This window comes from Mustela nivalis (assembly GCF_964662115.1).
Source record: "Mustela nivalis genome assembly, chromosome: 8".
In the NCBI taxonomy this organism is placed as follows: Eukaryota; Metazoa; Chordata; class Mammalia; order Carnivora; family Mustelidae; genus Mustela; species Mustela nivalis.
The window spans coordinates 344,796-913,332 of record NC_139027.1 but is presented as its reverse complement, the minus strand read 5'-3'; the positions used below and the strand labels follow the sequence as shown (position 1 = coordinate 913,332).

Sequence of the window (568,537 nt, the reverse complement as noted above, 5' to 3'; positions counted from 1 at the left end):
CTTGACATTTCATTCATTTAAGTGTCTTTAGCAGAGCAGAAATTTTTAGTTATACTGAAGTCCAACTGGCAATTTTTTTCTTCCACGGATCATGAATTCAGTGTTGTAACTGCATTTTTAAATGCCTTTTTTAATCTTTACTTGCAGCAGGAATTACTACCAAACTCGACTCATTGGGCCAGAGACCCCAGTGGTGGTGGTGGTAGAGTTAGGCCTCATGTAGCATACTGCCTGCCCTTGCGAGCTCATCAGCCAGCCATAAATGTATTCTGAGTCCTTTGGTTAGAAAAGTTGTTTTTCCACTGTTGTTATCTTAATTTACATTAATTTGGCAACAAACAATTTTGTGTGTGATTGCTGAAGATGTATTTATTTTGGAGAAGGAGAAAGAAACTCAGACAGACTCCCCACTTAGCACAGAGCCCGATGTGGGGCTGGGTCTCATCACCCTGAGATGAAACCAAGAGTCTGATGCTCAGCTGACCGAGCCACCCAGGAACCCCTTGTGTGGATTTTTTTTTTTTAAGATTTATTTATTTGTCAGAGAGAGATCACAAGTAGACGGAGAGACAGGCAGAGAGAGAGAGAGGAAGCAGGCTCCCTGCTGAACAGAGAGCCCCATGCGGGACTCGATCCCAGGACCCTGAGACCATGACCTGAGCCGAAGGCAGTGGCTTAACCCACTGAGCCACCCAGGCGCCCGCCCCTTGTGTGGTTTTTAAAGTGATGAAGTCAACACCAGTCATGACGTCCGTGGTTGTGGATTGGTGAATTACTAGTGTGTCTGGTTTTGTTGTATGGAATGGGTCTTTCGACAAAGGCGTAAGTCACAATAAGTCACGATCTCCTTTTGCCTTTGATCTTCAATGCCTCAAATCCTTGTGAGCTAAAGGAAAGTCATTTGTGTATATAAATTATTGATTTGCATCAGTTTTCTGCATTAGCTCAGTCCATCGGTCAAGGATTTCCTCAGTAATAATATGCCAGCTATAAGGCCATCATGAAAACTCCTATTTTTATCCACTCAGTTTAAAGTTGGATTATATTGCTATCTTACGTCTTGAACTAGGCCCACTGCATATTAGGCGTTACTTAATCTTTGATTATTTATAATCCTATTTCGCTTCGGGGCTGCTGCAATAGCCAGTCTCCCCACGTAGAGGTGGGCGCGCTCTGCACTCCACACGGGGCTCCTCATTCCGGGTCTGCTAGGACTTCATAAGACACTATTTCCTTAAAGGGTTCCCAGACAATCACGTAAATATGTTCATGTACTTCATCACTCCTACCCTTTTGTTTCTTGCTGTCTATGAGACTCAGAATCATGTTATGTTTCTGCCTGCTTGCTGTCTGCCTTCCCCAGGATGGCTGGGTGTTCTCTGCCTCAAAGCACTTGACCAATGTTTGTCCAATAAATCCAAGTAAGTTGGGGACAAAATATGGCAAATTCCTTCTAGTGACTCACTGAACATCTATGGGACACAGGTTATTTCTGCGTGCTTACCTTGGAGATGGTTATGGTAATAATGGCACTTAAACTTTGCATTAGATTCTGCCATCAATTCTGCAACCGTCAGGGCACAGGCTTTGTCCATCTGATGGAAAAGAAAGCGTAGTTTGGAAGGACTTTTTTGGGGGGGTGGGCGGGGCGGTGGCTTGGAGTAGTTTCCTAATACTATGTTACCTCTGAGCTGATGTGAATGTGAAAAAAAAAAAAAAGAAAGAAAGAAAGAAAAAGAAAAGAAAGCAGTCAAGGAAAACGTACACCACTGCTTGGTACAATGTGTGGCGTGCCTGGAGCAGAACGTGCTGTTACTTGCTCCAAGAAGCCTGGCACACTGGCTGGACTGGTCAGTTCCTGGGCTGACCCAGGTCACTTTCAAAGTAGCTGCTACCATAAAGGCTCTGAAAAGCCTGGCAGAGGCAAAAAACAGAACAAAACAACAACCAAGTAAAAGACCAAAACCAGTTTAATTGTATAGAGCAGGTTTTCATGCATTTCTGTGATCTCTGTTTTACCTAAAACATATCATTCCTTGGATCTAGAGTTCCCAAGAATACCCTTTGGAAAATGTTGCCTTTTGCATCTTTTGGAGAAGAAATGGAGGAGGTCAATATCAGTTCAAATCCTTTCTTAGGCTGAAAGCAATTAACGGTATAGGTAGAACTCTTTTGTTACTGTTGTTAGCGAGAGTTTACTATAAAATTTCTGATTATAGCTCATTGACAAGAAAGCTTCTTTATTAGCACATTAAACAAAAGCCAAAAAGTTAGAACGTAATATAAATTATTAACTGTCCTTATGATCTCCCCCATCAGAATGTGAACAGCAGTGCATCTTAATCAGCTGTAGTACTAACTGGGAATCTCTTCTGGAAAGCACAGAGAATGACTAAAGAGCTTTATCTATCATCTAAAAAGATCACCTATTCAGAGAGGCCTCCTCTTATCTCTGGGTCTTAAATAAACCCCTCCAAGGTACTTTCTAAAATTAATTAATCAATTAATTTAGTATTGGTAGAATCCAACAGTATCTCCTATAACCCCATCTCTACTGCTTCTCTGAGCTCTTCCACTTCCACAAAATTTCATGAGTGTGAGCACATCTATAAGGATGGGGCATGTGTTGGGCAGGTTCATGGAACATTCTTTTCTTCAAAATCAGCATTTTAGAGATGTAGTTCACAAACCATACAATTTACCCATTTAGAGAGTTCAGCCCATGGTTTTTTAGTATATTCACAGACATGTGCAGCCAGCACAGTCCATTTTAGAACACTCCCCTCCCCTCATTAGCTGTCATTTGCCTACCCACCCATGTCCACCCTGCCCCAACCCCGAGTGACCATGAAACTGCTGCATCCACTGTTCAACTCTGGAGTGCCTGCTCCTGTCATTTCTGATCTAGAGCCCCACAACACTGTTATGACAGGCTGCTTTCACTTAACATAACTGTTCAAGGTTCATCCATGCTAAAGCATGCACAGCCCTCTCATTGCCTTTTTTTACCGTCAAGTAATATTCCATTGTGTAGGTATACTGTGTTTTGTCAATTGATGAGCTCTGGGCTGTCTCTGCTTCTTGATCGTTGTGAACAATGCTGGTATAAATATTTGTGAATGAGCTTATGTGTGGACGTAAGTTTTCATATCTCTTGGGTATATACCTAAAAGTGGAAATACTGGGGCATGTGGAAATTATATTTCACGCTTTGAAGAATCGTCATTTATTGAGCAACAGTTTTCTGAACAGTGACACCATTTTCCATTCCCACCGGTGACGTATGATTGTTCAGATTTTCCACATACTTGTCAAAATAGTTTTTATTTTCTAACTTTGATTCTTGCCATCCTACTGGATAGAGATGGTATCTCATTATGGTTTTGATTTAATTTGATGTCTAAAAATGCAGAACATCTTTGTATATGCATATTGGTCACTTATATATCTTCTTTGGAGAAATGACTATTCAGATCCTTTGCCAATGTTTTATTTGGATTGGTGGTCTTTTTTATCATTGAGTTATAAGTGTTCTTCATAAATTTTTTGTAAATGTGATTTTCTCCCACTCTGTGGGTCTTTTTACTTCTTTGATGATGTTCTTTCCAGAACAGATTTTAATTTTGATAAAGTCCAACGAATTTTTTTTTTTAATTGTTCGTACTTCTGGTGTCCTGCGTAAGAATCCTTTGTCAAATCCCAAATCATAAAGATTTATTCCTATGTTTCCTTCTAAGAATTTTATAGTTACTACATTTAGGTCTTTGATCCATTTTGAGTTAACTTTTATGCATGGTGTGAGGTAAGTGTTCAGATCCATTCTTTTGCATGTGGCCATCCAATTGTCCCAGCACCATTTGTTGAAAAGACTATTCTTTTCTGGTTGGATGATCTTGACTTGCAGGTTGAAGATCAGTTGACCGTTGATGTTCGGGTTTATTTCTGGACTCTTGATTCTACTTCATTGATCTATATGGCTATTCTTGTGCAGAAGAGCATTCTCTTGATTACTATTGCTCTGTAGTAAGTTTTCAAACCATGAAGGGTTAGTCTTCCCCCTTTATTCTTTTTAAGATTGCCTTGACTATCCTGGGTCTCTTGCAAATTTGAATGAGTTGTAGATTCAGGGTGTCAATTTCTACAAAGTCAACTGTGATTCAGATGGGAATTGTGTTTCTGTTGAATATACTACAGCTCAGAGATTCCTTCCTCAGTTGTGTCCAATTTACTACTCAGTCCATCAGGAGCATTCCTCATTTTATTGCACTGTTTTTGATTGTTATTATTTTTGATTATTTCTCAGAATCCCATGTCTGTTTACATTGCCCATCTGTTCTTGCATATCCTCTACTTTTTCATTAAAGAATTTTAATCATAGTAACTTTAAGTTCGTGGTATTGATGAGGGAGCGCGAGGCTGGCCGAAGACAAAGCAAAAGCTGGGGCCTTGTACCCCCACTCCCATCCGCTCCCCCTCAGTCCTACTTGTAGCATCCCTCAGGCAGCCCTGACTGCCATAAACAATAAGCAAATAGTTAACTTGCAGAGCTCACAGTCCTGCTAGACAGGAGTCTCCCTTGGCTTACAAATGTCCTAAATCTCACTAACAAAGACTATTGATAGCAGGATTGTGACATCCCACCAAAAAGTCTCCCAACTATCTTAATGTTAATGGCTGGTCTAAAGAGGACATTGATCAAGCAGCAAGACCTCCCGCAGGCCTAGGACCTCCTGGCACCTTGGAGGCCCTCTTTAGCATATGAAAACTCCGTTGAAACCTCCCTTCCCCTCACCTTCCCCCAACCACAGGGTACTAATCTGCCACCCCTCACAACCCGGGGCAGCAGCTCTTCCTGCCCAGGGGTCCTGTCCCCGTGCTTTAATAAACCACCATTTTGCGCCAAAGATGTCTCAAGAATTCTTTCCTGGTCATCGGTTCCGGACCTCAGCCCACCGAACCTCACTTAAGTTCTGGAACTTCATCAGTATGATCATTTCAACTTTCCTACCATATCTGTCTTTGTTCTGATGCTTGCTCTATCTCTTCCAACTGCATTTTTTAAAATCCTTTTACAATGCTTTACAATTCTGTGTTGAAAGCTAGGCATGACATCCTGGGTAAAAGGAGGCACGGTAAATAAGCCTGTGGAGGGTGGGGAGAAGTGCTGTGGTTCTCATCCTGTTGTAGACCACTGGACTGCAAGTTGAGGAGTGCTTCTAAGTTCTGCCTCTATGCCTTAGGCAGGACAGAATGGCTGGGACTTGGGAGGAGGCTGGAGTGGGGTCTTTTCCTTTCTCCGGGGCTGCCAGGCTCTGATAAAAAACCTCACAGGTTAGGCTGAGACAAAATAGTTTTTTCTGAAGGCAGGCGGTGTCCTTAACAGAATATGCTGGGACACTTTAAAAGGGCTGCTTCTCCCCTCCCCCAGCCAGAGCCCCCCCCCCCCCCCCCCCCGGGGTTTCCTCCTGTTTTCTTGAACACCCGGTAGGGCTTCTGTAGGCAAAACCCACAAAGGTGCGGGGAGCACCACCCCCACCCCCACCCTCCCATCTGGAGTCTGTCTCTCAGAGCTGTCCACCAGAAGCCTACGAATATTTGTTATTAGTATTTAATTACAGGTTGGGCTTTCCTACTGGGCTCTCCTCCCTGGAAGGTTTCTGCTTCAGTAAGTTGTGATTTCCTGTGTTTGCCAGTCTCTCTAATTTTGGGGGTGGTGACCTCAGAATTTTTGCCTGTGATCTCAGCACTTCTATTTTGTTAACCGCTGACTAAAATAATGGGTACAAAAAAGAGTAAGTTATGTGTTTAAGCCAAAGAGAGTTATAGGAACAGATATGAATACTGAAGTAGGTTATACGTGATCACACACCTCAGATTCTCTCAGAACAGATAAGCCCCCACATCAGGCTCTGGAATTTGCAGAAGAAAAAAACCAGCCCACCATAGTGTGCTCCCTTGTTCTCTCTCTCAGTTGGCTCAGCCACATAGGCTTATGGAGAGCAAGGCTCTCCACTAAGGGCTCTGGGACTCCAGTGATGACTACAGTAAGCTGCCTTCCTGCTCCTCATGAATATATCCCACGAAACCCTTCAACACAAATTCTAAGTATAATCAAAATTATCTTAAATAAAACCCTAGACTTGACTGACTACCTGGAGGACCACACCTGCAAAGGCAAGAATCTTGAGCTAGCCTAGCTCTGACAGCATGGCCAGCATTTGACCTCCTGGGCTGATGTGTGCAGCCCAGCCTCAGCCCTAGGTTAGCTTTTTCTCATTTGAAGGTTATGATCCTAAGAACTACGAGAGGATTACGGTTTGAGAAAATCATGGGGAAAAGTAAGGGCAAATGCCATTTCATTGAGAGGTTGTGGATGGTCTTGAGCAATCAGAAGCCAGAAAATGTTTAAATGGTCTGTGCTGAAACTAGCTGCTAATAAAAGGCTTAACAAGAGATGTGAAAGATGAAAACTCAAATTGTGTGGAAATGTACATTCTGACCCCAATTTGGAAGGCCAGAGGCAGAAAGCGCTTTCCCTGGGAGTAATGAGCCCGCTATGCGGACAGGCCGGCATCGCCCGAGACCTCAGGAAGCCAAAGGTGGTGGCTCAGCACTAAGCCTTCTGCTCTTTTCTTAATCAGACAGATATACAGTACAACGTAATTAGTAATAACCTCTTGGTGTTTATGTTTGTCAGCTTTTCCAGTTAAATTAAAATTATTAAGAAACTTATTTTTAACTATTCTAAATGTTTTGAATCATAAAATATTACAACACAGGGAATAGGAACCACTTTTTCTTGAAAATTGAGGACATGTGCCAATTATTTTTATACCTTATTACAATATTATTGACTATATTCCCTATGCTGAACTTTTCATCTCTGTTACTTAATTTTATAATTCGAAATTTGTGCCTCTTACCCCTCTGTTTTGCCCACCCCCACCCCCTCCCTCTGGCAACCACCATTTTGTTTTCTGCATTTAAAAGCATTTAATTCTTTTAAGATTCCACATATGAGTGAGTTCATATGGTTTCTTTCTCTGACTGACTTATTTCACTTAGCATAATACCCTCTAGTTCCATCCACATTGTTGTAAATGGCAAGATTTCATTCTTTTTGATGGCTGAGTGGTATTTCATTGAGTATATACGCCACATCTTTATCCATTCATCTGTTGATGGACACTGGCTTGATTCCATGTCTTGACTATTGTAGATGAAACTGGAATAAACATAAAGTTACATATATTAATTTCCATTTTTATACATTATAACTATTTTGGGGAAAAATTACAATAACTGAAACACTCAAAAGTGCTGGTGAGAGTGCAACCACACTGAAAATTCATTCAGCATTGTGCACTCCTGTGTTGATGTGTAAATGTCATCCCTAGGTCTCTTCTCAACAGATATCTGAAGACACACACAGAAATGTCCACAAATTCATCATTAAAACCCAAACTGGAAATAATTCTAGTGTCCATCCGTGCTAAAATGGGGAAGTCCCTCACCATATATTCACATATATGACATAACCTGATATGGCATGGTGTGACGTGGTTTGACATTATGTGATATGACATCACATGACATGGTGAAACCTGACATGCATGATGTGCTATGATGTGATATGACATGACACGGTGTGGGCTGATATGACACGATGCAAACTGATGGTGTATGATAAGTAAGAGAAGCCAGACCCTATGGAGTGCATATTGTTCTATCCACACAAAGCTCAAGAACAGGCTCTATGAACCTGTGCAATGAAAAGTCTGCACAGTGATTTCCTGGGCAGTGGTCAGGCAGGGACACAGAGGCGAATTCATGACTTGGATGGTGGTTACATGTAGTGTTTACTTAGGGATTAGTGGTATAATTCATCACTATAAATTATATGATTTGTTCACTTTATATTATACTTTGGATTTTCAAAAAATATCTGATAAATTATTAAGATAGTCCTGCAAGTATGGGGAAGTCTCTAAGTGGGGAGGTCATAGGAGTCCAGAAAAATCTGGATCAAAGTGAGCCATTTTGTTCTGAGAGGAATGAGGGCCACTGGAGATCCACTGAGCAGAGGAGCAGTCTGTTGTGTCTCTTATTCTGGAGTGAGCATTCTGGTGCTATGAGAAAAGTATACAGTGGACTGGGGCCAGAGGATGGGATCAAGTTCAAGACTGTGCCTTTCAGATTGAGATGTACTTTGGTAAATCACTGTCCTGCTTGTAGAGTCTGCAGAATTTACAGTCACACTGGCACTCTCCTGCTTCATCCCAGCGTGGTGGATTTAAAACACTGGGTATCTGTATCTTTGATGGGGAAAACGGTGTCTTAGAATAATTGTAATTTCCATGTCTTGTATCATAGGTGAGGTTGATCTTTTCGTGGATTTGAGAGCCGCTTGTTGCTCCTTCTCTATCAAGTGTGTTTGCATTTTCCTCCTACCTTGCTGTCATTCTAGCACTTTGCACATGTCCACTGCATATTAACAAAATTAAATGTCTGTAATTTGAGCTCCACTATGTATTTTAACTGATAAGTTTTTAAATTAAAAGCCCTTTCTCACCTAAAAATCATGATTAAATATGATAGTAATAAAAACTTAAAATTCACATTTTGTTCCAGTATTTTGGGGATTTCTTTTTTTCTTAAAGCTTAGATCATCATTCCATTTAGAATTTATTTCGGTATACAGTATGAGAAAATAATCCATTTTTTCCGAAGTGCACATATCATGGGCATAGATTGTTTGGTTTGAATTCTGCCTCTGCCAATTACTAGCTCTATAACTGTGCAGCCACGACTCCATCATGACAGGATTGTCCAGGGTGAGCCACTCAGGCTCATCACCATCTTTCAAGGCTATCCATGAGTGAGCTACATCCCAAGCTGACTCATCTGTAAACCAAGCCTGGGCTTTTGCTTCCACCATCAATAGCTCCCACAACCACGGGTATGGGTTGAGGAGAGCTAATGACATGATACTGAGGGAGAATCATGGAGATACCATTAGAGTCAAGGATACTTACTCATACAGCTTCCTTGTGTCTAATAGCCTCACTTATGCTTGTTCCCATCAAACCACTTCATCACACCGTGGCTGGTTGCCAGCCTGTTTACATGGCCTAGTGACTCTGTCAGAATGCAGGTCATAATGGGCAATTCCAGATCCAAGGCCACTTGGAGCTCCATGGCCAGGCATTCTGTCTCTACCAATAGGGTACCACGTATTATTTTTCAAAAGGTGATAAAGGTCCACTGCAGATGAGCTGATCTTGCTTTGGAAATCCAGAGGCTTACATTTGTCATTTCAACCATGGTGTTGGTACACATAACATCTGTTTCCACTACTGATATCTCTGACGTCATATGATCTCCTGGGTCATAGGGCCTGAGCCTTAGCTATACCACAGCCTGGACCTGCTACAGTGCCATTCCTCACTTGGGCTCCACGAGAATCCTTCTGTATTACTGTGTATGGCCTGAAGCAGCATTCTTAAGGATCAAGCGTGCTGCTCCAAAATCCAAAGAGAGCTACCAAGTGGTGTGCTTGTAGATTTGCCATGGTGCTTCAAGATCTTTCGTCCTGGGATCATGGCCTCCTCTTCAATCACTGGGTCTTGGGTCCAAATCTGGCTCAGGTCTGGAGACTGCACAAAGCGGTGTTGCTCTCAGTTTCCCACTCATCCATCCTTGATTTCTTCTGATGAAGCGAGCAGTTGTCTGACGGGCTATCTGTCTATTTTGCCCCCGGGGATGTGGTATTCTATAAACCCTCTTCATAATTCTGAAGGCCAGGCCTCATTGGCTGCAACTCCACATTGCCAGTCATGATGATAATTGTATCCACTGGCTTCTGATCCTGATGCACTGCCACCTGGCCTCTATTGCTGCAGAGTCCTGCATCCCCGTTGTTAGAGGGAGCCTAACTCCAGGACAGCATCACCCACCCCCAGTCCTGGCCCACACAGGACAACACTGTTGAGAGCTTTTGTGGTGCTGGTGACTTTCTTCCTCCGCATTCCTTCTTGCTTTGGTAAGAGGGACTCTTCCATCCAGCAGGTGATCTGGCCACCCAGAGTCCATCCACCTCAGCGGGCTTAGTCCCTTGCCATTCAATCCCTCTCTCCACAGTCTGCCCTAGAATTCTGCATTTTAGCTCACTTAGAATGGCCCATCGGTTTTTCCATGATCCCAGAAAATACCCCAGTAGCGATTTCACACCATCTCTTGAGGCTTTGCCAAGATGCTGAATCCTGTATCTCAGAACTGCTTCCACGTCAGTACTCTCCCTTGTAAAAGCTTCTGTCCAGGGCTCTTGTTCAAATGTTCCTCAGAATCCAGTCCTGCACATTCTCCTGCCAATTCATGTTATCTGAATCTTACAACTCCTTATCAGACCCAGGTTATTCTAGTCGTGGCACAACCCTAATTATGTATGATCGAATGGCCAAAAAAGGTGGGGGAGAATGCAGGACTTTGCATTCTCCTTAGGAGAGAGTCTTTGCTCTTAATAGGAAGGAGTGGGCAATTCTGCAGGACAAGCCTTCAAGGGAACAGGAGAATTCACCAGGCCAGACATCCAACAACCAAATGTCAGGGTCTCATTCTTTCCCAACCAGAATCCTGAGCTGCTCTGGTTGGGAGCTTCACTTTGATCTCCTTTGGGATTCATCTACTCTAAAGATTAAGTGCAGTGCCTGTGTGGTATACTGAAATAGACCCCTGCTTTTTATCCTGCTGGGCTCCACGGCAAAGGAAAATTAGGGCTGAGATGGAATTAAAGTCGCCAGTCAACTGATGTCAAAATAGGGAGATTATCTAGATTTTCTGGGTGGTCCCAATATCACCCCTTCTGGCCTTACCCTACCTCCATGGCATTGACCTTGTCCAGCATTTTTTTGCAGCAGAGGTAAGGGTCATAGGTGAGCTGGTCTGGAGGGGACATCTACTGCCAGCATTTACGGCAGGGACATAGGAAACATACCTGTATGTCCATCACACTGTGAGAAGGATGTTTACTGCTTCCCCTACAGAACTATAAGGGATTTTCTATCAATTATTATTTGATATTATTCACTTGTGAGCACTGAGGATAAACATTTTCAGTGAGGTTATACAAAAATCTTTTTATTGACCTCAACTGCAAAAAGCATATACCTGAATAGAGTGCAAGAATATCTTCAAAATACTGAGGAAAAAATCACTGTCTACTTAGAATTTTGTTTTGTTCAGAAGTGCAGCTGCATTAAAGACTTCATGTAAATACTGAGAGAAAGATCTCAAGAATCCACTCTGATGGGGAGTTTAAAGACCACGACTAAGGATGCACTGGGAGTAAGGAACAGAGAAATCGTGAAGTAGTGAATGATGCTAGAGGAGAAGACAAATGCTTAGAAGTCTGAAAACTCTGAAAGTTAACGAATAACACGGATGACACACAAACAGGATTACATTCAAATGGTTTAAGAGTACCGTTGCTCCTTAATAAAAAAGATAGAAAAGGGGGCATCTGCGTGGCTCAATGGGTTAAAGCCTCTACCTTCGGCTCCAGTCATGATCTCGGGGCCCTGGGATTGAGCCCCACATCGGGCTCCCTGCTTGGCGGGGGAGCCTGCTTCCTCCTCTCTCTCTGCCTGCCTCTCTGCCTGCTTGTGATCTCCGCCTGTCAAATAAATAAATAAAATCTTTTTTTTTTTTTTTTTAAAGGAAAAAAAGGAAAAGGGGCGCCTGGGTGGCTCAGTTGGTTGAGCATCTGCCTTTGGCTCAGGTCATGATCTCAGGGTCCTGGGATGGAGCCCGGTGTCAGGCTCCCTGCTCGGCAGCAAGTCTGCTTCTCCTTCGCCCTTTGCCCCTTTTCCCACTTGTTCTCTCTCATTCACTCTCTCTTTCTCTCAAACAAATAAATAAAATCTTAAAAAAAAAAGAAATAAAAAAAAGAAATGTTTGTTACATTTTGATATTCTTAAGTATGTAATTAATATTTGGTGGGAATAACCAGAAAGTGTAGAAATAGAATGTTTAACAAACCAGTGACATAAAAATAAGTTGGTGAAAATAAATAAAAATTTATCAATAACCACTTTAAATGTAAATATTTTAGAGTTTTCTGTTAACCAGGGAGGCCAGAATAAATTTTTAAGATAATGTTTGCCATATGCATTTTATAAGGGACACACATAAAACATGACAGAAATGTTAAAGGAGACAGATAAAGATATGCCATGCAAATATAAATAAGAAAAGAAAGCAATAGTAATATTAATGTCAGAAACACAGAATCAAGGAGACAAAGCCAAAGATCTCTCTTAGGCATGAGGTAGTCATAAAAAGTCACAAAACACTCAATCTTCTATGTTCCTAACAATATAATCTCAAAAATATAAAATAAAAATTGACAGAACTACATAAGTAAATGGAAAAGCTAGAACCTTACTTAAATATTTTTAATATACTACTCTCAGAAATGAGTAGATTATCAAACTAGAAAAAAAATTTTACACAAACGTGACAGGCTTGATCTGATATTGATCTACATCCAACAATGAAAGAACACACACTTTTTAAAAGCGTACATGGAAATTTCATTTAAAAGTAAACACAGGGGCGCCTGGGCGGCTCCGCTCATTAAGCGCCTACCTTCAGTTCACTTCATGATCTCAGGGTCCAGGGTTTAAGCCCCATGTCTGGCTCCCTGCTGAGCAGAGACCATACTTCCTCTCCCTCCACTGCTTTCCCTGCTTATGCGTGCTCTCTCTCTCTGCCAAATGAATAAAATCTTTAAAAATAAAATAAAAGAAAAAGAAAATACATTTAATCACAAGGGAATTCTCAAGATATCCCCCAAATTATCATTCAGACTATATACTTGGAGTACCATTTAGTAAAATTAAAAACCAACTACAAAACATAGTTTTAAAAAATTCCTCCCACAAATTTGTAAATGTTAAAACCCATGTGAAAGTATTCCTGAATCAAAGAAGAAATTACAACTGAAATAAGTAAATGCTATGCATCCGTCAGTTGTACAGAGAAACCACATTCAGGGAAGGAGAACTGGTGGTGAGGACCAGATTGTTGGTGGTGGAGGGTCCAGTCTGGGTCTGAAGGCTGAGAACCAGAAGAGCAGAGGCCAGGAGACCCATGTCCAGCGCAGACAGGACAAGTTCACCTTCTTCCGCCCAGCAGGTCCTCACTGGATTGGATGAGTGGGTCTTCTCCCCTATCAGGGAGGTGGACCTTCTTTTCTGCGCCCACCATTCCCATACTGATCTCGTCACTGATTTGGTATCTGTATATACGTTTATATTTCTCATTGCCTAGAGTGGAAATATTAGTCAACCGAGGTGTCAGGGCACTTCTTGGTCCTTACCACTAGCGGAGTATACATTCTTGAACAAGGGCATGTTAACCGTGTACCTCACATTGCTGTTTGACTTGTGGGGAAACACTTGGAGTTACCTTTGGGGAAAGCATAGTATAAGGTTCTGTTTGTAAATATTTACTTTGAAAGACCCTAGAGGACCCGCACCCAAGGACGCACTCACAGACCACTGGATGCAATAAGCAAGAGGATTTTATTCGGGCATGCTCGGACTCCCAGGGACACTTGACCACGAAATCCGCGAGGGATGGGTCAGTGTCTGAGAGCCCCGATCTGTTTCGGGAGTCCCTTAATATAGAATTTTACAGTCCATTACATCAGAGCCCTCACTTTTCTAGCCAGTAATTTCAAAGCATTACAGTAAGGCCTACACACAGGTAGCCAATCCTTTAAAACCAACCATATATTCTGGCCAGTCACCGTTCAGGTAGTGTACAGTAGAGGGTACGTGTTGAATTGCACGTTTTTAACCTTTATCTGTATACGTGCTGAACCGCACGTCTCCAGCTAGCGTACGTGCTGAACCGTACGTCTCCGGCCTTGGTACGGGAGGCAACCCTTATCAATTTTACTTAGTAGTAGGGGAAATTCTTAACAGGGGAAGGGTATAACTTTATTTGATTACACAGCGAACGAGGGTTTAAGCAATTTTTTCATTTCTTAGCAAAGCATTAGAAGCATTATTATACAGAAGCCAGAAACAGCTGGGTTAAACACAGATTTTTGCTATTCGTTATCCTGTTATGCTGCTTGCTGACGCCCTTATCTATGGTCAGCTGGCCACAGTTTCTTCGCATAAGCTGGTTATAAAAAGAATGTTAAAACTTATAGGCTATACTATAGTTCTGACCTGGGGTCCTTCAACTTAACACCTGATATGTTCCAGACCTCGGATCAATGACAGATCACGTCATTATCATAACAAAGGCATTTGTCACTGAGATATTCATCTGTTCACAGAGAAATATTTGTCAGAAAAGTCTCTTTCCTTCTTTCTTCCTGTGCCCAGAGTCTTCCCTGCCCAACACTCCGCCCCTCCGCTCTTTAGTCTCTGGTGACAGTCACATCTCCAGACTTAATGGTCATGTCTCTGTTTTCATCGCTCGATCTTTAGTCTCATCTGACAGAACTGAAATGTCTTGAAACGAATTTTTTTTTTTTGACACCAAATTCTCTTGGACGTCTTTTTACCTAATGGGCTAATCTTTTTCTTCATTGATGGCTCTTCCTCTGCCCAAATCCTCATCTTGAAATCACTCAGTGGCCAAACTTGAGGTTAATTTTCACCTGTACATATACTCTTCTTCTTGGTATTTCATCCATTCCAAGAACTTTCTGACACCATTTTTATGCTGATAACTTGCAAATTCATATGGTCCACCCAGATGTCTCCTTTGAGATTCAGATTTATATATATCCGACTGTTTACCTGACATTTCACCTTTAATTCCCCACATATGTCTCAATTTAAGCAAGTTCAAAATGGTTTTCTTTTTTTTTTTTTTTAAAGATTTTATTTATTTGACAGAGAGAGATCACAAGTAGGCAGAGAGGCAGGCAGAGAGAGAGGAGGAAGCAGGCTCCCTGCTGAGCAGAGAGCCCGATGTGGGACTCGATCCCAGGACCCCGAGATCATGACCTGAGCCGAAGGCAGCGGCTTAGCCCACTGAGCCACCCAGGCGCCCCTCAAAATGGTTTTCTTGATGTGCTCTGGAAATCTGCGCCCTCCCCAGCTTCTTCCTGACACTACCATTTACCAAGTTACTCAGACCAGAGCCTGTGTACTTCACCTGTTTAGGCATCAATTTGGACATCCTGTGCTATAGTGAGCACTGTGAATTATGTAAGACTGATGAATCACAGACCTATACCCCTGAAGTAAGTAATACCTTACAGGTTAATAAAAAATAAATAAAATAAGTAAAATAAAAACCATGAGAAAAAAAATACATCTTAAACTTTCACTGTCATCAACTCAATGTTCTATCACCTCTTCTTCAAATTTCTACATCAGGCTTCTATTCACTCTTCATACTTCCAGTTTTTATCAGTAATCAGTAATGTCTACAAGCCATGAACCCACTGACCCAATGCCAGACCTTGTAAGTGTGGACATACCAGGCAACCCTGCCCTAGACTGCCATGCCCTAGCCCTGCAGAATCAGCACCATCCTCAGTCCTCAGTCATATCCTTCCTATACTTTTAAACAGTTTTATGACCTATGTAATATGCCTCAACTATGTAGTTTAATCTTCACTGATTTTGTAGACAGTTGATGGAATCATGACACACATCAGAAAAGACTGTTAGAATCTTGAATGGACAGTAGAATCCGAAATCAGAGGTGTAAAGCTCAGTAAACTTTAACAAATGAGAACAGCTGTGTAATGAGAACACAATCGAATCAACGAGCAAGCCACTGGTGGCTCTCAGAAGTCCCTGTGGGCCTCTCTTCCTCCCCTACTCCCTGACTAACCACCATCTGGACCTGTAACACCACAAATTCACTTCCTTTGCTTTTCGGTTTTATATAAATGAAATTATGCAGTGTGTATGCCTTGTGCCTCATCTGTGCCACTCCACACTGTGAGCTGTATCCACGTATTTCCACGTGGTGTGGTTCACAGAGTCTCAGTGTCATACAGGATTCCATTTTGGATGCTCCCTCCACCCTGTGCTGGTCTGGTGTGTGGTGGCGATCAATGGAATAGCTTCAGGGTGCGACTGTGGGGGAATACCTCGGTTATGAATATATTTGTGCGTGTTTCTGGTGAGCTCACAGGTGCACACTGCTCTTGGATATGTACCTGGAGAGGAATTCTGCGTTGCTATGGAATTTCTGGGAAAGAACTGCTTATCTTTGGGGAATGCTACTGGTGCATCTGCATACATCATTCCCACTGGCGGAGTGGAGGAGCTCAACTCCTCCCCATCAGCACAGATGCTTTAAACGTCAGCCTCCTTCTCTCTAACCCATTTGAGGAAAGAATGGCAGTGGTACCCAAACTTTTTGGTTTAGTTTGCATCTCCCCAACAAAAAACTACATTGAAAACCTTCCAAAATGTACCGAGTCATCTTCTGTCCATTTTTCTTACTGAATTATTTGGTTTTTAAAATTTGATTGTTTCAGAATTTTTAATGTTACAAAAGAGCTTTCAGTCAGAAGAAAAATCATAAGCTGTATGCATGTATATGTATACACGTACATAGGATTTCATGATCAGAAGCTCTTTGTAAATTTCAACTGACCCATTTTCTCTTTACGGTTAGCACTTGTGAATTTGTCTATTTTTCTCACTTTCATTTGTTAGTATTTATTTCTCTATTTTAAAGTGTTATGTATACATACATATATACACATTTATGTATACATATATGTAAAATTTAACTACTGAGATCTACTTCACATACTATGCAGTTTACTCATTTAAATTGTACAGCTCAGTATTTTTTAGCACATACACAGAAGTGCACAACCATCACACAATTAATGCTGACATTGATGTGCTCTGGAAATCTGCGCCCTCCCCAGCTTCTTCCTGACACTACCATTTACCAAGTTGCTCAGAGCCTGTGTACTTTACCTGTTTAGGCATCAAGCCTAAGGCATTTGTTACTGAGATATTCATCATTTCTATTACCTCCAGATTCCTGTATCTTACCTATTTCTCCTCAGCCTTCTAAGCCCTGGTCAGGTACTTTTGTGAATTGGTTCTTTCTTTTTGCATAATGTCTCCAAGGCACATTTCAATATATCATATGGTAATTGTACAATGTAATAGTTGTACAATGTATCATATAATAATTTTGTTATTTGGCCAACTTTTTATTGCCAAGTAATATTCCATTTGTAATGAAATGGATGCACCACATTTTACCTATCCATCCAATAATCAATGAGCATTGAGGTTGTTTCCATTTACTGGTTCTGCGATAAACTAACCTGCTACAGACCTTCATGTATAGTTATTATGAGGATGTGTGTTTGTATTTCTCTTCGGTGTGTACTGAAAGTGAAATTGCCGGTTCATGTGGTAACTCCATGTTAAACGTTTTGAGGAACTGCCAGGTAGTTTTGTTAAGAGACTGTAACATTTTCTATTTCTACTAATAGTGTATACAGGTTCCAATTTCTCCCTATTTTTGTTAACATTTCTTGTCTTTTTGATCATGGTTACAGATGTGAGGTTTTATCTTGTTGTGATTTTGATTCATATTTCCCAGATGACTAACGATGTTAAGCATCTTTTCATGTCCTTGTTGACTATTTGTATATCTTCTTTGTAAAAAATGCCTATTCCAATCTACTCTCCACTTTTAATTAGGTTATTTTTATTTGTATTATTGAGTTCTTAGAGTTCTTTATATATTAGTCCTTCATAAGATATGTGATTTGTTTAAATTTCCTTCCATTCTGTGGACTTTCACTTTCTTAATGATATCTTTGAGGCACACATTTTTTTAATTTTGAGGAAATAAACTTTATCTACTCTTTTGTTGTTTGTGCTTCTGATGTTGTATTTAAGAAACAAATGCCTAATCCAAAGTCACAAAGATACATATTTGTTTTCTTCTAAGACTTCTATAATTTTAACTCAGTCTTTTACTACATTTTTAGCTCATTTTTTAAAAACTTTATTTTTGGTGGGGAGGGGTCAAGGCAGAGGGAGAGAGAGAATATTCAGCAGGCTTCATGCCAGAGCAGAACCTGTGGGGCTTGATCAGGACCCTGAGATCAGGACTTGAGAGCCAAAATGAAGAGTTGGACACTTAACAGACTGACCATCCAGGAGCCCCTCATTAACATTTTACATATGGTTTCAGGTGGTTGCCCAGTTGTTCTGGCATCATTTGTTGAAAGGACTATTCTTTCCCTCATGTAATTGTTTTGGAATCCATGTCAAAATCAACTGACCATAAATGTGAGAATTTATTTCTAGATTTTCAGTTCTCTTCTGTTAATCTATACGTCTATTCTTGTGCTAGTGCTTCATGCCAGAATCACAATTACTAATTTCCATAGCTTGTAGTAAGTTTAGAAGTCAGGACTTGAGCCCTCATCTTTATTCTTCTGTTTAGGGACTGTTTTGGGTATTCTGGTTCCCTTGCATTTCCATGTGAATGCTAGGATCAGCCTGCAGGTGCATTTTATGGTAAGATCAGTTTGTCAGGTGCTGAGAAAAAATGGCACCTGGGATTATCATGGGTACTATGTTGAGTCTGCAGATGAATTTGGGAATTATTCCATTTTACCAACATTAAATCTTCTGATCCATGGTCATGAGCTGTTTTTTCACTTATTCAGATCACGTCCATTTTCTTTTAACAATGGTTAATAATTGTCAGAGTTTAAGTTTTGAATTTATTTTGTTCATTTTATTTGTAATTATTTTTTTGATGCTATTATAAATGAAACTGCTTAATTTCATTTTTGGATTTTTCATTACTAGCATATAAAAATAAAATTGATTAGTTCTTATACTTTGCAGTGGGTTTCCTGGGGTTTTATATATTTGCAAGATCATGGTGTCTGCAAACTGAGGTGATTTTACCTCTTTCTTTCCAATCAGAATGCCTTTTATTTCTGTGTCTTGCCTCATTGCCTCAGCCAGAACTTCCAGTGCAATGTCCACTAGAAGTGGTCAGAGCACACATGACAGCTTGGTTCCTTATGTTAGTGGGAAAGTATTTAGTCTTTTACAACCAGGTTCCATGGCAGCTGTGGGGTTCCACAGATTTTCTTTATCAAGTTGGGCAGTCTCCCTTCTACTTTTAGTTTAGTGTCCTTTTACTATGAAGGGGTGGTGGGTTTTGACTGTTTAATCTGTTGAGGTAATTGTGTTTTCTGTTTTCTGTTCTAGTAAGACAACATTGTATCACTGGATTTTCACATGTCAAACTAACCTTGCATTCCTGGGCGAGACCACACGTGGTCATTGTGTAAAGTATTTTTTATGTCACTAATTTAGTTTGCTATTATTCTGTTGAAGATTTTCACATCTAGAGTGTGGCTAGTATTTGTTTTAATTTTATAAATGAGAAAAGTAAGACTGCTGGAATTTTAGCACATACTCTACAATCACACATCTGGGACACTGGAGAGATTAAGATTGAAGCATGAGATCTGCCTCGTTTCAAAGTTTATGTTTTTTTTTTTTTTTTTTTTTTTTTTACTTTTAATAAGGACTTTGAGTTTAGGTGGCATTCTTGACTTCTGCGATGGAAAATTCTGGATCAGAACAACTATATTGTCTATCATCATGAGACCTCACAGGGACTTATTTTACCTTTAAGAAAGACTACTTTCTCTACTACTTCCTTTTTTAAAAAGATGTCATGCTGTCTAAAAAAAAATACTAAAAATATCAATCAAGCTTTCTGACTAGCTCTCCATGGATAAAAATACAAATTATATATAGATATACATATAAATAGTAATTTCTATACTGTGATGAAGAAAAATATACTATGTTGCATTATAGTTAATTCTCCTGGTATTTTCCAGATTTCCTTCAAATGGAAAATTAATACATATATTTTTTAATCCCCATCATTTATTTCCCCTATCTCCCCACCCACCTCCCACCTGGTAATCATCAGCTTGTTCTCTACAATTAAGTGTCTGTTTCTTGGTTTGTCTCTTTCATTTGTTTGTTTCCTAAATTCCACATATGAGTGAAATAGTATGGTATTTGTCTTTCTCTGGTTGACTTATTTCACTTGGCCTTATACTCTCCAGCTCCATCCATGTTGTTTCAGGTGGCAAGATTTCATTCTTTCTTATGGCTGAACAATATTCCATTGCATACACATATCAGATCTTCTTTATCCATTCATCTATCAGCAGACACTTGGGCTGCTTTCATAGTTTGGCTATTGTAAATAATGCTCCAATAAACATAAGATGCATGCATCCCTTTGAATTAGTGTTCTTGTATTTTGGGGATAAATACCCAGGAATGCAATTTCTGGATAATAGGGTAGTCTTATTTTTTGAGGGATCTCCATACTGTTTTTGAATGGTTATACCAGTTTGCATTCCCACCAACTGCGCAAGAGGGGGTTTCCCTTTCTCTACATCCTCACCAACACCTGTTGTTCCCTGGGTTGTTGATTTTAGTCATTCTAATGAGATAATCTCTCATTGTAATTTTGATTTGCATTTCCCTGATGATGAGTGATATTGAGGATCTTTTCATGTGTCTGTTAGCTATCTGGATGTCTTCTTTGGAGAAATGTTTGTTCATGTCTTCTGCCCATTTTTAATTGTATTATTATTATTATTTTGGTATTGTGTTGTATCAGTTCTTTATATTATTTTGGATACTAACCCTTTATTGGTATGTCATTTGCAAATATCTTCTCCCTTCAAGTAGGTTGGTTTTTAGTTTTGTTGATTGTTTCCTTTGCTGTGCAGAAACTTTTTTTATTTTGAGGTAGTCCCAATAGTTTATTTTCAATTTTATTTCCCTTGCCTCAGGAGACCTATCTAGAATGTCACTATAGCCAATGTCAGAGAGATTACTACTGATGCTCCCTTAAAGGATTTTTATGGTTTCAGATCTTATATTTAGGTCTTTAACCCATTTTGTTTATTTTTTTGTGTGTAAGAAAATGGTCCAGTTTCATTCTTTTGTTCATTGCTATCCAGTTTCTCCAATACGATTTGTTGAAGAGACTGTCTTTTTCCCATTGCATATTCTTGCCTCCTTTGTCAAAGGTTAATTGACCATATAACTGTGGGTTTATTTCTGGTTTTCTGTTCTATTCTGTTGATCTGTGTCTATTTTTATGCTAGTACCATATTGTCTTAATTACTACTACTTCATAGTGACTTGAAATCTAGAATTATGATACCTCCAGGTTTTCCTTTTTCATGATTTCTTTAGCTACCTGGGGTCGTTTGTGGTTCCATATACATTTTAGGATTGTTTGTTCCAGTTCTGAAAAATTAGCCTTTTAAGGTGTATAATTTCCACAGGAATGGCAACATTCTTTGTTAAGACAGACTGATTGATAGATGATAGGTGAATAGTTTTTTAAATGAATTTTCCTGTCACTTTTGGGCTTAGAATTGTGCCATGGAGTCAATAAGGAAAATATTTTTTGTCATATTACTGTCACATACCTACATTTCTGGTGGCTACCATCATGTTACTGAAATAATTTCTTTTGGGTTCCTATGATGCATTGCAAAATTCCAGATCCAGTACCCCTTTTAAAATTCACTAATACTTGGTTTTAAGTAAAACTTCTCTTTTTAAATTTTTTTTTAAATTTTAAAGATTTTATTTATTTATTTGACAGAACGAGATCACAATCAGGCAGAGAGGCAGGCAGAGAGAGAGGAAGGGAAGCAGGCTCCCTGCTGAGCAGAGAGCCCGATGTGGGGCTCGATCCCAGGACCCTGGGATCATGACCTGAGCCGAAGGCAGAGGGTTAACCCAGTGAGCCACGCAGGCGCCCCTAAGTAAAACTTTTCAATAAAACTTTTGTTCAGTTTTATTCAGTTAGGCAAACCAGTTTGTATTTTTCTTAAATTCCCTCATCATCTGGTACAGCTCTGGGTGTGTGTTAATGATTAAAATAAAAACATATAAAATTACTTTATAATTTCCAAAATACTATATGAATATGTCAATAATGACAAAAATAGTAGTAGCCATTCACTAAATATATGTTACATTTGATGTCTTTCTTCGTAATGCTCTTTGACTTTGCCAGCTCTTAAAATCTGAGTCATGTTTGTACATGTAACAGAATATAAAATTGGGTCCTTAATCAATTACTGAGTATCATGACGGATTTTAAAGAGGACATCTAGATGTCTACTTATCTGGAAATACGAGTTACATGCAAAAAAAAAAAATCAGGTTTATAAAGAATAGTAGGAGCAAAGAATACTGATATTTACCATGATCTATTTCATGTATATGTTTTGAGTATGTAAACAGACATAGTCGGTCCCACTCATGATGGCTCTAGAATGAATTGTTAAATGGACACATAATAATACTTATGTGAAATATATAGACCAATGCATCTGTGGCTCAGAGAATCGATGACACTGAGGCAAGTTGTTTAAAGACACCAGTGAGAAGCGTGAAGATAAAACCAGAGTCGGGTGGCTTTCTCCCGAATGAAATTTTCCCTCTGGTCTACAAAGAACAATAGCTCGCAATTTTTCTGACTCACTAATACACAGCTGGTAAACCAGTATTTCTTCTGAAAAAGAGAATGATACAACTTTTGTGACAAATTTAAAGTTATTTCATTAGCTATTTTTTTTGAAAGTCAATATAAAGCCCAACTCAAAATCATCTCAAATGTTATTCTCATAAGCAAGAGGTCCAGAAGTAGGCTGGCTTAGCAGTTGGTTAATAAAATATTGCAACCGTATAACTGTGAACCCAGTTCCTTCCTCAAGACTTCTCAGTGTTCCTCAGGCTGCTAGTTTATCACTCCGCTTAACCATGTTCATGGTTATAAGACAGCTATCATTCCAGACATTATATCCACACAGGAAAGTGTTTACTAAAGGATTAAGAGCCAACTCTCCCTTGTGTCTTTTAGCTAAAGCAAAGCCAGATTTCCTTTTAGAAACCCATCAGACTCTTCTCGGATTTGATTGGCCAGAGTTGTGTCAGGTGCTCATGTCTAAGCCCCTTCCTGGCTAGGAGACTGAGAACACCATAGCTGGCTTAGGTGAAGGAGGTAGCTGGGTACCAAGCAAAATTGGGTTCTCTCTATCAGCAAGAAAAAAGAGAGGAAGGATGCTGGGTAGACAATCAACTTTAACTATTAGTAATAGTTCTCTACTTTAATGTATGCATTCTTATATAGTCAGAGCTATGTATCTCTTTCCCCCCAGATAAATACTGATGTAGTATTTTTAATGTATTTGCTTCCTGGAAGTTTAACCTTGATTTATGCTTTTTCTGACCCTTAAAAATAAAGGTAGTGAAAATCTTTGGGAAAAATAATGCAAGTATCATAACAGACTGGAGCCTTGTAATAAGAGTGATTTCATCTGTGGGCTAGATCCTCAGTTAACACATACTATTGCTATCTAAAATCCTCTTTTCACATGTCTCTCCCTGGGGGTTTTTCTGATTGCAGCAGTTGTTTTTCATATTATGTCTGCATTAAACATGAAATTTCAGCTGCCAGAATTGAGCCTTCCTTCTCCTGACAAGATTGCAAACAGCTTAGCTGCAACCATTAGGATCAACATAAACAGTCTCCCGAAATGAGTAAATGAGTTCAAGTGCACAGGGCAGAAACCTCATAAAATCTGGAGGCCACTAAGAGGCAAAATTACTAGAGAGTCATTGTCAGATACAAAGAAGAATGAAAAGAAAGATCTTCCTCAGAAGGGCCAGGGAAGTCCATCTGTAATGGATCATATCACGAGGTTCCCGTGGGCTCCTCAAGGGCTAAGAAGGGCTCTACAGAGTGTCGAGAAGTAGAAATCGTGTGGGTGACCCCACAAATAAAGCCTTTCTGATCTTCTCTGCAAGTTTATCTCAAATGGTGTCACACCCGAAAGAAACTCAAATTTGACTCCAAAATCTTGAAAGTAAGATGTCTTAACCAGTGAAGAATTGGCAGAGAAAATAACATTGAATAACATGAGGAGCTTCTTCAAGATTTTCTTTTGACACCTCTGTCTGTTCCTTTCTACTTGGCAGTGACTCCAACCCTGTTCTTCTGGCAATTAAAACCTAAAGACCTGTCCAGCCACCTGCTTTCTTTTTAAAAGCTCACAATTTCCCTGCTATTCCCTCCCCCAACTGGAAGTTCCTGTCAGGGTTTCTCAACCTTAGCACTGTGGACATTTGAGGCCAGATAATTCTTCACTGTTAGAGGCTTTCCTGTGTGCTGTAAATGTCCATCAGCATCCATGACCTCTACTGACCTGAAGCCAGTTGCACTGTCCTCCTATGAGCACCCAAAGTGAGTACAGACATTGCCACATTTCCCTGTGGGGACGCAATTGACCTTGTTAAGAACTACTGCTGTTGGGGCACCTGGGTGGCTCAGTGGGTTAAAGCCGCTGCCTTCGGCTCAGGTCATGATCTCAAGGTCCTGGGATGGAGCCCCGCATCAGGCTCTCTGCTCAGCGGGGAGCCTGCCTCCCCCACCCCCACTCTCTGCCTGCCTCTCTGCCTACTTGTGATCTATGTCAAATAAATAAATAAAATCTTAAGAATAAAAAAGAACAACTACTGTAGGTAATTCACACACTTCTTGGGTTTCTGGACCTATCCTTCCCCTAACGTAGCCCCACTGACATTCCAATCTCTCACTCCTTTGGGCAAAGCACAGCACTTTTATCAGAACCCATGCTTCTAAGAAGGTCAGGGGTGGGGCATCATTGTTCTCCCCATCACATGGAAAGTCAGGTGGAAACTAAGACTAAAAGAAAGCCCAGGATTGATATTAGAGGACCAGAATGTTTGCACACTCAAAACATGGAGCTAGAGTAGGAGCATCAGATGTAAAACAAGAGGTTAAAAAGTCTGGGAAACTATGAAAAATGGGAGTAGAAAGCAAGATGGAATCAACCCAAAAGATGTAGGTCTAGGTTCTGAGAAAGAAAAACAAAACAGAGCCCGTTGCTTACTCTTGTTGAGCACCAACCATAAGCAATACGCACCAGCTGGTCACTTTGTAAGATACTGGATGGGACCACAAGGAGGAATGACAGAAAAGGAGAGGGTAAGGAGAATAGTCTCAGGAAAGACAGGCTGGACCGGACTCCTCAGTAAGGTCTGCATCAGGTGCCATAAAAGTACTAGACATTCATGCTAACAGTCTTTTCTATTTGGTATGTCTTATACCTGAAGGGTAAAATATGGTTAAAACTACTAGCATTAATCTCATTTTGGAGGAAAAGAAAACTTACAGTCACAGGAGTAGCACACCTTCTAGCCTCCAGGAGCTTAACTGCTAATTCACTTGGAAAAAGCAAATGAAAACCTAAGAAAAACATTTTTAAAATAAGTATGGAATATCACAAAACAATGAATGTCATCTACACCAACAGCATAAGAAGAGGGGCATCATTTTGAAGCAAGATAAATGGTGGTCACCACTTGTCTTAGAATAGAGATTGCCTGGAGAAGAAGGGAGACAACAGTTGTAATCTCATTCAATACCTACAAAACCCGGATGAGTTGTCACCTTCTCCCACCACACACACACTGTAGATGAGAGTGATCAAGTAGCTGGGGTGAAACAAGACACAGCTGAGCCACGGTAAAAATGTGTCCCTGCCTCTATCCTTTATCAGGCTCACTCATTTCAAGAGGTTTTGTTGTTTATAACTTTATATTCTTACATTGGGTAAAACTCTACTCCCGAAGGTCGCAGGGAAGATGTATTTGCTATTAATTTAAAATTTCAGTTGAACATACATATACAATGTACACAGTTCAATGAGTAATGTCCAGATGATTACACTCAGGTGGGTACCACTGAGGTAAAGACATGGAACGCTCCTGACACGTCTGACCCCATCTCTGCCCTCTTTTTCCTATGACGTCCCTTTTCTTGGGAGGTAGGCAGCAGTCTGACTCCTAAAATCATGGAAAGGTTTTTAAAAAATTTTACAGTTGGGGGAAACCGGAGGGTGAGACAAACCATGAGAGACTGTGGACTCTGAAAAACAATTTGAGGGTTTTGGAGGAGTGGGGAATGGGAGGTTGGGTGAGCCTGGTGGTGGGTATTAAGGGGGGCACGTATTGCATGGAGCACTGGGTGTGGTGCATAAACACTGAATTCTGGAACACTGAAAAGAAATTTTAAAAATAAGTAAAAATTTAAAAAACAAGTTTACAGAAAACTGACCATTAACCTACCATCTATTCTTTTTGCCTGGATTTTGCCTGTTCAGTATTTTGTGAGATTCATCCATGTTGTGGTGATAGGACTCCACAGTATTGTGTTGTCTGAATATACCTCAATTTATGTGTCTATTCTATTTTGGGAAGACATTTGGAGAATGCAGATCAGGGCTAACACTTACCGTTCTATGAGCATTCTTAATCCTTCTTTTTTGGGGGTGAACATCTGTCCCTGTCTGGTTAGGAAGTGGAATTGCTGAGTGGGTATGTACACAGTTCAAGGTAGATTCTGCTAGTTTTTCAAGGTATGCCACCATGACTGTGGTTCACTTATTTTATTTGCTGTATAGTTTTTCATTTTGTGATATGCCACAGTATATTTATCCATTCCACTCCTCACATCTTTTGGTGTCCAGGCATGACATTTCCATCGTGTATGTGTGTATGCATATTTATATAGATGTGACTAGAAATGCATTAGGAAATCTAACTGACATGCCAACAGTAGCTGCGCCACCATCAACAGATGAGAGTTAACTTGTATCTTTATCCAGCGTCTTAGGAGCAATTTATTTCCACTTATTGCTTTATTCCTCACCAGTTGTCTTAGATGCAATCTCTTGTGGTTACCGGCATTGACTCTGACCCCATGTTTGGGTTGAATCTGAGTGTTACCACTTACTTAGTTTTTTAATGCTTCTTGATTTCTCCACATAAAAATTTAATGATGATACTAAAAATACCTTAAAGAGTTACCAAAGTGACCAATGAATTCATACATATAAACACCCAGTACCCTACCCAGTACATAATAAATTATATGTAAAATTTTCAATTATGCTTATTACTATTCTGATACTAACTCCATTTAAATACAGTAGATATTATATAACAAGTGTTCAATTAATGTATACTTAATTATAATGCTTTTTAAGTTATCAGAGTCATTATCTATAAAATGTGTTTTATAATTAATAAGGATGTTAGCAGCTTTACATCACTATCCTTCATCTGCCAACAGTTACATAATAATTTTTGTTAAATTAGCAAATATTGATTATGTTATGTGTATTGATCACATTGTTGGTTACATTATGTGTCCTAGTTTCCTGGGGCTGCCACATTGAATTACCACAAACTGGGTTGCTTTAAAAAATAGGAATTTATTGTCTTGTAGTTCTGGAAGCCAGAAGTCCTAAATCAAGGTGTTGGCAGGCTCATCCTCCCACTGAAACCTGGGGAAGAGTCCCTCTTTGCCTCTCCCAAGGTTCTAGTAGTTTGCCAGCCGTTTTTGGCATTCCTTGTGTTGTAACTACGGAAGTCCAAGCCCACAAGATGTTCTGTCTGCCTCTCTCTCTGTCTTGTCCTCTTATAAGGACACCAGTCATATTGGATTAGGGCCCACTCTAATGAGCTCATCTTAACCTGCCTACATTTCCAAAGATTCTATTTTCAAATAAAGTCACATTCACATGTACCAGGTTGGGGCTTAATGTATCTTTGTGAGGGACACAATTCAAACCCTAACACATAATTATATAAATATTTCATAGCAACTCCAGTAGAAATGTACACCTGCACTATTTCTTCTATAATTTTTTCCTGATGGTTCTCCCAGTGATCCACCGGTTGTGCGATATCTGTAATCATTTCATGAAAAGTGATCTGCTACAGCAAATAATGGTTCCTTCATTTTCCTGTTATGTCCTTTTAGAGCCTTCTAGTCTTCTCTTCCAGTTTATGCTGCTTTTGTTTAGACCTACTACATCTCTGTCCTATATTCCTCCTGTATTAGGGTTAGTGCTTTCTGCATTCTAGATTTACTTTTTCTTGACTTTCTCCCAGCTCTCATTGAAATATATTCCCCCATTGTCTTCCAAAGGAAGAACACATCATCATCTATTTTCTGAATCCCTGAATTTAAGGAAAAAAAATTTTTTTGATTCTATCTTATAGTTATCTGATAACTTGGCTAGGTATAAAATTCTACATGGCACTATTTTTTCCCTTCCAGTTGTGAAGGGAAGGCTTTGCTCTTGTCTAGAATAAAATGTCTTTCTTAATAGGCCATTGCTTTTTAAGTTTTTATCTCTTATATGTAATTGCATCTTTTTCATTTCTCTGTGCAAGTCTTATGAATTTTTTTCTAATTTTTCCCACTCATAGACATATATGGAGTATATATTTAACTTGTCTTTTCATATTACTAATTTTAATGGCTCCCCCTTATCCTCTATTTGCTTTTCACAGTATGCTGCTCTTACTTTATAGATGCAATGTCTTTTCTTATCACTCTAAGGTTTAGAATGTTTAAGTTTATTTTCCTTCCTGCATTATCTCTTTTTCCTCTACACTCATTTTGGTTCAATTGCATATTTTTTTTCTTTCTATCATTGAAATCTACTTGCAGATATTAAGAGGTAGCTGAATCTTCATCTGTGAATAATGTACTAATGAATTAACTAGAAGTTCAGAATGCATGGGTAGTTAAAACTTGCAGACTGGCTGAGGTCATCATGAAGTGATCAGGCTGGTGGTTGGACAGCCATTTCATTTTAGGGTCCCAAATGTCTGTTGATGGAAATGAGACTATTTGGTTTCTCCAGAGAACAATCCTCTACTCTCTTGCCATAAATATATGTCTGTTGGTATAGATTCTAGTAGCTGAATAACTTATTGTAGGTTGTCTTTAATATAGTATTAAAAACACTACTGTGTTCCAGTCTACTTCCTTGTCTTCTTATAAAATAAAGCATTCTGTTTTCTAGAGATGTAGGTGGAACACTGAGGAGGCCAATTAGTATCATGCTGAATGCACAGGGTAGGGGGATGTAATGAAGGGAGGGCAGGCGCTATACACAGGTGCTCAGTCAAAACACCTGTTTGGTCTTCCATGCCTCACTGTCTCACTTCTGTGCAACAGATGACCAAAGTTCCTGAGATCTCAGATGTTTTGTTTGACAGATTCACTTGCTTCTCTTTGATATCATCCTGTACATGTATATATTTGTAACTTCCTCCTCTCTGCCAAGTAAATAACTTTTTCATAAAATTTTTCTACTTTCCATTAATCCTTTTGGTTGCTTCAGATTTATAGACTTTTTTTTTTCTAACTTACCGTTATTTGTGGAAGAAAGAAAAGGGTATGTAAATACATGTGGCCAATCTGCCATCATTAACCAGAGGACTCAACTAAAGCTTTCCATGTTTATTTTTTTAATACATAATTTTTAATATGGCTAGGGTGTGTTTTTACATTATGGTGTAAGGAAGGGCCTACACTTCACTTGTTTGTTTAATTTCAAATAGCTATCCATTTGTACCCCCTATCAACTGCTGAATAATGCTTTATTTTCCCAATGAAATGTGAGGCTTCCTTAACATTTTTTGTATGTCTTAAATCATGTGAGACAGGAATCCATCAAAATCCTAGAGAACATAAGCAATACCTTTTTGACATCGGTGACAGCAACTTCTTTCAATACACATCTACAAAAGCAAAAATGAACTTTCAGGACTTCAGCAAGATAAAAACCTTCTGCATAGCAAAGGAAACAGCCAAAAAAACAAAGAGACAACCCATGGAATGGGAGAGGATATTTGCAAATGACACCACAGATAAAGGGCTGATATCCAAGATCTATAAAGAACTTCTCAAACTCAACATCCAAAAAACAAATAAGCAAGTAAAAAATGGGCAGAAAACATGAACAGACATTTCTCCAAAGACATACAAATGGCTAACAGACACATGAAAAAAATGTTCATTATCATTAGTCATCAAAGGGATTCAAATCAAAGCCACATAGAGATACCACCTTATACAAGCAAAAATTGACAAGACAAGAAACAAGTGTTGGAGAGGTGGTACATCACTACTGGTGGGAATGCAAGCTGGTGCAGTCACTTTGGAAAACATGTGGAGGTTTCTCAAAAAATTAAAAATAGAGCTACAATATGACCCTGCAATTACACTACTGGGTATTTACCTCAAAGATACATATGTAGTGAAAAAGGCTATATGCAGCCCAATGTTCATAGCAGCAATGTCCACAATAGCCAAACTGTGGAAGGAGCTGAGATGCCCTTCAACAGAGGAATGCATGAAGATGTGCTCCCTATACATAGTGGAATATTCCTCAGCCATCAGAAAGGATGAATACTCAATATTTGCATCCACATGGATGGAACTGGAGGAGATTATACTGAGAGGAATAAGTCAGAGAAAGACAATTATCATCTGGTTTCACTTATTTGTGGAACATAAAGAATAGCATGGAGGACATTAGAAGAAGGAGAGGAAAAATGAAGGGGGCAGGAATCAGAGGGGGAGATGAAGCATGAGAGACTCCGGACTCCAGGAATCCATCAAGCTTAGGATTTTAGAGGGGAGGGGAGGTGGGGGTATGGCTTAGCCCAGTGATGGGTATTTATGAGGGCACATATTGCATGGAGTACTGCATGTTATACACAATGAATCATGGAACACTACATCAAATACTAATGATATACTATATAGTGACTAACAATAAAAAAATTATAATAAAACATTTAAAAATGCTTTAAAAATATTGTTTCAGAGGGGTTTTTTCCCCAAGATTTTCTTTATTTATTTGAGAAAGAGAGTGAGAGAGAGCATTGGAGGGGGGAAGGTCAGAGGGAGAAGCCGACTCCCAATGGAGCTGGGAGCCTGATGCAGGACTCTGGATCCCGGGACTCCAGAATCATGACCTGAGCCGAAGGCACTCGCTCAACCAACTGAGGCACCCAGGTGCCCCAGAGCTTTCTGTTTTTAAGAGCATTGTTTTCTTTCTTGATATTAAAATGTTATTCATTTTAGAAAACTTGCAAAATACAGAAAATCGCAACAAAGAATGTGAAAACGGCCCTCTCCCTGCCCCACTGTATTTGTTTCTCCCAGGGCTCCACTGTACACATGCAATGGAGACATAAACTCAGAGCTTGTTGCATCTGTTACTGAGTAATCTCTAGTCACTTAACATTAGATACTAAACACTTTCTCATCACATTAATTATTCTTTACCAACATGATTTGTAACTGATTAAGAGTATTTTATCTTATAGATACACCATACATCATTTCTTTAAGTAGTTTGCCAACACTAGGTATTATGCAAATTTAAGTTGTCACTTGAAGTTCAAAACAGATTTGTCCTCTTATCATGTAATCCTGGATGGTTAGCTGTTTTCTCAGTTTACTGAACACACGGTTTTTCTCAAAAGCTCTGAAATCTCTTCAAGTGACGGACCTGTGTGTTTGATGTGGGGGGCACAGAGACTCCACCAGGGAGCTTTGCAGGACATCTGTCTGTGTCCACGCTAGTGTCCTTGCTGTGTGACCAGCAGTCTGTAGACCTCAGCCTCTGCAGGTCAGTTTCTACAGCTCACTCGTCACCCACCTGACCATTCCAGTTTATACACACTTTTCTCTCTGGATATTCATTATTGTCTTTGCCATGACAGACTTTTTGTTTTTAATTCCCATAGCAGTTATCACTTTCAAACATATAATTTGATTTTATTAAACCTATTTCTCTGCACAGGAGACTGTAACCTTCATGACCAGCATCTTTGTTTCCATCAGTGATACACCTGAGCACTAGAACAGTGTCTGGTCCATAATGGTAACTTGGTAGGTCTTCTTGAATAAATACACTTTATTGTTTATTTTTATTCTTTCATTCAATAAGCATTTATTGAACACCTAGGGTTAGGCCTTAATGTGGAAATGAATTTGTGTTTCCTTCCTCCCTGAGAGCATCCCTTTGGGTAGGGCAGAAGCAAGAGAACCAGCAGCTGCAGTGGGTGTACAGGGCCTCACGATTCAAGTACACAGGATTTTAAGGGATCCAGATGGGAAGGTTCAAGGGGAGAAAATGCTTGGTGTGTGTGCACAAGGGAGTGTTTGAATGACACTGCTTGTCATTAGAAGTCAGGAGCCTCACTGGAGGGAGAGTCCGGAGCTTTGCTGGAGAGGAGCAGGGCAGGAAGCACACGCCAAATCTGGAAGCCTCTTGAGAAAGGAGTTTCTATCTCCTCTTGGGGTAGTTGGGGAAGGTTGAGAAATTTGAAGCTACATGATTAAATATGCATTTAAAAAGGTCACTTTGAATTGTGTGAAGGATGAATTGGAAAGGAGGCAGACTGGACACAAGAGATCACTTTCTAAGGGATGGCTGCTGTCAAGGTGAGAGACAAGAGGGCAGGCAGATGCCACTGAAGTGAGGATTGAAAGCAAGGGAAGTACTTCTTGAACAGTTTACGTGATACAGCTGACAGGTCAGTGACTAGAAAATAGACTGTAAAAATGAGAAGGGGAAATTCCAGTGCATACAGCTGGGGTCTTTGTTTTTCTGATCATTTAGTGATGCTTCTATTTACATGTGAGAGATTAGGGATAGGAAAATAATAATTAACACACTAATGTGCTTATTTTAATGTGTACGGTATCTATCAGGGAAAAGTATCTTGTAGGCAGCGCTAAGAGGGTGGGTCTAAACTTTAATGTAGTGAACTTGCGCATAAGTAAATATATGGGACTTGTAGCCTGTAGGTGGTAATTGATATAATTACCCAAGATGTATATAAACTGTCAGAAAATATAAAAACTCAGAAGAAATCTTGAGAACATCAGTAATTAATCAGTGAGGGGTGGGTACAGAGAGAAAAAGAGGCATCTTACGAAAACGAGAGACCAAGAAAGAGGGCAGCACAGCAGCATCAGGAAGAAAGGGTGCGTGCTCACCCCTGGAGAGTAGTCGCCCTCACGTCACCTGTGACCTTGGGCAGGACACATTCCCCGAAAGGATGGAGAAGATGTCATGAGTACATCGGTGTTCTTGTTTTGTTTTAGCTGTAAGTGGGTTGAGGGTTTTTAATAAAGAGAAAGAGCAAATTAGAGCAGGGTCAGCAGGGGGGTTTATGACCATCTTGCCTGCATCTAAAAGAAAGAATATGTTGCAGAGGTGTGAAGTGATATGTCGGAGACCACGCGGCCAGGCTCCGCTGTGCGCCATCCACCTGCCCACCTGCAGCTGGGTTTGCTCATCTGCTCAGGGTTCTGAGAACAGAAGGCAACTTCCTAAGATTCCTTGCATATTCACTTGTTTCCACTGTACTTCAGAAGCAAACCATGTCTCATTTAGAGCAATCGTACATTATGGGGAAGCACAGTCCTGGTCCTAGACATCTTCTGTAGGATACTAACATTTCTGGATCAGTCATGTAACTGTGACACCTAGACATGAAGCAGGTGGCAAAGACACACAGACACTCCACCCAATCTGTCTTTGGGAGATCAGCTGTTTCAGACTGCCGAGGAGCACGGAAGCGAGGGAGAAGGACTCGGCTTGTGGTTGCTGCCAGGCATGACCTAAATCCAGTAGGGGAGAAGTTTAAAACAAAACTACTTTTCTGAAGTTCTTGACAAGCTCACAAAATATTCACCAGCCCTTTCCTTACGGATCAATGTCACCGTAATGATCCCTTTGACAGCATTGGTATCAGTCGCCTGAAGAGAAAGCGCCAACTCTGAGTGTTCTGTTTTCATTAAGTGAGGAGTCACCCCCGCCTCTTCCCTGCTGAGCCCCATTATCCATAGTCTGAGTGGCTCTCTGTTGCTTCGCTCACTTCTGTTTCCTGCGCTTCCCTGCGCTGCCACGGGTATCCTCTGGCTTGCTAACCTGTGAACCTGGAATGCAAGCGGTCCTGGAGGGGCTGAGGATAAAGCACTTAGATGTGCACCTGCAAGCAGGGCATGACCCAGGCCTCCACGAAGGGCGGAGTGACACGAAGTCTGACAATAACCCACCAGTGCCAGGCTCCGTTCTACGTGAGTTACAAGTACCAGCTCATCTAATTCTCGGACAAACCAGAATCGATGCTGTCATCCCTGACGGACACAAGGGAAAAACAGCGCCAGGACAGGAGACTGTAGCCACACGCATGACGAGTGGAGGGAGCCCTGCCGGCACCTGGGTGTCTGGTCTGGCTCTGTCCTCTATATGCCTGCCTGAAGTTTAGCATCAGAAAGAGCGTGAGTGGGCGAGTGCTGGAAGAGTATTTAAATTACTTCTGCAGACCTTGCCCAGGTCATCACCTTTTTGCCCTCCTGCTTCTTTGCAACACGACACTCTAGGTCCCCCCACCCCAGTAGATTTTGAGGAAAGGATCTCTTTAAGAATTTCCACATGGTGGGTGCCGTTAATAGCATTTTAGTGACGGATCTTAGAGCATGATTAACAAAAGATTCAGAGAATGCAGCACTCATTTGAACAATGCAGAAGGTGTGAGGAATTTCAAATTCAAAATGACAAACCATCCTGCATGCTTAGGCGCTCCTGTATTTTTACTACATGACTGGAGTGTCAAAATTCCAGCTTCTTGTCTGAATATTAATCAGTATTTAAGACTCATTAAGCTGGTTTTAGTGATTTATTTCATTCTGTAATTAGATATTATAATTAGATTATCTCTATCAGATTTTCAACTTTCCCTTAATAAGAAAATGTTCAATAAATACAGATATAAATTTATCACATTATAACACATCATTTGACCTAGGTTATAAATCTTGTTTTGAAATAATGGAACAATAATCTAATGATGCCATGGTATTTTTGTTTTTATACGAATACATATTTTCTAGGTGGTCAATGTGTCCCAGTGGTATTTTGGGACCTTTGTTAAGTGACGTAACTGCCTCACAGTATTAAATGTGACCTTCAGAATTCAGAGGAGAATTTATGGAGTGGTACCATATACTCCTGTGTTATGTCATTTATAGCCATTCTAAAGAATGGTTCCTTCCTGTAAGGAAGTAACTCCTGACAGCAGAGAGCATAAAATAAGACATAAGTAATAAACTGCACTGAGGACTGAGTAATTATTCCTTGTCGTCTAGTTTTGCTACCTACAGCGATGTGTACATGTGTGTTGTGTAAAAGCCAACCCAAAAGTCGAGAAAGGGTGCAGGCATTGCACCATTTAGAGGAGATATTCAGATAATCCCGCTTCAAAAGAGGTTGAATTTGTCTACTTTGCTATAGATTGAACAAAATTTCAGGGTTGCTTTCGTGGATCATTTGAAATAAAAATCAGGAAACGAAGAAGCCATCAGAATTATTTTGGTTTGCTTCCCAGGACGGCCAGTACGCGGTGGTTTCACTCCCACGCTGGCGCCTGGGCCCGAGTTCAGCCTCAGTCTGACTCTGATTCCCGACCCGTAAGTGCTGCTCCCAGAGCCGGTCCTGAGGGATGCTGAGCATTTGCATCTGATCTTCAGCGGGGAGACAGAGGTAGAATTTAGATTCAGGAGTGGTTCCCCATGATTTGGGTCTACTTTCTTGTTAAAGAAATGAATACCATATTTTCTTAAACATAAATGTGGACATATGGTCTGACACATGCTCTGAAAATGGGACAGAATATTTGAAATCAGGTCTGTCCCAGTCAATCCGGGACATATGGGCACTGTTCAAAGTGATTCTGAATCTGAATTTCTTATTCTGTTCTGAAGCCCAATAGCCACTGCGTCTGGGGCTGTTTGTCACTTGATGGCAGACTTACTGCCGCTCTACTTGGTGAGAGTTATTCTAAGCGTCAGGATCCCAGCATAAGCAGAGTCAACAAAAGCCCCTGCCCTGTGTATTCCTGCCCAGACTCTTCTGCAATGTGAAAATATATTGAATTTGATTATTATTTTTGTATGTTTTTAAAGGAACCTTATGGGGCTTTAGTGCAGACTAATATTTTCAGCCTTAGGAATCTGGGCAAGAAGTTACCAGTGATAAGACATCTTGCTCTTCGTTTGGCACTCAGCAAGGCCAGAGGAAGGGGCCTGGATACTGGTGGGACAGTGAGGCTTAGGTGGGTGGCCTGAGTACAGATGTGCTTGGGGCAGCAGGCAAAGAAACCAAGCAGGAAACAGAATTTTAAGTTAGGGACCTCCCAAGTGGAAATGTGATACAGAAGGAGGGGGAGGGCCCTAAGTGAGAAGGGGGTCAGCTCTCTGCAACCAAGGCTGGTGTGGCTCGGATACAGAGCGGCTCCCCCAGAGGCTCCGTATGCTTCACCTGAAACGGGATCTGTCCTTGAAAGGACAGGTGAAGCCAAAGGACCTCCCGTGTGCGCGAAGGGGCTGCGGGCCAGCCAGATGTCCACAGCACCATCAAGCAGCTGCCTGTCCTTTCGACATGACCTGGCACTGAATCTGGGTGACACTGGCTATGTGGGCACACCAGGGGGAATGGCTACTGCCCGTGAGGAGAGCACTCGTCACTGCCGAGAACCTCACCCCGTCTGCCAGTTAGTGACAAACACGACTCTGATTTCTGCAGTGATCGGATTCTCGGTGTGTGTTCCCCTTGTTTCTGTGTTGTGAACACAACCACCCTCCTCCTCAGAGATGCCAGGTAGGCACAAACAGGTTCCTCACGTACCTCAGCCAGGTCCCCCGCACTGCACATCCTGCACATGGCACCGGTCACCTCACTTCACAGATACGGAAACAGAGAGAGTTAAGCATCTGTACAAAGGTCCTAGGAAGTAGCAGAGACGTACATCCAATTGAGGGTTCCGGTTCTGGTCCCCAAGAGCCAACCACATTCTTTCTGCATTCTAAATTGTATATCGGCTCATTAGTACAGTGGGGTTTTAACAATTACTATTTCTTCTCACTTAATATTATGTTTGTAAGAACGGTCCATGGTTTTATATAGTGGTATAATTTATTTTTCATTTTCCTCTTGGACATTTGGGTTGTTTCCAGTGTCTGGAGAATGCTGCTGTGAACATTCTGTGAATGTACCTGATGTGCAGAGCACGGGGTTCTCTAAAGTTTTCACCCAGGGCTGAGTTCGCTGTGTCATAGAAAATACCTCTCTATCTATCCGTCTGTCTGTCCATCCATCCATCTTCTTCTTCCTCTTCATCATCATCTATCAAGAGAATAGCTATAGAGAATGAAGGAATTCCAGAGTGTATTTTAATGATACCTACTCACATTCATACTAATGATACATATGAATGTCAACTTCTTTATTTCCTTGACAACATTTGGAATTACTAGATTCACAAATCTGTTTTTAGCATGTTTGGTATATAAAAGATATCTTATTTTGGTTCTAATTGTCCATGATCACTCATAAGATTAATGTCTGTTTTATGTATTTATTAATCACCAAATATCCTCTTTTCCCCTTTTTATTTACTTTACTTTTATATCTTTATGAAATTATGGCATTTAACTAAACTTACTCTGTTAGTTGTTCCATAATATCTGAAAGTAAAATCATTGTGCTGTGCACCTTCAACATACACAGTGTTCTATGTCAATTATATTAATAAAACTGGGCCAAAAATCATTCTATTTATTCATTTATTTCTTAGGGATCACAGGGTTGCTTTATTTCTTTTAAATTCCATTAGCCAAAGTATAGTATGTCATTGGTTTGAATAGCCTTTTTCGTAAGTTCCCATTCAACTTTTTTTTCCCCTTTTTTTTTTTTTCTGATTTACAGAAGTCTCTTATGTTTTCTGAACAGTATCACCTCATTAGTTATAGGTATTTCAAGTGTCTTCTCTAATTCCATGGTTTATCCTTTTATACTGTGAAGAGTGTCTTTTGGTAAGTTGAAGTTTCTTACTCTAATGCAGTTGAATTGGTCTATGTTCTCCCATGGAGCCGGGGTTCCTTCTGACGTCTTTCAGACAGCCTTGCTCACCCAGCGTGAGGAGTACATTCTTCAGTGCGCACTCGTAGCCCTCACTGATCCCGAAATGTGGTGTTTGTGCGTGTGTGTTAATTTTTATAGATTTTTGAAATTGTACTATAAATATTTTAAGAAAGACTACTCTTCCTACACTGAATTTAAGTGTAATCTCTGTCATAAATAAAATGTTCCTATTTGCCTCCGTTTGTTTCAGAACTTTATATTCTGTTCTGTGTATCTATGCCTGCGCCAATTTTATCCTTTTATGGTTATTGTAGCTTTTCAATCAGCCCTTAGATGTGTAGAGCTCTCTCGTCCTTCAGACACTCCACAGACGTGTCGCACCAAGCTTCTGAACACAGAGTTTGTACGGAGACGTTAAACAGCTAATAAATTTGTAAAGTTATTATCTTAGTTGCATTGGAGCTTTCAATTCATAAATATGATTTATCCTCGTATAATTAGGTCTTTAAAAATACCTACAAATAAATTTTATAATTTTATCTGCAGATTGTACATCTCTCACTAGATTGTCCTAAAAAACATGGTCAGTGTTTTTGTTGCTACTTTACTTTTATTATTTTTGTTTTGTTGCTATTTTAGACACTGTTCTCATCTTTAAGTTTATTTCTGCCCTAATTTAATGAACTTTTGATATGGAATTTCAATTTGGCTACTTAAGAGTGTGACTATTTATTTTTTAAAGATTGTATTTATCGGACAAGGAGACAGCGAGAGCGGGAGCCCAAGCCCGGGAACGCGCGCCCGAGAAGCAGGGCGCCCGACGCGGGGCCCCAGAAGTGGGACGTTTAAGCGCGGCCAGTGACGAGTGCGCCTCGGGAGCCTCCGCGCCGTCCGACCCCGCACCGCTACCTTCCCTGAGCGTCCCGCGGCTGAGCCCGCCGCGCCTGCCCGCAGGACTCGGAACGGGAAGCGGTGACGGGCGGGAAGCGCACCTCGTCCTCGAGCGCAGTTGTGCGCGTCCGCGGAGTCCACGCAGCGCTGCAGGCCGCGGCCCCGCAGACTCTTCCGCCTCCGGCCGCGCGCGGAACCGCAGGGACCGCGGAGGAAAGAGAAGAGACGCACCGGACCGCAACCGGACCCGCATCTCGGACCCGCATCCCGGACCGCAACCGGACCCGCATCCCGAACCGCAACAGGACCGCAACCGGACCCCCATCCCGGACCCGCATCCCGGACCCGCATCCCGGACCGCAACAGGACCGCAACCGGACCCCCATCCCGGACCCGCATCCCGGACCCGCATCTCGGACCGCATCCCAGACCCGCATGCCGGACCGCAGGAGCCCGCGCTCTCCGCACAGCCGCCCGCAGCGGGAGGCCCAGACGCGGCAGGACCGACGAGCGACCCGCAGGGACCACGCCAGCAGGACGGCCGCGCGCAGAGCCCCACGAAGGGCGCGGAGAGGCCGCCGTCCCGCGCGTGTCGGCCACAGCGCGGGCCACGAGCAGGCAGCGGCGAGCGCGCAGCGGGAGCCCCAAGAGCGGGCGGAGGCGGAGGCGCGGGGCCGCAGGAGCCGTCGCGGGATCCCACACGCGGCGACACCGCAGACGGGGAAGGACGCGCACGCGGCGACCGGCGTTCGCAGAGAACTTCCCGAGGCCGACCCGACCCCGGCGTCCAGAACGTTCTAAGGCCCACGGGGGGTTCCGGACGCGTCCCCGCCGAGACGGTCGGGTCGAGGAACTGGCCCCTGAGTCGCCCCGGCCGAGCCCGCCGAGCGCGGACCCCCACGGCCCTCCCCGCAGACCGCGGCCCGCCCCCGCGCCGGCAGCCCCGGGCTGACGGCAGCCTGGCCGCCGTCCGCGTCCCACGGGAGCCTGGCCAGCTGCGGGCGCTCGGGGCCGACGCCGGCCAGACGGGCCCAGCCTCCGTCCCCAGGTTTGCCGAGCGGACGGGACGGGACGGGACGGGACGGGACGGGAGCCGGCCGCGGGGGGCGCACCCCCAGCCACTCACCGCCGCCGCCGCGCGCTGTCCTCGGGGACTTCGTCACCGCGCGGACCGCTGGAGAGCACGTGCGTGACGGAGCTCCGGCGTCACGTCCGCCTCGCACGTCACCGCGTCCCCCCGACCTCGTGCGCGGGAGGGCGTTTCCCGCCGGGCACGCCCCCCCTCCCACGCGCGTCCAAGTCTTCGCGGGTTTCCGCCCCCGCTCCGGGGAGCGCCGCGTGGCGGTGTGTGCGGGTCGCTGGGCCGCGGCGCTCGGGGCTCCCCGTGCCCGCCCGCAGCCTCGCCGCCGGCCGGGCCTTCCGTCAGCGCAGCCGCGCTCTCGGCCCGGGAGGCCGCCGGCCCCGCCCCCACCGCCGTGCCCCTCGGACGCCCCGACCCGCCTGGGCGGTGGAGCGGGGCGGCGGCCGGGAGCGCGGGGACCACGTGCTGCTGCTCGGCTCGGGGACGCCCGAGCGGAACCCCCAGGGCCGCGGAAGCCCCAGGGCCGCGGAACCCCGAGCCTCCCGACGGCGGCGCGACCCCACAGGACGGAGGGGCGCGAGGAGGCGGTGGCGCCGGCGGCCTGCGGGTCGCTCCGCTCCCGCCCGCCCCGCTGCGGGCCGGAGAAGGCGGTGTCTGACGCGGGGGCGGGCGTCGGTCCGGACAGGCGCGTGGTCTCCGCGGGACGGACGCTGGCCGGTCCCCCTGCGGCGGGAGCGCCTGGCGGAGAGGCCTGTCGGGGCCGCGGACCGTGTTCCCGACCAGCAGCGCCGACGCCCCCGGAACCGGCCCCGCGGCGGGCCTGGCCACGTCCGCCCGCAGCCGGGACAGCGGCCGCGTCCAGCTCTCAGGAAGCCCCGCCGCTCTGCGCTCCTCTGCGGGCCGCGTTCCTGCGGGAGGTGGACAGCAGCCTGGGTGGGCGGCGCTCCGGCCCTGTCCGACCCCCGCCGGCCTGCAGGGCTCTGCTCGGCGGACACGGACGCCCCGCGGACGCGCGGAGACGGCGGCCGCAGACGGGCCGGACGCGCTGATGAACCGTGTGTCCGAGGCAAGTCGCTGGCGTCGGGGGGCTCGGTCCGCGCGGCCGGAGGATACCAGGACCCCTGGCTCGGTTTGTCCGTCTGAGAGCTCCGGATGCACAGCCGAACCGGGGCGGGCCGGCCACCGTGGCGGGCGCCCCGGGGCTCCGCGGACTCCCCTCTCACGCATGACCGGGGAGCTCCAGGGGCGGGAGAGAGGGTGTCGTTCTGTCCGAGCCTCTTCGCCTTTGGAAGACACGTGTTCTTCGAGCTGCCAGGAGCATGGGAAGCCCCGAGGCCCAGAGCCGCTTTACGGGTGGACACGCTGGGCTGCGGGCGGAGAGTCCAGCGTCCGCCCTGCTGCGCTCAGCGGAGGCCGGGAGAGCCGCCTGAGGACTCGGCTCGTCGCCCACTGGTGCGTCCATCCTACACGTGGCTGTGGGGCCAGCATGGGGGAGCCCACGGCACGGTCTTGGGGAAGCTGATGGCCGGGAACCTGGGGAGGTCGTCCCTGACGAGCGCGGTGTCACAGACGGCGAAGACGTTCCTGAGTGTCTCAGCAAAATCTCCTTTTGTCTGAAATGTGGGACAGGGGAGCCACGATGCTTTCGTGCAGGGCGGTCCTCCTGGCAAAGGTCTTCTGCGGTGAGCACATTATGCTGAAAATAGGTTTTCCAGATAGTTGAAAACTTATTATTTTAATTCTAAAAAAGATGTTCCGATTTCTTTGATTGCAGGGAGATGGCCTGCGCTCCTTGCTCCTGCTCAAGCCGTCCTGCTGCGGGGATGGGAGAGGCTGCCCCGGGGTCACCTCCCGGCATGGAGGGCAGAAGCAAACCCAGGTACAGGATGTGTCAGAAGGAGAAAGTGTGGTGAGGGGGGACGCAGCAGAGCGGCAGACACTGGCCACGGAGAGAAAGGTGACCTCACAGAAGCCAGGAGGAGCCGCGTCGTGCAGGGCTCTGTCAACCAACCTGAGAACTCTGCCTTTACTTACAGTGAAAGGAGCCATTGCGTGGCTTTGAACAGAGCTGGAACAGGTGCAGACGTTAGTTTCTGAGAGGATCACTCCGTACTCGGGTTGAGAGAAGACTTTTCAGAAAAACACACAAGAAAAGTAGGTGGTTGGCTATTCACAAAACTTTGGGATCATCAGGTGAGACCCCCTGGTGGCTTTTCTAGACCAGTAGCAGCAACTGTGAAAGAGGGATTGCATTCTGGATGTGTTCTGAAACTCTGTTTATGGACATGGGCTGCAGGCTACGGACTGATGACTGATAGGGTCAGTCTCTGCAGTAGGGAAAATGGCCTTGATGGCCACAGGGCCATGGACACAGCCCATCTGAGGTAGAAGGGGACACACACCCTTCTGGACGTGCTGGTCTGAAAATGCCCGTTGGAGATCCCCGGGAGACACTGCGCTGGCCGTTTGAAAATGTGGATGGTAAATGTAACAAATTAGTACAAAACTCTTTCATACCTGCTGTGGATTCTGGAGATGTCGGGACTTCATGCGGTGGCGCAGGTGAGCATTCCTGCACCTGTGTGATGCCGGGCAACTTCACGTTCTCCCCGACGTCGAGGGCTTCTCCTTCTAAAGACGCGCTTTTGAAAACTTGTCTTAACAGTTACCTCTACTGTTCTTTGCTATTTATTGTCACATCTTGGTGCTACCAAAGCATTTCCCACTGGAAGTCCAGAGCAGTATTTCAGAGTAAGAAAAGAGAAGGTCTTAAGGCACAGAAATATTTTGGGTTTGGAAAAACAACAGTTTTCCCACAAGAGACTGAAAAGAATGGGCAGGGATTAAGGAGAGGGGTGTGTCGTGACAGAATTTGGAGGAAGAAGTGTCCCCAGCCGGAAGTGTTAGAAGGGGGAACTTCTGTGGGGGTAGATGGAGAAGGGAATTCACTCACCAGGTTTGGGGGAGGGGGAGGAGGTCTGAGTGGGATTGGCCCGGGACACATGAGTGGTTTCCTTGGATGTGACTTTGCTAACAGTGAGGTGCCCGAGGACTGCAAGTTGAGAGAGAAAAGAGACCTGACCGGTACCAGCGTTCTGTCATCAAAAATCTTCCCATATCCACACCACCCAAGATTTTGATGGATGCGAGCTGGAGGCTCCGGGAGAGTGGGAGTTTGAGGTGCATGGCCAGCGAGGAGGGCCCGATACGCCTGCCTCCTACCTTGAAGACCATCGCAGTCTTGGACGCCAGCAGGGTCCTGAGCTGCTCTCTGGCCTCTTCCCTGGGTGTCTCAGATCCTGCTGGCATGGGCTGGTGGGTGCCACACTAACAATAACAACATGGGAAGTAATCACTTGTGCTGCGTCAATGACTTCAAGTGTAAATTAATGTTCACATCTCCTGGAGGCAGGTCAGCGTTACCAGCTCCGTGTAACAGATGAGAACATTAGGAGAAATTAAGTGACTTGCTGAAAACCTCTATGCCAGATCGCTTATCTACAGGCCGGCTACCCCTGCGTTGGCTCCTTTGGGCCGTGTTGCTTCTCCTCGGCCCCTTAACTCTCTCCATCAAGCCGTTTTTCTGTGGAATGACTTGACCCGCTGGAGACGGGGTACAACGTGAGCCATCCTTGTTGGCACAATGTGTAGTCAACTCAGTGTTGTCCACCAGATGTCCAAGTGTGGGAGCCTTCAGCTCTGTTCTCTATTCTCCGTCTGACCCAACGCCCAGTCGGTGGTCCATGAAGGTGGCTCAGAGTGGCTTTCAACAGTGTCCCTAACAGAACTCTGTGTGCCTCTTGAGCCATTCTTTCTGTCCCAGCGTGAGGCACCACTGCCCTGGGGGCTTTTCCTCTCTGCCCCCATCATCTACTCAGTCTTCAGAGTCTTCTCTGTCACTTCCTGTCCAGGCTGCTGTCACCCCCCACCGGGCTGACCCCGCGTCCTCTGAGCCCTCCCGCTCAGTCTCCTGCGGAAGTGGAGCTATGCTGGTAAGGCAAGACCCTGATGGTGGGTGCCTCCTTGCACACGCTCAGAGCTGCTCTTCGCTCTTCCCTGAAGGCCACGGCTCTCACTAAGGCCATGCTAGGGGCCTGCAGGCTGAGCGCGGCCACCTGCGCTTCCACGCCCCAGGTGAGGATGTCAGCCGGGGAGCTGGCTTCAGTTTGGTGAGCCTGAGCTAGGGTGCTCCTGGACTCCTGATCCACAGAAGCCGGAAGAGAATCGTCTGAGTGGTTCGAAGCTGCTAAGTGTGTCGTTTGTGTGCAGAATGGAGACTGGATACACGGAGCACCTCCGGGGGCTCTCTTTGCAGTTCGGATTTCCAGTCTTTGCCCAGGTTGGAGGGAGCGGCGTTGGGGAGGGATTCTGGGGGGGGCGCTGGTGAGGAGAGGGGTGGTCTGCCGGTCGTTCTGGAGAGTTGGCTCAGCACAGACACGTACTCCGAAGTGTTTCCTGAGCCATCAGAAGCAGCAGGCGCTCCTCCTGGCTCGGGGTACAGCAGTGAGTCACACCGTCCTGGGGCTTGCAGAGCCGTCAGAGGAGACAGTGGCCGCATGTCCACGGAGTAACAACGGTTACAGAAGTTCTTGAGAGTGAAGTCGTGTAACAAGGCAGCGGCTCTGAGTTCAGGGACAACCGAGGGCAGCAGGAGGTGGGTGCGATAACTAGAAGCAATTTTAGGTCATGAAGCAGGAGTGGGGCTTTCCGAGGGGCGGCCTGTGCACGGACACTGGAGGAGGCAGGCCGTTCGGGTAGCATGAGGCTCGTCAGACACTGAGCATCCCCAGCCGAGAGAACAGCGGGCGTGTGTCTGGGGTGTCCGCAAGGGGCCGCGCCCTTGGCCTGACGTTACGCAGGTTACAGGAGGTGAGCCCCTGTGCGCATGTGCGGGGGCTGTGAGCGTCTGCGTGCCTGTGTGTAGGGGGAGAGCGCGCGTGCGCGCGTGGGGGGGGGGGAGCGTGCGTGCGCGTGGGGGGGTGAGAGCGCGCGCGGGCGCGCGGGGGGTGAGAGCGTGCGCGGGCGCGGCGGGGTAGCGCCCGTAGCGTCTCGCAGGTGGTTTTCAGGCCGCCACGAGAGCGCGCGCGCGCCGGCAGGATTCTAGGAAGAGGCTTCCCCCGGCTTCACTCGGGTTGTGTGACGTGCAGTACTCGGGCGCTGACCCATCCGGCCTTCCTGCGTGTGGACTGGGCCTTCGGCTGCCCTTGTGAGGCCCGCAGGCCCCCACCTGCACCCAGACACGGGCCGACGGTCACCAGCCTCCGCCTGCTCCTCCTCTCACTGCCGTTCCGCGTGTGTCCGCGGGTGTCCGCGGGTGTAGGCAGGTGTCCGCGGGTGTAGGCGGGTGTCCGTGAGTGTCCGCGGGTGTCCGCGGGTGTAGGCGGGTGTCCGCGAGTGTCCGTGGGTGTCCGCGAGTGTCCGCAGGTGTCCGCTGGTGTAGGCGGGTGTCCGCGTGTGTCCGCGGGTGTCCGCGGGTGTCCGCGAGTGTCCGTGGGTGTCCGCGAGTGTCCGCGGGTGTCCGCGGGTGTAGGCGTGTGTCCGCGAGTGTCCGCGTGTGTCCGCGGGTGTAGGCGGGTGTCCGCGAGTGTCCGTGGGTGTCCGCGAGTGTCCGTGGGTGTCCGCGGGTGTAGGCGGGTGTCCGCGTGTGTCCGCGGGTGTCCGCGAGTGTCCGTGGGTGTCCGCGAATGTCCGCGGGTGTCCGCGTGTGTCCGCGGGTGTCGGGTGTCCGCGAGTGTCCGCCGGGGTCCGCGGGTGTCCGCCGGGGTCCGCCAGTGTCCGCGGGTGTCCGCGAGTGTCCGCGAGTGCCCCGTGTGCTGCGGAGAACGGAAGGAAGGAACGACACAAAATGCATCGGTTTGGTTTGTTCTCACTTAGCGAAGAGGCTTTCGTCGTCGCTTTGCTTTCATAAAAGATGGATGGATCCTAAGTTTTACCACATAGATTTTCCTCACCTACGAAGATGCTTCTATGACTTCCCGGATTTAAGTAAGTATTTTCGTTAATCATTTAGTTCGATTTTTTAAATGTCCAAACAATATTGCACTGCTAGGAAAAATACAGTTTGATTTTGGTTTCTGATATATAAATGTGTGTGTGTGTCTGGATATTTTGCTAATATTTTATTTCAATTTTGTATCTACTCTTCTTAGTAAGGTGATATTTTCATACTGTCTTTGCGTATTTTCTTAACCAAGTCTGTGCTAACTGCGTAAAGCGATTCGAGAAAATTCGTTTGTATACTCTAGATTATTTGGCTTAAATGTGACATTGTTTGCTACCTGCCAGTTGGGTGTAACTCATCCGTAGATTACTGGATGTTGGAGCTGTGCGAGGACAGTCTTTAGTCTTTGCACGTTGCCCGTGATTTTACTGTAACTAATTCAGAAGCTTCGCTTGTGAGTCTGAAGCCTTCCTTCTTCCCCAGCACGAGCACTGGAAGCTCAGCTTTCCAAGGAGGCGCTGCTTGCCCGCCAGCCTCGGACAGCACCTGGTCTGTGTCCTGTTCTCTGAGCCCCTAGAGGCGGAGAAAACCAGAACACAAGGTCTCCAGGTTCAGCAAATAAGGAAAAGGCATGTTTCAGAGTTAGAGGTTCCTGTGTTCACCTGGTTTTTGTTTCGGAAGAGGTCTTAATTTCCATAATGATGTGAAAGAGGCATTTTAAAAAGCATTTCTTTTTGGCTGGTTTCAGTGAGAGTTGAGTTGGTCAGTTGTGAGCCTGCTGAGAATCGTCTGGCCTGTGCCTTGACTGTTCAGGGCACTCGAGGCCACTTGGCTTTCTGGTCCCACGTGAGTAGGACAATGGCTCTTTCCTCCTTTGTAGGCTCTTCTAAGGAGACTTCATAGCCCAAGTTTGTTCAATCCGTGATGTTACTTCATTCATTCAGAACGTGGCTTCTGGGTGTTCGGGCCATTGTCCCTGGACCAGTTACCAAACTCTGGCTCTCAGCACCTGTCATCAAATCAAAATTCAACCACAAGCTGGCCAACAGGTCAATAAAGGCTTCTTTAACTTTGCTACGTGTACCCAGCAGGATATAACTTAATATAATAAAGACACCAAAGTAGGTGAGGTTTGGCTTCTCACCCATCAGGGGACTCCTTCACCCTCCGTGAATCTGCAGATGCAAACAGATGTGGACAAGGCAGAAGCAAGGATGGTACCTCATGCTGGTTTCATTCCGATGTTTGCAAAGCTCTGATTCCATCCGGCCAAGATGACAGCTCGCAAACAGTAGTGATTTCCCTGGGTGCCAGACCTGATGGAGCCCACGATGAGGTGTCTGGCCCAGTGCAGCTACTTTTCACAACAGAAGAGAGAGACGCACTTTGCTTTTGGCAGGGGAGCCCAGAGAGTTTATGGAGCACTTGACAGTTTTTAATGTGCTTTCTTAAGTCTTGCTTCATCTTTAGAACAACTCTGTGTGGCGATTTAGGATGAATGTTATTGACTCTGTAAAATGGGAAAACCAGTTTGAGCCATGAAATGACAAGTCCAAGGTCCCACAGCTACTACATGGCAAAGCTGACTCTCCGAGATCCTGAATCTTGTTCATTTTCCTATATAACGGGTCACCTGAGACCTTTCCATATCAAAGTTTGGCATTTGTGATTTCCATTTGTCTGTGGTCACAACAGTAGACACCCAGTCTCACTACTAAGTTTATGCTTTTAGCCGTGGGCTCCCTGGTTACCGCGTCCGCCACTGCAGCACGGCGGAGCAGCGCTGTGCTCTGTGGGCACTGGGAAAGCAACCAGACTCGGATGCCTTCCTGACCTTGCACGGTTCGGTCTTCATCCTAAGGGCAAGGAGAGGCCAGCAAAGGCTTTGCGGATGGAGTGGGTGTGTGTTTGTTAAATATGACTCAGTTTTCTGTGTGTAAAATGGCTTGGGGGAGGTGAGAAGGAGGTTTTTGCAGCAGCCCCAGGAGAAAACTGGCCTGGGCGTGGCCGTGGAGTTGCGGAAGTGAGGAAGATTTGAGGAATATTATGGGAAAATACCTGTGATGATTGAACAGTTGAAGAAGCCGAGGAACCGGAGACTCCGGGGATGTGCCTGGGTTCCTGCTTCACACGGTGCGGCCGCAATTCCACCCACGGACTGGAAGAACGTGGGGAGGCTTGGGGGGACGCACAGGCCTCAGGAGGCCTTCCCAAACCAGAGGCTCTCTCTCACCCCAACCCGGAGTGATTCTGTGTGTGGGTCCCAAGAGTCTGAATTCCTAACAACCTTCAGGTGACCCTGAACTGTGGGTCTGCCCACCAAACCTTAGCTGAAGATCAGATTTTAGGAGAAATTGCTTGAATTCAATTCTAATTATGCCCAGTGTGACATGATTAAACTCGTTCCCCTCGTTTTACATTAAAATTAGGAGAACACTGCACCCCTTCTTTCCGTTTTGGGAGAAGCATCATGGTGTTGTGAAGAGTGCCTGGCTTACAGTGCAGAAGTCCTGAGCTCAAGTGCAGCCTCTTCTCCTTCCTGTCAGGGTGACCTCATGATAATTTCACAACTTTCATAAAAGCCAGTTTTCTAGTCTGTGAAATGGGCACACCCACTGTATCTACGTGCAAGTGTTTTAGCTGCAAAGTTCTCTGTGAAGCATCTATCTGCCAGCTGCCCCAAGGGAGAGTATCACCTGCTAACCCCTATGGGCCTCTGTGTGATTTTCACCGGCTAAGGTAGAAGCCTTGGAGGGCAGTTGACTCATGAATTCCCCGGAAAGAGCTGGTCCAGGCTTTGCCCACTTTAGGAGCATGGTCAGCAAACTTTAATTGTCTAAACGTTTACTACATTGTTACAGTCTTCCCATGTTTCCCGGGGTCATTTGTAACCCGCCCTCAGGGGACGGACGCCCTCCGTCCCCCACACCTTATCCGGCAGCCGTGTTTGAAGGGCGTCCTGTCCTCAACCCCACCCATTTTCACGGTTCTGAAATTTACCTCTGAAAAGCCCACATTTTACCTCAGTCGTCACTATTATATATAAATGTGTGTATATATACATACTTATGCGAGGTAATATAAGATGTGGCTCTGGCATAGATGCCTTATCAACACCAATATTTATCTTTGCCTTTCGATATTTTGTCTGGATCTGTGAGGCATGTGACATACTGATGACAATATTGGGTCTCGTGAATCACATTTGATTTTTTTTTAAGGTTTTACGTATTTATTTGAAAGAGTGAGAGAGAAGTAGCCGGGGGATCACCAGAGGGAGAGGAAGAAGTGGACGCCCCACTGAGCAGGGGACCAGACAGGGAGCCCAATCCTGGGACTCCAGGATCACGACCTGAGCTGGAGGCAGACCCTAACCAACTGAGCCACCCAGCCGCCCCTCAGAACTCGATTTCCAAATGTGAGTGCAGTCCCTTCACTGGTCTCCAGTCCTGCTACAGCAAAGTGCATCCAAACATCGGAAAGGCTTAGAAGAGCCCAGGTTTCTCATCTGGATTTCACCACATTTCGAAACTCCAGAGGCTTAGTGCTGTCTCCCCGGGAATCGGGAGACTGTTCTGGAACACAGGGCTTACTTCACCCTTCAGGTGAAGGTACACAGCCTTGTTACTTGCCAAGGGCTTTCCCTAAATGAAACCAAGATAGAACAGAATGTCTTTTTGGAAGTTTGCTCTTGATAACTTGATCAGCATCGGCACAGGCAAGATGATGACAGACCTGGCAAGTGACACGGAGCTTTAAGGTGAATGGGAGGATGCAATTTTGCTTCTGCTTTCCATATGTGACAGCACCTTAAAATTAGAAAAATTATTTAAACAGTTTGCCAGTCAGTCTGGATCATGTACATCTGAGAAACATGACAATAGACTTCTGGCAGTAGTGCGGATGTCTTTGCCAGTGAGTATCCCATGTAAAGTCAGTGAACACACAGTGTTGTATGTGTGTGTATTTTCCTTTGTCTGACTCCTTTGCATTTATGATTAGCCCGATGCCTTTCCTCATGAGAAATTCAGTAATGTAAGATGTTTACCATACCACATTCCCCTGGCCACCTGCTCTATCTGTGTAACCTACAGGTCTCCCGCACACTTCCCATTCTCCCGTGATTCTTCCTTCTCATTTTGCCCTTTGGATTTTCCAGATGGCATGTCTAGCACTTCTTGCAGTGTTTGAAGAGGACCCTTGCCTGCGACATTGCTTCTCAGTGCACTATATTTTATAACAGTTAAAAATAGTTTAAAAGCTGAGTGGAAGTCACGGTATCGGGCCAAAGCCAAGTTTAATACAAGCCTCCAAACTCACGGGAGCTCGTGTGTGTGTGTGTGTGTGTGTGTGTGTAGGGAAGTCGGGCCTCTGTGAAATGACAAGTCTGAACACTGAGCTCTCCGGTTCGTGAACACAGAGACATGTCAGTGTGTAAACACGGTGGCTCTGTCCACTCCTGATGATTTGAAAGGTCAGTCTCAGCCCACGTCTTGTTCGTAACTTACTGTTTGCAATTGCTTTAAAATGCGTTCTCTCTTGTGCAAGTTGGTCTTCTGATCACCACATTTGCTGATACTTAACAAGCATTTTGATACAGAAAATTCTAACTTCATTCGTAAAAAGTTAGTTTTGCCGCCCTTCTCTGTCCCGCCTCTTCTCCAAGAATTAAGGACATTTGAAACAGCAAAGAACTTTCTGGCCCCAAAGCCCTGTTTGTTTGTTATCCATTTGTCTTTACTACTTTGATCTACTAGCAGAAGGTTCTAGAACAGACCGAGGTAAACTTAACATCCAGTAGTTTACACACCTGTGCTTTATTTGAACATCCTGAGTAGCAGACTGGCCATTAGGTTGCTTTCTTTTGTTATAGTTCTATTAATTTTGGTGGATAATCATGAATATTCTTAAACACCCTTTCTTCTTCCGAGGCAGTAGTTGCTAAGTTACCCTAGGTTTACTTCTTGTAAATTGGTGCAGCTAAAGTATGTATTTAGTTGAATTTACATTTTATGACTCTCCAAAATAAATGAACTCACTTGCCTTTTTTAGGATTGCTTTAATGATTACCTTTTGGGTGACTGTACTTATGGGACGTAGGGACGTATCTCCAAACACTTACCCAGGATTGCATGGATGTCACCCCTCCCTTCCTCTGAAGTGCTGTGGAAAGTCAGACGACAATCTCGTGTATTGGTTTAGGCTTCTTTCTTCTCCTCCTCCTCCTTCTTCTTCTTCTTTCTTTCTTTCTTTTTTTTTTTTTTTTTTTTGTTAAGTGCCTTCCCCATACATAGCAGCAATAAAAATATGGGTCTACAATCTGTCATCTGCAATTCAGAAGTCCAAAACACACTGAAAAACTATTTTTGTGTGTTTGTTTAGTTGCCCATTTGTAGGCAAACCTGCCTTGCTCCAAAGTTGTGAGACAGCCACACCTGCCCCGGGCAGATGGGAGTCCTGGGCCATAACTCCACTCCCTCCATGTGGGCCTCGCCGCGCTGGCACTGGTGGGCTGCACTGCTGGGAGCTCCCAAGGGCCTCCAGGACGTCCTGCCGTGCAGGGTGCATGTACCCTGCATCTGTTTCAACATCTGAATAAGCAATTTCAATGGGATATCCATCCAATCCCAAGGTTTGAGTAGGGGTTTATAGGTCTGTGTTGGGAAATGAAGTGAATTAGGGCTGTAATCTAACATGACACACTGGTCTCAGTATAAAGGATGAATTATAAAAAATTTAAGAACAAAGTTGTTTCTTGAGCTGAGATAAAAGTGCTGACTTTGCTTTTTCCCCATTTCAGAAAGGGTTAAATACTTTCAGGAACTTAGAATTTTTTATTATATTATATTACTCCCCTCTAATAATGAAACATTTGCTAAATAATGTGTCCCCAAGGAGTCAGGGCTTTGTCTTTGACCAACAGTTTTGCCTCCTTTGCAGTTAGGCAGTGGTAGGCACCAGAGGGACCTGAGTTCCCTTTGAGTACCCAGGTAAAGGCAGTCATCAGACTGGAAACAGATGAATGTTCTGATGGGGAAAAGAAAGAGAAAAAAAAATTACCCAAATGGCTAATGCTGAACTTTGTTGTTTTCTCAGGATGACAGATGTGGGACTAGCCCTGTGTCAAGTTGTGAGAGAAATATTTCCTTCTGACCCCTCCCAGTGCTGCTCTGAGCAAACCCCAAAGCCTTGTCATCCTGCCCGAAGTATGTAATACTTCCCAGTGAATGACGGATTCTTCCTAAGGTTGATCTCATGAAAGTGATGCTGCAGTAGACTGAGACTCCGCACAGGGACACCTGCAGGGTAAAAGGTGGCTGTTGGAGATTTAAAGACGAGGTCCTCAGGGAATGAGTCTATAATGGCGGGACGGCCAGAATCAGCTTGGGTGATGTGAGGAGGAACCCGTGTCTGACAGCCCCCAAAGGCTTTAGGCGCACCCTCCCCTCATTGGATCATTGCTCTGTATTCTGGGAACACAGTCGATGTCCTCGTTCTGTGTTGTTTTTTTCTTCCCTACATGCCTTTAAAAAATGTATATGGAGCCTACATAGCTTTGCTTTCAGGGAATGCTACCAAAAAAAAAAAAAAAAAAAAAAAAAAAAAAAAGATGAAGTGCCAAGAAGTGGTTGGCGGCCGTGGTAACCCAGGTCTGAAATGCAGGGCCTATGAGAGGAGATGTGTGCACTTTCCCAAGGTGAGAGCAGGATTTGGAGAATCCGTCTTTCCGACGGGGCGGCTCCTGAGGTCCATGATTAGAGGAAGAGGACCCAGGTGAATATTTGATTTCTGTCGCTTTTGATCTTCCTTTTCATTCATCTTCCACATGCTAACAGTTTGCCATCTGTATAGGAATAGCTGTTGTCCAAGACGATGCCAGGGTTCACTGCAAACTCTGGTGCCACTGCAAATTCTTGTGATGACAACGACTTCAGACAGGAAAAGGGCAAAACGCACATAAATACAATATAGAGCTTCTGACTCATCGGTGCAGAAATAACAGCTTTAAACTATTTGAGTGTAACAAAGGAATTCCTTCCTCCTTGTATAATTATTTGGAAGTACAATATCCAATAATTGGGGTGTAAAAAAGAATACCTCATACCACTTTGCTTCAGTGATGGCCTTAAGCAGCTACGAAAGAGTCTCATCCTTCTAAATTGTTTTCGTCCACATAGTGGATTCATATCAGACTCATGTTTAACTTGTAGGCACTTGTGTAATAACCATTATTTAATAAAAGAGAGACAGACAGAATAATTTAAATAACATAAGCAACAAAGTCATTTGTGCCAGTGAGTGCAAAGCCCAAATAAAACATTAGGAGGGCAGTCGTATGTAAAGTATGTAGAGAAATGTGGGCAGCTTCCAGGAATACAGTCTGATCCCAGCTGACCAGCAGCAAAGGGCCAAAGGACCCAGTGTTAGGAGGGCAAGGGGGTGGCGTCAGCCAACAATGGGCTTGGAAACACACGGATCCCGGAGCCTCCAGAGATGAATGCAGCCCTCACACACCTTGAATTCATTCTGGTAGGTTATACAGAATTAATACAGTGGGTTTAAAAAGGAGAATTTGGGTTGGGGAGTGGGAATGGAGGCCCTTTTGCAATATTTTGTATAAGGAACAAGACTCATGGATTTTAGTGTTTGGATGTATCTACAAGTAGGCAAACTAACCCATTTTTTATAAAGATATATATTATACATATTCATTATACTCTAAAGATAGATGAGGTTTTAGTGGAGAAAAGTTTCACTTTGAAATCTAATATTACCTTTTATTTGTTCTTTTATTTTGATTATTTATCACTAGGCTAGAATTACGCTAAAATGAAAGGGACAGAGAATTAGAGAATGAGCCAGATGATGAGGAAGAAAACAGGTCTTTCCATATTTTCAGAATAGAAATAAAGGTGTTAACATAAGCCTAACTTTAGCACCTCTGGAATATATCCCTTTAATGTGCTTTCCTGTATCAAAATTATACGTTCACTTGGAGTCTGTTTTTTTTTTTATTTTTTAAAGATTTTATTTTTTTTTTATTTCAGAAAGAGTGCATGTGAGGGCAAGTGGGGGGAGGGGCAGATGGAGAGAGAGAAGCTGGAGCCCGCCTCTGACAAGCTTGAACCCTGAGGCGGGGCTCCATCCCATGACCCTGAGATCATGACCTGAGCCGAGGTCAAGAGTCGGACACTTAACCGACTGAGCCACCCAAGTGTCTGGTTCTACAGGTTTTGAGGGAAATCATTGTCATCCATCATTCATTCTATGGTCAGAAGTAGCCATCTTCAATTTTTAGCTATTTATTCTCATATCTGCCCATTATTCTGATGTTTGCCTTTGTATTTCTGAATTCCATTGCTCTATTGCTCTATTGTTTATTTTTAATGAGGTAATATCTATTGACTTTCTAGTTTTGAAGATGAGGATTTGGATTTCTCATCTCTACTCCAAGGGTTCCTCACCCAACCTCCAAAGGCAGTTATAACTTAGAAAATATCCAGCATCTCCAATATCATGACCACATTAATATTCTTCATAACTGAGGCTCATAGATATAATACCTACCTTCCCTTCTTGTCACTTATTTTTGTTTGCCCTGGAGGTACCACTAATCTTACTTGCTAATTTATCTTATGTATGCATTTATTCTATCAGAAGGAGAACCTCTCCATCAGAGGCATGGCATTTTTGGACATCTGGTCTAGAACCCTAGGTCCTCCTGGTGTGTCTCGGGCATGTCTCCCCCGGGCATGTGCACTGGGGCTATCCAGGGAGCCGTACCAGTCACTGTATTGGAAAATCCCTTATCCTCCTTCTGAGTTGAGTCCCACACCCTTTTGCTCTCTTTGTCTACCACCTGAATTCAGGTGCTTGACATCCTTTAGTGTCTTCGTAAGAGGCTAATTATTGACATGTATGTGTCTGTGTTGCATTTGACTGCTTGTAGCAGAAAACATAACCCTTATGGCAGATTTTGGGGTTTCTTTTTGTTGTTCACATGGCAGGAAGTGTGGGAGACCTCCGGTTTCATGGGGCATCTGCTGTGTCATCAAGATGTCACATCCATCCCGTGATTTCATTATGTCATACTGAGCTTTGCTTCTGACCTCACATCTGTGTTCCAGAAAGAAGGAACCAAGCCTTCTCCTTGTGTGTCTTTGTCCTTCTCTTTGGGAGGGAAGAAAGCCTTTGGCACAGAATTCACACCTTTACTGGGCAGACTGATGTCATGTGAGTAGCCCTAGATGCTCAGGGTGTTCTGGGGGCTCTTCCCTATCATGGGCAAAACCCATGGTTTGGGGACTAAGGAAACAGGGGTTGGGGAATGTGGTCAGGGCTCTCCCAGACCTCGTCTGCTCCTACTTTCTTATTCTAAGTCTCATGCTTTATTATTAATTTATTGGATGGCATTCTGGGTTGGAAACCACTTTTCCTCAGAATCTTGCAAGTACTTCCTCCTTTGTACTTGCACACAGGGCTCCTTAGGCTTCTGGTTCCTCAGGCTTTTCATGTGGTCTCTCCCCACCCTTCCGATGGGCTTTGGAATTCAGGATTATGTGTCTTGATGTGGGCTCCTGTTTGACCATAATTTGGGCCCTCAATGAGGCTCCTTCATCTGTAAACTTGTGTCCTTCAGTGTGGGCATATTTACAATTTAGTTCTTTGATGATTTCTTCATTCTCTTTTTTTCTTTCTTGTTTTCTGGATCTCTTATTCTGACACTGGAGTTCAGGTAAGGCTCTTCTACAGTCATTACACTTCTGTGTAATTGAGTTTCAATATGTAAGAGGTCTTTCTCAGTCTCTGGATTTTCCTCCTTTTCATATAAATTCTCATTCTTATTTTAGGTATGCATTACCTTCTCCTACTGTCCCAAAAATGTCATTTAAAAAAATTTTTTTTCATCTGTAGCTTTTGTTTCCCACAGGTTTCTGAGATTTTCTTTTCTTTCATTTGGTTTCATGTCTATTTCTCTTCTTAGACACTGTTCTCAGACATCTGGAAATCCTTCCCCTCCAAAGCTGGCTTGAGACTCAGCGTAAATGCATGTGCTTGTCAACACATAAGCTTCCTTGGGGCTGGGGGTGGTCTGGCTGAGCTACTTCACCAGGGAAGCTCCAGATGTAGGTTAGTACATTTTTGTCTAGAAAATCTCATTCTTAGAAAAAATCCTACAGAATTCTTCCTGTGGTGTTCAAGGCCATTTGCCTCAAGTCTATGGTGGAAGTTTAGGGGATCCATGTGCAGCGCGTGGCCTCATCCTCCAAATGCCTCCCACACACTTCGGGTGTGCACCTGTTCTCCCCACTCCTGTGACTCAGTCCATCCAAAGACACAGGTCCTGGGCTCTGACCTGCTATGAGAGGGTTGGCCACTTCCAAGGTGAGGAAAAGGGTCTACAAGGAACATGGCTGCTACTTGAGCAGATCTTCAAACAGTGCTTCTACTCTCCACCACCTCCACATGACCCCCTAATTTCTGAGCATTCCTGGGACTCTGAGGCCTAGATCTGCCTGTCTCCAGGCACTGGTACAGGAACAGTTCATTTCATCCACAGGCTTTCTCCTTCTGAGGTGTTGCCGTCACCTTTCCTTCTGTTTCACGGTCCTATCTCATTGGGTTCATGCCTCCACAGAATCCCATTTCTGTCACCTGCGTGGGCTTTGAGAGGAAGTATTGCTCTGTTGTGTTCAGTGGGAGTCCAGTGTTACTTACCGAGCGCAGAATACACACTTCTTACACACTTTACCCTGCCCTTGCCCTTGCCTCCCCCTGCCTACTCAATACTCAGAGAAGCAAATGTTGAGCAATGCCAATGTGAATCTAGGAGGCTCACGTATGAGGTTAGAGAGCAGCATGCCTATGGCGGTCCCCTAGTCAGGATAGTTGCCTGATGAGTATACAGAGAAAGGGGTCAAATATTTAAAATATGACTGACCTGAATATGTCATCAGCTATGATAGTCTGACAACTGGTATTTTTGTCCTCAAGAAGGAGACCTCTTCTAGGCTCCATACTTCAGTCCTTGGGCTCTGGCTTACCCTCAGCCTGGGACCTGGTGCTTTCACCTCCTCCATCAGACTGTATTCCAGCTCCTGTGGTCCTAGATTCTGCTGGCTTCAGGTGAGCCCTTCGTATGTTTCCCGGAGGTATTCTCCACCTTACAAGGATCTGGAAATTCTTCAGATACTTTTGAGGTAGTTCAGCAGATCATCTATGAGTAATAAAAACCATGTGAAGACTCAGACAAGAGGCCTCTATGGTCTTTATGTGTGTCATAATATAAATAATAAACCAATTGTAATAGGCTGATCACATATTCCTTCACGTCTGTAAGTTCTGAAGAAATGATCTTGAGGAGTACTGCAGAACAATAATCTCATATTTTTTTTTTAAAGATTTTATTTATTTGACAGAGATCACAAGTAGGCAGAGCAGCAGGCAGAGAGAGAGGAGGAAGCAGACTCCCCGTGGGACAGAGAGCCTGATGCGTGGCTTGATCCCAGGACCCTGAGATCATGACCTGAGTCGAAGGCAGAGGCTTAACCCCCTAAGCAACCCAGGTGCTCCAGGAATCTCATATTTAAATAAAAAATCTGGGAAACACAAAAGTGTCTCTGGTAATAAAAACTCACTGCTATTTACATGGAAACTCACACACAGCAGTGTAGATAGCCTAGCTATATGAAATCATCCACTCCCCTTCACTTGTTTAGAACTGAGCTGAGGACAGACTTCAGACATCAAAGTCCTCTCAGTGGCCCCGTGAGACAGTACAAGTTCTTACCTGGAAATTTTAAGCATGGAGGGCCTTTCAAACTCTCACTTGGAGTCAGCTTCTTTTAATTTGCCCACAATTCAAACAAAACTTGTCATTTTATTCTAACACTGCATAGATGGGAAGAAAAGTAAACGGCTATGGGAAGTCTTCTAGGAGGGGAGACCCAGGTCACTAACAAGATGCAGGACAGAACGCTATGATGGGATGGAGCACACGGCTGGAATGAGCTGAGTGGTGCTGTAATAGGTTTGGAGATAGCTGTACGCACTTGGGTTTAGCTTAGTGTAGAAAAAGACAAATAGATGGAAAAGTCACTGCCTCGGTGTGCTTCTGGCACATGATGCTCCCTAGCTCTGTCTGCCGAGCGGCCAAGAAGCAGCGATGCCCTGGCACAGTGAGCTCTCTCAGAAGGCATATCTTGGTTTCGGGTACCTCCTCTTGTGACAGGAACTAGGGTTGCTTGGGGAAGTGACTGGTTCTAGAAAGAGGACATAGATAAGCCTGGAACATCTTACAGTTACAGAAAGAAAGGGAATTCTCAAATATCACAGCCATGTGGACTTGTCAGAGGGACACAGGAACCACCTGGAAAATTCACAAAGGCCAAAGCTGAAAAAATGTGAGCAAGAAAATTAAAAATGTAGTATTAGATTAAAGCCCCAAATGCAAAATTATTGTCAATGAGTTCACACTTATCTAAATAAGAGATTAAAGAAATGAATGGAGGAGAAGAAATAAGTCTTCCATGCAGAATTTCCAATAAATTATGCAGTCTACCCTCGAGTCAGGTGGAGGAGAGGCCTTCAGTCCTGACTTGCAGGCTATGCCTGATGACTTCCCTCCAAAGAGGATAGGCTTGAAAGGAGTGCAAGTACCTTTCCTTGGAGAGCTCCGTGAACATGACCTCAGCTGCTGACCAAGGTCAGTGCTGACAGTCATAAATCAAGTGAACAGCAGGGATGCTGGATATTGGTTGACAACAATGGCACTTTATCTCTGGGACCTCCATTCCAGAGACATGTTACCCAGTCTGCCCAGGACAGAAACATAACACTGGTGCAGATGCAGGGACATTCTACAAACCACTCTGACCAGGACTCCTCAAAACCATCAAGACCATCAAAACAAAGTCTGAGAAATCATCTCAGCAGAAGCAACCTCAGGAGACCTGACAACTAATATGCAAGGGAACCCTGGATGGGATGGCAGGACAGAAAAAGGAGTTTAGGCAAAAACTAAGGAAATATGAACAAAGTATGCACTTCAACCAATAATGAGATGTCAATATTGGTTCATTATTTGCGACAAATCTGCCATAGAAAGGTAAATACTAACAGTGGGAGTATCTAGGAGAAGGTATGTAGGCTCTCTCTATACTAAAAAAAAAAAAAAAAAAAAAAAAAAAATTATTACCTCGGGGTGCATGCGGCCCTTCTTTTCACTACATCTCTATTTTTGGGGTAAATACCCAGTAGTGCAATTGCTGGGTCATAGCATAGCTCTATTTTTAACTTTTTGAGGAACCTCAACATGGTTTTCCAAAGTGGGTGTGCCAACATTCATTCCCACCAACAGTGTAAGAGAATTCCTCTTTCTCCACAACCTCTCCAACATTTGTTGTTTCTTGCCTTGTTGATTTTTGCCATTCTAACTGGTATAGGGTGGCATCTTCGTGTGATTTCAATTTGCATTTTCCTGATGGCTAATGATGTTCAGTGTTTTTTCCTATGTCTGTTAGCCATTTGTATGTCTTCTCTGGAGAAGTGTCTGTTCAGGTCTTCTGCCCATTTTTGGACTTACTTGTTTTTTGGGGTGTTGAGTTTGAGAAGTTCTTTATAGATCTTGGATACCAGCCCTTTAATCTGTGGTGTCATTTGCAAATATTTTCTCCCATTCTGTGGTTGTCTCTTTGTTTTGTTGACTGTTTCTTTTGCTGTGCAGAAGCTTTTTATCTTAATGAAGTCCCAGTAGTTCATTTTCGCTTTTATTTCGCTTGTCTTTGGAGACATGTCTTGAAAGAAGTTGCTATGGCTGATGTCAAAGAGGATACTGCCTATGCTCTCCTCTAGAATTTTGATGGATTCCTGATCACACTGAAGTCTTTCTTCCATTTGGAGTTTATCTTTGTATATGGTGTAAGAGAATGGTCCATTATCATTCTGTATATAGCTATCCAATTTTCCCCAGCACCATTTATTTATTTTTTTTTTAATTTTATTTATTTATTTGAAAGACGGAGATCACAAGTAGGCAGAGAGGCAGGCAGAGAGAGAGAGAGAGGGAAGCAGGCTTCCTGCGGAGCAGGGAGCCCGATGCGGGGCTCGATCCCAGGACCCTGAGATCATGACCCGAGCCAAAGGCAGCAGCCCAAACCACTGAGCCACCCAGGCGCCCCCCCAGCACCATTTATTGAAGAGACTTTTGTCCATTGGATATTTTTTCCTGTCGAAGATTACTTGACCATAGAGTTGAGAGTCCATATCTGAGTTCTCTGTTCTGTTCCACTGATCTATGTGTCTGTTTTGTGTCAGTACCATGCTGTCTTGGTGATCACAGCTTTGTAATATAGCTTGAAATCAGGCAACATGATGCCCCCAGCTTTGTTTTTCTTTTTCAATGTTTCCGTGGCAATTTGGGTCTTCTGATTATGTACAAATTTTAGGATAGTTTGTTCCAGCACTTTGAAAAATGCCATTGTTATTTTGATTGGGATGGCACTGAAAATATAGATTGCTCTGGGCAGCATATACATTTTAACAATGTTTATTCTTCCCATCCATGAGCATAGAATGCTTTTCAATCTTTTTGTGTCTTCTTCAATTTCTTTCATAAGTGTTCTGTAGTTTTTAGAGTATAGATCATTTACCTCTTTGGTTAGGTTTATTCCAAGGAATCTGGTTTTTGGTGTTATTATAAATGGAATCAATTCTATAATTTATATTTCTACATTTACATTGTTAGTGTATAAGAAAGCAACTGATTTATGGACATTGATTTTGCATCTTGCCACATTATTGAATTGCTGTTATGAGTTCTAGTATTTTGGGGGTACAGTCTTTTGGGTTTTCCACATAAAGTGTCATGTCATCTGTGAAGAGAGAGAGTTTGACTTCTTCTTTACCAATTTGAATACCTTTTATTTCTTTTTGCTGTCTGATTGCTGTTGCTAGGACTTCTAGTACTATGTTAAACAGTAGTGCCTAGAATGTTGTCCTGTTCCTGAACGTAAGGGAAAGGCTCTCAGCTTTTCCCCATTTGCATTGGCATGGACGGGACTGGAGGAGATTATGCTGAGTGAATTAAGTCAAGCAGAGAAAGACAATTATTATATGGTGTCACTTATATGCAGACGTAAGGAGTAGCATGGTGGACATTATTAGAAAGAAGGGAAAAATGAAGAAGGGTGAAATCAGAAGGGGAGATGAACCACGAGAGACTATGGACTCTGGGAATCAAACAGGGTTGAGAGGGGAGGGGAAGGATGGTTGAGCCTGGTGATGGGTGTTAAGGAGAGCATGGATTGCATGGGGAACTGGGTGTTATACACCCACAATGACTCATGGAACACGATATCAAAAACTAATGATGTACTGTGTGGTAACTAACACAACAAAATAAAAGAAAATATCATTTAAAAATAAAAATAAATAGATTACAAAAAAAAAAAAAAAAAAGGCAACAGAACTCCAAATTCTGTCCTGTCTGGAGTAAATAAGCGTACATGCAGCTAATTTTACATAATACAGTGGAGACTGAGATCGTACAAACCCATTCCCGGAGATCGGTGCATCAAAGTTCAGTGCCTGGGTAAGTGCTCACAGGTTGCACGCTTTCTGGCAAACACTTAGCATTCAAACAAAATTCAGTTTCTTTATATGCAAAATTTGATGATAATAGTGTCTGCTACTTCATAGGGTTCTTCAGAGCAGTACATTATTTTATTAGCATACGGTACTTAGTTTAGTTCCTGGCAGACAAGGAGCAATCGAGAGTGTTCACTATCATTAAAGCACCAGACAACCCTGTCGCGATGGTCTAAGCTCTGATAAAGGTGAAATTACTTATAAAATAACTGAATCAGAAAGAAGAAAAGTGTAACATTGTGGAAAGTTCCATCTAAAATGTGGAGATACAAAGTCCACCTACTTGAGCTCCATATACTTGGGACATGGGGGTGGGCAGGAGGCCACGTGTATGCAGGTATCCACGTATTGGAGGTTCTCATGGGGCTGGGGTTTTTGTTTTGTTTTCCATTAGATTTTTCATAGACTGGGCTGGCAGGTGAGAAGGGGTGTCAGAGGTAAGCTGCAGTATCTGAGGTTGAAGGTTAGCAGTGCAGAGCCACTATCCCCCCACGTTGGGGTGTCTGCTCAGGGAAGGGATATAACCTCTAACTAGAAAACTGAACTGCCTCAGATCGCCCTTTCCCAACAATTTGAAATAACTAAATATTCCTTTAGGTGACATTCCTCTTTCCCTAGAACTCTTTAATTAGAGGTAGTCATGCTCACTGATAGTTCTTGTATATCCTGATCCCAGGTTCCCAGCGGAGAGCGTGACTTCGTGGCGGGCTGTTGTTCAGGCCTGTGCTGCGGGCCAGCCACGCGCCCACGCAGGGACTGGGCCAGCCACTCCTCTCTAGTGCGGACAGGGAGAATGGCCCGCCTCACCCCTGCTTGGGACTCTGGGAACTCTGTGTGCATGGCTTCAGGCTGACCACTCTCATCTCAGGTCATCTTGAGGTCAGTGCCCCACTGTCTGCGTCAGCTGCCTGACCTGCCCTCAGATCTCCCAACACTCCTGCAGGCTTGTGCTGGGGGAGCCCCTCCCACAAAGAACAGATAGAAGGGCGCCCACGTCCCTGGCCAGAGCCTGGCTGACAAACACAACCACGTTCCAGGAGAAAAGGCATTAAAGAGACTGAGCCGGAAGAAGCAGCCAGCAAGCCCTTTGATGCCTCCAACTTCCCTTGAACAGTTCCTCTGTCCCTTAGCTCTCTTTTTCATCCACAGCGCGCCGGAAGACGGTGCAGCTTCCCTCTGCCTTGCTGTCTGCCCACGAGGCAGATGCCTCAGAAGGAGAGCGGCGAGCTCCTGCAGTGCTCACCTCGGGTTCTGAACTTGCTGAGCCTGGAAGGGCCGTGGCGGGAGCCCCAGCGAGCCCGAGGCAGTCCTGGCTGACCTCTGGTATCTCCACACCCCTTTGCTTTATCCGCTGTTTGGGATGCGCTCCTCTCAGGGAGGTGCTGTTTCTATGCTGAATTCCCAGACACAGGACAAACTAAGGGCATGTCTGCCTCGTAGCTGCCGCTGCCCCCCTGGCCTCCCCAGGCAGTGTCCACAAGCACAGTGAACAGAGTTCTCGGCGCTCACCTGGTGAAATCTGACAGATAACCAGTTAAAACCCTCTTCTCTGTGGTCCACATTTTCTAAGTACGACATAAAGAAGAGCTTCCACTCAGGGTCAGCCTATGGATAAAACCGAGGAGAAGGGAGCGGTGGGACAACTGACCTCGAGGTCTGGGCAGTGGTTGACGGCTTCCTGCTGCGGGCGTCTTGCGGGCCCAGCAGGCCTCTCCGTACCCGCTGCCAAGCTTCCCCCGAAGTCCACAACCTGTGCGACTGCGGACGACATCGGGTCCTGGCAGGTACTGTTGGCGCAGCCCTGTCCCCGCTCTGCAGCCTCTTCTGGTCCTGCCCGTTCGCCCTGCGGCCCTTCCCTGCGCACACTTCCAGTGCCGCCGTGTGCACCTGCGTCCGCAGCCCTGACGTGCACCTGCGTCCCTTGCTCCAGCCCCGACGTGCACCTGCGTCCCTTGCTCCAGCCCCGACGTGCACCTGCGTCCCTTCCTCCAGCCCCGACGTGCACCTGCGTCCCTTCCTCCAGCCCCGACGTGCACCTGCGTCCCTTCTTCCAGCCCCGACGTGCACCTGCGTCCTTTCCTCCAGCCCCGACGTGCAACTGCGTCCCTTCCTCCAGCCCCGAAGTGCACCTGCGTCCCTTCCTCCAGCCCCGACGTGCACCTGCGTCCCTTCCTCCAGCCCCGACGTGCACCTGCGTCTTCCTCCAGCCCCGACGTGCACCTGCGTCCCTTCCTCCAGCCCCGACGTGCACCTGCGTCCTTTCCTCCAGCCCCGACGTGCACCTGCGTCCCTTCCTCCAGCCGCGACGTGCACTTGCGTCCCTTCCTCCAGACGCGCGCGGTCCATCTTCCTCGGCTCCTCCTCAGGGGAAAGGAAGTCGGCCTCGGGCGACGACTGCCGCCCCTTCCTGTCCCGCGGAGGGGGGAAAGCGTCCCTGTGGGTCTGTTCTGCGGCCGGTCCGCTCCGGGGGTCCCGACCTCGCGGCCCACCCGCTGCAGGCAGGTGTCAACCCCGCTCAGGACCCTGCTCCCGCCGCCGGCGCGTTAGACGCAGAGCTCGGCTCAATCAGGGCATCCGTGGCCTTGTCCCGCGCCGGCTGGGGCATCCGCGGTGACCGTGGGAACTCCGGGCCGCCGGTGACGGAGTCTGACCTTGGAGATAAAATCCATCAAGTCTCCGCCACCAAATAAGGCGCGTCCGGGGATCCCGGCGTCGCGGCCGCTGGTGGAATCAAGACCCTGGGCGAGAGCATACCCGGGACCGCGCGTGCGCACACAGGGGCCCGGGACCGCGCGTGCGCACACAGGGGCCCGGGACCGCGCGTGCGCACACAGTCGCCCGGACTCTTGCCCGCTCGCCGTGACGTCGCACAGCAGGGCTGGAGGACGCGGAGGCCCACGAGTGCACACGCGCGCACACGCCTGCGTGCAAACACGCGCAGAGCAAGTGAACTGAAACGTTTTGCCGTGATAGGGATGTGGCCGACCGAAGGGAAGGTTCAACAGGACACGAAACTATTTTTAATTCTTTCAAGAATTCCTTTGCCCACAGCGTGTGGTTTTCCGGAGTCACTAGCGCCGCGCGGGTCGGTCGCCGGACACACGTGCCCTGAGCGAGACCTTCGCACCCGAGTACTGCGAACACCGGGAGCGCAGCAAATGCTGCGGGCGCTGTAAATACTGTAAATGCTGTAAATACTGTAAATGCTGCGGGCGCTGTAAATACTGTAAATGCTGTAAATACTGTAAATGCTGTAAATACTGTAGATGCTGCGAGCGCTGTAGGTGCTGTGAGTGCCGCGCGCGCATTCGGCCGCTGCCCTCGTCGCGACAGGTGCGGCCGCAGAGCCTGCGGGCGCTGGCCTGACCCCGACGCACCCGCGGGGGCTCCGTCTGCTGTCCCGGCGCGTCTGGGCGCTCCCGGCTGACCGCGCTGCGCAGCCCGCAGGGGCCGGAGGCCGGTCGACACCCCCCGCGTGTGGGCACTTAAAGTTGTTGTGTCGGTGGTTGCCACTGTTACCTGTCCTGCGCGCACCGACGGGCAGCGGGACCCTCCCCGGCAAGCCGGCCGCGACATCGGGTAGAAGCCCCGGCCGGGAAAGGACAACTTGGCCAAATTGCTTTCATATCCACTACAGACGGATACACATTGGGAAGTCGGTTCTCTTCGGCATCACCCAGATTCCGTCTTCGGGCCTTTTGATGGTGGGGGTCGCTCCGAGGGGCTCTTACGGGGCTGACACTGTCCCTCTGCAGGACTCCGGCTGGGATCGAACCACAGCTCTTCAGACACGGGACGGATCGCGGAAAACAGGAGGGCGGGGGGCTGTCTGGGTCTGTAGTACTCCGTGTTCCCATCGTGATTATTGACACATACAGATGCAAACACTTACTGAGCAACAGCCTAGAAAGTAAAATGGGGCAGAAATTCTGGAAATAGTTTCAGAATTCCTTTCTTAGTTCCGTACATACAGGTAGGGAACATTGGTGCCCAGTGCATCTCACTCCAAGTCATCATGACAGGGCTGGCCACCCAAGGGAAGCGGTCCACAGGAACACCCACCGCTGGTCCTTAGCTGTGCGGACAAGCGCATACAGGGCTCTTCACTGCCAGTTAGACACAGCCCTGATGAGCAGCATCTTAAGCCCTCCAGGACAGGGGTTCTATCCCGTTCAGGCCGCCTGCCACAGTGGAAACATGGACGGAGATGGGAAGTTGATGTCCATTAGTTAGCAAAAATGAAATTATATGTAAGACAGAAAGGAAACATGCCTGTTGTGTTTTTTTCTGTTACTCTTTACAGAAAATGCAGTATGCCTTGGGGTTAGGCTTTCTTTGAAGGAGTGAGCATGTGGGAAGCACATAGTGTCATTACGAAAGCCAAAGAAGGAGGCGTGGTGTAAACTCTCTGGTAGAAAAAGAACCTGAAGAAGTATAAGAGCTGTCAGGAAAGGCTCGAGATGAGCATGGAAGGAGCCCTCGGGAGGGGATGGTGAGCTGATGAGAAGCAGACGCCCGCTGGGCAGTGAAGCCCTGAAGCCACAGGAGGAAACACTGGGGCTTTAGAAAGCACAGAAGGTAATTGGTCAACACTGAGCATACTGTGACAAGAAGAAAGAATCATTTCGTCCTGGTCAGAAAGGAGGGAGAGAGCAGGGAGACACAGACCTGAGGAACACACAGTGCTGAGTTGTCAAGAAAGGCTGTGCAACCATGATGTCGGGCAGGCTCCAGCCCAGATCCCGAGAAATAAGGCGAGACTGACATTGGGTTGTGAAATCAGGATGAAATATTTAGGAGAGTCTCTATGTTAGGCAGGGGGCTACATCAGTGTGAGCTAAAGCCTCCATGATTTTTAAGACTTTGGTGCAGTAATTGTGATCTTAACACAAAAAACAATGTTAATATTCATACTTGGTATTTCCAGATTTTATAGAATAAGTTATACAGGATGAAAGCCCATCAATAAGCGACACCTGGGTGGCTCCGTCGGTTAAGTGTCCTACTCTTGATTTTGGCTCAGGTCACGATCTCAGGATCATGAGGTCCAGCCCCAGGTGGGGCTCTGCCCTCAGCAAGAGTCTGTTTCTCCCCTCCCTGTGCTCCTCTCCCTGCACGTGGGTGCACATGCGCTCTCTCTCCCCCTTTCAAATAAATAAATGAAAAAATCTTTTTAAAAACCCCCATCACCATGATACAGAAACTTAATGAATATAGTGGAAATTATTGAGAAAATGAAAAAAAACGTGGAAAATTAAGTTTATATTTATTGATCTACATCATAAAATTCAAGAGTTAGAGAAATATAAGTACTAAATACCTGGAATAGAATCAATTTATACTTAGCTACAACATATAAAGCCTAAATATCCCAACAGAAATTGCTAAGAATAAAGTAAATCTACTTGAAAAAAGATATAGTATGGTCAGAGGTCAACCCATCCCTGTTCCCATCCTCCTTCAACAAAATTGATCAAACCTACAGAAGACAATTATGGAAAATGAAATATAGCCTGTGTATGGCAACACAGAGACTGTAGGGGGCATGTCTTTGTACTTCAATATACTGAATATATATGAATCACAATCTTTTATTCCTAAGTCTTCAATTAATTTTTGACATACTGTAAGTTTTTACTTATTCATCATCCCCTAATTGATTGGATGCCCATAAAAATAATAATTTATGGACAATCAACAAATAGCAAAATAATAGTATCCAACACTGGTAATAAACTGGTTAAGATAAATTTTTTCCCTTTTTATTTTCTTTATAATGTTCCTTTGGTGCTCTAAATTGCCTTGTTTTTATTTTTATAGAATGTTTAGATCTCCTTTTCAAACAAGTGAATCCTCAGGAGATAATTATTTAACTGTGTCCCTGCGGAGGATAAAGGACTGGTGTGTTATTTCTGTTTTCAAAAGAATGTGTTTCCCCCCAAATCTCTGTTCAAATCTTTTAATATTAAGGAAATATTCCTTCTTGTTTCTGAGTTGCTGAGTGTCTAAGGAGGGTCTCTGTATATTTTTGCACAGTTTTAAAGTGTGACTATGTATTTATGATGTCAGAATTCTAAATCTTATCAGTGTGTACTATATTTCCTTGAGTATATTTCACTTTAATAATGATAATGTGGACCATTGCTAGGATGAAAATGTTCTCTAATTCTGTACATCTTTGAGTATTTATCTTATGTACCGTACTATTCTTGGGTATATAAAGGAGTCAAGGAGAAAGCATGCCCGCCCTGTGGGAAATCAGGCACCTGTGAAATCACGCCAGTACAGAGTGGTCTATGGAAAGGGTTAAACAAAGATATGTTCCCCAAAGATGCAAGAGAAGGAGAAAGTCATGGAGACCTTCATGAAATTTGTCTGGGTCCTTCAAGGATGGATGACTGTGTCTATAGAGAGTTCACTTTCCTCCTTGTTTTCTTTGAAGACTGAAAACCCAGAGGTGAAGAAAAGGTGAATTAATTAAGATGAAGTGGAATTAAAATTAGGATTCCAAAATCTACTGTCAAAAAAATCTTTTTTTAGATTTCTATCTTTCTAAGGGTGACCTTCCTTTAGGATGTGGCGCAATGTGGTCACTCAGAAGCCAAGTCACCATTACCAATGTCAGGGACGGCTCTTGCTCTGGGGATGGTTTCTCCCCATCCTCTTTTTGTTTTACTGAATGGTTTTAGCTTCCCTAAGTGCTCAGAATCTTCTTCCCAAACGTACTCACTGCTCACTTCCTCACTGAACAAATGCTCGTCAGTCCCTACACTTTGCTGTGTGTGGGGTAAACACTCAGGGTACTTCAGCAGACACCCCATTGGCTCTGGGAGCTAAGAGACATGTCCACTTGAGAGTGTGGGAGAATGAGGGCTATCCACAGGGAGATAGAGCCACAGCCAGCTTTCAGCCAAAGCAAAGAACAGTGGGAAGTTCAAGGGAAACATGTGGAATTTGGGAGATTATTTTGTCCAGATGAATCTGAAAAGGTGGGTAGGAGGGTAGACATTGATACGGGGGAAATCTGGGGATCGGGAGAATGCCTGTCAGCTTAACTCTGGAGCAATTTGTACATGAAAATGGAGTAACATTTTTAACATACTTGAAGAAAAGTGAACCAAGAATTTTTGTACCTCGCAAAAAGACTCTCAAGAACTTAAAGGTGGTGTTCTCCAGAGTTGTTCTTGTGGCATCTATGAGAAAAAGATCATTGGTAAACCAAAACAACAGACACATTTGAGCAGAAAGGCTACAGCAATCATGTCATGCATGACTCCTTGCAGAAATAACCCTGAATAAGTGTTAACAGGGAGTGGCTTTAGTAGTTAATGGCTGTATCCTATGACAGTATAATTGTAGTTCAACCATAAAAAATTGAGAAGGAAAGAGACAACTGTCTATATAAACAATTGTTACAACTTTTCAGTAATTATGTTGCTGGTGGTAATATTTAGTATCAATATTTTGAGGCTAATGTGCTTTGGGGGTTAAAGCAAAAAGGAAATAATTGTGAGATATCCAATTCAGTCATTGATTCAATGTCCTTTATGCATATTTGATGTGGAAGAAAGCTAGAGATATGTGATGTGATATATAAAGGACAAAATAAAGAGCATATAGTCCTGAACTTGAATTGTAAGTATCAGTATGAACTCTTGAGTTCTTTGCTCTCCTTGCTATATCTTCACCAAAAAAGCCTAGGGAAAAATACCAGTCCCATAGCAAAGGTCATCCCTAGCGTCCCGACACTGGTCTAGAAACAACACCAGTCCAATAGCAAAGATCATCTCTAGCATCCAGATGCTGGTCTAAAGATATTTTCTGTAAAAGAAAAACAGAGTTATTCAGAAAAATGGAGCAAGAAAGGTACAGAGTGAATCTGGAACATCTTGACATACCAGACAGAAAGGAAACAATGAAAGACTCCAAGGTTCATATCAAAAAGACTCAAGGTTCAACTTGAAGAGCTCCCACTGGCTAAAGATGAGTAATAAGCTTTAAGCTTATTGTTTGAGTTTCAAGAAGGGTAGCAATTATAATGCATAAAAACCTATTGAATATATTTAAATCTGTGTTAAGAAATTTAAACCCAATTGGTCCCCTTTAAAGGATGATAGGGAACAAATTAGTTATCTTGACAACAGTAAAAAAAAAAATAATAATGATGATGTCAAGTCACTTCTACTGCCTTTCCTGCATGAAGTCTATCAGGAGACAAAATGGTAGGTGAGGGGAAGCTTCTCCTTACAAAATATTTCATCTCATCTAGGAAACAGTAAATGACAATTAGAATATCATCATTTTGCAACCTTGACTGTATCTAGTCATTGAGTAACACTGACTAATAACATCACAAAAGGAAGGCCCACAGTTATGTACTTCCCGGTGGAAACTCACAACCCCACCAAAGGCTTGCCATAGGCATGGAACCCAACTCTGTTCAAGCCTCACAATCCAGAGGCAATTTTCAGGAAGTGAAGAGCACAGAGGAACACTCTGTATGAACCATGTGTATGAGGTCAGGACACTTGTAGGAAGCTCTACACAACAGTGGTTAGTTGGAGGGCAGTGATTGGCATTGGGGGTGAGCATATGGAAAGGCATGGGGGTGGGCAGCACTAGGAGAGTCCTACATTTTTTTCTTAATTTAAAAATTTTTAAATTATATTTTAATTATTTTTATTAACATAATGTATTATTTGTTCCAAGGGTACCTATTTGTGAATCGTCAGGCTTACACAGTTCATAGCACTCACCAGAGCGCATACCATCCCCAATGTCCACAACCCAACCACCCTCTCCATAAGCCCCTCCTCCCGGCAACTCTCAGTTTGTTTTGTGAGATTAAGAGTCTCTTATGGTTTGTCTCCCTCCGGATCCCATCTTGTTTTATTTTTTCCTTCCCTCCCCCCTGAGCCCCCAACTCTGCCTCTCAAATTCCTCATACCAGGGAGATCATATGATAATTGTCTTTCTCGATTGACTTATTTTGCTCAGCATAATACCCTATTGTTCCATCCACGTCATTGCAAATGACAAGATTGCATTTCTTTTGATGGCTGCATAGTATTCCATTGTATACATATACCACCTTTTCTTTATCCATTCATCTAGGTTCTTTCCATAGTTTGGCTATTGTGGGACATCACTGCTATAAACATTCAGGTGCACGTGCCCCTTCAGATCACTACATTTTGTATCTTTAGGGTAAATACCCAGTAGTGCAATTGCTGGGTCATAGGGTAGCTCTATTTTCCACTTTCTGAGGAACCACCATGCTGTTTCCCAGAGTGGCTGCACCAGCTTGCATTCCCACCAATAGTGTAGGAGAGTTCTCCTTTCTCTGCAACCTTGCTAGCATCTGTCATTTCCTGACTTGTTAATTTTAGCCATTCTGATTGGTGTGAGGTGGTATCTCACTGTGGTTTTGATTTGTATTTCCCTGATGCTGAGTGATGTGGAACACTTTTTCATTTGTCTGTTGACCATTTGGATGTCTTCTTTGCAGAAATGTCTGTTCATGTCCTCTGCCCATTTCTTGATTAGATTATTTGTTCTTTGGGTGTTGAGTTTGCTAAGTTCTTTATAGATTTTGGATACTAGCCCTTTATCTGATATGTCATTTGCGAATATCTTCTTTTAGTCTGTCAGTTGTCTTTTGGTTTTGTTAACTATTTCCATTGCTGTGGAAAAACTTTTTATCTTGATAAAGTCCCAATAGTTCATTTTTGCCCTTGCTTCCCTTGCCTTTGGCGATGTTTCTAGGAAGAAGTTGCTGTGGCTGAGGTCAAAGAGGTTACTACCTATGTTCTCCTCAAGTATTTGGATGGATTTCTATCTTTCATTGAGGTCTTTCAACCATTATGAGTCTATTTTCATGTGTGGTGTAAGGAAATGATCCGGTTTCATTCTTCTGCATGTGGCTGTCCAATTTTACCAACACCATTTGTTGAAGGGACTGTCTTTTTTCCATTGGACATTCTTTCCTGCTTTGTTGAAGATTAGTTGACCATAGAGTTGAGGGTCTATTTCTGGCTCTCTATTCTGTTCCATTGATCTATGTGTCTGTTTTTGTGCCAGTACCATGCTGTCTTGATGATGACAACTTTGTAATAGAGCTTGGAGTCTGGAATTGTGATGCCACCAACTTTGGTTTTCTTTTTCAACATTCCTCTGGCTATTTGGGGTCTTTTCTGGTTCCATATAAATTTTAGGATCATTTGTTCCATTTCTTTGAAAAAAATGGATGCTATTTTGATAGGGATTGCATTAAATGTATAGATTGCTTTAGGTAGCACAGACATTTTCACAATATTTGTTCTTCCAATACATGAGCATGGAATATTTTTCCATTTCTTTGTTTCTTCCTCAACTTCTTTCTTGAGTACTTTATAGTTTTCCAAGTACAGATTCTTTGTTTCTTTGGTTGGGTTCATTCCTAGGTGTCTTATAGTTTTGTGTGCAATTGTAGATGGGATTGACTCCTTAATTTCTCTTTCTTCTGTCTTGCTATTGGTGTATAGGAATGCAACTGATTTCTGTGCATTGATTTTATATCCTGACACTTTACTGAATTCCTGTACAAGTTTTAGCAGATTTGGAGTGGAGTATTTTGGGTTTTCCACATAAAGTATCATATCATCTGCAAAGAGTAATAGTTTGGCTTCTTCTTTGCCGATTTGGATGTCTTTAATTTCCTTTTGTTGTCTGATTGCTGAGGCTAGGACCTCTAGTACTATGTTGAATAGCAGTGGTGATAATGGACATCCCTGCCATGTTCCTGACCTTAGCGGAAAAGCTTTCAGTTTTTCTCCATTGAGAATGATATTTGCGGTGGGTTTTTCATAGATGGCTTTGATGATATTGAGGTATGTACCCTGTATCCCTACACTTTGAAGAGTTTTGATCAAGAAAGGATACTGTACTTTGTCAAATGCTTTTGCAGCATCTATTGAGAGTATCCTATGGTTCATGTTCTTTCTTTTATTAATGTACTGTATCACATTGATTGATTTGCAGATGTTGAACCAACCTTGCAGCCCTGGAATAAATCCTGCTTGGTTGTGGTGAATAATCCTTGTAATACTGTTGGATACTATTGGCTAGTATTTTGGTGAGAATTTTTGCATCCATTTTCATCAAGGATCTTTGTCTCTAATTCTCCTTTTTGATGGGGTCTTTGTCTTGTTTTGGGATCAATGTAATGCTGGTCTCATAAAATGAGTTTGGAAGTTTTCTGTAATTATTTTATAATTTAAAAAAGGTTAAAATACAGTCAAAAACACCTACATGCCAATGTTGTTATGTTTGTATAGAATAAATGTTGAAAGAAAATGGTATTAGGCTTTGCTGGCAAAAGTTAAAATGGAAGCAATTTTAGTTATGAAGGAAAGTAAAAGAATAGCATGTGACTCTATGTGCACATTGACAAAGATTGACTAATGTTAACATCGTGTCATTTGGGTTTCAGTTTTTAAATTTTTTACATTCATCATTTTTTATTTGAGTATAGTGGACACCTAGTGTTACATTACTTTCAAGTGTACAACATTGTGATTCAACTTCTCTGTACCTTACACTGTGCTCACCATGAGTGTAGCCCCCACCTGGGCCAACACAGCACTGTGCCAATAGCATTGGCTGTATTTTATGTACAGTGCCTTGCATCCAGTGACTTATTCATCCCATAACTGGATGGCTGTGCCTCCCACTACCTTTCACCCATTTTGTCCATTCTGCTTCCCCCTCTCTTCTGACAACCATCAATTTGTTCTATGTCTTTATAGGTCTGATTCTGCTTTTTTTTTTTAAAGAGTGGGTTTTTTTTTTAAGATTTTATTTATTTATTTGACAGACAGAGATCACAAGTAGGCAGAGAGGCAGGCAGAGAGAGAGGAGGAAGCAGGCTCCCCACTGAGCAGAGAGCCCGACGCAGGACTCAATCCCAGAACCCTGAGATCATGACCTGAGCCGAAAGCAGAGGCTTAACCCACTGAGCCACACAGGTGCCCCTGATTCTGCTTTTTGTTTGTTTATTCATTTACTTTGCTTTTTAGATTCTATGTGTGAATTAAATCATCTTTCTCCATCGAACTATTTCTCTTAGCATAATGCCTTTCAGGTCTATCCGTGTTGTCACAATCAGCAAAGCAAAACAAAACAAAACCAACCAACCAACCAAACAAACAAAAACTCATCCTTTCTCATGGCCAACTAATATTACATGTTGTTAAAAATACCTATCTTTTTAAAGATAAACATCATATTGAATGTAAGTTTTCTTTGCTTTCCTACAAATTCTCATTTCCTTCCACCTGTGCATTTGTCCCTAGAGGAAACCACTGTTGTTATTTATAGTAAGGACAGCAATAACATCCTCCAGTAGTGTTGGAACAAGTACTGTGTACCAGTATAAATGTGCCAAAAAGTTTTCCACGTTTTGGATGAGTAAATTCCCTGAATCCTTAGAACAATCCTATGAAGCATATGTCACTATTTCCCTCATTCTGCAGATGAAAACAGAGGCATGGGATGGGTAAGTAACTGGTCTGGGGTTTCAGCGCTCAGAAGCCAATGCTCAGACTCAGGCCACATGGCTGAGAAACAAAGACTACATCCAGAGGCAGCAGGAGCCACCAGAGCCAAATGGAGAAAGGCAACAGGGGGTGAAAATTCAGTCTTCAGAAATTGGGCTTCACTTTCTTATAGTTCAGATAGTTGTAGATTGCCTAGGGTTTTCTGTATATACTAGTCTCTTGTCTACATTGAATTTTATACACACACACACACACACATATACATATATATATAGTTGAAATGTCACCTTTTCTTCTTTTGTCCAGCCCACACATCAGTTAGGGTCTCTAGCACAAAGTTGAATGTAAAAATATAAAATCTTAGTCAAAACTGTAGACATTTTGAAGATTTTCTTATCTCTCTTGTGATTTTTACAGACTGCATGTCAATAATTAACTTGTCTAATGGCTGGTCTGTCACCCTGTCTACTGACAAGGTTTTAGTAGAGGTAACTCCCTTAGTTTCCTGGGGCCTCTGTTTCCTCAGCTGTGAAGATAAATTAGCCTGGACTATTTCCAGGATTCTCTTACCTTGAAAGCCCTGTGAATCTTCTGTCATCAACTTCTGCAATGACTGTTGATTGACTGTGAGGCTCAGCTGTCCTCATCTTTGGTAACTTTGGTGACCTTGCAGGTAGAGGACAGTACCGTGGTTCTTCAAATATAAAGACAAGTGTCTTACATTCTTTAAAAAAGAAAGTTGCCAGATGAATGGATTTTATTATTCAATGACCAGTTTTGGGATAATTCAGAGAACACAATGCTCAGAAGACGTCCTAGCCTGCACAGCAAAACATGCATTGCATGAAAGCCGATTGGTGGAACTTCACATGAGGTTTCTTTACTGTTATTGCTTATCTGTGTTCTCTGGTTATAACAATAAACACGTAACTTGAAAAGTAAAATAGGAAATCAGTCTAAGATGCCTTCGGAATACACACCACACTTTATGTATAAAGTGCATATTTTTATTTCTCTGAATTGCCTCTCTTATGAAACCAGGCAGGGGCTCTCCTATACTTCCCTCCAGTTCCCTTCTGCTCACTGGGTCTGTAGGCGCTTGGTCCTGGCCACCCTTGAGTTTCTGCTGCCCCTTCTCACCCCTGGCTGGCATCACTTCCCCACTGGGCACAAGTTTCCAATCACACTGTACTCCACAGCAGGGCTGGTAGAGGGGTCAGGCCCCGGGAAGAACTGCTAGGTCTCCCTATGGAGTACAAGCAGATCTTGTGGGACAGAGATGGCAGTCCTACTGTCTTCTCGTCTCTGCCCACTTGCCTCAGCTCCAGAGGGGTGCCAGCTGACCCCTGACCCTGTCTGGGCCCAGAGGTCTGCACACTTGTCTCAACATGTATATGTCTCTCTCTGTCTGCACATGGACTCTGGCCAAAATGTCCCATCTTGGACTCCTTTGGCATTCTCCAAATTGCTCAATCTGGTATTCTTCCCACCCAAGGGCTAAAAGGAATTCTGGAGACCTCAGTGAGCATGTTCTGATGAGCCTCTGGGGTTTACTGTGGCCATTTTTGTTTTGTTTTGTTTTGTTTTTGATGGCATACATGCATTCATGTGGCCTTGGTCAACGGTGTCAACTTCTCTCTGACGTTCACATTTTCAGAACTGGTGCAGAAGTTACCCCTTTTGAAAACAACCTTGTTACCTTCTAATCACATTGGGTTTTCACCTTAAAAGTGTTGACAAATATGGCACTTACTTTATTTATTGATTTAATTTAATTTTTTCAGTGTTCCAAGATTCATTGTTTATGCACCACACCCAGTGCTCCATGAGATATGTGCCCTCCTTGATACCCACCACCAGGCTCACCCAACCTCCCACCCCCCTCCCTTCAAACCCTCAGTTACTTCCTCAGAGTCCATAGTCTATCATGGTCCGTCTCCCCCTCCGATTTCCCCCAACTCCCATCTCCTTTCCATCTCTTCATGTCCTCCGTGTTATTCCTTATGCTCCACAAGAAAGTGAAACCATATGATACTTGACTCTCTCTGCTTGACTTATTTCACTCAGCATAATCTCTTCCAGTCCCGTCCATGTTGCTACAAAAGTTGGGTATTCGTCCTTTCTAATGGAGGCATCATACTCCTTAGTGTATATGGACCACATCTTCCTTACCCATTCGTCCGTTGAAGGGCATCTTGACTCTTTCCACAGTTTGGCGACCGTGGCCATTGCTACTATGAACATTGGGGTAGAGATGGCCCTTCTTTTCATTACAACTGTGTTTTGGGGGTATTAGCTTTTTGAGCAATTTTGGCTCTTCCTACAAATTCATCTTCTAAGAATGAAGATCTTCTGCACTGAAGAAATTATGTAAGAAATGCCAGAAAACCTGAAAATATCCCAAATATATCTAAAAAAATTAAAGCCTTGTCTTAGGCAGTATAAAAATCTGGGATAATTGTGATTCTGATCAAAGGGAGCACAGGTTTTTGAATGCGTTAAGTTTGGGTATTTATTAAGTCACTCATATTACTTCACAAATATAGTTTCTGACCTTCAAATTCAATGAAATAATGCATGGAAAATATTTTGTGAAGTTCTGGGCAGTTGTCTCTCTCTCCTGTACTGGACCCAGTCAAAGGGACACTGCAAACTCTGTGAGATTTTCAAACCCAGCTTGAAACCCTTGGTAGAGATGAATTTATTCAGGTTTGAGTTCATGTCCCAATTTGAGCTCTGTTGGCCCATGAATAAATACATCTTTAATTTCCTGCTAACCAAATACTCTCCGATGTCTTTAAGATAGTATGACTTTAGCGAAGGGACGACCAAGTTCATTCATGCAGCCCCATGCCCCATCTGCAGTGACTGAAGCTTAGTTTCCCTTGTGAATCTCTCTCTCTCCCCTTCCCCTCTTTCTTCCTCCCTCTTCCTCTTCCCCTTCTTCCCTCCCTCCTCTCCCCACCTCTGTCCCTCCCTCTGTCTCATCACTGATTATGAACCAGTCACCACCTCTGTAGACTTCAGCCTCTTAAACTACAACACTGATAATCTCTAATGTGGACTTTTTAGTTCTAATTTCCTATAATTCTAATATCTGTTTATGCTTTTATTTCTAGTTGGAAAGTAATTGGATTCAGGAAATGAGATTCCAATAGTGTAAGTTAACGTCTGTTGCTTAAAATAGATCACCGTTTCACGTAAATCCCCCACTTATCGTGGCTCCATAAAACACAGTGGCATTCAGCACCAGTCTTTGAAATTCTTTTCTGGGGAGACTGAAAGCAGGTTCAAGTTAAAACAGCTCTGCTCATGAATGCACACGTTCAGAAATAGTGCTGAGCAAGCACATCTGAGCCACCCTCCTGTAAAACTCCTCATCAATCACAACAACGCTGTAAGGAGAGGGCCTGGAGATGTACATTGGTAAAGAGACAGAAGAAGACGGAAGGTCTGCTGCTGTCCACACTGGACGTGCACAAGGCTGGGGGGGGGGCAGCACGGATAGTCCGACAGAAACTCAGAATGTGTGAGGCAGCCTGGGATAGCCACACAGCCATGACGGGACAGCAGGTCACTCAGGGAACCAGAAATGCAAGGGAGAGTCAATAAGTGGGTGGGGAGGGTAGCTGAGTTTCGGAAATCCCTGAACGCCCGAATATCCCACACCCATCTGTTACAACTGAAGGCATCCAAATAGAACACAAGGCATAGGGTTGCATAACAGCCACTCTGTGCCCACATGGAAGCCGACAGAGGGACACTCAGGAGATTCTGTGGGACCAGAACAGTGGGGGGGGGGGTGGCCTGTCCTGGGGCCGGTCATCGTTAATCAGTGAATGGGTAACTAGTATTTTATCTGTGTGCGAATATGTAGTCCTTGGTTATGAACATTATCTCACAGACCTTCATTCACACATTGCTTGGTTACTTTCAGCTGGGTGATTTCCATCAGTCCTCTCCTCAGCTGAAGACGGAGGAGGAAATGGGTGGCTTCTAGCTGGGAATTCCATTGGCGGTCATCGGTGATGCACTGTGGTGGCAGAACACACACCAGGGAAAACAATATGTCAAGATTTTGTAATTATGGTGATGGATGTTAACCAGAGTTACTGTGGTGATTATCTCCTAATACATACAAATATCAAATCATTATGTATACCTGAAATTGACATAATGTTAGTGTCAACTGTATCTCAAAAAATTTAGAATTATGCACAAAATATATAAAATATTAATGTATTTTATGTTGATTGTATTTTGAAATAATATTCTGGATATTGGATTAAATAAAATCTATTCTAAAGTTAATTTCATCTGTTTCTGTTTTCTTTTTGTATGTAACTACTAGAAGTTTTTAATTGTACATCGGGCTCACACTGTATTTCTGTTGGAATGCCCTGGTCTGCTCCACTGTTCCTCAAACTTTACTGAAGATGCTGATCTGCCGGGCATTGTGTGAAAGAGCGCACTCTGACCCGGAAAGCCAAGCTGAAGCTCCCTGGAGGGGCAGCATGGTTTGTCCTCATGCTGTTTGGATGGCCCCTGTGTATACATCAGGTGTAGAATGAGGTGGAAGACAGAGGTGTTTTGCTCCGTAATTAGGGAACAGAACTCCTGCTGTGTCAAGTATTAACAGATAAAGTAGGAACTGTCCATTATTACAAATTAAGAAGACCATACATCCAAGATAGGTTGTTGAGATGTTTCTCCTTGTAAAGTCTCCTCCAGCTGGATATCATGAAAGGGCTGGGCCATGAAAGAGCCAAGAGGAGCTTGTTTTTTTTTTTTTTTAAAGATTTTATGTATTTATTTTGACAGAGAGAAATCACAAGTAGATGGAGAGGCAGGCAGAGAGAGAGAGAGAGGGAAACAGGTTCCCTGCCGAGCAGAGAGCCCAATGCGGGACTTGATCCCAGGACCCCGAGATCATGACCTGAGCCGAAGGCAGTGGCTCAACCCACTGAGCCACCCAGGTGCCCGAGGAGCTTGTTTTTATCAGCTTACTTCTTTGGTTCATTCCTGATACGGTTTAGATTCTGGACCGTTCTGTTCCCTGTCTGAAGTCTGACGGACGTGGAATATTCCTGGGAGAGGAATAATTTTTAGAGCTAGAGTGTCATAGGACTTTGGGTGGAGAAGGGCCACCCCGCGAGAGTGGTAAGGGGTGCCTCAGTAAGTGAAAGGGTAGTGCCTGGGGAACAAATAAGCCAGGATCGGGGTGATGGTGGTGAAGCAAGGGCAGGTAGTAAACTCTGGCCAGCCTCTGGACCTGAGTGTGACTCCTGCCTTGCACGAGTGCTGTGCTATGTGTGTGTGTGTGTGTGTGTGTGTGTGTGTGCACGTGTGTCTCTGTGTTTTGTGTTTGTGGGCTGTGTCAGTCAGAGTTCTCTGGTTCTAGAAAAGGAAACCAATTGGTTCATTTAAGCAGAAAAGGGCTTTATGGACAAGATATTGGGAGTTCTCCGAGTGCCCAGGAGCAGAGAGCAAGGAGAGGAGACTGAGCAGCCCTGCCAGTGCCCAGGCGGCACAGCTCCGAGTGTCACCTGGAGCATCCCACAGCGTTCTCCGTACTCCACACCTGCCTCCTCGCCCGGGACGCGGGGCCCACTGCCATCGTCATCCCACCCGTGGGGCAAGACTCCGGGAGGGAAGTTCCTCAAGGAAAGATCGAAATGGAACAAACGCCCACCTTTTCTAGCTTTTGCTGCTCAATGTCAGCACGCAGGCCTGTGAGGTGCATCTGTGCTCCGGGGGAATTATCAGACGAGCAGGGTTCTGCCCTCCTCAGGAAAGAATGGGTCTAACTTCTAAGTCAGTGGCTGGCCCGGGATCACCACATGGTGTCCGCTTCTGCTGTTATCTGCCCCAACTCCATTTCAATATTCTAGAGACTATCCACCACCAATTTGATAAAATCAGGTGAGAGACTAAAGAGACAATTAATTACATTTTATAAAATGTATATGACAAAGCAAGGAATGGGAGTGCAGATCAATGTTCCGTTCCCTTTGCTCATACTGATATTCATGATACCCCTCCTGCCCTGCAGCCCAGGTGAGCCAGACCCGGGAGAGCCGATTACGCATCTTACAGAATGGCCCCTGATGTCTTTACTGAGAGAGGTAGGTCCTGAGAACCTGTTGCATGGGGTGGCCCTGGTCTTTCTTTACTGTCGTGGTTGAACCTGTTGCAAGGGGTGGCCCTGGTCTTTCTTTACTGGCATGGTTGAAAGGTGCCCAGAAATTCCTTTCCTCCTTTCACATTTCATTCCCACTTCCTTGCTGTACCCCTTAATGATCAAGATTGATCCCCACTCCCAATACCATACACCCTACTTGGTTCGTTTCTCCAGTAACAGAAGAACCAAAAAAAAAAAAAAAAAAAAAAAAAAGAGAGCGAGAGAGAGAAAGCAGAGAGCACAGAGTAAAACACTGATTCCTTCTGTTGCTGGACACAACCTAGGAAGTCCCAGATAAGTAAACCTCCCGTAACTTCGGAAGGCATAGACTCCTGTATCTTTCACTGTATTTGTCTGCTGGTCTCTGGTGAGACTCCACCTTGCCAAGAAATCTAGAATGGGTACTACTCACCCCTTTAGGTCTCTCTACAGTGGTTGGCCTCATGTCCTGCAGGGGTGGGAAGATGATTCTGTTTCCTGAAAAAATGAAGAATTAATTTAACCTGAGACAAAATGATGAAGATATATTATTCCCAATATAAGAAGAAAAACTGTCATGGTCTTCTCTTTTATTAGGATAAAATCCAATTCCTTGTGTTTAGAGCTGTGTTGAGTTGCTTGAGTAGAATATTATGGGCCTGGCTTGAGCTTACTGTGTCATCACCATTCTCCAAGAGCCCTGTTCGGTCTACTAGCCGCACCAGTGAATCGAAGGGGACACGATGAGAAGCCCATCATTGCATCCTGTAAGACTAGATTTTGTTGGTGATGATAATGTGGGATTTCTCCAGCAAAACAGCATGCTTTGGGTTTATTCTGTGGATAGTCCATTTTTCAAGGATCTAAGGTATAGCTTCTGTCAATTATTGAATAGATATTTTTTACCTCTATCCTTAGGAATTTGGGGGAAACAAAGGGAGACTTCAAGGCCTCACTGGCCTAATGTGTCACTGGCTCGCCTCCCCATAAGACCCCACTTTATCCAGTAGGCCAAATGATATTCTGGGTTCTCAAGAGCTAGGTGAAGCCAGTGTCCAATGATGCCTGTAATTTCTCAGACAAATGGCTGCAGCTCTGTCTGAGAAAGGATCGTTTATTTTTGAGATGTTACTGCAAGGTCTTTCTTCAAAGACACCTCTTTTCTCAGTGCCCTGGGTCTGGGAATCTACTCGTTTCCAGGAGCAAGTGAAGAACGTGGGATCTTCTTGATGGCGTCCACATCAGACCCCTCTTCTCAGATATCAAGTTGCTTCAGGTCTGCAAATCAGACAGGACCTTTGTCACCCTTCTGAGTCCAGCAAACCCTCCCGTATGACCAGAGCAGATAATTTAATTGTTTTGATCCTATGTATCACAAGTAGCAAGTTCCCATCTTGCTGGATGTTCTCTGCAAGTGAAATAATGAGACTTGATTACTCCCCTTTATCCTATTTTGACTTGCCTGCTACACTCTAAGTACCAATATATGTATCACTAAGATCACTTGTTACAAGGGAATATGATGCTGACTTGAGTCGAAAGGCAGAACTGCCAGGACCGCTGAACCATCGGACTCGGAGGCCTGCTCCTCGGCGGCCTAAGAACATGCAGGGGGTAGGTCCAGGCAGGAGACTGACACCATCACCAGAGCACGAGACACTGACCTTCTTCTCCGTAAGTCAACTGCGCTGGACTGCCGCCACTATCATGAAAGGGGTTTTGAAGGCCACACTTCATTGTGCTGCCAACTTGGAGTTCAAATTTGGGATGGGCACATCATGATGGTAAGTAGTAAGTCATGTGTCCACAGCTTAGCTGTAAGAGAAGTTGGGGAAAAAATACCTAGTAATTGTAGTATCTGTAGTAAGAGGCAGTTCTTATTTACTAAGGATACTCAAATGTTGAGGTTCTGGATATTGGGAAGAAGCTCAAATCCTGGAAACTCAAGGAGAATGAGTAAGTTTACTGCAGTGAGGATGAGGGACTATGTTATCTCTGGTTTTTCCCTAGTATCTTCTCGCACCTGTGGGTTTTCTAGATTCTCTTTTCCTACAGATTTTGATACAAAACCTGTTCCAGGTATGTACAATGAAGAATAATTGCATTCCAAATAAGGCAAAAGATCTAAAACACATCTCTTGATTTCTTAATTTAGTGATGAGGTATCTACGTGAGCTGGGGAATCTATGTCGGTGCGAGAAGCACCTGCTCGTACAGCACATGAGCGCAGAAGCACGTGTTCCTTTCTCAAGTATCCTGGGTCGTTGTAGATGCACTAAACATACGATTACAGGTGAGAACACGTGATACAAAGACTCCAGATGGTAGAGAATTCAGAGACTATGGGTCAGGAAGAGTACTTGTTTTATAAAATTGTGGCTCATGTTCTTAAAATTATGAACTTGGAGAAGAAATAAGTATATTTAATAGATTATCTTAGTTTGTTGGCTGTAATCTTGTAAACCTTAAATTCCCACTGTTCTCGTAAATCTCAGAGTTATATTCGAAACACTTTATATCTATATATTTTGACAAATGACCAGCTCTATAAAGTCAGGCCAAGAGGTCTGAACAGGAATGCTTTGAACACCCCAGGATCTACTAACATGCAGTAGAATAGTCAATCCAAGACAGATTCCAAGGCAATACCCATGAGTCCCACCAAGTTCATGGCCTGTTCTTTCTGCTCTACCCAGTGCACTGAGATTACACGAGCAACTTCTGTCTGCCTGCGACAAACTTGATGTGCTGCTCTTTGTGCTACAACCCCCAGATTTCTTTCTCACCCCTTGATTTTTCAGGTAAAGCACCCAGACCTTGGTCCTTACTGTTTGCTGTAACATTCCACAGGTGCACAGCTTGATTAAAACTAATTCCCTGCGATGAAGGTGAGTTTCCCATCTCGATCGTTGTGGTGTATTCCTGAAGTTGCTCTTATCTCATACAAGCCTAATTCAGAAAGTTCAACTGTTAATGGAATAGGGGGGTGGGGAGTCGGGGGTCGGCTATGTCAACCCTAGTGTGGGGGAGAGGACGGGGAGTGGGGGTGTCTGAGCTCCAGGTTTTAATTGCTTGCTACCCCATTGTGATGATTTCTCCTATTTGCTACTGTCTTCAATTAGTCCAAGATTTCCTTTCCTATCACTGATGCAGACGTATTCTGAAGAAAGGTAATAAAGTTAAAAAGAAGATATTTAGGGACAGTGTCTTGAGCTTCCTGTACCCAAATTCAGAAAGGTCATCCTCACGCTTTACAGGGAGATCTGGTCCCCATCCATTGCCTTGGTGTGAAACATGGCGTCCGAAGAAAGGTCAAGTCCCATGTAGATACCTATCATGTTGAGACCGACTCTGGCCACAGGTCCAGAGATCCAGTCGCTGTTGGTTGGAGAGACCAGGGCATGCGGCCAGTAGCTGCAACACACCCTTGTGTATTGCCTGTGTGTTTATAGTTCAAGACACAACAGCACCTGGAATTTATTTTCTTTTGTATTAAATTGGAGGACATGACAATTAAAAGGTGCTGCATATGTATTTCCTCTTGCAAAGAAGTTAATTGATAAACTATTGATTAATTAATAAGATAAGCTACAAACTACATTTGCTAATACAGAAAAGCAATGAATCTAAAGGCAACATACTATATTAGAAATAATTTAAGGAAGAGTATGATAGATGTTTGGAAGCAAAATGATGCATTGTATGGTTTGATTGTGAACTACAGTAAGATCTTTAAATAGTCATTGGGGTACTCCCTGGTCCTGATGTATCCTACTGCAGAGCCCTGGAATGCATTTTTAAAGAAATCTTAATGTATTAAGTGTACCTACAACGTAACTGCAGAATGCTTGCCTGCATGCTCTGTGGCTTCATGACCCCTTTACATGTCCCCTCCTCTTAAGCCATGTGAGTGTCAGTCCTGCAAGGGTTGTATGGAAGGAGCACAGGGGCCGCTCTGGAGCCGGACTGGAGCCGGGCGGTTGCCACCGGTAAGAAGCAGAGGGACAGCAGACACTGATGCTGTGGTAGGGAGGGCGCTCCCCACGCCGCACACTCCAGAACACCTTTCCTTCATGGCCAGCTCGAGGGCCTCGCTCACCGATGCTCATCACCCCGTCCTCCCAGTGACATAGACCTACAGTGCCCGGTAACCAAGAGCGGTTGGAACAATACAGCGCCTGTGCTTGCGTGTGTGCACACGTGTTCATGCGCACATGCTTCCATATGTACAGGCGTCCTCTACCCAATAGACTGTGTATCTTCGTAGACATGTACCTATGTCTAAGGAACATAGCCACATATGTAAGCCGGTGGTTTAAAATATCATAGTATCCTTCAGAGATTTATTTATTTCTTATTATAAGATAAACGTGGGAATAAATTTTAACTAAGAAAATTGATCTTACTGCTAACAGAGCTAAGCTAAGGCAGAGAAACAAGTGAACTGTGTGTCCGTGTGTGTGCGCACACATACATTCATTTGTACCTCATTTTTAAAAGTGCACTTGGAAGTATTATAAAATAATGTTACATTGCATACTCAAATCCTTAAAAGCAGTGCAAAGGAATTCATGATTTGACCTAAACATACAAATTTTATATACATTTTATTCTGCTTGCTTTTTTTAGAGAAATGCTTTGTCTTTTATAAAACGGAAACACACCCATTGTGCTACAGTTCCTTCTACAACCATTTTGGAGTATTCCTTCCCTCTGTAGTGACCATATAACTTGAAGAACTGTCCCTTATCCCTGGCTGCTTGTCTGGGGAGCTCAGGATCAGTGTCTGAGACACAGGAGAATACATGCTCCCGTTTTTTTTCCACCGACTGTAAATGATTCCTATTCTTTGCTCCACAGAACATCCGATGTGCTGCCCAATCAGCTGAAAAAGCTGTACAGACGTCATTAGTTGTGTGTGTGTGTGTGTGTGTGTGTGTGTGTGAGAGAGAGAGAGAGAGAGAGAGAGAGGGAGAGAGAGACAGGGAGGCAGGGAGGGAAGGAGGCAGGGAGGGAGACGCCTGCAGCTGCTCTGCCGCGTGCCGAGTGGAGTCTCCATTAGGGCAGCTCTATTGATTTCTGATTCACACCACAGCAGCAGGGCTGGAGCGCAGGAGAAAAAAGATCACATCTCGGGGAGAAGAATTACTGAAGGCAAAAATGAGTGCGCGCGCACACACACATCACGTGTTTGTTACCAGAAGGAATCAATAAGGGAAATTAAGACAGCAAAATTGAAAGATTGTTAGTAGCTTAGAAAAAAAATGTATAAGAAAAATAAAGTATAATGAATTCAGGAAAACCCTTAGTTCTAATTTCTAAGCCATTTTTATGAGAGATGATAATCTTATAATTTCCAGAATGCCTTAAAAACCAGAAAAATTTGACAGAGGTACTGAAAAATATAGCTTATTTGAGGGTAATATTAATGTGCCTGAGAATTTTGAGAAAAAAGTCAGAGGTTTATTTTTATTAAATTCGTTTGATTATTGCATCAGTCAGTCAGCTCTCATTTTCCTATTTTGGAGGCTTTGTGTTGCATAATATCTGGGGATACAGTAGCAGGTTGGTTGCAAATGTTTGAAACAGAAATAGGTTGCATTTCAGCGTCCAACTGTGAGCCTGTGAAGCAGCTCCCGTTCTCCGGAGGTCTGCTGCCTCGGATTCAGTTAGAAATTATTGTATCGAGGTGTAAAATGGTGACTCGGTCTTTCAGGCGGCTTGAGTTTATAACTGGCCCTTTTACCCCGAGACTTATCAACCGCTTCCCTCCCCAAAAGAATGACAGAGGTAAGTTCAGTTTTACAATAGTGGTGTTGTCAGGCAGGCAGTCGGCATGGGAGCAGCAGAAAATGAGCAGAATCGAACAACCCCTCCCATCCCCCCCCCGCGGCCACACGCACACACACGCACAACCACCCACCCACATGCACACACACACTCCAACACCAGTCGGTTAAGGGGAAAAAGGGCGATACCTTTTTAAAAAGCGAAAGGCAGTAAGCCATTATTAGCAAGAGCTATATTGAGCATGCTTGCCAGACAGGCAGCAAAGCCGAGCTCCAGTTCCGCCCAGACATGTGCCTTGCCATTTTCATTTTAATCAGCCTGCTCAGGATGGCTGCTGATTCATTTTGCAGGATGTCCCCCTGGGAGCCAAGGTGGAAGCCTGAGGCGAGCTGCCACTGCATCAGGGCAGCACAGAACATCAGACAGGGAGTGCGGGGGAGAGGAGGAGGCAGGAGATTCCACACTCCACATTCCAGATTTCAATATGGCTATTTAAAAATCCTTCCCGAAACCAAGTCCACTACAGAAAATATAATGAAGCAAAAATAAAGAAAAAATATGTCACATTGTCATTTCATTATCAAACCACCCACCTCCGATGGAACACACGCGCGTGCACACACACACATACACACACATGCGCATTTCCACAGAATGCCTTGAAATTTGAAATTCTAGTTTTCTTCAATATATATATATATATATATATATATCTTTACCTGGTAACTAGCTGGGGTGGTGTACCTGATTTAGCTGGAGACTTTGATTTGTGGGATTGACAACCTTATTATGCAGTGAGCTTATTATTGATATTATTCTGCTCTCGGTTGCCATGGCCACCTTGTGAGAGACATTCAATTTTCTCTCTTCCATCATCATTATCTATGAGGCCATCTGTTGTGGAAAATGAATTCAGCCTCATTTGCATGACTGATAAGCAATTTTTTTTTTTATCTATTTAACAGAAGGTCATATGCCGGGGATTTGGAGCTCGTGAAAAAAAATGTGGAGAAAAAAAAGCATATCGAGAGCATGAGTGGGAGTGTGTGCATCAGGGGACGCATGTGGAAGTGAAACAGATCCCTCCGGCCCGCGAGCCGATCGCGCTGTATTTGTCAGTCCTGCCCGGGCGACATTTTTCCCCTAAGCTACCGCACACTAAGCAGAGAGAGAGCTTTCCTCGCAGCCTTCTGGAAGCCCCCTGATTTTTTTACGCGTTGTTGGTGGGTGTATTTTATTTTATGTTTTCTTCCCTGGACTATGGGTTACGGTGTCAGTAGTCACTGAAGACAAAAAGCAGCCTTTTCTGCATCTCGGTGGTAGGCGTATTCCTCATCCTCCTTGCAGACGTGCGGTGGAAAGGGTTTTCTTTTCTTCTGGTGTCTGTTGAGCCGGCACAGTTAACAGCATTGAGCTGGTTGGTCTTTAACTCGGGAGCGGTTGTGGCCATGCTGTGGGGTGTGTGGTCCTCGTTAGGTGAGTTCTGTGCGCTTGGCGGACAGGGAGCCTCTTGCCGGACGCTGAGGGCTGCGGCTGCAGTATCCATTGTTTGCTCCTTTCTAAGTTGTTTTTACAGCATGGCTCAGAGCTGAGATGCTCCTGCGCGAGAGAGTTTGCAATCCACAGAAGTCTCTCTTCACAGCAAAATGGGTACTGAGATGCATGCCTTAACTGTGATGTTGTTTATTTAAGAAACTGCATGGACAATCCTTGGATGATTTGCTGAGACTGAAACAAAAACTTCCCAGAGACTTTCCTGGGTTCCTTTCCATTACAAACACAGCAGAGCATTGTTTCAAAGGCTGTGAAAACATGAGATATTCTTGGTGTGATGTTCCCTTTGCCTCGTGGTAAGGAAGTTGACTTACATTGTCTAAACTGAGAAACTCAAAGATTTTTAACTATAACCTAAATGTCCAAAGTTGATAGGGATGAAACATTATTTCAGTTGTAACAGAAATATGTCTTCTAAAGCAACTCAAGTATATAAACTAGAAGTTCGAACTGCAAACATTAGTTTCAAGATAGACATTAATAAGGAAATAAGTATATAGGCAAACAGTCATAGGCAAACAAACAAAATATAGAGCACTGCTTTTGAATTTAGTATTAAATTATCCATGACAATTTCTTTTGCCACTAAAACCATACTATATAATCAATAAAATTTTTAAGTTATCTGTTTACTTTGAGCAAAAATATTTTTATAAGAGCTTTTATGTTAAAGTGCATTTTACTGAACAAAATTAACTTTATAGACAAAAGCACCCTACCACCACTCTTATAGGCACAAGGGAGTCTTTCTAATTGTTCAACTTCATAAAAGTTATGCAGGTTTTAAATGATAAATAGAGCACATCTCCCTGCAGATAAAAATGTGATTACTTTAAAAAGTGTTTCTGTACAATATTCCTTTTTGAAAGGGATAAAAAATGCAAAGTTCCATTGCATTCCTGCAAGTTTTCATCTCTTCAGAACTTTGAATACAAAGTGTTGATCGTATATTATACACACTTCTAAGTGACACATTCTAGGAAAAAATAAGTTTATTTTTTCTAATTGACCTGAAGGAAAGGGTATGATTCTATGATCTCAAGCCCAATAGGTTAACTGGTTGAAATTCTCCTTGAGGTTGTACTGTAGTTACATATTTTCTTTACTAAAGACAATAGACGAGTGTTGATATGTTTGTATAATAGTTTTTTACTTGATGGCACTTTTTAAAAAACTCTTGCCACAGTATCACAGACTACTCATAAGCAAAGCAGCTGTTATGTAATCCTTTTTAATCAGCCATTTTTTTATATTTTGCTTGAGTATTACAGAAATGATTGCATTTTAATTCTTAATTACATACTTAGAAAGTTCAAAATAATAAAAACTTGATCGTTTGTGAAGATTATTTAAAGTGACATCACTTTTCTCAGAGGACTATGGTTGAAGCATGGCAATGTGATACCTGGATCTCTATTATAAAATGAAGGATTCTGCTTTTCTTGCCTTTTGATCAGTACACGTAGTCTTCAGATTTGTAAAGGAAAATTGTCAACTGCTGAGAAAACTAGGAGGTAGTATAGTTGATTTTCCCCTCCCCCCCCCAAAAAAAAAGTTAATTACCAATCTTGGTTGGATTCTTCCTTGCCTCCCTGACATTTGACTGCTGCTAATTCACTGATTAATCTCATTAATGTGATTATAGTGGGATTTGGAGCTGGCTGCCATTGTTCTGCAGACTGTGCTCTTCAGCCCGAGCACTTGCCACCTCATTCAGTTTTGCTGTGATTTTTCAAAGGCTGGTTGAGTGAGCCATTGTGAGCGAGGCTTCTCCCCCTTCCCTTTCAGCACCGGGAGCTGTCCGCCGCGGACGGCGAGTCCATCCAGCGGGCCGGACTTCCCCGGAGTTCACGGCGAGGAAAAATGGCTCACTTGCTTCCCCTCCATGATTGTGCTGGTTGAGGCAGAAGCAAGGGCAGCCTTGATGCTCACAACTGGGTGTTTTGGAGATGGTGGGAGAAAAGACATGCAATCTTAGTATTTTATTTTGCACATAAATATTTTATCCTACTTTCCAAATTACCAAACATATGATCTCATTAAAATTACTTGCATCTGTACATATGGTGAATCGAAAAACTGTAAACCCTAGGTAGACATGTTTTTCAAATGGAAAATCTTTTTTGTAATGGCAATCTATGTAATTATTGATAAAATCTAGTTGTGAAATGATGAGTCAGGATTATCAAGATGAACCAGGAAGGCAAAAAGTATGCATGAAACACAAATTTCAACTTCTCTTGAGTTATACTTGCATCCTATAGCAAAACTTAGGCTGATTTCATAAATCTGTGTTAGAAGCTGAGATCAAAGCTGAAGGCCCCATAATTTGTGACCACGTATGTCTGGTGTACCAAAATTCCTAAAGGAATCTGAGCACATAATTTCCCTTTGGATTGTAAAATTTAACAAGCATGATTTTAGGAAAATGTGGGTATTTTTCAAAAAGGATCCTTTTCAGTGTGGGGCTTTCATTGTTCCTGTTGTGTTTTTCACCCACCTTGTTTATTTATTTATTCTTTTATGTCTTGAAAAATATTTATATTTCATGCTTTACCACTGAATATGTCTGATGTTTTATGTCTGTTTTTTATGCCAATTTTCAATAGATTAGGGAAAAGAAATGTTATTTTGCAACTTCAGGGCTTTTTAAAGTTTTTCTACTTGTTAAAACTATATTTAAAATTTAGAGTTAACAATCTATTTGTTGATTTCTTTTTAGAAATATTTCACATGTGTGATTTAAAAATCCAAAGCAGTTTTCTATGAAAAATTTACTTTGTTGCCTAAATGATATTTTCAAAGTCACATGGGTAAACCAGATTTCCAGCTCTACCTGTAGGATAATCCAATTTGCAGGAGAGGCATTGCTTTCAGAAACATAATACATCACCTAAAATACTTTGTTTACTTACTCTATATTTTGATGGCTACATTTTTAACTTCAAACAACTTAACATTTTAGTTACTCTTAAATATTTATGTTAAGAAACCCACTCAGTGGAATAAGAGGGACTGATGAAACACTTTTTGGTGCAGACCGCCCTGCTCTGACACTGAAGTATGGCTCATCAGGCTGTTCTCTTGAGTTCAGGGCTACAGTTCCAACCAATAACCAGGTTTTCCAGTTGCACCTACTACTTAGCCATGAAGCCTGCCTTGATACAAAGCCTCACCAGAAGTCTGTCCAGGCAGCAGATGAATAGTAGATTCAGAAAGAAAGATCTTTAGTTTTGATAAATTCTTACAATCCAATTATTTCTTATTATAATTTGATTGTAATAGTATTATGCTCTCTCTTATGTTCAGTGGTTTAAAAAGCCCTTTACACGAATGACTTCCTTTTGTTTTCTTTGAAAAATACGTGTAGCATTCCTCAGGAAGGAGTAATAGAGGCTAAACTTGAACAAAACTTGCAAATGATTAACATTGTTCAGCCGGCCGAGTTTCATCACAGTATATTCTTCAAAACACTGTACCTGGCATTGATCTATGTCAGTTCCAAACTAAAGAGAAAGGATATCACAAACTTAAAATTAGGTGTGTATAAAATTATTTTTTACATTTTATTTTGAAGTGGCAGGGATAAAGCACATATAAGTTCCACATGGGCTGATATTCAAAAAAGATATTTTAAATTGGCATACACTACATTTTAGAAATAATGTCCACGATGGCCATAACTGGTACAAGAAATAATACTAAATACCTTTGGGGTAATTTATTGTATGATTTTCCTGATATTAGATTATTCTAAGGTAGCAGCTATACGTTTTCCATCAGTGGGCTCTATTTCAATGCAACATGGTTTCAGTTTGGAGTATGCTTTGTGTCCTGTCTTCTCTCTCTCTCTCTTTCCCTCTCCCTCTGTCTCTCCCTCACTCTCCCCTCCCCCCTCCCTTTTCCTCCCTCTCTCTTTAACTCTGTTCCTGTTTGTCTGTTTTTGCCTCCCTCTCTTCTGGCTGGCTCTCTCACACCTGCATTGTTCAAGCATACACAATGATTTTTCTATGCCTGTTTTCACAATGAGACTGTTTTAAGCTTTGACATCGTAATGAGTCCTCAGGGTATCCGTGGAGGTAATCCGAGATGGCAGAGAAGATGTAAGCCAGGTGTTATAAGACTAGAAAGAACGCATAAATGCTTATTTGTTATGTGAAGCAATACTGATAAGCATTGCTGTATTGGGCTGTTCTGTTAGAAAATTTTTCCTAAAATGTATCTCTTTAAAAAAAAATCCCTACTCCCCACGTGGTGATTATTGGAAAAGTTGGGAGGGGGAGGAAACGCTTTAGTCTAAGTGTAAGGGGTGTTGTGCTGTGAGGGGAGAGCAGTACAGGGTGTTCTCCTAGAGCATTTCTCGCTCTCAGACTGCGGCGGTTTCCAGCAGGGCTGGGGGGAACAGGCACGGTGGGCTCTGTAGTAACCAGCACGTCTGCTCTCAGCACGCCAGGCGACAGGCTCAGGATTTAGAGGAATCGCCTCGGAAAGCCAGAATGGGGGGTTCTTGGTAACTTCAGACTTGAGTGCTGTCCCCGACGGAAGCCACAGTGGGCGCCTTGCGGTGGAAAGTCTGCAGTGCCTCATCAGTGCTGGCGACTCTGCCCTAGACTCTCCCTGAGCACCGCGAGCTGACAGCCCGGCGCCGGAGGGCGCGGGCCCGTGGAGCAGGGATGCGTAGGGGAGAGCGAGCAACACGTGCCAGGGGCTCTCCACAGCGGAAATAGCCCTGCATGTGTGGGGATATAGACTGCGGAGCGGGATTTCGCTTCATGGCCACCAACTCCTCTGCAAAAAAGGTATCCCTTTCTTTCTATTTAAAGGTTGCCTGGGATGTATGTGGTGGTTGCAACTTCCAGCTGTTGGAAATTATTTCACCTGGTCTCTTAAGTACTTGAACAAATAGTTGTCTGCTTGCCTACCTGACGATCTGCAGCTCTTATGTGATGACAGATTCTGAAACTTCCTAAAATCGCATGGTTTGGTGTGTATAGGAGCCAACAATGGACTCTTTCTCCAACAGATCTAGTCCTGCAGGATCAGGTTTCTGTGGGCAGGCGCCCCAGGTGCCTGCGTGCCGCTGGAGTTGTCATGAAACACAAGTCTGTGTCTGCAAGGCTAGTGTCCAGGGGCAGGAGTGGGAGGTGCTAAGTAGCCTTTGTGATTTCGCGTGCACTCTCATAGTGGTGAGTGTTAGAACAGAGAGGTTTGCAGGAAGTGTGCTGGTGGAGTCGCTGCTGGACCCAAGCCTTTATTGCCTGACTCAAGAAGCCATCTCTAAAATCAGCACTTTTTCTTTAACCAGAAAAATGCTAATGAAAGTCATATATCTATGTTCCATTTTGTATTTCTGAAATCTTATTTGGTCTTGCCTTTTCAGATAGAACTTTTTGGGGTATTTTCTTTCCTTCAAACAAGACCGAGAGGCTAATGATGTGTTAACTTTCTTGGAGAAATAGTTTTATGTCTTTTGTTTTAAGAGCAAGTGATAAAAGGAGCTCCCACTGAAGCAGCACGGAGTGTGGTTGGCAGCCCCGGAGAGGTTCAGGAGTCCGTTCCAGTTAACTCTTGAGTAACTGTTCTCCCATCGGAAGCGCCAGGGCAGGTTGGAACCTCTTCTGGTTTTGTTTCGATGCTGAGCAGTAGTCCCGTGTACAGTATTGTGGGTGCAGCTGACGTGGTGAGATTTCTTTAGCCACAGCATGAATTTGCTATGACATCCATGGCGGTGGGAGGTGATTTGAGATCTGTTGCCTAAGCCGGCCACGGCTCCGGCCTGACTCTGGTATTTCCAGTTCTCATCTATTACATTGAATACGGCACCGCACATGATACACATTCAGCTCTAGAGATTTAGGGGCCTGTGGGTACAATGTAAGAAGCATACAGCGTGCATCCCCAATCTTGTCTGACTGTGTTGCAGGCTTAATAAACAGGAAGGTTAGAAATCACCGGTTTAATCCACAGCTATCACTTGAAAAATAGCTAGCTCAGCGCTGAAGTTCCCTCCCGTGCTAGGACTGGGGGAAATGGATATGTTTTGTAGTGCTTAGAGGATGCAGCCTGCCACAGGGTAAGTCGGAGGCTGCTGGTGCTGCTCCGCGGCCACGGCCTCCCCGGGAGCCACTGCCTGACGCCCCGCCCGGCCGCCGAGGCTCGGCTCCCTCCACCAGCAGCGCGGCCCGCGTGACAGCCTGGCCGGCGTTTAGTGGTGTCAACTTATTAATTTCCATCTTCGACTTCAGGCCTGTTAGTTTCCTGTCTGAAAGCATTATTACTTTTGTCCATGTGGCAAAATAATTAGCATACAGATGAGCAGCGGCCGGGCGTCTGAGCGCCGGTGGAGGAGGATGTGCAGTGCAGAGTTGATTGGATGAATGCGGAACAAACGGTGAGCGTTCGGGAGCACTGCAAGAGTTCTGGAGTCCTGGAGCAGGGTGCGGGATTTTCTGGGTGAGTCCCCAAGAGGGAAGGCAGGGTGGCCGCCGTGGGGACGGCTGCTTGGCAGGAGCCGGCCTAGCCAAAGCCGCCGGGGGCCTGCAGCCCCGCAGAGGCAGACCATGCATCTGGACCACTTTGTTTTGCGGTGGCTCAGGTTTCTCTCGGATGCTCCCTGCAGGTAAATATGTCCTGTCGTCCTTGTTGTTGCCAAGTGGTGGCTGCGCTCCCCAAAGTGGAGCAAAGTTCAACTCCTCCTGGTCAGCAACAAAAGAACCGTCCTCTGCGGCTGGCTTTGGGGTACTTGCTTGATGCGTCTTCCCATGCCTGTGTCTGCAAGTGAGAATTCCCCGGAAGGAGATGACTGCTTTCAGATCTTTACAGCAGCCATGATTCAAGGTGTTTAATTAATGTTTTCTGGAACAGTGTATCCAGACCAGGAGGATGAGCTAACGCGGTTTCAGTTCAAGCTCAGGCATAATTGGTTTTGCCTGGTATATATTGTTCCTAGCTGGAAGAGGATTTTTGGCTAATTTAACCAGCAACTTACGAGAAATTGTGAAAATCGATCTCAAGTTTGTATTGATTCTGTAGAATCCACAGATAGGAAATAGAAAAATTAGCCCTGCCTCTGATACTTTCGGTTCTTTTCGGGGAAAGAAATAATAATAATAATAATGGAAACTGGTTTTACAAACCAGTCTCCCGAGTTGGGAGATAAGTATGAGCCTGCTGGAATCCCAGTTCTGACATACATTTCTTATATAATTCTCTGGCTGTAATACTGCAAGAGGGGTGTTTTAGTGTCTAGTTAGAAATACTTCCTTCTCTGGGAATTCTCCGATAAATAGTTCTCTCTTGTTTTCATAATTTTTACTCTCCTTAAAAGGTAAGCTTGTCATTTTAACTGACCTAATTCTTTCATGTTTCTAATGTGGAACTCAAGTAGGAATCCCTATCCTTGAAGTGCCTATTGATGGTTTCTTAAATATAGCAAATCACTTCAGGATTTTATTTTGCTTTTATTTTTAGGTTTTCTTTTCTTTTCTTTTTTTAAGAGTTGCTTTCCTTAAGCTGTTTTCCTTAGACAATGACAGCAACCATTTGACAGAAAATTCAACTTTCTGGAGGGTCATTTCTTCTGTTTTAAAAAATTATGCCTTTCCCCAAAAGGAATAAAAAAAAAAAACTCTCTTACAGAGAAACTCACCCTCAAATACAAGGTGTCAGAAAACATATTAACCCTTTGTGGGAAGCCCCTGTCACTTGGCTTTGATCATTCCCCCTAGTGCTGCAAGTTTCTGAACACTCACACTGAGCTCTTTATTTTCTTGCGTAATAGATGAATTCTCTATTTTTATATCAATGCATATATATATAATCTTTTTAATTATATTTTTTAATTTGCTAGTAGCAGTGTCATTTTTTATTCAATTCCACAGTATTGAATACCGAATCGTTCTGAGATTCATTATTTCTCCACACTGTATTTCGTTTTATTACTGAGTCAAGCTTTCCCCGATTAAAATGACTCCTTTTAGTGTGGTGATGGGTCATAACTTTCTTGGGGCAAAATATGAGCATCAGTCTTTACTCTCAACGTGTCCGTTCACCAACAGAAGGGAGCCCGGGCCCGACACCTCCCAGGCTCCCTTTGGGCCTGGCTGCCCTCACAGGTGTCGTCCAGCTTCTTTCTAAGGCCCCAATTCTGTCAGGAGTTTCCACTTGACAGGCTCACTTTATGCCACTATCTGTCACATTAGCTCTCAGGCACTGTGGAGTTGGGAAGGGCTTGCCTTCAGAGACAATGAAAGAATGAAGTCCCATAGCTAGAACGCGGTGCTGTACACCTGTGAGGGAGTGTGGCTTCTAAGGGGCCGCCTGCCTGCCTGCCTGCCTGCCTTCTTTCTCCTCCTCCTCCTCCTCCTTATCTTTATTTTTATTTATTTAATTATTTATTTGGTTTACCGCTAAGGTTGAAGATCAACTTTGGAAGAAAAGCAGCTTTTCATAACAAATCTTTTGAGCAGTCAATGAGGTGCCAAAATATTAGCTGGAACCCAGAGCCTCTTTGCCTCACTGGGGAAGAGGGGCTGGCAGACGGGCAGACGTCTGCCCCGTGGGGTCTGCTCTGTGCCATGGGTGCCCCAAGGCCAGTCTCTTCACGGGCTCCCGTGGATTGTAAATGAAGATGGATGTAAATAGTTTTCTTTCAAGAGGTTATTTGGTCTTATTTTTCTTAAAATTCTGTACTCGGATGTGTTTTTGCAGTCCCAGGAGTACTCAATCAATCTCTCCAAAGGTTTTGCGAGTGAGGGTGGATATGTGTTTTTCAGACCCCAGCGTGAAAGTATTGTGTGCAATCTGACAGTGCTTCAGCCGTTGGGTTAATTCGTGTACCGTGTGAACCTGCTTTGGATATGTTTGTGTACTCGTGGAGAGAGCTGGAAGGAACTTTAGGGCTCAATAGTATATGCCGCCTGCTTTGTACTGAGGTCTGGCTGCTCTAGTCTCAGATTGCTTTAGAGAAAATGTCCTGAAGATTATTAGACATTTACTTGTGATATTTTCAGATTTGGAATGTCCACTGTAGATCTCTAAATCAAACAATTCTTGAATTAATAATTTATGGGGTGGGGGCTCCTCTTAGTCCCTTGTCCGTTCTCCCATCCCTAGGGGCAGATACTGTTTTGGGTAGAGCTTCACGCCGTCCCTCAACCTGGGCTCATAATGTATTTCGGTGGCACTCAACAAAATGGTTTTTTAAAGTCAGCATTACCTCTCGGCCCCAGGGCTCACTGCATCACTCAAGCCTGAAAGGGAGGAGGAGTTCTTAGAGACTGACTTTAAATTTGGCCCAGTCTCCTCCTTCCCGGGTACATGCATGCCTCCAGCCTGTGCCATCCGAACAGAAGCTGAGAGCACGAGCACTGTCGCCATGAAACAATGCTAGCCAGACTGGTTGTGGAAATAATCGAGTCTGCAGGGCACCCCATAGAGAGCCATCAAATCGAGTCTGCTCTGAGCTGTCTGTAGATGGTGAACATTCAGAAATCAATGCTGCATCTGCTAGTGGACCCTCTGGCTCCCTGAAACTCCCACCTGCCTAATGCATCTGGGCAAGAGCTTTCCAGAAACCAGTTTCCTTCAGGATAAATTTAATACGTCTTGAGGGCCAGGCACAAGCAAATTGATTCTATCTCTGCACCAGGAAAACTCATAAACATCTGTAAGAACACAGATTTTCAACAAGCCCCAGATTAGGGGGTACGATTTTGTGAAATATCCCAAGCCTACTCCCTTCATACCTCGTGCCAGCATGGCGTTTTTTAATTAGGAAGTTGATTAAAAAGGGCGCGGTAGACCACGGATGTACGGTCCTTTGGCGTCCGTCCAGCTGCTTGTTGTCTGGGTCACGGAAAGTGCTGCTCATCACTAGTTGCAGGGAAGAGGGGGGATCATCATCGGCCCGAGGGAGGGGAGATGAGCTCGTCCTGATGGATGTGCGGATGCCAGTCGGTTGTCGCTTTCCCCAGACGAGGCTTCTCTGCAGACAGACCTGCTGGCTTCCTTCGGGAAACAGTGACCGTTTGGGCCGTGCCCACACGCAGCAGCTAGATGGTTACACTGAAGGACTCAGAGGTTCCGATGGTGTGACAGGGCATAACTACGTGCGTTTTCTAAATTCACATTTATGCTGACCTTGTGGCCTGTAGTTTGCAGTGGACGGTGGGAGTTGCCAGAGAAGGACGGATGTGCTGTTTATCCTCAAGAGTTACTGCTTTTTTCCTTTTTTCTTCTCTTTCCTTTTTTCTGAGGGAAATTCCTTTCTTCACTAGCTTTTTTCTCTTTTTTCTTTTTTTTGGGCTTGGAGTATATTATCAGAAGAGTAAATTGTTATGCTTAAGTGTAGTGCTCCTGAGGCCACTGTGGTGTGAATAAGTTGAGTGGCATCGATTTAACCCTATGCATGCCTAGTGTGGCGCTTTCCCAAGCCTGTGCACACCAAAGAAGTATGAGGCACCCACCATTGAGCTCAGATGAACTGCTGACGCTGAGACCCCTCGTGTCTAGGGCAGACACTAACTCAGGGTTCAAGATCAGAGGAAATGTTGTCCCCGGGGGATGTCTGCTGTGGGGGTAGTGCTTCTTTCTTTTGTTCTCTTTCTCATGGACCCTACTGGCACGTTAATAATTAGGTTTAGATTTTGCATTTTAGAAGAGTCTAGGTGAGAGTCCAGCTGGAGTCGGTAACAGTGAGGGCAGCCCAGGGGCTACCTTCACCATCTTCTCCTGGGAAAAAAACCAAAACATCAAAGTCGGTGTTGACGACTGCAGGCAGGGCTCCTTCCGTTCAGCTGTTCCTTCCCTCTTAGCGTATAACTGAGCGCTTCATGCAACCTGTGTGCACTGAGCACCTATTACATCAAAAGAGCCCAAAGAGAGGGGGCTGACAGCTGAACTTCCGAGCCACACGACTCAGTGTGTGTGTGTGTGCATAAGTTTTGGTAAATGTATGTTCATGTATAATCTATAAAATATGTATATGTAACATAAAGAATACTGTGATATCCTACGTGCGCAACATAGATGTCATGTTACCTGTCGTGTACATAATATGTTAGAGATTATATTTGTAGATTATATGCAAACACATACTTATCTTAAATATAAGTGTATATTTCGGATGAAGGGTAATCTCAAATTCTTCCAGACCTACTTTTTCTTAAATACGTTTCGAAATAGATTAAGCCACTTTTCTGACTTAATCATAAGAATAGGGTAAACATTGATGTCCCTTTCTTAGATGATTAGTACTTCAGGGATCTGGGCGATCATTCTGAAAATTAGTTCTCAATTACATGGCCTGGTATAATCCTATTTCTCTACGTAATTAAATATGCGATTTGAGTTTATCACCTTCTTATAAAATTTAAGCTAGAAATCCCAACTTTGTGAGGGTTCGGCATGCTTGTCCTCACTCAGCACAGCCTCCGTCTTGACGTCAGCCATCCCATTATGGTCTGCAACCGCAGTCGAAGCAAGTCTTTGCTTCCCTGAGAATGCGCAAAACAGTAAACAAAACGCTATTTTGAGGAAGGAGGGTTGGCAAGTGTCAGGTGTCTGTTTTGCAATTTTGGAACCTTTCAAAGCTGTTGGTCCCAGAGATCAGCCACAGAGCGTCAGAGCCCAGTGTGGGCTAGCCCTGCATTAATGGCTGAGGCCGCGCTGCCACACAAGCGGGAAGAGCCCTGGGTCCTGCTCACTACCAGCCCCTCCCCCGTCATCCATGGGCTCAGGGGCCGGAGACGCGTGGGAAGGAGGGGAGGACGGGTCAGACGGGAGAGTGTCACGCAGCTCTGGCCGTGCGGGGGAGTCTCCGCCACATTTCCACTGAGTCAGACCCGAATGAACACACCTATCTCTTCGGAATTAAGAATCTGTGATTCAATCCTGTGAAAGAAAATTCAGATTAGAACTAGTGTTTTATATTCTCTTGGAGTCTGAAAATTTAAGTGGCTCAGTAATCAAAAAGCTGCATGTCTTTGCTTAACAACGGACGTCTGGGCTGGCACCACGTGGGCGGTGCCCGCTGACGCTGGACACGTGTAGGAACCAGAGAGGAGCTCCGACCAGTTTGCTCAGATGCGTTTCAGACTAACTTATTACTTGCTCTTTGGTTAGCATGGCACATTTGGTCCTGAATTAATACTTGGAATTTTCCACAGGATTTGCATTATAAATCTAACAGTATCTTTTCATAGTCCCAAGGATAAGAATGAAGGTAGTTTCACTGCCCCAATTATTTTGTTTGCTTGGTTTGTTTTCTGTTGTTTTTTGGTTTTTGGATTTGATGGTTTTTTGTTTTTTTTTGTTTTTTGTTTTTTAGCTAATATGCTGTTACTGGGGTTTTGTTAACTCAAAAACAATCCTTTTCCCTAAGAGACCCACACCCGTAGTGCAAGCCAAGAAATGTTGTGTCTGTTCTCCAGGGACGCGCTAACACACCTGTTTACAAATGGGCTGCACCACCTGTTCCTCTACTTTTAAAGTTAATGATCAAAACAGAACGTGATCAAGGGGTCAGTATGGCAGAGAAGACAGTCACATTTGTGAGATTACAGGTGACTCCCTGTTCTTAATACATAACATTTCATTTGGCATTACATTTTGCATAAGTTGGAAAGTAGACTCAGCCTGTGACAAGTAACTCCTTATCACAGGTACCAACAATCTGGGGGTTTGATGCAGAACGTGTCTCTACATCTTCTAAACCCACATGCACAGATCGAATCATCTGTTTCAGCTCAGGGTATTAGTCCTGAGATGTAATGCTGGACAATCAGCATTAGGTCTACCTCTAGGTATGAAGAAACATCCAGTACGGTATCTCCAGCCCCTCATCCTCCCGCGCGACCCCTGTCCGGGCACTCCTTCCCACTTAGATTCTCTGACAGGGGAGTCTGCCCAAGGCAGCCATCGACGAGAGCTTCGGGGCAATGTCCTCCCTGCTGGCTCCCGACCCTGCGTTTTCAGGAAAACTGCTTACGGATTCCTTCGCTGATCTCAGGGGCTCTTCTGGGGACACAATCCCATGCCGGTCTGCTCGCCGCTCTGATGCCGCACACCTTGCACACACTCTGACGGCTTCCTCGCTGGGCGGGACACCACCAATGACACTAGGAAACGTCTCATCCCAATTAGCTCCTCGGAGGGGATTTTCGCCTATTATTATCCATTGTATTGATTGATTGATTGATTGACTGTCCTTTCTGTTGTCTCAGTGAGCTCTTTCATCCCTGGCCAACCTAGACAGTGACAGAGAGTCCGTGTGAAACAGTCTGGGGGTGAAGGGCGTTCCTGTCCGTCCACGTTCCTCCGAGTTCACGGATGGCCCCGGAGAGGCGGGTTAGCTCTGTGCGTCCCGGGCCCCTTGCTTCAAGGGAGGGGCCGAGCTGTGCTTCCTCAGCCCCTCGCTTCGGCCACGACAGGACAGGGTCTGCCGTCCTCACACCGGGCTGTCGGCAAAGGGGTCCCTGCTCCGTGCTGGGGCTCCATGCTGGTGGCAGGCCCCTGCCGGAGGGACGCACCTCCTGCTCCTGGTTTGGGTGAGCTCTTGCAGCGAGGAGCACGGCGCAGGCCCAACTCCCTCAGCCGGGAAAACACGGAGGAGGTGTTTGTTGTTTTTGACGGGTGCGTCTGACCCAGGATTACCGAGGTCTGCTGAATTGCCGTAGAATTCATCCAATCGAAGGCTTCTGGGCCATCCTGAAAAATCACTGGGTCACGCGTGAAGCTCACATAGGTAGCTGAAAACTAACTTGTTTTAAGCTAGCGTCTCTCTCGATTTTACATCTTTTGTGGCTATAAATTTATTTTACTTTGCAAGTATTCTACTGCGGTGATTATGGTGGGTGAGTGGTCCTGAGAGAATGCAAAAATGGATGTGCCCCCAGGACTCCAGTGTTCCGGCTTCACCTCTCCTGACGCGGTCGGACTGTGCCTCATCGTCCTGCCCGGTCCCGACGGAGGAAGTGCGGCGTCTGTAGTTGGGATCGCTAGGCTTGATGCTGGAAGACCCGGGCCCGCTGGCTTCCGGTCTCACCTTTCCCTTCAGGAAGCCGTGTGTACACGGCAGTAACAGCCGGGGATGGAGGCTGGACTGGCCCGTGCTCGTAGCCGTGAAGCTGTGTCACGCAGTCCATGTCCCACCTTTGTCCCCAAATCACACACAAGATCTCACAAGTCAACAAACACTGAGTTTTTACCACAGTACCCAACGGCGCATGATCTTGCCCAATCCGAAAGAATGAGCTAAATATTTTCCTCACGATACCCCAGTGAAGTAGAGAAGAACACGGAACCCTCGTGGGAAGCAAGTAAGGCAGAGCCACCAGCCCACGGGGGGGTCAGACCCGCACGCTCCGTCGTCACCTGGAGCAACTCCTCACCAAGTCACCGAGGCCCGTCCAGGTCCCTCTTACCAAAGAGGTTCCTTGGGGAAAATTTACATGAAGATATGTTTCACTTAATAAAACAACCCACTCTTCCGAGAGCTCAAAATGCCAAATGTGGAACTTGTACGTGCTGGGAAGTGTTTCCCACACCAGAAGCCATGGAGGGGTCAGGAGGGAAGAGGGGGCGCGGACCGAGGTGAAGGCGGTGAGGACGCGCCTCCGACGCTGAGCTCTGCGCCTTCCAACTCCAACGTGAAGTGGGACGTTGTGGAGATAAACCAACTGCTAAAGTCATCCTTTCAGAAGTTCCAAATTCCGGAGTGTTCAGTGACAAGGACCCTCACTCTAGGCAAGCCCGAGCTGTGGATATGGTGTATTGAAATACTGACGGAGACACACGATCAGGAAAACACCAAGATGATGTTCGTGACTCCCCTGGTGCTTGGCTAACATGTACGCCGCCCTGAAGGCTTTACTCGTGCCCTACGTCGTGTGGAGCTTCCACGAACCTATGGGCCCTATAGTGAAGACTGTCATTATCTCTGTCATCACAGAAAGCAGACTGGCGTACTCATTAAACGGTTCAGATTATTAAAGATACATACTGTTTACGAAAACAAACGCCCAAGCACAAAGCTTTTTATTCCATGGGAGGGACTCGATGGCCCCCGTGTCTGTAAGTGTGGTACTTGCTGCGGCTGATGACAGTGGCTTCCAGTAGACCCGGCGCCGATCTTCTGACAGTGCGTGGTGGGGGCAAGCGCAGAGCCACGTGTGCGGCCCAGCCCCGGCCGCGAGCTCGCAGAACCTGGGTGAGGACACAACATACAAACGCAGGAGACGTTAAATAGAAACAAACAACTTTCACAGACAGTCAAGGTACCAGGAGAAACCTGGCGTGTTCATCGGCGCTTGTCCGCCGTGGGGTTGCGCGGGCTCCCTGGGTGCGGGTGCAGAGGGAGGGTCCTGGGGCACAGGTGGCAGCCATAAAGGGGTTATGTTTGGGCCAATTCCTGAAAATGAATGTAACTCGGATGTGTGGGAAACAAGGCTTTCAGTAAGAGCAGTGAGCCAGGGCAACACTCTGAATTGTCATTACGAGTGATGTTTGCCGGTGTGGGGTGGCGCACTCTGTGACGGTGCCTGCGGCCCGTGCGTGACCGCCAGAGGATCTTGGGACGGAGACACACGGATCGGCGGGTAGCAGTTCTATTTTGAAAACTATTCATAGGTTACTTTTTAAAAAGTTTTTATAAATGCATGTCATTTTATTCTATGATCTAAATACATGACAGTCTAAAGGCTTTTTGATTCTATGGCATGATTAACAAAGAGATTAATGACATTTAATCTTGTGGCATTTACTAACGATTCCGTAAGATGGATCATAAAACAGTTAAAAATACATCCAAGGGAGCAATGGGAATAATTATTTTTCTTATTTGCTCTGGAAATCTCCATGTGTGAGCAGGAATTTCTCTCTCTCTTTTTTTTTTTTTTCAGAGAAAGAGGTGTGTTATAGAGACAAATATACAGGGAGCTCTATGATAGAGTAAAGTTTGGACTCCCAAAATGTTTTTAAATTATGAGTGAAGATAAATAAGCCATTCGATTCAGGCTCCAAGATGGCTTTTAAATTAGTAGTAATTTAGTCCTTCCGTGTTAAGATCAAATGTAAACATGACTCGCAGAACGTATCATGTCTCTAAAAGTAAAAATGTGAATAATGTTTCTCACTGTCTTTGTTTCTGGATAGAACCAAAGCAGTGCCATGGACTGGTTCTAGGAAGTGGCTTTGGCATTTTCTAGAGTAGCAAACGAGCGGTGCCCACTCGGAAGGCGTCATGAAGGTCTGTGACGGTGTCCAGCGCGCTCTTTCCCGTGTTTGCTCTTTCAGGCTTTGTCTTCTTCCACCATCTTTTCTGAAAAACAGTTATTTCAAAATAATTTGCAAACCTAAATCACACTTACTTAAAGCCATACTGGAGATACCAGTCTGCCGTCTGGTTCCAGATCTTCTGAACTAGGGTGCACACCATAGCTCGTGAGCCTCGGGCCCCGGGGTGGGCTCACACTACAGAGTCCGCTCCGGCCGCCTCCCCAGCCTTGGAACACGCGTGTGGAAAGAGCCCGAGAACCACTGATTACACTTGATTTCCAGTTTCGTTTTTATCAAGCGAGATTTTCAGAAAGTAATGTGCTGAATTTTATCAGCTTTTTTTTTTTTTTTTTTTTTTTAATAAAAATGCCATCACTGTGCGAAGGACTCTGAAAAACATCAGTAAAAACTTGTTACCTCCTTCACCCTCTGTCCCTTGATGTGCTGGAGGCGGTGTGCCCATGGATGTTCGGAAAGGAACGGAAGCATGTGAGCAGCCGGTGCTCATGTTCTGGTTCTGCCTGTCCCATTCGTTCCATCGTTTTCCCAACGCCCAGGCCAGTCACGGCACATGCCTCTGCCGCGTCCACTTTTTCCACACAGCCAACCCCAAGCATCAGCTAAATGGCCCAGGGGCCAAGAAAAGTCCCCTCTGTCTCTGAAATTCGTCCTGGCCTTTCCTTCGGGCTACTTCTGACCACAGCCTCCCTCGTCCCCGTCCCCGGGGCCTCCATGCCCTCACAGGCCCTCCCGCAGCCTGGACAGAATGCCCCGCACGTGAGGGATGTGTCTCCTCCTGTCCTGGGGTAACCCAGTCCGGGCTTCGTCTCTCCCTCTCTCTTCATCCCTCTTTCTTCCTAGAAGTGGGAAGAATGGAGGCCGGGAGGAAACTCTCGGAAACTCACGACTGGTCGTGAAAACCCGCAGCGACCCTCCGCAGGGCTCTATCCTGGTGAGCACTGGAGGGGTGGAGAGTACATTGCTGTTCTAGTTCCCACGTGTCACCAAGAGGAAGCGGCTGGTCAGACGCCAAAGACAGAGGCCGTGAGAAAGAGGAAAACGGGGCAGAGAGGGACGCGGCGGCCGGACGCATTTCTGGCTACTGGGCGGCTTCGCAGACACGGGGTCCCAGCTCGGGTCTCACACTGGTATCTTCCCCATGGGCCATCCTCTCCGTAAACTCCTTTTCCGAACCGTGATGGAGAGGGCAGGCCTCCACCACTGGTCTGGAATCTGCAGGCGGCGTCCGTCGCCCCGAGCTTGCTTTCGGCTCTGGCAGTGCCACACACAGTCGGACCCTGTGGTGCTTCTCACCGAGCGTCACGACTCACGGGCACCGCAGGCTCAGACGCAAGCCCACCCGAGGACCAAACTAGCATGAGGAAATGCAGGTAGAATCCCAAAACACTGTGCGCCGGCAGGACACTGCAGCTGCTGTGCGCGATGTCACTGGTGTTCAGAACGTCTGCGCTGGGCTGATGTGCTCGAGTGATCCCAGAGCAGAGTCAAGCTTTCCTGCAGAGCACGTCTGCTCCTGACCCCTCCCCGACACGGCGTCTTGACGGAAACCCCAGCGTCCGAAGTGAAGTCGCCCGCCATATGCATTTGATCGGACTGAGCTTATTCTGGGAAGGGAGAGAGGCTTGTTAGGCTTCCCCATTTCGTTCTGCACCCCTGCGTGGTGCCGGAGCCGGCAGGAGGGGTGAGGGCCCTGGAGGCCTCTGGAATATCCGTTCACTCTGGCCACAAATGGACTGGGGCCGTCCCTTCCTTCTCTGGATAGCGTCTGGTGCTTCATTCAACTAGAGGATGTGTATGGACTGTACCCCTTCGAGATCAGTTGTATGGAACGTCTCTCATCTGGGGATCCCTTCTGTGTTATGTAAGGGGAACCGGGAATGTTTATTAGAGGAGGCAGAGCAGCAACCTGATGCGGGCTACTCGGCTGCATCCTTGTCTGGATACATCAGCAAGGACGGTGCAGGTTAGACACGGACGTGTGTGCCGTGTGGGCTGGGGAGACAGCAGTGTGCTGAATGTCTTCGTGCTCACGCTCCGTCGGCCAGGATTGACCCTCAGCCTCCTGCCCTGGTTCCTGCAGGATCTTGGTTATCAAGATCTTACTTCCCTCACTTGTCAGGTGTCATCTCGAAATCCGCTCCCGATGGCCATGTCACCGGCTGAGGGACCAACACGGATGGTTGAGGTGGAAAGTGTGGTAGAGCTGTGTGTTGTCAAGATGAGACCCCAGCATTTGAGGGGTTAACCCAGAGGGTGGGGATTCCCACAGGTCAGATGCAGCAGGAAGCTTCTTCTATTTTCTGTGGTTCTGCCTGTTTGTGTGTGGGGGCTGCAGGCAGGGGAGCTTCCTCCTTCCGGCTGGAAGTGGCTCATATAGTTAACCTTTCGTTCATTCCTTTAAATCTTTATCCTGTTAGATGCTGTGAGTTATAAGAAAATGAATCAGAACCACCCTTTTTCCTCAGAAATTTTGTACACCAATAGGGAAGAAAAGAAAAATTTATAAATGTCTATAATATGATTTTGAATCTGATAAAAGTGATGAGGAACTATAAATTAAGTGTGATTTTCTCAAAGGAGAGAGAGCCTGCCAGCAAAGCTGGGGTGGGGCAGGGGTGGCAGATTACATGAAAAAGGTTGTATTTGAGACAATCCTTGAAGAAAAGGTGGGGTTTTCGCAGATAATTATAGAAGAGAGGGGGAAATGTGCAGAGGAAGTGAGGTGAGAGCGCTCCTGGGGAAGAATGAACGCAGGGTTTTAGGGGGTGATCTGGAGACCCCCCTCTTTGGAGGAGAGAACAGGGCATTTGCAGAGGTGTAGTAGAGTGGAGCCCTGAGGCACAGGTAGGGGCAGGTCACGCTGGGTTGTGTGTGTCACAGGAATGAGAGTCTACAGAAGACAAGATTAGGACTTTGTTCTCCAGATAATGGGAAATTACTGAGGGTTTTTGTGTCGTTGAGTGACAAGGCCAGAGCTATTCTTTGGGATAATTAATCTGGCAGCCAATCAGCGGCTACTTCCTGCCAATTCTGTCTCTAAAATAACTCTCCAACTGTTCGGTCCCATGCACCCCTTCCCCCGCTCCCTTAGAGCGGTCGGCCGGGACCCTTCTCCTGGCCTGCGGGAGTGACCTCGAACGCCACCCCCCACACGCACACACGCACACCCGCGTTCTGTGCTCTGCTTTCAGATTAATTGTTCCAAAGTCCAGCTTTGACATTCTCATGCTCAGACGACACCGGGTCTTCTGATTTCAGAATTCAGCCCAAACACCTTCTCCCCCCAGTTGAGGCAGTTCCCTGCCTGGGCGTCCACGCGCCTTGGATCGCTGCCTTAGCCAAACCGGTTCCCGGCCATGACTACAATGAGGAGGTCTGGGGACCGATGCTCGCGCCGTCCCTTCCAGCCACAGTGGGCTTCCCTGGGCTCTGCAAACACATCCTGTCGACCTTCAAAGGCTGGTTCAGATGCCACTCTTCCAAAACGTCCTTCCTGCTCTGTGCCAGAGGAGATCCAGCGATCCTCCCCTGAATCTTTACGAGGTGTGCCTTGCGTGCGTGGTTATTTGTGTAATGGTATAACCTCCCCTCTGAGGCTGTGGGTATGGCTCCTTGCGCGTGTTCCCATGCAAACGTCGGGTGCGGTTGCTGGCTGGGCGTGGAGCCCCGAACTCTCCGTCTGGCTGTTGGAGTGATGGAGGCAGCACGGCTGGGGGCGCCCTGCGGGTCCTGGATTTTTCCAGGCCGGCCCGATTCAAAGTGCAGTGACTTATCCCAAGCGGCGATCATGTTTGTTGTTGTTAGGTAACGTACCTTGATAGTTGGGAAGCGGCGTGCCGTCGGTGCTCGGAGCGCTGGGACGGGCGTGTGTGCCCCACTTCCCCGCATCACTGGAGGCGGGGGGGTGGGACCCCCAGAAAAATGATTCTAAACTGCCTGTGTAGAAATTTCATTAGTCAGATGTCCAGACTCCTATTTGAAAACCTAGCCTTCCGAACACTTGATTTTTCCATCATCTACTTGGGAGAGAAGTGTGTTCTGTCTCATTCCGACCATTTGATACCACTTTAAAAATAAATAGTTGTGTATCTGCCACTTGAGTTCAAGCTACTGAGAAGGACCCTTGAAAACTCAAATTCCGAGTGCTTATTCACAGTAATCGATGTTAGTGCTGAACGGGGAAGCTGTCTGGAACCCCCGGGAAGGGAAACTGTCTGGAACCCCCGGGAAGGGAAACTGTCCCTTTTCCTCAGTTTTCCATCCCACCATGGTGGGAGTAAGGGGCCAAGGAGGAGCTTTGGGCAGAGAGTCCCAGGAGGCGTGCACACCCAGAGAGACTCAAGTGACACAGAGCTCCTGACCTCCTTTTGTCCAGGCTCAGAAGAGCCACCTTCTGACTGTGGAATGAAGGGGATGTTGAAGCTCCAGGGGGCAGATGGGCACTGGCCCCCAAGGAAGCCTTGTCAAGAAAGAGGCATCCCTTGGACATCCTCACCCGCTCTGCCCATGGCAGTAAGCTGTCTCTGCCGTGGGCCGTCTCAGTGAACGGCCTTCTCCCAAGGCAAGGCAGGATCTTCCATGTTTTATGAGAATTTCAGAAATGACAAATGTTAGCAGTTTAAATAGTATGGCTAAGCTGGATTAAACTTATTCAGGGAAAATAGATGTTTAGATATCATACTTCATATCTGCATAGTTTAAACCAAAAGTTTGTTTAAGAGATCCATCTCGGCCTTTGAACATAGGGATGGATAGAATCCGTGTGGTCCCGCAAGGTGAAGTGTGCAGTGAGACACATTCTCTATAGACTCTGCCCATAATTTTTAACTGGAATTTGCAGTATACTCTCTGTCTACTGTCTGGGCTCTGCTCGAATGGTGACAGTTTCGTAGATCGTATGGGGGTTGGTGGTATAGATCTGTACCCCTCATGATGTCACCTCATCTCCAAAGCAAGGCGACTTCCACACGTCATAAAAGAAGCTGCCGAACCACGTAGGTTCCTGGTGATACAGGTATAAAGAAGCAATTTGTTCCATGAAACTTCTTCACTAGGAGTGAGTCAAAAGGATTAAAAGGTTAAAAAGGAAAGAAGAGTGACATAGTGCATGTATTCAGTACAAGTGAAGGGGATGAGGAAGGTCCTCGGTGCGCAGAGCAGAGAGGAAGGTCATAGGTGGCGGACACAGAGCAGACCGCGGGTGGGGCTGTGGAAGGCGGCCTTGCTCTTCCCAGCTCAGGAGCACCGTCCCTCTCCAGCAGCGCCCGCTGACCTGTCCTCCAGCAGCGCCCGCTGACCTGTCCTCCAGCAGCGCCCGCTGACCTGTCCTCCAGCAGCGCCCGCTGACCTGTCCTCCAGCAGCGCCCGCCGACCTGTCCTCCAGCAGCGCCCGCTGACCTGTCCTCCAGCAGCGCCCGCTGACCTGACCTCCAGCAGCGCCCGCTGACCTGTCCTTCGGGACACTGCTCCCTCCCTCCCCGGCAGCTCCTTTGTCTGCTCTACCCCCACCTGTGTTCTGGCTCCCTGACGTCTCAGGCTACTCGTTAATGAACATATTCCTTTCCTAGCCCAAACTTGACGGCAGCTCTTTGAGAATGTGTCCCATGCGTTAAGTGGGTTAGGTCCCACCATGTGGATTTTCTAGTGCCTCACACATGAGAGGTGTTCAGGAGGCAGCCTGCTTGATTCTTAGACTGATTTGGGATAAAGAACACATAGTGTTAATATAATGTTAAATCCAGTGTATCCAAGATATCTTAGTCTACCTTGTGGTATCTTTGTTTCCTGCTTCTGCATAATTTCAAGTCAAATTATTGGTCTTGGACAAAAGAGTCTTCAAGAGACACAACAAATGAGAAACACACACACACACACACGAAAAAGGAACTTCGATGACTGCATGTAAGTAGGCAACCCTGTAGCATTGGGAGGCTTTGGGACAGTCACCGTGATGTGTCCTCTGAGGGCAACAGGACTCAGGGCGGATCCTTGAGGGGATGTTGTGTTTCATACCTTACTCTCCTGAGAAGTCAAGTGACACATTTTAGTTTCACTGGCAATGAAACTTTATTACATACACAGCCTTGCAAAGTGGTCATTTTCAGACAAGCTGGTTTTGTTTTGTATTTGTAGTTATTCATCTATTTATTATTTATTTAATTAATTAATTATTTATTTGTGTTTAAATTTTAAAGTCCACTCTTGATATCTGTGGGTTAATAAACTGCTTTCTACATGGAATCCTATAGGATACACCTTCCTGTCCAGTGTGGCCTGTCGAGAACATTCCTAGATGGTCTGTGGACCGTGCAAGTGCATTCCTTCAGGGGAATAAATCCCTTGGCATAGAGACCTACATCTCGGGGTTGGGATGCTTTATCCCAACCCTCTCTAATTAAAGGGTCATGACAGTCCTGAAGAAACAGTAACCTTTGATTTTTTTAATGTTGTCTACATTACTCTTAACGCAATTTGTGTAAACACAAGCCAGTTGTTAATTCCCTGAGCTGCTGGTGTGCACCGAGGACAGTAGCAGGTGCGTCCACTGTAGGGCGTCCGAACAAAGCATGTCCTGCTGGAAGAACTTTGCCCAAAAGTATGAACCCGGGAACCAGACCACTGCCATTCTAGCTACAGATTGTGGACTTCCCTGACAAATCATCTCATCCTGATATTAAATCTCTCCCTCCAAAACCAACGATGGTACACAGGCATTACATTTATCAAAGATCTTGGAAAGACGAAATAATGATTTTGAGATATGGAAGAGGTCCCCAAACTACGACTATAATGGTGATAATACTTTTTTCTTCCCTTTTAAAAGATCCTTTTCATCTCGAATTAGGTGTGTAGTTCACTCTCTGGCAAATAGTAGCTGAGTGAGGTAAGTTGAGTAACTTACTGAATAATAAAAACAAAGATACACCCTCACCCCATAGGGGACCCATGCTGCTACTGAGGGCATTCCTGAGTAGCCCCAAAGTCAGGACTGCTTCTGCATTCAGACAAAATCCCACCCTTCAAAACTCTCCACTGGTCCATTTCTGAAGGACTTTATTCATACATCAAATAATCATTGCATATTAGCATATCTGTAATCTAATTTACAATTTTGACTTTATCGAAGTTTTAGATGCAACAGAAGAGCCCATTTGAATTTTTTAAGAGTTACAAACGCTTGACTAGGTTTTTACTTTGTGTTCAGTCCCGGCCATCTGAGCTGGCAGAGCCGTCTGTCTTCCTAGGGACGGGAGGGACTCCTTGTGCATGGGATCAGCATCAGCCTTGGGAAACAGCTCATGAGCAGGTTTTGTGGTGGGTGCGGCCTCCGCCGTTTGATGGCTCTGTCAACTTTGTCTTCAAGTGGGGCAGGAATAGGAGCCCGGGGCCCGCTTTGCAACATTTCAGAGGAACGGTGCCCTCATATCCAAACTCACCTGTGCAGATGAGCAGACGCAGAAGAAGGAACAAACCAAGACCATTTCTGTACATTTATCCGTTCATACAAAATTCTGAAAATTCAGCCAACACCTGTGGACTGGGAGGTTCATTAGGCCATTGGTCAGTCATGGAGAGTCCCACTAATGTTCCAACCTTGAGCCGGGCTGTGCACCTCTTTGCAGACTCTGACTCTGTGGTGGTTCCTGCTATGCTTTACATTTGTGAACATGTGGTCTGTCCTGTTATTTCCCCCATTATTGAGTGTGCATTTTCTGTAGTAGTTGTGAAATGTGCTTATGTTAATATACTTTAAAGGTAATTGACAGAAGTAGTATTAACCTGTTATGGACATAAAAATTGGAGTGGACAGAGGTCTGTTTGTGAGTCTTATCCCCTTTATAACATATCAAACCACATTTTTTCTTTATTTTTGTATCAACAGTATGTAGCTCAGTACATAGTTTTACATTTAAAATTTTATATGTGAATAGTTCATATTCACATGAACTAAATATTTGGGCATAGTGGAAAATGTACATGTTATGCCCATATTAAATTTTTTAGTTAAAGAAAAAAATTAAAGTGGCTACATTCACAAATCCTTTCATTTCTGTTCTATTATCCTCTGTAACCAGAGAATAGAGGGCTGAGGGGGTGCCCGGCACAGGGTAGGGCTAAAAAATGCAAGTTGAATATTTGCTAAGCAGAACAATGATATCATAAATGTGTCCCTCCACATCTGTGAGATGGGGCATACTGGGTTGAAAAGGGATATTCTGCAAGTCTGTTTCAAACACCGTGCCCTTCTGTGAAGAGAAGATGACACTGGGGAGAGAGGGAGACAGAGGCGTGGGTGGGCAGAGAGGAAACAGGAGGTAAAGGACAGGTGGGGACGAAGTGGGAGCTCAGAGGCAGGGTGCACAGGGGAAGGCTGTGGTCCAGCACAGGCTGTGGATGTCTGCACAGGGTCATGGCTGAGAAGGAGGAGCGAGGCCTGGCGCTGTCCCAGGTGCTGATGTGATGGGGACCCGGGAGGGAGACCTGTGGGCAGCAGAGTCTAGCCTGCTGGGCGAAGCCCTTGCTCCAACTCCCATCAGGGTCAGAGATGCATTGGGTGCAAGATGGAGCCTGTCAGAAGTCAGCTGTCTGTGGGCCTTCTCAGAATACCAGGACGTGGCGAGGACGTGGCGAGGACGTCCAACTCCTCCACCTCTCCACCAGAGCTCAGACAGCTCAGAAAGTACAGTTGACAGATTTGTTTTAAGCTAAACCCTTACTCAGGAAAAAAAAAAAAAAAAAAAAAAAAAAGCTTGATTATTTGAAAAGATGTGCCTTACTCGTGGTTCCCGAGAATGAGACTCTGGCGCTCTGAGACGTGCCTATCCCTTGCTGATGGTCCTGCAGCATCTCGTTGTGTCGGACCCTGCGGGGCTGGTCCGGGGACAGCCTGCATTTCCCACAGCTGGCTGTGCACATACAGACACTGGCTGTTGGAACTAACACAGCCCTGCTTCAGCGACCTCTCAGGAAACAGAATTAGGGGTCTTCGCCTTACAGGGTTGCGTCAAATATCCTATAATAAATCCTAGGAATTTCAGAGGCAACCAGAAATTAAATATATATATCACACATAAATGCATAATTGTGTGTATTTTATATTTATGTGACTACTTGGAGAATACCATATTAATTTGACTCCCAGTCACTCGCACATAGTTGTTACACACACGGAAGAAACGTTTCCATGAAAAAAATGCACACTTCTGAGTTTAATTTATGTTGTGCCCCAGCATGAAACCATACTGGCCATTCTAGTGTTTCACAATAATAAACTGACTTCAGGCCAGGTTAAGCGGCTTGGGAATCACTCCAAAGTCATTGACATACCAAACAGTATTGATTTTTTTTCCTTTGCTTTAAAGTTAATTAAAAGGATATAATACACCAGCAAGCTGGTAGAAAATCATCTAGAGCCAAAATGTGATTTAGGAATCTGACAAGTGGAGGATTGAGATGGTACAGACAAAGGTTGAGGTGGGAGCCGGGGGTTTGAGTACATCCTAAGAGTCTACCCCTGAAGCGTGTATGTGGGGCTGTCCCTGGCAGCTCCAAAGGGGCAGGTGAGTGGGCATGAGGCAGAGCTACAGAAAACACACAATGAACTAGTTGAATGTTTGGGGTTCCCAATTTGATTGACAATCATGCTTTCCTTTCAAAGAAAGAAATCCAGTTGTAGATTGCTTAGCGAGCGCTGAGGGGTGCGTGTCTCGGCCAGAGGCAGCCCTCCGTCTTTGAGGCAAGACCCCCGCCCCAGCACCGCCTCCCTCCCCACACCTCTGTCTCCGGAGATCTTGAGCTGTGGGCACAGGCCTCCAGGTCACAGACACGGCCTCCTTCGACACAACCAGCTCCTCCTGGATCCCGGCCGGCAGCCCATGGGTTGAGGTGGTCTCTGGCTCTTGCCAGGTGTGCCTCTGGGTGTTGCATGAGCAGAGATGCCCTGTGAGGAGACTGGATGCATCTGCCACCTGGTGAGGCCAGGATTTCCATGAGTCTGTGGCTCCCAGGCCTCCACGGGATGCACTGTGTCCCGTCCTTGCAGAGGAGTCCAGTGCTTCCCGGGTCTTGAACAAACCATGGTGAGCAGTTTGGGCAGCAGAGAGAGAAGCTGTTCCCTCACATGGCATGGCAAGGTCCCGGTTGGAGGGGACGGGGATGCCTGTGGAAGGTGCGGTTGCACACGGGACCGTGCTGCGTACCTCTGGCTGGGGCTCCCTGCACGAAGACCCCCTAGAACGAACAGTTTCAATGTCTGTGACAGAGATTTATTTTTAAAATACAGAGGAATATTATCACATGGATAATTTTGGCTTTTTTTTTTTTTTTTTTTTTAAAGAAAAGCCTTTTATTGAAAGAAAGTTTACGGGGGCGCCTGGGTGGCTCAGTTGGTTGAGTGTCTGACTCTTGGTTTCAGCTCAGGTCATGATCTCAGGGTCATGAGATAGAGGCCCAAGTTGGGATCAGCACTGAGTGCAGAGTCTGCTTAAGACTCTCTGACAGCCGTCCACAAAAATAAATATATAAATACATCTTTTAGAAAAGGATGTTTATAAAACTTTATAGTATTTATGTCATTTTCTTAGTTGTGGCTAGAAAATTATTACTGCAAAAGCATTCTTTAAGTTAAAATCTATCTTCTTCATGGAGATTTATTTCCCTGGAAAGTCCCATCCAGGAAGGAATGTTTATAGTTAAGCTATATTGAATGATTTCACATCTAATTACTTACCATATAAATTTCTGTGTGCCTATGTCCATCTTGTCTCTTTAGAAAGAGATAAGGTCTCTGAGCAAAAGATGGAGATTGGGCCAGCCTGTCCCACTGCGCCTGGTCCTCAGTGGGGGCATGATAAATAATGACCAAAAATGTGTGTGTGCTGGTTGGTCTGGACGTTGAGTGTCATTTATGTTTCAGCCCAGAATTAAAATCTGGGTTTCATCAAAGACCAGTGTGGTCCCGGGGCCCAGAATTACTAATCACTAGGACACTTGGGAGATAGAACATGCTAAGGACATTATTTCGTGGGTATTTTCTGCCTTTCGTGTCCTTCCAGAGTTGATCAGAACTACCTGCACGTTCTTCTCAGACCCTCGGCTCAGTTTGTCAGGGGTGTGGACACCGACCCCGAGGCAAAGTGGACGTGAGCAGAAAATGCATGGAAAGCCTTCATGTCTCTTTGATGGGGAGAGAGGGCTAGAATCGGTCTCTTTGTTTATCTGTCTGTGTGTGGTAAGAACACTTGCCATGAGATTAGCCTCGTGGCAAATTTTTAAGTGTACAACACAGTGTTCGCTAAGGAACTGGTGTTTTCCGGCAGAGCTGGAGAACTACTCATCCATGCGACTGAGACTTTGCGCCCGTCCAGGGCGACTCTGATTTCTCCCTCCCCACCCTGGCAGCCACCACTGTGCTCTGTTTCGAGGAGCTGGGATAATTTCAATGTCTCCTGTGAGTGGGACCGTGCACTATTTGTCTTTCCATGTCAGGCTTATTTTACTGAGTGTAGTGTCCTCCAGATCTATCCTCAAAAGGCAGGATTATATTTTTTTAAGGCTGAATAATATTCTATTGCAGATCTGTCCCATAGATCACAGCTTCTTATCCATCTGTCCATCCATAGACTTTGATACTGTTTCTGTACTTTGGCAATTGTGAATAATGCTACAGTGAAAGTGGGAATGCGGGTATCTTTTTGAGATTCTGACTTTTATTCTTTTGGAAAAATAACCAGAGGTGGCATTGTTGGATCATATAGTAACACTATTTTTTTTTTTAATTTCTTGAGGAACACAGTGTCTGCATCAGCCTGTGTTCCCACCGATAGCATACGGTAGTTTCTTTTCTCTGCCTCCTCACCAGCACCTGTGGTTTGTGTTGTTGGTTTTAGCCGTTCTGACTGGTGTGAGGTGGTGTCTCATTGTGGTTTGGATTTATATTTCCCTGACGCCGAGTGCTGTGGAGGATCTTCTCGTGTGCCTGTTGAGCATCTGTGTGTCTGCTCTGGAGAAATATCTGTTCACGTTCTTTGCCCAGTTCTAACTGAGTTGTTCTGTTTACTACCGAGTTGTTGTAGTTTTTTATACGTTTTGGATATTAGTCCCTCTCAGATGTGTGGTTTGTGTACATTCTTTCCCATCCTGTATGTTGTCTTCTCACCGATTACTTTATTTGATACAGAATTCTTAATTTTGATGCAACCCCTCTTGTCTATTTTTGTTTCTATTACTTAATATTTTTAAGACGTCCATACTACACAAAGTGATCTAAAGATTCAATAAAATCTCCATCAAAATCCCAATGGCGTTTTTTACAGAAATGGGAAAAACAATCCTAGAATTCGTATGGAACCACAAGAACCCCAGATAGCCAAAGCCATCTTGAGCAAGAGCAACAACATGGGAGACATCGTACTTCGTCCTTATATTATAACGAAGGTACAGATGCTAACTCAGGGTAGCACTGGCGTGGGCAGGTGTGTAGACCAGAGGGAGAGAATAGGGAGCCCGGGAAACACCCACGTATACACTGTGGACTGATCTTCAACAGGGGCGACAGGCGTACACAATGCGGACAGGGAGAGTTGGTCCAAAATGGTGTTTGTCTCACTGGACATCCACGAGCAAGACAGTGAAACCCTTAACGTTGCATCGAACCCAAGGTCAGCTCAAAATGGAGTAGAGACTTAAATATAAGACCTAAAACCAAAACTCCTTGGGGCAAAAATAGGGAAAAGGCTTCATGACAATGGTCTTGGCAATGGTTTCTCAGAATAGACTCGCTTTGCTAAAATTTAGGGCCCATTTTTCTTACCTTAGATGGCTCCTAAGTGCATTTACTTTATTTTTCTGGCCTTCCTCCCTCACTGGGAAAGTGCTCAGATGGTAACAGGGAGGAGGAGGAGGACAAGATTTCATTCTGTATAAAAGGATACATTTGTTCTTCCTTGAGAAATTCCTGAAACCTCCCTGGACTTCATGCTTCTGAGCTCACTGTGCAGTGCATACGGCTGCCGGAGTGCTGGGAGGGGGCGTGGAGAGATGTGAAGGTGTCTGAGTGTTAGGAATTTGAAAACCTGTCTCTTGGGGAGAATTCATAGGAATGCCCTGACCCATCTGCAGAGAAGACTGCACTTGGTGAGAGCCTTTTGCACTGACGACGGACAGGTGGATCCTGCCCTGTGCCGCGCATGACCCTGAGCACCACGTGACTCGGGTGCCTGGGACCGTCCTGGTTTGCACCTGTGGTCCAGGTGTCCCACCTACTCTACCTTCTGTCCTGAACAAGGTGCTCTGAGTGAGCTGCCCTATTGTTAGCACTGTTCAAATACAAATTTCAAGATGCTTCTGACTCGAGCCCACAGGAAAAATGACTCAGAAGGCATTTCTAGGACACTGAGGCTTTTGGTACTTCACCACGGTGTCTTCAGAAGCAGAGAAAACCCACAGAATCAACGTTTCTTGAATAAGGGCGGTGCATCCTGTGCCTAGCCAAAACTGCCGGGGACCTGATATTTGTGTGATTACTGGTCCACCCTAAAAACATCCCCACACAGGTAGCTCTCATTGGCCCTAAAATGTCCTCTAGATCAATGACAGTCAACATGAGAAGGGAGCAACCTCCCCCCGCCCCCGGCCCCAGTGCTGGTGCCACCTGACCTAAGCTCGGGTGCTGTTTTCTTCACATCAGGACCAGTTGCTGGTCTGGGGAGCCTCAGGGGAGTTTGCAAGCCCTACACGGCAATGCTCACGTCTCCTAACGATCTGCCCACGGAGAGGTAAAGATTGGCGCTGATTCCATTGAGTCATGGCTTTCTTGAGTCTGAGAAAGGCCATGGCTTCCTTCCATACTGGGGAAGCGCCCGTCTGCGCTCTTGGGCACGGGGCAGACTGCACACGCACTGCCGTGGCATGGGGAACCTGTCTCTGCACTTCGTCCGGCTCGTCTCCTGGTCTTTACACTGACGGGCCCCACTTGCCCCTTCCCTGTCTCCTGGATTTAATGACATTAGTGAGACAGCATTTCTACAAGAAAGAAATGTCTGTATCACTGCCGAAATATCAACATGGAGAAAGAAATTATACACCATCCATACTCAAAAGAGCATTCCAATATTAATCACAAAGCTTTTAAAAATTTTAATTTCTTAAATAAAGGGGAAAAACCCTTCAAATGGAAATATTTTCCATGAATCACATCCTTTCTCTTAAAATTAAAAAAAAAATCATCTAAGTGGGAACAGGAGCAGCTTATCAAACCGGACGAGCACCCTATCTCGGAGAATCGGCCTGTTCTCTGGGGAGCTGTTCTCCCCCGTGTTTTAGAAGGTGCTGATACCTCTTGCCTCATAAATAGCTTTTGCTTCAGGAGCAGTGACAGCATGTTTCCTGCATTTCTGGTAGGCTTTTTTGGTTAAGATTTTGTTTATTTATTTATTTATTAGAGGGAGCGGGAACGGCGGAGGAGCACAGGGGGAGCGGGGCAGAGACTCTCAAGCAGACCCCCTCTGAGCGCAGGGACCAATGCGGGGCTCGCCCAGGACCCTGAGATCATGCCCGGAGTTGAAAACAAGGCTCGCCCAGGACCCTGAGATCATGCCCGGAGTTGAAAACAAGGGTCGGACGCCCAACGGACTGAGCCACACAGGCCCCTTCAGTAACTTTTGTATCCAACTTCCTTAACCTTTTCTCAGGGTTCCTTTTGACTGATTCTGGCTTGGTTATAGGCACCTCCTAGGAATATAGAATAACATTTCTGTATTTTCCATATTTGCCCAGTGAGGTTTTTACTTTTTTATTTTTTTAAAATTCCACTTAACTATGGGGCCCGTGGGTGGCTCAGCTGGGTCAGCAATTGAGTCCTCATGTCACAAGACTGAGATCAAGCCCCACGTCGGGCTCCTCGGAGGGCTTGGAGTCTAAAGAGAATTGCATTGAGTTTCTATTTAAACTCGTTAGCGTACGGCGTTACATTAGTTTCGGGCGTAGAACAGCTCGCGGCCCTGCACATGACCCACTGCTCCTGCCACCACGTGCCTCCGTCATCCGGGTCACCTGCTTCCCCACCCTGCCCCACCTCCCCTCTGGTGACCGTCAGTGTGTTGTCTGTCGTCAAGACTCTGTTTCTTGGTTTGCGTCTCTCTGTTTTCCCCCTATGATTGGTTTTCAAATGCAGCTCTGTTCTCTGTTTTCTTGATTCTCTGTATTTGGGTTGCCCCCTTGTGAAATGAGGTGGTTTTGAGGGCGGGAGGGCCATCCGTCTCTCTGTGTCTCCCACCTCTGGCGACATCCCTGTCTTGCCGTCTCTCAGAGGGTGAAGCGTCTCTATTCTGGGTCAGCCTCTTCTGATGGCTGGATGGCTGGAGAAACTCTGTGATGTCTGCAGTCTTGCTGCCCATCACTTACCACAGGATACTGCACGGCAGACACTCGGCTTTCCGGACACTTTGCATGCAGGTGGATTGCTATCCTCCCGACCTCCCAGGCACCATGGCTCCAACCCCCTGTCTAGAATGTCCTCCTCTTAGCTTTTCGCCTGATTCATACTCAGGCTTCAGAGCTTTGCCCCTGACTCTTGCCCAACCTATGATTCCTCTTTCCTGAGTTGATACAGATCTACTCCAAGACCTCAGTGCTTATAACGTCACAGTGCCTCTGGTACACAAAGACGAATCACAGATTTCCCATTGACTCGCATGTCTCAGGAGTTCCCCTGAAACCTCCCTGGCGTGTATTCAGGGTCTCTGAGACCCACCATGATGGGGAGGCCACTGCCAAACAGGAACATGTCATTTTTAATAGCACTTAATGGACGTCATTCTCCGATGGCTTCTGTACCTGGAATGTTACCTGCCTGAGGCCTGGGACTGTCTGTGCAGGGACAGACATCGATCCAGGGACAGAGAGAGAGATAATGCCCAGCAGGGTGCACTGCCCAAGCTACCTTTTCAACAAATAGCTCATAATGGATTTATTCGACAAAGTAAATGGTAAAACGAGCATCCAATGATCCTGGAGCAATAACGGGTCACCTATCTCCTCATATTTGCATGTGGTTTGGACACCCTCACCTGCCCTAACAGAAGGGAGAGACAGAGTGGGACATATTTAAAGCAACTGGGTCCCGTTAGTGTTCTGGAGACACGTCTTGCTCTCCACGGCTCCTGCCCCCTTGTCTCTTCTCGTCTTGCGCAGTGAATGGAAATGCAGTCTCCCAGTTGGCTTTGCTGTGGTCGTGGCACCGCACAAGGCCCCGAGGTGCACCCAGCTCGAGCAAGGTGGTGTGCTGGGCTCGACATGCTGTGATCCCGACCACCTTCGCGGCTCACCTTCTTTCTCAAACAAAACCATCCCAAACCAGTAGCTGCGACCACTGGGCTCTACTGTGTTGGACCTGGCCGGATCCGAGAGTGTCTTGGGGGCCTGGTATTTCAGGGGCCCCCCTGAGGGCAGACTGCTTTCTCAGCATAGGCAGGTGACCTGAGGAACGCCTGTCAGCTGTCACCATCTTCTGTGACCAAGCTTGTCTCTCCATCTTGTCACCTTTCTGCCCAAAGCTTCATACTCATGTAGCTTTAGACAGGGAGACGTGGAGAGAGCTGACAGCAGGCAGGAGCCTGGTGCTTTGTCATACGTGCACGGGTCTCACGGCTTCTGGAAGTCCCTCTAATGCACAGCAGCCGGGACAGCGCCGGTGCCGACCGCCTTCTCCTCCTCACGCCCTCCTGCGCCAGCACGCCCTCACACAGCCCGCCAGGAGAGCCTCAGGTGGAGGTTGTGCGGTCCAACATGAAGAAGCCTGAGGTCCTTCCACGGAGAGTGTCCCGCATCTTTCCTTCTTGCCTATGCATTTATAAAACTGTCTGTCTGACTCCAGATAAGCCAGGAGGAGGGCTGCTGTCCGCCTCCGTCCCCCAGGCTGGCCCAGCTCCTGGGCGGGCCAGGGCCCCCCCCGCAGGGCCACATGTCTGGTTCTGTCTGTCCTGGTGAGCAGTCTGTCTGGCTACCCTTGCCCCCTGGGGGGGAAATGCACTCTCCTCATTTCTGTGACTCCTGGACTCTGGCGATAGTGCTCCGAACACTTCGTCTCCCCCGTTTCCCTCAGAGCACTTGGCAGGCGCTCGCACACAGACACGGGCATTCATTCCCCTTCATTCAGCCCACCCTTCCTTGGTGGGCTCGTGTCCTTATTCTCCCCCAGGCCTTCGGAGGAGGGGACCCAGCCTGGCTGTCCTGGCTAAACTGTGCCGTGCCTCGCATCACTGCGGCGAGGGCTCTGCGGAAAGAGCCGCTGGGCTGGGGTCTCCACGCCCGACCACTCCCGGCCCCTCAGCTGCCACGAACCTGAACCTCCACTTCCTTGATTTGGTGTCTCAGCGACTTGATGTTCTTCCCGGGAGCAAGGGTCGCAAGTGGAAGAGACACCTTCAAGATCGAGGAAGTGTATTCTTTTTCTTTCAATTTATTTTTGTTTTTCTCAGTATTCTAAGATTCATTGTTTATGCAGCACACCCAGGGCTCCATGCAATCGGTGCCCTCCACAGTACCCACCACCAGGCTCACCCAACCCCCCACCCCCTTCCCTCCAAAATCCTCCGTTTGTTTCTCAGAGTCCACAGTCCCTCATGGTCTGTCTCCCCCTCCGACTTCCCCCAATTCAGTTCACCTCTCCTCCCTCCATGCTATTTGTTATGCTCCACAAATAAGTGAAACCATAAGATACTTGACTCTCTCTGCTTGACTTATTTCACTCAGCATAATCTCTTCCAGTCCCGTCCATGTTGCTACAAAAGTTGGGTATTCATCCTTTCTGATGGAGGCATCATACTCCATAGTGTATATGGACCACATCTTCCTTATCCATTCATCTGTTGAAGGGCATCTTGGTTCTTTCCACAGTTTGGCGACCGTGGCCATTGCTGCTATGAACGTTGGGGTACAGATGGTTCTTCTTTTCACGACATCTGTATCTTTGGGATAAATACCCAGTATCCAATTCAAATCAAAACCACATTGAGATGCCACCTGACACCAGGTAGAGGAAGGTACTTCTGACTGTGTTTCAGTGAGCCCTGCCCTGTTCCTTCTCTCTCGCTGATTTTCACATCTTGCCACTCATCCCCTCTCCGGCTCTTCTGCCCCCAAATTTCTTCTCGATAGTTTTGCTCACATATTTGAAGTTAAAGTGAGAAAAATTAATTGGAGAGAACAGTTGGTCAGTGATTACTCAGCACCTCCGATTCAGGGTGAGACTTTTTTACAAGATGGGCACGTGGACCCACGTTGTAACCCTTTTCAATTTCAAAATGCAGACTTGGGGCTTTGTCCGACCTGTGCACGGGCTGAGTGTGGCCCCTGGGGATGGTCCTGTCCAGCCGCCTGGCCGGTGCCTGAGGCCTCAGGGTGTCCAGCCTGCCCACCCCAGACCTAGCCACCTCTGGGTCCCCAGTCCTCTCTCCCAGATGCCGAGTCTCAGTGGAGAGGCCCTTGTGTGGTCCAGACATACATGAGAAATCAGAAATGGCAAAGACAGTTTAAGTGGGAAACTTCCCAGAAAATCCTTAGAGAGCCAATCTTCAGGCTTTTGTGCACTTTCTAACTCTTTCTCTAATTTCGGGTTCATTTTCACACAAGCCATTCGAGAATGGGGTTTCTTTGCTACCCCATGTCAAGGAGGCCCCCACCTAAGGAGAGCCACACACCCAGATGACATGACTGTGTCCAGCGTGGTGACAGCCTAGGGTGTGCTCCCTCTGCCTGGCCACCCGGGGGGCCACTCCCAGGGCCTGCCCCCTCCTTTGTCCGCTATGTCTGAGGCTGTGGCCCATTCAAACGGCCTGGACGCGCTGGTCCTCTGCCCAGTGTGGCCTGCGCCACCTCCTCCCTGCTCCACATCAGTGGGGGACCACAGAGGACCCTCAGCCACAGCCTGGGCGCCAAGAGAGGCTCCCTGGAAGTTCACATGGTGGCCCTGCACACCTGGGGCTCAGGGACGGCCCTGACGCACGGGCCACCCTTCTGTGCAGTTTCCTCGGGCACCTCCAGAACAGGCTTTTTAAAGTCTCAGGAGATGCCTCAGTAGACGCTTGAAGACCATCTTCAGAAATACTGGAAGTGGTTGCAGGCACCGAGACATCATGTTACAGTCCTCCCCGAACCTGGGTGTGCACAGTCCAGTCCGAGGGGGACCCCTGGGTCGGAGCAGAGTGCACCTGCTCACCTGCCCTCTTGCAGGGAGTTCTCCAGAAACCCGCCGTGCCTCACCGAGCATGCGGGCTGCATCTGCTCACGGGGCCTCGGGTCCGAGCTCCGCCCGCCGCTGCCTCATCAGAGCACCTTCCTTCTTGCTCCGTGATGCGTCCTTCCTGTCGCGCTCCTGGATGTTTAGGACAAGGGGCTGGTGTCTTCCTCTTGGCTTGGCATCCTGCCTCTCCTGCCCCAGAGTCACTGTTTCAACTCTCTCCAGGCGGAAGTGCCGGCTGGGTTAAATCTTCTAAATCATGGCCCTGGGGGGCTTCTGGTTTCTGCTGGCACATGTAGAGTCACCGCCTTATATCCTTCCTTGCCCTGCGTCCGGGACACTGTCGTCTGACCTCATAACTGGACTGAAACCCAAGTCACAAATCCCTGGTCTTATAGACGAGAGATAGATAAGCCACACCATGCTCTGCAGTGGAAACCTGGAAATAGGGCCCTTTTATCTCTGATTTTTGGTTATTCTCACTTCTCCCGCTGCTTCTGTGCCCGTCCCTGCTTTTGAGTTTTGCTTCTTTGAGTCTTCCTTAAAAATAGAAATTGTACGCAGCTGTATTTTTGGTTACCGGCTTTCCCTTCTCTTTCCAGACTGATTTTCGCGATGGCCCTGCAAGGTGAGTGGGGCGGGCGTGTCGTCGCCCCGTCGCCCCGTTCTCCAGCCGGGAAGCCGGCTGGCTGGCGAGGGGCCGGCCGCGGGGAGTGGTGCAGGACCGCTTCAGACCCGGGTCTCTCTGGTGGATGCGAAACCTTCCCTTTGAGCCTGTTGTTCTCATCCCCGGCTTCCCATGAGGGTCACCTGGGAGTGCTTTAAAAATACTGATGCCTGGGCTCACCTCAGGCCAATTAAACCAGTCTCTGCAGGTGGATGTCGGCGTGTCGTAAACGCTCCCCAGGTGATTCTAACACGCATCCTGCGCCGAGGGCTCTGCTGTTTTCTTCCTCCCCGTCGGAGAATGAGCGGAGGGAGCCGGCTGTGTGGATGGTGCCTGGACAGCTAAGAGAATCTTGATTTTTCAGCCCGGGTTCCTTGACTAGCCTTCCAGTCGGTGTGGACATATCGTGAGTAATGAAGCTTGAATGGTTCCCTTCCTTCGGTGCTATCTCAACGCCCGCCTCAGCATTGCATTTCCTGGAAACGTAGTTTCTTAATCCCACGGCGGAATCAGTACCCTTAGTTGTGTGTTCGTGCCGGGGAATAAGGCCTATACGCCCTCGTCTTCCGGCGTATAGGAGGCGGCTTTGGAGGTCAGCTACTCCAACGGCATTTAAACTCTAACAAAAACCCCCTTTAAAAAAAAAATAAAAAAGGACGGAGCTGAGGTACGAGCTTGGGCTCCAGGCTTCCCAGCGCCCTTCTGCCCCAGCTGGTCTCCCAGGCCGTCTGTGCAGGCCGTGGCTGGGTGTGGCCTGGGGCTCTGGGGCCGTGCAGAGGCAGAGACTGTGGGAGGCAAGTCCCCCGAGGGGCTGGTTGGGCTGCCAGGGACCCTGGAGCGAGCAGGGTGTTCCACGTCTGCCCGGGCCCTGCCGCCTCTTTGCCTGCCCCTGTGCCGGGGCTTGCGACTGTGTGGCCAGCATCACGTGCTCACGGGGGATGTTGGGATGGGGGGTTGCCAAGCGGGCGCCAGAACATAAAGACCTTGCCTCCCACCGGGATCCCAAACCTGGCTCGGAGAGGTCTTCCCCCGGGAGCACACCTCCTCCTTTCCTGCGCCTCCCCCCTCCACCTCCGGGGACCCTGTGGGCGGGGGGTTAGGGAGGCTCTGTCTGTGCGGTGACGCAGGTGAGCCTGGGGTTTGGGGATTGATGATCTGTAGGAGATTAATTGGACATCTGAATCTCATTCTTGCGCCCCTCAGACAGTACTAAGAAAGGCACATCATTTCTCAGATATCAAATGCTTTAAAATATCCATCCTGGGCTCAGCCCATTAGAGAGTTTTGTTCCGTTCCGCTCAGCTTCTGTTCCACTGGCTGTGCCCGCGAGGTCACGTTTCCCCTGCAGACCACCAGGCAGTGTCGCAAGAGGTCTGCTCCAGGCTCACAAGCAGATGCCGTCCAAGGTCACTCGGCGGTGAGCGGGCTGTTAGGGTCTTTTCTGTTGCTGCTACCGGTGTCGCCACGTGCTCATACGTTTGAAGTTGTTTTGCATTTACTTTCTGCAGCCCAGCCTTTCCACGAGGTGCATGTGGAAACTAGCTGCCTCGACCTCACTGTCCTGGCCCGAAGGCAGAATAATAAGCGGGCGGCACATCACTTAGAAGGAAGAGAGGGGACGGCTCTGCTGCAGCCGCGCAGGGGGTGGGGGGTAATTTGCTCCTGGAAAAGACGCCGACAGACCTCTACATAGTAAGTTAGGTTTACAATAAACACAAAGAAGCAAACTTTCAGACTCCTGTGCCCAAATGCTGCAGCCTGCCGGCCAGCAGGAAACAGAACCTGCCTCGTCCCCTCCATGCACGGGCCCCATTACGGTGCTGTCAACTCACTTTCATTTGAGAAGCCGTGAACTGGAGGAGGTTCGGAGCCCAGCGCTCCGGAGGCTGACCTGGGTGTCTTACACTGTCCTCTAGCAGGAGAGTGTCCACTCTGAGCATTTATTTGCACTTGGCCCCAGTCAGATAAAAACTCAAAGTGTAGGGGCGCCTGGGTGGCTCAGTGGGTTAGGCCGCTGCCTTCGGTTCAGGTCATGATCTCAGGGTCCTGGGATCGAGTCCTGCATTGGGCTCTCTGCTCAGCAGGGAGCCTGCTTCCTCCTCTCTCTCTGCCTGCCTCTCTGCCTACTTGTGATCTCTCTCTCTCTGTCAAATAAATAAATAATCTTAAAAAAAAAAAAAAAAACTCAAAGTGTAGCTCGTTGTGAAAGGAACCTGATCAGTGAGACTGTGGACCAGCGCTGTCCGGTGGGGATGCGGGGCGAGGCACAGCACGTGTCTGCGTTTTCCCGGTCCCGACACAGAGTAAGCCAAATAAAAATAAGCAGATGAGATTAGATTTCATATTTATCTAACCTCGATTATCACACTAATAGGTAATCAATATGCATTTGTTAATGCACTATTTTGTATCTGTTTTCATAGCACTCCCTGGTATTTTGCAGTTGTAACACGTCTCGGGAACCCCCATGGCTGGGGACAGCACAGGCGTAGGTGCGCAGAGAACACGTAACCTCTCACTGAAGTCTCCCCGACCTTTTGCTTTGTCTTGGTATATGGTGATTTTTTAAAAAGTGGCCTCTGATTTTATTGAGGGTTTAGCCTGGGGTCCGGGAGCACATGCTGAGGAATTAGGTTGTCCATGTCCAAATCCAGCTGTGCGGTCCACAGACTCCGTGGTCTTCAGCCTCCAGGCCTTGTAGGTCACAGAATGACCTGCAGAATCCACGAAATCCACCTGCCTCGCTGCCAGGGCTACGCACGACAGAGTACGTGCCACGTCTCTGTTTCTGTCTTTGCCAGTGTATCTTCCCTCCTTCAGAGAATGAACCGTAGTATAGATCTCAGGAAACGAAACCAAAGAAGCTATGTAAGCTACATCGATGTCTGTCTTGGGAAAGCTGCAGAAAGGCCCAAGCCAACACCCTGCTCTCTCTCCCTCCGCCCCAGCGCGCTCCGCCCGGTGCTCAGACCCACTCGCGGCTCAGCCTGGCGCGCTGAAGCTGTTGCTGCTGTGCTCCTGCCGTTTCCGGGGAAAGCATCTGGCTTCTGCTCTGCTGAAAAGTGGTAAATTGATGCAGAAATAACTACAACTTTGTGTTTAAAAGATAATTATTAACTGGAATATCCACATGGATTTGAAGACCAGTTCCCTAACTTACAGATGACAAAAGCTTCACCCTCGAGGTCAAAGGGTTTAATGTGTTGTGCCCACTTTACAGACTAGAAACTCTTCGCAAAGCTTTGAAATTCTGCCTTTTTCTATCCACAGGAATTAGATTATTCATATTTTTAGAGATACTAAATAAAAGAACAAGAAAGACAGGAACGGACCGGGGCTTGCTTCTGCTTCTTCAGATTGGGTAGCTTTGAGCATGTGCACGGGCTGTAAATCCAGCGTTTCCCATTGGAGCCAGGATGCTGGTTCTCAGGACCTTAAGGAAAAAATGGGAAAGATAAGGGATCAACTGTATTTGAGACTAATCATTTCTTCCCGACATTCCAAACCCCAGCACCCCGTTTCGATACACTCGAAGTCGCGCGGACGTCTGTAGACCTACTGAGCCTTTTTAGAAAGAAGGCTGATCGACTAAGCACAGAGTAAAGCAGCGGCAATTCCAGGTGTGAGGAATGCTTGTGTCCACACACGTATCCCCGTCTGTCCTTATGTGACCGCACGAGCATTAATTCCATTCACCGGCCACAAACTTCTCTAAGTGGGGTGGCAGGTAGAGAGAACCCAGCAATGTGGTGTCTGACACCGATCCGGTCCTCTCGTGAGAACCTTTCCCTCCATGCCCTCGGGATCATGCAGCCCTCCTCCCGCCCTGCACGGAACCATCCAGAGGAGGGAGAGAGACCGAGGCCCACCTGCGTCCTGGTTCCAGCCCCCAGAGCCAGCTCGCGTGCCCCTCAGCTGGCTAAGTCAGCATCCTGTTCAGCACGGGTGGCCTCGCCTGCCCTGCGCCAGGGGCCATTTGGGACCACCAGAACATTTGCTTCTGACTCACACTAGGCAAGCATGCTCTGACCCCAGTAGAAACTAGAGTTGATGTCATTTTTGGTTATAAAGTAAGATCACAAGGCCTGAAATCCTCATAAGTAGCTTCTAATGGGTTCTTTGTTTTATTTTTCCCATTTATTAGAAATTGCCAGAAACTTGATATCTGTGTAAGTCCTTTTAAAACTGTGCATGGTTCATTTGAGGTTGGGGGATGATCTAAAATGGTCTCCGCATTTAATAGCAATGATGGTGTTCTGAAGACACCGGGAAACATTTCTGCGTGTGAGCCAGGGCGGGGTCGCAAGGACTAAATGTCTCCTTCCGAGAAAGTGACAACCTCAGGACTGGTGTTTCAGTGGGTCTGGGATGTTGGAGGAAAGCGTGCAGACGTAGACAGAATTCTGGAGTCAGAAGGAGTGGGTCTTGCATCCTGGCTGTGTGTCTCTGCATCACAGGACATCTTGAACAAGTGCAAAACGGGAACAAGGTCTCGTGTCTCGGGAGTGAGATGAGACCGTGGGTCTCAGCCTCTAGCGCGGAGCCTGGCTCTCGCGGTCCGTCAGTAACAGCAGCGACGGCCCGCACTGCTCTTAGCACCCTCCGTGGTCTCGCTTCAGCCATGGGAAGTGAGACCCTGGGCGGGCTGCGAAGACCCCGGGGGAGGGCATCCCAGGTAGAGGCACAGAATAGAAGCAAAGTTGAGAGCGTAGATTTTCATGTTTCATATTTCCTCCCACAGAACAGCTAAAATTGGAACGAGTATGGCTGGTGGTTAGAAAAAGTTGAATTAATGTTCCAGAGGAACTCTTTTCGCTTCCCTCCTGTGCCCCCACTTCTCTGAGTAAACCTAGAAAATAGGAAACGTCCAACTTCCTTCCTTCCCCAGGCATCTTTCTTACTCGGTTTGTTTAGATCTCGGGCTTCCCCTGTAGAATTAGTCCTCAGGTGGCCTAGGGCAAGCAGCCTGGTTCCGAGGTTCTTACGTGACCCCTCCTGCTGCCATACTGAAAGCTGGCACGCTCACTTTGTGGTCCAGAACCTTCTGTGCGTGACTGTGTGATTCCCTGACGAGCCGGCGGTGTCCCGGGCCCCTGAGCTTGTCTTGGACTCCCCTCCCTTTGTTGGTGGTCTTTGTACAGAGGCCAAAGCCCTGAGGACTGACCCAAGTGTCACACACCTGACCCTGTTCTTTAATTTTTATTAAAGAGTGGACTTTCTATTTCAAAGGCACCACGGCTTTGAAGGCCGGAGCAGGGTCGTGTAGCTCCAGGACGGTGCCGAGCTGCGCGGCAGTGCATGACGCGTGTGTGCACAGCATTCACTGGTTCAAGGAGAGCGGCCTCCAGGCGGGGACTTGTCCGTTCCCATCAGATCATGAGACCATCTTGGTCGGCCCCACTAACCACGTCTCCTGTCCCCTCTTTGTGCAGAGACGCTCACGCGGAGGCCGAGGACAAGTTGCACGCAGCAGCCGTCTGGACACCTGTGCGATCTGCGCCGATGTCTGAGGAGTCGTCGAGTGTGGTAGGTTCATGCACACGGGCCTGGCGCTCCTGCCGGCAAGGCGAGGAGTGTTACCTGAGAACAGGCATTTGGGATGTGCTGGGGCCCCGTGTTGAACTCGGTCCGTCGAGGCAAGGGCTGCTCTCTGCCAGTATTTCTTACTGTTTTTGACATTGAGATGCTTCAGTTTTACCTTCTTGTTCAGTTGATGAAATACCACCAGTTAGAGAGGCACAGCCTTATCCTGATGAGAGCTTTGTGTGCTATCTAAGTGTCTCAGAAACAAGCCAAATTAAGCCGAGAGCATTAGCCAGAAAGCATATTTATATGTCAACACAGTGCTTTTAAGTTCTTCATGTTTCATTCTTAATATTCTTAATATATTGCCTGAGGAGTTTGGGTGACTTCTGCTGGGGTCCTTCCCCGCGGGCCTCATGGTTTCTCTGCAGACCGGTGGGTGGACGGAGCGCGCGAACAAGCCCGCCCGCGCCCGACGCGAGCTGGCGTTCCCTCTGTCTCCCAGAGGCAGCCTGTGGCCCACTCAGAATGTGCAGGGAAAGGTGAAAGTTTGGAAATGTGTCATTCTTGCAAGGCCACCCCCTTTCTTGCTGATGGACACACGGAGAGGCGTGTCGTCGCTAAGAGCGTCTCGCACGTGCCCCGCGCTCACTTCGTGTCGGCCGCCCTGTGTGGCTTCTGACTCGTCCTCCTTGTCAGAAGTACCTGTCCTCGCCCCCTTGCGGACGTGATGACAACAGGGCTGAGGCGGGGGATGGTTGATCCAGGGGACACCCGTTTCCAATGACGCACCTAGGACTGCAGCATGCGGTAACCCTGTGGTGTCTTTTTTCCAAGGTCACACACCCAGACCACCATTCGAAACTCTTAGAAAATGTGCCTTGAGACTCAATTTCATCAACTTTCACCCTCTTCTTGAGTAGTGCAACCTTGACTAGGGCATGCTGGAGAGCTCTGTCTGTGTCCTGTGCCACTGCAGACTGGTGGGTGGTCGAGTGCCACACATTCGACCTTTCTGAGCCTCTGCTTTCCCTCCCGGTGATGAACGGGTAGGACGGAGAAGTGATAGTCTTGCCAATAAGACCAGATAAGTCCCCATCAGGACCGTCGGAAGTGAGCCCGTTGTTCGGACCTGGCGCTCTCCATTTGCGGCGCAGTGAATCCGTAATGGAGAATCACACATTTTCAAGGCCCCGCTCTAGTTTCCCCTCACATTTTGGTGGCGACATTATCAGGAACTGATGCTCTCAACGCCATTCCTGCTGGCATCGAACTGCCGGGGAGCTAGAGAGAACTTTTAATTTTAGGTTTTGCTACATAATTAGTATTTGTCCATTGTACAGAATTAGATATTCTAATGAATATCTATATCTGTATTCCATATATAGATATAGCCGTGTCTACCTCATCAAGAGCCAAAACACTGAAAATACCAGAATTCGGTGATAACCATCATTAATATGTTGGTTCAAAATTTCTTGCAACTGTTTTCCTTGCACATGTGATTTCCAATTAAGACGGATTATATACTATGATTTTGTTCTTGACCCTTTTTTACTTCACGCATATACACGTCTTTCTGGATCGATAAGCACATTCTTGTAATAGCATTTTCCATGGTATGTAGCATTCCGTTTATGGCTATGCTAAGTACATATAGATCCTTTCTTGTAATTTTGTCCGTTGGCTTTTTAAATTCTGTCTTATGAAAGAAGTTAATGGCTGATCCTGTAAACCTTTTACATTAACTCTCCCCTTGACATAAGTTAGTGGTGTAACGACTAGCTCCGAGTGTACGTACATGTTAAGGCTTTTGAGAAGGAGAGAGCTGGTAACACCGTCCTCCACCCATCCGTCCTGTCCGGTGACGGCGCTCCCTCTGCGACGGCACACACTGCTCAGACCCGTGTGGGAGCGCTTGGTCGTCCCACGTACAACTTGTATGAATCTGACTTGGGAAAAGGACGCGACTGAAACGAGATCTTGTTTCATATATAACCCAAATCCCAAGAGCTCATTTCCACATCCTACACTTTTGTTCTTTCGTTCCTGAATTAATTGGACACATGAAGTACCTACCGAGCGTGAGGCCCAAAGCCGGCGCTGCTGGCGTGTGGATGGCAGGATGGAGCCCTACTTCTGGGCAGGGCGATGGAATGCACACTCGCACCGGGCACCGGACACCGTGTGAGAAACACGGTAACAAACTGCTTCAGAAAACAATCTGGGGGTGCCTGGGTGGCTCGGCCAGTTAAGCATCTGACTCTTAATCCCAGCTCAGGCCTCGATCTTGGGGTTGAGTTCAAGCCCCACATCGGGCTCTGTGCTGGCTGTGGAGCTTAAAATATACATGTAAATTACCCGAAATATGTGTATATATATGTAAGCTCACATGCGTATCCTCTCGAGCATATATACAATTTCAAATACATAATTATTTCTATGTGTGTGTGTATATACATATATATACATATAAAATTTCAGTGTTAACCGTTTAACACAGTGACCATGACCATTCATGAGCTGTAACCCTTGTTCCAAGATCCGCAGCCGTGAGGGGAAGATTGGGTCACGTTCGTTGTGCCGTGCCGCAGACGGTTGTATACCAACCCTCCTTCCCGCCCTGCCACCCCGGATGGGGAGCTTTTCCACCGCCGTCTTGACTGCTACAGAGACGGACAGCCTGCCACTCCGCGAGGTGGTCCATCCCGCTGCTGGACTGCGCGCATGGTTGGAATGTGGTTCACAGCGTTCCCGAGGTGACACCCGTGACAACAGGCACCTGTAGTTCTCAGCTCTAGCGGCTGGAGACAGGCCGTGTACGGTCAGCTTGATCCAGTTCAGGAATGCCGTCTACGCATCTGCTGTGGTGGGAGCTGTTCTCGCTGTTCCTACTTCGTATGACAGGATTTCAAATATTTGATGGTTGCTGTATTTTCCTAAGTATGCAGGTTAGAGGACTTACCATTTCCAAGGCAATGGGACTGTTACTCCTCTAAACCTGCTAAGTTTCCATAAAGCCCTAAATGTCGTCCTCAGTTCTTGACCACATGGGCTAGCGGGGGAGAGTCCCCCCTGACCATGAAGACGGAGATGGCCCCCAGCTTAATACAGATGAGCAAAGATTTTGTTAAAAAGGAAACAAAAGTCACGTGCCCCAAACTCCTGGCGGTAGTGACAGGAGAGTCTTGCTGTGGTGTGGGTATCTAGTGTCAGAGGTGAGCGGACATGGAAATGGGACCGCCCAGGGGTCTGTCCCACAGCTGCCCCTTTTCGCAAGCTACTTAGTGTCCGTCGCTCGCTCACCCGGAAACGAGGGATGCGGAAACCTCTGCAGAGGCTCCAGCCCCACGCGTGCAGGTCAGGGTCGCGGGCCAGGGGCCCGGGCTTCGTCCGGGCAGCTCGGACGCCTCCGAGAGCGCGGCTGTGTCTCCGAAGAGTTCCGCCCGCCGCAGCGTGCGGTCACGACGGAGGACGCGGTGCGCGGACACGCATTAGCTGACCGAGCCGCAGCCCGGCCCTCAAGGCGGGAAATAGCGCCCCTTCTGCGGGGAGAGAGCGGGGGCCGGACAGGTCACGCGCAGGGGCCCAATCCGACGGGCAGGGCCTGGGTGCGAGGCCACAGCAGGCCCGGACGGCCGCGGCCGCACCTGCGCGTCTTGGACACAAAGACCCCGGAGCCGCCTCCGCGCCGAGGAGCACAAGGTCACCGAGGACGAACGCGCTGACCGCGTGCCTGTGGGCCCCGCGATCCAGACGGGGAAGGCGGCGGAACCGGCGACCGTACGGGGATTCGCTGAAAGGGCCCGATGTGACGTCACCCGAGCCCGGACATCACGTGAGGACAAGCTTGTTCGAAGACCGGGCGCCTCCGAGTCCGTGACTGCGTCTGACGCTCGTGGACATCGTCTCGCTTGGTTTTCCCAAGTGTTCCGGCTGCTCGCGTCCGCCGCTGCCACTTCCTCCTTCCCGATCCCTGTTTCCACTAACTCCTGGATCCTTTGTCTTACGGACACGTGACGTCACCACGGCGGATGCGTGACGCCACCACGGCGGAAGCGCGACTTTACCATGTCGGATACATGACGTCACCACGGCAGATGCGGGACTCCACCACGTCGGATGCGTGACGTCACCACGTCGGATACGTGACGCCACCACGGCGGATGCGTGACCCCACCACGTCAGATACGCGACGCCACCACGGCGGATGCGTGACGCCACCACGTCGGATGCGCGACTTTACCATGTCGGATACATGACGTCACCACGGCGGATGCATGACCCCACCACGTCGGATACGCGACGCTACCACGGCGGATACGTGACGTCACCACGTCGAGGCTTTTGTCCTCATCTACGTCACTCCGCCCCAGACCGCGGGACAGCGCCAGCCGCCCGCCCCCGCCGTTCACGCCGTCTGATCAGCAGGGGTGACAGAAATGTCGCTGTCCGGTGTCCCGTGTCTGGCAGTGTGAGGGTAGACGTCAGACCCGCGTACATACGTTGGCAGAAGGGACACCGAACAGAGGCGCCCGCCCGGCCGGAGAGGAACGGGCCGCGGGGAGGTGCGGCCAGCGGCGGGCGGGAGAGGGCGGGTCTGCGCAGGCGCCTCCCTTCCTCCCTCCCTTCCCTCTCCCCCTCCCCCCTGCTTCTTGGGTGTGGAGCGACAGGATGAGGACAGGGCACTCCGAGCCGGGCAGGGGAGGAGGCAGCGCTTTGTCCGTCCTGCAGGCCGAGGTCCAGCACAAGGACTCAGTGTCCACCGCCCTCACCCGCGAGCCTGGGGCACAGGGACTGTCCTCCACAGCTGGACCTCGTGGACCCTGTCCTGTGCCGCTGGACCTCGCCTCGTGGACCCTGTCCTGTGCAGCTGGGCCTCGTGGACCCTGTCCTGTGCCGCTGGACCTCGTGGACCCTGTCCTGTGCTGCTGGGCCTCGTGGACCCTGTCCTGTGCAGCTGGGCCTCGTGGACCCTGTCCTGTGCCGCTGGACCTCGTGGACCCTGTCCTGTGCCGCTGGACCTCGTGGACCCTGTCCTGTGCCGCTGGGCCGGAAGCCTGTCGGACGCGGCTGTCGCACCCTAGACAGCCCCGTGCGGCCGAGACCGCTGCGGGGGTCCCGTCTCGTACCGGGGGTCGTCTGCAAGCGGTCGGGGTGAAGGAAGGCGGTGGTCGGCGCTGCGGGCTCCGGTGATGGCGAGGTCGCAGCGACGCTGGGGCGGAAGCGGGGGCCGAGGTCGCCTGGAGGGCTTGCGTCCCGGAGCCGGGAAAGGGGCGTCGTGGGGCGTCGTGCGGTGCGGGAGCGACGGGGCCGTGCGCTGACCCGGCGCGAGCAGGCGGGCGGGCTCCGGCGTCTCCGTGCGCGCGCCGCGGCTCCCCGGTTCCCTCCGACGTGCTCCGTCGTCCTCGTGTCTCTTTCACGAAGCGCGAAACCTCGCACCCGGCGGGAAGCGCGGTCCACGCGACGGGAGGTCGGGACCGCACACATCCGGGTTCAACCCTGCCCACCCGCGCCGTCGCCAGCATCACCCGCACCGCGTCCCGGAGCTGGAGTGACGTCACCGCGTCGCTGGAAAGACGTCGGGTCCGGGGCGCCCGGGGGCGCGTGCGGTGCTGGGCACCGGGGTCGCGGGACGAGCGAGTCGTCGAGCGTCGCGTTGGGAGCTCCCGGCGACCTCCGCGGACGCACCGGACGGGACACCGACCGATGGACGGGAGGTCGGCGCCCGGGAGCGTTTCGAGACCAGATGACGCGCTGCCGGCGGCTCCTGCAGGACGGACGGTGTAGACACGGCGGCTGCGCGGCCGGCCGCTGGACACGGGAGTGCCGGCGCGTCGGTTCCCACGTGGTTCCAGTTTCCCCGGTGAACCGAGCCGGGGCGCGCGCGGTTGCAGGCCTTCCGGAGGACCGACGCGGCCTCGCTGTCCGGCGGCAGGGAGCGGCGCCCGCTCCGTCCCGTCCCCGGGGACTGAATGTCCTCGTCGCGCGCCTGCTCTCCCCGGGACAACACGGGTGAGGGGTCCGGACCTGGCAGGGCTGCTGGGGCGAGTGCGCGTCCTTCCACCTGGCCGTCGTCCGTGGGCCTCCGTGAGCCCCGTGTGCCCCGCGAACGCCGGCGAACGCTTGTGGCCCGTGCGCGCGGGGCGGCACCCGTGTGTCCTGCGCTGGGAAACTGTCCTAGGGCAGGGGCTGTGGGAAAAACCCTCGATTTTACACACAAACACACTTCGGAATTCATCGTTAACGTTCGGATTTTAAAATCAAAGAGATTGATTTAATAATGAGTGACTTTTCTGTGACGGGCACCTTTGCATACATTTCTAAAGCTGTTCGAAGAAATGATCTAAAAATGGGCTTTTAAACTTGCTAGGAATACATTATGTTTTTTTTCCTTCAAAGGATAGCTTAATCAATTGGACAGTTTGGCTACGACACTGACCATACCTTGAGCATTTTTCATGTTTCTTTTTCTTCTTTCTGCACCGCTCTGTTCCCCATGTTCCGTGAGCCCGAACTCCTAGTTGTCCTCGAACAGGAACCGTGTTGGGGGTGGGACAACGGTCTGTGAAGGCGCCCACTTCTGCTGGTGAACAGAGTAAAGGTTCCCGACTCGGGAACGTGCGCGTCGGGGAGCTCCGGGGTGGTCTCCAGCCCGGCTGTCTCCCCTGGGAATGTGCTCCGTTTCCCTCCCCTGCAGGCTGGGTCTCCGTGGGGGTCTCTTCACTTCAGTGGTGTCACTAGTTGGACAAAAAGTGATTTCCTCCAGCCTCAAGTTTGAGCAACCGGTTTGTGCCAGGTGAGGAGGGATGTCGACACGGGTGAAGATGGAACCTTCTGGGAAGTTAGTCGGGAGGGAGCAGGTGAGACGGGACAGGGAGCAGACAGGGAGCGCGTGGTGCCACGGATGCGCGCGGCCAGAGCCGGAGGGTCGGTGCTCATTCTGAAGCCGGGAGCGGAGCGTCTCTCGGAAGGCGTGGATTGAATAGCTGCGACTTAATAGGGAGAAAAGAAACCGTCCTGCAGAGGGGAAACACGGGGGATGGGAGACACAGATAGCGTCGTTTGCACACACCGCGGGGAGGATGAGATTCCGGGTGTGCTCAATCCCGCTCCGCCTTCACCAGCTTCTCCGTGGCTCATTGGCTCATGGTGGGACGCGGAGCAGGACGGTGCCGGGATGACCACGGGGTACAGAAACCAGCAACACAAAAACCACTGGTGACGTGTCCTTGTTCCTTGGTGTCCTCCGGTTGCCTGGTCTTACGTTGGTGAGATCCTCTCCCTGTATTTGGAAAGGACTTTTTACATCAATGGGCACAGCTGCAAAATCCCCAAAACTGCCTGATTTGTATCCTCTTAAGTTACATAATTCTGGTTAGAGGAACAGAGAACCCTCAGCCACCGACAACCTATGCTTTACCTAAACTAGGGTGGTACGGGCTTCGTTAGTCCTCAGTCTGTCACAGTGGATGTGATTAGCCGGTGTCCGTGGGGTCCGGGCTCTGTCCCCCAGGAAGCTTCCATGAGGACATGGCACAGTGTGTGCCCTGCTTAAGATCATGGTCCCTGTGGCTTACTGGCACAATGGTTGAATTTTCCTAACTTCACGTACACACAAACCTTGATGAATAGAAATGCTCATTAGCTTCCCTAGACCCTGAGCACCTCTGTTGAGTCAGACACTGCTGTGTGGAAGGCACAGGTCTTTGGGTGCCCACACTCCTCCAACAGACAGATGAGTGAAACACAGCTTGTGCTAAGCCACAGCGGGGACACCAGGGGCCAGGTGGAGGGGAGATCAGCAGGGGAGGGTGGAATTCGTGCATTCAAGAATGGACTGGGAGCAAGTAGGGGTGTTCCAAGGCAGAGGAGGGGCGGGGACTTCCTCGCTACTGGGGAACGAGTGATTTGGGATGGGATGATGTCCTTCCTACCCACAGGCCCGCCTGCCGCGCTGCATGTCCTCCACACCGTGCGGCAGGCGGGCCTGTGGGTAGGAAGGACATCATCCCATCCCAAATCACTTTGCATTTATCTGGCACACAGCAGAGAAGGGCGTTCGGTGCACAAGTAGAGGATATTCAAGATACACTTGAAATAAGGAGTAGAGAGTGGATCACAGCGACAAGGTGGGGGAGGCCTCCCGGAGCGCGTTTGTGTTTCTGTGATGCCAGAATGCTACAGCATGAAGCACAGTGGTCAGCGTCCGAGCTCACGCCTGGTGGCTCTGCGACCTGAGGGAAGCGACCCACCCACCGCGGGCTTTGTTGTTCTCATCCAAAGAGCTGGACACGTGTTCCCAGTGCCCAGCGATGCTTGGAGCATCACACGAGTGGAAAATCAGCACCTAGGACCAGAGACAGCCCGCAGTGTTGAAGCCACAGAATGCAGAACAGAATTGAAAGAAATTGACTGTATTCTCTTTAGGTCAGATCAAACCTTCGAGATGAAATTACTGCACAATATGGCTCTGTCTGCTTGGTTTACTCAAGCAGAGTCAGCTTCACATCTCTGCTGTAAGAGGCGTGTGCACACAAGGCTTGCACGTGTGCACACTACACGTATACATGAGCACAGAGTCCACACATGCACATCTACATGTGTCTGCGTGTGCGTGTGTGCGTGTGCACGCACATGTGACTTAAACACACACAGGTGTGTGTGCAATTCACACATGCATGTGGACTTCACATGTCCGCGCATGCTCGTGTACACACACATGTGTGCATTGTGTGTACAAGTGTGCTATACAGCGTGCACATGAATGTGTTCCACGTGATCATATGAACACTCAAGAACACGTGTGTGTTGTGTGTGTGCATGTGGTGTATGCGTGCGTGCACACACAATACATGTTCATGTGTGCACGTGCACGTGTGTGTTATGGATCTAGGTATGCACATGTATATACATCACACGCATGTGTTTTCTCATGCATATACACACATGTACACGTGCGCGTTCACATGTGCACACGTGCACAGATACATAGCACATATCACACACACACACACACGCAAAACTTTTGGTTCCCTTTGCAAACATAGTTCCCCAGCAGAACCCCAGTCACCCCTCCGGCACAGCTCAAAGGTACACACACAGCTTTGCCCGCCCTGCATTGCACCCCAGACAGCGTGCCCCATGCCAGAGCCCTGCCTGTGGCTCCCTTGCAGGGCCCCCTCCGGCTCCTGCTAGCACCCTGACCTTGGCTGTTGCATGACCATCAGCTGTGCTGGTTTGGCCCTTCACAGCACAGAGCAGGGGCACGGCGCTCCACGTGCAGTCCCAGGGGCTGATGGGACGACCCCAGACCCAGTCTAAGGCTCTGGCATGACTCTGCTGGTGAGCACCCTGGGCGGGGCTCTCACACCGGAAGGCGTGTCCATTCTGTCTCGGAACCACACGCTCAGAGCTCCTCCGGCGTTCCGGTGACCATCCGTGTAAGGAGCCCGTTCACTGTGCCAGTGACGCTGCTAGGACGTGCCGTACTGCAGGTGTGCAGCCAGCGCTCCTACAAGCGTTTGCTTGAAAAAAACGCCTTAATCCCTCTAGACCTTTCTCAGACTCAGAAATTACTTTAGAAAAAAGCCCAAATCTCCCAGCACATGAACACTCACAATCTGGGATTACTGAAAATAGAAGTTTAGGGTTTTCACATTCAAAGAATAATTAAGAATGTCCCTTTCCCTGATTATCCTAAAATTTTTTGAAAGGGACTTTCATTTATGTTATAAATAAATCACATTTGAACAATCTGAACGCGTGAGTCTCCCTCTTCTCTCTTCCTCCCCTTTCTTTCCGTACGAACGTATGACACATTTATCAGTCCTCTACATGCATTTCATCATCATTTGGTTTGTGTCCTGAGAGGTCGTGTTATTGCGTGGTTGAGAAGACAAAAGATTTAAAATTCCAAAAGAAGACGGATACTAATTTCTGCCCACAGTAATGTCCTTGTGGGTGGACAGAAAGCAGCGCTTCTACGTGACTCCCTCACCCGAGGTTCCCAGGGCAAGAACAGTGACGTCTTTCCTGGCGTGTTTTCTTCTTATGACCCAGTTCCTCTGCAATGATCTTTCAAACTTGCAGCAAACTAGAGCTCGTGGCTTCTGCTCCTGCTTCTGCTGTTTGGGCTGCCGTGAGCTCGGAGGGCCTGTGGGACAGTGTGTGTGCTGTGGGCCGACCACGGCCTGTCTCCCATCCGAGACCGGCTCTGGGACTGATGTGCCGGGAAAAAGCCCGATTCCTAGTAGGACTACTTTCTGGGGAGATGGAAACCTCTACAGATAAAAAAATTCAGTCTTTCTGACAAGATAGATTCAAAAAACTACAAAAAAAAAATCACCCCAAATCCTGTAGGAATATAACAGGTTTGGGAAGGTCTCTCCCTCTGCACACACACGCCCTCCCTGGCCCAGCTTCTGTTTCTTGGTCGCCACCCTCACGCGTCTTTCGATCCTTACACAAACCCCTGCTTAGTTTGTTCCTTTCCCTTAGAGCTGAGGTTTCCTGAGCAACCAGACGTTTTTAACTTCATGTTCCTGGAGAAGGCCGTGGGGTGAGGACGGGCAGGAAGGTCGGGGCCTGGTGTCCCCAGGAAGAGCGGCTTGAGATTCTGGGACGGGGACAGAGAGAGGGGATGACGCCCCGGCGAAGGCGCAGCACGGGGCGTCGAAAGCGCGGACGCGGAAGCATGTGGCCGAGGAAAGGGAAGAGCGTGCCCCGAGGGAGTGGTCCGCCAGGTGGGCGTGAGGCACTGCCTGGGTGGCCTAAATGGTGAGAGCCGGAGGAGGGCAGGACCCGCCGAGTTCAGCCTGGGCCCCGCACACCGCAGAGGCGCAAGGGCAGGAAGCACGAGTTGTGAAGAGGCTCTTGGGTTCGCCCTCGGAAAGGTCTCGAACTTCAGTACCTCCCTGGAGGACAGCCACCGTGGACCCACCCAGTTACCAAATACGACCGCATGGCCTCCCAGAATTAGGAGGTTGAAACCTTTATCCCCAAATGTGAGTGTTTGGAGGTAGGGCCTTTAGAAGGTCATTAAGTTCATGAGATCAAGAGTGGCGTGCTCCTCTAGGGCCTGTGTCTTCGCGAGAAGAGGACCCCCCCGTGGTTGCTCTCTCTGCGCTTGGAAGAAAGACCAAGTGAGGCCCAGGCAGAAGGCAGTGATCTCCAGGCCAGGTGCACAGGTCTCACCAGAAGCCAGAGGCGGCTGCACCTCACTCCCAGACGTCCAGCCTCCGGGCTGGTGAGAAAATAAGTCTGTGTTGTTGCAGCTGCGTAGTCTGTGGTGTCATGCTATGGCAGTGGATCCCACGGATACGACAACTTCACAAGTGCCACAGCTCAGGAAAGAGGTGGTCGTGGACCGCTGCTAGCTTCTCCAGAGCAGATTAAGACAATTCCTCCTCTGAAGATCTACAGTGATGAGAAGCGTGAATTCCTAAATATTCCTAATAATATTATGTGACATTCATGCACTGATTTTTTTTTTTAAGTGGTCTGGGGAGCACATTGATTAATCAAATTCTCATTTACCGTCATTGCGAACGTGTGTAAAACTTGTTTTACAAATGCAGGACGCTTTCTCTTATTATTAACCAGAATAAGTAAGTCAAGAGTGCCCGGGGCATGTCCGTCCTCGAGTAGGTATTCTTGGTCTGTATTGTTACGTGTTTGGGGTTCACCAAAGTTCTAATTTAAAAATCCACATTCTAAGTACTGCGTTCCCTTGTGACCTGACCAGAATGTAGAAGCAAAATAAAACAAAAACCGGTTCCCGTGAATCCCTTGTTACGTGTCAGAACTCTTCACACGGCATATATTGCATTGGTGGTGACTATGTGCAAGCCCACACACACGTGGACACACAGAAGCACACACACAGCATATACCCAAGCATACACACAGGTACACATATAAGCGCACACACACACACACACAGGCACATACACAAGCACACACAGGCACATACGCAGGTGTGCACATAAGCACATGCAGGTGCATACACAAACACACACACAGGTGCACACACAGGCACATAAACAGGTGGACACACAAGGTCACGAGCATGTACATTCACAGGAGCACATGCACAGGTACACACAGGCATGTACAGAAGCACACACGTAGGTGCACACAGGTGTGTGCAGGTATACACACAAGCACATGCAGGTGCATGTACACAAGCACAGGTACACACAGGCATGTACACAAGCACACTCAAGTGCACATGGGTACATTCAAGCATACATCCACGCACACAGGCATGCGCACAGGTGCGCGCACAGGGACATACAGACACACACAGGCACAGGATCTCAAGGGCGGGAAGGCTACTGTCCAGGCTCCTCCCTATCCTGCCGTGTCTGCATCACTCTCACCGTGCACGGGAAAGGGAGAGATGACCACAGAGTGCAAGGCGGTGGTGCGGTGTTCATATATCCGACATAATAAAAACAGTTCAGTGACCAGAAGGAAAGAAAAATGAATTAGGGCAAGCTTCAGCGAATTTTAAAAAGAGGACAGTCATATTCATACAACCCCTGCGTGCCGTCTCTGCACCTTTGAGCTGGCCAGCAGGTACCTGGTGATGTGCTGTGACCGAACTCGGCCAGACTTCAGGGTATCCAGAAACCAGGCTCTGTTTTCTTCATTAACTGCTTTTGCTTCATTGTATATTGTCCATAATGTTCTTTTATTGCTCTTTTATCCCTAAAGAACGCCTGTGCACCGTGAGGGCCAGTTAGGGAGACGGGTCGTAGTCTTCCTCTGCTTGTTTGTCACCATTTTTGGGCCAACCTCGTATGTGAAGGATGTATGTTTTAAGTGCCGGGGTTTTCCCTTTCTGTGCATGCCAGCCTGTACCCGGCATGGAGCGAGGACTCAGAAATGTTCACCAACGGGCATGAGTCAGTGTATGTGGGAATATCGGGTACCACGTCAGTAACTGCGGAATTTGATGAGGCAGATGTGGGCAGCTCTCGGTCATTGCTGTCTGTGCACGCAGATTTCCAGCACGGATATGTGTGTGTCTAGACATGATTCCCGATATTACACTGATACGTGTATAGACGTGATTCCCAGGGTTAGTCTGAACGTGCACAGACATGATTCCCGAAGGTCAACAGAATGCGCGCACCGACGGGATCCCGATGTTAGACGGAAAGCTGTGAGTGTCCCTGGAGGGACTGATAAGGCCTGATAAGGCAGGAGTGAGAGATCATTCCAGCTGGGAGAATCTGAGGACAAATAAACACAAATGGTCCAGCTGAGGTTCCGCCCTCTGGGCTGGAGGAAGGACCTTGAGGCTCAAGGGGCTGCCGAGTGTTGCGAGGGTTGGAGCGCGCCGGGAGCCGCAGCCTCGTTCTGTTTGCCAGGACGCAGGGGCGGAAAGGAAGGAGCGAGCTGACGGTGTGCAGGTCAGCGGGCTGAGAGCGCAGGGCTCCTGGCGAAGTTGGGGGACGGGTCACCATGAACAGCGCCGGGGGGACGGAGGTTATTGAGGAGAGTGCCACATGGTGGTGATTGGCTTTGCCAGGGTCAGTCTGTCGGGTCTCCACTCAGCTCACGGGCAGCAGCATCTAGAGGTCATACATCAGGGAAAGACAGAACGACAGAAGGAAAGGACAGCAACAGAGGGACCCGCGCCTGCACGGGCAGAAAGCATACGTGCCCAGGAGCACAGGCGGTGTCCACGACTGCTCGGAGACCGGAAGGAGAGGGAGGAGAAGGAGACGCGCTGCAGGCTTGCCCCCCAGAGCCTGGTCCACCACCCAGGCCCCCCACTTCCGAAGCGTGCAGGGCCGGGATTCCCCTTCAGAAGAATCCACGGCCACTTGGTGCCCGTGTAACATTCAAGTGCTGGCCACGTTTCTGGAAGTTCTTTCTCATCGTATTTTCTAAAATAATAAGTCTAAAATAACTGATTTGGAGGCTTTTCTTTAAAGAAAAAAAGAAAATCTCTTTGTTCAACTACGGATAGTTTTAGAAACCCGGAATGACGATCCTTGTCGGGGAAATCACATGGCGGGGCACGGCGGAGCTAGGGCAGGTCACCGAGCCGTGTGTCCCCACGGCCATGCGAGACCACACCGCGAGGGCGGCTCACCCGCCTCTCCTGAGCTTCCGCACGACGCGCGGTGACAGAGCAGCGGCCTGCCCTGGGGCCAACCAAGCAGGAGCTCATCCAAGTGCGTTGCCGTTTGTCTTGCGCGTGGTTTATTTGGTTTCTTTTCCTCTTCCCTACAGATTTATCTTCATAATTATCTTGTACTTAAGCTAATAATTAAGTGAGTGTGAATCCCCTAAACATATAATGCTTGATTTTGTGGCCGAGGGATTCTTACCCTGTTGTGAAGGGAAGCCAGCCCGAGATCACCCGTTGCTGACGCATGTCAGTAAGAGAAGATGGTTGCGCAGCGGAAACCAGTGAACAAGGGACCTCCTCTCTGGGGTCTCCGGCACGGCTTCCCAGGTGAACTTGCCTGCCATCCGTTTCCAGTCCAGAATTTCTTATTCACCATAATGGCTCCTAAACCTTTTTTTTGAATTGTCTAGTGTTAGGAATAACCACTGATTTTTGTTATACATCTGGCCGTTTTTTCAAGGTAAGAAATTCATGGACAATTTTCATAGGCTCTAAATGTAGAAAGCTGGGCCTTAAGATAGCGTTTTCGGCTCGGATCAGGGGTGTCCCCACCCGCTCCCCTGCCTCCTTCTCCCTGTCTGCTGCGGCCCGCGCACAGGCTCACGGCTCCCCATTCCCGGCTGGTGCCGCGGAGCACCCTTCTACTCGCCTTGCTGGCTCTTCGCGCCGAAGTGGATGAGAAAGAAATGTCTGTATTTTGGAGGTGTACTTTTTTCCCTACTTTGATCATTACCTTTCCTTCCTAGTTAGAAATGATAGAAAATTTGATTATTTGGAGTTCGGAAAATAAAATGCTTCCATCCAAAGTAGGCATATACATGAATCAAATGTATAAGGCTTTTGGGAAATTGAAAAATGACCTCATTTTAACTCTGTATTTTATAAATCTATTTCTAACGATTTGGAATTCCCAGCATGATCCCCCCAAATCTCACTCTTTATTAATATTAACTACACGGACTAAATCTTAAATGAACTTTCAGGTCCTGCATTCAGAGCACATGTTGGACTCCTGGGCTTCCCGGGGAGTGTGTGATGTGGAGGTCCAGGGACTCCCAGAGCCTCGGGCCTCGTCCTCCCCTTGCCCTGGATTCTTGCTGTACGGTGGGCTCTGCCCACCATCCCCTCCCCCGTCTTCAGCTGAATTTCAGTCCCTCTCTGTAGCTTCTGGAGCAGCAGACGCCCTAGTGACCCCTTCCCAGGATGCCGGCTGGACTCCCGAGCCCAGCGTAGCCCACACCTGTGGGGCTGCGTCTCCTCTTCCCGCCGGTCTGTGCAGACCACAGGATTGCCTTGGTCTCACTGTGCCCTTCCTGGAGGTGCCTTTACAGAACACTGGTGCCTTTCTCTGGGGAGGTTCTTCTCTCCCTAGCCAGCTCCTGCTCACAAGATGGTCCTGCTACACCTGCCTCTTGCACGGCTTCCAGTTTTCCTCCTCAAACAGCATGTGAGGCAGGCGCTTTGAGTCATTCATGTGGGTTCAAACCCCGTCTGCTCTCTGCCTGTTCCGAGGCCTTGGGAGTTCACTTGACCTCTCTGAGTTTCAGTTCCCCGTCTTGAATGATGGATACGACAAAGTGTCTGAGGGCCGCGCACCTGCGCTCGGTGAGGGCGGCCCTGGGAGGGAGCAGCCGTCGGGAGAGCATCGTGGGTGTTGCTCCCAAATTCACGTTTCATCGAACTGCCCCCGGGCAGCAGCCGTCCCTGGGCGGTCACCGGTCCCGACACCTGTCCTTTGCTGCCTTTCTTGGTTCACGGCGTCCTCACCCCCTTGAGTCACTCTGCTTCGCCGTGGGCAGGACGACGTCTTTCCTGTCCTTGCGGCACTGTCCCCAGCGATGGTCCTGGTCCCTGCTTCTTGGGATCCCACTCTGTCGGCACCGCCCTGACGGTCACGGAGGGCTCCGCCGCAGGAACCCGCAGAGGCAGGGCCGTAGTTCAGTGTCCGACCTCTTGCCTGCCCCACTCCCCAGTGCCTTGAGTGTGGCGCCGTTGGGGCTTCCAGACGTAGCTCAGCAAAGCCTGGTGGGGTCCTCTCTGCCCAGTTGGCTTGAAGCTTGAGGTCTTATCGTGTGAAACCACCTGGAGCTCCCAGTGGAGATGCTTTTGGCTTCCTGTTGTATCCGGGGCTGTGGAATATTCCCATGGACAGAGGTGCTATAGTTTAGAAAAAGCACAGACGGTGAAACCAAGTAGATGTGAGTGTCAAGCCTTGCTCTACCACGTGTTAACTCTGTGGGCTCTGTGGGGCCGGCGACTTCACAGAGAATCCCTTTATTCATCCACGGAATGGGCACAGCATCAGTGCATCTCCTTGAGCTGTGGAGGTGATTATAGGCCCCTCTTGGAGCGCTCCTGCGGACGCCCCTGGGCGGCAAGGCTGTGGAGGGCGGTGCAGAGAGCGTGATGCTCCCAGCGAGCCCCAGCGAGCCCGAGCCAGGAGCTGTGCCCACACATCGAATGCCCCCAGAGCCGACCCTCATGTGAGCCCTCCCACACCTGCGTGTGAACCATCCCAGGGCACCGACAGAAAAGCTCCTTCAACCCTTCACCCCCTCTGCCGTGGCCCCACTGCCACGGTCGAGAGCTGAGTGCGTCGCGCTCTACGCACCATGAGCGGCCCCTCCTGTCTTCGCTGGCATCCGATGCCTCCCACGCCCTGTGAGACGCGCAGCCCTACAGTCAGTGCCTCGCAGAGAAGGAAGCCACACTGTGGCCGGTGGGTCCACTCTTGGTCATTCAGCCACACGGGGCACTCTGGAAGCACGAGCTCCCTCAGATGCTGCTCCGGATCCACGGGATCAGGAGTCACATGGGGCCCCAGTCGGGCGCCTCGAGGCAAAACCACTGAGGCCTCACAGACCCTGCTGTGCACCTGTGATAACCTGTTCCGTAGTGACCAGCACTGGATGCGTCCCTTGAGCCCAAGGACCTTGTAATGCACCCACATAACAAAAGCTCCTGCACGTTGAATTCTCCGCCAGACAAAGCGCTCAGTGCTTCCCCTCCATAATCTCATTTCCCACTAATGGGAATTTTAAAAGTTAGAAGCCATTGTCTCATTTTAAAATAAAAATAAATTAGTTGAGAGAGCAGGGATTTGAGCCCCAGTCTGCCTGTTTCCCCAGTTCATGCTTTTATTTTCTCTTTGTCTCATCTCTGTCTCCTGTAGCATTTGGTCTGGTATCTTGAGCGCCAGAAAGGGCTAAAAACACAATGGGGCCGTTGATCTGGGTCCACTGGGCTTTGCCGCGTGTAATTCTCAGTGTTCTCGCCAGGGAGCTGAGTTCCTCTGGACACTCAAGGCTCCTGCAGCACCGCTCTGAGCACTGACCCCTCGGTGGCCTGTCGGGCTTGACCTCACACTCCATCCACCTGCCCCTGCACTTTATGGGAGAGGCTGTCCCCAGTGCACACTGGACACAGCCCTGCAGGGAAATGAGTGCCATCACCTTGCGGCGTCTGGTCCGGGTGGCGGGAATCTGGGAGGAAGGCCGTTGGAGTCAGTCCCCGTGGAGGTGACGCACTCTTGTCTCCTTGTCTGATTGATATTACCGGGTTATGTGAGCCCTGGGCTGTGGCCCGATGTTTTCAGCATGTCTCTGTCTGTAAAGCAACATACAAATGATGGCTTGTGAACGTGAGGGTCACTGTGGGTTTGGGAGGAAGGTGGGGGGTTGTTCTCTGGTGTTTCTGCTGATGTCGTGGGATGCTGTGTGGATAGGAGTACGAGAAAAAGCATCAGACACAGGGATGTGCGGGCCTTCAGGCCACGGGGAGGTTGTCAGCAGCACAGACACGGGGTCTCAACACCAGATCACCAAGAGCACATGCCGGTCAGGTGCGCGTGGGTCAGGGTCCGGGGCCGAGAATGCGCACACGCTGTGCTAGAACTCGACAGATGGAGCCCGGGTGCGGCCTGGGAGCAGGGTGAGCTCCTGAGCCAGTTGGGTCTGGGTTCAAATTCTAGCCCTACCTGCTGACTAGCAGGGGTTCCAGCCAACTACCTACCCTCCTGAGACCCGTGTTTTCTAAGAAGCAAGGAGAGAAGATTCACATCATAAAATCCTTGCAAGGATTTGATCCCACGGGGCACGCGGGACACAAAGCATGTGCGTGACACAGCAGGTATGGCCGCCAGGACCGCACCTCCTGGGGCTTCCGACAGCTCAGGAGCACCAGGGCCTCTGGCAGGTCGTGAGCCGGATGCTAGTGAGCGTCAGGATCGAGTCAGAAGGTGGACGGTCTCTCCGGTGCTCCCTGCCAGGGCTCTGCACTGGGGGCTGCCCTGGGCTCGCTGTGGCCGCGTCAGAGGAGGCCAGGGGTGTGGCTGGTGCCGCGGCCCCGGTGGGGACCCTGTCCTGCACTCCCAGCAGGCCTGTCGGTGCACAAACAGGTACTTTTAGAAAGAGGGTTCACGCCACACGCCAACGTCCGCCTGCCCCGGGCACTGGGCACTTTCCTCCTCCACCCACGGGGGCTCCTGGCGTGGTCAGGGACCTCCGGGCGGGGGGCTGCTATGCGCACTGTCCTGCCACCTGGGGGGTCTGCACCGGCGTCCGCGCGCTCAGGCCAGTCACACTCAGCTTTCTTTCCATTTTCAAAGTGCATTGTTTTCTTAAATAGAGAAAGCCCTAATTAGCTAATTAGCCCAAAAAAGGAGTCACATTTGGGCATTTAAGCAACTACCCTCTCCACAGGCAGTGACGGTTCTCATTGAAAATTATTAATTTCAATGTGGTTTATATCTCAAAAATTCACTTCTGTTTTTCATCCTGCCTTTGGAGACAAAAACAATTTTATTTATTTACTTTGTGCTATTTTCTTTTGGTTGAAAAACTAGATTATAACCTCTGATATGTGCCCGGCAGCGGCTGCCCGCGCCGGTGTGGGGGTCCTCCTGGCTCGGTGAGGGTAAGAGGGCTCCGTGCGCGGCGCGGCCTGTGGAGGAAGCGTGATGCGCATTGTTGGAAGGGTCTTTAGTTGGATTCTGGCAGAAAGGGCTTGGTCCTTTGCTTTGCTAGAAAAGTTCAAATCAGCGGCAAAGACAATTGCACCAAAGATTGCAGCTGCAGTTGTCATCATTGATTGTGGAAAATCAATGACAGGACAGTGAACCAGATAGAAAACTCATGAAGATTTTCAGTACGCGAGAGGATGTGGGACACATGGGACCTCCTGGGACATCCGTCCACTGCGACGCCCCAGGGACCTCCTGGGACATCCGTCCACTGCGACGCCCCAGGGACCTCCGGGGTCATCCGTCCACTGCGACGCCCCAGGGACCGGCCGGGGTCATCCGTCCACTGCGACGCCCCAGGGACCGGCCGGGGTCATCCGTCCACTGCGACGCCCCAGGGACCGGCCGGGGTCATCCGTCCACTGCGACGCCCCAGGGACCGGCCGGGGTCATCCGTCCACTGCGACGCCCCAGGGACCGGCCGGGGTCATCCGTCCACTGCGACGCCCCAGGGACCGGCCGGGGTCATCCGTCCACTGCGACGCCCCAGGGACCGACCTCCCTTCTTTCCTTCTTTCCTCCTTCCTTTTTCCACAAAATCTGATTCCACGCCTTTGCGTCGCACACCGACCCGGGTGTCCGGATTTGATGGTGACACAGAACGACAGAACAGGGGAGCAGGGTGTCCTCGACCTTCTGCTCGGGGGCACCGGGTGGCCCAGCCCTGCCGCTGGATCAGAGAATCACCCCGCTCTGCGCTGAGCCCCCCATTTACCCTGGAGCCGTGTTGCTCCAAACCCCACTTTCAGGAGACAGATCTCGGCGGGGACATCAGTCAGTGTATTTGCATTTTACGTCGCGCCAATCTGTTTCCATGTGAGCCTTTATTCTCATTTATTTTTTCCTTGGAGGAATGAAGGCTGTTCGCGGCGCGTGTTTTCCTTCCTGACTGGTCCCAGGAAGATCACGACAGCGTCTGGCATGAATGTCCCCCGTCGCCGCCTGTCAGTCCCGTGGTCCCCGAGCATGCCCGAATCCAGCCCCTTCTGACACGCGGGGCTTAAAGATCCCCGCGAGTCTGTGATTTTTACCGGAGGAGCCGGCCGGCCTCTGCCCACGTCTCCTGCTTCCTGACTTTTAGCCGCTTCTGCCGCGCACAGACGTGGAGCCTGCCCTCTGTCTGCCTCGTGGCCACGTGGGAGACCCCGCGGGCCATGCCCCAGCGCCTGCGGTCCTGAGGGCTGACCATGGGGACAGTGCCAGTCCCAGGCTCCCTGGCAGAGAGGACTGCCGTGCGGTCACTCCAGGCCTCTGTTATGTTGTGTCTTTGTTCTAGTCAGATGGCTTTGTTTCTGCTTGACGCTAGGAGATGGCCGAGTTACATCACCCGCTCATGGTATCCCTTGACATTTCTGATGGCACTAAAAGGCTACCGTCAGATTTACAATGAAAATAAGATAATCTAAAGAAATACAAGTAGGTACACAAGAAATACACTTTCTGTTTGGGCTTGATCATTTCCAAGCTCAACGAAATGGGAAGACATTGTACAGAGCCATGTTCTAAAAACAGAAACAAAACAACAGTTGGAGGCCCGGTGGGAGACATGTTTTGGAAAAACTAAAAAAGAAAAAAGGTGAAAAAACATCTGGGAGGAAGAGCAGTGAGGGCGGCAGGGGCAGCGGGCGGTGCCGGCCGCCTCTCCGGGCCCCGGGCTGGCATGTGCGCGCGAGCGCCGGGCGCCAAGAGCCTGCGGGCGTCTCACAGTCACAGTCTGGAGCTCAGAAGGCGGGTTGTGAGGAGATGTGCGCGCACCGTCCCCGGGGACACGGAGGAGCCTCGTTGCCCTGTAGGAGGCTAGAGTGACACAACAAAGCAGAAGCAGCACGGGCTCCGGCAGACGGTCTGTCTGTCTGCAGGTGCTCACGCCCCCACCACCGGAATGGCGTCTGCACCGCAGATGCTCTGCCGCGACGGGGACGGAGGCCTAGAGACGGGCCTGTCAGGGAGTCCAAACCCATGACAGCTTGCGTTGAATGTCAGAAACAATGATTCAGACAAAAAGGATCCTACGGTCAATTGAGCTTCTGTGGAGAACAGGAAGCCAGGAGGGGACAAGGAGGGAATCCGGCGCACTGCCCGCGGGCACAGACGTCGGGGCCAGAGTAGACGATGAGTCTGTTCTCGGGGACTCACAGTCGGAAGCGTGGATGGTTCTGGAAGCTGTGAGGTAGAAGTCAGCATCCAGCACGCAGCTTCTGGCCGGAAGCCGAGCTGTGGGGCGCCGCCCGCCGTGCTCAAGCCAGGGCCACGCTCCCCGCCGTGCACGCTGTATCCTACGGCGCGCCCCTGTCCCATCTCGGCGTCTCACACACAAACTAGCCCGTTGCCTCCTCACAGGAATTTTGTGAGTTGTTATTAGTGAGATGCCCGTTTTGCTGGTGGGGTCCCTGAGGCACAGAGGCGGCTGGTGATGCGCTGGGACTCCATGTCAGCTAAGACGTAGGAAACCTGCAGACACTAACTCCACGTCCTCTTCTGACCCTGACATGTCGCTGCCCGGGAGGTGGAGCTGGAGACAGACAGGGGCCGTGCGGTGCCGTCTGTGACAGGGGCCGAGGCCACGCTCCTGATGCGCCGTGGGGTGTGCAGCCTGCGCTGGCAGCCCGCGTGCGGCAGCTGCGGTTGGAGGGGCCTGACGTGGAGCAGTCACTTGATGGTGCCTGACTCTTCCCAGACAGTGTCCTCTTAGTCCAGGTTATTTTTCTTCGTGAGATCCCTGCACCATGTTCTTAGCATTTTTCTTTGTAAGAACCTGGAATTCAGAAATGTTAGTGAACTTGACCTAGCACGCTCAGCTGACAAGGTGACCAGAGGCGACACAAACCCCGAGCCCCGTGTTTGGCCTCCGGAGCATGGTTAGACCTAATGGTGAAGTCTCTCCTGGGGTCGGATGCTCCCCAGGACTCACTTCTCCTCTCTGTCTGGAATGTTCTTTTCTGGTCTTGTCATGGCTTTGCCCGTAGATGGATGGAGACTGCTGCACCTTCTGGACCCAAGAGGCCCACAGAAGTCTGAGGGCTCAGGAGGTAACACTGTGTGCAAAACGCTCTGAAGGGAGACAGGCCACTTGACAGGAGGCGGCACTCCTTTGTGTTGGGTGTACTCCCCGTGCACAGATCCTTTGTGATAAGCTGGTTTTCACGTAGGAAGACGGGCTCTGTCCGTATAAGGAGAAGGCTTCTTGAGAACTTTTAGGTATGTTTCACTGGGCCCTTGAGTCTAAAGAAGGGGTTGAGGTGATTCTTAAAATCATAAATCATTTAAATTATTGTGAAGACCTCTTGATTCAGACTTTTGTAACGATTGCAATTTTTTACTGACTCAAACCAGTTGATTTTCTTCACTACCTCTACCATTTCTTCACTACCTCTGTGACATACAAATCCAGAGTCAATCAGCAGATATGAGTTCGGATCTGATCAGTGTTCTGGCATTACTTGGGGTAGAGAAGGCAAACCGTGAAGGACATGGTGTCTTCCCAACAGGAGCAAAGAGTCCAAAAGGTGTTACTCGTCCTTGATAAATGACTCAGTGGCACTTTCATTTATACCAGCCTCAAAACGTTTGATCTTTATAGAACATAGTTTGCAAATGCAGAGCACTTAGTTTTCTTAAGAAATAAAATTATTCACAGCAATTTAATATGTTACAAGTAGAAGGTGGGAAGAAATTTTGGATTATGGGTTTGTATGTTTTTTTAAAATATTGCATAAAAACGCTAGTTCTGTCATCACAAAACCTAATGTCTTATGCGAAACATTTTGTATAGTCTGTCTGAATCTGCTAGACATAATATGTAGGACCTTTCCCCTACGGGCAAAGCCATGTAGGACCTTCCCCAGTATGGCATCCAAGGATTACCCATGAACCCCGCTGAGGCCATTGGTGTGCTCATGGACCTAGAACAGCAGGCTGGAAATGATCCAAAGTGCCTTAAGACCAACCTTCCCGCTTCTAGCCATGATGAGAAACTGAGCTGCAGAGAGAGGCGCGTGTGCGCCTTGGGCTGCCCCGTCTGTGGATCTCCCGATTCTTCTCACAAGCAGAGGAGCTGAGAACTTGGAGGAGGGATGTTCTTTACATAACGACTGCTCCTAGTATCAAAGCCCTTCTGCTCAGGTGGTTGGTCCTTGCGGACCCCCACGCACTGACCACCCATGGTCAAGGACTTCTGCACGCCCAAAGGCTGGGGGAGAGTGTACCAGATATCGGTATTTTTATTCGAGAAGTATCCAGGACTTGTAATTGGCATTTTTCTTCTCTTTATTAAGATTATAGAAATAAGGAGTGCCCAAAAGAATCATGTTGTATATTTTTTTCTTAAACAGTCCTCCTGACATCTTTCTTAATCTTGTGTTGCTTAAATGGCAGATTTTACAAAGAATACCAACAGTGTGTTTCAAGAGAAATGTCCTAACAGCCCTTAGCCTAGGGCCAGACCAGCCACATGGTCTCACTTGTTTCTCAGACACTTTGTTTGTTGATAGCACAGCACATGAAGAGCTAGAATGTCTGTCACCAAACCAGAAGGGGGGTTTAGAATGGCCTGACTTGACACGTAGACAGTTTCTTACACACACATCAACCTTGGGGACTGTGGGTGCTGTCACAGAGACAGCGGGCCTCGGAGAAGCTGCAGGAGAGTCGATCAGAGGCCACGTGGCCATGGGCCCGGAGAGACAGGCCAAGGGAAGGCAGATGTCATGCATTTCCAATAGGAACCCAATTCCAAGTCCTAACCACAGGTTGCAGAGGCCGTGTTCCACCTGAACTGACTCCCAGTCTGCAGGAAGTATCGGGAGGGGTTTATTAATTCAGTGACAGTGAGGATTCTCTTAAGGACTGTTCCCAGTAGGGTCCCCGGGTCAGCAGCAGCAACAGCATCTCCTGGGAACATGCTAGAACAGCCAATTCAGAGCCCCACCCCAAACCTACAGCCTCAGACACTCTGGGTGGGCCTGGGAACCAGAGTTTTAATAATCTCTCCAGGAAGAGCAAGGTGAAGTTTGAAAGCACTGCTCATCAGTGATGCTAGGGAGGCAGCCATGGGCACGCTTGTGACAGCGTGCGTTCTTATAGGCGTGTGCATCTGGGTAGGGTTACATGCACGCACATGCCCATGCATACACACCCACGCACGCATGCACAGCAGGTGTCTGCTCTTCCTCCACATCAGATCCTTGGCCCCTTTGTTATCACTGACACAGGGAATGCTATGCCTTTGCTTCTTTTTACAGCTTTGGCTGTTCATATCAGCATTACTGGGTCTGACCTGTGGCTATAGTTTTGGAGGCCTTGATCTAAATCCCCCAATCACTTTTCCAAGAACCCTCAATCTGTTTCTGGGGTCAACAATTTCACCTTTCTTTTTTTTAATTAAAAAAATTTAATTTTTTAATTAACATATAATGTATTATTAGCCTCAGAGGTACAGGTCTGTGAATTGCCAGTTTTATACACTTCATAGCACACACATTTCCCAATGTCCATAACCCCACCACCCTCTCCCTACCTCACTTCCCCCAGCAACCCTCAGTTTGTTTTGTGAGATTAAGAGTCTCTTATGATTTGTCTCCCTCCTGATCCCATCTTGTTTCATTTATTCTTTTCCTACCCCCCAAAATCCCCCACATTGCATCTCTACTTCCTCATATCAGGGAGATCATATGATAATTGTCTTTCTCAATTGACTTATTTCCCTCAGCATAATATCCTCTAGTTCCATCCACATCATCGCAAATGGCAAGATTTCATTTCTTTTGATGGCTGCATAGTATTCCATTGTGTGTGTGTGTGTGTGTGTGTGTGTGTGTGTGTGTATCACCTCTTTTTTATCTATTCATCTGTTGATGGACATCAAGGTTCTTTCCATAGTTTGGCTATTGTGGACATTGCTGCTATAAACATTCGGGTGCACGTGCCCCTTCACATCACTACATTTATATCTTTAGGGTAAATACCCAGTTTTATGATTGCTGGGTCTTGGGTAGCTCTATTTTCCACTTTTTGATCAACCTCCATGCTGTTTTCCAGAGTGCCTCACCAGCTTGCATTCCCACCAACAGTGTAGGAGGGTTCCCCTTTCTCCGCATCCTCGCCAGCATCTGTCATTTCCTGACTTGTTAATTTTAGCCATTCTGACTGGTGTGAGGTGGCATCTCACTGTGGTTTTGATTTGTATTTCCCTGATGCTGAGTGATGTGGAGCACTTTTTTATGTGTCTGTTGGCCATTTGGATGTCTTCTTGGCAGAAATGTCTGTTCATGTCCTTTGCCCATTTCTTGATTGGATTCTTTGTTCTTTGAGTGTTGAGTTTGATAAGTTCTTTATAGATTTTGGATACTAGCCCTTTATCTGATATGTAGTTTGCAAATATCTTCTGCCATTCTGTCAGTTGTCTTTTGGTTTTGTTAACTGTTTCCATTGCTGTGGGAAAACTTTTGACCTTGATGAAATCCCAATGGTTCATTTTTGCCCTTGCTTCCCTTGCCTTTGGCAATGTTCCTAGGAAGAGGTAACTGCGGCCGAGGTTGAAGAGGTTGCTGCCTGTGTTCTCCTCAAGAATTTTGATGGATTCCTATCTCACATTGAGGTCCTTCATCCATTTTGAGTCTATTTTTGTGTGTGGTGTAAGGAAATGGTCCAGTTTCATTCTTCTGCATGTGGCTGTCCAATTTTCCCAACACCATTTGTTGAAGAGGCTGTCTTTTTTCCATTGGACATTCTTTCCTGATTTATCAAAGATTAGTTGACCATAAAGTTGAGGGTCCATTTCTGGGCTCTCTATTCTGTTCCGTTAATCTATGTGTCTGTTTTAGTGCCAGTACCATACTATCTTGATGATGACAGCTTTGTAATAGAGCTTGAAGTCTGGAATTGTGATGCCACCAACTTTGGTTTTCTTTTTCAACATTCCTCTGGCCATTGGGGGTCTTTTCTGGTTCCATATAAATTTTAGGATTATTTGTTCCATATCTTTGAAAAAAATGGATGGTATTTTGATAGGGATTGCATTAAATGTATAGATTGCTTTAGGTAACATAGACATTTTCACAATATTTGTTCTTCCAATCCATGAACATGGAACTTTTTCCATTTCTTTGTGTTTTCCTCAATTTCTTTCATGAGTATGGATTCTTTGCTTCTTTGGTTGGGTTTATTCCTAGGTGTCTTATGGTTTTGGGTGCAATTGTAAATGGGATAGACTCCCTAATTTCTTTTTCTTCTGTCTTGTTGTAAAGAAATGCAACTGATTTCTGTGCATTGATTTTATATCCTGACACTTTACTGAATTCCTGTACAAGATCTAGCAGATTTGGAGTGGAGTATTTTGGGTTTTCCACATAAAGTATCATATCATCTGCAAAGAGTGATAGTTTGACTTCTTCTTTGCCAATCTAGATGCCTTTAATGTCTTTTTGTTGTCTGATTGCTGAGGCTAGGACTTCTAGTACTATGTTGAATAGCAGTGGTGATAATGGACATCCCTGCCATGTTCCTGACCTTAGCAGAAAAGCTCTGTTTTCTCCATTGAGAGTGACATTCATGGTGGGTTTTTCATAGATTGCTTTGGTGATATTGAGGTATGTGCCCTCTATCCCTACACTTTGTAGAGTTTTGATCAGGAAAGGATGCTGTACTTTGTGAAATGCTTTTCCAAGATCTACTGAGAGTATCATATGGTTCTTGTTCATTCTTTTATTAATGTATTGTATCACATTGATTGATTTGTGGATGTTGAACCAACCTTGCAGTCCTGTAATAAATCCCACTTGGTCAACTTGAATAACCCTTTTAATGTACTGCTGGATCCTATTGGCTAGAGTTTTGGTGAGAATTTTCACATCTGTGTTCAGCAAGGATATTGGTCTGTAATCCTCTCCCCCCCCCTCTCTTTAAGATTTTATTTATTTATTTGACAGACAGAGAACACAGGTAAGCAGAGAGGCAAGCCAGAGAGAGAGAGGAAGAAGCAGGCTTCCTGCTAAGCAGAGAGCCTGATGCGGGCCTCAATCCTAGGACACTGGGATCATGACCTGAGCTGAAGGCTGAGGCTTTAACCCCCTGAGCCACCCATATACCCTGTAATTCTCTTTTTTGATGGAACCCTTGTCTGGTTTTGGGATCAAGGTGATGCTGGCCTCATAAAATGAGTTTGGAAGTTTTCCTTCCATTTCTATTTTTTGGAACCATTTCAGGAGAATAGGTATTAATTCTTCTTTGAATGTTTGGTAGAATTCCCCTGGGAAGCCATCTGGACCTGGGCTCTTGTTTGTTGGAGCTCTTGTTGATGACTGCTTCAATCTCCTTACTGGTTATGGGTCTGTTCAGGTTTTCTATTTCTTCCTGGTTCAGTTTTGGTAGTTTATATGTCTCTAGAAATGCTTCCATTTCTTCCAGATTGTCAAATTTGCTGGCATATAAATAGCTCATAATATCTTCTGATAATTGTTTGTATTTCTTTGGTGTTAGTTGTGATCTCTCCTCTTTTATTCATGATTTTATTTATTTGGGTCCTTTCTCTTTTTGGGAAGTCTGGCCAGGTGTTTATCAATCTTATTAATTCTTTCAAAGAACCAGCTCCTAGTTTCATTGACTTGTTCTATTTTTTTTTTTTTTTTTTTTTTTTTTTGCTTTTGTTTTGTTTTGGTTTGGTTTTGGGTTTTTTTTTTTTTTTGCTTTGTTTTGTTTTTTTTGTTGTTGTTGTTGTTTCTATTTCATTGATTTCTGCTCTGATCTTTATGTTTTCTCTTATCCTGCTGGGTTTAGGCTTTCTTTGTTGTTCTTTCTGCAGCTCCTTTAGGTGTAGGGTTAGGCTGTGTATTTAAGACCTTTCTTGTTTCTAGAGAAAGGCTTGTACCGCTATATATTTTCCTCTCAGGACTGCCTTTGCTGTGTCCCACAGATTTTTAACAGCTGCATTTTCATTATCATTTGTTTCCATGAATTTTTTCAATTCTTCTTTAGTTTCCTGGTTGACCCATTCATTCTTTAGAAGGATGCTCTTTAGTCTCCATGTATTTGGGTTCATTCCAAATTTCCTCTTGTGTTTGAGTTCTAGCTTTAGAGCATTGTGGTCTGAAAATATGCAGGGAATGGTCCCAATCTTTTGCTACTGGTTGAGACCTGATTTATGACCCAGGATGTGGTCTATTCTGGAGAATGTTCCATGTGCACTAGAGAAGAATGTGTTTTCTGCTGCTTTGGGATGGAATGTTCTGAATATATCTGTGATGTCCATCTGGTCCAGTGTGTCACTTAAGGCCTTTATTTCTTTGTTGATCTTTTGCTTGGATGATCTGTTCATTTCAGTGAGGGGAGTGCTAAAGTCCTGTGCTATTGTTTTATTATATGTCAATGTGTTTCTTCCATTTTGTTATTAATTGGTTTATATAGTTAGCTTCTCCCATGTTAGGGGCATAGATATTTTAAATTGTTAGATCTTCTTGTTGGACAGACCCTTTGAGTATGATATAGTGTCCTGCCTCATTTCTTATTATAGTCTTTGGCTTAAAATCTAATTGATCTGATATAAGAATTGCCACCCCAGCTTTCTTTTGATGTCCATTAGCATGGTAAATTGTATTCCACCCCTTCACTTTAAATCTGGAGGTGCCTTTGGGTCTAAAATGAGTTTCTTACAGACAGAATATTGATGGGTTTGGTTTATTTATCCGTTCTGATACCCTGTGTCTTTTGATTGGGACATTTAGCCCATTTACATTCAGGTTAACTATTGAAAGATATGAATTTAGTGGCATTTTATTGCCTATAAGGTGACTATTACTGTATATTGTCTCTGTTCCTTTCTGGTCTCCTACTTTTAGGCTCTCTCTTTGCTTAGAGAACCCCTTTCAATATTTCCTGTATAGCTGGTTTGGTGTTTACAATTTCTTTTAGTTTTTGTTTTTCCTGGAAGCTTTTTATCTCTTCTTCTATTTTCAATGATAGCCTAGCTGGATATAGTATTCTTGGCTGCATGTTTTTCTCATTTAGTGCTCCGAATATATCATGCCAGTTCTTTCTGGCCTGCTAAGTCTCTGTGGATATGTCTGCTGCCAATCTAATATTTCTTGCATTGTATGTTATAGACTTCCTGTCCTGTGCTGCTTTCAGGATTTTCTCTTTGTCACTAAGACTTGTAAATTTTACTATTAGATGATGGGGTATGGACCTATTCTTACTGATTTTGAGGGGGGTTCTCTGCACTTTCTGGATTTTGATGCTTGTTCCCTTTGCCACATTAGGGAAATTCTCCACAATAATTCTCTCCAATATACCTTCTGCTCCCCTCTCTCTTTCTTCTTCTTCTGGAATCCCAAATATTCTAATGTTGTTTTGTCTTACAGTATCACTTATCCATAGGATTCAACTACTCAGTAGTTGTTTGTCTGTCTTTTGCTCAGCTTCTTTATTCTCTGTCATTTGGTCTTCTGTATCACTGATTCTCTCCTCTGCCTCATTTATCCTAGCAGTAAGAGCTTCCATTTTTTATTGCACCTCATTAATAGCTTTTTTAAAATTTCAACTTGGTTAGATTTTAGTCCTTTTTTTTCTCCAGAAAGGGCTTTTATTTCTCCAGACAGGGTTTCTCTAATATATTCCATGCCTTTTTCTAGCCCAGCTATCACCTTGAAATCATCATTCTGAACTCTAAATCTGACATATTACCAATGTCTGTATTTATTAGGTCCCTAGCATTTGGTACTGCCTCTTGTTCTTTTTTTTTTTTTTTTTTTTTTTTGGTGAGTTTTTCCACCTTGTCATTTTATCCAGATAAGACTATGTGAAGGAGCAAATAAAATACTAAAAGGGTGGCAAAGACCCCAGGAAAATGTGCTTTAACCAAATCAGAAGAGACCCCAAATTGTGGGGGGAAGAAAGGTGGTAAAAAGTTCAGGAAAAAAATTTTAAAAAAGAAAAAATAAAGAAAAAATACAAAAATGAAAAAAATATATATTAGACTGGTGAATAGAGCAGAGTCACACTCTGAATTTTGGGAGTATTTTGGTCTCTTAGAAGAAACTACCTCCCAAAATTTTAAACAATGAAAAAAAATATATGTATATATAGATATATACACATATGTACACACATACATGTACACATATATGTACATATTTAAAATAGTCAAAATTTTAAGGAATGAAAAATATATGCGTGCATATATGTACATGTATGTAGACACACATATTTTGCCCATTTTAAATGTACATATATGTACATATATGTACACATGTATAGACATGTACATATATGTATATATTTTCATTCTTTAAAATTTTGAATATTTTAAATATATACATATATGTATACATGTATATTTTTTCATTTTAATATTTTGAATTTATACATATTTATATATATACATATTTAAAATATAGATATATGTATATATATACACATACATATATATACACAAAATAAGGATAAACACGATGAAGGGATGGAATATGAGTATGAAGATGAACTTTTTTTTTTAATTTCTAAAAAAGGAGTTGATAAGATAAGTTGGTTAGGAGAATAAAGAAAAAGAAAGTAGAGAGAATTTGCTCAGGCTGGAGACTAGAACAAAGCCCTGTGCTAGATTTAGGGTATATTTTGATCTATTAGAAGTTGTATTCTAATTTGTTTAGAAGAAAAAACCCTATATGTATACAAAAAATAAAGTTAGAGACAATGAAGGATAAAATATGACTATAATAATGAAGGTTCAAAAAAGTTTTTTTTTAATGAAAGGTATTGTTAAGATAAGCTAGTTAAAAACATTAAAAGAGGAAAGAGTAAAAGTTCAAAAAAATTTTAGCATAAGAAAAAATAGAATTTAAAAAATAATTAACTTTGCAAGACTGAAGAATCCTGGGGAGAAAGCCATGAGTTCCGTGCCTTGCTTCCTCCTCCTCTGGAATCCGCTGCCCTCTGGGTCAGTGAACTTGGTCTTGGCTGGATTTCTTGCTGATCTTCCCTGCTCTGATACCTGCTCTGCCTCGCGCAGACACCCCCGATCCTTCGGTGACCCCGTGGGACCTGGGCCCGCGCTGTCCCCGTGAGGGGTTCACCCTGGTTTAGCCTCTGGAGCGACGTCCCTCCGTGGAGCAGACTTAAACGTCCCGATTTAGTGCTCTGTTGCTCCGCGGCTTCCTGGGAGCCGGCGCCTACCCCCGCAGTGTGTCTTCCCGTCGCTTTGGAGCCACGTCTCCGCACGTCCTACTTCCAGAAAGTGGTCGATTTTCTGTTTCTAGAATTGCTGCTCTTCTTCTCTTCGGTCTTGTGCTGGGTTTACAGGTGTTCGGAGCGTTCTGGTAACTGTCTCGCTGATCTCCTGCTGCCTGATGTCTCAGCAGCTACTCCTCCACCATCCTGACCCTTTAAAGCAACAATTTCACCTTCCCCATGGGACCCTTCAGGGCACTTGTGGTGGCCTGAGGCATGCAGGCCAGTTTGGCCCCCACCCCTTTGAAGGTCAGACCTTCCTCAGGCAACCCCTCAGTATTCAGCATGTTTCCTGCACAAGTACGTTCAGAAACGTCCCTCTGCCCATCTAGTGTTTTGTCTGTGGCTGGAGGTGGTGACCAACAGTTGAGGTTACCAGTGGTTATTACGTGTGCAGACTCTCTTTGAAAAACACACTGACCTTTTGCCTTTTACAGACTCCCTATTTTCTGAGTCTCTATCCCTTGAGAAAAGTACCCTGGACCACAGGCTGACTTTTACTGTGAGTTCTGCCCTCTCGGTCACAGAAAGGGCGCTCAGAATGGCCAGCGCTCCAGCGAGCTCTCCTCTGTGTATGTGCTGCTGTGACCCACAGCCCAGATAGACGATTTACACGATGGGCAACACAAGACAGAGTGGCCGTCTGGGGTTCCTTTAATCAACAGTGGACACTGCAGTATGATCGTGGCTGTCATTAGGCTAAGACACTTTGTGTCTACATCACGGTGAAAGTCTACACATATGTGCGTGATAAGTAGCTAAAAACTGGAAAACCGGCCCAGCCTTAGTTCTCCAATGTTTTATGCTTAACAAATTCATATTTTTGGAAAACAAAATTCTTAATTAAAATGTTTTGAGTATGTAGGAGCAAATGGGGCCTGATTTCATTACTGTTTCCAAAGTAATTCGAATTTCCAGTGGAAATAGTGGGATTCTCGTTATTGTCTGGCTTCTGGATGCGTAGACACCGCCATTTTCCAGAGCAGAAGGCATGCGTGCAAGATGTCTGGCTAAAAGGAAGATGACGTGTGTGCTTAATCATAATTAACCCCAAGGATTCTCTACACAGATTGCATTCTGTGGGCTCCGTAGTGATGAACCAGGACTGGGACCCGGGGGGCGGGGCGGCAGGAACCAGACCCCCAGGGCAGCAGGCGGTGCCCTGGGAAGGAGGAGAGAGGGAAGAGCTAGAAAGGCCAGAACTGAAGATGGGCAGAGAGGAGGGAACAGCCTGGGTTTGGGAGAATAAAGCTTGTAAATTCTATAACCACTGTTTCTCTGTAATTGCATCTCTCTCCCCAAAAGTTTCCCTGTGATCTCTTATTATTGATCAACTGTCCACATGTCTTTTATTTTAAATGGCCTCAAATCTTTCCTGGAAGTAGGTGGGTTAAAATCATAATGGGAAAGAACCGAGAGGAGAGGGTGCCTGGGGGGCTCCTCAGCACAGCGAGGAGGGGGATTGCATGGGCGCCTGGGGTGGGGCTGGGGCCATTTCCTCTGCAGAAGGAAAAGCTTTGTTTTTGTAATGATGGCTGAACTTCGTTAAGTAAAAAATGACAGCAGAAAAGCAAGCAAGCATTTCTGCCAGAACAGAGCAAAGATTTCTCATGTCGCAGAAAGGTTCTGGGCCCAGAGCACTTCTGAGGAAAACGGCACCACACAGGAGCCAGGGCGCGAGCGGCAAGAGCCAGAGCTGCCCCACCTGGGGCTGGTGCACGCGCCCGCAGATGCAGGAGCGACTGCGCGGGACCTGGGAGCGAGCTGAGCACAGGAGGGGTGGGCGGGGTAGGGGAGCCGGCGGGCCCCTGGCCCCCAGAGTCAGCACTCCAGCCCACCCCGCCATCTGGGACGCACCCTCCGGCCGCACAGGGCACAGACAGAGCAGACCCTCTGGGTCCCTGGCTCCAGAGCATCTGGTCTACACTGCAGTCACTGGGGGGGACTGTCCCACAGACACACCGATGCATAGTACAAATCCACAGGATCTGTGTGGTGCACATGGGACGACTCCTGCAAATTCCTCCGTGCGTGTAAACACTAGCAAACAGCAGCAGGAGCGAGGATTCCCACTGCGCAGGGCTCTGTGCGGCCGCCGGGGCCCCGCCTGCACCTGCTCCGGCCAGTACATGTGCATAGTGGGGTGTGTGTGTGCGTGTGTGCGTGTGTGCATGTGTGCGTGTGTGTGCATGTGTGTGAGTGTGTGTGTGCGTGTGTGTGTATGACCCCACCTGCACCTGCTCCGGCCAGTACGCGTGCATAGTGGGGTGTGTGTGTGTGTGCGTGCACGTGTGTGTGTGTGTGTGACCTGGGACCGTGCAATCTTCCTGTCTGCGAGGAACATTTACAACTAGGTGAGCTCACTTGCAGCCTGGAGTGAGGACGAACCTCGCTGCCAGGCACAGGAGCAGCTTGTTCACGCACCGCGCCTGCGGGCCCTCAGCTCCTCCTGGGGTGTAGACAAGGGTGTAGACAAGGGTGTAGACGACAAGGGTGTAGACAAGGCTCTCTTCAGGCTTAAGTCTGTGACTCACTTCTCAGCTGCCCTGTGGGTTCCTCCATAGACACTTTTTGGGCCTATTTCTTATAAACGTGCTCCTAAACCTTCCTTTTAATGGCCTCTGTCCCCCTACAGAACGCTCCCTGTGACCGCGTTCTGGGTTGGGGCTTTACCGCGGGTCCCAGCCATGGAGGCTCAGTGTGACTGTCATCAGAAGTCTCACATGCTGACTCTGTCCGAAGTCCGGGGTTAGGACGGCCCCGTGGCGGTCTGCTCAGTCCCCAGGGGCAGTCCACAGGGGCAACGCCTGTGCACTTCCCCGACAGCAGGTGCCCAGCTGTGGGGCGGCGGGACTCAAACCTCCAGCCCGGACCCAGGCGGGCTGCCGGGGGGAGGCGCAGGCCTGTTGGCACCTCGCTGGCTTCTTGTCTCCCCGTGTTCCAGAGCAGCACACACTGGGCTGTTTTTATATTTTTTTCTCTTTGATTGATTCCAAAATTTTGCAAAAAAGTTACCATCTAAAGTAAGGCATGATGATTTGGGGAATTTAGTTTAAATATTTTTCTTTCTTAAGACTGTTGAACACATGTCTTTGTACATATCGAGAGGAGTTTAGGGTATGAGCCTTGGGCATTTTGACCTGGAGGAGGGGATGATCTGGTGCCTCGCCTATGTCTGTCCGTCCCCAACTCTCTCTCTCACACACACACACACACACACACACATACACAGACACGCACACACGCGGCAGGATGTTCTAGAAAGATTCAGATAGAGGAGGGAAAAAGAAAGGGAAGGAGTATTGGAAGACAGGAGCACTCCACAGAAATTCCCCTGAAGGTGAGCAGATGAGTAGGAGGAAGAGGGACTTTTCCTTTACATGGAGACGCCGGTCTTAGTGTGCTGGGGAGAGAGACAAGACCACACCCCGGCCCCAGCTCCCAACCTTCCACCTTCCTCTGCCATCATAGCCACAAAATGCCTGCCTTGTGTGTGTGCTCTTCTATTCCAGAAGTCATAAATCTGCTACGGTAAGAATTGCTTAGGTTGCACAAGCAGTTCTGCACTGGGGCCCGGGTGGCTCAGTCTGCTGGGCATCAACTCTTGACTGTGTCTTGGGTCAGTCTCTGGTCATGAGAGTGAGGCCCGCATGGGGCTCTGCGGTGGGTATGGCCATGGAGCCTGATGAGATTCCTCCTGTCTCTCCCCCACGTCCTTACCTCTCAGCACAGTTTCTGTGCTGACGCTGTGTGGAGCTATGTCACTGACCCCCAGGGTTGCCCAATCCAGGACACAAGAGAGGATGTCCCAGGTGGCAAATGACAAGACCAGCTCTTCCAGGGCAATACGGATAATCAGCAAGAGCCCTGAGGCTGGATGACGGAGAAATTACTGGGGTCCAGACAGAGGCCATGGAAAGGGTGAATCTCCACCTAGAATTCACACCATGGGCTGGAGAAAGAGGGAAGTGGGGTTGTTCGGACAAAGAAAGGTGATCAGAGATGGGGACCAAGCCCCTTCATGATGCAGTTTGGGCACTGCATGTGACAGAGAAAGTCAGAAAGGTAAACTGAGGCATTAGGGGGCTGGGGGGGGGGGGTTCTGTCTTCTTTCCAGCCATTCAAACACTTGACACAGGATTAAAGTGATAACAGGAAAGTCTCGCTCGGCTGACTCACACACTTCTTTCAATGGCCAAGTTGTTCCCGAACGGGCTCCTTCTGGTCGCTGACCTTCACGGGAAGGGACGCCAGGACTCTTGTGAGGTGGGCAGGCGGCTGGAGGCCTGGATGCAGCCTGACGTCGGCTTCCTCTGGGGTCGAAGACGCGGAGGGCCGCCCACCATGTGCTGGAGGGAGAGACACAGAAGAAGGTCCCGGGAGGACACCCGCATTCAAGGGCGAGAGGCCGCGGCGGGGAGGGGGAGCTCAGGGGGGAGCTCAGGGTACCAGACATGTATCTGCTCCTAGAGCATTTAGAAATGATCTACATTATGATTTCCTCGATGACAAAAGGAATTTCACTCATTGTAAGCAAATTCTAGAGAAGAAAGCCATGAGAGAAGCAAACACCCTCCCGTGATGAGAGGGACCAGCTGTTCATGAACGTTGACATGGGGCTTCTGCGAGTCACCTTCCACTAGGTCTCTTCGTCGCGGCATTAAAGTCTGTGTCAACGTTAGTCTACGAGGCTACATAGTATTCTCCTTGGTGAAGTTACCATAGCTTTACTGCTTTTCTTTTGTTTTTTTTTTTTTAATTTATTTTTTATTTATTTTCAGCATAACTGTATTCATTGCTTTTGCACCACACCCAGTGCTCCGTGCAGTCCGTGTGCTCTCCGATACCCACCACCTGGTCCCCCGCCACTTAAAACCTTACACCAGTCAGAATGGCCAAAATTAGCAAGACAGGAAACAACATGTGTTGGAGAGGATGTGGAGAAAGGGGAACCCTCTTCCACTGTTGGTGGGAATGCAAGTTGGTGCAGCCTCTTTGGAGAACAGTGTGGAGATTCCTCAAGAAATTAAAAATAGAGCTTCCCTATGACCCTGCCATTGCACTACTGGGTATTTATCCCAAAGATACAGATGTCGTGAAAAGAAGGGCCATCTGTACCCCAATGTTCATAGCAGCAATGGCCACAGTCGCCAAACTGTGGAAGGAACTAAGATGCCCTTCAACGGACGAATGGATAAGGAAGATGTGGCCCATATACACTATGGAGTATGATGCCTCCATCAGAAAGGACGAATACCCAACTTTTGTAGCAACATGGACGGGACTGGAAGAGATTATGCTGAGTGAAATAAGTCAAGCAGAGAGAGTCAATTATCATATGGTTTCACTTATGTGTGGAGCATAACAAATAGCATGGAGGACATGGGGAGATGGAGAGGAGAAGGGAGTTGAGGGAAGTTGGAAGGGGAGGTGAACCATGAGAGACTGTCGACTTTACCTCTTTTCTAACTGTAACATCGGGTTTCTCTGGTTCTCTTCAGTCGTAGGTGAGGCTACGATTCTTGTTAGTCTGCATATTTGGACTGAGTGTTTTAGAGCTGACGATGGCACAGAAAGGGACAGGACAGACGCTCAGGGTAGGTCCTCAGGCTGATCTGTGAAGGTCATGCAGACAAGTCAGCCCCATTAAGAAGGTTCTGGAATGGCCTAAGGGAAGTCACTCACATCCACAGGTGGGTCTGCAACTCAGCCACCATTACTCACCTCTAATTCTTCAAAAGCACTTGAGGCCGGATGTAATCGGCCAAAGTTTAGCCACTCTGGTTCCTAATAAGTAAGTGATCAGTGCAGTTAAGCAGCATTCATTGCAGAAGCGAGTGGAGATTTACGGTTTTTCACGACCCATCTGGTCCTCACCTGCCAGGGGGCCCTTTCCATGTTATGCTGGTTTCCACTGAGGGACTGTGGACTCCGTCACAGGAATAAATAATTCGGGTAGTGACCAGTCACTGAAGGAAGCGCAACGGGGAAGTGGCCGGGAAGTGGCTCGCACAGGGCGGACACTGGCCAGGCGGCGACTGACGGGAGAACCCACGCGGCCCCGTGATGTGTCCCGGCTGGGGCGCCTCGCCTTCCCCACCGTGCTGCCAGGTCCTGTGCAGGCGTCTCAGGCGCTGATGCGGCGGGCGCAGCCCTCCGGCTCCGGCCCGGCCCCACCACCCACTCCTGTCGGCCTCGGGAAGGGTGGCAGGGAGGCGGGCGTGCGCGTGCCGGAGGGCGTCCTCCTTCGGGTGGGAGCCGGCATCTCCCTCCTGGCCCCTGACGGTTTCTGCTCCCGTGGGCCGTGGCGCGTTTCCTGGAGCCCGCTGAGTTAATTATCGCCGTCGGCTGTCTTCCTGGCTCCGCGTCAATCACACAGAATAAACCGGTGCCCTCAGGTGGGTGACACTAGACTGTGCACACGAGAGCCACAGACCCTGTAGGTGTTTCCGTGGCCGCTGTGCCAGAGTATCGCGCACGCGGGGGCCACGACAGTGCGAGTTTATCGCCTTCCGGCTCTGTGGATTGTGCGTCCAAAACGAGTGCTGCTTGGCTACACTCACTCTCTGCAGGGCTGTTCCTCTGGAAGCGTCCAGGGACAACCGTCTCTTTGCCTTTCTAGCTTCTGGACACGCCTGCGCTGCTGGCCTCGTGGCCCCTCTCTGTCCGCAGAGGCAGCAGCCCGGCCTCTCCTCTTCTGTCTGACCCTTCGGCCTCCGTCTTTCTCTTAGGAACACCCTGTGATTACACCGGGCCCTGCTGGGTAGTCCAGAAAAATCCCCATCTCGAGATCCTCGGTTCAATCACAGCTAAGTTAGATGACCTAGTCACAGGTCGGGGGTTAGGGTGTGGACGTGTGGGGGGCCGTGATTCTGCCTTCCGCAGGTCCTGCTTGCTCGGTACACTCTGTGTCTCAAAGAGATATTTTCATCTCCATCACTGGAGAGGTGACATTAAGGTCATATTCTTATTCTTCCATGAAGGCTTTTTATTTGGCTCTTAACTGGATCTACATCTCCACTGAGCGTTTCAGGATTTTATTTATGGTGTAATGTCCAAGTCGACGTACATACAGAAAGTGATGGCACTTAATGGCCGCTCCATGAATTGATAAGTTTACGGAACACATCGATATCAGTTAGGGTACTTCCTTCCGAGCTTCACCCTGATCCTTGCAAAGCTATGGGTATCCGACCTTATGAGAACGAGTGCTGCTGTTTTCCTGTTTACTGAGGCTCCAGATCTTAAACTGGCTTCTGCGGTGTAGGCGGGAGGTCTCTGAAGACCATCGGATTGTGGAAATCCGATTAGTATGTTTGGAGTTTGCTTGACAGTTTCTTCTTGGCATCGCTATAATCGCCAGGAGCTAAAACTTCTAACACTGTCTTCCAGACACTGTCTTCCAGAATTTCCACCCAGGGGGACGCCTGGGTGGCTCAGTCAGTTGAGAATCTGCCTTCAGCTTGGGTCATGATCCCAGGGTCCTGGGATGGAGCCCCCGGTGGGGCTCCCGGCTCAACGGGGAGTGTGCTTCTCCCTTTGCCCGCCCTCCGCCACTGCTTGTGCTCTCTCTCTGTCAAATAAATAGTAAATAAATAATAAATTTTAAAAAAAGAATTTCGACCCATTACTTTATACAAGATTCAGGAAGGCCTGTGACATGGAAGGTGGTGGAGAGGGAGGCGCTCCGCAGCGTGCGCGGCCCGCGGCAGTCTGTGCACCCGGGGAAGGACGTGGGTAAGGTCAGTCTGCCCAATGACACTTTGAATTCCTGGCTTACATGTTGCCAAGCCTCAAAGCCTAATCAACGTTCCTCCTCCTGAAGGAAGGACCCCAGCAGTCCGGACAGTCACAGCGCTCCAGGTGGGTGGGGAGGGATCCCACAGGCCAAAGGAAGCGGGTCCAGGGCTCAGGCAGCCAGGTTCCTCTCCATGACCCCGCAGAGGCGCAGGAGCCACACAGCGGGCAGCTGGCTGCGGGGGCTACAGGCATCCCACAGCGGCTGCTTGGACGAGCCCACTCACCTCTGACCACGGGCCCCACCTCTGCGGCTTCCTTTCTTCCGTTCCCTGAGGTTCTGCCCATCGTGCCTACATTTTAAAAATCACTTTTGGTGCAAGAGCTTGCCTTGCTGGAGGCATTCCTATGAAGCAGACCCCGTCCCACACTGTGATGCACGGGCATGCTGGGTCACAGGTCTGGTAGCTTAGGTGGTCTGTGCACCGCCCCTCCCCGGTTCCTGGTGTGTGCGCCGGACGGCTCGGAGTGTGAATGGAACACAGCATTGTGCCCAGTGGCTAACAGCCCAGTAGTTTTTCCTCCGCATCGCTATCTTTTCGATGACCTCAGAATAATTACGTCAGCATCTCATGTCTCCTAGATGATCTCTCAGTTAAAGGTGAGAGCAGGCAGTTCATAGGGCAAAGGTCAGAAGGCAGTACCCACACAGACAACATCCGGGAGCCCCAGTTCTTGCCAAAGACCATTTCTCAGGCACCACCATTCATTTCTTTCTATTTTTTTAAAAATTAATTAATTTATTTATTTTAAATATTTTTTTAAATTAATTTTCAGCATAACAGTATTCATTATTTTTGCACCACACCCAGTGCTCCATGCAATCTGTGCCCTTTATAATACCCACCACCTGGTACCCCGACCTCCCACCCCCTGCCCCTTCAAAACCCTCAGATTGTTTTTCAGCATCCATAGTCTCTCATGGTTCACCTCCCCTTCCAATTTCCCCCAACTCCCTTCTCCTCTCCATCTCCCCATGTCCTCCATGCTATTTGTTATGCTCCACAAATAAGTGAAACCATATGATACTTGACTCTCTCTGCTTGGCTTATTTCACTCAGCATAATCTCTTCCAGTCCCGTCCATGTTGCTACAAAAGTTGGGTATTCGTCCTTTCTAATGGAGGCATCATACTCCATAGTGTATATGGACCACATCTTCCTTATCCATTCGTCCGTTGAAGGGCATCTTGGTTCTTTCCACAGTTTGGCGACCGTGGCCATTGCTGCTATAAACATTTGGGTACAGATGGCTCTTCTTTTCACGACATCTGTATCTTTGGGGTAAATACCCAGGAGTGCAATGGCAGGAATGGTCTTCCATCTTTTTGTGTCTTCTTCAGTTTCTTTCATGAGTGTTCTGTAGATCCTTGAGTACAGATCCTTTACCTCTTTGGTTAGGTTTATTCCCAAGTATCTTATGGTTCTTGGTGCTATAGTAAATGGAATCGATTCTCTAATTTCCCTTTCTATCATGTTTTTCTGCTATGCAAAACCTGCTCCCCGGGCTGATGCAGGAACAGCTCCCTCACTTGTCGTGGTTGGGTGCGCCTTGGGCCGTGCACCCTGCCCTTCTCCCAGCAACCCCCAGCCTCGTTACAAATAACTGAGCCTCAAGACACTCAACCTTGAGATGCAGCTTCCTTGTCCAGAATGCCAGCAAGTGAGCTGTTTCGCCCGCCATACAGAGTGTTACGAGATAGTCGTATGGTGGAAGAACATTTATATCCCATAAAGGACCGTGGAAGCCGGGTCGCTGTCCTTTTTGTTTATGAGGGCATTCTGTGCCCTTTCTTAGATGTCACCGACCAAGAGTTTTCCAAACGTTTCTTGTTTAATTTTGCAAGTGGAAACAAACAAAAACTTGAAGGACACGGTGGGTCTTGGGGGACATTGCCCCTTCCCAGCAAAGAAGACAGCACACGGGGGGGCATTTTCCGAGACTTTCCATGGAATTATCTGTATGTAGTTTGATAAGTAAACATCTTAGGATAAGCATAAATATTTTTCTATGGACCAAACACACATTGTAAATAGAACCATATTTGAAATTATAATCTCTAGGATGCTGTGAGTATTTTATTATGGAGACCGTATTTAATTGCTTTTGGGGTGCCTCTCAAATTCAGTCATTCAAAAAATTGAGTCTGTCAGTGTCGCAATCCTGCATGTAGCCTCTGCGGAAACAGCTGCTAACAAGGTTCCCCATTAGGGTGAGTATTTTTCTGTGATGTGGGCATTTTTTCACTAGAAACTAATTTGAGAGTCATAGTAGTTTGATATACTGAAATGTGTAGTGTAGCGTTCAGATGCCAAAGCGACGTCGCTGTGTCTCGGGCGGCCGCCGCTGGAATCTGGAAAGCCCAGCTTCATTCCACTGAGTCATTACAGAGACCGGAGAAGAGGTCATCAGACGAGAGAGGTGCGCTTCTGGGCTCCGACTTCTGCTACCTCAAGCAGCCGGCGCGCTGGGAACGGAGACGAGGTTAAAGCATTCAAGCCAGCTCTGTTCCCGCGCTGGCCCTGGGTTCGTTTGAAACGAGACAGTCAAAACCCAGCTCCAATGTGTATTCTGTTCTAGGTAACGTAACTGGTGACCGAGGAACTCGGCAGTTCCCATGTGTGTCTACAGCTGGCGTTAACACAGCTACGGAGTCTGCCTCAGCGTCTCTGTCTCGCTCCCTTTGGGGTGCTCAACCCAGCTGTCCCAGTCAAGTCTGCTACAGGAGACTCTGGTCTGATTTAAGCCAATTTCCAGAAGATAGGTTTGCCTCGCAGATTATTTATTTTACAAAAGAATTGCTCTATTTGCAAAAGAATTCACCAAGAATATCTTAGAATAAGTAAAGTCTCCCCGGGCTTTGAAAATAGGGTTAGCCTGCGCAAAGCCAGACTGCGACACGCGTGTTCGGGAAACCCTGGCACAGGGTGTTCTTACCTAACACGATTCCTGTTCCTGGACCTTAGACTCCGACTCTCCCTTTCACTTCCGAGTCGGCAGGGCAGAGCCCTCTTCCGGCCCCACCGGGACGCAGTCCGCCCTCCCTCTCCCTCTGGGCCCTCCTCTACTTTCCCTCACAGTTTGCAATTGGGGTACACTTTTCAGCCAGCAGACCCACAGGAGGCTGTCCCTGGTCCACCAGCACCTTCCCCAGCCGCTGTCTCCACTGGGGACCTGACCTCTTCTCCCTACGCTGCCTGCTAAAGCCCGGCCCGCGCTTTGGTTCCACAGAGCCTGCTGCCACGACCCTCCGAAAGCACCGGCACTTGGCTTCCCCAGCCGGGCAAATGCCCACCCGCTGGACAGACTCTCTGAGGCCCGATGTCTGCTGACGCGGGCCCCCCTCTGCACGCCCGACCACCATGGCCTGGGGTCTCTGGGGAGTAGGGTCTGGCCTGCTCCCTCCGGAGAGCGCCCGTGACATCCCCAGGGGTGCCGAGTGCTTGGAGAATGGAAGCCATGTAGGGAGCCGCTGTGCATCACCCTGTGGCACGGCCTGGGGGGCCCCTGCGGGCGCCGCCCACTGTCTCGGCAACGTCCAGAACAAATTCTAAGAAAGTAGGAGACACAGGAGGAAAGGACAGGGTGGGACGTTTTCTCCTGGCTAAGGTGCCCAGTGTTTTCTATCGGGGCAGAGAAGATGTGCTTTGTCTTCAGGTGGGGCGGGGAGGCGCTTGGAAGAGTGTTCACACTTGCTCAGTTGCATGCATAGCAATACCGGTGACACTGGCCACTTCGTAAGGACGCTGTGCTTATCTGTCCCTTTCGTGGGTACTTACTGGTCTCTACTCCTTGTCAGGCCTCGAGCAAGGCGGGGCTTTACAGAAACAAAAGAGGAGGGTATGTTCTCTGTGCTCATACGACTCTGTAGGGAAGCTTGGCCCACTTTAAGCTTTCTTAGTATTCAGCTCTGATTTTCCAGTTACTTGTGATGAGAGCATCCCCCGCTGAACCGTACTGCACGTCCTGCTCTCTTTCTCCGTCAAGGCATCGTGGGCATTCCGTTAACGCAGCGAGGGGTATATTAAATTTGCACACAAAAATATGTTGAAAGTTGTTCCTGACCTCATTGAAGAGTGTGTGGATGGTGCAGGGGTCCCATGCCAGCCAGAGATGGGCACAGGTAGGGGCGGCCACGGTCCCCGCCACAGGGCTCCGCACCCTGCCTCCTCCCCAGCTCTTCTCATCGGAGCTCCTCAAAGAGATGTATTCCAGAAGAAGTCCAAATGTATTTAAAAGTCCCTTTGAAGATCACATTTCCCATCCGTTGGATACAGCAGGATAGAACAAGGCTAAGTTCAACTGAGGTTGGCTGAGAACTGTGCCCTCAGGACACCTAGGTGTGTCCACTGATGTGCAAAATTCAGGAAACCAAACACTGTCTAGGCAGCACTCCAGCCACACACTTTAAGAGAAGTAAAAGCGTCACACGTCGCATTGGCAGTAGTTTTTTGTCTGTCTCCCTCACTGCCCTGCACCATCTCTCCAGGACGCGGGGGCACAGTGGTGATGACCAGAGGGCTTGCAAGCCGAACCCTAGCAGCAGGGAGCAAATTTATGAATGGAAAATTAGGACGTCATGGTGGTCCTGGTTCTTGACAGCATCACTCTTGACCTAAGTGTCTCAGTTGTTGAAATAGGAAAGCTTCCTGCTAGTCCCTGACAAACCGGGAAAGGGAACATGCTCTCCAGCAGGACTGCAGAGACCCGCCCCGCAGCTGCGGCGCCCTCCGCAGCCCTGCCCTGTGGTGCTCTCTACCCCGAGAGGAGCCAGGATGAGCGCAGGGGAGACGGTTCGGTCCAAGGGCACCACACCTCACCTTCAAAGAATGCAATGCAAGGGCACACGGAAGAAAAGACACACCCGTTTTTCTTGTTTTGTTTGGAGACTTCTACAAGGAGTTAGGTGCATATATTTTATTTTTATTGCTAGGAAAACAATATATTTAATTATGTAAGATTGCCAAGTAATAATAAGTAAAGGGGAAAAAGAGAAATCATCCCAAATCTCTCCATCTGGGAACAACCACCGTTGTCACTTGGGAATGTATACCATCTTCCCCGAACACACGCACACCGGGAAAACTAGGTCTGTATATCACAACCACTTTTAAGAGCAAGGAATAACACATTTTATTTGAAATAAAATCACAAAATAATTTCATTTATTTGAAATAAACCAGGAGCTAAATTTACATGGTATTTAACAAAGTGGTCGGGTGACAGAGTGAGAAGTGAGGAAGAATGCCGAGGACGTGGGGAAAGGGTGGAGGAAGGAATGACGAAGAAAGGAAAGCTCAGAAGCAAAGAGAATGAGTGCCGGGACCCGCAGAGCACAGGGAGAGCCGGGACCCGCAGCAGCACGCCCGGGGCGGGGAGAGCAGGGGCGCTGCGCGCGTCTCCACATCTGGGAGCCAGTCCCGGGTCCTGTCCGTGGGCCGGCCCATCCAGGGTCACGCAGCCGCCTCTCCCCGAGATGCTCTCGTAGCCGTCCGCGTGTAGTGGCTTGGCGGCCGCCCGGGCAGCCAGACCAGCTCCCTGGAGAAAAGGGGCAATGCTCTCTGGGCCGAGACGGCGGTGAGCAGGGCAGAGCTGGGAGGCGGCGGGAGCCCCAGTACGCTCGCGGCCGGCCGCATGCAGCAGCGCTGCGGGGTGGCCCTGGGCAGGGTGCTGCCCGCCCTCCCTTCAAAGCAGGGAGTGCTTCCTTTTCAGACTAACAGACCCCTCATCTGTAGTGTGTTTTGTGCTTATTTGAATTCTGCTGCACTGACCTCTCTGTGCAGAACTAGAATTAGCTTCCCACCACCTGTGTACGTCGCAGTGTGTTGCGACAGCAGCGGAGAACACGAAGGAGAAATTATTCGTCTGTAAGAATGTTTGCAAGGCAAGTTGCGGTGGCCTTGTTCTCGGTGCTGTCTGAGGGGCTCGTGCCTTCTTTCTGCCACACACGTCTGTCCGTGTGTGCGTGCCTGGTGTCCACACATGAGCATCGTGTGTCCCATGTCCCCTCATGCCGGCGTGATGGTGCTGTGTGGAGGAGCGGGGTGCTGGCTCTCTGCTGGACACATGAGCACGTCCGTGTCCTGCTCTAGGATTAACATTGCTTTTTTTTTTTTAATGCGTTGTCAGGTAAAAGAACATTTAAATAGGAATGACCGTTGCCAGCATTTTCTGAGATTCGAGAACGGGCTCCGCGTGGGTAGTGCCGTCGATCAAGTCCACAGGGGCGGTGGAGGGAGCGCTGGTCCCCAGGTCACCCCTCCTCTTGGGCAGCTCCTTTGCAGGACCCCCTCCCATCTCCTGTTAGCCCAGATCACGGAAGACAGGGGAAGGTCCGCTCCAGCTCCCAAGGGCCTGGCATTCTTGTGGCTCTAGGAGCTCCTTAGAAGAACTACGAACAGGCTCCGATGGGCCTTCCTTGTCTCCCCGAGTCAGCATGCCATGCTTGCCACACCTACGTTTGCACCAGGGTTTTGACCAGGAGCCGGCCCCCGAGGGCGCATTCCGCGGCGCTCTGAGTCGCCGCTGGCGAAGCCCGGAGCCTCCAGGCACACAGTGCTCGTCCGCCTCTGTGTCGGCTGCGCTTCTGCCTGAGGATGCTCGGGCCCTGGGTCCCCCGAACGAGAGAGGGGATCCCCCAGCAAGTGAAGACGCCCGCTCGCCCCTGTGGAGTCCGGCACTGACTAGGCCGTTGGTGAACAGTCGTCTTCAGGCACTGACAGGAGGGACCATGTTCTTCAAGCACACACGTCCCAGGTGTCCCAGGTGGATGTGGAATCGCCCCTGGGCACACATCCCTCAGGTTAGCCAGGCTGCACTGGCCTTCCCGGCCACGGTGGTGGAGGTACTGGTGTGGGCGGACGCCATGGTCTGGAGGTTCGCGGAGCGGGCGCGTGGCCCCAGGCCACAGAGCTCTTGGTTCTCACGCAAAGGCCTGCTTCATCCACAGCAGATCGTGGCCTCGATTTAAACCGCGAATCAGGTTTCCCCTGTTTCATAGCGCTGAGAAGATCCCAGGGTTGCATAAGGAACAGCATAGCTACAGTCGCATAAAACAGTGACCTTGGCTTTTTCCTGTGGAGAAATTAAAACACAGTTCTTTGTTGAAGGACCTTTCACGTGAAAATAAGAGCCTGTTAGTGCCTCCACGCCCCAGTCTTTAAACACCCCGATGGTGACCTTCGTGTCTCTAGCCGACTGTGGTGACCAGTTGGAAGCGTGTCTGAACTGCGGGGTTCCCCGGGACACCCCAACTGCTCAAGCAAGGCACAAGCTAGCTCCAGGGGGTGCCCGAGGGCAAGGGGCTCAGTTAGTCAAGCATCTGGCTTTGGCTCAGGTCATGATCCCAGGGTCCTGGGATGGAGCCCCGCATCGGGAGGCTTGCCGAGCGGTGAGTCTGCTTCTCTGCTGGCCGCTCGCTCTGCGTGTGCCCACTCTCGCTTCCTTTCTGGCAAATAAATCAATTCTAAAGAAAAACATAGAAGTACGCGGCAAAAGTCATGTCTGCCTCATAGAGTCTCACCTGCGAGACTGTGAGGAGCAGCGTCAGCTCCCGGCCTCCCGTTTTGGAGGAAGGACGTCACTCACCTGGTGCTGGGCCGGGGCTCCCCGTGGGGTCACCCCCACCGGCCGTTCGCATCACAGGCATTTCCGGCCTCCTGAAGGGAGGCCCATTCTCCTGACCTCCGTGGGCATTTCGAATAAGGGGCCCCGACCAAAGGTTATTAGAATGAGGCTTGCATGAGGGTAATTTAAAGCTTTATTAGCAAAGAAAGCAGCGTTTGAGACATTAAAATGACAGAACAGTGTCCCTGGCTGTGTCAGTCTCTATCCAAGCCCCCCAGGCCGTGAGGTGAGGAAAGTTTTTGTTACTTTTTAAAACAAGGGATTACTGACAGGTGCCGCCGTGTAAGTTTCCTGGGAACAGTGAGCTGACCTGACGCGTGTGTGCGCACGGTGGGATGACCGCCTAGTTGGTTAGCGTCTGTCCCTCCACAAAGTGACTGTTTCTTTCTGCGGGGGAGCGTTGACGTTCTAGTCTCTCGTCCTGAACGATGGACCGTGGACCCGTGTTTGCTGCGCGGGCCCCTGCCCAGCCGTCTGGCCCAGGTGCAGCAGCCCCGCGGGTTCTCTGCAGGCCCCTGGGGCAGTTAGTCCTGACTGTCCCCCGCGTCCGCGGGAGCTGGCGCGGCTGGGCAATGAGGCCAGGCTGAGAGGAAGGGGGAGGGGGGTCTGGGCGGAAGAGGAAGATGCGGGACGAGGACATTCCTCACCGCCTCCCACACACGGGTCCTTGGACGAGAGGAGGGCCGCTGAGTCTCTGGCCGTTTCCAGACAGATCAGGACTCGGGCCGCTCTGAGCCTGCCGCTGGGAGGAATGGGCTCAAGCGTGACTTGGGAATTCCTCGGCTCCTGGAGGGTCAGAGGGAGCTCCGGGGCACAGCTCTGTGCGCCTCACACCTCCACGCGCGGCGCAGACAGCGGTCCTCGTCCTGCAGGGACCTGCCCCTCCGTGCACCAGCCGGCAGGTCTGCTCACAGGGGCGCGCACCCGACTTGGTGGGAACACCCTGCTTCAACTAGGGTCACGGGTAAGTGGCGGAGTGAGCGACGGTGCATGTGGAATGTACGGGACTGAGTTCAGCAATGCAAGCTCACAGCCATCCTGGAAGTAGACCGGCTGCCTGAGGCTCAGCACCGACTGGGGGGGAGGGGGTGGCGGCTGTTGGGGTGGAGCCGCGTTGAATGACTGGTGCCAATGACAATGTGCAGGACAGAAAGAAAGCACGCACCCCAAAAGGCCCGCAGGGTCAAGGGCGCAGCACGCTCCCCAACGCTGGCCGGGTGGGTGCGCCGGGGAGTCGACAGTACCAGGGACAGGAATGACCTCAACCGGCTAAGAAATGGGCCTCTAAGGTGGCACCACAGCAGCCACAGGGACGCCAGGCTGGACCGAAGGAGAGTCCGCGGCTGTGACAGGTGCTCTGGTGAGCAGACAGGACGCAGAGGAAGAGGCCGGCGGGGGGCCATCGGGGGCGGCAGGTCTGGATCGCGGCGGCCGCACCGGAGGCTCGGCCAGAGACTGGGAGGGAGAGATGACCTGGGGCAGGAGGACGCGGGGGAGGCAGCAGGCCCGGACGTCCCGCTCCGTGCTGCCCCAGCGAGGCGGCCGGCTTTCCGGAGCGGCCCGGGCCCTTCTCGCCGTTGCTCCAGGCTCCAGGCAGCCCTTGGAGCGGGCGCAGCTTCACATCCCCTCCGCGAGACGGCACGCCTGGACGAGACGCCACGGTTGAACCAGGACATTCTTCAACCCTTGCGAAGTCACTGCTTCTTAGAAACGCCAGCCTGTCGCTGCCTTCCAAGTGAGGTCGGCCCCGAGCATGTCGCCGGCTTGAGCAGTGCAAGCCCCGTGCGAAGCAGGCTTCCTTTCTCCTGACATCTCATCCCTTCACCGCAAGCATTACTAACAGCAAATACGTTTATTATGTATCCAAAAACAAATGCTAAAACTTCTCAAAATTTGCCCCATTGTAAGCGTGTTGTCTGAGGATCCGCCAACAGCAGAGTGCACGACCAGGGCCCTTCCTTGTCTGTGGTCTTCAGAGCAGGAAAGCCAAGACGAGTATGAAATTATGAGCTCGTTCAATGCTATTACTCTTAATTGAAATGCTCCGGAGAACAGCAGTGCGTGTGAACCGCGTTCTCATTCCGTATCTGCTTGATTCAATCCACGATGAGTAGAAGGACACACACGCATGATGCAGACAAATGCACACTTGCATCTCATAGATTGGCTGCTTGACCTGATGAGTATAAACAAGTTGCCACTTAAATATACAGAATAGGTTTTCTTGGTAGATTGATTCCACATTGTATTGTACAAAGTGGGCATGGACTTGCTCCGGAGTGGCAGGCTAGCTCGTAGGCCGGTGTCTCCCTGCCTCTGTTCCCAACCCTGCCTCTCACGAGGAAAAACATTCCTATAACAGAAAATCGTTCTGAGCAGTCATAAGTTACTTCTGTTTTCCTGACTATTATTTAGTACAACAGAACGCCAAGTCATTGGTACAGGCCAAAGCAATCCAGGGGTCTGGACGCTACAGTCCGTACGGATTTAGTTCAGTCCAACAGTGCAGCCGCCAGCACCGAACCTCGCTGCCCGAAGTAGCTGTTCCATCTTTTGAGCTCATGTGCTGTCCGATGTGGGTCTGACGGTGTTTGGTTCCGCTTCCTCTGGAAATCTCTTTCCGAGGCAAATGGGAGCCCTTGTCCGTGGTCCTCATTCTAGTGTGCGCCAGAGGCTGCCCGTTTTCCTCCCTTCGTCCTGCACCGAGTGCACCTGCCGTCTCAGACAGCGCTGGAGGCCAGCCTGAGGCCAGTCCGTAGCAGGTGCGGGGACCCCGCCAGAGGAGGAGCGAGCTGCCTCAGAGAGGGGGCAAGGGCCATGGTGGCACCCAGTGCCGTGGCACTTCAGGTTGCCGGTAGCTCTGCCTCAAGGGTCTCATGCCGTCACCCAGTACCCGGGACGTGCAGTTGCATGCTGTGTGGGATCCTGGTTGTCTGAAATCTGCTTCCTCCTGGGACCCCCACTTGTTTTCGCCTTGTTAGGAGTCAGTGGTGGAAGGCGGCAGTGTTCTTACGCTCAGGACTCCCACGCAGGTGGGTTTCAGTTCTTCCGTGACGCCAGGAAAATGTGCACCCGTCCACAGTGACGTCAGACGGCCTCTGCAATTCTTAACCTTCATTTCAATTCTGTTAAACAAATACAAAGATAAGGGACTGCAGCAGGGAGGTAACAACGCTGAGCAAGGAGGTGGAAGTCAGGCGTCGTCCTGACCAAGAGTATCCAGCGCGTCGTATGACCTGGGAAAGCTCTGCTCTGTAAACGAGAGCTTCTCCAGGACGTCCTAGACATGAACTATGAGAGCTTTATGAAGTTATTATTCACTCATTAATTCCAAATACACACATGGATTACCTACTGTAGTTGGGGGTAGAGCGAGAGCTGAACAGGTGCCAGGCCCTAGGTCAGATGTCTCATGAACCGCGTCCCAGGGAGTCTCGTGGCCCAGCCGGCTAGGTTCTCTTCTGCACCCCCGTTTCACGGAGGCACCCTGATGGCCCAGAGACATACGAAATGCAGTTCAGGTGGAGATGCTGGCCCGGGGCAGGACAGAGAGGGAATTGGAGAAGAGGAGGGATAGAAACTCAGGAAGTTGGAAACCTGTCCCTCGGCGTCTCGGCTGTCTTTCCTGGGGACGACTGTCAGCTTAACCTATGCGACAACCCTAGAGTGACATTCCCTCTACTGCTACGTGGATCTGTGGCACCGATCTGTGGGTGTTCCTCATTCCGACAGAGGACAGAGGACAGAGGGACCTCATTGTGCGTCCCTCAGAGAAGAGCCACCATGGCCAGTTGCTTCTTCTGATTGCTTTGAAGATCAAATGAAACAAGAACCTAAATAAAACCAAACAACCAAACAAACAATGACTAAATGTGGGATTGAGGGAGTGTGGGGGAGCTGAATAGAATTCTGTTGTGTGGACCCTCGAATGCTTTGTCACTGGTTTTGCTTTTGTATGTGTGGTTTGTCCCCAGCAAGCCTTGGACATCTTGTGTCGTGCCTCCGTCAACTTACACGTGCTTCTAGCATTAGCCAGCGGGAGAGATTGGGCTAGACACATCACAGGTTGATGACAGACAGATAGAAACGGAGAAGTCGATGAGAGCTAGCGAGAGGAAGACACAGGGAGACAGAGAAACAGCCGGTGAAGACTTCCTGGACGGGAGAGAGAGCAGCAGAGAGGCAGGTGACAGGCAGACATGCGGCGAGGGTGGGTGAGCGCCCAGAGGACAGAACATGCTTCTCCCTATGGTGCGGTGGGCCGTGGTTCCTCCTGCTCACATGTTAGCTGCTCACAGATCGCTCCCAGGCTGACTGGCCAGTCTGCGACCCGCGGAAGCTGGGCCCCGATGAGAAGCGGTGGAGAGCCTCCCTTCCTGCCCGCTGTGGTAGACCAGTGGCTCTGCTGAGCGTGTTAAGCTCTGGCATCTGGTGAGACTGGATTTCCCCCTAGACTAGGGGGTGGGCCTGCCGTCAGGACCTGCTCTGCAGGAAAAGGCCTTCTAGAAGTAGCACCCTTGAGGCCCGGCTCACACCGGCCCAGGCATCTGAGCTCCCACCCGGAGGACGCACACATGCCCGGAGAATGCACACGCGCCCGGAAAACACACAGCCCGGCATCTGAGCTCCCACCCGAGCCGCACAGCCCGAGAGCTCTCAAGAGGCATTTGCGCAGGTGCTTTTCTCTGGCTCTGAGCTGGGAACAATATGCAAATAGCGGAGGATCAAAGGTAAGTCAGAGAAAAAGGGCTTCAAGTGGAGTCCTTGAACGCAGCGAGCAGCCTCTCTCCGTGACAGAGCCACAGGCAACGTCAGGGCTGTCAGCTCGCTGCCTGTGGAGCCCATGAGGCCCCAGCTGCTGCCGGGGGGATTTTCCACGGCTGGGCATCTGGGTCGGAGCTGGCTTCCACTGTCACATGTCACCTCGCGGGCATGCGGCTGCTGGTGGAGACGGACGTGGTGCAGGGATTTTGCAGCTCACGCCGGGACCCGCCTTTGGGCCGTCCCAGGAGCCGGTGGCTGCACACGCGCCCGAGACTCACGGCTCTGTAGCCGGCGGGCCGGGCCGGGCCAGGAGACGCAGAGCGCTGTGCGAACTCCGGTGGGTCCCATCCAGGACGCCAAGCCTGAAGCTGACGGTGCCCCGGGCAGAAGCAGTGCCTCCCGGCACCTGGGACAGGAAGACCACGCCGCTGCGGCGGCCCATTTGGTGCTCGGGGTGGCCCCATCATCACAGACTCTGCTCAAGCAGCCGCCTGGTTTTCCTTGTCGTTTCTATACAGACGGTGTGCGGTTATAAAACAAAGTCAACGCCCTGATTTTCCGTGTTGAGACATCACTGTTCAGCACGCGGAGGGGCCATCGCACGAGCCACACGGCTCCATCTGCAGACGGGTCACTGCAGCGCTGGGTGCAGCTCGAACCTGGAGAAGGGAAGTGTTTGAAGTCGGAGCTGTGCCACCAAGTAAGCAGTTAAAAGTGGGACTCGGGGACGGCCAGGAACCGTGCCGGCTTCACAGTGGCCGGAGCTGCAAAGCAAATGTCTTTTCTGGGAGGAACCTGCACGTCTCCCGTCTGGGGACCGCCTTCTCCTGTTCCCCGAGACGGTCTCACGTCGCTGACGCGGCTGGAGAGCAGGTGACGGAGGCGGCCCTCACCGCACAGCCTGCGCCCGCGAGCTCCCAGGTGGGCCGTGGCCGGGCTCAGAGGGGCTGCACAGATTCACAGGTGGTGTAGGTGACAGTCTTGACACAGCCCCCACCCAGAGGGGGCACACAGTCATCGTTCGGATGCCTCTGACATCGTCACCGTCACCTGCGGGCCACGGCGGATTTGGGAATCGAAGCCGGCTGTTCCAGTTTGTGGGAGCCACGTTGGCCCACACCGTCCAGTAACAGATCTGGTCAACCTCAGGTTACACACGATGGCCCTTGGCCGGCAGCTCCACCAACGGAAACATACCCTACAGGTCACGTGCCGGGATGCAGCGCCGAGGACGCTCACTGCCACACACGTCAGGGAGACCACGGGTCACCGCCCAGTCACCTGTCGGGGAAGGGGTATAGGCATTTCTAAAACAGAACACAGCACATGAAGAAACACCAGCCCAGGTGACGCACAAGACCTCGCATCGAGCTTACTGAGTCCCGCGAGGCCATCTCAGCGGTCCCAGTAACTCCGCACCTGCGCTCGGGGCGGGGACCCCATCCACCCGGCCCCCCTCCGTGTGTGTCTGTGTGTTTCTGCGGGTGCAGACAGGTGTGTGGTAAAGCACAGGGACCCCAGTGGGGCCCCAGTGGGCTGGTTACGGCAGGGCTGGCAAGGAAGACCCTTCTCGGCTTCTTACAGCTGTGTGAGCTGCGGGAGTCCTGTAGCTCGAAAACGCGTGTAGTGAGTATGTTCAAGACCCAGCACAGCCCTCGCTTCCGCTGGGCACATACTCGCTCCTCACCTGTTACTTCTCCAGAAGCGTCTAACAGGGCGCCTGGGGGCCTCCGTGGGCCAAGCTTCTGCCTTCGGCTCAGGTCATGGTCTCAGGGTCCTGGGATTGAGCCCCGCATCGGGCTCCCTGCTCGGTGGGGAGCTGCTTCTCTCTCTCCCTCTGCTGCTCCCCCTGCTTGAACGCTCTCTCTGACAAATAAGTAAAGTCTTTAAAAAAATTTTTTTAAAATAGAAGAAGCCACTGTTTTGTGAGTTTTAAAGTATTGAGGCGCAAGTATTATGACATCTTTATAACTCACCTCCCTAATATTCAGAATGAAAACTTTTTTTGTGCCAAAGTACATTATATAAATGGGACCTCTTTCAGTGCTTTCCAGAGAGAATGTGTTTCTAGGCTGTGATGTATATTGTTAGTTTAAAAAGATTAAAAAAAATTTAAGTCAAGAAGCCTTTATGTAAAGGTAAATACCTTATCGGTAAAATTAAGAAGGTTTGGCAAAATAAATAGATACACATATGCATGCTTCTAAGGTCTCCCGAATTCTAAGAGCCTCTCCACTGAGATGTGGGCATGAAATCTTGTTCTAGCGAGTAACATTATTCAGAATGGGTATTAAACAGACCGCCACTCACTGGGTGATACTGTATATTTTCTATTTGACAGTGTTTCAAATCCATCTCATTTAACTGTGCCGCTAGTGAAATCATTATGGTGAGCCCATTGCATGAGTTTTGTACAAAACTTGGACTCTTCAGCTAATTATGAGGCTGAAATACTGAATTAGCTATCAAGTCTGAAACGGCTTGCGCTACAGACCCGCACCTCACCCTACCTCTGATACTCACCGATGACTGCGTCCTTGTCTCTAGTCTCTGCTCAGGGACGTGCCAGGTGTGGGACCAGCAATCCACGCCCAGTGCTGGGCTTTTGCGAGTGGTTGACAACTGGTGTGACATTGGGCAGTGTAATTAATTGTCTAGTGCCTTCGTTTTGGCTACAAGATGAAGTTCGTAGGCTGCCTTTCAGAATATCCAAAGGATTAAATGAGCAAATATGTGAATCAGCACATCTGAGGGACGGTGGGGGTTCCACAAGTGTTCATTCCTTTTCTGCTGTTTTCTCCTGAATGGTGGAAATTAGTCCAAGTATTGAAGTTCTTTTTATAATCTAGTGAAAACCTCCTTTTAGAAAGTATGTGTTCACAGACTTGTACCCCTGGGGCAAATAATACATTATATGTTCAATAAATACATAAATAAATAAATAAGAGAAAAGTATAGAAAAAAAAAGAAAGTATATGTTGCCTGAACTTTAATTTCATGGGCAACATCGTGTTTTCAGATGATTTTAACTAGATTGTTTTTATTCATTTATTTATTAAATTATGTTGGTGATTCTATTTTATATATACATAAAGATTTTATTTATTTATTTGTTTGTTTGTTTGTTTATTTATTTATTTATTCACTTCACAGACAGAGATCACAAGCAGGCAGAGAGGCAGGCAGAGAGAGAGGAGGAAGCAGACTCACTACTGAGCAGAGAGCCCGATGCGGGGCTCGATCCCAGGATCCTGAGATCATGACCTGAGCTGAAGGCAGAGGCTTCACCCACGGAGCCCCCCAGGTGCCCCAGTTCTCACTAGTTTTAAACCAGCCATGATATGTAGTATATTTGAAATCCTGTTCCCAATGAGAAAGTCTTCATCCTCCTACTCAGGTAAACAAGGGAGAGCAGCGCCGGAGCTCCCTTAGCAGACGGCACTGCTTGGCTTTCCACATGAGAAATGTGCCCTGGGGCCTGTGCGGCGCAGCTGCTGACTGGGGACAAGACGAGGCCCTGCACAGGCGCCGACACAGGCCCCCGCTGTGGCCAGCATCCCGAGAGCCCCGTCCTCCTGGCCTGGCGGCCCGGACAGGAGGCACAAGCAGGTGAGGACCGTGAGCACTGCAGCGTGTGAGATGCTGGTTGCATGTAAGCGCAGATATGAAGCCACTGGTCTGAATAAGAGCACGTGTCAGTCTAGGATCATCCTTCCAGGGGGCCTCGGTGCGCAGACGGTGCTTGCGGCCGCGCCCAGCCGAGACTGACCCCAGAAGCGGCTCATGAGGGCAGAGGGCTGCACGCTGCGGTCCACAGCGCTCCATGGCCGAGCCGCGCGGAGGACCCGCCGAAAGCCCGCGGAGGAGCAGCCCTGCACTGGAAGGCCAGCCAGCAGGGGGGCCGCGCGTCGAGAAGGAAAGCATCTCGGGGAGGGGTGAGCGGCCTGCCCCAGCGAGTCAGACGCTGAGGTGGGAGAAGCAAGGTGAGGGTTGCCCGTCTTCTCAGGCAGATGCGTTCACGCACACCTGTGTTCCTGCTACCCCAGGAACCGCGGGCCAGCGGGCGGCCACTGACAACGTCCCTTAGTGCAGGACCTGGAAGCTTACCCTCCCCTGAGAGATGTCAGGGGCCATCCCAGAATGGTCCAAGTTCCAGAAAGACGGAGGTGGTGGGGTGAGTAAGAGGCACGCCCAGTAACATTTCGGGCTGGACCCGGGCATGTCGCGTGTGGTAGCAGCACAGGCACCCAGACGCTGGGCAGAGGTCACACCAAGGACGGCTCGAGGGGCCATTGCACAGCCACGCTCAGCCCTGTCTGCTGGAAAGGGGACTGGCACAGTGACACTGGGCTGCGGACCGCGGCCTCACCCGGCCGGTCTTCCCAAGGTCCCATCACCGCCCACTCTGAGGACGGGTGGCGAGGAACGAGATTATCATCCCAACAGTACCTCTGCTGGTGATGGACAGTGAGCTGTGAACATCAAGTGGAAGTCAGACCATTTCCAGGCTCTCAGACTAGTCCGGACCCTCCGGGGAGGTGCTGATGGAGTTCGGAGCAGGGCGGCCGGCGAGGTGCGCCGGGAGATTCAGGGAGAGCAGCTCAGGGGGCGCTTTGCGGGCAGAGGACGGAGGTCTTGCCTTTGGAGCTTTCAGAATGTGGGGCCTCCCCGTGCCCACCCCGGCTCTGGCCCAGACACTCTCCGGGAGCCGCGAGGGTAGTTACGAACTTCCCAGGTTGACAGCCACCTGTTTCACAGGGGCCTACAGAGGACGTGTCCTTGATTGGTCCAGCCGTGGGGGACGGTGAAGGCAGGAACAGGTGTCTACCTGTTGGGGACTGAGTCGGTTCTTGAGCTCAAGAGCCGCTCTGCTTCAGGGGAGGAGGCTGAGAAAAGATCTTTTAACTGCATCAGAAAAAGGCGGCATGTTTGAGGATGGATGCCTGACCCAGGACCAGCCACATAATTTGCAGGGCCCGCTGCAAGACGAAAGTGCAGGGCCTCTTGTGGGAACATTATTAGGAATTTCAGGATGGTCACAGCAGAACCTTCCACCAGGTGTAGGGCCCTTCTGAGCACGGGCGTCACGGGAATGCCGTCTTCTGCCCATGAGCCAGCCCTGGTCCAAGTCCTCTCTGCAGGATTTCAGACGCGTCCTTCTAACCAGAAACGGTGCGGCTGACACTGGGCGAGGCGGCGGTAGCTCTGCCCTTCTCCTGTACGCCGGCACACGTCGGAGACGGGACAGTGGGCCACAGCCCTGCGTGCTGTCTCCCTCTCCGGGGACGTTCATTTCGCACCCTTGACACTGAGCTGGCAGCCTTCACCCTCTGCTTCTGCTAGGGAATCTCGCCTGGCCCCTGATCCAGACCGCCCGCTGCTGCTCTGAGGGTCTGCTATCTCTGAGTAAGGGAGAACACAACAGGCTCTCAGACGGGCAAAGAGGGAGAAATGTCCTTGAGTGTTTCCTTACGATGAAGGCAAAGGACCCAGTTTGTGTACAGATGGAAAGAAGATGCGCTGAGAAGTCGTCCATGAGCTTAAACTGGTTTGTTCCCTTAAGTGACTCCTTCCTTCCTTGAGTCTTTGTGCCAACAGCGGGTTCAGAGGAGCCACTTCCAAACAGTCGTCTTAAAAGAACATCACGCCACAACCACAGCTTCCCTCTGCACTCAGAGCACGCGGGCTCTGCGGGGCCATCCTGCCCTTGACCTCGCGGGCACTTAGATTTGCACGTGCAAGCGCGACGTAGCCCGCCGGCTTGGAGAAGGCGGAGGACGCGGCACTTTCAACTCCGAGCTCATTTCCACATGGAGCTCGCCTATGTTTCTGTGTCTCCAAATCTTTTGCTTAAAGCCGCCCCCCCTTTTTTTTTAACTTTTAGAAGATAAAATTGAAAACATTCCAAAATTAAAATGAAGAAATAAAATGTGCTGGGTGGATATCTTTCCAATTTGAAGGCTAATTGCAAAATAGAGTTTTGGACTTTGAACTTCTAGTTATCTGCTCGAATCCAATCTTGTAAAGATAAACATTGGTCCATGAAATCGTTGTAAAAATATATGAAACAAATGGTTGAACATGTGGAGGAAATAATTTCAAAATGAAAATTTCCCTGCAATCTAACAAACCAGCTATTTTTAGAAATGCCTAACGCTCCGTGTCACTGTGGAGCCGATCGAGAATTAGGTTTTAGTCTTTTAAACCGTCAAACCCCGCTCACTGTTTAGGAAAAGGAACGTGAGGCTGACAAACCTGACTTTGTCCGCGGCCCCTTGCCGTGGAACACACGGGTGCAGCGAGGTTATTTATTTTTTCAAATTACCTGTAAGAGAGAGCTTTCCCTGCAGCATCCACTGAACACCTTCACTCGCGCGAAAACGGAGGCGCCGGTCCGCGAGCCGGGTCCCACTTCACTCTGATTCCTTCACCGGTTATGGTTTTTGCTTATCTTGATCCAGAAAAGAGGTGCCTCGGTTCTAGTTTCCAGAGTGATTCACAGATCGGACAGGGCAGCCCCGTGGTTGACAGCTCAGCCCCCCACCTGCCAGGGGCTGGGTCCACACACAGGTGGCGCAGGAGACGTGGAGGGACCCGTGGAGGAACCTGTGGCGGAAGTCTGTCCGTCCTGGGACAGGAAGAACGTTGACACTTTGCACTTAACGGTAGATGCCTGTGCTCGGTTTTGCACTCATCAGTGTAGGGTTTTTGTTTGTTTTTTGGTTTTGTTTTTATTTTTGTTTTCTGGGGGATTTTTGTTTTTAATATTCATGTCTTAAAATGTCCCATGTCCCTTAAAGGTGTCAACGTAAGAATTATATTTTGAAAAAAGGATAATGTTTAACATTTTCTGGCTATTACATCAGATTAGGACTTGGTCATGACAACTCTTGATTTTGATGGACAGTGCAAGGGGGTCCCCCGGAGTTTGAGACACCTTCCTCGCAAGGCGGTGAGAGATCGGCCGGAGAGGTTGAGTCTCTGAGGACCGAGCCTGTGGGTCTAGACGCTCCTCTCTCTCTGATGTCTTCCTGGTGAACCCCAAACGAGACCCGCACTTTATAATCTTCTGTTTACAAACATCTGTTTAAAAATACTACACTCCTATAGATGTTCGTAAATCCATAATCTTGAGAAAAATATAGGACAGGGAAACATGCTTCTGAAAAAGATAGTGAACTCTTCTTCACCATTTGATCCTGTAAAATATATACCGTATGTAACATAATCATATAAGTTGTGTTGATGTGATATAGAATGTAGTACTTAACAAACTGTATTAAAAGATCATCTGACATACACAATTTTAAATACTATAGACACAGAACACGTCATATTGTTCATAGTTTACACATGCGTGTGTGGGTGTGTGCACACTTCTCCGCTCCGTTGTCCGGTCGCCCCAGAAGCACAATAGGGGAAACATCTGGTCGTACCCATGAAACTGTAAAAAAGTCACTTACCGATTAGACTGCACAGGGGGCTCCCCGGACGGGCTCGCTAGAAGCCTGGGAAGGCCAGAAGCATGCCGAGTTGCCCTTGGGTATCAGGGACTCCCCGTGGGTGGCCCCACGTCCGCGCAGCTCTGGGCACCAGCCTGGCCCCCACAGCAGGTGCTACAGAACCTCACAGGAGGACTCTGATGGTCTGACCATAATTTTGTTTTCCGAGTGCCAGTCTTTTGGAAGGCGAATGTCTTTCCATCTAACATCTCTCTTCTAAAGTGCCAGCACCCCAAGGCTGTTCGTACTTCAGGGTTGGTTGGTTTGCTTCAGGTACAGCTGTATGAAGTGCGGCATCTGAGGGAGAGCGGCTGCAGGCTATCCGCTGTGGCTGCCGGGGTCCGGCTCACCCCCGACGGTGACGGGGTGAAGCAGCCCGGCGTCTGCGCCCGTGGCGAGTCGGGCCGGAGCCCGCGCGCACCTGCTCTCTCTCTTACTCGGTGATGCAAGAAGTCAAGAAGTACCATCTCCACGTCAGCCCAATTGATCCATGCCAAAGTGCAAGTTTTCATACTTTTTCTCTCATATTAAGAAATGAAAGACCCTGCCTCTTGGTCTCAAAATTTACATGACCTGTTCCAGACCAGAAACATTGGGGCGGTGCGGGTATGCAAACTCCCGCTCACGGCGCCCACCTTGGCTTGTGCACTGACCGCCCCTGTCCACTGCGTCCTTGAAAGGAGGCAGCCCCGAGTCTGCAGGAAGCCGTGGTAGCGTTGGCTCTTCCTTTGCTTTGTCAGCACCTCTTGTTTTCAGAGAAGCGTGGAATTATAGTCGTATCTGTAAACTCCGCAGATTTGATGTGCATTAATTCTGTACCTTTTAAAAAATTATTTATTTACTTGATGGACAGAGATCACAAGTAGGCCGAGCAGCAGGCAGAGAAAGAGAGGGAAGCAGGCTGTCTGCGGAGCAGAGAGCCCGATGCAGGCCTCAATCCCAGGACCCTGAGATCATGACCTGAGCCGAAGGCAGAGGCTTCACCCACTGAGCCACCCAGGCGCCCCTAATTCTCCACGTTCTGACCCATGTGCACCTCTCACCACAGTCAGGGAAGCTCCCACAAGCTTTCGTAGAGCCCCCGTTCCCATGCCTCCCCCCCCTTCCCCAGACAACCCTGGATCTGCGTTTTGTCCCTAACGATGAGTTGGCGTATCCTAGGATTTTATGTAAACTCTATTCTACAGCCTGCACTTTCTGTCTGTTTCTTCTCTGGATGTCAGTGTTTGGAGATGTTTCTTGGCCGCTCTGCGCATCCGCGGTGCACCGACGGGCGCTGCGGGGTTGCGTCCCGTGGTACGGCCAGTGCGCAATTTATCAGCCCACCTTGAACTTCGACTGTTTCAAACTGAAATTCTGTCAAACGTTCACGTGGAAGTCTTAGTCTGGACATACATAGATCCCTCTCAGACCTGAGTGTGGAATGGGTCATGGGGTCGGCGTAAACTTAACTATTGCACAAACTGCAGTGTTCCCCGGAGCCCGTCCGTTCTACCCCCGCTACGACATGGGAGCGCTGCGCCCCTGGCTGTCGTGCCGGAGACTCGACGCGACTGCCCTTCTTATCGTTAGACGCTGACAGGCGTGCAGGACGTCGCACTGAGGTTTTAATTTGAATTTCCCCAACGTCCACTGATGTTAACCATGTTTTCATGTGCTTTTCTGCCGTCCATATGTCTTCTTTGGTAGAGACTCTGCTCAGTCATTTGCCTGTTGTTTTCCCTTGATGTTGGTGCTTGCTTGTGACTCCGGAGCTCTGAGAGCCCGTGGTGTGCTCTAGACACAAGTCTTCCACGGGATTTGCAAATTTTTCCTCCCAGACTGGGATTTACTTTTTCAGACTCTCAACTGTGCCTTTTGAAGAACAAACCTTTTTAATTTTAATGATGTCCATATTAATAATATATTCCTTTATGGATTGTGTTTTTGATAATGTATCCAAAAATATTTGCTTAACTCAAAGTCATAACACTCTTCTCTGTTTTATTTTAGACATTTTAGTGTTTCATATTTTACAGTTAGGTTTATTACAGTCTGTTTTGAGTTAATTTATACGGTGCAAGGTACGGATCCGGGTCTACTCATTTAACGTCTTCTGGTTATCCAGTCGCTCCACCCTTATTTGTTCAAAAGAGCATCCTGTTCCGTTAACCGCACTTTCGTCTTTGCCAAGAATCCATTGTCTCCGTGTGGGCCTGCTCCTGGGCTCTGAGCTCCGGTCCGCTGGCCTGCGTGTCTGCCTTTAGGCCAGCACCATGCACTGTAGCAAATCTTGACGCTGTAATAAATCTTGAAATCAGGTAGTCTTAATTCCCCAACTTTGTTCTTTTGCAAAGTTGCTTTGACTGATCGAGGTCCTTTTCATTTCTATGTGAATTTCAGAATCAAGTTGTCCGTTTCTGTAGGCCGCGAGCACGAGGATTCTGACTGAGATGGCGCTGACACTCTAGGTGTGGGACAAGGGCGTCCCGGGAAGGCCAGGCCCGGTGCGGCTCTCCCCTGTGTAATCTCTGACACAGTTTCTTTTGGCTTTCATGTATAGGTCCTGCTCGTCGCTGTCCATTTTCTACCTAATAGTTGACATTTTTGGTGCTATTCTAAGTTATATTTTTAATTTCAATTTCTGAATGTTCATTACCAGTATATAGAATTAAAACTAATTTTTAAACGTGGTATTTTTGCACTGCAACCTTGCTCACTTATTCATTCTAGCTTTTTTGTGGCCTTCATTAGGTTTTCTACACAGCCATCACGTCATCTACAAATCAAAGACAGTTTGACTTTTTCTTTGTCAATCTGCATTTTGTTTCTTTCATGGCTTTGTCCTCTGCTGGCTTCAGTGTCCGGTGTAATGATGATCAAGAGCTGCAGTGCAGGACATCCTGTCTCATCCTTGGTCGTAGGAGTAAATTAAGCTGTAAATTCTCTGTAGATGCCCTTTACTGGCTGGGGGAACATTTCTTTTATTCCTAGTTTGCTAAATGTTTTACTCAGAAATACGTGGTAGATAGGGTCACATTTTTCTGCATCTAGAGATGATAATGTGGATTTTCCTTTTTAGTTCATGCATAATGAATTACTTTGATTTTCAGATGTTACTGATGCTGATTAAACTCCATTCAGTCATGACATTCTATACCTTATGATGTGGACTTACTCTGTTCAATTTTTATCTCGAATTTTTGTGCCTATCTTCATGTAGATGCTTTTCTCTTATAATGCCCTTGTCTGGTTTTGAATTTGAGAAATGAGTTGAGAATTATCCCCTCCTTTCAAATGTCCTGAAATATTTGTGTATAATTGGTATTATTTCTTTCTTAAATGTTTGGTGGAATTCGCCAGTGAAGGAGTCTAGACCTGAAGTTTTCTTCGTGGGAAGGGTCTCGATTATGTTGAGTTTTTCTAGTAGATCTCTGTGGCCCAAGGTACCCATTTCTTATTGAATGAACGTGGTGGTTTGTGTCTTTCAAGGTAATTTTTTCTACATCATCTAAGTTGCTGAATTAGTTGGTTAAAGTTGTTCATGATGTTTCTTTATTGTGTTTTCTTACATTTTAATATGTGACATTCTGCATTGACTTTCTCTCTTACTCCTGATACTGATACTCTGATTTCCCTCCTCTCCCCTCCTCACCCCTCCCTCACCCCTCCTCTCCCCTCCTCACCCCTCCCTCTCCTGTCTCCCGTCTCCTCCCCTTCCCATCTTCTTCCCTCTACCCCCCCCCCCCACACACAGACGCACCTTTATTTCTCTGTCTCTCTCACGTCTCTCTTTTATGATCGGCTTAATCAGAGATCCATCAGTTTTATCTTCTCAAAGCATGCGCTTCTGGTTCATTGAATTTCTCTCCTTCCTTCTGTTTTCTGTTTCATGGGCTTCTCCTCTGATCTTGGTGATTTCTCTTCTTCCACTCACTCTGGCTTTCGGGTGGAGGTTGACGTCGTTGTCTTTATTCTCTGTCTTCTACCTTGATTCTCAAAGTCTCCGCCTACGGACTGCGCTAGCAGACCCCTCAAAGTGGTATGTTGTGGGCTTTTTCTCATGTTCATCCAGTTCAAAACACTTCCAGATTTCCCCTCTTTCTGTTTTTCCTTTGACCCTTTGGTTATATAGATTATTTCATTTCCAAGCATTCGGGGATTTCACAAAGAACTTTCTTTTTTTTTTTTTTTTTTTTTTTAAAGATTTATTTATTTATTTATTTGATAGAGATCACAAGCAGGCAGAGAGACAGGCAGAGAGAGAGAGAGGGGGGGAAGCAGGCTCTCCGCTGAGCAGAGAGCCCGATGTGGGGCTCGATCCCAGGACCCTGAAATCATGACCTGAGCCGAAGGCAGAGGCTTAAACCACTGAGCCACCCAGGTGCCCCCACAAAGAACTTTCTATTGGTGACTTCCATTCTAATTCTACTGTGGATGGAGAACATACTTCGTGTGACCTGAACCTCTTGGCATTCACTCTGGCTTGTTTTATGACCCAGGATTTGAGGTGCCGGGGTACATCCAATGTGCACTTGAGAAGAAACACACATGATATTGTGGTTGGGGCATTCCATAAATGTCTGTTCGGTGCAGCCGCGCGACGGTGTGGCTCAGGTCTACATCTCCCCTGATATTCTGTCCACTCCTCCTCCCAACTCTTAGGATGGGGGTGTTGAAATAACAGGGGTCTGTCCCTTTCCCCTTGCTGTCTGTCCAGTTGTGCTCCGTGGGTTTGAAAGTCTGTTATCAGGTGCACAAGTAAGACGGTTGTCTCTTCTTTCTTAATTTATGATTGTGAAATTCCCCCTTTTTTTTAAATCCCCGGTGACAGTCCTGTCTCTGAGGCTACTTTGTTGGTTATTCATATGGTCCCTCCTGCTCTGCTCCGACCGGCGTGAGCACAGTGTGTGCTCTCATGCTTTCACACTGTCGCACGTATGGTGTGTTCCGCGGGCAGCCTCGTCTTGCTCTGTCCGATTCGACAGTTTCTGCCTCTTCCCTGTATGCTCAGGTAGCACGTTCGCTGTGATTATGAATGCGCGAGGCCCAGTGTCCCCTCTGCTGTGCGCGAGCCCGAGTGTCCCCACTGCTGTGCGCGAGGCCCGAGTGACCCCACTGGCTGTGCGCGAGCCCGAGTGTCCCCTCTGGCTGTGCGCGAGGCCCAGTGTCCCCACTGGCTGTGCGCGAGCCCGAGTGTCCCCTCTGGCTGTGCACGAGGCCCAGTGTCCCCTCTGGCTGTGCGTGAGGCCGAGTGTCCCCTCTGCTGTGCGCGAGGCCGAGTGTCCCCTCTGCTGTGCGCGAGGCCCGAGTGTCCCCTCTGGCTGTGCGCGAGGCCGAGTGTCCCCTCTGGCTGTGAGCGAGGCCGAGTTTCCCCTCTGGCTGTGCGCGAGGCCCGAGTGTCCCCTCTGGCTGTGCGCGAGGCCGAGTGTCCCCTCTGCTGTACGCGAGGCCCGAGTGTCCCCTCTGCTGTGCGCGAGGCCGAGTGTCCCCTCTGCTGTGCGCGAGGCTCCGTGTCCCCTCTGGCTGTGCGCGAGGCCGAGTGTCCCCTCTGCTGTGCGCGAGGCCCGAGTGTCCCCTCTGGCTGTGCGCGAGGCCGAGTGTCCCCTCTGCTGTGCGCGAGGCCCGAGTGTCCCCACTGCTGTGCGCGAGGCCGAGTGTCCCCTGTGTCTGTGCGCGAGCCCGAGTGTCCCCTCTGGCTGTGCGCGAGGCCCAGTGTCCCCACTGGCTGTGCGCGAGGCCGAGTGTCCCCTCTGCTGTGCGCGAGGCCGAGTGTCCCCTCTGCTGTGCGCGAGGCCGAGTGTACCCTCTGCTGTGCGCGAGGCCGAGTGTCCCCTCTGCTGTGCGCGAGGCCCAGTGTCCCCTCTGGCTGTGCGCGAGGCTGAGTGTCCCCTCTGGCTGTGCGCGAGGCCGAGGGTCCCCTCTGCTGTGTGCTTTCTCGTTACCGCGTCCACCCGTGGTCTCTTCTGTCCTCCGTTTGCCTTGGTTCGGTCGGTGCTCGGACAGAGTTCTGTTTGTCTCCTCTGTCTGGGTTATCTGCTGTAACTTGGAGTTGCTGCTGTCGTGGCTGCTTGGGTTTTATAAAATGCGCTCTGTCTCTTTTTGCAGTTTCCCGTCAAACGCTCGGACACCCCTCCACACACAGCGCGCGAGTCCTGGTGTTGTACTTCCGTTTCTTCCCTCTTGACCTTGGGGCGATCCCCATAAATTTTAGTTTTGCATGTGTTACGGAGGGCACATCCCAGTATTATTTTGGTTCAAACTGTCTTTATTTTTAGAGACGTGAATAATGAAAGCTGCCCTTTGTCTTCCTCCGTGCTGTCACCGCGGCCGGGGCTCCGTGCGGCTTTGGGGCCAGCCGGGGCTGGGGTTGGACCCTTCTGCTGGAAGATGCCCTTTAATCTCTCCTGCACGGCCAGTCTGCTGATGATATAGATGATCTCAGCTCTAAATGCCTTTAAAAATCTTTATTTTACCTTCCGTGTTGAGAGGTACTTTCTCTGGCTAATGCAGTCCAGGCTAACGTCATGGTTTTGCTTTAAGAACCGAGCTTCCCTGCGTCCCTGACCTGCTGTGCTCATGACGAATGTCCCGTCCCTACCTTGGCTTCCTTACTCGGAGCCGTCTTTCCCCCTCAGTCTACTTTTTTTTTTTTTTTTTTTTAAGATTTTTAAATTTTTTTATTTGACAGACAGAGATCACTCCCCCTCTGTCTACTTTTAAGAGTTCCTGTTTATCACTGGGTTTGAGCAATGTGACTAGTTTCTGTAGGCTCTTCTCTTTACGTTTCTTGTACTTGGGCTTTATTGATTTATTTTGAATCTGTAGGTTTAAGGTTTTCATTCCATTTGGACATTTTAAGCCATTAGCTTCAATTATGTTATGTTGTGTGTTATGTCACGTGGTCCCGTGTCTCTACATTTACTCTGATGACAGGTCCATCAGGCCACTAGAAGTTGTGCCATCTAACGGGCATCTCATTCGTGTCTTTAACTTCTTTTTTCTCTGCGTGTTTTATTTCGGACAGTTTCTATTAGTGCATCTTGACATTCACTACTTTTAATTCTCCAAGGGCACATCGGTCATTTATCCGTGTATCTTTGGTCTCAGACATCGCAGCTTCCATTTGTAGAAATGGGTTTTAGGTGCTGTTGTTTTAATCTTCTGTCTCCACTTAACTTTTTTTTTTTTTTTAAAGATTTTATTTATTTATCAGATTTTATTTATTTAAAGATTTTATTTATTTATTTATTTATTTTTTATTTATTTATCAGAGATTTTATTTTATTTTATTTATTTATTTATTTATTTATTTATCAGATTTTATTTATTTATTTATCCCCACCATCCGTGGGGAGAGAGCGAGCACAGGCAGACAGAATAGCAGGCAGAGGCAGAGGGAGAAGCGGGCTCCCTGCTGAGCAAGGAGCCCGATGTGGGACTCGATCCCAGGACGCTGGGATCATGACCTGAGCCGAAGGCAGCTGCTTAACCAACTGAGCCACTCAGGCATTCCCACCACTTAACTTTTTGAATATATAAGCTACAATTACAATTATTGTCGTATTGTCCTTGTCTGATGATTCTAACATCTGTGTTAGTTCTACAACTAAGTTTGGATTGATTGATTTTTCTCTTCACTGTGAATTTTATTTTCCTGCTTCTTTCCATGCCTTATAATTCTTTTTTTTTCCCTTTAAGAGAGAGCACAGGCAAGTGGGGGTGGGGAAGTGGGGCAGAGGCCGAGGGAGGACCTTAGACAGGCTCCATGCAGTGCGGAGCTGGATGCGGGGCTCAGTCTCCCAACCCTGAGATCATGACCTGAGCTGAAATCAAGAGTCGGACGCAGAGTGGGCCGAGTGACCCAGTGCCCCATGCCTAGTCTTCTTCACAGACTCCTAGATATTGTGACTTTTGTCTTTTTGAGCACGAGATCTATCCTCACCCTAGTGATACTTCTGAGCTTTGCTCCTGGAAGCAGAGAAGTTGCTTGGGACAGTTTGGCCCACTGCGGGCTTCTAGAATCTGGGAGGTGGCATCTAGGCAAAATTCAGACTCTAACGATTCCTGGCTGTTGAGCCAAGATCTTGTGCGTACTCAGCCCCAAGGCTGTGAGCTTCACGCTCCACAGCCGGCTGCAGGGCAGGCGTCCTTCCCGCCGCCGAGCGGGTGCCGCCCCCTGTGCTGTGGGGAACTGGGGCTTCTCCCAGCCTCCGCGCGTTCCCTCGGACGGTCCCGGGGGCTTCTCTGCGGGGGCCTCTCATGGAAGCCGGTGCTCTTCCCTCCAGCGCCCTGTCCTGAGAACCTGCCTTCCTGGTCTGCCTGGAGTCCCAGCTCTGTCTCCTTGCCTCAGGGAGCCGGCGGAGCTGTCCCTGCCCCGGCTTCCACAGCCAAGCCTGGGGACTCTCAAGGCAACCGCCAGGGCAGTCATGGAGCTGGGAAGCCCGTCTCTCAGAGCTCGCTGTCCTGCCCTGTCCCACACCCGGCGTCTTCGTGTCGCTGTTCACCTGGTTGTGTCTGGCAAGAAAGAAAGTTCGGTCACTGTTACTCTGTGCTGGTTGGAAGCAGGAGTCCCGCTGCCTCCACTTGCCTCTTTCTATGCTTCTGTCCTGGCTCCGGTTGATGGGACACAAAGCCGACCTCACTCACTTCCGACCTCTGTCTCCACCATCCGTGGTTCCCTCTACTCCCGTCACAAAAGGTGGAGGGACGGGGGCGTGTGGCTCAGTCACTCGGGCGTCCGACTCCTGACTACATCTCAGGTCATGATCTCAGCGTCCGCGATGAGGCCCCGCGCCAGGCTCTGGGCTCCGCGGGGAGTCTGCTTAGGATTCTCTCCTTCGCTCTCTCCCTCGGCCCCTCTCCCCTGCTCACACCATCTCTAAAAATGTAAAGTAAAATAGGGGCACCTGGATGGCTCAGTCGTTAGGCATCTGCCTTTGGCTCGGGTCATGATCCCAGGGTCCTGGGTTCGAGCCCCGCATCGAGCTCCCTGCTTGGTGGGAAGCCTGCTTCTCCCTCTCCCACTCCCCCTGCTTGTGTTCCCTCTCTCGCTGTCTCTCTCTGTCTCTGTCAAATAAATAAATAAAATCTTTAAAAATAATAAAATAAGGATGGAGAGAAGATGAGCCTACAGTGCCCCTAAGAGCAGGAAACAGTGGACCTCTGCCCAAGGGCCTCTCCTTGCGTGTACCGCCTGGTACCTGGGCCTTAGCAGAGAGCACACGTTAATTCCTCTGCCGTCGAGAACGAAGCGCGCGACTGAGAGCTTTTGGGGAAGAGAGGCGTATCTGGATCTTTGTGTTTTAGTATTTGCTGACCTGTGTGTGACCCTGACTATAGCCATGACAACATGGGACATGACACCAGGGACATTTCAACTATTGAGACTAATTATAGACGATGGGGAAGTTGAAGAGTGAGAAGGAAAAAGATGAATATCTGACTTAGCCTTGAAACAATGTTGCTAATTAATACGACTTCCACGTACACAGTTGCATGTCACTCGTGTTACACAGCACAGTGTTTGTGGGAACTCAAGTTCAGGGTATGTGTGTGAAGTTAGAGTAGGTGTGCACAGTGTGTGCAGGTTAATGCTATGTACACATGACATATTGTAATATTTTATATATGTATATGACTTGTTAATTTAGTTATTCATCTTGCCTTTTGCTCATAATAAACACCGACAGCCACAGCTTACGTCTGTGTCTCAGGAAGACACCGACCAGTACTTCTGATTTATAAGATGGTTCTTTGTGGTGGAGGAAACCCATCTTGGGGGAATTTGAACACATGTTTGGGAATTTAGGACTTTGGTGTTCAAAGTGGAATGTCTGTGTCTCAGAGGTTTACAAGGTATTGGGATATAAAAAATATCAAACTTGCTTGTATTAAAACTAATAACTAGATTAAGTTTTCCTGGTATGAAACATGCAGGTGGGAATAGACAGCCTGAGCTTTTCCAGATGCCCACGCCCGTGACGTCAGCGGACGTCCGCGTGCGTGCGTGATACAGTGCGGGTGAACGAGCAGTACCAAATCCAGGGCTTAGATCAGGAACCTCGTGCTTCCATTGGCTTTTGGCATCTTGCTCCATGATATAGTGTCCGGGGCCTCTGCGAATCGACTTATAACTTAGATTGCAACATTTCATAATCCTTGGAGATGAAGTAGGACTCTACTGTGAGATCATTTGTTCCCTAAAGTTGTCTTTATAGTAAATTTCTAAGTAGGTTATCCACTTTAAAGAGGAGACCCAGTGTTCTTTCACAAAGGGACCCATGCCCCGAATCTGTTATTTACGGAGGGCGATAGCTATAGATGGACGGTGTCGGCAGACAGCCTCCACAACCTTCCTACACGTAGTCCTGCTTGGAAGTCAAGATAAGGATAACAAGGAGTGGGAGTCTCTTTAAGAAGAGACTTGGACTATGGGGCAAACACTCTGAAAACAGATGTTTAGAAACTGTCATTTTGATATAACTTTGAAATTTTTGCTATAAGTAGTATTTGAATCACATTGAATACTCTGAGATTTACCCACTTGAAGAATTTGGAAACAAGGGGCACCTGGGTGTCTCCGTCTGTTAAGCATCTGCCTGCAGTGCAGGTCATGACCTCAGGGTCCTGGGACCGAACCCCATGTCGGACTCCCTGCTCTCCCGGAGAGTCTGCTTCTCCCTCTCCCTCTGCTTCCACCCACCCTGATAATGCTCACTCTCTCTCTCTCTCAAATAAATCAATACAATTTAAAAAAAAGAGTCTGGAAACAAAAATTCTTAAACAATTTTAAAAGACTGTAAAAAAAAATTCAGTGTGTTTTGAATCCATTTGTTTAAATATCTATATTTAACACCTTCTGGTGGTCTGTAAGTGGAACCTGCGGCATTTGGGATCCACAGAAATTGATTAGTTGAATCTCAGTGAGAATCGTGGGGAACCGTTGGTCATGAAGGAGAACAGGCAGCTTCCGCTGCAGTAGCCAATATAGAAGTTTCTCTTCTCACACATGAGACGGAGGCTTCTTGGTGAGGCATCTTTTCAACCATGACAGGTCATAAAAGCAAGTATCAGTATAATTGGAGTAAGAAATAGGACTTGAAATTGCTCTTTAATGAAGTGATAGGCAAAATTTAAAAAAAATAATAAGTCATATTTAAATATATTTCTCTCACTTTAAAAAAATTCTTAATACATTTCAGAAGAAAAAAGATGTGTACTGTTTATAAATATAGTAAGTACTTTTAAATGTAGATGCTTTATGAGTACGTGTGTCCCCCAGTTATTATGGCTTGTCAGTACACACCTTGATACCTAATTGGAGGACCCTTCGCTATTTTTAGTAGAGGATTAGTCACTGTGTTTTTTGGTGAAGATGCCTAGTTAGAAAGTTTAGATAGTCTGCTCTAGACACACATAAGGACATAGCACCTTCCTGTCGGTGACGGCAGGACACGGACGTGCAAAGGCCCTGTGATGTGCCTGGGCTCTGATGGGCATGTTGCACACATGTTATCTCTTGTGACCCTGAGCACAGATCTGCACACTAACTGTCAGCACCACCGGATTTAACCAGATTGCAGTGGGAACCTGGATTCTGTAAAAGGCGTGCCGCAAGTCTGGGCGGACCAGGAGTAGGTGCAGAGCCTGAATTCAGTCGGGCCAAGGTGCGTGCCCTCAAGCTACTCACCCTTCCTCCTTGACAGAATGGTGCTTGCAACAAGGGACAGGTGGAGACAGGCTTGGTTGCACTGGTGACATTTCTGTTACCCAGAGCCTCAAGTCACTGCGGTGTGCTTGGACACTGGAGCTGGCTCAACCCTCCTGGGTGGGAGCGTGGCCAGGTGAGTGGGTGCCGGCTGGGATCCAGTCCAGCCCTGCGATTGGAGGAACACGGTGCCCTGGAGGGAGGATTAGAGGGAAGGCCAGGACTCGAGGTGGGCGGGGCCAGAAGGCCAAGCTCCGGGCATTGTCTTTACTCTCAGTTATGGTGGCTCCCCTAGGGGAGCGAGGCATCTTCTGGGGGTGATACAGACACGCTCTGCACAATTTATGGTCCCCCAGAAAATGTGTGTGCAATGGCGTGGATCTCTGCAGGTTTTAGAAGAGGAAGCCTATAGTCTTTCTTGGACCTGGGAGAATCCTTGACCAAGAATTATGTCACTGCAGAGTCCCCACGGTAATTGTCAGCAGCTCTTTGTAGACTTGACTTTCTACCGCTCTCGGCTCCTTGCTGAACAAAATGGCCAAGCCCCACTCTGTGTCACCTTCCAGAAGAGCGGCACTGAGCGCGTTTAGTGGGTTAGTCTGCGGTGCACGGAGGACCGATGCGAAGGCATCAAACTAAACTGTGCCTCATGCTCTGCCGCCGAACAAAGCCTAAGAGGGGCCTGGGTGGAGCCTGCCAACCTTGTAAGATGTTCTAAGACAATTCTCTCCTTGACAAGGGAGACAGATGGGCTAAAAGAGATATCAGTGTTCTTCCCTTCAACGGATTAAGTTCTAAGCAGGAAAGGACACCGTTACGTTGATGTCACATCTGGGAGGTACGCGCGCACACAGGCTTGTGTGCATACACGGTGCCAACTGTATGTTCATTCCAGTGGCTTCGCGGAGGGAAGATTTCAGAGAGGACACTTTGGTTGCACTGTACTGAAGAATAATTTAGGTAATTTTCTGCTCTTTCTTCTACTGTGTTTTATTTCAACTTTTGAGACCCTCCTGTACTGCAGACACTGTCTGGGGTAGAGGCAGGAGAAACACCGGCTCCGCAGCTGGCTTAGCCCTGGGGTGAGCACACAGGCAAACTAGTGCACAGTCCTGGGTGCGTTTTTCATGTTTTCTCTCCAATATCATTCAAAAGAACTTCCAAACGCACTGGATTTCTCGTGATGACAGACTCCACTAGCTGAGCAACAAGGAAAGAGTAAGGTGCGTCGTGAAAATAGACGTTCACACACGTGAGGATGTGGCCCAGTTTCCTGTGTTTGGGAGATTATCTGGACTCTGATGTTGTCATCCGAGGGTAGGAGGGAGCAGGGGGGCTCCTATGGGAAATGCTGGCGAGAACCTAGTCAGGGGCCTGCCTTGGCTGACCGTGGAAGGATCTTGGTCTTTGACCTGCAGGTACAGGGGAGGGGTGTGGAGGTCCAGCCTCAGACACGCAGGGGAGGGGTGTGGAGGTGCAGCCTCGGACACGCAGGGGAGGGGTGTGGAGGTGCAGCCTCGGACACGCAGGGGAGGGGTGTGGAGGTGCAGCCTCGGACACGCAGGGGAGGGGTGTGGAGGTGCAGCCTCGGACACGCAGGGGAGGGGTGTGGAGGTGCAGCCTCGGACACGCAGGGGAGGGGTGTGGAGGTGCAGCCTCGGACATGCCCTTAGAAAGGAGTGGAGGGAGGCTTGATGGCCGTGTGCACACGGGGCGAGCAGTCTGGATCCCAGAACCACTGTTCCTGACTTGAGTGGCAGTGGACAGAGCCGGAGACGTTTGTGACGTAGTTGAGTCCTCAGACAAAGATTCTGCAAACCTGAGAACCAGGGTCGTCCAGTCGGGATTCTCCGCTCGGCGTGCGAGGCGCGTGGCCGCAGGTCAGTCAGCTTTCCTCCTCCCCAGAGAACCAGGCCCGATGGGCGTTAGGGCACACGGCCAATCGGCCTCTTACTCGAATCAAAGAGTACGCAGGTTAGTATTTCCTTAGGTTCCCCACTGTAGGAAGAAATGAAACACAGTCGAGAAACAGTACAGTCGGCGCACCGGAGCTGTTTTCGGTGCCACACTGAGAAGGACGCTCACTTTTCGCGGTTCGCGTCCAGTAAAGCTCGGTTCTTGTTTCCGCGGTAATGACTAAATGCCCTTACATGCAGGGCTTCGAGGGATGGTTTTGGAAGGTTTTAGTATTTTGAAACCTAAAAATTTAATCTCTCGTTGGTGGTAAATGACAAAATAAGGACTTTAGCTTAAAATGCCACTAATACGGTTAAACTTTAAAATGCATAACATTTTTCAAAAAACTAGCCATGAAACGCAAAAAATAGAAGGTTGTTGAGCAGCACGTGCGGTCACATTTGAGCTGGGAAAATGGGCCGGACCTCGAGGAGGACAGACGGATCTCAGGGACAGGAGCCGGCGCCGGGCTGGGGCCACCGGACCTGAAGCTCCAGACGTCCTCCGGGGCACCGCTGTCCCCAGGCACTGGTTCCACCCTGGGACCCATGTCCACGCAGCTTTGTCGGTTTTGGGGTTTGGCGCCTCCGGGCGCGGCTTTGTTTGCTTTGACCACGAGTCAGGTGTTACCTAACTTTAGGTAACGTCCCAGCAGGCCGGACTGCGCACGCCGGTCTCCACCTGTCCTCGCCGGTCCCCGCCTGTCCGCGCCGGCTCACAGGGCGCTGCTGTGCTCCACCCGCCTCTCTGAAGCCCACGGAGTGCACCGCGTCGTGGGGTTCGGCCTTGCTCGGCCTGGGCAGAGCAGGACGCCGTGTTCTCCGCATGAACCTTCACTCCTGCCAGTGGCTCTTCCCACCAGGCTGTGGCGCAGAAGCGCCTGGGCCAAGCTAACACTCCTGAACTGCGCCGCGTGCGCCAGGACACCCCACTTTCCTCAGGAATCACTGGTGCCTGAGGACCCGCTCCTCGAAAGAGCCACTGCTGTCCCATGGAAGGACTGGAGGCTCTTCCTTCCGTCCGCCGCTTCCTCTGCGCGTGGCAGGAAGAGCGATGGTCCCCACGATGCCCACGCCTCCCCGGGACCTGCGGACGCCCGTGCCATGTGACAAAGGCTCTGCGGGCATGATCAAGGGTCCTGAGGCAGGGATGTTCTCCTGCATTACTGGTGGGTCTTGTGGCAGGAGGCAGAAGGGACGGTCAGAAGCCGAGGTCAGAGTGACCCAAGAAAGGGATGGGGAGCCACGGAGCGTGGGCACACAGGCCTCGGGGAGAGCCGAGGCTTCTGCCCTGCAGCCTGTACAGGGAGTGCGGTCCTGAGCGCGAGCTCTCTCGGCCTCCAAGGGCAGGAAGAGTAAGTCCGCGTCGTCTGTAGCCCGAGTCTCTGCTGGTTCGCTGACAGCGGCTGGGAGACCACAGCAGCACCGGTGGCCGCTTCCCTGAGCCAGGCTCCCCGAGCTGTGAACCGTGATGACTCAGGCCTCTCCTCCCCACGCCAAGGGACTCCAAGGCCATGTTTAGCGGGATGCCCTCTGTGAGTGTGAAGCTCAGCGGATGTGAGGGTGATGCTGAAACGCGGGCATGTGCTGGAGTTGGCACCAGCACCCCACGGTCCCACCTGGCTAAGTCAGGGTCAGGCTGCACCTTAAAGTTGGAAGGGAAGTGGGGACCCCCCTGAGCTCCCCTGAGCCCCGCCTGCGTTTCAGAAGTTCCTTCCGGGTGCATCCGCCCCGCCTGCTCTCCGACGGGCAGTTTCCATCGCGGAGAGCCCACATGGGCCTGCGCCTCCCGCCGCCAAGCAGGGATTCAACGTGCTCCTGGCGTGTCCCACCGGACGTGGCCCGGAGAAACGGGAGGTGGGGCAGAGAGGGGGGCGGAGCAGGCCCAAGGCAAGACTGCAGCCCCTCTGAGAGCAGAAGAGGCTGGTCACTGCCCCACGGCCCCGTGGCGTCAGGCGGCTGGTGCCCGGCAGGTGCGATGCTCCCTCACGTCCTGTGGTTCGCTGGAGGACGGAGAGGCCTGCCCTGCGCAGGTATCCTGGGCCCTGCCTCCTCTCCACCCGTGAGCTCCCCGGCCCGTCGCCGACCTGATGGCTGGGGCATGTGGCCCCGGAGGGAGCGGGGAGACGTGAGCACGTCGCCTCAGCTGCGAATGCCACCCGGCTGGGCCCGGAACACACCTTCCTGCAGGCGAGGCCATGTGTGTGGCTTGGCTATGTGGCCAGCGTGGCGGCGGGCACCGGGGCTGCCACACGATCTGCTGTTAGGCAAAGCGCGTCCAAAATTCTGTTTCCTTAAGAAATCAACATTTTAAAATATCTCAAATCAAAAAGGCTATTTTCAAAGCAAAGGATGAACCTTTTATGAGAAGGAGACCACACTTTTCTTTGTCGCTGAGGACAGTGTTTGAAGAGACCCCACACCTGTGTGCTCCCCCCTTCGTCCACTCCTCGCCCCTGCTCACTTTTTATCTCTGGATGAAGAGCCCCGACTCTGTGGAGACGCACTGAGGCCTGTCCCGTGACCGACTGTTCCCTGCTGTAACCAGCGGTCTTTTCTCTGGGCCCGTTGCAGGGGCTTCATGTCCGTCTCACTTGTAGCTACTTCCTACGTGTATATGCACATTTTAAAAATCTGTGAATTAAGGAAACATACCTGTTCCTCGTGGAGCTCGTTGTAGTTGTTCCTAAATGCAGAGTGAGTGCTGACCAGAGGCTCACGTGTCCTCTGATCTCAGGCCCCTCGCCCGTAAGATCAGAAGTCCAGACCAAGTGTTGTAGCTTCTCAGAGCGAGCCGTGCGACGTCCGTCGGTTCCAGGTGCCCTGGCCAAGCAGGACACAGTCCTGACATGCCGCGCCCAGCCCTGGCTCCGAGACCGGCACAGGCGCCGTGGGGAGGCTGCCGTCCCAGCACTTTGGGCCCAGGTGGCTGTCCCCTGCCCTGGCCCACAGCCCCATGCCCTTGTATTGACGGTGCAGCTCAAAATGCTTCTTAAATTTATTTGGATTTAGTATTTTACATTATTCCTTTTTATTAACTTGTTAGTTACACTTTCTTTTACTGCCTTTTATTATTTACTTTGAAATTACAGTATTTATTTGTACTCACTAGAATTTAATATTAGTTGCGGTTACACCACTTTCCAAATATTCAGTGAGTCTGTGAATGCTTTAACTCAGTCCATACCCCCCAATCTATGTGCTGTTGTAATGGAAGTAATACCTCACACACATATGTTAATCTGTGTGTTATTTCTTTATAAGTATGTCAAATCCTACAAGGTTTCATGATTGTCCTTTAACACAGCTGGTGTCAAATACATTCACCCCGTACCTATGGTTTCGTGTTCCTCACTCAGTGAACCACTGAGCTACAAGCACATCACTTTCCTTCTGGTGAAACGATCTCTTAGAATTTTACTTAATGTCGATCTACTGATGACAGATTCTTTCCTTTTTTGGTCTGAAATTGTCCTTTTTTTACCTTCATTTCTGAAGGGTTTTTTTTTTTTTTTCTTCACGAGATTGGCATTTACTTTCATTAAACATTTTTAATACAGAATTTTATTATCCTCTGAGTTCTCTTGTCTCTGTTAAGAAGTTAGCTGTTACTAATTGCTGCCAGTTTACACATTTTTTTTCTTGATTTTTGCTTCTTGTAGTTTTACTCAGAGGTCTGGTTTTTCCTTGTAATTATTGCATTTGGGATTCATGGTGTTTCTGAATTTGGTGTTCTATATTTTTCATCACTTTTGAAAATTCTTAACCTTAATTTTTCAAAAGTTTTTTTATTCCTTTGTTTAATATAATTTTATTTCTCGTATTAATTGTGATATTTCCTTCTGACCTGTCTTCCAGTCTGCGGATTGTCTCTTTAGCCAGGCATACTCTGTTAATTCCAACAACTGAATTCCTAGCTTCTATTCTTAGAGTTTTCAATTCTGAAATTTCCATTTGATCTTTACAATAAGTTTTATTCATCTCCTGAAATTCAACATTGTGTTACATGCCTTTGGCAGTTTCATTACTTTAAATTCTTGTCAGATAATTCCAATGTGTCTGTTTCTGTTGGCTGTTATTTTTTTCCCCCTGGGTTTTGGTCAAATCTACCTATTCGCTTGCCTTGTTTAGTCTGGATTACAGACATGGTAGATAAAAAACTGTAGTTACGCATTGCAGCTTTCTGTTATGTTACGTTATGTCATCTTCCTCCAGAAAGCATTCATTTTTGTTGTGCCCATCTAGACTAAGGAACGTGGCTTCCGTCAAATCAAGAGTTGAGATGGTTCAGAGCTGGGTTTTATTACGCAGGAGGGATGAGCTATTTCCAGTTTACATTTATTCCTGGGATGAAACCTTAAGTGATCCCAGTGGAAGCGTGTGGTGTTTCCGGGGAACCCCTTCCCGTGGGCCAGGAGCTCCAGTCTCTTGCCCCTGGTCACGCGGTGCTCAGAGATGCACAGAGACATTCAGATTCTGAGACCTTCATGAGTCACTTCGGTATCAGTAGATGTCTCAAGCCAAAAAGTTGTGCTTAATAAGGGCCCATCTCTGTGGGTTTCTCTCTGCTTGGTTTCTTGGCCGTGCAAATCATGATCACCCTCCAATGCTTCAAACAGATGACGTAAACAGAATTTAATTCACCTCTTCGTTATCATCGAGAAGGTTGTGTGGAAAGATTACATGTGATCACCAAAAGCGGAACCACCCACTTCTTTATCCACCATTAGTGATGACGTTGGGTGGTTACAGGAGAATACGTCCAGGGTCCCTTCAGGCATGGACAGTCTAGCATTCCCCAAGTAAATATCCGCAAGGAAGATGACAGTGATAACGGGTGCCCTGCTCTAAGCCAATGGTTCTTAGAGTTCTTGTTGCAGAATAAACAGCGTCTGAGGAGGCTGGAAGCCAGCAAGGACTCCTTGCGAGAAACTGGACCAGCATCGATTTCCTGGAGCATAGGGGCACTGCTGCTTCACCCCACTTCCAAGGAGGACAGCAGGACAAGTGCTGTTGCAAAGAGATATTGTGATGACAGCCAGTTGCTCCCCAAAAATGCAAAGGTACTTTCAGCAGAAGGATCTCAGGTGTGGGGTCTCTGCCTGGAGGTGTACCCTTCCAGAGGAATGCAGCTATAAATTTCCATCTCAATATGATGCAAAAGCTCTTGGCTTTTCTGGAATTTCTGGAATGTTCTAAAGGAAGATAAAACCTGATTAGTAACTATACAATGCCAATGTTTAGATGTTTAATCTTATAGATCATTGGGGAAAACATTATTAATAAATCAAATAACAAAAAAATCTAAAATCAGTATATTGGCTCAGAGAACCAACATCAGTTTTTTACTACAAGTCGTTTTATACATAGATAACACTCAAATCCTATACTTTAAGTCGTAAACTATAAAATGTAACTAGGATGCGTCCTATTCTCAGAAACCCTCCAGCTCACACGTAAGCGGAAGGAGCAGTGCTCCTGGCGGTCCCTGAAGTCGTCTCCCACAACCTGGGCTTCCCTATTTGCTGGTCTACCTGCTGGTCTCGTCAACCCTGCGTCGCGTTCCAGATCTGACGCGATCAGGATTGTGTAATGTGGCACCAGACTGGCAGTCAGTTGGTTTTAATTCTTACTTTTTTATCTTTTCTCAGCACTTGCTCAATAGAAGTAGCATACGGAAGATCGTGTGTCCGCTGCATGGGGGTCAAGATCTGGGCCTGAGTTTCCAGACCCAAAAGGGAGCGGTGGCATCTTCCAAAGTGTCACAGATGGGAAAATGGAGGGCAAGCCTGATGTAGCACCTCGTTTAATGAAGTTAAAAGGACAAAATATTTGAGCAACAACAGGCCACAGGAAGCCATACGCAGAGCTCAGCGTTCTGACAGCAGGCACATTATTCATTGTGTTTTCAAACATTTGAGTGTTTTCAAACTCTCAAACTGGAGGAGACGAGTTAACAGGGTTCACGGGGTTCCGCGGCGGCCGTGCTGTCCCACACCTGCCGCCTGTGGTTGGGTGTCGGGTAACGGGCTTCACGGAGCCTGGGCTGATTCACGTGCCGGCCTCTAACCCCCACAGCCTCTGCTGCCCGAAAGGATGAGAAACGGGGCGTGGGATGTTGGGGAACCGGAGCTGGACGCTATCATCCAGACACGCACGAGAGGTCCCGGGCTGGAGCGTCCGCCCCGCCAGCGGCTCCGGAGTCTCCATGCGTCCACGCGCGTCCGGCTCTCGTGTGCTTCCTGACGCAGGCCCTGGCTCGGCTCGCCTCACGCCGCAGGGAGCGGCATCTCCCGCCTGGCCCAGGTCTGCGGCAGGGGCGCTTCCTGTTGGTCCGTCTGCTGCTTCCTCCAGGAAGGAAAAGTCTTCCACCCCCTGCAGAACGTTCAGGAAGCAGCTGCATGCGCACAAGTCGGGGCGGCTCTGGGTTGGAACTTCATCTGTTTCGTGGCAGGATCCGCACATCCTCCATAAGTCACAGGGCTCTGACTTTCCCTAGGGTCTCTGAACCCCAGTGGAAAGCAAATCGTATTTACTTGAAAAGCTTAGATCTGACCTATTGGTTTTATCCTCTCCTGTCCTGACTCTTCATACCCTGCCACATGGAAGGGCCCCATATGCACTTGGTTCTGCGGTCCTAAATGCGCTAGGTTCTCCTGTCTGAGGTGCGCTGGGTTCTGGGGTCCGAGATGCAGTGGGTTCTCAGGTCTGAGATCCACTAGGTTCCGGGGCCCGAGATGCAGCAGGTTCTCGGGTCTGAGGTGCGCTGGGTTCTGGGGTCCGAGATGCAGTGGGTTCTCGGGTCTGAGATCCACTAGGTTCCGGGGCCCGAGATGCAGCAGGTTCTCGGGTCTGAGGTGCGCTGGGTTCTGGGGTCCGAGATGCAGTGGGTTCTCGGGTCTGAGATCCACTAGGTTCCGGGGCCCGAGATGCAGCAGGTTCTCGGGTCTGAGGTGCGCTGGGTTCTGGGGCCCAAGATGCAGTGGGCATTTGGATTATCTCGTTTGCATGTTCCCTCCATCTTCACCACCGAAGGGAATATTTCCTCAATTCCCAGGGGGTCTCCAAAAGTATTCCACAGAAGGATATAACCTGGTCACTCTCCAGTTTCCAGGGAACACCTCACCCAGAACATTTTCGACAAATAAGGACTTGCTATATACTTGCATTTGTACAAAGAAGCTTCGAAGCCTGTCTTGCAGAGCTCTCTTCTGAGATGTGACAATCCTGTGTCTCCTCCACTTACCGGCCCCCCATTTTTCAGGTCTTTACTGTGCAGTGGGCACCGTGAAGATACCAGGAAACAGGCAGATGAGTTCTGTATTGAATGAGCGGATTTTTTTCCCATATGAGAAGGGAAATCATATAAAGGGAGTAAAAATCGAGGTCCCAAAAGAGAAAAATTGCAGAGTGGATGCAGAAGAGGAGCTTTAAGCCCTCACCATAGAAAGGATTAACCCTTGGGCATGGGTTAGGGGCTCCTGCAGAATAAGCAGGTTGTGCAAAGTCCCTGGGGTGAAATGACTGCACTCCTTGAACCCCACGTTGAGAACTGCCGCGGGCGAGCACTGTGAGGGCCCTGCGCGATGCAAGACGCGAGAGAGGCCAGTTCTTGGAGGTCCTGCCGCAGCGTCAGCGGTCGCGGCCTCCACCCTGAATGCCGGGAAGTGCCTGCCGGTGCCTGCGTGGGAGGAGGGCCGCGTCGGACCCAGTTTTAAATACATGGCCTTGCTCGGGTGGGGAGTGGACTGGGGGAAGGAGCGGACTTGGGGTGGGAGCAGTGAGTTTACTTTTGGCCGTCCTGGTTTCCGAGAGGCGCGGCGCTGACCCGGGGCTTGTGCAGAACGTCTGAGGGCGGTGGCCCTTCCCAGGTCTTGCCTCATCTTCTGCGGCAGCCCCGCAATTTTCCTTATTTGGGGACCTTGGTTTTTACTTCTCTCCTATCATTTCCCCCTTGTCCACCGAGGAGGTGGGATGGCCAGATGCACAGGACAAACCTTTTGAGCTCCAAGTTCACCGTGGGCGCAGATTTCCAACGCCGCATGGCTCCAAGCTCCATCTGCACCTGCGGGCTCACGGGCATGGGGGCGGCTGTTTCTCATGGGTTTCTCAAAACCCCAGACCCCCCCGAGCAGCAGCTGAGAGAACATGAGCGTGTCCCCCACGGGTTCCGGAGAAAGGGACGGGCAGGGACAGCGGAGCTCGGTCTCCCATTTCCTCCGTGTCCCATGCAGGCCCAGGGACGGTTTATTTCCGGGGCCCTTTAAAATAGATTCGGAACCGCGGGCTTCCTTAAATGGATTCTTGGGCACAAGGCTCCATGAAGCCTCGCACATGACTCTGGTCCACGTGCAGGCCCGCACGCCTGTGGCTCTGCCCGTCCCGGCTCAGCCCTGGGTTGGCCGCTGGTGGCATTTCCCCAGCGCCGCGGCTGTGCAGTTCCTCCCACAAGCAGGGCACGGCGCCGCGGAGCACAGACTTGCGACAACATTCAACAACGAGGCTCCCGGTCGCGTTCTGTAGTCCCTGTGACACAGATTTTAGTAATACTGGGGACAACGCAATCCTGTGTTTAGTTCCTACACGAACGTAGGTGTTTTGATATAGGAGGGGTGTGTGTGTGTGCGTGTGTGTGTGTGTGTGTGTGTGTATGATTCTTACCAGTAAATTCTACATTTATTTTGAATGCACAGGCTTTATTCAAAGACAATTAGGCTTACCATTGAATGTTAACATACCAGTCTCTAGAGGATATTTTAAACTGACCTTTTGATATTTTACTGTAGATCCGAGCAGATAGGTATCCATTCAATATAAACATATAATAAATTCATGTGATATTCACAGGAATATTGGGGAACTTGTTTTAGATAAATGCTCTTAAGTTGATTATAAAAAATTGTGAATAAAAGAACGTACTCTATATATTCCAGTTTGGGTGGCCTCTGGGAAACTTTGTGGGGGGCAGGGAGTGCCATGGGACTGATGCTTCCGGCCGGGGCTGGTGACTCTGGCAAATCGCGCACGGGGCGCCCCACAGAGCTGTGTGACTTATTTGCAGCTAGCTCCCAGGGGTTTGGCCCCTTTCCCTTCCGAACTCAATTTTATCCCCTAGGGCTTGTCCCCGCGGCCCTCGCGGCTCCTTCCCGCCAGTCCCCTTCCCTGGCCACGGTGGCTGGCTCTCGCCGGCGGGCTGATTGGGAGCTGCGCCGGGTAATGAGCAGCCTTCCAGTCGCCAGCCCACTTGCCTCCTAATTAAGGCCTGATGGCTGTGTTGCCGGCAAATGAGAGAAAATGGCTTTGTTCTCCCATCCTCAGCCTTGATTGCCGTGAGCTCTCGCTTGGACTCAACCCACTCACGTTGTGCGCGTAGTGCCGTGATTGCAGGCCCCGCGGACGACATTTCCCCGCGGCACGCTCCGCGCGGCTGCAGGGCTGCTGGCCGGAGTGTAGCTGGGGAAGCTCATCAGACGTGGGTTTAGCAAATGCCTGCGAGGAAGTGGGAGCCACGACCCGGTGCTGGAGCCTCTCCTCGGCTTCACATCAGGGCCCAGCGCCTACCATCGGCTTACCCTTCGCCTGTGATCCCGGAAAGGCTGGACCGCGCGGGGTCCCGAACTGCCCTGTAGCGTCATTAAGGCTGTTCTTTAAGATTCTTTATTTTCTGCTTCTCCAAAGAGGGGATCAGAAGCAAATGAAAAATAAATAAAAGGGACTTCTCTTCAGTTGGGAGATGATGCAATTACTTTATTTTGCCCTGACCGGCACTGTGTAAACCTTTACGCTGTCACAGTCGAATCCTAAGATGCGTATTTCAACTCACTATTTAAAGGAACGTTTTGGGGGTGCCTGGGTGGTTACGTGTCCGACCCTGGATCCCAGCTCAGGTCTTGAGTTGAAGCCCCATGTGGGGTTCTGTGTTAGGCATGGGTCCTACTTTAAAAAAAAAATAAATAAATAAAGGAACGTTTTAATCATGGTCTCCATGAATTAGAACTGGTAGGACCATAGAGATCACCTGGTTGAAGATCGCAGGAGCAGAGCCACGAGCAGGACCACGTCCTGTCGTGGTCAGGCGGGCCCCAGACTCGCCGGCACGCTCGTGCCTCGGAGACGACGGTGTGGGGTCTTACACGGGATTTTCCCGTGCAAGCGTCACATCTGCTGAGGAATTCCCTGTCACTCCCGCTGGTACCTCTCCCAGACACAGCCAGTCCCTCGTCTCCCCACAGTTCCCGTCTGCCGGCTGCGCATCCCTGGGACACCCTGCCAGGACCCCACAGGCCCTGATCTGGGTCGGAGGCCGCTGTGCGGCCGTGGGCGGTTGGCCTATCCCTCTCCTGTTCTTACCTTCAGTTTTTCCATCGTAGGAAGAAATCTTAGGTATGGGATCATGCAAACGGGTTGCTGTGTTTTAAACTTTGATTCAGTGTCCTCTAAATCTACTCAAAGTGTATTCACTCAAGTTTTTCCTTTTTTATTATACAAATGGACTTTAAAGTTAACTTTGGGAAATTCGAAAGCAAGCATTTCACAGACGTGTTTGTTTAGCGACAGGAAGTAGACGCACAGAATGCAGTCTGGGGCCCTTCCCAAACCAAAAATGCAGGGAGTCCGGGTGGAGCACATGGGGCACACAGACAAGGGCGGGGGGGCACATCCTCCTAGGTCCCTGCTCAGGGAGGCCCCTCCAGAGGCCACGGCCCTCACACGCCCCGCTCCCTCCCTGACGCCCCGCGGACCGCAGAGCAGTGCTGTGCTCCAGGGGCCCATTTGTAGAATCCCAACCTGGTTGGGGCCGGGGTGGTTCACCTCCTCACGGGTCTGGGTGTGCTGCCCACGCTTACCTGCTAATCCAGGAAATTCACGCCTCTGGACGTTTCTTCCTTTCTGTTTCATTTGAAAATCATTGAAATTGTTCACTTTCACACAGTTGGGCTTTTTTCTTTCCTTTTTCCTATTGGATTTTCCCAAGAGTTGATGGACAAAGGGGCCTCCCTTTAACCTGCTTCCCTTGCCTCTGCTCAGGGGTCCCCAGTCGTTCTGACCCAACAGTCTGCACACTCAGATAGCAGGATGTCCACAGGCAGCAAGGATGTCCTTGCTAGGCCGTTTGGTAGAAAGGCCATGGCCACAGGCCGGCCTTGCTCAAGGTACAGATCTCTTTACCAGCGAGTCACAGGCAAAGTGGGGCCCAGTCGGGACCTCAGGCCCTGGTGCTCGCTCACAATGTGAACTGTACAGTCCCTCAGGTTGTACAACAGTGTGTGTGCTACAGAGTTGGATTCTGTGACAGTTAAACAAATACCGAGGGGAGAGCCAGGAAGGACTGGAGGGTCTCACCTTCCAGCTTGCAGAAGGGGACCCGGGCTAGGGGTTGGGGGCAGACCCCGTGTCATTCCCACATCACTGATGACGGTGCCCATGCACTGTACATGTGTCTGTGCTGAGCGGGGGGAGGGTCAGCTGTGGACGTCCGTCCAAGGCGGGTCCGTGACCTTGCTCCATCATCCGTGCATCGGGAAGCATACCCCCTTGGCACTGTATGCGCGCTCTCGGCGCTAAGGGATGAGGAATCTCTAGTAAGGAACCCACACGTGTGTTCCAAGGGCTCGGATGCGCACCGTCAAGCTGACCGTGGTCACTCTTCTTTGTGTAGAGCTTTTAGAATGCAGGGAAGTATGAGAATGAGTAAAATACAGACAGAGGGGTAAATTCTAAGTCGTGCGAAGATATATACACTCTGCGTGTTAAAAATGCCGGAACCCCCACTGCCCTCAGCCCCTGCACTGTTACTTCTCTTTAAACTGACGCTTTCAGAAGGGACGGAGAGACACGTAGGGGACATGCTCGTCAGGGACCACAATGGGCTGAACATCCGCCGTCCCCGAAGCTCATGTCCTGAGACCCCAGCCCCCAGCGGGTGCCGGAGCAGACCTGTGGGGGACGAGACGGGGAGGGGGCCTGCGTGATGGGGGTCCTGCTCTGATGGCAGGAATCGGGGAGCTGACGCGCTCTTGCTGTCTCTGCAGGGGAAGACGTGCCACCCAGGCAGAGGGGATGGGGTGGGCACGGGTGGTGTTTGTGTCACCCGCGGCCTGTGCACGCGAGAGCGGACAGGCCAGGAAGCCGCTCCGGGGGCCCAGGCCCAGGTTGTTGATGGTGAAGAGGAAAGTGTTCACTGTGCCGGAGCCGCGTCACCTCCATCCTCGGACGGCCCCTCTAAGACAGAGACACCTGTGACACCGCTCCCACTCCGCAGGGGACGAAACCCAAGCCCCGAGAGGCAGCAAAGCCCCCTCCAGTGACCAGGTGGTGACAAGGCAGGCTGTGCCCTCAGGGTCCACTTCCGGAGCTCGGCAGGAGTGCGCTGAGCTCGGGGTCTCCGGCTCGGTCCCTCTGGGCCCACCGCAAACCTCAGAAAGGGAACAGGGCTTCTGTCCCCACCGCCTGCTGCGGGGCTGCCCGCCTGGGGCGTGTGTCTGCCCGCGGGGCTCTGGGCGCGCCGGCGAGAAAGCAGCCGTCCCTGCTCTGGTGGGGACATGTTTCACTGATCAGATCAGCCCACGAAACAGTCTCAGTTTCCCGAGGTTAAAAACATACAGCTTGGTCACTGCGCTTGTCATTTCACACGTGTGCGATGGGCCTTCACAGAGGGACACCCGCGGCGCGGAGGTCCATGTGCCGTCCGCAGCCCCTCGCCACCGCCGGCGGCACGGGGCGTCCCCACTGGGCGGGCTCGCCGGCCTGTCCTTGTTCTGCTGCGCTCCCACCATGGCTCTGAACACCGGCACGCGTCGACCCGAGAATCCGTCTGCCACTCGTCCGTCACTATCGGTGATTGCATCTTGGAGAACACAAGTCATGTTGACTCCTCCGTGAGGCTCCCATCGGTGGACGCTTTCTTGTTTTCTCTAACTGCGGCCACCTTAGCCCGGTCCCTGATGCTCAGATCACTCCCCCTTCCCTTCTTCCCGGTTTCCGGATTCCCCTCTTTTTTCTTTCTTCCTGCCTCAAGAAGATATTATTAGCTGAAGATATAACATCCAGAGACATTTTTAAATTAAAAATTTATGAAGAAGGAATTTTACCTTTGCCTATTTCTACAGACTTTAGCTGTGTTTCCACACAATTTTTCCCCAGAAATGCTGATTTTTACCCCATCTCACGGAGAACCTTCTGCCCGAGTCATCACCTTGCAGGGTCATCCGGTGGCGGGAGTTTCAGAAACCCCGAGGATGAGTCTTCTCCAGCTTTGCGGGCAGAGGACTTTCTCGTGTGTGTGGCTAGGAGCTCAGAGCAGGAAGCATGAGACGGCCGTTGCGCTCTCCGCCCCCACCGGCAGCTGCACAGTGCCCTGAGGCCGTGGGTGCTCTGAGGGCTGCGAGCGGCCCCATCCACATGCCTAGCCCTGCATCCCGCCACGGGCCTCCCTTGTTCCCATGGCAACTTTTCCCAGCCTGTCATTCCCTGCCCAATGTCCGTGGTGGTTCCCTGTGTCCCAGAGAGAGACGTGGACCCCTGGGGACCTAGTGTCCAAACATGCATTCTCTTCCCGTGTGCTCTGTTCCTTCCCAGGGAACATTCCCCGCCCCCATCTCACAGAGCACCTCACACCCCCTCAGCTCCGCCTCCAGGCCGAGAACCCCTCCAGCTCCAAGGGCTCCAACAGCAGACCCACCTCCCCGGTTTGGGACCCCAAGCGTGCCGCGCACATCTCCATTGGAGCACTTCTGGCGGGACCGGTGACCTGGGCGCGGTCCCCACGGAGTCCGGCTCCGCGCGGGGGATGACCTGGGCGCGGTCCCCACGGAGTCCGGCTCCGCGCGGGGGATGACCTGGGCGCGGTCCCCACGGAGTCCGGCTCCGCGCGGGGGATGACCTGGGCGCGGTCCCCACGGAGTCCGGCTCCGCGCGGGGGATGACCTGGGCGCGGTCCCCACGGAGTCCGGCTCCGCGCGGGGGATGACCTGGGCGCGGTCCCCACGGAGTCCGGCTCCGCGCGGGGGATGACCTGGGCGCGGTCCCCACGGAGTCCGGCTCCGCGCGGGGGATGACCTGGGCGCGGTCCCCACGGAGTCCGGCTCCGCGCGGGGGATGACCTGGGCGCGGTCCCCACGGAGTCCGGCTCCGCGCGGGGGATGACCTGGGCGCGGTCCCCACGGAGTCCGGCTCCGCGCGGGGGATGACCTGGGCGCGGTCCCCACGGAGTCCGGCTCCGCGCGGGGGATGACCTGGGCGCGGTCCCCACGGAGTCCGGCTCCGCGCGGGGCTGGCCCCGCTCTCTTCCTCCCTGGTCCCGACTCCCCTCCTGCCACTGGGGGCTGGGCGGGCTCTGTGCTGCTCTGCAAGCGGGTGTGCTGGGCCGCCAGGGCTGCCCGAGCCCTCCTCCTTCCGCGTGATCCGACAGAGATCTCCACCAGCCCGTTGCCGAGGGGAGAGGGAGCAGGCCTCTGCGGTTAGGTGCCGACGACGCCACCGGCTGCGCGTGATGAGTCCAGGAGATGAGATGCTTCCGAGCCTCCGACGCCCCGAGTCCTGCACACAGGCCCCTGCAATCGCCGCCTCCGGGCGCTCCCCGCTGCAGGTCAGGGAGAGGCTGAGTCAGAGCCAGAGAGTGTGGCGAGAGGGAGAGGGAGAGCGAAGACCGCGGCGCCCCACACGAACCCGGCCGTGCCCCTTGCTGCATGAAGAGTTAGTATTTTTTGAAAACACAGCGGCAATCTGTTAGCAATCGCAGTACCGTTTGCACTTTATACACACAGAGTCTTAAAAATAAAGACAAATTAATGCTCCAGGGAACTGATGCCAATGTAGGGGCCTGGCTGTTGTGGGTCCCGGCTTGACAACGTGAAGTTAAGGTCCTTCCCACAGGCACCGCCTCCCACAGGCAGACGTGTCCAGGGGTGTCTAAGTCTTCCTTGCATACGCGAGGCTCCTTGGTCATGTAGTTCCCAAGGTGCAGCAGGTCAGAAGGCGGACACGGTCAGCCCCACATCAGAGGTGACTGACACACGCGGTGGTGGGACATCTGAACGTGTGGGGTTCTGCAAGGTCCAGGCAGGAACCCAGAGTTCAAATCCAGCTCTGTGATTTGGGTCAAGTTATCTTTCTGAAAATCAGTTTTTCTCTGAAAATAGAGCTAATAAGATCTCCTTTGCCCTATTCTCAAGATTGTTTTGAGGCCCAAATGAAATAATTAGCATGGGGCCCCTGGGGGGCTCAGTCGTTAAGTGTCTGTCTTCAGCTCAGGTCATGATCTTAAGGTCCTGGGATCGAGCCCCGCGTCCGGCTCCCTGCTCGGCGGGAGCCTGCTTCTCCCTCTCCCTCTGCGACTCCCCCTGCTTGTGCTCTCTCTTTCTGTCAAATAAAGAAAGAAAGAAAGAGAAATGATTAGCATGAAGATGTTGTCACATAAAAATATCTTTCTCTTTTTAAAAATCTCTATTATTGGGTGCCTGGGTGGCTCAGATGGTTAAGTGACCGCCTTTGGCTCAGGTCATGATCCTGGAATCTCAGGATCGAGTCCCACGTCGGGCTCCGTGCTCCGTGGAGAGTCTGCTTCTCCCCCTGACATAACCCTTCTCGTGTACTCTCTTTCACCCTCTCTCTCTCTCTCTCTCAAATAATTGTTTTAATTTAATCAAAATAAAAAAATAAAAGTTTCTATTATTTATTTTTTAATTGAGGTATAATTAACACGCAGTGCCATTGTTTCAGGTGTACAGTACAATGATTCTGCGTTTCTGTGCATTCCTCAGGGTTCATCATGGAAGCTGTAGTCACCATCTGTCACCAAACATTCTCACAACCTTATCGACTGTTCCGTGTGCTGTAATCTTCATCTCCGTGGCTTATTGACGTTGTGACTGGAAGTTTGTGCTCAATTCCCTTCGTCCGTCTCACCCATCCGCCGCGCACTTTCCCTCTAGAGCCTCTCGTTTACTCCCTGTGCTCACGAGCCTATCTTCTTTCCTCGCTCGCCACCTTTTTTCCTTTGTTTTGTTTCTTATACGCCACATCCTAGTGAAACCATGTGGTATTTGTCTTTCTCAGACTTATCTCATTTAGCTTTAAACCCTCTGTATCTGTCCACGTTGCTGCAAATGTCAGGAGCGCGCTCTTTTTCATGGCTGAGTAATATTCCACTCTGTGTCTACACCACATCTTCTTCATCCGTCCATCTGCTGGTGGGCTGTACCCATAATTTGGCTATTACAGATAATGCGACAATAAGCATAGGGGTATACGTGTCTTTTTAAATTACTGTTTTCATTTTCTTTGGGTAAATACCCAGTCGTGCAATTACTGGATCATGGGGTAATTCTATTTTTAGTTTGTTAGGGATCCTCCGTCCTATTTCCCAGAGTGGCCGCACCCGCTTGCATCCCCACCCCCCCATGTAAGAGGCTTCCCCTTTCTCCGCATCCTTGCCGGCACCTGCTGTGGCTGGGGTCGTTGATTTTAGCTGTTCTGAGGGGTGCGAGGGGTCTCCGCATTTCCCTGATGACGAGTCACGTGGAACATCTTTACTTCTGTCTTTGGCCGTGTGTCTATCCTCTTCAGAAAAATGCATGCTCAGGTCCTCTGCCATTTTTCATTGACTTGTTTATTTTTGGTGTTGAGGTGCAGCGGTTCTTTATATATTTCGGATTTTAACCCTTTTTCACTGACATCGTTTGCAAGCATCCTCCTCATTCAGGAGGCGGTCCGTCCGCTTTGTTGCTGGTTGGCTTTGCTGTGCAGAAGCGTTTTCTCTCGGTTCCACTGGTTTGCTTTTGGGGAAGGCCTTTTTCGTCCCTTGGGAAGCAGTCCGTTGGAGGACGTCCGCGCACAGAGGAACCCCATTTCTCAGCTCCTTTTCCTGTGAGTGAGCTCCTTGTCCGTGAGATGGCTGTGCGTTTCAGAGCGCCATCCCTGGCGTTTTGTCTTGAAAAGACAAAGCATTTCCACTCGGCAGTCTGTCAGAAATGAAGGTTGCTAAATGTTGCCCACGCCCCTTCGTGTTAGAATTTTCTGGTTGGAATGTGAGGCCTTGGTTAAGTTGAACTAATAACATATTTAAGTCACAATCTACAATCACGACCTTGACAGACAGTAATTACAGATATTCTAAGAGGGGGTTTGCTGCTGCAATTCTGACTTTCTACCCAAGGGTCCCTTGCAAATTTTGTGGAGTTCACCAAGCAATTAAGAGCCTGATTCAGTGTATGGGGACGCTGTGTGTCAGAGGCAACAGGCGTGAGAAGTGGTCTCCCGAGTGTGCACCCAGTTACTGCCTTGCCGCAGGAACTCCCGAGACAGACCTGCTCCACACACATCTGGCCTTGAGCCTTGTCTTTCCGAACGGCCTGTCCGTCTTCTGAAGGGTGATGTTATGGTCTGAATGTCTGTGTCTCCCCAGAGTTCTCGGGTAGGGCCCGGACTCCGACGGCGATGCTGTTTAGAGGCGGACCTTTGGAGGCCATCGGGTCATAGGGCAGAGCCTCCATGAGGGGCACTAGTGCCCTGTGGAAGGCCCCGGAGAGCCCCTCAGCCCTGTCCCCGTGTGCGGACACTGCAGGAAGTCTGGGACCCAACAAGGGCCCGTGCCCAACGCTGCTGGCATCCTGAGCTCAGGCCGCCGGCCTCCAGAACAGAGCAACGGATTTCTGTTGCTTCTGAGGCCCCTGGTCAGTGGGATTTTACTGCAGTTGTCCGAACAGACTGGGGCCAACTCCTCGCATTTTCCCAGTTGTTCTGCAACTATCTAGGAGTCCCACGTTAGGGCATAATGTGGGAGCCGTGCTGGACAGCAGGAGGGACCCACAGAACAGTGCGCATCTCCCATAAACATCCTGAGTAAGTATTGGAATGCATTCCTTTAAGACATTTGCTCTCTTGGCCTCTGGTGATACAAAGGCGATCAGATCCCACCCACTTTTAGCTTTATATCGTGATACGCGGTAATGTTGTAGCGCTCTAAGAACTATTATTATCATCATCGATCTGATTTATTATTGAGCAGAGGCCGGCATGATAAAAGCAAGAGTCTGAAGATTCTGCCCACGGGGCTGGACAGACGGCGGAGGATTTAGAGAGGCAGGTGTGGAAGCGAGCGCAGTTGAGGGTGATTAGCATCGGGGCCAGGGCTTCCCAGGCAGGAAGGGTGCCCAGGGTGTCTGCGTCCTCTGGGCTTTGCTTGGGCATTGCGTCTTGGAAAGCTTTGATTTCAGTTAAGAATCCCTTGTTTCACCGATGGGCAAGGAAATAAACCCCAAAGCCTTAGTGGTTGGAGGTCACCCCTTCTGGGCCGAGTCCCACGGCTGCAAATATCCCAGATTCACACACCGGCGCGCCGCAGCTGAAGCCGATCTCCGCCACTCCGCTCCGCCCCGAAACTTGTTACGTCACGCACTGTGGCACCTCGAGCTTGGGATCCTTACTAAAAGAAACTGAAATTAAGTCTTAGATTTCTCTAGAACAGCCCTCGTGTGGTTGGGGAAGGAGCTGGGAATGGCCCACCTGAGACCTCGCCCCGGATCTGCTCTCACTTCCCACGGAAACTGCGCCGTCACGGAGACTTCCAGACGTCAGCGCCCACGTCTAAAAACGGAGGGTTTGACTAAACCGAACGATCGCTAAAATTACTTCCAGTTCTAAACGTCCACTGACGCCAGAAGCTGCGCCAGCTTCTGCACTGGGAGCTGTGGCTGGGCCTCCGGGACAGGGCTCAGGGTTCACCGGTGGTCGCAGGCGCGGCAGACCTGACCAGGTAGAGCGGTCGCCGGTGATGGCCGCTGGGGGCCGCTGGGGGCCGCTGGCTCAGAAGCCGCCTCTCCCCCCTGATGACCCTGATTGGCCTTTGTTTTAATTGCCTCCGTCTTTAATTGCTTTTCTATATCATTTTGCTTAATTTGGAAGAATTTTTTTAATGAGCTTGAATGATCTAATTGAGCCTAAATGTGATTTCCTTGTAGCATTGTTTATTGGTGTGTAAACAGTCAGCAGATCCCAGAACCAGCCAAATAAAGTGGGAGCTGGGAATGGTGTATCTCTGGGGGAAGTTCAAGTTGCTCGTAATTATTCTGCGACCTCGAAAGTATAGTTTTTTTCACTGAATTTATTAATCATTCTTTACAGCAGTTGATACATAACTTTTTGAAAATACTAATAGATATTAGAAATTACCGTGTTTTTCAGGGTGTTTTGGGTTATATGCATGTTACCTGAGTTTGCTTTGGCGATGTTAAGCAATTAGAAGCACAATAGATGAAAAGTGTGACTCTTCTTAGTCCTCCGAATCCCTCTCTCTCTCTGGAGAGGAGCCCTGTTAGCCGTGGGCGGGCATGCACTCCGGACTGTCTTCTGCACGTCGACATGCGTGTGCGTGTCAGCCGCGGATCAGGAAAGGTGTGCACGGGTGGGGCTCATGGTCCGAGCCGCTCTGTAGTGTCAACTCTCGTGCTTCAGCACGGCGACCCGGCCCAGTCACCACACTGCCAGTCCCACATGGTTACTCGTAATGATGTAGCCAGCCCGCCACGGACAGTTTTCGCTTTAGTCGCGCGCAGAACTGCACTGACCGGTCACCTGTGTACCCATTAGATGCGATTATAACATGTCGGGAGGCGTTAGGAGCTGCAGTTGTCAGGCGACGGTACAGACGTGAGTGTCACACATGGCCCAGTTCCGGAGGGTGAGGTGCTCCCCTCACGGCCGGGCAAGCCCGTGTGAGTCCTGCTCCTGGCCTCTCAGCACTCCCGCCGACAGGCGTACCCGCCAACACCCTGTCCTCGGTGTCAGGGTCCCGCTAGCTCTCGCTGAGAGCCCGCAGTGGGAAAGGACTTTCCTTTCCCGTGTTGGTTTTAAGAGTCAGTGAGGTGCTGGCTTCTGATATGGGGGTGAGCATGGCAGCTGGAGACAGACCACATGCGTGATGTTTTCATCCACGAAAGCTCCACATTACCAACCGCGTTTAGGAAATCCTCACTTGTTAACGTGCTGGAGTCAGGGTCCCACACGGAGCGGAGTCGTCCCGCACGGGAGGCTGCACACGAGGTAGAGTTGGAAGTCTTCATTCTCAGAATACATGGCAACACTCAGAGGGACGGGGGTTTGGGGCAAACGTGCAGCGGTTTGGATGAGAAATGCGTGGTGAGGACGCACACCCATATGTAAAACGCAGAGAAGGAGGGTTCAGAGCCCGCGAGTGGCCCGACGTCCTGCGGCTTCATCCGCTCACCGACGAGGCTGCACACCCTCACCTCGCCTTCCTCATCATCTGTGTCTTCCGACAACGATCGCTTGCTTTACTCTGAAAAACTGAAATCGGACCCGTTCTAAGTCTCATTACCAGCTAGACACTGAGCATGTTCTAAAGCAAAGAACACAAGCCAGGGCGTGGGTTTATTAAATTGTCTTGAATTTGGCACAAAGGGAAGCAGTGCCTCTACTCATGCAGGAAAGACGGACGGAGAGCCCACGTACAAGCAATTCAGTCATCTCAGCGCCCTCCCTGGGTGGTGGGATCTCATTCTCCGGGCAGGCGGGCAGCTGCGGGGAGCACACACAGGGCCAGGCCGGAGCCCGCCTGCGGTCACTACACACACTCATCTCCTCACATCAAGCACACTGAAGACCTTCTAGAGAGAGTTCTGCCTGTTTGAGCGCATGGAGCATGGGGCGCGGGGAGCAAACAAAACCAGGTCATGGGCCTTTGGAGTCCTCCCTGGAGACCCACCTGAGCCTCTGCACCTGCCGACTGGGAAGGATTCACCCCCTCCTGCTTCATTAGGGACTGTCTGGTTCCTACCGCTCGATGTTGTGAGTCTGAGGAGCGGCACTGTCAAAACATGTCCCTCACATTTTAACCAGTCTCACACAGAACTTCCAGGAGAAAGGAAAGGCAGGAGGCATGTCCTCTGATAGAGAATCCTGTAGCGGAAACGCAGATTGCCAGAGAGCCACCTGTATGTGTCATTTAAACATGACCGAGTGAATCGGAAGGTCTCTGACATGAAGAAACCTCAGGAAAGCGATGACACAGGGACAGGTCACCAAGACCAAGGAGCTGGCGGCTGCTGGGGACATCGCAATGGCAGGTCAGACGCACCCGGGCAAGAGGTCCACGCCCACCTGTGGCCAGGCATCGTGCAGTGGGAAGGCGTTGTCGGTGATTCCTGCTGCCACTTAGCCGCCGTGGATGACGTGCGACTGTCCGCACACAAGACAGGAATGTGCGCTGCTCCTGCGAACAGTCCCCTGGCTGGGGGTGTCTGTCCGGTGCCAGAGCAAGGCAGGGGACGTCGGTATTTTGGTTTGGGGGAGTTAAAGGAAATACTTTTCATTCTTATCCTGGCCCTGTCATTGCCTGAGAGAGAACCTGAATTCAGAGAGTTTCAAAGGCCCCAAAGCATTCACGCCAGTACTAGCTGACACGGCTCCTGCTTGTCCAGAAATCACGTGTAAGCCGGACGGTCTGCAGGTTCACAATATTGCATGAACATGATGACTATATTTTTAAACGATTGTATTATCATTTCAAAACCATAACATCAAGCATCTACGTACCTGCCTTAGGAGAATCCGGCGGAAAGAGCCAGCGTGGGTTTCAGGAAGTCGCAATCGTGGGGCTGTCTGCAGTACCCACTAAGCACACGTGGGTCCTCAGCCCTGTGTCTAGCGGCTGAGCACCCATGTGTGCTCACCACTCCGTCATGCAAGGGTGAGTGCTCTGCACGCTGAGTGTTAGTGACCAGGGTCCAGGACTGAGGACGCACGAGACGCTGCTGTTCGCCCCCAACAGACGCTCACCTGTAAAGCCAGGGGGCCTGTAGGGGGGTGTGTCTGATGTGAGGAGGTCGGGGCACCTGCTTCTGTCACTAGAAGTTAAGTGCACAGACCATACTGTGCATAAAAGAACGGTTCGTGTTGAGAAGACTTTCCTGCATTTATATCGTGTGCCCATGTGTGTGTGTGTGTGTACACGCGTGTGGGTGTGTGCGTGTGTGTCTATTTGTGTGCGTTCTGAGCACAGGCAGTCAGGAAAAGACCATAAAACACATTGTTCTCCTCAAAGATTTTCTAGGATAGACGTCTCTGGGCTGCCATATATGAAACTACGGGTCATAATTTGTATTAAAAGGTTAGTGTGCCTAAAAACATTACATGAGAATTCCAAACTAATGATTCCTGACTTTGATTCGCAGAAAAACACACTCGCTCTCATTTTGTTTTTCAACCTTGATTTTTCAGGGTACTTTTAAAACCTTTCTAGCTCCCTTTGCACATTTCCAAATTATTCTGTTCCTTCTGTGTTTGTTTTGGTAAATTCTTATTAGGGAAAATAATGACGTTTGCTATGGTTGCATTGTATAGGCTGCCCGTGGATTTCCTAGGAAATGGCGTGCTCTTATTCCAAACCCCACTTGCCGAGCACGCCGAGTGTCTCCTTCATTGTGAGGTAACGCACAGTACAGTATCTTTTAGAGGATTTATGGTAACGCTGCGGAATGTAGCTGGTGGGGAGCAGCGCCGAGCCCTGGGGCTCTCTTCATTTGCCTGACACACTTCACTGCTGCCCATTAACACTTCTCTGTTATTGCCACAGACTCGACTTAATGAGCTTCTCTGAATTTGGAGGTTTGCACCAGAAACAATAGCTTTACAATGGAGACACCTAGCTCTCTCCACTTTCTGATATTCGGTCCCTCTATTTTTGTAAACAAATAAATTATCTCCTTGACAGTGGAGTATGAAATGACCTGGGCATTTTCTTTTCCAGTTAGAACAGTCAGTAATTCCTAGCCCAGAGACAAGAGTGCAGAAAACCCGGATAGAGAGTTAATAAATTCCAAATTTGCATTAATGAAGATAATGTCTTTTGCTGTTCTTCCCCTAAAATAAAATGGAGTTGACATCTAGAAAAACCCTTGCCATCAACAGACTGCGTTTTGTTATGAGTGAAATCACATTATTTCCAAGAAATAGTTACACATCTCAAATATTTCTCACTTATTAAATTGTTTCTTAATTGCATCCCAGTGTTAAAGAGGCAGTAATCCCACAACTGACTGGTAATCGGCCAGTGCGAATGATCTGTGCACCGAGGTTCCCTTCACACGCACCCATGCGTCCAAACTGGTTACAGATCGTGCATTTCAAAGTAACTGAACTGCATGTTTAAAAGCGTTTCCTACTTGTCCGCCGCGGCCTTTCCTGCTGAGGCTCTGAGTAACACGTGAGTGTGAGAACACGCGTCCTCGTGAGCTGCTCCGCACTACCATGGAGCTCCCTGTCCTAGGGCCGGCCCTGCCCCTCCAGTGAGTGATGTCGCCCTGTTGTTTTGTCTTCTAGAAAATGAACCCAAGGGAGACTTGGTGAAGTCACATCGAGGGGCATCTCCAACCCTGACCTCCTGAGGAAGCAGATCGGATCCAACGAGCACCCCCGGCGACCGGCTGCAGGTACTGGCGGCGGCAGCTCTGGGGGGCGTGGACGGGCGTCCTGTCCCCTGGGTCCTCCTCATTCGCTGCTCCAAATGGCCACTCTTCCCAGCTTCCTGGTGCTTCCCGGCTTCTGGGGGAGAGTCAGAAGTTCTGTCGCATGCCGCCTCCCGCCAGACAGTCCGTGAGGACAAGAGCCGCTGGCGGTTAAGTCAGGTGAAGGCTTTGTTACTCTCCCAGGGACGCTGCATTGCTGGGGTGAGCTGTGTGTCCCTCTGGGCACTGTGAGGCGTCCTGGGGGTTGCGAACGGGGACACAGTGGCACTGGGACCCTCAAATGGAAGGGCTTCATTTCAAGTCATTGCTAAAAACCCCACACTTGCTGCAGAAGGAAGGGCTTTGTGAAGTTCATCCGTTGTGGTTTGGAGAGTAGGGGTGGGGTTGGGCTGGTTGCTGCCTGGGCAGCACCTGTGTGTTGACGCTCAGGAGCTGGAGGTTGACATGATTGCAATGTGAGCAAAATCTCACCCCTGCCAAGTCTCCGCTTCTGAATGCGTACACGGAACTGATGTCAAAAGCTCTGGTATTATCTTCTCAATACCCGCATTCAGGAGTCCATTTTGCACATGTTCCTTTGCTGGAGAAACTAAGAAGACTCTGGCGGGATGGTCATTTCTTAGGAGGCTCTATGAGGGAAACTCCGGCATGCCGTTCGAGGTTCACTGTGCGATAGTGATTCACCCGTCTGCCGGCTCCCCAGTTGCCTGTCTGATGACAGAACTACTCACCGCGCCGCGGAAATCAGGGCAGGCGTTGGTTTCCATATGCCGCAGCCCTGTGGGTGCTGCTGTCTCTACGGGTTTCATGAACTAGCGTGGCAGGTCACCGTTGCTCTGATTGTTCTCTAAGCTCTACCCCGTTCCCTTTCCCTGAAGAGCCCGTCGCACCCATCGGTCTGGTTTGGGAAAGGCATTATGGTTAATCACCATTTCCCTGGAGTTTTTAAAAACCTATTCAGCCGAGCTTTGTTAAAGTCCTACTTGACTCTGAAGTCGGTTAACGTTTCCGGCAAACACAGGCTGTGTGGTTCTGTCAAATCCCGTCGCGTTTTGGTCATATGTTAAAGAATGTTTGATGGAATATTTCACATGGGTCTAATTTTCAAATGTGAATTGGCCTTTCTGGCTTGGAGTTAAATATCTACATCGAAATGATGGTCACCAGTGCAGGGTCCTATGACGCATTTAAATGTGGATCTCGCCGTGAATTCGCAAACGAAACAAAAAGGAATAAGCCAGTTTTCAAAGAGAAATCCATGTCTACACCCAAGAGACTGGGCCTTGAGTGGGCTCCTCGGGTGAGGGATAGCAGTGACAGTGGCCGGGCCGGTGGCGGGACTCGGTCAGGGAAGGAAAGGAGAGTCTGAGGTCTTGGTCCCTAGCCTGCCTGTCCTCTTCTCGCGTCTGTCGCCATCACCAAGCAGGCCCTGGAGCTGTGTTGTCTCTGGGTGGGAGGGGCCCGAGGTGACCCCCTGACCGCCCCGGGCCGTCCGGTGGCAGTAATGGCAGCAGGGGCACAACTGGCACGTGCGGGACTGACGCCGGTCTCTCGCCAGCAGAGCGCTGGTGACCCCAGGCCTGACGTCCGCGCGGGAAAGCTCTGTGAAGCCCAAGGAACACGTGCATGTACCCTCTGCGATTTCCGGAGAGTTCTTCTCCGCGCTCCGGCCCTTTACAGAGTAGTGTTTGGTCCTGAGGGGATAATCAGCCCGTCCTCACTATGTGTGTGTCACCAGCACAGGCCCCTGCGTGACGGAATAAGGCGGCAGGTTGAGACAAGCAGGAAGCCTTCCAGGGTGAAAATACTCGTGTGTGAGCGCAACAGTCCGCGAGCGAAGTCCGCGCCGTCACGCGACCACCAGGAAACAGAAGTCCGTAAGCCATCATTGGCATCGATCGCGGTCACAGACTCTTTCTGGAAACGTCCAGACGGTGAGCACCACGGGCTCTGCGGGCCCAGCGGCAAGGACAACCGTGCCACCGTGATGGGAGAACAGCCACAGACCGTATGGAAACAAACGGGCCGGGCCCTGTTCCAATAAAACTTTATTTACAAAGTCAGCAGCAAGTGGACCTGGCCCTCAGACGGTCGTTTCCAACCCATAGTAAATACCTAAATTAAGACGTCCTCGATAACCACAGTCATTTTTGGAAAACAGAATATAACTCTTATTCTCTTCTCAAAATTTATGACTTGCGAACTCACACAATAGTGTCTAAAATTATTGTCCTCTGGCACGTTGCTCCACAGACAGACACGCTGCTAAGTGCGAGCGGATTGTCTGGATGGGGCTGGAAGAAGCTGCGAGATTCTCTCTCCGCAGAAGTCAGGGCAGAGCGCAGGAAGGCTGTGAGAGTGGAAGCGGAGAACAAGCTCCGAGCATCTTTGGGCCTACGCCAATCTGCCCGCCAAAAAATATCTTTAAATTATCTTGAAAACTGTAAGATCTAATGTAAACCAACACACGCAGGTACTGCCCACCTGGGCATACCCGGGGGGCAGGAGTCAGACCCTGATGCCGAAAGAGCGCTAATGCCTGGGGCGCTCAGAGGTGCTGGTGTGTACGCCTCCGTGCAGGTCCTGGGCTTAGGACAGAGCAACACCCACAACCTCGTAACACATGAGCCGTTCGGTCTGCCTTCCACGCACCCTGTAACTCCAGAAGGAATCACAGCGATCCGGGGGGCTGGAATGCTGACCGCAAGACAGGATTTTCTAAAATCGCCGTAAATTTTACATCAGCAGCCCCATGAAGGGATTAATCTTGAAGAAGACTTTAATGATGCCATAGACTATTTTTAAAGGGCTATCTTCTGTGTGTCTCCAACTTATCTAGTCTGGGTGTGAATTAGTAGTATAAATCATTTAGTTAAAATGCAGAATGTTAACCGATATTTTCCACTGAAACAATTTGCTACAATGCATGTATCGTTAAAGCAGCACTTCGACAATTAATAAATTATTTCAGAAGAGATCAGGAGAGAACGCAGGGTAGAAATTGGTAGAAACACCAGTCACAGACGTGGGGCAGTCAGTTGCCCCCAGTAGTTAAGAAAGGAGGGCTCTGTTAGTTTCACGTGCAGTCAGCGTTGGGCAGAAATTTGGGTAAAAAGTTGGAAGCAACCAGACCAGGGAGCAAATCCCGATTCTGCCGCACTATCTCTGTAACTTTGGAAACGGTGCTTAACTCCTGAAATCTGAGCCTCAGTTTCCCCGTAAGTAAAAGAGGCATAATATAGAGTTTCTTCTTAATAGGACCATTATAAAGATCAGCTGATGTACAAAGTCTATAAAGCAGTGAATTTAGTCATTGAAATGGAACATATTTTTTAAGTATGTCAGGCACCTGTGCTGTTTTTGAAATGGACAGTGGGCTACCTTTAAGTTGCAGGCAGAGGTCCCTATTCCCTTTCAGACTGGGACTCCCTGAGGAATGGCATCACCGAGAACATCTCCTGGTTCTGGGGTCTGGGGGTCAGCATTAGAAAGGGAAAGGGTCGAGGTGGATCCAGGCTTTCTGAGCTCTGGGAACAAGCTCTCGGGAAAGCGAGAGCTGCCGGCAGACAGCCAAGCCATGAGCGATCCAGAAACATCACTTCTGGATTTGACGTAAAACACAGTCAGGACGTCCCTCTCCATCTTGGCTCATGCATTCTAGGGTTTGGTGCCAGCCTGGCATTTGGAGCGTGGGTGTTCTGACACGGAGACATGTCCTGTCCACCCCCCAGCTCTTGGCATCTTGCTGGCCGTGTGCCTCGGACTGCTGGCGTTGGTTTCACCAGGGAATGAGTGGATTATTGCGCCGTGTGAAGACGTGTTATCGTGCGTTTGTAACACAGAGAAGCTGAGAGAGAACAGCCAGGAGTGCATGTTCTGAGATGTGACAAGTAGGAGCCGCACTGTCTGCGCCGGGTCCCAAGGTCATGCGGTGAGGGCGTGAAACGTGTGCATATGTACACACACGCATGCACACACACACACATGGATTGTGTGTGCACACGAACAACACATATATGCACACATATACGCCCCCACACACATATAGACATGCACATACATTTACGTGCATAGACACACACATGTACATACACACGTATACAGACACATGCATGCGTGTGATGTATGGATATATACATGCACACGCACGTTCACACACATGCATGTTCACGTACATATATACATCTACACACATATATACACATGCACATGCACACCTGTTTTTGTTGGATTTTTTGTTTTTCTACTGGGGGTCAAGGGTGGCAGGAAACGGCTTCTCACCGTGTGTCGGTATTTTCCACTTACTTCCCTGGTGTGTGCGTTTAGTCCTGCCTTAAATGAAGTACGGTGCGTCCACTCAAGGCATCACCTTTGGCCTTTTCCACCAAGCACACCGCTCACGGAGACGCTTATGAGGAGTCCGACCTCACTCTTCTTTGCTTGGCCGCACAGCATCTTGCAAAATGCCTACTCGTGAATCTGAACGCGGCCGTTTGTTTTCTTGGGCAGTTCTGGTTCTATGTTTCTCATAGATAAAGGTGGAGGGAAGACAGTTAATGGATATTTAAAGGAAATAGATGCCTAATTTTTAATGTAATGAACTGTTCAATCAATGACTGTCATTGTCCAGTCACCAGCCAGTCACATAAATGTGTGATTTTGTGCATTTATTCAACCCATTTTTGAGTTAACTACATGCCCAACATTACAGATATGAAAAATGGAATTACAGAACTCTGACACCAAGTTGTTTATGCTTAACCGTCTAATGGGCAGGGGTGCACATCTACCAAAACAAAACAAAACCCTGAGAAGAGCTAGAAAAGTGGGATGTATAATGCAGGTGATTCAGCCTCCAAAGTGGGCAAGTGTAATATCCTGGAGATAGTATTCCTGGGGAAGGCAGGTAGGATCCTACAGAATTAATCGGGGCCATGCTCCAAGGGTGCCTACCCAGTTTTCCAGTCATGTGGGTATTTTAGACTTAACACTAGCGTCTGGAGACCCAGAGTCTGAGAGGGGAAGCAGGAAAGCGCGTGGGCCCTGAGTTCGGGGTAAGTGCTGTGGACAGTGGGTCCTGAGTTCGGGGTAAGTGCTGTGGACAGTGGGCCCTGAGTTCGGGGTAAGTGCTGTGGACAGTGGGCCCTGAGTTCGGGGTAAGTGCTGTGGACAGTGGGCCCTGAGTTCGGGGTAAGTGCTGTGGACAGTGGGCCCTGAGTTCGGGGTAAGTGCTGTGGACAGTGGGCCCTGAGTTCGGGGTAAGTGCTGTGGACAGTGGGCCCTGAGTTCGGGGTAAGTGCTGTGGACAGTGGGCCCTGAGTTCGGGGTAAGTGCTGTGGACAGTGGGCCCTGAGTTCGGGGTAAGTGCTGTGGACAGTGGGCCCTGAGTTCGGGGTAAGTGCTGTGGACAGTGGGCCCTGAGTTCGGGGTAAGTGCTGTGGACAGTGGGGACTGCGGGTAAGTTTAAGGGAGGGGAGGCAGGAGCTGACCTTCCCCTGATGAAGACCTGGGAAGGTGGATTCAGGAGCCAGAACAGAAGGTCTGTGGTGGGTCTCAGCCAGGGCCGGGCTGGTTGGGATGAAGGTGCAGAGGTGTGTGTGCAAGGGAAGGAGAAATGCGGGTGCGGCGTGCCACCACGGGGGTGGGGGTGTGTGACTCAGAGCACCCAACAGCTTGGCCCTGACGGCAGGGAGAGGCCCTCTGCTCCGACTCCTAGAACCGCAGTGTTTTCACCTATAAAACAGCTTCGCGGGGTTGTTGATGACGCGGGAGCAGCACCCGCGGCACGCAGAGCCCGGCGCTGGCACACAGCTCAGGTTCTTTACGTAGTGGTTACTGTTGTTATTATTCCTAAAGAACCGAGACATCCTTGCTTCGTCATAAAGATTAGGGCAGGAGTGATCTGATCTGCATCCGTGCTGTGCTTTCTGCTACTCAAATCAAAGCGCCTCACTCCGCACGCAGCCGGGAGGACCGAGGAAGCGCTCATGAGCCGATGTAGAAAGGTTTCGAGGATACTTTGTTACCGGAAAAAGCAAGATGCGGAAGAGAAGCAGAAATATGAACACACGTACAGATATTTGCTTGTATTTGCATAAAAATTCTAAAAGGGCAGACAAGAAGCTAATAGAAATGTTTACGTGAGTAGTTACTGCACAGAAACCGGCCGGTCTGCGCGGCTCCTTTTTATTTTCTTGCCCATTCTTTGTGCATTAATATTCAACCATACAAATGGAAGGAAGGAGAGACGGGCAGGGGAGGGGCGGAGGGACGAGCGGGGTCCACAGCAGGAACGGGAGGCAGCGAGACACGCAGGAGGGAGCAGAGACTGTCCTCAGCGGCCCTGGTCCCAGCACAGGCACGGCCCCCACACCGGTCTCCCCGCCCGCCCCTGAAACCCTCCCAGGGCACTTCCGTCTTAGCACAGAAACGGAGAATCGACATCATTGCTTATTCACTTACTCAGTAAGAGTTATAGTGTAAAGTCTAAAGTTTTAAAAAGAGGGTGTTTTCTAACACAACCTCCAGGAAAGCAGCCTGGCCGAGAAGGCGGGAAGGACAGCAGCCACAGGAGAAAGTCTTCGGGTGGCGGAGGGGGACGGCCGACCGCCGCGATACGGGTCGGACGGGGGACGATCTGCGGGGAACCTGCTACGGATAACTGGAGGAGATGGAAATGGGAATATATATTTTATGATATGATTGAAACAACATTAACTGCCTTTTGCATTAAAATTACACTTAGCTTAGGGAGGAGAATGTGGTTTTTCTCCCTAAGGGGTAAATTTTGAGAATTTAGGTAGGAGTGGTCATGATGTCTGCAGCCCACTTTCAAATAGTTCAGAAATCCACGTGCATGTAGGGGTGTGTGTCTGTGCTTGTGTACGTGTGCATGTGTGTGTATCCATGGGGCGTGTGTGTCTGTGTCCATGTGTACGTGTGCATGTGTGCGTGTGAAAGTGAGCACGTGCGGGTGTGTGTGTGTGGCACTCGGCAGTGTATATACTGTGGTCCATGAAGGCACGGGGGACCCTATTGCACCCAATTTTCTTAAGTATTTATTCCTCAAACATTCATTAAAAATGTCACAAACAGAGGGCCACGTGGTGGGGGGCTCAGTCCGTTCAGTGTCCGACTCTCATTTCGGCTCAGGTCGGGTCTCGGGGTCCTGGGCTCCGGCCGCATGTCGGGCTCCCCGCTTCGTGGGGGTCTGCTTTCCTGTGGCTCCTTCCCCTGCTCGTGCACATACTCTCTCTAAAATCAACAAATAAATCTTTAAAAAATAATAAAATGTTACAGTCAAAGAGTAGAGCTCACAGTCTCCTCTGAGACTTCAGTGAAGACGAACGATCTTTGGGGCAGGGTGGTCTGCGCCCTGCCCCCGGTGAGCCGGGACAGCCGGCCCACCGTCCCCGGGGGACGCAGCTCTGAGTCAGCTGACCGGCTCCGAAAACCCGTGACTTAGAGCTGGCGAGAAAGCGACCTCCGCGCGGAGAGCTCTCCAAGCCCAGAGCACGGATGCACCGGAGCCCCCAACGAACTTGGAACACACGGCCCTTCCGGCTCCATGACGGTGCATTTGCTTGATTGTTTGGAATAAACTTCACTGTGACAGGATGCTCGGTGTGGTCCTTTGCGGACAAGGGAATGCTGTTGTGAGGGCCCAGGGGCAGGGAGTCCCTCCTTTCGAGCGACGGTGTGCGCGCTTTTCTGAAATGTCCAGGTGGCGTCTGGCGACGGCTATCTCTCTTCTCGCAGACTCTGAAACCCTGAGCGAGATGTCAGCATCTTGGGAACACCATGCTGCTTCCATTCGCTCTCGCACAGAAGCAGAAGGGACTGTGGGTCGGTCAGTGCTTCCGGAGGGCACTGCTCTCAAGACCCCCGGGTCGCCAGGACAGGACAGTAAGTAGAGCAGAACACACGCGTCATCAGCCCCTGGCTCAGGGTCAGGCACGGGGGACCTGGGAGCCACGCAGGCTGACAGGGAGCCGCACGAGGACGCCGTGACGCCTGCTTTGTTCCACACGGTGCAAACCTCCTTCACCCAGACAGTGCAGGACGTAGCACGGAGGGCACGAGGAAGTCAGAGCCTCAAGAGCTTCTTCCAAAGACCTAGAAAAGCCAACCTGCTGGAAGGACGGGGGGAGGAAGGGAAATAAAGTACGGACCGCACTCCGCGAAGAAACAGACGAGCCAGCACAGCCTGCTTAGCTCAGATGCTCAAACACATTGCTGCATCATTATAGTAAAGCAAAATAACTCCCTAACTAGCCAAACTCTCACCAAGAAGGGCTAAATCCTGTTCACTATTCTCCATTCAGGATCCACAAGTCAATAATATTCACATAAAATATATGTGCAGGTCTTTAAATCAGAGACGTCACCGTGTTTCCGTAGGCGTGGTCTTGAGCTCATGCTCCTTGCTTGAACAGTGTCCATGTGTGGGATTCCAGGACAGAGAATCGTCCACGCCTCCCCGTGAACAAGAGAAGCAGTAAGTTTGCTTTTCCCTCGTGCCACTGTAAAATGTATTCCTGCCTCCATGTCTGCTTCGGTACGTTCCTCCGTGATCCCTTGACAGGCTGAGCCCAGGGATGCCAGCTTGAGATGTCACAGTCATTTTGTTTGTTTGTGTTGTTTTATTTTTTGCTTTTCACCATTGAAAGCAGAGGATATAAACTATTTTGGTTATAAATCCTTCTTCAAGCACTTTGTCAGAAACTCGCAGCTAATGATTTGCTCTCACAGAAAATGAAAGTACCTGTATCTGGAGCAGGTGGGGTAAGAGGTGGCCCTCCCAGCACATGGGAGTACAGTAGCAAGGTCCCTACACCCCCAGACTCGGACAAGTGGCAGAGCAGAGACCCCCCCCCCCAAGCGCCGGTCAGAGTGTTGATCTGCCGAGCCACTGGAGTGCGCCGGGCTGCCCCAGGGTTTGTCAGATTCAGCACCTCCGACGTCGTCAGGACACACCAGGGGTCGAACAGGTGAACTCAGAAATGCAGCCAGAGACCACACCACAAGCTCACTGCTTACTCATCTCCTGCATGAAGCCGACCGGGCAGCCCCTCCACCTGTGACTATGACATCGGAAATGTGTGGCCTTTCCAAAAGCAGTGGCCTCTGGGGCTTGTGCCGCAGGTTTGGGGCCAGGCTGACCCGTTCCCAATCCTACCTGGAGAGAAGCTGGGGAGTCCAGACCCCGGACCCCAGCTGGCAGGCCGAGCCTGTGTGTGCTGCCCTCCCTGGGCAGGTCAGCGAGGCCACCACCATTGGTACCGTCCAGCAACACAGGCCACAGGTTGCCCACCAGGAAGGGACAAGGAGCCGCTGGCCCAAGTCTCTGGGTCCAGCTGTCGCTTCTTCCTCAGACACCTGTAGACAGATTCTCCCCCAAAGGCCAGTCTGGGAACACGGAAATGGTGAGTGTGAGTCCGTCCCTGCATGTGCCTACTTCTGAAACCACACCCAGCCCCGAACCACGTTCTCAGGAGTGGCCCCAGGACCATCTTCAGGAGCGTCACGTTGGCTGTTTTCCCACAGATCCGTGACCTCCACTGAAGACCTTCAGGTCAGGATTTCTAGGAACAGGGCCTGGATATAAAATGTCTAAGAGCCCGCAGAGTCTGATGTGCGCTGAGGAAGGGCTGCGGCCCTAGAGCAGAGCCGCATCTCTGAGCCGGCGCGCCCCTGCCTGCCAGGGTTCCTGGAGGCTGGGTCTCCCCTCCGTCGCGCTTCCTTCCCAGGGCCCAGGGAGCCTCTGCACGCACACTTACCTCTAATTCCATCACCTGCGACCTGGCAAATACAAGTACTCATCCTTCTCTTTTCTTGAAGATTGGGGTTTTTTGCATTTTGTGTTCCTGGTGGTGGAAGATTTAACGCACGCACAGTGCTTGTGAGCCTTGATTGTGCGTCCTGGAGCTCTGAGGACGGCGGCCTGTTCCCTGGACCTCCCGCCCCGCTTGCCTCCCCACAAGTGAGCACTCTGAACCAAAGTCACGTCCATGCATGACTGCATCCAGAAGCACTTCAGTCAGGATTTCTAGAATATAAAGCCTCTTTTTGTAAAAGCAAAACCCCATCTGAACCTCATCATCAAATATCTGGTGAGGATCTAAGTTCCCAGATTGTCTCACAAATTTATAGTTCGTGTGAGTCAGAATCCAAATCAAGCTCACGGCGCATCTTGTTGAGATGCGACCCTGCGGCCTTGCCTCCAGAGCCTACCGTCATGAAACGGGGCCTCTCATCTCGTAGGGGGAGCCCGTGGTCTAGTCTCTGCTGGCTACATCCTTGCGGTGTTGGTTAATCTGTCCATCTGACCCTGTGTGTCCTACAAGCTGCTGGTCAGACTAGAGCTCCGTCGGGACACCCTCCGTCAGGCCAGTCCCCTCTGAGCAATGCTACGCTGGTCCGTGGGTACCTGAGCTGGGCAGGTTACTTGCCTGACCCTCTATCAGAGAGTAACCCGCCAACCTTTTCGCCTGATGGTTGAAATCGGTGCCTGTCGGTGTGTGTCGCCTCCGTCCACCGTTGCGTCAGGCAGACGGGAGTAATCTACGGCGTCTTCCTCACTTACGAGGTAGAACGCTTCCATAAAGAAAACGTTCCTTCTTCAAGTATTGGCTCCTTGTACACAAAACAAACTAAATTCTTCCATCACTCTACCCCTTTCCCATGATGATACTCTTCTCTTTCAATGAGGATTATAAATTCTAAGAAATGAAAAGACATTTATTAGGGCAAAAATCTGGTATCTCATGAGGTTTGGCTTCTGTTTGCACAGCTTACAGAGTCTTTTTTATGCACATACTCAGAGTTGATGGAAAAATGAGGAGGAGCGTTTTCTGGAGGAGAGGGCTGTGGGGGCTGTGCTGTGGCCACAGGCACGACCTCACTTACACCTGCCAACGGCCTCGTGCGGTTGAGACGAGGGGTGTCTCTTCCGCCACCGAGGAGCCCCGGGCTGGCTCCCCCGTGCCCGTCCGGCTGGAGGTGCAGCCCTGCTCTGGCGCCGGTGGCCCTGTGTCGCGGACCTTTAGCCGCACTCACTCCCTGCTTCTCCCTGCTTCCCGCTTGCTCCCAAGAGACAGACGAGCGAACACCAGCGGCTCGGAGAAGAGCGGCCCGACAGAAACGCTAGCCGTACCTGATGTCGTGGAGGCACGGAGGCAGGCCAGGTAGAGCTTCAGGGTTTCTAAAGGTCATCTGGACGGATCTGAAGACTGTGGGGCTTCAGCGTCTAGAAGTAGCTCCTGGCTCTCCCGTCCTTGCAGGAGAAGGGCTTGAGTCCACAGCAACGTGCAGGGGAGCAAATGCCCACCGGTGAGAGCATCCCGCACTGGCGTTAGCTCCCAGTGGCCCCGGCATCTCGGCACGGGTGTGCAGATAAACAGGTGCTGGCCCCAGGCACAGGGCCTTCAGTGTTCCCTGCAAAAGGAAGCCAGGCCTGGATGCCTGCTGTACGGGGCCCAAGGGGACTGTCCTCAGTGGCACATCTTTCCCCTCTGTCTAATGCACACCTGAGCAGCTCATGAGAACCCTCTCTCGCTGCATCGGTGCAGGTCGCTGAGTGTAGGCGCCGGCAAGGGGAGGAGCCTGAAGGAACCATCGTCCTAGGATGCGGAGGCCATTCAGAGGAGCCGTTTGCACAGGATTGTACACAGACCACCTGTCTGTTCTGTTCAGGCCATTGCCAGGGACAGACAGGCCCGTGATCACCACGCATACCATTATCTGCTTCCATGAGCCCTTTGAGGGGCGGACATCTGAACTTGCCTGGCTTTGGGGCAGTAGCTCTTCGCGGCACCCGAGCGGGCCCTGTTGGTTTGAGACGGGAGCAGGTGAACTCCTCCTTCCCGTCTCTCGGATTTCCGCTCGATTCCTCTCAGCACGAAGGCTGCTTTGGCTGGCTGAGCCCGGTCCCAGGGCAGCGATAACGATGGAGCGCCTTCTAGGTCAGGGTGCCGGTGGCGGGTCCTTCAGTGCCAATGCCCTCTGCCCCAGGTGCTTCCGTGGGACGGAGGCCGTGGCTCCTCCTGCTCTGTCACCTGTCAGTGAGAGACACAGGCGACGTGAATCACCACCACTCTCTGCCCAACCCTCCACGGTCACGGCAGGCCTCTACATGTGGTTTCAAGCATGTGTGTGCACAGTGTGTGCTGTGTATCCATGCGTGCCTGTGTGTGGATGTGTGCACCTGTGCACACCTGTGTGTACGTCTGTGGGCACTGTATATCCATGTGTACCTTTGTGTGGATGTGTGCAAGTGTGTACACCTGTGTGCGTGCAGTGTGCTGTGTATCCGTGAGTACCTGTGTGTGGATGTGCGTGTGCGTGTGCACCCGTGTGTACACGTCCGGTGTGCCTGTGTGCATGCATCTCGTGTGGGGCAGGGGACGAGCGGGAAGGGGAGCCAGGCCTGAATGCACTGCGGCTGCGCGGTGCGTCCATCCAGCTGGTGTCCAACGGTGTCCGAGCCTAGCGGAAGGTCCCTGCTCTCAGATGTGCGGGTGCGGAGAAGGGGACCGCAGAGCGACATTTGATGTGCAGACGGGGCCCGCGGTGTGCACGTTTGATGGCCCCGGCGGGTTTCATGAGGAGCAGCCCAGGGATGACAGGCTGGAACGCGCAGGCTGCTGCTGAGGCCCGCGTGCCAAGCGTGCTGTTTCACACCTCCTCGTGAATCTGCCAAACCTTCTCTTACAGACTTTTTTTCCCAAGAAACAACACAGGGAATAAGAAACTTTTTTTTTCTTCTTTTTTCATCTGATTGGCAAGAGGCACAGCGTCTTTAAGATCCGTCTCAGTGGCAACACTCCAAACCCCCCAGCTGTGGGCCGGGGATGTTGCTCCGGCGCTGGCTCGTGGGACAGATGTGACCAGGGGATGTGGACCCCGGGGGCAAGAGCTCCACGAATGCAGCCGGCCAAGCTGCCATGCCCTGGACCATGCGTGGCGTCTCCACGAGGAGATCACTGGAGAGAACAGGGGGTCCAGGCCAGGCCCCCAGAAGCAGAGTGAGGACCCGGTGCTGAGCCCCATGCAGAGTCCCACGTGAGCCTGGCCTGTAGTCTGCGGTGTTGAGCCTCTGGGAGTCCACACTGTGGCCGTATTGAAAGAAAGAAAGCCCAGTGGGCTTTGAAGGGGGCACCTCCTCGACTCTGCTGGCTGCAAAGTCCCAGAGACCAGCCAGGGCGACGACAGTCTCAGCAGGAAAAACCGTGCTGGTGCCGCTGCCGCGCTCTCTTCAGTTAAGTGAAGGCAAAGCAAAGTGTCTACATCCAGTGAGAAAACCAGAGAAAGTCCCAAGAAGGGGACGGTGGCACTTTCACTCTTGTCTTTTCTCATTCGAGCACCACGCGCTCGCCTGAACTTCTCATGGACCCATGGCCTTGTCAATAAGCAAAGTTATTAAGAAAGAGTGCTCAGTCGAAACAGTCGTCGGCAAACCGGCACCGAGTGCAGTCCACTTCCCTCGAAGCGACAGGAGCGCCACTGAGTAAGGCGCCAACGTTATTAAATGGCCGCTTGGCGGAAGTCCAGTCCACGGGCAGACTCACTCCGCTTAATTACTTGGTAAAATTATGAGCCACCTGACATGTTCCTGTGGAAGTAACAAAGCCAAGTTATGAATAATAATAATGTGTTCTATCTAGACACGCCACTTCTCCTTTTCCCAGTGCTTTCGCTGATGCTCTGTAGTTGCAGTATATGGTTTTAAAAACCGAGAAGCAACCTAAAAACCAAACCAATGATTCTTCTCACACCTTTAGACAGTGCACTGGCCCGCATTAGTATTTATTTCATAAAACTGTCTCTGAGTTCCCCGCATCTGAGCACAGGAGAGGCTGCGGCGGTGGAGCCGAGCTCGTCCCGGGCTCACATCCAGCGGGACCCACGTTCTGTCCCAAGGATGGCACCATCCAGGGCCACTGTGCCTGCTTGGGACTGAGGGAAAGACAAAAGGCAAAAAAGAAAAAGCTCTTTTGTTTTGTCTAGAGACCTACATCCAGCTAGAACCCACTTGGTTTTCCTCTTCTCGGGAGATGGTTCTGCCGCCCCGTGTCTCTACGGGTTCCCCAGGTGAGGGAGGACCTCCGGGGGGTGACCCCATGTGACGTCAGCCCCCACCCCCCGGGAGTGCTGCTGGGGGGGACCTCCTGTGACATCCGCCCTCCTCCGGCCGTGCCTGCTGGGAGCTCCTTGTGTGACGTCAGCCCCCAGCACCTCAGAGCCGCCCCAGTGGTCACAGGCCATGGCTGGGTACCGCGCACCGCCGCACCGCACTCCCGGCCGTGGCTGACTGAAGGACAGACGTGGAAAGGAGCCACGCGGCGTTATGCCCCTTTGGAAAGGCTGGGGGCGCTGGAATGGCTCCAAGGAATCGAGGGCAATAAGCGTCTACTTGATATTTGATTTTCAGGGCGGGCCTGTTTTCCAGACTTGCTCATGAGTGTTGAATAGGCTGTTTCGCTGAAAATATTTTACATAAAAACAGGTACGTCTCAGTTTGTTTGCATGGGCTTAGGTAAACTGAGGGTAGACCAGTCTTTTTCGGCCGACTTTCCAGAGCCGGACACCTCCTCCCCCGCCCCCGCCCACAGCAGGTGTCACAGAGGACGGCAGAGGACGGCATTTTCAGGGAACGGGCGTTCTGCCCGCGAAGCGCCACTTTCTGCTCTCTGGTTCTTTGAGGCTCCGGCCGTGGCGCGTCAACGCCGGGACCGATGGCGGGTTTCTGCCCCGACGGCTGGGTGCCGGGAGCTGCGTTACGCTTCAGGATAGTCGCCGCCCCCAGGAGCGAGCTCAGGGCTCGCAGACTTCAGTCTCCTGGGAGAGTTCTCCGGCCTGCTGATTCCAAATTATTTGTATTAGACTAATAGGTTTTGTTATGCAGTTTAGAAATTCACTTTGTGTGTAAGAGCAGCACGTTTGAGGCAACACAAACATTTCAGAATGTACTTATTCATCTGTCTTCTCTGCACCAGACACCAGATACCCCCAATGTGAGTTGCTGGATATTCTCATTTGATCACTTTTAAGGGTCTGGAATTAGTATTTCTCTCCCTTTTATGAGCAAGAAAAGCCAGGCTTGGTGGGGCGGCGGGTGGTGCACAGATAGAAAGTAAGGGAACAGGTTTTGAAATGCCAGATGTCTGAAACCAGCACTCATTGGTGGGAGTGACACATCACGTAGACAGAAAATAAGACGGTAAAAAGCTGTTCTCAGAGCTGAAAGAGTGAGCAGCACGGACCACCGAGGAGCCACTCCATGGCTGGTCACGGCCTCACACCAAAGAGCAGCAGACCGAGCTGTTGTGTCCAGCGGCCTCTGTCGTGGGACGCACGGTCAGAAAGCAAAGGCAGTGCTTGCAGCGGAGAGATCAAGGCTTCGGAGTCAGACAGACTGGGTCAAACCCTGACGTCAAACGGGGGCCGTCTGGTTGGGTGAGTGTGACTTCCTAATAACGTAGGGGCGCGTCCAGCCTTCCTGTCCTTGCCTGTGACACCGTAAACCGTCAGTGTGTGGTGGGGATTCATGGAGAGAAAAGTGTTCCTTTCACCGCCTATCTTAAAAAGTAGGATTTCAGAAGGACATTTGGGTCATGACCAGAGTTTCTGAGGATCACAGAATGGGACACCTGGGGGACTCGGCCCGTTGAGCCTCTGCCTTCGGCTCAGGTCATGGTCTCAGGGTTCTGGGATCGAGCCCCGCGTCGGGCTCTCTGCTCCGTGGGGGGTCTGCCCCTCCCCTGCTTGTGCTCTCTCTCTCCCTCTTTCTGACAAATAAATAAATAAAATCTTCAAAAGCAGAAAAAATGTTCTGAAGGTCACAGACTTGAATCATGTGGCCAAAAGTCCTGTTCACATTACGCACGTCCTGCTGACGTCCGGCAGTGACGTGAAGCGCCAGCAGGCAACGGGGTGTCCTCTGCTGCGTGAGGCAGTTGGTGATCACGACACGGTGTTTTGTTATCTTCCAATTAAAAAAATCCAACCCGGTACTATCTGGAGATACTTCTCCCAAGGGTTACGAATTTGACTATAATATTTATTTATTCTTTATTCTTTAGCTAATCAATAAATGCCTCATTAATTCCAAGTGCCAACATGGGTTATTTGTAATTTTCTTAGCTATTCAGTTAATAAATCTTAATCCGAGCACTATTTGGGCAGCGTGGCTCCGCCGGCAGGTGGTGAGCGGGTCTCCAGCCCAGGGCTAAGAAGCCCACGTGTTAGGAAGGGTCCCCTCTGCTCCAGGGTCTAACGCACCGTCCTACCAGCACCCCATGTTTAGGGACAAGCCCGGCCCTAAAAGGCAGAACATGGTCCTCAAACTGGGGTGTGTATCAGTCTCCGACACTTCCACTGACCCCCTTGGAAAGGTAGAACCTGAACAGAGTGCTCTGGGCCCGTCCCTGCAGTGCCGCTGCTCCCCGGCGGCCCCGGAGTGCTGGAATGCCCTCTTCTCTCAGTAGGCACCCCAGTACCTCTCTCCCCACCTTGCTCCACCCCCAGGGTGTGTCAGGTGTCGGGTGTCGGGGCCCATCCCTCTGACTTCACCTGGACTCAATGAGCTTAGAGGCTCCATCCCAGTTTCCAAACGACAGACATGTGCGAGTTCATGTTGATGAGCCCCCAAATTGCATCGGGCATCACTGATCACGTTTTTCAGGGATTCCCCCTTTCCTGACTCCCCCTGCACCCTCCCCATCCCCCGCTGTCTCTTTGGGCTTCTTGGGTCCCGGGGTCTCTGTCTCTGCCAGCCGCAGCCCGCTGTGCAGCAGTCCCGTTCCTCGCTTCCAGCCTCTGGTCTGCGGCGCCGCCCATGCGCCCAGGACCCTCCCATGTGCACACCCAGCCCCGCTGCCCTCGCTAAGCTCCAGACTCTGCACCTGAGAGTGTCTGGACTTGATCCTGCTCGGATGCCTGGAGCTCGATGCCCCGTCCTGGCGGCCTTGGCCTTCCGCGGAGTCTCCTCGTCCTTTCGGCGGTGACGCAGGAGCGTCCCCGGTCAGATGTGCCAGAATCACAGGCCTGTCCCCTCCTCGGTCAGTAGCTCGGCACACCCCGCTGGTGTCCATTCCAAAGGATTTTATCATCTCCAGCCTGGGCCACTCCAAGGCCTCCCGGCCTGCAGCCCTTGGGTCAGGGCCGTGTCCCTCCAGTCCTTGCCCGGCCGCTTTCATAAGTATCCACATAATCCAGAGGATTGATGTCTTTAATCAGGTCTGAGGTTTCTGATGCCCCGGACCCCGCCCTCCTCTCTGACTGACACATCGTATGCAGCTACCTGGGGATGTCCCTTGGCCACCTGCCGCTGCCGGTATGCACCCCTGTATGTGCTTTCTGACATTCCCCCCAGATCCTCTGTCCAGCTTGCCCTTCGTGGGTCATCATCACCGTCGCCCCCGCCGCCCCCGGGTCTGCTCCTGGCCTACACCCTGGTCTCAGCCGTGACCTCACTTCTTTCGGATCAGACACTGTTTCCTGTCATGTTTGCCACGCAGCCAGGAGCCGGCATCGAGTACTGACTCAGCACTCGGTACGGAGAACACGGAGTCCTGCCTGCCGGTGCCTGCGGGTGTCTGGTGTGCCGCAGCCTGCCCGCCCAGGTGGGGACGCACTCGTTTAGAGGCAGTACTGGGAGAAGCAAGGCCCACCTTGCTGTATCTTATGGCTCAGCCGAAAAGTCGCTCTTTTTTTTTTTTTAAAGAATTCTTTAACCCATTTTTTTAAAAGATTTTATTTATTTATTTGACAGAGAGGTCACAAGTAGGCAGAGAGGCAGGCAGAGAGAGAGGAGGAAGCTGGTTCCCAGCTGAGCAGAGAGCCCGATGCGGGGCTCCATCCCAGGACCCTGGGATCATGACCCGAGCCGAAGGCAGAGGCCCAATGCACTGAGCCACCCAGGCGTCCCAAAAGTCTCTTTTTTTTAAGCCACAAGTGGTTCAGGCATTGAGTTCAATGAGAAACATTAAATTCGGTCAACTTATCAATTCTTCCTTTGTCATTGAAGGACGATTTCTACTAAGCTGTGTCGGACCGAGTACAAAATTTTATTTTTATTTAATTTATCAGTATAAACAAGTGCTTAATATCATGTTTTCTTACCTCCTAAACTTTTACTATCCTGCCGGACATTCGTCCTTCAGCCGGTCCCTAATCTCAGATGGTTCCTCCCCCTGCTTCCCCCACATCAGAGACCTGGTGACACATTGTATGTCTTCCAGCAATAAGAGCGCAAGTAGAAGCCATTAGGATGACGCTGGGAATTCCAGTGTTCGGAGAAACAGACGCTTCGATGTTATTAGGCTAATACTCAGATCAATGTCATCGTGACCTATGATGTGATTTCTAAGAAAAATTTCAATTGTATCCAAAGGATGCGAGGTGAGGCTCCGCTGGAAAAGAGGCTGCCGGCGTGCGGCGGGAGGAGGCCTCGGCCTGTGAGCTGCCCCGGACCCGCGGACACTGGCTCCTTCTTCCCAGTCCGCCTAACTCACGGCAGCACATGGGCAGCTAAAACCTGACTTGATTTTCCTACTAAGAGTAGCGATGACTGTCTTTGCCTTAGTTTTAATAATGTCGAGACGTTAAGAGGAAACAAACTGTCAGACTGTATGAAGACTCAGTCCGTCCACTTCTCCGCGGTGCCGAATAGCGAGGTCCCAAGATAACGGCCTTGGAGGAACCTCACAGGGTCATCCTCCTCAGATCGCGTGGGGAGGCCGTCCTCCTCCAGATAATCCTGCGTCTCTGGGTCCCACCCCTCCCGTCTCTGCCTGGACCCCCGCCCCCGGGGTGAAGCCCCTTCCCCTGCGCACCCAGCACCAGCGAGGCCCAGTGGGCCAGGCGAGCGAGGCGGACGCAGGGAGGGCACGTTCTAGGGAGACGCCAGGCTGTGCGCTCGGTGTGATGGAGACGGCGCTTACCGGCCGCGGAAGGGCGAGCCAGGCCGGGAACGGGGGCCAGGCAGTAGCCACCAGGACGCGAGCTGTGAACTCGGACTCGGGAAAGCACAGGTGGAGTGCCGGGCATGCAGACGTGATCCGGCTGGCGACCCGGCCTCCTTGCCGACAGCCCGTGGTCCCCTCGTCCGCCGTGTGCTTGGCCCGCTGTCGCTCCTCCACGAGTCGTGGGGCAACGGCACCATCCCTGTGGGGCTGCGAGGGGCAGGCGCCGCCCCCCGAAGAGCCCCAGGGCTCCTGACAGAGCGCGTCACAGAACCCGGCAGAACCGGGTAGAATTCAGTAAAGGGAAGCGGAGTCAGTGGAGCAAAGGCGCGCAGCTCAGCGGATCCGCGCGTGGACTCAGGGCTCCGGGGCGCCTGGACGCTCGGGGGAAGGTGCTGCCGCGGGTTCTCTCCACTGGCCGCCGCCCGCCTCGCTGAGTCAGGTCAGCCGCACAGGGCCGGCGCGCAGCCGGCACTGACCACGGCTCTCGCCTTCGCACGCCTCGCGGTGCGCTGACCGGACGCGTTGTCCTCCTGCACCGGGCGGACGCCGGCCCCTGACGTCCCTTGTACCTTACCAGCATCTCTACGGCTAATTTTGTGTGAGTCTTCATATGTTCCTAAATTTGCTCCATTCGAGAATGTAGTTGCGAACTGAAGGGAAAAAGCAGAGAGGAGGGAGGCCGGACGGTGGACGGTGGGCGGCGGAGGAACAGCGCGCGGGAGGTGCAGAGGGCGACCGTCTGCGGGACGCCGTTCCCTCCGCATCACGGCGGCCGCCTGCCCGATCTGCCCCAGGAAGGAGGCCGAGGCCAATGCCAGGCGCAGGGGACCGACCGGCCGGGGAGCAGGTGGGCTTCCGGTCCAGCCCTGACCCACAGCAAGGACACAGGGCGCTCTTCTTCAGGCACTATGCGTGGCCCACAGAAGCCACAGTGACGTAACCGGGTGCCCCTAGGCAGGGTCCCGTTTGGGAGGTTCACACTGAACATTAACGTGTTACGAGTCTGAGGAAATCATGCAGTGGGGGACCTGTTTCCTGTGGTTCAGCGCGGCGTTTTCGGTGCGTCCGACTCTGGAGCCCAGTGTCCTGCAGAGTGCAGAAAGGCGGGCGTCGACCCCGTCCCCACGCCCGGTCCCCTGAGCCTCCGCTGCCCGCCGTGGATTCATCCGGGAGCGGAGAGAAACACGTCCTGCACTCGAGCCTTCTGCAAAGAACTCGTGGTCAGACCTTCCTGCCCTGTCCTCGGCATCCCAGCTAGTTCGCTCAGGCGCCGGCGACGGGGAGTGGGAGCCGCGGGAGGGCGCGAGCTGTGTGACCCCGCGGCCTCCCAAACTAGAGGTGAGCCCCACACCCCGGTGGCCTCTCGCTAATTGCTTCTAACAGAATTCTCTCTCGGGTGCTTAAAATGACGATTCAGCTGGAGGTTGAAGTGTGCAGTGGGTGTCTGTGTTTCTTTCTTGAGGGGGAGAGTAAAAGGCGATGTGTGTTAAAATTAAAAATCGGAAGGCCCTCTGGTAGTGGGGGACTCGGCACCAGATGGACCCGTGTCTTTAAGGGGCGGTGCGTGCCTGTCTGGTGGCTGGACCCCCGCCATGTGCCCCGGCTGTCCTTATCTGGGACGCCGGCACCCCGGCCCGCACCTGCCCAGGGCCGCTGTTTCAGCCCTGGTCTGAGGAGGGCGGCCCGGCACGCCGCCAAACCCAGAGCCACGCGCCCCTCGTCCTCCAGGCTATAAAGAACTCGGACTCCTTTGGAGTCAGGTTAAGGCCCCCAGCGGACAGTCCACGGTAGAATCGGTGGCTTCGGCTTGTCCCTGAGCAGACGGCCACCTGCCGGCTCTCGTGACTCAGCCACCCTCAGATCCACGAGACGAAGCCGGCCTGGGGCACCTGGAGAGGCTCTTCATGGAGAGCCTGTCCTCCCTGACGCCCTCAGAGCTGCGGGGCGTACCTGCCCGGGGCCTGCATCCTGTCTGGCCGGCACACAGGTGTGCCCGCGCACAATTCAGGAAGGACCCTGAGTCCTCCCTGCACTTGGTGGGGTGGGGACACGGGCGCAGACTCGAAAGCATCCAGGCTGAAATGGCTGTCTGATTGTGTTATTCATTATCACCAGAAGGAGAGTTTACTCTGGGAACGTGATTTGGTCATGGAATGCTCGTCTCCAAAATGCCTCTGTCTGAGAGATTTGCGAGGCGCAGGATCTTTTCAAGCCTGCCAGCAGCTGGAGCTCAGCTGCAGCCTTGGGCGGCTTCTGAATGCTAATGACTGCGGTCCCCGTCTTACTGCTGAGAAATGCCATCCTCAGCCGTCACCAGGCTGAGAGGGTTCAGCTGCGAAGGAACAAACACGCCGGGCCTTTTCCTTTCTTCTCCACGCGACAAATCGCCGAGAGAGCCTTGTATTTGGTGCCAGGGGCTTGGAGGACATTCAGGGTCGCACTGGACCCTGGCCAGAGTCTTGATCCAGAAGCACCAAAGGAAACCATCATGAAGCGTTTGTGTGGCTAACGTGGTCCATGTTTAAAGGTGTCCGCTCGTGGGCTGACGTGGGACAAATGCAGGGGGAAGGTTAGGAGACAGTGCAGAAACCGTGAGGAATGTTTACTCTTCGGACGTGCTTAGGGAAGCTGCTGCAGTTTCTTCCCGAGCCCAGCGGACAGCACGTGGAATGACACAGGACTTCCTGTGGCCTTTACAGACGTGCCCTTCTTGTCTGTGGGGCGCTAGTCGTCACCTGTGCCTCTGGGGGTGGGGGTGGGGGCTGAGAGCTGGTGCAGCGCTGGGCACCGAGGATCAGGGGCCTTCCCAGCAGCATGCACACCCGGACCCTGGTTACCTCATTCCCAAGCTAGTGAATCCGCTACACCTGTTTCCTCGATGTTTAAGGGAAAAAAGGCACTCATCTCTAACCCAAATGGCGGTATATTTTGTAAGAACCATTTGAAGAAATACAAAACAGTCCCAAGTGTGCCTTCCAAGGAGCAGCTCTGTGTCGTCTACAGTGGTCGGTGGGGCAGCTGTCTTCAGGCACTACGAGCCCTTCGATGAGGGGCCTCGAGCTTCCTCTGGGAACAAAGAAAACACACTCCTGGGTATCAAGGCTCCCACCCTCTGTGGTGGGATGGACACAGCGTTTGCCTTCCCTTAGTTTCCAGGTAGAGAGGGTAGGGGACATCGAGACAGTGCTGCAGTTTTTGAAATGACCATTTTATAAATTCCTTACATGGGCATTCTCAGCCTTGTTTAAATGCTCCTAAACTGGGGCGCCTGGTGGCTCAGTTGGTTAAGCATCTGCCTTTGGCTCAGGTCGTGATCCTGGGGTCCTGGGACGGAGTCTCGTAGCACACACCTGCTCAACGGGGAGCCTGCTCCTCCCTCTGCCTGCTTGTGCTCGCTTTCCCACACTCACTCTCTATTAAGTAAGTGAAATCTTTGGAAAAATCAAAATAAACAAATGCTCCTAAGTTGCTTTCAGTTTTAAGCCAAATTTATTTATGTAATTAATGCATATTTATCAAAATCTTATATTACGTACATGCATCTGTATTATAAATAGATAGAATTTATTATATATGAAGATGTGTATGTTACTGTATTTTATTAAGTCTGTCCAAAACCCCTATTCCAAGTCCGGGGGCTGGCCGCCTTCTCCCTGCCTCGCTCTTCCTCCCTCCCTGCCTCTCCCTGTCTTCATCTCTACACACACACACGCACACGCGCACACGCACACGTGCATGCACACGCACACACACGCGCGCACACATTTTTAATTGGGAGACAGACTTCTTCCTGTCTTTCCTGTAACATCTTCTGCCCTTTTCATTTTAAAATCTGTGCTTTTTCTATTTAAATCTGGCCCCAGGGAGACCCCTTCATCCCACCAGGACGCCACAGTGCAGCAAGCTCAGAAACAACGGGAAGGAAGCCATGAATAGGCTTATCTTTATGACGCGCCTTTCATCCAGAGCTCTGTGGGTGCCCTGCCTCAGAGGCCAGAGGGCCGCAGAGCCGGAGAGGGCTGCTCAGGGTCGCTCGGGGGACACGCGTTGCTGGTGCGGTGTCATATCTTCGGGCCCGTTTCCGTGGCCCTGCTGGTCACTCAGGTCTTTGGCTCTATTTTTAGCTACAAATCCCCCAGCGGCTCTTTGTTCTGTTCACACACTGGCCAGGAGTCCCCGGAGCCCCCACCTCTGAGCGAAGCAGGTGTGGAGGTTCATAGTTTTTAAGAAAGCGAGTGCGAGGGAAACTAGTCCTTGTGATCACAGACGTCGTATGATTGTGTTTTAATCCTGTGCGTCTTACTTTTCCTGGAGAAGATTTATAGGAATCACGACACCATTAAAGGTGTGATTCGTTACACTCCGCATGGCGTCTGTGGGGCAGGAGCACGGGCGGTCACTGGGTCCTGGACACTCCTCACGTGCCTCGCCGCGCAGCGGGACCCTGGCTAGCCGTTCACGGTCTGCTGCAAACGAGCACCGTGAGACACCGTACAAATGTCCTCGGTGCTTTGGTCCTGGAGACATTATGCCCTTGAGTGTGAGTCTGTGCACGCAGGGCACTTCCCGCTCGCAAGCAGGTGGGCTCTCCACGTCCACCGGAAAGAAGCGTTTGAAGGCCGCAAGGAGCCTCCTTTGGAGGCAGGAGAGGAGCTGTCTTCAGACGCCCAGACCGCCGGCCGTGTCACGTCTCTGCGGGTCTCACTGTCGTCAAACCACAGTACCAGACACTCAGCGGCACGTCCTTCCTCTCTGATCTCAGTCTCCAAACAATCACGTGCACGGATTGGGTCACTGGGGGCAATGCGTGGAGACAGACCGCTCTCCTGATGTAGGGCTTCCACGGGTGCAGGGAAGACCAGCTGGTGGGCACGAGGCGGCCAGGCTACCAGTCCTTCGGTTCTCCCCACGGTGCCCCCCACAGGTGTTCCCCAGGCCGTGCTTCTGGACCTAGGGAGCTGGGGGCGAGGACAGCCCTGGAGTGCGGGAGAGACAAGGGGGTAGAGCAGGCTGGTCTCTGCCCCAAGGGACCCCGGCCACACCCTAGCCACCTGCATGCCCTCCACAGTCTAGGGAGGCAATGTCCTCCGCTGTGTCCAGTCCCACACCCAGGCCCTCGCACGCAGCTCCGCGTGGCCACATGCCTGCCCTCCAGCAGCCACACTCAGCCCTCCAGCACGGCAGGGTCCAAACGTCCCCCGACCTAAGGCCCCCTGGCCCCTGAGCGAGTGACACCCAGTGCCCTGGGAGAGTATCTGAGACTCTCAGAGAATCTTCGGCTTCCGGGAAACGTGCAGTCGGTGAAAAGGGCTGTAACCACGCCACGCAGCTGTGCACTGTGCAAAGGAGCCACGTCTGAGCCGAGGGCCACCCGTGGGGCACGTCCAGTGGGCTCAGACCCAGAGACGGCCTCTCCCCATCTGCCCCGCAGCTGAGGCTCTCTGGCCTCAGGATCCGCAGCAGTTCTGAGAGCCCCAGGGTCACCGTCCACTCCTTCCTGCAAAGCCGTGACCTGGAGCATCAGCCCTTTGTTGTGCAGCGGCTTTCTGTAGGGTCCCGCGGCCTGTGCACGCACAGGCACGTGGCCCCCGGAGCGAGCTCCCAGCGCTGGGGACCCCACCCCTGCACGGCGGGTGGGTGTAAGTCACAGCCCGCGGCTTCCTGTGGCGGACACGCACGCGACCCTCCCTCAAGCCTACGAGCTGCATGGAAACGTCGCGGTGGTGAGCGGCGTGAGGATGACGGTGGACCAGCAGGGTGACCGGAGAGCGACACTGGGGCATGGCTCCCACGCGCCTGCAGGCGTCAGCTCAGTCGATGGCTCCGGAGGGTCCGTGACCCGCGTCCCTGGAACAGGTGACTGTGACTACCCACATGCAACGGGCCTGAGTCTGGGAGGAGACGGCGTCACTCTGCAGTGGCACTCCAGGGGCCAAGAGGGACATGCAGCACTCGCAGTCTGTGCTGAGCAGAGAAGCATCAACAACATTAGTGCAGAACCTTGAAGAAAAAAAGCAAAAATAACCCTTTTGCGGCGGGGGGAGAAGGTGCTATTTTTCCAAATCGACAGAAAATGTTAAGCTTTCCATGAGAGAAAAGAACCCAGGCTATCAAAATAACAGATGAAAATATGCTCCATTTTTTAAAAAATTTATTTATTTGACAGAGAGAGCAATCACTAGTAGCAGAGAGGCAGGCCGGTGGGGGCGCAGAAGCAGATTTCCCGCTGAGCAGGGAGCCCGATGCGGGGCTCGATCCCAGGATCCTGAGACCATGACCTGAGCTGGAGGCCGAGGCTTAACCCACTGAGCCACCCAGCTGCCCTTCTGGTTTTTTATTATAATTTTTGAATCCCCGAAACTCAGCCCCTCTGTCTCCCTGTGCAGACGTCCGCCAGCGTTTCACGGTCCTCCGGGCGGTGGCTCCGAGTCCACCTCCCCGCCACGGAGAACCCCCGCCTGCGTGAGGGCTGCTGTTTATAAAAACCAAACACAGTGTAAAAGTCCACAAAGAATGAGGGATTATAATGCCTCAGTGGACTTTTTTTTTCCCCTAAAGTTTTTTGTTTTTTGTTTTTTTAAGATGTCAAATGCTGACTCTTCTGAGCTTTAGGGGTTTGGTTGGGGCCCCGCATCTGCTGGGTGGTTTAGCAGAGTATCTGTCAACACAGGGGAACGACTCTCCCGGAAGAACCTGACCCAGAAACTTGACTTCTGACGCGTCCCGCACAGGAAGGACGGAGCGCCAATGAGAACAGGGAAAGAGGAAGCGTGGGGAGGGCGTCCCAACGACCTTACGACACACGTGTGACCGCGGGGCTCTAGAGCAGACGTTTGCGACACGAACATGCACGCAGGCCGTGTCTCTGGGTGTCAAGTCGCGGAGAGCATGTGTGGGTGACCCCACGGACGGAGCGCTGTGCGCACGTGCCGCCCCTTCCACGTGGGTGTGGGTGGGATCGTCAGGGCGCCGTGGGCGGAACAGTGGCTACCCTGGTGGATGCAGCCTCGTCCGGTCTTGGCACCCGTCCCTACGCTTCTCCGCAGAAACATGCGTCCGAGTATAAAGCAAACAAGTCGTGGTGAAGGCAGCATACAATTTTTTAAGATTTTTTTTTAAGAAATCAGAAGTCCTATAAATAGGTACGTCTTGGTTAGTTTTGAAAAACGCTTTTGATAGTCTACTCTGATTGCAGTCGCCCGTGCAAACGCCCAAACGTGGTGTCCAGACACTCGGCTCGGCCAGCGTCGTGGCTTCAGCGAAACAAAAGGAGTAACGGTCCACAAAAGGCATAGTAAGTGCAGAACCCTTAAGGAGATTTTTTGCAAATGAATTAAATTGCCTTTTAATAATACCTTATCAGTTCCTGACTCTTAATCTGGATTAACCTTAAAATGTCTGAAGGCACATTTTTTCAAGCATTTATTTAATCCAAGTTAGAGGTGATTTTACATTAACAATGATGTCTATGAACATATGTCAACACTTGCTTGTTCTGAAAGACCCCTATAGGATTGTCTTCTATTAGGAATTTCAATCTGCAGACACAGATGTGTTATACTACATGCTTAAATACCAGAAGAAAGGAACGGGATGCTTTATTTCTGCGGTGACAGACCCCTTTCTAAACTAATTTCTATGATAACCTTACGACTCGTATTTTATGAGAAACAGTTTTGACTGATCCTGGCTCCCTGCTCTGAAATTTTATACTTAAAGATAGAGCAAATAAAACCAAACATAAACCAACAAATTTGAGGTCATTCAAACAGTTTTTCCCTTGATAACATGAGTGATTTTATTTTTATTTTATTTTATTTTATTTTTTCAGTGTTCCAAGATTCATTGTTTATGCACCACACCCAGTGCTCCATGCAGTCCATGCCCTCCTTAATACCCACCACCAGGCTCACCCAACCCCCCCTCCCCCCAAACCCTCAGTTAGTTCCTCAGAGTCCACAGTCTCTCATGGTCCGTCTCCCCCTCCGACTTCCCCCAATTCACTTCTCCTCTCCATCTCCCCATGTCCTCCATGCTATTTGTTATGCTCCACAAATAAGTGAAACCATATGATAATTGACTCTCTCTGCTTGGCTTATTTCACTCAGCAGAATCTCTTCCAGTCCCGTCCATGTTGCTACAAAAGTTGGGTATTCGTCCTTTCTGATGGAGGCATCATACTCCATAGTGTATATGGACCACACCTTCCTTATCCATTCGTCCGTTGAAGGGCATCTTGGTTCTTTCCACAGTTTGGCGACTGTGGCCATTGCTGCTATGAACGTTGGGGTACAGATGGCCCTTCTTTTCACGACATCTGTATCTTTGGGGTAAATACCCAGGAGTGCAGTGGCAGGGTCATAGGGAAGTTCTATTTTTAATTTCTTGAGGAATCTCCACACTGTTCTCCAACGAGGCTGCACCAACTTGCATTCCCACCAACACTTGTTGTTTCCTATCTTGCTAATTTTGGCCATTCTAACTGGTGTAAGGTGGTCTCTCAATGTGGTTTTAATTTGAATCTCCCTGATGGCTATTGATGATGAACATTTTTCATGTGTCTGATAGCCATTTGTATGTCTTCTTTGGAGAAGTGTCTCTTCATGTCTTCTGCCCATTTTTTGATGTGATTGTCTGTTTTTTGGTGTTGAGTTTGAGGAAGAACATGAGTTATTTTAATCAGGAAAGCATTTCTTTTATCTAAATGCTGACATCATTTGCCGTGGTGATAGGAGAAGGAGCAGTGTTTTCTAATTGTTCTGTTCTCCTCAGTCTGTAGCCATGAAACGAAAAACTTGCATTTCTCTTCCCTGAGCATGTGGACCCCTCCCCGATGCCAGGGTCCTACATGTGCATCTCGTGATGCGTCTGTATTTTCCCTGGCTCAATTCATTAACAAAGCTGAAATGTCAGGGCCCCAGTTAGGTTTCTCGAATGCAAGTAATGGCACTCTGGTGTCCAGAAAGCACGTATGAGCAGCTCAGACGTCCTGCAGCAGACGCTGCGGTGGGAGGTCCCCCAGCACCCAGGCCCTCCCCGTGCAGGCTCGGGCTCGCTCCTGGGCCCCCACCCCTGCGGTGCACCTCACTCATGCAGGTGGGACGATCCCCACCAGAGTCTCAGCCCCGTGCCCAGCAGGAATGTGGCCACTTTGCTCATGCGGTTCAGAGCGCAGCTCCTCGCAGACACCGCCCAGAGAGCGGCCCGTGCCGTGAGGGGCGGGTGCACCCAGCGCTCCCCCGTGGGAGAGTGCAGAGCCCTTTAGAAGCAAGCAGTCTTTATTTCTGACCAGTTTCATAAGCAGTGTGTGATACACCAGTGATCTCTCCGGCTAGTGAAGAAAGCCTAAACAGTTAAAAACTACATAGATTTACTAAGATTGAAGACTTCATGACCAGAAATGAACGGAGAAAGAGCATGTATTGATTTTAAACCAACAAAGAAATGGGCTGTGCTGACAGCCGGGCTCCTCCGTGACTGACTTGCTGGGGCCTCCGGGGGAGGGAGGGGGAATATCATCTCCGCGTCTACATCTCTCAGCGACTGTTACTTAGAACTGAAAATGCATCTGCCTGTCAAGGAGATTCTCAGCCTGGGTTTGAAGAATTTAGCAGTTTCCTGGATATCGGACCCGATCGTGCTGCTGAGAGGCGGGAGAATTTCATTCTTCACTCTGGGGAAGCGCATTAATTCTTCAGCCACAGAGACGACCCAGGAAGCGCTCCGCTGGAGCACCGCTGGGAGACAGGAAGCAGCTCCCTCCGGAGTCCCGTTTTCTGGGGAGGTCGGAGGGCCTCAAACAGGGAGAGGGGCCTGGGAGCCTGCAGAGCACCAGGCATGGCAGCTCTGGTCCGCAGGGCGCTGGGGAGGGATGAAGAGGGCCCACTCTGCCTCTCATGGCCGCCTTCTCACCGTCCTCCTGGCCCTTCCAGAGCGTACTGATGATACCCGCACAGCCACGTTGTGTGACAGAGGCTTTCTCTATATGGGAACACCCTGATCTCCGTGTGCTTGTGTCATTCATCCATCGTGCATCCACCTGAGCATCCTCTAATCCGTCCGTCCGTCCGTCCGCTTATTCCTGTGCTCAGTCAACCCATGTGTTTCGGGACTTATGTTTTGGTTAACAAAACAGGAGAGCTTCTGGCCCTTGCCAAGTTAACACATGTGTAGACGGCACAGAAAAGTCAATAAATAATTAGAATAAATGCACAAAGGCTATGTCAGGGCAGACCAGGGTGCTGTGAGGACAAAAGTGGAGGAAACGCGACTTTGTCTAGTGAGCAGAGGCTTCAGAGGGACAGTCCAGGAACAGAAGCCATCAAGAGTCAGATGTGTGGAGGCTCAAAGACAAGAGAGCGGCCGGCGCCTTTGAAGCAGCGCCTTCGTCCCGGCCTGACAGGGGCCGTGGCGGGAGACAGTGAGCCTTGAGGCGGCAGAGGCACCGCTTCGAAATCCACATTAAGGAGTTTTGACTTAGAGCCAAGGATGAGGGAAGGCCTGGGTGATTCTACGAAAGGGACCGATGTGATCACCCTTGTCCGTGAGTAACACCGCAGCTTCCACCTGGAAGTGGACCGGGGGGAGCAGGCGGCCGCGGCGAGGTCTCTGGGAGGCGTGCGGCAGTGGGCGGGTGCGCCGCGGGCAGGACCGAGCAGCGGCCGTGAGACGCAGACCTGGGGGCAGAGGTGTTTAAGCAACAGTGACATTCTGAAGTGGAAGCAAGGACAGGGATCTGCTTCTCGGGTCCAGACGTGAGCATGGGAAGGGCGGGGACTCCGTCCACGAGCCTCGGGCACGCACAGAGCAAACGGAGTCTCCGGGAAACTTCCATCTTAGGGACGCTGAAATCACGCTTCCTCCTCACACAAGTAACAAGGGCTTGCGTTTGTTTGCGTGGGGGCTTCCGCAGGGGGCACAGCTCTGAGGGGGCAGCGAGCGGTTTCCAAAGAAAAGGGAGATTTTTATCCTACTACACATAGATGAGTGTCATGATAAAAAAAATTTCAAAAAAAAATAGGTTTTTTTTTCTTTTTTTAAATTTTTAACTCTTAAAGCTTTTGTTCTTTGCTCAGGCCATCGGGTCGTCGGGGAGTGTCCGTAAGCAGGTGTGCCTACGGGGGAGTCAGGACAGGTTGCTGGAGGGGTGAGCACTGGCCTCACAGCAGTCGGTGGGCGTCTACGGGCAGGGCCTCCCTCGGGCCCAGCCCTCCCCGGCGCGGTCTCCAGATCAGATCACGCAAAGTCGGAACATAGAAAACTCAGCGGCGGGGTCTGGGTGGGGGGCAGGGTTGATTTTGCGAATTAACTGAAAAATGAATTAGCTGTTTGTGGCCTTTGAAAAGTAAACATTTTAGGGGCACCTGGGTGGCTCAGTGGGTTAAAGCCTCTGCCTTTGGCTTAGGTCATGGTCTCAGGGTCCTGGGATCGAGCCCCACATCGGGCTCTCTGCTCAGCACGGAACCTGCTTCTCCCTCTCTCTCTGCCTGCCTCTCTGCCTGCTTCTGATCTCTGTCAAGTAAATAAATAAAATCTTTTAAAAAAGGAAAAAAAAGGAAGTAAACATTTAAAATATTGAGATATGAATGCAAGAATTTTGCTTATATCACCACTTCCCAGGAAAAGGTTGTGAGCTATGATGTGTTTGTGTGCATTGAATTTACATTGGGTCAGTTCTAGGAAATTAATTTCTATGGGATTTAACCAGGAAAAATGACTGAAAATTAACAACATAATAGATAAGCACATTTGAAAATTATGAGTGGATCAACTTTGTTTCAAATGGATATTTTTCTCTTTTTTTTTTGCTAAATTCTGTGTATTTGTCGTGTGCCTCATTCTACATTTTCCCCCATAATTTGTGAACGTGGAGTGAAGCTGGGTTTGATTAACAGTAATTGTATGTGGGGGTCACTCTCCGAGTTTTAATGAGCCACCTAGGCCATCACTTTACGTGACTTGCTGTGATCTTCTGAAACTTAGAGAAACATCTCTGGAGACGAGCTCAACTCGGTAGCGCCGCGTGCCGGCTGTCATCACACATTGAAGAGCACCGTCTCCTAATGTGTTCGTCTGTCCCCCAAAAAGACAATAGTCACAGAAGGAACATGAGGAGACACGAGTGCGTCTCTTCTTGTGACGACATTTCTCACAAATGAGCCATTGTCAGTAAATATGGGGAGGGAAGCTCGAGGCTGGAAAGCGAGGCAGGATGCTCTTACGCGAGTGACGGAGAAGCCCGCCCCATTCCCAGCGGCCCGGTGAGCGCTTCTGACCGCAGCAGGAGCGAGCGCACCGATTCTCTTACTCCGTGTGCTCCGTAGACCAGCCTCTTGGTGTCACATAGATGGGCCCCGAGGGACTCTTGGGCTCTGCCAGAGAGGGACCCCGTCTCTTCAAGTGCCCTTCCCGAGGACGACGTGGCCTCTGCGGCAATATTCCTTGTCCGGGACCCCGCAAACCTGGGTGGGGGCCAGACGTGGCGGGCTGTTGGCGGCTCCGTGGTTTCACAGTTAATGCCCTACTTGCGAAAGTCGATTGTCAACAGGGCCAGAGTGTCGCCAATGGTTGGGCCCGCCCTCCCCGCCACCCCCTAAGGCAGCATGCGTCCCATGTCAGCCACGCTGCCGCCTCTCACTGAGCTCCTGGTGTGCTGTGTGACCTCTGTCTCCCGACGCCTGAAGGCCGACGGCGGGCACCACGTTCACAAATTGAATCCACGAGAAAATAAACTTTGTGTGGATGCCGCACCCGTTAAGCGCCATAAAAGGTAAAAGCGCAGGCTTCCGTACTGACTAGAAGACGCAGTGACCCCGGCTCTGAACGCCGCGCCACGGCTCGCCTGTGGCTTCGGTGAGCTCGGGGCCATGCGCCTGGTCCGGTCCCTCCTGCCGCCGGCTGTTGGCAGAAGCGCATCTGCGTGCGAGCAGGTGTCCCGAGCTGGCTGAGCCCTCCCACACGGGCACGGACCGCTCGTGGCGGGTCTCCGGCCACACGGGAGCTGCCGTGTCTGCGGGGGCCACCGCTGTCCGCTCCCAGTGCTGTGCTCCTGCTGGGTCATCAACGCTCTTCTCAGGGTGAGGATGACCCTCAGGGCTCAGCCCCAGAAATAGGTCTTTCTTACGGGGCACACCCTTCCTCCGCCCGCAGGAAGCCACTGCAACACGGCCCACACTCTCATAGGCTTCAGCTTGAAAAACTGCTCGGTGACACGCATTTTCCCTTTCAATATTGACTGCTTTTTGGCACATTTAACATTGGCATTTCTGACTGGAATTTATACACGTATTTATGAAAACTGTTTTGGAGATTTTTTTCATACCTGGATTCCTTTTTAAATTTCTGAAAATAAGATTATAATAAACCAAACAAACAACAGCATATAAAGACAATGACAGCTTTATTCTCATTCTGTCCAGAAGTTCCTGTTCTCGGGGCGCCTGGGCTCCGTCATTAAGCCTCTGCCTTCGGCTCGGTCATGGTCTCAGCGTCCTGTGTTCAAGCCTGGCATCGGGCTCCCTGCTCAGCGGGAAGCCTGCTTCTCCCTCTCCCACTCCCCCTGCTTGTGTTCCCTCTCTCGCTGTGTCTCTCTCTGTCAAATAAATAAATAAAATCTTAAAAAAAAAAAAAAGGAAAAGAAAAAGAAAGTCCAGCTTCTCTTGGATCCACCCACAAACATGTCTAGGTCAAACCAAAGCAGGTTTTTCTTGTAAAAGATGTAATCATACTATAAAGTCGCGCTCCTCACTTCCTTTTCTCATTCAGTCATGTGTCCTGGCCATCATCCCTGATGGAAATATCACAGTCGAGCATAACATCCCGATTTCCTCTCCTCTGTCTATAGACATGGGAGTTGGAGACTGCGCTGCCACTGGGGACACCACCGCCGTGGACCGTCCTGTCCCCTGTCCCCACGAGCCCGAGCCCCGCGCCTCTGTCTGCAGGAGGTCGTCCCCCGCACCGCGCTGGTGGTCAGTAGGGGCGTCATTCAGGTTTCCATGAGCAATGCCAGATTTCTGCAAACGACGCTGCGACAATCCACCGTTCCCCAGGACCGGTGCATCTCATCCATGCCCTTGATGACACGTTTCTCTGACAGCTGATATCCTGATCCGTGTTTTGACGATTTGTGCCTCTGCTGCTCTGACTGGCTGCCTCTGCCCTTGGCCCTTTTCGTACGAGGTTGTCTTTTTCATGGTGGATTTCAGGATCTCGTTGTATTTGGGACCGGTTCTTACTCTGTCCAACATCGCGGCTCCTTTGCCTCAGTCTGCCGTTTGATGGTTCGCTGAACCCATGGTGCTTCTACCACACATGGAGATTTTACATTTTTATGTAGTCATGGCTGTTAATTTTATGACCCGGTGTAGTTCCTATGATGTTTAAGAAATTCTTCCATCTTAAAATGATCACATAAATCTTTTCTGAGGTGTTTGCAGCTCCTCCAAAAACATGGGTTCAATGTGCCGCTGACAGTGGTGGGTGCCGTAGGGGAGGACGGTCTTTGTTTCCGCGTGTGGACTGCCAAGTTGGCAGGCTTCCTGGACCATGTGGCCTTCACACACAGGGGCGGGGCCATCTTTATAACATAGGATTTGTGTGGATATTTGAAGATATTTCTAAGATCTTTATTCCTTTTAAGTAATCTGGGTTTTGTTTGTTTTTTTCACTTCAGAGCTAATACCGTACTGATTTGATAATATTAGCTTTACGTGAGCTTTAAATATTCCTATGGGGCATCTGGGTGGCTCAGTGGGTTGAGCGACTGCCTTCAGCTCAGGTCATGATCCTGGAGTCCTGGGATCGAGTCCCGCATCGGGTTCCCTGCTCCACAGGAAGTCTGCGTCTCCCTCTGACCTGCTCCCCCTCAGGCTCTCTCTCTCAGTCTCTCTCCCTCAAATAAGTAAATAATTTTTTTTTAAATAAAAAATAAAATAAAATAAATAAATATCCCTATACTTATTTATCTGACGATTTATCTATCTGAGCTTATCTAACTGACGATTCCCACATATTTAGTTTTCTAAGTGAGCTTTAAAATAAGTGAATCAAACGCTCCCCCGCCCCAGGTGAACCCGTGTCGAGACCAGTGGAAACACATCAAGCCAGGAATCTTGTCTCCCCATGGCCGCTCTCCGCTGGGAGCACGCCACGTCGTTCGCGGGACCCCAGGCACGCGTGTCCGTCTGTAGCTTTTGGATTGTATCGACGTGGGGCTGCTAGCTTGGTTCTGGAGTATTTTCTTGACTCCAACTACTTCCTTGAGTTCTCTGCCAATTTTTACATTCCTTAGAAGAACTTCTGTCTCCTTGGTATGAAACCTCTTTCTCCTCAAATAAAGTGTCCTCTCTGCTCATATTTATGCACGCAATATTGGGCAATTAACTCATCCCTCCACCGGAAGCACTTGACGTGGTGTTGACCAGAAGTGGTACAAATGCACATCGTTCTGGCCCATCTTAATGCCAGGCTGTCGACGTCTCCCTGCTTGATCGAACCCCACCTTCGCAGTCCGGTGGGCGTTCACGTCTATGTGTCTGTTCTACGTTGAATATTGTGTAGAATTTCATCTGTACCTTTCCTATCTGTCACCTTTTTAATTTCTTGATATAATAACTGGTACTGATAATTTTATTTAAATTTTTAATGGACATGAACACTTGAGCGTCGTTAGACCAGCAGAATCATCCTCACTGCCACCAGTTGTACCTTTACTAGGTGCTCGTCTGGGCGGTGCCAACATTGACTCTTGCAACGACCTATAACATTAGTCGCCTTGGGCGATGCTATTTCTATTTTGAAGTTAAAGGCTGAGAAGCAAAGAGATTTACCAACATGTTACAGTTAGAGGTCTGTGATCAAATCCCAGCTTTGGTCATTTTTTCGGTTTCCATTATTGCCTTCTAAACAGCCAGGAAGGATAAATGTTATTTTTTTTTTAATAGCATGTTTATGCTACTTTAAATTTAAATAAGTTTAAATTTAAAAATAATTTTATATAGATTATTTAATCCAATTCCTGCAGGAAATCTGTTAGGTAACATTATTAATACAATTATTTTGAAGAGATTTGGACAGGAGTAGTAAATTACTAATTTCATAAAACTAGTAAGTTGAAAGTTGAATTTCCATTCTGTTCCCGAACTCAGAATCTGAAAGTCTCCCTACCACACTACTAACAGGTCACGGTGGTCCTGTGGATGCAGGAAATGTGACGATGGTTTTAACCTTCTGGTGGGAAGACGCACGTGGGCCTGTCTCCGCTGTCGTGTTCGCACGGCGGGACCTCGTCGTGGAACACTGCACAGACACAGGAAACAAACTGCCCGCACCCACACAGCACAGCTCAGCTGTGTGTTTCTATCCCATGAAGCTCCAGGAGGGAAGGACCGATGGGTGGACGGATGTCCATGGAGGTCAGCACAGTGGGCACAGAGTAGAAAGGAATCTTCTGGAATGCTGGCGGTGTTCTATTTGTCTGAATGGTCTCTAGGGGCAGAGAGTGATACCACGGGCGTCTACATCTGGAGAACCCTCAGAGTTGTAAATTTCACAGTAAATCACTTCATGCACTTTACCATTTGGACATTAAGCAAAAGAGCTTTAAAAAATTATTTGTTTGTATTTAATGGAAAAACGTTGCCTTTGGTGAGAGGGTTCTTTAGTTATTTGTGAAAGCAATTTTCCTGGGGTACATGTGTGCTTGTGTGCACACATGTGTGTGTACCAAAGTCTAATGCTAAAACATAGAGAGAATTTAGAGCAGAATTGACTCATTTGGTTAATGTTAAACAGCAATTTAGTTCTTTAGAAATGCATAAACCCAGAGAGAGATGTGGGGTGGAAGTGCTAGAGGTTTTCATTATGAAGAAATATCGCGGGTCTAAAATATATGGAAACATTTTTGATGTGTATAGCGTGCATGTTGGTTATAAATTTCTTCTCATAGGAAGAAAATCTCAGTAGTCATGAAGAAATGCTTTTGTGGGTGGTCTGAGCCCCAAGAAAACTCAGTACAAACACGTGAATTTACAAAATGTGTCAACTGCGACCTGTCCCTCGGCCTCTGCCACAGCAGTGGGGTCAGCTCTCGCACCTCACATGACAGCGTCTGGTGGGAGGGAAGGACATTCTGGAAAGAAGCTCCTCAGAGCGAGGAAGCCGGCAGCAGACTTCCCTCTGCTTTGTCATTGGCTCCGGGTAGGTTACAAACCCACTCCTGAATCGGTCCCTCTGACCAGATTAATTCCGGGTTGACGTTTGGAGGCTCCCCCACTCCTGCCCCGTTCCATGCCAAGGGCATGAGGTTGACCTGATGACCGCCCTCAGCCAGGCCCTCCTTCCTCCGGGGCTGAAGCCCCATGGCCACGAAGCAGCAGGAAAGGCAGCAGGTCCAAGGGAATGTCCAACGCCTGCAAAGGGCAGCTCTGTTCATGGTGGTGACGGCTCTTCAATGCAGAGTAAGTCTAGTGGAAACATCAAGAGGGACTTGGTGTGGTAAGAGACATCATTGCTCCCTGAGCTCCAGCCTGCTGCGCCTGGACCCCAAAGTGGCCTGCAGAAGTAGGTGCTGTGGACTTAGGGCCTGTCCCCTGGAAAGCCGGACAAGGGACTTGGCTCTCAGGTGCGCATGGGCCTGGGGAGACGGGCAGACTCCAGGGATGCTGGGAAGAAGGACAGAGTGCGGCCCCTCGCGCTTCCCGCCCAGATGAGGTGCCTTCGGTGAAGGGAAACAGGGTGTTTCCCCAGGCCTGGGAGCTAACAAGAACTAAACAGGACACTCCGTATGGACATATTCTGTGGGTGCAGGCGAGTCGCTCCTATTGATTCCTGATGGCGTAGTCGCTGGAATAGATGCGTCTCTTTGTGTGCTTGGAGGGTCCGGGGAGGCGCAGTCGGATTCTGTCTTGGAGTTGCTTCCGGCCGGGAGGCGCCGAGGTCGAGCTGTGGTCACGGCGGCTGGCCTCGGCTCGCTCCTGGCGGTCCCACGGGCCGGGCGGCACCGGAGCGCGCCAGAAGGGAAGGCCACGCCATAGCACACAGTTGTTCCTTTCCGGGACCGAGATACCTTCTAGTGTTTCTAATCGCCCCATAATCCTCCTTTTCCGTTAAGCCTTAGAGATCCCAGGGGGTCTGAGTATGTAGGAGGAGTGTGGAGCGTCGTGTCTCACCACTAGAAAACGTTTAAGAAGGGCGCGGCGGGCTCTCTCTGTGGCAGCTGACCCCAGGGTCACACAGCAGAGCCACACACTCATGGCCTGCTCTGGGGGCTTGCGTCTCACGGGGGACGGTGTGTGTTTATGTGATCACATGTATGTGTACGTGCATATGTGTACGTGTGTACATATAGGCTTCTGGTTTGGTAAAAAGAATCAGAACACGTCATTAATTGATTTTGTTTGAGGAGAGAACTTGGGGATGGCAAAGCCTTTTTTCTCATTCTGTTCATCTAAGGACAGCTTAAAATTCCTAATCTTTTACATGGATTACTTTTGTTTAAAAAAATCATTGCTGCTTACTCAGGGAGACTATAGGTAATCTAAACTTTTCGTATTGAAGTGTCTGTTATGAATGCTGCGTGATACGGCTGTTCCGGGACCAAAGGCCACGGCCACAGGGTACAGGGTCGGTGTCGGCATAGCCTGCGGCCATGGGCGAGCGCAGCCGGCATTGCCCGCCGGCCCACCGCGGGTGCAAGAGGGCGGCCGCACTCTGGGTGGGCACCTGGAGATTGTAGGGGGAGCCCCTGAGGTGGTGCTGGGCGGGGAGGCACGGGAGCCACACCGTTCTGGCCTCCTTACAGTCGCCATGGGATTTGTTGATGTCGCTGTTTTACTCCCAAGGACGGCACAGCCTCCCTGAAGGTTTTGGCTGGGGGTTGGGACCCCAGGGGCGCACAGACCCAGCAGGGCCAGCGAGGGGGCCGCTGGCTCAGGCCAACAGGAACCCAGGCTGGGAATGTCACCGAGGTGAGCGCTGAGGGCAGGGCACCGTCCCCCGCGTCGTGTCCACAGCAGGCAGCCGAAGAGGGCCAGCGCCAGCGCGGGGAAGCGCGGATGTGCTGGTAGAGCGCTTCATCGTCCTGAAGGCTGCAGCTTCCCCGGCCAGTGAAGAAACGTGGGAAGTTGACCTTTTCAAGTTCACATTCTAGGGAAATTCAGTCACAAGGAGCATTAGCCCAGCCCTGCACTCGCCAAACACAGCAGTGATGGCGGATGGAGCCAGCTCTGCATCGGGGGACCCAACGACTGGCGCCACGCGAAGGCGTCCGGACAGCCTTGGGCAGATCAGGTAGACAGCGGGACCCACAGGGAGGCCTGGCCCAATGCCAGAAAACGTCACTTTAGTCCTGAGACATCATGGTTTTCAGAGGTCAGCCCGGTCTACATCCACATCCACATTTACAAGTGGGACTAACACCCCTGTGCTCCGTTGCGTGATTGTTTTGGTCAAGAATCTGATTCGGCAGATCATGAAAGCCGTGACACCCTAAAACACTATTCAACTCTAAAGAACAGCCGGTGTTTCCCTTTAGCGTGGCCCCAGCCCCACCACCTGGCTTCTGCGTCTGTATTTCCGCCCAGGAGGGGAGTGCGGGGCACCCCGTTAAGGCCGGGGAAACTGAGAGCGAAGCGAGAAGTCAAGGCACCCGTGGGCCTTCCGCGAGCCTCTGACAGACCCTGACTGCAGGTGTCCGTGTAGGTCCCCGACTGCTGCCCCACACGTTACCGCACGTCCAGGAGCGTGAGCGTCGCCAGCGCACGAGCACGTGGTCCTGGGGGCCAGACCTCGGACACGGGTCAGCCCGGCCGCGCTCCCACTCGAGGGTCCTTGCGTCCTTGCCTTCGCGGCCACACCACCCAGGCCCCACGTCTGCTCCCAGCCGTACGTCCCCTTGTCTGACCCTCCTGTCTCCCTCTTTCCCCTGTGACCCCACGGGGCCGACTCGGACTCGGGGTTCCCCTTCCACCTCGAGGTCCTTATTTGAACCACACTGCGAGTCCCTTTGCTGTTTTTCCCCATGTACAGGGTCCAGAGATGGCGCTTAGACATGTTTTGTCGGGGAGGAGCGTGATTCCGCCCACCTTCCAGGGCTTCCAAACACATGACCCGCTCCAAACCAGCGAAGCCCATGGACACTAGGACATAATAAAAACAGGGCAGCCCAGTGCCGGCCAGAACCTCCACGGGCCCGCCGCGGGACACTGCAGCCCAGGACTGAGCCAGCCTGGCGTGTGCCGGGGTGTCTTGAAGGGACACCGGGCGGGGGCACGTGGCTGATCTTTGGGAACTCTGCGGGATTTCCCTGCCCCCTCGGCTCCGTTTCCGACCCGCAACCTGCCGAGTGAGCCCTGGACCCTCGCGCACGGCTCCCCGGCTGCACGGAGCTGTCCCCACGGCCCGGACCCGCCTCCCCTCCGGGCTCTGTGTCGCCCTCTCTGCTCGGGCAGATGCACTCCCCGCCGGGCTCCGTCGCACCACGCTCTGCAGGGAAGTCCAGGAACCCATGTGGCAGCGACTGATCCCCGCAGACGGTGGGAAGCAGCCCCGGGTTCTCTGCGCGACGGAACGGGGAAGCCCCTCCAGACGCCCCCGCGGACGCCTTCCGACCGCGTCCCAGGATCGCGCAGAAGCCGGCTTGCCACGCTGCTTTACTGCTCTCCTGCGACCGAGCACCGGGCTCCTCGGACGCGGGTGCCGCGTGTGAGTGACGTCAGCGCGGCGCGCGGGTGCCGTGTGTGAGTGACGTCAGCGCGGCGCGGGTGCCGTGTGTGAGCGACGTCAGCGCGGCGTCATGTCTGACGCACAAGCGTCAGGTGCGTCCGCGCGCGTACGGGGAGCGCCGCGCTCTGCCGCCCGCCCGCCCCCCGCGAGCTGCCGGGCGTGCACAGACGGTCCGCGCTGCCGTCGCGCAGGACGCGGGTCTTTCTGTCCCGGCTCCGCTCTGGGCGCGGCGAGCGAGGCTGGCACCGCCCCGCGCGGAGGACGGCGCTACTGTTCTCGCGTCCCCGGGGCGCGACCCGGGCCTCGGACGACTCAAGCCACGGCCCCCGCACCGACGTGCGGAAGCGCCTCCGATGCCCGTCGGGCCGCCGCGGCCGGTGCCGCCCAGGCCCGCGGCGAGCGCGCGAGGAGCCACCGCCAGCCGCCGGCTCCCAGCTTCGCCCGCAGGCCCGTCCGACCGACCGCCCCCGGCACGGGTCCCCGACGGAGGGAAAAGGGGCTGAAGAAGAGGCGGGCGGCGTCCTGCGCCTCCGCACGGACCGGCCCGGACGGCTCCTGGCGGCGGCGGGCGGCGGCGACCCTCCGGGCCTGCGGCTCCGCTCTGGGGAGGAGAAGGGAACCGGGCGTCCGCGCGGAGCACCGGGCAAGCCACCGGCGGGGCCCGTCCTCGGCTCCCGCGGCCGCGTGAGGACGGGGCGCCTCGGGCACAGCATCATGAAAACTGGGTTCTGGCAAAACGACTGTCAAACGTCGTTCTTTGTCCCGTCAAATGATTTCTACGGAGCTAAATCACGAAATGGTGAGAATCAGGACGGCCTGCGGGCGGCAGGTCCCTGGCCAGGGCATGGCCGCGGCCTTGACCGCCCCCTGCCGGCCGAGCCTCGGAACCGCACGTCGGCCCCGGAAACGGACCTGCGGTGGAGAGGGCAGGAGGGTCAGGAGCCGAGGCGGCCCTCGGGAGCCGGCTGCGCCCGCCGTCGCGGCGCCCCGTGCGCCGGGCGCTCCGTCCCGCGACCAGGAGGACGGTGCGCGCTCACCGGGCCTGGGCACGTGTCTGCGCGTCCCCTCCCCGGCCCCGGAGGAAGAGCAGGGACAGGGGCTCTACCCGACGAGGGCGAGGCCCGAGGATCCCCGGTCCGGCTGCGGCCTGCTCCGGTGCGGCCGCTCTCGAACGAACGCTGCCCCCGCCCCTTCACGCCCACCGTCCCCAGCATGAGCAGCCTCGGGCGCCGGAATTTAAGAGAACGAGGTGGAGATCGAGGGCAGTATGGACTTTACGATCATTTTATAAAATACAGATAAATCACAAAGCCCTTCGTGCAAAGAGGAGAAAAGCAGGAGGGAAAGTTCTGAAAGGAGCTGAGTCCCGGCCAGGCCCCCCAGCCGCGTGCCAGCAGGATGTGACCTGACGCTTCGAGCGAACCACGTGGCGGGCGGGGAGATGGGCTTCACGCGGACCCAGGCCTTCCCTGCCATCAGGGGCTGCCCGGGGCCTCCCCGGGGCCAGCTTGCCCCTGCGCGGACCACTCACGGCCAGGGCCATGGGAAGAAGGCAGAGGCACGCTGAGGCAAGCGTCCCTCTCCGGAGGAGAGGCTTACTGAACCGAACTTGATTCTTAATAAAATCCGATTTTGCGGAGGAACCCTGGCTTCCTGAAGCAGAAGCCCTCACCCCGCTGTGTGGACACTTGCGTCCTGACCTCGGTCCTCAAGGAATAGGGACAACCTCTTGGGCTCCTCTTCCTTTTTCTCAGATATTTTTGACCATCTGAATTCTCTTTATTCTCTTTGCACACTCACACACACACATTCACGCACTCACACTCGCACACACACACGTTTCTTCTTTCCATCTGTAGGCACTTCAACATGCTAAATTTTTCTCATAAGTCACCCATAGCAGTCAATATTAAATTGTGTACTTTACAGTCAATCTGTATAAAAGTTAGTGTATTTTAGCTTGGACATCGGAATAATAATTTACAATTCGATCAAGGAAAATGCACATTAAAAATGCACATATGTTCATGTGTTACTCCCAATAACATGAAATTGGTATTAGGTGTCCTGCTTTCGTGCTGTGATATTAACTGTTGTCACCAGCAAAGGACAAACAAGTGACGAAACGATTTCGAACCCAGGCTGGACTCGGCTCTGGGGATGTGCCTGAACGCCAGGTCGTCCTGCCTCTCCTGCAGGGCTTCGATGAACGTTCTCCTATAGTGTGGGACAGTGATCACTTAATCCTCGCAACACGTTTTAGAATTCAGGGACATAATTCAGTGTCCAGCATTGAGATAAATTTTTAATATATTCATTACACCACACCCGAATTTTTCGTTTCCATTAATTGTTTAGTGGTTAATAACTCCCAGATACAATGAGATATTTATGAGTTTTTACCTTACCCCACATGTCTCGCAGATTACCGTTTGTGGTGCACGTGAATCCCCCATTCCCTCTTTCTACAGGTAAAACGCACTTGGAGATATTTAAAGCGCTGTGTCATTAGCATTACTGCTGGTTCCTAGCGGTGTCCTCTGTCCCTGTCCTTGCCAGACTCGCTCTGGCAAACATCCTTTCTCCACGACTGTGAAGTGTTCATACTAGTAACTTTCTGTTCGCTTGAGGCCGTGACTGGGGTTAGTCTAAGACTCCGCTGCCACGGGGAAGCTCTGTCCTCACGGTCCCTCTGCGTCCAGCCACGGGGAAGCTCTGTCCTCACGGTCCCTCTGCGTCCAGCCACGGGGAAGCTCTGTCCTCACGGTCCCTCTGCATCCAGCCACGGAGAAGCTCTGTCCTCACGGTCCCTCTGCGTCCAGCCACAGGGAAGCTCTGTCCTCACGGTCCCTCTGCGTCCAGCCACGGAGAAGCTCTGTCCTCACGGTCCCTCTGCGTCCAGCTGCGCCGCTGGACCTCTCACCTGACGCCTGCCGTGTGTGCCTCGGGCGGCCCGGGCTTAGATGGCCCCTCCAATGACATGGCTTCCCCTTCCATTTCCCCTCTTAAGTGACCACGGAGCGGCACTCCAAGCCCAATACAGTGTTGCAGGTTGCGGGGCTGCCCGCTGAGTCGTTGGCTGTCAGGGGTGGGGGTGGGGGTGCATCTAATTAATGGTTGCTAAATTTAGATACTTCTTTTCCTTCGGCCATGGCAATCCACACATCATTCGATTAAAAGAAGAACTCCAAGAAAAGGGCTGGGGTCATATTACATTGGCGGGTGGTCTTGAGGGGCGCTCGTGGACAGAAGTTGCTATTACTTCAGTGAGTCCTTAAAAATCTGTGGACTTTTCAGTGATGTCACATGGTGGCCCACCATGAAAGCTGGACTTGTTACCCTTGTTCATTTAACACGGGGCCTCCTGGGGGCCTGGGGGGCTCAGTGGGTGAAGCCGCTGCCTTCGGCTCTGGTCATGATCGCAGGGTCCTGGGATCGAGCCCCGCATCGGGCTCTCTGCTCAGCGGGGAGCCTGCTTCCCTTCCTCTCTCTCTGCCTGCCTCTCTGCCTATTTGTGATCTCTCTCTCTCTGTCAAATAAATAAAATCTTTAAAAATAAAAATAAATAGAGATAGATAAAAATCGGGCCCCTTACTGTTGATGCTGTGGGTACTTGCCATCTGAGTGGAATTTCTGGAGTCACTAATGTTGATGACGTCACGCAGCCTTGATGCCTCTGTGATAACGCTGAAGAAACCATTCCAGTTTTTATATATCAATTACTTTGCTTTTTACCCTTAGTTAGTGTTTTAATTGCGGTGTAATTATCCAGTTATTCTACTGATAAGTATGTTTGAACATAAGTTTGACCATTTTTGACCAGTTCTTCACTGTAAGTGTCTCGAGGAAAGTTTGGAAGGTGCTGCCGGTCGGGTCCATCCACTTCTTCATTTTTCCTCCCTTTCCCGCCCTGGCTTGGTTCGTTCCCTCGCGGGGAGCGCTGGTGGCCCCGTCCACGATGTCCCGACAGTCTCAGAGGAGAGGGAGCTCAGAAATCACAGGGTCTAGACAGAACAGATACGAGGCTGAGCAGCCCGGCACGGGAGGCCATGTGGGCACGTGTGTGCGTGGGTGACATCTTGTCGGCGTGTCTGGGTCACCCAGCACGAGCAGAGTCATGCTAAGAGACACACGGTGAGAGCCTCTGTTGCCTTCCAACTTCCCTTTTTCCCGCCGTCGCCGAGGTTGTGTCTCTTCTTTTGGGGACTGTCACCTCTTCCTCTGTATCAAGTGGCCTCCTCCCCACGATTCCAGTCCGTGTGGCGTGTCCTCCCTTACCCTGAGGAACCCCTAGTCCAGTGAACATGACTGACCAAGAATAGGTAAGAATTAAGGAGCACCGTGTCCCCAAATTGTGCCCGTATGTACTATGGTGTTGTCTCTAGGCTGCCCTGGCCGCGGGAGCATGGTGTCCCAGCGCAGGTGCCTGCACGTCCTATGTCCTGCCGCTCACAGCACCTTATGCTGCGGCCACGGATTCTCACGCGATGTCGCAGACGTCCGGAAGGGACCCTGGGTGGCACGTGGGCGGGCCGCAGGGGCCCCTTCTCCACCTCAGGCAGCGTTATCCGGTTGGTTTCCTCATGATTGCTCATCACTGCTTTCTGCGAAAAATCTCTTAGTGAAGAAATGAAAAGATCGCATTCTGGGCTGTGGGGCTCACGGCCCTCATTCCCCGGGACTAAGGGTAGAAGACACTGGTGAAGAGGTCGGGAAATCGTTGCTTGGCTCAGGTGGGAGACTGAGTGCTTCGAGGACAGAGATCAGGGGCCACGTAAGGGTCGGTCCAAACTTAGTGGCTCTGAACACCCATGCCGCGTGGTCGACTGAACCCAGCTGGACGAATCTCCCTCGTGGCCGTTCACGCTGTGGCTGACGGATGGCTGGTGTGGCTGGGGTCTTCGGAAGGTGCCTGATTTGATGTCCAAGTGGCACCCCACTCATGTCTGGTCACCGGGCTGGGGGCTGAAACCAGCGAGGGCAGCCGCACCCCCTCTAGGCCGTCTCCGCTCGGGCAGGGGGTCTCGGTGGTCAGAAGTTCTTCATGTGTTGGCTTCCTCTGTGGACCTCCTGGAGGCAGCAGGGCATCCCATGACCTCATGCACCGCTTCCCCTGCATCACACCAATCACGAGAGGGTCACAGGTCTGGCAGAGGCGGGAGAGAAGGCTACCGGGGTGAGGGTACCAGAAGGTCAGGCTCCTTACGTGATCTGCGGAGGAGCTAAATGCAGGAGGCGGAAAGAGGTGTGACGGCTCATGACTTCAGCGGCTGTGACCCGTGGAATCAGAGCCGCTGCTGGGCTGAGACCTGCCAGGGACCGGGAGAGAGATCGGGTGGGGGGGGCAAGGGCACAGCTATGAGGAGGTTTGTGTTTGATAATGAGCTCGAGCGTTGGTGAAGAGAGACGCGGACACTTTCCTCAGGAAGATGGAACCGGGAGGCCCCGCATCACAGGAGTCCGAGCAGCTTCAGGACGGCAGCCAGGACAAAGGTCTCCCGAGGGGCTGCGAGCCCTGGAGGGTCCCTCACCCACTGCATCCTCTGCAGCCGCAGGGGGAGGGGACGGAGAGCCCGGGACGAACGTGGGGTGAGACAGCGATTTCGGCCACGTCAGGTCCCACGGCCACACCCGCCCTCACTGACGGGGCAGGACACGCTGCCCTCGCTGAGCGCGCGTCCCCTCTCCTGCACACGTCTACGCTCCTGGCAGCCTTGACGTCAGGTGTGTGCTCAGGTTCCCCGAGGCCCATCTCCTAACCACCCTCTACCGGAGACTGTGCAATGCAGAAGGCCGGGGCAGCCTCGTCCCCTCTGTCTGTTCCTATGACCCGGGCCACGCTCTCCGTGGCACTCAACACAGATCCAGCAAACTGAGTTGAATGGGACTTTTTCGTGTATGCTTAAGTACTTGTCAGACTTGCATTCTCCGCACGGTCACTTGTTTCCTTGTCCCATAACCTTGTCCCATAAACATGCACGGCGGAGGAGTCCCCACCTGCACTTGGCCTGAGGTCCTCTCAGTGACCAACGAAGACAGCAGGGGACACCGCCCCTGCCGGCCCCTTGGATCAGTTCATCCGGAAAGAACAAGCGCACTGAGCACCTGCCGCCTGCTGTTCAGGGCGCCGGGGCCACCTCGGGAGGAAGTGATAGACGGTGGGCACGGGCGTCCCTGCAGGTGTGCAGGGGGCAGCGCCGGGAAGAACACGCCGGGCTGCGGCTCAGGGAGCCCTCGGCGCCCCGGACAGCAGGAAGCAGGGTGCGCGTGACGGGGCTCGCTGGCGGAGGGGACGCTGGACTGCAAAGTGGGGGCCGGTGGGGAGCTGCAGGGACAGTTCAGTGAAGTCGGTGACGCAGGGAGCAAAGAGTGGGCCACGCGGGCCCCCGGCAGAGGGACGAGCACCATGCGTGGGGACAGCAGCAAGTCTGCGAAGCCGGGCGCTGGGCCTTCGGAAGCCGGGGGGGACACACATGTTCTGATTTTAGGTTGAAAACGGAAACCTGGCTGGAGGGCTGGTCCGCCAGGTGGGTCACAGCCGAGGGCACAGCTGCAGAGCAGAGACCGTGATTCAAGGCCGGCAGAGGAGCCGGCTGCGGGGGAGGGGGCGGCCGTCGGGCGGAGCGTCCCCGGTCCCTCTGGCCTCGCTCACGCACTCGTGCGTGCACTGGCTGCGCAGGACTCGCCGAGCGCTCCTCAGGTCCCCGAGTGGGCACGTGGGGGTGATCCTAACACGCGGCTCCCGCTTCTAATTCACGCGCCGCCTCCAGACACGGACACGCAGCGAGCGCAGAGTCAGTAAACGTCAAGTCACCGAGGGTGAGGAGCGCCGCCAGGAAGGAACGGCGTCTCGTGACAGATCCGCGGAGCCCCCCGTGCTGCGGTGGTCGTCCGTGTGGGAAGGGAGGGCTGTCCCCGCCTGCCGTCTGTCAGCATTCCACGGACTCAGGGCAGCGTGGCAGTGGCCTCCGCAACGACCTTGGACTTCTCTCCTCTGGTCGGGGGTGGACAGCGTGAGGACGAAACAGCTGGTAAATGTAGCAAGGTCATAGGATTTCTGTTTCCAGCCTAGACAGGGGGTGGGAGCAGCCTTCCTGGGGGGCAGCAGAGCTCCTGGGAGGCCCAGCCGCTGGTGCGGATTTGGCCTGGGGCATCTGTGTTTCTTGTCCTCGTCCGTATAAAGGGGCGACAGCATCTTCCTAACTTTCACCAGGGTGAAATGAGACGGTCTTGGGAACCCGCCTGGCCCGCGGCCAGCCGTTCCCATGGAACTCTGAGCGCGTTCCTACCGAAGGTGGGCCAGTTCTCGCGCACGCACCTGGCACGGAGCAGGCATGCGTCGTGTCTCCTGTGGGCATTCCTGCCAGACCCCCCTCCCCACGAAGCCCCCACCTCGCCTCCTGCGCCCAGGAGGAGCCCGGGCACCAGATGCCTCCTCTCCGTTTTGGGGAAGCCTCCCCCACCCCACCTGGACTCCGAGCTTGCAGGGGAGGCCTGCGTGGGGGACGAGCTCTAATTCCCGGAGGGTGAGGGGCCTGTTGGCGGGACCCCCGGGGCAGCCTCTGACTCCACTCTGGCAGGAACAGAGCAACATGTGACCTTCATCCTCGCTTCCCCTCTGTTCTTCACTGGGCTCCAAGCTCGGGAGGAGACCACAGTGGCACTGGCCGGCCCTCCCCATGGCCATCGTGTCAGCAGCGGCACCTCCGGCCCCCTCGCAGGCCCCCTCGTGGGCCTCGTGCCGCCGGGCCAGCAGTGCAGCCTGGGCACAAGTGAGGCCCCAGCACCGCCGCAGGTGGTCCCCATCGTGTCCACGACCGTCAGCAGACAGTGACTGTGTCTCCTGCAAGCCGTGTCGTCCCAGCAAGGTGGTGGCTGCCCAGGCCCCGCGGTCCAGAGCTTGGAGCCAATACTTAAATGCAGGGTCCTAAGACTCACAATGAAGCGTCTCGTCACCAGCAGCCACCGAGGAGAAAACGTTCTGTGGAAAGGCAGGGCCGCTGAAGGGCATGTTGGCCATAGTGACCAGAACCTTTCCTGGGGATGGTTTTGTGCAGGGACGTCCATGCAGGGCACCCACTTGTGGTCCAGGGGCCATCTCCACCATGGAAAGGCAGAAAACGGCCCCTTCCACAGTCTGCAACATGTACCGCCATCCCAGGGGGTCAGAAAACAGAGCTCTGATGCCCACGGCCGGGAGCGAGTCTCCCCTTGGCCCAGCCCGGACCTGCCCGAGCTTCCTACTGCGCGCTGTGAGCGCTGCGTAGCACGAAGTCCGTGAGCTCCGTGTTGTTTATGTATAAAAATGTATGAACCCCATCCGTTCGTAATTTCATTTTAGATGAACAATTTTAAACATGTGGTATTTTCCCCTGAGCATTCAATTTTGGGTGGCAGATTTGAACACTGATAACGTATCAATTCCTTTGACTGTTTCTGGATTTTATAAGTAAGTAAGTGGACACAGTCTTGTTTAATTTGGAATCGTGGATGTGGAAGCCTGCGTGGGGCATTTTGGTGTCAGGAAGAGAGTGTTGGTCAGCCCAGGAGCAAGCGTGGACAGAACGGAGGTGCTCACTGCCGCCTTCTCACACCCGCCAGGCTCAGATGCTGTTTTTAATTCCTTGACTTGCACGCGCACTTGGCAAACTGTCCCTCTGGGATTTCTTATTCCCGTGCAAACTGTGGCCGTTTATTTATTTATTTATTTTTCCTGATGAATATGTTTGAGTAAGACAATCCCAAAGGCAGATGCTCTGCTGCCTGTGCCTGGTGGGCTGGACGAGGCCTGTGGCATCTGGGAGCCGAGTTCACTGCCCACCGCACACCGGAGGGATTCCCAGATTCCTCTGCAGACATTCCCCCTCCATCTGTCTGGCCTCTTGGTCCGTTTCTCATTGACCGGGGCCCTCTCTTCGCAGGAGCTGGCAAAGAGATCATCGTCCCAAGTCTGCATGCTTCGGAGACAGCCCAGCACAGGCTCTTCCTTGGGCGAGGGGGTCGTTCCCGGTGGTGTTTCAACTGGGTGACGGGAAAACCGGGGAGATGATGCGTGACCCAAGGAGGAGGGCGTCCAGCACGGGGTGCGGAGAGCACGCACAGATGAGGGGCCCGGCCTGGGACTGTCCACGGTTCACTCACTGGCCCGCCCCATCTCCCGAGCTCATGCCAAGGCGGTTCGACGCTCATGTCTGATTAGGGAAAACGGTCACACGAGATCGTCCCTGGCGGCTCGGGCCTCGCAGATGACCCCCGCGTCTCTTGGGGATGTGTTCTGTGGTGTCCCTGCAGCCCCCGAGACTCGGGGCACACACCGGCAACAGGTGCCACTTCTCCCGGCTAGACAGGTCTCTGTCGTGTCACAGTCCCGGGGGTGTCCCACAGGGTCTCAAGATGAAGACGCGCACTTGGCTCCCATTCCTCGGACACCAGTGATGCTCGGCCCTGGCCCTGCCAGTGTCAGGGACCAGTTTGCTACAGTCTCTTCTGCCTCCGGGACAGGAGCGCGTGAGGGGCTGGCAGGGCCCAGCTAATGCCCTCCGCCCCACGGGAAGTCCTTCTTGGACCCCAGGTGGACATGCCAGGGCGGCAGCCACGCGGGTCGCGAGCCCTGTGGGAAGAGTGGGCGGAGATGCTCGTGTTAGAATCGCTTTCCTGCGTGGCTCTCCAGGCCACTGTCCTAAATAAGATCCCGTGGGGGGATGGATGGGCCCGGACCCTTCAGGGTTGGGCACCCTGGTTCCCCAGGTGCGGGGAGTGCGGGCTGCCCAAGGCCCCCTCTTCAGCCATGGGAGGAGCCCCCGGGGCTGCACCCCCAGTGGCAGGGCTGAGGCCTGACCTGGCTGAGGTGACACAGGCTGCCAGAAGGGCCTCGGCACCGTGAGCGCCTGAGGATTCCTGTGCCCCTTCCGGGGACCTCTCTGGGGCGGACGCCCCTCCTCACAGACGTTCCGAGCAGGTGCAGAGCCGGCATTTCTAATTAGAGCCCTGCCATCCCCGCTCTCCGGCACTTCCCCACGACTGTTGTCCTTATCTCTGAGGGACGGCGTTGACATCGGTGACGTGGAGTCCACGGACTTTCAGCAGTTACAGGTCGACGGATTTGAGGGGTCCCCTCGCCCTGTGGGCACCTCCGGTGTAGAGACAGGACAACCTCCGAGATCCTGGCGGACGAGGCGTGGACTCAGGTGTGTAGCCTGGAGAAATGGGCACTTTAGCTCACTGAAGCCCTGCCCCAGTGGTCCGTCCTGCGTGGTGGGGTGTCAGCAGAAGTCCACGACAAGATCTTCAACATCTTAAAAGCAAAAGGAAAGGAATTAATGAAAAGATTATTAAATCGATGGCCGATATTTTGGGGTAAACCAAAATAAAAATAAGAACGATGATATAAACAAGTAAAAAGTCACAAGAAAAACTACGTGAGGGGTGCAGCCGTCTTGGCAGAAATCCCGATCATAAGACGCCAGGCATCACCCGTGTTCGAGCGAGACGGCGTTCTCGCGCCTTTGCCAAGGAATGGCTTCCAGCAGCGTCGGCGTCCATTCGTGCGGAAGGAGGACGCGGGGACGTCCAGAATCCTCTGTCCTGTGCCCAGGAGCTCTCGGGAAGCCTGTAATGCCAGGGGGAGGACGGTGGCAGGTGAGCGGCCCCGCGGGAGCCGCAACGGGGAAGCAGAGGAAACCAGGAGTAGGCGCGAGCGGAGTCTCGCTCAAGGTGACCGAGTGTGCGCGCCGAGGCCGGAGTCTGGCTGCTGGGTCCGCTCCTAAAAAGCAACTTCGTACCTGGCACAGCTGAGCAAAGCCGCATGAGCACAGCCCCGGCCCCTCTGTCTTCCCCCACGGCCCCCGAGGTCGGGAGCATCCGTGCGGGGGATGAGCCCACGGGCCCTCAAGCGGCGGTGCGGGCCACAGAGCCACGCACACACGCGCACTCACGGCGCGAAGAAATCTGAAAACGGGGCTCCCTCCTGATCTCTCGTGGGTCTCCGCTGTCCTCGCGCCCTGAGCTCCAGAGTGACCGGCCACGGAGGTAAGACGGCGTCTCGGCTCTCGGCAGGGGCAGCCTGCATTCAGGCCCGTTGTCAGGAGCAGACTCTGAACGTGGGGGCTCACTGGACGTTCTCCAAGGAGCACCTCGATCCCACTGTTCCGAGAACGGGGTCTCAGCTCGCAGGAGCCACTGCAGGGTTCGTGGCCGACACCTTCAGGCAGACCCAAAGCCTGGCCCCGGGCACAGTCGGCCCTGATCCGAGGCCCGCGTGTCTGCCTGGTCTTCCGCGTGCTGGCAACACGGCCTCCCTCACAGCGGTCCCCCCGGTCCGGAGTCTGCCCGGGCAATCCCTCTCCCCTCCAAACTAGCAGTAACTTTAACACGGTCCTTTGTTCTCTGGAAACTAGCACGTAACCCTTCTGTTACGGAGATCCGGCTCGTTACAGTGGGGCAGGACGTGAGGGACGTTGAGAGGACACTACGGGTTAACTGTCTCTTCCGAGCCCGAGCTAAGTCCTGGTGTGTAAGCCGGCCCCTGGCCGACTGGCCGCCCCACCCAAGCGGTCTTGGGTATTGGGGTGCTTAGCTCTTCCCCAGAGGTGGGAAATCTCCCCATCATGGGCCAGACGGTCACTATCCCCAGCTTTGCCTGTCGGACAGTCTCTGGTGCAGCCGCACGCCCCAGCGGCAGTGACAGCCAACACAGAAAGGAAGGGCTCCGTGTGCGCCAATAAAACTTGATTCACAAAGCAGGCTGCGGCTGATCCGGCCCACGGGCCACGGCTTGCAGCACCCTGCCCGAGCGAACGCCAGGTGGCTTGTGTTGGACGTGGTGGGTGGGCCCCGGGAGTGACGGGAGTCGCTGCCAACGTTGGCGCTGGCAGCTCAGAAGTCACGTGTCTTGTTTATAATTGGTTTCCTTCCTTGCTCACTCTTATTTCCGCATTATGTGCCACGTCCTGCTTCGCGGGCATTCTCACATGGAAGGTGGCTCCCGCCACGGGCGTGGGAGGCCCACAGGATGCTCTCTGCTCCGTCGACGAGCATGTCAGCCTGTCGCAGCCCGCTATCCCGGCAGAGACCAGCACTGACCCGGGCGGAGCGGTTCCCACTGCGCTGTCTGCCCCACAGCCACGCCCGCGGCCACAGCAGGCCACCTCGGGGCAGTCGAAGGACCATCCCAACAGCAGAAAACAGGGGCAGGGCATCCACTGCTCACGTTATTTCGTTTTTCAGGATACTGAGGGGGCATGTCCCGAACACGCGCGTGTAGCTCTTTTGGTCATGGAGCTTTCACACACCGCGACGGGTTTCATTTTAATCAGAGTCTTGTTAATGGAGCGACACTGAATGCACAGCCCAGCTTAACGGAAAAAAGGAATCAGGGACTATAAACCTATTTCATCCGGCTCTCTCTAGCATATGCCCCCTTTCAAAAAAAAACAAAAGAAAAGAAGAACTTGAACGGATTCCCGAGGAAGCAGGTGTCCAGGCTGTCCTTGCTCAGGGCTCCGGACTGGTACCTGAAGGGCCCCCACCACACCATCCGGCTGACCTGGCCCCACAGAGCTCTGCCCTGGGACCCTGGGTGTGTCTGGGTCCTCAGATCCGGCACACATTGGAGGGCTGGCTCTCAGCTTCAACCAAGGATTGCTAGAAGAAACGCAGAGTCCCCGGTTATGTCAATGAACCCTGCTGTCCCTGACGGAAAAATGCAGCACACACATTTACCCTCATCTTTTATCGAAGTTCATGAAGCTGCTCGTTTGCCTGAAATGAACCACAGTGGGCACATACAAACCTCCTTCTCCATTCCGCGTGGTTCCACAAGGTGACTTGTCGGGGCCTCAGGTCTGGCAAGAGGCGCTGAGCAATTTGCCTCTCCAAACACCAATTCATTGCACAAATAGCAAAACTACAAAAGTAATTCACCAGAAATTCCTGCGAGTATAGCATGCCTTCCTCCTAAAAAGATTTGAAAACTTTACAAGGAAAATGTTGTCTAATCACTATTAATTAGTCCCTGATGATACAGTCTTGCTTTAAACACACACACACACACACACACACACACACTAGCCTCATGTCATAAGAAAAAAACAATCCAGTAGTAAGAGCATAGTGAACACAAAAGGAAAGCAGAAGTGAAGAAGAGAAAAAGCAGGTGTTGACAAGTTCTATTCCTCCTCCCAAGTCCAGCGTGAGAAGAGAGAGGAGCCGAGGTCCTCCACTCTGGGGCAGAGTGCGGCTTCTTTATGAACTGCCCCTGCCGTCCTGAAGGGACAGCAGTCCGGGTGAGGGCAGCCGGTCACTCCTGAGTGTCTGAGGCCCTGGTCGGCAGCCCCCGCGGGCGCGTCCCGGGCCGTCCACATGGCGGAGCATCACCTCCCACCAGCACACTTACTTACTCCAACGGATGTCACACAGGAGTATTGCAAAACTACACTATTAAATTATATTTTCTGAACATTAATGAAGTCGTTCTCGTCTTAGATATAAAATAGAATCATCAATAAATAAAAGTAGACGTCATAGAAAATAGGCGGCTAATTTTCCAATGATAGCAAGCGTTACACCTGTGACCCAGTGTGTTCGGTTCATTGATAATCTTGTTGGCCCCGAGGGAGGGATCTGATGCGCAGGCCGGGTGACCGAGATTCCGCTCCCGAGTGGTAAGATTTCTCCTTCAATCCTAGCAGCGATGGCTGAGGATTGAGAGCTCGGGGTGGGAGGAAGGAGCTGATTTCTCCGGGGACAGCATCAAACCCTCTCCTCGGCCCACCCACCCACCCACCACGAGTGCCCCAACGTCCCCAGCCAAGACCTTTCCTGAGGGGATGGTGCCCAGTACAACCCTGTCCTCCAAGGCTTTGCTGTCCTGGCTCCAAGGGACGAGTGAAAACTGGACAAAGGCCATGAGCAGTGGCAGGCGTCCGGTATGAGTACAAAGGCCTAAACCTTCTAGAAGGTGTGCTTGGCCTTAGCCAGCCAGCTCGTCAGCCTGTGCTGCAGACCGCAGGACACCTCCCGTGCCGCATCACCTCCTGGGACCTCCTCTATCTTAACCTGCACGCAGGGTCCACTCACTGATCAAGAAGCCACTATCTGCATTTCCCCCTCTAATTTCCCCCAACGAAGTAAGTAAATAATATTTAATTCCTGTTGGAAATTCGAACTTTCTGATGCTGACCCTAGTACGGTTGTCGGGTCCAGTACCTGGATGTTCCTGGACTAGAGTCCTTCCGGCTTCCGAGACGTGTGCAGTGTGAGTTGGGGGCCGTGCCCCTGTGTGGAAGGCGTCGCGTGCTACGGGGTGGGCTGTGTCTGTGTGTGCATGGACGGACTGTGTCCCCGGCGGCCCTCGGAGCTCACCAAGGCCCCGCCCGTGGCTCAGCTGCACCCGCGCGTGCCTCAAGCAGCACGTGGCCTTCTTTTCTATGACTCGATAAAGGCTTTTATTGCACAAGAGTAACTTTTTAGGTTGTGTCCGTTTTAAAACTTGTGTGGCCATTTATACCAGTTCCCCCAAGAGCCATCGAGAGCCCCTGATTGGAAAAGGCCCGTCAGAGGTGACCCCTTCATCAGCAGTCTGGGCGGCTCCAGCCAGGAGCAGGGGGGCTCGCCTTTGACCTTTGACGGAGGTGTGGGAAGCCGCGCCCCTTATTCACAGCATCTGCCGCGGAAGCTTCACGCCAGCCAGTCCCTCTATGGCCCCTTCACTCCCCCGACCCGGAAGGACCCAACACGACCCTTGCCCGCCAAGCCGTGTGCCATGTGCTTTTGTTTCTCCCCAAGGAGGAGACACGGCGTCTGCTCCCAGGCGGGCGTGTGGCAGAAAGGGTGGCTGGGGAGGCAGGGGCATGTCCTGGCTGTGACCGGCTCGTTGAGTAAATGTTGGGGTGCACACTATACACCCACCACCCCGCACCCTGCACGTGGGGGCCTGAGCCGGGGATGCAGGGCTCCCTCCCTCCTCATCTTATGGCACCCGGGGGGTCATGTGACGCCCGGTCCTCTCCCCAGCTGGTGGCCAGGCTGTCGCTCAGGGCCGTCCCCTCAGCCCACGGCCACACCTTTGGCTGTGTCCCCATCTGGGGACAGGAGGCCATGCAGTGCGGGGCTACGGGCGCTGACTGGGGTACCCGGGGGTCCACACAGTGCGGGGCTACAGGTGCTGACTGGGGTGCCCGGGGTCCACGGCTCTGTGTAGTGGCCAGCAGGGGTGGGGCTCTGCAGAGCGGCCCTGGCACAGGCAGCCAGGAGCTCACTGGAGCTGGCAAAGAGGGATTCACTTCTTAAATGCGGGTCAGTGTGGGGGACACCATGAATATTTGTCTCTTTGTCTTACGGCGACATTGCTGCCGGGTTGGCTGTGATTTCATCTCACCCCAAACATCTAAATCCTCCCCTGCAAGTCGCCACACGCAGAGATTTCTTTGTGAACTGGCAGGGAAACAGTCGACTTCCCGGCACTTACAAGCGCGGCGAGCAGTGCCCTCAGCCTCCCCTTGGGGACGGTGACCATAGCAACGGTGGCCGGTGTGGAGTCTCGGCGCCAAACACATGTTCGCCTGTGCACGGCGCTCGTTTTCCCGGGGTTCAGAGGTGTTTTTTGCTTTACGACGTGATGTGACGTTAATATAATTTATTCTTAAGGCACTTATATTTGTCTGGCGCAGGACTTCCGTACTGACTGATGCTTGCCTGGAAAGCTGTCCCCGGCGGGCTGTCCAGGGCCGGACCACACGTGGCCGCGGTGCAGGGCAGCGCTCGGCAGATGCGAGAACCTGGGGCTCCGTCGCGACCCTGGACAGTCGGCTTGGCTGAGCCAGGCCTCGGTGCTCAAGGGTCAGTTAACAGCCTCTCCAAGGTGATTATATGAAATACCAGACGCCACACACGTTCCAACATAGAACGTCCGGCAAACGGTGCGGCCAGTGGAACAGGGAGCGGCGCGTGCTGGGCTGAGCGCCCACGCGTGGTGTCCCTTAACCCTTCGGCAGCCCTACTAGGGCAGTGGACGTCTGGGCCAACTCGCAGCTCATTTATAATTGAAAGTCACGCTGCCTACATTACACCTGGGCTCAGAGGGGCTAAGCCGGCGGCGGGTAGTCACGGGACGGCGCGTGGTTGAAGAGGGGCAGGTCCCCAACGCGGAAGCTGTGCGCCCCGTCGTGCTGGTCACTGCCTGCCCGCGGGAAACAGTGTCTGCTGCGCTTGCGCAGTCTTCCTGACCTGCTGCTGTGGTGCCACCTTCAAGGCCTAGAGACAGGCCCTGAGTGTACAAAATACCAGTCCGATTTACTCCAGAATTGTTCTAAGATCATGTCCCTCCCTCTAGCTCCCTTGAAGGGCTGGCCCGACCTGGCCTGGAGCGCACCCCTCAGCGGGGCAGTCCGGCCGCCAGGCCCTCGCCGGCCGCGCTGTGACCCTTCGGGGGTGAGTCTGGGCGTGGATGTGCTTCTTCTCTTCTTTATTATCAAAAGTATGATTGCGCGTCATTACATTAGGTCGGCGTTCCCTCTAGCCTTAGGCTCACGGTGCAGATGAGAAGCAACGTTCTTTGCAGGATTTATTTATAGAGAGCGGGTGGGGGGTGGGCAAAGGGAGAAGCAGACTTGCCGCTGAGCGGGGAGCTCAATGTGAGGCGGGATCCCAAGACCGGGAGATCGTGACCTGATGGGAAACTAGGAGTCAGATGCTCCTACGCCTGAGGGCCCAGGCTCCCCCTGAGGCCATGTTTTCTGTATTTCCCTGTGGTGAGTTCAGAGGCAGGACTGACACACAGAGTGTGGAACCCGTGGTCAAGGAGAAGCAAGAGTGAATGTTGAGGACGGACAGCGCCGTCGGGGAGAGGGAACCAGAAGCAAACCCTCTGGCACCGGAGAGCTGGAGTGCAGACAGGGATCCCAGTATCTCTTCGCGCGTGTGCAAGTGCTGGGACGCATGTTCTAAACGTGTCCTTCATTCTAAGCCCCGTCTGCCTGGGCCCCTCCTTTCTCTCAGGAGTGTGGTCAACGTGCTCAGGGGCTCCCATCTCACCGACCTGTGCACGGGCACAGGCTGAGGCGGGAAGAGAGCCATCTGGTCCTTGAGGCCACGCGTCACGACAGCCCGAGGTCCCCGAGCTGCTGCTGTCATCGACAGCGTCCGCCGCCCCGCGTTGTGGGCCCAGGCGGGCTTCCAGGCACAGTCCCTGTTCTGGGGTGATTTCCCCTGGACTGCTGCAGTGAGCCCTCCCTGTCCTCTAACCTGTTTTGATTCAAAGCCTGGAAGAGCTTGTCGCCTCACCTCTGGCCGTCCCTCTGCTCTGAGTCCAAACACGGACGAGCCAGGTCTCCTGGTCCCCACCAGCCTCCTGGGGGCTGCTGAGCCCGCTGCGGGTCAGGGTCCGACGGGCTCCAGACCCCAGCCCCACGTGCCAGATGCGGCTTCTCTTGCCGCCTTCCGTCTCTGCGGTCCCCTTGGGCTCCGGTGTTTCCTGTCTGTGCTCACGGGCACACCTGCCCACTCGCGTCCTGGAAGAAAATTAAACGGCATAATTGAAACATACACTGAGACTGCAGGCCTCGCTGAGAGCCGTGCAGACTGTCGACCCTGCAGGTGCGGCTGCACGGCTGTGTGGACTCTGCCTGCAGGGGTGCATCTAACTTAGGTCTGACCTAAGTTTAGTGGCGGGGAATGGCTATGCGATTTCCACTCATTGTTAGGGTCTTTTAATCTGTTAGCATCGTGCTCAGGCGGGAGCCAGACGGTCGCGTGAATGTCTGCACCCGCCAGACGCAGAGCGTGGAAGCGAGGAGGGGCGGGGCTGGCATCTCTCTGGCCGGGGTCCGCGAACAGAGGCGGGGGCTGCGGGTGTGAGAAGCGCGTGTTCCTTTGCACTAATGCTAAGGATATTGTCTGGGGTGTTTTTCCCACAAAACTTTCTGAGGCTTTTTTGTATCAGCTGATGGTTTCCTAATGTCTTATCCCCCTACTTAACGCACACACAGACACACACACGCACGCGTGCGTGCACACGGGAACCAACGGGTCCAAAGCTGGAGCACACAGTCTTGGGCAGGACTGAAAGCTCCATGCTGAGCGGTCCTTGGGCACGAGGGGGACTCCCTGATGGGCAGGTCGGGAAGGTCAGGAGAGTCTCAGAGAACGACCCCCCGGGCAGGCCGGCCACAGAGCCGTGGCCGTGTCACCCGAGAATCATGCTAGTGATAGAAATGCTCGCGAAGGAGGCAGCTGTTAGACCTTCCAGAGGTGGTGATCTGTCCAGTGACGGGCTGCCTTGTGGCACTGGCGTGATGTCCCGGGTCCCCAGGGGTCATGTGGGCTTCCTGCCGATCCAGAACCGGCCTCACTTGCTACCCACCGCCCCTCAGAAGATGCGGGCACGGGGCCTGCCACAGGGCATCCAGCTCTTGGTGTGGTCACCTCACAGCCCGCCACGTACCGCCACAAGCCTGACAACAGTGAACTTCAGCGTCCCGGAGGCGCAGACAGCCCGTAGAAACGCCACTTCCTGCCGCCTGTGCTCCCGACAGGACCACGCACCAGAGCTCCACCGGACCAGGCGGTCAAACACAGCTTGCTCTGCTTCTTTCTGGTCTGTTTGTTTTTACAAAGGCCGTCACACCGTAGCGGGGCAGGCGATGGGCCGGATAACGGTTGGTTGTGGGAGCTGTCCTAGGCTCTATAGGCTGTTCGGCAGAATTCCTGGCTCCTGGCCTCTGGGTCCCACGAGCGCATCCCCCTTCTCCCTGGGGATGACGCTGTGACACCTCTAGGTCCTACAGTTGTCTACTGTCTAGAACACGGCAGAACTCGGGCTTCAGGATGGTGGCATATAACCATTTGCTTGACCTCTGCCTTTGAGGACAGAACACGTCATATTAGGTCCCAGTGTTGTGCAGCTGGGGCCTGGTAACGTGCTTTAAGGTCGAAGTCCCATTATTCTATGTTCAGGTTGTTTAAAACACACGCAACACTGCTCTTGGTAAAATGACAATGTCTGTCTCTTGAAAGATGGGCCACGGGAAGAAGAGGCTCAGGGAGACACTGAATTAGCACGTTTATTTATTAGAATGTCATCTGTCCCCAGAAATTGTTGGGGAGGCCATGCTGTCATGAAGCCAGGAAACCCGCCGTCCACTCTTGCATGTCGGTGACCGTGGGTAGGTCACACCAGTACCGAAAGCCACCGCCCGCAGCATGTGCCCACCCCACCTCCTCGAGTTCTCATGGGAAGGGGCTCGGCTCTGTACCCCCGCTGTCAGCTCCAAGCTCCAGACGGAAACCGTCCTCCGTGTCACTCCTGCGTCACTGTGCGTGGTCCTGATGGTCCCCGAGCACGTGGTCTGTCCTCGAGAAGCCTGCGGTGCAGTGGGAAGAACAGTCAGGTCGAGGTCACCCGAAGGATAAGCCGTGGGAGCTGAGCAGTCCAGGGCAATGACAGGAAAGATCCAGCCCGGAGACCCAGGGCCGGGCGGGCGTGAGGGACGGTGCCCACAGCGGCGTTCTTCCAACCCCTGCTCCAGAGCACAGCAGGCCGCCATCCTGGAGGGCCATGGGACAGGGGCCGGCCAGCCGCAGCCCTCGTCCTCTGAAGACAGCCCATTTCGGGGAGAGCCTGCCTCCACCTTGGGCCTCCCATGTGAACGCCACTGTGCGGGCGCCAGGAGAGGGTGCGAGTCCCCACACGTGCGGGTGTCCGGGGCCCCACTGTGACCCGCTCTTGCCCAAGAGGAAATGTCCAGCACAGTGAGCTCCAGGAATGACACCAGCACAGGGAAGGGTGCCAGGGGACAGGAGGGGGACCCCGGCAGGGAAGCGATGGTGACAGAATGAGTGAGGACGCGACAAACCCAGTGAGCTCTCGGCTCGCTTGTTTCCGTTGCTGCAGGAGCCACTGCAGGGGAGGAGCGGGCTGGGGGCCACGGGGCCGAGGAGCGAGGCGGGGGGGGCGCTGAGGGGGATGCAGGGCCGTGGCGGGACACATGCAGGAGCCCCAGGGGACCAGACAGGCCTGGCCCCGGGCAGGGGTGGGTCTGCAGGCCCGCCTGCCTCTGCCTCAGGGGGGCACCAGCTGCGAAGTCGCTCCTGCGTCCACGTCCACCCGCGGGACCCCGCAGCCCCACGCAGGGGCCACGCCGAAGGGACACATTCCCAACAACACTGACTGTAAGGACTTGTGCTCAGGAGCCCCGTGCGGGGCCTCTGCCGAGGACAGCCGTCCCTCCTGGAGGTCCTACCGGGCACAGCGTCAGGGGACGGACGGGCTCCTGACCGCAGCCACATCGGCAACCCAGGCCCCTGGTCTGCAGGCGGGAGTGAGCACGGGTGTCCCGGAGCCACGGGCAGCGGCTGACACTGCAGGCCGTGCTGGGAAAGCCAGGACGCACCGCACGCGGCGTATGTTATTTAGGACCAAGCACTTCCCTTGCAGATTCCTAAAATACGTGGACAAGCCAACCTTGCCTAAGTCATCAGAGGCTTTGCTGTAACTAAGGGGGCGTCAGTTTACTCACGGATGGCGGCGGAGCGGAAACCCACGAAGCCCGGGGGTGGAGGTGCCCAGCCCGGCCCGCCTTCCCCGCGCCCCTGCGGCCCCTGCTCCCCGCGGGGACAGTGCCGGGGGCGGGAAGGGAAGGGTAGCCACGCCAGTCAGAGCGGCTGGTGATGTCCCTGCCACGCGCAGCACACGTGACGGGGCAGGTGCCGTCCTGCGAAGAACGGAAAGGAAGGAAAACCCCGAAGCGCCCAGCACCGAAGCACCCGCAAACAGTGATCCCCACCACGCAGCAGCCGCGGCCGAGGAGGCACAAGCAGGGGCCGCAGGCGGTGGGCGGCCGGGCTCAGGCCGCGGGTGCCCCAGGAGCCCCTCACAGAGCCCGGACTCTCCGGCTGCTGGGGGCCACGGGGCGAGAGAAGGCATCACACAACCAGGAGGGGGACCGCGGCACTTGTGAAGTCAAGGACGGTGGGTCCCGCAGAGCACTGTCGCCTGCGCAATGCGCAGATCCGGTTTTGAGCCTGTCCTGACCTGCCCGAGGGGGCGGGCGCGGCCGAGGAGCAGGTGGACATGTCCACAGAGGTCCGTCGCGAGCGTCCAGGGTCTGAGGGCACACCCCGGTGTCCAGCAAACGGTAATACAAGCGGAAGTTCGAGGAAACCACCTCAGCCCTTTGTCGGAGACGCGGCCGCGGAGAACAGGAGAGAGCAGAGCGCGGGTCCCAGGAGCCCGGCCCACGCGGCTGGCGGGGCGGCGGTGTCCAGGAGCCTGCGGGGATTGTGCCGCGGCCGCTCGTCTGGGACACGCCGTGGTCTGCGCCGGTCAGATGCCGCGAGCGCAGATCCATAGGATGGAGAACGGGAATGCTTCAAGTAACGCGATCCTGCGTCTTGCTTTCTAGTCTGAGTCTGTCCCACCCAGAGCAGACCCAGTGGAGGCGGTCGTCTGCCTGCCTCCACAGCACAGAGCCTCTCTCAGCCTGTGTTGGTCACACGTGTCCAGCGCGTGTGTCACCACTGGAGCTTCGAGCCTTGAGACTGTCCCCAGGGATGCCTGGTCCCCGGGCACTTCAGTGTCTCTTAACTTCAACGTTTCATCCGTGAGACGAGAGGCCTTCTAAACCCAGCACCCTGAGAGATAAGGTCACGGTGACCTACTCCTTCGTTTTTTTTGGAAACCTGAACCAGGTCCACATGTAAAGAGTAACAATAAGTTGGGTAGTTTCTGTGTCAAGAAATACTAGATGATGGTGTAGATGCCATTGACTTTTCTCCGGGACAAGCCCACCTGCGCAGGGGCATGAGAGAAAAGGAAACGAGAGAGAGAGAAATCAGGAGTCCGGAAACCACATGTGAGAGCATATGTGGGGGCAAGAGTCCGAAGCTGACCTCCGCCAGCTAATTCCGGCCCCTGAGCCGGACACCGAGCTGCTTCCATGCCTCGCTGCTCAGGCTCCAGTGGGGACGTTGGACAGCAGGACTTTGTGACTCAAATTCAATCGCACTCCTGTTACCGAGAGCTCGTCAGGCTCTGAACACTGAGTGGGGCGCTCAGGGTACTAACGAATAAGACTGATTCTGCTTGTGACGTTGAGAAGCACATGGAGTTCAAAAGAAGAACATCGATAACCCTAATCACAGGCAGACCAGACTGCGCGGTCCGGGAGAAGAGGGCCCCGCGGGGCACCGTGTTCGTGGCAGCAACCACACGAGGGGGCCGTCCTGAGTGGGAGGAAAGGGAGCGGTGTGGACTTGATGTGTCAGGCAGCAGGCTACAGGGATGGGAGTTCGAGAGAGAAGATGCACTGAGGCAGCTCAAGTCCCTGGAAAGGCACGAGCAAACACAAGCAAGACAGGAAAGTCCGTGTCGGGGGAGAGCAGCGCACCGGGAGGCCGTCCCCGATAACAGTGCGTAGGGCGGGCTGAGCGGAAGCACGGAGGCAGAGAATGGCCCGTTGCCAGAGCTCCAGACTGCGGGTCCAGGGACACAGGGACAGCTGGTAAGGAGATACTCTATAAAGAAAAGAGACGCTGCCTCGTTCAGCCACAGTGGGACAAGGGTGCGAGCTTGGTCGAAGGACCCACTGAGCCCCAGCGGCCTGGTGAGCACAGCTTTGGGGGGAGACGCTCCGAGTGGCGGGAGGGCGGGGGGAGCCCGGCTGTGAGGGCCACGGGGGCCATCCCGCTCTTGACGCGCCTCTCATGAAACCCGCCTGCCCCCTGATAACAGCGGGCGTCACCCCTCTAGCTCTGTGCCCTGTGGAGACGCATGTTATCGAACTTGTGTTCATTGTCCCTTGCTGGGAAACAAGTTACACCAGTATTTACTGACTTAAGAAACACACAGTCCGTTCCCTCGCCTAGTGCTTGGGTCAGGAGTTCATGCTCCGCTTTGGGGGACCCTCTGGTTCAGAGTCTCTTAAGGCAGCCGTCCTCGCAAGGCCCAGCTGGACAGGCCCCCTCCCAGCTCCCTCCGAGGCATGGGCGGAGCTCAGGCCCCCCTGTGCTGCTGCCTGCGGGCTGGAGGCCGGCCTCTGCTCCCCGCCAATGGCCCGCCGGCTCAGGGCACGCTTCGGCAGGACGCGGCCTCGTCTGGAAAGAGATGTCCCTGCCCTTTTGCCACAGCCTGTACCGTAGCAGCAGGCCGCTGGGCCCGCAGACGCCGAGAGCAGGGCTTTCCCCGGGGTGTGAAGCGCTGGAGGTGGGGGCTTCGGGAGCTGTGACGAAGGTCTGATGCTTCCTCTGAGGCAGGAACGGAGTTTTCCGTTCTTTATTTCCACTTTTGCTCTCTAACAAGTTGCCCCACGTGTTATACGCCTCTGACCTGTCGGTAGTCAGTATCGTAGCTCCTTCCTTTAGTGACTCAGCTCCAGCTAGACCCCCTTCTCCCCAGCGCCCCCGCCCAGGCATCAATCCTGTCCTCTGAAGTACCCACGTGCCCACCCCTCTGTCCTCCGCTGAATTCTGCAGATCCTGGGATTCGGGTCTAGTTCCACCAATTTTCTCTAAGGTGACTGCCTTCCGCAGAAGGGCTCGGCAGTGGCAGCTGATGCGTCCAGCTCGGGCTAGTTTCACGTAGTTCATGGCGCAGCCTCTGCTGGTGTCGTGAGTGAGGCCATCTGCAAGGCTGCGGGTGTCTGTCCCACCGAGAAAGGGGACGACAGAGGTGTCCGATCACTGCGGACGGTGGCTGCTCCCGCGTGGTCAGGGCATCCTGCTGCAAACCAGAGCACACGTCGGCACATGTAACTGGCCGGTGGTGCACATCGATCAGCCGATTGCTCCTCAGGGCAAAGCCCAGTCAGGACTGGCATCCGTGAGCATCTTGGCCTTAAAGGGCTGAGAAAAACATCAGCCGTTGGGTAGGGTGGCTATTTCTTCAAAGCGGAAGGATCCCAGCTGGCCTCCCGTGTGTAAAAACTCACACAGCATCTCCCTGCACTGCTCCCAGCACGGCCGTGGGGCTGTTCCTGGCGCGAGCTGGAAGCGCCTGTGCACCGCTCGGGACTCTGGCCTCGGGGTGGCTTTGCAGGAGCCCGGCTGAGGCCTGCCGTCCTCTCTGAGACGGCCGGGATCAGAGCCCCTCGCTGCGTCTCCGTCGGGGGACGGCAGGGCTGGCTCACATGGGGCCAGCTGCTTCTTCCCCTGATGCTCTTTGGCCCCAGGCAGGGATGGGTCCCCGGCAAAGAGATTGCTTCGGGCGGCTGGCCTTGGAGTTGGTGCTGCCCAAGCCTGTCTGAAAGCCACTGATGTTGTCCCCAATCAGGAGATGATCTCCCTTGCCGATGGGGAAGCTTAGTGAGATCGCCTTGCTTTCTGAAAGGTTAAGGAAAAGCCCGACCCCTACGGGAACATGGGATATGTGATCAGCACTAGGACAAAATCACAGGACGGTACTTCCGGAACGATTTCCCCTTATGAGCCTAAGCACTGATTTTTTTAAAGTTTCAGCACAGCATTTTCACATGATAGTTCCTATTAATATAAATGCTATAATGTCACATGTTACATTGGGGGGGATATTGTTTTTCTTGTTCTGTGATTAATTCTAAAATAAATTCTGAGCCCTTCCTAAAATGAAACAAGCATTCTTGGCTAATGGCAGCAGAGCACCAGTCAGAATTTCCGACGTGTGGTCCTGCTTTAAGGGGCAGGACAAGGACTGTGACGACGGAGGTTGTCATCCACAGCAGCAACTTGAAGAAATGAAGATGCTCTTTAAATGACTCTTTAAAAATTAAAGAGTCATTTAAAGTCATTTAAACTTATAACAAATAAGTTTGGCTTAATTCTTACATTGTTCAAGTTCCGCACTAGATCAAACAACGCTTGGTTCAGCCCCGTACTGGTGCTTCTTCTGGGAGCAGGGCCGACAGAAGCAAGTCTCTGCTGCTGAAACGGCCCCAGGTGCTACAGAGCGTTTTGTGGGATGCTCTCCTGTACTTCCCATGTGAGTGTGTGTGTGTGTAAGTGTGTGCGTGTGTGAGATACGGCACTGACAATATTAGATCCTTGCAACATGCCAGTTAATAGGTATTTCCGTCCCTTTTGACCATCACCCCCATTTTACAGATGAGAAAATTAAGGTAGAAAGAGTCTGAGAAGCATATCCAACTCTCTGGGACTAGACTCTTGATTTCCTGAATTTTTTTCCGGAAATGTCTCCGCATGAAGCCATACAGAGCTCAGGAGGTGTCAGTAAGCAACGGAAGGCCCGGGTGAACGAAGAGGTCCGTGCACACACAAACGGCTGGCAGGAAGTGATGGAACCATGTGTGTGAGTTTAGTGAAAATCATGAAGAGCCACTTGGCCCTGTGGAGCCACCATGTCGAGTCCATTGGTCATGAAACCAGCAGCGTCAAGGAAGCAGTCTGGTCGCCATCTTAGAGATTTCTCAGGGGGCGGCTGGCCGAGTGGAAAGTTGGAGTCAAGAACTGTTTCCCATTCCTGGAGCATTTCAGTGACCACTAATGAACTTTAGAGACAAAACCTGAAGATGCCTTGGCAAGAGAAAGAGCCTACTGTGTCCCTTGCTCTCTCTACAGTGGAAACTCATATTTTTTTATGCCTTTACTGAGAATCATTCTACATATAGTAAAACTCCCCCATCAGGAGTATGTAATCTGATGATTTTACTGTATCCCCAGATTTGGGCAACTCTCATCTCATCTACTGTGAGAAAGGTTCGGTACCCCAGGACGAGGCCCCATGTCTGTTAGCTGACATTACCCCAGCCCCCTCCCGCACCGTGCTAGTCACTAACCCACTTGCTGCCTCTGCCAGTCTTGGACGGTTCCCATACACGGAATCAGTATGAATTTCTGTGACCAGCTTTTTCATTTTGCATAGGTTCTGAAGTTTTCAATGGCCTGCCATGTGTCTGATCCTCATCCCGTTTCAAGGATGAGGAGTATTCCACAGTTCACTTATGCCTTCATTCATGGAAATTATGGTCTTCCCGCAGTTTGGCTGTTATGAATAATGCTTCTGTAAACGTGTATGTACAACTTTGGGCTGGATTTTCATTTCTCTTGGGTAGAAGTGAAATTGCTATGTTATGTTAATCCTGTGTTTAGCATTTTTAGGACCAGCCATGGTCTTAACCAAAGTAGCTACACAGCTTAAATTCTGGCGTGCCATGAGGGATGACTTGATTTCTCTAACCCTTGCTATCATTTGGTGTTTTCCTTCTTTTTCCCTTTATAGTAGTCATCCCAATGGGTGTGAAGTGTTATCTCAGTGTGGTTTTGGCCACAAGTGATATCCGCATCTTCTCATGCCATCATTGGCTATTTGTCTATCTTATTTGGAGAAATGTCAATTGGAATAATTTGCTCGTTTTTAAATGAGTTTGTCTTTCTATTTTTGCATCAAATAATTATTTTCATATCCTGGGTACATGTCCTTTTCTGGTGGATGATTTGCAAATATTTTTGATTCTGTATATTGCTTTCTCATTTTCTTAATGGTGTTCTTCATCACACAAAAGTTTTTATTTTTGATAAGGTTCAATAGACACTTTTTTTTTTTTTGCTTGTGTTTTGGTATTTAATTTGAGATACCATTGACAAACCCAAGGTCACAGAGATTTACATATATGTGTTCTTCTAGAAATTTTGTAGTTTTAGATCCTACATGTAGGTCTATGATCCATTTCGAGTTCACTTTTGATCATGGTATAAGGCAATAGTCCAGCTTCGTTCTTCCACATGTGGAAGCCCAGGACTGTCTGATAAAAAGACTGTCCTGTCCTTATTAAATAGTTCTGGCATTCTTGTCGAAACAAATCAACCATAGATATGACGGTTCATTTCTGGACTCTCCGTTGTATTCCACTGATCTCTCTGTCCTTCAACCAGGCCCGCGCTGTCTGGGCTACGGCTGTGGCCCTTCGTGGTAGGTTTTAGAGTCAGGGATTTGGCTCTTCCATTTCTGCTCTTTCTTTCCAAGACTGTTTTGCTTATTCTGTATCCTTGCATTTTCCCAGGAATTTTAGGATCAGCCTAATCATTTCAGGAAAAAGAAAATACACAAACAAGTTTAAAAAAAAAAAAAAACAAATAACACACAGCTGGGCTTTGGATAGAAGTCAGCCCTAAATCAGTAGGTCAGTCTAATCCATGAACATGGGATGTCTTTCCATTTACTTAGATCTTTTATTTCTTGAAACAATCTTTGGTAGCTTTTACTGTACCTATCTTGCATTCTCTTTGTTAAACTCTATCCACTTTGTATGCCATGCATGGTATGACCACTGAGTTCTTTGGTATCTTTTCTTTTTAAATTCTTGGCATTTGTTTGTTCATTTTTAATTTTTGTATCTGGCTTCCTAGGTGTCTTGCCTGGTCAATATAGCAATCAGTCTAAGATGGCTTGGGTTTTCTTAATGCATTTTGTGAATATCTTCTACCCTTTGTCAGAGGAATCTGTGTAAAAAAGCATGCTTTCAAATGTCAGGCTTTTTTTTTTTTAAGATTTTATTCATTTATTGGATAGAGAGTGAGAGAGAACAAGCAGGCAGAGCAGCAGAGGGAGAGGGAGAAGCAGGCTTCCCACTGAGCAGGGAGCCCGATGCAGGGCTCAGTCCCACAACCCCAAGATCATGACCTGCGCTGAAGGCAGACACTTAAATGACTGAGCCACCCAGGTGCCCCAAAGTCAGGCTTTTTATAAGACAGTCTACCCCTTCCTCTGCTTAGGTGGGGTCTCAAGATTCCCCAAAGCTGTACAACAAGTGCTTTTCCTTCCGTACATCTTTCCTGGATATGCACACAGCCTTGCACATGCAAATTAGCCTTTTAGACCACCAGGATGTGCCAGAGCTTTCCAAAGCTCTCGCTGGTATTGTTCGTTCTTGGGGCTTCTCTAGTCTGACTTCTGTCTGCCTCATCCGAAGTCACTGCTTTGGGCAGCTGAGTGTGGCCAGCACTGGCGATTTTTCAGGAGTACCCGGAAGTTAGTCTTCTTCCCACCATGCTCTAAGAATAGAGATTTCCTAGGAAACTGCACTCAGACAAAATGCTGACTGTGCCCTGAAGATGGTACTTTTCAGGGAACTCCAAACCCCATGAAATCGGACTCAATGTTGCCCGCTTCTGGCTGACACACCATGGAACCAGGAGGAGGAGTGCTGAGAAGAGCCTCAAGTCTAATTGTCCCAGACATTCACTATCTAATGGAAACTTAGTGTTCTCTCTGGATTGGATGATGTTCAGTTTATGCCATGGCTTTGCGTAATTGCTGTGGTTCTAAAATGGTTAATTCTATAGTTTTGCCATAATATTTTTAGCTCTCCAGGTTTCATTATTTTCAAACAATATGATTCAGAGTAGAGTTCGAGCTGCCTTTGTGACTAAATGACATATGAGTAGGGATAGCGAAGCAGTAGTGTGTGACTGAAGGAGGTAATGCGCGTGGTTCCTACGTTCCCCCACCTGTCGTTCTTGTTGAACCACAGGTTACTATGTGGGATCCCAGGTGACCGCATACTGCATGTTCCTCCACAACCTGGTCCCCCCAGTCCCAGAGCCTCAACTGGAGATTCCCGACCTAGAAGGGTACTAGCCCTGGGTGACGGCAAATTCACCAAAGTGCACGTGCATACCGAGCAGGTGGCCCACGAGAGCCACAGCCTCAGCCGCCAAGAGAGACCACAGCATCAGGGTGCTCAGGAGACTGACCATAAAAGGTCAAAATCCTCTGATAGAACTTCTGTTTAGAAATATAATTTTCCTTTCTTTATATCTTCTCTGTCCCAAGTGGTCTAAGATTTTATTATCTTAAAATTGGTCTCCCACTCCTGGTCTCTAGTTCTTCCATTTTCTTCTGTAAGTATTTTTCATAGACACAGGCTTCTGCCCCAAAGTATTCTCTCCACAGGATAGTGGATAAGAGTGTTGGGTCAGGGTCTAGTTGGTTTGAGACGTAGTACGGCCATTCACTGCTCCCGAGACCACGGAGGTGTTTTAACCTCAAAGTGCCCCCGTTCACGCACCTGTAGGGAAGGGGAGCAGCCATGGCTACGTCACTGGTTTTGTAAGGATTGAGTAAGACCGTGTCTGCCACAGAACAAACTCTTGATGAGTGTTAGTTCTTTTTTAATTCTTTTTTTACATTCAGCTTGCTTAACATGTATTATTAGTTACTGGGGTAGAATTTAATGATTCATCAGTTGCATAGAACAGCCAGAGCTCATCACGTCACGCGTCCTTCTAACGCCCGTCCCCAGCTGCTCCACCCCGCCCCTCCCCTCCAGCAGCCCAGGGTCTGTTTCCTAGAGGTCAGTGTCTCTTCTGGTTTTCCCCTCGATTTCCATCTTATTCTCTTTTTCCTTCTCTTCCCCTATGTTCATCTGTTTTGTTTCTTAAACTCCACAAGTGAATGAAATCATATGGCGTTTGTCTTTCTCTGACGGATGTATTTTGCTTAGCCTAATGCCCTCGAGTTCCATCCGCGTCACTGCAATGGCTAGTTCACTCCTTTAATGGCTGACTGATATTCCGCGGCTTATGTAAGTATTAGTTCTTATTATAACATCATTCCAGCACTCAGACGTCCAAACGCCCTGCACAGCCTCTGCATGAGATCAGACTTTATCAAACTGACTTCTTTAATTTAAATTCAATTAGCCAACATATAGTACATCATTAGTTTTTGATATAATGTTCAATGATTCATTAGTTGCATACGGCAGCCGGTGCTCATTACATCACATGACCTCTGTAATGCCCATCACCGGGTTACCCCATCCCCTACCTCCTCCCTCTGTAGCCTTCCGTGTGTCTCCCAGAGTCCAGGGTCTCTCATGGCTTGTCTCCCTCTCTGATTTCTTCTCATTCGGTTTTCCCTCCCTGTCCCTCGGATCCTGTGCACTATTCCTTATGTCCCACCATGAGTGAAACCATCTGATAACGGTCTTTCTCTGACTGATGTACTTCACTCAGCATCATCCCCTCCAGTTCCATCCGCGCCGAGGCAGACGGTGGGTGTTCATCCTTTCTGCGAGCTGAGGAATATTCTGTTGTATAAATGCGCCACGTCTCACCCGTTCATCTGCTGAAGGGCATCACAGCTCCTTCCAAAGTTTGACTGTCATCAGACGGACGCAGTGCTCTTCCCCAGCTGGGTATATCTTTCCCCAACGATCCCGTCAACAATCTGTGTTATTCCTCTGGACTCCGACTTTTTGTTCCATGTCCTGGTCCTTCTCACTCACACCCACCTGCTCACCTTCCTCCTGGACTGACACCACACGGCTCTCACTTCCAACCAGACACTGTCTACCCCTGTGGGTTTCTCCAAGTCTTAGCTGACATTTTAGTCTATAAGTTGATGTCTCTTCCTATGAATGTATTTATAATGTGGGCTTTACTGATCGTCCTGTGACATGATTATTTAATGAAGATGTGAGCACATTTGAGGTGTGTTGCCATGAGCTTGAGCTCACAGTAGCTGTGACTCTTCAGGCGACTGGTCAGTCCTGGGTAAGGGACTTCAGAACAGTCTTTGTCTTATCGATATTTCTATTGATAAGGATTAAACAGGCACTATTCAAAGGAATGACTAACTTTTGTGTGAAACTAAAAATGAAACAGTTGGCATTTTTTAAATTTGGTTAAGGGCAAAGTTGTCAACTTACCCAGGTTATTAACATAGGCGACAGTTCTATCGTGGTTCACAGAAAAGTTTTCTACTCACCCACAGAACAAGTGAAATTACTGAAAAACATTATTTATTCCATTTCCATTGCTAATGAAGGCTTTTCACAAAACATAGTTTAATAAACATTCACTGAATGACTCTTTCATCCGTCCTGTGATGCCGGGATATCGAGTGTCTTGTGGGAGAGCAGGTAAGGCCAGCGGCAGCGGTGTTCCTGGCACGTGTTGTGGATGGAGCCAGGGAGCACGGAGAGGGCCTGCCCTCAGCCCACTAGGAATGGAGAGGGAGTCCAAGGAAGGCTGGCTCGAGGGAGTGGCTCGGACTAAGCATTGAGGGACAAGTTAGATGAGGAGAGAAAGAAGCCACATTCTGGGGGAACGAGGACTCAGCGCGGGAACAAAGACGCGTAGCAGCTTGGCGTGCCCCGGGCCTGCACACAGGCGAGAATCACTAGCGAGACAGAGAAGGGCGGCAAAAGTGGCCGCAGTCCTCTGTGGGGAGCTTGGAGGACACGCCAAGGAGCTTGGGGAAAGTGACTGGCTGGTTGATCGGTTTTGTCACCACTGGGGGCTGAGGCGGAGACGCGGAGGGCGGAAGCAGTCAGGCAGCCTTCGCTCTTCCAGTGCAGAGAGCGGGGGCCTGGCCTGAGGCAGGAGGTGGGACAGAGAATGTGGGCTGGTTTAGAGCAAGAGAGCCGAGGGAAGGAGGACCCTGCGATGCTTCAGGGGTTCATCCTTCCCAGAAGTGAGGACAGGGCGAGGACCCTCCCTGGCTACAGCAAAAGGGCAGAAGTTAGCTCAGCCTTGAACATGGTGAATTTGAAGAACCGGTGAGACATTCCAATAGGTCATTTTAGACATCTGGACTCACAAATATACAATCAATGAAGTGCTCGGGACATCCCTGGGGATTTTCAGCACAAAAGTGGCAGTGAAACCCCTGACAAGTAGTACTACTGCCCGGGGACAATGAGAAGAAGCACTAAAAAGGCAACAAAACCTCAGAGAACAACCATTTTTAAGGGGTGGGTGGAAGGAGCCGCACAGAAGGAAAGGCCACCAGGGCTACCATGGGGCCGGCGTCGCACCGGTCCCGAAGACTGGGTCATTTGGATAGTTGTGCTTGTCTTCCACAGGAAGACCAGCTTCTTTTGTGTCAAGGAACACAGCAGCTCATGGTTTGACATGAAACCCAGTGTGTAGTCTTATTTGCAATTGTTTACATCCATCTTTCTGCTAAAAGTCCCCCTTCCCAGAAGCCCCAAGTATATCTCAAAATCAAACTCTACAAAAACCAGAATCCTTTTCTCCTTCTAACCTGTGAATCCCCAGCGTTCCTGATCTTCATAAATCTCTGTCTTTGCTACCTGTGCCCAAAGTGAGGTCACCACATAATAAGACCTCCGTCCTCCAGACTCCGACCTCTCCTGTCCGTCTTTCACATCCAGCCAAACAGCACATTCTGTTATCTAGGATGCACACTTGAAAACCTCTCATGGTCTGACCTTCATCAGGACAAAGCTGAGATACCTCCTTCTGTCGCCTTTTATAACGTACTCCGACTTACCTCTCAGGTCGCAATACGGGTGCCAGTTTCTATGGGAAGTCTTCCCTCACTCCCCAAACCGAGAAACGCGTCCTTCCTCAGTGAGCCCAGAGCATCCTAAGCCTCCCTACACTGTAACAACACTCGACATCCTCTGCAGTGATGCCCCATGAACTTGTCAGCACCACCCCCTCCACAGTGGACCTCTTGAGTACAAGGTCAATACCTCCTTTCTCTGTTTATCCCCAGAGCTTGGCCTGGAACACAGCACTCAAATATTTGGTAGATATTTGACTGACTGACTGAACTGATGATGATTAAACATTATCCCAATCGAATTATTAATGGAGTCCGCAGAGCAGTCTTAACCCGTGGCTCCTTTACTATATGCATTTTAAAGTAGTAGAGCTACATTTCTTTTAAAACCTTTCAGAAATTCAAATTGGCTTTCCCCCAATTAGTCAGGATTTGTGAGGTTTTACTACATACTAACATGTTTATTTCCATGGCATAAATCAGAAAGCCGCTGAAGGGTCGGGATTCATCTCTACCTTGCTTCCTAAAGTACCACTCTTTTATTTTTGTCCTCGTATCCCACTGGCACTATTATTAGCATCACCACTAGTATTAATCATTCCTACATTGTATTAGTACCACCTTATACTTTCTAAAGTGTTTTCATCATTTTTTGTCTCATTTGATCTTCGAAATAATTCGTTAGGAATTAGGAATGCAGATAAGGTATAATTATGGATATTAACCACACATGGATACTCATAGGTGTTAAATGACTCTACCAAGGACGCGCAAATAATCAGCTGGATGAAACTGATGTATCCAGGGCTCATTCTGTTCATGTTGCATTCTTGTTTCTTAAAATGAGTAGGTCATTGATTTCCTACTTTCAGCTTGACAAACCATCGTAGCTGATGTGTGGCCGTCTTCCTACTTCAGGTCTGAGGAGGTAGTTCAGAATGTGCACAGCATGCTTGAGACAGCATGTGTGCAGGTGTGTCAAGGTCCCGGTTCTTCATCTCCCTCTCCAGGGTAAAGTGACCTGGTGGCTGTCACACCCAAAAAAGATGGCAGGAAAAGGAAAACACTTTGATATCTTGAAGATTGCTCCTGGAATTTCTTCTGTCCTTCATCACTTCAGGTATTTACTCCTGAGTAAGACTGCGAGCAAACGGAGGCATGAGACTGGACTTAGTCAGTTCTGAGTGCTCGTAACCAGCACAGTGACTCCACATATGGACCGGGGTCAAAGACCTGAAAAGGTTAGACAGAGAGGTGGGTGGGAGGGTGGATGGATGGATGGATGGATGGATGGATGGATGGATAGATGGATAGATGGATGGCTGGATGGTTGGATGGTTGGATGGATGGATGGATGGATGGTTGGATGGTTGGATGGATGGTTGGATGGCTGGATGGTTGGATGGTTGGATGGATGGATGGATGGATGGATGGATGGATGGATGGTTGGATGGATGGTTGGATGGCTGGATGGTTGGCTGGATGGTTGGCTGGATGGTTGGATGGATGGATGGATGGATGGTTGGATGGCTGGATGGATGGCTGGATGGATGGATGGTTGGATGGCTGGCTGGCTGGATGGATGGAGGGATATTAATTTGCATTTCTCTGATGAATAATTGTGAACAACCTCTTCACCTATTTATGATGAATGTGTTTCCTCTGGTGAAATCCTTATCGATATTTTCTGCCCAATCTTTTATTGAAGAGAATATGCTTTTCTTACTCATTTCTAATTCTTTATACATTCTTTATGCAGATCAAGAGTACATGTTCCAGTTTTTAGCTCGACTTCCCATTTTCTTTAAGTTGTTTTGATAAGAAAAGCTCCTCACTTACTACAGTCCGGTTCAGCCATCTTTTCTATCATCAATGCTTTTTGTGTCTTAAATTTTTTCTTACTCAAAGATCTGAGATTCTCTTCATCTGTATTTTCTAGAGAAAGTCTTAAGGTTTTGTTTTTAATATTTAACCCCTTAGTCCATCTAGAGTGTATGTAAGATGTAATAATCCAACTTTGTCTTTCGCTATGAGGTCATCGCTTGTCCAACCCCACATATTCAAGAACGCCTCTTTCCCGCGTCTGTCTTCTCTGTTCTGAAGTACCGTCATGTAGCGTGCAATGGTCTGTTTTATAGGTTGATTTGTTATCCCTTGCCAAGCACACACACTTAGTTACCACAGCTTCAGAGGAAGTCCTGAAGTCTGGCTAGCAATTTCCCCTCCCTCATGTTCTTCTGCTCAAGTGTCTTAGGTATTCTTGGCCAGCGACTATTCCCTACAGATACCAGGTTTCTTAGAAAATCCTTTTGGTGTTTTGGATGAAATCGCATCATCCAATAATTTGTGGGAGAACTGACATCATCGCAATCTTAAGTCTTCCTAAGTATGGTGTGGTTTTTCCCCTATTGGTTTAGATCTTAATAAAGTTTTATCATTTTTCCCTATAGAGATATTACATGTATTTGGTTAAACTTCTTACATATTTTGTACTCTCTCATACTGATGTAAATTATTTCCCAAACGATACTCCCCCAAGTGACACTGTGCCTACAGACAACTCTTGTCATGTGTCTGTCATTGCTTTTGAGGCCAGTGGTGGGAGTAGGGTCGGGGGCAAGAGCAGCATTCCAATGGTGACTATTCCCCTTCATCTTCCAACGACCGGGTATGATGCCTGCCCCCAGATAAGCCACCCCACCCCACACAAGCCACTTCTGAATTTCCCCTCCACACCTCACCCAATTGTCTTCATCTCTTACTTGTGGCTCCTCTTGGAATGGGTATGGCCATAGAGTCAGTGTCTTTCTGGTCAGCACTTTGGCAAGAGTAGTAACGAATTTCATTTAAACTCACAGTTAATATAGATAAAGTTTATATATAATACCATTTAACAGTGAAGAAACGGAAGTCTAGGGAGGTCAAGTATTGTGTCCCTGACCACACAGCTAGTAAGTAGCAGAGTTCAGTCTGTCTCATGAGGCAATGACTCTAACAGTCCTTGCGTCTGGGGTGGCGAGGTTTCTGTGGACCGATACTTACAAAGCTTGTGGACCGTGCCTTGGACAGCAGTGCTTTGTGAGTATTCCCATTACCGTGATCATGTTATTCTGCTTTGCTAATTTTGGCCACAAATACTCAGCTAATAAGATAAAGAGGGTATGACTCTAACCCTAATACGAGGTATAATGCCCGTGACACCCAAAAAGTTTTTAAAGTGTTTTGGTAGTTAAGGACTACAGGTTACTGTTTTGGGAATTGAAAGAAAGGCTTTTGGAGGAAGGGGCCATTGAAGCGGGCTGACTTAAATAGTTAGAATTCAAGCTGCTGATTTTAGTGGAAAGTAGATGTACAGGGAGGGACCGGTATGTAAAACGACATGACGCAGGGACGCAGGAAGAAACGCATGTCTCATAAAGGGATAAATCATTGCTGCAAAACATAAGAAGTTGAGCTTTCTGACTGTTCATTTGTGCTAATATCTTCTTTTGGTTATAACTTCCAACTAGAATTCTAGATATTGTGGGTGTGTGTGTGTAAAAGAGATGAAAAGGCCTTACAAATGATTAAGGTTTGAAAGAAGCAGCATTTTTGTAAGTTCTCTCAAAAACAACAGCACCCAGTGCCCCCTACGTCACCTGCTCCAAGGAGGTAGATAAACACAGGATCACTTTGGCAGAGAATCCGGCAGAGAGGCCCCTGCCATTCAGAAGAGCAGGAGGCCCCTGGCAAGCCTGGGAGCCTTCCTGTCCCCTTGGGGAACCGTGTGGGAAACCAGGCAAGGCTCCAGAGGCCAGCGAACTCCCACTGGGGAAGGAGTCACGAGTGGCCACCTGGACGCGTCATGTAGGTGTCAAGGCGGTTGAAGGCAGACAATGAGCTCAGTCCAGAGGCTGCACTAGGAAGGGGGGCGGAGGGCACCCAGTGACGTGGGGGTGGCTTTGCCCTTCAGGGTAAATATCGCCATGAATTTCGATTTTGAATGTATTTGTGACCTTGTATGTAGCCCTGAATTTTGAGCCTCGTAGTTAAGAATTTTTTGTTGGTCTTTTATTTGAATATTACCATCATTGGGTAATATTTTAGAAGCGTGTTTCTCCCTTAATTTTGATTTTATGACATCTAACATCCCATATTTTAATCTAGAATGGTCTCATATTTTTAATGAAGGGTAATAGAGAAAAACTGTTCATCTGGGAAAAAATACATTCCCATAAGCTTCTCTTCTGAAATATATTTATTTTACCAAGAAGGAAATATCTGCATCTCTGTCCACATGGGCCCCATGAGATATCTTGTATGTTCCATAACTTTGTCAAAAGTTTCACCTGAAAATTCAAAGGTTATCAGAAATTGAGGCTACATCTCTTTCTTGGGATTTTATGGGCAATCGTGTGGAAAGGAGGTGAAGACCAGCCGCGTGGTAGTTAAATTCCCCTGTGACACCTGCTGTCTTCTGGACACCCCGACTGGGCTCTTCTGTAGCAACACACATGTGTTAATCCAACACGGACGCTATTTCACGGGCTCTGACTCAGGAGTGAAGGCCGGGTTTGCACGGGAGCTCCCGACTGGACCCTCTGCTCCGAGCATGACATGTGTTGTCACTGAATGGCCCACAGTCGATGGAGGGAAGGGGACCCCAGGGTGACAAACACACCTGTGGAGTCTGTGTCCCACAGTCTAAGCTGCGTGTAAATCAGCATGAAGATTTTGCGAATCAGCGAAAATGGAAAGGGAGCCGTCCCTACGCTGTGTTTCCAGGGAGTGAAGCAGCCAAGAACGGGGTCTCCGGTGCAGGGTGTCAGCGAGGGGCCTGTAGGGAGCTCCCTCCCTCCTGCCTCTGTGCTTGGCTCCCTCGAGTAGTTCTCTTTCTGGAAGGCCAGTCAGGCCAGCATCCACCTCCAGCTCTAATGGGAGGCAGAGTCCCAGGGTTCGGAACGGATGGAGCAGAGACCTCTGGGGGAGACGGGTCAGGGGAGGGGACAGAGCACCCTCACGTGGCCTCTGTGGGGTCCTGTCCGCCCTGAGCCCCTCCAAGGCAACTCCCCAGGAACCCTGAACCTTTCTTGAGGAAGCACGTCAGGACCTGTCAAAACCTCAATTTACAAATGAGCAGGGTGTAGTCTACTGGGTTCGTGGGAGCAAGTCTCCTGGGAAAGACCCATTTTCTGGTAGTTTTGCAAAAAACTGAAATGCTTTCTCTTCCTCATAAACTCAAATTCAAATCTCTAGATCAAAATTCTAATAAGATACTATACAAGTCCCTGCCGGCGCTTTCCCACATCCCTGTCAGAATTCTCAAGCATCCGCGAGGAGCCCCTGCTCGGGCTGGGCGCTATGCTAAGGGCACTACGCTAAGGGCGCGCCGCGTGCTCTCGTTAAGCCTCACCGAGGCCTCAGGCAGTGAGGACACGGCGTTGTTGCACCCAGGCCCCTGGCGCTGACGGAGAGGGTCCTGGTCTGACTTCACACCCCCAGACGGGCTCCCAGAACAAACGGCCTGGCGTCTGTCCTTCTTCACACGAGGTGTGCTTTCCCAGCAGGGCTCGGGGAGGGGACACCCCGTGTGGCGGCCAAGCGCAGGCAGCAGACCCACCCCAACTTCAGAATTCAGAGCGAGCCAGGCCACAGCTGTCTCCAACCCATCGCAGCTCCTTCCAAGTGTGTCCTAAAACAGTGCAGATGCTGGGAGAGGGATCGTGGTGGGGCCTCTGGGCTCAGGAACCGGGAAGGGCCTGCGTGTCTCAGCACAACGTCTGAGGTACAACAGGAACGGAAGCCAAGAAAGAAGGTTGGGCCCGGCAGGAGCGATGTCAGGGTTTTGGTTTTACTTCCCAGATGTTCATTCTGTAACCACTTAACTTTTGCCAAACTGTCCCTTGTTGCACTAAGGTTTAAGGACACAACTATGAATAAGCCACAGTCTAATCCTTGAGGAAACCCACAGTTTCTGCATTTTAGATGAAAAACACCCACACGGGGGCGTTACAGGAGAACAAGAGTGGGATAAGCCCAGACAGCAGGGTCTGGTCTGGAAAATGGGATATTGGACGGAACCACCCAGGACGACACAGAGAAGGAAAAGCTGGGCTACGACTTCAAGAAGCAGCGGGTGGGGCTCCTGAGGGGCGATCACCCGGGAGACAGACACTCGAGGTGGGAATAGGAAAATTCGTTTTGCTAATTGTTTTCAGGCACATAAGCTAGTGTTTAATACATAAATCTTATTTAGAGTTAAGTCAAGGCAAAGATGGGGTTTAGGATGATTCTTTTTTGAAGGAAAGAGTGAAAAACTCCCTGGATGGTGTCTCCCCATCTCTGGATGGAGTTCTCGTTTAAAAAAGATCAGTAGATGTTAAAGTGTTGGGTATTCAGTTAAAGAGAGGGTATTTAAGCCCATTTGCTTCTGCTGCCCCCAAAACCCCACTCCAGTGACAGGGGAGTCATGTTTATCTTAAAAACAAAGAACAAGACTGGATGATAGAAACACTGTTCTGGAAGCTAGAACGCAGAGACAGAGAGTGACTGTCTAGACCCAAAGCAAGGAGAATCTATTGCAGCCGAGAGCTGGCCATGGAGTACGGAGAACCTCCTCGAAGCCCTTGACATCTAGAGTTCGGAGAATCGGCCCCATGGAGGTGAGGAGCCATTGCACCAACATGTGGAGAGCTGGTTGGACACTCGGACATCGTCCCCTTTCAGTCAAAAACCCAGTGTTTACTCCATGAGGGTAAAGAGGGGCTCTTCAGGGTTCAGAGGAGTGTGGGGAGCTATGCTGAGTGTGGAGTCAGAAGGAACCGAGTGACCGACCTCCGGCAGATTCTCTTCAGGACAGACACAACAGTCTTCCTGGGGCTGTGTACCCACGGACGTACTCTTAAAAACGCTCCCGCGGCACTGACTGTATAACAGGCACAATCCCAAAGACATTATCATTTTTTGGAAAGTTCATAACCTCCTCAGTGGTCTCCGCTTCACCCATGAGGTCACCGAGAGGGAGAGGAGACGCGGTAAGTGGCTGGGGAGGCAAGGATCCATGTGGGAGAGGCGGGATCCAAAGGCCGCGGTCTGCTCCTGGAGCCCGTCTCCCACTTGCTGTTCCAGGGGGCTCAGAGCCTGCTTCACCCCCCCCCCCCCCATGGAAATCCACGGGGTGAAAAGGGCTTCCAAGACACTTTCTCACAAGGCCCAAAGCCCAAGTGATGGCCAAGGACCTCCAGGTGTCTGAGCAAATCCTCTCACAGGAAAGGCACCAGAACAAGCCAACAAGCACAAAGGGGAAAGGGTAAAAGTAAGTCATAGGAGACAGAAGCTATATAAGAAAGAAAGGGGGGCCGCAGGCACGTCCCCATAAACGGGGAAGAACTAGCACATTTACAAAACAAGAACATCAAATAATGAAGAGAGCACTGTGAAATGTACGAGTGTTGAAATGTAAGTATTAAAGCGCACCAGAAGGCAGAGAAGGGAACCCCAGGACCCTGGCTGGAAGGAGAGGTGAAGCAACGGAGGACGGGAAGAGGAGAGAGGGCGGCCGCTGGACCAGCACAAGTTCTGCAAAGAGAGAGCAGAGAAATGGGGAGAAGGAGCCCGTGCAGAAGGAAATGGAGAGACTGTCCCGGAAGGCCTCTGGAGCACCCAACATGATGGAGGAAAACTGACCCGCTCGCCTGCCCCTGCTGAGGATAAAGACAGCCTGCTGGTAATTTGTGTATGAGCCTCTGGGGAAGGACTCGGACGAGGCGTCTCGGAGGCAGGAGACAGTGCAGTACAACCGTTGGACATCTCAGGGGACGTTACATTTCTGACAAATGTTATAAAAATGGTACGAATCTTCCTCAGGAAGGTATGGGATATCTTCATCCAACAAAGTGGAAGACACAGGAGATAGGTTACTGGGGAGGGACGGTGGGCTGGGGTGGCAGACAGGGGCATCCCGAGCTCCTCAGGGGACCCACAAGGGGCATGGCCAGTGGGGGGTGTGCTCTCCTGGGACGTCATGCAGACTGACAGCCAGTGTGTGCCCATGTCACCAGGGGAGCCCAGTTAGATGGGGGGTGTCTGGTCACGAGCCACAGGGAGCACCCCGGCCGCGAGCGTGTACACACAGTTACTGATAGCTGAGGGTCATGGCGTAGCCCATGGCCCATTGGTCAGCAGTGTGTCCCCCATTATGACTATAATGAGTGATGATCTCATGCAATGCCTGATGATGTAACTACACTGGGGGGCAGAAAGCAGGCGAGCCACAGTGGCCAGGGGCCTCCTGGCATCGTCCTATTCTCCCTGGTGGGAAGTCAACGGCTTATCACAGGAAGCTGTGCCCAAGGACACTCATTTGTTTAGGGCTCTAGAGGCAGATACCAGGGGGGAGGCTTGCAAGAATTGAGAATTTCTCCCTCCGTGGAGCTGGGAATAGGAAGGGGTGCTATTGGGGTGCCCAATTTCATAGCAAGCCACGTACAGCATCTGACCCCTCTAACTTCAATGCGGACAGTTATCAAGGGTTTTCTGTTGTGTTCTGTTAGTCACCGTATGGTGCGTCGCCAGTTTTTGGTGTCGTGTTCCACAATTTGTTGTTTGTGTGTAACACCCAGGGCTCCGTGGGGTCCGTGTCCTCCTTCATACCCACCACCCGGCGTTTCTCCACGATGCCTCCTGTTGCTCGGCGTTGAGGACTGACCGTTGCAGGTGCCAGGCCACATGCCGTCTGGAGCCGGCTAGGCGCACTCTGGGGCTCTGGAACCCACACCGAGTGCTTCCAGGATCCCAGCAGCCCGGCTGAGCGGCGGAGCAGGGAGGTGGTGTGGACACGGCTGGCGTGGCAGCCTCCCGCCCGGAGCAGAGCGCACGAGGAGCTGTCGGCAGCCCCTCTCCCCGGCCACTGCCCTCCTAGGGGACACGTCATCACGGATAAATGCACATTCCTAGAGCGCAGCCCATCCCTGTGGTCGACCCGTGTCCCTGGGTTTTCAAGGTTGTAGCGCGGGCCCTACTGACAAAGGCGCTAAACACAGCGGTTTCCATGCCTATGTTTAAAACCAGGAAATCAGAGACTTTTTTTGTCACCAACAGAAACAGTCTGATGGGCTCCGAGTGGGATTCTAGCTCGCAGGTGTCCCGAGAGGTCCCGAGAGGCCCCCGAGGTCACGCACACGCCGAGGCTGTCACTGCTGCAGTGGCTCCCGCAGCCGGGGCCTCGCGTGGCCGGCGCGCGGTGCTGAGTGGCCTCGGATGCAGAGCTGGGCACCGTGTGAGGCCCGAGCGACAGCGACAACGAGGGACACTGATGGAACAACGCAGCTTGCGAGGGGCGCCGTCGCCTCCGCTCCACCCGCGCCGGCTCCGCTCGTGACCCTCGGGTCGTCACAGTCCCTGTGTCGCACGTCGTCGTGCGCGGTCTTCGGAATGCCAGAAGGAAACACTGCAAACCGCAAACTGGATACAATGTAGCTTTTTGGCGTCTCAAGAGCAGAGACCGTCGGGATGTAGCGTGGCACGTGCGGGGCCCTCAGTCCTCGCCGCCCGGAAACGAAGGCCGTGGGGAGGGAAGCGCACGGGCCGCGCCTTCCTCGGCCGAAGCGCCGAGCTCTCACGCGGAGGCTGCGCACGTCCGATTCGCAGACGGGACGCGCCCGGGCTCCGAGTCCGTCTTCCGCGTCGCAGCACTCACGTCATCAGCACGCAGCGGCCCGTGCGCATGCGCGCCTCGATGCAGCACGCAGCTGCGACACAGCAGAGCCGTGTTAACAACGCCCGATACGCAGATGCGTGACGTCATGGGATCGCCCCCTGGACAGCAAACATGACGTAATCACCCCGGAACTGGGGACGACGCACGCTTTCTGTTTCCGGCGTCGCGGACCGGAAGGTCGCGCACCGCACGCACGCGCGTCCGCCGCCGAGTCCGACGTGCCCTGGGGCGCGAGCCGCGAGTCTCGGGCCCCGCAGCGCCCCGCGGCGGACGCGCCGCCTCCACTGCGTTTCGCCCGAAGCCACGTCCGCGCCGCCGACGCTGTGAGAACGCGGACGGGTCGGGCGCGCAGAGACCGGGACGCCGCGGCCCCGCCCGCCCCGGGGGTCACTCCGGAGGCCCCGCGGCGACCCCCGCTCCGCACCTGCCTCCCGCGCGGGCAGCCGGGGCGCGCCCGACCAACGGGGTCCCGGCCCCTCGGGGCGCGGCGGGCGAGGGCGGCGAGCGCGGTGCCGCCCGCACTCGAAGCCCCGCGGGGCCGGGGACGCTCCCAGCCGCGGCCTGGAACTGCCCGGAGGCCCCGCGCGGCTCACCGCGTCCGCGGCGCCAGTCGGGCGCCCGTCGCTCCGCGCCTCGGGATCGGCGCGGCCTGTCTCCGGCCTTCGACGCCGGCGCGGGCGGGCGAGCCCCCGCAGGGAGGCCGGGTCGGGGCCCCGGGGGCGCGGCAGGACCTGGTCGGGCCTGCACGTGCGCCCCGGCGGGCTCGGCCCGTCACTCGCGTCCCGGCTGCGGCGGCTCCGCCGAGAACTCTGCGGGGACGCCGGCCACGACGGCAGAGGCCGTTTCCCGCGCTGCGCGTGCGGGGCTCGGCGCGGGGGGCGGGTTCTCGTGTCCCTGGTTTCCGCCCGGGAGCGTGGACGCGGGGGCTCGGCGGGCAGCGGCGCCGTCGGGTGGAGACGCGGTGGGTCCTGCCGCCCTCGGACACGGGCCGCGCAGCTGCGTGTGCGGCCGGAGCGCGTGCCCAAGCGCGTCGCGTGGCCGTCGCGGATGGTCATTTCTCCGGTTGTCCCTTCTGGGGTTCGGTCCCCGCGGGCCCCTTCCCTGCGCCCGCGGCTGCGCGGACACCGCCTGCGCCACGGACCAGCTTCCTGCGGCCGCGCCCGCCCGGGCCCCGGCGACCACGTGCCTTCCGAAGCCCCCGTGAGCCCTGCGGGGCGACCGCGACGGCAGCCGGGAGCAGCGACACCCCGCTGCCCCGCAGGTGCGGTTTCTGACCAGGACTGCGGGGCGCTGAGTGCCGCTGGCCTCGGTCCCCTTGTCTCCTGCGCCCGCCCGTGGGTGTCCGCGCCAGGCCCGGCGCCGCCCTTCGGGGACGTGCACATGCCGGGAGGGCAGCGCCCCGGACGCGGTTCTGGGGACGGGGCTCGGGGAAAGGCCAGTCCCGAAAGGTTACGGACCTTCTTGACTTGACAGGAAGAGCGGACCGAGGACGGACACGGCTCGTGGGTGCAAGTGGGTGTAGCTCGACGGGAGGCCCGAGGGGCCCTTGGGGTCGGCGGACGTGTCCTGACTGCGGTGCGGCACCCACGTGCACCCACGCGCACACCAGCGAGGACAGGCGCACCGGCGCGTTCCCACCGCGGTCAGTGCAACGAGTCAGGCTCAGCGCCCCACTTACGGTCAGTCTTGCAGGACGCTTTCCTTGCGGGACATGGATTAAGGTTTCCGGGGATGTGTACGTTGTTTCTTCCAGCGCAAAACCCTTTGAAACAAAGAAAAATGTGTAATTCCCATACTGACGAATGCCTTCCAGAAAGCCCCCCAGATTCTCGTGCGAGTGGCGGTGGGTGAGGGGAGATTGCCACAGCAGCTCCGGCGGAGCGCAGTGTGGCCGGTGTCTGCAGAGCCCCACCAGGCTGGGTCACTTGCCTTTTGCAACTGAGCCGTCCACTAAACCCTCCACCTAAGGGCTCGTCCTGGGCGTTCCCTTGTGCATGATCAGAAGCAGCGCGGGGACTGGAGACAGCAGCAGGAACGGGGGGACATAATCCTTCCTCCTGCCCCTGAATAACTGGGAGAAGGGGACGCCCTATAGGATCATGTCCCTGGGGAGGTCACTCGTTCCCAGAACCTTCTGGAAGCTCTTACACAGTGAACGCTCTGCTGCTCAAAGAAGGGTCACTTCAGCTCACTCCGTTCTATTTTCTAAGTTCTCCTTTTAAGAAGAAATTTCTATTTTACACACCAGTTGTCTTAAATCGGAATATTTATATTCGTTCAGTAAGAAGCTTCAGATGCCCTTGAAGGGAGTTTAGCTGATAATCCACTCACCAGCGACTTTTTAATCTGCGTCTGGTCAGGACTCAGCTGAAATCACAGCCCCCCGGGGCCTCCCCGTCTTCTGGACCGGGCAGGTGTCTGGCACCACGTGCGCCCAGGGAACCAGGCAAGGACCCTGCCGCCCTGTCCAGTGTGGCTGGGAGGACGGAGGGGTGACACGCCCAGGCTGCCTCCGAGTTCCGTGGGAGAAGTCAGAATTGAATTTCACGCTCTGATTCATGCACGTGCCGGGGAGAGTGCAGTGCGCGCAGGATAAAACCGTCACTTTGTCCACAAAACTATTCTGTAGGGGCCTATTATTTTAAGGGAAAACCTGTCCTTTTTCCAACCTTTTGTGGACAAAGGTGCCCTCAGACTTCTCTAGACACAGTGTTCTCCAGGTCTCTCTCCCTGTGACCTTCCATGAACCTGAAGGGTCCCCAGAATGACAGTAGAACACAAGTTGCCTGAAGTGATCCGGGTGAATATCTGGGATCCCCAGAAGAGCAAGACATAAAAATGATTTTGATGATTTTTTACAAAATGTGATTTTTAAACAAAGTGCTGGCAATACGTCAGATGGACTGACTTTGGTCAGCAACGTGCTATTATTCACCCGTTTTTCAACCCCCTAATTGTCTAGTTTATGTTGATTCATTTATCAGATTTATCTAAATTATCTATTTGACATTCTTCATTTGGTGAGGAAAAAAACATGCATTTTCATAAAAGCACTCACCTGAACGCCATCAAAACCTTTCTCAGCCAGTTCCACAAGCAGCGTCTTCACGACTCGGAGTGTCTGTAAACACGGACCACAGACTAAGCATAAAGCCCATGAGAAACGCCCCATCGGGGTGTAGCTTTATAGTTAGAGCAAATACAAAAGTTAAGTTATTACTTAAGATTGCATTTTGTTTTCTTTTTTAATTAGCATGTGACGTACTCTCGTAAGATCTTTCCTACGGAAGGACTGCGGCGTACTCGGGTCTTGGGCAGAAGAGCAAACCTTAGTGCACACACGTGGCAGTGTCCTGGTGACCGAGCCACATGCCCGTTCAGACCCAGCTCACACGCTTCTGTCACTGGCCCCTGAGCCATCCAGTCAGTCTCCATACTTCACAGACACAATCCCAAAACGACTCTCATGCTTCGTTTTATAAAAGTTTGCTTACGGTTTTGTGTCATTTTCACATCACAGACTGTAATGTGGTTTTCTAAGGGACTCTTCTGTTGTGAATCCTTTATCAAGAATTAGCCGGTTGGGGCAGCAGGTGGTTCCGTCCACCGTCCCTGCCCGTGGCATGCCCCGTACCTGCGCACTTGGCCTGATCTCAGTCTTTTGCTTCAAGTGCATGGAAAGTGAATGAGCCTCCTTGAGAACCCAATCCCTTTTATTAGAATTTTTCTTTCATTATGTATGTCAACCTGATCTCTCTGCCTTTTATTCTTCCCTAGAGTGACGACACCTGCAAGGGGAAAATGTAGTTATCGAACCCAATCAACTGTTTGTGTCTCTGAAATTATCTACAACATCTGGTCAAGAAAGGTTCTGGTCGGACCCACAGACATATGGCTGTCCAAGGAGCCACATAAAGGTAACAGTTCTATGTCGTGCTTGTGCTTTACATGCAGCCCAATGTTTTATGTATTTACCTTGAAAAATCTCACTTTGAAAAAGCATAAAGATAGGCCTATAAGTGCAGACTGTTTTTTAATGAAGACCACAGTGTCCCTTAATTGTAATAAACGAGCTCAGTATAAAGGCAGACATTACAACCCATTACTGAACATAGACGCCAGCAGTCTTGTACCATTCGGCCACGACATCGTCTGCAGATTAGGTTCGTAGCCGCATTAATACGTCTGTTCACCCTTTGGCTGTTGTGCAGAAAGTCCTTGGTGTGAGATTCCTGAAAATCAGATCCACATTTCCACTATTAGTTCTGTTTGTTGCCAGCTTACGTTTAAAGGAATTAAACACATCTCTAATTAGGTCGTAACTTGTTTGCCCACGGCCTTTGTAGGCTTCCGTTGCTCCCCATTGATAAAAATCCCTGGGCGCCACTGTGGACCTTGCGAGCCTCGCTTTTTAAAATGCTTTAGGTTATGGCTAAGTGTAGTTTTTAAACATTTTTTGAAATTGTGATAAAATACAAATAACCTATAACAAATGTACACATGACGTAAAAGTTACCATTTCACCCATTTTTAAGTATACAGTCCAGTGGCTTTAAATACCTTTCCGCAGCCACTAGCACACCCGTCCCCAGAGCGCTCTCGTCTCCCAAACTGGAGCTCTGTGTCCGTTGAGCGTCGCTCCCCAGCCCCTCCCCCGCCCCCGGCTGCCCACCAGCACGTCGCATCCCTGAGACTCTGACCACGACAGGCCCTGCATTGCAGTGGAATTGTTCAGTCCTTGTCCTTTTGTGTCTGGCTGATTCCATGGAGCGCCACGTCCTTGCGGTCCGTTTACGCTGTAGTGGTGTCAGAGCCGCCTTCCTTTTTCCCGCTGAGTACTAGTCCGTGGTCTGGGGAGACCGCGAGCTGCCGTCTGTTCGTCGACAGCTGGGTACGCAGGTCGCCTCCATCTTTTGGCCGTTGTGAATAATGCCGCTTGGAACATGGGTGTGCAGGGATCTGAGTCCCCTCCCAGTTCTCCTGGGTGGATAGCCAGGAGTGGGGTTGCTGGGTCATCTGGTAGTGCTATTTTTAATTTTCCGGGAAACCATCCTGCTGGTTCCCACACTGGCTGCACCACTTTACCTTCCCATCCGCCGTGCACAAGAGCCCCATTTCCCTACATGCTCAGCAGCACCTGTTATTTTCTGTTTTCTAGGGGTTTTGTTTCTTTCAGAGTAGATGTCGTGATGGCTGTGAAGTGGTACCTCACTGTGGTTTTCATTCGCCTTTCCCTGATGATTAGGGATTCTGAGCACCTGCTCATGGGCTCCGTGGTCATTTCCACGTCACATCTGCCCCCGTGCTCTTGGGCCATCGCTAAGAAATCACTGCACCATCCAACGTCATAAAGGTTCTGCTCTGTGGATTCGTCTAAGGATTTTTGTGGTTTTAGCTCTTCCGTTCAGGCCTATATTCCTTTTAGAGTTAAATTTTGTATGTGCTCTAAGTTAAAGGTCAGTGTCACCCTTTCCACATGTGGATAACAAGCCGTTCCAGGACCATTTGTTAAAAAGACGGTCCTCTCCCCATAGAGCAGTCTTGGCTCCCTTGTCACATCGTTTAGCCGAATACAAGAGGAGTTACTTCTGGGCTTTCTACTCTACCCTGTTTCTATGTGTCTGTCTTTTTGCCAGCGTCTGATTTGGTGACGTGTTTCATAGTAAGCTTTGAAATCACAAAGTATGAAACCTTGGATTTGCTCTTCTTTTTAAAGATTTTTTGGCTATTTGAGAGTCCCTTCAGATTCCATATGGATTTTAGGATGGACCCTGCTATTCCTGCAAAAAACGATATTGGGATTTTGAGAGGGATTGCATTGAATCTGCAGATTGCATGGCTAAGTTTCTTAATCAAACAGAAATAGGGGGTCTTCATGCTTTATAGAAGTGAGTTTCCATATCTCATTTAGGCATGTACCATTGCCTTAAAAAATTCTTTTTTTCAAGTTTGAAAAAAAATTCAGATTTTATTACTAGTTTTTTTGGAGGTTGGTCAGGGGACAATGAGCAGTCACATAAGGATGTTCAGTACAAAGTTCTCTAACATTCTCCCTGAGGATGAAGACAGTTCTGTTTAGTTTATTAAAACACGACCTTTTGAAGGCTTTTCTTCCTTAGCAGTCATTTCATGGTGGAAAGCTCCCCGTCTCGTGCAACGTTCACACTCGGCTCTCGAAGGTGAGCTTTCTTGGCATTCAGGAGTTCTCGTCCATAGTAAGACCATAAACGACCCAGAAACTTGGCTGTTGTGCACATTGTCCCCAACCACAGTCACTGTTGTTGACGGGGAGACGCTGGATGGCTTGGCGTCACTTTTGCCCCCCGCATCTGTGTTGATATAATGACATTTCTCAAGGTTTGAGCACCAGTACCAGGAAAACCCTGAATTCCTCCCAAGTGATGATTCTTCCCACTCTAAAGGCCAGTAAAGGGAAGATTAGAGACGGTAGGTGACCACCCAAGGATGGCGTGATTAAGTGGCCACAAGGTTACCTGGTTTCTAAGGGGATAGAAAGGAATTTGGGTAAGAAATCCAGATTTAACACAAATCACTAACTCTGTGTAGCCTTTATACTTTGGTATTTAATCCAAGCTTCTTTCCAAGCTGAATGAAAATACTGAGAAGTCAGCAGTAGAAAAGGATATGATAAAGAAATTACTCCCAAGAAAACGCTGTGTTTACAGCTGTCCTTTCCTCTCACGGGCACCAAGGGAAAAAGTCTGTCAGTCAGGTTTTCATCAGTTGCTCATTTTTAACTCTGCGAGTACTTAATTTGTGCTGGGAATTCCTGTAATTCCTGTAATCTCTGGAGGTACAAAAATGAACGAAACATGGCCCTTGTCCTCCAAGAGTTCAGAGACTGACCAGACATGAGGTGTGGAAAAGTCTATGAGACCAGACCGCACGACGCTTCCTCAAACCAAGCGCGTGCCTTGCTTCCTTCTCTCCTCCAGAGCTAAGCACATGCTCGGCCCCAGTGCGGGCTCTGTCACTTCCCATGCAGTCCGCAGAGGTCCAGGTGAGACAATGTCCGAGGTGCTGGACAGACTGTAACTCTGATTCGGGAGGCCAAGGGTGTCTTCGTAGAGGAGGTGACCCCAGACCTGGGTCTTCCAAGTGTAGTCCAGCAGACAGACACTTACAGGAGTGAGTTTACTTAAGGGAAAGTACGAGACTCAGAGATGGGGTCAAGGCACAGACACCCATGACTTGGCATGTTCGGCAACACGTTAGGACAAAAGGCTTCCTTCCTGATGACTTGGGTGTAGTGTCTGTAGAACACGTCTGCGTGTTCTGCAGTTTCTGTGGTCCTCAGGAGAGAGGACGTTACGTGGTGTCTCTCCTTTCCCCTCAGATGGAGGGTAGCGAGCTGTCCATGCTAAGGAGCTGTCTACCTGCTCTCAGCCCTAGAGACTGGTCACCACGGTCTCTCAGGCGCCCACTACTCTCTCTGCCTCCAGCGCCAACATTTACTGGACTCAATTACCCAGATTCTAGTTGAGCTGCCCTTGTGCCATCGTTTGAACCGTGGATTCTCAGGATTGTTCTTTCGCTGATCCTGCTCTTAAGATTACACCTCCAAGTCGGAGCTGCTGCGGCGAAGGGCCCTGTACCAACCACCCTTGCTAGGCAGCGCCTGTTCTCCTTACCTGGGATCTCCCCCCGTCCTCCGTGGGCCATATCTCCTGCCCAGAGAGGTAGCTTCCGTTAGCACCCCCAGTGAAGAAGGACTTTGGGGCTTGCTCTTAGGGGAAAAATAGAAGTGCCATAGAATAAGATTTAGATTTAGGGCAATTTTTTTTTTTGTCCTAGTGTGTCCCAATTAGCCGCTGTGATTGCTGAGCCGGGAGCACCTGTGGCGTCCTCGCAGCTGGCGCTCTAGGAAATCCAATTTCCTCTGAACTAGAGCCCAAAGAGAAAATCACACTCTGCATCCAATTTCCATGCTAAAGACTTTACTTAAAATAAAATCAATATCTGTTTCCCAAAAAAATGTCGTGAATTGTGTTCTGAATGGCGACTATTTTAAAAGAAAAGCGTATTGTGCATCCAGAAGGAGGAGTCTGCTGAAATAGTTCCAACTGGATAAGTTTGTGGCCTTTGACCCGTTCCAATGAATTTCTTTAAAACGACTAACAAATACCGTTAGGTTTCATGCTAGCACTGCCAGTAACCGTTTGCATGCCTTTGGGGACAGCGCGTCAGTCCTTTTTCTGTAGAGTAAGGATAAAGGGTTAAATCGGAGGAGATGGCTTACAGGAAAACAACTAAAGTGCACGCGATGACGTCCACTAAGTATTCACTGACTGTCGCTGTAAGCCGGCTGGTCTCAGCACCGTTCAGTGGCCCTCAGTGCTCGGGACAGGCTGTGGGGTTCCTCCTCTTCTTACCTGTTCCTTGTGTTAGAGGAAACTACTGTGCAGAGGAGTTCGCGGGTCTGGGGCGGTTGGTAAGTGCCTCGGTAGGATGCAGGACTGGGTGGGCGTGTATTTTAACTTTCCAGCCGGCCGCCTCTACTGCGAGCTGTCCGGTCCTGCCTCCACACCTGTGTAGACAGACACACTTCGCGGTCCTGCCTCCACGCCCGTGCAGACAGACACGCTTCGCGGTCCTGCCCCCACACCCCTGCAGACAGACACACTTCCGTTCTTGCGTCTTTTCCACACGTACGATGTAGTGTCCGTTTGTATACATAATGCACGGCCGGCGTCTCTAAGCGCTCACACCCAGAATCGGCAGAAGTGCTGGGCTGCCCCTCCCCCTCCCGGTTTGGCCTCACCAGCAGGACGCTGCTCCTATAACACCCGGTTTGGCACCGTCTGGCACGCTTCCCTGAAAACAACCACGTGATCGGAGTCGTACTTGCTCAGGAGCGTCTCTAACTCCTGACATCCTTCCGCTCATTCTCACAGTGGTCCACTCACGGTGCTTCCACAACTCGGGGCTGGTGGTGCTCATTTTAATGATGTTTGCTAAATGAGGTCATGAAATCTTCCGGATAGCGAAAAAATAAATGAAGGTCCTTGAGCTTTGATTTTTCTGGAAGTTAGTTTAGGGAACAGTAGAAATTTGCTTTTTTTCATGACTTGTATCAAGGTCATGGGCCACTACTCTCTTGGAAAGTAGGATACAAACTGCTAATACCTGCTTTCCTGCCCCGCAGTGTCACGGAAACTGCGAATCATGAAGTTTCTTTCTTCCCAGCAGAGAACAATCACCTTCAGTCAGTGGGCGTTTTGATTGAAGCGAAGTTGGGAAGTAGGTGAGGGCATGCGGGACGGCAGATCACTGAGGGCCTCAGATCTAGGGTCAGTCGTGCATTACAAAGGGCTTCAGACAGCCCGGGTCCACCTGGGGGGACAGCTGATCACCAGACTGGAGCTTCTCTCTGCGCTGGGGGGCCCTGGGCCGAGCAGGGAGGTCAGCCGTGTGGGCCACCTTCTGTGTGCACGCACTCCTCGGCCGCTGCGTGTGAGGAAACTGGGAGGGGCCAGCGATGCTCAGTGCCCCACGGGTCCGTGATGCCTTGGGGTGACTGACTTGGTTTTTCCGCACATGAGCTTCAGAGTTGGAAAGTCCTGCCCTGATTTTTACCCTGGGAGCAGACTAGGGAGCCTTCCAAACCCAAGACGTCGGGAGAACACAGCTTTCCTCTCCGATGAACCTCAGGCTGCTGCACTAGTTCCTGACCCCGCAAGACTGTTTTGTGAGTTTGGGGGTGGGTAAAACAATAGTGGGGTTCTCTAACATCGTCCCTGATCACCATGACTGGTTGTTTTGAATAATTGACTGAGCACTGTAAATTTCTCAAAAAAAAAAAAAAGGCATGTAGTTTTGGCTCTGAGTGTAGCCTGTGCCTTCACGGAGCTTGCAGTCGAAGTCTGACACACTCCATGGTTTACCCTAGAGGACCGCACCTCTCAGCAGGGCCCTTTGCAAATCCCTGTGGAGACTGAAACTATAATTTACCACTAAACTCGGCACCCAGTAAGCGATGCACGTCCTTGCTGGGAGATTTTCAGTGTCGCTGAAGTTCAGTACCGACTCCATTCACCACATCTCTATGTCTTCCTTAATAATGGTTCCTGTCCTTGGTCTTCATTTTGTTTGACAAAAACATTGCGCAGTCACTTCTTTATAGATGCCTACCGTTAGTATGTTTAGAGAAGTACATCCTGCTTAAAGAGCTGGTAACATCCCCCATTTAAGCTTTTTATCATTAGAACTCTTGTCTGCTAATGTCAACAGTTCCTTCTATCTGTAATCAGCTCAATGTTTGTGATTGTGAAGAAGTAGCATGTTGAGCTTTTTTAAACTTCCCTCCAAGCGATGGACGCTGGTAATGGTTCACTCTCCCAACTCGTCCAGTCTACCTGCTGAGAAGGCCAGTAGCGGGCAGGTCTGTGCACTCCCTCCCAGAGGGCCTGGCCACATGGCCACGTTCCGCAGCAGGTTCTAGAGTGTCCACGAGAGGCTCTTTTTCCTTTCTTTGTTTTATCATTTTGGGAGGGAATACATTGTCCTGTGCGCATCTGCGCTTGCCTTGTCGCCGTATTCCGATTTGGGACCAGAGCGTGTCAGCCTCTATCCCGCCGGCTCCAGGAACAGCTTACATCCCATGTAAAATTCTCAGTTTGAAATGGGTCCGTCTTTGCCAAAGCGTGCGGTGAACGACATGTCGCTGTCGTGAAAGGGGTTACGAGATGACGCAGACGTTAGATGAATACACCTTCCCTCCTCAAACTCACGTCTAAAATATGAACGTTTGAGTGTGCGCACCATGTCACTGTTGCCTTAATAAGCAAAACAGACATACAGCAAAGGACCCATCAGACCCAGCCGAAACAGGGGGACCGACTTGTGAGCAGGTCAGGTGAGCAACGGACAGGAAGCGGGAAAGGACCACAGACGGGAGGGCATTTCAGAGAACGCGTGAGCAGCTTCAGAGTAGGGAAGATGCCGGCCTCGCGCAGGCCGTAAATTTACATCGGAGTTGTGACGTCCCGGCACCGCATCCTTCCTTCCCTGCCAGCCACGACCCCATCGCAGCACTGGGGGCACTACTCACAATCACCACAACGTCACTGTCTCACTGAAGTTTGGAAGGGATGAGCCCTTCATACCAGTGAAGGCTTCTAGACACTCCCTGTGGGGACAGTCACCCTCGTGAGCGCCTCTGTGTTCGTAAAGCTGCAGCAAGTGAGCACGGCCTCTGCAGCCCCCGGCCCCCACCAGCTCCAGGACCCGGACTCCTCTGTGCGTTCTGCAGGCCTCAGCTCCCTCCCCGTATGTCAGGAGCCGGCGTGGACCTTGGAGCGTTGTGGTGAGGCCTGAGTTAACTAAGTGGCATGTGTCCCATCATGAGCATTTTAGGCAAGTTAGATACTTTTATGATGCACATTTTGGACTTGTTTGTAAGAATGGATTTTGGACGTAAGTTAGCTGCTCCCCCTCAGAAGTCTGATTAAATAAATTGTGTCATATTTATGCAATAGAACAGTATGAATTTTTTAAATGAGAGACCTTGTATGAACTTAGCCCAACATATTGGGAAATGAAGAATTTCCCAGTGCAAAGCCGAGTGCACAGTGGTGCCAGGAGCAGATTTGAAAGCGTGTTTATACACCGGGGCTTGTTGGTGCATCGAACGTCAGGGGACGGAGGCATCAGGTCCCGCCGAGGAAGGCACGAGCCCTCTTGGGGAGGAAGAACCCTGTCCCATGCGTATTCCTCTTTCAAGCCATCACATTTCTCTCCACCAAGTGTCCGTGGATAGACTGTCGGTGAGCCGCCTGCAGAACCAGCAGAAGGTCCCTAAGAGATGCCGGATGGCTGAGGCTAGAGGAGCTGACGGGCTCCCACAGGAGTTGGGGGGCTCCACGGAAGTTTCCGAGTGGACAGGGTGTGGGCATGGGGAAAGGGGTGCGGCCGATCATGTCGGTGCTGACCTCAGAGACAGGCGAGGCTCCTGGAAGGAAAGCGAGTCCTGATAGCGCAGTCAGTCGTGAGGGACGTGATGCCCGCCAGCAGGAGCAAAGGCACTGTGGTCAGAAAGCCTTGCCTGGGAAAGGGGCAATCCGTCTAGTTTCCAGTGTGTGCAGAGTGCTACTGTATGAGCAGGGCACAGGGGAAGGGGACAGCTGAACTGATGACAACACGTCACCTGCCGTCCTGTGAGAACGGGGTGGCGGGGAGGGCCGTCCGCATGCTGTGGGCCTCTCCGTCTCACTCTGCTCGTGCTGTTCCAGAGGAGCCGGACGTCTTGGAGGGCGGTCTTGGCATCACTCACATCACTTGCAGGCCTGCACTCTGCCCCTGCGCTGTTCCGCGGGGACCTTCCCTGGGCCACCCGAGGCCACCGCTCGAGCGCTTCCGGGCACAGTCGGTCGCCACCGCGCAGCCCGCCAGCTAGGAGCCGGCTCAGAAACGGCCCCCTGTGCGCGGTGACAGGTGAGAATGAGCTCCCGTCATCTCCCGGCGGATTCACACGCGTACTTCTCACCAGTGCCACGGGGAGCGCTTGTAGCAGTCCTACACGCGGGAAGGTGGGGGAGAAACCGTTTTCTTCTCTGCTTTATTGCGTCCCTTGCTCAAGGCTTGGCTCCTTCCTCCCGACCCTGGGAGGCTGGCGTATTACCCTGCCTTGCGCTCAGGCCGCTGGCGCTCTTCACTTATGTGGAAATGGACCGGAAACAGCCTCTAAACTCACGCGTTTAAACACCCCCTACTTGTGCCATTGTCTTGCAAGGCCTCCAGTTAGGGCACCGACCCGGCAGACTCCGTGGGTCAGGTCTACCTGCCGGAGTGTCGCTTTGCTCGGCGGTAACAGGGTTTGCATCCCGAAATTGAGGCGGGGGAGAGCGCTGGGAACACCGCGTCCTTGTGAACTGAATTATTTTTAAAGTCCCTGCGGATACCAATCCTTTGTGAAGGGCTGGCCTGTCCATGAGCGAGAGGGGGAGGGTACAGCCGGGCTCGGACTGTCCCTTCCTCCAGTGGATTAAACGAGGGTCTGTTCCTATCTCAAGGCCAGCCTTTGAGCTGGGCTGTGGTCGTCTCTGGAGAACTTCTGAAATCCTGAGCACACGCTTCATTCCATCCTACGTCCGAGCGAGGGACAGCAGCCGCTCCCAGAGCCTGTCGAGTACTTTCTGTCTTTATGTATCTCGAGTGCGTACCCTCTGCCCCTCCCCTGTCGTGTGCTCAGAGCCTCAGGTGCCCGTGGCTGGGAGTCGGGGGACAGCCGGAGGGGGGTCTGACAGTGCATGTGCATCCGACACGTTCCCACAGTGGCTGATGAGAGTTTCCGGCCATAACTTCAGGCCCATGTCTTTCTGGTGGCGCATCGCGATGGTGGTGGACAGTGGCGTGACTTCGTGTGTAGTGACTTACGGTCAGATATGGACGAAAGATGCCGTCTGCGCCTTGTCTGCACCTGGGCGCGAGCGTGACACGGGGACGTGTGAGAACCCGCATCGGGGCCGGACAGAGGCACACAACAGTGGCCCTGGCTGGTGCTTCTCAGGCTCCTGCACCTGCCATCATCCCGTCACATCCCGGGAGACCTGACACCAGCCGCGCAGGGATGTCCACGATGAGGGGAGCACGTTGGGGCCCCGGGCCTGCGGAAGCCGGGCTCCGGGCCCCGATGCATCGTGTCTCTCCTTAGAGCACATCAGGCTCCCGCCCGGGGGTCTCTGTGTCTGACATTTCCATGGGTGCGGACCCTCACCGAGGTCCCAAGTTCTCTCTGTTCTTCATCATCCATCATGCTGCCCCTCAACCGTCCACATCTTCGGCCTTTCGTGCGCTCTGTTTCAAACCTCCCGTCTCACGTCAGCTCTCCATCCTGTAAGCCAGGAAGCAGAGATGACGGCTCATCGGATACTCGTGCTGTGCTCCAGACTGAGGTCACGATGCACGATGCACGGGGGGGGGGGGGCGACTTTTGCATCGCGCTCCATAGCCCCATGTGTCCACGGGAGCCAGCGTGCACCCAGCGCCGTGTGCACAGCCAGAAGCCCTTGCTGGCGACCTTCTGTGTGCGGGTTTCCGTTCTCACTGTGGTGACGCCACGAAGAGTGCGGGCGTAAGAGCTGGGAGCTGGCACGCTGCCGTCCAGAGTTGGTGGGGGTGGCGGGGGGATGGCCGGCATCACAATACTCGTGGTCATAGAGTCATGTCTGACCCAGGTGAGGACAGGTATGCTGAGGGGTAGAAATGGTGACCACTAAGTCCCAGCTCCAAAGCGAGGACAGGGCAGTGAAGCAAGGGCAGAGCAAGTGCTAAAACTAGAGAAGCCACGAGACCAGCAGCCCCCAGGGAGCTAGGATTCTGCCAGGCTGCTGTGTGCTGGAAACAAGGGAGGTGGGCCTCACCCTAGCCCCCTGGCAGGAGGTGTTGGCAGCTGGGCTTTGCTCTGAAGGCTTTGGGAGCCCGCTGGGAAACGTGGCAGTGGACCAGCAGCACAGCCATGCATGTGACTGAAGTCCACAGCATGAAATCCCGACCTGAAGACACGGCTGGTGGCAGGAGGGGTGAGAACACAGCACAGGAACACAGACAAGTAAGTAGGGCGCCCGGACAGGAGTGGATGCGTGGAGACACGACAGCGGGCGCTGAATCAGGGACGCAGGGAGGCGGCGGGGAGGAAGCAGGAGCAGGGAGGAGTCCAGGGCCTGGCTGCAGCCTTGGGCGGCTGGGGGTCCCGTTCTGGAGGGGAAAGCATAGTGGTCACTGCGGAACGTGGGCGGTTTGTTCTACCGAGGACACACTTGAAGTTTCTGCCGTGTAAGTTTGGGTTTAAAGGGCATCTCGGAACTCTGCCCACTGAAGCCAGTTGTAATGGGACAACAGGTCATAACAAGGGACGTGCTTCCTAGAAGGTGAATCTTAGCGCCGGCAGCTCCAGCGTTCCCGTGAGAGGGGCAAACACCGAGAAATGTCGCCGTTCTGCCGCAAACATGCTCTTAGTCCCGGAAGTGCTCCCCGTCTGGGTGATCGTGCGGCACAGGGTCCGGGATGGCCTGACCCTCCTCTCCAGGACCTTCTGATCTGACAAGGAAAACAAGACAATCACACAAAATAATCACCGTGTCAGGCAGCGTAGAACCCGGCTGGGGGCTGGAGGAGACAGAGGGACGTGGGGGACCAACTGATCACCCGAACCCAGTTGTCGCTTGTTCTGAGCAGGTGCATCATCACCGTCACAGGAGAAAGAGGTGCCCCTGGCCTCAGCAGAGCACTCTGGGCCACGCTCTGCCCCACGAGCTGGAGCATAGCAGGGGCAGGACCTGGTTGTCTGGGGACAACGCGAACAGAAAACGAGCAAGGGGACACAGAACATGCTTGCAAGTTGCATTAAGTGTGATGTTCCCGGAGCCAATGGTGAGCAGGGGACGGTGCCGACGGCAGGGGTATTCTCGGAATGGGGACTTGGACATGCCTCTCCCAGGGAAGGCGGTTAAGCTGAGGCCGAAGGGGAAGGAGTTGGTGCCCAGACAAGTATGAGGAGAGCGCTTCAGGCGGAGGGACCAGCAGAGACCCTGCGACGGGACTGAGACGAGCTTATGGAGCCGAACCAAGACCCCTTCGCTGGAGCTCGGGGCTGCCAGGCAGGTCGGAGAGATCGGAAAGGAAGAGCCATGTCCTCGGAGAACCGTAATCTCCCACGGAGCCCGGCGTGGAAGTACAGTGGGAAACCGCTGACAGCTTTCAAGGACGACGGACAGCTTTCATGAATACGGTGCCAGGAGCGTATTCATGTCTTAAGTCTGGTTCCAAAACAGGTTGTAGATTGGACTCTCGGGCTCTGGTGGCTGTGGGAGGCGGCGCGGTGTGGCCTGACCGCACGGATGAGGGAGAAATGACGTGCGCTGTCTGGTGGAGAGGAAGCCGCAACCGTCACTGACAGGGTGACCGAGAGCAAGGGCGGCTCCATGTGTCTCATGTGGACAAGGCGACAGACGGGCTCCCCCAGCCACGTGAAGAAGACTGGACGGTGACAGACGCTGTGGGTCAAATTAGGAGTCGCCTCGTGGACCCGTGACACTGGGGGACCTGCGGGCGCTGGCCTCACACTCAGTACATCGGAGCATCTGACCCGTGTCGGTAGCGGCAATCTCTTCTGAACGGGTCCCCCCTCGGGGCTCGGAGGACTCTGGAAACCAGGGTGCAAGGACTTAATCCTTCTGTTGCGTTTTTGAAATAAGAGGAATTGAATGCCTTATGGCAGTTGCAAAGGTATTTCAGTGAGAGCCCAGACTCTCCCCTGCATGTGCTCCCCGCCGCGTTGCTGGGAACGCAGGCCTTCCCGTCTGTGGCGGCACTGCCTGAACCGCCACCCTGTGACTATGGTCCGAAATGCAGATGGGGCACCGTGGGGAACCACAGCTTCCTCAGGAGAAACGTCTAAAAAGGGACCGTCCAGGGCACACAATCACCCCACGTGGGACTGTTCCATCACTGTGTCCTTCAAACCAGGCCGAGCAGGGTACAAAACGCCAGGACAGCAAATCCTCTCCTGGGAGGGTTTTTCTGGTAGATTCTCCCACTGTGCCTCATCGCTATTAGAATACAGCGGGAAACACAATTGCTTTCGCAAGGTGCAAACCTAGAATTTATTTAAAAATGCTAATTCCTGATGTTGTCTTCAGTATTGAAACCCGAGGTTCTTTTCCTCTTGATGTCTAAGTGCCTTGGAGGCAGGAGCACCGTGGACAAACGGATGTGGAGCCAAGGGTCCCAGGCCCCAGGTGGAGCCCTGCAGAGGGGCCGCCCGCCAGCACGCCGTCCGGCGGCCAGGCCTGGGACCGTGGGGAGTGCGCTCCGTCTGCCGTGTGCTAGGGTTTTCCCAGCAGTTTTGAAACGGGTGATCAGGGCACGCAGCTTGTCTCCGGTCTGGGGTACGTCTCCCAGACGCTTTACTTCCTGATGATTGCTGCTCCGGTGCAGTGTTGGGGCTACTGTGAAGTCATGGGGACATGGGCCATCCTACGGGGCCAAGGTGTCCTAGGGCTCGGTAATGTCGACAGGCCAAATCTCTAAAGTTTATGGAAAAATAAATGTTCATTTCTAAAGGTAAAGGGTTGTTTTCGTTGGAACTCAGTGGATGTGTTGTTTATTAGAGCTGCTGGAAAAAGGTAGATAATTTAAGACCTGAAGTCCTACAAATACTTAATCCATACTCAAAATATCGATGAGATAACGATGTCTTCACAACGTGAGATACTAGGAACTGATGCTTTTATCAGCACGTCATGTGGACCTAATCTCATTTCATTTCAAAAGTGAAAAACAAGCAGGCCTGTGCACTGAACGCAGCAGTCGTCCTGACTGGAGGTCCAAACGCAGACACCGCTTAACGTCCGTCAGACAGAGACTGAGATGGAGCAGCCGTCCTACGCTACGTCCAGGGAGCCTTTCCGAATTAACAGAACTCTACCTCAGCACGCTCCGGAGCAGGTCTGCGTCCGCCGGCCCTGCCTCTTTTCTGAGGATCTCCGTTCAGCCTCACGCATACGGTCCTGAGAAAGCTAAACCCAGAGCGTCCCAAAGACTTACTGTTGAAAGTTGTAGTTAAGTCAGCGGCCTTCCCTGACCCGTTTGTGCATCTTCAGCAGCTACAAGAGCAGCTGGCAAGTGGCAGACGATCGGTGTGTGTTTGGGAATAAAACAGAACACGGGTCGCGGGAGTGAAGGGACGAGGGGGAAGACCGACGGCTCCGCCCCCGAAACGCACCCCGGGTACCCTGAAACACGCTGAGCCGGGCGCTCACCGGCTGCCGGACACGGCGCGCGGCGGGACGGTCGTTTGCGCTCTGAGCCACTGTCTTAAGAGGAAAGACATGACGGACTCCAGTGACGAATGCGCAAATAAGCGTGGAACGTTCGCTCCAAAATTCAGTCCCGGCAGGGGGCGTGCATTTATTTTCTTCTCATCTGAGACATAAAAATACGTATTTGGTCAAAACACAGCGACACACCAGCAACTGACAAGTGCTGGCTCGCTCTTCGGTGAGCCAGGTTGACGACAGTGTTGGGCTTCTTTCCAATGAGATGGGACCTGCATTGTTTCATGCCTAAAAACCGAATTCCGGTTTAGCTCAGACCACGCATGGAGGGCTCCTCCAGTGAGGCTTTCACGTGTGCGTGCACAGGGGTGTGTGCGGGCGCCGGTGTGTGAGGACGCGGGCCGTGTGTGTCTGTGGGCAACGGGAAGGTGCCCGTCACTTGAGTCCGTAGCGGGAGGGCTGCCGTGTGACGGCGCGTCGGTAGTGCTGACCTTTCTCGGGTGTCTTCACCACAGAGTCCTTCACTCCGAGCTGTCGACCACCTGGAAGCTCCTTCTGAAACTCTAGAACATTGGCTGGAAAGAGCCTGAAGGCGCACCCGTTCTAGTGCTCCGCCTGACAGATAAGAAACTGAAGCTCGGGCGCCTGGGTGGCTCAGTGGGTTAAAGCCGCTGCCTTCGGCTCAGGGCATGATCGCAGGGTCCTGGGATCGAGCCCCGCATCGGGCTCTCTGCTCGGCAGGGAGCCTGCTTCCCCCGCCCCCCCGCCTGCCTCTCTGCCTACTTCAGATTTCTGTCTGTCGAATGAATAAATAAAATCTTTAAACTGAAGCTCCCGGAGTCTTGTTCAAAACCCGTCGATCACCCTCCCCGTCACGGCACTTCCTGACGCCTCAACCGCCGGTTTCTCGCTCTGCCGCCCTGTCCGTGCCCCTTCAACACAGGGTAGTGGACGGTTTGGTTCCGGGCTCTCCCATGAGACTGTGGCATCCTGGAACGTTTAAGGGCTTTTCCTCTGTCCTAGCGGCTGGCCTGGGGCTGCGTTCACGGGGATTCCCGGTAAAGGCCATGGCACCAAAGAAAGAAGGTTTCCTTAACAAAGTCAAGCTCAGAAGCCTTGTCTCCCGGCAAAGTCTAATCTTCATGGGACAAGAGCAGCATTCCTGCCGTGAAACTCGCTCTTCTCACATACAGCAAGTGCGTCTTGAATTAAAACCAGTTCTCCTGGTACAGAGTGGGGCGAAATCTGCCGCTTCTGGGTGCTGTCAGACCGGACTCCGAGCCTCCCCTTCTGTCTGCAGCTGCGGCCTCCAGAAGCCCCCCATGAGGACGGCGAGACGCAGACAGGCCAGACGCTCCTTGGTTGGCGTTGTGATGTATTATTAGGAAGTATTTTCTTGCATAACCCGGGACTGTGCCCCCAGATGTGACAGAAGGTCGGTTCTACAAGATGATGAGCTTGGCGACGGGCGTCATCCACGTGGAACTGATGGCTCCTCTCTTACGGGCTTTGGTCTTCACATCCACCGAAAGCGGATCTAAATTAGTCATCTCAGCGACCGCGTGTCCGGAGGCTTCTCTGTAGGAGGCTTCTGGGCATTGACACCGTTTCTAACCCTGACCGTGGCGTACAGGGTTATTTCTTCATTTGCACTTCTTTTTTTTTTTTTTTTAAAGATTTTATTTACTTATTTGACAGAGAGAGATCACAAGTAGGCAGAGAGGCAGGCAGAGAGAGAGAGGAGGAAGCAGGCTCCCTGCTGAGCAGAGAGCCCGATGCGGGACTCGATCCCAGGACCCTGGGACCATGACGTGAGCCGAAGGCAGAGGCTTAACCCACTGAGCCAGCCAGGCGCCCCTCTTCATTTGCCCTTCTAATGTAGTAATATAATCAGCTCAATTTTTAAAGGTCCTCTTTGTTACATAATCTTGATGATGCCATTTTACAAGTTGGTTTCAGACGTCGTCGGCGTGTCCTCCATGTGTCCTTAGTCATCACGTGCTTCCGTACTTGGCCCCAGCCTTCCCTTCAGGTGACCTTCTGGTCACTTACTCATCACCCTCTGGAACCGCCCAACAGGTGTGTGAGTCCCAGGTACGTTTAAACTTCTTTAGGCTACAACAAAGACGATGTTGTGTGTATCCAGTGCTGCTAAGCTGAACAGAGTGATCGCACAGCCGTCTGATCTCCCGCTGGGGCTGGCTGTCCACGCGGCTCGGCTCTGCCTGCCCAGCCTCCGAGTCTTCGGACGCGGGCGGATACCTACCTGCCCCCATGCAGGGGCTTTCCCTCTTGCGGAGGTGCATGTCCATGAGCCGTCTCGGACAGGCTTGGAGATGTTACTCCCGTGCAGTACCCCCAGCCCTTGTAGCTCCAGCCTCTTTCCTGGAGCCAGTGAGGGGAGCTGGCCTCCGTGACGGCAGAGACGTGTCGTGCTTCTCTGTCTCCCTCTGGCTCTTTGTTCTCTCTGCTGTGCTGGTCGTGACCTGAGCACTCACACTCTGTGAAAAGCACTTCATGCTCCCAGAATGGAGGATGACTCTGCCGTTCCCAAGGTCGGGGAGCCGGTTCCCAAAAACTCCTGGCTGCTGGTCTTGAAGGGGTGACGAGCAGTGGGGCTAGGACGCCATTTAGGAAAGCCTTGAGGATACCGTGAGCCAGGGCGGTCGATGCCACATCCTCCCCGGAGCAGCCATGGCACCGGGTGCTCCCAGCGAAGACCCAGAGGCCCCTTTACCTCCGGGCCAACCTCCAGGACCAGCCCCAGAAAGCCCGAGCCCTGGGAAGGGCACTGAGCTTTCCAGTGGGTGCTGGAGCGTCCAGGTCAGGACCCCTCGGGCTTCTCTAAGAGGCTCTCAGCGCCTCGCCTCCCTCAGCTGTCCAGTCACCAGCCCCATGCCGCATTCTCTGAGCCTCCTCCCCACCGCTCTGGTGCCGGCAGGCCCTGCAGACGCCCACAGACCCTTGTCGGGACAGCAGTGGAGACATGCGTGACCTAACGTCCCCCCAGCGGAGCCTCAGCACACGTTCCTTCAGGCTGGCAGGGAACGTGTCCAGGGGGACAGTGAGACCCAGGCCACAACTCCGTTGCAGTGACAAGGCTGGAGAGCACACCGTAAGCCCCTAGCTCGGAGCACAGCTCGTCGTGGAGCCAGGACATGTTCCTTCACCCCGAGCAGGGCTGTGCGGGCGCGGGCTGCGTGCGGGCTGCTGACGGAAAGGCTCTGTCTGGTTTTCCGCTCCGGCCGAGGCTCTGCCTGTCTTTTTCCTAATCAGGCGTGTAATTGATTGTTTTAGATTTTTGTTTGGCTTCACGAGTCTTGTTCTGAATATTGGGTTTGAATATAATTGCCGTAGGTCACACTGTCTTTTTACAAAATCTATCCAGTATGCGGGTTTGGGAACTGAGGGTGACAGGCATGTTCCATGCAAATCTATGCAAATGTATGCTAATGCCCCGGAAGCCCCTGCTGAGCGTCGAAGCTGTCCTGTCCTCCAGGTTAGGGCACCCGGGAGCCCGCCTTCCCTGCACCGGCAGGACAGCTGGCGCGTATTTATTTCTCTGTTGAAACAACCAGAGAGCTTTTCTCAAAAGAGCTCAAAATTCCCCCAGACTGTTCCGCTTGATGAGGAGAATCATATTGTTGATCTTTCACGTTGTCTGTGTCCTTTTTATATCAAAACCAGCCTGGGTGTTTCTTACTTGTGCTGGTTTTTAAGGAGGTACTGCTGTGCACGTTCCTGTGGGAAGCACTTTTCTGGGGAAACAAAAGGCAGCCTGTGGGCCTGGGGTCTCACGGTGTGGGAAGCAGGTGAGTCCTCGGATGGGGAGGGTGAGGTGTGACTCTGTGGGACTGGGGGACCCAGTGGGGACCCCGTGACCTGTGCTGGGCTGTGCTCTGTGAAGCCTGGGGTTCCCAGAAGCACAGTGGCCTACTCGGTGAACAAGTGAGCACCACCTGCGGGGACCCCCCCATCACCCGCGGGGACCCCCGCCCATCACCCCACTTCCCGGAGGCTTCTGAGCTTACGCCATCTATGGAAAGTGTCAGTTTCCGTAGAAGATTTTAAAAGTGAAAAATTCTAGTGGAGGGGCGCCTGGGTGGCTCAGTGGGTTAAGCCGCTGCCTTCGGCTCAGGGCATGATCTCAGGGTCCTGGGATCAAGCCCCGCATCAGGCTCTCTTCTCAGCAGAGAGCCTGTTTCCTCCTCTCTCTCTGCTTGCCTCTCTGCCTACTTGTGATCTCTCTCTCTGTGTCAATAAATAAAATATTAAAAAAAAAAAAATTCTAGTGGAAAACCCCTGAGTTTCTGGGATGGCCGCCGCAGAGGACACAGGCCCGACCCGGCAGCACAAGTGGGAACGGGAGTTGGGAACGGGAAGGTGGAAGAGCTCCGGTCCCGCCGGCGGAGATCGGGCGGGGGAAGCACAGGGCAGAGGGCGGCTTCCTGCGGGGAGAGGTGCCAATGCAGTGCTGGTGGGGGGTCCCGGCCCAGAGTGGGGTCCCAGGGGCTCGGCTGGCAGGAAGAGCCTGGGGCCTGGCCAGGTGTCTGGACGAGGAAAGCGGGCAGGTGCCCGGAACTCGGGAGAGGAGCTGACAGAGGGCTGGACTCCGGGGTACAGCTGCGTCGCTGAGCCAGAAGTACAGGGAGCATTAAGCGGTGCTGAGACCCGCCGAGGCCCAGGCCAGAGTCACGCCGGATTCGGGGGCCCGGACAGCGGTCTGAGAGTCAGGAGGAGATGGGGCCGGCCACAGGAGGAAGGGCGCGCAGGGGCCGCAAGGGGCTCCGCGTGGCGTCGCCGGCAGAATCTAGAGGACAGTGTCCGAGGAGCAGGGCGGGGAGCAGACACCGTAGTTAATTTTTAGATGACAGGACGAAACACCTCAGAAGTACGCGAAACCGGCATGTGCTTTGAGGGAAGTACTTGGACGTAAAATATCTCCTCAGGAGAGAGTCCACGTTCTCTGGTGAGAAGGAAGGCAAGTGAGCAAGAGCTCTCCAACGTTGCTTTGCATCGAGGGACTTGAAAACCAGGGCCTCCTGTCTGATCGATCTGCTTTGTGTTGTGCTCGCGGAAGGTCTGCCCCCGGGGAGTGCACTCCTTACTGACTTTACGGCCTGTGGCGGAAAGAGTGCCCGACCTCGCATCTGGACTCTGGACGCTCTTCCAGACGGGCCGGAGGTTGTTGAAGCCCATCTCACGGGCCGGCCTGCGTCGGGGCCGTCCACAAGCTCCTCGGTACTCGCGGCACCGGAGACAGAGCAGGAGGCGGCCACATGCCTGGCCCTCACCACATCGGGGAGCTGGACAGCTCTGGACTGGCCTCTGCTGGGACCCGCCCTTCCCCACCGTGGGGTGGGGCCGTGCGGGGGGGGGGGTGTTCCGTGCCGTTCCTTCCCAGCCCAGGTCCAGGAGACCCTGACAGGGGACAGATGGTTGGGGGGTGCGAGTTTTCTGGGGCTGCGGGACGCCGTCCACAGCAGACACTCCCAGGCCCTCAGTCTGCAGGACAGAAGCCCATGTTCAAGGCCCCGTGTTAGAAGGACCGAGTCCTTCTGGGGTCGTGGTGGGGATTCCGCTCCAGCCTCTCTCTGGCTTCTGGGGTTGGCTGGTGACCTTCAGTGTCCCAGGCATGTGGATGTGTCACCAGTCTCTGAATAACAGTCACAAAGCATCCTCTGCACCTGCGTGTCCGTATCCAAATCTCTCCTTTTGCGAGAACACCAGTAACACTGGCCGGAGGCCTGCCCCGTTACGTGTGGCCGCGTCGGAGCTTACTGTGTCAGCATGACCCTGTGCCCAGATAAGGTCGCATTCTGAATTCGTGGCACTTAGGACTTGCACACACGAATTTTTGAGACACAGTTCACCCCGTCACAATTAGGCGTAGTGAAACCCAGCACGTACAGGAGTGTTGGTAATGCTGCCCGGTCGTGCAGGACGGCCGGTCCGACGTGGTGGTGACCACGGAAGTGGTTCTTTTCTGCATGCGGTGGAGACAGTTGCCGGGTCAGGAGTCCCATCAGGGAACCCTGGATGGGAAGGACTTGGGATGCGCCAACCCGTGTGTGTGTTGTCAGGTCTCAGCGGCGACAACCCTTTACGATGGACCGTCCTGTGGGTGAGTGATCTTCTCTGTCACATTTAACCAACGTGGCCGTGTCAGGCTTGCGGGCTAAAGAATGATCTGTTCAGATCGATAGATAAGGACGAAGGTTGACCTTATGTACCAACATATTGTACATCGTTCCGACCCCAGGGAAATTCTAACAGACTCAGATGCCCCCACCACGCAAAGCCTTGAGAAAACCTGACTGTCTCAGAATAAAACCGAGAGCTCCTTAGTGACCGTGAGACCCTGTGACGCTCTGTCCCCGGCCTGTGCGTGTCCCTTTACCTGAACCTCTGTCTCCCCCTGGGCCTGTGCACTTGCTGCTTCCTCAGTCTGGAAAAGTCCTCGCTGCTTCTCACTCAGCCATGTCTCCTTCTCCCGGTGGGAACCCGAGTGTCCCCATGTTGGGGGAGCCCCTCCCATGCCGCCCAGGTCCCAAGGCCATGTCTGTCTTCAGTGCCCACCCCTGGCTCTGTTTGTCTGTCTTCCCTCGCCCTCTGTCCATCCTGGTCCCCACGTCTGTCTGGCAGAGGCTGGGCCGCACCCGGGGTTTTCTGCGGGAGGAGTCTCTGTCTGGAAGGGCTGCTGCTCCGGGGCCGTTGTGGACCCCGGACTTGCAGTCCCTGGGCCGCTCCCGCTGCTCGACCATCACAGGTCAGCCTGAGAAGCTGGTGGTTCGGCATGACTTAGGAGGAAGGTCTGGAGTAAGCTCTGTCCCTTGGAGCAGGAAAGGGCCTTCTGGATGCAGCACAAAGAGTCGAGACCTTGCAAGACCAGACTGAGGAGGCGAGCCTCTCCCGTCCGGCCCGCGGTTCGTAAACAATGTTGAGAGACCAGAGACAGGCTGGGGAGGTCTGCGGTGTGTGCGCAGGGGGAGGACAGGTCCTTGCAGAAGGCAGAATCCAGGAGGGAAGGGATGCAGTCGGTCAATCAGGAGAGAGAAGGCAGAAAGTCCGACGCAGGGACTGTAAGACACAAACGTTCCCTCGAAGGACGTTTGATGAGAGCAGACACTGGCATCCCTGTTGGGAAAGCACGCACGGTCACACGTTTAGTGACTAACTGCTTGAGGCCACTTCGAAAGGCGCCAGCATCTGCTACGTTGCCGATGCCGGAAAATACGAGCACGTGTGCGTGAGAGGGAGACGCACACGAGTGTGTAGCAGAGCGCGCTTGCCTCGTGAGAGCAGGGAGCAGGCGGCACTGACGCCACGCGGCGGGGTCGTTCTGTAAGTCACGCGCCGGGTCCTGGACGATGACCAACCACAGATCTGACCTTCAGCTCCCTGCATGGAAATGCTTCCAGCTGTCGTGGAGCAAAAACAGTTTGTAGAGTGTGTAAACTCTGATCGCACTTAACGCTTGGAAATGAAGTAATTCTGTCTCTACATCTGGGGCGGAGCGGCCGGGGCGCGTGCTTGCGTGGGTGCTCCCCGCTGAGCACCCCGGCAGCAGCCCGGACAGACCCGGCCAGCAAGAGCCTCCAAGGAGGGAGGTCAGGAGCTCCTGTCCCCGGTGCCTGGGTGTGACCCGGGACGCCTGAGTGCTCTGAGCATGTATTTGTGTCTCATCTTACAGCAGAGGCCAGGGGCCAGGACCCCTGGGCTTGGAGACCAAACCTGTTCCCTTGTCTGCGTGACCTTGGGCATCGTCCTTGGCCTGGCCTAAGTTCCCCAAGTTAGTTCCTTTGTGTGAGAAATGCAGATAATGAAGTCAGCGTCTGACACCGGATGCGAACCCATGCTTTGCACCTGTCTAACCTACAAATCAGCGGCTCCGCCCAGGGCTAGCCACCACTCCTAAGCCAGGGTGGACAGCTTGAAAGCAGGCCCACCCAGGAGGCGTCCTCTGTCCGGAACTCAGACTCCTTGCCCTCGCCACTGATAGGCTGGGAGTGTGGCGCGGTGGTGGAGCAGTGGAGCGGAAACGGACGTGTTCTGAGGGTCCCGCCATCGCCGGCTCGTCCGCATTTGGATTCTTCTTCCTGCGCCTGTCCCTGTCCGCTGTGGTTTGTGGCTGTCAGCAGAGTCTCCGGGCAGTCTGGCAACCCAATATTTGTTTGCAAAGTACATCATAAGCACTTGAAGCCCTGGCATGAAGTCTTCCTCGCGACCAAGTCCCTGGGGAACGGAGGCTGCCACTCAACCCTGTCGCTCGCCCCAACCACAGCGGGCAGGAAGTACGGTCCCCTCGCTAGAAACCGAGCCGGGGGTTCCGAGGGGCCGGGCGTTCGATGGGGCCTGGCCGGCAAGTGATCGGGCCAGAGCTCACCCCTGCTGGTGACGGTCCCAGTGCAAGCGGACATGTTCTGAGTCACGTGTCCTCTGCTGCGTGGGGTGTGTGGCTGCTTCTCCATCTTCCCGTCTCCGGCCAAGCTCCGCAGGTGGGGCGCGAGGGCCCGGCTGTGCCACAGCCCTCGCCACGCGTTGGGAAGGTGGAGGCAGGCCACCTAAAGGCGATGGGGGGAGTCCCCAGAGCCCAGTGATGTCCCTTCTTGTTCCTGTTCCTGTGACGCCAGCTCCCGCGAAGCCCCCGGTGACCCAGATCTCTGCTCCCCGCTGCTCCCAGCGAGGGCGGCACAGCTGTAGCTGGTCCTTCCGGCTCATCGTTAGCAAGGTTCTAGTATCACCTCCTTTAAATTGTAATTCAAGCAGATAGATGCTTTTTAATTGCCATCTGTGTGGTGAGCTCCGCACTGAGAAAATGAGGGTCTGCTTTAATTAGAGCTGCCCTGGCTGACCTGTGTCAGAGCCCCGCGGCTGGGACGGCGAGCCACGGACTCAGACGCGGGGGTGCAGGACGGTTCCGTGTGAACAGACACAGACGGGCACGTAGCTAGAGCAGGGTCTCTGCGTGCGCACACGGGACGCTGCCGTGCTCGCGTGTGGCTTTATGTTGGCAGGTCAGCTGCTCTCCTTGATCATGAAGATCTTTCTTTGATTGTCTTTCACAGTCGGCCTCTGCCTGTGTTTTCAATTCCCCCGGAAGCTGTCTCACCCTCCCGCAGCGCAGAGGGCGGGGCTACAGGAGCCTGGGATTCCAGGGGGTTTCTAGAGAGGGCAGCAGGCGGTGACCTGGCACCTGCAGGGACTCCGGGGTCAGAGTCCCCAGAGCCTGGGCTGGGCTGGAAGGGTGGGGCCAGGCGCTTCTCCTCACCCACCCCACCCTGCCACTGCCCTGTTGCCCTGTGACCTGTGACCGCTGCGTGCCCTCCCCAGTGAGCCCTTCCCTTTGCCCTGCTGCACCCAGCCTAGAAGCAGGAAGGGTAGAGAGTGTCTCTGTGCCCCTCCCTCGTCCTCTCTCTCCCCCTCCCTCCCCCCTCCCTCCCCTTCCTCACGCACCCACCCACCTTCAGTCATTCTAACTCCAGCCCCTCGGACTCCGACGCCGCGGTCGCAGCGGCACAGCCGTGACACCTGGCCTCCAACTTCTCACGAACACAGTAATCACCAGAACGAACTGGAATGTCTGACTGTGATAGCAGCTAATTTGGGCATTTTATAAAATAGCATTCTTCAAAGTGCCAGTGCAGACCCAAAGACAAATTGGAAGAGTTCTCCCAGAAGATCCAGAAAACGGAAGAACAGATACAGAAGGGGCAACGGACGGAGGGTGAATGCGGACAAGGCAGAAGCGTTCGGGAGAAACCCTCCCCTCCCCCACCTAGAAAGCAGCAAAGAAAGAAAGGGAGAAATTAACCAGGAGGGTAGAACGTTCTTGGGTCAGCCGGCCCTGGGGACCTTCCGAGTGCTGACTGCGCCCCCGCACGCCTGGGGGGGTGTAGCTGCTGTGGGGGCCTCTGGGCCTCCGTGGTCTCGGGGACATGACCTCCCTCGGAACGACATGCCCAGCAGTGAAGGGCATTCCCCAGGGGAGCCTCGTGCAGGGCCTGGCTGGGGCTGGGCATCAACAGACGAGGGGTCGACCCAGCGGAGACTGTCCCCGCTGCCCTCGGGCCTCCTGGGTGGTCAGGTGGCGCCGTGTGGCCCCGCGGTGAGCACTGAACACTGGGGTCAATGCACCTGCTTCCTTTCTAACCCTCCACTCCACACTGTGAATGCACATTTTTCTAAAGCAAATGAACAGAAGTAAATTAGGTCTGAGACCTTGATTTCCTGCGATACATTTCTTAGAGGAAACTTCTGCCGGTGACCTTGTTAAAACAGAACCCAAACGGACAAACAAAAACCAGGTTCTAAGAGGAGGGAGGGACTCCGGTGCCAAATCCTGGCTGCTGGCTCCCCTGGGCTGGCTCGCCCCGGGGCCGGGCACGGAAGGCCGGCTGGGCCCTCTCGAATTCGGTCCTGCGCCCAGGAAGCCGCCTCCTGGCTGGGTCACGGGGCGACGCTGCTTCCCTGCAGACGGTCGGACGATCGCTCCCTCCCAGCTTCGTTCCGGGTCTCCCGTTGCGCCCCTTTGTCCTTGAACGGACGGCGCCGAGGGGCTTTCCTTGTGAACGGAGCCCCACGCAGCTGCTTCCGGCACATGTGGCCGGGCAGCACCCCGGAGCCTCACGCTCAGTTCAGCTCATGCCGAGAACGTGGGCCGAGCCAGATATGGAGTTTGCTTGTCGCTCACTAATATGTAATTTAATTGTTGAATTTTTAAATATTATGAGATATTTAAATGTGTATTTCCTCATAATATTACAATGTTCAGTTGAATATTAGCTGTTTGCAAAATGCGTCTTTCAAAACTATAATGTAAAAAAAGAATTTATTTTAAAAAGCCGATCAGCCTGTGTCACCGTATTAAACTCAAACATGTTGTCAATGCATTGGGTTTTTTTTTTTTTTACGAGGTAAGTATTTCTATTCAACCTGTTCTGTACACGATACGGGTGGGGTGTGGAGAAGTCAAATTCCTCGCTGAAGGTCACGCAGCAGTAGCGGTGCCGGCGTCTGAGTCCGAACGGCGCGGCCTCTGTCTCGCCACTGCCGGGGCTGGGTCTGTGTTCACGGAAACGGGGCATAGAACAGCAAAGACAAACTCCCAAATCTCATTGTAGCAAGCGCTTGCACCGCTTCCTCCTCATCAAGACTCCGAGTGCCGGTCATCAGCAGAAAGACAGGAGGAGGAAGCACCGAGATGACGACACGAGGCCACCCACGCGGGGTTTCGATTTGTGTTTGAGTAGGTTCGGTTGTGCTCTCCTCAGTCACTGGGGTTCCTCGTTTTATTCTTTGAGCACATTTAATGAGCACCGCGGGCTGTGTCCACTTTATTTACTTTACCCACATTGGTTTCTCTTTTTTTCTTCAAACACAAAATGAATTACGTTTTCGCACATTTAAGATGCGACTACGTCGATCCTGATCTCTCTCTATGGTCTCTTTCATTTCTCCTTGAACTCGCGTGGGCCGTCGCTCTCGTCATGCGCTCCACGGCAAGAGCTTGTGCTCTTGTGTCCTGCGCTCACTCCAGCCCGGCAGGACACAAGAGCACAAGCTCGGGCGCTGGTCGCGTTGAGGGAGGGCGTTCACGTTAGGGAGGCGGATTCTCCGCACCCAGCGCTCTCGCTGTTCACGGCATCGTGGTCAGAAACGAGAACCTGGAGCTCAGAAACGCTGCGCAGGCACATAAGTAAGCGCGGTGGTGGATGAAGTGATGGGGGCGTTTACGAGCCGTCCCGGCGCGCCCGGTCCCTTCTGTGGGTCTTCCAGCTTAGAGACGGGAACGTGCCGGGAAACCGCGTGCTCAGGTCATGAGGTGACATCTGGGAAATGATGCAGCAGCCCAGGTCCGCCTGGTTTCAGATCTTTTACCACGCAGCGTTGGACAGGTTGGTTGAGTCACTCGTATAACCCAGTTAGTCCCGGGGACTCCGGCAGCGGCAGTGAGGCTTCTCGTTCGCAGCTTCCGCCCTCCTGCTCCCTCCTTTCTTCTCTCGTCAAACCCTCAAACCCGCAGTGACCAGTAGAAGTGGGTGGGGCTGTCCCTGCTCTGGGAGGGAGCACAGTCCGGGGCTTGCGGTGCGCATTTGAGGGCTTGTGTCCTCAGACTGAGGGCGAGCTTGAGCTCGTAGTAATTACTAAATCCCAAGGAGGAGGTAGGGAGAAGTTCTCCTGGTTTTTTGTTTGTTTGTTTGTTTTAATCAAAGTTCTCCTGTTTTAAGTGGCAATGTTGAAGAAGACAACTTTGTCCTCTTTCTGGGAAGATGATTTTAAAGCCTCTGTGGTCTGTGCCGTTGTGGTCTTGGCAGACACACGTGTTTGGTCACTCGCGGCCTGTGTGGGTGATGTCACTCCTTGGGAAGATGAAGTCGACCCAGAAAGGATTTACAGCTCAGTCCCCAAGGCTCGACAGAGCAGACAGGGCCGGCCGGTTCTCGGACCACAGGAAGGGCTTGTGGAGTGGGGAGGAAATTGACCCCGGTGACCCCCTGGTTTCTCACCGAGCTCAGCTGTCCGTGGGAACCTGTTCAGACACGAGAGTCACTCGCGGTGTTACGTAGCCGTCTGTCGAGCTGCTTAACTGAATCGTTCGTGTGACCTTGTTATTCTGCAAGGAGCCTGGAGGGATTCTGGACCTGAGAACAGGGGTTCTAGAACCTTCTCCGGTCCAGCCGAGCCCACTCCGCAGACGGGGTTGGTCCCTGACTGCACCACCTGGGAAGATCCCTGGGGAGAACCTTCCTCAGAGCCAAAGCAGAGGACCCAAGTTTGTGAGAACGCTTCCCAGGGGAGCCTTGTCCGCAGACGGGACGGAGGATGCCTGGACCCTGGCGGCTGCCACGGGGTTCCCCTCACGTGCCGGTGAAATCATAGGCGCTTTACGCTGTGGTTCGTGTTTTGCAGATGGAGAAATGGAGGCACAGGGAAATTAAGTAACTTCGCCTCAGTCCCAAGCTGGGGAGGACCAGGAAGAGAACATAGAGGGACCCTGACTCCGGGCCCGTGTCCTGCCCACGGAGCCACGCTGCCTCCCTTCCTAGGAGAGAAGACGCCCCACAAGGTACAGTGTGGCCCCTTCACCCTGGTGGCATGAGGTCCACACCAGGTGGGCAGCCCCGTCCACACCGGGAGAACTCACCCTGGTGGCTCGTGGTCCACGTGGGGCGGGCCAGCCCCGTCCACACCAGGGGCACTACTGACCAGGGTGAGACGTGGCCTGGACCACTACTGTCAGTAAAACCTCCTCCAGGGTGGGAGCTCTCACCCCTCCCAGACCCCGCTGTTCCTCACCCGCCATCTTCCCTGCGCCGGCCCGAGAGTGTGGCTGTTTCTCCGCCTGCCCGCTTCTCCTGTCCACTGCCCGTCCCCCTCCGCGGGGCAGAGCCACCCTGTCCTGGGCTTGACAAAAGAAAGACACTTTCTTCACCCCCAGAAGCTGTTCCGGGACCCCCCCCTTCCTCGCTGCCTGTCCAGTGGAGCCTGTGGAAAGCAGGCTGCAGTCCCGGCTGCCCTGAAGCTCTGCTCTCAGATCCCACACTGACCTCACGAGCACCGGCTCCAGGGGTGTTGGGGCGGGAGGGGCTTCAAGCACCAAGCGGGCCCACACCCCCGCATCTGTGCACGGAGCTTCTGTGGACAGACCCCAGCAGCGCGGTGCTGCCCAAGCTCGTCCACTCTCTAGGGGGTTGAGGTGGGACCAGTGAACTGCCCTCAGGGCTCCCCCCAGAACCCTGTGGTCAGAACGAAGTGTGCCTTCCTCCCCCACACACCCCTCTAGAACTTTCTCTCTTGCTTTCTGCCACATGCTGTTTCTTTCTGTCCCTTCCCAACACTCGGAGAGCCGCATCATCTTCGGTCGCCGTGTGGTATCCCACACCTGCCCCCTGAGAGCCCAGACGTGGCGTGGGTCTCATGGGTGGCAGAGTTCTTCCCTTGAGGAGGAACCCTGACCCGCATGTGGTGTCCAACAGGGACAGCCTAGTGAGGGTAAAATGACAGCGGCCACGCAGCTGAGGTCACGAGACAGTGAGGGCCAGCATGCCGTGCCACACAGTCTTACCATCCCCCGGGCGTTAGGAGCTCACCCGCCCACCTGGCCCCCCAGGCCCAGTGGGGACCCTGTCCTGCCTGTGTCCTTTCTAGCAAACTGAGGCTCAAAGAGACGCAGTAAATGGAATGTCTCCCATTGAATCATTTCTGAAACACTTTAATTTCTGAACATTTCCTCCAAAATTGTATGGTTCCTCTTCCCCTGAGCACAGACACACCTCCCACGTAGACAGAAACTTCTCTAATTCGTCTTTTCTATTTTAGCTTTGTTCTCTTCTTAAAAAAAAAAAAAAAAAAAACAACAACAACAACAACAAGGAAAACGAACTTTTAAAGAAAAACTGGATTTTAAATGTACAAGTTCCCAATCATACAATAAATAAGTCACAGGGATGAAACGTTCTGCATAGGCAACATGGTCCGAAGGACGGAAGCTTCTCGTGGCGACAGACGGCGACCGCACACCCAGGAGCCTTTCGCATCGGGCCGCCGTGTCCCGCTCCTGAATGTGGGCGTCGGGCCGTGTCCTGCTCCCGGAACAGTTCTGTCTATTGAATATACTTCAACTTAAGAAGATGAACTGGCTTAGAAAGTTACAAATTAGAAAACCACCGGGATCATTTGAAATCCTGATACAAATGGACCCTTCTATTACTATTTCTCTAGATTAAAACGTATTTGAATTTTATTTTTTGTGTTTTATCACAATTTCAGTTGGGGGTTGCCGGAGGGAAGTCAAACGCGGCCTCTGTAATGAGTGCAGGACGGTAATTATTTCTTCTAGAAGCTGTTTAGTCACATGCGGATTGTACATCCTTCTAAAGGGTCGCGTGGTCTCTCACCACGCGGCAGCCTGCGGGGGCGAGGGGGGCTGAGCAGGTGCTCCCAGAGAAGGGCTGCGCTTGCCGGCGGGCTTGCGCGTGGCAGAGGGTATGGAGTGGACGCCGCGTGAGGCTGCACCGCAGCCCGGAGGAGGACGGGCCGCTGAGGAGGGGGCCTGGGTGCCCCTGAGAGGGCCCAGGGGACCGGGGCACTGGCGCGAGGGCGGTGAGCCCCCAGGAAACCACAACCGAGCCCTAGAGCCCGGCGGCTCTTGCCGAGAGACCGGCGGGGTCACGAGCGTCCTTTCACACGCGTGGGGGGATGTGCAGGGAGACACGCCCAGCAAGATGGGCGGAGCTGGACGCCGCAGGTGCACGGGGAGCTACTGCAGATCCACGGGGGTGTTTTAAAAATAGGCGAAGGGCGAGCAAGAGATACAGAACCAGAAGCAGAAAGCAGGAGGCGCCGGCGGGGGAAGGCGCCGCGCCTCCTCGGTGGCCGGGGAAGGGGGACGTGGGCGGCGATGAGATGCGACGCTTCACTCCGCGGAGACGAGGCCCCGGGCTCCGCGGCTGGCCGGCGGTGGGGAAACGGGGGACGGTCACGCGCGTCTGGACAGCGCGTGGATCTGCGCATCTGCTGGAAGGACTGACGTTGTCCTCTTAGAAAACCGCGTTACGGAAACCCACAGAAGATGCATGGCGCGTTCCGTGCGCTTCTCTTTATAGCAGAATAAACCGAACGATGCCGAGTGAGGGAACTTCGGGGTGGATGGCAGATACGGCACAGGACACTCGTGCCGGGAAATTCGACCCAGCATCCGGAAGCACGAGCTGAACCCACTGCCTTGGCCGGGAGCGGGCCGGAGTTTTCCGGAGTGAAAGAAGCAAGCGCGAGTGTATGTAGCGTGGGGTCCGCGCGTGGAGGCCGTGGGACGCGCTCTGCGTTCAGGAAGCCCCAGGCGCAGAGAGCGCCACCGGCCGCGGCGCTGGTGGGGGACCCTGGTCCCTACGAGAAACAGGGAAGAGAGGCAGACGCCGCTGCTGCCTGAGGCAAGGGAGCGCGTCCACAGGGAAGCCTCGCGGGTTCTCAAGCTGGGGAGCCACGCGGGAGGCGGGAGGACAGCGTCCCGGGACAGCGCGACGGAAAGGGTCCGGCGTCGACAAGCTCATCCCCGTGACGATCCCGAATCGTCCGGGTTTGAGCTCGTGCCGCACCCATGCGGGGGAAGGCCTGGCGGTGGAAACCAGAACGTGAGGAGTGATTTGACGGAGGAACAGAAAGACGGAAGGTTTCCAGCTGGAGGGACGATCGCTCCGTTTATTCCATAAATCGCAGCTGGGACTGACGCCAGGACGTGACAAGGACCCTGCTCTTGAGGTCTTGCCACACAAGGAGGAGAACAGCACCCACCGACCCACCAGCGGCTGAGAGAGCCCCACGCAGTGCTGAGGAGGGGAGCAGCGAGGGGGTGGACGCGGGACAGGGAGGGGGGACGCGGCGGCTCGGGAGCCCCTGTGCGGGACGGAGAGGCTGACCGCGGCTCTCGGATGGGCCCGCTGCGGTGGAGGCCCCTGCACGTGCAGTCCAGGCTCCTGGAGGCTGCGGTCAGAGCCCTGGGTGCGTCCTCGGGGTGTGGCTTGGGGACGGAGCCCTGCAGGGGTCTGGGAGGCCGAGGCTGTCAGGAAGCCACAGCAGCAGCAAGTGCTCTCCTGAAGGATGAGGATCCAGGAGATGGTGGGGCTCTCGGATGCCATCACCGCTGACCTCTGCGGTGTTACCCGGCAGGATGCACCCACCTGAAAGGTCTCGGTACACAGTGTGGCAGCAAAGGAAGGAGAGAGAGGGCAAGTGCTAAAGTCAACGGACTCCAAGGGCAGAGGGGACCTGAGCCGAATGGAAAGCAGAAGAGCCAACTGAGAGGAGCAGATGGAACATTCTAGAAAGGAGGGCGTGGGGAGGAAAAAGCCCCCACGATCCCTTCCCCTGCTCCCCAACACCAGGGATGGTGGAGGTGGTGCCATTGATGGTGTGGCCTGGGGCCGGGAACAGTCTAGGAGCCCAGCCCTGCGACTGCCCTGGATGGGTGACGCGGGCTCGGCTCTCCCGCCTCTGGAAGTCCTGGCCTTTGCCATCTCCCGGTCACACCAGCCACTACCAGGCAGGAGCCAGAGGACGCAGGGAGCCTGTGCGGCACAGCCCCCGGCCTACGGTCAAGACGTGGGGGTGGCCAGAAGAGCCCTGAAGGCGGGCTGGCGGACACCAGGCAAGCATGGGACACCCCTCATTTAGGAGCAGAGACGCGAGTCAGAGGACAGGGGTGGCGACGGGGTCTCCTGACGGGAGGACCGGCCTAGCTAGATCTACGACAGCCTGCGCTCCTGGATTTGCTGCTCTCCCTGTCCTGAGACCGAGCAGCATGTGGAAGGGACACAGTGACTGCCATGCTCTGCCTGAGATGCAGCGCTGGACGCCCGAAGCCCTGGATGCCCGGAGCCCTGGACTTTGTGTGAACCCCGCACAGCGTGCTCGGCTGACCAGAGGACGCCTGGCCCTTCCCACTCATGCTCTTTGGCTCCGTGGAATGAGTCTTCCCAGAATGCTGGCAAAGCCGTTTTCTCCTTCGATCTCCCAATGTCCCCAGGACCCACATGGCTGCTGTGACCCACACACTTAGAATTTAGAGCCTGGGCATGCGCCCGGTTAGCTCTGTGTCCAAGGTCGTGCAGCTGCAGAGACAGAGGAGGACTCTGGCGCAGGGGGTCAGCGCCGGGTCCCGTGCCTGCCCACGGCTCTGCGCTGCCTTCCTAACCCCACACGACTGTGTCAGCATCTCGCACTTGGTCTCGTAGCACAAGATTTTGTCGTGTGTCTGTCCTCTCAGCGATTTGCCAGTTATTTAAGGTCTTTCATTTACAAGAAATGGCACACACCTAGAGGAACCACTGTTCAGTCTGTAAGTGTTTGTGAGTCTGTTAACAGCCGCCCGACGGGAGGAGTGAGGGCCCCTGCCCACGGGTGGCCAGGAGGGCACCGTGGACTCCCCGCAGCAGCAAGGGGACAGGAGGGACAGGGTGGGACCGGCTGCGACCCGGCAGGAGGCTGGCGTTACAGGCGCCCCACGGGCTGAGATGGACAGTTTGATTTCAGATCATAATTGTCTGAGAAACCACCAGCTCCAAGTCCCTCAAATGACCCCCGCGGTCTTTTTTGAAATGCATTCCCTACTGAGCATTTGTGAACAGCCCCTTCCCTTGTAGGAATAGCCCCTTCTAGATAATGTTCCGCTTTTTTTACTCCTTTTTTTTGGTCTGTAGAACTTCTTTCCATATTTCCAGAAAGGTTGCCCCGTAGCCACCTGACTTTAAGGGAACTGTGATATTTCTACTCAGCGCAGTGTGCCCTGTGGTCATCAGGCAGTGCTCTGGGACAGGTGCCGTGCGAGGGGCAAGGGAACGTGAGGATGGCCTCATTCCCGCCCCAGACCGCCTGTGCTGACCTGATGGGCTGGGTCTCCCCTGCCTGCCTCTCCCCTGCCTGCCTCTCCTGGAGCCCTGGGAGCCCCAGAGAGCCAGCCTTGTATGGGATGAGCCGTGTCCTGGATTACTGCAGACGTTTAGCTGGATTGGGGGAGCTCAAGGCCCCCAAGGTGCACACACACCCACGCCCGTACCCCCCCCCACACACAAATGTGCATATTTTAGGTTTTGTAGCTACGACTGAGCTCGTGGCCCCAACAGTTTTCACGGAGACTCTGCTCCTGGGCTGTGCGTCGTTGCCCAGGTCTGGGTCCACAGAGGCCACGGAAGTGCTGGTGTTAGGAGAGGTGATGGCAAACACGGCCCAACACCCGCCCTGTGTCACGAGGGATGTGTGCGCCCAGAGCGTGGGTATCGTGAGCATCTCTGCTCTCCGTGCCTTTGGGGAACCTCACCTGGGAAATGGGGGAAGGAGGATTTTCTCCCGCAGCAGGCACGGCGCGCGGCTCCCTCGTGGGATGCCTTTATCCCAGCCGCTCAGCCGCCCAGGGAGGTAAGCAGGAACTTCACAGAAGAGAGAAGCACGCTCCGCGAACAGGACTCTGCCCAGCTTCTCACGGTTAGTAAACGCGGAGCTTCTCACGGTCAGTAAACGCGGAGCTTCTCACGGTGAGTAAACACAGAGCATCTCACGGTGAGTAGATGTGGAGCCATCATACCGCTGGCCGCCTGCCTCCGAGATGCCTCGGAGACGAGCAGGGACCGCTGCTGACACAGGAGGCCCTGACGTGGCCGGCCCTCCTATCCGGGCAGTGGGCAGGCTTCAGGAACCGTGCTTCCTGTCTACTGCAGGAGAGACAGACCCACCGATGTTCAGAAGACCCTCGTGCCACGTGTACCCCCCCGACCCATGCTCCTGGGTCAGGCCCTGCCGTGTGACGGCACTGGGAGGCCCTGGCAGTGCCCGTGCCTGGAGGGGAGGGCAGAAGCGGAAACAAGCAGCCAAGACAGGCTGTGAGTCCTACGAAAAGCACCACAACATCTGTGCACGCTAGTTTCCAATAACTTACAGAAAAAACAAGGGGAACTTAAAGAAAAGTGACTCCAGGAAGAGGAGTGGAGAGAAAACTGAATTATTAAACTTGGAGCCAAAGTTCCTGAGCCGGAGACCCAGCTGGCCACCGGAGGGGCCGGGCAGGCTGAGGTTCAGCTGCCGCAGGCGCCACGGGCCCTGCTCCGCGGCCTACAGAAGTGTGTGTCCTCAGCCCAGTCCTGAGAGCCAGGACGGGCAGTGCATTCTACAGATTTCCATGAGATCCTACCATGGCCTTGACTCTTCCAGGCCCTGGGACGTAGATGTGCTGCCTTACTTTCCTCAGACTCAGGTATGCCCGAGGGCAGAGACCGCCAGGCAAGAGCAGGACAGTTGGGCAGCTCACACACGGGCACCCAGCCCTCCCAGGCCCAGCCCAACGGAGCTGCCACTGCAGAGAGAAACAGCCCATGCCTGGTGGTGGGCCACACCATAGCAGGGAACGGGCCGGAAGAGGCATGGAGGCCGTGGTGGCTGTCATGTGGGAATGCCGTCTCTCTAGCCGGCTGGGCAGGGTTTCCAGACCCTCCTATTTTTCCAGAAAAATCCGGAATCCAGATTTGGATATAAAGTCTCCAGATTTTTAGGTATTAGTTTGATGTGTTAAGTGCTGGGAACCTGGCAGAGCAGTATGGGGCCCGCCTCCTGATTCTCAGGCTGTGAGGTTCATGCCCTCTGTCCTAAAATCTGACTCTTGGCATTTTCCTTCCAGAACTTGCTGGCAGGACACAGTGGTCAGCAATAATAGAAACCAACTCAAATTCACAAATCCAGTTTCCAACACAGATACGGGCTTCTGTTCTTTTTCATTTGGGGCCAAAAGAGCAATAGTTTTTGCCAAAAAATAGTACTTAAAAATAAAATTAAAAAATAGTATTTGAAGGGCCCCGGATTTGACATTTCGACTCAACCTCTGGAAACAGGCATGCTCCTGCTAGCTATTCCGCTCGTGAGAGGGAAGAACCTCGCTGGGCCACGAGCACCATAGTGAAACACGAGCTAAGCTCCGGCGTCGTTGGCTGGGAGGGAGCTCCCAGAGCTGGGCACCCCTGCGCTCCCTGGGGCCTCCCGCGCCCGCAGCCACCAGCCGAGACACACCTGCTGCTCTGCCCCCGGAGCCGGCCCTCGGGGCTGTCGGGCCTCGCCACCATGGTGACGGATGATAGAAACTGGGAAGCAGACTTTTTACAGATAAAAAATTGCAAGTCACCTAATAAGAGTGACATCCAACATGAGTTATTTGTTAAAAGCCACTGCCTTTAGCTCCCTGGAGTCACCTAGAAACCTTCAAAATTTGGGTTTGTTTCAAATGCTCCACTAGGGTCACTGGCCCCCACGTGGCTGAGAGGAAGCATCGTTTGGTCAAGGACAGCCTGGACTCCTGACAAGCTGACCCCCAGCCTTGGAGGCTGTAAAAGTCTCCTCGGAGCCTTCAGCTTCCTGCCGACAGGAAGTCCAGTCCGTGTGCACACAGAGCTCCGTGGACACAGCCAGCACCCCCACCTGCAGCACAGTGCGTGTGCACACAGAGCTCCATGGCCATAGCAGCACCCCTCGTGGTGCCCTGTGCACTTGTAGCGAAGCAGAGGAGTCTCCGGCCTCATGGCGGGGGCACAGATATTTCTTTGCTCAGCTCTTTATTTGTATTGCAGAAGGTTTAAAGCTATAATCAAATTATTAATAAACGGTAATTAAATAATCGCACTGGCCAAGCGAAGCGTTAGCTCCCTGTAACTCCTTCCTTCGTTCAATAATTTGCTTTTACCGAAACGTAGAGGTGCTGTTAGCCTGCGAGCCTTTCTGCCACGTGTCCACGTGCCTCCAGGCTAAGACTGCTCTTTCTCGCCGGTCCCCTCTGTCAGCTGTCGGAGGGCTAGGGGGAGCTCTCTGGCCTCTGCCAGGCCCAGCCCTGTCCCCGGACACACGGGCTGGTTCATCTGCAATGCCCAGGGCTTGGCATGGGGCCCTCTGTGCAGGCGCCAGTACACAGCACCCCTGCACCATCCTCGCACAATTTCTGGGTCAAGATGACACGTTTCCCCTCGGGCGCTCCTGTTCAGGACATTTTTATTGCCAGCCATCATGGCAATGATTGCTCGTTTCTTAGGATTTTTCTTAGGCCTTGTTGCATTACTTTTATTTTTATTATTTTAAAAGATATATCTGTTTTCGAGAGAGACAGGAGAGGGTGAGCGAGAGTAGGGGATGGGCAGAGGGAGAGGCAGGCTCCAGCGGGCTCCCTGCCGAGCACAGTCACCCTGTGGTCAGGGCCTGAGCCGAAATCAAGGCTCGGACACTCCACCGACCACGCCACCCAGGCACCCGGCATAACGTTGTGTTATTTTTCACATATTAAGTCCCAAACTAGGTGCAGACATGGATTAAGGGTGTGGCCCGTGCTGCCCGCAGCATTTCCTTCTGGGGTTCCCCAGTGTTATCACCCAGGGCCACAGTTTCGAGCCCTGAGAGCAAGCGTGCGTCCCACGTTTCCAAGGCTGCTCTGACTGGAGCTGTCCCAGCTCCGTGTGCCAGAAAAGACCCTGGATGTCCGAGAAGGTCCAAGAATCCAGCTTTGAAGTCTTGACTCTCAGACCGCTCTTGTCCTTCAGGAGACGGCATGAATGTCACTTGTGAGGCCACAAATCTACACTTTTTCTTTTGAAGATGTGGCCCCTCCTCCCACAGCACTCAAGCGGCCTCCGCCTGCATGGCCCGGGTGCACCCAGCACCGGGTGGTGAGGACAGGACTCCCGGAGTTCTGGCAACACCAAGCAGAACACAGGCCACCGTCATAGACACCCTGTCTTGTCCCGGCTTCCACGTCCTCCCACTCACAGCAAAGCATCCACGCCTACAACGGCCGCTGCGAGCCTCCATCTGGGGACCAACTAGCAGAGGCCATCAGTGGGGACAGGAGTCCGAGGGCAGCATGACACTTTACCATCAAAACTTGACTTGCTTTTGTGCATGAACATCTACGTTTCTAGGGCCTGATGACAGGGAACCGGCAAAGAGAGCAAGGCTGCTGCTTCCCTGCCCCGTGGCCATGGTGATGGTCGGTTTCACGGAGCCACGTGTTGGTAATGACATTCTGAATTTTTTTGTGCACCACCTGCTTAAACTCAATAACAAGTTCACACCATAATGAGCCCCCAAATCTTCTCATTCTAGTGAGCTTCAGATAGGCTCATTTCTATGATATCCTGCGTCCCCGCAGAGGGGGACGTGTCCTGGACACGGGTCCTGCAGAGCTGGGCTCCCTCTGGGTCACTGGGCCACACTCTGCGCTGTGGCCCCAGGCAGAGGGGGCTTCGCCGCACCTGCACGTTCTCCGCTGCTCACACCCGTCCTATTTCCCATTTCCTCTCTCCTGCACCAATGGCGCCAGGCTTCCACTCTCCGAGCACGTGGCCTAAGGTGATGGGGTGATGAGGCCATGCTGAGGCCTTCTGCTGAGGACAGCTTCACTGGTTGCCAGTCTTCGCTGAGAAAGTTTGGGAAGGAAAAGGAAAAGTGGGAGCAGATGAGCCAAGGCTCTTCCCCTGACTTACCTGTCCTACCTTTCCTCATTTCCATCCTGCAAGGTTGAACAGCGGCCTCGGAGATAACCACAAACCAGGCGCATGACCCGTCCGTCTCTCCTAACTTGGCAACTTCTTCACAACATGCCGTCCTGTCACTTACTATAAACACTGGACAGAACTCCTGAAATTTAATGTATTTGCACTTCATTAAATTCACTAAAGCCAGGACGCTTTGTCACATCGGGGGAAACGAGTTTCCATTGCTGTAGAACCTCTTCAAGGCGACAAGAACGTGGACTGATTCTTGCTGATCTTTACAGACGGTATTTTAGGAGCAGAGACGTCCCTGAGTGTGTGGGGGGACTTGGAGGGAAGGATCAAACACGGGTGCGCGGTCTGATCTGCCGGGGTCTGGCGGACGCTCTGGCTTCTCTGACCCCCTCGCGAGTCACACGTCTTAGTCAACGAGCTCCACCTCCTGCTCGCGCGCAGCCCAGTCCTCCCGGCGGTGCTAATGAGTGAAACGACCCAGTGCCAAGCGGCAGGAAGTGAAAGGTGGGGTCTGGCTAATTGACAAAATGGGTAATTGCTTCCCGAATAACGGAGGGGCAGCTCTGGGGCAGAGCCCCCGGGCTCAGCCGTGTTCTGTCCGAGCCCCGCACCGGGGGACCCTGCCCGAGGGGGCGGGCTGCCGGTGTGCAGTGTGCAGGGGGGCTGTCAGTGGACTCCCGCAGAGCCGGGACCCCCGGCGCCCCTCCCCGAGGCTCGCTACTGTGGCCCGAAGAGCTGCTTGCGGCCGGGAAGCGGCCTCCAAGCGCAGACAGAACGTTAACGGACGTCTGAGTTGTTGCCGTAGTTAATATCCCGTTGTCCTCATGAGGCCTCAGCCCGAAGGAAGCGTGCGCTTGGGGTGGCGCCGGGGGAAAGTGACACCCTCGGCCCCCACTGCAAGTGCAAACCGTCCGTGTTGTGAAATAGCTTCAGTCATCTGGTGACTTCTGTTGGTTCTAAAGCAAACGTCTGACATTTTCCTTTAGGTGTAAAACCCCTTCCGGTTCTGAAGAGAAGCCTCTCGTTATCCTAAACACAGGCACCAGACTGCAGACGCAAGTGCTCTCGGCCGGCGGGAGGGCTCACTGTCTCAGTGTGGTCTCCTGACCAGGTGTGTCACCCGAGCCGTGACAGCAGCGTCCACGGCCTCTGGCCCCGGGAAGCGCAAACGTGTTTACGCCCTCATGGTGTCGTCCCCGGAGCTCCTGCCCGGGTCTCAGGGCCCCAGAAGAACAGTCTCCAGAGCACAGTTCCCGGGACATGTCCGAGGGCGGCCGCCTGTGGAGGGACAGCCATGGGACCACAGAAGCCCACCTTTGGGGGTGGCGGGCAGGCCCGGGGTCCCTGAAGAGGCCGACGTGTGGACGAGCGCGTGGGGTCGGGCGACCTTCGACCACACACTGGCGGTGTACACGTCGGGGATGGAAGCGCTCCTTCAGCTCTGGTGATGACTTCCACGCTTTCCGCCTCATCTGAGCCCGCCGGCGTCCGCACCCCGAAACACTGAGTCAACACGAAACGTAAAACCCTTCGAGCTCTTCCGTTTTGAGTTCCTTGGCAGACGGAGAAAGAAAACCCCATTTGCTCCGTGTCTCCGGTGCACGGGGTGTGGTGCAGGACTCTCTTACGAAGTACGAGGAACCCACACACAGAGCAGAACACGTTCAAGAGGCTGAAACCTCATGCAGGATGAGCCTGGAACTGGCAAGGACAGGAGTGGCCGGAGGGGCCCGCCGCAGTCCCGGCTCCGGCGAGTGCACCCCAGGAAGGCTGCTGCAGGGTGCCAGGGAAGGAGTTCGGGTTTTAGTGAGTGGTTAGTGGCAGAGGTAACTGTATTTGCAAGGAGATAAGACTGTCCTTCTATATGTAAAAAAAGGGGTTAAAAATCGAAACATACAACATAATTCTTACAGAACCGTCTGAGCAATGAGCTAATGAGGCTGTTTCAATATCAGACCCACAGAGGAGCGGCAACCTCAGCCCCCCTGGTAACAAGTTCTGTCCTGAGTTATCGCCAGTACGGGGCAGGGGTGGGGCTCTAAAGGCAGGTTTGCCATCAGGGGCTGTGGCAGCACGAAGAAGAGGGCACACGGGGTGACCTGTCCATGGTGCTCCTGGAAGGCACCAAGTGGCCTACACTCTGAGCCCTGTCCCTCCTCAGGGTCCCAGAATGCACCTGCAAACCCCAGGGCCTTTGCACATCTCCTCCCCTCCGCCTGGAACACGCCCCCCACTTTAAGTCTCAAACTTGCAATTAACCTTGAAACTCAGCTCAGACTGCTGCCCAGGAAGGCCCTCCTTCTCTTGCAGAGCGGGTAAGACACCGCGCCGCCAAGCTGCTCCTGCCCCGGTGAGAAGAGCTCCCCCCCCCTTCTAGCACCTCGTTAGCGCGCGGCTGGACTTCCCTAAAGAATAGGATTCCACCGCATCATCTCTGCATCCCTGGTCCTTCCTGGCACGGGCGCACAGTGTGGCAGAGTGTGACACGGGCTCTTCCCCAACACTGTCCTGAACACTAGTACTCGCCGGCCTCGCGCCATGGGAGCCCCATCTGCTTTGCTACCGTTTTGCAGTGTTGAAACTGTACCCGCGCAGAGGAGCGACTTTGGAGCCCCGGCGTGATCCCAGCGGGTGCTGTGGACGCTCTCCGCAGAGCGTCGAAGCCTGCCTGCGCTCAGGGTTCCGGCTGTGTGGGAACAGCAGAGGAGGGGCCGTGGGCTGCTGTGTCACGCTGACTTTCCTTGACCTGTTTCTTAAGTGCTGCTTCCCCGTCTCTCTTCCCTGGCTGCCCGCTCTCCCGGAGTGAGCTGCCGCCCACGGAGGACGACACGGGGCTCCCCCAATCCCCGCTCGCCCGCCTCACGCCCCTGCTCCCTGCACCTGCTCTCCAGCGGCCGCTGATTGGTTTTTTCCTAAAATGCCCTTGTGGGGCACCTCCCAGCCCGTGTTCTGTAACACCCTCTGGGTCAGCAGGGAAGCCGCCCTGCACCCCTCCCTGTGGCCCCGGCCCCACACTGCACAGCAAGCCTATGTCCCCTTGCTTGTCCCGCCTCCCCGACCCACCCGCTCCCCAGAAAACAGATCCCCTCACGCATTCGTGCAACAGCTCGGCTGCCGGGGGCTCCCCATGACGAAAATACAATCTTCCTTTTTCCGACGGCCCTTCTGAAACCCCGCAGCGTTCCCAGCGAAGCCTTTCCTCAGGGATGCGCCTCACCCGGGCTCGTCCCTCCCTCAAGTTCCGGTTTTGGTGAGTCGTGCGCAGCCTGCACACACGGCTCCGGTAGAAGCTCCGAAGCCCATTCGATGAGCTGCTTTTCCTTTAGGGGTTTTTCCTGGGCTGCTGCCGGGCTCCGCACACAGCACGAGCAAATACTAACTCGGTGGTCGGTCGTCAGGGACGCTCCGTCGGGGGCTTCCAGGCCCGCGCCAGGGCGCCTTGGTGTCCCCTCTGGAGGACGGTGCCTTGCGAGCAGCTTGTCGTAAGAGCACAGCAGCCTGCGCTCCGCCCCTCGGGGTCTGACGGAGCCCTGACGCCTCACGACCTTTCTGCACCCCATTGTGACCCCCTCGTCCTGACGTGTGGGGGAAGTGACCTGTGCTTGGGAGACATTTTGAGGTGCCCGGTCTTCTGCCTCAGGGGACCTTGGATGGGGGAGGACGTCCCAGATGGGGGGAGGCGTCCTGTCCTTGTGAGGGGAGCTGGTGCTTGTGGCTCTTCTCTCGCCAGCTCGTCTGCCGTGTGGAGCCGAATTCTCCCAGCGCTCGGCTTCGCCATGTGGAACTGACTCACACGTGTGGGAATATTCGCTGTGTCGGTACACGGCCCCACGGCCACCTGTCCCGCAGGGGTCCCTTGGCTTAAAGATGATGTGTCAGGGGCGCCTGGGTGGCTCAGTGGGTTAAGCCTCTGCCTTCGGCTCGGGTCATGGTCCCAGGGTTCTGGGATCGAGTCCCGCGTCAGACTCTCTGCTCGGCGGGGAGCCGGTTTCGCCTCTTTCTCTCCGCCTGCCTCTCTGCCTTCTTGTGATTCTCTCTGTCAAATAAGTGAATTTAAAAAATCTTAAAAAAAAAAAAATGATGTGTGAGCCAGTGGCTGGGTTTCAGGGTCCTGGACCAAAAATTCTACTTGGATGATGTTGGGCAGGTCGCACCTACACATTAGGTACAACATAGATACTTTCCTCACAGAATTGTTGTGAGGACCCGATAAGGTGATACAGAAAAATGCTTTGTCATTGCCGAAGCGTGAGCTGTGTCCATTCCTAGCAGAGGGCCCGCGTCCCTGGGATCCATCCGAGCCCCTCAGACCACAGCGGGCGGCGACTGCATCCCAAACCAAACGACACGGAGCCGGGCCCCTGGTTCAACACGTCCTCCTGCTCCCGCTTCTCCTAACGCTGTGACCGGATTAGCCTTCTGGTTCCAGACGGCACGTACGAACCTTCCTGCACACATCACATCCATCTCTTACGTTCTCGGTACGAACGAGGCAGCTCAGAATTAAGCCAGACCCATCCTGATGCATCTTTGCAAAGCGCAAAGCGTCTGCTCCTGGGGCTTCATTGGAGGCGGCCCTGGTGCGCAGGGTGGGGCCCCTGGACGAAGCGTTCTGCGCGGTGGAGGTCGGCTTGGTGTTTTAAGTAACACAGGGAGCTCGCCGGATGCCTCCCTCCCCCGCGCCTCTCATACAGGGCTCCCCCGCCACCGCCACAATGCCGGGGCTGGCCGCGTCCCGCGGGCCTTTGCATGTGGGAGCCGCGCCCTGACCGCCTGCTCATCTCTCCACAGATGGAGGTGGACGCCGAGGAGAAGCGTCATCGCACACGGTCCAAAGGGGTTCGAGGTACGTCCGCGCGTCCCCAGGCCCCAGGAAGCCCTTCGGGGCCCCCTTCATCCTGGGGAGCCGTGTGCCCTGTCCGTCCGGACCCCTGCTCTGACCCCACCCTCGATAGCGTTCTGCAGGACCGGGGACTGTGAGAGATGATAAATCTCAATCTCTTTTCCATCTCTCTGCAGTTCCCGCGGAACCAGCCGTACAAGAGCTCTTCAGGTCAGTTCTCGGGGGGCAAAACGCGTCCCCATTAACAACCGAGAAAACCCAGCCTCGGAACAGGCAGACGGCCCTCCTGGGCTCACCGGCCGGCTCACTTGCCCCGCCCAGCCACTCTGATGGAAGACCTGCCGATGACAAGCACCCCTAGTTGCTGCCCACTTTCTCTCCAGGCGTCCTTGCTCCTGACGCTCCCCAGCACTCGGCCCCCCCCCCAGCAGCACGGCCCTGTACCCGCCCCCCCCAGCAGCACGGCCCCGTACCCGCCCCCCCCCCAGCAGCACGGCCCCGTACCCGCCCCCCCCCCAGCAGCACGGCCCCGTACCCGGCCCCCCCCTCCAGCAGCACGGCCCCGTACCCGGCCCCCCACCCCGAGCAGCACGGCCCCGTGTAATTCCCTCTTTCCCTTTGCAGCTGTCCCACACCTGGCTGTGATGGCAGTGGTCACGTCAGTGGCAAATACGCAAGACACAGAAGGTAATGACCACCTTTTTCACAATGAGCTGTGTACACCGGCTTATCTAGGGACCCAGACCAAAGGGTGACCTTGCACGGGGGGTGCTCTTGGGAAACAGTGAGTGTTGGCTTTTCTCCCCTCTGATGTGAACTCAGCCTTTGACGTCACGTGCATGGTTTCCAGGCAGAATTTGATAACACATAAGATAACACAAATTAAGAGCGGCCTTAAACTCATTTTCCCACACATGCAGCAGCATACTAAGAAGCTCCCCCTGCTTCACGGAGATGGCCTGCTTGTCCTTGCCCATTTGTCCATTCTGGTGGCTGCAGCGTGGTAAGTCACGGAGTGTAAATGAGAGTGTGACCTTCTGGATCTTCCTGTAGGAAAGGAAGCCCAAGCTGGCACCTGGGCATCCGCAGGGGGAGGTTAGGGCAGATCTACGTCCAGGCAGATCCCACTTGTGAGCCTTTGGGGCATGGATGATTATATCATTCCTGCAAATCCTGGGGTTTAGGCCCATACACAGTTGGGTGTGGAGGACATCTCTGAGAGCAGGTGGCAGGGTCATTATCGCTGGGAATGCATCGCAGCAGAATCCTATCATACAGCTTGGGCTGACAGTCATGAAGAGATCGATCTTTAGATTGACTTTTCCATCGGGAATCTCTTCTTGTGATATTACTGCAACCATATTTTTCAGTGGAAGATGTTGGCTATGAGGAGTTAGAGATGTTTACAGGCTCTATAATACATTTTTAGCTAATCTTTCATAGATTAGATTGCTAGGACTAAGGTCTTTCGTCCTAGTAAGCCATCAGGAACCAAGCCCACATAATGAAGGCTCAGATGCTCAAGCAGGTGTTTCGGCCGTACCTCGGGGTGACCTTCCTTACTGCCTGATGTTTTATTTCCTTTTCAGCTGAACATTAATTTATGGGTGAAATCAAGCAATTATTTTGATTGTCCTTCAGTAAAATCAAGGGAAAAATTACAAATTACTCCCCAAGTCCCCATGCTAGCATTGACGGAGACGGGGAATCTTTAATGGGCACCCGCGATGCAGTGGTTATCAGACTTCTGTTACATGCAGAGGAATGGCAGGTCAGTTTTTAAGGGAATTTTGTGATTTAAAACACTAACTTATCATTTTTTTATTGCTCCTGTGTATTACAGTAAATGACCAAGCATTGAAGTTAAACAGTTTCTTTATTTATGTTGTCTTATAAAGGTATATGCATGTAAATTCTTTATTTTTTTTTTAAATGGCTTGATTTTTTTAAGCAGGGCTCGATTCCAGGACCCTGGGACCTGGGATCATGACCTGAACCAAAAGCAGAGGCTTAACCCACTGAGCCACCCAGGCGCCCCTGCATGTAAATTCTTAAAATAATAATATTTAAAACCACATTGCTTATATTTTCAATGAAAAACAATTTAGCCAACCATGAATGAAATCAAGTTTTCCCTTCATCATGTCTTGATTAGTCAGTAGTTAAACTGTACCATCCTATTACTAAAAGATATGATTATGGTTGGCTAAAAAACTTGGATTAGATGTCCGCTAGACGTAATTTGTTAATCACAGTTTTGCAGGAAAATCTATAAAGTCTCCAAAGAATCTGTTGAAGCACATTCTTACCCCAGGTGTGTCCCGTGCAGCTGGGGGCGCCCGGGTCCCTGAGGTCTCCCTGTGCCGTCCCGTCCCTGTGTAAACAGGAACTGAAGCTTGGCTTGGAGATTGCTCGAAGACAGCCAGGCTGCATTTGCCTTTGAGACACGGTGCTGGTGTGAGCATGGAACACCCCAGATCTTATGGGAGACGGTTTTTCAACAAATGGTTTAAATTAAAAGGCTGTCATAATTTTTACAATGCACCATGTTCTATGTAATTATTAGAATTCCTAATATTTTCGTAGAAATAAGTCATGTGGTGCTCATGGAGGAAGAGCAGTCTTCCAGGATGGGTTCTCGCTTCCCTGGGGCTGCTAGCCAGTCCAGGGGGTTGGGCAGATCATTTAACCCTCCAGACTTCAGTTTCCTTGGCTTTAGAATGAGATGCTTACAGACTTGTTACATAAAACCAAGTACACTCAGAACTGACGTCACTGGTGTGCCGGTTCTCAAGAGGAGTGTCAGTGTGGTACCAAGGGAACCCTTCTGAGTTTTGTGGTGGGTGTCTGCATATTATCAGTGGCTTCCTATTGGGTATAGTCGGCGCGCCATGCTAGGTTAGCTTCAGGGCTACAACACGGTGATTTGACAACCCTGTACAGCATGAGTGTGGCCCCACCTCTCCCCACACGGCTGCGTTACAGTAGCGTTGACCCGTATCCCTGTGCGTCCCCGGGACTTCTTTATTCCATAGCCAGAAGCCTACCTCCCACTCCCTTTCAGCCATTTTGCCCCTCTCCCTCTCCCTCCCCTCTGGAAACCACCGCTTTGTTCTCTGTACCTATGAGTCAGTTGCTGGTTTTTTGTTTGGTTGTTTCTTTGGCTTTTTTTTTTTTTTTTTTTTTTTTTTAGGTTTGACATATATTTGCCTTTGTCTGACTTATCTTACTTACCATAATACCTTCTAGGTCCATCCACATTGTTGCAGATGACAAGATTTTTTTCTTTTTGTGGCTGAATAATATCTTATTGTGTGTACACACCACGTCTTTACCCATCTTCTGTCGATGGACACTGGGGCGGCTTCTGCGTCTTGGCTATTATGGACAATGCTGCTGTAAGCATAGGGAGCACAGATCCTTTTGAACCAGTGTTTTTGTCTTCTTTGGGTAAATACCCAGCAGTGTGATTGCTGGGTCATAGGGTACCTCTATTTGCAACTTTTTGAGAACCTCCATGCTGTTTTCCAAAATGGCTGCACCAGCTTGCATTCCCACCAACAGTGTAGGAGGGTTCCCCTTTCTCTGCAACCTCGCCAGCACCTTTTGTTTCCTGAATGGTTAATTTTAGCTGTTCTGACTGGTGGTACCTCATTGTAGTTTTGATTTTCATTTCCCTGGTGATTATATATTAACAGTAATTTCAACCAAGGGATGATGTTTAAATTTTTCAAACTGAAAAGGTGCTTCTTGTAGTAGACAAGACTCATGTGTACATTAACATCTTACGAATGCTGCTGTTTCAAGTCTGTACCATTTCAATCATTTATGGCTTTGAGAGATTTCCTGCTATGGAAGCTTCTCCCCTCTGACAGCTCTTCTGTGCACACACCTGCACACACCCCACAGCACAAGTGTGACCTCTGCTGTCACGTCCCTGCCGAGACCCAGCCTTTGCCAAAAGGACAAGAGTGGCAGCCCGCGTCTTTGTTTTGATGAAATTACGCTCCTTTCAGTCTTTTAGCATAAAATCTTCAGTGAATATATTCCTCTTAGGGATACAATTTCATTTTACGCACATATCATGTCAGTTCATAGCCAAGTAAAAAGATGTTTTACTATATGGACTGATGCATTTATCTGAACATACACAAAGTAATTTGAGGCAAGTGGGGGAATCTACAATGTAAATTTTTAAAAAATATTTTAGGACATTTGGTACCAACTTATAAAATGATACCTACAGGCTAATCTTTATTTTTAACATAAGAAAATAAGGAAATCAAAATCAAGTGTAATTTCCCTAATCCTGAGTGTCGCTCTGTGGGACACACACTTGCACGGACCCCGTGCTTGGTCACGCAGCCCCATTGCCACATGGGCTTCCCGTGGGAGCTGCTGGACTCGATGGCTTTGTTAGTGACGTTTCCTCAGTGTGACTGAGGCGAGGCTGTGGGTCTGTAAGAAACTGGGCCCAGAGCTTAGAGGAGACTCAGCCACTGGGCAATATCTATGAGAGGAAAGAATACTGTGAAAAAGAATTTGTAATTTAAGATCCCAGTAAGAAATGGGGGGACAGTGGTAGAGCTACTGTCGTAATGCGCGTTTTATTAGACGGTCCACGCCGCTTCAGGAGCCGTCTGCTCGGGCGGAAGGTGATCTGTCCGGGGTGTTACCTGTGTTCACAGCTCACGGGCAGTTTGAGGTTGCTGGTAAGCACATGTACAACTACACAATTAAAAGTTGAGTCAAGGAGAGAAATTAGGGAAAACATAAGGGAAATAGGAACATAATTTTACCAGAATCTCAGGATGTGTCAGAGGTTTCAGTCTAGTCTTACGTTCCGTTCTGAGTCTCCCGGCAGCTGAGGAAAAGCAAGAGAAACGAAGGATGGCTTCCGTTATCTGTTAGAAGACTTGCTTTGGCTCCCGAGCGTCCACGATGAACACGCCCACACCCCCATATACTGACCAGCGGGGGCTCACGCTCAGTCACTGTCCTGCGCCCTGGAGGGACCAGGTCTCTCATGGGTCTCATCGGTGTAGCAGACGCTTGCCCTCAGAAACATCGGTAGTGTCTTGACACGGGCATCTGACTTCTGCTTTTCCCACCTGAGGGTCTGGCGTAGGATATGACAAAAACACCGTGGACTTTGCCACCAGGGCCAGCAATAGTTCTCCTGCTAGAAACCAAAGTACTGACGCAGCCTCCTCTGGCCGCGGTGAGCCTGACCTCTTCCTTTGGTCCCATGGTCGCACGGCCTTGCGCTGGGCTCAGCACGTTCCGCTCCTCTTAGTGTGTGAGTCTTTTCTTAGCTGTGCTTACAGGAGCTAGAGATGGTCTTGGATCTTGATCGTGGGTCCAAACCCAGGGCTTCCTCTGCACAGGGGAAAACTCACTCTTGGGCATCCTAAGTGGGTTTTCCAAAGTCTTAGCCGCCCAAGTTCAGGGACAGGAGCTTCCCAGGCTCCTTCAGCTCTCCTCCCCACCACGTCCCTCCCAGAGCGCAAGCACTGTGACCTGGAAGCATTGGAGGCACCCATGGGTGTAAACAAGTAGCTTCCCACATGCACGCAGCTGTCTCTCCGGCAGGGAGGTGCAGAACAAGTGCCTGGATGCCACACACTTGGAATTAGGGAAGTTGCTGGCCTGTGGCTTTGTTGGTAGGTGGGACTGATGCGAACCCCACCAAAACCCCACGGCATGCGGGGAACGACGCCACAGTGCAGGGTCCGTCCCGGCAGAGCCAGACCCCAGCCCCTGGACTGAGGGGGGCACCACAGGCTAGGATGGGAGGCCGCCAGCCTTTTTGGGTGACGTCCCCAAATCAAGGATGGAGATCTTGAGAAAGGGTGGAGACACGGTGACAGGAAGCCCCACGGGTACTCTTTATCTAGAATCCTCTGAGTGGTTCAACTACCTGATGTAAAGAGACGGCGTCATTAGCCCGGAGCATTGCCTGAACGAAGATGTGAGCAAAACGCCGAAACATTGTCCGTGGCGAAGACAAAGCCAAACAGTGTTTAGAAAGGAGTGGACCGCTCTATGGAATTTATCACCAGAACAGTGGCCAGTTTACCGTTCTTAAAGTTTCTTAAAATTTTTCCCAATACCAGTTACAAATAGGAACAATAAAAATTTATTTACATCTTTACAGATTAATTCTAAACCATGTAGAGGAGTTTAAATTTTAGCCTTTTTTCTACTAGTTGTGTACATGCTGGAACATTTGATATGACTGGATTTGCTGACTCTTTTCTGAATAGCAATTTTTGTATAAGCCTCTAAGGAGAGAAGGAGAGAGAGAGAGAGAGGGAGGAAGCCCTAATGATTCATTCTTCACTTCTCTGTTTTGTCCCCCTCTGGATTTACTTCTGCAATTTAATGGATTTCATTTATATTGATCCTTCCCTTCAATTTTTAAACTTATTTGCTTGTTGAGCACAGGGTCTGATGGAAATTTGACCTGAAATTTAGCGTCAGAGTCTCGCCCACTCAACAAGCCCCAGGAGCTAGGTGACGGGTGTGGGCGTTCTGTTTAAATCCTCCCCAGTTTAGAAAATCCAGAGTCAAATCAGTGGATCTTGAAACTTAAAATTAAAAGCTCCAAATGGTAGCTGTTCTTTTTTATTAGAAAATCGTCGGATTCTCCCGTGCAGCTCCGCACCCACCGGTGTGGCTGTCATGACGGCAGTGGGGTGAGGAGCGCCCGTCTTCACGGGAGCGCGCGCTGCAGCTGAAGTCGGTCTTGCTTCCTGATGCCTCATTTGGATTCTGCCCGCATGCCAGGGCTGTATTATTCATGCCTTGACAGAGAGCACTCACTAAGAGCCTTGGAGCAGAGCCAGGTACTGGCGAGAGATAGTGGAGCATTGCGACATGCAAGTGCGAGAAGCATCTATAATCCAAAAAAAAAAAAAACAAAAACGGAAGAAGCAGAAGCAGCAGGGACAGAGGCAGAGAGAGAAACAGGGATCCTGGTACCTCCCTTTTGCTGGTTTTATATTGATAGAAATTTCATTTGCATTAAAATAAAATGCCCTAAAATAATTGCATTTTTTCCTAAGTATGCTTGAAAGTTTAACACAATTTTCCACATTTAATTGCAAAGCTGATTTTAATTAGCAAGGCCCTGCGTGTGAAAAATGAGGATTCACTGGGGTGCGCGGAGCACACGGCGGTGCTTGCCGGCTTCTCTAATTAATGTACGGCGGCCGAACAACAGGGCGCGCTGCGGGTGTTTATGAAACATTCTGCGCACGAAGCCGCTCAGCCTGTCTGCCGTGTTCTACTTCATGAACCCACGAGGGTAAAGAACTCCCCTTGTTCCTGAAGAGACGTCGCTGTGCCTGCCATCACCCTGTCCATGAACTTTATGGCGTGCCTGTCCTTTGTCCTGTTCGTCACTGGCATTATGAATCAGAAGTTCGGGCGTTTATATTTAACATCAATTTGATGGCTTGCACAGCAGCCCATGGAGGCAAAATCTTGAGATCTCAGGACTTCTGTGTGTGAAGTAGACTCGGAGCAAGTGCGTTCCCAAACTGGTCATTCAGGGCTGATTCTTAGTTGTACATGTGCAAGCACACCAGCTTCAGGCACGGTCTTTTCAGACTGAGGTAGCTCTTAACCGTTATTGTCACAATACGTCCGTCCTTAAGAAGCTTGCTGACCACTATCCTGAAAAAGCAATTTGCCTGCGCTGGTCCACGGGACGTCCGCCCAGACGGAAAGGTCTCTGGCCATTGCTTGGTCCATTACACACGGTAGAGCACAGTGTGATGGATTTTGTGTGTTTAAAATGGAAAAACAAAACACGTCACACATCGCAGGGCATAGCTGTGCTGCGGACAAACCTGGATATGTTTGAAGTAATTCCATATTCGAAGAGAAGGCCTGTGGGCGTTTCCAGGTAGTGTCCGCAAGCCTAACCACGAAGCCTGCGTACGTGACGTTTGCCACCAGTGCTGGCCGAGTCTCTGCGCGGCAGTCATAGTCTTGGTCTCCTTCTTGGCTCGTGATCAACGTGTAAACACGGCTTTGCAACGTGCATACAGTATTCATTAGGAATTGGTGTGTCCACAGTTACTGTCTTGGGTTTACCCCCCGAAACACCCACAGTTCTGTTCTGACCGCCACTGTGTGCGTTGGGATGATGGCAAATACAGGGCAGCCGCTTTCTTGAGGGAATGTGTGGAGACGTGGGCTCCTGAGGTGGTGAGGAAGGTCGGAGGGGCTGAGCCGCAGCTGGTGGGGCCGACACAGGGCTCCCCATGCTGCAGGATGGACACTCCCCAAGTGGGAGTGAGGGTGGCGGCCAGGTGTGGGGGGCAGGAGCGGGGTAGGGAAGCCCCTCGCCAGGTCCCAGTGCGCTCAGGCGAGGATTCCAGGAGCAGCGGGCAGCGTCCGGATTCGGTATCGTGACCGATGGCTCTGGAGGGACGGCCCCGTGAGCAGCGCTGTGGCCCGTGCTCACAGACACCCCCTGTCGCTTCCGACACCCCCACTTCCAGGACTCTTGCGAGGGCTGACGTGGGAAGCGCTCACTTCTCCTGCTTCTCTGTACTCGTGTCCTGAAGAGAAAATGGTGCTTCAAACCTCAAACCCCACAATACGACTGCAACCCCAAACTCCAGCCCACTGGTCCTGCCCGAATTAGTGAAAGACGGAGGGAAGAAGTGCTCGCTCGGCTCTAACATCGCACTGCTCCAGGGACATGGCGGGACTTTCCTCTGAAGACTTGCTGCGCGTCTCGTGTAACCGGAAGCCAGGGGCCGGGAGCCGGCCTCCATCATCCAGCACCTCCGTGGCAAAGCTCTCGGCTCCCGTGTGCTTCCGCATCACAGACAGAGAAGGCAAGAGGAGGCCTTTCTAGAAACATGAAAAAACACGAAGAGCTGCCCGAGAGCTGCCATCAGCGTCATCATCTCTGCGCTCACGCTCCCTGCGGGGCCTCGGCCATCCCCGAGCCATCCCTGAACAGCACACGTGACCGTCCTCATGACGGTCCCGCCCATCCCCGGAGCTAAGAGGCTGGGTCAGCTTCCCCTGAGGCAAGGCTTCTCAAAGTAGGGTTCTGTAACCCAGAACATCAGCATCACCCAGGAACTTTCTAGAAAGGCAAATGCCTTGAGCCCCACCCCAGGCCTGCTGAATTAGATGCTAGGGGGTGGGGCCAGCACTCTCTGTTTCGGCTGCCTCCCCAGGAGGTCCTCATGCTCCCCGAGTTGGAGAAGCCCTGCCCCCAGGAACAGGTGTGCACGCCAGACAGAGACCGGGTCCGGTGGAGTCTGCAGGTGACGTACGTGCCAGAAGCCACCTGAACAAATCCACCCTGCTCTCAGCTCCCCAGTGGTGGGAGGTCCCCGAATGTCTAGTCCCCAAGCCCAGACCCGGGCAGACACCGCAGGACAGCCTGACATCCTGCCGCGCAGACTTCAGCCCTGGCTGGGACCGTCCTGTGTTTTCAGCGTTTTCCAGGAACCAGAGGACGCGGACTGTCCCCCCGCTGCCCCTAACCATGAGCCTGACGGTGCTGCCGCTGGCATCACTCCCAGGGCCTTCCTGTGGCCGCGTAGGGGACAGCCATCCTCCGTTTTGCTCTGTCCCTTCTGTGGAGTCGTGAGACCATCGAGGACACGGTGTGCACAGAAGGGGCGCGGTCAGGGCAGACTCGGCCCTGCCCCGGATGGGGACCCCTCCAGAGCCGTCTCTGGGTATCGTGTTATGCACACAGGAGGGATCCCGAGGTCCTGGGCCACTCGGAGCCCCAAGCCAGGCCCACCTCGTGTGCGTGCCCTGGGTCGGGGCGCCGTCTGACAGCCGCACAGAGAAGCCAGCTGGCGGCTTCTGCCCCGCAGCCTCGGCCTGAGAGGAGCACAGGATACGGAAGGGCCCAGGCTGGGCTAGGAGGGGCCGGGGACGTGCCCTGGGGCCGTGGGGAGCCCGAGGGGTGCTTGCCCGTCTCACAGAGGGCTGTCTGGACCCAGTGTCTCCGTGACCCTTGCAGGCCTCAGAGTGAATCCTCAAGGCAGGCACACCTTCCCCTTCCCACTAACGGGAGGCGCTGCTCTCCACTTGGATGAGTCAACAGATTCAGAAGACCCACTGCCCGTCCTGTAGCAGCCACGCCGCAGGCTGTGAACACCAGCGAATGGCCCATGTGCCGTCACAGAGGTACACCTCCCGTATAAGTGGGTGCACTTCCTAGAGCTCCAGGGAGGGCAGGGTATGAGCGTCTTGGAAGAAATTCCGCTCGTAAATAATGCAGATCGATCCAGTGGTGCACTGGGGCAGCGGCGAGCCCCTCCGCGTGTCCTGCGGCTCAAGAACGGGGTAGCTGAGCTCTCCTGAGAGCAGGTGGGCAGGGCCGGGGAGGGGAGCCTGCTCCGGCGGTGCTGTCTGCCCCTCTGGAAAGCAGCTGAGCTGCGAGGCCGCCGTCTGGGGACAGTCTACCAGATGGCGGTCCTGGTGCGACCATCTCAGCTGTGGTCTGGGCTCCCTCAGTGTGATGGCGCCGTTCACCTGCAGGCCTGGCCGTCACCTAGACAGCAGCTGCTTGGCACGGGGTCAGGGAGCAGAGACTCCGTCTTGGTGGGGACATATATAGGCACAGTCCCCTCCTCTTGTCTGGTCGCTTCACACCCTCCTGGTGGGGGCACAGGCATGGGGGAGAACGTGTGGGGCAGATGGGGCAAGTGAGGGGCACAGGCATGGAGCAAGAGCGTGGCTGTAGACGTGGTTTGCTCTGAGGAGGCGTGGCTCATGAGTAGGACATGAGGGACAATACTGGTGGCTGCCAAGAAGGGTCTTGGCCAGCAGACATCAGGGACGCTGCCGTAGCCCCTTCCCCTTTCCCCGTGGGGTCCCCTCTAGGGGCGTCATAATTCTCATAATAGTGACAACAATACCGGGAGGACCACGTGAAGCACTCCCAGGTTCAGAAATCCTGGGCCCTGGGGCGGTGGCACCGGTCCCCACGGGCCAGTCCTCCTGGGCTGCTGACCCTGCCCGGGCGGAGTCCTTCCCCTGCAGCGCCAGCCCGCCCCGCATGCCGCGCAGAACGCAGCAAGCGCTGCCTGCCCTCTGAGCCTCCCACGGAGCGAGCGCAGTTTCCCTCAAGGACGCTTCCTAAGTTACCCCCGGCTGACTTCTAACAAACAGAAGGAAGGGGTGGTGCAGGCAGAGGAGGGAGGACTTGGGTGGGCTCTGGCACCCAGTCGCTCCTGTCCCCGCCGGGGTCGGTCCGCGGTGCGCCAGGCCCGCGGGGGCGCTGGCCGCCGATGCGCCGGGGAGGGGGAAGGCCTGCGCAGGGCAGGAGCTCGGCCCGCTGCGAGCCTCAGCACTTGGCAGATGAGTTTGCTTTTCGGACGCTCTCTCCGACTCTCCCCCGACCTCCTCAGGGGTTTTGATTCACCAGCGAGGCCCCAGGAAATGCTGTGGGGGTCAAAGGTGACCCAGAGTCGCGGTGGGGCGGCTCGTCTGCGGCACTACGGACTGGAGATGAAGGGCGCAAGGCGCCGGAGGAAACGGGGCGGCGCCTGCAGACGCTCACGGCCCCTCTGCCCGAGACGCCCCAACCACGGCGGCCCCACTTTTTCTTGGATTCTGATGCATTCTTGTTGTTTTTCCAAATCAGTCTCTGGGCTTAAATTTGTATGTCTTTTTTTTTTTTTAATTTTTACATATCATCGCAACATGAGCCTTTTCCTGTGTTGTGAAGGGTTTCGATTTCTCTGTCGGAGGCTGGCGTCCAGCCCGCGGCCGGCTGGCAGTCAGTGCAGCTCTGCGCTGATGGCTGGACAGGACGGAGTCTTTCGGAACTTTCTCGTGTTATTAACAATGTGTGATAAGTACCCTTGCAGATCGTCTTTTATGACTTCGATCTTTTCACTGGGGTGCCTTGTCGTCAGGAGAAGCCTAGAGTTGAAGAATAGGAAAATGTGGTTCTCAGTTCTTTCCCGCAGAAGGAATCCGTGTCCGTCCCCTCAGCAGACGAGAAGGCTGCCCGTGTCGCACTGCAGAGAACAGAAGATACCGGTTTCTAAAGCACTTCCTTCCTACTTGAAAAGGAATCTTGCCATTTATAAAAGGACCAGGTTTTTTTTTTAAAGACTGTGATTTTCAACGATGCCTTTTCCTAAAATTCTGGAAGACAGCAAGGTTAGCAGCGGAGGCCACGGCTTCCTCTGCCCAGAGAACGGTCTCCCTTAGTGTTTGGACGAGCTGCCCCCAGAGCCCCCTTCTTCCCAGAGCCCCAGGGGTGGTTCTTCCCACTGCTGAACAGAAGCAGCGGGCAGTGCTTCATCTCAGGCAGAAAGGGCCGTGCACCTTCTTCTCTCTGTCACAGTCACCCGGCTCAGAACTCCCTGCCGCCTGCCCGGGCTGGAACTACAAGCGTGGGCAGCAAAGGAGGAGCCAGTGGCCCGACCAAAGCCTAAGCAGAAGCGTGTCTGTGCAGAGACAGGAGCAGGTGCACAGCCACCTTGCCTGCCCTCTGCCTTGCCCGCGGGCGTGTGCACGGCCTGTCATCAGCCTGGGGTTCATGGCAGTGCCTTTCCTCTGAGTCCTGTGTCTGCCACGCGGCAAACAGCTCCATGGCCCGCTTGTGTCCGTGTCCCCATGAGCTGAGGAGGGACCGGGATCTCCAGCCCCCGCGTCAGTGCTGCCGCATTTGAACTCAGAATGGCGAGTACGTCCAGACGCGCTCCTTTTGCCCCTTGGTCTGTCGTGTCTCTCCAGGAGGGAAAGGAGTCTTCGTGTCACCAGGTATAACGGCACGAGACAGCTCCCTAAACTGTCCCAGCTTCATTTGTCCAGGGAAGGGACAGAGCAGTACGGAAGCCTGGGCCATCCCTGCGTGTGTCTCCCCGAGGGGTGTTGCCTACTATCTACGCAAGAAGCAGCCTGAGCTTGGGGTGACCCAGCGGACAGCAAGCCTGCTAGGCCATGCATCTGGATACGTTCTGGTCAGACTTGTCCTTCAAATGCTGAGGAAGCTGGTGGTTCGCCTGTGCAGCAGATCCTGGGGCTGCTCCTGCTTCCGCCAGGCCACTACAGGCTTTGGGACGTCCTCCAGCTCTTTGCAGAGACAGGGCGACCAGTGGCCAGAAGCCTGGTTAATTCCTTCTCTGGGAACGGATCATGTACGTGAGCCCCGCCGTGGCTGCCGTCCTGGCTGCTGGAGGAAAGCCGTGAGCTGGCAGTGGGCCTGGCAGGGGCCTGTGTAGAGGACACGCTGGGGCCCACGTAGCATGTCCAGGCCCGCTCTCCTCCACTGCCTCAGACCCCAGGCTCCTGGAGAACACGGATCTCGCCTTGGGCACCTGCGCCCTGAGCGCTGAGTATGGCGTGAGCTCTGCAGGCCATCACCAGAGGACACCTGGGCTCCGTCTCTGCCCGATGCCCCAAGAATTATCATCAGGTTTAATTCCGTAATATCAGTTAAATATGAGGCACAATACAGAATAGACCTAGTTAAAATTCAGATTTCTAAATTATAGAATTAGAGCTTTTCTCCTCCTGAAAATAAGAAACTGTGTAGAGTACTTTGAGAGCATTTTCATAGATTACTTTTTCTATTGCTTGAGTTCCGGGTTTGAACATCCTACAGAAGTCTCTGTAGGTTAGGGATGGACAGGAGTTCAGGGGCCGACAGGCCCAGCGATGCCCACCTCTGTCTTGCTGTCCATCCCCCACAGCCTGTGCGGGCTTCTGGGAGGGGGCTTATTGTGGCCCCGAGCTGCCCGGAGGGCCCGGCCTGACCGTGGGCAGGCCAGGTGGTGGTTCCCCGAACCTTCCTGGGGCCGCTGCTGAGGGAGGCTCAGCCCTGCCCTTGGCGACAGCCTGAGACACAGCCGGTAAGGAACGTAGCAGACAGACGGCACGACACAGCGACCGCCTCCCGGAGCAGGGGGACCCCGCAGGAGTGAGCAGATGGGGGGCGGGACCTACAGCCCGACGGGGAGACCGAGCCAGTTGCTCATTTGGGAAATCCCAGAGCTCCTGGGAGCTCCTTGGACGCTGGTGCGCGGTCACGTGGCCCCGCAGACCGCCCCTCCCCGGGGTGAGGCTCTGCTGACTGAACCCCCAGTGCTCACGGGCACACCTCACCAGCCGGCTCACGTCCCCATCCTGGAAGTCAGGTGGCATGAGGTGAGTGGCCTGACACGGACGTGCAGGGGTGCATCAGCGGGGCTGAGGGCGGAGGATGGTGGGACGACCCTGCGGACGCCAGCGCCCACGGGGACCCCTCTAGAGCCGGGGCCCGGCTTTACACACATCCTGTGCCGCGTGCTCAGAAACGCTGAGCCGGAGACAAGGCTTCAGGGACCACTTTAAAGCTCTCTCGTGTCACTCGTCAACACAACAGGCACCACGCATGTGGACGCCCGTCTAAGACACAGCTTGGACACGAGCTCCAGATTTGACATTTTGGAAAATGCAAGTTAGGAGACTTTTCTTTTGCCCAGCCTTGGCTCCAAGTCCCAGAAGGATCTGGAACACTTCACTCCACCCCCTACTCCCAACCCCCCACCCTCGTCAAGGCAAAACAGGGACAGACCCCAGACTTCTAGCTGAGTCCACATTCGGCGTCACCCCTGCCGGAGGACGCCTCCCTTCCTGCGGCGTCTGTCTCAGTGAGCCTCTGCCCCGCGGATTCCTCTGTGCGTGTGAGGAACGGAGCTTGCTTCCTTGCTTCTTCCGTGATGGCAGCTCCTGCCCTGTGTACGCTCTCCTTCCCACAGGCACCGCCCTCAGCACCCCCAAAGTGGATGGACGGTCTCCCTCGCTGGCTCGCGGCGGCTGCTCACTGAGCACCCAGAGCCAGGCCACGTGGGGAACAGGAGGGCTCTGACTGGGAAAATGGCTGAAAAATGGAAGAGTTGGTGAGCAGAGGGGGCGCAGGTGAGTTCTGCTTCAGTTTCCCGCAGAGAAGGCTCCTGGGTCGCCGTCCTCATGCTTGGCCTCCGCACCGTGTGTCTGGGCTGTTGGGGGAGGCGGAGGACGGCACAGGGAGGACGAGCTCCTCCCCAGAGGACAGGCAGCTCTCTGCAGACACACACACACACACGGCACGAGGTCCCAGGTGCCCTGAGGGGTTCCGGCGGGGCACGGTGCGGTGGAGAAGGGACGAGGCTACATCCCACCGGGCTCGTCAGCGCTCGCAAGGGGAGCCTCCCCCTGGCTTGCGAAGGGCCAGCAGGGCACTCGGGTGGAGGGACGTGGGACTAGCCTGGCCCACGGGAGCCTCCCCTGTCGTCCTTCAGCCAGTCCACGAAGCCCGCCTGAAGCCCCGCGATCGACTGCCGTCCGCTAAGTGCTGAAGGCGACTGCAGTGATGGACGGGACCCAGGCCACCAGGATGGCCGGTTCTTCTCGTGCCTGAGTGCTTCCTCAGGGCGCAGGAGTCACCAGGCCGCAGGCAGGGCCGTGGGCATGGGTGTCAGGCCCAAGGGTGCCGGTGGGCAGGGAGCCCAGGGAGGACAGAAAAGCAAGCTGTCCATTGGGACTGCAGCAGCCCCCACAGCAGGGCCAGTGAGGGTGACGCTGTGGACACGGGGTCCGGACGGCAAGTCGGGCACCAGCAGACCCTGTGGGCCCCCGCCGCGTGTGAGGGAGCAGGGAAGGAGGGGCAGGACCCGGAGGCCCCATGGTCAGCTGGTCGCAGCTTGAGGCGCAGGGGAGCAGGAGGACAGGCGTCTGGGAGGGCAGTGGGCTGCCCGCCGGAGAGCAGGGGCCAGTGCGGCCTCGGGGGCAGCGGCGCCCTGGTGCACGCGCAGGACCAGCTCAGTGAGCTCCGGGCCTGGTCTCTGCCCAGACCGCTCTGCTCCTGACCGTGCGCTGGGCAGCCAGAGCTGCCGGCAGCCAGCTCCCTCTTGTCTCTCCAGGCCGAGCCTTCAGATGGCCAAGCCCGTGAGTCTCGGGGAGCAAGGATGACCCCTTCCATCACCTCAGTGCTCCTGGGGCCCCAGAGACACCTGGTCCGTGGTCCTTCAATCTAGACCTTTGAAGGCACTGAGGGTCAGAGGGATCTACTGTCTTCTCAGTCGAGAACCCCGAGACCTGTAGTTACGGAGCGGCTCCCACCAGGGCCGATGGTCTGTGCGGAAGCTTCCAGACCAGCCCTCTGGTCCCACAGCAGCGTTCATATCCCGAAAAAATGTCTGAGAACCTTGGCATTTATAGGACTAAGACTTATCTTTCCATTCAGAGGGAGGAGAGGTAGGCAGTTTGGGGGGAAAACCGATACAAAAACATTCTTGTCAACTTTGAATGATTAAATGTGGGGACAGACTGGAGAGCCACGTGACAGCCCCGAGCACGGTAGTCCGACACCGCGTCGCGTCTGATGACCGCGCCCGGCTGGGTCCGCGGGCACCGGCTTCCCCTCTCCAGGCCCCTGCAGGGTTTCCACACCATGTGGACGAGGCGCGGCTGCATTTCTTACAAAAAGAAGGAAGTTCTACACCTCGGCTCTTACCCTGATGCAAGGAGCGCAGCCGGTCCGCGTCTGAAGATTTCTCCAGAAGCCTGTCCCCTTCCCACAGACACAGTGCCTGGGCCACAGGGAAGCCTCAGTACTTGTTAGCTCAGCGTGGGACCCCCCTGGGGAGGGTTAGAGGCTTTCCACCGAAACACCTCGTCTCTGACTGCCTGTGAGCCCGCTGCTTGATGACACAAGTGCATGGACCACACGGAGGACCGACGCGTGGCAGGTGTGGCCTGGAAGATGGTCCTTCTCCGTGTTGCCCAAAGACCTGAGCAGCCTGCCAGCAAAGCAGAGAGGGGAGGGCCTACCGCCGGGAGGCGAGAGACGGAGCTGGCTGCCATGCGCGCACACGGGGACCTCACAGCCAGAAGACGCCTGGGGTATCGCCCCTAAACCAAGCAGTGGGCCGGCACCGCACAGGCTGCCGCCCCCTCGCCCCCAGCCACACCTGCCGCGGCCCTTCTGACTGGGAACCCTAAAAGGCCACAGCCAGCATCACAGCCATCCTGAGCACCTCCTGCCTCCGAGGCCACCATCTGCTCACGAAGATGAAGGGGTCAGAGAGCGAGGGAATGCGACAGCCAGGCCACGATCAGAGAAGCCGGGACAGACCCTAACGGGAAGAGCACGGTGGATGTCCCAAGTCTGCCCTCAAAGCACCCTTCCCATGAACTGTCACTCCTCCTCATTTGAAACTAACGGCGATGGCGTGGCTTTTCCCCAGATTCTGGGAGAATTGCCTGTTCGACACGAGTGGAGCCCTCCTCAAGGAAGTCTCGCCTGTCTTGTCACCTGGGTTTAGGGGCAACAGCGGACAGTCCCCGAGAGCGCGGAGACCTGCAGCCAGGTGGGCGGTGCCCGGTGAGAAAGTGCAGCGGGCGCACTGGCACCCCGGCCGGGTCTGCACACCGCTGACTCCTTGCAGGGTGGTGGGCCTGGTGAGGCAGTCCGTGGGGTGCTTCTGTGGGAGCGGGTTTCTCGGGGACGCTGGAAAGTGAATAAGGAATGAACATAGCTCGTCCCGCTGGGATGTTCCTAAACACGGGCTGGGAAGCCCCAGAGGCACTTGGATTGGCTTGTACGGTTGCACTGCGACCAAAAACTTTACACGCACAGCAGCTTGTAGCTAATCATTGCCACAGAAATTAAAACCAGGGCTACGTGGTGAAGAAAACATTTTGAATCCTCCCTATAATGGCCAGATTTTAAGGCTCATCGTTTGCAGCCTGATGCCCATTGAACTGTGGAGCGGCTTTGAAAATCCGTGCGGAGGAAGAGCTCATATATTTTGCTTGCAGCAGCTTATTAGAAAATGCATATTTAAGAAGCTTCACAGTTTCTATCAAAGGCATATTTTGCCTGGAGCACGTACGGGTGTGTATTGTGTGGAATGTTGTCTCTCTCTTATATACATGAGCTACAGAGTCCAGAGGGGTCCTCTCCGGCCCGAGTAAACCTGCCCACAACTCAGTCTTCAGCCGTAGCAGGACCTGAACTGCTACACAGCTGAGTACTTTCCAACCACATCGAGACAAAGTGCCGTGTCCTAGAGCACTGGCACGTATTTGAAGAAGGAAATCTTCAGCTCCTTGTTTTGTGGGTTTTCTTGTGAATTTGCTCCCAGTACAAACACTCAAGCCACTTGCCTCTCAGTTCTCCCCGCTCGTCTGAATGGCGCAGGAGCGGGACGCGTGCAGGTGGAGGCCTGGCGGCAGGGACGGCACTGCCCTGGCGTGAGGGACTGTCAGGGTACCCGGCGCTGCTGCAGCACGAAGGGTCGCCACAGCGTCCATGCCTGCGGTGGGACCAAGAGGAGCGCCCCCTCTCCAACGACACTGTCCCTGCTGCTGCCTCCGTGGCATTCAGTCTCTTCGTCTGTGTGGTCTTCGTGGCCGGTGCTCAGTGTGGCCCAGGGCCCTTCAGGGCAGGAGCACTGGTGCCGACGTGTAAATGTTCAGCAAGAGCAAGTTGTTGACTGCGTAGCCCCCAGCGGTGTGTGCTTGTGTGTCTCCGCCAGAGCTCGCTTCTCCAGCCAACAGGGACAGGAGGCCCGAGCCGCCGTGCGGGCAGGGCTGCAGGGCGCGCACGGGCTCCCGGGACAGGTGCTTTTCTGGCAGCTGTTCATTTCCACCCTCCTGTGCCAGACGGAGAAGTGCCTGCTTAGTGGACAGGAAGTCGGCTCTGATGTGGACTGCGGGGTTGAGCCCATGCACGTCGCTTAAACTCTCTGGCCTCAGTTTCTTCATTTTCTAGCTGAAAAGGTGGACTCAGTGATTTCCAAGGCTCCTTCCCCAGCCAGACTTCACAGCTCCGAGAGAGCTGTCATCATCACACAGGACATGGGCTCGTAAGCGCCTGGCCACTTTGGGAAACCTTGTTAACTACTTGAGATTTTTAGCTAAAGTAGAGTGTCTGTGTTTTCTAGAGCCGTGTAATTTTCTAATCTTACTGCCAAGAGGTAGCTTGGTTCTTGGAATAATTTTATCCTCACGTTCTCAACATCGTAGTTTGTAAACGGCCGAGAGAGTAGGCGTCGTTCTGTGGAGGGAGAGGGGACGGCGCACACTCGCTGGAAGCCGGATGCTGGTAGAACGGAGGCTGAGGACAGGAGGGGCTGCACCGAAGGTGTCCCCAACACCCGTCCCTCGAACAGAGGGACTGAAGACCCAGCCCGTCACTGGGCACAGTGGGGATTTGGGGTAATAGCTAGAAGGTCCCTAAGTCAAGTCACTAAGCCAAGGAGAAACCAACTAAGGGAAATGCCTATTCAAAAGCCAAGCTCCCTGTAAGGTAGGGTTGACACAGTTGGTGCTAAGTATTGAACAGTGCAGAGTCCTCCAAGGAAGAGGGCCCTGAATTCCAGGCTGGCCAGGAGTGACTTGGAGGAGAGGGTGGAACTTGGGTCGCCGGGGGTCCGTGAGGGAGAGTGGCCATGGGTGGGTGAGGGACTGCAGGAGGAGAGGCCGGGAATGGCTCGCCACCACGCGGGCTCCGGGCCATGCTACGGGGTCTAACATCAGAGAGGGAGGACAGAGCCACATTTTTCAGTTCTTGAGAATGAAGTAGACAATGTCCAAGTTCGAGAAAGAGTCAAACACACTTATTAGCTCATGCTGCCTTGAAGAACTCCCTGAAATGATGGCCGAGCCTTTGCTTCTCACAGGCAAAGGGACCCTGGGAAAAATAATGGGGTTGGGGGGCAGCTGTGGAATTCTGGAAGCAGCAGAGCCAAGAGTCTAGGACCGTCTGATCCAGTGGTCAGTCGCCTGCCCCTAACAGCAGCAGCATCATGGTCGCCCCGGAGAGACCTGACTCTGGACCCACTAAGCCTTGGGAATTGGTGGCACCAGACAGTTCCAACGACGGGTCTGACAGCTGGGAAACTGGCATCACGTGTGCGGAGGGGCAGGACCCCTTCATCTGCCATCCGACCCTGAGCCGGGTGAAGCAGCCCCTTTCCCCCGAGATGTGATACACTGAGCCAAGTGTTCTCTGGGGGGAACAAACCACAGGGTCCCTGAAGGCCAAGGGCAGACAGGAGGGCCGGGTGAGCATCTGTGTCCGGAATGCCCAGACCTGAGTGTCTCTGCACTAGTTTCCGAGCATGTCGTGTGCCAGGGGAAACCTGTGCTCTCCTGTTGCATGGCCACATGGAGCAGCCTGGTCTGACGCCCACCGTCACCATGGTCCTGCGCTGTGTGCAGGTGCACAGAGATGAGATGAGACGTGGGGAAGCCTCTAGACAGAACAACAGAAAACAACCCGGAGAAAACAGAGATTGTGTAAAAAGAAGGAACTCCTCCCCTAAAAACGGAATACTCTCAAAGAAATGGGAAGACAGTTACTTAGAAAACAATTAGGACCCCAAAGAAACTTAAAAAAATACACAAGAAGTAAAAACGCAAGGCTTGAAGGTAAAGTCAAAGGAATGTCGCTGTTAGAGCACAAAACTCTGGGGGAAACAGAGAAGATAAGACCATTGCAAGAGGCAGCTTCAGAATCACAGCATCCAGACCCTAGAAATTCGGGACCAGAGGAACCAGGGAGGATACAATAGCACTAGAAGCAAAGGCAGAATTTCCCGAGCCGACTGCAGCACAGCCTAGCCCGCCAGGCGCCCTGCACAGGAGGTGAGCACATGCCTCAGCCCGACAGACCTGCCAGGAACCTCGGGAACCCCTGCATCCTACAGAGGACCGAAACTCGTCATAGTTGTGGACTCCATGGCCAGTCGCCAGGAGCTGGACACCAGAAAGGAGGCAGCGCTCACACCCAGAGCGGGGCTGTTGGAGCGTGGTCCCTGGGTAGGCCACCGTGGTAGGCAGGGCCGCGCAGGAACACGTCCACACACGCAACCTCCAACACGTCCCCCTCACACGCCCTTCTTCCGTGAGCACCTGGAAATGCACCGCACCTGCGTGAGAGGCCACGGAGGGTGGAGAGTGGCAGATCCGGCACAGAGCGAGGGCAGGGCACTCCGTGAGGGGTGATGGGGTTCCCAGATGGACGGATGCCTCGGGGACAGACCCTCAGAACAACGAGGCAGAGGCTCCTTCAGGCTGACAGGGAGGTGGTCCTCGTGGGCTGCTGTTTGCGCCCTGCAGGGAGTCCAGGGCTCCAGGACGAGCACATGGATAAGCCTCCTCTGGGCACCTGTGTCCCCAGCGCTGTGTGTGTCTGGGGCTCAGACGCCACTGAGCCCTCTCTGTGTGGGGGATGGCATCGGCCCTCTTTCATCTGCAGCGACGTGGCCCGTCCTTCCCACGGGGGCAGCCACGTTGCTCGCCGCGTGTCTGTCTCCTGCCGCGCCCCGGCCGTGACGCCGGCGTCTCCATCGGGCAAGTGTCCACGCGTCCCTGGGGGGTGAGTGTGTCTGCGCTGCTCCGTGAGGCGCGTTCTTAACTGGGGACAAGGGCGCCCTCGGCCTCCCTCCTTCAGGGGAATCTGATGTCTGCCAGCCACAGGACAGACCTGGGCGAAACGGACACGCCGTTTCCTCGGCCCTCGTGGCAGCCCGGTCGCAGGGAAGCTTTTGCCTGTGACCCGAGGAACAGACGGAGCTTTCTCGAGGTCGAGTTCGGGAATCCTGAGCAGCCACCTGACGCTGGGCGTCCCTGTCCGTCCTCCTCGTCGTGCTGCGGCAGCCGCTGTCCTTCCAGGGGCTCACTCTGCAGACGCCTACTGTCCGCCCACGGTGTCCCGGCCGGCCGGCTCAGGCCCGCCCACGGGCTTGCTCAGGACGACGGAGACAGCCAGCAGGCTAGCCCTCGCCACCGCGGCTCTGGGACACTGGAGATGCGGCTCGCGCGACTGAAGAGTTGGTTCTTTTCGTTTTCTTCAGCTTTCAGCACGCAGCCACACGTGACTGGCAGCTGCCGTACCGGGGCCTCCCGGCTCCAACACGCACAGACGATGAAACACAGGCCGTCTTCTAGTCTCGTGAAGGAGAACCCGCCACCCCAGGACGGGCAAGGGCTTCCACTTTTAATACCTGGAGGAAACTATGGTCTGTTCCTTCAACAAATACTCCTCGATCCCCGGGCGTCGGCAAGGCTCCACTGGCCACCACGGGAAGTACGCCGCTGGGGCCGAATTGTGCTGCTGAGGAGCAGAACTGGGGACTGAAGCAGCGGCACAGACCCCAGACTCTCAGCAGAGCTCGGGCGCTCCCGCACGCAGGGGCGTGGGGGACGGGCAGCCACGCACCTGCCGCGTCTGCTTACCTGGAGCTTCCCCCTCCTGTCAGCTTCCGGTTATTCCTAGGCTCTGCCGTGCATTCCATGTGTTTTCTGGAAAGCGGAGACCGTCCAGGGTCATGGGTCTCCGTCGTCCTCATAGAGAGACTCGTCCATGCTGGTGGTGGTGAGCCCAGCTGAGTCTGTGGGGGACACTGCTGTGAAGCACCCCCACCTTTATAGCCCCTGGGTGGGCCACACCGGCTGCCGGGGGAGGGGGCAGCACCCGTCCTCACGGGCGTGCGGCGTCTCTGCTCCCGGGGGCTGGCCACCTCGTCGCAGACACGATGTTACAGAACATGGGTTCCGGCTGCAGGATTGTCCTGCAAGTTGGGTTTTGAAACAGTCTAAACCCCAGGGTCTCGTAGGCCAGGTGGCCTCTGGGGACTCGAGCAGGTTCCCGGCCACTAGCTGTCTGACGCATGAATGAAATCTCCCTTGCAGGTTTGGATTTTGCTCCCACGTTTAAAGTCGGCACCAGGAGCCGGCGGCCAGTGAGGCTGGATCCAGTAGGAGAGGGGCAGACGCAGTGTGTCTGCAGAAAGTGTGCCACACGAGCCCCCGTTCCCTTTAATGGACGCAGGGAAAGGCTTTGAGCACCGACCCTGCGAATCAGCAAAAAGTCCTGCATGTGTGAGGTCAGCGGACCCCAGCCTGAAATTTAGCCGAAATGGTTTCCAAAGTCATAAATGGAGGCCGAGCAGGAGACGGGGGAATTCAGACTTCAGTAGGAACCGTGCGGAGACCGTTGGGGAATTCTGAACGCTTTAACACTGTAGCACAATGGGCTAGGACAAAGGACAGGCAGTCCTTTCATTACACAGATACGTAGCCTGAGGCCCAGCCAGTGTCCAGGAGCCCATCCTGGTGTCAACAGAGTCAAGCCAGGGATGCAGGGCCCTGCCTGTGCCGTCGCCTGCGTGTCACTGCCCTGCCTGCCGACTGCGCCTGTGCTGAACCCGGAACCCGCTCGGCGAGGCTCCGGCGGTGACTGGCAGGCACACGCCGACTCCTTCCCGCTTCTCCCCCTGCCCTGCCACTCCACGCTACGCTTCTCCTGCTGTCCGACTCAGCGACGCTCTGCGCTCCCTCCTTTCCTTCCCCTCCCCCACTCCCCTTCCTCGCCACTGCGGAGGGCTCTAGAGGACAGGGAGCCGTAGTGGGCGCCAGGAGATGGAAAAAGGAACCAGAGCAGGGGGGCCGGGCCGTGGTTCGCGTCCTCACATGGCGACAGGGGGGCCCAGTGGGCAGACATTGAGGAGGAGCCGTCTGACGGCCAGACGCCCCCCAACCCCCCTGCAGCGTCCTACATACAGCTCGGCGCCCAGGCCCTCAGACTCTCCCTTAGCCCGACAGATCAGCTTCCAGAATCCCAGCAGCCTGTGCGTCCAGACCAAAGTCCAGCTCTGTGAACTTCTCACTGCAGCCTCTGTTTTAAAGATAATCTCAACCCTCCAGCTCTGAAAATTAACACCCCGGACATTTAAGGTCTGAGTCACCAGTGGGCACCCGAGCAACTGGGTGTGTGCGGATGGAGGGGAGGTGACCCAGGAGCCCCAGCCGTGGTGCTGGCTGGTCTGCCCGGAGTCGCCCTCTGCCCGTTGTCCTGGAGCATTTCGAGTTGAGTCGCTGAAGCCTGGAGTTGGCTGAGTGTACCTCACCTCACAGCGATCTGGATGGATCTGATGGTCAGAGGAGGCCTGGTGCTCTGTTGTGGGGCGCGCCCGCTGTGCAGGGAGCCCTGAAGCCGAGAGGGCTCCTCAGTGGGTGTGAGCGGACACCGTGGGCCGACTCGGCGCAGCAAGGCGCTTGCCACTCATCTTCATCTGGACAGACACAGCCTGGGCACGGCCGCAGTGTGCTGACCCGGGGGTCCAGCACCACGGAAGGACAGCCAAGGGGGGCACCTTCCAAGGTCACTGACTCGGTCTCCCCAGGACGTGGAAAGAGACACACAGAAGAAAGCTCAGAGCTCGTTCATGTCGTCTTAGAAATGCTGTATAGGTGAAGACATATTCTCTCCAGGTTTTCTCTGGCTATAGGATTATTCTTGTTCTGATTTACTACATTTTTAAGAGATCCAAGTTTCAAAGGCCGATGACTGATCACCCTGGGTTTTGGAGAGGGTGGAGTCTCGGGAGTCACCCGTGGCCCTTGCTTGACAGATGAAGGGACGCTGGCACTGAAGCAGGGACTGACCACAGTCACACTCTCGGCTGGGCAGGAAGTTCCTTGGCTCTGGGTACGCCAACGGCTCCCAGGGCAGCCGGTGAATCACATTATCTTCACTAGGCTATGAAAGCACCCAAGCAAGCAGAAGAAATCATTTGCTGAGACATGAAATCATCTCCCTTCCCGTCGCGCCCCGGTGTGAATTGTCTGGGAAGCGTTGACAGTAGTGACAAGCGGCCGAAGGCGAGCGTCCAAACTGCACACGGGCAGGCTTGCCGGATTGCTGGGCTCCTGAGCAGGAACACGAATCGCAACGATGATCTAAGAGCGGTCACCGCCTTTCCCTGGGGCCCGAGGCGCCGCACTAATCTTTTTCTTCCATCCCCGAAGCAAGCATGTGAGGTGCTGGGTTACAGCTGGGGACCCTGAAGTACAAAACCGAGCGTCTGTCCAACCCCTCCCTGGGTGAGACTTGCCACAGGCAGCTCACACGCGCTGTGTTCCCAGCAGAACGCCTCCTGGTGCACATCCCCCCGACCCGCCGTCCGTCCGACTCCCTCCTCTTCTCTCTGCTGCGCCGCCCCGAGCTCATCAGGGACTCGAGTGTCCGGCAGAGGCTCTGAGGGCTGTCACCCGACACCAGGTCAGCGAGGGACCCCTTTCCTACCCTTTTCTCTCACGCTCCTCCCACGGGCAAGACGTGTCCCTGAGTCCCCAGGCTGGTCGGCCGATCCTTACCTTGGCTCACACCGGCCGCCTTCCTGCTTCCCGCCCCCATCACACGCTCTAAACCTCGCACCTTTGGTTTTTTGTCTCTTTTCTGCACTGATCATACTCTTTCTGAGGTTCATATCTTTGCAAAGTCTCTGTTTTGTTTAGAATGCATTTGAATCGCTTCATGCATCCCCTTGGGTGTCCCCAGCCTTGTCCTTCTGGGGCATGCCCTGGCTCCCTCCAACCGCCGCGCCTCCCTCTTTCTTGATAATGTAGCGCCCTTGTCATGCCTTCGCCACAGCACTGATCACACACCCTCCGTTCCTTCAACAGCCCTTCCCTACATGCCCATGGCATGGGGTCCTTTGTGCACGTGTGAACCACACCGATTGCTTCCAGCATGGTCTCACACTCCCCGGTCTGCATCTGTGCCTTTCCCCTCTGAATCTGGCAGGGCCTGGGGCCCGGCACCAAGGAGCCTCGGAAAATGGGTGCATAGGATCCGTGCTCCACATTTCAGGTCCGAAAGCTAATCAGAGTCCTGCGGCTGCTCAGTCGGTCACGGAGATGGAGCATCTTGTTTCAGACAGAAGGAGCGTCTCTCTTTGTGCCTCCGTGTCTTTCCCCTTGTGCTGCAGCTGTGGGATTTCCAGGACGACAAGCGCTGTAATTAACGTCATTTGGGAAAATTGTCCTTCCTGAGAGAACGGGGGTGGGGGCCTGCTCTAAGGGTCTGACCCAAGTCTGGGCCAGTTTCAGCAAGATTTAGGGATGACCGCCTCTAATGCTGAGTTGCTTTCTGTAAAGTCGAGATGATCTTCTGTTTACGGTTCAGTCGCGTGGCTGTCCTCAGCAACAGGCGTGCACGGTTCATCTCCGAGGAGTGCGTTCTGTTTACAGACGCCGTTGTTTGTAGGGTAGAAAGATCCAAGTACACCCAGAGCTTTCTCACAACACACATACTTTCATACTTCACAGAGTGCGTGTGTGTTAACTTACTGTGCACGGACCCAGTCTTCTTGTAGAATGTGCATTGCACTGAAGGCATATTTGGCTGGTTGTTTAAAAAGGTGAATTTGTGTTGTCACCTGCGTGATGTGGGGGCAGTGTGTCACCAAGCATCCTCCTGAACTCCATGGGTCATGGGACCTCTGCGTTTGTGTGTAATGGCTGTAACCAAGGCCTCGGCAAGGAGACTGTGCAGTGGGCACCAGATGCGCTCCGTCCCTGTGTGGACGGCACTCATGCGGGGTCTCGGCTCCCCTGACCTGGGACCCTGGTGCTCTAACATCCAAAGATAGTGACACGGCTCTCTCCCCCCCCCCTCTCTCTCTTTCCACAGCGTATATGGCTGCCCCTTGGCTAAAAAAAGAAAAACACAGGATAAGCAGCCCCAAGAACCTGCTCCCAAGCGAAAGCCGTTCGCCGTGAAAGCCGACAGCTCCTCGGTGGATGAGTGCTACGAGAGCGAGGGGTCGGAGGACGCGGACGAGAAGGAGGAGGACGAGGAGGAGGAGTTCTCGGAGGACGAGGACGAGCACAGGGAGGAGGACGAGGAGGAGGAGGAGGGGGACCGGGAGGACGAGGAGGAGCTCGAGGAGGAGGAGGACGAGGACGACGAGGACGTGGAGGACGAGGAGGAGGAGGACGAGGAGGAGGACGAGGAGGAGGACGAGGAGGAGGACGACCACGGTAATCTTTGCAGCCGTAGCAGGCGTCCGGCGGTGTCGGGGCCGGTAGACTGGCGTGGAGCTCCCGGAGTTGCACGGTGGCTCACTCACAAAATAAGTCGGCCTGGGCAAGGCTGAAACGGGTATCGACCGCGCGTCCTTTGCACTGGTTTGAAAGTGTCCCTTTCCTTGTCCTGCGGGACAGCAGATGCCGCCCCACTCCAGTCCGCGCGGCTCGCCACCGAGACGGGCTGCGGCGCCCTCGGGCCACTCGGGCACTCGCTTGTCTGAGCTACTGTAGCTGGAAACTTAGGGCGGCGCGCCTGGTCTTTAACCTTCCATGATCGTGGATGCCCTGCCCGGGACTGCCGCGCTAGCCCAGGGGCTGGTGTCCAGGGGCTGGTGTGGGGACGGCCTAGCCGCTTGCCTTCCGGGGGCTGGAAGGAAGCTGGGCAGGACCCCGGGGTGCCAACGGGGGTGTCAGTCTTGTCTGTGTGTTGCCGATTGTCGTCCTTTCTGCCACGGACGGGGTGGGAAGGGACATTGCTGAAGTGCGATACTTCGTTGACCTCATCCTCTGCTTCATATCCGAGAACCGACCTGGGGCGTCCGGTGTTGGGAGTGACACGTACACACAAAAGCCTGGTGCACGCGGGTGACCAGGGTTTGGGCAATAGATGGAAGACGGGTTTGCCCTTCCGTCCGGCTTCCTGTCAGGGGCAAACCCATAAATGTGACTCGGGGATAATCCTTTTCTAAAAGTCACTTCTTTTCTGGAGAAAGGTGGGCGTTTTCTGAAGAATCTAGATGTAGTCTTTATCGTCTCAGAGAAATGCCAAATGTGTCAGGAGGGAAGGCAGTGTTTCTCTCACGCTTCTTCCTCTGGCTCGAAGCTCTAACAGCTCTGAGCCCTGGGAGGCTGACCTCTCCGCACGAAGGGCAGAGGCGTCAGCCAGTGAGTGTGGTGCGTTGTCCGCGATGGAACGAGGCTGCGGGCATGAGCCCGGAGCGGCAGACGCCAATGAGCGTCCCTCCTTCAGGAGCCTGGACGTTCCGCGGGTTCGAGCAGGTCGCGGCCACCGCGCCCTCACGCAGGTCTGGGCACACGGCCACGCGCTCCTGTGGGCATTTGCGCACACGCCGATCTCACGCCCAATGTGTGCGGCCCCGAGGCTGTTCCCCTGTCATCACGTTGAGAGCACCGTGTGGAGACGGTCTGGAGACGCACATGGCAGCACGGCCCCGGAGGCCCCGCGGCCTCCCTGTGCGGACCATGGGCCCACGCCCCGGCGTCCCTGACCAGCCAGAGCTGTGCGTGCTCAGAATCTCAGACCGTGTGCGGGACACTGGAAAGCTGAACGATTTGGCAAATCGCCTGCGAACACGTTCCTGAGTGTGTGTGGTTCGGGGTGAGGTTGCCAACTTCTGAAGCCGGTGACCAGTCTGCAGCTGGGCCGGGGCTCCTGCCACAGACAGGGTGAGTGGCGCGGCTCCTCCCGACAGCGCTGTGCGCTCGGCCGGCAGCAGCAGCCCTGCTCCCCGGCGGGTGTCTGGTGTGGCTCTGCTAGGACGGCTGTGCAGATGTGCAGAATGTAACCCAGGGTCTTACGCATGTTAGGTTCTGTTCTTCACTGACTACAATTAAACTTTCAATTTTAGTGCACTTTGGTTCACATTTTAAATAACCTACTTTTAAAGCACCAAGCGTCGTAGTTTGGAGAAGCGGAGACTTAATATAATCGCTTTACAAGACAACTTAGGTAGGTTTTTTCCTTTCTGTTTCGGTTCAGTCGGCCAGCGTACAGGGCAGTTGTAGATGTTCAACAAGTCGTCGGTCACACAGAACACCCAGTGCCCATCACAGCACGAGCCTCTCAACTCCCATCACCCGGTCACCCCATCCCCCCGTCCACCTCCCCTCCAGCCGCCCTCTGTTTGTTTCCTAGAGCTGAGAACCTCTTATGGTTTGCCTGCCTCTCTGGTTTCCTCTTATTTAATTCCCGCTCCTCCCCCGGCCCTGTGGTCTCTGCACTCGTTCTTGTAGTCCACCCATGAGGGAGATCGTAGGATGATCGTCCTTCTCTGACTGACTTATTTCCCTCAGCAAAATCCCCTCCAGTTCCTTCCACGTCGATGCAAATGCCGGGTGTTCACCCTTGCTGATGGCGGAGTCCTATTCCGTTGTGTATATGGACTGCGTCTTCTCTGTCCATTCGTCTGTTGAAGGGCATCTCGGCTCCTTCCACACTTTCGCGATTGTGGTCACTGAGATTGGGGCGTTTTTAATCATTATCCTAACTTGGATGCTTAGAATGTGATTATGTTTTAAAGTGAGATAGCAGATCAAAACGAGTGGTGTTTTTCTAGAAAAACTCAAGTAAGTGAGCATAAGCGGCTGTCTGGTGGGTGTGTGTGATGTGGGCCCCGAATGTCTCCCAGCAGGACCGTCTAGACAGGGACTGGCAGGTACTGCGTGAGAATCTGGGTGTACAAGGACACAGTTGGGAGGCGAATGCCTGCTCCGAGGATAAACACTCCTTTGTCAGGCTCCTGGATCCAGAATTCACATTCAGCAGTCCCCAGCACCTCCTAAGACTAAGACCTCCAAGGGAGTCTCCTCAGCAGCCAGGTGTCCCCATCCACCCCCTGTCAGAGACGCTCCTGGGTGAGTCCTCAGTCCCCAGGCATCTCTCAGACCTAACAGTGACAGTCCACGTGGACGACCATCCCCGGGCCTCAGATCGCTGCCAGTTCTTTGCAGAGAAGCACCAAAGTCTTGCTTGATCTCTGGGTCAAGCTGAAGCATCTTTCCTAAGAAGAAATCACTTCAGGGCCCGGTCACTAGAAACCACTTCACCGAGATTTGCCAGAACCCAGAGAAGTCTGTTGGAGGGCCCCCGTGATCGATCACTGGGCCCAGGACCCCAGCTGGCCAAATGCTTTGCTGATCAAGCAGTCATAGCCGACAATCTCCTGTTTCCACATCCTCTCTTAGCGAACACGTGCTGGTTTACCATCTTGGTGAGTTTAGTGCCAGGATCACCGTCAACGAGTGTGACTTCCGGCCTTGATCGTGACGTCTTCACCGTGGTAGACGCACTGTCAGCACAGGGCATCCCAAACGGAGTGCCTTTGTTCACTCCTTGAATGGGTTTGGCAGAAATCATGCACTTGGGAAAGGCAGGGGCTGTCCCTTTCTTGTCTGGTGGCCGCGGTTCTGCGTCTCCCTCTTGAAGTCGATCTTTCGTGTTCCTCTGCTCCTGCTCTCAGTGGCCGTCCTGTCCCTGAGCTGTCATCAGATCCCTTCCAGCACGGACTGTCCAGGTCATAGAAGGACCATTATTTATGACGCGGGAATTCGGTCATTATTTGAATTCCCAGGATCCTACAGCACTGTTGTCACCTACAAACAAAATATTGCTAATAATGCACACGCCCAGCGAGCATATTAAGGTTCGGGATCCTGTGAGGTCTTCAGGGCTTGTGGGAGAGAGGGGAAACCATGTCCTTGCTGTGTTCAGGAGAGAGCCAGGCCTGGAAAGATGCAAGGACTTCCAGCTGTTGGTCAAACTCTGCTCACGTCCTTTTTATCATTGTCTGCGTATGTGAGCAACAGGGAAGAATATCTGAGTAATTCATTTCAGATTAAATTCAGATTTAATTAATCAAAATTATATTTTGTCCAGTTGGCCTGGTCTTCTGCGTGGAGGATTTTATTTTCAAAATACATTGCAATGACCTAGACTGCATTTATTTAATCAAAGTTTCCTTGTTATACTAAAGGTAAGAAAGTTATTATTCAGGGATCACAGATCTTTCCAATGGCAGATTTTGTTATTATGTTTTTGAATTCTTACGATTTGAGAAATTTAGATAATGTGGTCACTTAATGCCTCATAAGTTAGGGTTTGGTTTCATAGTTCACCCCACTAGAAAGAATCAACTGTCAGTGGTAGCCCCACGTGTCCATACCATCAGCATCTGTGTGTGTGAATGTTGTCCATCTGAGGACGTGCAGATCTGCCCGCCGCCAGGAAAGACAACTCCAAGAAGGACGCACCAGTCGGCTCTCCAGACTGGAGACGACACTCATGCCACAGCCGCCTTCGACACATACCCGTTTCCGAGCATCCTGCTTCTGGAACACGTCTCTAAACCATGAGGTTCTTTCTGTGCTGCTCTTTGTGGACTCCTGGGACCGCCCTGGGTAATTCGGCTCTGAGGGACGGTTTCCTAGATGGTTTGGTCGGAGTAGGAAAACCACAAGCCCTTCCTGTCCTGAGGCTGTCATTGTCCTCACAGCTGCGCGTGGGGTGGCCGTCCCAGGAGCTCACGGTGAGGGAGGGGCAGGCTGGTTTGTGGGGAGCGTGAGTAACAGCGGAGAGACCTTCGGGACAGAGGATACGCTCGGAGCAGGCGCGGCGAAGCCCGCGGACCAGAGACGCAGCGGCGCCCGGGGCGCACGGCTCTTCTCGGGCCTCTGTCCCATCCTCACGCTGCGCCGGTGGCCGCGCCTTTCCCGTTCTGCCTCCGGGCACTTCCCACGCCCTCGCGGGACACCTGGAGCCGCTGGCAGGCTGTTCTCTGCAGTCACACCACCGGTTCCTCCGCAAGAAACGTTCAACGTGTGCAGGTGTTTTCTGTCGAGCAGGATGAGGCGGTCAGGCCCCCGTGGTTAAGGCGCCCCCGACGTGTGGAAGACGGGCTCGGGTTTCTCTGAGACAAAGGCAGAGGAAGGGGTGCGGGGCCCGGGCTGCCCCCACCCCTTCAGGATGCTGTCCTGGCATTGATGAGCCAATTACCCTGTCACGTCGTTCTCCGGAACTGTCCCTAATGAGGAACTGGTTGAAACGCAGGCACGGAAACTCCCCATTAGCGGGAATCACCGTTAACGAGCCAGCTTTCTGCGAGGTCAGCAGAAACGGCCCCGAGCTCCGAGACCAACACAGGAACAAAGACGGTGTGTTTGGCGTGCACGGTTTCAACAGGGGAACGGCGGGGACATGGGAGAAACATGTGATGATTTTTCTGTCATGTTAAAAATTAGTCTTTCCCTACATCTGTGGAAGCGTCGTTTTAGGAGGGCTTAGTGTGCAGATATGGGGGCGGGGAGGGCCCAGCTCAAGCCCGGGGAAGTGAGTGAACACAGAGCCAGACATTTCTAGGTAGAAATCTGCAGTAAAAATTCAACTCTCTTCACACAAACTGATTTTGCATGAGGGTAAGATATAATCAGAGCTGGTATTTCATGAATTTTCAGACACTTACATCCGGACTGGAAAATCTGCCGAGGATGTAGCGTCGTGCACGTAAGATGCGAGCAGCACGTACGGAGTGTGCCGGGGGAAGCTCTTTCTTACCATAAGAAGAAAAAATAAAGGAGGCAAGAGAACAGATTTAATCCGTTTGTATTCAATTTGTTTTAAGGGCCACTTGAAGGAATTCCCAGCTTATGTGTTTTCTTAACATAATCCTATTCCAAATGCCAGCCATTCGAAGCAGAATAAAGCCCCGAGGCGTGGGCTCGCGGATGCTCCTGGCCCCAAGGGGACTACTTGTGGGTGGGTCGCTGCCCTCGCTGGCCCTCGGTTTGCCTGTCGAAGCTTTAGGAGGCGAGCACAGGCCTCTAGCCCAGCCTGCCGTCCCATCTGGAAGCTGAAACCGGTGCCCTGTGGAGCGGAGATGTGGTTCCAAGGTACCAGCAGCGGCGGGTGTTAGCGGCCCTGGCCCCACGCGTCTACTCAAGCTCCTCCACGAGCCCGAGCCCAAGGCTGGGTGTAGCAGGTGGCCCGTGCACAGTGAGGCCGTGCCGACGCAAGGGACAGCCCGTTTCCAGAGACGGAACATCCCGCGAGGACACAGAAACCAAGCAGAACGCAGCTCCTGCCAGAAGAAATGCGGGACAGAGAGCGGAAGAGCAGCGCGTGTGCAAGGGGAGACTTCCGGTTCCTGACAAAGGGCAGAGTCAGCGGCCACGCGCTACGGCCGAGCCGTAAAGGTCCAGGCTCAAAGAGCAAAATTTCCAGACCCCAAAGGTTGTTGAACATAGGTCCCTGAAAAGTCATGCTGCTTTTGTTTTCGAAGGGCCTTTGGACACAGGTCAGATTGTGTCCATCCCACGGGCTGTAGCCGTGGTTGAGTAGGATGAAGAACAGGGACCTTGAGTGCTCTCAACGCTCCCTCCCGACCCGCACGCCGACTGCGCACACACCTGCGTGTCCGGTCCATTCCGCAGAATTTGGAGACTCTCTGAGCTGTGTGCGTGTGCGTGTGTGTGTGAGAGAGAGAGAGACAGGGAGAGACAGAGAACAGAGGACAGAGAGGCAGAGGGATCGGAGAGACGGTGGTTAACATGGGTCAGTCTGTCTCGGCCTGAGAGCTACTGACTTCATCTAGCTCCTTTCGGGGGGGGGGGTACGACTATCTTATTTTTAAGATGAAATTTGGATAAGCCAGGGACATAGAAGTCAACAAGTGAAAGGATCCTCAGAGGTGCGCCATGCTTATTCGGGTGCAGGTCACTTGCTCATGAACAAACACTGTCGGGGAACACAACTGGGGGCCCGCGGAGGCTCCGTTGGTAAAGCATCTGCTGCGGCTCAGGCCTTCATCTGAGGGTGCTGGGATCGAGCCCCAGGTCGGGCTCCCTGCTCAGTGGAAGCCTGCCCCTCCCTCTGCTTGTGCACTCTCTGTCTCTCAAATAACAAATAAAATATTAATTTAAAAAAAGAAAGGAACATAACTCACAATTTCTGCAGGTTATTATGTAACTTGGTCCCCTATGAAAACTCCTACTTTTCCTTCAGTTTATCTCCTTTGGCTTCAGTATGTTTCATCTTACACAGTGGACAACATTTAGAATCAGTAAGACGGAGCTCGTCCTCAGACGATTTGTAAAGGGTTTTAACAGGTGCCTTGACCCTCCTCACAACCCATCCTCCTGCTTCTCCACTTGTCTGACCCGGAGATCTAACGTGAGGACTCAGGGGGACACAGGACTGCGGCTCGTCTGACGGGCAGGACAAGGGGCAGACCGCATGGTGGACCAGCCCTGGGACCTCCCCTCTGCATGATGCTCGGGAGACGTGTGTCTGTCAACCAGCTCTGCTTTCCCTCCCAGAGTTCACGCAAACCGGGCTCACGTCTCAGGCTCCGTGCTCAGGACCAGCGAGTCGGTCACTCTCCAAAGCCAGGGTGCGGGGCCCACAAGACGGCCCCAGGACCTGAGGACATCGTGGAGTTGGTTCCCGTATGCGCAGCGGTGAGCTGGTGGATGGTTTATGTAAACTTCATGTCGCACAAATACGTGCGTGAATCACATGCATGACATACCCAGAGATTGTGGGTTCCATGTTCTGGGCCGCTGAGATGAAGCAGGCCGAATGGCGTGTCCAGCCTCCCGATGCACGTACAGGTCATGTCTACACTGCGCATGGCCCGGTAAGTGTGCAACGGCATCACGTCTGAACAAAGAGCACACACGTTCACGGAGAAATCATTCAGTGCTAAAACACGCTAGCTGTCCCCTGCGCTTTCACGACTTCTAATCACTGATCGCAAATCCCCCGTAGCGGAGACTAACAATGGCAAAGGTCAGAAATGGTGAGAATCCCCAGAAGTGACGCAGAGACAGGAAGTGAGCAGATGCTGTGGGGACCCCGGCGCCGACAGACGTGCTGGACCCAGGGAGGCCGCGGGCCCCGGTCTGTAAGTGGCGCGGCGTCCTCGAGCCGGGCTGCGCCCGTGCACGGTGCCAGAACCGGAACCCGAGCTCCGCTGACCCGTGCTGGCATGTGAGAGCCGCCGGCCACACGTGGTTATCCACCATAAACCAGTCAGACCTAGGAAGTACGACGTTAGTTTAAACGAATAGAGTCACAGAATGTTCACGACGTCTATCCTGGGCCTCGCAGGCAGGGGCGCTGTCTGCTCTTCCCTGACCACCGCCGGAGGCGCGTCCCGCGTACTGCCGGTTCCACAGTGGACGCACCATGTCCTGGTCCCCGTCTTCCCCCGCGAGGCTTCCCTGCTCCTCTGCGCACAGACCACGGCCCAACACATGCCTCACTCGCTTTCCGTGGCTTTGCGTGTCTCCCAGCTGTCACTTCCGTTGCCACCAGGACACGAGCCTGGTTAATTGTTCTGCTCCAAGAACTGCGTGACAGCGGCCGGGTGACTAGCGGAGGGGATTGGCTCCGGGTCCCCCCGTCCCTGAGAGCTGCAGCAGTCACACTTGTCTGAGGTCTGACACAATTGTCCTCATGCCCTGTGCTCCCCAGAGCTTGCATGTGTGCCGTTTGAGGAACGCGTCTAGAAATGCCGATATCTGACCCAAGCCAACCAAAGACTGCTGGAGTTTACATCCCTCCTAGTTAGGGGCATCCCCTGTACCTCAGTTTACCCTGTGGGACCCAGTGGTGCTGGTATTCCCAAATCTGGACCCATGTGGGTACCCCTGGGTCACCGGCAGGTTGCACAGTGCACAGCTGAGCGGTGCGGGAAACCTTTGCTGTCCGTGCACAAGGAGAGCTTGGGGCAGACAGGAGCCGAGATCCTAGACCCTTCTGAAGCTCAGAACTCGTCGGGGAGCCTGCACGTGTCTCGAAGGGATCGTGCGTGTCAGCTGAGCGGGAAGGCAGCCGGCGCGACCCGGCGGGTGCAGGGAGCGACTGCTCGTGCTGCGTGGGGCGGACGGGCAGCAGAGACGGAAGGCACCACGCACGCCCCGGAGCCGGCCGGACCAGTGCACGGCCCCCGGGGCCAACAAGTAGGCGAGCCACTCGAGGTACAGACGTTCACGGGCACGAGGCGGAAGCCCAGGAGCAGCCACAGAAGGAAAATGCAGGGTTCCCAGGTAAGGGCTGGAAGTACACATTTTGGGTGATGGCGTTCGTTTACCGAGGTCATCCCCTCGCTCAACACTGAGCAGAACGAGGCCAGCGTGGGAGGAACCAGAGAGACCCAGCGGGACGGCACCCCCAGCGGGCGCTGAACCCCAAGGAGGCTGAGCCCACTCCCCGGCGGTCTCTCCGTGTGTCTGTCCTGCTTCTGCGCCTCCCGCACCTGCAGCGCCCAGGAGAGGATGAGCGTGAGGCCAGCCAGGATGGAGACCGTCTCGCAACTCTCTCTCCGGGATTGCGGAGCGGCGCTCCCCAGGGAGCCCCGCGAGAGTGAGACACCCAGAGCCATGGCCACCTTCTCCCCACAGAGAGCACTGCAGACGGGAGCCGCAGCAGCCCGTGTCCCCTCCCCACGACGGGAACGAGTGGGCCCGCAGGCAGCCGATCACCCGAGTCCCACCTCGGCCCAGGGCCCCCTGCTCCCTTCAGTACAGGCAGTTCATTTCGGGCAGCACGATCTACTCTCCTTAATTAAAGGCAAAATTTAGCTAATTCCACATATTTTTTCAAAATCAATTGGGAATCATATGTCAGATTTCATTCACTCATTTTATTTGATTTCTTTTGATTGAGTTATTTATTTTTAGAGAGAGAGTAAGAGAGTGAGAGAGGGGGCGAGGGCAGCAGAGGGCAGGAGCCTCCGGGAGACTGTGCTCAGCACAGAGCCCAACACGGGGCTTGATCTCACGACCCCGGCATCATGACCTGAGCAGAAATGAAGACTTGGACGCTTCACCGACTCAGCCACCCAGACGTCCTCCATCACTCGTTGTAAACATTCAGTTCAAAGAGACTCTGAGTATTTTATTGGTGTGAACAGAATTCGGACACGTCCTCATGCTCACGCAGCCACCAGCACAGCCTGTGGACCTGTGCCTGGTGCGTCACACCGCCAGCGCAGCCAGAGCAGTCAGGGGAGGGGTGCGGTGCAGGGGACCCTGTTCCTGTGCAGAGGGAGGGCGTGGAGCTGTGGGGCTCAACGAGCCACTGTGGTAGAGAAGCGGCCTATGTTTGGAAGAGAAAGGAGAAAACAAGCCCAAGGAGAATCAGACCGTGCCTGCCTCTGTGGATAAATGAGAGACAAATTAATTCTGAAGAGTGGACGGCTCTTCCTGGGGACCCCTGGGGCGGCCTAGAGAGCCAGTTCTGTGCTCCCGCGATCTGTGCTGACGGGTGGAGAACACTCGGGGTCAGAGCTCCCGCTGGATGTGCACTTAGGGAAGATCCGCCGTTGCTCCACAAACTCAGTGCCCTCCCCACCTACCCACCTCCCACCCCAGAAAGATCTGTTTCCCTTCAAATCCGGGAGCCAGAGGCTCCTTGGGAGTGGGGCTGCTGTCCCGCTGGGGGTCTTGGCCGAGCCTGCACCAGCTGGCTCACCTACACCCACACGGAAGCAGGGGGACCTAGCGTCGCCTCTCCTTCTGGAAGCGAGGACAGGCCTTCCTCCCTCGGACCTTTGTATCTCCTGGATAACCAGTCTTTGAGGTCAGCCCCGTTTGAGTCTCCAGAAGACCTGCAAGTTCTGGAGGTGGGGTGAGCGCTGTGAGGGCACGGGAAGCCCGGGCGACCGGGGCTGTGGGACTCACAGCCTCGCAGGGCGCCGGACGCCAACGGGCCCACAGCTCTTCAAATGTGAAAGCCTCGATACAGTCCTACGGACGACTCTTTCCCGCACTAATTCTCTGGGAGCCTAAGAGAATGATGCTGGGGACGGCCGCCGGGCTCTGGAATGCGCAGGCATCTTTCTGTACTCGCGCTGACAAGGGTCACGGCATGCGTCTCTGCCTGGATAATTTCAGCCGCCAGCAACCCTGAAGCCGCTGCTGAGACGGCAGATAGAGCAGACCTCGTCTGCAAGTTCCCCTAAAACGGAAAATAAGACAAACGACATTGTCCAGTGACCCTGATTAGGAAATGTGAGGTGGGGTCTTCCTGCCAAAGGTGTGTGACAGCCCTGCCTCCCCCTCTCAGGTCAAGGACTTTCCTTCCTTTCCTGCTCCACAAGGCGCTGAAGTGCTGAGAGGCCCTGGGGTTCCGCCCCTCCCCCCTTGTCGGGCCAGGAGTGAGACCTCAGGGAGGGAGCCGGGGCGCCAGTGCTCATCACGGGGGGAAGAGGCTGTGGCACAAACCAGCACCTGGGTGGATGGGACACTTGTCCTCTACCTCAGACGGGAAGACACCACATCAGTCCCAAAGCGCCTCTGGGGGAACGACAGGAAGAAGGCTGGGGGCGGGAGCTCACGTCCCTCCACCTGGGCTCGGGACGTGGGCCGGCTGCAGGGGTGACGTGGACGGGGAAGGTCATTGTCAGCACAGTGGAGAAGTGGTCTCTGCCTGCCCTGTGACCCTCCCCAGCCCCCCCGCACAGCCGCACCTCGGGGTGTCCACCCCCTTCCCACCTCCTTGCCTGCTCGACTCCCTCACACTTTCCAGGGACACAGTGTTGGGGGTTCAGTGCTCTGTTGACGTCAGGCCGGGATCCCCTCATTTCCTAACCTCCTCTGCGCATCTGAGTGACCGAAGTCCCCTGGTCAGGCCCCGGGAGTTGACAGGCTGAGCTGACAATCTGCACCAGCTTCCGTGGCCGGTGTCCTAACGAAATGCTCAGACCATCCACTCCAACACGGAAGGTAGGAACCGTGTGCTGCGAAGAACAAAGGTCTGGCTGGGAAGAATCTAGAAGGAGCCTCTGGTCTAGTCGTGAGGCCTGTGCCGTCCAGCTGCTGCCCAGGGGGACACAGAGCTGCACAGAATCCCGGACAGCCTCCCTCTCGCTGGTCAGCAGTAGCGTGATCCCTAGCTCTGTCGCTGTGGGAGGGCGCAGGCGGTGCTTCCACCCCTGGTTCTGGAGGGTCACATGCCTCGGGGCTGCCCTGAGCCGAGCTGCCAGCCGACCCCCTGCTGGACGCCCTGTGCTTCCCGGGGAGTGATGACAGCATCGCGATCTAAGATTCTACCACCACTTCCCTTCCCTGCGGGGCGTAGAGGCATCGCGATCTAAGATTCTACCACCACTTCCCTTCCCTGCGGGGCGTAGAGGCATCGCGATCTAAGATTCTACCACACTTCTCTGTTCCCAAGTCAAATGTAAGTTCTGATCGCCGCTCAGTTCTGTCATCAAAAAGAAACACCCGTAATAATGACATCCTATGCGACAAGGACACTTGATCGCGCGCCCCACTGGGGGATGCTGCCAGACCCCATGGTCTGTGACCCGTCGCCTGTGGAGCGGCTCAGCCCTTCCTGTGTCTCTTCTTTCTGTTGGTCCTTCTGCGGTTTCTTCCTTGTCCTTGTTTTGGTTTTGGATCGGCTGTGTATTTCCCGCCCACGGCTCATTTGGAAGTCTGGAGAGAACCATGGCGACAATCCAGACTGGATAGTGAAAGAATCCGGATCTGTGTCGCAGACCCATCATTTAGAGACAACATATGAAAAAGCCAGTGTTTATCATCATAACATCGTCCCCCGAGTTCTGTGCACGTCAGACTGACGTTGTGAAGGTGGACAAATCCTGCATGATTTTTGTTTAAGCTGTTTTTTTGGTTTCCTAATGTAATGGTTGAGGATAAATTGTAACTGTCTGACTCAAAGGAGATGAAATTCACACACACGACATTTCTGAAAGTTAACGGAGACACTGAAAGGGCCTGTGGGCCCGTCGCTGAGCGGCCTGTGCCTGCAGGGCCCGGACTACACGCTCCGCCTCAACGTCCAAACTCCGTGACTCCGCCGGGGCCCCGGCCAGCCAGCGGCTCCTCGTGTCTGTCACCCTGGCCTTGCTGGGCACAGGCTTCCAACGGAAAGCCACAGAGAGAGCACTGGGATTCTTGGGTCTCCTCCCCTAACCCGATCTGAACAGTCACGGTCTTCCGTCTCACGTGAAGCTACACTGTGTTCATCGTGCCCCTTCTCCTGGTGGCACGCTGGGCACATGAGGAAGGAGCCCAGCTGAGTCTTGAAGTCCTCGCGACGGTGGGTTCCATCTGCAGACTGTCGGGGCTCCGGCTTTGGCCCCTGAGCCGCAGAGATCAGTCTGGCCCATGTTTCACGCCCACTCCCGCAGGTGACCCACGGCAGTATGAGCCCCGGCACGACAGACGAAGAAGCAGAAAGTACATTGCCCGGAACCCACAGCCAGAGGTAGAATTCCCAATGTGCCCCGCAGGTGATTTTGGTCCCTGGGGGAGGCAGGCGCGTGGTGGCTGTTTTGAGCCTGCCTGCCTGGGAGGGCTGACAGTCACCCACATCCTGAGGAGCTTTCACGAGGGTTTTCAAATAGTTCAATGCCAGTGACTTGAGAAATTCCATTAACCTGCAAGGAGTTCTGGCTACCGGCACGGTTCCACCCGCCATTCCCACTTTTACTAGGGGCGGCCTCGCAGCCACAGACGACATGGAGCGAGGGGTCTGGAGGAAGAGCCACACTTTGGGTGGGCTGGGTCACCAGGTGCTCCACGGCTCCCAGCCTGTTCCCAGATGGGCTCCTGTGCCGGACCCCTGCGCCGTGGGCTCAGCCCCCGTGGTGCGCCCAGCCAGCATGCATGCAGGGTGCTTCCCCCTGCGGGGCCTTTACCGGGAGCGCCCTCCCAGTCCCTGCACACATTCCCCGAGAGTGACCAGGCCCCCGGAGGCCCCAGCCCCAGCCGAGGAATGACCTGGGCCGGCCGGCACGCACTCCTATGCTCCAGGTCAACCTTCACTCGATGCCTGCAACAGGAGAGGGGGGAACTTGGCTCTCGCACCCCTCCCTCTGCTGTTGCCGCCCAAAGCTGGGAGGCTTGTCGGAGACAGTGGCACTGCCCTGCTTCCCCCCAGAGGCTTCTCGGCCTCCCCCTGCAGGATGGCAAGGCTGCTGGTTGAGCACCATGGCTGCTGTGTCTCCAGGGGGCTGGGCAGCTGGGAACTGAGTGGGGGCAGAGCACGAGCCCGGGGCCCAGAAAGGCGAAGGCTGCTCCTTCCCTGGGTGGCACGTTGGGGGCGGGGGCTGTCACAAGCTCAGAAATACAGCAAAAACCAGTCCTTATTTGGGACAAGTGAACTGAAGATAACCCCAAGATTGAGGCTATGGAGAACGAACTGAAATTACCTAAAAGTAGAATGTGGTAGGAGGGGGAAGAGCTTCGTAGATGGGGGGCCGCTACCACGTTCCGCTGCTCGGTTCTAGAAGGAGCCAGGAGGTGACACGGGCGTTCGTTTCCCGTTCCCTCCTCCATGCGTCTTCTCCTTTCCGAGCTCTCCAGGAGGATAAGTCGTGTTTCACAAGAGGAAGTTAAGAGAAAATCATAAAAATAACACATGTCGCCTGATGGCGATTTCTTCTCTGACACATCTTGCAGAATCTCCCAGGATGTTGCTTGTGCTTCTGTGTTTCCAAACGTACGTTCACGTTTCTGTCGTGGTTGGTTCCTTGCAGGCTTGGCAGTGCTGGACTCTGAGTCACCCGTCATGGGGCAGCGGGGGCGTGGCCGGCCCCCAGGGGCTGCTCCTCCAATCACAGCCCATGAATATAAAAATCCAAGTGTGTAAACCAAGAGGAGAGCGTGACTTTCATACCCGCAGGAATTCCGTAGAACAGGATTGCCTTCAGCTCTGAAACCTCGAAGCCTCGGCCAAGGACAGGGTCTGCCTTCTGCTCAGACACGTTCCCCGTATTTCCAATAGCGCTCTCTGGGTCGGATTACTTTCTTTTGCTGCTCTCTGGGACACGCGTCTTTATACTAAAGAAAATGATGTGTAGGAATTATTGAGAAAGGAGACGGTGTTTGTTTTCTACAACTAGCCAGGCTCTATGAGATATGGCAAACCTGACTTGCCGACACTTAGAGAGATGTGTTAGATCCTAAGAATGTGCTGATTTGCAGTGGGGGCAGCCGGAATTGTTATTGACGTGTGGGTGCCCAAACCTCGTTCACCAGCCAATGCCTCTCCTCAGGGAACACCCTGACACCCATTGCGGAGGCCCCAGGGACGCCGACTCTGCCGTCAGCGAACAGGTACCAGGTGCCCGTCAGCACAGCTCATTGCGTCAGCACGTTCATAAACCAGAGCGATTCTCCCTCGTTTTTTTTAATCACAGAAACAAGATGTGGATGTGGCCATGGCGTGGGGTTAACCAAACCCAGTCCGAGGGTTGGGGGAGGGGGCGTCTCGGAGCCCACGGTTTAGTGCCTGTATTTGGAATATTCACGAAGCAATCACGCCCGGAGACACATGTCCTAAATATTCCCTGAGCATTAAACAGAATAGTTTTGGGTGAAACATAGGGTCTTTACATAATTTTTAACATGATGGTGTTTTAACAAGTTGTCCTAAATCTTTGTCTGCGATTGGACGTGATCCTTGTTCATACGGTATTTCTACCCACTCCCGAGGCTGGGGACAGGCAAATCCGGGGTGCCGGGGCACCTAACTGCAGCTGCCAATGACCCCCAGATGTGCCCCCAACCCCAGGCCTGCCCTTCGCTGGCACCAGGTCACTGCACATCACTGCACACTCTTCCCTCCGTGTGTCTCAAACCTGAGATGCACACGTGGGAACCACTGTGGGTTAGAGGTAGCTCTAACCTCCTCCTGGGCGCTCCTGCTGCTTCACTGCAGACCATGGGTTGTCTGGAAGGGAGAACATTCAGAAAGGCTGAATTCGGCCCAAACATGTGCTTCTGGTACTGAAGGCCCCGTGGAGGCGGAGGGCTCACTGCATAAGCCCAAGGCCTTCCACGGCGCTGCCCGGGCATCTCTGGGGAAAACACGATTTAAAAGCAATTGCTGCGAACATCTGTTTAAGAGTTGTTACCGACTGAAGTTCATGAACCCTCAGAGAGCCTGGTAATAGGACGAGTGACATTATCATGCATCTGTTAGGCTGCAAACAAATAAAGCCGATGAAAAACAAAAGTCACTTGTAAAATTTAGAATGAAAAATTAATATTTTAAAACTACCTTTCCCACATATGCTAGTTTGTTTCAGAGTAACTAAGGAAACTGATAGTTTGTAGCAGGTGCTTCCTGTGGCCTCCTGGGTGCCGCGCTGCCAGCTGATCTGCCCGCGGGACCTAAGCCCCTCGCATGCGGTGAGCGGGGTCGGACGTGCATTGACGTGCTTTCCGTGCTGTTGCAACTAAACTTCAAGTTCTAGCCACTTTTTCCTTTTCTTTTCTTTTTTGTCCCTTTTTTTTTATCTTCTTTGCAGAGGACCACCCCATGAGCTGCCACAACACTCGCATAGCGCAGGACACGGAGCAGGACGACAACACCGAGGAGTACGACAATTACGACGAGCTGGTGGCCAAGTCCCTGCTGAACCTCGGCAAGATCGCCGAGGACGCGGCCTACCGCGCCAGGACGGAGTCGGAGATGAACAGCAGCACCTCCACCAGCCTGGAGGGCGGCAGCGACCGGAACGAGACCCTGGGCCGGAAGAGCGAGCTGAGCCTGGACCTGGACAGCGATGTGGTCAGGGAGACCGTGGACTCGCTGAAGCTGCTGGCCCAGGGCCACGGGGTGGTGCTCTCGGAGAGCCTCGGCGACCGAGCGTACGCGGACTCCCTGTCGCAGCAGGAGGGCAGGAACATGAACTATGTGATGCTGGGCAAGCCCGTCAACAACGGGCTCGTGGACAAGATGGTGGAGGAGAGTGACGAGGAGGTGTGTCTGAGCAGCCTGGAGTGTCTCAGGAACCAGTGCTTCGACCTGGCGCGGAAGCTGAGCGAGACGAACCCGCAGGACCGGGCCCAGCCGCAGAACATGAACGCCCGCCAGCACGTCCGGCAAGAGGACGACTTCGCGGGCAGGACGCCGGACAGGAACTACTCCGACATGATGAACCTGATGCGGCTCGAGGAGCAGCTGAGCCCCAGGTCTAGAACTTTCTCCAGCTGTGCGAAGGAGGACGGGTACCACGAACGAGACGACGACACCACCTCCGTGAACTCAGACCGGTCCGAGGAGGTGTTCGACATGACCAAGGGAAACCTGACCCTCTTGGAGAAGGCCATCGCCTTGGAAACAGAGAGAGCGAAGGCCATGAGGGACAAGGTGACGATGGAGGCCGGAAGGCGGGACAGTGTGCGGCCGTACGAGGAGCCGTCGCCAAGACCGCTTCCCGGGGAAGACAGGAAGCCCAAGTCCGGGGACAGCCATGTCAAAAAGCCATACTATGGTAAAGGTAATATTTCTACCTAACGTAAGTTGCCTCGTGAACGTAGGAGCTAGGGTGAAAGATGCCGGTGAAGGTCCAGCAGGGACATGGGCGTCACACTCGCTCATGTCACGAATGCACACCTCTTGGGGTCACTTACAGCATTACAGCTGGAGTTTCTGGAAAGCCAACACAGTATTTGTCTGGGACATGCACAGAGCAGCTCACTGTGCGATGACCAGAGCAGACGAGTCACCCGTTACTTCAGCAGGAGACGCTTGCCTTGGAGAGACCGGGCTAGCACATGGGCATGTCCCGTGATAGGAAACAGTAGCACGAGCCGGTGTTCTCACACACGAGCCACAGTCTGTGTGGCATGTCGAGCTCACCCAGCAGCCAGCCAGTCAGGGACGCAGCACGTGTCGTACATACTGGGTCGGCTCAGTGGCATCATGATTCATACAGTTACCACCAAATGACAGTTATTGATGAAAAACCCCCGTAGAAAACATCCCTGGTAGAACCTGAACAGTAACAGAATGACGGATAGCACAGGACAAGGGCAGCGATGCCCGTCAGTTATTGTAAGAGAGTAAGTGGTGGGGGCCGTTCGCTACGCCCGGCGTGGCGGGTCCGAGCCGAGATCAGTAGCGATTGCTTTAGTCTCTTCTTCCCGCTCACTGATGCCGTCCCGTTGTGGAGACAGGCACGGCACGCGCTTTCTGATAAAGCACTCAAAATCACCCCAAAGGAGGCTTTTAGCAGATTCTCCCTTATGACATGGAGGGGCCCATATTGGCCTATCTCCTTACATTTCCACACACACGACATGCACGTGTGGCATCAGTACCTCTCCGAAGCGCATGAACTTATGCCGAATGAGTGTCCAGCCCACGCTGGCAGTAAGGACCGTGTCCACACGTGGTGCGAGCTGCTGGCGATATCACGCCGTGGAGAACCTGGAGACTGTCGGTGTCCCGGTCATAAGAACTAAGTCAGAAACAGTTTCAAAAATGAAACTGGTAATTCCTTAAATCCCTCCCTATTAGCACCAAAAAAGATCTTCGGTTTTCTGTTGCTTTCTACTTTTTCTAAAGACTGAGCTTCCTCGCTGCGGATCTGATGATGAGGTTTAGGACTTTGGTTTGAAAATCAGTTGCCATAGAAACCTCCAGCAATCAGAGAAGCTGTTTCTTGTGTTGTGACCTGGGTGTGTAGTCTCCTCTCAATGTGTATGCGTTGGTCCTATGGCGTCGTGGTAACCAGAGCCCAGCGGCAGACGGACCGCGGCCAGAGGCCCGTTGAGGGCTTGACTGGGCGGGAGCTTGAGCACTGACCGCCGTCTCGGGAGGTGAAGGGACACCCCCAGGCGGGGTGACGTATCAGGAAAGGGTCGTTTCTTAAAAGCAAGAGGTTCTAGCCCACCCATCCCGCTTGGTTTGGGTGCAGGAAAGACTGTGAAACAGCTCGGGTGTCCGTAACTGCGGTGTGATGTGTCATAACTCTGCAGCTGGGTAGCTGAGGATCGTGGAGGAATTACACCTTTTTAGGAAGAAATAGTGTCCTCTCTCGCGGGTGGCAGAGCTGGCAGCGAGGAAGGCGACTCTGTACTTGGGAACGTGCAGGCTCACTGGGCGCCGCAGACCCTGTGTGGCCCTCGCCTCCTGTGCCTGCTCACATCCCGCAGCTTCCTGTAGGTTCTCACTCATTTTGCTTTGCTACTGTTATTTTGTTTTATTTTGTTCCTTGCAAGGAATGGGATTGAAACCGCTTGCTTCCCTTCAGTACATGGGGTGGGGGAGGGAACGAGCAGCAAAACCTAAGATGTGCTTTTCCCTGAAACGGGGGAAGGGCTGGGGTTTTTACCTTCCGAATGAGTCAGAAGCATCCATTCCTGACTCTGCCCCTTTCTGTAGATTTCTTCCTCCATTTCGTGTGGCATCCGAGCTCATTCCCAGGTCTCTTCTCAGCATATCGATAGGTATGGTCAGAGCCAATTAAATCAAACCGAGCAGGGATCCCAGAGTGGGGCAAGGAGGTTAATGCCCTCCTTGCTTGAAAAATAGATCATAAAGAGAGAGAGATGATGTGCCCTTTACCAACAAGGCCAACGGACGATTCCTACAACCGCAAAGCGTATCAATAATCCTCATTTCAAGCTTCGTTGTTGTAAAATTGTACAAATTCTTATTGTATGCCATCTGCACAGAATGGTTAAATTATAAGTGAGCAATCTTTCCGAAATCTTGAGCTAAAGCAAAAGAAGTTCCTCAGAAACTCCTCCACCCTTCTCCTCCCCAAGCACCCGTGGGAAAGGGAGGAAGGGGAGCGAGCGCAGTCCAGCGCACAAGGCTTTTTCTAGGCGTTCTTTGGGGTGGGGTGGGGGGTTCAGTTGAATTGCTGGTCTGTTTGCTTGCTTGGTTGTTTTGTGTTTGCTTGAATGTTTGCCTTCAAGGTGAATTGGGATTTCCGGAAATCAGCATGCGGGGGAGGGCATGGCGTGGCCAGCGGCATCGAGAGGAGATTATACCCTTGTGTCCTCCAAAACTGCAATTATCTGAGCCACTTGTCTCTATACAGATCTGCACTCAGCTTCAGAACACTTAGGACTCTGTGATATAATGTAACTTTTAGGAAGCTGTAAGTGTACTAATGAAAGAGAGTCATTTCACCATGAATAATAGTTACAATTTAGGTTTTTTGTTTTGTTTTACCTTTTAAACACTATTTACATTTGGCTTGTGGTCTTCAATAACAAATAGTTTCCTGTAAAACTGTTACTGTGCACTTACTATTTTATATTTACATTAATTAAATCATACTAATATTCTGATGAAACTACCCAAAAGGCAATAAAATGCTAGGCTTTTTGATGGCATGTGTAAGAGAAACTCCAGCCAGACATTTAGAAAGAGCGGTCCCAACGACAGAATCCCAGGCTGCCTTTGGGGCTCCCAGAGCTGCACCCAGTCTGCCCCTCAAGCACGGCCATAATTCAGACTCAGGACCTGAAAAGTAGATTACCTAGAATAAAACGCTAGCTAAAAAAAAGAAAAGAGGGTGAGGTTTTTTTTTTATATAAACATAAAATTGCTTCTATAGTCTTGTGAGCCCTTTGTCCATTCCAAGTTCACATGCATGACCTAAGAAGAAGGTCCGTAAGAGTTCTAAAAGCTGGAGCCAAATGCACACTTTCTTGGGGTCACAACTGGCTGGGTAAGGGGACATCAATAGGGAAGTGTTACCCCCTGAGGAGATGTTAAGCAACCCTTCCTCCACCAAACCAGCCTGGTCACTACTCACTGATGATCTGTGCAACTGGTTTTCAAAAAACTGACTCAAAAATAGTGCATTGCCCGCTTGCGTTGCTGCCCAGTCTGAGCTTTATTGTAGAAATATCTTCTGGAGCTACTTTCTGCACATTGAAGAGCTGCGGCCCATTCTGGATATAGAAATAATGTTACCAGCGATAGCTTGCCCTTCTGGCACTTGGCACTCAACCGCTGACCAAAAGTCTGCTCTGTTCCTTCCCGACCAGTGCTGCAGAGAGCCAGCGGGGGCTCCGAAACCCGCACCCCGTAGTTTGACACATGCATGCCCAGCATCGTAAGATCCTTCCTCTGGTTCCCAGCACAGATGGAGAAATCAAAACAAATGGTTGCTCCAGCAGCTTCTGATTTTTTTTTTTAATTTTTTATTTTATTTTTATTTTTATTTTTAATTTAATTTAATTTTATTTTATTGCCCATCTCCCCCATTGAGAGGGATTTCCACCAATCTGGTCATTTTTGCTTACAGTGCCTTCTAAGAGTTCAGCATATTTTCAGAAAACTTTCTGAATCTGTGTGTACTATGAAGCAGTGTTGCGAGGTGACAGCCTCCAGCAGTGGTAAAACTTTGCATCCAAGCGTCAGTGCTGGGAGCTTTCGATGAGACAGACACGCACAGCAGACCGTTCCCACGGCCATGTGCCCCTGGCTGAATTTCACAGAGCGATTGTGGAGGATCGCCGAGTGGTTTTGCTCTCTGAGAAGGTCACTGTCTCATCATTATTTACGTTGATTTCTTTGAGCAACACAGCTTGTCATGTAACACACGGGAAGACAATTATTCGAGAGCTAAGGTAGGAATAGCCTTTCTTTTCCCCGACCAGCAAAGAAAGTAAAGTATTTTGTGACTCATGATTACTCTGTTGAAGGTAAAAAAAAAATCACCCAAAACCGAACGTGCACAGGTCTATGTCACAGCCTGTCCCCTGACCCCTGTTTCTCTTCTTTATTTATCGAGGTTTCTTCGGTTGTTAATGAATCTCCTTTGTCTTGGACGGGTAAAAGATTCATTCTCTTGACACCTGTTGTCACTTTTAGATCCCTCGAGAGCAGAAAAGAAAGAGAGCAAGTGTCCCACCCCGGGGTGTGACGGAACCGGCCACGTAACCGGGCTGTACCCACATCACCGCAGTCTGTCCGGATGCCCGCACAAAGATAGGGTCCCTCCGGAAAGTAAGTCCGTGTTCCGCCAATGCCCGTGGGGCCGCGCACGCCCACGGCTCTGTCTGTGTCAGCCACGTGCCTCTGTCATTCCATGTCAGCACAGCCCAACCTCGGTCCTCCTCTGCCCGCCCCTTCGGGTCCACAGGGGCTGTCTGCACCCCTCCCGCCGATGGCTCAGGACGGCCGCCCACCCCGCCCCCTCCACACACCCCACCCCCGCACACAGCAGCGCGGCTCCCTAGTAGATGGGCTGGGCTCCATTCCGCTTCCGTTTCTGACTTGCTGGGGACCTCGGACAAGTCACTTGTCCCCTCGTCTCTCACAAACCACACGTGAGGACTCAGATAGCCTCTACCCCACCCCCCTCCCTGCAGAGCCGAGCTCCCTCGAATCCCTGAGAGGAAGGTCCTCTCGCCCAACGGCCAGACTCCATGCAGAGGAGCCAGAGTTGATAGGTGCATTTCACTTGTAAAGTCTGTTTTGGGTCACGGCTGTCCCCACATTTCCACACAAGCAAACCTCAGTGTAGACCAGACGCCTTCTCTTAGTTAGGTTCTGAGAACGCACAATTTTCGGCGAACACAGCTACACTTATTTTGGAACTGAGAGGGTGTCCACGTATCCTGTCTATCTTCTCCTCCACACACGAAGTTTGCCATTTAAATACCACCGTACTGGTTGCTCAGGGGAAAGGCACATTTTCAGAAGCAACCAGATGAGTCTGAGGTCCTGATTCAGAGCCTGAGGTGTGTCACAGATGTTCCTGTGACCTGAGACACAGTTTCTGGAAGGCAACACGGAGTGGCTTGGCTGGGACGCAGCAGGACGACCGGGGTTGTCGAGACGAGTTCTTGGGGGTCGTCTCATCCAAACGGCTCATTTCGGAGTTCTTGAGGCACAAATCTGTCAGGATAACGAAGTCCCTAGCAGCAGTCAAGGCTTCGAAACAGGCTTAGCTGAACATTTTCAGATGAAATATTTTTAGAAGCGCTCGTGCCTCCAGGTTTTCGGAGGGCCGCTGAGAATAAGGAGCCCGCATTTCTGGGAACTGCCTTGTGAGTGTGCAGGGTAACGCATCTGAGCGCTTGGCTGGGCCCGTGTGTTACATGAGCAAGGAGCGGGCGTCATGTGAACGCAGCAGCTTCCGTGCCCGAGCGCCATCCCGGCGGCCGCTCGCACGCACCGGCACACGCAGCCTCCCTCACTCCCCACATGCCCTGCCGGGTGCCATTGGCCCCGGTCCCCCCACGAGAAGAGCGGGGAGCAGATGGCCTCCCCCTCTCTTCCCGGGGGTCAGCTCGGTGCCTAGCAAACTGAAGACACACCCCTGTGGGCAGGCACCGACTTGCCCGAGCAGGGAGCAGAGTCGAGATGGCACTCCCCGCCTGCCAGAGGCCCCAGCCTGTGTGTCGGCCCGGGCCTGGCTTCGCTGCTCCCGAGTCGGGCCGCACAGGCCGAGACCCTACGTGGGCCTCAGGCCCTCTGTGCGCGCAGCATGGAGACCATCGCTGACCTCTTAGGCAGAGCTGCCTGATGCCATTTTTCTGGTTGGGCCTCCCAAGTAGAAAATCAGTTCCTTTCCCTGGCTGGGGGATTCTCCCGACTCCTTATTTTCACAGGAAAAGTCTAACTAGTAGAAACGGGCTGTGCTCCCACAGACGGGGGTCAGACCGCACCCGGGCTCACCAGGTCAGCCCCTCCACACCAGAGCATCTACAGAAAGCCGTTTCTAAATACTTACATGTAGTTCTTTACAGTACCGTAAGAATTTACAAAGAGAAAAAATTAGAATCTTCGGGGGGGGGGGTACTTTTTTTTTAGACTTTAGATTTTTTCCCAATTTTTTCTGGGTCAGCCTCCGTCAGTCACCCTCTCTGCCCAGGTGAAGGCAGTGCAGCAGTCAGTTTGCAACATGCTGCCCTAGAAGCTCAGACGACGCACCACTGGACCGGAGGGGGTTCTGGCCCCCAAGGGCTCCCAGTGCAGCCAAGAGGGGGCCATGGTGGGAGGGGCTCCCCAGTGGGTGACTCCCACCTGTGCCATCAGGCTTCCCAAGGGACCTGCAGGCTTCCCTGGGGCCGCACTGAGCTGGGATCCTGGGGGGAGAGGGGAGGGGTCTGCGGCTTGTCCAGAGGCTGCCGTGGTCAGCCACATAGGACGCCAGGCGTGTCGGAGACAGTGGCCAGGGATGGAAAGTCTGGCTTGAGTTCAAGACATGCTCCAGACACGGGCAGATGTGAAGGCGGAGAGAGGGAGGGGTAGGAGGTGACACGGAGAGTCCCCCGGTGGCCGTGAGGACGCCAACTCTGCTGACTGATGCAGTGGTGGAGAAGCGGGGCCCGCTAGCAGAGGACAGGATGGCCCGGACTGTTCCGGGCTGGCGGGCAGTGTGTGTGGTGCTCCCACAGGTGGAGGGCAGGGTTTGTCCGGGGTCCACAGAGCTCGGCCGCCCAGCGGCTCCCGGGGTCTGCTTTCTCAGCCGGGTTGCAGGAACTGGGGATGGCCTGGCTGGAGAGGAGGCCTGAAGCGTGAGCAAAAGCCCACTGCGGGAGTTTGAGACAGGAGCACATAGAACACGCAGCCAAGAAGAGGGAACAGAGGCTGTTCTAGAAAGGTCTGTCCCACGCGGGGAGGAAAAAGTCCGGGGGGACGGCATCAGGGGTCACTGACTGCTCTGGGCAGGGGCACGGAAACCACTGCTGCCGTGGAGGTCTGAGGACATCGGGGGGCTGAGGGACAGGGGCAGAGCGCAGCCACAGGACGGCAGAGCCGGGCTCAGTCACGGCCCCGCTGACGCCAGCCTGGGAAGGAGTCCGCATCTCCGCTCAGTGGGACAGACAGCGGCCATCTGCTTGGGGTCCTCGCCACAGCTGGGCGCAGAAGCTTCTGCTCTCTCCAGGGAAGACTTTATCTCGAAAAGTGTGGCATGAATGGAAAGGAAAGCAATGCTGACTGGAGAGGGACACTGTGTCGCCGGAAGGGCCTAGGTGATGTCGCAACAGGGAGTTGGGAAAATCCTGCAGAACCGAGAACGACGTAGGTGAATCCGGACCCCAGAAGGGAGAGTGAAGGCCAGGTGGCAGCACAGGATGAAACCTTGCGTGGGAGACGGGGGCGAGCAGGCAGGGCCCAGGGCCAGGTCCCCCGGGAAGGAGGCCTCCTGACACCTCCTCCAGCAGCCCCCAACACACAGTGAGCCGAAGGCTGGCTCACCCTTGTTCCCTCAGTGCTCACGGAGCATTGACAGGACAACACAGGAGCCACAAGACTAAAGAATCCAGAATGTAGCCAGTATGTAAGGACCAGGACAGGACGGAGGACAGCCCCTGATGGGGACAGCACACAGACTTCAGGGAAGACAGAGATTGCTCAAAAGAAGGAGGAGAATCATACAGAACACATAACCAGTTGGGCAGACTTTGCTCTTCATGGTCTTGCTGTGACCTGTACCTCACTGGCTCCCCCAGGTCTTGCTGCCATGATACGGACAGTCATGTGGGGCCCAGGGCTGGGGTCCTATCCTAGTGGCTTCCCTCTAGCACCTGTCACCCCCCTCCAACTCCCCCAGAGCAGCAGCTGCTCACTGAGGACCCATTAGGAGAGGACATGCAAACTGTCCAGGCCGGTTACCGCCCCATGTAAACTCAAATACTGTCTCCCAGCAATAGGCTGCTTGCCTCCTCCCACTGCAGCACCCCACCCCCTGGTGTCCCTGTGATGACTTCACAGGGAACACTACATAACACTTAGTATTGCAGCTTGTCCCACTGGCAGAATAACAGAATACTTGATTCCCAGATGAGAAGTTGCTATTTACTTCGTTTTGTTTAAAAATCGGGTTTGGGAGTCTCTATTCACCCATGACCACCGTGCTGTCTTCATACTGTGTGTTTTTAGAACACAGGCATGTTTTAAAAATTACCCATCTACGTGCTGTTACATGGTAACCGATGTTCAGTGCCGATGTGTGGGAGATGTGGGGAGGCCCTGCTGCCCTGCTGCCCTGCCCCCTCGGGAGCGAGTCGGCTACCACGTTCCTGACCTCTGCGGCCCCCACCCAGTGCGCCCTGCTTTGCATGCCAGTGACACTAAGGTTGAGACACCCTTCTTCTTCCTACGTGTGTTTCCTGACCATGTCCATCACAAATGTGTGTAGGACTGTCCGTGGTAAACTAACCCAGCCTTTGTTAAAATGATTGCATATTCTTGTATTCAGACCATTTCCATGTTTTAATGCTGGGCTGTCTTCTCTGCCTCTCCCTGTCAAGTTCTTGCCATGCATGAGAATGTTCTCAAGTGCCCCACTCCGGGCTGCACGGGGCGAGGGCATGTAAATAGCAACAGGAACTCGCACAGAAGGTAAGCAAAGCGCTCCTGTGCCCCAGGCCGCTGCGCTACGTTCCCCGACAGCCCCCCCTCCTACCCCAGCCTCCAGAGGGAGTGTGCCCTGCACACCTCCCCCTCCTGCCCCGGGAGACAGGCCGCTGTCTGGGAGGGCATCGTGCATGGGGAAGGCAAACTCTGAGACCCCTTTCCACAGAGTGGCTTGTCTTCCCTTGTCCCACCCACTCGTCCCGCGTCCCCCAGGAGGCGCCCTCCACGGGGAACGCTCAGTTTGCGTCCAGGGGCGGGGAGGAGCCGTGCTGTGCACCTTGTACAGGGAGGGGTTACAAGGCATGAAGACTGGATGGTCTGGGACCTAACGAGGTCACCCCTGAAACTCTGCCGAGACCCCAGTCATCGGTGTGGACATGACCAAAATACTGGCAGAGGCCCAAAGTGCTCGTTGGGGACCGTTTGGCATGACCGTGGGCCAGGTAAACGGGCTTGCTCGACGTCATACTTTTGCTCTGGACAATCCCAGTCCTCTTACCTCCTATCCTGACTTCTAAGCTGCTCACGAAACTCAGATCGTATCAAACGCTTCTTCACCAGTAGCTGGACGGATCTGTTCGGATGGGTCTTTCGGCCTCGAACGCTCATGCAAAACTATATCCTAAATGAAGGAAACTGTTAGGAGTTCCATCTTATGTTTTGCCCGGCTGTCGGGTAAATTTGGTTACTTGTGTTAAATTCATAATGAAACAAATTGCAACCCTGTGCGCATCAGAGGCCGTCTGGCCTTAGCCTGCAGGAGAAAGGAGCGATCTGCGGAGTGGTAAGGCTGTGCAGAGCCCTGTTTGAAACGGTGTTTAGTCTTCGCTGGCTCATCAGTCCTGGGCTTCCCGTGTCCGTGAGACATGACGGTCTCGCGGCATACACATCCGTACCTACGTGCAGCTCTGTGCAGACGTGCGGAGCGTAGACACCGTGACTTCAGGAAGAAGAAAGGCCGAAGCCACGGAGCCCGCACCCTGTCTGTCCCATAGATACTTAGTTCCAAAACAACACTTCCGAGCGGTCCTAGAGAGCACGCTCCTTTCTTCCCATTCATTCCCCCACCGGGGGAGGGCGAGCAGGGGGCTGAGAAGCCTCAGCGGCTGGGGCGGTGACGCGCCCACCGTCAGCTGAGAGCTCCCCTTCACACCAGTCCGTGAGCTTTCCAGCAGCTCATCCCACCCCCGCGGCTTGTGCTCCTCTGCAGAAGCATCCTGGGGTGGAGTCTGTGTCATTTCCACTCGCTCGTGTCCTCCTGAGGGACACAGAACTGGGCTCGCTGTGGCTGGCAAGGGCTGAGTGTGCTTCATGCACGGACGGCCATCAGGGCCATCCCCTGGAGACCCCCCGGGAAGTCACGCACAGCACAACCATGGTCATTTCTCCCTGTCCTAGCCGGCCCCTCAGGAATGCCCAGGGCAGGTATGGGAAGCTGCTTGGGGTGCTCTGGTGCGGACCAAAGGAGAGGCAGGGAGGGGGCGACGGGGCCCGTGGGCCGCAGAGCCGTGGGCGGAGTCGACTCACTCTGTGCTCTGTCCTCACAGCCTCTCCGGATGCCCCATTGCTGCCGCAGAGAAACTGGCAAAGGCCCAGGAAAAACACCAGAGCTGTGACGTGTCCAAGTCCAACCAGGCCTCAGACCGAGTGCTAAGGTACCAGATGCCGGCCGGTCCTGCCGTGAGATCCACATGTACCTGACCCAGCCCCTGGGGCACTGGGGGGCTGGAGGGCTGGGGGCCTGAGGGCTCTGGGGACTAGGCGGTTGGGGCACTGGGAGGTTGGGATGCTGGGGGGCTGGGTGCTGGTGGGCTGGAGGATTGGGGGCGCTAGAGGGCTGGGGGCTGGGGGTTTGGGTCACTGGGGGTTTGGGGCACTGGGGGACTAGGGGTTTGTGGGGCTTGAGGAGGAAGCAGGGGGCAGCGGGCAGTCTCACCCCGGGGGCAGGAACGCAAGTGGTCGGTGGCTCAGTTTTAAGAGCCAAGCCCCCCAGGTCCACAGGGCCTGTGTGAGGTGGGGGCCACCTTGCTCTCTGGGACTCTGTCCCCCACTGGGAGTCTTTAAATGAGAGTAGATGACGTGTTTCTGGTTCTTTCCGGCCAGGAAGGTGTTTTGTTGTTCTGGGCCTGCTGGATGGAAGCGAGGCACTTGCCACCTTCATGAGAGGCCCAGAGTCATCCTAGTTTAACTTGGAGCCCAGAACGGAGAACCCACCTGCCTCCAGGCCTTGCGGCGCAGGACGGCCGGAGCCTTTCTCTGTGGGGGAGCCCCCCAGGGGCCGGCCCCTCTGTCCCCAGACACCCCAGGGGTTATGAGCAGGAGGCGGGGGAAGGGCGGCCGAGTGACTTACCTGGAACCAGCTCAGTCACGGACTGTCGTGGGAACACCGCAGGATCCCCTGGTCCAACCCCGGTTTCAGTGGAGGAAGGGAGGCTCCCGGGAGGGGCGGAGGGAGAAGCGCCCACCCCAGACCCCGTCGGTCAGCTCTCCTCCCCACTGGCCCCTCACACCCAGGCTGCACGGCCGTCGTCCTGACTCCTCAGTGGACACGGTGGTACAGACACGGTCCCAGGTCTTCCCAGGGGGTCCTGCGGGCTGCGGGGCTGCCCACCTCTGGGAGGGGGGAGCAGGTGGCCCCTCCGAGGTGGCGGCCATGGTTCCAGTCGCAGACGGAAGGGGAGCGTATACGCTCGCGTACACGCACACGCACACGCCGGTTGCGGTTCGGGAGCTCTTCGGGGTAAATCTCGTAGGAAAAGGCCGTATTTAACGGGTTTGAACACCTGCTTGGTTTCGTTGTGCATTAGCTTAGTTTTCTGAAAGGACTTTACCGGTGGCTCTACACCCTTTTATCCTTCAATAGAAAACTTAAAATCTTTTTTGTAAGACTTTATTTATTTGTCAGAGAGAGAGAGCATGAGCAGGGAGAGCTGCAGAGGGAGACACAGGCTGCCCACAGAGCAGGGGCCCCAACGGGGGGCTCGATCCCAGGACCCCGGGATCACGACCTGAGCCACAGGCAGATACTTCACCTACTGAGCTGCCCAGGTGCTCTGAAAAGTTAAGATTTTTATGGAAAATGAGAAATACTTAAATAGACAAAAACAGGAAAATAAAAACCACTTATAATTGTACTATTTAGCGATAAACCCTCAATAAATGTTGGCGTGTGTTCTTCTAGATTTTTCTGGGTGGGGGTGCTAGCCGTCTCACGCGCCCCTGTGAGCACACAGAAGATCACGTTTGTTACTGGCAGGGTGTAGCCCCCCGCCAGGGCTCCGTCCGTCTAGAAGGAATGGCTGTCAGCCGAGAACTGAGGACAGGTAGAGAGAGACCGAGGCTCGGGGCTTCTGTCCACATCTGCCACCTCTAGTCAGACCCCAGAGCTGGGACGAGCCCTGAGCCCATCCCTCCTGGGGACCCTCCTGTTGGGTGAGCAGGCATCAGGCGGGAGACGCTGCCCTGGGGGCTGCAGACTGTGAACACCACCCCAGACACGAGCCTCACACTGACACACAGCCAGAAGCAGCAGCCCCGACCGTGTTTCTGTGGCTGTGTGGCCACGGGTCCCTTTCCAGAGGCCAGAGCTGCAGAGAACCACCGCAACGATCGTGGAACACACGTGTGCGGGCCAGTGTGCATATACGAACGATATCCCTTCTGTGCCTCCAGCTAGGCATGGCGAGGCGGTGGGACAGGGCGTGAAGGGAAGCAGCCACGCCAGCCACGGCCTTGTCTCCGGGGTGTCCCTGTGCTCCCCAGCTCGCGGGGCACCGCTCAGGCACCTGTGTTCATGGCGTGAGCAAGGCCTAGAGGACCTGGTCTCCGTGTGGACAGTCCCCACAGCGTCTCCACTCGGGCACGCTCACTCAGCGGGCAGGAAAGGAGACACGAAGGGAACAAAGAGAATAATTTAAATCCACACTCGTGGGGCGCAGGGGGCTCGGTCAGGAAAGCGTCTGCCGTCAGCTCAGAGCATGAACCTAGGGTCCTGGGATCGAGCCCTGCATTGCAGGCGGGGGTGCGGGGGTCCCCTGCTCAGCGGGAGGCCTGCTTCTCGCTCTGCCTCGGCCCCACCCCCACTCATGTGCGCTCCCTTGTGCTCTCAAATCAAATTTTAAAATTTTTTAAATCTTTAAAAAATACATGAATCCACACTCATTTAACTAGGAGTCGAAGTCTCCGAGCAGACCGTGCGGCAGGAAGACGTCAGGGCTTTCGTTCCTATTCCGGTCTTCCACTCCCCGGCCGCAGCGGGCAGACTCCGGGACAACTTGTGCACATCCCCACCAGCTTGTCACCGAGGCCTCTGCTCCAGGCCCCGCTCCTTCTGAGCTGCTCCTAACCTTCTGAAGGCTTGGGGATCGTGCCCTCCCTAGCCCAAACCCTCAGGCCTTGCCCGCCGGGCAGCACCCCCCCCCCATCCGGTCCCGGGTCACCAGACTCCTGGGAGTCTCCAGAGAGGCTGTCGGCGCGCCTGCGTCTCTCCTCTGTGGTTTCATTCCCTGGATCTTCACCTGGACACTCTGTCCACCCGCCCAGCTTCCTTCCCCCTGGACTCTTAAAATCGTGTCCCATGCCGCGTGCTTTCTGAAGGCAGGGCGAGGGCCTCCCTGGGCCTCCACAGGCTCCCCGGGCACGTGCCTCAGATAACAGGCCTTGGGCGACTCAGCACGGCACCCGTCACCTTGACAAGAAAGGCTGGATAAATGAAAGCGGGACGACTGTGTTGGTGATTCGGGAAAGCCGTAGCTTGACGGAAGCAAAGGGACCCCCCGCACTCCCCTTGTAAGTCTCAAGTCACTTCCCCAAACACCATAGAGACCCCTCCCGCAGAGGTGGACGCGGGGACACGCCGGCACTCGCACGCACAGCGAGGCAGAGGTGGACGCGGGGACACGCCGGCACTCGCACGCACAGCGAGGCAGAGGTGGACGCGGGGACACGCCGGCACTCGCACGCACAGCGAGGCAGAAGCGCGATGCGTGTGCTGAGCAAGGGCTCCTCGTTTCCGCGCTGCCCTCTGCACTGGGGACGGCCCGGCCTCGCGTGAGAACACGGGCCTGCGGGCGCCTCTTTGTTTTCTGTTTTCGTGTCGAGCCAGGCACATGTCATCTTGTTTGGGGTCAGCCCACATCCCTATGAGATTTTCTTTATTTCTTCTTTTTTTTTTTTTAAGGGAAATGTCTTAGTAGCTCATCTCCTTTGGCACAACGCTTACTCTCTGAAGCCCGTGCGAAAGGAAGCTGACGGGCTACCTGGTGCTCCTCCCGCGCCCGCGGGCCTTTAGGGGAACGGCTTTCGTGGGGCCGGGAAATCCCACACCCGTGGCCTCCGCTCGGGAAGGCGGCGGTGAGCGGCGCGCCCTGACGCCAACCGGAGCCGCCTCTCACCGGCGGCCGTGGGAGGGCGAGCGGTGACTCTTTCTCGTCTGCCCGCAGGCCCATGTGCTTCGTCAAGCAGCTGGAGATTCCTCACTACGGCTACAGGAACAGCGTGCCCACGGCCACGCCCCGCTCCAACCTCGCCAAAGAGCTGGAGAAATATTCCAAGACCTCGTTTGAGTACAACACTTACGACAGCCATACTTACGGCAAGCGGGCCATAGCTCCCAAGGTGCAAACCAGGGATATATCCCCCAAAGGATATGATGGTAGGAGGTGCACACTCTTTAAGTGAGAGTCACGCTTGCCGTTGATAATGTTGTTGTTGTGTATATCCGTTTCCTACAAACTGGTCGAGCATGGGGTCGCTTGATGGGGCCCAAAGAAAGCACGTGCACAGGCCACGCTCACCTGTGTGCCCCCAGGTGTGGGTGAGAAAGATGCCTTCCCTGGAAGCTTCCAAAGCAGCTCCTTCGGGCCGCGTTCAGAACGCGCAGACGGAGGCGTCGGCTCACGTGCTTCCCGATGCCCTCCCTGTCTTTGTGAACGTCCTTCGGGCTTGGCTCCAGCACGGAGCCACCTGGGAATGCCAGACGTAGCCCCCAGAGCTCCTGGTCCCTGGAGGACCTGTGCATGCCCCCCTGAGTTCTCAGCCTTGGGTGCACATGAGAGTCAGCTGGGGCGCTCTGAGCATTCTGACGCCCAGGCAGCTCCGGGACCAAATGATTGGCTGCCCCAGGGCCGCTGCCTGTGTGGTGGCCTTCTGTGCATTACCGGTGACTCCAAGGTGCACCCAAGAGCAGACAGCTTCTGCTGGTGTCAGTAGGCCTCCTTCCAGCAGGGGCAGGCCCTGGCCTGTTTCCCCCTGGGGAGTGGGGCTGGCAGGGCCTCCGTGGTAACCTAGCTACCACGCCTCCACCAAAAGCAAAGAGCAGGTAGAACAAATAAAGCACCACCTGCTTCTCGAGAGGGCGGGGCTTACTTGCCCCTGCGGGCTCGGAGCTAGCTCTGGTCGCTTCCCTGCACTCACATGGTAAGTCGCTGAACAAGACAGGGGTGAGTGGGTCTCCTGATGTCACGTACTGCCTGACTGCCTTTCTGCTTTGAATTCTAGGATATGTGCCCTGAGTTGGCTGGGATGTGGGATGTAGACGTTTTGATGATTTATAAGTCTTATCTTGGTGTTCTGTAGCAGAGGAGAGGAGATGGCCCCTTAAAGATATTTTAGCTCTTCTCAGAAGAAGGTATTTAATTAAAATCATAGCATACCAAAAAACTCATTTAAAGTGAATGGCTGGGGAGTTCCAGAACCTCCTCACCATTCAGGGTGAGTCGCCGCACGTGTTTCTGACGTAGTCATCACTTGCCTTAATAACAATCCGCGCGCACAGGGAGCGAAGCTCGGTCGTTCTCTGGTGTGTCGTGCACTGACTCCTCGCGCGCATCGGTTCTTAACACAGAGGAACAAACATGTAAGTGAAAAAAAAGACAGTGGCTTAGGGTATAGCAGAAAGTAATTATTTTTGCTTTATCATGATTTGCCAATTTCTGGTTTGTCATCATTTTATCCATGTGACCGAAGGGCTGCACATGAGGGACCGAGAAAGCAAAATCCACACAACGTCTCATGTGCCTCACGGCGGCCTGGAGAGGCGCCCCGGGCTGCTTGTCTCCCACACCTGCTCGCTGCCGTCGGCCTGTGCGGCCTGGTTTCCTTGACCTCGTCGTGACGGTTGGACTTTGGGGGAGGTCGTGACCAGTAGAGCACATTTTCATGCTTCAACACCCATTAGTGGATTTGAAGTCAAACCTACTTGGTCTGTCCTCAGAGCGGAGTGATATTGAACAGGTGAACCCTTCTGGGTGTTGGTTTCCCCAGGAACGGGGTGGCCGTACTAGTTCCCATCCTGTGGGCCGCCCGGCGCTATCGCGAGGGTCGGGACAAACGTGTGACGACTGCGGTTCACTCTCCCCCACCCAGAAAGGACCTCTGGTGAGAAACCTTGGCTGAGTCAAACTCCTCACCTGGCCCACAAGGAAACAAGAATAGGGAACAAAAACTTCAATATCGGGTCTTTAAGAAACAAACAAAAGAAAAAAAGGAAGGAAGGGCAGCCTTTTACTGTAATTTACTGAAAAGAACAGCAGTGACTCCATTTCTCTCACACTAGATGCATCTAACGGACTTTTTTTTTTTTTAAAGATTTTATTTATTTATTTGATAGAGAGAGATCACAAGCAGGCAGAGAGACAGGCAGAGAGAGAGGAGGAAGCAGGCTCCCTGCTGAGCAGAGAGCCCGATGCGGGGCTCGATCCCAGGACCCTGAGATCATGACCTGAGCCGAAGGCAGCGGCTTAACCCACTGAGCCACCCAGGTGCCCCCATCTAACGGACTTTTAAAACATCAAAGGAAATGCCCATGAGGATGAGAGTGGCTAGGTCCGTTTTCTCGATAGGGTGTGAGCAGAGAGCTGTCCCTGAAGCCAGGCAGCACATAGTGACGGCAGCATGTGGCCGCCTGCGGCAGTGACCTCCCCCAGACTTGCCTCGGGTGCAGAGAACGGAGTCATTGCTCCTGAAGAGAAACTGAAATGAGCCTGTTGCTGGGGAAGCATAAGCCTTGGGAGCAAGGGGTGGGCCGCGGAGATGTCCAACAGGGGAGAAAAGTAGGACTTTCATCCTGTCTTCGGTTATCACACCTTAGGTCCTACCGCCTGTGTTCCAAACACTCAACACACGTTAAGTGAAGTGCCTGCGTTCTTCCAGACACTGGCTAGTTGCTATCTGTCTTTCTGTCTGTCTGTCCGTCCACCCATGCATCAGTCATCTGTTACGTGTCATCTGCCTGGCTCTTCGTTCCCTCTGGATAACAAGTGTCAAGGAGGAGCAGGGACCGGCCGGAAGGCCGTGGGACGCACGCTCGCATAGACAGTGAAGCCAGACGTCCGCTCGGGAGGGATCAGCAGGAGGTTCATCAAAACGGCAAATCTCGCACTTGAGCATGAGCTTGAGTAGAAATTGTGCAGAAGTAGAAGATCCATGGGTTGGTAGGAAGGACTTGTGGCCTGACGTGCCTCAGAGTGGGGACAGGCACCTGTGCGGCAGGTGAGGCAAGGGCCCTGCGTCCCCGCCGTGCTGAGGAGCTTGGGGAGTGTGGAAGCCCGTGTGCAGGGAGGGCGGGGAGGGGCAGAGGTTCCCAGCCGTGTCTCGGCCCTGCCCTCACCGGGAGCAGCGGGTCGGGGTCTCCCCAGCCCGTTTGTTACAACGAGCTGAGGGTGGTGCTGATGTGTTTACACTGTTGGGTAAAAACGAAGAATCTGTGCCATGTAAAGATTACATCAAGGTCCAATTTCAGTGTTCACAGGTGAAGTCATATGGGCCCGGCCACTCTCCTGCCTCGTCGGTGACCAGGCCTACCGCGCAAGGCAGAACCGAGTGGTTGTGGCAGAAAAGCCCCGACTATTGTCCAGTTCTGACAGAAACAGCTGCCAAACCCAGTCAAGACCTCTCTGCTCGGGTCTCTGGGCAACTTATCACCACTCCAAGCTCTGCCCAAACCTAGAACCCCATGCGCTCCCCTTGTGAGCCTCCCTGTCACTCCCAACTTCTGGATTCTCCAAGCTGAGCCTGTGATCGGCTCTGGACTTCCGCTGTGCTCCTCGAACTCAGCGCCGCCCAATGTGCTCAACCTCCCACTGTCCGCCCCCGGCCCTGTCCAGGCCTCCTGCCGGCAATGGCTCCCAGAACTCCTCAGGAGCCATCCGGAGGCCCCAGGACCGGGCCTCTGGCCTCCTCAGCCTTCCCTGCCCTGGCACTCCCTGGAACCCCTGCCCTCCTGCCCACACACACACACACAGCCTGGCTGCTCTAGAGCCTCTCGGAGCTGAGTCCTCCTGGGAACGTCCCTCCTGGTGGTGCCCGTGCAGAGCCGGACGCCTGTTCCTGGCCCCCGTGCAGCTCTGGGTCTCCTCCTTGGCGGGCTCACGGGTAGACACCTTGTCTTCCTGCCAGGTCGTAAGCTCCTGTCCTCGGTCTCAAATCGCCGTGCCGGCGCCGGCCGAGCAAATGCTGCCTGTTTGCATGAGTGAGTGGGAAACAAAGAGTCTGTACGGGGAGCCAATGCTTTAAGTCACAGGAGCAGGCGGTGCGCAGAGCCCTGAGCTGCATTCTCACAGGAAAGCTCCTTTTCCAAGTAGCACTCACCACGCACAGAGCCGCGTGGGCACCGTGAGGGTCGGGGCATGAGGGCGCAAGGCCCTCCGGGTGCACCCAGGTCCCCCATGGCATGAACCCTCAGGAGGCGCACCTCCAGACTGTGCTCTCTGTCTGATTTTCACGGAGCTCTGGGCTTCATCTCTTCCATTGTGTCAACACAGAAGAAGGTGGACATTCCAGGTGGAGATGCACACATTTAGGGAGACTCACAAGTAGGGCAGGGTGAGAAGAGGCTCTAGGTGAATGTGGTTGTTCTTTTTTTTTTTTTTTTTTACTTTGCCATATTTAGCCGGTAGGAATCCCCTAGAGTCTTTCTTCCTCCTGCAAGAGAGAGAGAGAGTCCTGAGCGGGGAGTTTCTCACTGCGGTGGGCGGCCTGGCGGGCTGCCACGGAAGCCGCACACGGGGAGGCATGGCCTCCATCCCACCCAGGGACAGGCCAGCACCCAGGAGGACAGGGACCGGTGCTGCCTGCTGACCGATCGGAAAGGGGAGAGGGTTCTGTCGTGGCCACCGGTCCCTGCTGCTGGCTTTGTGAGCGATTTCCAAACGAGCGGTAATTGTGAGGACCTGCGCTCTTAGTTTCATTTTGAACAAAACAAAGAAGTGCTTGCATTCCGTGACAGGGCCCAGGTGTGTGGCTGCCTGTCCCGCCTGCACCTCCTGGATCAGGCTCGTCTGTAGTCGCCCCCAGGTCACTCACCTGCTAGCACCCTGCCCGGTCCTACCAGACTCCAGCATCTGGCGAAGGAGACACCCTTTACCAGGAGTCCGGGGCCATTTGCTGTACACACGTGTCCTGCTGACGTTCCCCTAGAAACTGAAATGTACTTATTTCAACATGAAATGGCCATTTTCCTTATTTATATGCATTCCATTACTTTTCTGAGCCAGCGGCCAGCCCTCATTAGGGAAAAGAATCCTCAAAAGTACTTTCGCATTTCTCCCACAATTTCTGTGGTGTAAAGCCACAGACTTGAGCCCCAGGGAGACTACCCCAAGCCGCAGACTCCGTGTGGTTCCCCGTGCCTGCTGTGCAGGTCCCGGGAGCCGACCCTCGAGGGAGGGTCTCTATCGGGTCCCCTACATTGCTGCCTCAGCCCCGTGGGACGTCTCTGTGCTCGGACCCCACACCGTGGCCTCCGATGCTTCAATATGTGCACCCGCAGAACGATGAGGAAGGGAAGGCCATGTCCCAGACAGGTGTGCTGATTTGTCCTCACAGAGAGGGACCCGGCCGGCACAGACTCCTCCGGCTCGGGGGTCTGAGTGTGTGCAGCCAACCCTCTGGTCCATGTGAGGGGACCTCCTTCAAATGGCCACCTGCCTGGCAGCGGCTCAGTGACGTTCAGTGGGGGTCGGGGTGGCGCCCGGTGCCAGCACCACTGGGCAGCCCAGTGGTGGCAAAAGTAAGGGCGTCTCGGGTCCAAAGCGGAAAGTTATCCGTGACGAAAGCTCATCACAGTGTTCACTCACTCTGAATGTGGCGCTTTGGGCAGATTCTTGGTGTGGCTCATGGTGACCAACTGTGGTGGCTGTGTGGGGTCCGCTCTTTGGCTCTGTGGTGTTGGCCCCTTCCTTTGGGAGGAAAGCACGTACACGCCCTCCCAGCGGGGTACTCAGGTCCCAGACCGCTAGGGACAGTGTCAGACACGCAGGGAGAGCTGGCTAAGCTTGCTTCGGAAAGGACATTCAAAGAGGCATGCGGGGTCGTGCAAGAGGGTCTTGCTGGCAGAGTCAAAGACACTGTGAGGGAGACGTCTGTGGGGGGCTTCACCCTGGCTGCTCCGTCCGTGGGCAGGACTCCAGGGGAGACCCGTCCGCCCTACAGGGGACACCCTGTGACTGTGCTGCCTTTAGCAATGGCCACGGACCCTTAACAAATCAGCCACCAGGGTTTCCCCAGCGGTGTGCTAGAGGAGACTTCCAATCCACCATGAAAGCAACATTTGCTCCAAGTACCCGTATGCTCCTGGTGCCTGGGCCTTTGCCCCCTGTGTCCTGTGAGCCAGGCTCCCTGCAGGGGACAGCACGTGGGACAGCGTGTGGCATGCGCTGCCCTGCATACCTTGGGCCCAGCCGTGCCCATGGATGTGCCCTGTGCCACTTCCTCCACGTGGCTCTCGATGCGACCCCCAGGGTGGGCTCTTCTCAGGGAAAGGGGTGCTTCCCTCCTGCGTGCCCAGCAGGCCGCGGAGGCCCCTCTGGGCTGAAGGGACAGCCAGTCTCTGGAGGGAGGGGGTCTGTGGGCCCGGGCCACGCGCTGAGCGGACGGGCAGTGAGGACCGGGACACCCGTCCTTCGGCCTTGAGCCAGCTGCCCCTTCCGTGCAGCAGGTGGCCGAGTCCCCATCAGGTGCGGCCGTAAGCAGACGGGTAGCGGCCCCACCGTGCACCCAGCTCTGCCCGGGAAAGGCCAGACGGGCTCTTCCCCTCCATTGCCGCGGGTGTCCCCGGGGCCGTTGGGAGGGGCGTGGTGGGGGTGGCGGGGCGCGTGCCCCGCTGTGCTGTCGGCCAGCGGCGGGGACCCAAGTCATCGCCATGCCCGTGTCTCCCCAGCAAAGCGCTACTGCAAGAACGCCAGCCCGAGCAGCAGCACCACCAGCAGCTACGCGCCCAGCAGCAGCAGCAACATGAGCTGCGGGGGCGGCAGCAGCGCCAGCAGCACGTGCAGCAAGAGCAGCTTCGACTTCGCCCACGACATGGAGGCCGCGCACATGGCGGCCACGGCCATCCTCAACCTGTCCACGCGCTGCCGCGAGATGCCGCAGAACCTGTCCACCAAGCCGCAGGACCTGTGCACCGCGCGGGTACGCCCAGTGCCGGGGGGGTGGGGGCGTCCCAGAGCCCGCGACCCTGCCCCGCTGCCCTGGGCAGACACCCCACCTGCTGGCCCGGGCTGGGGCGCGGCCCTGAGCGGAATCCAAGGCAGGCGAGCGCAGGGGGAAAGGAAGCAGCCCCTTCCCATCTTTTTTTCTTTTTCTTTTTTTTTCTTTTTTTCTTTTTGCTCTATTAAAGCTAAGACTGAGAGAGTTTAGTCAAACATGATGCAGGTCAAACCTGTAAGCAGGGGCGCTCCCTGGCACAAGGGGCTCTGGCACAGTGACGCTGGGCGGTCTCGGGGCGGCAGCCTGGTGGGGCCCCCCCCAGCCGCTGCCTTCCCCTCCGACATCCAGAGGGGAGGCGCCCGACGCGGGAGGGGTCAGCTTTCACGCGGGCGCTGAAATCAAATGTCTGCTCTAGAGCGCGTAACCCTCTGGGGACACAAGTGGTGGAATGTTGGCAGGATTCCCTGCTCCGTCCTACGTGCATCCTTCCTTGCCTCCGTGCTCCAGAGAGGCGAGCTCTGCACACTTCTTTTTCTGTTGGAAAGCATCATTTAAAAAAAAAAAGAAAGAAAGAAAGAAAGAAAAGAAACTCACCCAGTACGTCTATTTTTTTTAAGTCAGGTGGCTAAACCGCAGGCTTGCTGGAACAGAGCAGGTCAAGGATTCCTTGAACTGATTGCACATCCCCCTCCCTTAAGCCCATCAGCACAGGAGTTCATGCTGGAAAGTGAATTCTCGCTGCTTCTCCCTTGGCCCTCAGTGCCCCTCCCTCATCTCGAAGTGTTCGCACCCGTGACGCGGAGAAAGGATTGCTAAGCATAAACGCGTATCTAGCTCTGATCTCTGAAATGTCATTTGAGCTGGAATAGAATGGAGATTAGGTCCCTGTGTGATTTTCTTCCGGCCTATTTCTAAGAGCGGAGACGCGCCACAGGGCGCGGAAGGCAAGGACGGACGATGCGTCCACTGTACGCGTGTGACACAGAGAGAGGCAGGTGTCAGACGACGGGTCATCAGCCGGTGAAGAGGGGCGTTCCCCTGCCATCCAGTGTTGTGGCCAAGCGCAGGCCAGCAGATATGACCCAAGGGACCACTTGGGCTCCCTTCAGGAGTCCATGCACAGGAGGCCGCAGGAGGAACCCAAGCTTGAATTCTGCACCGGCTGCAGGCAGGGCTGCAGCTGGGCCTGTGTGATCAGTATGTCTCTCTGTCCCGCAGAACCCTGACATGGAGGTGGACGAGAATGGGACTCTGGACCTCAGCATGAACAAGCCGCGGCCACGGGACAGCTGCTGCCCGGTCCTGACGCCCCTGGAGCCCATGTCCCCCCAACAGCAGGCGGTGATGGGCAGCCGGTGCTTCCAGCTGGGAGAGGACGAGTGCTGGGAGCTGCCCGTGGACTACACCAAGATGAAGCCGCGCAGGACGGACGGCGGCGACACTGCCGAGGTCCCCGTATGTCCCCCTCCCTGCCTGCTGGCTTGGGGTGTGGGGTTGGGCGTCCACGGGCTCCCGGGGTATGACTTCCGCCAACAAGGGCTGACCACACACTTCGCTGACCAGGGCGAGATTTTTCACAAATGCTGATTTGGTGAAACAAATCACAAACTCTCTTCAATGATGAATTTTCTTCTCTCTCATGTGCATTTTGATACCAATTATTTCTCTAAGAAAATATGTCAACAGCAAGCCAGTCCATTTTTCTGGTGACGTGTTACTATAAAGCACGGTTCTCCTTGCAGATAGGGAAGTGTACATCTTAAATGCTTAAGTGATTAGCTACGAGTTATTAGTTAGCGAGCCCTTTGAAACTAAGGGTAGTTTCTGTTCTCAAAGAAACCCAAAATATTCAGAGGGTATACTCCAGCCCTGAAAAAAATCGTTTTAGTACTATCACCTAAATCTTTGTTGAGCGCACTATTACCAAACACCTGTGTCAAGAACATATTTTTAAAATACAGATCTCCCCTGCAATCCGAACATAGAGCTTGCCTATGGAAGCGTCCCTAAGTCGAATGGCATGATTAATTGATTTATGTAGAAAATATTTTGAGTGTTCCCAGACCCCAAAAATTACCTCTCAGGTTTTGATTTTCTGAACCTTAGGACACACATTGCTAACAGGTGCACAGATAACCTGAGATCAAGCCCAGATGCTCCCAGACCCTGCTCCAAGCCCTGGAGCTCGATGCCAAGAGGCTGAGCCTGGTTCCCGGGGACAGCGTGCAACAGAGCCGTTCCGGAGGCTCAGCCTGCACCTGCCGCTCCCACAGCTCGCCACAAAACCAGCACTGAATGCTACGTGCACTTCTTGCCTTTTTTGTAAAAGCAGAAATATTATTTGGGTTTCTTTCTTAGCAAAAGCAGGTACTAAAGTGGGTCTTTCAGAAGAGCAAAGTGGTGTGTCATAAGCTTTGGAAAAGTGGGGGACACCTGTAGCTACAATGGTCACACTCAAGTTACTAAAGTAGTTAAAATATCCTCTGGGCTAAGAAAAGAAATGAAGAAACAGTTGTTCTTTGTTGTACTAGCTTTTTCTCCAGTGTTCAGTTCTGAAAATTATGACATCTTCTTTATTCATGGAAAAAATAAAAATCCTTTTTAAATACAATAAGGAGACCACCATGAAAGCAATCGCTTCTTAGAAAAACAAGGAAGTGCAGAAAAAGGGAGCATTAGCTATTCATAGGATTGGCGAGAAAGGCACCTGGCTATAAGGCCGTCCCGTCCTAAAGCCCGTTGTCTTCATCCTTCGCGCTGATCCAGGTGTCCGGGCACCGCGGAAGAACAGACTCGGAGTGGCAAGGAGAATCCCAGTCCTTTCTCTCCTGCAGTGCTAAGTCATTGCTCCCAAATAAGGCGTGGCGTTTGAGTCTCTGAATTTATCTTAATTAAAATTAAACCCTCCTAAATCGACAGAAGTGTTTGCATCATACAGACCGTGCCAGAAGTGGAACCGCTCTCCTGCGCTCATGGGACGCGTCTGCGGGGCGTCGCCATCTATGGGGATTTCTTAGTTACTGCAGGGCCACTCGCTGTGGGCAGGGGAACGGGGCTTTAGAGTAGCGAGAACCACGACAGGCAGCTCAGAGGGTCTTCCCTTGCCTTGGGCTCTAACGCTCACTCAGAATCCTCCCCGATGGTTGTAAAAGCCTCATCCTAAAATGCCTGTAGGGTTCGTGGTGGAGCTTTGCTGGTCCGTGTTGGATGAGAGGGGGCGAACCCCAGCAGGTGCCCCCGGACCCTGAAGGAAAGAGACTGGCTGAGAAATGGTGTCTCTGGTTTCCAGACCAGTGGCCTGCCCCCTTCTAAGAGCCCCTGCAGAAGCCCCGAGTAAGGACCTGCCCACTGACAGGAATGCATTTAGAATGTGGGGGCAACTTGGTGAGAGACTGAGGAGCCGAGTCCAGGCCGGCCCTCTCAGAAGCCCCCGGGCCCGGGACAAGGGTGTGGCCGGTTTGAAAGGCTCGGGGTGCGGGAAGAGGGGAGCGCGCCAAGGCGGCCGGCCCCGGGGCCGCGTCTGTGCTCTGCGCGCGGCGGGGTTCCCTGCGCGGCCCTGAAGCCGTGTTTTGCCTGCAGCCGGAAGACTTGGACCCATTCCAGGAGGCTCTGGAGGAGAGAAGGTACCCGGGAGAGGTGACCATCCCCAGCCCCAAGCCCAAGTACCCCCAGTGCAAGGACAGCAAGAAGGACTTGATAACGTAAGCACAGCGCGAGCTGCCCGGCCGCGCCTCCTGACTGTCCCTCCCTTCGGCTTATTTTTAAAAACCGATGTGTCCATGCCTTGCCGTTGGAGCATGCGACGTCCGCAGCACACGAGTGTCTCCGGCTGCCGGTGCGGCGGGGCGGGGGGCCGCGGGGCGCGCTGGCTCGCAGGGCGCTCTGTGTGGCGGCGCCGCCCCTGCCGTCTGTGCTCGTGCGTTTGGCAGCTTCCCCGGGCGCCTGAGTCCCGGTGCAGACATTGCAGCTAAACTGGAAACAATGAAACTTTCATAAAGTTTTTTTTTTTTTAAACATACTTACTATTCTGGCTGTTTTGTTTTTGTTTGGTGGCAGATGTCCAACACCAAGGTGTGATGGGAGTGGTCATGTGACTGGTAATTACGCCTCACATAGAAGGTGTGACTTCAGTTTTCTCATGGTGGATTCTGTCTTTTCGATTTATTGTTTTCAGCTTACCTCAACAATGCTGTCGAAGTACCAACGTCGAATTTCGTGTCAACCCTCCAAGTGCTCTATGTTGACCTATAAATCCCGTGCGCACATTGTACAGTGCTTTTCATAGGCAAGTGAGCCGCCACGATTCGGACAGTTCTCCAACATGGAAACCAAAGAGTGCAAATATTTTCATACTATTTTCCAAAAGGTGTTTATTAACAGACACATCTTCAAAGAAGAGAATTAATTATGCAAAAAAAAATTCAATATACAGCACTTGCCCCATCGCTTTCTGCATTAAACTTTTTAGTTTCAACTGTATGTCGTGTTTGTCCGGGAGCGTGAGCCGGGGGGCGGCACTCACCTCACTCTTCTGGCCTGTCTTACAGTCTGTCGGGCTGTCCCCTCGCCGACAGAAGTATCCGGAGCATGCTGGCCACCAGCTCTCAAGAACTCAAGTAAGATTTCATGACAACCGTTCTCCTAAAGACCTGTCACCTAGTAGTAGCACACAGAGGTGTCCCGTGTGAACACAGGTGTCTTTAAACAGACTCACTGTGCACGCAGCACCTCGACACCACATGCGGCCGGTCCTCGGGACGTCGGTCACCTCTCTGCACAGTCTCTCTGCCTCTTCCCTCTCCTTGGTCTCTAGCGCTCTCGTGCCGTAGCCTTTCTGTCCTGAATGGTCTAAAGCCTCAGCAGTTTCTGTCCTGAGACACGTGCGCACGGAAGGGAGGTTGGACGGAGGTACTCGAACATTCAGGAAGTGATTCCAACCTAAAAAAGTGAAGGATTGACTTTTTTAGAAGTTGTAGTTCATATGATTATTTAACATATGGGCATTTAGAAAGCACTAATGACAGAAACTCTCCACAACAATAGCTAGTTCCCTCCGCCTGCTGCGGTCCTTGGCGTGGCTCCTCTAGGGCAGCATCAGGTCACGTCCACTGGCTCGCTGATGGGGACGGTCGGGTGCGCACCAGTTCTCAGACACCCGCCCTCCAGCCATCTGCTCTCCCGTCCCCTGTGCCTTTAGCGTTTCCTGTATTTTAAGCGTAAATCTGACCCCTTACACTTATATCCCCAGACTGAGGTCTTTCTTCCCTGTGTGTCCAGAACCACAGTCCGCTCCTACGTGGGTTTTGGGAGGCGTCTGTACAAAGTCTCAGAAAGCGGGTGAAAGCCTTCGCTGCTCTAGTCAGAGGAGATAGTGGGTGTGTGTCAGGGAAGAAGGGCTAGACCTGAAAGTAGTTTCACAGCAGAATGAGGACCAAGAACCCCAGAAAATTCTTCTTTAATTACCCGATGTGTCGTAAACAGTGTCACATCCAACTGCCTGGCTTCCATTTTGTTTGGAAACTGCTTTATTTCCAAAGCAGAGAAAGATGCTCCTTGGAGTCCCTATTGGATTCCTTTCCCGAGGATTTCACTCCACATCTCGTCCCACCGCGATAGACCAGGCTGTCTCAGAGTACAGGGCTCCATTTCACACCGTGTCGTTTCTTACAGGGTCCCTGTCCAAGGCCCTAGTGCCATAGATCACCTGCTCATGCTCAGTGGCCTCCTGAACTAGCCCCTGCATCACGAAACTCTTGGCGTCTTCTTCATGGTGTGCACACGTCCGGAGGGCATCCTCTAGCTTAATGGTTTTAAAGCCTGTAGTGTCAGCCCCGCAGTGCCTGATGGGGAAATAGCTCTTAGGACCTCACAACGGACAGACTTAGCAACAACAAGTCAACCCACTTTGTTAAGACATCTTTTCTCATGGCTTAAAACCATACTCCCCTCATGATCAAAACGTGGTTAACTGCACTTGGAACGTGGCCAGCACATCAGACCATGGCAACTCCCCTTTGAATCTCTTGATGACGAATCCTTTGCAAAAGTCTGGCCTTTGTCCAGCTCCATAGGCCAGCTATAAACAAGAAAGAGCCTTTGCATGGGCATGTAGGACTGCTCCCTGCTGGCTAGCGTCTCAACACCCCCGGAGGCCAGAGTAGCCTTCTGAGGGCCCGGTTGTTGCTGGTTTTCATCCCTTGGCTCCGAGCAGAGCTGCCACTTCTCCGGTTCCAGTGCTTTCTCCTTCTCTCCTTTCATCCTGGAAGATGGCGTGGGGTCCTCCCATCCACATCTTTGGAGGCCAGGGCTTGGCCTTCCTGTCCTGCCGGCCGGGGCTGGAGGGGCCGCGCTCTCATCCTGCCTCTTCTGGGGTGGGAGACCGCATCTTCAGAGAGGGACGGCCTTTTCCGAGTCGTGGTCGGTCTAAACGTCCTACTCATTTGTAAACTTGTCTTTGCAACAAGTGAATCCCAATTTGGTTGATCCTTCCCAAGAAATCTAAACTTGACTAGTTTTCCGAAGCTTCAAAACTGTGGGTACCAATTAAATGTCTGCTGTCAAAAGTCTAATACTAAAATGACTGATTTTTACTTGCTAAGTCTTTCTAAATGGAGGAGACCATAGATTACAACACGTGTTTTCTTTTAACCGTTTACTTGACAAGACCCTTCTATTCATGTCCTTTAATCTGAGTCGCGGAGGCCTTGTAAGTAGTTTTTCCTGTGTCGGGGCATAGGGTGATGCCATCCAGATCGAGAGGAATCGCGCATGTGCTTGTCAGTAGCATGTCCTCGGAGTTGGGGGAGAGCCCGCCGCGGCGGCCGCTTCCTGACAGTAAGAGCATGCTGTCCAATTTCTAATTGAACAGATTAGATTTCTAATTCTTCGTAAAGACATATTATATTAGGCAGGGTCCCCATAACCTCCCAAAAGTTCTGTGTTACGGAATTTTCTGGAAATGTTCTTCTTGTCACACTTGACACTGAATTTCAGTAGTTGGCTGTTCACGGGACATTCTTGGTCATGGAGAGAGGAGAAACTCTTGGTGTTGGCTCTTCAGACCTCTTAAACTTCTTGAGATAACACTTCGCTCTGATCTTATCCAGGCCAACACATCTGGGATGTTCTTAAAAAGAAGTGGGTAATTTCATGTCTAACTATGTACAATATGTAAACTGAAAATGTATTAAAATTCAGTGTGTACATGAATACCGTCCAAACTCTTTCCCTGGTCCCTGGTCCATCCAGCCAGGGCCGGTGGCTCGGGAGGGAAGGGGGGCGGAACGGGCGAGCTGCGCACCTGGGGGAGCCCTGCAGCTTCGGTGCCGGCTGTCACATGCAGTCCCGCAAACCTTCCTCCTCCGTGCCCCGATTCCCAGACATGACACTCACCGAGACCCCAGTCCAAAAAGCTGGGGGGGGCAGTGAATAGAATTGTTCAAATCACAGTGATTTTTCAGTAAGAATTCTGCCTAACAAGAGCTCTGACTCTGAAGGGAAGTTTCTTCTCCAAAAATTCCGTTTGCTAAGATGACCTGAAGGGAGCAACGGACAGGAGCCGCCGGTCACCTCCGTCATTGTCGCCCTCTCTTCCGAGAGCCCGTGTCCTCCCGCCAGGAGCCCTCCGGGGTCCAGATGCGCCGTCGCTGTAGACACGGCCATGCCGGAGGTGCCGTAGCCATCTGAGGCTCCAATTTAAACCAAATCAAAACCAATTTCAATCAGAGGCAATTAGCTCTAAAACAGGCCCTCAAATTGGCTTCCGTTCACACTTCGGTCGGCCAGATTTAGACGCCTCTTTATTATTTGGCTCTTTCTCTTGCCCAGCGGCAGCTCCTGCGCTGGTGAGGTCCGCGCGAGAAGGAGCTGCCACCATCAAGTCTTGGCTTTTGAACTTGCGCGTCCTCAACACGGGGTGCTGGGGGCCCTACGGTTTGGCTCTCTGTCCTTTGGAGAGTTTTCCGGTGCATTCTGTAAGCCTCCAGGCATCACCTAGGCGCCTTCACCTGGGACAGGGAGGAACGTTAGCTACAGCTACTGCAAAACATTTTTTTTTTTTTCAACATGGTTACATTTATTTAAATCAAAGAATTAAAATGCAGACCTCGGGCCACACTATTACTTTGCTTAAAAAGCTCCTTGTTTCTAGAACTGGCTGGGGCTTAGCCGGCTTGGTGGCGGGGGCTTCCCTGCCCGGGGTCCCGCCGCCGCTGTGGTTCACTGCGCGGGAAGCACGCCCGCGTGCACCAGCTCTCGCGGAGATCCTGTCTCCGGAATCGCTCACCTGCCCGGGTCACAGAGTAAATCCACAGCCGTGGTGAGTTCTTGCCGCGCCCCCCTCGGGCCTGGCTCCTTCAGCAGAGGGCACGCTGCCTCGTCCCCTGCGGGCGGCAGCCATGGGGGGAGGCCTGCTCCTCGGGGACGGGAGGGACTGCAGGGCCACAGCCTCCACGCACCGGGCAGGCCGGTCATACGCCGTCTTCCCCTCACAGGACCCCTCGCCTCGGTTCTCCGATTCCTGTCCTGCCGCAGGCCCGTGCCGAGAAGCTGGGTGTGTGAGCTGGACTGCGCGTGGCTGGGAAATGGGCGTGGGCGTCGCTCCGCGGGTGACCGGCCGTGGACAGGGGCCGCTGCACACTCCGTCTCCTCTGAGAGGAGCACGGGAAGTGTTAGGCCCGTTCTCCAGGCGTGGACCCTGCGGGATGGGAGGCCAGGCGGCTCAGGCAGACCACGGGCCGTCGGGGGCCGAGCGCCTTCCCGCCACGTCACAGGACCTCCTCCGATCGGTGAAGTCGCAGGGGAGCCTCAGTGGCGGGCAGTACAGGGCCCGATGCTGCCAGCAGCCGGACCCACAGCAGCTTGCCCGTCCTCCCCAGACACAGTGTGGGCTCATGGCCCACCGGGGCTGTGCAGGGCCCCGTCCCCCCACAGCCCCCAGAGAACCTACCTCCGCCACAGAAGGGTTACGAGGTCTGCACCCCAGTGTGTTTGTAAAATAGCCTAAGAAGTGTTTTGTCACACAAAGATTTTTTATTTTATCGTAATAAGTAGGACTGATGTAAAATAAGTGAAATATATGAACTACAGGCAGGCAGAGTACAGTTGAACTTCTGAGATGAGAGTGTTTGAGGGCGACTCCAGCCAACACACAAGCACACAACATACACGGACGACATGCACACGGGTGGACACGGATGAACACACACACCAATGGACATGCACGTGGGTGAGCACACCGGTGGACACACAGGCAGGAACACACAAGCAGGCCAAGAAGGCTGCGCCCCTCCCTCCCGCCTCACGGAGACTCTCAAGTGCGGGGAAGGGTCACTGGAAAAGCCGCTCTTCCTCTGTGTCTGCAGCCCTGACGCCACCACCACGAACACGGGGGGGGGGGGCTTGCTGACCCGCGTCCTCAGCTGGTGGCAGCTCCAGCTCCATCCCTGGGATGAGCCCCTCCCCCTCGTGGCCAGCGTCACACCCACATTAGTAAGTAGGTGTCCCAGGTGTTCAGACTTGGGGTTACATTTTACCAGCTTCACCTCAGTATATCCACACAAATCAGCCAAAAACAAAACCAAAAACAACTTTCAGTGTCTCCTTCACTTTATAATGTGAGCTGTACTTTCCAGAAGTCCCCACGGGGTCCTCCAGCACTGTGTGACCCGTGGTCTAGGTGCGGCTGTGCATGTGACCCACAGTCTGGGGCCAGCCCTATGTGTGACCCACAGTGTAGGGACGAGGTGCGTGTGTGACCCATGGTCTGGGCGCAGCCATGTGTGTGGCCCACGGTGCAGGGGTGAGTTATGTCTGTGACCCACGGTCCGGGCACAGCCGTATGCGTGACCCGCAGTCCGGGTGCGTGTGTGACCTGCGATCCGGGTGCGTGTGTGACCCGCGGTCCCGGGCGGCCGTGCACCTGCGGTCTGGGTGTTGTCTTCTTCATCCATTTATGCCCCGTGGGTTCCAAGTTAGGGTGCAGGTTACAGAGAAATTCAGCGTCAGCCATCAGGCTTGGGTCACCAAAGGAAGGCAGCAGATGTCAGCTGAGTTTCAGTCATGGAGACACTCTGCTTCTCTTGAGTTCTCAGTGTAAAATGCAGTAGCATGTGGTGTGGTCAGAAGGGAGCGCCTTCCATACTGCTAGGCCGCAGGGTCGTGGCCGGCAAGGGGTGTGGGGGCACGGGGAGTTGGTTTGCGGCCCGTTGGACTCGTGTGCTGCTCTCTTGCTGGTGTGTCCCGACAGAGTGTGTACGCACACACGTGTGAGTGTGTATACATGTACGCACATGCGTGCTTGTGTGTGCATGCACGTGTGGGTGTGTATACATGTGTGAGTGTGCATGAGTGTATGAGTGTGTGAGTTGTGTGTCCATATATGAGTGTGTATGCGTTTATGGGTGTGTATGTGTATGTGTGTGTGTGCTGTGCATGTGTATAAGTGTGTTGTATGTTTATGGGTGTGTATATTTATGAGTATGTGTTCATGCATGTGTGGGTCTCTGCACATTGTGCATGTATACGAGTGTGCACACATGTATGAGTGTGTTGTACGTGAATGAGTGTGTGTGTTTATGGGTATGTGTGCATCTGAATATGTGGGTGTGTGTATGTGTGTGTGCTATGTGTGTATGTGAATGTGCATACGTGTATGAGTGTGGGGGGGTGTGTGTGTATTAGTGTGTGTACATGTGTGCATGTACATGTGCATACGTGCATGAGTATGTGTGTATATATGAGAGTGTTTGCACTTATGGGTATGGGTGTGGGTGCGTGTGTGGGTGCGTGTGTGTGGGGGGGTGTGTGCATGAGTGTGTGTACGTGAGTGTACGTGTGCATACATGCATGAGTGTGTGTGTGTTGAGTGTGTGTGCGTGTGTTGCACCTTGGCGTCTCCTGCGCACTCACAGCTATGCCTGTGTCCCACGTCCCGCGGCCGGTCCGAGGGGCGACCTGCACAGTCCCTGGGCTTCGGGTGACGCACAGACTGACGTTTTCAGGGAAACTGGGAGCTGTGCTGTTGCACTCGGTCATTCACTGAAAAACCTGTAATGGTGCCTGCCCTCTGGGGACTCACAGTCGGTCTTTTAAGACAGAACAAAAAGAGAAAAAAGAAAACGTTCCATCCAGAGCACCCGGGTGGGCGGGGAGCACAGAGGAGTCCGGGGAGCTGGGGGAGGGGGCGGGCGCCTGGAGCCGGCCCCGAGGGGGACCAGCAGGGAGGGCCCCGCGGCCCCAGACGTGGGACCGAGCGCGCGTGGGCCAGAGGGCCAGCTCGCATGAGAGGAGGAGCGGAGACCGCAAAGCCCGCCCTGGGAGAGCAGCGCGCCCCGCAGCGAGACGGCGTGGGCACACGTGTCTCGCCTGCCTCCGACCGGCCTGCTCTGCCGCGCCCCCAGCCGCAAGGCCTTGGCCGTGGGACCCCATGTCCGTCCTACGAGGTGGACCACAACGTGTGACGTCATCAGAACAGGCGTGGAGGGCTGTATGTGTCTCGTTGTGACAAACCTGGGGAGGATTTTAAGGCCATGAGGAGGACATTTTCCCGGGAACTTTGTCTTAGCATTCCATTCCCCGTCTGGAGATGATGAAGCGTTTCCTCAGACATCAGAAACCACTGAGTGAGATCACCTATTTCTGAACAAAGAGTAATTTGTCACCTAATCAAAGATAAAATACAAACCGTCCAAGAATCAGCCTTTGAACAAACGTATGTCTTTATCTCCGGACCGGTGGTGTCTCTTTATAAAACACCGAGCTGATCTGGTGCGTTCGGACAAAGGGAAAACTTCCTTCCTGTCCTTAATTGTGCCGTCGGAACATTTTTTAAATATCGACGCACATACGCATATGTGCACTATGTTATCAACGTAGTCACCCACGTACGTCGTGTCTGTACGTATTTTGTTGTTGTCTGCGTTGTGTTGAGAGGCCGGGGGTCAAAGCTGGACACGCTTCCTTCTGTGAAGTGCATCGGGGCGTCTGAGTCTTCTTCATACGTCGTATCTAGTTAAATGTGGCTTCTCACCATTATTGGGAATTTAGTCCCGTTTTCGTCTCCTCCCTGGCCCCCCTGGGGTGATCCTGAGCAAGGACCCCTTCAACCGCGCAGGACCCCGCATTGCTGCCAGACACGCAGACCTGAGCTGGACAAGAAGCCCGCTTCTGTGGGGCAAACCTCTTGCTGAGAAAGACTAGGTTATGTCGGCCTTAAATTGTAAATTTGAGCTTTTATTGCAGTAAACACTTCACTAATTTATTGTTCCCTGGAGCAAAATGAACAAAATTGGAAATAAAGTAGATGTTCCCTTTGGGAAATTATTGACAAGGATTTTGGAGGGCATTTTTTTTCCCTGGCAATTTCCGGAGGGAGAGCCACTCTCTTTGGTTTCTTGCTCGTTGGGAAAGGCAGGCTTTGAGGGGCGGACAGGGAGGCAGAACAGCTCACGAGCGCACCGGTCGAGTCTTCACTCCAAACCGGGACCGGGGACCCCAGGAGGGACAGTTTCAGGGGAGTCACACCTTGGGTCTTGTGTTCTTAGCTGTGGCCTTACAGAGAGAGCGAGTCCCTGGCACGAGGGGTTTTCATTTTTTCGTTTCTGTGTTGGAAGTCCCCGGTTCTACGGGGCCGGATGGTTTTCTCTACGGGCAACGGAGAAACAGAGCTGTGACGTCTGCTTTAGAGACCTGTCTCACCTGGTTTGTTTTGTTAAGGAAAAAGCATGCAGTGACAATAGTTTCTAAAATCAAAACGAAAATGTAATTTGGCTTTATGAAAGGGTGTGCCAGGGCTGTCCCACAGACCTCTTCGGGGCGAAGGACTAGCATGTCGTAGACCCACACCGTCCACCGTCCACATGCGTCCCTGTGGCTGAGGAAGCGGACTTCCCGTGCTGTCCCCTTGTCACATCTAGCGCAGGTGTCACAGGCATCAAGCGGACGTCTGACTGGGCCGAGCCACGCGGTGACTGCGTCCACATGGTTCCTCACCTCTCCTCTCTACATTCCCATCAACAGGAATAGTTTATTCCTGCAACTGAAAAGCTTCTGGTTTTTTCAGCATCCGGCTCCTCAACGTGCTTGTTTTATGATTAAGCCACAGACGAACGGGGAGACCTTTTACCTTCACATCGTGGCCTCTTCTTTGAATCTGATGCCGCATGGAGACCCATGAGAACGCGGCGCAACCAGACCTCACCGGGTAACCAGCTTCAGAAGAGGGCACCTGCGTTCCGCATGATCCCACTGTTTGGGACCATTAGAGAAGCATCCACTAGAAGCCGCTAGAAAGTCTGTTGTGTTATTTTAAACATATATGCATCTTCATGACTTTCAAACTTGGACAGAAACGCAAGCGTGATTACACAGGTGACCTCAGAGACCCTCAGGCCTCCTCCTCTCGTGACCAAGTAAACCGGCTCATACTTAGCATACGACTTACTAATACTCGGGGCTTCGAGTTGTCAGAAGCCTGCTTGCCGTTCGGTTCTTCGAGCTTCTCTCTCCAGCCCGCGTGTGCGTTCGTCCGCAGAGTGCCGCTTGCCACACGGAGCTGCGGTCCGGCCTCCCCTGTCCCGGAGACCGCAAGGATCTGCTATCTGGAGACGTTACCGTGCGCTGTCCGCGATCCAGGACGCAGAGAGGGGCTCGTTCCCGCGAGTCTTCATGCTCGGGGCCAGCAGAGAGTCCTCCTTCCGTCCCTGCTTTCACGCTCAAGGGCCGGGGCCATGTGCCCCGGATGCGCATCCCTCCTGCTCAGGGTCCCCGTGTGTGTGTGGCCACGGCTTTTCTCCCTCCCGGGCCGTGTTCTGGAGCTTCTCTGTCCGCAGTCACATGCTGGCAATATTTATGACTCACTTTCAATCTCTCCAGATAAAAATGTGCGGGAGGTGTAAAATCTACTGGAACACGTGTATCCTCTTGTCTCCGACGGGACGGAGGTGCACTTAACAAGACAAGGGAGTTTTGAATATAAGCCCCCGAACCTGAAAACGCAGGGAAAGAACTATTACTGTCCAGCTCTACTGCGCTTACCAACCCCAATCTCCCTGTGATCTTGAGGCCTGATTTTTTGTTTAACAGGAGGGTTAGGTGTACATAACCGCATGGCGCTTCGCAGGGTGGGGGGGTCTGTAGCCCCTGTTCAGTGCAGAGCGACAACGCCCCGGCCCTGGGAGCCCGGACAGCGGCGGCGGGCACAGCCCTCTGCGGTGCTCTTGCCCGGCGCTGGAGCCAGGGCGGCCGCGTCGTGGGCCAGAGATGTGAGGGGCTGCGTGAAGGGGTGGTGCGGGCCACAACGGGTACTTTGTGTCATAGAAGTGCTAGTGCAAGGACTCTGGTGTAAGGGTCACAAAGGTCTCGTGTTGTTGGCTGTGATCTGCACGTGAGCCCGGCGGCGGGGGGCCGCGGCTCTAGTCTCCGGCACACAGCCCGGCGAGCGAGCCCCCCGTCCTCCTCCGGCGCTGGGTCCTGGGGAAACAGCAGGAGCACGGCCGTGGGAGGTCACGCAGGACAGCAGGGAGGCCAGTGCAAGAGCAGCTGGAGGAAAGTTCTGGAGAGGAGAGCGGAGCAGCAGCAGGGGCCGACCCCACAAGGGCTCATGGGGCCTGGCAGGCCTCTGCGCCCCACTCTGAGAGGAGGGTCTCCCGGCACCGTGGTGGCGGCAGCGGACGCGAGTTCCCAGCCCCTCCAGTTCCTGAGGGGAGGGTGGGCAGGTGGTCTTTTGGGCCGGGCGGAGGTAAGGCAACAAACAGCCCATCGAGAGCAGTTTCTTTACAGGAGGATGAGGACACGGACTGAGGGCAGGGGCGCAGGCTTGAGACCTGCCCCAAGTGCCCAGCAGCTGCCTCTCCCAAAACGAGCTGTGCAGGCGGGGTGGGGGGTGCGGATTCCGAGGGGGCCTGAGGCGCACTGAGTGGGGGAGTGTCTGAGGGGCCGAGTGGGCGCCCACATGGGGTGTGAAGAGTGGCATGTCCCTGGGGCCGGACGTGGGGCCGAGGCCTTCCACGGAGGCGGCCTTTCAAGTCTCAAGGCTAGAGGCGCTCCAGGCGTGGGCGCAGACAGGGACCGCAGCACGGCTGGTGCCGTGTCTCATTGTCAGCCGCGCAGCCCCGCAAACCTCGCCGGGAGGGGCGTCCGCGCCGAGAGCTGTCGCAGAAGTCACAGCTGTCCCCTGCCGTGCGAGTCGAGAACGTGCTCGAGGGGACGAAGGCGGGTTCTGGTGATGGGAAGAGGCAGGGCCCGCGGCGAGGGCAGCGTCCGCTCTCGGGAAGGACTCCCTGGACGCGCGTGGACCCTCTTCCACGGAAGCCCAGCCACAGAATGTGGTCCGCGCAGAGCTTCCGGACCCCCGGGCACAGCACCTCACACCCACGATCTTGTGACCTGCTGGCTTCTTCCCGCAGCGACCCTGCCCTTCCTCGTGCTGTGGAGGTTTGGAAGCTCCTTGAGAGGGTGATCCAGGTCACAGCTTCCACAGGGCTTCGCACGTCACTGGGGAGGCAAGCCATGGAGTCCATGACTTAACACGTCAGAAGCATTTGCTTGTCCAGCGCAGCCGTGAGAGGAGCCCTGAGTGGGAAGAGAGGCTGTCGAGTGGGGTCGGCGAGGACCCGCGGCGGCAGCGGGTGACCTCCTCTGAGTCCTCTCCCCTCCCTAGAGAGGGCATTGGGTGAGCTCACGGGCAATGAGTGAGTTTGGAAACTCTACCAGCCTGGGCGGGGAAGGAGGCTCGGATGAGCAGGAGCTTTCGGACGTCCCCTGGCGTAGGGCAGAGCGGCTGGCGTCCACAGCCTCAGCGAGGGGCCCCGGCTGTCGGCCGCTCTGGGCCCGTGACATCGATCCCACCAGGCCTCCCAGTGGAGTAAACGTGGTGGCGTGTGCAGAAGCTGCTCCAGCGCCATCGCGCTGCCCGACACAGGCCCTGCCACCCAAACCAGGGCCGGAGCGGATGGGGAGCGACACCTGCCGTCTTCCCACTCCTGTTCACGCAGAGCCGCTCGAGCACACCGAAACCTCTTCCAGAGCAAAATCTGAATTTTACATCTTTTAAGACCTGGGCTGTTCGGGAAAGGAGATGCGGCGCCTGCTGGTTATTCAGCGCCTGGCCTCTCCCCCTCGGGACTCTGGGGGTGCGTCTGGGCTTCCTGAGTGGCGGGCCCCCCTTCCCTCTCCACTTGGCTGTCTGTCACCGCTCCTCGTCCCGAGAGCACATCCAGTGGCCCCCCCCATCGCGGGCCGTTGCACTCTCACGCCTGAGCCGGACCAGGACAAGAGAGCAACAGCCTCGTGCTTCTCAGTCAGGGTGTTTGGGGCCAAATAGCTTCGAGTGTACCTTCCTCTCCAAAATGCCACAACGCCCAAGGAAGTGTGTAATTCTATTTGTTGGATTTTCTGTGTTTGCTTGTTCAAAATTCCTGACTTATCAAGGCCCCTGTGTCTGTGGTCAGGGACCCCCGAAACCCGCTGGGCGCTGGGCTGGGCGACCCGTCCCGCCCCACGCCGGCACCTGCCACGCACCCCACACTGAGCGCGTCCTGAGTGCCCTTCATCGAACGTTCCCGTCCGCGTGATTCATGCTGGACCCTCCGAGGGAGACGGGCGTTGCTGCGCCGCCTGCTTCCCCGTCAGGGTGACCGCAGCGAGGCCGAGCTCTAACTCTCCCTGAGCTCTTTCTGCGTGTTCCCCTTTTTGTGTCATGACAACATTTTCTGCCGTTGAAAATGCCGGTCCGGGGATCTCAAATGGTGTGAGTTTGGGGTCAAGTAGAAATAATTTAAATTTGTTTCATTGCAAGCATTTGGGAGCTGTTTGTTTTCTTTAGAAGGTCATGGCCTCGATTTAGTCCGGGTGCTTCAGTCACACTCACAGGGACCCCCGCGCAGCTGGCAGTGGTTGAGGGTCCGAGTCGCGTGGGTTGGGTGACAGCAGGCATCAGGGCTTGGGGCCCCTCCGCCGCCTTGTGGGGGTGGGGGAGGCCTCGGCCGCTCCCTCCTGCCGCCTCAGGAGCAGAGAGCTGGGCTGCGCCCACCTCCAGGCCTCCGGGCTCGGACCCAGCCGGGTTCCGCCGCCCGCTGTTGGGCGACCTTCCGAGCGACCCTCCCCTATGATTCCGTCTGCAAAGTGCCGGCGCCAGCCCCAGCTGGAAGTTCCGACGAGGGTCAAGGAGTCTGTGTTTGCGCCGCGCATGTATGCATCTGTAAATGGAAGAACAAGGTGTGAAGCGAGGCGGTGGCGGGAACCGTCGGGGCGGCCTGGAGGGTCTGCCCAGGGGCCTCCGCAGGAAAGAGGCTGAGGGCAAGGGAGGCCGGAGCAGAAAGACACGATCAGCACCTCACGTCTGACCCAAGTCCAACAACGCGCGAATGAAAGAACACGTCTCATGTTAGAAACTCCAAAAACCAAGATCAAAATATTTCAAAGATAAAAGGATTCTATCTTCCTAATATGTCTTTTCTCTCTCTTGTCTAATATGGTGCGATTTTAAAATCCTTCTATCAGACTTGCAGATCAGCCTTGCAGCCACCCACTGAGCGCGTCCGTCAGCGTCAGACGCCGGCGGCTCGGCCGTCTCCGCCTCCCGTCCTCACCCCTCACCTTGCGTTTTCCCCGCTGGCACGTTTGGATCATCCCAATCTCTGTCGTGTCTTTACTTTTCAAACTATCTTGAATTCCGGCTTCAATTCTCTTGCCTTTTTTGGATGACACGTGCTTTAGGACGAGAAGATAATGGAAACAGGCATTTCGTACTCAGGGCACACCGGGGTGGGTCAGAGTCGGGGAGAGGATGCTGGGGAAGGTGCCTCTCTCTCTCCCGCATGCCCAGACCCAGGCCCCTGAAGTCGCGGGCGCCCGGGACCCCAGATTGAATTTCAACTTTCCTGGCCACCTGCGAGTTACAGCGGAACAAGGCTGAGCCCACGGCACCCCAGCTGGTTATGGTCACAGCATGCAGTGCTGTCCTTTCTACGAATACTACGTCTCACACAAAAGCCATTTTGGTTCTTCCCGATTGCTGTGTGTCAGCCATGACCTTCATGTCCCCTTCAGGGAGGCCATGTCGGTAGCCTCCGATCGTGGGAATGACAGTCTTGAAGCTAAGGCCTCCAGGTGCGTGAGAGGAGCCTCCCGTGTGGGCTCTTTGTCCATGCTCAGGTCTCGGGACACAAAGCCCGCGTGCAGCAGACATTTCCTGGTCCAGGCGCCAGGTGGCTGAGACCGGCGCTCCCTCGGGCCAGCAGTGCTCTGCCTGAGCAGCCGCGACGCGGGAGCAGGGATGTGGACCTGAGTCGGGGGTCGTTTCAGACCCTTCCCCTTCCATACTGCGCGGCTCCTAGGACTCACTTGTGCACTTGTGAACTTCAGCTTTCTTATTTGGAAAAAGCCCCAGTAGGATGCAGGCCTCACAGGACTTCTTTGGGGGTGGAGCTGGCGATGGGGGGTCAGTGGTGGCAGAGCTGGGCACTTAGGACCCTCATTCCACAGGCCGGGACACCAGGGTCTGGCGCGGAGCGACTTTCCAGAGCCCAGACAGCAACTTCACTGTGGGCTGAGCTGGAAGCCAGGGCACCCGGGGCCTGGCGTCGGCCCCTCCAGTTGCTCTCCCGCGCATACACACGGATTCCAGGTCGCTGTCCGCGGCGGCCTTCGGGCTGGAGGGCAAGCGCAGAGGAGGACTCGGTCTAGAGACCAAAGTCGTCTGATTCCCAGCTCATCGACGTCACGGCTTCCTGGTGAGGCGGACTTACTCACCCGGGGAGCCATGGCCGCTTCTGGGAGCCGGGCCAGCTGCTGGTGGAGACCGTCCTGTCCGCAGTGGCCCCTGCCCCGCTGGTTTCCTCTGACACCCGCGTCCTGCCACCCCACCCTTGCACGGTCCCTCTGCAGAGACCGTGGGATGTCTTCAGTGCTCTGAGGGTCCCTCCAGCAGCAAACAGCGGGAGCAGGGGCAGGGCTACAGGAACGGCGAGGCCAGCGGACCGGCACCAGCCGCCCAAACCCCGGGGACCGCTGGAGGGAACGGGTCTCCACGAAGTAGGAGCGGTCCCCGCGGGAGAGCCCGAGGGGGTCCGTGACTTCTGGACGTGAGGACCGCGCTTGGGTTCTGGCTCCGAGACGCGGCGCACACGGGCGAGACCCCATCCCGCCTTCTGACTGGAGGGGGCGCGATGCCCCGCAGGGGGCTGACGCACGGAGGCTCCCGTCACCTCCGCCCGGAACAGGAGCACCCGGAGCTCCCTCGGCTTGCACTGGAGGTTTCCACTGATGCCCGGACCCAGGAGAAAAGAATATGCGTCCGTGTTCTTCCAAGGGGTGTGCTTTGGTCCAAAGACAGCTGAAGAGCAAGGCAAGGTTTGGGGCCATCCCACAAGCGCCCACACAGAGCGCCTCCGCCCCCCTCTGCCCGCCCCCACCCGGAGCACAGCAGCCGGCTCCGGAGGGTCCCCAGAGGTCCGCAGACCCCATTGGGCCGCGTCTCTCTGGCATGGCCATCATGACCACTCTGAGCCCATGGACAGGAGGCGGGACCGTCCCCACAGGCCAGCGCGGAAGTGCCCCGTACTACTGGCGGGACATGACATAGAGCCCGATGATCCCAGATTCTTTCTGGAAAAGTTGCCGATGGGCTCTGGACCCAGAAAGAAGCTCAGTGAATGACCTCGGAGAATAAATCCTCACGAGCCCAGCGAGGACGGGCATACCCCGTGAGAACGCGAGCCCTCGGGTCAGACCCCTCAGCCCCAGCAACTGGGACACGAAGGCTCGTTGGCCCTTCCAGCAGCCAATTTTACAACCAAGACATGAAGTTTATTTATTTTTGATGTTCTTTAAATTTAAAGAGCTATTGGTCAACGGTTACTTTCCTGATAAATTAAGTGAAAATCCTTGTGGTGGGATGAGGCGAACTCAGTCTCCACATTCCCAGAGATTGGTCCACATCCTGCTTTGGCCACGTACAAGCTGGACAGCCTGGACTCGTTAGCCTGAACTAGTTAGCCTGGACTAGTTAGCCGGACTAGTCAGCCTGGACTACGTAGCCTCAACCTGGTTAGCTTGGACTAGTTACTTGGCTGTTGAGGGCGCCTGATCCTTTCATGTCTACAACTGGGAAAATAACATCCGTCCTCTCCATCTTCGGGGAAGACGACATTTGAGGAGCAGGTGTGTAGGGGCCTGACGCTGTGCCCAGGGCCTCACGCGGACAGATGTGATCAGACGGAGACAGAGGGACAGTGCCGAGTACGGGCGGTCACTCACCACCCCTTGCCTGTGGCACTGAGCGTTTTCCCCTTGTCCCTGAGAGTCGCGCTCCTCTTGCAGCCTGTGGGTCCCGGGCACGTGGTCCGGCCTGTCACACGTACACCAGTGGGTGCACACATGTATGTGCACACACAGCGCCACACAAGAATGTGCAGAAGCAGCACCGTGAGCTAGCGAGAGGGCTGGATGCGGTGTCCGTGCCCATGACGCCCACGTGCTACCTTTGCCAACAGACCACGCCGTCGCCCCTGCACCCTGTCTTCAGGATGACATGGATGGGGCGGTCCCACGAGGGCCCACGCACGACCGTCCACACACGCTACGAGGTTCCTGCTCTGTCATTGGTCACACGTACCAAAGGGCCAGCAGCATGTGACTCTGATCGACGTGTTAGGACACTGAAGGGCCAGCTGAGCTTTTGCATCAACGGGACTCCGCCTCCCCAGGTAGACACGGGGGCGTCCTGGCGGCAGGGCAGACTCTCAAGACCTCAGGAGCCATGGGCCATTGAGGCTCTGAGCTGATGGCTCCGGCTCCACTGTCATCCCGGGGCGAGACCGTCAGGAGCCTCGCGTCCCCTTTCCCATCCCCCGTGCCCCACGGCTCCCGTCTCCCTGCGCACTGCGGAACCTGCAGCAGCACCTACAGCATCGAGGGACACGGGGTTGCCATGGCAACTCGCTCCTCATCCCAAGCCCCTCCCGCAGGCAGGGCTCCGTGTGTGCTGGGGCAGTGGGAGGTGCAGAACAGCCTCCCTGCCTCGCGGGAGCCTTGGAAGACGCCCCCACCCCAGGGTGGTCACACCTGTCCTGTGCTCTGGGCCCGAGGATGGGTGGGCCCCTGGCAACCGTCCCCCACGGCAGCTAACGAGAACATTGAAATGACAGCCAGCCCCTTGACCCCTCAGAGATTCCCAATTATAAAAGTTTCCCTGTTTTCTTTCTTCCTCGTTTCCCAGAAAGTCTTTCCTGTTCCTCTCTGTAGCTTCCGTCACAAGAGTCCTTTTCCGACGGGGTTCTTTTCCTGAGAAACACCTTTCTGGTGCTAGGCTAGTGAAGTTTCCAGGAAAATTCACTCTGGAACGACCATATTTTCAAAGGACTTTCTTAAAACTCAGACTGGAAATCGCTTTCGGAAACACGGTGGATGCGGCGTCCGCAGACCCACAGGGCAATCTGCCAGAAGCACGTGGCACGGGCGCGTCTGCTCCCGGTGCGAGCGCGGGACCCATGGAGCCGCACGGACAGGAGCCGAGCGTGTGTGCGGCCGGGGAGCCTGCCGGCAAGACCCCCGACCGTGCATCCCCACGTGGTGGCTGGGAGTCTGCAAGGCCTGCTGTGCACCAACGACCTCCGGTGACGGAGACCCCACCGTGTAGGTTTCGGAGCCCGATCTCCTTGCGCCGGGGCAGTGCGCACCGACCGGGGGAGGGCTCGCGTGTGTGGCCACCAGGGTCAGTGCAGGGCACGCCTTCCTACCAGAGCCGCGGTCTGCTTGGGACCCCCCCCTCCAGTGTCTGCCCTGGGGACAGGTGAGGGCCTCCTTGCTCAGCTCTCGCCGGGAGCCTGCTGTGAGCGGTCCCTCCCCTCCTCGGCTTCGGACCCGCCGCTTCATTCTGCCCGACGCCTGCACACTGTCCTCTGGCCCTGGCTTTTCCCCTTCCCCCTCCCTGTTTGAAGGGGTCCCCTTCTATAGAAAAGCCTCCCCACCAGCCCCCACAGGAGCCCCGGGCTGCCCCTCCCACAAGCACTACCTTCCCCACGGCACCTGTGCCCTCAGATCCCGCCACTGGCCACAGTTCAATCCCGGCATCCATTGAGGGCGGGAATCCAGTCCCCTTGCCACTTCCTGCTCTGGGATCCAACGGGGGTCCCCGAGCCTGTTTTGTCTGTGACCTGGGGCTGATGGGCAGAGCCCAGCTCCCAGGATGCCTGTGGAAAGGACGCATGTCAGTGGCCACCGCGGGCCCACAGCGATTATTGGCTGTTCCTGGATGATTGCCAAGGCCCGGGGCGTCGGGGAGTCACATGCCGTAGGAGGGGCTGTCCTCAGCGCCCGCACTGTGGACGGCAGGACACGCGCTCTGCCCTCTGGGCTTTACACGGGTGCAGGGCGACCACCCATTCCTCCGCGAGAGGCGGAAGAGGTCAGCAGTGGGAGCTCTGTGACCTCGCCCATCTTAAAGCTCGAATTTATGGCTTTCACTCATATTCCTAATGGGGAGCTGAGTGCCAGGGGGCAGGCCTGTCCTATACTACGGGGTTTGAGGCCAGGAGAGATCAGACACATGCCCCAGGCAAGCGTAGACCAGCCCACCGGGCCCTGAGCCCACCTCATGGCTGCCCGGGCCCCTCCGCCCCCACTTCCCACTTCCTGCGCGGGCAGGGCTGTGCACGCCTCCCCTTCTGGGCAGAGTCCCCCTCGGCACCCAGCCTGCTCCCTCCAGCTTGCCGCTCAGCCCACTGACAGCCCCACAGTGACCTCGGGCCGGCCTTCTCTCAGAGCAGCTGGGGGCGGCACCCTGGGGCCAGCAGAGCCCCCACACCCTGGGACAGGGCTCTGGTGTGACCCTAGCTGCAGACATCTTGCTGAGAACAAGAGGGTTCTGCACCTGCACCAGCTCTGTGGTCCGTGAGGCCTCGTTTGCTAATCAGAAAGCCAAAGGGCCCAGCCACCATCCAGGCAGCAAAGGACGGGACCCTACGTCCCCACGTCCATATGTGCCTCGGACACTGAGCTGTGTCACCGCTCGGCCCTGCCCGCACCCCCCTCAACCAGAGCCTGTGTTCAGATGAGTGAGTGACCTCCAAGCCCTGGGTTCCAGGTCAGGCTGGGCCACGGCGGGCAGGGGAGGAGGTTCTGGAAGGACAGACAGGCGCGTCAGTCAGGCGTGGTGCTTAGCTCGAGTGAGGTTCGGGGAGGCTGGCCGTGCCTGCTGAGAGAGGAGACCCTTCGTGGGGGAGGAAGGCTGGTGTGAGAAGAACATGGGGACCCTGAGGCCGGGCTTTCCAGGTGGCCCTGGGCCTCCATCCCTGCTGTGAGCCTGTGCCCTCCCCTGCAGACGGGGAGAGACGGCAGGTCTCCCCAACAGAGGAACACCGGCTGCCGGCTTGGGCCGCCTCAGGCTGTGGACAGAGCCTAGACCCTCAGTCCTGGGAGGCCTTTGGGATGGTCATTTGCAGACGCCAGTGCAGCTGGCCCTAGTGACCCACCCTTCCGTGGTTCCGGACTTGCTCTTGAGCGCAGGGGCGGGTGGGACCCTCCAGGAAGGTGCGTGGTAAGAAAGCCCTTCCTGAAAGTGGTCCTGGGCCCTTAGGGACGTTTGGGGCACGTGTCTTCCTGCTTTCCCGCCATGAAGGGGGCAACTTTGGCTCCTGCTGTCTTCTCCTTTCCCAGCTAAGATCTCGCTTTATTAACTGTTTTCCCGAGTGACGTGGTTCCAGTCCTCTTGTCCTTGCTCATTGCAGAATGTGCTGGAGGTTCACTCTTCCTGTCCCTGTGGGAGTCAGGGCACAAGCAGGGCCGGCGCGTGGCAGGCAGCACTTTGCTGAAGCCCGCGTCCCATCGTGAGAGGGGTCTGGCCCTGGAGCGCCTGCATCTCGGCGCAGCCACGCGTCCCTCCCTCCGGTCTTCCGTGTCCGTGTGGCTGTGGTTCATCACAGTTCGCTTCTCATTCTGCTTCGTGGCACATCTCTCTCTCTCCGCTCCGTCTCTAACCTGTTCTTTCAAGGAGGCACGGATGGGAGACACCTGGTCTTCCCGGAAGGCGCCGGGCTGGGGCGGAGCACGCGTCCTTTGCTCCGACGTGTCTCCTCCGCAGATCCACGTCACTCCCCTCGGGTTCCTGATCTTCAGTGGAGGCTTCCCACAAGGAGCGGGAGTCTCCGGCATAAACGGTCTCTGGTTTTCTCTCTAAGAGGCTAGGGGTTGGGCCAAGGACAGGCTCCATCACTGTGGAGTCTCCACCACGGGACGCAGGAGGCCGTATGCCGGCTCACAGGTGCCGCATGTCCGCACCCCCTCCGGGCCCCCGGCACCTCCAGGAGCTGCAGGGTCCTTCGTGGACACCTGCGCCACTCCTCGGCTCCTCCTGCGCCTGGCCCGCCTGCCTTGCTCTCTCCTCTTGAGCACTTGCTGGTTCTCATCTTGCCCTCAGTGGAGCGTATGTGCTCTGCAGCTTCCAGAACCAGCTCCCGGGGTCACGTCTCGCAGCTGCAGGGTGTGGGCCCTGGGCCCCGCGGCTCCCCGGGCTGCCCCTCGTGATCAGAGGGAGGCCTCACGGTCAGTGTGCAGTGTGGTTCTGAGAAGCCTCTCCGGCCGCGTCCTTGGTGCAGCAGCCTAGAGCAACGCCATTCCTCTTTCCTGCTGCCCCTCCTGGCCCCTCTGATGAGATGCAGGGGGCCTTGCAGATCAATCCCTACAGATCGCCAGCACATGAGTGCGGGAGCTACATCTCCACGCACCAGGGAGCCCGGCGGGAGGGCCGCCCCCGGCCGTGGGCAGGGTAGCAGCTGCTGCTGACAAGGGGGCCTGCGCGTCCAGCTGAGGGCAGCCGCCCCAGGACGCAAGACAGGCCGGTTCTCATGACGACTTGGCGGCTCTTGGTACAGATTCAAGCAACGGACTCCACCTGTTTGGCTCTGTTTGCCTGTAAAAAAAAAAAAAAAGATAATTGATTAATCTATTTCTAAAAACTTTTGTTAAACTAACAATCTCTGGAATCACTTAGAAATGTGACAAAAAAACAAGGAGGAAAGACAAAGCCCACCGGAAGGCTAGAACTCTTCTCTTTTCTTTTAAGTGAGAGATGACGGAGCAGAAAATAGGCTAAACCGCAGCGTGCACACGGAGGCTAGGGCAGGGGCGGGGCTGCAGGCAGGGAGGGAGGTCACCCAGAGGGAGAGAGGTCACCGCCCGCCGTCACCCGGAGGGACGCAGCAGACGGTCGTCTTGCCTCGCTTCTCCGGACTAGAACCGAAAACTCTTTCTCTGAGACAAAAGAGAGATTCAAAATAGGAAAGACCCACAAACATGACAAATGGAGGGAAAACAGGAGAAGCAGGAACAGGAAGAAGCTTAGCAGTGGGGCCAGGGTCTCAGCTGAAAGGGCGGCCGCGCGGCCCCCGGGCCCTTCCCTCCCTCTGTCCCAAAGACGTACGTCTGCCAGGGCTCACGCAGGTCCCTCAGCCTGCGGAGACCGAGCTGCTTCTAAAGCGTGTGAACAGCCACCGCTTAACATCTAAGGGTTTCAAGCCGTCTGTGGACAGAGACGTGGACCTGATGTCCCCCAGAGTTGCAGCCTGAGCCATCGGCTGCGCGGACAACACGGCACACTCCCACACAAGTCCACGTCTGGCCCAGCGGCCACTCTGGCCTCGGGGACTCAGACGGGCCGGGGCATGTGCGGGCTGGCTCGGGCTCGCCGCCGCCCCTCACTGGCCCCTGTGCCCTTCAGAGCGGGCTGCAGGCTGGGCGTGCGCGTGGCAGGTAGCTGTAGCTTAGCGGTGAGAGGGTCCTCGTGGTCACTTAGCGGTGAGAGGGTCTTCGTGGTCACTTAGCGATGAGAGGGTCCTCGTGGTCACGCTAGGTCACCCATCTGTCTCACGTGCAACCCACTGGGTTCGTGATGCTGAGAAAACTGGCATGGCGGGCCAGCCGCACCTGCAGGGAACCCCTCCCCCATCCCTGCGTGGCCCCGAGTGGGGACCCTCAGCAGTGGGCGTGACCCATGGGATACGGTCACCCAGTCCCTACCACCCTTAGGAAAACCCCACGGGCACAGTCGGGGTGCACGTTCTTGCGCATCTGGCCCCTCCCTGGGGCCACCAAGCACCCCACCCCAGCGCACACAGGCCCTGACAGCCCCGCGCTCCCTGCACACCAAGGGCACGGGCTGCCGGCGGGCTCGGGGTGATCGGCAAAGGTGAGTGCCTCCTCGAGGGCCCCGCGCGAGGTCTCTGCATGCTGGGGCGGGACGCCCCCCGCCTTCCCAGGGCGCGGTGCGCGTGAATGCCGCGCACCATAGGACGGTAGAATGCTGGTTTCTGTTGCCTTCGCTCAGCCACACCAGTCACCTCTTGTGTGTTTTTTTTTGCATGGGTCCTCCGAGTCCAATTCCAATTCTGGCTCCGGCTGCCCCAGTCTCTTGTTTAGCCGCTCCACTCTGCTGCTGGACGTGCATGTGCTCCGGCAGCAGGTCCCATGGACACATCCCGTTAAGTGAATGGGACGTCAGGATGTGCTAGGTACGTTCGGCCGCGCCGGACAGGAGCCTACTCCTGGGTGTAGCTGGGGCCCCTCAGCGGGCAGCCGTGCGTGTGGCGGCGAGGGCCCCGTCGGACTCCCCCCAGCGGACCAGGAGGCAGCATGACCAAGGACTCGCAGCCACAGGGCTGCGGGCTGCATGTTTGGAAGCGAGCAGACATTGCATGCAGCATGAACAGCAGAGCAGCCGCGGCCCCCCCCCCGCCTGCAGAACACGGGCCGGGAGCCTCCCGGGCCGCACCGCAGCTCTGCATGGGGCCCCGCACCCAGCCCTGCCACCCTCCCAGGGGACCCCGGGGCCCGAGTCGGGAAGGGCATGGGGGAGGCACACGGCACACGTGAGGGGGCAGGTGACCCAAGCCTGATGGCAGGCGTGTGAGCCTCTGAGCCAGGTGGCAAGCCTGCTAGAAAGATCCATCGGTGGGTGGTGGAGGAGGGAGCCATCCCTGCGGACTGCGTGAGCTCTGGGGGCGCGGTCACTGGGCCATTCGGCCCTGATGCCTGGCCCGAGCCACACTGACGTCCACCTGCTCCCACAGCACACGGGTCCTGGACGCTCTGTCCGCCCGGGGTCCCTGGAACCAGAACTCTGAGCATTAGCCACAGGATCACGTTTCGCTTTTTCAGTGCCCTGAGGCCCAACCCGTCCAGAAACGTGATCTGAATCATCAAACGGAGGGTTTTTTATTCACGTTAAGAGTACCTTTAAAAGTCTTTTTCATTTATGGGTTTGTTTTGAGTGTAATTTAAAAAGAAAAGTGCCAGGAACCCAAAGAAAAGGTGTTTCTTGCTTCCCTGTTACATCCATCAGACAGCAAGTCGTACACCTCGATTCTCCTAATGTCATGTGTCCCCAGTCCACTTGGAAATGCGTAGGTTTTCATGACCCAGAGTGTCCCACACATCCCACGAGGACGGCTGAGGAGAAAGTGAGGACAGGAGAAGCTCCAGGTGTCAGGGGACAAAAGCAAGAAGCAAATCCAAACTGCTTCCCGGAAGCGTGGCCGCTCAGGGACCCCTGCGGGGTAGGGCCCCAGCCAGCCCACGGTGGCCAGCGGTGGCACCGCGAGTGGTGCCCCCGGGGTGGACCCTGAAGCCGGACTGGGCTTCGTGCCCCGGCTCAGAGGGTCCACGGCTCAGCTGAGTCACCAGCCGTTTCGGGCGGGAGGCTGGGCTGGAGGACGCTGGGAAAATACCGCACGCCCGCATGGCGATCTCTGTGTCCGGCTGCAGAAAGCTCAGAATAGTCCTACTTAATACTGAATTCAAAAAAAAAAGAGAGAGAAAATTATTGAATGTCTTACAAGTTAAGAAGCAAATGTAAAATTTTATCTTTCCTTGAGTTTCAGGTAATATATCTAAGAAATTGTGCAGAAGTAATGCATACAGCTTTTAAGTGACCTGGTTTCTTTCCATTTGGGGAGAAAATTGCAGAGGAATGGCATAAGAATCAGTATGTGTCATTTTTCCATTAGAAATATCTTTCTTTTGTACTTCTCTGAATTTCTTTATTATTTCCTATTTATATGAAAAAAATCAAAATAAAAAAATGTATTTTCACAACCATGTCTTTTAAGGCAAAAAAAAAAAAAAAGTATTTCTTGAATTGAACTTTTTATATAAATGAAGCAAGGAGTTATATATGTGTCCGGAAACGTTCCAATTTACAAATACATTTTACTACTTGAGACAATGCCTAATTTTAACATTTTCATGATTTCTTTTAAAATTGAGGGTGATCATATTTTATCTATTTTTTTAATATATTTTGTTTCTTACTAAGTCCTCTTGATCGAGTCGCCACGGAAGAAACGAGCTAGAGGAGCTGTAAGGGCCTGCCCGTGAAATTCTGAGAACGGGCCTATGTCCCTCTGACACTTGGTGTATCAGTCCGGCTCGTCCGTGAGTCCTGTTCTGTATATTTTTAGCTGCTCTGCTCACATAAGGGCCTGTCTGCAGCTCAACCTTCCCGGGCAGTTTAACGAGGTAGCTCGGCGACCCCGAGAGTCCGTTCAAAGCACCCACAGTGCTTTCAGCCTCTATCTGTATGAGTTTTAAAAATAAGTCACTGCCCCTTATCAAGATAAGAGATCGTGAGATGCCTCCGGATGTTTTTTCCTGTACGTTGATTTGATTTGGGGGGAGCTGAGCTCGGTCTCCCCCAGCGGGCCTGCCAGCTCGGACTGGTTCAGACACGAACGCCACAAGCCGGGGCCATGCTCAAGGAGGACCGCCTCTCGGTCCTCGGGGAAGGGCACTCCCCAGCAGGTGGTCGGAGAGAGGCTGGCCCAAAGGAGACTGGGGCTTAGCCTTCTGATACCCAGCAAGGACGCCTCAGAGTCCCCGAGTACAAATGCTTGTGTGGGTGGAACCTGCCTTGGACTTCTTCTGAGGTGAGAACAGGACTATCACTAACGGGACGATGCGATGTGGTTGGCAGGTCGCAGCTCCCGGTGTGCAGTGACGTGCATGTCAGTGTGGACACACTCAGCTGGGAGAAAATGGCCTGTTTTGGAGGTCTTCCTTAATATAACAATCAAATCCTCGAATTTATTTTCAAAAGAGGGTGGCATGATAGCGCATGGAGGAAGCACTTTAAAGATACTCTTATCAGTAATTAATCGATGACACAACTTCAGTCAGTGGGTTTGATGATTTCCATTTGGCCCACCCTGTCTCGGGATGGGAGCTCTGTAAATGGGGGAGAATAGCATGGTAGCAGGCTGTATGTCTTGCTGAGGAACAAATCAGGGACAAGCAAGAAGCATGGTGGTCTGCTGTCACATTCTCGAGATGTGCCCCAATGCAGAATCATATGGTTTTCATGATTACATTGTTTCATGTACAGACATTAAGTTATGTTTTGACATTAGGGGATAGTCTCCTGGCCTCCATGTGGGTATGATCAGTGACAGTTCCATGGACATCCTAGCAGAATGTTTTCGTGGCTGGGCATCGTTCAGAGGAGCCATGAGCATACAGGGCATTCTGGGAGGCTCGGGCCCACAGGTCTCTTTGATGTCTTAGATCTGCAAAAGCAACACAAACCCAGCTGACTCTTACTTGAGAAGGGCTAGTTCCGTGAAATCAGAAATCCAGAAGTTTGTGAATGGTCCTGAGTTGTTTTTTTTTTTTTTTTATTTTGCTTGGATTCTATAAAACTTAAAACACTGTTTAAAACATTTTTTTCATGATTCTCCCAGCGCCATTCTTAAATGTTTTTTTAAGACAGATTTTTCCAGTCAGGTGAGAACATGCACTTCCCCAAATTCTTTTCTCCCATGACAAATGCAAGATCACGGACAAGGCACAAATGTTTTTAGCCTTAAATACATCTGTGAGGCGACAAGTCTAGCTCTAAGGTTACTTGTTCATTATGTGTGTTCTCAGAGTATTTCCACCAAAAAAGCACCTTTGGAGGGGAAGAAAAGCGATATTTGAGGCAAGTGTTTCATGTCACAGAACTTTGCATCTCTAACCATGGGAACTTAAAATAGACTCGGTGCTATTGTCCCTGGTAACCGGCAGGAAGCGTGGAGGGTGGTGAGGGTCTGGTGTGCTTCCCCGCGGCTGCCGAGGACTTCAGTGCAGAGAACCTGCGCCTGCCTCATGGGGAGTTTCCATGGAAACCCAGTCAATCTCTTCTGCCGTTCCGAAACCCAAGCTGTGTGGCACATGGTACTGTCTGATTTTACCCACGGGGGATTTTGATTGCCCACATGGGCCTCCCTTCATGGAAAAGATGTGCTCTTAGATGGGTAGATGCTAATCGAACTCTAGTAAATCGATTCTCCACCGCCCCATTGTCAAGGTCCTGGGGCTGGCCCCGTCTGAGTGGCAAAGACCCCTCTTGTTGGTGATCATCACTCCTTCATTCACCAATTTCAGAAAACCATATTTGTGAGGGTTGAGATTTCTTAAACCCAGGAAATCTACATGTAAATCTAAGAGTTTAAAAAAGCTTCAAAGTCTTGAACAGCAACAGAAAAATGACTATGTAGAGCTGATAGAAGGAACCGTTCTGGGCTGCCTTGTGTGGTCCAGAAGCTCCACCTACAGATGAAAGAGCTGCATTGCCGGCCCCGACAAAACCCCGGAGCCACTGTGTCAGGGGAAGGCAGCAGTGAAGAGCAGTGGGCCCCTCCAAGCAGGCCTCCCGAGCCCCCGTGACAAGCCCAGGTCCTGGGCTGCAAGGGTGCGGGACGTGAGCAGACGAAGGGGAGCCTCCCCCGGAAGGAGCTTAGGGCAGCCCCCCCCCCCCGTGAGCTGTGCAGGGTTGTGGCCAGGGAGGAGCAGACGCAGGTCCCCAGCCTAGGACTGCACCCCATCTGAGTGACCGGAGCCCTTGACAAGAAGAGCAAACCTTTTAAGAAAGCGAGAACTCTTTCTGGACAGGGTTTTTCTTTCCCAACACAGTGGAAGCTCTGAAATGGGCCAAATCGATATTTTGTTTGTTGTTTTCACGGTGATAGAGGACATTTTCAATACCTCTCTTTTTTTTTTTTTTAACCAGATGATGCCTTTGTAAATGGCTTAAACACACAAAACCTACTCTGAACATCTTTCTCTCTCTCTTTTTTTATAATTCGTCAAATCTGATTTTCATTTGCATTAGTTTGGTTATAACGCCTCACTTTAAATCTGAACAGAATATGTCAACCTCCTACAGCCCTCACCAAAAAAAGGCATATTGAAAAATTTCTACTCATGTTAAAATGAATAAATTTTAAATAAATTTGCACCGAGTGCTTAAAATAGGAAGAGTTTGAGGATTTTTTAAAGCAAAAGGCAAGGCCAAGTGCATATTGTCAGCAAGTAGGAAACCTTTCTGTTTCCTGATCCATTTTCCAAACAGAGACTTGCGTGAGATGCGCTTCTCTGCAGCAGAATGGTTTTGATTGCTCTCAGACCGCCTCCTCCGCGCTCCGGGGCTGGCTCCCTCCGCACGAGGGGCCGGGCGGAAAATCACCCAGTGAGGCCAGGTCACTGCACTTAGTATTTAGAAAGTAATTACTTAGCGATCGGCAGTTGAGTCTCATGACCAAACTTTAATTGTACGTAACCAGCTGTTACTTTAACAAACATCAGGTCAAAAATCCGATTCTGTACAGATTCTGTCCTTGGTACAGATTCTACTTTAAAAGCCCCATTGTTCTGCCTCAAATGCCTGTTTTTAAAATCCTCCCTCCAAGCACGCACTCAGGTGCCGGCCGTGTGGCCCAGGCTGCCGCTGTCCGCCCGCACAGCAGGGCCCCAAAGCCATCGCTGATTTTTAGCAAGGTACGGCCGGCACAGGTCGGTACCCTTAGAGCTCGTGCTCGCTCCCTTCCTCGGGACCGAAGAGCACGTAGACAGCACCCAGATACCCAAAACTGACACTCATGGGTGTCAGCACGGGACCCCCAGCCCCCTCCGTGGGGTGCCGGGGAACGCGCAGGGGGACCCTGTGCTCCTGGGCCCGGCTCGGCGTCCAGCTGCCGCCGTGACTCTCCGAGCAGAAAGCAAACCGAAATCCCTCAGGGGTAGTAGATGTTTAGGAACTATCGGAAATGCGTGATTTCTGTCCTTGCCAGAGCTTGGGTGCTCCCTGAGTAGGGGCGTGGGCACGGGGCACGACTCGGGTGCTGCTGCCAGGTGCAAGGTTGCTTACTGAGTCCACTCCTGCTGGGCAGGGTGTGTGTTTTGTTCTGTTTTGTTAAATATATAAACCTGATGGAAAAAACAACTTTTTCTTAATTTTTGCCCTGAGTTCTCACATTCCTGGTGGGAGAAAACCAAACCAGCCTGAAGGGAAATGTCAGAGCAGCCCCTGACCGCCCCAGAGGCGGCCGCGCTCGGGACTGGTGCAACCGGCCGTGGCCCCTGACCGCCCCGGAGGCGGCCGCGCTCGGGACTGGTGCGAGGGGCTGCGATGATGAGCCTCGGTTGGAAGCATGTGCTGTCCCGCTCGGGAGGCCACAGCGTGGTCGCTAAGAACCGGGGACGGGGCCTCGCGGGGCTGCGGTGGGTATGTGCAGGTGCCACCCCAGCTGACCCGCAGCCCTGGGCTCCGCCACGCCAACTAAAAAGGCTTTGAGTCCCCAGTGCTTGGCTCCCGGGGGCTGCCCTCATGGGGCTCAGGGCACCCGTTAGCCCGGCTGGACGAGGGTTCGTCTCCCAATGCTCCAGGGGGTGGGTCATAGCCAGGCAGGTACTGAAATCCATGATTCTTCTGGAAAGGGCCATTGGGCTTGAAAGAAAGGAAGCAGCCGAGGTTGGCATCCGACGGCGCAGTCAGCGGGCACGGCTCTGTTTGTCTCCTCCGAGTAGGGAGGTGAAGCCATCACAAGTTTGCTTTCCTGGAAAAAGAAGGGACTTAATTGTCCAGGGCCCTTGCTTTCTTTCCAGTAAATTCTGCCCGTCCTGTGTTCTTAATCGCAGGTGCCCCACCCCTGGCTGCGACGGCTCCGGGCACATCACCGGGAACTACGCCTCCCACCGGAGGTAAGCGGAGCGCCCGTTCCCTCCCGCCCCTGCTCCTTCTGTGCTCGCTCGGTTTGGCCCCGCCTGCGTACGGTCTGGAGGCTCAGTGGGCAGAACCGCGCCGCGCCGCGGGGTCCCTCCTGGGACGGCGGACGCGCTCCCCTGACGGGCGCCGGGTCCGCCTGCGAGAACGTTGCTTGGGTCGTCCAGCAGCAGCCTCTCCAGATCAGAAGGGCTCAGGGAACAGACCCGACACAGGCCTGTTACAAGGTCCCTGGGACAGTCACGGACGGGCAGGAGTTCCGGCACCGGTGGGCATTGGCCTTTCAAATGGGAAGTTTGAGCCGCTGGGCTGTCCAGCTGTTCCAGGCCAGGAGCAGAGCTGAAGACACAGACCTGCGCTTTACAGGGCTCCTTGTAGGCCCTGGGGCTCCTGGGGAGAAGGGGTGTCGGAGACATAGCCCCGCAATCCCATCAGACACGCCAGGCCACGTGTCAGAGGTGAGCTGAAGAAGCTTCGGACGCGAGGTCTTCACAGAAGTGGGTCAGGACCTGTGGCCAGGTGCCCCAGCTTCTAGTCCTGTTCCATCAGCGACAAGAGCCAGGGCCGGGGCAGGGACGAGGACGCTGGTGAAGGAAGACCCGTCTGACGGTGCAAGGCGGCTGCACCAGCAGATACCGACGCCCACTCACACGACGCTGCTTCCTTGTCGGCGGGACTTGAGGTCATGGAGTGAGCGGCCCTACAGTCCAGGAGCCCGGCACTTCAGATGCATCCCCCCAAGAAGACAAAGGAAGAGGAGGGGGAGAGAGAGGGAGGCAGGGAGAGGGGAGGCCTCTCGGACAGCGTTAGCCGGAGGCCGCCCACCAGAGAGACGGCATTTGCTCACCGACCGCACCAAGTGGATGCGTGGATGGTGTGGAGCATGTGGCCGCCCGTGAGCGCGCAGTCAGAGCAGGGGACGCTCCCTGGCTGCTAGTGAGGTCTGGACGAGGGACACGGACAGCCTCCGCGGCGGGCGCCTCCCTCACAGAGATCCCCCGCGGGCCGCGCTCCCGTGCTCGCCGTCCAAGCAGGTCCCGGCAGCACCAGGCTGGGGCACACGGACTCGGACGGCCCCCAAGGAGGACTGGATCATGGGGTTATGGAGGACTCTCCGTGCTCATCCTCCCCTCCGGGGCTGTTCCCATGGTGCTGCCGTCACTCGGGGGTGGCCGGCAGCCTCCAGGCTCGACCCACGGGACACGGCCGCACCGGCTCCACCGCTGGTGACAACCCAAGAAGTCTCTGGGCGTTGCCGCGTGTTCTCTGGCGCCACCACCAAACAGCAGAGTGGCCTGGTGGGCTGAGCCAGCTGGCAGCCTGGGCAGAGCCTGCCACTGAGCGTCGGAGGCCGACGAGAGCCCGCGCTCCTGCACAAGCCGGAAGAGCAACGTGGCTGCTCTGGACTCTGTTCCCCTCCAGTCGGTCAAAAACAACGACAACGAGGACCCTTTCCCGAGGCGGCCCTTCCCCGGGCGGCCGTTTCTCCTCAGGCTTCCAGCCGCCCAGTGTGGTCCCGCCACCCGGGGTCCCGAGGGGCCCCTCGCCCCTCCCATGCGTCACCACGCACATGTGGCGAGAGACCCCAAGGCCAGGAGCTGTCCCCCAGTGTGAAGTCGCGTCTGTGCTTTTCAGGAGCCCCAGGTGCCGGGGACACCCCAGGAACGCCTCCCAGGCTCAGAGAGCAGCCGTGCACGGGGGGGGGGGGGGGGGCTCCGAGATGTCGCGCCATGACAAAGAAGCATTTGCTGAGCACCTGCTGCATACCACGTGTCTCTGAACGCGTCGCCTGTGTTGTCTCGCCGTGCTGTGGGGGCCCTCTGTTCGCCCTCATCTGGAAGGAGCCCACAGCAACCATGTCACCACCTGTGGGGGCCCGATTCCCCAGGGCACGTCCGGGTGCGGGCACCCCAGGCCGTGCCCGTCTGACGCAGACGGGTCGCCGGGGCTGAAGAGGCAGCGGAAGGACGGGGATCGCCCGTGGGGCTGCGGGTCCCGGGCACAACCAGGCCTCTCCTCAGGCCTCCTCAGCACGCCCATGAGTCCCCACGCAGGCACACATCTCTGCAGCCAGAGGGTCAGGGATGAAGCGTCTGTCTATCCAGCACAGCGAGCCCTCCTGCGGCCCTGCCGACAAGCCTGCCTAGACCCCATCTGGACACTGTCGGGGCACCGGCCCTGGCCTTGCCTCCGGCCACACAGGTCCTGAAAGTGTTGCTGCTGTTCCCAAAGTGCATGAGATCTCAAGACTCAGACGCACCGCGAGCCCCCGCGTCAGTGACGGCCAACTGTGGGACATCTGTCCGGGATACGTCACCGTGTAGAGCACAGTCACAAATGTCACCCAGGATTCCCGGGTGAGGGATCCAAAAGCGCTGCTCAGAGAAGGCAGGCTCCTCCGGGAGGAGATCGCAGTCGGGAACGGAAGCAGCGGCGGGCACAGCGGCAGGCAGCAGGCTCCCCCCGTAAACAGCAAGGCCGAGCGGCGGTGTCGCTGCGGCACCGACGGCGAACGGCCCGGAGGAGGAGGAAGGAGCACATGGCTCGGGCGCCCGCAGAACTCGCAGCTGTAGTGGCACGTGCTAAGTAAGTGGATGGCTTCCGGCCCAGGGACAGGGCTCCCCAGGCCCCCAGGACTGGCAGTCGGAATGGCACCTGTGTCCAGGAAGACGTCTTAAACAACGCGCCTACAGACAGCCAGAGTGGGGGTGCGGGGGCAGCGGGGCGGAGACCGGTGGGGGCAGCACGTGCAGTCAGGGCAGCAGGGACGGTTGCTGGCGGCAAGGCCAGGCCCCGGGAGCCTCGTGCGCACACGGGGGACTTTGGTGCTGAGCTGCAGGAAGGTCTGAAACACAACGCCTCAAACACGACGTCCAGAGGGGGAAAGTGGACGGTTCCAGGGACGCCTGAGGACATGTTCTGCCTGTGGCTGCTGCCGGGAAAGGAAGGGGGCACAGGGAGCGTGAGCCGGGTCGGGGCGAGCGGGGCAGGCAGGGCTTGGACCCGCAGGTGCCAAGGCTGCACGGGGCTGGGAGGAGCGTCCCAGGGCCCACAGGCGGTGACCTGCCCAGGACCAGGAGTGCCCACTGGCTTCGGGTCCCCGAGACCTGGGCAGGAGCACTTCTCCAGGCAGAGATCTCAAGAGCCGGACCGTGGTGTGGCCAGCCGCTGGGCAGTCAGCGGTGGGGAGAGGACGGCCACTCTCCTGGGCTTTACCTCCAAACGCAGGGGCGGATGAAAGGAAAGAATGCAGGCGTGCCTCCTCGTTCCGCATCCCCGCGAGAGGAGGCAGGTGAGGGGGCTTGGAACACGTGCCGTTGGAGACCGCAGGGCCCGGCGTGGGGTCCGAAGCCCCAGCCCAGGGCCCAGGGCTCTGCACCTGCCCTCTGCCTACGGGGGCCCCTCGTTGCTGGAGAGGAGCCTGGCTGTCTCACAAGAAGGAAAAACGTGAGGACACGGAGTGAGGGGCTGGGGAACAGGCCTCCTGTGGTCAGAGCCGCCCCTGAGAACCCAGATGCCGGGAAGGGAGCTCGCGAGGACCCGGGAAGACGCCCCACCTGTGCCACAGCCGCGGCTCTGGCTGGAGCCCGTGGCCGCGTGTCCAGCGTCTCGGGAAAAGGCCTAGTTTCCTGATCTTCAGTTCTTTGCAAGGAATCACGGCTGTTCTCTGGGTTCTCCTGCGGAGTCACCGACAAGCCCGCCGTCAGCCTGTGCGCGCACACGTGTCCGTGACTGCGTTCTGTCCCAGCCGGAAATTTTCCTGTAGATAAGCGGGAGCCTCTATTTCCAAGCTTTCAACAATCAAATGAAGTAATTATGTTCCACTTCCTCTGCGCCTTCTGCAGACACACTGGATTCGTACTTCAGACAGATCTGAACAGACTGCCCTGTCCCCCCAGACGGCAGGGCTCAGGGGAACAGCTCACCCAGAGAGACCAAAGGAGCGTGTGTTCTCTTCCTCCATGTGGCCCCTTCTCTGTGTCTGGCTGCCCGGCCTCTTTCCATGCAGAGGGGCCTCCCCCAAAAGGACCTTCCTCCCAGACTTGGTGTTCATGGGGAGAAGCTCCGGCTGCTGGGGGACGCGGGGTCCAAGCGGCTGCTGCGGGGCGGAAGCTGGCCATTGCCGGCAGAGCCGATGTTTGCTGAGGCCGTGTCCCTTCTTCAGTCTTTCAGGTTGCCCGAGAGCAAAGAAAAGTGGCATCAGGATAGCACAGAGCAAGGAAGACAAAGAGGACCAGGAGCCCATCAGGTACGCGCGGCGGGCAGGGGCGGGCGGCTGCCGGTGGGAGCAGCAGGGACGGGGGCCACAGTCACGGAAGGCCAGATCTGGAACCGCACCCAAGCACCCCTGCCGGCGGCGGAACACACCGTCTAAACACTGGGTGCTGTGGCCAGGGACTGCCCACCCATCTGACACTCAGTAGTGGGACCCCAGACCCTCTCCCGTAGCCCTGGGTGGACCCTGGACCCTCCCCGCAGCTGCCCAGCCCTACGTGGAAGAAGCAGTTCTCTGACTGGGACAGGCAGGTTCACAAACGTCTGTGAAGGTATCGGCTACAACGAAGCCAACATCGGCGACTTCCCGGCTCTGGAAAGTCGCGCAGCTGCCGTCTGCCTTGCTCGGGGGCAGGCTGCAGAGCCCGGGCTCCTGGGGCTTCCAGCACACGCAGGCCTCTCAGCCAGGCCGTCCACCCCGCCATGTGCCCCAAACCAATGCCCAGTGCCCAGGCCCCCAAATCCCCAAAATAAACCTGGAGTTGTCCTCCTGAAATGTTAGTCTCCATGTGTTTGGAGAAAATTTTCGGTTAAAACAAAATAAAAATCAATTCAAAAGTATTAAAATAAACCTTAGCACAGTAAATGGGTGCTATAAATTCTGTAGAATGTGAACTTTGCCATTAAAAAGAAAATGCAACACCCACCGGCCTGGGGCCTGTGAGGAGCCTGAATCACGCCCACCGTCTTTGACAACCTGTGCCGTCGGGGCTGTGCGCTCTCGGCCCTTGGTGGTCGCCCACGGTGGGGAGGTTTCAGGAGCAGGGATCAGCCTACCCCTGGCCTTCAGCTCCCGCCCACACCCCCCCCCCCTGCTCTTCCCCGCAACGTGCGGACAGCGGCACGACCCGAGACCTTATTACACGCCACATCTCGCTCCAAATCCCCTCCGGCTGGAGGCTGTGGGACGGCCTCTGGAGAACACGGCCGGGCAAACAAATGTTTTCTAGCTCTTGGGAAAACCACGGGTTTATAAAATCATAAAATTAGTCCTGCAATTCCTCCTTGACTCTGCATCCTTCCGTTGTGAACGCTGTGATTCTGTCCAAAAGTGCTGTCTTTTAAACAGACCCTGCACCACGCTCGCTCCAGGAGTGGCTTCTTTCTCCCCTGCCCGTTGCTGCCGGACCATGCAGCCCCCTCTGGCCGCGGGCAGGAGGCCCCTCACCCCGGCCACGTGGCGCGCTCAGCGGGTCCTCTTTCTTCCCCTTCGCTGGAGGGAGCGCTGGTTTTTCTTCGAGCCTGGTTGTCCTGACCTTGCTGGAGAGGCCGCCAGTACAGACAGCGCCAAGACCACAAAGTGTGTCTCTTCTGCCCCCAGGTGTCCCGTTCCCGGGTGTGACGGCCAGGGCCACATAACCGGGAAGTACGCCTCCCATCGCAGCGCATCGGGGTGCCCCTTGGCGGCCAAGAGACAGAAGGACGGATACCTCAATGGCTCGCAGTTCTCCTGGAAGTCGGTCAAGACGGAGGGCATGTCCTGCCCCACGCCGGGCTGTGACGGGTCAGGGCACGTCAGCGGTAGCTTCCTCACCCACCGGAGGTGAGTGTCCTCGTCCTGGTGCCGGCCCGGGGAAGCCCCGCCAGGTGGCTGTCCGCTCCTAACTCCACCCTCCCAAGCCGAAAAGAAGGTGGGAAGCTGTCCCCAGCTCGTGGCCTGCCCTGGTGAGAAGGGAAACCCCAGAGGTGTTTGGGAAGCGAATCCCACTCCCATCCGTGGGTCAGGACGGAGGCTTTGGGAAGCGTGGGGGCAGGACCCACAGAGAGAAGCAGACTGGGCTTCTGCACACACACGAGTATGTGCAGGTCAACCTTTTGGGCTGAAGAGGGCAGAGGCCCCATGTGGGGAAGGAGGCTGGCATTCGGCACAGGCCCCCCCTGCACGCCTGGGCCAAGAGTGTATCAGGAAATTTCCAGAAGAGTCAATCGTCCCATTAATTTTTACTTGCTTGCTCTTAGAAGGAATCCATAGAGTTCGATGGTCTTAGCAGAAGCCCCATTGAATCAAAGGGCTCCCCATGGAAGGGTTAGGATGGGCGGTGTAGACAAATCACATGGACCCGGATGGGCGTGGTGGCCCACGATCCAAGCCACAACCAGCACAGAGGGAACACGTCAGTTCACACACCAGGAGTTGTGGGAAGTTCGGGAGTACGGCACCGAGCCTTGAAATCTTCCTCGAAATTAAGGTCAATTTTTAATTGTTAAAGGAGTCCCTGCTCAGGTAGAAAACTCAGACGGGATCAGTGAGCCCAAAAGGAAGCAAGAACGTTTTTCCCTGACCCAGTCTCCCAGCCTGCGGCCCTCGTGTCTCCCGCGAGCCACGGCGGTGAACAGAGGCCTGCGCAGGTGCACGCGCAGCGCCCTTTCCGTGTCTGTGCTCCAGCAGACCCCACGGCTAGTACTGGGAGGGCCCGGGTCCTGGTGTGCAGACACTGACCCTACCCCCGGGGTTTGCCACAGGCCCCCAGGGCCAGGAAGGCTCCTTCTTCGGCCCAGGCCCCAGCCAGAGCCCAGAGGTTCCCGGAGGTGACCCATGCCTGCAGCGGATGAGCCGGGGCTCTGGCTGGGGCCCCGCCCTCCTGCCTGCACGGGACCCGAGTCCGGGCCGCAGCCGGGGGACGTCTCAGGGCGTCCAGAGGGCATCCGAGGCAGGGGCCCTGCCGTGGGCGGTCCAGCTCCGCAGATGGGATGCTGGCACTTCACAGAATGGCTGCCTCAGTGTGCCTGTAGGGTTAGGGCTCTGAGCCCCAGGAGCTGGGGGTGGAGCCCATGTCTGTAGCGTGTGGCTGCGGGAAAGGGGACGAGTGGCACCGAGAGCAGAGCTGACAGCATTTTGTTTCCATCGTGGTAAAAACACACCTTCCCATCCTCACTGTTTGGGGCGCACAGCTCAGTGACATTGAGGTCGCTCACGTTATGCGGCCACCCGACCGTACAACTCCAGGACTTCGCCATCTTCCCAAACTGACACTCTGTCCCCGCACACCTTGCTCCCCACTGCGTCCCCGGCGCCTGGTGCCCACCGTCAGCTCTCCGCTCCACACCTCGGGGTCCCTCCAGGACCTCCGATGAATGGGATCCTGCGGTCCGTCCTCCTGCGTCTGCCTCATCTCACTGGGCACAGTGTCCCCCATGGGCGGCAGGTGTCAGAACGTCCCTCCTCAGAAGGCTGAACCACACCCCCTTGTCTTCATGTACGCTGTTGGCAGGCAAACCACGATTCCCCAGAGGTGTGCGAACAGTCGTCCGGGCAAGAACCCGGCCAAGGGTGCAAAGATCCGTCCATTGGAGGCTGTGGCCCCGCTGTGTGGGACGACAGGCTGCGGTCCTCCCAAACCCTACGGCCTCGGTTAGGAGGGGCCCCCAGGAAGACCCCATTGGTGCACTGAGATGCGGGGCTCCTCCTACGACCCCCCAGTGCTGTGAAAACAGCAGGTGTAGAATCAGAAGGAAAGACTCCACTGACCCAGAAGTCTCCTGCTCTTCCTCCTTCGCCAAAATGTGACCGCTCCCGAGGGGTCGGGGACCGTGGCCGGCGGTGCCAGGACGTAAGCAATAGAGGAACCCGGAGCATGGGTCTGGGGCTGCCGGGCCCACCGAGCCACTGTCCCCAGTGTCCTCCCCAGGGAGGTCATGGCCGTGGGGCAGCCGGGCATGAGAACAGTAGGAACCACCGAGCTCTGTGCGCCCCCCCATCCCCACAGGCTGTGAAACTGTTTCGTTTATTTTGTTCCTTGGAGGCTGGGGTCCACACACTCTACCCTGTACGGGAGGTGGGGGCTCCAGTCTGTATCCTGAGCAGGGCTGTTATAAAGGACATAGAAATTGTCCTATTTTATCTTAAAGATTGGCTGAGTCTTCTTAAAAAAGCAGCATTTAAAATGAAAAATAAGTCATTCAAAACCAAATACGTTCTCATATAAATCAGATTTCTGTTGGAATGTGTGTCTAATACTCCGGCAACAAGGAAAGTGGCGTTCCTTGTTTTCGGATTATGTGGCACGTTGCTGTAACTCCCGCCCACCACGACCAAGGAACACTTCTTGAGTCTTCCGGAGGGACCAGTTCTCCCCACTGGGGCTGTACCCCTGCCCCCACTTCCTTCGAAGGCCAGCCGTGAGCAGAACAAACACCGTGGTTTGAAGCAGCAGCCACGAGGCCCATCCCCTGGCCGCACGTGCCTCCCTGGGCTTTAGGGGCTTCAGAAAACCCAGCTGGGGACCGCTCAGCTAGGAGTCCCAGTGACCCAAACTGGCCCGGGATAGGCCAGAGGCAGGTGTCGGGAGAGCAAGCAGGGGTGCACTGACGGTAGAAGAGACACAGGTGGGGGCCGTTATCCCCCAAGGGGTCAGACGGGTGGTGGGGCACAGCCTCAGGAAGAGAGAAACAGGGACAACCAGGGACAGGAGAGCTGAGAGGGCGGGCCGAGCTCGGGTGAGGTCTGAGCCGGGCCGGGGGCAGGGCAGATGCCCCGGGGAGAAGCTGCTGCGGAAAGGGGGTGAGTGGGCAGCGGGCAGGCCCTCAGGACCCAGTGAGTGTCCACCAGCCACTCGGGCAGCACCCAGGGGCCGCCTGGCGCAGCCCTGGGACACATCTGGGACACACTCGGAGCCGGGGCTCCCTGAGAGCAGGTGCGGGTGGGCAGGGGCGGCAGAGACTGAGAGGGGCTGGCTGCCCCGGCAGTGCACCGCACTGCCCGGCCTGAACCCGCCGGCCCCCCCGGACCTGGCTGTGTCTCCGGAACCATCCCCTCCTCCCAGCCCGCCGCTGAACCCGGTTCTCGCCTCGACTCTCTTCCGCCACCTTCCCCTCTGCCCGGAAGAGGCCTCCTCACCCCCCAGCGTGTCAGGGAGCGCTGTGTGCCCAGCGGCATCGTAAGCGCCTTCCCGGGCTAGCCCTCTGAGTCACGGGGACAGCCCAGAGACACAGGTGCCCTCGTGTGCCCGGGCCAGGCGAGGGACGGGGCTGCGTGGGGCGTGCAGGTGACCGGCAGACCTCACAGTCCGGCAGCAATCAGTCACCAGGGCTAACCCGGGAAAATTAACCAGTCTTAGAACGGAGCCTTACCTTTCACTGGGCTTGACCAGAATGAAATATATTTTTCAAAGAGCTCATGTCCTAGACCCTCTTAAACTTTCCTCCCAGACCCAAAACCTGATGTCTTTTATTTTCAGTTTCCTTACAGTTCATCCCAAGTGGGGAGACGGCCTTTTTCCGAATGTCTGTTTTGCCTGATACTTGCCAAGGGAAGTGCATTAACATGAGTGCCTCCTGGGGGCTCCTCGCCATCGACCATCGCAGTGCTCTGGGGAGCACCTGCATTTCCTTCCCATCCTCCCCAGGTCGACCCAGGGCACCGCAGCCCCTGTTGCAAGGGACGCTGGGAGATGTAGTCTTCCCAAGGGATGCTGGGAGATGTAGTCTTCCCAAGGGATGCTGGGAGATGTGGTCCACCTTTGGGATGTGGGGGAGATGGTCTTGGAGAGCCCAAGAAGAGGAAAGCTGGAGGCTGTCCTGCGCCGTCGGAAGCTGCGACGCCCTGGTTTCTACAGACACAGACATAATCATGGAACCACAGCCCCCTGAGATCTGTGTGGTCCGGATGTTAGATCAGACAGTCGAAGCCAGGAAGGCAAGATGCTCTTCCCTGGGCGCACGGCCCACAGAGAGGAAAGTTGTCCGGTGGGCGGCATGCATGGACCCCTGTGTCCACTGGAGGACCCAGCCTGGGCCACACGCTGTGCAGTGGCTTGGGAAGGCATCAGGCAGAGCGCTGGGCTCCCTGTGGACCTCCAGGAGGTGTCATCGGCTCTTCTCCACTGGGGGCTCACAGCCTGCGGGCGCCCTGCGGCCCCAGGGAGGAGGATTGCGCGCGCTCTCTCCAGAGTCACCCACACTCCTTGCGCTCCTCCGACTGCCTCCTGCCACGGCCATCACGGACCCTCACGGACCCTCGGGGCAGACATGCCCGGACCTGTGGCCCCACGCCGCGCGAGGCTGGGAGCCGTGAGTGCCGTCCCTGCCGCAGAGGTCCCTGCGTCCACGCACCCGTCTCAGCCTGGTCACCTGCAGGGGCCACTTTCCAAATGGGGTCCTTGTTGCAGGCACTGGGGGCCGGAACATCAGCGCGTCTTCTCGGGGGGACGACCGACCCACGGCAAGGACAGAGGCTGGATTTAGCTCACAAGCAGCAGAAGAGACAAAAGCAAAACCGATTCCTCTCTGTTAGGACGAGCTTCCTCAGCACAAAACCCAAATGGGCTCAACAAGGTTCCAGTTCCTTGTCAGGTAAACACGGATGGTGCCGGGCTGTGCGGCGCCGGTGACCGTGGATCCTAGCCCGTCGTACTGCCTGCCGGCAGACACTTAACTCTGCCTCTCGGGGCTTCTGTCACTGATGGGGGGCTGGGCACCGCTGTCCCTCGGCTGCCCACGTGGATGTTCCCTCTGACCCCTTTACCAAGAGCCCAGGCCCTTGGCCGCCCAGGTCGCTCCAGGCCGGGTCATCCCTGAGGAGGAAGAGCCGCCGGGCTCCCTGCAACCCTGACCCACAGAAGGGGAGAGAGGAGCCGTCAGTGCAGACTCTGGGCATACGACCCTGTGCCCGATGGTGGCAGCCGTCTCTCTAGGACTCCTGGGCCACAGCCCAAAAACACATTCATCTCCACTGACCTCAAAATGCCACCGAAATGGCCTGCTCTCCTTTTATAAACCCATGAAATAAAAATAGTAAAACTGTAGAAAGCAACGGGAGTTCTGTGCCCTGCACGGAGTCCCGGGAGCCGAGGTGCGGGGGGTGAGGTCGAGGGGCCGGCTCTGAGGGGACACGCGAAGGCAGCTGCCCGGACGGACGCCAGGGAGGGGTGGGGGTGGAACCCAGGCGCACGGGCCCCAGGGCCCTGCAGCAGGACTCCGCGCAGCCTTGGGAACAGCAGGAGGTGGAAACCTCTGTGAGAAGAGCTTCAGACACCTCGTGCCCCTGCACCCGGCGGGAGGGGCGCTCCGCACCGGGGACCCCACTGTGTGGGAGGCAGGAATGCCCCCTGCGGGGCGAGGCCCTCCACCTCCGGTGCCCAAGCTGCTGTGGGCACAGCCTCAGCCCATGTGTGTCCCCTCTGACCTCCAGACAGGAGGGGACCCCCTCCTCCTCCCCTCAAAACCTGCAGCCCAGGACAGGCCTCAGTGGGTGATACTCGGGAGATGGGAATGAGCAGCCCACGATGACCCCCACAGGAGGAAGCCCTAAGTTACACTGGCAGAAAGCAAAGCAGACTTTAACAAAGAAAAGGACTGAGAAAACACATTTCAGGAAAAAGAATGTTCTAATTTGTCCGCAGATAGAAAGGAGCACAAGCCAAGTAATAGGACAGACTCTTCGCAACCTAAGAGAAATCAAAGGAACACGTACTCTTTAAAACAAAGACAAATGAGATAAAAAGTTCAATTGGGAGGTTAGAGGATAAAGTTGAGGAAATCTCTCTTAAATTATAAAACGAGAAAAGAAGACAGTTTTTAAAACCTAGAGAAGGATCCCTGGGACTTGCTAGCCTAACGGGCTAACAGCAGTCTCCAGCAGGTGCGAGAAGAGAGGAGGATGGCGTCCGCTCACACGGAGAGAGCAGGAGAAGCAGCCCCGGGCGCAGGACACCGTCCCCAGGCCGTCCTGCAGGTTCACATGCCCTCCGGGGAGTCCCTCCTGCCTGATGACCCTCCTGCCATGTGTCCCTCTCGCTAGTTCTGGACTGGGGAATTGAAACCCCCCAGTGCTGGGAAGCAGGGGCTTGGCGCCTGTGGCATTGGCATCTGACCACGCACGCCACACCTGTCCCATAAGCGGGCTTGCAGAAGCAGGTGGGACCGTAACTCAGGGCCAGCAGATGTCTGCGCTACAGGCCCTGTGGCACCAACCAGATCTGCTCGCTTGCAAGTGAGACGTGAGCCGCCGACACCACCGTACCCAGTCAGTCTGAGGCCTGCGCCTCGAGATGTCCCCCCAGCCTCCCCAGGTAGCCAGCAGCTGTCAGCTTGCTCGCAAGCCCAGGGGCCCTCCCGTAGACAAACCCTGCCCCCACACCTTTATAACCACGCCTCCTGGAAACCTTCCCTTATTTCGCTCTCTCCAGCTGTAAGATTCTCCTGAAGGAGGTCCTGTGGGCCCAGTCCTGTGAGCCGGTCCTGACCGAAGGTCTCCCTCCCTCTGTCCTTCTGAAGCACTTGCCTGTAGCCCACCCTGTTCTGGGCGCCGGGGCTGGAGCTGGATGGCTCGGGGCCACCCGTTAGCTGCATCTTTCCAAATCCCCACTCAGAGCAATGCAGTTTTACTTAGAGGAGTTTCTGGAACATGCTGGGCCCTCGGGGTCCACTCCTCGAAGGGGAGGGCATGAGTCCTGCAGCCATCTGGGCCCCCAGGAGCCGGCACACCACGACGCAAGGTCAGCACAAGCCCCAGGGAGAGCCCACGGACCTGCCCGGCACCCAGGTCAGTGCCGGGGGCCCTTCCACGTCGGCCCCATGTGGACCGTGCTGTCCCTGAGCCCGGGCGGGCATGCTTGAACAAAGCGCGTTGCTCCGTGGGCCTGTCTCTGCCCGATTCGGTGTCCCAGCTCCAGCGAGTGTCTCTGGGAAGGACGCCACCCTCCGCATCCCTGGTCTGCCCTTTTGTTATCTCAAAACCAAGAGAAACGAGGGAAGACTAAACCAGGTTCTGCAGGTCAGCGCGTTCCGGAAGCCCGTGTTTCTGTGGTGTTCAGAGGCTGCTGTCGTGCTCAAGTCTGGGGCTGGCCTTCTGGGTGCCCATGGGAGGACCTGAGTGTGTCCCCTCCGCTGGCTTCACTCTACTGATCTCTCCCCTTTGTGGACCTGCGTCCACACACCGCGGCATCACTGACGCCTGACCACCTTCTTCTCAGGGCAGAGAGTCAGGCTGGAAGGACATGGCCCCTGGGGAGCAGCCCCGATGGTCACAGACAGAGAAGACCCCAGACTGCCAACTGGCCGGGGCCACTGGTGCTGGCCCAAGAGTCGGGGGCCAGAGATAGGCCAGCAGGGCTGGGGGGCAGACACGGACACCAACCAACAGCCCTGGCCGACCTGGGGCACGGAGTCCTGAGAAGACAGGGGAGGCCGAAGAGAGGGACCTGCCAGTCCTGGGGACGGACACCGTGAGTCCGAACCAGCAGCAGCAGACGCGGATCCTAGATGCAGCTCCCAGCTGACGGGTCCCGGGAAGAGGGAGCAGGCTCGAGAAGACTCAGCCTCTCTGGGGCCCTCTGGAGCAGCTCCCAGACACAAGCCTCTCACCGACGGCTCATCAGAGACAACGTGGACGTTGCTGTGAACCGTGAGAGGAAATCTGCGTAGACATACTTAGGAAGCGTCCGCGCATCGACGTAGGCAATACTTGTGTTGCTGGCAGCAGTGTAATCTGCACTGTGGTGGGCTTCGGGAGGACACAGGTGGAGAGCTCTGGCCAGGGGCCGCCTGGCACCTAGTGACGGATGAAACGTGTAGGATGGAAACACACATGTAATCCTGGACACACAGCCATGTGCATGTGTGTCATTTCCATGTCACGAGGGCCAGGGGCCCCCTCAGGTGGTGGCCGGAGAGGGGGAGCCCCCAGGGGCAGGTGGGATGCAGCCCAGGCTCAGGGCCATGGGGGGTGCCCAGGGTGCAGAATCGTCCTCCACGCATGCACAGCCCGAAAGGGAAGGACGGGGGAGCCGTCCTGGGAACACAGTCGTCAGCGGCTCGGACCCGTACCCAGGACAGAGAGCACCCCCAGAGGGCCCGTGTTAGCGACATACGGGCAGCGGGGCCTTCTGCAAAGAGGCTGCAACCTTGATGTTGGCAGCAAATGTGAGATCACGGTACTGGGGTCCTGTCTGGGCGCCTGCACCCACCCCCCAGTGATGTACCGGGACAGGAGGGGCAGGAGAAGCTGGGCTGAGTCTGGGCTGAGCTCACCCGCGCCTCCTCCATCTCTATGTCTAAAATCCGATCCTCCTCCAGGCCGTGTGCCAGTCCGGCACTTGCCGTAGTCGGGACGATGTCTAAGGCCAGAGAGTCGCTCCCTCCAAACTCCAGGCGGCCCCGGGAGCACACGGTCAAGGGGTGTCCTCTCGGCCGGCCCCAGAGCCTGGCTGCCGCGATTTCCTCGGAGGCCCCATTCGGCCTGTGTCCCCGCAGAACTGCCCTGAGCCCACAAGCAGAGACAGCCGCCCTCGTGTGCGGGGAGTGGGCCAGGCCGCATCCACCACACGGGCCTTTTGCCAGCAGCCGGCCTGACCAAACGCCTGCGCGGCCCTCCTCGCCCGACTCTCCTGAGACCCCCAACTCATGCCACCTTGTCTTGTCCCCAGCTTGTCGGGATGCCCGCGAGCCACATCGGCCATGAAGAAGGCGAAGCTGTCGGGGGAGCAGATGCTGACCATCCGGCAGCGGGCCAGCAACGGTGAGCGCCCCTCCCCCGCTGGGTGCCACAGCCTTGGCCCCGACTCCTCGGGCACGGCCAGAGCCCCTGACCCACGGTTGCGATGTCTCTACTTCGAAAGCTGGGGCACGGTCATTCCGGCCACAACTAAGAAGCCTGTCCCCTCGGCTGGGGGGGGGCCCAAACCCATCACTCGTCGGGACCCCTAACAGTCCAGGGACTTGCTCCCCAGAACTCCGGCAGCTCCCTCTCGTGTCTCGGCCCCCAGGTCCTCCTGCAGGGCCTGAGTCCGGGACGCACTCCTGTCCCTCTGTGCTCAGCTTCCCAGTCCTGACCACTTGCAAGCACCCCTCCCACCACATGCCTGTGGGCGGCCCGGGGTGCGGAGTGCAGGGTCCCCCGGGGTGCAGAGTGGGGAGGGCAGGGGAGCTGCTGACTGGGTGCTGGGGGGACCCCGTGGGACGTCCCTCTGGGGCCTGCGGAAAGAGCATCACAGGCAACCACTCAGCAAACTGGGCCTTGAAGGGTAGGAGCGGGGACCCCTCCTCAGCATTCGGAGGCCGCTGGGAGCCGGGAGCCAGCGCGGAGCTGGGCTGACCGGTGCGGGGCCGGCCAACGGCAAGCTGGGGTGGCAAAGGCCCGGGACAGGCGCCGCCCTCCCTGCGGGCTCATCAGAGCAGCAAGCACCGTGGGGCCTGGGTCATGCCTGGGCAGAGTCCCTGGACCCATCCCTGGAGCCCCGTGCCCGGCTCCTCCCCCGTGGACCCGGGCCTCACGCTTAGGCTCTACCTGAGGCCGCCGCCCTCGCAGGAAGGCCAGGGGGTCTGGGGCCCCTGATGTTCATGACAGGTCCTGACCACAGCTCGGGGCCTCTGGGCGTGCCCAGCACTGAATAGCCCTTCCTGTGTGGCTGACCACGGACGGAAGATGGCCTGGGCCACAGTGTTTGCATCCTGCGGCGTGGACACCAGCATCCCGGCTTCTGCTCGAAGGGCACTGGTGCCGGAGGCCAGAGCCCGATTAGAGGGAGCGCTGCCCCCAGACGTTCTGGGACCCCTGGGGCACCCACAGGCCTGAGGCCCCACGAGGGACCGCCGCCGTGACATGTCAGGCCCATCCTCACCGCTCTGGGCCATCACAGGGCAGCGCTCATGGCCGGGAAGACACCGCCACCAAGACTCTTTCCAGCCCACCCTGCGTGGCCCATCACCCCAGACAGCCCTGCGTCCACGCAGACTCCGTGGGCCAGTGCGTCCGCTTGGTCAGCTTCTGATTCGTCTGGGAGGGAGGCGGCGGGAGTGGGAAAGAAACACGGGCGGATCACGCACAATGAGGAGCGGCCGTCCCCTGGGCGGGCAGTCGTGGCACACGCGTCTCAGGGCGTCCGAGGCCAGGTCTTTCCCAAGGGGCAGGGGAGTCCAGAGTTCTCTCTCTGGCAGTGCCAGGCACACAGCTTCAGAACCAGTGAGCTCTCGTGGATGAGAACGGCGGTGTGTACCGCCTCCCGGGAAGCGCCAGGACGCCCCGTCCCATGGGGAACCACACGCCCACTGGTCTGCACCCCGACACAGGAGGCCTGATTCGGGGCTCAGGGCCGGAGCCTGGCTCTCTGTGGTAGGCTCCGGGGTGCATGTGTGTGCGGCGAGGACACTCGTGTCCCAGAGCCTGGGTCCAGGCTGCAGCCTGTTGCTTCCCGTCTGCACAGACCTTCTTCACACAGGGACCAGAGTCCTTCTGGAGCCCACTTGGTTCAGTGCCAGGGCTGTGGCGTGGAACATGGACAGTCCGGACCTGCTGGCGCCACGTTGGCCGACTCACGGGCAGCACGCGCCGCTGCTGGGAACGAGGCCTGAGCACCGCACTTTCCTCAGCAGCTCTGCTCCTCCTTCAGAACCTGGTCGTGGTGCTGCCTCCCTCTCGCTGGCCCTCGTCGGGATCTTGAGTGTAGGACCCTCCTGTTGCTTTTACACATCCGTAACGAAGGTGCCGGAAGCGCCCCCCGCTCCACGTCCTGGCCTGCACTGAGCGACAGGACCTCAAGGAAGCCTCCACTCGGTCGGCAGAGCCGTTGCAGCCAAGCTGCCCCTGCGCTGGGCTTCTGGCTCCTTCTGTCGAGTGAACGCCTGCTTGGACAGGAGCAGTTCTAAGTGTCCTTGAGGCTCTGAAACCCCTTGTCCGTGCTTCCTGCCCTCCTCCTCCTCCTCGTTCTGACTCTTCAAGCTTCGAGAAGAGTCTGGTCTCCTCTGCTCCCACACAAGGTCGCTGTGATCTCGTCTCCCACTGAGCGGTCTCCCAGAGCAGCCGCCACTCCGAAGCCCCTGCCGTCCCTGCCCCCCAGCTCTGTGCTGGTTCTTCATTGGTTTTTACCAAGAAGGAAATGAGATAATCCCTCCTTTTGCTTTCTTATATTCTCATGGAGGACAGGGTGCTGGGGGAAAGGACTGTGACTTCTGTCACCTGCGTAGGCAGTTACAGACGTCTAGCTCTCCCTGAGCCTCCCGAGAGGAGGGTGTTGCCCTGGGACACAGGCATCCGTGAGCTGGCCAAGGCGCTGGCTCCCGGGGCGCAGCCACTTTCTCCCTCACACTCCCAGGTCTGGTGTGCTCCCCTGTCCAGGAGCGGGCCTTGTGCTGAGCCCTGGGCCCTTCGGGGGTCCGAAGGGCAGATGCACATTCATGGCTTCAAGGAGATTCATTTCCAGACACTCAGATTCCTCTCGATGCCTGACCCCGGGGACGGAGGGTCCGTCCACCTCTTGCCAGTTCTCTCCCTGCCCCTTACGGTGAGCTGCCCGCCCGATCTCCTCGGGAGGGAGGCTGCAGAGTTGGGCGCAAGTGCCTCCTGGCACCCGACAGGAGCGGCCTTTATGGCCGAGCTCTGTGGGCACAGCCCAGGAGGGCCGGCACGCAGAGTGAGAGCATGTCTCGGGAGCCGTGTCTGCTCCCGTTTCCCAGAGACGAAATCTCTGACGCAAGCCCGTCGGTCCGTCAAGCGCTCCCAGGAGGGAATTCAGAGATGGGAGAGCGTCATGGGGTCCCTGCTGTCGTTTTATTGGGCTTGAAATGACCTCTCTCAGGCAGCGGATCTGACCTGCAGACCGGCTCGGTGACGGGCCTCGGCTTACGCAGCAGACACCTCTCAGGAATCCTACGGACTGAATGTCTTGGCCCAGGTTCGGATGGACACATATTTAAGGCTGTGCAGCGCACGATTTTGGAGATATATAAAACTATTTAAATTTAGAATAAGAAGTTTAAAGGATAAGACATAAAAAGGAACTCTGTTTTTAATTCTTTAATTCAGCAAAAAATGAGACCCACAGCGCTAGACCACATGCTGTGTTTTTCCTCTTTCTTTTCTTTTTAATGACTTGTCAGCTCCCAGCATGGAGTCCGCAGGACAAAAGCAGCCTGTGCCACTTTTCAGGCCGCTGAGTGCGCAGCCCACGGAGCTCGCAGGTCTCTGGCTTCTCAGACGCCCCGGATGTGCGGCCGGCGTCTCCAGCCGCCACCTGGCAAGTCCCGCTGAGTCAGGGGTCTTCGCACCGAGAGGAAGTGACCTCTCACTCCCGCTGTGTCCGAGGCGCACTTTGCAATGGAGGGTTGAAAGGACTAAGAAAATTCTCATCACGGAACTGTCACGTGGGAAGATACGGATTTCTATCCCACGTCCACCACGGATCAGATGCCGGCTACAAGCCCCCAGCGCCTCAGACCCTCCCCAGGGCGGTTCAGAGATGCGCCCCGCCCTCCGGAGCCCTCCGTCCCAGGTCCTGCGACCTCTGACCCTGCTTCCGGGTTGGTTTCGCATAAAGTTAAAGAGCAAGTAGTCACCGTCGTAGAATGGGCCTCTGAGACGCCAGCCACCCTCCGGGAGATGGCGTGCTCCCCTGGCGCCCCAGTGGACCCGCTCGAAGCTTGCGTCTGCCAGAGTCCTGGCCCAGCCCAAAGGTGCCGACGTTCTGGCTGTTCTGGATGCTTCGCGTCCCCCCAGCGCCTGGATGGAGCACATCCGGCAGCCTGGCAGAGGTGACCCACAACGCCCCCCACCGGTCTCTGGCTTTGGGGTGACCTGGCGCTCTCCAAACCGCCCGTCCCGAAACAAGGTGTTTGGTCTGGGATTCCACGCGTCCACGGCCGGCGCCCGCACACTCGCCTGGTGCTGGGACCTGGCAGGCGTGCGGCGCCGCCATCACCTTTTGCGTCGGGGAGCGACCGAAACCAAATGTCCCGACGGGACGACACGGAGGGTCCAGAGCAGGCGGTCCCTGGAGGAGCCTCCCCAGCCTCCCGCGCAGGATCCCCTGCCGCGGCCTTGGCAAGCCGCAGCGCGTCTGCTCCTGACACGCATGGCCACCGTCCGCGGATACAAGTCCGCGCTCTTCTCTGACGTCTGTAGGAAACGGGTCCGTCTGCCGCTCACTTTCCCGTGGGCAGCGCGTCCGTGTGTGCCGCGGTTAGCAACCCCCGGGGGCTTCTGAGCGAATGAGGAGCGGCGTCTGTTAGAGGAGCGTGGCCCCGGGAGGGCTGCCAGACCTCGGGGCGGGGGCAGACAGGAGGGCAGACCGGCGCCGGGGCTTCCAGAGGCCGAGACCGCACAGCGCGCCGATGCGGGTCCGGTGTCGACGGAGACTCACGCACGCGGCGGAGGCAGAAGGTCTAGGGTCGTTCGGCCTGAAAACCCGAGGAGGGATGACATGAAGAACCTGCTGGGAAGTGGGGTCCAGCACGGCCGGGCTCGGGGCCACACGGGAAACGGCGGCTGCGCCTGGACCGTTTGCAGCTTCGAGGACCGCGTGGCGAGGCCCACTGGGGGCAAAGGCTTAGGAATCTGCACCCTCAGGCCTCAGCTGTGGCAGTGATGTCATCGCCGCCCCCCTCCCGGCACAGGTGTCCCGCCTTCCTGGTGTCACGGCCGGAACTCGCTCAGCCCGATTCCCAAAGGCAGGAAACTGCCGCCGCCTCGTGGTCACAGGCCGGAAGGGAACAGTGAAACAGTGCGTCCCCGAGGAAGGGCTCGCCCCATCGCTGGAGGACTTCCTGGGAGCTGAGAACCGCTTCCGAGGAGGCAGCTGATGGCGACTCCCGTGCCGGGGACACGGCACCCAGGGCCTCTGTGATGGGCCTCGAGACCCAGGCTTGGAATCGGCGGGGGGCGAGGGGGAGGGGGCACAGCCATTTCCTCTGGGCGGGAGGATGAGGGGGGCTTGGCGGGCTCAGGGCCCGTGTGTCCCCATGGGGCTCTCTGGGGTCATTCAGCAGGAAGGACCCGCTCACCTGGCCCCTGCAGGGTCTGGGTCTTGGGCCTTCCCTCCCAGTGGCCGCGCCCCTTCTGTCTGCAGAGCCAAAAAGGGCGTCTGCCTAGGCTCTGTGCCTGTCCCATGGTTTCACAGGAGCGTCCCCACTGCGCCCTGTGACCTGCATCCCGGCTTGTCAAGGGCGGTGGCTCGGCGGACGTCCTGCTCTTCCCTGAGTAACTTCTGCCGCGTGAGACCCGATGGCCAAAATGACCCTGGGTCCGAATCTTTCCCGCCCGGCGTGTCCTACTGCCAGCAAGCAGCCTGGCCGCCTGGCAAGGCCCCCGGGGCACACAGAGGCTGCCACCACCCTACCGGTGTCAGTAGAAACACGTTTCCACGTTCAAACGGAGGAGGAGTTTGCATCAGTGAGAAGTCCTCCGTGCGGAGACCCCTTCGGAAGACACCTAAAACCCGCAGCCGCTGCCACAGTCTTCCCTGCGGTGTGGGCGGAGGTGGCCCTGAGCACACACGGTGTCCGGGACTGACACCCCCCGCCAGTGGCAGCAGAAAGACAGACAGACAGGGAACAGAACCAGGAGGCAGGTGCTGGGCTGCAGCAGGTCCCCACCTGCAGCACGGAGCCGCTCGGGGCCGGGACTCTGGTGGGCCGTCCCGGGAGACCTCACCCTGGCCTGCCGGCGTTCGGCCGTCTCCTCCACGGTCCGGGGCCGTGATCACGAGGAGGGCGGTGGGAGGGATGCACGGACACACAAATTGTCACTGTTCCTTTTTTTGAAATCCAAGAATATATTTTTTCCAGCACATTCACTCCCAAATACAGAAGAGCAAGGAGAAGTAGCTCCGTGCTCGGGTGCGGTAGCCGTAACGCAGCCCCGTCCCCCGTGCAGGCATAGAGAATGATGAAGAGATCAAGCAGCTGGACGAAGAGATCAAGGAGCTGAACGAGTCCAACTCCCAGATGGAGGCCGACATGATCAAACTGAGAACTCAGGTAACAGTGTTTGAAGCCCCCGACGGCAGCCGTACGTGCTGGCCCGGGCCCTGCCAGCCGTCGGCCGCAGGCCTCTCCTGGCTCCCTGTCCCCCTGCCCCCTGCACCTCACAGCCCACATCCTGGTCGCTGGCTGAGGCCAGGGGCTGGGCGGCAGAATGCCGGGTGCTCTGTGGCCACTGCCGCCGGGTTCGCATTGTGCACACGTTCGCGAAATGCCGTCGGTAAGCAGTGCTGCAAACTCAAGTCGCCCATCCCTGCACATGAGCTGCCTTCCTCCCCGGACACAGCAGGCGCTAATGCCCTGTGGTCACTGCCTTAGAAAGAGAGCTGACATTCCCCAGACAAGGGCAGGCCAGCCCCCGGGCAGGGTGGAATATTGCGTGCTCCTGCAGGGGCCTGGCCCACATGTCCAGGGACGGCGGGGCGGGGGGGGGGGGGAGCAGCCTTTACGAAGCACCTACTGGGTGCCTGAGTGTGGGGCTGCGGTGCATAGTCCTACTGTGTGCTCACCATGGTGAGCCAGATAAGCACCCTCTTCCTCATATTATACACGTGGTAACTCCTTCAGCTAAGCCAAGGTGGATGGCCAAGCTGCTGCCTCTCAGTCTCCCATCCCTGAGTCCCATGCAGTGCCCCAGGCTCCCTGGCACCTTTCCCGGAGCAGCCCAGGATCCCGGTGCCACATGGGCTCTGAGATTAGGCCCTCACGGCACCGCCATCACAGGCACAGGTAAGGCGAGGCACTTCTATCCTGGAAGAAAGAGGGGGTCCGTGCGCCCCTCCCTGCAGACCCCTCCTGGCCGCCGACAGTGTGGCTGGCAGGAGTCCAGGTCTGGCCCAGCCTCAGATGCCAGGTCGTGGTCACAGCTCTGCCACGGGCTGGTTCTGTCTGCTGGGCGCCCCAGCTCAGGGAGGCGCATCTCCGGCTGTGTCCCCAGCAGAACGCCTGAAAGGCAGCCCGTGGTGCCCGTGAGTGGGAAGGAAGCCCAGACGGCGGGCGCTCTCTACTGGGCGCGACTGTTCTGGGGGTCGCTCTCACACCCAACTCCTCGCCCACGGCAGCCCCGTTCCGTGCCGGTCGCAGGGTCGGCACGCTCACCTGCCCAAAGGCTCACCTGGCACAGGTGGGAAGTTTCCGTAGCATCTATCCACATGCACGGCTGCGATCAGCCCGTGGCCGGGGCTCTCAGGAGGGGCTGGCCCCGAGAGGACTCCAGGGCCAGCCACACAGACGCCCGGGAGTCCCCATCAGCGGCGACGCATTTCACCGGATTCTGAGAAACACAGTCCCTGGCGTTTATCCTGCTCACGGGGGCGGCAGCCCTCAGACCTCAGCACCTCCGTCCTCGGCACCCTGAGGCGCAGAGCCCCTCTTCTGTGCAGGTGCCGGGCCGCAGCCTGCCCGGCGCCCACTTCTGACAAAACGCACTGGTGCCCCCCGGGAAACGAGTCTGCTCCGCGGGGCTCTCCCATCCTGGGACTGGGGTTGCCCTGGGGGCTGCCCCCAGGGTCAGGGGCCCGACCCGAGCTCCCCAGGGCCCCCCCAGACGCACTGGCTCCTGTCACCCCCTCCAGCCCCAGTCGCTTCGTCCCCGTGTAGGTTGCCACGGGCCTTACATGGCTTTTTGACATCGACGTGAATACGTGCTTCTCCAGACATCGGCTCACCTCAATGTCAAAAGTGAATTTTAAGCGTTGCTGTGTGTTCTCGCTGTCCTGGCTGACGTCCCTCTGGGGACTGCCCTTCTCTGACAGGCCAGTGTCTTCAAGGGACGGGAGGGTGCTGGGCTGTGTGGTTCCCAGGGCCAGAAGGGCGCAGCAGGTCAGGACGGACAGGCAGGGGTGAGCCCCTGGGACGCAGTGTCAGCTCCGCGGCAGAGTGCTCCTGCCCGTTCCCGCAGCCCCCGGCAGGCACAAGGCGCCCAAGGACAACGAGGCTGTGGCCTCCATAGCCCACTTACCGGTCAGCCCCAGAGCACCTCTGCCTTCTAACCCTTGGCGTCCCACTTATCTCAGAAAGTGCTGGAAGGTTGAGGTCTTGAAGCAGGGCTTTCTGCGGCCTCTGCGGCCCTCACTCCAGTCCGGGGGCAGAGCCCACAGGGCAGGACCTTCCTTCACAGACACCTTCTACCAGAGCCGGCGCGGACCTGTCTGACGGCATTACCGCAACAGCCAAACCCACGATGGCTCTAGCAGAGATTAGAGAGGACAGCATCTCCCTCCTCCACTTCCACAGCCCCTCCCCGAGCAGGAGCAGGGTGAGCCCTGTGCTCTCGCTGCTGGGGACAGGGAGACAGGGGCTAGGGGCAGGGAGACAAGGCCTGGGGTCAGGGAGATAGGGCCTGGGGGCAGGGAGGCAGGGTCTGGAGGCATGAAGGCAAGGGCTAGTGGCGGGGAAATAGGGCCTGGGGGCAGGGAGACAGGGCCCGGGGTCAGGGAGATAGGGCCTGGGGCAGGGAGACAGGGCCTGGGGGCGGGGAGACTGAGTCTGGGGGCAGGGAGACCAAGGCTGGAGGCAGGGAGACAGGGCCCGGGGGCGGGGAGACAGGAGCTGGGGGGCCAATCCAGGAGGTTTCGGGGTATCTCACTATAGTTGGGACCCTGGCTGGAACAGAAATGCGGAATGACCTGTGTCTTCTTGAGGCAAACACTGTGCACGCCTCTCCAGGAGTTGCTCTTGGGACAAGGATTGTCATTTCTGTTTTTGAGAACAACCCAGAACAACCCACTGCCTCACCTAGCCCAAGTGAAGCCAGCAGCACCCCACTGAGCCCCACATCTTGGCCCCTGAGAAAGCACCAGGCAGGGGATCCCATCCATGAGAGTCGGGGTTGGGGGCTGACGAGGTTCAGGTGACTCAGGAGAAAGGCAGCTTCCTGGGAGGGACTGAGTCTACTTCTCCATTTCCCGGGCCCTAATGGTGTCCTCGGTCCTCACACCCAGTTGGCTGTGTCCTGGCTGTGTGTTTGCTCCCTGAGGCCCAGGCAGGTCAGGGCAGCTCCCCTTCACCTGCCCTGTGCACCGGGCTGTCAGCCCTGGTCACCTGGCTGCAGGGGGGCAGGACAGCTAGATTCCCTCTGGCCAATACCAGGAAGCCAAGGAGGCCCGCCTGGAGGCAGGTGTGAGGCCGGTCCTCACCTGCAGATAAAGAGGGCATCATCAGAGGACCGGCAGGGACCGGCTGGCCACAGACATGAACACAGGGCTCTGGGCACCTGTGACCTAGATGGTGACCCGCCTCCCAAGTGAACTACAGTTCGGGACTTAGTGGCGGCAGATTTAGATCTGGGCTGGAGGGAGTTGGCCTCCACCAGGGGTCACAGTGGTGGACAGGGAGGTCAGCCCCTGACAGGCCAGATAGCAGAACTGGTGAACGTTGAGTAATAGTGGACAGGGCCGGGAGCCGCTCCCCAGAAAGACGAGCCCCACCGTCCAGTTACCGACCTTTCCATGGAATGAATCAAAGCGTAAACACCAAACCCTTCAAATGATCAGCTCTGGCCGAGGAAGTCTTTTCTTTTCTTTTTTTTTTAAGATTTTATTTACTTATATGATGGACAGAGATCACAAGTAGGCAGAGAGGCAGGCAGAGAGCGAGGAGGAAGCAGGCTCCCCGCTGAGCCGAGAGCCCGATGCGGGGCTCGATCCCAGGACCCTGAGATCATGACCCAAGCCAAAGGCAGAGACTGAACCCACTGAGCCACCCACGCGCCTCGCACGGAAGTCTTTTTGTTCGAGCAGAAAGGTTTATTTCTTGTCACGGGGACACCGTGTCCCACCTCCTGTTACATGTCCCCCAAATCTGTGCGTTCCAGATCACCACGATGGAGAGCAGCCTGAAGACCATCGAGGAGGAGAACAAAGTGATCGAGCAGCAGAACGAGTCTCTTCTCCACGAGCTGGCCAACCTGAGCCAGTCCTTAATTCATAGTCTAGCTAATATCCAGCTGCCACACATGGTAAGTGACTAGGGGCGCGACGCCGGGCGCCTGGCGGCCCCCCGCACTGCACGGCGTGAGGTAGATGTCCGTCTCTGTGTCCGTGGCTCTCCACACTGTGGGTGGCTGCGGTCACTGCCCCAGACGGCACCGCTGAGCGCTGGAGGTGTCGGGGGGGCAGGGCCCCTGCACTCCGTGGGGTGAATTCCGCTCTCGGCCCTGGTAGGGCCATGTCCGTAGCGTAAAGACAGCGGCGTCCTGCTGTGATGCCCTTTTGTGCTGATGTGCATTTCCTATTAAGAAAATGAAAGTTGTGTATGAACCACTATTTAATATCTCGTAGGATCCAATCAATGAACAAAACTTTGATGCATACGTGACTACTTTGACGGACATGTATACAAATCAAGACCGTTATCAGAGCCCAGAAAATAAAGCCCTTCTGGAAAACATAAAGCACGCTGTCCGAGGAATCCAGGTGTGACCGTCTGCGAGAGGCGGGGTCTCGCTTGCACGGGGCCCCGGGCTCCGCGCTGCCAGACGCACCGCGAGTGTCAGATTCTCATTTCTGTTCGAATCAGTGTCATGCTTACGAGACTTCATGATGATTTTCTGTCTTGCTTTAAAGATAGTTCCCGCAGAATAGTTTTTGGATACATTCCCATTTTGTACGTTTTCATATGCGCTGACGTAGTGTGACGTTTCTAGCTGCTAATCTCTGCACACCTGGGGGCTGTGTGTTTCTGAAGAGGTGAGCCCATCACAATAAATAGAGTGTCAATTCTTTTTAATGCTTTAGTGATTCAATGTTTTAGTATTTTGAACTGAAATGGACAAAAACAAACAAAAAAACCCACAGCTTTGAATGATCATGTGGTGGCCTTGCAGCCACTGTGGAAAAACATCCTCATTTTGCCTCATGTTGGAGGATTTTATGGAATTAAGAAATACATTTTGTGTGCATATTGTTTCATAGCAAGAATCGGTTGCAAAAAAAATGCTTTATTTTTGAACAATGCTTGGAAATATTATGTGATTTTTTTTGTTGTTGTTCGTTTGTTTTAGGAGGATGGTGTATGGTGGGGGCACTAAGTGAGGTTTTTTCCGAGGAAGTGGTATATGGATTCACTGTAAGAAAGGAGATAAGTAATTTATTGTAAGACGACATCAAGCCATGGGAATCTGGCAGAAGATTCCAAGCAGCGGAAACAGCACTTTTAAGTTCACTGCTGAGCATTATGTGGTGGGACTCTGGGCACGTCCGCGCAGACGGGCTGGTGAGAGGTGGGCCACGGAGAGGTCCGTTGCGGGGTCCGTAGACGTTGGAGCAGCCGTCCCCATCTCCCCGAGCGCGTGCTGCCCCTCAAACTGCCCGTCAAGGCCATGGCGTGTGTCCCGCAGAACCTGTGTGCTCTCATTTATGTTCAAAACTCATTTAAGAGTATTTATGCCCCCCCCCGCCCCGCTTTTAAAAATGATCACTGTTGTCGTGGCTGTAAATTTCTCTCCCCATCTGGGTGAGGCCCACGGTGCGCCACTCCGTGACCACGGTACACGCCACTCCGTGAGCTACTGCACGCGCTTTCCGCGGGGCTGGGGGCTGACGGCAGCGCAACGGGACCCCCGGGCCGAGGCTGGCCCGGCCCGTCCCCGGCAGTCCCCAGAGCCCGGCAGTCCAGTCCCCAGCAGAGCACGGCGCAGACGACCCTCCTGTTCCGCCTCCCCCGGAGACTGGCTGACCGCAGGGCTTAGCCTTGCTGTCTGATCTGTCACGACCTACTCTAAGAATGAATGCAATCAGATTTTCAGAGTAATTCTCTACACTTGAGCACTTTTTTGCTTTACACTAGGTCATCTTAGACTCGCCTACACTTGGAGGTTCCATTGTTTTCTTCCAGTGACTGCACTATGTGTACGCGTCAGACCACTTCTGATGGCCGCGTCCCCCGCCCCTTCCGAGTAGTCCCTAGGACGGCGTGTTGTGTTTTCTGGTGTTGACTTGAGTTACATGTGACAGCATCTCTTCCTTCCATGTCTTGATGTTATGCAGGAAGTACAGAAGTACTTTAAAATTTTGTTATGAAAAAAAAAAAAGATGGGTTTTGTAAAAATTTAAAAAAATATTTTTAGCAGAACAGGACTTACAGGGTCATTGTCCCCACAACGTGCCAGTCGACTATTTGCACTTACCTTGTCCTCTATATCCGTACGGAGGTGTGCAATTCCTGGGGTCAGCGGCCTCGCGAGGCTGGCCCCGACGGAGGAGGGCGCCCGCACGGCTGACCCGACCATGTTGCTCCGGGAGATTACAGGGATCCCACAGCAAACTCTCTGATACAATCCTCGACCTCGGTGTACATATGTGTATAAGTCAGCGTCCGTCCCGGCGGCACTTTATGCGGCTCACTGTACAAACGCTTACCGTTTCCCACGAGGACTTGAATCACGAGCTGGGACGACGAGGTCACCCCCGGGGCTCGGCAGCGGCGTCCCCGAGAGCGCCCCTTCCTGCGCCGCGACGCGTGGTAGCTGCCGTGCTCAGAATTGCCTTTTCGAGAGCTGAAGCCAGGTGCTTCTTGTCCCCTGATGCCCGGGACCCCGTCGGGGGCCTCCCGCAGGGGCCCGCCGGTCCCTTGGGCACGTATGCATTTCCCCCGCCGCGTCGTGTCTCAGCTTTTTGCCGATATAGTAATGCTTTTAGTAGAGTGGTAGGTAGTGTCAGTTCCGGACTCTTCGCGTCACCACCGATGTACAACGGAAAGGGGTTCTAAGCACAAGTCCGCTGCTCATCTAACGTTGGTACATACTCTCAAATCAGAAGTTATCTGTGACGACTATATATAGGGTCACAAAGTGTCACATATTAGAATGCTGACCTTTCACATGGAATTATTGTGAGTCTCAGAGTCTATTTATTCTAACTTATTGTTCATGACCATTTCTAAGTTAATTTAAGTAATCATTTATTAAGACAGAATTTTGTATAAATATTTATTGTGCTCTCTGTGGAACTGAAGTTTCATTTATTTTTGTACGACACGGCATGGGTTGTGGACACTTTGATTTTGCTATAAATGTGTGGAATCACGAGTCGCAGTGACACTTCATTTTTAAATTGTGAACTTTGTACAAATTTTGTCATGCTGGATGTTAACACATCTTACTCTAAATAAAAACGGTGTTGCCACATTTGTAGCACGAGAATCTCTACCCGGGCTCTGCGTCTTCACTTGAGTCGGGAAGCGCTGTGTGGGGCCCGCGCGCGGCCTCTCGCACCGGATCTGGGCGGGGGCGCGCCCTCCCTGAAGGCAGGGGGCTGGGAGACGTCCCGGACCCCCGCAGGCCTCTGGGAGGCCCCCTGCCCCTCGCTTGTGCAGAGAGTCGCTCTGCCACCTTTGCACGTGGGAAGACGCGTCCCGTCGGGCAGCAGGTCTCTCCCCAGAACAGGGACGTCCTCCGACAGGAGCGCGGGACAGCTCCCGTGTGTGACAGGACGTCCTCCCAAGTGACCGTGTGTCCCCACGCTCCGGCTGAGCCCACGGTGTCCTTTACGGGCCTCCCTCCTCTGGTGTCCCGGAGCGGCGCGGCTGCCCTCGGCGCTCACGCCCCTTGTCCTTTACTCCTGGGCGGCCCCTGGGCCCTCCTCGGGCCGCCGGGGCAGGAAGGCACGTTGGTTTGCAGACCCTGCCTAGGCTGACCCACGTCCTGGGTGCTCGGGGGCCTGAGCGATCTCCCCTCCTGCTTCTGGGGGCCCATGACTGGCCCTGGGTGCCTCATATCCGTTGCTTCCTCCAAGCTGTGAGCAAGGACCACCCTCAAGACTTGAATTCCCAAACACGACGTACAGCGAATTTCCCACTCCCCTTCATCTGCGCTAGGAAAAGTCACCCTTTAAAATTCCAGAAACACCCTAGTAATAGACACAACCCCCAAAACACAACATTTGAGGAAGAGGCCCGGTCATCTTGGTCAAACCCCAGTGTATCCCCGGCGGGTCCTCTACCTCCCCGAGACTGAAGGCCACCTGGTACCCGCAGCTGGTGCCGTCCGAGATCCTGCGGGTGACGGCTTGGCCAGCCTCATCACGGGGACTAAGGAGAGGGAGGGGCGGCCGCGCTCAGACCTGGGGGCCGCTCTGTTCCAGGCCCTGCCTTTAGGGCCAAGTGGAGTTAAAGCGGAAGGGGGCGGGTCCACGAGGTGCTGTCTGTGACTTAAGTCTGTCAACCTGATTCCCGAGAAATCACTTGTCTCAGGGGCAACATGGCAGAGTTGTTCTAAAGGTTTGGGAAAGGAGCTGAGCCGTCATGTCAAAGACCTCATGAAATTCAAATTTTGACCCAATAATTCTAGAACTCTATCTTAAACTACCCTATACTAACAATTATGAATGCACATAAACAAAAATAACCCAAAAGCCCTCTTTTATTTTCTTTAAAGATTTTATCTATTTATTTGAGAGAGAGGGAGAGCGAGCATCACGGGGGAGCAGCAGCAGAGGGAGGAGCAGGCTCCCCACTGAGCAGGGAGCCCGACGCGGACTCAATCCCAAGACCCTGGGACCATGACCGGAGCTGAAGCCAGAAGCTCGACCATCTAAGCCGCCCAGGTGCCCCCAAAGTCCTGTTGTAGAGGAACGATTAAACAATTGATGATAAATGTACAGAACCGTTAGAAATGGGTTAAAAGGCCGGTGAATCAGGTGTTTGTGATGCCGTAAGTGGAGAGTGCCCAGAGCAGTACAAAGAGCTCAGCGAGGGGGGTCAGCTCGCCCCACTCCCACACAGCCCCTGCACCGGGGGTCGGCCACGCTAGCCCTGGGGAGCAGCACCCCTGGCCTGGGGACAGGAGGCTGACCTCAGCCGGTGAGGGGAGGGGAGGGGCCGGGAAGCCAGAGTGAAAGCGAGCGGTCCGGGCTCCGGGTAAGGACGCGAGCCGGTGCGGAGAGTAGAGGCCGCTGTCCTGGGAGGGCCCTTTGCTCTCCTGTTCCTTGTCTACAGCTGTCCTGCTGAACACGGCATAGAAATACCAAAACACTGTTAAATAAAGAAAAAGCCTGAGTCTAGTGAGAATTCTAGAAGGTTCTGGAGATCTCCAAGGAGGCTGCGTCGTGCACACAGTCCCATGGGCGTTAAAAGCAGGAGGAGAACACGGAGCAGAGCGTGTTGGAGGGGACGACGCTGCAGGCCAGGCCCCTGGGGACGCCCCCGGGAGGCCCCATCCAGAGCCCAGACTCCTGTCACCTCGAGGACACTCTCATTTTAGGAAAGTGAGGCTCCCCGTTGCCCGGGCGCTCCCTCCCCTCCACCCCCCCCCAGAGCATCAGGAGCCCCCAGCCAGCAGCCCGGCAGACCCCGGGCTTCCCCCCGGTCCGGCCACGGGCCGTCTGGACAGTCCCTGCTCAAGGAAGACTCGGAGCGGTCCAGGCCCCTCCCTCCCTGACTCTCCTCCAGACGGGTCCCCACAGCACAGTGAGGCGCGCGGGAGGGCCAGGGTCTCAGCAGAAATATTTAAAAATCCATGTTAAGGAAAAAGAAATCAAACTTTTATATTTTGTCTTTATATTTCAATCACCACGACACCCCGAAAAAGTTACTGGTCGCTGTCGAGACTCCGAAAAAATGGAAAAGCAGCATCACCGTGACACGAAGCCCATCATAAATGTGGGTAGAATTCACCCAAAACGACAGCACAGATGTGTCCCTGCTGCCTGCACACCTGTCCCTCCTCCAGGGCCGCGGCCCAGGACGCGGCTCCCACGGCAGCCCCGAGAGCCCCGGCGGGCGCCGACTAGAGCTGGGAAGCACTCCGGGACCCTGTCCTGGCACACCAGGGTCCTCTCTGCTCTCTGACCCCATCCGTCCTCCGCCCCCCTCTGTGCGGCATCGACCGCCCTGGCTCACGTTGCCTCGACACCGCCTTTGGAGCAGGACAACGTGACAGTCCCCGGGCAGGGGCCGGGAGGGAGGAGACACAGCCGTGGCCCTCCTGGGTTCTCGGCCGCGCAGCTGACACAGCTGAAAACGGGGAAAGCACACGTTGCTTTAATGGAAGTTTTACAAGACCCTGGAGCCTCGCTAAGGAAATGCAGACCCAGGAAGTGGGGAGGCCCGAGTGCTCTCCTTTTGCCCTTGCTGCGCGCACAGGGCCCCGGGAGACCCGCGCTGGGGGGCACCCTACGTGGCCTCTGGCTAAGACAGCGCCCGGGGCATCTCTCCGGGGAGACTAGGATACCCTTTCCACGGCACGGCCTGGACGCCTGTCCCTGAGGGGCTGCGACCTGCTACAGGGGGAGGTCAGAGGCCCTCCTGGAACCGCTGTCCCCAGATTTCGCCAGGTTTAAATACGATGCCCAAAGGCATGTTTTGTCATAACATGTTCTGAACGTGGAACAGGTGTGTGTGGGGGGGGTGTGAGTGTGTGTGAGTGTGTGGGGGGGTGGGGGTGGGGGTTGTGTAGTGAGATAAAGACAGAGATTAACATGAAAGACGAGGGCAGGGAGGGCGGTGGTGACGAGGAAGCAGGACGGGGCTTAGAGCGGAGAGGCCGAGCTGTAGGGGGTCCTCGCCGCGTGTGCGGTGTGCCCGGCGCCCCAGTGGCTCCCATCCCCGGCCGAGGTCTCGTTCTCGGAGCTGCCGCGGTGGAACATGCTGCCCACATCCGCTTCGGTTCCCGGGAAGGCGATCAGCTCTCTGGCAGGCCCAGCCCCGCAGACGGACCTCACACCTCCTCACGCCGTGGGCTCCTAGGCCAGAAGGAAGGGGCAGTGGACCTGGGACCCCCAGGCAGCAGCACCTCCGTCCCAGCGCTCTTCAGCACAAGCAGCTGTGGGAAAACTGGATCGGAGACCCGTGCTGAGACGGAGGCGGACGCCTGCCCGCTGAGGCACCCCTGGGCCGCATGTAAAGCCACATTTATCATTTCCAAATTTTGATAGTGCAGACCTCCACTCGGCCCTCGACTAAATCCTGACGCATGCACGCTTACTCTTCCGGAAACGTCCATTTCTGGTAAACGCACACCCACTGTTCGGCGATCGAGGGTAAGGGAATAGGAGGGGCGGCCAGGAACGGTCCGCCGGGGTCAGAGCAAGGCCAGTGTGTGCTTCCCGCTCCGCGCGGGAGGACCCCGAGCCTCGGCGGGAGGGACAGGCCGTGGGAGTTCAGTCCTTGGCTAGAATGCCACCCCTTCAGGGCATCCTGGAGTGAAGCTTCTAGCGGCAGCCGCCGGGGAGGCCACAGACACCCTGCGCCTCCCGGACGTCATCTGCCTCCATCCGCCGCCGTGGGAGACCCAGCTTCCTGTCTCACCTTCCGCACGACGTCCTCCAGGTTCGTCGGTGTATTAGGGTGGCTCAGAAACGTGTCCCTGAGAATAGGACACGTGGGCAGAAGGATCTGTACGGTGAGAAGCGCCAAGGGCTGGGACGCCTGCCATGTTCCCCGCGTGCGGGTGTCAGCGGGTCACACTGTCCACTGGAGATTGCTGTGGAGTCAATGCTATGTCCCCCCACAGTCCTCTACTGAAAACCTGACCAGTGGGACAGTGTCGGGAGACGAGGGCTTCGGGGCTCACAGGTCACGGGGACAGCGCCCCCGTGACGGTGTTAGTGCCGCATCTGTGTTCCCTCTGGAGGAGGGACCAGGTGGCCCTCTGCAGACGGGGACCTGGCTTCTCTCCAGACGGATCTGGCCGAGCATGGACTTCAGATTTGCAGCTACGGCCTGGGATGGATACATGGTGTTCCGTGGCTGCCGTGGCCCGCCTTCGCTGTCACAGAAATGCACCTTGGCCGTGGCTTTGAGAGCTGACAGGGTTTCGGCAGACAGAACGTCGGTCCAGAAAGTACTCGGGGATCCTGGCCACCGACGGGACTCCCTCAGTGCCGTGGCCACAGAAACCCTGGTAAATGAGCCACGGCGGGGGCACGTGAGAGCCGGCGGGAGAAGCTGAAGGGACACGAACCGGTACTCTGAGGTCTGGTTTCTCAAACCCGAAGGACGTGAGAGAGAGACAGAAAGGCTTGAACTTCTGGGCCAGAGGGCAGGCCGCATCTTGGCCAAGACATTTGGAGGTCACAGAGGAAAGCCACATCTCGGTCAAGATCTCGTGCTCTGTTTCCATGATTTCCATACAGCATTTCAGACAGTGTCGGGTCCAATCCACGCAGCTCCCAGGACGAAACCATCAGAAAGGCAAGCAGGATGTGGCGGAGGTGTCCAGTCAGGGCGCAGAGACCTTCAGGCCCGGGGCCCGTGTTCGCAGTGTCTGTCTGCAGACCAGCCGTCCCGTGTCCTCGCCATGCCCGGGGTGAGGTGCCCAGTGCCAGGCTGGCCGGGGGGTCCCGCCGGGGAGTGGAGGCCAGATGTGAGGCTTCAGGAGGGGCCGGTCGCCGTTCGCACTGTCCTAGCCTGGCTCTGCTGCCTTGTGGTTTGGGTATGAAATCACAGCATTTCTTTGTCATGACAACGGCTCTGACCTTGGAGGCCTGTCCTCCAGAGCACTCACGGCCCTTCCGGCCGGCGGGAGACTCGTGGCGGGAGCTCGGAATGTGGAATCGCTTCGCACACAGGAGGCCTGAACCCCCTTTCCAAAGCCAGTGGGTGTTGCCTCGCCTTAGTGGGGAAGCGCGCTTCACTCCTGAGAGAGGCCAGGCTGGGGGAGAGGAACGCGGTCCCTGGGTCCCTCTGCGTGCGGTGCCGACCGCATGACAGCATGGCCTGCGTCCTCTGTGCTCGTGCTTCCGTCCCAGGGACGGGGACCTCCTGACCGCCGTTTGCTCTGCTTGCGGAGGGGCAGCGAGGGGCTGTGCATCGGAGGTGGGCTTGGAGACAGGTTGCCCAGCACCCGGCCTGTGCAGCCAGCAGGAGGGGGTCCCGCGGGAGAAGGCTGTGGACAGCCGGGGAAGGGGCCCTCGTGGCTGCACCCCCACTGACGCGGGCACCTTCGGGACTGTGGGGCTGGCCTGGGCGCCCTCGGGGCTGTCAGCCCTCCGGAACAGCCTCCTGCCTCCATGCCGGCTGGCTCCGTCCACAGTTGCTGCCTCTCCAGGCAGGAGCTGAGCCTCAGAAGCCGGGGCGCAGCCGCATGTGGCCACCGGCAACGTGCACAGAGACCTTGGAAGTCAGGCTGAGCTCCCCAGGGAGGGCCCTGGAATTTTCTCATGAAGTGAGCCCCCGGCTCCTTCGCAGGGTGGAGTGCACACCCACGCCGAGCTCACTGAGCTCCCGTTCCCTGGCTGGGCTGACCTTCCCCTTCCTGGGGGGCTGGGTAACGGGAGGCTTGTTTACAGGGACTGTGTGCAGACTTGGAGATTAGGAAGCATTAGTCAGCTGGCTGCGGCCGCTAGGGCCAGCCAGCCAGCCCACGCTATTGTTCCGAAAGTGCTTAACTTATTAGAAGGGATTACGGGCATCTTTGGCAAGAGCTAATGATTCACCTGCGTTAGCCCAGCACATGCTCAGCGAGGCTCAGTGCTCTTCTGGTTGGGAGTGAAATGGGAGGTGCCGACTCCTCAGGGCTCTGCCCTTCCCTCGAGGGAAGCAAGACCCCCCCCCCCCCCCCCCCCCCGGCTGGGGATTTTACACAAAGCGCTCCCTCTTGCAGAGGCTTAGAATTTCCACGCTTCTCAGGGCCTCAGTTTCCCTTTGCTGCCTCCTCAGCCTGTGAAAGTGGATGCCCTCCTCCCGGGGGCGGGGCGTCAAGCGTCCTCTCTAGGGGAGCCCCATGACCTGGTCAGGGACATCTGGGTAGGGTTCTCTGAGCTTCAGACAAAGGGCTTCTTATCTAGAGTTAGAAACTTGCCCAGCAAACCAATGTGGTCTGTTTTCACCAGGCCGGCAAGTTGGGCCGCAGGCGCCAGAGAAGGGCTGGGGGCGGTGAGGGCTTCCCAAGGTGGCAGTGGGGCCAGGATGGAGGGCGAAAGTCGTGCAGTGGAGGTTTTGCAGGCCTTCTCCGGAGAGAAGGGATGGACTGTGGTGCTGAGTTATTCGTGACCCCTGTGGGCCATGCACGTGTCCCATGACTTAGGTCCCCTTCCATCTGGGTGCTCACGGAGAAGCTTGTGTTTGCTCCAGACTGTGGGTTTCTCGGGAAGGGGGGCCACCCAGGGGCTTCGGTCACTCGCTACACGGGCTCGGTCCTCACCAGCCTTCTCCAGGCCTCAAGCCCCAAGTGGAGAGTCACAGAGACCCCAGAGGGCCTGCGTCTGCTGCTGGGCGGGTTACAGGTCTGGGTTACCCAACCCCCTGCCTTCCAACGTCTGGGAAGGGGGTGGAGATGGTCACGATGTGGGTCTTCACGCCCCGTGGTTCTTTTAGGGTCCCTTAGCCTGCCTCAGACAGGCTGGCTCACCTCACCTCTCCAGGCTCAGCCGTCGTCCTTCTCCCAGAACGACAAACATAGGGGCCCGGGAAGACCCCCCGCACGTGTGTCGATAGGCTGGGCGGGCGCCTGCTGCGTGTGCCCAGGGCCTGGGTCATGGTCCCCAGTTGGGACTCTCTGCAGCCAGACCCTGTCCAGCGGGCGCAAGGAGAGCCACCGCGGTCTGAGAAAACCCTGAGTTCACGCGTGGCTCGACCTACACAGACACCTGAGCTACGTGGATTTTACGGACATTCCTCGGGGCAACTAGAACTCGACCCTCCAAGCAAAGAGGCTTGTTAAGATTTCTCCTGCCGGGCGCCTGGGGGGCTCAGTGGGTGAGGCCTCTGCCTTCGGCTCAGGTCATGGTCTCAGGGTCCTGGGATCCAGCCCCGAATCGGGCTCTCTGCTCCGCGGGGAGCCTGCTTCCCCCACCTCTCTGCCTCCTTGTGATCTCTCTATCAATAAATAAAATCTTTAAAAAGAAAAAATTTCTCTTTCCTTGACCGTTGGCAAGGTGTGGGATGCCTGGGCAGGGCCGGGGAGGGGCAGGGCTGCTGAGAGGCGGCGCCGCATCCTAGAGCATCCGTTCACGTGCCCTGGCCTTCCCGGTGGAGGCCAGCGCCCTAGCCTCGCCTTCGAGCCCCTCAGCCACGCCACACGCCCTCATTTGGGGCTCTGACCAGCCCGCGTGCCAGGCACCTTCCCTGCTGGGCTCACGACGGCTTACGAGGGAGACGGGCCCTGCGACGCGACCACAGAACTTGATTCCATCCCTGCCCTGCTGCCTCTGACCCCTGAACCTCGGCCTCGCTGGGAGCTCAGAACGTGACCTTGCCTGGGAGAGGTCAGCTGTGGGGACAAGCGCTGCTGGGAAGAGATGGCGGGCACGGCTGGCAGCCGAGCCTGGGAGAGGGAAGGGCCACCGGAGGCACAGACACAGTGAGCACTGAGAAGGGCCCTGGGCAGAGGCGGGAGGGCCAAGAGCACCAAGGGTGCTGAAGAGATGCCGGTGGCAGATTCTATCCTGGAGCCACCAGGAGGACCCCACGCAGCTGATGCCTTGCTGGCGGGCTCTGGGCCTCCAGGACGAAGCCACCAGACTCGCGCTGACCGGGGAAGGTCTGAGGGTGGCTGCAGCCGGTGGAGCGGTTGGGGGCTGGGCGGGCGCACAGGGCCCACCAGGGGAGGGATTCCCAGGAGGGGCGTGCAGGTTGCTGAGGGAGGCCTGAGCCTCAGGCACAGCCAGGTTCTGCAAGGCGCTGACTCATCGTCTGGGAATGGCCCCACGGCGGCCTTCCAGCCTTCCAGACTCCCAGACTCCAGGGCCCACCCAGACCCCAGGAAGCCTCCCGGGCAAGGAGCGGGCTCAGCCCACTGGGCTCTTGCACAGCACTGGGTGCAGGCGGCCCCTGCACGTCTCATCCTGCTGCCTCCTGTCGCAGAAGGGGAAACGGTGACCCAGGAGAGATACGAGGGGCGAGGAGTGTGAGGCTGCCTGGGCCTGGTCCAAACCCCGCACCCTGCTCCTCGCACATCCTCAAGGACAGCCCCGTCTGCCAGGGAGACAGGCAGGCAGACCGATGTCATCACTACTCTGGGAAGGGGTGGCAGGAAATATAAGCGGCCGACTTGGGGGGGACCCTGTGGGCACGGACAAGAGTGGCTCTCAGGAGTGGGAGCAGCTGGCCGAGTCGGGGAGACACTGGCCCTGACCCCACACCCCAGCTCCACAGCCTCAAGGCCAGGGCCAGCCCTGGCTGGGGGGGCTGCGGCACGGAGGGCTGGCTCAGCTTCCCGAACTGCCAGGCGACAGGCCCCGGGTGGGCCCAGTCTTCAGAGAACAGGGGGCCTGGGGTGGAGAGCAGCTCCCTAGCAGAGGTCTCGGAGGGTCCCCAGCACTGTCCACCGGCCGCAGAGGCAGCTCCGGCAAGGCCCGGCACCACCTGACCACGGAGCCACTTCCCTCTCCAGAGGAGCTCCAAGCCCTCCTGATTCTGGCAGGTGGCCGGGCGCAGAGCTCGCACTTTGTCCAGGGTCTCCGGGAGACGCCAGAAAGACGGCGTTCGCAGAATCCGGGGGCCGAGGCTGACGCAGGGTCTCTTCACTCCTCATCTTGCCTTCTTGGGGCGGATGCCCAGAGCAGCTCCCGGTCAGCAGCAGCACAGAGGCAGCAGGCTTTGGGCCAGAGAACAAGACTTGCAAAGTCGCCAACAAAGGGAAACAGGGCTCTCTCACCTGGGGCTGGGGCCACGATGACCTTTACGTGGCTTTGAAGTCCTCGGACATTCTGGGACAGGTCAGGAGCCTGGGCTTGAGGCTCCCCTGGGCCTCTAGAGGGCAGGAGCAGGAAATGAGGCCCCAAGCCCGGGAAGTGCGCTTAGCACAGCAGAGGAGCTTCCTCAGCACAGGGGTGGGGTGGGGGGGGTGCTGGCATTGTCCTCCCCACACTTCCCCAGCCAGCAGCCAGCGCTCCGCAAAGGGCTGTCCTTCCGGGCCTCCAGAGGAACGGCCTGGTAGGAAGACGGAAGGAGGACGGACCCATGGACGATGGGCTTTAGGGAGCCCGCTCGATCAGACCAGACACCCAGGCAGGGGTCGAGGCCGAGGTTTGCAGGCAGGATGTCTTTGCTGGGAACCGCCCCCCGTTTTTATTCTTAGGACCTTATACCGACTGGGTGAAGCCCAGCCCCATGGTGGCGGGTCATCGGGACCTCAAGGCAACAGAGCACAGACGTCAACCAACGCTCCTCTCACGCAGCACCACACCTAGATCAGCCTTTGGCCAAAGCCCACGTGCAGGAGCCCTGCCGGACGCCCGAACAGTTAACCCCACAGCGGGCAGGGACCGAGCTGTGGAACGGAGAAGCTCACAGGGTGTACGTACAGGGCGTGTTGGACGCCCCGCACACCGGGCGCCGAAGCTGTTTTGCGAACCATCGCCTTTGCCCACTTACATCCGAAGTCTGGACTGGGAAGGGGAGGGGTCGGCACTGTGACATAGTCTCTGTCCCCTGCAGGGGGGATGGGCCAGAAGGCCCAGAAGACAGGGTCCCCGGGAGGGAGGATCTCTGGTGATGGGGGCTGTGGGCTGGGGGGGGGCGGGGACGGCCAGCGGCTGAGGAGAGCGAGGTCGGGAGAGCAGGCGGCCTCCGCAAGGAGCACCACCTGCGCCTGAGTTCACGGCTCCGCAAAGTGGGCCGAGGACAAGGGTGGGGACAGCTTCCAGGCCGGAGTTTTGGGAAAGCAGCTTGGAGGATCGGATTCGTGATTCAGGAGGAAAAACGCACGTTCAGGGAGAGTCAGGTTTCGTGTCGCTGACGTGGTTACCTTGAAATTCCTGTGGGGCGATCAGGTGGGGGCCTGCACACCGCGCGGTGCGCGGAGGCAGGAGTGTCCCGCTTAGAATACAGCACCCTGGGATGGCTTATGCTGGTCCTCGGTGACCAGGAAAGTTGCTCCACGTGGTCGTGGGGACAATGGCCTCGAAGACACGCACAGAAGCCTCGGGACGGCAGTTCAGCTGCCCCCAGATGGGGACCCTGAAAACCGTGTGTCACGCAGGCATGTGCTCATCCGTCCCCAGGAGAGAGCCTGGCCACTCGCCTGTCTCACCCCGACACCCTGCGGTGCACCTGGGTTAGAGTGCTGCACGGTGGACACGTTGCAGACCGGGGCTGGACACTGGTTCTTGGTGATGGCCCTCATCTGTCAGACGCAGGCATTGGGTTCTCTGGGACTCAGTGGATAACGCGCAGAGCTTTAGAACAGAATTGCAGACGTGTACGTGTGTGACTCGGTGTCCCTCCTCTCCATAGCTTGTCCGGACTGCCGGCGGTGCCGCCCAAGTCCCACTTGGTGGGTCCAGAGCTCTCCTCTGGGTGTGTCCTCCAGGGAGGGAGCTAAAGGGTCCTGAGCGAGGTCCACCTGGCCCAGACCTGAACCCAGGACTCGACACAATGTCCTCTGTGCTCCAAACAGTGCCCTGGGGCCAGCAGGGGCAGAAAGCAGGTCTCAGGGCACAGGCAGGGGCCCGACTGGCCGGTTTCAGTCCTGTCGCCACTTGTGTGTGTTCAGAGCGCACGGAGGGGAGGCTGATAGACGGAGAGGGATGAGAGAGCGAGAGAGGGAGAGGTAGAGCGCGGGTAGAGGGAGAGGGAGTGAGAGGCCCCTTGGAACCGTGCCTGGAACAAAGTGAGCACTTGAACCACTTCTACAAAACAACGACCAAAAAAAAAGAAAAAAAAAAAAAACACCACCAAAACCCCGACCCTCTCTCTGCACACACGTGGAGAGCGCAGCTGGCGGGGCGAGATGGGAGGCCCCCAGCTCCCAAGTGCAGACCCGGACTTGTCCCCGGAAGCCCCAGCGACCCTCGGCACCAGGGAGCCTCCAGAGAGGGCTGCCCGGCGGCCCCTAAGCAGGGACGCGGTTGCTGCCGCTTCACGCCAAGCCTGAGGTCCCGCCCCGCCCCGCCCCAGCCCTCGGGGAGGGTGCGAAGGGAGGAGCCGCGCGCATGTGCACAGCTGGCGCCCCCCCCCCCCCCAGCCCCCAGCACACAGCTGGGACGTGGGCCGTGCGGGCGGGAGCAGTCCGGAGCCCGCAGGGTCGCGCCGGGCCCAGCCGGTCCTCTCGCGTCCGAGCGTCGCGCGCCCAGGGCCATGGCCGTGCGACCCGCGGGCCCCGCGCGCCGCTGCCTGCTGGCGCTGGTGCTCTGCTGCGGCTGGGGGGCGCTGGCCACGGTCGCCCCGAAGTCGGGCGCCGGCTGTCCGAGCCGCTGCCTGTGCTTTCGCACCACCGTGCGCTGCATGCATCTGCTGCTGGAGGCCGTGCCCGCCGTGGCGCCGCAGACCTCCATCCTGTGAGTGCGGCGGGGCGCGCGGCCGGGGTCGCGGGGTGGGGGGACCCGGGCGGGGGACCAGAACTCTGGGTTTGGGGCTGAGCAGTGGCCCTCGGGCCTTTGTCCGCCTTGGCCCGGGCGCGGAGGGCGGACCTGAGCGCGGGGCGCGCGGCCTCCGGAGCTTCCTTTGTTAGCAGCTCGGAGTCCCCGGCGGGACGGGGGAGCTGCGGGGGCCGCCCGTCCGAGTCCCGCTCGCCGCCCCTGCCCGGCCCCCTCCCCGGGTGTCGGCGCCCCCTCGGCGCCCAGCTCTCCCCGCTCCCGCCCCTCTCCGTCCCCGCCCCGCCCGAACGCGCTGAACGGGTCGCCCCCCTCCTCCGCGCCTCCCCTGCCCGCTCCCTGTCCCGTTGGTTTCCCTTCTCCGCGCCCCCTTCTCCCTCTGCGGCCTCTCTCGGTCCGCTGCAGATGGGCGCGCCCCCGCGCCTCGCCGTCCTCCAGGACCGCGGCAGCCGCGTCCCCTCTTTGGGGGACCTTCCCTCGCGGCCCCTCAGGGATCCGTAGCGGCGCCCTTGTCCCCGCATCCGCTGGGCGCGGAGAGCCTCCTGCCCGGGGGCCCCCGGCTCGAGGGGCGCGCGTCCCGCGGACTTGGACGGTGCCCCAGCGAGCGCGGCCGCCGCGGTGCGGGTCTGCGAGTTCCGGGGCGGCTCCGGTGTGCGCCGAGGGCTCGGGCGCGTTTCCGCCCGGGCGCGCCTCTCACGGGGCTGCCGCCCTCGGCGCCACTTGGCGCTCAAGTGGGTACAAAGTGTCGCGCACTTGGCCTCTGCGCGGCGCAGACACCGTGCGGACCTCGCCCCTCCCCGGAACGCCCCCTCCCCGGAGGCCGACCCCGACCCTCGGCCGCGGCGCAGGCCTAGTGCAGCCTCCAGGGTTCCGGACGCGCCCCTGATGAGGGGCTCTCCAGATCTGTAGAGGCGGGCGCCGGCCGTCGCCGCGTCCTACAGCTGTCCTTCTGGATGCCAAAAATAGTTTCCACTTTTCTTGGCTGAGCCGGACTCCTTTTGGCACCGCCCAAGAGCCTGCAAAAGTTGTAAAATCGTGAGCGAACCATAGGAAGTGGGCGGAGGGCGTTGAACTGTGAGAGCCAGTCCGGGGCGCAGCGCTCCTGGCCGCCGACCGTGCCGCGGGGGCCGCGGGGTCTTTGGCGGGAGCCAGCAACGCTGTTCTTCAGGGAGAGAGCGGGTTCCTTTCCGGAGGGTCTGTGCGGCCCTGGCCTCCACGGGGGCAGCGCTGAAGCGGGGGGCTGAGTCGCGGTAGAAAGCTGGACCCCGAAGCCGCTTTTCACATCTGGCGGGTGCTGGGCTTTGCCGCCACATCTTCATTGTTTTTAAAAAGAGCCGGACTCCAAGTTAGGAGGGTTGCAGAACCAAAACGGGGTCTTCGGCCTACCCTGCCTGGCGCAATTCGCCACAGAGCCCTCAGGTGTTTCTAAAATAGCCCAGGGCAAGCCCGGAAAGTGACAAAGTGACCTCGTAGTGAGCCTGCAGGGTTTCCAGACGGCTTTCATTGACATCAGCTTTACCTTTTTAAAGATTTTATTTACTTATTTGACAGAGATCACAGGCAGAGAGACAGGCAGAAAGAGAGGGGGGAAGCAGGCTCCTCGCAGAGCAGAGAGCCCAGAGCTCAGAGCCCAGAGCCCCATGTGGGGCTCGATCCCAGGACTCTGGGATCAGAACTTCAGCGGAAGGCAGAGACTTAACCTGCTGAGCCGCCCAGGCGTCCCCAGAAATGATTTGAAAAGACCTTGCTTAGTCTCACGGAGTCCTTGAGACAGACCAGACGCAGGCTCTGCCGACCAAGTCTTTTGCACAAGGAAGCCAGCTTGCACAGATTATCGGTGAAATGAGCACACACCCACTTTGCCACTCTGCAAACCGAGGTCCAGAAGAGGCTGCCAGTGGAGACCCTGGGACCCGGCGGGGGCCCAGTCCCGCTGTGATAGGTTCCCTGGGGGGACATTTTGCAGGTCACTGGACCCTGGACAGAGGTCACAGGAGCCAGGGTAGTCATGGTGAGGGCACAGGCTTTGGGAAACTGAGGGGACAGTCCAGACGGGAGCCCCTGGCGGGCACGCAGGACACGAAGAGGACTGCGGCCCAGTTCGTCCGTCCCGGTGGGGGCAGAGTAGGTGCTGTCACGTGACAGACTGCTCCTGCAGAAATCTTTAATTTTCCGTTGTGGCTTGTCTCCCAGATCCCTGCTCTCATACACCATGACTTTTCCCCCCTATTTTTAAAGAAATGACTTGGTAGAAATTGGGAACTTAAAAATAAGAAGATAAATCAGACAGAACCTGACCCCCCAATTAGCTGGACCATGTGACCCTGGGTCGTCCCTTTCTTTTCAAGACCTCCCTACTGGCACCCCCAGCCTCGAAAAAGATGGAGTCGGAGCCCCTGGTCTGAGTTCCCGTGCTCTCCGGGAGTGTGTTCGGGCTGGGCCCTCCCCGGGTGGTTGAGGTTCGTCCCTGGTCGGGGCCTCAGAATTCGCGGTTTGTGGCTGTGCTGGGATTCCAGACGGGTTTGGCCCCAGCTCATGCCCACTGGCAGCACTGGCTGGTGTTGCAGAGGGAACCGCACCGGCCCGGCTGTGGTCTGGAGCCTGGGGCTGTGGTGGGCCTCTCTGGTCCGCAGGCCCCCTTCTCTGCCAGCTCCAGGACCTCCTTCCCCACCAGCGGCTGCGCTAATGCAGAAATGCTGTTCTGGTTGGGAATGTTCTGGTCTGCTGAGCAGCACAGTAGAAGCTCGTCCCCAGGATCATTAAAAAGCGGGGACTAAAGCAGTAGGACATTTCTGCCCTCTGGCCCCCTCTGGGGTTCTGGCCTCGTGCCCTACTCCCTGCTCGCCCCCCAGCCCCTTTCCTCCCCTGTAGCCTCCACTGTGAGGTCATGGGAATAGACTCCGAAGCTGACATCCAGAGACGCCCCAGGCCACGCCAGACCACCGTCCATGTGACAGGAAGCCCTGGGGCGCAGCCCGGCCCCAAAGTAGGCGGGGTCTCTGCCCACCAGACAGCTGCCCCGTTCTACTGCCTCAGCTTGCTGATCAGCGGCTGGGTTTGGGATCTGTGCCTGTGTCCAGTCCCACCCCGGGGCACACGTGGTCCCCTGGAGCCCTGGAGAGCGCGGGCCTGCGGGCGGGGGAGGAGCGGCAGCTGGTGCAGGGCTGGCCCGGTGGCTCTGCGGGAAGCTGCGAGGAGCGCCCCCAGCACTGTGCACCTGGGGACCCCAGTGCTCCCGCTCCGTGGGTGGGGACCCCAGTGTTCCACGGGTGCCTCTGGGGATGGTGGCGCATAGCAGCCCTCTCTCGTCCCTCAGTCCCCGTCCCCTGGAGATGAGCACCCCGGCCCCCCAGCCCTGACGTCCCCCACCTCCCTGGAGCTCCCCAGACTGGGCTGTCGGGAGAATCTCCCTTCCCACCAACTTCTCTGTGCGCAAACGAGTCTCATGGGAGTTCAGCAGAGATGCATCTGTGGGCTGGGAGGTGGGGTGGGCGGTGGGGTCCCTCCCGCTGCTGTTCTCTGCGCGCTTCCGTGCTGTCGGCTCCTAGGAAGCACCTCACTGCTGACCCTGCCTTCTGGGGATGCTCTCAGCGCCCGGGAAGGCTGGCCTGAGCCCTAGGAGGCCAGTCCGTGGGCCTCCTCTGGGCTCTGCAGGACCCTTGGGAGCCGTGCTGATGTTCGAGCCTTTGGCTTACTTGGAGCAGGTTCCTGATTTTCCACGTCATGCTGTGAGGATGAAGTCCGAGTCTTGTTGATCGCAGCTCGGATGTATTTGACGGGCGCTCTAGGACTATGTGAAAATACAAGGTACTGGTGATCTGTCTTCCCAGAACGGTGGCGGACCCACTCCCTGCATGGCAGACGGCTCCTGGGGTCCCTGCACATGGGCGGCTGCTGTCATCACAAGTGACCCGCGGTCTGAGGAGGAAACTGTTCTGCCTTCAGGGGAAGCTCTGAGGGACCTCCCGCTCCGGCCACGTGCGGTATTTGCCCTCGGAGTGGCTTGTGTGCGGTTCCGGGTGTTTGCAGAGCCGGCTCCGCCATCCGTGTTTTCGCCCCATCGAGGGAAGGGGTGGTAAAGGCTCGTTGGTCCCTGCAGCTCGGCTCCGTGCGCCGGTCCTGCTTCACCTGCCTTCTCTGCCCGGCCCCGGGACTCAATTTCCCTCCATAGAGATGCCTGGCCACTGTGGGCTTCCCTCCCATGGCCCGGGTGCCGCATGGCGGACTCAGTGTCCGGGCACAAGTGCTCGGAGTTGTTCAGAGCCCGGACAAGTCTGCTCTGCCAGCCACGCCCGCGGGAGGGGGCGAGGGCCCACGGCCAGCGGGGGACACAGGCATCCCTACAAGGGCGTGTTGGGCAGACCCAAGGGCCATCGTCTGCGGAGAGTGAGGCTTCAGCATGACGTGTCCGCAGAAGTGGAGAAAATCCCCGTCTGCAAAACGGATCTCATCATGGAAAACCAGGTAGAAGTCTGGTTTGCACCGGGCTGGGGCGTTTTCTCTTTCTGATGGGGGTGCTGGGCCTCCCTCGGGCGTCACAGCAGGAAGACAAGCAGATGCCCACAGGACAGCCGAGCTCTGCTGTCCAAGGGCAGGGCTGCGAGGGGGCTGGTTCCTGGACTCCACGTGCCGAACCCCGCATGTGCGGACCCCATGTCCGTCCCCAGATGAGAGCGGGGCTTTATTGGTGTGGACGATAATCTTACCGACAGCTTAAAATCTTCTAAATCGATCATTTCGATGGTTTATATTTTGTCTTGAAGTTAATTTAGAAAAACACAGATTGTGCTTTCTCTTCCCCTGCCCCTGGGCTTCTCTGCGTGCGCGTCCGTCCGCCAGCAGCCTCGAGGGTAAATCCTGGGTCTGCACCGGCCGGGATCGCTGAGGTTCCGTTGAAACAGTTACGTTTCTGGTGTGCCGTCAATCCAGACAGACACGGAGTTAAGGAGAGCTTCCCGCGTTCCCTGGGGTCCCTGTTGCCTGGCTGGCCTACATCATTCATCTCCTGACTCATGTCTTTACTCTGGAATCTGCTGCTCTGTCCCTCCACAGCCAGGGGCACAGAGCTTCCGAGGCAGATCCCCTGCGAAGAAAGAGTGAGCAGACCCCCACCGTGTCCCAGGCACCCCGACCCTCTGTAGGATTTTCTTGGGCCCCCTTTGCTCGTGGGGTTCTGGATCTGCTTGCCAGGGGATCCTTGGCCCCAGAAGGTGGGGTCAGGCCGTCTTCCCGGTTGGAAGCCCAGGCCGGGGCAGGCAGAGGAGTTGGAGGAGCCGGGCTCCACCCCTTGGCGGGAACAGGCTCTGGTCTCAGGAGCCTGGGAGCTCAGAGGTTCATCCTGGCTTTTGTTCTGTGTCCGGGTCTGCAGAGGAAGCTTAGTGTGATTAGGCCCTTTTCTGACCTTGGTGATTAGGCCCTTTTCTGACCTTTGTCCGGGTGAATTTTCCCTTAAGAAGAAAAGACTTGTTGAGGCACAATTAACATTGTAAAAGGTTCACCTATTCAAAGTGCTGAGTTTTGACCTGGTCCTTTTCTTGTGAAGCCCACACCACAGTCAGGTCTGGGAAACTCCCTGGCCCCTGAGAGCTCCCTGCCCCCTCCCTGCCCCCTCCCTGTCCCCTCCCTGCCCCCTCCCTGCCCCCTCCCTGCCCCCTCCCTGCCCAGTTGGCCTCACCGAGGTTGCTGGGTTGGCTTTCACGGAGGGGATACTGGTCGGTCTTTGTTCCCTTCCTGGAGTGGCTGTGTCTGGTTTGGGCACATCAGGGTCAGTCTCATCTCCGAGGCTGAGTTCAGAACAGGCCTTCCTTTTCCATATTTGGGGGGAGTGTGGGCAGAACTGGTTTGGGTTCTTTCTGTGTCTGGCAGAGCTTGCCTGGGAAGCCTCCAGGCTCGGGCTGTCCTTGCAGGAGGGTTTTGCAGGACCGCAAGGCCCTTCCCGGGAGTCTGGGCAGGGCTGCGTTCCTTCCTGAATGAGCTGCGCTTGTGCTCCTCATTGTACCCCCCTCCCCCCTCCAGGACTCCCCCTGACTCCTCTTCTCCTGCTCATCAGCAGACAAAGGGGCGGCTTCTGCTGCTTGAGCTCGGTCGGTTCCGCGGAACTTTGCAGAAACCTCACACTGGGATTCCCTGGTTTCTCTCTCGTTTTCTGATTTATTAGTTTCTCCTGTGACCTTTGTTTCTTCCTTTCTCACACTTTGGACCCTGTCCTGTGTCTGCTCATGTGTCTGGGCGGCGCCCTACGGATTCCTCTGGGCATCACCCCAGGCTCGGGGTCCTGCCGCTCGGCTGCCTCAGTTTCCCCACATGCACGGCATCGTCCCTGCTCCTGTGCGGTGACCTGGGGTGCTGGTGTTGTCTCGGGGATCCTGAGTTTGTTGACGGGTCTGTGCTGTCCGCACAACACTCGTTTCCTGTATTTCAGGAGTTTTCGGTCGCGTGGGGCGGGAGAGCAGGGCTGGTCGCTGCTACTCCCCATGGTGTTCCAGTGTGAGCCCCCACGCCTTTTTATTTCTGATTAAAAAACAAACGACAAACTTTACATTTTTCTGCCACAGCGCCTCTTAAAAAGCAAAAGAAGGAAACACGCGCCCAAGTCGGGATTCAGAGAGATCAGAATCCGTCCCTTCTGCCTCTGGAGCGCCCTTCTGTGGGTCCGGGCGCTGTGACCGCATCCCGTGGCTGCCGCCACGCCAGCCTGTCCTCCTCCCACACCTCCCGCAGTGCGGGTACTCCTGGGTGGGCGGCTGCCCTTGGGGGCTCTGCTCTGAGCCAGGGGCCCGCATGCTGGGCCGTGGGACAGCTGCCCCTCATGGGCAGATGGTCCGGACCGGAGAGGGCCCGGCCCCTGTGCTGAGGCTCGTATGGGCGGCCTCCGACTGTAGGGGCGGAGGTGAGTAGCCGAGCCCAGCCGGGTACTTACAGTCCAACTCCTGAAGAAGGTGTTGGCCACAACAGGGACTCGGGGACCCAGGCTGTCCGGTCGCACTGTCCCCCCTCCACCCTGCTCTACGCTGTCCCAGCAGGGGAGGATTTGAGATCCTGAGCAAGGCCTGGCGTGGTGGCTGCTGTCCGCCGTCCCAGCCTGGGGACGCCGATCAGTGCGTGGCGGAGAGGGCCAGGGCAGTGCGGGCGTCTCCCGAGTGGGGGCGACGGCTGGGCTGCACTTGGTGGCCCGTGATGACCGCGGTCCTGGTCAGGCTCCACGTCCCGTGCCCTCTGCCGCGGCTGCTGCTGCCCCTGTCCCCGAGGGGCTCGGACCTCTCGCCCCCCTTCTCACTGAGGTCCGCTGGGGGCTGTGCGGCTGCTGGCCACTCTTTTCTGGACACCGTGACCCCCACCTCGCTTCGCGCTGGCTCTGGGCTGTGCAGATGCCGCCACGGGGAGACTTCTAACAGTTGACTTATCCCGTGCAGAGGGTTGCCCGGTGTGGATCCGCAGGCGCTGTGGGACCGTCCACGGGCACCCACAGCTCAGCCAGGCTCCTGTAAGCCAGTGGCTTTGCTGCAGACTTCCCCGCGCATGGCAGAGTGGGGCTGGCGGTGGCCTTGGCTGAGCACTGATTCCAAGGGCCAGGGACGAACACAGGCCGAGAGGGTGTGTGCCCCTGTCCACAGGACCCTGACTCTACCTTGTGCGTCCTGCGACCCTGTAGTTGTGAGTGAGCTTGGAAGAACTCTGAACGCCTGCCGCTGGGCCTTGGGTCTCAGGCGGCCTCAGCTGCTCCTCATTGTTGGCCCCACCCCCGGGCGCGGAGCCCCCCCCAGCCCCCCACTCCCCCCCACCCCCGCCTGAAGGAAGGTGAGCCACGCTCGCGCCAGCAGACATAGCAGGGGAGGCGGGGAGACCTGCCTTCTTGCCCGCTAACCACACCGTCCAGCTTCCTCTTCCTACGACATTTTAGGAGTATTTCATGGAAGGTGCACACGTTCGTAGCAGAAGAACGTGAAAGAACAGATGAACCCAGCACGACACATCACTCATGTTCTTACCTTAGAGGAAGCACTTTCAGATCGGGGCGTACGTCCCCAAACGCTGACGTGTGTGTGGGTCGCACGGGCATGCGCGTGTGTCTGTGTGTGCACATCCCGTCTCCGTGTTTGCCGTCTGTCCACCTGCGTCCGTCTGTCATCTGTGTGCCTGTGTCCGCCATCTGTCTTCATCATCTTTCCTCGCATCCGTCCGTCCGTCTGTCCCCATATCTACCCATCTGTGTGCCTGTCCATCCATCCATCTGCTGTCTGTCCATCCATCCATCCATCCTTTCTTCCATCTGTCCGTCTGTCCTTCCATCCGTCCATTTGTCCGTCCATCTACCCATCTCTGTACTTATCCGTATCATCCGTCTGTTTATCCATCTCTTATCTACCCAACTATGTTTTTATCCATCCGTCTATCTGTCCATCTATTCATCCGTCTGTCTGTCCATCTATCTGTCTGTTATCTATTCGTGACATTTATCTACCCATCCGTCTGTCTGTCCATGTATCTGTCATCTACAAAGACTGGGACCCAGTTCCTGTCCTCTGCAGTGCACGTGGCATGTTCTAAGTCTTGGGACACATTGGGGCTCTGAGCCTGGTCCATCATTAAAGGTCTGTACCGTTACCGTTAACGGCCATGTAGCATTTATTTGCTTAAAGTCGCCAGTTTTATTGAACTACATTTTTATGGTTTGTTACTTGGTTTCCACATTTCTGCTTCTTTACAGTTTCTCCCAAATGCCACTGTCTGTGTGTGTTGGTTACTTTAGGGCACGTTTCTGTAATCTGCGAAGTCTTGGTCTGCACCAAGGGCTCTGGTCAGCACGTGGTGGGCTTTTCCTGGTCTGTTTTTTCCCGGACACTTTTGCTGAGGATGGCTGTCCTCCGTTAGCATCGATCCCGCACCTGCCACTGAGCTAATCCAGTGAGGTTGGGGTGAGTCTGAAGAGGCGCGTGGCTTGTTGCTGTGGTGGGTGGGATGCGGGGCCCCGCTCTGATGCCTGCACCGTGGAAACGGGATGCATGCACCCGCGTTTGCTCAGGAAGGACACGTTAGTCGTTACGAATTGTCTTCTCTCTGAAGACTTGGATCTCAGTTTGCCCTGAAAATGGAACTAGTCATCGATTTGTCTCCATCACTGGGCTTTTGTGGACTGGGTCTGCTGTATTTGGGCTCCTGACAGCTTCTGTCTGTGGCCTGGTATGGAATTCTGGGTTGGTCTCTCCCCACGGTTGGCTTTCTCCTGGACTGACGGTCACCCGGGAGCCTGCCCTGGGAGGAGCCGCGCGGTCCTGGCGCTCGGCTGTGGGAGAGGTGGGTGGTTGATGCTTGCTGGCGGTCCCGTTTGTGAAGACACTGCAGACCCTGGATTCATGAGCACCGAAGTGTCAGTCCAGGGGACAGATTGGCCCAGGTTCTTGGGATCCCCTGGTCAGACCGCTTTCATCACCCGATCGGTAGGTGACCTTCTTCTGTGTGTGTTCTGTTTAAAGACACCTGATCTAATGCAGCCTTCTAGGAGATGAACCGGGAGCTGGAGCCTGAGCAAGGCTCATCTCGTGCCCGATTTTTCCTGAGACACGTGAGGGTGTCTCGAAGTCAGGCACGAGACAGACCCCAGCACGATGCTTGGGGACAGTTTTAAGCTGCAAAGTCACCAGAATTTAGGAAAGAAATGCAGACAGCTTAGCGCTCACGGGCTGGTGAGCAGGAGCCTGAGCGAGAAGAAGCAGGAGGGTCCTCTTGCTCCCCGGCCGCAGGGAGCGCGAGCGTCGGCTGCCCAGGCTGCCCACCGCTCCCTGCTTGTCCCTGAGTCACTGTCAGAACCCCGCGAGGATTGGTTTTAGGGTCACAGATAGATGTTAGCGAGTGGGAAAATTCCCAGTATGGAGCCCCCAAATCCTGAGGATTGAGTGTGTGCTCCGGTATTGTGTGTAGAGGTGCAGGCACCTGAGGACGAGGGAGGGGACCCCCCCACTGTGGACACCACAGCCCCACTCACCCCGGGAGACCTTCTCAGTCTGGCCCTGGTTTCTCGGAGGGGCTAGGACCAAGACAGGTCCCTGCAGAACACAGAAACCCCGAACATGTGAGTGACTTCGAAGTCCAGGTGTTTAGTTATTTAGAAACGTCCTAGGGAAGTCACTGTGGGGGGCACTCCCAGTGAGGTGCTAGGCATGGACAAGAAGCAGGCGGCCCCCGGTTTCCCATGCGCTGCGCTTGGAGAGCGGGGTGACCACGGCATGGAGAGCGGGGTGCGCGCCGCTGGGGGCTGACCTCGGGGCTGGCGGGTGAGGAAGGACGAGTGTCCAGCGGAGGGCTGAGGAAACGCCTGGTTGGCAGGCCTGAGGTGTGCCCGGAGCTGAGATCCTGGTGCCGCGCTTTCCGGCGAGCTCATTTACCCCCGAAGCCTCGGTTTCCCCCTCTGGGGGGGTTCGAAGGATGTGGAAACGTAGGCACTGGGAATGTGCTGACGCAGCCTGGCCCGGTAGATGGGTTTACCGTGGAAACTTGTTTTATCGAGTTTCTCCTGAACTGGGGGACGGCGCCAGCGGAGTTGGGGGAGGGACGGCCCCTGCAGGCCCGGGAAGGACGGATCTGCGGCGCTGGTGATGGCCGGGTTCCTCCCGCTGGTGCGGCCCTCGGGCTCCCAGCCTGCCGTTGTTCTGTGACTTTGATCGAGGGGGTGACTTGGAATTCAGACAGGAAATGCCACGAAACATAGTATTCAGTGCATTCTAGAAATGCAGTTTTCTAGACCAAACCCAGACCCTTAAAAAGCGTGAAGTTGATGGCACGTGGACAGCGCCTGCAAGGATCCGGGAACCCCTCGGTGACCGCAGGGTCCCGGCCCGCCCATCCGTCGAAGCGGCGCTCTGGCAGGGCTCTACTGCTGACGCGCGGCTCCGGGCTCGGCACAGGAAGCACAGGGCTCCGGCTCCTCCCGGGGAGCAGAAGCTGGCGTCCGTGCGCGGTGCCGACCGGAGCTCTCGGGTCATGAAAATAAAGCTTCTGTGGCCCTTGGGGCAGGAAGAGCTCTTCCCTCCGAAGTGCGGTCAAAGGAAGCCTGACCTCACAGACCCTGAGAGTGTGTGTCCCCGAGGACAGGCTGCGGCTCACGGCAAGTCCTTGCAGCTCAGGCGTCCCATCCGGTCTCTGCTTGTGCGAGGGAGGGAGGAGCTGGACTGGGCTCGCGGCTCCTGGAGCCGCGCAGGATCTCCGGGTCCGCAGGCGGCCGAGCGGCCCTTTAACTTCCGGAAATACCGGTGCGAGTGGCGGCCCTTAGTCATGGTGGTTATTTACCGGGACACGGGGGATGTTTGTGTCGGCATGGCGACAGGTGGCTAAATACTCGTCTTGAGCATTTGTTCTTGTGCATTTTTGTTACGTCCGCGTCTGTCACCCCTCCATCCTGCCGCCCGTCCGTTCTTCTGTCTTCACATTCACCACTGACCCGCCCCCCATCCCTCTGCCCGCCTGTCTGTCCGTCCGTCCACCCACCCGTCCAGCCTTCCCTCCCCCGTCCAGACTCACCCGCCGTCATCCACCCGCACACTCCCTCCCCTCCCCCTGCTCTCCGTCCGTCCGTCCGTCCGTCCGTCCAGCCTGTTCTCCCTCCTTCCTGGCATCCCCGTCCGTGCCGGGCGTGGGTGCCGAGACGTGCGCGCCCTGCTGCAGGGAGGCTCCCTGTATGGGGGACAGGCTACAGGCGGTGACACCCTGCAGTGCCCGCCGCGTGCACGGGCCTGCCCCTTCTCTCCCTCTCATGGGTCAGGGTGGGATCGGAAGCCCAGCTAGAGAGGAGCAGGAAAGGAAGTGGTTGTGGAAAGAACTTCCTGTAGACCCGAGACCCTTTCCTCCTAAGCTCGGAATGTGCCAGCTGTGAAATCCTTCCTCGTCGGAGCACCCGGGTGGCGAGGTCAGCGAGGCATCGGCCTCGGGTTCGGTTCAGGCTGTGTCGGGGTTGTGAGCTCGAGCCTCAGTGGTGCTCCACACGCAGGCTGGGCTGCTACTTTCTCCCTCTCTCTCCCTTTCTGATAAATAAAACAGGGAATAAAAATAAAAACAAGAAAGCCGAAATCCCAGTTCTTCATCCTCGTCTTTGGCCACGAAGAAGCGGATTCTTTGCGCATTTCCAGTGCCCTGCGTGTGGCAGCGGCTGCCCGGCCGGGCTCCCGGGAGGACGGCGTCCGGCAGAAAATTACGTGAGTCGTCGTGGTCAGCTCCTCCAGGGCTTCCATGCGGCCCTGGAGACTGGACAGGACCCAGCTCGGTACACAGTGGGCGCCGCATTAGGGCTTCACGTGTTCTCCCTGGGGACAGACTCCCAGGCGGCAGGGACTCTGAAAATCAGGACCGAGAAAGGAGATGGCGCCACCGCAGAGCTGCGGGTCGGGCAGGGCAGGCTGGTCATGCGGAATGACCTGGATTCGAAGGAACCGCCCCCGTCTCGTGCCTGGGAGGGGCTTCGTGGGTCGGTGTTACTGCCCTTCTCTGCAGGGTGCTGTCTGGGCCCCTTCCCTGAAGGTTTCCCCCCAGACCCGTCTGTGGGGAGCATTTCTCATGCTTCCTTCGTCCTGGGGTATCTTTGAGTGATGGAACGGTCTCCTTTAGCACTCTAAAATGTTTTCTTGTCCAGTAATTACCTGAGTTGCATCTCTTATCTTCCTAGAACTTCACTCTCTGTGTAAGAAGCCCCTTCGGAGAGGTGTTCTCAGCCTCTGGGTGGACAGTAACTGCTGTCCCTACTTACCGATTCCACTTTCCGATCCAGTGTGGGTCATTAAAACAGCCTGGTGTGAGACACGCAGCCAGCAGAAATCCGCTTTGGTAGGGCCTGAAATCGGTGAGTTCCTGGGCTTGGTTTGTGTGGACAGAATGCGGCTCTCCGGTTACCAGGCGGTGAAGATTGGGTCCGTGCCCAGTGGGATAACATGCTTCATCCGTTGATTCTGCTGAGCTCAGAGAGCAGCTCTGTCTCCCGCTCTGCAGCTCTGCAGGAGTGATCTCCGTTAACCCCTTCAGCTGCTGAAGTCCTGGGATCCTGTAAGTAGGCTGACATCAGCGTGCCCGGGTGTGCCCGACCATTAATTTCGTGTGCCACCTTGGCTAGGCCGTAGTACCCTACATTTGATGAGACGTTATTCTAGACGTCACTAAGTCAGTGGTCTTTGAGGAAAGCAGATCTTCCTCCACAGGGAGGGTGAGCCTCACTCAAGCAGGTGAAGGCCTTGGAGAGAAGTTTGGGAGTGCCCCGAGCAGCAAGAAATTATGTCAGCAGAAGGCCTCGGCCCTCAGCAGTGCTTTCCCGGGCCTCCGGCCTGCTGGCCCATCCTGCAGATTCTGGGCTGACCAACCTTCCGCAGTGAATGTCTCCTTAACATAAACACACCCTCCTGTGTACGGATCCAAGCGCGCACACGCCCCATTGGGTCTGTTTCTCTAGACGGGCCTGACCCGTGCCGTGTCCTTGTGGAGTGTCTGGCGACCGTGCTTGTCCCGCCACAGCTGGGTAGAAATGGTGGGCATCTGACCACGGTCAGTCCGTGTGCTGGCCAGTTGCTGAGGGTCAGGCCTAGTGTTGACGGCTCTCTGGGGAATCAGAGCTAGAAAATACTAAGGGACTCAGCAGTTGGCCGCGGACGCCGATCCCTGCAGGCTGTGGCTGTAGACGGGTGCAGAGCCGCCCCCTGAGCCCTGTTGGCAGGCACAGAGCCCTGAGGATGCAGAGGGGGTCAGAGTGCACGCCAGGCCCGTAAGCGCACCCCGTGCACTACAGGCCGCCCGTGCCTGCGCCCTCCTCCACGGCCCCATCCTCACCAGCTCCCTGCAAGGGAGAGGAGCCGGTGTCGGCAGCGGCCTCCGCTCTTGCGAGTCCTTAAATGGGTTTTTTCACTTGAGCCAAAAAATAGTGGAAAAACTTGGTTACTTTGTTTCGGAACATTGTTTCGAGGAGGAAGGAAGCTCCGGTTTTAGTTACGGATTATTATGTAAGCCAGACCTTTAAGAAGGCGTCGAAAGCGCACTAAGGACAAAACAGAAAAACCCTTGTGAGTTTGCTGCCGGGGCGCTGGGCATGGACCGCTGCCTGTCCTCCTGCCCGTCCGTGGTGTGGGTTTGCTTCTCTCCTCCAGGAGGTCACCCACGCTGCCGCCCCTGCAGCCTGCACCGTTGCCCTCGCTGTCCTGTGTGCTGAGCTCAGAGGGCGACCGAAGACGTCTCCTTGGCACCAGCAGCTGGTCCCCATCGGGCTCTCCCGTGCTCACCCCCAAGGAGGTCATTTTCTGTGCTTGGTCACTGCCGTGACTCCCTGAGCACCTGCCAGGAGCCCCACTTTTCGGAGAGGGAGGCCGGTCATGGTTGTCGGGGCAGGTTGGGGCGGAGCCTGGGCCCCTGGAGGGGGCTGCCCATAGTCGGGTCCCCATGCACAGAGCTCTGCCGGGACACGTGCCCGGAACGTGTGCATCGGTGTGGGGGCGTGGTCTAGTCTGGCCGGCCCCTGTGCGGTGCGGGCTCAGGGCGAGAGCGCTGCCAGGGACTCGTCTGAGTGTGTGCGGTCGGAGGAGGGAGTCCTGACCGTCGCAGGACTTGCCCGAATGGACCCCTTCTGTGGGGTTCTTGGCACATGGGGGCCGTGGGGGCCAGAATGCTGGGCCCTTCCTGCCCAGTGGTCCCCCCGGCACCCCCTTCCTCCGAGTTCCCTCTGCCCTTTCCACTCTGGTGGGCACCGTTCCCAGCGTTGGCAGGCGTCCACCCTGGTGAGGGGCCATCTGCTGGCCTGCCTGCTCCCTCCTCTCCCAGCCCTGCCTCTCACTTCCCGCAGCTTGTCGGACTTACAGACAAAGGGACAGGGACTCAGAGAAGGAGCAGGCTCAGGCCCCCCCGGGAGGCTAGGGGGTCTGCTAGTGTGTGAGTGGTGGTCGGTTCTGGGCGGGTTAGGATCGACCCGCAGGGGGTGAGTAGCGTACACGCACGCGGCAGGTTGGTGACAGGCTGTCCTGCAGGGGCAGGTTGGTTCCAGTGGCTGGTAGATCCTGGGGTTGGTCGGAGCACAGAGTAATGGGGTGTGTTCCTGCCATAGGGAGAGAGCGCGCCGGGGCCCTGGATGTGTGTGGTCTGTGGTGTGTGGAGCACAGACCAGTACTGTGCATCCGTGGAGTCGACCGTGGGTGCCCGGAACCCAGATAAGCTGTTTCAGAAGCTCGATTCAAGCCCGGCGTCCACCTCTGTCCCCCACATGGAGGCCAGAGGACGTGCCCCAGAGGCCACCCGCCGGGTCACATCCGGGCTTTGCGTCCCGAGGCGGGCTGGGCTCTCCTCGGCGGTGCCTCTTCGTGGGTTCTGATGTGTCCACGCCCGGGGGGATCCTCCGCGTCGCCCTGTCCCCCGTCCCTGCCCCTTTGCACCCCCTGCCTTTGCCCTGGCCCCATGCTGGGCTCCGAGAGGCAGGGGCTGGTTTCTGTCGCTCTAAGGAGGGGGCAGCTCGGGAGGCCTAACTGGCGTCCAGTGAGTCGTGGTCTTTCCTTGTTTTCTGGAGCAGTTCTGTCGATTTTGGGTGCTTCTGGCAAGGGTTTGTGTGGGCCTGCGACGCGTGTTCCCAGGCTGAGTCACAGGAGACGGTCCCATATTCTTGAACGCGGTCGCTTCCTAACCGCTCCGAGCCGGGCCCGGTTCCTCCGTGTGCGCGGTGGGGACAGGCCCAGGTGCGCACGCTCGCACCCAGGCCCAAGTCTGGAATCTGAGATCCGGCCGGGTCCGTTTGCCGCCGGTGGTTCCCCGGATCAGGGAGGGTCCTCTTGCTCTTACCAGTCAGCTGCGCTGGAGGGTCTCTGGGGTCATCTGTCCTGGACGGTGGCGGCGGGCCTAGGGTGGGGGTGCGGCCGCTCTGGGGACCCAGCTGTGGGGGCGTCAACCGCCTGCCCCAGCCGAGATGAGTCAGGGCGTAGCCTCCCGGGGCGGCTCCCTCCTGGCACTGGCGAGAACAAACAACGGAACAGAAACTGAATGGACCCATGTACTTAAATTAAGGTTTTTACCAAGTTTTGTTGTACTTGAAGGAAAAGGGCACGGACTGTCTTAGGAGAACGGTTGCTCCCACGCCGGTTTTGTTCAGCACCTACTCCACGGGTGGCCGGCGATGGCCAGGCACTGGCTGCAACGCCCGGTGTCGTGGGGGGTCCACAGGCAGGCTCAGAGCAGGGCGGGTGTCCCGGTGACCGCACGCTCAGACAGCGTCCCAGATGTGAGGCGCTGCAGGAGGGCACGGGGCACAGGAGTGCTTTCCCGTCAGGCACTTGGACAGGTGCTCACGATGGTGACTCCAACTCCGAATGCTGGGTCAGTCTTGAGGAGCGAGGTATGGGGGAGCCTCCTGCCGGCCGTGGGGCTCCGTGAGCACAGTCCGAGAGCTGGGACAGCACGGGGTGCGCCTGGGGACGGGGCTGGCGGCAGCGTGTTCAGGGAGCAGGAGTGGCGGGCCCCCCCGCAGGTCCAGGCTGAGGACCGGAGGCTCTGCAGGGTGGGGTGGGCGGCAGGGAGCGGAGTGGGCTGTGACGATGGCCATCGATGCTGGGGTCCTGGCAGAGGTTTCGGACGGAGAGACCCTCCGGGTCCCGCGCTGGCGTCGACACATCCGTGGCCGGCCTGTGAGCAAACACTGCAGTCCTGAGCCGCGCGTCAAGCTGGTGTTCCGGTGTTTGTTTGTTTTTTAATGAAAGAGAACTCTATTGCTTTAATGAAATATTTTTTTTCCAGTTTGTTAGTTCTGTTTCTCATTTTATCCACATATACTGTAGTTTGTGTTTCTGAAAGAAAACACCTTCAAAAATAACCAAATAATGCGTCTAAAAATGAGCAGTGCTTTCTTAATACCGTCCAGTGTCCCATAGGTGTTTCCCTTCCCAAGTGTCTGGGTGTGCTGCACATGCGTGTGCACAAGTGTGCGTATGTGCATGCGTGCGGGGCCGTCAGTAGTGGGCTCGCGGCGCTCCCCGGCTCGCCGCTGGAGGTTTAGGTGCGCTCCCTGGTGCGTGTCTTGCGGCATTTCTTACAGAGCGAACAGATCGGGGTCCCGTGGAGTGTCCGTGCCCCAGACGTTGGCGATGTCTTCTGTGCGTGACGGGCGTCTGACCGTGTAGTCCCATGGCCGGTTGTGGGGTACGAGATCCATCCATCCTTCTCCGGCAAGTGGCTTCTTGGTGGCGCGCCACGCCCGGGTGCACGTGGCGTGTGGTGGCCCTTCCTCTCCAGGAATGTTTGGGTCGATGGATCTTTGGTTTCCTGCGACGCTGGCCAGACTCAGTCCCTGAGATGTGCCCTCAGTGGACTCTGGGCTGTTACCGCTGCCACCCCCCACCCGACTTCCGACTGTGACGCCTTCTGGGTGGACGAGAGCCTCCCCGCAGCCGCCGTGGCCAGTCTGGCTAGAGCTGCTCCTGCGGCAGGTAGGCGGGGCCTCCGTGGTGGCCCTTCTCCCAGTGGGAACAGACCGCGTCAGGGGCGTCATGCTGCAGCGGAGTACGTGTGTGCACACACATGTGTATGCGTGTGTACATGCGCGTGCACACACACACGTGCACACATTATTCTTGTTTCCCACGGATGAGGCCTGGGGTGCAGGGTAAAGTTTGCTCATGCCGGGGGCGTGGTGGGCGCCCTTTGAGGCCTGTGCTGCCCACTGTGGGGGCCCTGGGTCAGAGGCCGGCGTGCAGGTCTCTGTCCCCGGAGGGCCCCAGCGGCCAGCCTGGCAGTGCGTCCTCCGGCTCCCGCCGCTCTCACCACAGCCTGCTCGGCTCCTGCAGGCCCGAGTGGGAGCCCGGCCCGGCCCGAGGGCGGGTGGACCCGTCGTCCGGCCTGTGATGCACAGACGTCACCGGGCCCAGACGCGCTTCCCCGAGAGGAGACACTTGCTTACCCCCACTCGCGTCCTGTTTTCAAAACAGGACGACTGCACATGCACGTTCCCGGAAAAGCAGGAGCTCCCGCCTCCGCGGCCGGGATCCTGTTGGAGCCGTCCTGCTGGGATCGTGCCCCGTTTCTTGGCCGTTTTCTTGGCTGTTTCTAATTAGGACGATGCCGCCGGCGCTGTTTTCCCTGACACACTTAGCTGGAGAGAATGGATTTCATGCTCACCCAGGCAGGTCTCCGTGCCTCCTTGCCGGCCTAGAAGAGGAGTGGGGCCGCTTTCCCTCGAATTACACGGCTGTCTTCGGGTTAACCCCTGCGTGCCGGGTTCTCTGGGACACAACAAAACAGCCTTGGGAAAAGCCTGTGGTACACAATTCTGGCTTTTTTTCCCCCCTCTTTGGGTCTGGAAAGTAAGAAAAATACTGATTTCATCTTTAAACACCCGTGGAGGAAGTTTGGGATTGTTTTCCCCCAGAGGAAACAGACACATGAACTAGTAGGTTTATTCTGTTCACGTGTGGGGGGAGGGAAGTCTTTGCGCAGATGAGCTTCGTTGCCTGTGGCTCGCAAACGGCACGTTCTGAACCGTGAAGCCTGGGGGTCTGTCGTAGGACACGGTGGGAGGGACAGGGCATAGGGCCCTCGCCGGGCCTCCTTCCCTGCACCCGGGGCTCCTGGATCGGGGGCTCGCGGGGCGGCGAAAGTGACTGGTGGGTCTGCAGCAGTGGTGGGCCGGGCAAGGCCGTCCTCGACGCCGACTCCCGGGGCTGGGCGAGTTGTAACCGGTGCTGCGGACGCTTGGGGACTTTTCTGCCCAAGGGCTGTTTGCGGACCAGCAGCTCCAGGGTTCCCACGGGTGTGCAGAGTCCTTTCACTCTCCTGCTGGACCCCCAGGCCACTGGCCCAAGCGCAGAGCTGCCTCCCGCTCCGAGTGTCCCCGCTTCCTTCACCACCTGCAGGACAGCAGGGGACTCGGGCTCAGGACAGCCACCAGGCTGCTCCGCTTTGACCAGGAGATGCCCCCACACGTGGCGGACATCTGGAAGCAGCAGCGCGGGCCGTGCGTCCCCCGTCCGAGCCTCTGCCTGCTCAGGCCCCCGGTGCGTCCCCTCCGTGGCCGTCTCGTTCCGGTCACGTTCTTGCTGGGTTTTCGTCTGCCTGTTGTCGTGGGCGGCAGGTCCGTGTGTAGCTGGGGTCCCTCTGCTTCAGGCCACATGTGGTGACCCTGTCGGGGGCAGGGGACCAGCCTTGGAGGAGTTCCTCCCTTCTGCCCTGCTCCTCTGGGGTCACCACCTGGGTTGTGTCACGTAACGAGGCTCTGCCCTTTTCTCTGTGTCGCCCGTGGAAGTGTGAACCCTGAGCAACAACGTTACACAGTCAGGATCGGTTAAGTGTCGCGCATTACAAATCCAAGTGATGGTGTTGCCTTCTGTGCGAAGGGAGTAGTGACACTGAATCCCGGAGAATTCTAGTATTTCAGTAGCGTTGCTGCCTTTATACATTTACTAATAAAGGGAGACCTTCCAATACCTAAAACCGAAATAGAAACTTTTGTGTATGGTTTTCCTTTGAATGGGTCAGTACCTTGATTGAGTTCTAAAAATCAGTTTTCTTTTAAGGTTTTCTGTCCCGGGCTTCGAACTGTTCTCACTTGTTTCTGTTTTGAAGTGTATATTGGAAAAAGAAATCTGCCTGCCTTTCCTTTTTTTATTATGTACATCGCCGCGTACCCTTACCAGCCAGACTTGTAAGGCATTGATCCGAAGGCTCCCTGCTGCTGGCCTTCCGCAGAGGTGGGGGACCCTGCAGGTGGTAGGGCCGGGCCTCCCCGTTCCGCAAGCGCTGGGCTCGGGGACACGGTGACAAGTCAGTGCCTGTGAGTCGCGGGCTGAGGCCGAGTCACACCCCACTTCCCAGCCTCTCCGTAAGCGGGGCCCCTGGAGCAGGAAGGAGGCTCCTCAGCCTGGAGGCCCCCCTCCCCCAGGGCAGGACCCTCCTGGGTTCTCCTGGTACTGACTGTCCACCTCCCTGATGGAGCCTCCCCCACCCCGTCCACACCTGTGAGCCACCACAGGCCTTCCTGCTGCTTCGGAGGCGCAGCCGGCGAGGGACGGTAGCGGGCCAGGTTGTAGCCGGGCCCGGGAGCCTCTGTGAGCAGCATTATCCGGGGGTGAGCGGTAGCCGCGCGCGCCTCGGTCCGTGGGACACAGACACGCTCTCCGGTTACCCACTTTCTCTGGGTTCCAAGCCGAGGGCAGGCTGCAGGAGGCCCCTGGCCGCGTCTCCCCGTCTCCGGGGCTGCCGGCCGAGCAGAGGGCGGTGCTTGCTTTTGTCTTGGGCCTCCCGGCGCCCTCGTCCGGGAAGCAGCCCCCACGTCTGCCGGTTCCTGTCCGTGCCACCCGGAAAAGGGGTGCTCAGCCTGCCCTCTGGGATGGGGGGCCAGCGGGGCTGGAGGGGTCCCACCCAGCAACGGGAGCCGTCAGAGCGTTACCGCGTTCTACAAGCACCGTCCGCAGTGGCGCGGGACGGAAAGCGAGCCCATGGGCGGCTCCTTGACTGCACCCGCCACAGCAGCCCAGGCCTCCAGCACCTGGGCGTCCGGCCACCCTAGAGTTCTGGAAGTCGGACGTGGGTTAGGCCCTCCTCCTGTCCTGCCGCAGGCTCTTTGCACGTCAGGGCATCGCGGCCAGGGCCCTGCATGGCCGCCGTGTGGCAGCCGGCCTGGTTGTCTCTGTCGGGGGCGGCCGGCCTGGTCATCTCTTGTCCAGAAACACCTGCTTGTACGCGTTTCACTACTCTGCACTGGGTTTCCCTTTGCTGACCTGCATTTTTTCTTTTATGATTTTAGTAGCTTGGGTAGAGAAGGGAGTTTGTGCCTTTTCCTTACAGACAACATGGGCCTCCCGCTTACCAAACCTTGAACGCGAATCAGGGTCAGAAAGACCTCTGGAGGCAGGACGGATGGGCCAAGATAAACAGGATGAAATTTGTGTCTGCGCTGGCTTTGAGTCATGCTTCAGAATCGCGCCGGTGGCCCCCGGGGAGGACGGGGACCGACGGGGAGGGCCACGCCGAGTCAGCCCCTGAGCCTCCTCTTGGGACGTTGATCACGTCCGGTGACGAGCCGGAGGGGCTCCGTGGGCCTCCTTCCCCGCTCGGCTGGGGATTTTCTGGGCTGAGCCACCCTGGGCCACCCCTCGTCCTGCCTTCGCTTGCTCGCGAGGACGCCTAGAGCCTCCTTCCTGCCTCCGTCCTCGGCTCCTTCAACTCCTTCTCTGCCTCGTCCTGTCTCCTCCCTGCGTCCGTGAGCTCTTTGTCGCCGGTGTTGTGTGTGCGTCTGCTGCCTCTAATGATCTCTGAAAGAAGGTAGAGGCGGAAGCCAGTGAACGGGATTTATCGTTGTGTACAAACGCTCCACGACTGTAGCCAGGCTCCTGTTTTTTCACATCTACTCAGGAAATACTGAATTAAACTGTATTTTTAAAAGATTTTGCTCATTTGTTTGAGAATGAGAAAGGGAGCGAGCGAACGGGGGAGGGGCAGAGGCGGAGGGAGAGGGAATCCCAAACAGACGTCGAGTGGAGTGTGGAGCCCCACACGGGCGCCGTCTCAGGACCCCAAGATCACAGCCTGAGCCAAAACCAGCCGTTGGAATCTCCACGGACTGTGTCGCGGGGTCGCCCGTAAGTCGCCCTTTAGAAAACGTGAGCTGCGCACGTGCGGGTTTTAGGGGAAGCGTGAAGGGAGAGGCCCCGTGAAGCACAGGCCAGAAGGCCCCAGACGGGCGCTCGGTTCTGTCTTCGGAGAGGGTCGAGTTCCCGCCCAGGTGGTGCCGAGCTCTGTCCGTCTGTCCCAGCGGAGGACACCAGGGTCCCGGTCAGAGACAGATGCCCTTACGGCTTCCACTTGGCAGCCGGCGCCGCGTCCTGCTCCTGTGGTCCCTGAGTCCTCGAGTCCATTGGCGGTGATGTGGGGCTCTGCTCCGTGAGGGCGGGAGCGCTGAGCCTGGAGATGGCCTTCAGGGCTAGGGGGGGCAGGCTGCCCTTCGACTGCACAGGACATGGCCTCATCCTTTAAGGCTGCCAGCTGCACACACTGCCCCAAGGGGTGGCCCCAGGGCAAGCGGTCTGTGCCACGTTCTCAGGACAGCCTGCGGAAAGAGGCGGGCTTGGGGTTGATGCTGTCCACGCTGGTCAGCCTGTTCTGGGGAGGGCAGTGGGCTGTGGGAGCTGTGTTTGAAGATGGGCACACGCACGCCAGCCTCAGAGGTGTGACGGGTCTGTGCTCAGGGGCTCCGTCTGCTGAAGAAGAGCGTGCAGACCAGAACCTGCTCTGGCACAGGGAGTGTCTCCTGCGGGCCCCAGGAGTCTCTCTCTTCGCCCCCAGGAGCTGGGACGGTCCCGCCGGACTGCAGGGCTCCTCGTCGGCATTGCCCACGGGCCGCTGCTTGTCCTCCTCTCGTGTGCTGACCCCCACCGCGCTCTGCTCAGGGGCAGACCTCCATCTGTCTGCGCTTTCTACTCAAGACCTCCCTCCATCTCCTGAGCCCCAGCCCTGCCTCCTTGAGCCCAGCCAGAGGCATGACAGTGACGGTCCCATGTGGGGAACACGTCAGGGCCCGCTTCCCTGTGGGGTCACGTACTGCACTGTCTCTGTGCAAGTGACCAGTCTCCAGCAGGTGCACAGCACATGTCAGCTCTTCGATGGGTGACTGTCCTCTCTCCCAGCAGTGCTGCTTGCGGGAACCTGTCCAGAAATACTACTGCAAAGATCCAAATGCTACTACCAGAAAGGTAGTCATTGCATGCTGTTTATAACTGCGCAGACTGATGGCGGTCCGTGACCCCTGAGGAGCCCAGCAGTGAGCTCAGACGGGGCCCCTGGGGAGCGGGAGAGAATGAACTGAGAGCTTACTCTGGGGAGGGAAGTGAGTGAAAGGCGCAGGTGCCGCCTGTGGCTCTCCTGCTAGAGAGGAAGGAACCGGAGCCCGCGGCAGTGCGCGGGGAGAGCAGAGGGTCCGCTGTGAGAGGGCGGGGGGGAGGCGCCCCAGTGAGCTTGGGGGACGGCACTGAACCACGGGCCCACAGTGGTGTGCACCAGGGAAGGCGCGGCGGGCTGTCCTCAGAGACAGCTGGTGACGGGTCCACGTGCCTTTCGGGAGGGCGGGCTGTGAAGAGGGGCTGCTCGTGTGCAGGGCTGGTCCCGGCTGCCTGCTGCTCTGCGTCGGGGTTCTGAGTCTGTCCCGGCTCGGTTCTCGTGAAGGATCCCGGCAGCGCAGGTGCCTCCTGCAGTTCTTTGTAGTTACGCGGCATAGATGGTCTCTAAACAGATGGTCGTGGCTTTGCCCAAAGTGGTCACTGCCGTTGGCGCCAAGCCTGGTGCAAGTTCTTCCTTTTCTGCACACCGGGGTGCGGTTTACCGACCGGAGTTCGGCGTGCCCTGTAATCACCGAGCTGCAGGAATCCACCGAAAATGACGTGTGTCCCCACAGGGCCGCCTGACCTGGTCTTGGAGGCCAAGTCCGGCTCCCTGAGCAGACGCGATGCCCTCGCAGGACAGGGACAACCTGGAGGACCAGGGCATTCGGTGGGCGCGGCCACGGAAGGGGTCTTGCTGGAGAGCGGGGGTGACGTCTGGGTGCTAGGAACGGGGGCAGGAGTGGGCCGTGTTGGGTCCTGAGTGACATGAGATCGTCCGATGGGGCCGGGCCGTTCCGTGCGGGGGCGGGAAGGAGGAGCGAACGGTGGGCAACTCTGACGGAAACCGCGGGCCTGACGGAAACCGCGGACCTGACGGAAACCGCGTGCCTGACGGAAACCGCGGGTCTGTCGGAAACCGCGGGTCTGAGGTAAACAGCGGGTCTGACGGAAACCGCGGGCCTGACGGAAACCGCGGGTCTGACGGAAACCGCGGGTCTGAGGTAAACAGCGGGTCTGACGGAAACCGCGGGCCTGACGGAAACCGCGGGCCTGACGGAAACCGCGGGCCTGACGGAAACCGCGGGTCTGAGGTAAACAGCGGGCCTGACGGAAACCGCGGGCCTGACGGAAACCGCGGGTCTGACGGAAACCGCGGGCCTGACGGAAACCGCGGGTCTGAGGTAAACAGCGGGTCTGACGGAAACCGCGGGTCTGAGGTAAACAGCGGGTCTGACGGAAACCGCGGGCCTGACGGAAACCGCGGGTCTGAGGTAAACCGCGGGACTGACGGAAACCGCGGGTCTGACGGAAACCGCGGGTCTGACGGAAACCGCGGGTCTGAGGTAAACAGCGGGTCTGACGGAAACCGCGGGCCTGACGGAAACCGCGGGTCTGAGGTAAACAGCGGGCCTGACGGAAACCGCGGGCCTGACGGAAACCGCGGGTCTGACGGAAACCGCGGGCCTGACGGAAACCGCGGGTCTGAGGTAAACAGCGGGTCTGACGGAAACCGCGGGCCTGACGGAAACCGCGGGTCTGACGGAAACCGCGGGCCTGACGGAAACCGCGGGCCTGACGGAAACCGCGGGTCTGAGGTAAACCGCGGGCCTGACGGAAACCGCGGGCCTGACGGAAACCGCGGGTCTGAGGTAAACAGCGGGTCTGACGGAAACCGCGGGCCTGACGGAAACCGCGGGTCTGAGGTAAACAGCGGGTCTGACGGAAACCGCGGGCCTGACGGAAACCGCGGGCCTGACGGAAACCGCGGGACTGACGGAAACCGCGGGCCTGACGGAAACCGCGGGTCTGAGGTAAACAGCGGGTCTGACGGAAACCGCGGGCCTGACGGAAACCGCGGGACTGACGGAAACCGCGGGCCTGACGGAAACCGCGGGTCTGAGGTAAACAGCGGGTCTGACGGAAACCGCGGGCCTGACGGAAACCGCGGGCCTGACGGAAACCGCGGGTCTGAGGTAAACAGCGGGTCTGACGGAAACCGCGGGCCTGACGGAAACCGCGGGTCTGAGGTAAACAGCGGGTCTGACGGAAACCGCGGGCCTGACGGAAACCGCGGGTCTGAGGTAAACAGCGGGTCTGACGGAAACCGCGGGCCTGACGGAAACCGCGGGTCTGAGGTAAACAGCGGGTCTGACGGAAACCGCGGGCCTGACGGAAACCGCGGGTCTGACGGAAACCGCGGGTCTGACGGAAACCGCGGGTCTGAGGTAAACAGCGGGACTGACGGAAACCGCGGGACTGACGGAAACCGCGGGACTGACGGAAACCGCGGGCCTGACGGAAACCGCGGGTCTGAGGTAAACAGCGGGTCTGACGGAAACCGCGGGCCTGACGGAAACCGCGGGCCTGACGGAAACCGCGGGTCTGAGGTAAACAGCGGGTCTGACGGAAACCGCGGGCCTGACGGAAACCGCGGGTCTGAGGTAAACAGCGGGTCTGACGGAAACCGCGGGCCTGACGGAAACCGCGGGTCTGAGGTAAACAGCGGGTCTGACGGAAACCGCGGGCCTGACGGAAACCGCGGGTCTGAGGTAAACAGCGGGTCTGACGGAAACCGCGGGCCTGACGGAAACCGCGGGTCTGACGGAAACCGCGGGTCTGACGGAAACCGCGGGTCTGACGGAAACCGCGGGTCTGAGGTAAACAGCGGGACTGACGGAAACCGCGGGACTGACGGAAACCGCGGGTCTGAGGTAAACCGCGGGCCTGAGGTAAACCGCGGGCCTGAGGTAAACAGCGGGCCTGACGGAAACCGCGGGCCTGACGGAAACCGCGGGTCTGAGGTAAACCGCGGGCCTGACGGAAACCGCGGGTCTGAGGTAAACAGCGGGCCTGACGGAAACCGCGGGCCTGACCGAAACCGCGGGTCTGACGGTGCCTCAGGGGCAGGAAGGGAAGGAGACCCGCGGTCAGCCTCTGGGTCACCTGTCCGGTGGCTGAAGATGCCGATGCTCCTGGTGGAACTCAAGAGGAAAACAGGATCTTGGGGGAAGAGCGTGGCTTTGGCCAAAGATGGTCAAGTTCAAGAGGCCTTGGGGCGTCCTGGGGGAGGCCGGTGGTTCCCTGTGCCCAGAGAGGCCAGGTGGCCCCCGTGTCTCCCCCACTTGTTCATGGACAGAGTGGGAGCTGCTGTCCGTTTCTCAGGTGAAATGCTCGATTTCAGCTGGCAGAGGCTGTGGGGTTCGTGGTCACCCAGGGTCTGTAGAGTCTGGTCCATCCCGCCCCTGGCCGCGCTGTGACCAAGCAGGGAGCAGCAGAGGGGGCACAGGGTCCCCCGCACGCGCTAGGCTCCCAGGGGGTCGCGCCCATGCCGGGCCAAGGCCCAGCGTCTCTGCTTCGGAGTGGACGTGGCGTGCAGACAGCTAGGGAAGGCGCACACCATGCGGGCGCACGGATAGCGTTCAGCCCTAGGATGGCGGAAGGCTGTACACACTCAACAGACACCGTATCTGGGATTTGGGTTTTGATGGTTTCTGGAGCTAGTGGGACCGGATGCTTACACTCAGGAGTTCCCCAAAATTAATGCTAGGTGTTGCCCCTTCCGACCTCGAGGAAGTGCGGGGCCAGAGAAACCCTCTCGACGTGCAGAAGGGCCTGGAACAACCGTGGAGAATCAGCAGGATTCTGCGAGGGAGACCGTTCAACACAGAAGTCGATTTAAACGTTCTATCAGGGGGCACCTGGGTGGCTTAGTGGGTTAAAGCCTCTGCCTTCGGCTCTGGTCATGGTCCCAGGGTCCTGGGATCGAGCCCCGCATCGGGTTCTCTGTTCGGCAGGGAGCCTGCTTCCTCCTCTCTCTCTCTCTCTCTCCGCCTGCTTGTGATCTCTGTCGAATAAATAAATAAAATATTAAAAAAAAAAAGTTATATTAGAAAGGCTAACAGACGGCAGCGCACCAGGCAAGAAGCTTGAGGTGATTCGCTTTGTTTTAATGTTTCCACGATTGCAAACTCCTACCAGAAACCCTACCAGAAAAAAGCGGAAACAAGAAACTGAGCACCTGGAGGGTCTGGGACGCGGCGTCTGTCAGCGTCCTGTCACGTCTCACAGCGGACGGCAGAACGGCCACTGGTTGGAGCCGGAAGGGGCTGCCCAGCCCGGGGTCTCTCGTCCCCTCCCCCAGCTCACGCTTTGGGACCTTTCTCAGTCAGCAACATGGCCAAACCACTCGGCAACATTCAGCCAAATTGCAAAAAAAGGTATCGGAGAAAATCAAAGGGAATCATTAAAACTTCTACCATGAAGTTCACCTTGTAATCTTTGGTGATTTTTAAAAGAAAACGCTTTTTCCTATTCACTAAAGCGACACACGTTTAAATTTACCTTTAAATAGAAAAATTAAAATAGAAATAGGAAAAATAGAAAATGATTTGTCCACAAATTCAAAATTACACAGCATGTCCTGTTTGAGAACCGGAATTCAGTCGCATTTAAACCTGTCTCAGCATCGGAACTTGACCAGTGCTGCTTGTCCGACGAGGTCGCGAGAACGACCCTGTTTACTTCTCTGACAGCGAGCGTGTGCACACGCGTGTGCCGGCGAGCGGGCGGCGGCATCTCAAGCCGACTCCCACTGAGCACGGAGCTGGGTGCGGGGCTCGATCTCACGGCTGAGATCACAGCCTGAGCAGAAAGAAAGGGTCCGATTCTCAACCAGCTGAGCCGCCCAGGAGCCCCCAAGTGACTCGTGGACGAACCGTGGGGCGGGGCCGTCCCGTCAGCCCCCCCAGCAGGGCTGAACCGCCTTCTCCGCACAGGCTCCCAGGCGGGGCCTCGGCTGCCCGTTGTGCTGCTCCCCGTGAGTGACCTGGGCCTCCCTAAGCCTGACCTGTCTCAGTTTCTGAATGCGGGGATTTCTTCTAACCTGACGCGAATTCTTCTCCTTCCTCCTTCCTAAAGCCGACCACGTTTATCTTTCTGTCGTGTGTTAGAAGCCAGACCTGGCGGACGTGGACCGTGAAGCTCCCCGTGGTCTTGCTCTGAAGTCACCGTGTCCAGGATCCCGGGACTCCCCGCCCTTTGAGTGTCCTCGGGGCGCCGCTCCCTGTTGTGTGCTTCCGGCATTCAGGGAAGGCGTCTGGCGGATCCTTCAGGACCCCGAGGGGAGGTCACGGTGCTTGTCTGCAGGAGGCTGGATGCTGTAGGAGCACTTCGCACAGACATGCTCTCCGGTGGTCCCGTTCTAGAGGGTTAGACATTCTGTCTCCCCAGGCCTGCGCAGACTGTATTTCCAAAGTTACAGAATGGTGGTGCTTAGAGTATAACTTCGTTAACTGGCTTGCATTAATCAAAGCTTCGCGTCAGTGATGACCGAGGGCCAAGGACCTGACGTGCGGGAGTAGCAGACATCTGCTGCATGCATGCGTGGGTGTGGACGCGTGGGCATGTGCGTGCAGATGCCATGCACGTGACCCCACACACATGCACAGGGCTGTAAGCACACACAGTCACACACGTGCATGCAAATGTAAGAACGCACGCCGTCACATGCGTGCACACCGCTGTAAGCACGCACGCCATCACACGTGCATGCGCCTGTAAGCACGCGCACCGTCACACGCGTGCCCACGGCTGCCTCCCTAGAATCACTGATGAGCAGAGTTTCAAACTTCACCTTGCTCTTCCTGGAGAGATTATTAAAACTCTGGTTCCCAGGCCCACCCAGAGTGTCTGAGGCTGTAGGTTTGGGGTGGGGCTCTGAATTGGCTGTTCTAGCATGTTCCCAGGAGATGCTGTTGCTGCTACTGACCCGGGGACCCTGGGAACAGTGCTTAAGAGAATCCTCACTGTCACTGAATTAATAAACCCCTCCCGATACTTCCTGCAGACTGGGAGTCAGTTCAGGTGGAACACGGCCTCTGCGACCGGTGGTTGACTTGGAATAGGGATTGGGTTCCTATTGGAAATGCATGACATCTGCCTTCCTTTGGCCTGTCTCTCCCGGCCCGTGGCCACGTGGCCTCCGATCGACTCTCCTGCGGCTGCTCCGAGGCCCGCGGTCTCTCGAGACCCCTCAACGTGTACAAGGTTACAGTGACCGCACAGGTGCTGTCCCCTGCGTCCTCAGACCACGCACTTCCCGGCATCCTGCTCTCAAGGTCACGCTGTTTTCTGCCCTATGCAAGAGGCTGAGTCCGTGCAAGGACTTCCCATGTCAGCTGTTAGTGTGCTTCAGTTCCAGAATCTCCGTTTGGTTCCTTTTTTAAATTTTTCTTGGCTCTGTTGGAAAGCGGGCCTCTGTGTGCCCTCTCCCTGGCTGGGTGGGCGTGTGGTCTTCTCTGGGGGTCTGCAGGGAATCCGGGAGGGGGCCTGGTTGCTGTCCACGCATGTAAGTTCAGACGTTGCAGCAGTTCCGTTTAGAGAGACTGGCTCTTACACCGACTTTCTGTAACTATCAGCCGTGCACGTACGGCAGCGCCTAACCCGTGTACCGGTGCGTTAGCCACGCTGAACTCCGCTCGCCACCCCCAGGGTGTTCACATCTGGTGTGTGTGTCCTCGCACCCCAGGTCTCTGCGAGGCCCCCCTGCCCGGGCACCCAGAGCTGGCGGCGGCCGCCAGGTGCGGCCTCCCTCCATGCCTTCCCGGGGCTCCGGGCACGGGCCTCACACCCACAGGCCGGCCTTGCGGCGTCCGGAGGTGGCCGAGGCGTCTGTCCCTCAGCGGCCTGCTTGCCAGGTTCCGGGGCTTCCGTGTGCTTCCCTGTGTGTTGGGTCTGACAGGGAGGCGGTGTCAGCTGCCTGTGCCCAGCCACCATCCTTCCTGAGGACTTGGGGCCTGGCTTCTTGGTGGTGTGATGTCCCGGCCGAGTGTGTTGCGCGCCCGCGCATGTGGCTGTCCAGTTCCCGGGATGTCGTCTCCACGTAGGCCCAGGGGGTTCTGTCCAAGTCCCGGGCGAGCCCGCGTTCGTCCCACGCGAGGACAGAGCTTCCCATCACCTGTGTTCACGCTGCGGCTCAGCTAGCCCGTCTGTGCCCCTGAATCGGACCCATTTCCCACGGGAGACGCGGCCTCCGGAGACACCCACCCTCCTCTTGGGGACGTGATTTTGGCGTCTCGGCAGCCAAACTGCCGCCGTGTCCTCACTGTGGATACAGATCAGCTTCTCCTGGATTTAAGAGCCACAGGTTGGTGCAGGGGGCCGCGTTCCCAGAGAGCGTGCTGGTGGCTCTGGGGACCGGGAGAGCACAGGGTGAGGGCCGGGTCCACCGCGCAGGGCAGCTGGGGACCGACGCCTGGGGCCTCCGCTGCCCTGGACCCTGACCCAGAGCCCAGAAGCGGATGCCCCGAAGTTCCACATTTCGTTTGCTCGCTCCTAAGTCGACACAATTCATTTTAGTGACTTAAATACTTTCTGAAAAGCCTTTTCTCGCACCGTAAACTAGAACAGATTGTTCAGATCATTTACGACGCTTGAGTTGGCTCAAAATGGTCAGATTCCTGAAAAGTTTGTGAACATCAGGAGAGGTCAGGAGGGAAGCGTCACTCCTGACGCAGACCAAGTGTTGCTCCGGGAGCCCTTTCTTGGTTTCCCAGGGCTGCCTGCGCAGAGCCCCACGCATGGAGCTCCAGCAGAAGTGGTCAGTTCGCAGGTCTGGGCGGCGGCCGCGGTCGAGGATCCGGTCCTTCCAGGGCGCTGGGAGAGAATCACTCCACCTCCCCTACTCCCTGCCTTGGCTGGCCTGTGGCCGGATCTCCCCCTTCTTCGAGGGCACCAGTCCTGCTGGAGCAGGGCCATCCTCATGCTGTGGTGATCTTGTTTTAAGTAGGCGTCTCTGCAGAGACTCGTTCCACGTCCACTCAGTGGCACCGAGTCGGACTTCATGGGAATGGGGCCCCCAGTTGCTCCCATAGTAACCCTGGGACTCCATATTGTGGGGGTTGAGCCTGTGAGCAGGGAATCTTTTTTTTTTTAATTTTAAATTTTTTAAAAACTTAAAATTTTTAAATTTTTAAAATTTTAGTGTTCCATAATCTGTTGTTTGTGCACCACACCCAGGGCTCCATGCAGTCGGTGCCCTCCACAGTACCCACCACCAGACACCCCCAACCCCCCACCCCCTTCCCTCCAAAATCCTCTGTTTGTTTCTCAGAATCCATAGTCTCTCATGGTCCGTCTCCCCCTCCGACTTCCCCCAATTCAGTTCTCTCCATCTCCCCTTGTCCTCCATGCTATTTGTTATGCTCCACAAATAAGTGAAACCATATGATAATTGACTCTCTCTGCTTGACTGATTTCACTCAGCATAATCTCTTCCAGTCCCGTCCATGTTGCTACAAAAGTTGGGTATTCGTCCTTTCTGATGGAGGCATCATACTCCATAGTGTATATGGACCACATCTTCCTTATCCATTCGTCCGTTGAAGGGCATCTTGGTTCTTTCCACAGTTTGGTGACCGTGGCCATTGCTGCTATAAACATTGGGGTACAGATGGCCCTTCTTTTCACGACATCTGTATTTTGGGGTAAATACCCAGTAGTGCAATTGCAGGGTCATAGGGAAGCTCCATTTTTAATTTCTTGAGGAATCTCCACACTGTTCTCCAAAGAGGCTGCACCAACTTGCATTCCCACCAGCAGTGTAAGAGGGTTCCCCTTTCTCCACATCCCCTCCAACACATGTTGTTTCCTGTCTTGCTAATTTTGGCCATTCTAACTGGTGTAAGGTGATATCTCAATGTGGTTTTAATTTGAATCTCCCTGAGGGCTAGTGATGATGAACATTTTTTCATGTGTCTGATAGCCATTTGTATGTCTTCATTGGAGAAGCATCTGTTCATATCTTCTGCCCATTTTTTTTACGCGATTATCTGTTCTGTGTGTGTTGAGTTTGAGGAGTTCTTTATAGATCCTGGATATCAACCTTTGTCTGTACTGTCATTTGTGAGTATCTTCCATTCCGTGGGTTGCCTCTTTGTTTTGTTGGCTGTTTCCTTTGAGCAGGGAATCTTAAGTTTTCCAAGACTCTTTGATAAAGAAAGTGGTCTTTATTTACTTTTCTGTGACTTTCATAAATACTTCATTTATAGACTAATTTAAAATAATAGATTTCAATTAAATTTACAGCTCTTATGTTTCTTACTTTAATTGATAGATTTTAGTTCAGGGGTAAGAGTGGACACGTGCGCACCTTCTGCCCCTGAGCTTGTGGCCCCGGAGCCTGGCCTCGTTCCTGTTCCGTGCAGGGGCCCCTCCACCTGCTGCTTCCCCCCATGCTGCCAGCAGCCGCGGGCAGCCCTGTCTCCCCGTGGACGTGGCCTCGTGCTCTGGTCTCCCCTGGGCTGCTCAGGTCGTCCCTCTGTCCGCGAGAAACCAGTAGCTGTGCTCCAGCACACATGTAACCATCCACAAGAACCGCGTGGACGTGCGGCGTCTGGGCTCACTCGCTGGGTGTGTGGATCTTCCGGGTCACCGGGAGCTCTGAACTCATCCAGAAAACATTGCAGGCAGTTCGCGGCTGGACCCCCGCACTCCAGCTCGAGAGACTGCGGAGAGGCTGCCAAAGCATTTTCGCTCTCCCAGAGCCGGGGCTGTCCGCGCCGGTCGACGCTGGGTTTGTGGGGGGAGGGCTCGCTGACCCTCAGGTCGGCAGAAGGTGGGCGTGTGGTTCGAGGAGGTTTTTCTCTGCTGTTGTCCCAGCACACTCCTGAGACGTGGTCTCGCCGCCGTCATCCAGATGAACCCTCACTCGTCCCGCTGGCCTCCGTGCAGGCACGACTGGTCCAGGAACTGGGCTGTGGGGTTCCATTCCTTACGTGGCTCTGCGTCGTGCCGGAACTCAGTGAGAGGACACAGCACCAGTGACGCCTGCATATTCCTCTGCATAAATGCATTTCTTGTTTGTGTTTTCTCCCCTAGGGATCTGCGCTTTAACAGAATCAGGGAGATCCAGCCTGGGGCGTTCAGAAAGCTGAGAAACTTGAACACATTGTAAGTCCGAACATCACATTCTGTTGGGACCCGGCAGGAAACAAACCTGGGGTCAGCCCCGGTTATCTGTGGTCGGGCAGGAACGGGGGGCGTGGACATGGGTCGCTAGAACAGAACGTGTGCATTGAGATGTCAGGCCGTGGAACCTGAGCTCGGCCACTGTCCTGTCTTGTCTGACATCGTGGACCTATGTGGGTCCCTCATAAGTAGGTGTGACCCAGACCCCGTGGCCGTGTGTCCTCTTGTCTTTCTGTGAGTGCCTCGGTCCCAGGCTGGGCCAGACCCTTCACCTTGGTACGAGGTCAGGACCCATCGCAGGGGGCAGGGGCCGGCGCTTCTCCTGGCTACGAGGGCCCGGCAGGGGTGGGGGCGCCATCCCTTTGGGCACCGATGCCTAGTCCCAGGGACGGACAGATGAAGGGGACAGGCCTGACGGGCGCCCCGAGGTTCTGCGGCTGACCTGGTCTACCGTCCTATCCAGAGCTTGCCAGGACGATGGCGTCTCTGGCTCTTTGCTCCGAGGGTGGCTACTGGCACGGGGGATGGGTGGGGCACTGGAGCAGGATCGGTTCCCTTGCCGTCCCGGGAGCCGGTGGGGGAAGCGGTCTGACCCTGGGGAGAGCACCCTGCACGTCCACGCTGGCTTTCCCCTCAGCCGAGGTGGGCAGTCCGGCAGACGGCAGGACAGAGAGACACTGCTTTGCATCGGAGCGGGCATTTGGTCAGTGTGTAGGGAGGGGCATGTCGTGCGGTGACAGGGACACCGGCCTCCCGAGAAAGCGCGTTGTCCCTGGGCGAGGGCTGACACACTTCGTGTGCGTGGGGTGCTTGGCCGGCGTCCAGGCCGGGCTCCGCGCCCGAGTCGTCTGGCGACCTTTCCCAAGCGGCCGGAGCGTGCCCCCGCACGGGTGCGGGGCCGGGCTCTCACTCAGACTCCCTCGCAGGCTTCTCAACAACAACCAGATCAAGAGCGTCCCCAGCGGAGCGTTCCAGGACCTGGAGAATCTGAAGTATCTGTAAGTGACCGTCTGACCTTTGCCCTCTCGCTCACGCTTGTTCCCGACCGGGAGCCGCCGTTCGTGCGGGCGCGGCCGTCTCTCCGGGTCGATCTCCACAGGCTCCGAATGAGTGTTGGGCTCGGGTTTTTAGTGCGAGTTTGTCGGTGTGACGCACGCGGCCGAGGGGCGCTCGGGGTGTGTGCTCAGCCGTCAGGCACGTGGCAGCGAGGGGCGTGAGGGCCGGCCCCGAAGGCCGCGCGGGGCGGGGGACTCGCGGCCCTGCTCGGCTGCAGGCGGCCTCCCCAGCGGTGGGCGAGGTGCGAGGGGGCCCTGGTCTGCTGATTGCCCCGTCGTCCCCCGGCTGACGTCACCTCCTCCTAGTTTTAGGTAGTAAAATTGTAGTTTGCCTTTTGAAACTGATTTTAGTCCATCCCTACATGAGCAATGAAACATGAGCTCGGCAGGTCAGAAGACGACCTTGCAAGCTCGAGCTGGCCTCCCCGCTGTCGGGCACTTGCTGCAAGGCGGGAAGCGTCAGGACACACGTTCCGGTACCTTCCTGCTGTAGATACAAGTGCGCGTCGTGGGCTTTGAGCAACTGATTCTTTCTTTTAAGACTTTGATGAGCTTTTAGAGAGAACCATTTTAATGAGAGACTGAGATCAGGGACTTTTTTGGGAAATTTATGTCCTAAACGAACGTGAGTGTCTAGAAGTCACATTGATTTTTAAAATAAAGTCACATTGTTAGTGTTGCTGTGCATTTTACCAACTGTTTGGTTTCAGATGTCGTTGGTTCGTGACCGTGTTTATAGAGATGCGCATCCCTCAGTGAAGGCCATTGGAATTGTTGGGTGCAAATACTTTTCCATTACTTTTGGCATAGTTTGTTAATCTTTGCAGTAGAATAGAATTAGAATTAGAATACAATAGAATAACATACAGAATTATTAAGCCTTGTTGTTCATTTTAAAAATGAGTGAAGGGTCTTTTATTCTTGAGTTTTTATTGATTTGACTTGTTTTATTTTTAAATTCTAAGTGCTGTACAAGGTCCAGAAGAAAGGTTTTGGTTTCGTAGAAGTAGGTTCTGTGAGCTGAGAGCAGCACTCCGTAGTGAGTGTGTATGTGTGTTACTTTAGTTCTTTATTTTGCTTTTGGCTTAAATTAATCAAGAACAACTTATTGTTTAACCTGCAAACATATTTAGTGTTAAATACTTTGGGATGCCTCATTTTTCACTTAAAATGGTTTTTTCTAAGTGAGGCTTCATGAGCCTCTCCTGCCGGCCCCTCCCCTTCGAGGCCCTGTGCCCCAGCCTCCCGCCCCCACGTCCACGATGCCCCCTGGTGGAAGGCGCCTGGTCCCTGCTGGGGGGTGGGCCGTGGTCAGCAGGACCGGGGGGTGGGGTGCTCGTGAGAAGGACCCCAGGAGCAGGGGCAAGACGGTGCCTTCGGAGCCGGGTCCTCGCAGGAGACGGCACTGCCGCGAACACGTGGAGGACACTGTGCGGCCGCAGCGTCGGCGAGCTCCCCCGGAGCTTACTGGTTATTGCTGCCGTGACCATTAGTCTGGGCTCTTCGAAGCTGAGCAGGGGTTATCTGCCGGACCCCAGCGGCTTGTGGGACGGTGTCCGTCTTCCCTCCACGGACGCTGCAGGAGGGTGCGCTTACGTCCTGGGTGGAGCCTCCCGTCCAGAGGGGACTCTGGCGTCAAGTGCTCTTCAGAACCCACTATCGGAGGACGGTCCGTGCCCGTTGTTTTAGGAAGGCGGAGGCTGGCCCCACGCCTTCGGAAACACACCCCGCCCGTGTTAGCGGGGCTCCGCTGTCGCGCACTCCCGTTGTCTTTAACGTGTGTGCAGACAGACGCTGCCCTTAGGCGGTCACCCCACCGTTCTAGAGGAATGAGCGCAGAAACCCCGCTGGGCCGTAAGAGAGCAGGGGCTCCCACCAGAGCGTAAGTTGTGGGGCCAGGCCGTGTTCTTTCGGGTTTCCACATGCTTGCTGACTCCGGTGATCCCAGCGGCTGCCCCCTGCTCTGCACACCGGCGGAGACTGGGACAGAACGTAGACTGCGGGGTCACAACCACACTAGCAGGTGGCTGGCGGACGACTCTGTCCCACGGGGCCCGGCTCTGCCCCGGCTCTGCTGGGGGCACCGGGTCCTGGACCGGCGGGGGCGCCGCCTGTTCGCGCAGAGGCTGTGGTTCTCCGTGGGGTCCGATTGGCTGAGGAGCGCGAGGGAGAAGGAACAGCCGCTGCGTGGGGTGGCAGCGGTCAGAGACAGCGGAGCGGGGCCCGTGAGGCAGCCCGCCCCGAACACAAGGACAGGCGGTGCCGCCATGCACACTGTCTGGGACCGAGCGTGAGGTCGCACGACGTTGAGGCAGAGCAGGCCTGTTCGCTGGAGTGGGTGGGCGGGCGGACACCCTGCCGGCCGATGCTGCGGTGCCCGGAGACGCCTGTGCACGGCAGGGAGGGGCCAGCGTGGGTCTGTGGTCATGGGTGGGGACGAAGCAGCGCAGACACACGTCTCTGCCCCGATGCAGAGGTCACATCTGAGGCGCAGGACGCCGTTGGCTTCCCATGATCTGCCACGAGCCAGTGTGTGTGAGGACGGTGCCGACCCCGAGTCCTGTCCCTGGGCCCGGGGCACTCGGAGGCGCCTCACCTCGTGGCTCTGCCCAGAAGTCAGCAGACTTTCTGGGACGTGGCAGCACGTCTCTGAGGCTTCGTGGGCCGCTCGGCTCTGCCGTGGCGGCTTGGCTCTGCCACGTGGCCCCGATCGGCCGTGGACTAAGTCGATGTGTCCGTGTTAGTCATGGACGCAGAAGTTCAGGTTCCGAATAACTTTCCTGTGTGGTGAACTTAGTCTTCTTTCGAAATTTTCAACCGACTAAAAAGGTAGAAACGGTTCTTCGCTTACAGACTGCGTGAGAACAGTCTCTGATGCTTCCCGCCTGCCCACCTTGCCTCCGTCTCATGAGAGGAGATTCTGCCGGGCGAAGACATGTCGGCTTCGTATTGGGGCTCTCTGGAAGCCGGGGTGGTGGGTGGACAGCCTGCTGTGGGGAGCCTTCCTTTGAGGAAGGGCCGGGAACCTCCGTGAGGGGAGCCGCGGCGCCGTGTCGGTTTGGTCTGTATTCTGATACAGTCGTTAATTTGAAACTCCCCCCACATGTCAACGCAAGCCTTCCCTCCTCTGACGTTGTGGCCTGTCGTGTGCTAACGCTCCCGTTTCTTGTTTCAGCTATCTGTACAAGAATGAGATCCAGTCAATTGACAGGCAAGCATTTAAGGGACTTGCCTCTCTAGAGCAACTGTAAGTGTCCCCCCCGCACGTGGCTGTCTGGGATGCCACCCGCCCCTTGCCTCTTGTAGGGCAGATGAACTAAGTCTGCTGTTTGCACGATGCATGCCTGTACTAACGGGGGCGTAGGGAGTGCGTGCATGCGGTGGAAAGAGCGGTTCTGTCTGAGCTCCTGCCCCACCAGGGGACGGCCCCGGTTTCTGCTGACGGCGGCCCGTGCCCAGCGTCCCTGAGACCAGGCAGCTCCCGCCTCCACGGTGCTCCCATTCCCAGCAGAGAGGGACGTGCGAGCCAGGGAAGGTCTTTGGGGAGGGTCTCCGGGCCGTGGGGGACGAGGAGGCTGCTTTCCTTGGACCCTGTTTCCTTTATGACTCTGCACTCGTTCGGCTTCTTTCTGCATTTATGTCATAATTCTGGAGAAAATGAGCTTTTTCCCTGTGTTTCTAGTTAGTGTGTGTTGGATGTTGTTTCTTTGGCGGTATATGAAGTCAGCAGGTTTTTTTGAGTAGAATTCCTGGTGAGAGCTTTTTCTGGTGGGTAGGGGCTGAGGTGGTTCCGAGGCATTTCAGATGGCCGCACGGTTACGGTCGCAGGGCTGGACGCGGCCGTCGGCTGTGACGCGGCCTGACGTTCTTCCGTGGCGGCTGTCCATGCGTCTGCGTGGCTCCTCCGCGCGTTGGGCACAGGCCTGTCTCCGGAGACGCCAGGGCAGAGACAAGGGCAGAGCCGGGGCAGGGGCTCCCCTGAAACCAGGTGCTTCCCAAACACAGACAATGCGCGAGGGTCTTGGGGTCTTTATTCCGGGGCGAGCCGCTCTGCTGGGTTTGCGAGCGCCGCCGGTGGCAGGACGGAGAAGCCACTGTGCGTCGGGTCGGTGCGGTCCCCCCACAGGGGAGGAGGGAACTGAAAGTTAGAGGCTACGATGGACGGCGAGTCTGTGAAGGACGCGATCCGGACGCCTGACGCGCCTCTCCTGGGGCCCAGCGTCCCCGTAGCCGTCGACCCGGAGCCGTCGGACTGAAAGAAGCCGGAGTCAGGCGGTGCCCGCACTGACGAGGGGCGAGGAGGAAGCAGGTGGCGTCTGGGGAGACGTGAGGCTCTGGCTCCGGGAGCGGCGCGTCTAGCCGTCCTGGAGACGGCGGTTCCCGGGTCAGGAAGCCGCCACAGCCCGGCTCAGGCAGCGAGGGTCTGTCCGCCGAGACGCGGCTCCTCCGTGGGTGTCGGCGGGTGTCTGACGGGCCACGGACACTCTCAGGACCGGGTCCCCGCCTGCAGATGAGGCTGTTCCTGTGGGTGCGCGCTGTCATCCGGGGGGCTGGGTCCTCCCGGGGCTCCTCCCCATGCCGGGAGCCCCCCATGCCAGGAGCCCCCCATGCCGGGACCCCCCCCCCATGCCGGGAGCCCCTCCGCGTGCCGGGAAGCCTCTCTCGCCCTTCAGAGGCCAGCTCGAGGGTGCCGGGGGTCTGCGGAGCCTGGGCTCCTGGGAGGTCCCGCTTGTCCTGTGTGCTGAGCACGTGTGACCAGAGTCAGGCAGCATAGGTTGGGGTTGGCGCCCATGGCTGGCTTGGGGCCGTGGGAGGGCAGGGGCGCCCCGCCTGCCCAGAGCTGGGGCCTCAGCCTTGTCTCTGAGGGCCGTGGAGACAGGCTGCAGTGAACCAAGTCAAGGAGGTCCTCCCTGCTCCCCGCTCCCTCCCCGGACGCCTCCCCAGCACCCCACCTGCCTGCCAGCGGGGGAGGGGGTCTCCTCCAGGCTTCTCCTGTGACAGGGACTACATCCCCCCCTGCTTCAGGCTCCCACACACCCTGCTCGCGGGCTTTCCCCCCGGAGCGGAGGGCGACGGGCCAGACATGTCTGTGTGCCCTGCAGCCGCGCTTGCGACCTCCCAGACTTGGGGTCCCCGTGGTGCCCTCCCGGGAGCTGGGCCAGGGAGGCACAGACAGGCAAGGAAGCGCAACTGACCTTGGGTGACCTTGCAGTCCCAGGAATTTCAACCTTGGTGATGGTCTCTGAGCTTCCAGGTGCGTTTTGAGAACGCTTTCTGCCTGGTGCTACGGTTCATGATGAAACCCGTAACCGCTCGTGTCAGTCTGTCCCTGCCGCTCTGCCGGGCCCCGCGTCAGTGAGCTGTGGGGGGCAGAGATCTCTCTTCTCCGCATGTTGTGGGGGGCACTCGGGGCAGAAGCACCCTGTCGCACGGCCGTGTCCAAGCCTGTGTCCACTGTTTCACTTAAGGGGAAAAGCACTGATTTCACAGTGAGAAAGGCAGTATTTAGGAAAATGAGAAGACATTAGTTGTACTGAGAAATGTGTAGATCGTGGAAAGCCAGGAGACACAGCAAAAGATGAGTAAATGCCGGTTATTAGTGTAATTGAGCACATTTGAGGAAACGTGTGACTTGGCGCTTCGTTGTTTCTGTGGTTCCCTGTGTGCTCAGTCAGCGTAAGCCCCGCACCCCCGGGAGATTCGGAGAGGTTAGAGGATCGAAGGTGTTCGTTCACGTACAGATGTGCCGTAGGGAGGCTACGTGAACTCTTCCTGCAAAGGCCCACATACCGCACGGAGGTCACGGCCGCGCAGTCTGGCCCCGTGCGTGGGGGGCCTTGATCAGGGTCACCGACAGCCGTTCACTCCTACAGTCTGTGCCCAGTTTTTAATTGTATCTGATCTTACGATTTGATGATTTCACTTGTTTTCCATGTAATGTAGGAAATCTAGAGAGTTACTGACATAAGAATTTGAAAGGCCTTAGGAAACTTTTTTGAGCAGGAAATCTAGATCTGCGCAAGCAAAACTGTTTAAAGTCTGTTTCTTCTCTCTGTCTCTCTCTCTTTTTTTACATTTGTCTAGATATCTGCACTTTAATCAGATAGAAACTCTGGACCCAGAGTCCTTCCAACATTTGCCGAAGCTGGAAAGGCTGTAAGTTGCATTTCCTCCCGTCCCCGAGTCTGCCCGCGGCCCTGGGCCGTCGCGCTGTCCAGGTTCTGCAGGAGGGGGGAGGCCACTGTCTGTCCAGACCTCAGAACTGACCGTGCAGAGTGCCTGCTCCTTGTCTCTCGATTCAGAAGCAGGACTGACGAGGTCTCTTTCTTCGGGAATGGTGATAAAAATAGAAAAAAAAAAAAAAAGAAAAGAAAAGAAAAAACAAACCCTGGTTCTTTTCTGGGCTAAATAATATTCTCAGGTTCATTTGCATGAAATAATGCAATCACTGAGTCATTTTTTTAGAAGCTGCATTTTTGGACTGTTCATACTCTTCTACACACGTAAGAAGCATTTTAGATGTTGGTTTGTTGTATTGTCTCTTTCAACAGATTCTTACATAACAACCGAATCACACATTTGGCCCCAGGAACATTCGATCACTTGGAATCCATGAAGAGACTGTGAGTATGTGTTCCGCGCAGCCCCGTGTCCCCGCGGCTTTGACCGGCCCCGAGCTGGGCTGCGGAGTGTGGGTTCCTCTCAGGAAAGGGCAGGAGGCACCCTTGGAGCCAGCACAGCCGGGGGTCGGCGACGCGGAGACTGTACCAGCAGATCGACCCTTTCATAGGCAAGCGAGACATTTCTAAAATCAATTTGAAATTCTTCAGATTAATTTTTTTATTATTTATTCATTTATTGGACAGAGAGAGACACAGTGAGAGAGGGAGCACCAGCAGGGGGAGTGGGAGAGGGGGAAGCGGGCTTCCTGCCGAGCGGGGGGCCCGATGTGGGGCTTAGTCAGGACCCCGGGATCGTGACCTGAGCTGAAGGCAGAGGCTTAAGGACGGCGCCCCCAGATGCTCCTTCAGATTAATCTTCAGTCCCGTGTTGCAGTTTCAGGGTGGGAGGAAGGTCCCCCGCGAAGGACTCGGTCCTGCTCCCGCGTTCAGCGTCCCCACAGCTGGACGTGAGGCGCGCGGGCTCCCAGTTTCTCGAGGCCCCTGAAGACGCGGCCTCGTGGGCCGGGCGGTCGCTTCACAGGAGTAGAGGAGCCTGAGAGCCGGTTACCGGACGCCGCCCTGCGCTTTGCCCGGGGCCTCGGGCTGCTCTGCTGTCCCCGAGGGTATGCGGGGAGCTCGGTGTCCGGCAGTGCAGGTCCAGCGCGGAGAGCAGTGAAGTAAGACCGCGTTGCGGCTCTCACGACTCCTTCTGGATAAAGCCGGCGGCGGCTGCGCTGGAAACGGCGCTGTGGGCAGCCACGGGGCCCCTGCATGGGGAGCCGACGTGGGTCCCCTTCCCACTCTGCCTCTGTGGATGGACGCGGCCTCCGGCTGGACGCTGCCTCCTGTCCTGTGCGCGGCCGCCCCAGCGGCTTGTGGGCCCGGCCTGTGCACGGTGGCCCAGACCCCACGTCCCACGGTGTTCCTCCCGCCAGGCGGCTGGACTCGAACGCGCTGCGCTGCGACTGTGCGATCCTGTGGCTGGCAGACCTGCTGAGAACCTACGCCCAGTCGGGGCACGCGCAGGCGGCCGCCACCTGTGAGCACCCGCGGCGCGTGCAGGGCCGTTCGGTGGCCACCGTCACCCCCGAGGAGCTGGACTGTGGTGAGTGAGCCCAACGGAGGGAGGCGCCCTAGCCCAGCGCCGGCATGCGGCCCCGCCTGTCTTCCGTGTCGGTATCCCCAGACGGCGTCTCGGTGGGACCCGACCAGGACGCTCCTGGGTAAAGCCGCGGTCTGTGTGACCATCAGAGCGACTGTGGTCTTCCGGCTCCTGGCGCGTGCTGTCTCTCCTGCCCCCAACGCCCCCGCCCCACAGGCCTCCAGTGCATATGAGCAGGGTACTGGGCTGTGGGCACCTCGGGGACAAGCCTGAGTACTCCGCTTCCCCTGGAGTCCAGCCTGCCCCACCCGGCAGAGTCCCCAGGGCCAGCCCTGGCATCCTCGTCAGACGTCCGCTCCCTCGTCTGGAGCACAAGCCGTCCTGGCTCCCAGCACCAGCCGGCTCTGACTCGACCCGTCAGGGCGTCAGGGCCAGGCTCGGCCGCGCTGGGTGCTCTGTCTGCCTCCCCAACCCTGTGGTCGCAGAGACAGAGGACGCAGAGCAGCCGCCAGTTAGCAGACGGGAGGAGGGGGCATCCCCGCCGGCCTGGGCCGTAGGAGGGGGACACACCTGTGGGACAAAGGACAAAGCTCTGCTGCCGTGCCCTGCGTGGGAGAGTTTCCTGCTCTCGGGGCTGCTGTAGCTCAAAAGCATTACCTTCTGTCTTACTAAAAACTTGCGCGGAGTGCGCCGTGCACACAGGTCCCTTGCTCTCCGGGAGGGTGAACAGCCGCTGGGGCCTTGCCGGGTGCCCGTCGTCACCCAGGCTCCTCGCGGCACATCTGAGGGTCAGGACGTGCTGGCTAAGGCCTCAGCCCATCTCTACAGAGAACCTGTCTGTCCTCCTTGTGGGAGCATTTGTGGCTGGGATAGATGGTTCGCTTGGGATTTTCTCCGGAACATGAGGGATTTGGTTTGGGTTCTTGTTTGCTTTTACGGGATGGTTAAGACCCAGAGATCTCCATTTCCTTCTTGGCACAGAGAGGCCCCGGATCACATCAGAGCCCCAAGACGCAGACGTCACCTCGGGGAACACCGTGTTCTTCACATGCAGAGCAGAAGGCAACCCCAAGCCCGAGATCATCTGGCTTCGAAACAAGTAAGTCAAGTGCTGGCCGGGCTGCCTCAGGGGCGCACTGTACCCCCAGACGTCCCGTGGGCTCCACCAAGCGCGGCCCCACCCCGACACCTGTGGACGGCCCTTGGATCTTTCGTCCTCTGCCACGGAGGAGAAGGTCTAAAGGAGAGACTTTTCTGCTGGGGGTGGGGGCACGTGGCTCCTCCTCTTGCCGTGGGTGAGGAGTGGGGTGACCTTGGTTCTTGACCCGCTCACGTTCTGTGGCCGGAAACGGTGCGTCCGGTCCCTGGGGCTCTGCTGCTGGAACCCTCGGACCCGTCCTCCTGGCTAAAGGAGGCCCTTCCTGCTGGGTCAGTGCCTTCAGGGACACCCATCGAGCGGACACTTACGTACTCAGCTCCTTGGGCATCTGATTGGCCTGAGGAAGTAGGGGTCTCCTGCCATGCACAGGCATTTTGGGGGTGTGGGGGCAGAGCTGTAGGAGGGGGCATTCCAGGGGTCAGCCCACCGAGGCCCCTTGTTAATGAGGCCACTTCCAGGCATATGGTGAGAACCGACTTAACACGAAAGCTCCTTGTCGAGGCTCTTTTTCCCGTCCTCATGGGGACATGGACAGGCCCTCGCTGGTCGGTAGATCTCGGCTCTGTGTGTCCAGTCTTGACTGAGCGAGGACGACGCTTTGGGGACGGGAACCCAGACTGGACACCGCCATCCATCATCCTGCCCAGCGCCGGGCGGCCGAGTCCCGCAGGCGTTCACAGAGAGAGGTTCAGGGAGCTTAGCATCGAGCCGTCGGCGCAGGAGGTGAAGATGCCTTCCTGCCTGGGTTTGGGGCCATGACCTGGGCCCAGCGCCGCATGGGGGTATGACCGATGCTGTCCCAGCCTTCAGGTCACCTGTTAACTTTGGATGACTCTGGACTCGCTGGGAGTTAAAATCCAAGTTAATACGAGGAATAAGTGTGTACTTAAAAGGCAGGAAAACATTGATTTGGCTGAGCCTTTACATCTGTTTTCCTAAATAAACACGTTGATAGCAGAAGTTAAAATGTTACAGCCAAATGTGGCAGAGGGAGAACCCCGAAGCGCCAGGCCCGAAGCCGGCTGCCGGGGTTTCCCTCCGCCTGCTCGCCTCTGTGGGTGTCTCACCTGCCGTCAGCCTACCCGCGGGCTGCCCCATTATCTTGAATGAATTTGCCAGAAACCAAGGAAAATGTTTCCTTGACTTTTTCCCGCTATGTTCCTTTTTCACCTGTGGAAAGAGGATTGCTCTGTAACTTTAAAATCTTACAGGCTGAACACGTGAATAATCAAGTCGATGAATTAGAGATGTGGTGGGTCAGTCCCTTTCCTAGAAGCAGTGAATCAGCAGGACCCTGTGATGTAGGACAGTTTCCTGGTGTCCCCCAACCCCAGGGGCCCTTCCTGTGTCCCGGATCAGCTGTCCCGTGCTTCACGCACGAGTACCTGAGAACCAGACGTCTGTCTTTGTAGTAATGAGCTGAGCATGAAGACAGATTCCCGCCTCAACTTGCTGGACGACGGGACCCTGATGATCCAAAACACGCAGGAGACGGACCAGGGGATTTACCAGTGCATGGCCAAGAACGTGGCCGGGCAGGTGAAGACGCAGGAGGTCACCCTCCGGTACTTTGGGTCTCCAGGTACGTGCAGAGGAAGGCACACAGGCTGCTGCAGAACAGCTCTCCCTTGCCGCGCCCGGCCAGGTCGGGGTGCGGGTGCGGTGTGGTGGGACATGGCTGTGCTCAGTCCACAGCCAGGTGCCCTCCGCTGCAGCCTTGCAAGCTTGGTCCTAGGTGACCCTCAAGCTGTGCTCTGCTTTTTGAATAAAAACCCACACCGCGACATTTCCTTAAAGGGGCCGCTCGCGTGTGTTGCGTGAGGGGTGTGCGTAGGGCGCACGTCCTGCCGCTTTCTTGGGACTGTTCGTGCGTTTCCGAGTGCCGAGCCTTCCTCTGGGATTGCTGTCGCCCTTTTCCGTTGCCCGCTGCCGGTTTGGAAGTCCCGCGGTGCCCTCCGTGTCGCTGCTTGGCCCACAGCGTCTCACCCGCCTTCGTGGGTGATCCGAGTCCAAGTTCTCGCCTTCTGCGGTCTCCAGCGCAGTCGCTCCGTTCAGTGCGCGGAACATGCCCCCAACGTCCCCCCGCTTCTGAGTCCCGTCTTGTCTAACTGCGTTTCTGCTGTCCCGCTGGGGCCATGACCTTTCTGCCCCGGGGAGCAGGAGGCAGGCCACTTCCCCACACGAGGACCGGCTCTCAGGGGACACAGCCCGGAGCGAGATCACGTCTCCTACTGATTTTGGCTGCCTGTTCCTGCGGGGCGGCCTGGGGGTCCGCGGGTGACGGCACATGGGCAGGCCTCGCGTCACGCACTTGGCACGTGCCCTCCGGGTAGGCTCTGACGCTGGGGTTCTTGTCCCTGTGAACGGCGTCCCACGGCGTCCCGCTGCCTCGCCTGCCGCGCCAGAAACGCTAACGTGAGGATTGTGTCTGCGTTTCCTGTCCTCCGCCACGCCTTAGTCACGGGGTCCCGGGTCGCGGAGCCTCAACGTTTGCCGGCACGAACGCCGCAGGGACGGGTCTTCCCTGCCTCTCCCCTCTCCGCGGGATTCCTGCCTCGCTCCTCGCAACCCCGGGTGCCGCCGGCGCCCCCTTCGTCCCTGCCTTACCGCCGGCTCCTCTCACGCTTGCCCCTCAGCCCTGCGTTACCTGTGGAAGCGCGGCCTGTGTACCTGGTTCTGCAGCAGGAGTCCCGAGGGCTTCCCCCGAGTCCTTGCTGTTACAGGTCCGCGTCCCTTACCCAGAGCTCCTCGGGCCGTCTCTGGAAATCAGGGATCTGGGGCGTTTCCGCAGGGGCGCGTGGCTCAGGGTGGACCGAGCGGCGGAGCGCTGCCGTGGGGTCCGGGCGTCACCCTGTAGTCAGCGTAGCCCCACCGCGTGCTGCCTCAGTGGTTGTGGAGGCTGCCGGTGCCGTGGGCCAGGCCAGGTGTTACAGATTAGTGATGAGAAAAGTGTTCTGTTTGGGGAGCATTTCTGGATTCCAGAATTGGGGAGAAGGGTGTCAGCCAGAAACGTTCTAGAAACTTCCCTTGTTGCTACTGTCCACGTTGGTAAGCTCCTGGCAGAGTAGCTTCTGGGTGCTGTGGTGCAAGGGTCTTGCTGGTCCTGACGCACGTGGTCACTCCGGCCCCCGGGGGAGCGGGGGGTCTACAGCTGTGGACACCAGCGAGTGAGTTTTGTTCTGCACGGACTCCCCCCAGCAAACGCACTGGAAGGGCGTGGATTTTTCTGGACTCACAGCTGAAAAGTACTGTAAAGTGTGGGTTGAAGGTGCAGTTTTGTGTTTGCGAGGGAAAGGGGCTGTCGTTGCGAGTTCCGAGTCTGGACGGAGTGTGTTGGCCGTGAGGAGGAGCACCTAGCGGATGTGACCACTGACCCCGTGTCCAGCGCCCACAGAAGTGGGGCTCCTGGGGCTCGGGCCCGTGCCGGGGGCGACGGGGACCAGCTGGGAGGCGCTGGCCCGGCCGCGCGCTTGCCCCCACCCCCCGACGCGGGAGAGCCGAGGGCGTGTCCGGTTCAGCCGTGTTCGCTTCGCCCACTTCGAGGCCCGCAGGCAGAGGGAAGAGACGGAGCCGGTGCCGACCGGAGGAAATTAACACACGACTTGTGTTTCGTTGTGACAGCTCGACCCGCTTTTGTAATCCAGCCACAGAACACGGAGGTGCTGGTCGGGGAGAGCGTCACCCTGGAGTGCAGCGCCACGGGCCACCCTCCGCCACAGGTCACCTGGACCAAAGGGGACCGCACGCCCCTGCCCGAGGACCCTCGCGTGAGCATCACCCCGTCGGGCGGCCTCTACATACAGAACGTCCTGCAGGCCGACAGCGGCGAGTACACCTGCTTCGCGTCCAACAGCGCGGGGAGCATCCACGCCGCCGCGCTGATCATCGTCCAGGGTGGGTCAGGGCGCCCCTGCGTGTGCGTGCGCTGACCGCGGGCCCCTGCCCCAGCAGAGCCCCTGCCCCAGCAGAGCCCCTGCAGACCCCCCCCCGCCCCGCCCAGGGGTTCCTGCCTGTGGAGGCCCCGCCCCGCCCGCCCTCCCCATCCTCTGCCCACAACTGGCCGCACCTCACCCGCCAGCCCCCCCTGCTGCTTCTCTGACCCGGTTTCCTGCGTGGCAGCTTCAGAGGCCGTGTGTCGGGCCGTGTTTATTTCGGGCTGTGTGGTCCGTGGTGCCGAGGGCTCCCGGCGTGCAGACACGGGTGGCGGTCACAGGAATGTGTGCGTTGTGTGGGTGCACCTGTGTGTGCCTCACGTGGGTGAACCCGGCCTTCCTCCCGCGGCTTCCCCCACACCAGCGTCAGGTGCAGGGCTGAGAGCGCCGTGGTGTGAAGACCTGGGCTGTGTGCGTCCACATGTCCCAGCTCGACAGTGAGTTTCTTAGTTTAGAAACAAATTGCAAAGTGGGGCCTCTCTGGTGTGGAGGCTCCAAGGCGAGCAAGTGCCGACTCCCGATGGCCAGGGCTCCCCCTGCTCTCTGGCGGCGAGGCCGTGTCACGGCGTGTGTGACACTGGCTCGCGCTCCGCACACGTGACCGTGCGGTCCTGTCTCCTGGTCGTTCCTTCTGTACAGACGGAATCGGTCTGCTTTTGGGGCCCTGGAGTCACGGAGCAGCTCCTGTCCCCACACAGCTGTGTTACGTGACGGACCGCTTTCAGGTCTGACTGAGGTCCCACAGCCGGAGGGGCCTTGGGGTGCGCCAACAGCAGAAGCAGAAGCAGGGCATCCCGCACACCCTCGGTGCGGAGTGGCCCGTGGCTGCATGGACTTAGCAGAGGCCACCCAGCGTGTTGGGGACACTGCTGCTGTCAGGCCCCTCCCCGGCCGGCGTCCCCCTGCCGCAGACGTCCCCTGCGGTGCGGCCCGTGGCCATCGGCTTTTTATGCTGCGGCACTGAACAGGGAGCGCCGATGCGGATGCTGGCTTGTGGCATTTTCATCCAGAACGAATTTAAAATGTCGTGTCCGATGTTCTTTCCTCCGGAAGCCCTTCCCCAGTTCACCGTGACCCCTGCAGACAGGGCCGTAATCGAGGGTCAGACCGTCGACTTCCAGTGCGAGGCCAAGGGCTACCCACAGCCGGTCATCGCGTGGACGAAAGGAGGTGAGAGCTGGCCTGACGCCGGCCGGGGTGGGCTCCACACTCGGGAGGCGAGTCCGCCCAGGCCCAGCCCCTGGGCGCCAGGGTGGGGCCGGCCGCAGGCCTGGCCCGTGGCTGTGGCGCAGGACATGTGGAGAAACTGTCCTTCCCGAGCGTGCGGGCGGCCTTCTGCCTGCAGGTGGCCCGTGTCTTGGCTTTAGGTAGTGTCCTGATGAAATTTCCTGGCAGGTAGGATAGAACTTTCTGGAAACTGTCCCAGCGTATGTTTGGAGCTCGGTGCTTCTGAGCTTCCCTGGCCCTGTCTCGCCCTCTCCATCCAAGGTCAGCGGCTGATCACGTTAATCCTTTGGGGGTGACGCCCTCCGTCCCCCATCCTGCTCCAGCTGGTGAGCCCCTGGCCAGGTGACTCGATGAAGACAGACGTCCCCCAGGGTGCTGGTGGCCTGGCTGGGAAGTGCGAGTGGAGAGAAGGGGAGGTGGCCTCGGGCTCTGTCCTGGAATCGACCTTGAGGTCTTGAGGAGGGGCCCTGCCTTGAGGTCTTGAGGAGGGGCCCTGCCTTAAGCCAGGGGCAGCACCTGCCTTCGTCCCCTAACAAGCGCAGGGCAGGCCGTGTGGGCAGCCGGCACTGGGACCCCCGTGTGCCTGGGCAGGAGAGGGCCCCGTGCTGGCTCCTTGCTGGGGTGTCCTGTGCTGTTGAGTAACTGCACCCCTCCCCCTCCCCAGCGGCCCCTCCCCCAGCCCTTCCCAGTCCTCGCCCCTGCATTTCTCATGTGCTCCTCCCCCTTCTGGGGAGTTTCTCAGAGCCGGGGGCTCCGTCTGCCCCTGACCCGGCCACACCCGGTTGTGTGGAATGTCGCCTGCCAGCGTGACTGGAGCAGAGACCAGTCTGTCCCACCGTCCCGTTTGCCGTGAGCAGAGACCAGTCTGTCCGGCCGTCGTGTGCTCCAGGGAAGCTCTGCTCGACCCAGCCTTCCCAAGTCCCGCTCTGACCCCACACGTGCTGTCCGGGTTGCCGCGCGTGCCCGTGCCTTGCAGGGAGCCCGCTGTCGGTGGACCGGCGGCACCTCGTGCTCTCCTCGGGGACGCTCCGGATCTCGGCCGTCGCGCTGCACGACCAGGGCCAGTACGAGTGCCAGGCCGTCAACATCATCGGCTCTCAGAGGGCCGTGGCCCAGCTCACCGTGCAGCCGAGAGGTACGCGGCGCCGGCCTCCCCGGCCCTGGCGGATGGGCTGCTCTGTGCGGAGCCGCGGTCCGGGGAGACGGGCCCACGGCAGCCTGCACAGCCCACTATGGCGGGAGCTGGTGGGGGCTCGCGTCTGTTCCCCCAGCACAGCTCCTCGCGGGGGGCGGCTGCCAGCACATGCTCTCGCCTCCGCTCTGGCCCCTGTGCTTGTGCAGATGAGTTAGGAGGCTGAGGGAGGGCCGGATGCCAGACGCGAGTGCCCTGGGCCTACTCTGGCTGAGGACAAGGGGCCGGTGCTCCGAGGAAGCTTTCTGGGTGACCGGCGGGTGTCCCGACTTCTGTATCTTGTCAGCTGGGTGTCCCTTGCCTTGCAGTCACGCCAGTCTTCGCCAGCATTCCGAGTGACATGACGGTGGAAGTGGGCGCCAGCGTGCAGCTGCCCTGCAGCTCCCAGGGCGAGCCCGAGCCTGCCATCACCTGGAACAAGGTACCACCGGCGGTCGGCCGGGCCCGGGTGTGGCGGCTGCCCCCAGCCCGCAGCTCCCCACGCAGAGGGACCCTCCCACCCTGGCCTGAGTTACCGGCTGCTGTGGGACCCTCAGGAGCCAAACCAGAGGGAAGCGGTCCCACATGCTCTTTCCGCGTTCTTCCCAGTGACGCAGCAGAGAAAACCCTGCCACTAGGGCTGTGGCCCCATCGTCAGCAGAGAAGGAGGTGCTGTTCCTCCACTTTTCAGGGTTGTGTTTGAGAAGAACAGTGCGGAATTGGATCCCAGCCTTTGGCCGTTATGAATGAGGGCTTCAACGGGGCATATCCCGGGAGGAGAGGGTGGCCACAGGCAGGGGACCCTCACAGGGAGGTTCGAGCTCTGGGGGACAGCCTGGCCCTCGCCTACCTGCCCCTGTTGCCCGCCAGCTGTCGCCGCTGTCTGCGAGGACCACACGTGGCCGCCCTGTCCCTTGGGCTTGTGCTTACCTTTCCTTGGCTGGGCCTGACGCCTGGCTTTTTCGGTGCGGCTCGGGTATCCTGTCTCCCAGAAGACCTTGCCCAGGGCCCTTCTCCGTCACTGGGCACCCACAAGCTGTGCTTTCCCCATGGTCGTGTGCATCCCACGGTGGGTTTCTTTCCGGGCCCCCAAGCCCCGATCCTGTAGACTCCAAGGGACCCCATCCCTGCCTTAGTGTTTTCTGGATCTTTCACAAGAGCTCAAGAAAAGTTCCTCTCAGCAAATTGGACTAAATCTCTTTCTCTGCAGGTTTGGATAGAGCTGAGCATACCCTGTGCGCCTTGTCCCCCAGTGAGGGCCCGACAGTGGACCTCCACCCGCAAGAAAAACTGCTTCTGCCTCTCGCACTCATTCTTCGTATCTTTCTGTTCTGCTCCAGGACGGGGTTCAGGTAACGGAAAGCGGGAAGTTTCACATCAGCCCTGAAGGGTTCCTGACCATCCACGACGTCGGGACGGCGGACGCAGGCCGCTATGAGTGCGTGGCCCGGAACACCATCGGGCAGGCGTCAGTCAGCATGGTGCTCAGCGTGAGCGGTGAGTCCCATGGCGGCGCCACCGTCCCCGGCACGAGGCAGGAGGGCGCTCGGCCCGGCACTTGCAGGCTCGCGGCCTGATGACCGGAGGGCCGCGCGGCCTGTTGGGGGTGGCCACGGTGCACACTGGCTGCCGCCCCTTCTCGCTGCTGCGGCCGCTTTGGTCATGTGCCTGTGACCCGGCTGCCCCGGGCGGCACATTGTGGCTGGCGTGGCCGCCGTCCGGACCACTGGGCTCCGACGTGGGTAATTTACGTCCCCGTCTGCCGTTTGAGCGGCCGGTGCCCCGTCGCCCTGCCTCCTGTCGCTGTGGGTGCAGCCGCGCGTCTTCCCAGAATGGGGACAGCGCCTGCCCCGGCTCCTGACAGCCGCGCTGGGCCGGCCGCTGTCCGCCCCTGCCCACCTCCGTCGTCTGGCCGTCCCTTCACTCGAGTCTGTGTCTCTGCCTTTCCCGGCACGGCTCACCTGCCTGCTGCCTCCATGGGCCTGTGAGTGCCCCGGGTGGGAACGGGGCCCCTCAGTGTGTGTGCCCAGCACCCCGTGCCCGAAGCCTGTAGGTGTTTACCAGATGTGAGAGGTAAAGAGGAACCGGGAGCCTGCTTTGTTTTTTTGGGGGGGGAGGGTGGATGTTCTTTTGCCATCACGCATGGTGTGTGAGATGGATGTAATGTTCAGTTGCTGAATTCTAAGATTTTTTTTTGTTCTTTTAATGGCAAATTTTGATCCCTAAAAATAATGTCACTTTGATGTAAATTAGTTATATATGAGAGTAAAAATAATCTCTTATTCACGATCCCGCTTCTAAGAAATAACCGCTGTTAACATTTTGGTCAATTTCCTTTATTTTTTTTTAAAGGTAGGTAAATATTTTCAAGTTATTTTTGTGATTGTTGTTTGGACAACAACAAATGCAGGTCACCTGTAATAACGTAACGTTAGAGTCATAAAATGGTTTAAAATTAGTCATTTGTGGACCACTTGGCATAAAAATATTAGGTTCCAAAAATGAGAACATTTGTCTCTGAGCTGCACTGAGGTGGGGGTTGTGCCTGGGGAAAGGCTGTCAGGCCGCGCTTCCGACGTCTGGAGCGACCGCGGACAGCCGTGACCGGGCCGATTTGCGGAGTGTGCAGGGGCAGCTGCACCAGGGCCGCGGGGCTGCCCCCCTCCGTGGGCGGGGCTGGGCGTCGGGCACTGTCAGGGGCCGAGCGGTGAGTCTGGTGGCGCCTTCCCGCTCAGGTTATTTTCAGCTGTGTCCTTCTGTGGAAAGGCTGACCAGGTTGAGGGAAGAAAGGACCCTTTCCGAGCCGCACGTCCTTGGTGACGTGGCACCGGCTGCGTCCCTGGACAGGTAGAAGGCGGATTGGGTTGGCGTTACTTTAGTTTAGCAAACTCTGGTATTCGGTGAGAAGAAATGAGAAGAAGGAAGTAGAAGGTGAGGAACAGGGCGCCCGGGGGCCCCGTGGGTTAAGCCTCTGCCTTCAGCTCAGGTCATGGTCCAGGATCGAGCCCAGCATCGGAGTCTGCTTCTCCCTCTGCCTCTGCCCCTCCTCCTGCGTGTGCTGTGTCTCCAGATAATAAATACAATTAGAAAAAAAAAAGGAAAAAAAAGAACATCCAAAACAGCTTCAGAGGGTTGCCGGCTAAGCCGTGTGCGTGTGTGTGTGTGCACTTGCGTGTGCGGGTAATGGTTCCCCCACGGCTGTGACGGGCCCGTCCGAGGAGACAGGAAAATGCAGGGAGCAGAGTGCTTGGGGGGGGCAGCTGGAGGGGCAGGCAGCCGTCGAGGGTCTGAAGAGCAGAATCCACCAGAAGCGGAGAGGCTGCCCGCCCTCCCTGGGTGGCCGTGCTTGGCTAGAACTTCCGAGTTTCACGCTGGGAGCACTTTTCCCGTGTTCTTCCGGGGTATCACGTGATTTCAGACACCGAGGTCTGTAATTTCCGTCCTACTTGAAAACAGCTTCTCGTGTCATTTGAGCTTCCGTATGAGAGACCGAACCCTTGGGGGAGACTGTGCCCACACGATGCAGTGTCCAGACACCGCTGCGTGCGTCACATAGCGTGGCATTTTGTGGGTAACGCGCGATTTCGTGTTTTCCCAGTTCCTGATGTCAGTCGAAACGGGGACCCATTTGTGGCCACATCGATTGTGGAAGCGATTGCGACTGTGGACAGAGCCATCAACTCGACGCGCACACACCTGTTTGACAGGTACCGTGGGGTCAGAGACGGGCGTAGACCTCCGCGCCTTCAGCCTCGGGGGGAGAACAGAAAGCCTTTTAATTTAAAAATCATAACGTGGGCATTAAGTCTTGTGGGGTTCGGACAGCAGAAAGACGCATCCTTTCTGAGTAGAAGAGGAACTAGGATTCGTAGGTGAGACGCTTTAGGAAACCGCTCGTTCCGTCGGCTCGTGAACTCACGATCGGCCGGAGCAGAGTCTCAGGCCGCGGCGGTTTGTTCACGGCGGTGATCTGGAGCGCAGCGAGACGGCACGTTCGTCTTCCCTCTTTGACTTAACGATCTGTTTTTAGTGTCTTTCTTTCTGTGTGTGTTTGCTGCCTTCCGCTTGGGATGAGTCAGGTACGCGACATTACGTCTCTACAAAAGTAGCTACAGACATATTTGGTGGCGATAATTACATTTTTGGACGGGAGTCGTTTTGTCCTTAAAGCTGGTTCTGTTCTTCCCTGTCTGCTCCCGCACCCGCCAGCCGTCCTCGCTCGCCCAATGACCTGCTGGCCTTGTTCCGGTACCCGAGGGACCCCTACACCGTGGGGCAGGCGCGCGCCGGAGAGATATTCGAGCGGACCCTGCAGCTGATTCAGGAGCACGTGCGGCACGGCCTGATGGTCGACCTGAACGGAACAAGTCAGTCCCCCCTCCCCCCCCCGCGAGAGCAGGGCCTCACCAAGCTGGGGCCTCCCTGGGCGCCGTCCCGCCTCCCCGTGTCGTGAGTGAGCACACGGTTGCACAGGTTCGGGCCACGCTGGGTCCCATAGCAGCCGCCTCACGTGCCCTGTGAAGCCGCGTCCAGCTGACCGCATGCACTGCCCTGACTGGGGCTAGACCCGTGGGGCCCCTGCGACCTGGCAGGGTGGCCGCTAGTCCGCGAGGCTGTGCGCCCGGGACGCAGGGCGGCGGGCTGTTGGGAAGGAGGTTTGTGGGGTCCGGGTGACTGAGAGGTGGCGGGGGAGTTGTGTGGATGGTGGGAGCCCGACACCCGCCCGCAGCCTGTGCCGCGCCGAGCCCCCGGGAGCAGCACTCGCACAGGCACCAGAGGCCGGTGTCTGCTGTGTGGAAGCGGTCCCTCAGGGCGAGTGTTTGTCTAAAGCTCTCCGGCAGCGCGTGTGTGCCGTGCCCCCCGGGGGTCACACTCCGCAGTCTCCACGGGCTTTTTCGACTTGACTTCAGGGAGCCCGTCTTGCCCGTCAGGATGGAAATGTCTTTCAAGAACCGAGTGGTCTTGCGTGCGAGTGTGTGGCGTGAGGATGTGGAAATGGGCCCGTCTCTGCTGCTTGGAGGGAGGGAGGTCCCTGCGCCTGTCCCCATCCTGCCCTGGCTCGGGGCTGGGCTTCCTGGTGTTTGTGTGTAGACACGTAGACCCTGGTGCTTCCTCCTCTTCCTGACGGCTCCGGCCTCCATCGGGGCCGTTGTAGATTCCACTCCACAGACGGGCCAGCCTGGCCTCACAGGCGCTCCCTGGGGAGAAACACGAGGGCCACCCCTCTCTCCACTTGCCTTTGTTGGGCTCTTTCCACCCTCTGGGCCGGGGGTGGGGACGGGTACGTGGGGCATGTGGCCGTTTCCCCGTGGCGCCTCCCTGTGCTCCCAGCTCGGCCACGTGTGGAGGGCCCGTGGGGTTCTGTGGTGCTCCTTTCTGTGCCGTGGCCTCCCTCCTGTGGCTGGCTCACGTGGTGAGTGCGGCTGCTGTGGCTTCGGCAGGCAGCCGTGGACCTCGTGCGGCCACTTACGGTGGTGGAGCGCGTCTGTAGCCCCTCCTCGTGCAGGACCGTGCGCTCACCCACGCCGCTCTGCACAGAGATCCGCGGGGCCCTAGACAGACCAGAGAAACTGAACCGACACGGAGCCCCGGCAGAGGCGCCCGGCTCTGGCCCGCCGCAGTGTGGTGTTCGCGGGAGAGCAGGTCCTGGCGAGGCTGCAGCACGTGTAGGTGCCGGCCAGTCTCGGATGTTGGCTCAACAGGCTCTGGAGGCCAGAGGATGGTCCTGGTGTGGTCTGTGTGACGAGGGAGCCACGGGGCTTCTTGTAGAGAAGTGACCTGGTCACCGGATCAGGTCGTCGGTGGCCCTGCCACAAAGGGGGGCGTTACAGGAAACCAGGACGTGCGTGCTGGGAGGGACCAGCAGGGCTGGAGGCGGCCGGCGTCCCTGGAGTGGCCCGGGGGGATCTGGGGCGGCAGGTGCCTGTGGAGTGGCCCAGGGCTCCAGGCTCGCGGGTGTCCGTGGAGTGGCCCAGCAGGGCGGAACGTGTTGGCACTTCGGAGGCCGGTGAGTGGAGTGAATTCCAGGTGCCTTGGGGGCAGGTGACACATCCTCGTGTGGCTGACTGGGTTTCTGCCTGAGGGTTGGCAGGCCAGAGGTGACACTTAGTGACATGGGGAGGCTGGTGGGGGACGGGGTTAGGGGCTGGGGAGCGACTGTCTCACCTCTAGGAGCTGCAGGCGCACAGGAGGCCTCGGTCTCCAGGGACACCTGGGTCCTGGTTCCACACCCCCCCGTGTCCTACTCAGCCTGGAAGAAAACCGCCTCCTGCACACGGTCCTCCTGGCGTTTCTCTGTCATGAAATAGGCTTCTCGCCGGTTCCCCTATGCTCAGGGGCACGCTTGCTCTCACATTTCCGCATTTTCACTGGTCAGACTCGCCTGCATTCAGGGATGGGTTTCATCTCTAAAGCAGAGCATGGTGGACGAGTGTGGTCGGAAGCGGTCGGGCGGTCGGCAGGACTCCTGGTGAACGGCCCGTGACGTGGAACTGCCCGCCGGGTTTGCAGGAAGGCGTGGTGTGGGCGCTTCTCATCAGGGATACTTCAGGGGGCTTGGCTCTCGGAGCCCGGCAGGCACGTCCAGGCTCACAGGGCGGCCTGTTACGTCCCGCCTGGGCTGGTGCCCGCGGCCACGTGCAGAGAGGAGCAGCGCAGGGAGAGGCTTCCCACGGGGCGTGTGCGTGAGCCCCGGGCCCTGGGGTTCTGGGACTTCCTGAGCTCGCTGGGCGTGGAGCCGTCTGCCTTCCCCTGTGTCCAGGAGGTGCCTGAGGACAGGGTTTTCGGCTCTTCCAGGGACGGGTCTTCTCGCGCACCCCGCCAGCACCCATTTCTGGTGGCGCCCTCTCCCACCTCCAGCTCGGTGCAGGGGTTGTGCAGACGCTGCCCTCGCAAGCCGGGACAGGCTCTGTTCCCTTACAGAGGCCGTCTGGATCGGCTGCGAGCGGGTACTTGGGCTGTGTGCCCTGCGGGTCAGCCTGTGGTGCGTGTGTGCACACGTGTACCCCCGAGGGAGTCCGGGGCTCTCGGGCAGCCCCCAGAGCCAGCCCGGACGCAGCTGTTCCTGCCGGGACCCCTGGCTCCGCTGAAGGACCCGGTTGTCCCCTGCCCGCCACGCACGGGTCCCCTCCCCCGGTTCTGCAGCCCGACAGGCAGGGTTGGGGAGGGCTGCGGGGCCTGGGTCGCGGTCCTGGGTGCCGTCCGCCGTCCAGGGAGTAAGCGACCCCCCTCCCCCGCAGGTTACCACTACAACGACCTCGTGTCTCCCCAGTATCTGAGCCTCATCGCCAACCTGTCGGGCTGCACGGCACACCGGCGGGTGAACAACTGCTCGGACATGTGCTTCCACCAGAAGTACCGCACGCACGACGGCACGTGCAACAACCTCCAGCGGCCCATGTGGGGCGCGTCGCTGACGGCCTTTGAGCGCTTGCTGAAGGCCGTGTACGAGAACGGCTTCAACACACCCCGGGGCATCGACCCCGGCCGCCTGTACCACGGGCACGCGCTGCCCATGCCCCGGCTGGTGTCCACGTCCCTCATCGGTACGGACACCATCACGCCCGACCCGCAGTACACACACATGCTCATGCAGTGGGGCCAGTTCCTGGACCATGACCTGGACTCCACGGTGGTGGCCCTGAGCCAGGCCCGCTTCTCGGACGGCCAGCACTGCAGCTCCGTCTGCAGCAACGACCCCCCGTGCTTCCCGGTGGCCGTGCCGCCCGATGACCCGCGGGCGCGCAGTGGGGCGCGCTGCATGTTCTTCGTGCGCTCCAGCCCCGTGTGCGGCAGCGGCATGACGTCCCTGCTCATGAACTCCGTGTACCCGCGGGAGCAGATCAACCAGCTCACGTCCTACATCGATGCCTCCAACGTGTACGGGAGCTCGGAGCACGAGGCGCGCGCCGTCCGGGACCTGGCCAGCCAGCGGGGGCTGCTGCGGCAGGGGGTGGTGCAGCGCTCGGGGAAGCCGCTGCTGCCCTTCGCCGCCGGGCCGCCCACGGAGTGCATGCGGGACGAGAACGAGAGCCCCATCCCCTGCTTCCTGGCCGGGGACCACCGCGCCAACGAGCAGCTGGGCCTCACCAGCCTGCACACGCTCTGGTTCCGCGAGCACAACCGCGTGGCCACGGAGCTGCTGGCCCTGAACCCGCACTGGGACGGCGACACCATCTACCACGAGGCGAGGAAGGTCGTGGGTGCCCAGATGCAGCACATCACCTACCGGCACTGGCTGCCCAAGGTGCTGGGCGAGGTGGGCATGAAGGCGCTGGGCGAGTACCGCGGCTACGACCCGGGCGTCAACGCCGGCATCGTCAACGCCTTCGCCACGGCCGCCTTCCGGTTCGGCCACACACTCATCAACCCCGTGCTCTACCGGCTGGACGAGAACTTCGAGCCCATTGCGCAGGGCCACGTCCCCCTGCACAAAGCCTTCTTCTCTCCCTTCCGCATCGTGAACGAGGGCGGCATCGACCCGCTGCTGCGCGGCCTGTTCGGGGCGGCCGGCAAGATGCGCGTGCCCTCCCAGCTGCTCAACACGGAGCTCACCGAGCGGCTCTTCTCCATGGCGCACACGGTGGCCCTGGACCTGGCCGCCATCAACATCCAGCGTGGCCGGGACCACGGCATCCCACCCTACCACGAGTACCGCGTCTACTGCAACCTGTCGTCCGCGCACACCTTCGAGGACCTGAAAAACGAGATCACAAGCCCTGAGATCCGGGAGAAGCTGAAACGGTGGGTTGAGGGACGCCGGGGCGCCGCGCGTGTGTGTGAAGGTTCGGCGTGCCGCAGGAGGGGGTCCCAGCGTGCGTGGTCGTTGTTCTTTGTGTTTGGGTGTGTGTGTGCAGCCGCGTGTCAGAGGGGAGCCGGGGCGGGGGAGCGGGGTGGGGCCGACTCTGGTGGCCGTGCGAGTGCAGGAGGCTGTGGCCATCGCCCTGTGGGTGTCCAATGGGCCCTGACGGCGGAGGGGAAGGAGCTGCGGGGAACCCGAGGGCCCAGCTGGGGTATGTTGGGCTTTGGGGGGGCTTCTGCGCTCCCATCAGGTGGAGGGCCCCAGAGCTCACCCCGCACAGGGTGGCCTCCAGCGATCGTGGGGGCTTCCATGGGGGGCTGCCGTGGTGGGACCGCGAGGGCGTGCTGGCCCTTGGGGACCACTGGAGCAGGGAGGTTAGGGGCCTTCGTGCAGGAGGATCTGGGCTGCCGTCTAACAGGAACCTCTCCGCGGTCTCCCCGGCAGGACAGCCCCTTCGACTTGCAGTTCTCTGCATGCTCAGCCCTGACCTTTCTCTGAGGTTACCGCTGCCCTTCGGGTGGTGACTTCCATCACGTTCGTTGTCTCCGTTTCCTTAATGGAGACCGCGGCTTGTTAGAGTCTCACACGCTCCCTCGTCGTCCGGGACTTGTGAAATCGGCCCTCGGGTCCCTGGGTGTGTCCGTGTGTCCGTGGCCGAGGGCAGGGAAGGCTCCCCGCCAGGGCTCCCTCGCGTGTGTTCCGGACTCTGCTGCCGGCCGCGTGTGATCTCGTGCTCTCACGCCCTTGGCGCTGGAGGGAGGATGCTCTCTGGTAGCTCCCGCTTGCCTCTGGCAGAAGACGGCTTCCTGTGCGTGATGTAAGTTGTGGCCGCGTGTCCCGGCGCGGATGCAGACAGCACCGGCCGCGGGCGTGTGACCTGCCCTCCACGGGTGCAGGACGGTCTGGGTCTCCGTGCCACACGACGAGCGTTTACGGGGACGGTCTGTCGTTCGTGCGCTTGCACGGTCTCCTTTGCTCTTGTCCGGACGGACACGGACGCCCTCCGTGCGTCCCCACTTCGCAGACTCACTTCCGCGGCCCAGAGGTGCTCCTGCTGCGGCGCAGCGTGCGTGGTGGGTGAGGGACGCACCCGTGTGTGCTGGGGACCCAGAGACCGTGTGTGCCGGGGACCCAGAGACCATGTGTGCCGGGGACCCAGAGACAGACCCTCCTTGTTCACCGGACACCCAGTGGCTCGTTCACTTTGCTGTCTGTGGGCTGCAGTGTGGGGGAGGGGCCTGCGGTCGGAGGCCCTGGGGGGGGGCAGACACTTCAGGGGCAGAAGGGCCTGCGGGACCTTCCTTAGGGTCGGGGGAGGGGAGGGAGCAGGCCCTGGTCAGAGTGGGGCGCTGCCCTGCTGCTGTATCCCCCGTCCCTTCTTGAAGCAGGGGCTGTGCCCGTGTCAGCAGTGGGGTCGTGGGAGGGGTGCTGGCGGAGCTGGGGCTCCGGGGGCTTAGGCAGGCTTCCGGGTGGCTCCCTGAGGACCACACCGCGTGGCTCCCGTCTCCTTGAGCAGTGGGTGTGGAGACCACTCAGCCTCCCTTCCAGAAGGACCGGTGCTGCCGCAGCGGCCTCCCTCTGTCTCTGCGGGCCGTGGGGCCCCTCAGCTGGGCGGTGCGCTCCGGGCTCAGAGTCCCCATTGAGGGCAAGCTGACATGTGCGTCTGGGGAGCTGCTGGGGTGTCCCCGATGGGGTGCGGGCCGCTCGGCTCGCACGGGCCTCCCTACGGAGCTGCAGGAGCTGGACGAGCGTCCTCGTCCTGGGGCATCGAACCCTCGCCGTCTCAGGCGTGTGGTCGAGTTCTGCTTCGTCACTAGCTTGCGGCACGAGGATCTTCCACAAATAGTCGAATCGCGGCGTTACGGCGATTCCTTCGGGGGCTGCCTTAGCTTCCTGGAGCCCATTCCTTTGGTTTGTGGAAGGAAACTGGAAGGACCTACCTTACACGGTCCGGTGTGGTTATTTCTGAACAGAAAAGGTGTGAGTTTAGTTTTTCCTCTATTAAGTTGGTTTTTCTATAGTTATAATAAATTGCGCATGTGTTTTGTGTGTGTGTGTGTGTAAACAGTACAGAAAGCTTCTAAGTATGACATATAGATGCTTAAGTCACCGTGAATTTCTTGGCTGACAAAAGGTGTGAAAGGTGCTGAGTGATCCGGAACAGCGAGGCCTTTTTCCTCTGTTCTGCTGCCGTGTTCTCGGGCACGTTCAAGGTTTCACTTGTTTGTTCTGCAGGTTGTACGGGTCCCCGCTCAACATCGACTTGTTCCCTGCCCTCATGGTGGAAGACTTGGTCCCAGGCAGCCGGCTGGGGCCCACCCTCATGTGCCTGCTGAGCACGCAGTTCAAGCGCTTGAGAGACGGGGACAGGTAAACGCAGGTGCCTCGGGACCGGTGAGGCAGGTGCCAAAGGGAAGAGCCTCTGCTCTTAATGCACCTTTCTGGGGACTCGGGGAGGCAAGGAGCCGTTGCCGGAGCTCGGTGTGCGGGTGACTAGTGAGGGAGCGCCGCCAGCCTCACTGTGATCGCTCCCTGTGCGGACTTCTTCCACCGTGCCCGAGAATTACACAGCCTCGTCACGGCTGCTTTCGTGACCTTCCGCTTAAGACATTTCTGTTCTAGGAATAGAGAATTCACAGGGTTCAATGCTGTGGGAGTTTGGAGGAATCTGAACTTCTGGCAGGACCGCCAAGTTTCAGGTTTCATGGGTGTCGTTAGTGGAGCTTCACGTAGGGGAGGACACCGTCCCCCGTCCCAGGGAGCCCGTCGGCGCTGTGCGCCAGGCCGTGCATTCTAACCGTGGCCCGTGCTGCCTTCTGAGCCGCCGACACACTGCTGGTTTTCGTCCAGATTTTTTGTTCTGTTTCTGAGTCGGAAAGCTGAGTCGAGTCCGAGTCCCTCCGTGAGCCGTACCCGGTGGACGCCAGCGGGGTCTAGACGGTCCACAGAGCTGATGGGGAAATGTCTTCATTCACCTCCTGTGTGTGCTTTGTCTCCTTCTGGGGAAGCACAGGTTATGGTATGAAAACCCGGGCGTGTTCTCCCCGGCGCAGCTGACCCAGATCAAGCAGACGTCCCTGGCCAGGATCCTGTGTGACAACGCCGACAACATCACCCGCGTGCAGAGGGACGTGTTCCGTGTGGCGGAGTTCCCCCATGGCTACGGCAGCTGTGACGAGATCCCCAGGGTGGACTTGCGTGTGTGGCAGGACTGCTGTGAAGGTGCGTGTCCTGGGGCCTGCCGTGTGGCGGGGTGTGCGTCCCGGGGCCGGCCGCGTGTACTGGGGAACGTCGATGCCGCAGCTCCACGGTGGCCGCTCGGGGACGCAGCAGAGCCCGGCTGGGATCGTGAGGAGACGCTCCTGACCCGGTGTGGTTTCTGTGAGAGCTCAGGACCGAGGGCCACGGGTAGGAGGCAGGAATAAGCACGGTCCGTCCGGCTTCTGCTTCTTCCTTCACACCGAGCTGCGTCTCCCGGGAGGACTTGCGTGTTGGACGAGTATCATGGGCCCCTGTGGACGGCTCCAGACTCAGATGTCCGGAAGCGCAGCTCGCACCCGACTGTGGGCACCGCGCGTTCCGAAAGCCGTGACAACACGCGTTGCTGGAGTGTCGTGGAAGGTCTGGAGGGGCGGCTGTCCACGTGCAGGCCTGGGACGCGTGCGGCGGGGCCGCTGGGGCCATCCTCGCTCCGTGGCTCCCCTGCGTCCGCAGATCCCGCTGTCGCTCACCTGGATGCTCGTTTCCTGACCTGAATGTGATTTGGGCTTTACTCAAACTGCAGTCAGACCCGGCAGGATGAAGCGGGGGGCGTCCGGAGCTGGCCGTGAGACCCTGCTCCTCGGCGGCCAGAGGCCGGGGACCCGCAGCGGCCCCCTGCGGCGGAGATGGCTCCTCCCGCCTCCATGCTCGGCCTCAAGCGGCCTCTGCCCCACCTCCTCTTCTCGGGGGAAGCAGCTCTGGCCGTGGCTCTCTGTTGGCCGTCATGTCCGTGAGCGCGGGACTCTGGGTTGGTAGGTCAGCGCTGTCCTCTGCCTACGTCTGTGCGTGGTGGCCGTGCCGATCGGGCGCGGCGTCTGTCCGCCTGGCCATGCTCTGCGTGAATGTGGTACGTGTGTGCGTGTGGGTGCGCGGCACATTGTGCTACAGGACGATTCGTGTGACCACTGGAGCGGAGTCGACTGCACGCCCCACATCCCGAAACATTTACAGTCTCCCTGATACATCTAAGGGAAACTGGTTTTGGGGTGTTTTCTCACTTTCTTAGAATTATCCTTGCTGGTTTGCACAGCTCTGCTCGCATTTCCGAGGGCGGGGCATAGAGTTTGGTCCTTGTGCCTGCAGAGACCTGCTCTTCGCAAGTCCCCGGGAAAGGCCGGTTCTTTTCGAGATACAGAACTTCACGTCCCGATGGTGCCACCAGGCCCCCTGGCTGCTTAGACAGAGGCAGAGCCGGGTTTTCTGTTGTTTTTGCTCAGAAAAGCCAGAGACCCCGGAGAGACGGAGACTCGGAGCCGGGTGGCGGCATCGGGGCCGCGCTCCCGTCCGTGCCGCGGCGGGGGCCGTTCTGACTTCCCGCCGCTGGACGCGTTTCCTCCAGGTCCTGAGCCGCCAGGTTCAAGGATGCTTCGGAGGCTCTGTGTTCCGTCCTAGGTCAAGAGCCACGTCTCAGACAGGGCAGAAAGGTCTGACAGGACCAGGTGTCGGTCGCTGTTTACTTCCCATTCCATTTCCAAAACTCCCGGAGAGCAGCCCGAGCTCCCTGCGGGTCCCGGAGCGCATGCGGAGCCCCGGGCGTGAGGCTCGCGCGCAGGAGAGCCCAGAGAAGCGGCGCCCGGGTGGGCGGTTTCTCCTTGTTGTACCAAAGTTCGAAATCGCCCTTTGTGGGGATGGGTGGGGCACGCGCGCACACACACGGTTTTGAAATAATTGCATTTATTTTAAAATAGTACAAAGAATCCTTGTACTTCATCAGACTCACAGTTGTTAAAGTTTCGTCCGGTGTTACTGTTCCCTCTCACCCCGGGATACCGCCGTCGGCGTGTGAGCACACGTGTGTGGTACGCGTGCATCCGTGTGTCTGCGCGGACATGCACGTGTGTGTGAAGGAACATGCCACATGTTTCCTAAACCGGCCGAGGAAGTCGCAGGAGGCGTGCGGCTCCCCTGAGTGACTTGGGGGGGTTGGGAGCGGGCAAGGGTGGACGCGCACTGAGCGCTTCCCGTGGGGGTCTTGTGCCGAGCCCCGCCTTCCTCCAGACCCGTGGTGGACGCGCCCAGCCAGCTTTTCTCCGCTCAGACCCAGTCTTGTGTCCGGGCGCAGGCGTGGACGGGGCAGGCTGTGTCCCCTTGGGACAGCTTCAGGAGGTGCTGGTGCCGCGCGTCCCACCCCCGTGACCTGGACGCGGGGGATGGGGCTGGAACGTGGATTCCACATTTGCCCGACGGGGCGGCTCTGGGGACGGGCAGGTTTCTGGGTTTGGAAGGTGAAGGCTGTTCTCTCCGACGTGAGCTCCTTCTGCCCGCCCGGGGGGCGCGTGGCCTGCGAGCCGGGAGCCCTGCTGGGGGGCGAGCACTCCGGAGGCAGCGTTGCCCGGGGCCTCCTGGGTCCGGTGCATTCACACCGTGAACCTGCCTCAGGGTTGGAGTTTCAGGCTGTGTGTCCAGGTCCGAGCGGGAAGCGCGTGTTTGGGCGCTGAATCAAATCGCAGAACGCTCGGCCATCTTGTCTCTGGGCCTTTGCCTCCGGCGGTGGTCGTGGGCCCGCTAGGCCGGGGCAGGGGACAGTAGCCTGTCCTCTGTGTGCTTTCTCTCCGGGGGTTTCCACCGCCTCTCTGCACGTGTCAGCGCCTGGGAAGGGCCGTGTGTAGCCTCTGCCACCTTCCTGGCCAGGCCTGTCTGGGGGGATGGGGCGCGGCGTGAACCCGGGTGTTTGTGGGATGGGGTGGTCGTGGGCAGGCGGGAGGGCCCTGGAGGAGGGACGAGGGGGCACGGGCGTGCATACGGTGCCCTGAGAGCACAGTGCCGGGGCCGCGGGGGTTCGCGCTGCCGTGGTGGCAGCCAGCGCGGGGTTGACAGGACGGGGGTGTGGGGCGTCCATGCAGGAGGCGGCCGTCCGGGCTGTTGGCGGGGAGCCCAGGTGAGGCTGGGGGGCTGCTGGGCCAGGAGGATGCGGTGCCAAGGCCACGACTTGCCCGTGGAGGGAGGAAGCCTGCCACGAGGCTGCGGCTTGTGTCGTCGACGTGCCGCGAAGGCCGGTGACGTTGCTCAGGATGTGCCCGGCATCTCCTGAGCCAGGGCCGACCGCTCACAGCCCGCACACTCGTTTCAGACTGCAGGACCAGGGGACAGTTCAACGCCTTCTCACACCACTTCCGAGGCCGGCGATCGCTGGGGTTCAGCTACCAGGAGGACGAGCCCATTGGGGAAGCGGGCCCCGGGGGGACACCGAGGTATGGCCGTCCCTGAGACAGGTCCCAGGCTCTGGGCGGGGGCGCCTGCAGCCACGTGTGACCCGCTGAGGTCTGTTGGCGTCTCCTCCTCCCCCGTGCAGCATCGGGAAACACAGAAAGCACCCAGGAAACGCCACAGCCGCCTCCCGAGAGCACCCACAGATGCCAGGGACGAACGACTTCAAGGACTTCGTTCAGGAAATGCAGAAGACCATCACAGACCTCAGAGAGCAGGTAACTGTCCCTGCCCGTCCCATCCCGCACCGCAGACAGCGTTCTTGCTCCCGAGGCCCTCCCGTGTGACGTCGGCTCCAGCTCCCCGACCGGGAGCCTCCTGTCTGGGCGGCTCTTCTCTTGTGGCCTGTCCCCGGCCCGGCCACATGGGGCTGCGCTCCGGTTCCCCCGTGGCCGGTGAGCGCTCACTGTGGGCTGTCCACAGGCACCACTGTGACAGCTGCGGGGTCCCTGGAGCCGCCGTAGAGATCATAGGCCAGGAGGGGCTGAGGGTTAGGGCCACGGAGAATTCAGACCTCGGTCCTGTTCCAGAGCCACTTCTCCTGGAGTGTTGCTCTAACCCTTGTCCCCAGGGCGGGGCCAGCAGGCATTCTGTGGTCTGGTCCCCCAGATGTGGGGGGCAGCGGCACTGAGGGTCTCCCCACTGGGCTCTTCTCCAAGGAGGAGCTCTGGTCTTGGCGGACGGCCTGCAGGGGTGTGAGGGCAGAGAGACAGGAGGCCGGGTGGGAAGGAACGTGGGCGCCAGGCAGAGGGCGGGGCTTGTGGCTCCAGGAGAGAAGCCCCTCGACCCTCACCTACAGCCAGAGAGACGGCCAGGCTGTGGGGCACAAGGCCTCCTGGGGACTCCGCCCTGGACAGGTGGGTGCTGTGGGTCCTAGAGACGGTCACTCCAGGCCGGCTGGCTGGACGGTGACCACGAGGTGTGCACAGCTGAGTGCCGTGCAGCGAGGAGGGGTCATTCTGCGGATGGGTCAGTGGGAGCAGAGGCGGGAAGGGGGACGGGCGGCCCCGAGACCAGCCAGCTGTCTGCCCCTCCGGCCCCTCCTTCCGAATCTGCGGGACCCGCGCTCCACGCCCACCGGTCCCGCCCTCTGCGCCCGCGGGCCCCGCCCCTGTGCCCACCACCTCCCCCGCCACACACACCTGTGACCCCCTCCGTGGCTTCTCCCAGCTGCGGGACGGAATAACGCCGGTGTGATCCTCTCCGCTGCGTACCGTGCACGCCAGGGCAGGGCCGCTCGCTGGGCAGGGCTGCCGGGTGTTGAGAGATGTGGACAGAAACTCTGCCCTGACTCCTGGCGGGGGTGGGGACGGCATTCGCAGGCGACTCTGACTCTGCAGGGCTAGGCCTGGTTCCCGCAGAAGTGCTCCACCCTCGTCTCCTGGGGGATGCTTGCTGGCAAGGTCTGTCCCGCAGCGTCCGTCTTGAACTCCTGTCCGCAGCCGCCAAGGACAGCCCCCCACTGCCCCAGCCGCCCTGCTGGCCCATGGCTGCTGCCCACGCGGCCTCGGGGGTCCTCCATCCTTCACGACTTGGAAGACGGCTCTGAGGTCGGGGGATGCCAAGATCTGTGCTAATGAGGGCCGGAGTGCAGGAGGCGGCCCGCTTCGGAGCCCCAGCTGGGACCCGCCCGCACCCAGGCCAGGGCAGACGGCGCTCGGGCCCCGGGCCGCAGGGCGGGGTGGCCTGGACCAGGGAGGCCGTGTGGCCAGGTGATCCGCCGCTGCCACACGGGGTAGATGGAGAGCGTTACCTGCCAGGAGCACGCGGGGTTTCTGCGTGTTGAATCCCGTCTCCGCGCCCCGACCTTGATCAGAGAGACCTCCCCGGCAGTGCTCCCTGCAGTGGCCGTGCCCGGTTGTGTCCATTCTCTGTGCGGGTCGCGAGCTTTGGTGCCTTCAGCGGAAACCCCGCTCTGGGACCGGTAGATGAGGTGGGAGTCTTGCGGGCTGCCGGGCCCTCCTGGCACAGCGAGAAGCACGTCCAGCCGCGCAGACGCTGTCCACGTCGGCAGCCGCAGCAGGGGTACAGGAGGGTCGCCCTGGGATGCCTGTGGCTCAGGATGGTGACCGGTCGGGGCTGTGCATGTCTGGGAGTCTCTGCAGGATGTTCCCGCACGGTCCCGGGAGCCTCTCCCATCCCCTCCGTGATTCTGTTCTTTCCCCGGAGCTGCCGTACGCGGCAGCCCCTGCCCTTGATGCCCGACGTGGCAGGGCTCACCCAGGGCTGTCCCGGAGGTCTCGGGACCGAAGCGTCCTCACTGGGCAGGAGGCGCCGGCGTCACAGAGCTCAGACCTTCCCCCCCCCAGCAAGCGGGACACGTGTTTGCTTTGCTGCAGATTAAGAGGCTGGAGTTGCGGCTCAGCTCCACGGACTGCGCAGATGCGGACGGGGGGCCTCACGCCAACGGCGCCAAATGGAGGCGGGACGCGTGCTCCGTCTGCGAGTGCCGGGTGCGTCTGGGGCTCTGCTGTGGGCAGCGGGGGCACAGGCTGCGCTCTGCGGTGGGGGACCTGCACACCCCCGGCCCAGGCTGCCTCAGGGTGTTTGCACCAGTGAGGCGGGTGGGCCTCGGTCAGGTGGGATGGAGGTGCCGTGGTGGCCACATCGGCCATGGTGTCTGGGCCCCAGCTTCAGGGAAGTGCGGGTGTTTGGTGACGTGGGGACCGGATGGGGTGTCCGTTGTGGGTGTCCCTTCCTTGCCCCCTGGTAACATCCCAGATGTGAATCTGGGGGCTGCACTGAGCCCGCATGGGGTCCTGAGCTCTCCGGGGCAGGTGGGCAGTGGGGGTGGGGCGGGAACCTTGGGAGGGAGTGCAGGGGTCCGCGGGGGCGTCGGCCGCAGTACAGACTGCACCCAGGAGCCCCGACCGGTCACGGGGGCGGCGGGCAGGGGGCGAGGCACAGGCCATGTGCCCCAGGAAGTGACAGGTCCTGGTGCCTCTCTCTCCCAGGACGGGCAGGTCACCTGCTTCGTGGAGGCTTGCCCACCTGCCGACTGTCCAGCGCCCGTGAGAGCCAGTGGGGCCTGCTGTCCGGTCTGCCCGAGAGACGGCACGGGGAGGAAGCCTTAGCTCGGCGAGGCCTTCGGGGCCCTCCACGTGTCCTCGAGACGGACGGCCGGCACAGGGCGTGCGGACGGGAGGGACCCCCTCCGTCTCGGCGGAGCGCAGGAGCTCAGAGCATTCACAGAGGAGAAACCACGGACACATGTCCTGACTTCACGTTAGATTCTCAGGTCTTTATTTAATGTTTTTGATGAGATATTGGTGCTACTATTAAATTGCACAGTTAAGTCATTTAGGCTCCTCAGTTCACTTCCCTGGATACCACCGTCTCTTCTCGACCAAAAGTGAGTCCCGCTTGGTTCTACGCCTGGAGCTTGCAGACGAGCCCCCGCCCCCACCCCCGCCACCAGCCCGGCCGCCAGGGCAGGTCATTGAGCCGCCGGAAGGACGCACTCCGCTCTGGGAAGACCGGCGCGTGGCCGACGGACAGACTCGCAGGGGAGCCGGGGTGACGGTCTGGGCGGTGGGTGCCAGCGTGCGGTCCCGGAATGGACGGCCCCACTTGCCTGCGGCGCCCGGCACTCGCCCGTGGGAGAGATGAAGCCGCGGGCAGAAAGGCAGAAAGAGGCTGGTTTCCACTGGCGCTCGCGTGACGCTGCCGGCGAGGGCCGGATGTGAACCCCGTTCCTGCCGAAGGCCGGCCCGCGGCACACGCTGGGCTCTGGTCCAGCCGAGCGCTGCGGACTTCTCCGCGCGGAGGATTCTACGTTCAGGTCGTGTGAGCGCCTTAAAGAAACAACACCGACCCCTTTACCTCATTTGTATTTTTGAGACGCATGACGTTGTGTGAGATTCTGCGCATGTTCCAGGTGTCGGCGACGGCAGAAAAACCACTTCCCACTCCACAAAAGTTGTCTTAGAATTCCGAGAGAAGCAACCATCTTACCTCATGGTGTCTCTCTGCGCAGTCGACCAGCAGCCTCCTCCTCGTTCTAGACACGAGGTGACGCCTGTCCCGAGCAGCGTGCACAGACGCGGGCCCCCCGCGGTCCCCGAGGACGCAGGTGGTCCCAGGATGTGGTGGCCAGTTCGGGATGGGGCACCGTGGGCCGGCCGTCACCCCGGAGGCCTGGAGGCAGGTCTTCGGGAGTCAGGCACGTGGTGGGCGGGTTCCGAGCCTGGTCTGGCCCAGCGCGGGCGTCCTTCCGGGAGCAGGAGACCCCGGGCACTGACCGGCCGCCACGGCCTCGGGGTGAGGCGACGGCTCCTGCCATGAGTGTCCCCAGTGGCTGGAAACGCAGCCGACCTGACTCCGGGCTTCGGGGCGCCAGGTCGCGAGGACCAGCTTGTGTCTCGCGGGGCGTGGGGCGTCTTTGGGGATATCAAGTCACCTTTGACCACCAAACCTTAGAGCCGTGTTTGCCGGCGGGAGAGTGGGTAACCGTGCGCCCAGCGTGGTGGTTGGGGAAGCTGCTCTGGCGTTGGGACGGGGCGGCGCCCATACCCGGGAGTCTGCCGTCCCCCGGCGGCCGCGTGCCCTCACCACAGACGCGCGCATGTGGTTCAGGATGTGCGGTGGGACCAGGCTCTTGGCGGGGCGGGGGGGGGGGCGGTCTGCGGCTCACAGTGAGGGTGTGTGACTGCGGCGGGAGCGGCGGCCCCTGGTTTCATAGCACACGGGGTGTCCGAGCGGCGGGCAGGGCCCCGAGGGACCCTCTGCGGCCACTGCGGGGGGATCACAGCCTCGCGAAGCGAATGTACATATTTATTTACTTTCCGACTGTAGCCGACAGCCGGGTGCCTTCTGTGTTCGTTGTAATCAGTTCATTACCAAAGAGACGTTTGCACTATGTACCGATGCTGTCAGTTCAAATAAACGGGCCACGTTTTCAAATGGGGTCTGGCGTTCTTCTTCCCGTCAAGCCTGCGTTGGGGCGACCGCTTGCTGGCCCCGAGTGGCCGACAGCAGGAGGGGAACGGGGCAGCTCCTGGAGAAAGCCAGACTGTTCCGGGCACTGTGTCGTGGGCACATGTGAGGCGGGAGAAGCAAGGAGAATGGACAAGAGGGTTAGCGTGGGCTCGGACCCGCCGCAGCCTGGAGGGTTAGCGTGGGCTCGGACCTGCCGCAGCCTGGGTGCTCTCTCGGGGCCGCGGGCCTGGGTCCAGACGGGGGGCTGGGGTCTCAGCTGCCCCTGCCTCCGGGCACGTCGTGCTGTGGACAAGGACGTGTCCTTGTCAGAGGGACCGTGTCACTGCAGCGGACACGTGCTGTGGCAGGGATGAGTCCCGTGACGGGAGGGTCCCCGAGGGACCATGCTGCGGGTTGCAGGGGACACCCGTGCCTGCCCTGGGCTCCAGGTACAGGGTAGGAGTGGACGCTGCTCCAAAGAGAACTGGAGGGAATTGGGGCACCTTCACGAGGCCGAGAGAAAGTCACTACCGTGGACAGAATCATCACGAGAAGAACATTTGAAATACTGAGAAAAAGGGTTTCTTAAGTTGCCAAATTGCTTCAAAATCTGACACTTGCGCTTCCAGCGTGCACGTGCCGAGTTTCGGGAGCGGTGGCGCCCCGTCGTCTGCCGCTGTGACGGGGTGTCCCGTCGGTCTCGGGGCCACACACCGACAGGCGGGCCTCTCCTTGCGGGGACGCGGGGAGCTCAAAGCCTCCTGTTTCCCCGCTCTCGCGGGGTTCATCCAGCTTTCTGCAGACGCATGTCGTGCTGTGTGCTTCGTGTGACCTCGGAGATTATCCGTTCCGCTTAAGCTCGACTGCTTCAAGGTCGTCCTGAGCGGAAGCTTGGGGGGCATGTGTCCAAGTAGAGCCGCGACTGCGTCGGCTGAAGGTCGCGAGGACTCTGGGTGGGGTGCCCTGCACCCGCCTGGCCTCGGTCCCCCTCGCTGGAGACGAGCGCCCGGGCTGTGCACCGGCCTCCCGTGGGAGGGCAGCCCCTGGAAGGACCGGCAGTGGGTCTGGGGTGGGTGGGTGCGGCAGGAGCTCTCCTGGCTCCTGCTCTGAGCAGGCGCAGGGACGGGTGACATCAAGACCTTCCCTGGGAGGAGCAGGACGGAGCGGGGTCCACAGTCCAGTCCTCTGCGCTAGAGGAGCCTTGAGCCGTGCGCAGGACCCAGGAAGGGTTCGGTGCACGGGGGCCCTGCAGCTCCGCCCAGAGACAGCCGGCGTGGTCCCCCCCAGTGCCGGGCGCGGGGGGCAGGGAATGGCGCCTCGGACTGCTTTAGAGACCAGGTGAAGCTGGCAGAAAGTGACTGTTGGCCCTTAAGAACTGTGAGGAAGGTCTACAGACATTTCTTCTGCCTTTGTAAAAACATTTCCCACCTGCTTCCTGTGTGCGGAGTTACACACCAGGTGACCCACATATCTGTGTTGTATTTGCCAAGCGACTCACCAGAAGCATTTAGTGAACTCAGCAAATGTGTTTTCGAGTATTTCATGTTTAGGAAAAATCGCATCTGCCGTGGAGACCAGGTTTCGGGAAGTCCTGCGGTTTGCAGGTTTTGTTCCGGGGCTCGCCCCGCCGACTTCCCGCGGTGGAGGCTGAGACAGGAGGTGGACCGTCTGGGCACACGGCGGGTGCTCGGCCGGCCGAGCCTCGTCCTGTGGGTGCAGACGGGCATGTGGCCCCTGTGGTGGGGGACACTGTGCTGGGCCTCCTGCGGGTGCAGAGCAGGTGGGGGACTCCGGATGCGGGCCCTGCCCTTGGTGCCACCAGCAGAGGGGCTGAGCCGCATCCGGAGTCCCCCACCCCCACCCCCGCTTTACTCCTCCTCCTCCTCCGGGCTGTCCCCCAGGTGCTCTCCGACATCACGGCGCTGGTGACCAAGGCCCTGACCAGGTGGCCTCCTGTCTCCTCGGCTGTTCCGTGCTCGTTTTATGCTGCATCCTCAAGTCGTGCTTTCGAGGGAGAGTCGTGTTCGGGGAGACGAGCATCCTCCTGCCCCAAACCGCGAGGCATTGACCTTCGGGTGGCGTGTTAGATTCTAGAAGGTTCCACAGACTCCAGTGGTGCCTGTGTTCATGTCTGTGGGATCTGTTGAGAGTAGCTCGGCTTCTGTCCGCTGTTTCGGTGTCCGGTTTCCTTGTGCAGAGCCGGGCGTCCCCACCGGCCTCGGTTCCTGTCATAAGCGTGTCTCGGCCTTCACACGGCCGTCGCAAAGTCACGTTTTCCCGTGAGGATTCCTGACAGCCGCTCGAGGGCCGTTCTGCCGGGAAGCCACATTTTCCAGGAGAAACTTTGTCCGCTGGTTTGCTGGGACCGCGGAGGGAAGGAACACCTCACGTCCCGAGTCGTCTGCGGTGACCCCGAGGTTGGGGGCCATTCCTTGTGGGGCCATTTATCTCAGAGCTTTGGGAGACAGAAAGAACCGGAATCCGACTTCATCATTCTCTGTCCTTTTCCAACATTGATCTTCATAAACGGCGCGGGAAAACGTTGCTCTCAAAAGTGTCGGCCAAAACCGAGTTCCCCTCAGGGGGTTCGAGCCCCGGCTCTGAGCCCCGAGTCGTGAAGCCGCGAGATGTCATGGTCAGATGCTTCTCAGCTTATCCACCTCCTTCCAGCGCAAACGGATTTTCGTATTGTTTGTCGTCCGTCAGTGAACGGGTCAGGGCGGACACACAGCCTTTGCCCCATGACTCGTGCACAGCTGGTCTCCGAGGAGCTCCCTGGAGAGCGCCCGCGTCTGCACTCGTGAACGACGCCCGTTGCAGACGTGGACTCCGTGCGCCACCGTCTCCCTGGGCCGCGAGCGGGGCTCACCGCGGAGACAGCCTGCGCCGTGGGCCCGTGTGGGTCGCGGGCATGTGCGGATCGCCCGGGGTGGGCTTGGTGCCCCGAAATCGGGAAGGGCCGGAGACCAGGACCAGTCCCGCTTCTGACCCTGGGGCCAGTACTCCTGTCCTATCATCGAGCCCGGAGAGAGTGAACACGGACCCTGGGTTCTGCGCTCTGCCCAGCTTCGCTCTGAGCGCAGCTCGCGTGGGAAGGACGGAGTCCTGGAACTTCGGGAAACTTCGGCCTTGTTTGCGCTGGCCGGCGGTGTACACAGGCCTCCTCTCCCTGTGTGTCTGTGCCCGCCGTGTCCCACGCCGCCGCGAGAGCCCTCCACCCCGGTGGCCAGACGCGGCATGCTCGCGCCCCAGCAGGCACAGAGCGTGAGCCGGACCGTCCGCCCGGCCCCTGTGTACAGCCTCGTTCCTGGGCAGCCCTGCCTGGACACAGCTCCCCGGGCTCCGTCACGTCTTCACACAAACCAGAGAGGCTGTGGACGGTGGAGCTGTCCCCACTCCATTTGCCGTGCAAAGTGTCGCTGAGAAGCTCCCCCCCACTTGACCCGCAGCATCTGGACGCAGGATCCGGACGGGAGTTCCCCGTCCCGCAGGGGCCCGAAACCACTCCCGAGAGACGGAGCACCTGCTCTGTGAAGGGGTCTCCTGTCCCTACACTGCCTGCCACGCTGGTCCGCAGAGGCCGCCGCCGGGTCAGGTTGTGAGGGCAGCGCCGTGCTCTGCCGCTCACCGCCGGTCTCCGTGGCCCGTCTCGTGGGCATGGCCCATAGGTCCCCAGTGGGCTCACGGCTCGGTCCCCACACCGTCTTACCTTGGCCGCCACGCGGTCCCAGGTACTCGGGAATCCTTGCTGACCCCGCCCCTCGTTGGCAGTGGTCCCCGTACCGCTCAGCACGAGGGTCCCCACCTGTGGGCAGATAACAGAGTGTTTCCATTTCTGCAAATAACTTGTCTGAAGACGTGGGATGCGGGCGGGCGTCTGGCTGCAGTCACTCGCTCCTGGCTCCCAGTTCCACGGCCCCTCGGGCTGTCGAATGACCAGCTGGTGCCGCTTGTGTGACAGGAACACAGTTAGGGTCAGTGGGAAACAGAAACGTGTGGTCTGTCGGAGAACGGCACCCCCCCGCCCCGAGCTGTCGAGTCTACACCGCAGGCGGCCGTCCTGCAGGGAGAACACGGTCCGAGCCCCTCGGGTGCGGCTGGCGGCGAGTTCCCTGCGAGGTTCCCAGGGAGGCCAGTTCCACCGGCGACTCCGCGGCCGCTCCTGCCTGGGGCCGTCATTCTCGCGAGCTGTCAGCCGGGCTCTGGTCAGGGTGAGCGGACACAGCACCGGCCTCGGTCCGCAGCTGGGCCGTCAGCATGCTCCAGGTCCCGGCACCCCGCTGGCCACCTTCCCTGCTGTGCATGTTCAGTGGCTCTCTGGGCGCCTGCCGTGGCCAGCTCTGCGGGGCTGTGGACAGGAGTGGACAGATGGAGGGTGCGGACACTGGACCAGGCCAGGGGGGACAGTCACGAGGACCGAGGTCCCTCGATTCCGTGTGGTGTGACCTCTTCACGGAGACCCACACGGCCGGCTCCTCGCCCGTCGGCGGCCATCACACACGCGCACCGCGTCAGCCGTGTGACAGATGGGGCCAGGTCCAACAGGTGCCCCGTGGTGATGCGTGCGGTGCCCTTTGCTTCCCGAGCCCCGTCTGCGGTGGGAGGGCAGATGCACCGTCCCCGTGTCCGCAACGAAGAGCGGCTTGCGTGTCCGCAGGCAGAGCCACAGGCCCCATCTAGAGCGCCTGCCTCAGTTTCCCCACAAGCCGGCGCTGGAGGGACACGCGTGTCTCAGGACCCTGCTGCTGGAAGCGGTTCCCGTGGGCTGGACCGTCCGGGGGCCTGGACCTGAAGCGCCCCCGCCCCCCGTGTGAGGGACGTGCAGCTGGCACTCCTGGTGCCACAAGTTCAGTGTGGACAGCGGTGGGGGGGGCAGAGCCGGCGGCTGGACCCCGGGTGGTGGCGGGGGGGCCGTTAGCAGGAGGGCAGGGGTGTCCTGGCGAGGAGGGGGCGCTGGCGGGCGGGTGGGGCGCCCCGAGAAGAGGGGCCCAGAGAGCAGAGGAGCATGGGTGGGTGGGGGCAGGGCATCTCGCTCGCGCGTCCGGCCCGCCCACCCCACAGCACACTCAGCCCCGTAAGCAAATGACTGAGCCACGTGTCTCCCCTTCAGGTCTCACGTGGCACCGACAGTTTCTTCTGAGAACAAGGGGGAGGGCCGGGCCACCAGCAAGTGGGAGCCTCGCCGTAAGCTGCCGGCCCCGGGGCCCAGAGGACGCGGGGCGACGTCACCCGCAGGTGTGGGTCCCGGGGCGCGAGGGGTCGGTGGGTTTGTGGTCGATGGCAGACGCCCCGGGAAGAAGGGGCCTGGACCCGCCCGCGGCGGCCCCTGGCGGTGTGCCCACAGACGTTGCTGGTTGTCTCTGTTGGGGGCAGACCCGGGGGCAGACCCCGACGCACGAGTGGGCCCACCGGCAGGTGTCTCGCGAGCAGGACGGAGGATCCCACCCTTGGTTTTACCCACCCCATGAACGGCTGGAGAAGGGACGCGGCCGCAGTCACGGCTCCCGTTCACGGGTAGGATGTCAGGTGTGCGGAGACGGCAAACGCGGACCAAATGCCCCATGACCTGCAAGTGTGGGGGCGGCGGATTTGGGGGGAAAGTGCTCTCGGCCGGAAAGCGCTGGGCCGCGGCTGGACTCGCCTGGGGGAGCACTGAATTAGGGGACGCCACACGGGAACCCAGACACATGGGGGTGCTGGTGTGGGTGCGTCGCAAGCCTGGGCTCCTGCCTGACCCCTTCAGAAAGCCGGGACCTTGAGGGTTAGTGACCATGCTCGTTCTGGAGGGTGCTGTGCTTGGAGAGGGGTTTTGCCTGGTCCTCCCCAGTTGTCTGCTGGCCCGGCCCGCCGAGCCCTGCGGGGCCGTCCTGCTGCCGGACCCTCCGCTGGGAGGCTGGACTCCAGAGCCGTCCCTGGCCCAGGAGGGGATGTGGCCCTCGTGCACACATGGCAGCCGGTGTTCCACGCGGCACCCTCCAGGGTCACGCCGGGGTGGACACCATGGGACCCCGGTCAGACGCTGAGCACGGGTCCGAGGGCCGGCCACTGTCACGCACTGTGGGCTGACCACACCTGGCTGGCGTGTTTGGGCAGGAAGGTGGCCGGTGGGGGAGCGCGGCCCCAGTGGGGGAGGGTGCCGTGTGCAGCCAGCCGCCCCGCCCCGTCTGGGCCTTCCCTGCCGCACCACCCTGTCCTCTGTCCTCGGGGCTCCCCGGGTTCTGTTTCCTGACGGGGAGCTCTCATTCCTGGCCCTTGGTGTCTCCCGCCAGGTGACAGACTCCCGGGACTGTGGCCCCCGCTACGACCTTGCCTCCGGCAGAACCGCAGCCGAGATGCGGGATAAGCCACTGTGCCGTCGGGGCTGCCGCTCCGTGCCTGCAGAGCGGGGAGGTCACGGAGGACGGGCCGCACAGACACTGGGGGCCCTTTCTGTGGCGTCGCTGTCTCTGCCCTCGCGGCACCCCCCATAGGCTGCTTGCGTGAGGCAGACCCGTGTTATCAGGTCGCTTCTGGGGTTTTCGGGATCACATGTGCAGAGCCCGTGTGCCTGTGCATGGGTTTCGGCAGTGAGCGGGCGGAGCAGAAGGCACGTTCCGTGGGGCGGACGTCGGGTCGGTCACAGAAGGCAGGAGGCGCGTGTCCATCCCCGGTGGGGTGGGGGGGACGCCCGTGGAGCGAGGTTTGGTACGAAGTCCTCTCTCTGACGGGTTTCTGGACAGAAGTTTGCTTTTTACTTACGCATCCCACTAATTTGCGCCGCTACAAACTCGTAGCAACGGAAGCGACCTGGATGTTGAAATCAGTTTGCCTCTTTGCGGAGACACTAGGTCCGGGGGAGACGTGGGGCTCCGGCGTCCCACGGCCCCTCCTGGCGTCTGTCCTAATGAGAAGGTAGGGCCCGGCATGGCCCCCCGTGCACACGTGCTCTCCCTGTAGGTGAAGATGTCACAGCGTCCTTTGCTGGGATTCCCCACATCGAAGGCGCCATGAGTCCGTCTGGCCAGACCAATTCCCTCACTGCAGGGAGCGGAGCCGCAGAGCCCCTGGCCCACGGCCCCGAAGGCCCCCAGCTGGGCAGCAGGTAGGAGGAAGGCCAGTGGCGCGGCCGGTTCAGACAGCGGCTTCGAGGTGCCTTCACCTTCTGTTTGGGCCGGTGACGCCCCTGAGGTCCCCACGTTGAGGCTGGCCCTCCTCGCTCTCACGGGGCCCGGAAAGGTGACCAGACCAGGGAACACCTTGCAGGCCGAGTGGTGACACCAGCCCCACGAGGGGAAGGGCCAGTGGCAGGCACGGGGTGCCTCGGACACCTCGCTCAGATTCTGCCTGGAACCCCCCTTTGGTGGACCCGAAGGGCCCTCAGCTGTCCACACCTCCTTCCCCCGCGCCGTAAATCAGGGACATCTGCTTCCTCACTGCGCCGTTTCCGTGTTCCGGGGACACGTTGTCTCGGCCGCGTGAGCACAGGGACTGGACGCCATCCAGCTTCTCTGTGCGGCGCTCCGCCCTCCCGCCCTGACCCCCAGCCCCCAGGGCGGGATGCCTCGCAGGTCCGAGGGCGGGGGCCGGGTCAGGGCATTCTGGTGGGTGCGTGTGTATGTGAAGATGTCCACGCCGGCCCCTCGTGCTCCCACGTTGCTGGGCTGTGCGGGCCCCGGGCAGAGCTTCACGGGGCAGCTGTGTCCTTCGCTCCCGCAAATGTTGACCGAGCCCCACCTGAAGCCCCGGGTGCTGGAGGGCACTGCCCCTCCCTCCAGAGGAGCACAGGCCCCGTGGCAGATGGTGCCAGAGGTGAGCAGGGGCCCCGGGGCCTGGGGATGGGGTCTGTCCGCCCGGGAGGGGGCTGGGCGGAGCCTGGGGAGAGGAGCCTGCTGGGGGCGGGGTCAGGAGAGGAGCCTCCCCCCAGGCACTGAGGAGGGGCTGGTGGGGCCTGGGCGTGGGGCAGGCCCAGAAGAACCCCCCCTGCGGGCTGAGCAGACAAGGGCTGTGGGAAACGGCCCCGGATGGCGGGAGGGGCGGCGGGAGGGGCGGCGGGAGGGGCAGGCCTCTGGACTCCCAGGCCACGGGGTCCCTTCCCATTGGCGTCCGCCTCCAGCAAGGGGCTGGGGTCTGTCCGTGGGGCCTCCCGTTGTCCCCCCCAGACCGCCCACCCGGCTGGAGCCCCTTCAGGCGTCAGGGACAGTCTGGGGACGCAGGAAGAACCCCGCCCCCTGCCACTAAG

General features: G+C 54.3%; 2 protein-coding genes and 2 long non-coding RNA genes across 16 annotated transcripts; 2 read left to right on the top strand and 2 right to left on the bottom strand.

Moving 5' to 3' along the window:
* Positions 1-85,910: 85,910 nt before the first annotated feature.
* Positions 85,911-479,003, top strand: MYT1L (myelin transcription factor 1 like). Of its 12 annotated transcripts, none has more exons than XM_082745766.1 (25): positions 85,911-85,983; positions 129,170-129,263; positions 225,316-225,425; positions 310,867-311,006; positions 337,797-337,953; positions 352,703-352,757; positions 352,931-352,964; positions 353,379-353,441; positions 379,210-379,559; positions 395,630-396,604; positions 400,945-401,079; positions 405,339-405,429; positions 406,992-407,099; positions 410,886-411,097; positions 417,602-417,852; positions 419,089-419,325; positions 421,450-421,571; positions 422,418-422,486; positions 450,814-450,876; positions 455,064-455,147; positions 456,495-456,716; positions 465,538-465,629; positions 471,756-471,865; positions 475,677-475,820; positions 476,143-479,003. In XM_082745766.1, the coding sequence occupies exons 6-25, from the start codon at positions 352,703-352,705 to the stop codon at positions 476,281-476,283; spliced, it is 3,558 nt and encodes a 1,185-aa protein (XP_082601892.1). In that variant the 5' UTR covers positions 85,911-85,983; positions 129,170-129,263; positions 225,316-225,425; positions 310,867-311,006; positions 337,797-337,953; the 3' UTR covers positions 476,284-479,003. The 12 variants fall into 12 exon arrangements, with proteins under 12 accessions (XP_082601892.1, XP_082601888.1, XP_082601890.1 ...); XM_082745762.1 differs by lacking the exon at positions 85,911-85,983 and adding an exon at positions 87,025-87,206; XM_082745764.1 differs by lacking the exon at positions 85,911-85,983 and adding an exon at positions 87,317-87,459.
* On the bottom strand, positions 274,646-310,212 carry LOC309872110. Its single transcript, XR_014315670.1, has 3 exons — positions 310,148-310,212; positions 308,768-308,851; positions 274,646-275,447 (listed from the first exon to the last, which is right to left on the bottom strand). It is a non-coding gene; the product is annotated as an uncharacterized lncRNA (long non-coding RNA).
* On the bottom strand, positions 449,417-458,289 carry LOC309872111. The gene is made up of 2 exons (XR_014315671.1): positions 450,288-458,289; positions 449,417-450,233 (listed from the first exon to the last, which is right to left on the bottom strand). It is a non-coding gene; the product is annotated as an uncharacterized lncRNA (long non-coding RNA).
* Positions 479,004-490,540: 11,537 nt separating the features above from the next.
* PXDN (peroxidasin) lies at positions 490,541-560,304 on the top strand. Of its 2 annotated transcripts, XM_082745755.1 has the most exons (23): positions 490,541-491,019; positions 523,737-523,808; positions 524,753-524,824; positions 528,057-528,128; positions 530,966-531,037; positions 531,433-531,504; positions 532,479-532,648; positions 533,627-533,744; positions 535,217-535,386; positions 537,426-537,698; positions 538,790-538,906; positions 539,940-540,098; positions 540,464-540,576; positions 541,475-541,631; positions 543,733-543,841; positions 544,344-544,501; positions 547,373-548,876; positions 551,170-551,304; positions 551,948-552,156; positions 555,266-555,386; positions 555,488-555,620; positions 557,742-557,855; positions 558,357-560,304. In XM_082745755.1, exons 1-23 carry the CDS (start codon positions 490,820-490,822, stop codon positions 558,474-558,476), a joined length of 4,440 nt encoding a protein of 1,479 aa, XP_082601881.1. In that variant the 5' UTR covers positions 490,541-490,819; the 3' UTR covers positions 558,477-560,304. The 2 variants fall into 2 exon arrangements, with proteins under 2 accessions (XP_082601881.1, XP_082601882.1); XM_082745756.1 differs by lacking the exon at positions 528,057-528,128 and having other exon boundaries at positions 490,701-491,019.
* Positions 560,305-568,537: the final 8,233 nt, after the last annotated feature.

Excerpts from the sequence above, each read along its gene's own strand:
- MYT1L (XM_082745766.1), top strand. The coding sequence starts at position 352,703 with ATGGAGGTGGACGCCGAGGAGAAGCGTCATCGCACACGGTCCAAAGGG. Across the intron at positions 411,098-417,601 it reads ATCCCCCAAAGGATATGATG|CAAAGCGCTACTGCAAGAAC; the intron begins GTAGGAGGTGCA and ends GTGTCTCCCCAG. Across the intron at positions 422,487-450,813 it reads ACCAGCTCTCAAGAACTCAA|GTGCCCCACCCCTGGCTGCG; the intron begins GTAAGATTTCAT and ends TCTTAATCGCAG.
- PXDN (XM_082745755.1), top strand. The coding sequence starts at position 490,820 with ATGGCCGTGCGACCCGCGGGCCCCGCGCGCCGCTGCCTGCTGGCGCTG. Across the intron at positions 532,649-533,626 it reads CCCCGAGGAGCTGGACTGTG|AGAGGCCCCGGATCACATCA; the intron begins GTGAGTGAGCCC and ends TTCTTGGCACAG. Across the intron at positions 555,387-555,487 it reads GGCCCCGGGGGGACACCGAG|CATCGGGAAACACAGAAAGC; the intron begins GTATGGCCGTCC and ends TCCCCCGTGCAG.